General features: G+C 57.4%; 7 protein-coding genes and 5 long non-coding RNA genes across 20 annotated transcripts; 4 read left to right on the top strand and 8 right to left on the bottom strand.

The window, feature by feature from the left end:
• Positions 1-21363: 21363 nt before the first annotated feature.
• Positions 21364-29919, bottom strand: LGALS3BP (galectin 3 binding protein). The gene is made up of 6 exons (XM_090291077.1): positions 29769-29919; positions 27999-28217; positions 27399-27590; positions 26652-26783; positions 24750-25002; positions 21364-22781 (listed from the first exon to the last, which is right to left on the bottom strand). Exons 2-6 carry the CDS (start codon positions 28048-28050, stop codon positions 21692-21694), a joined length of 1719 nt encoding a protein of 572 aa, XP_090147203.1. The 5' UTR covers positions 28051-28217; positions 29769-29919; the 3' UTR covers positions 21364-21691.
• A 195-nt stretch (positions 29920-30114) lies between these two features.
• On the top strand, positions 30115-32343 carry LOC149998905 (uncharacterized). Of its 2 annotated transcripts, XR_016513961.1 has the most exons (3): positions 30115-30329; positions 30628-30840; positions 32171-32343. It is a non-coding gene; the product is annotated as an uncharacterized LOC149998905 (long non-coding RNA). The 2 variants fall into 2 exon arrangements; XR_016513960.1 differs by lacking the exon at positions 30115-30329 and having other exon boundaries at positions 30386-30840.
• A 4992-nt stretch (positions 32344-37335) lies between these two features.
• CANT1 (calcium activated nucleotidase 1) lies at positions 37336-47972 on the bottom strand. 2 transcript variants are annotated; one of them, XM_090291370.1, is made up of 4 exons: positions 47864-47972; positions 40071-40730; positions 38834-39037; positions 37336-38126 (listed from the first exon to the last, which is right to left on the bottom strand). In XM_090291370.1, exons 2-4 carry the CDS (start codon positions 40657-40659, stop codon positions 37756-37758), a joined length of 1164 nt encoding a protein of 387 aa, XP_090147496.1. In that variant the 5' UTR covers positions 40660-40730; positions 47864-47972; the 3' UTR covers positions 37336-37755. The 2 variants fall into 2 exon arrangements, with proteins under 2 accessions (XP_090147496.1, XP_090147495.1); XM_090291369.1 differs by lacking the exon at positions 47864-47972 and adding an exon at positions 45751-45921.
• A 7894-nt stretch (positions 47973-55866) lies between these two features.
• On the top strand, positions 55867-73260 carry C1QTNF1 (C1q and TNF related 1). Of its 3 annotated transcripts, none has more exons than XM_090291720.1 (4): positions 55867-56250; positions 69481-69643; positions 71964-72103; positions 72668-73260. In XM_090291720.1, the coding sequence occupies exons 1-4, from the start codon at positions 55884-55886 to the stop codon at positions 73216-73218; spliced, it is 1221 nt and encodes a 406-aa protein (XP_090147846.1). In that variant the 5' UTR covers positions 55867-55883; the 3' UTR covers positions 73219-73260. The 3 variants fall into 3 exon arrangements, with proteins under 3 accessions (XP_090147846.1, XP_090147845.1, XP_090147847.1); XM_090291719.1 differs by having other exon boundaries at positions 69478-69643; XM_090291721.1 differs by lacking the exon at positions 55867-56250 and adding an exon at positions 67161-67188.
• Positions 73261-85025: 11765 nt separating this feature from the next.
• LOC149998902 (uncharacterized) lies at positions 85026-87175 on the bottom strand. The gene is made up of 3 exons (XR_016514022.1): positions 87111-87175; positions 85653-85696; positions 85026-85557 (listed from the first exon to the last, which is right to left on the bottom strand). It is a non-coding gene; the product is annotated as an uncharacterized LOC149998902 (long non-coding RNA).
• A 503-nt stretch (positions 87176-87678) lies between these two features.
• Positions 87679-96759, top strand: ENGASE (endo-beta-N-acetylglucosaminidase). Of its 2 annotated transcripts, none has more exons than XM_090291325.1 (14): positions 87679-87910; positions 89440-89507; positions 89651-89852; positions 90769-90917; positions 91394-91551; positions 92082-92230; positions 92339-92504; positions 93265-93368; positions 93690-93798; positions 93995-94185; positions 94727-94875; positions 95337-95442; positions 95782-95896; positions 96062-96759. In XM_090291325.1, the coding sequence occupies exons 1-14, from the start codon at positions 87825-87827 to the stop codon at positions 96479-96481; spliced, it is 2172 nt and encodes a 723-aa protein (XP_090147451.1). In that variant the 5' UTR covers positions 87679-87824; the 3' UTR covers positions 96482-96759. The 2 variants fall into 2 exon arrangements, with proteins under 2 accessions (XP_090147451.1, XP_090147450.1); XM_090291324.1 differs by having other exon boundaries at positions 95334-95442.
• Positions 96760-99166: 2407 nt separating this feature from the next.
• Positions 99167-404442, bottom strand: RBFOX3 (RNA binding fox-1 homolog 3). 3 transcript variants are annotated; one of them, XM_090257313.1, is made up of 15 exons: positions 404318-404442; positions 323434-323590; positions 243447-243554; positions 199348-199387; positions 119172-119426; positions 113473-113610; positions 111508-111561; positions 110673-110765; positions 109176-109236; positions 107055-107108; positions 106577-106709; positions 105943-106123; positions 104984-105045; positions 103681-103759; positions 99167-100328 (listed from the first exon to the last, which is right to left on the bottom strand). In XM_090257313.1, exons 5-15 carry the CDS (start codon positions 119391-119393, stop codon positions 100326-100328), a joined length of 1080 nt encoding a protein of 359 aa, XP_090113439.1. In that variant the 5' UTR covers positions 119394-119426; positions 199348-199387; positions 243447-243554; positions 323434-323590; positions 404318-404442; the 3' UTR covers positions 99167-100325. The 3 variants fall into 3 exon arrangements, with proteins under 3 accessions (XP_090113439.1, XP_090113438.1, XP_090113440.1); XM_090257312.1 differs by lacking the exon at positions 99167-100328 and adding an exon at positions 101323-101956; XM_090257314.1 differs by lacking the exon at positions 99167-100328 and adding an exon at positions 101323-101956 and having other exon boundaries at positions 105943-105982.
• A 35156-nt stretch (positions 404443-439598) lies between these two features.
• On the bottom strand, positions 439599-442151 carry LOC149998899 (uncharacterized). The gene is made up of 3 exons (XR_016513951.1): positions 442057-442151; positions 439962-440072; positions 439599-439715 (listed from the first exon to the last, which is right to left on the bottom strand). It is a non-coding gene; the product is annotated as an uncharacterized LOC149998899 (long non-coding RNA).
• Positions 442152-450702: 8551 nt separating this feature from the next.
• ENPP7 (ectonucleotide pyrophosphatase/phosphodiesterase 7) lies at positions 450703-457842 on the top strand. 2 transcript variants are annotated; one of them, XM_090292530.1, is made up of 7 exons: positions 450703-450742; positions 450826-451122; positions 452318-452463; positions 453640-454266; positions 455321-455588; positions 456149-456247; positions 457345-457842. In XM_090292530.1, the coding sequence occupies exons 2-6, from the start codon at positions 450864-450866 to the stop codon at positions 456229-456231; spliced, it is 1383 nt and encodes a 460-aa protein (XP_090148656.1). In that variant the 5' UTR covers positions 450703-450742; positions 450826-450863; the 3' UTR covers positions 456232-456247; positions 457345-457842. The 2 variants fall into 2 exon arrangements, with proteins under 2 accessions (XP_090148656.1, XP_090148655.1); XM_090292529.1 differs by having other exon boundaries at positions 450823-451122.
• A 6149-nt stretch (positions 457843-463991) lies between these two features.
• LOC149998897 (large ribosomal subunit protein eL38) lies at positions 463992-469739 on the bottom strand. The gene is made up of 4 exons (XM_090290926.1): positions 469561-469739; positions 469332-469392; positions 464821-464943; positions 463992-464207 (listed from the first exon to the last, which is right to left on the bottom strand). Exons 1-4 carry the CDS (start codon positions 469561-469563, stop codon positions 464182-464184), a joined length of 213 nt encoding a protein of 70 aa, XP_090147052.1. The 5' UTR covers positions 469564-469739; the 3' UTR covers positions 463992-464181.
• A 40397-nt stretch (positions 469740-510136) lies between these two features.
• Positions 510137-511296, bottom strand: LOC149998896 (uncharacterized). Its single transcript, XR_016513959.1, has 3 exons — positions 511221-511296; positions 510471-510585; positions 510137-510270 (listed from the first exon to the last, which is right to left on the bottom strand). It is a non-coding gene; the product is annotated as an uncharacterized LOC149998896 (long non-coding RNA).
• A 27846-nt stretch (positions 511297-539142) lies between these two features.
• LOC149998895 (uncharacterized) lies at positions 539143-546658 on the bottom strand. Its single transcript, XR_016514304.1, has 4 exons — positions 546477-546658; positions 543412-543513; positions 542877-542999; positions 539143-539241 (listed from the first exon to the last, which is right to left on the bottom strand). It is a non-coding gene; the product is annotated as an uncharacterized LOC149998895 (long non-coding RNA).
• Between the last annotated feature and the right edge of the window lie 3333 nt (positions 546659-549991).

Here is a 549991-nt window from a genome sequence, read left to right as displayed (position 1 = left end):
TCCCTTATCCCACAAGTGTGGGAGCTGGAGCACTTTTCCCCAAACAGTTCTGTGTTCCAGCGGGGGCAGAGGATCTTAGGGGTGTGGACGCCTGTGAAGGGTGATGAAGTATGACCCCCGAGACCCTGTCTGCCTGTCACTGAGCCTGCCCTGAGCCCCTCGGCGGTGCGCAGGTACACACAGCACCTCCCTCTGTCCGGCAGGACACTTCCAATCCAGCTGGGGAGGCGTCAAGGGAAGAAAATGACACAATTAGAGAACCATTGCCTGCTAAACTGTGTGGTGCCGACTGGAGATAGGAAACTGGAAAATACTGAGAGTGGAAAGCTGTTCCCTTCTGTCGCTGTGTGTGCTCTGAAACAGCCTGGAGAAAAGGGAACGGGGCAAAGCAGTGTTTTAGCATCCTGACAATCCCAGAGTCACTCTTTCGCCTTTTGTTCATATAAAGTAGTGTCACATGCTCTCTGCTCTGGCTCCAAGAGGGTGCAACAAGGCAGCGGGAATTCAGGGAAGGGGCTATAGCTCTGACCTCAGCTCCAAGGAGGCAGGACTGGGTCAGGTGGCCTCACACCCAGGCAGGAGAGGGAAGGAGGCAGGGGGACCCAGGGCTGGGAGCTCCGGGGGTCACAGGAGGCCCCCCGCCCGTGTACTTTCTGAACGCAGCCTGCTGGACCTGGTTCCCAGCAGGACAGACAGGAAGGGCAGTGCCTGCCAGGCCAGCTGGAGAGGGGACTTCTGGGACCCTCAGGCCTCATTCCTGGGGTCACCACTTCCCACCAGGAACACTCACCTTGCCCCTCAGCCCCAAAGAGACTTTCCCAGGACAGAGCCCAGCGGAGCTGTCAGCGTCCCACCCCTTCAAGGAGCACACCCAGCAAACTCCTCCCGGGTTTGGTTGCTGGAGTCAGTGCTGTCCAGGGCCAGGAGGAAGTGCTAAGGCCACCTCCTGCCCCTCTCAGGTAGACAGAGTCAGGATGACCTCACAGGCCTGGGCAGGAGGCCCTGCCAGCCGGGCTGCGCGCCCACGGAGCGCAGAGAGAAGCACTGGAAATGGCTCTTCCCGGTGGGCTCACTTCCCCAGTTTGGAGAAGCTCCACTTCCTCCTGAGCCTGGAGGGGAGCTGAAGCCCCACGCTCCTTCCAGCAGGTTCCCGAGTGCCAGATGCTCTACGGTGCATGGGCGTGAAAATCAGCCCCACGCATGGAGGAAGCCGGACCTGAAAGAATGGGCATGTCTTGGACAGGTCTGAGCGCAGGCAGCAGGGAGAGGGGAGCTGTGTGTTTGTGCATGTGTGTGGGGGGGGGGTGGGGGTTCATGTGCCTGGCTGTCCTGATGTTTCTGTGGTGTGTGATGCGTGGTCCTGGCTTTAAGGTCATGATAGTCCCCCCCCACCCCCAATCAGCTTTGGGCATCAGACTCATGGCCACAGTAGGCAGGTGGTACTACCAGCCCAGATATCTGTCCCCAACATCCCCTGGTGGAGCTGTTTACCATAGGACGTCCTGAAGGTGACAGGCAGGAGTCAGGAATGACTGAGCCATCTCTAGCATGAAGATGGGCCGCCATTCACTGCACAGTCCACCTAGCATCTTTGTGATCAGTGGTGGACACTCTAAAGCATGTTTCAATTTTTGTTTCATTCCATTAATTTTATTATTATTATTTTTATCTTCACCTGAGGACATGCTTATTGATTTTAGAGAGAGAAGGGAAGGGAGGTAGAGAGAAAGGGAGAGAATCATTGCTTCTCGCACACTCCCTGACCAAGGACTAAACAAAACCCACAACGCAGGCATGTGCCCTGACCCAGCACTCAATCTCGAGACCTTTTGGCTTACGGAATGACACTCCGACTAACTGAGCCAGGGCCCATTAATTTTATTATTAATTCTCTCCGGCCAGGCCTAGCTTCTTAACCTCAGCACTACTAACCTCTGGGCCAGAGCATTCTCCGGCGAGGGACGTCATGTGCTCTGTAGGGTGTTGAGCAACGTCTCTGGCCTCCACCCTCTGGATGCCTATAACACCACATCCCAAGTTGTGACAACCCACATAGGTCCAGACATTGCTCAATATCTCCTGGCTGGGGAAGGGGCAGTGGAGGGGGCAGCAGAACCACCGTGGCTGACAAGCCTGACGTGTTAAAGATCTTTGGTTGTGAGAAAAGCAAACTGCAGAGACATAAATAAGTTTCCGTGCATATCAGTATGTGTCTCGGGCACACCCATCTGTCTACATTAGTTCTCAGGGGAGAGAGGGAAGGCAAGGAATGTTAAAAAGATTGTAGACTGTTGTTTCTTTTAAGGGAGTCCATGAGTAGTAAACAGCATGCATAATATTTCATGTATGGCAGATTAAACAGATGCATGGCCCTGGCCAGTGTGGCTTAGTGGGTTGGAGTGTCATGCCATAAACCGAAAGGCCACGAGTCCTATTCCCAGGTCAGGCACGTGCCTCGGTGGTGGGTTTGGTCCCTGGTTGGGGCGCCTACAAGAGGCAACTGATCGGTGTTTCTCTCTCACATAGATGTCTCTCCCCCCCTTCCCCTCTCTCTAAAATCAGTAAGTATATCATTGAGTGAGGATTAAAAAAAAATTAAATATACACATGGCTCTAGACAGGTGTATAAAAAGGTGTTCACAAAAAGTTAGTGGAGTAACTCCAGGTCATGGGCATTTAGGTGGCAGGGAAAGCAATGTTCAAATGAAGGTTCAACCCTAGAATAGACAGCTCCTGGGGCACAAATAAGGAGTTTTCTCCGTACTTTCTGGTGAGTACTATTAAATCCTGGTCTGGTGACAGCTCCTTAAGGCATTTACCTTCAAATGACCCCCCTCCATCATCTACCTGCTTGTGGCTCGTGCCCCCTGTTGGGGTTTCTTTTGCTGTGCTGGTGCCTGTATTTTATTCCATCCATAGGGCCTCTTTTAGAAGGTGGGGCTTGGCCTCGCTCCTTCACTGTCTGCCTACGCACCTGTCACCTCCCCCTCCCTCTCCTACCTGACAGGCACCCCTCTGGGCAAAGGCAGCCTTGAGCCAGTGTCCTCACCTTGCAAACCTGACTGGATAACAACCCCTGCTCCCTGATATGCAAGGTTCAGGCAGCAATCCCCACACCAGCCGTGATGTCCTGACCCAGACTACCGTGACTCCAGCAGGAAGGGAGGGAGGCAGGCTGTCCTGGGGGTCAACAAGAAGCCCATGGAGTCATTGGCTTGAAGAGACAGCCACGTCTGAGCCCAGACAGCCCGGACTGAAAGTACCTAAACACCTCCTCCAGGGAGGTGGCTCTGGGGCAGGGAAGCCTTTGTTGACCTCGGTCCATGTGGACTATGGGAGGACACTGCCTCTCCTCCCTGTGACGCACGAGGGTCCTGTCCTGCATGCCCTCCTACCAGGAGTGAGGGCAGGCCCACGGGTCCTATGGGGGCACACGCCTGAGCTCTGCCTTCCCCTTCCACCCCCCACTCCCCACCTGTGGGCCTCCCACATCCCCCACACGGGACCCTCCCTGGATCCTCCTTTACACATCACTCCCGTGGAAAACAAAGGAACCTAGAGATGGGAACAGGGGCTCCTCGCAGGACGCCGCTGAGCGTTTTCTCATGCCCAGGCTATTTCCTCTTGGCCCTGGGCACGTGGTCATGTGCTTCCTCCATGGGCGGGTGGGGGAGCAGAGCCAGCAAGCGGAGATGTGAACCCAGGGCTCCTCCGTCCCAGGCTTCCAGGAAGCAGCCTCAGCTGGCTTCCAGGGACCAGCGCCTGGCCAGGGGCAAGAGGCTGGCGAGGCACGTGGGGGAACTGGCTGCCCAGCTCAGCGGGGGCTTGTGGAGGCTGAGTTTTCCTGGTTTCAGGTTGCCCTCCCTGGGAGCGGGAGAGGCAGGAGGCTCAGGTTTCCCACCGGCCAGCCCAGCCGTTCTCCCTGTCCTCTGGCGTTGGGAGTGAAGGCCCTTGGCCATGATGTCATCGCCTAATCCAAACAGAAGGGGCTGGCTTGGCGGTGCTGGCTGGCGGCCCATGCTGAGCGCAGCAGTAAATTTCATTTCAAGGCTGTGATTAGGACTGTGCCCAAGAATATCCTCTCTCTCCTTCCCACTCCCCAATTTGATTTTCCTTTCTCCGTTTCTGCCCGGTCTTCTTCCCCGCTTCCTCTCTTTCGCGGCTCTCTCTTCTCTGTGACGCTTCAGGTATCGTGAGGTCGGCCCGGTGGTCAGCAGCCCCAAGCTCCTCCAATCCCCGGTCCAGGTTCTTGTCCCCTTCAGATGCCAATGTGCCTCCATCCCGGCCCAGCTCTGTGACCAGCTGTGCAGCCTGTGGAATATGTCCCAGTCCCTAGACGTCACACCGTGGAGTCCGGGGAGAGGGCGAGGGGCCAGAGTTCCTGAAGGCCCTCATTCACCCTGGAGCTGAAATGCCAGACGACAGAAAACAGCATGGTTGGGGGCTGGCTCTGGTCACCAACAAAGAGATCAGAAAGCAGCAGAGCCGTGCGAAAGGCAAGGACAAGTTCCTCAGAAAGTGACTCGCAAGGCCCTGGCCACTATTTCCAGCTGGTTTCTGGAGTCTGGGGTCTGGCACACATACTCCCTGTTTTTGGCACTGCACCCCCTTCTCAGCAGCCCAGTTCTAACGCAGGAGGGTCTGGGAGGCAGTGCCTGCCCTGGGACTCATGCCTCCTGGTTAGCCCGGCCCCAAGGGTCAGGGGGACCCTGTGCGCAGTCAGTCCTACCCCAATTTCCTGCTTGTCTCCTCTTCCTTGAAGTCCCTGGCTCTGTCCTGTTGCTCCTTGGCCCCAGGAACAAGGTTGACCACTGTCCCTGTGTCCCCTGCTCCACTTCCCCTCACAGAGGTCGCCTGGATGCCCACAGGGAAGGCACTGCTGAGGTCTGGGGCACATCTCCCAGCACCCGAGCTGCACTGGGCTTCCTACAGCCATGAAGGGGCTCTGGGTGCCCCACGGGGCTCCCCGTGGAATCCGACTATGGCCTGGCTCCTTGGGGAAGGCAAAGGGTGCCCTCTGTGTCCTTGAGTCTGGCAGACACCCCCTGCCCTCCCACCCTGTGGGACACAGACCCCTCTCCAGCCCTCCTTCCCCACGGAGCCCGGGTGTGGCTGAAAGCCCCCCTCACCTTGCCCCAGGCAGCCAGCTGACGGTGGGTCACAGCCGACTTCTGTCCTGGGAGGGGCCCAGCTGTGGTGTGTGGAGAGCAGCTCACCCTAAGGCGGGGGAGATGGAAAGCGCCTCTCAGCAGCCCCGGGCTGGAGTCCTTCCTGTCACAAGCGTGTGTTACGCCACATAGTCCTTCTTACAAGCCAACCCTCCGTCTGTGCTCAGGCCCTCTGACCCAGGCTTCAGGAACCAAAAGCCCAGGACCACCTGGACGGCCACCAGCACTACAGGTGACGCTGACACCGAGGGGTAACAGAGAGCCAACATGAATGACTGTGCTAGTCACTCGGCTTTTATGAGGGGGGAGCGCCCCCCAAAATGAAATTATTGTCTGGAGGGCAGGCCCCTTTTAGTACAGGCTTCCCCGCTAGGCGAGTGTTCTGGGAACCCACCTGCTCAGGGCACCAGCTGGCATTGTTGTGAGAGGCTGTGTTCAGCTTCAGTGAATTATTTTTTCAAGACTCAACACATGACGGGTGATTTACGAGCACACCTGCCCACACTGTGCTGAGTGTTCAGCAGTTTTTGACCAAAAATGGCATGGCCCCCATTCCCCACCCTCCCTATTCACCCGATCTTATCTGAGTGACTTTTGTTTTTTGTTTTCCCAGATGAAAAACTTCCTTAAAGGGAAACGTTTTGCCGATGTGGAAGAGGTGAAACAAAAAACAGCAGAAGCGCTAAAAGGCATGAACATCAACAAGTCCAAAAACTGTTTCGAGCCGTGGGAAAAAAAATGTCGGTAGGCGTATTGCAGTATTTAGTTCTTTGACAGTGACTGAAGTTTAAACATATAAGGAGAAATTCACGATTTTTAATAAGTAAATAATGCTTTCTAGGGGGTTCCCCCCTCATATTAATGCAGATTCAATCCAAATCCATACTAACCTAATAACAATAGTAATCACAGAGAAACAATCAGTAATAACATCACACAAGAGAAGTGGGGGATAACGAACCTGAGTCCCAAGAGTCCAGGTCAGGACCTGTCCAGGAGGCAACCGGGCTGGGCAGCCGGTGTCCTGGGAGCCAGTGAGAGGGGCAGGTCGCTGTGAAGCTCCCTCTCTCCCGAGGTGGACCATCTGCGACATCTCAAAGTGACTTGCTCTCTGGCTGTGTCGTGCGTGCCCTGAAGTCCTCTGCTTTTATGCTTTTGGTTGCAAAGTTATTTGATTTTGCATAAGTTCTCGTAAGCACGTTTTTCTTAATTTGGGTAAGCACATGTTGTTTTCACCCGTCCCGACAGGCACGTGGTGTTCACCTCACTCTCTGAGAAGGTGGCGCTGCCCGTCGGAGAAGCACAAGTTGCCTGCCACGCTGTACTGCACACGCTGGGGGGCTGAAATAGCCCCCTGCGTCATTGCTCTGCTGCGCATGCTCTAAACGTGGCTCAGGCCCTGGTCTCCACACTCCTCTCATGGTTACTGTTTTCACGTCTGTCTTCCCCGTGACTCTCTGCTTCCAGGGTTAGAGCTCGTTTGTTCATTCATTCACTCAACAAGAACGTCTTGGGTACCAGCAGTGTGCCTGGCGGGTGCCAGTGCTGGGGGTGCGGGGGGAGCGCAGTGGCCCCTTCCCTCCTACAGCACGAGCCCCTTTACAAGAAACACAGTCGGAGCCGGCTGCAATGAGGGTGCCTGGTGCTGGGCACCTGTGAGGCCAGGTTCTGGGGAGGCGGCCTGGGATAGGTGAGACCTGGAGGTTGGTGAGGTTACCCAGATAAGGAGGGGGCGCCGTCCTAGACTTCGGCACTGGCTGCCTGAGGCCTAGACATGGGAGGGTCAGCCGGCGGGGGTGGGGGCAGAGCCCCACCGTCGCCATGGCAAGTCTGAAGGTGAGTGGTGGGGATGAGACAGGGAGCAGCTGTTGCGGTGACTCACTCCCGGCTGGGTAGAGTGATTGGAAACACATGTCCACAGGGGCGCGGGTGTTACCCGGAGCCCAGGGTGCTTGGGCCACATGGGAGTCACTGGGGAGACGGGCGGGCCCGCGGGGACCCTGTGGGGCTCCCTGTCTGCACCTGGGCGTCCTTTGCCGGATTGCTCCTCGGCTCTGGTCATGTTCCTACTTGCTACTTTAAAAACAACTTTTTATTACAAAGACCTGCCAACATGTCCATAAGGAGAGAGACTGGGCCCGTGCTAACCCTGTACCCATGCGCAGCTTCGAGTGTGACCGACTCACCCATGTCCGTTTCATCCACGCCAGCCCCGAATGAGTGATTTTGAGGCCAATCTGGCACCTTGCTGTTCCGATGTAAATAGCAAGAGAACGTTCTCTTAAAAGTTTACCTTGTCTTCTTTCTGGTAGGACCCCTGGTCTGAAGGTTTATTGAAGCACAAGACTTGTTCGCCTCTTTGGCACAAACAGCTCCCAGAGGGAGGCTCTCGTTCCCATCCCCAGCCGCGTGACTTGAGCGGAACTGCCCCACCTCCCCATCTCTGCATCCTTGTTTGGGAAGTGGGGTCCCTCCAGCAGTGCCGTCCAGAGGAGCTGGTAGGAAGTGCATCATACACGGCAGGTCCTGGGTGATACTGGTGATGAAGCAGCCAAGACACAAAGCAGGTCACACTGCTGGAAGCTTCTGCAGCCAGGATTCAAACCCAAATCTGCCAGGCTGTTAGCTTTTGCACCTGCCATATGTCCAGTCAGCACGGTCTCCGGGAGCACTGCACTATGGCTGCTGCCCAGTGACGTTTGGTCATGACCTTGAAGATCCTCCCACTCCTTAGACACCAGGGTTAGGGGAGATATCCAGTCCCAGGGAAGCACTTTCTCAAATAACTCAAGGCCCTTGAGACCGAGTAGCAAAGGGGGCCTCCCAGCAGCCCACAGGGAGGGGGAGGGTGAAGCCTGACATTCCCACCTGGGGACAGGTACCCTTGGTGTAACCCAGCCTGGGCCTTTGGGTTGTAGGGAATAAACACCCAGATGAGATAATTTAATTAAAATGGGTGTTATTCAAAGGATTCAGGGAATGTATGTCACGCACAGAAACTCTGTCTGGACACAGGGAATGTGGAAAGCCCTCGGGCGAGTCCCTCCCTCGCCCCCCCGCCCCCCCCCCCCCAGTGACTCATCTCAGCACCTGCCACCTCTGTCTTTTCTCCCTGCTCTCTCTGCATTCCCACAGCACAACCTGGCTGCTCCACCCTGCCGGCCCTTCCGGTTCAAACACCCTCGGCCAGGTCCTTCTTCTCCAGGGTCACACCTTGAGAGCTCAGATCTGATGGCTCAAAGGCTGTGACCTCGGTACAAACTGGGTAGTCAGGGCCTGGGGTCAGGAGGACGGGCCTGCTCAGAGGGGCGTGGGAATAAATACCCCTCTGGAGAGAGTGTCCCCCACAAGGAGACATGAGAAGTGGGGGTGCAGTTGGGCCCTCGACTGCCTGCCAGGAAGACCCTTCAGCAAGGGGAGGAGGCAATCAGGGTCTGAGCCTCCCCGGAGGGTCTACCACACCCCTTGGCATGATGGCCACGTGCCATTGGCTTCAGAGAGGTTTGGTCCACCAGGAAGTTCCTATAGGGCCCCATCTCCCAGGACTGTGATCTTTCAAACCTTGATGGGAGAAGGAACCCTATTCAGGATGAGGTGGTACTAACGCTGACCCTGTCCATGACCACGTCTCTTGGCAGCTGTGGGTGGCAGTGGCCACTCCAGGCTTGGACGTCACCTGGAAGGCATGTCTGGAGCTGCTGGTCTCTAATCCGCTGCCAAAGAAAATATTTTTTTGCAGGTTTCTTGCAAGCGGAGAATGAAAACATGATACCCAGCAGGAGGAGTTGGGGAGGGAGCCTACCTTTCTCCGAAAGTCTGGAAGACACTCGAGGGTGACACCACTGAGGCGCAGCGGGGCCCGCAGGCCCTGGTGGCTGAGAGGGGGCCAGGGGAGCAGTGGTCTGGGGTGGACCAGACCCAGGACTGGGACAGACGGTGGGGTTGTGGAACGTGTATGCTCTAAAAGGCAAACAAGGTGACTCAGGCCAAGTCTGTGCACTCCCTGAGAGGAATGTGCTAGAAATGACTTCTTGAGGGGGACGGCATGAGCTCTAGCTTAAAATAAACAAACAGAAAAACAGCAAAAACTTCTAAAAAGTATTGAGTCAAGGTTGAGTTTTGAAAGTTCAGAGAAACAAAAAGAAAAAATGTAACTAACACTCATATAGGCAGAACCATGTTAATATATGGACATCTATCATCCTTTTTTTAAAATTTGTACAACCAACACACCACACACACACACACACACACACATACACATGCACACACTAAGCAAGTAACATTGTATGCACTGTTTTGTAGCTTGCTTTTTTTTTTCTTTAAGCCAAGAAGGTACTTGAACACCTTTTTGTGTCATTAAATCTCTTCCTACAACACCGGTTTTAACATCTGCATGGCATTCTGATATAGGCTGTCCCCGGGAGGCAGGATGAAGTTGCCAAAGGCAGCTCCAGGCTTGATGGTCCTCATAGCTCCCAGTCCCGCAGAGCAAGCAGGTGTCCTTACCTGTTACTATGGCAAAATACTCGAGGAGGACTCTGATTGGCCAGGCGTGGATCCTAAGTCCATCTTTGAGCCAATCACTGCAGCCAGAAGGATTGAGGGCTTTGATTGGCCAGGCCTGAGCCACATGCCCATCCTGGAGCCCAGAGGAGGCAGAGGGAAGGGATGCTGAGCAGACCAAAAGCACAGAATCCCCAGACTGCAGACTAACAGGAGCTCTATAAATGTGTGTGGAAGGAACGTCCAACCAGATTAGTGGGGCTGAGTCTAAAAGACCAGGAGATGTGGCCCTCACCCTGAAGAGTCTTAAAATTTGGGGGAGACCCCACAATACACAAAATCCAGTTAAAGAAGGGTCACATGCCCCCAAATGTGATAAACACAACAGGAAGACTTTGCTGCAGGGAAGACCTGGGTTCAAGTTCCATTTCCACCATGATGTTGGTCGATCTGTTTACTTCTGTGGACTTAAGCTCCGTCATCCACGAAGCAGAATCGTGATACCAACCACATGCGTCAGAGTATGGTGAGAATTCCACCTGTTGACATAAGAAGGGCCCCGTTTGGAGCACCTAGCAGGTGTTTGGTTGGCACATAGTAGGTGCTTGGTAGATGGTAGTTATTACTATTGGTACTAGTATCTGGCAGGGAAGAGAGAGATGATGAGGCATACAACTGCTGCTTGGGAAAGGCTTAAGTGTGAATGGTGGACTCACCATAGCAAAAGGTGTGAACAACCCAGACGCCCAACCAAGGATGACCGGATAAATATAATGTGCTAGATCTATGCAAGGGACCACTGTTTGGCCAACAGAATGACGTACTGGGTGACTTTGCCAAATCAAGATATCTACTGATGAAATGGGGGCAAGTCCCAGGCAGGGTATGACAACCTCTCATAGACCAACCCAAGCTCCAGAAGGGGGCACCCAGAGAGCCGCTCCCAGACCTGCGACCACACAATCGGCACCCCCAGCATTGCCCAGGGGCAGCGCCAACCCCGCCTGCCACCTCATGCAGCTCACCCACACATCAGAGCGGTGGCCTCCAGACTTTCACTTGGGGCTCAGATCTAAAAGCTCTGCTGATGCCCTGGACAGATGCGACTGATTCCCCCCTCTGACGAGTAACCCCACAGGCCCCAGCTGCTTGGGGGCTGAGTGCCTGTTGCTGACCTGCTCCTTAGGAGGACACCGAGGGTATCCTGCTAGAGAGATAGTCTAAGATTTTTCTTTTCAAGCACACCATATAAACAGAGAAGGGCACAGGCCTTAAGGGTCAAGTTTGCTACACTGGTGCAAAGTGGACACACCCGCCTGACCACCGTCCAGAAATGAACATCACCAGCACCCAGACAGTAGCCCCCTAGCGTCTCCTCCCAGTCACCGCCCCCGGTTAGACCTCAGTCCTGACCGCCAGCACTGGAGGGTTACTTTGACAGGCTTCCGTGTTGGGTCAGACCACCCCAAGCACATCCCAGTTTTTCAGAAACCTGTCCAGTCACTTCTGCAAAGACAGTTTTATTTATATAAAAATCACAGCCATTGCTTAGTTGGGTGAAGCTACTAATTTCTTGCCAGCGCTTTGTCTGCATTTATCTGTATGGGGGGGCGTGACTATCTTAGAAGGAAGGTGACTAGGCGGCAGGACTCTTATTTGTCAAAATTGTTCAGCATGCCACAACTGGGTCCAACAGTCCCCTTTGCTTCCTGGGGAAGCAGAACTGACGAACAGGCAACTAGAAAGGGAGATTCTACTGCCGTTAGGATGGTGCGAACATGCCAGACACGTGGATGTCAGTGAGGGCGGAAACCGCAGCCCACTGCTGACTGCCATGCCCGGCCCGCCGAGCCCCTGAGCCCCCCTGAGCGAACGCTCTCTGGGACCCTGGTTTTGGGGTCCCTGGGGTGAGATGTTTTAAACCATTCTCTGTGGTTACACCTGTCTGGCTGGTGTTTCATTTGCAGTGCGAAGCAAACCACACAGAGACCCAATGCCAGGACAAGAGCCAGTTTTCTGGAAAGATGGCTACCTTTTCTTCCTTTTGCCCATTTCTCAGAGATGGGTGAAGATGGGCGATCCCCGTTCTGGGACTGGCCTTAGAACTGTGCACCAGCCAGCTGGTTGTGAAGGCAGCGCTGGCGGCGCCGGGGACAGACCCGGGGCGCCCACACACTGCGTGGAGGGACGGCTGTAGGATGGGCCGGCTGGGCGCACTGCTCCCGGAAACGCTCTCAGACACACGTCTATTATTTCTCTGAGGCTTTCGTTCGTCATGCTCAGCAAAGCTGAGTGTGCCAAACCTCCGTGATGAGGCTGGGTGAGTAGGAGGATATTTCACTTGTGAGAAGTTAACCTTGAACAAATAAAACAAGAAAGACGGCGAGTCTTGGGCTGAAGGCTTTTACAGGAAGGAGGCCGAGTTTATTGCCCTGAAATATGCTGATGGCACACAGACACCGAGGCTCGCCTCCTTCCAGCTGCACCCCTGCTTCCCACAGCGGCTGTTCCGGGAAATACGGACTTTCTTGCCTTTCTTCTTGTCTTTTTTCACCGAAGTTGCATCTTGCGGGGAGCTGCTGCATTGTGGGTTGTGTGTTTGGGGTTTGAAAGCGAGAGGCAGTGAGTGAACAACAGCAGGTGTGGGAGCAGAGAAGAGAGGGCAGATGTGATATAAAAACCTAAAAATTCCGGAAGAATAGCTACACCTGTTCTCATTTATTTTCTCTCCAGGTTGGGTTCAAAAAATGGAGTGTTGCTAACTGTGCTGGGCACTGGGGGGTAGAGAAACGCTTGAGGCCTGGTCCCTGCTACTAAGCCACTTGTTGTCTAATCAAGTGGACAGACAGACGGACGAGCTCTATCATAAAACAGGGAAAATATGACAAGAACCTCCTGTACTGGTTAGGATATTATAAGGGCTTTGCATAAAACACACACAGGCTTAAACAATAAACTTAACTGAAGAGTCCCAGGGGAGGACAGATACTGTCCTCAAGGCTCTCCCCTCCTTTATGCATCTGCTTGTTTCTCAAATTGGATGACCTCATGGTCACAAAGTGGCTGCCACTGCAACCAGGCTCCATCTTTCCACATTCTAGCTTCTTTCGCCAGCCCCAGGCCAAGTACTGAACTTTGCTATGGAGCGGCCAGTAATGTAGTCATCTTGCAATGGGTCCTCTAAGCCCCAGTTGAGCTGCCCCAGCTGATGATGCCGTGTGGAACAAGGATAAACTGTTCTTGGTGAGTCCTGCTCAAGTTGCGGATAGATGAGCAAAAGACAAGATTTAGTTGTTAAGTTTGGGGGTGATTCGATGTACAGAAATTGATAACTACAACAGGAGTTCTGAAAAAGAGGCTCACTCTGCCTTTTAAATGTCCTGGTTTATAGACGGAGCCACTGCAGGCTTTCTGGCACCATGAGGGAAGCCAGCGTGAGAATAAAGTTGGTGCTACAGGAGGTGGAAGGGTCAGGCAACCCTGACCCTGGTCCTCTGGACACGGCTGAGCTGCTGGCTGCCCCCTCCATGAAGCCCACCCAGCTTCTGTACCTCCCAGTTGACAGGAATACAACCATCCCCTCCACAGCTTAAGCCTTTCTGAACTGGATTTGCTCCTCGTCACCCAAAGCATCCTAACTAAAATGTCTACGCTCCGGAACAGGGAATCCTTGTGTGGGTTGGAGCAGCGGGAAATGTCTCCATCAGGTTCTTTAGAAGAGTAACAATGGTGGCTCTACAGGACTGACCTGGAGAGAGCTGGGGGACAGACAGGCCCCCCAGGAGGCTGTCGCAAAACTGCCGGGCAAGAGAAGGAGAGGGTCAAGGTGACGGGTCTGGAAAAGGGCATTGCTGAGTGGCCGTGGCCAGGCGCTATGCTTGGTACTACACGCGACAGAAAGAGATCCCGGACACCACCCCGTCGGACAAAGAACCGCGTGAGCACTTCAGCTATCCGGAGTGACTTCCCCTCCCCTCCCCTCTGCTCCCTGGGGACTGGAACCTCCCCTCCTGTTGTCCTCACTGTCTGGCTGTGAGGAGCGGGGGCTTCTAGGCCCGGGCGGCTCAGCAGCTGCAGGGCCAGTCCACTGTCCACTGTCCTGGAACCAATGCCTCTCGCTGTGTCTGCCTGTTGTTCTCCGTTGGTCCCCACCCAGACTGACCTCAGCCCATCCCACCCTCCAGCGAGCGAGGCCGGCCCTCCCGGTCACCCCTCTCACAGCTGGTAGTTGTTACAAGCCTTCAGATGTTTACCAAAGGGCTCGCTCTGCATCTTCTCTGCTCTGGCACACAGATTCTTAAAGGGACCCTGCTAGTTTTCCTCCTCCTGGGCCTCAGCGACCCCTCGCCCTCTGGATTCTTCCCTGGGGGGTCCTTGTGTGGAGAGCAGGTGTCAGGATCGGGACAGCTAGGGCCAGCAGGCTGCAGGTTCCCTGGGTGGTTAGCCCCTGGGGTCATGGTGGCTGGACCACCCTGTTGGGAAGGGCAACTGGCCTCCTTTTTCCTCCTTGGACAGAGGGTGTTTACCCCACCCTGAGCAAGCTCAGGACAAGACCCATTTCTGGGGGACACCATGCCCAGGTCCTCCTGGCTGGACCCCCTCCTTGACGAGTGAGTAAACACAGGCACCCTGAGATCTGGGCCACCTACGGTCCAGAAACACCCACTGTGCAAAAACAAAGAACACCCTCCTCCAAAGAGTGAAGCCTTTAAGTGTTTTCAGAAATCCTCCAGCCTTGCGCGAGACCAGGTGAGCCCCCTGCGCACGTGTCCAACAGACTCCACCAAGGTCACGGGGAGCTGGCCAGCCCATGGTGTGGTCAGCGACCGACAGGTCCTCTTCGCCCTTCCCCAGGCCGGGGCCCCTGAGGAGAGCGGGCCAGCCCCACCCAGGCAGCTGGGGCCTGTCTGGCTGCAGCGTGGGCTCAGAGCCCGCACGGGCCGACTCTCTCCTCCTCCTCCCGGAACGCCAGTCAACGCAAAGCCTTAGCATTATCGCAAAGCCTGAATCCCAAACGCACAGCGCTGCCTGCAATCCAGGGGGGCTGGCGGAAAGCTTGGGGCGGGGGAGTGGTAGTGATGATAGAAGAGGCATAAACACATCACCAAAGACCAAAACTTATGTCCCCCACCCCAAATTCACAGGTAGAAAACCAACCCCTGTGTGATGGCGTTAGGAGGTGGGACCTTGGGGAGGTGAGTAGGTCATGAGGGTGGAGTCCTCACGAATGGGATTAGTGCCCTTATAGAAGAGACCCCAGAGAGCTCTTCTGCCCCTTCCACCCAGTGACGACATAGCGAAAAAAGACAGCTGTCTGTGAGCTAGGACCCCACCAGACACCAAATCTTCCAGCACCTTGATCTCCAGTCTGCAGAACTGTGAGGACTACGTTCCTGTCGTTTATCAGCACCCCAGTCTGTAGTGTTGTTACAGCGGCCCGAGCAGAATAAAACACACCCTGACAGCCAGGACAAGAGGGACTGTGGCCCATGGAAGCCTCCAGATCCCCTGTCATGCAGTACAGATGACAGCCCCTGGAGAGAGGGAGTGTTACCAATACCCACTTCACAGAGACCACGCTGAGACTCAGAGAGGTGAAACCTTCCACCTACGGCCACACAGCGAAGAGGCAGGAGTCAAGCCCGGAGGCTGCCTGCCACCATCTTTTGCAGCAGGTTACCTTGCTGGTCTGTTTGTAGCTGCAGAGCGCGCCAGCTGCAGGTGTGGCCCAGGGGACGCTCCAGGGTAAGCGGGGACTCAGCTTTGGTATAAGATGACAGTGTGGAAGGGAGAGGTCACCAAAGGCCTCCTCTGAGAACTGCGTCTCATTGCAGGCTTGGGAATGGCCCCAAAGGCAAAGCAGGGAGATGAGAAAGCCACCAGCCTCAGGAGATGGCGAAGGTCAAAAGCAGCCCTGGTTACCGTCACCACCCTCTCTGTCTTTGTGTTGCCAAGGCAACGCTCCTCCAGCGCTGCCCATCCCTGCTCGGGGTCTGCTGCGATTGAAGCAGACAGAGCCTCTTGCATGGGGCTTCTTAGGACGGGCTTGAGGCTGGTCTAATGGGGAACAGCTGTTCTGCGCACCACACACACGGAATGATAAGGAGCCATCAACGCTCGCCACCCCTGCCCAGCCTCCCTGCCCCTGTGCCAGGCTCTGGGGGAAGGAGGCCAGTCCATGCTCACCTGCACTTGCGACAGCCTCCCCTGTTTTTGGAGCACTCCTTGCCCGGACACCTGCCTTCGCCCATCCAGCCCCTACCCTCACTTGGGGTGGCGTCTGGGGAGCCAGTACAGAGCTGACCCACCCAGAATGGGGTGGCAGGGTCGTGATATTGTGATACAATAGGAGACACATATTAGGTTTTCTTCCTGGTTCCTGGTGCGAGAGCTTCTAAAGCCTCTGGAATTTCCTGAGCGATTGGGGTGAGAGGAGCATCTTTAGACTGAGCCGCCTGCAACCACACCTGAGTTTATGCTAATGAGGGGCTCTGGGAGGATGGGGGCCAGCTGCCAGAGGACTGGACCAGGTGGTTAGAAGCTTGGAACTTTCAGCCCCACCCCTGACCTCCGGGGTGGCCAGCGAGTGAAGCAATTCTGCCTCTGGACTGAAACCTCCATAAACCCCTGAATGACAGGGTTCTGGGAGCTTTCCCACGGAGGCGCTGGGAGGGTGACGTGCCTGGGGAGGGCATGGCACCACACCCTTCCCCTGTGCAACTCTTCCCTCTGGCTGCCCCCGCACTGAATCCTTCCTATAACAGACCACTGGTAGCAAGCAAAGTGTTTCCCTGAGTTCTGGGGCCGCTCTAGCAATGATGAGACCTGGGGAGGGAGCCATGGGAACCCCCCTGATTTGCCATTGGTGTCTTAAGTGGGACGAAGCCCTTAGCCATGGGGTTAGGGTCGGGGAGCTGGGGAGTGGCGCGGGAAACGACACCACGGATGGGGTGTCAGGAGGGAGGAAACCTCTCATCTGGTGTGAGAAGTGGTGCAAGAGCACACGGGGGCCAAGGACCCGGGGGCTTTGCGAGCTCCTGGGGACTCCAGCACGACCACGGTAGCCGACACGGGTGCAGACCCGGGGCTCTGTGCTCGCCTGCCCCCGAGTCCTGCAGGGCCCTGAGGACTCCAGCTTCTGATGCAGCAGGACTGGGGCCCCTGAGAACATGCATCCCCAGCATGTCCCCTTGCGTGCTGATGCTGCTGGTCAGGGACCCCCCCCTTTGAGAGGCACAGGCTGACACCATCTGAGCTAAAGCTGCCCGACGCTGGGCCCTCACCTCACAGCCCCCCAACTCCGTCCAGTTTCAGCTCTAAACAGGACCCATGCGGGCGAGGCTGGCACAAGCCTGCACTGACCTTTGGTTTGAAGCACCCCTTCAAGACGTAAGGGCTGACTCTGTCCCCGCTCTGCCATGCGCATCCCGGATCCGACAGTGGAGGAGACAGATTACATTCAGTGGAGGCAGGGACGTGAGTGGGGCAGGCCACGCCCTGTGCAAGGATTATTACGGGGACACATAGAGTGAGTCTCGGGCCCGGGGACAGGCACCTGACTCAACACCAAAGACAGAGGCATTTCCAGAGGTCTGAACTCCTGATCCCCAAAGTATGGTCCAAGGACCAGAGCACTGGCCTTGCTGGAGCTGGTTAGACTACAGATGCCCAGGCCCCATTTGAGCAACAACCCCAAGATCTGAGGCTCTTCTGAAGTGGAGAGACGTGAAGGATGCATAGGAATTCATCTTGGGAAGGGGAGGAGAAAGAATGTTCCAGAAAAAGAAATTGTATGGATTCTAGCTAGGAAAATGGTTCCACCATTAAGGACTCCACCCCTAAACTGGGGTGATCAACCCTCCAGTTTGCCAGGTTGGGGGCCCTTCGGAGGGTCCCGGGCAGTGGCGGAGGCTTCTCTCATTGGTAATACTGGGCGGTTGTTTTTGCTAAAATTCCAAGAACGAATCTGCTTTTTATAAAGTCAGCTCCGGCTTCCCTGTGGAGCCTGGACGAGGCGGTGCCCAGGTGGGTGCCCTTTAAACAGGTAGGGGCCAAGCAGTGTCACCTGGACCCCTGACTTTTGGCCCCCAGCACTGTGAGAGAGTGAATCTGGGTTGTTTTAAGCCCCCCAGTTTGTGGTGATTTGTGACCGAAGCCCCAGGACATCAACACAGGCCCTGAACGCCTGCTCCTCTCCGGGAGGCAGGCCCGGCATCCGTACGGCGCTGGATCTGAGGCGGCAGGACAGGACAGGGACCTGGACCCCCTGCTCCAGCAGGTGTGAGGGTGCCTCTCGGGTTCTGTGGGGGTCTGAGGCGCTGGCAAGCTCAGGTGAGGCAGGGATGTGCAGACTTGCTCCTGGCAGTCCTGCTCGAGCGCGTTCTGATCTGATGCCAGGCAGGGCCGCTGTGACCCGGCTGCACTGTCCCTGCCTGACCCTGGGCAGTGTGGAGGGGACCAAGTCCTGGGGCCCCTCAACCCCTCTGGACTGGCCAACCTGCCTCCCCGAGACCCCTCAGTCCCACTCTTCCACGTGTTTGCCTTTACCCAGACCGTCTCCCAGACACCTCCCTCCTTTCCTCTCGGGATCACAGCCGGCGGGGGTCCCCACGGCCAACACCAAGGCTACGACCTTCCAGCCCAGTTCCAGCCCTTCTCCTCCCCTTGACGTCTCTGCCAGTCGTGCGTTCATCTCTCGCAGGCAGAGACCCCAGTCCTCCCGCTCCTATCGGCTCACCCCAGGGGCCTCCGTAGGAGCCTCTGCCCCCCTGGCCAGAGTGCGCACACCTGGGGCGGCTCGCGTGCAGACAGAATCGCAGGGCACGAGGAGTCGGGTGTAGGGACGGGGAACCTGGAGGCAGCTCCTCATCCTTTTTCCTGTGTTTTGCAACTACCACAGGCGTGGCTCCCATCTCCTGGGACTCACCCTCCCCCAACCCCAGTGACATTCTTTCAGAAGGTCAGCGGCTGCCACATCTAACCTTTGCCATCCAGCTATCACTGAGGCCCAGGGCTGGCCACTCTCTCCCAGGGCCACATGGGCGGAGCAAAATGAAGTCACCTCGAATTCCAGGCATTTCACGGAACCACAAGCATGTTAGTGGCCCAAACCTGCGTATGGGGATCTGAGCAGCAAGGAGAGGCATTTAAAGGCCTCTCATGGCCTGAGGGATGCAGGGCTTTCAATGTGAGAGTCCCTGAGGATCTCCTTCCCCAACAGAAGCACGAACACTGGTCACATGCTCCTCACCTCAGCCATGTGCTCCCCAAACCAGCAACTGTGGCAGAGAACGGGGCTCCCGTGGCCCCTCCCTGGGATCACCCAAGGGTGCTCACGATGCACCCAGGCACACGGGAGGCCTGCAAAGGGAAGGGGCCAGATGGAGAGTGAAAGACAGTGAGCTCTGGGGAGAGGACAAAGACAGATGTCTTGGAATGGTCACAGAGGATGAGGACAGTCCTGTGCCTGGTCCCCAGAAGGCCCCCCCTGCAGCATAGGCTCTCGCTCTGTCGGGTGTCAGGAGGCTGCTCTGGAGGTATCATTCTGCCCCCTCTCCAGCCACAGAGCCTGTTCTGCTGGCTCTCCAGGTGGCCTTGGTGGCAGGCAGGGCAGCTTTGTGAAACCTCACCTGGGCCTGTTGCCGAGGCTGCTGCGGTCTGACCTCTGCTCATCAGCCCTCACCTGGCCCCTTGTGAAGCCAAGGTGGGGCAGCCATGGCAACCCTTCCAGCTAAGAAATCGACATTTACTGCCGCTTTGGACGAGCCCTCCCCATCCCCCACACTGCCCCTGGCTCATAACTCATGACACATAGTGGCTGGTGAGCAGGAAGGCTGGGACAAACTCTAGGATGACAGCAACCTGGGTCTGATGACATGTCAACCGCATATCAGCGCATCCTGGAACCATCCTGTTTCCAGATTCCTTAATAAATCCTGTACCAGTTACTGCCAAGCCCCCCACCTCCCAAACGAACAGAAGCCCAGCCCAGCCCTGCCCTTCTGTCTGAGGCACTGGCTGAGCTCCTGGCCCGTCCGTCATTCTGGAACACCAGGGCGGTGCCCGGGTGGTGCCACCAGGCTCTCAGAGACCCAGGTTTGCTTTGCTTCTGGTCCCTGTAACTCTGGGCTCTGCCGGTTTAGGAGGTTTTACATCCAACAGAGGAATGTTTCCACCAAGAGGCACCTCTGCGTTCCACCGAAGGGGAAGGTAGGCCCCGCACAGGTGTGGGGCTGTTCAAGCCCTTGGGCAAATCCCCTGCGCTGGGCCGGCCCTGACTGTCAGGGATGGCGGCTACCACTCAGAAGTGCAAGGTGCGGGGAAGGAGCTCAAGGCTCCTCAGGGAGTCTCCTCAAAACGGAGCCGCAGGCTCCCCATGGGGCTGCAGCCTTGCTGGCGAGCAGGAGCCGCAGGCCCTGCGCAATCCCGAGGAAGACGCTGGTTCCCTGAGCGGGCCCATCTCCTTGCTGCCGAGGGGCTGGCTGCAGGCTGAGGACCACAAACCCGGCAGGGGAGGGGATGCTCTCGGCTGTGCGGAGTCTGTATTCCACCCGTGGCGTCGCCCTCGGTGGGTCTGCTGCATGTTTATATGAACATTTCCTTTCTCTTTTCTCCCTTCAGCAGCAGTGTTGGTAGTGGGCCGCGGAGTGATTTAAATAAAACTTAAAAAATGCCACGGATTTGCCATCGAAGTGGCTGAGATGGTGGGCGTGGAGCTGCGCATGGGGTCTGAGCCTGGGGCCTGGGCTCCCTCCAGGAAAGGGTGACGCTGCACTGGGGGGTGGGGTGGGGGGGATGTGTCTCTGCTTTGTTTCGGAACGCCCACGACGAAGGAGCGTATGTGGCAGGGGCTGCTGCCGTCTTGGCTGCCCAGCATCTGAACCTCCCTCCCATTGGGTGAGCTTCATGCCGCCTCCCCTTCCCCCCTGAGGCCAGAACAGTCCAGATGCTTGTTTTCGGAGCCCCTGGCCAAGAGCGGCAGGCACGTGGCCTGAGCTGGGCCAACCAGATGCTTCGGCCTGGGACCCTGTGCTGCAGTGTGTGTCACAAAGGAGCAGGGCCGGTTCAGAATGCCTCCCCTGCTCTTGGTGGGGCGGCCTTCAGCACCCAGAACCCAGTGGTGCTATTCTAACTGGATGTCCCCCCGGGACCCCCAGGTGGGTCCGCCTGCCTTTGTTTGCCTCGATGCTGAGGGTTGCCCCAGGACCTCCTCTCACCCCCTTCGCCCCCGGCTGACCCCATCGCAGGTTTCTTATTCGCGGTCAAGGACCTCGTTGATGGGATCGAAGTCTCTTCCAGGTTTTCACTCTCACAAAGAACGCTCATGTGACAATCCTTGTCCCTCAGCTCGGTGCCCACGCGCAAGGGTTGACGGAGGGAAGATTGTGCATCCCTGCCATTCCTTCTACCTGGAGAATGCCCTCCTCCCGTCCCCCAGACCTCGGCTGCTCCTCGGTCTCCACCTCCGCACGGAGTCCCACGGGGAGCAGTTCTGGCCTGTGGCCCCAGCACACGCCCCCGCCGCTCTCAGTACGTCGCCCCGACTGTAAACACCCAGCACCCGCCTTGTCCTCTTTGTGAGGACAGGGACCGTGTCTGCTCACTCCCGGGACCCTGGGGCACGGCGCACCCAACATCTGAATGCAGAACGGACTCAATAACCCTTTCTGCATGAACGGAAGAACCTGCAGACCGCAATGCGATTTTAATGATCAGTTTTTAAAAGGGACCATAGAGGACTGAGCAAGCAAAAAGCGGTGTGGAAAGCCTAGGAGCCATTATGCCCGCGTCTTACAGCTTCCCAGCGAGCCAACGGGGCTGGGGCAGAGCTGGGGATTCCCGGCAGGCCCTCTAGTCATTTCTTTAAGCTCAGAGAGGTCAGTGGAAGCAGGGGGACCCCTGGAGGCTGGTTGTGGGAGGTGGCTGCAGAGAGGAAAGGAGCTCAGCTGGGCTCACCGGGCACTGCCTCGCTTCTCCGCGTTCCTGCCGCCTGTGGGAGTGGGGGGGCAGACTCCCATCTAGTCCACGCCCGAGGAGTTGGTCAGGTAGAAGGGGCGGATGACCACTCGGAAGCTGCTGAAGGGCCCTTCTGGGCAGGGGAAGAAGGAAGCTCTCCTGGAGCTGTTGGTGTCCAGGGGGCTGGGGACCATGGCCTTCCTGTCCTTGAAATCAGTGACGTCGGCCACGAAGCGCCCCCCACAGAGTATCAGAGCTTTATTTTCGTAGCCGATGGTGGGATCCGAGTAGCCGGAATTGGTGAGGCCCAGGGCGGGGACCTCGTCAGAGGAGCATGAGAATCCATAGTTCCTGCAGCTCTGGATGGTGGGCAGGTAGTAGGAGGACCAGGAGATGTGACGGGCTTGGAAGAGGAAGCTGGGGTGTGCCGGGGTCTTGAAGGACCCGTAGGAGTTGTAGTGGTACGAGTCGTAACCATAGCGGTAGGAGTTATAATTATAGCGGTAGGAATTCCGGGAGTTCTTCGTCAAGAATGAGCTCCAGGTGGACGAGGTGTAAAGCCGGGGCTTGTATGTGTCCTCGGTGAGGTTCAGACCTCGGTACTGGGCCAGCAGCCAGAAGGGCACGGTGTGGAACTCCAGGGCCTGCAGGATCTTAGTCTGGAGGAACGCCTGGTGATCCCAGTACAGGGTCAGGTTGAACTGCAGCTGGAAGAGGTCCTCAGGCAGGATCATGGGGAACCGGACCTTCTCCAGCAGGCCTTCCACGTCCCCATGGGTGGCTTCCGTCTCCCGGCTCCAGGCGTCCATGGCCATCAGCAGGGCCACCTCACTGGGCACGGCCAGCTCGCTCCTGGACAGCAGGACTCGGAGGAGGGCCACGGGGACACGCAGCCAGGCCTCGGCCCCCACCAGGGCCTCGAAGTTCCAGGCCAGGAACTGCACGCAAAGCTCTTCCAGCACGGGGTCTCGGGTGGCCAGCGCATAGGTATAGAGGTCCAGGGTTGTCTGAAAAGAGAGGTCCTGGGGGAGGAGGACGGCGAAGAGGCTTGCGCAGTAGTTCTGTAGCTTCTCGGCCCCGAGGGTGGAGGCCAGCTTGTGGAAACACTTCATGGTCGACAGGGAGATGTCTACCCTTCGGGAATAGAAGTACCTGCAGGGCGGGGAAGGGGCAGAGCTGAGCGCCCCGTTCCACCCCTTCCCCTGCAGGACAGAAGGTGTGCCCAGGGGCAGCTGGCCCACCACCCAAACAGGATGTGTTTGACTATGACCCGCTGACAGCTGACACCAGCAGTGCTGGCAATTTCAAGAGGCGTTGGGCCCTCATCCTCCCCCAATTTATCTTCTGGGTCAACACACATTTCAGTCTTGAGTTTGCTTAGAGCCTTGGGCCCTGACAAGGGGGCGGATCCCAGTGTCCTGAGGACAACGCTTCATCTCTCAGGTGGGAGAGGGGCCCGACCACCTCCTGGTCTCCACGCCCTCAGTCACCGCCATCACCGCTGCCATCACGCTCGCTGGTAGTCTGAGCCTGACCTCTGCAGGGCCTTAGATGCCAGGACCTGCTGGCCATCCTGGGCTCTGGGTTTATCCTGCCCATCCTTCCTGCCATCACATCCTTGGACAGGCTCCCTCCACCCTGCGCTGGGTACCCATGGGCACCCTACCTATCCTGTGCCCCATGACACAGGCACCACCCCTGGTTGCTTCCTGCGTTCCCTGCCAGTTGTGAGCCCATGCAGGCAACCCCCAGTCTGACCATTCACCAGGGAAGGCAGTGTGCCACCAGGGACCGTGTCAGTGCATGAATGGGGGAGCCTGCGTGGACGGGACAGGCCAGGCTGGCCACCATCTCCTGGGACGTGGTGAGTGGAGGCCTGCTGTCAGGAAGAGCCAAAGTCACCCCATGGTCAAAGGGGCTCAGAGCCATCGGCCTCTCTCGGATGCCAAGCCTTCCAGGGGTCCCCCCACGGTGCCCACCTAAGAACAAAACCAAGGAGCCGGTCACCCCGCAGGGTCCAGGGCAGATGCCGGAGGCATGCCCCCACTCCTCCTGGCCCTCGCTGTTCACTCAGCACGTGGGACTCCTGCTGTGCCTGCCCTCCGGCCCGTCCCCCACAGCAAGGTAGCCCCTGACCTTGGCCTACAGTGCCGAGGCTCCTCCCAGGACAGGTCCAGGACAGTGGACTGGGGCGCAGGCCTCCTGGGCTCTGATTGCCACTTTCAGTAGCAACAGGCCCCACCGCGGGCCCCATAAATGGTGGTTAACGATGGGAGAGGGGACACTGCAGAATGTTTTTGTCACTGTCTCTTAATTCTCATTTTGGACCTGAGAGACGGTTCCCAAGCCGCTGGAAGCTGCACAGCCACCACCCCCACTGGTCCCACATCCCTGGGGCTCCCGCCTGCTCCTCAGCCTCTGGCAGGCACCCAGGTGGTGGGAGCAGGGCTTCCAATTGTCCCTTGGCCCTGAAAACACCCTGAAAGGTGGAAGAAAAGGACCAAAGGCTGGGATGGCGTGTTAGTGACCCTGAGAAACCATAGAAACGGGAAAGGAGCCGGGTAACTGGCTGAGGCCTCAATGGTGGTGCTGCCGGTGGCCGCCGGGCAGAGGGAAGGCAGCGTCTGTGGGCTGGCCTTGATGGGGAGGGGTCTCCCGAGGCCTTCTGGGGCCTGGACAGGGCCAAGAGGCCAGGACACCCAGCTCACCACAGCCTCGCTGCCTAGGGGTGGGGAGGGAGGGCAGGAGGGAGGGAGAGAGCGCACCCTCTCCTTGAGCTTTGCCCGAGGGCACGGATGCCCTGGGGCCCCGAAGGCTGGCCGCCCTGGCCTCTTTCTTAGACTCGTCCTAGAAATAAGTCCCACCCTACGGCACAGCCTGGCGACCAGGTTCTTATCCTTGGCTGGAAAGAAACCATTCAATCTGTTTTCTCCTAGGTGTCCCTGTCAGCCATATACAGCGGAGGGTAAATCATAAGAAGGAGAGAGAACAGTTTTTAATAAATACAATTTTTTTAAGTTCATGATTTCAAAGCACATCCCCTAGGAGACCCCAGGGTGATCTGATGGGGAGCCCTGGGGACACTGCCCAGTGCTGGGTCCCCGCTCCAAGGGTGCTCACCTGATTAAGGGTCTGACGAGAGGCACGCACTCGGCGTCCACCTCCACGGTGAACACGCTGCTCGCCTGCTTCCACAGGGCCCGGGCCTCGGGGTTGCTGGCCAGGATCAGCCTGTGGGCGCACATGCGCAGGCGCTCCGCGTCCTCGGCCTTCACTATGATGGACAGGTCACAGCCCCTCTGGCTGTCAAAGATCTGCTCCAGAGCTGCGGGGAGCTCGCTGGACAGGTCAAGGGTGCGGACGCCTCTGGTTTCTAAGAAAGGGCAGAGGAAACACCGCGCTCAGGGCAAGGCTCGGGGGCCGGCGTCAGGCCTGTCCCATGCTTGCTCTGTGACCTGGAAGTACATTTCCCCCCTGGAGTCAGTTTCTTCCCTTAAATTGTGGCCTGACCCTGCCTTATCTACTCAGAAAGACTCCTGGGGAGACGAGGGAGGACTGGCCTGGAAGACAGGGTGCCCTTGCCCACCGTGGCCCAGAGTCCCCCCAACCCACGCCCATCAAACACCCCAGGTTAATTCATCTGTTCCCAAATTCAAGCAGCCCTTCCAGGTGGGTGATCTGAAGGTGCTGACTTCCAGAGGCTAAGGTCTTACCCTTTTAAAATTCCAGCTGATCAATCAATCACCCTGATGTTACCTTCTAAAAGCAGAGCCTTCCCTCTGGTTTGATGGTCCGAAGATTGGCGGTCTTACAACAACCCAATGCTAGAACTTTGGGGTCCTTCGCAGCCTCCTTCAGGGAACCAAGTGTGGTTTGCAGGGATGAGCTCCCTTCTCTAAGCCCCTCCCCAAGCCTCACTGAGAACTACATCCATCTGTTCTTTCTCTGCCACAAACAGGTTTAGATCAGTTCCGACATTTAAACCAGGTGGGTTCAGAACCCCCTTGCTCCCCACCGCACCTGACTCTAAGGAGCCCACTTGGCCCCCACTCACCTCTGAGTCCTGCCATAGGTGCTTCCAGTCCTGCACCCCGCCCCCAGCCCAAGTGCTCCTCTGTACCCCTCCCCAGAGCAAGCCCTCCACTCTGCTGCTGTCCTGTGGGAAGCCTTGGCTTTCCTTGGCACCCCCTCAACCCTCCACCTTAGGGGTACACATGCCCCCAGGTCCCTTGTGCAAGTCCAGGAAGAAGCTACAAGTGGGCGTGAGAGAGCAAAGAACAACCCTAAAACTAGGACTCAAGGCTGAAAACCTGGGCTCCTGTAGGTCTGGTGGAGCTGGAGAAGGGGGGGGGGGGGGCTGGGCTGTCTTTCACCAGACCTATCCCTCATCAAGAAATGCCCCCAGCCCTGCCTGGTGTGGTTCCATGGATTGAGCGCCAGCCTGAGGACTGAAAGGTCGCTGGTTCGATTCCTAGTCAGGGCACGTGCCTGGGATGAGGGCCAGGTCCCCAGTTGCGGGTGTGAGAGGCAACCAATCCATGTTTCTTTCACACATTGATGTTTCTCTCCCTTTCTTTCTCTCTCCTTTCCCCTCTCTCTAAAAATAAAATGTTTAAAAAGAAAAGAAATGCCCCCAGCACACTCCGCCTGCTACGCGAGATGCTGCGTAACAGGCTTCAGATGGTGGTTTAAGGGAGAAGCCTGAACTCTGTGGGCATCGTGGGTATTTGGTACAGGAGCACTGCCTGACAATCAGGGCCCAGGAAGCATCTCTGAGCAGGTCCTGGGAGGGCGGGGAGGGCCTTGGGGTTGGCTGCTGCGAGGCTAGGTTCTGCAGGCTTCCCTCCCTCTCCTGCGGAGTGGGCGTCACCCGTGAACCTGTGCACAGGTGTGTGATGGGCTTGGGGGGCTTGGGTGCCGGGAGGGGCGGGGAGCGGCGTGACACCATCCTGGGGCCTGAGGCTTGGGGGCAGCTCCAGGGGTCCAGCACTTTGGGGGCTTGGGACGGGTGACCCCACACACCGTTGCTGCAGACGACGCCAGCGTCCTGGTTGTGCTCGCACTTGCTCACCAGCCAACCCAGGGACGAGCAGTTGGCCAGCGAGGGCTCCGTCCCCGTGCACTGCACTTCGTCCAACATGACAGGACCCGTTCCTGGTGGGGCAGCAAGGACAGACACTGGAGGGCGGGCCCGAGACCAGGGCCGCTCCCCCGAGAAGCCTGGTAAACAGTCACATCAGCCTCGGGGTCACGGGCCCTTCAAGTGCTCTGTTCTGTCCCAGCTGTGCATGTCTTTGACTAAGAAAAATCGGTGACAAGTTGAGGGTGGGATCAGATTTATCGTTGTGACGTGGTGCCATCCATTAGCCTTCCTTCCCATGAAGTCTGTCTGCTTCATGGACAGGAAGTTACTGAAACTCTCGATGATCCCCTCTTTTTAAGAACCGCAGCCACTGTGCCAGGGGAAACCTTCCTGCATGCAGATTTTCCTTTGGGGAGTAAATGATTTCCAGAAGGTAAATGCCCACCAGTGGAGCTTCGGGGCCGGAGGGAAGGGCTGCAGCTGCCCTCTGCACTGGTGTGCTCAGGAGCCTGGTCACAGCGACAGGCGGCGTGCGCAGGAGCCAAGCAGCAGCGCCTTCTCAGCACAGGACTGTGTTGTTCGGGATGTGGGACAATGCGGAGGGAGCGGGGACCATTTTCATGGCCAAGGGGACGGCCCCCTCCCGGGACAGGCTGCTTGGGAGGAATGGGGACCCAGAGGCCTACCTGGACCAAAGGCGGCTCTGCCCAGGGCCTCAGTGGCATTCTCAAACCCCAGGGCTCGGCAGACGACGCTGGCGTCCTCCAGGTCCCACAGGTTGTCACACACGGTCCCCCACTGGCCTTGGTAGAAGATCTCCACACGGCCCTGGTTGGCAGCGTCCCCATCGGCCAGCCGCATGTCACCATCTTTCATGCCTGCAGGGCTCCCAAGGAACACGAAGGTCAGGCTAGGGGGCATCCATGCACAAGACAAGGACTGCTGGAGGATGTGGGGGTGCCTGGGGCAGAATAAGCCAGATGCAGAGAGAAAGGGCTCCCAGCCTCACCCTGTGCTTCCAGGACTCAGCCTGCTGACTCCCCAACTCCGCCCCTGCTGGAGCCAACAGAGTCAAAGGGCAGTTCTCAGGTGGGGTGCAGCAGGCTTCTGTGGGGGCGCCAGGACGAGGAAGGCCTCTGGGCCTTGGGGGTAAAGAGCAGGGGGACAGGTGTCCAGGACTCTGGAAGTCTGTGCACAGGGCACCAACCTCAAGTGACCAGCACCAGGCAGAACGCTGCCTTGACCTTCTGCAAGGAGGCCGGTGAGCCCGCGCGGGCTCCGCTCACCTCGGGTCCCCGCGACCAACAGCCACATCCAGAAGAGCCGAAGGAGGGCCATGGCCTGGCCTGGGAGCCCGGCACGCTGCGGCAGGAGGCGGCGGCAGAGGGAGACAGCGGAGCGGGACGGCCCTGGGGACAGGCCCAGTCAGTTCTTGCGTTCTGCTGTGGAGGGCGGAGGGCGGAGGGCGGAGGGCGGGGGGCGGGCCGTTGCTCCTGCTCCTGCTCCTGCAGAGCAGTGAGGGTGATAAGCGCCCAGATGAAGGGGGAGGGCTGCGGGTGTCTCCAGGCAGCAAGGACAGAGGACACAGGAGCCCATCTCGGAAGACCAGGCCCTGGGCGCGGCTGTCCGTTGGGGTAGGTGGGCGGGCTGCGCCGGCCCAGGCAGGCCTTGCTCAGGACAGGCTCTGCCTTCAGGGGACAGCCCAGCAGGAGCGCCCAGAGGTCTGTGCTGATGAGTTCTGGGCCCTGGGAGCCCTGGGAGGGAGGGCAGTGAGAGCAGGGAGGAGGCCGTGGAAACCCCCTGGCCATGGCTCACAGAGGGCCGGCGGCGGGGACAGCTGTGGGGCTGACGGGCCTGGGTGAAGGAGAGGGGTCTGACTGTGTGGCTGGGGGGTGGGCGTGTGACTGGGGCAGGAAGCAGATGGGAGGACACGCTAAGCGGCTAAGTGTGGACCTGGCACGGACACCCCCGAGGTCAGTGTCCCCAAGAAACAGAGGCTTGAAGAGGCAGTGGGCCACTAAGGCCACTGGGCCAGCAGGGCAGGCTGGGGGCAGGTCTCCCAATTTTCACCCGGAGCGCTCCCTCTCTGCCATTCCTGCCACACGCTTGTCCCCTCCGCCCCCTCCTGCTCCTGCCCTGCCTCCCCTCTCCCCACGCCCCACACACGGAGGAGCCAGTCATTGCTCCTCTGGTCTAGTGAGAACCCTGTGACCCGGGACCACTCTCCGAGGTGCAGCAAGCAGGGCACTGGGCCGCTCCTGTGGGCAACCCGGAGGCAGCCCCCCGGCCTCCTGGCACACTGACTCGGGTTCACTGGTGTTGAGGGGCTGTCCCTGTGCTCACAGTCATGGCTCATGGACTCTTTCCCATGACCTTTGAGAGAGGCCTGTGAACCCCCTCACAGGTGCGCGAGCTGAAGCCCAGAGGTCATGGGCTCCCGTCACATAGCTGGTGAGGGCCAGGCCTAGGGTGACCAACTGTCTGGCGTGCTGGGGCCTGTCCTGGTGTTAGCATTGCGAGTGCATGTCCTGCCTGGGATGTGCTCAGTCCCAGGCAGGCCGGGATGGTTGGCTGCCCTCTGCACTCCCTGGGGAGCTGCAGCTCCCAGGTTTATTCACCTGGGACAGGCACTCAGGGCCCTGGAGAAATAGCCCATCAAACACCTGGTGCCCAGTGTGCATATGTCGCTGCCTTGGGATGGCCAGTATTTCCACCGGACTCCCTCCGAGCGGAGCTGTGACAGGCTGCCTGCCCCTGGCCCGTAGGGGGCCTTTGGGCGAGTCAGGGGAAGGGGCTGGTCTTTTGGGCAGGTATGGCCTGGGCTCACCTGCACAGACCAGAGACACGAGCGTGGGCTGGATCCCACGCATGCTGGTGCCCCGGAGCCATGGACGACTAGCCTAACGCACCCACGGACCTGGAAGCGGTGGTGATGCGCCCCGGTCTCGGCAGGGGCACTTGATCCCCAGCCGGGTGCAAACAGGAGGGCTTGGCCCCCGCAGGTCACACTGCACAGGGAGAGAAGCACCGTCCGGAGAGCAAGAGGCGCAGTTTACCTGCCTGCAGCGAGGCCAGCAGTGGTCCTGGCGCCCCACCTTCCTGCTGCGGGGTCTCTCTGCAGACGGTTCTTCAGCCCAGAAACCGCGCTGAGGAGCGTGGGCAGCCTGGTCCCGAAGAAGGCTTCAGAAAACAGGAGTCTAGTTTCGATTACCAGGAACCACGTGACATAGGTTTCTCCTGGGGTTGGCCGCCCACCAGGCCCCAGGGGGGCCCCCTCCTTCCTCCCAGCTCTGACTGCGGATGTTGGTGATGGCAGCCGCCCAAGGAGGCAGCCTGTTGATTGGATAGCCAGAGCAAGGCGGCCGACGGCCACTGTGGAATTTGTACGATCGGCCTCCCCGGGGCCAGCCCGCAGCGAGGGAGGCGGGAATGGCGGGAAGTGGAGCAGAGGTGCTGCATCTGGTGCCGAGGCCGTGGGCTCCTACTGAGCCAGCTGAGTCTTGTTCTGGGTTCTGCGCATGGCCAGCAGGCTGGACACCGCTGGGGTGGCCGCTCATGACAAGTCTATCCTGCTCCAAGCTCCTGACATGCCTGGTTTCACGGAGCGGCCGCAGCCGGTGAGGCTGCACCGTGCCATCCAGGGTGGGGGGGCCCTGAGACGTGAGACCACAGGATCAGCAGTGGAGCAGGGGAGAAGCTGGACCCCCCACACAGCGATGGCCCCAGACCCTGTCTGTGCTCGCCACCTGCCCTAACAGTGGTCATTCTCCCTGCATCTCACCCCCGGTGGGGCAGGGGACAGACCTCCAGAGCGGACACAAGCCGCGCTGCCCACCTCCCACCCTTCCCTTCCCTCCAGCTGAAAGCCAGCTCCCTGGTTTCCCCTTTGGAAAGCATCCTTCTCTCCCTCCCCAGCCATGTGGCCCCAAGGGCCCTGGGGTCACCGCAGCCTGGCCCGGGCCTGGGAGATCGGAGCTCCACAGGCTCCTTGGCTGCACGGATGGAGTCAGGGAGGGGCTGTGATCCCAGCCAGCCAGGGACGGTCAGCTGCAGACTCACGCAGGGAGCAGGCGGCCTGAGCTGCTGACGCCCCACGGTACCACAGGCTGCGCCCCTCAGAAGGCCCAGGTGAGGATGCAGGTGAAGGCGGGGCTGAGGAAGGAGGGAACTAGGTCCTGAGGCTGTGGCGCGAGCCCCTGGGTGCAGCTGGCCTGTGGTCATGGTCAAGCCCTGGAGTCAAGGTTAGATGAGCAGTCAATGCCCTCTTTTGCTTCTGTCACTTGCATCCCAAGGTTCAGGATGTCCCCAGGTCACTAACCCAGTGGCTCTCAACCTGGTCTATACATGAGAGTCACCTGGGTGTTTTATACATGCCCAGTGCCCAGACCATGAAGTCACAGTCTCTAGGGTGGGGATAGGCATGGCATTTTAACACCTTCCAGGCCATTCCAGTGTGTAGCCAGGGTTGAGACGCAGCCTAGGTGAGACACAGAGGTCCCCTGGCTGTCTATAGTCTAAGGGAACCAGCCCCGCGGGCAGACATTCGATGACTCTTTGCCTGAGACTTGTGGTTTCAGAGGGCCACACACAAGTCACGTGGTTCCCTCCAAAGAAACAGCAGATCGAGGGGAGAAGCAGCTGGACACAGAACTGGAAAGAGAGACCGTGGTGAGGTTTATGAGGCCACCAGATCAGGGACACAAACTCCGGCACTGTTATGTCTCAGTGTCTCCACTGATTCTTGCCCAAGTCCGGGGCCGGTCAACAACAGAGACGCAGAGGAAGCCCTTTGGGAGGTATTGGTAGCAATGCTTAAAAACTTAAGTTGCTGAGTCTTCAGTCCCAGCATCCTGGAAAAATCCTTCCTGTCATCAAAGCCAATGGGTGTCTGCTCCCTGGGGAGCCCAGGGCCTTTCCAGCCTTTGATGCCCATAGAGGGAACGTGGAACAGAGCTTCGTGGGCCGCCCCACAGTGTGGCTCAGCTGTGATATGGGTGCTGTGACAGCCCTAGACACCATCATCGGGCCCAGCTGTGACAATGTGGACACCGCTGCTGGACCCAGGAAGCCACTGATGAGACCCGTCTGTGGGACACTGCGGCTTTCAGAGACGGGGACTCTCCGCTGGCTTAGACGATGTCCTTATGTGCCTCCGCTCCAGACCCCTCGGCACGTAGGAATGCCTTGCCTAACCCAAGGCCACAAAGGGCTCTGTGTTCTTCTGGTTTTGTAGTTTAAGCTCTTACCTGTAGATCTGAGATGTACTCTGAGTCACCTTCGTGTACGGTAGGGGACGCAAGTTTCGCTCATTTACTTTCATACAGAATCAAGTTGTCCCAAGCCTTATGGAAAGACAGTTTTTCCTGTTCCCTTGATGTATTTGTCTGCTCTTATGCCTTATACTAAGTCTAGAGGTCGGATATAAGCCCCTCAACTTTGTTTCTCTTTCTCAAAACAGTTTTCCTGCCCACGAAGCCATTCATCGTGTTCCATTTATTTGGATCTCTTTTCATTTCTTTCGTGGGTGTTTCGAACTTTCAGCATAGAGACCTCATACAAACGTTGTTAGCTTCCTATCAATTTCATGTTTTTTGGTGCTCCTGTAAATAAATGACGTTGTTTTAAAAAGTTTCCATTTCCAGTCGCTCACTGCAGCTATCGTCGTCGGCAGCCGTCCGTCTTGAGAGACGATGGTGTAGCTTCTTAAGAGTCTATCTGCACCGCCGAGAATGGCTGTGCAGTCCGACTCGGGAGTGACACGGTATCTGTCTCCTCCCGTGTTGAATCGACATCTTGCGATGACGCTGGAGTGTCCTCTCCAGCGAAGCTGAAGCTACAGAGCCTGGGCAGGGTGATATGGAGGGTCTGCTGTTGCCCATGCAGCAGACCCCCCCTCTCTTCGCAGCTGAAGGGTCCAAGGGAAAGACGGAGTCAATACAGCTTGGCTTCAGGTGCGCCGCAGGAGTTGCCGGTGTTGACTACAACGTCAAACCGCCTTAGGGACTCCGGCTCCGGATTTTCTGTCGGGGTTTACTCCCTTAGCCTTTCCCCTGGAGAGGTATGCCGCAAGGCAGCGGAGGTTTTTTGGAGTCAGAGTTTTCCTTCTCTGATGTGCCCTGACTGGAAGATCGAACCAGCGACACTTAGCTCGCAGGCCGACGCTCAATCCACTGAGCCAAACCAGCCAGGGGTAACTGCAGCTATACAGAAATAGAATTAACTTGTGTGTGGACGGTGTATCCTGCAGCTAGGCCACACATCACTGTTAGTTCGTGTGGTTATTCTCTGAAGGTTTCTTAGGCTGTCCTGCCTCGTCAATCCTGTCACTGGCCAATGAAGACAGTCGGACTCTTTCTCTGTAACCTGAGTGACTCCTTTTCCTTGCCCAGTCGCCCTGTCCGGGGCCTCCAGCGGGAGGGCCGGAGAATGCGAGGGGTGAGAGCAACCCTGTACTCGTTTTATGGCTTCCGTGTGCTTTAAACTGATTTCAGAGTGAAAACCTAAGTGGCGGGGAGAAAAGTGCTGAGAGCAGACATCGGTGCCGCGGTCCCTGCGTCAGAAGCTGCCGGCAATTAATTCCTAGTTTGGTGAGGTGGTTGTTGATGTTTGTTTCTCAAAAATGAATGTGTGTTGGGTTTTGTCAAATGCTTTTTTCTGTATCTTTTGAGATTATCACATGATTTTTTCTTTTTAACCTGTAACTATGGTGATTACATTGGTTTTAGGACATGAAGCCAACTTTGTACGAGATCTGTCCAGAAGGTATCCAGCCACGGACTATGGAAAATAGAGATATTGATTGAAGAAGATACAAAATACAAGAAACATTGTATATAGGACAATGACGCCCCAGTCCCCTTCAAAGTAGGCACCTTGGGACCTCAACCAGTTCTCCCAGTTGCCATCAGCTGCCCTGTCGTATTTTCCTGAAGCTCATTGACGCTCTGAAATCTCTTCCCTTTCAAAGGCGATTTTAGTTTTGGGAAAAGCCAGAAGTCGCAGGGCACCAAATCTGGGCTGTAGCAGGGCTGAGCCACCTGGGTGATCTGATGTTTTGCCAAAAAGCCTGTGATGCATGAGCTGGCGCATTGTCACGATGAAGCTGCCAATCACCAGCTGCCCATAGCGGTGGCCTCTGGATCATCCGAGTAGTTTCCACAGAGGGATGTTCAAGCCCAATGCAAATTTGATGCAGATTCGTTGCTCTACTCGCTCAGTCATTTTGAATGTGACGGCCACACAGCACATGTGCTCACTCAACAGCGTCTACTGCCCCCACCGACTAGTACAGTGAAGGTGTCATTGTTCACGCATGCATGTCCCGGTCCACTGCCCTTGGCTGCCAGGCTACATCAACGTTGCACAAACCGTTCTTGCTATATTAACAATGGCTGGACTTTTTCCAGACAGATCTCATATTCTGGAATAAACCACACTTTGTTGTGAGGTTTATGACCACTTCCAGGCAGAAAGGACCAGGGCCGGGAGTGAGTGCCGTTCACTCACTGGGAGTTGGGTTCCTAGCTCGCCTGCTCCCTCCTGCCTCCCATTTTCAAGTTTATCTACTGGCTAAACATCTGCTAAGGATTTCTGCATCTGTGTTCATGAGGGTTACTGGTCTGTATCTTCCTTTTCTGGCCATGTCTTTGCCTAGTTTTGGTATCAGGGTGGTAGTGCCCTCAGGAACTGAGTTGGGCAGTGTTCCCAGTTCCCTAAATCACAGCAGGCTTTGTGTCATCTTGGTATTACTTCTTCCTTACATGTTTGGTACACCTTACCGGTAAAGCCACTGGCCTTGGAATTTTCTTTTTGTGAAAGTACTTTATTTTTGCTTTACTTAAATCTTTTAACAATTTTATCAAGGTATAATTTACCTTCAAATTGACCAATTTAGAAGGTGCAAGGAGAGAAGATGAGCATTTGGAAGGCAGTGAATCTCTTGGTTTCCTTTCTGCACGCTGGCCATGGCACAGTGCCAGGCAGTGCCTGTGTGAGCCCCTGGGCCAGGGCTCAACTAGTTCCCTCTCCCGGAACCGCCTAGAACACATGTCCTCCTGCTCAGCCCAGGGACACTGTCCAGGCCTTCGTGCTTGACCTTCCTGCAGCACTGGGCTCTCCTGTCCCCTCCCCAGCTGTCCTGGTCAGACTCCCAGCAGTAAACAGCTGGCTCTAAACTCAGGTCACCTCACGAGGCTTCAATAAAGGGGCTGTGGCAGCTTTCCCTCTGGGGACCGTGCTGTGCCCCTCCCCCTCAGGCGCTGCACGTGGCCTCCCCCCACCCCCCAGGCGCGGTACATGGCCTTCCCCTCTCCAAAGTTCCCAGGGCCCTGCTTTCGCTTGTGTTAACTTGTTTCCTGAGCCTACACAGCCCAGCTGCCTCACTTCCTCCACTACCTCTGTAACAACTTTCTAAATAACCTTTCTCTAATAATTTGAAAAAAAAAAGGGGGGTGGGGAGTGGTAGCTGTAGCTATGAGCACCCCCAGGCAGAAGGGACCAGGGCCAGAGTGAAGGCAGAGGGTGCTGCCTCGGGGGACAGGGAGTCGGGCTCCCAGCTCACCTGCTCCCTCCTGCCTCCCAGAGGCCGTCATGACGTTCACTCAGGCCAGCCTCTGGGGACACAGCGGGGCAGGGACAGGGGAGCGGGTCTGCCTCTGTGACACCGCTCTCTCCTGGTCTCCTCATCCTGATGGCCATTTCCCCTCTGGCTCAGGTCCCCGCCGAAGTGGTCCTTCTCTGCGGGGTCCCCACGGCTCCATGTTGGGACTTCCGAGGACTCTGCATGTCCTCTGAGCTCAGTGGTCCCTGCAGGCTCAGCAGGCCATGCCCAGGAGCTGCAGCTCACACCAGCTCTCCCAGGGTCACGGGGCGACTTCCCAGCACCTGCAGGTGTGTGAACGCGTGCAGTGTTCTCCACGGCAGTCGGTCGCTCTGCTGTTACCTCCCTTCCACAGGGGAGAAAATCAAGGTAGAGAAGTCAGATACTGTGGCCAAGGTCACACAACTAGAAAGGGCCCGAGCCAGGACGGACCCTGGGAGTGACATCAGAGCCCATGCTCTTAACAGAATGACCCGAGGAGCGTCTCTAGGAAAAGCTGGACTCAGTGACTCAGTCTCTCGGAAGGCTCCGCTGGTCTGCAAAGGTGACTGTCCCATGAACTCCATGGCATGTAGGACCGACCCTCCACCCATCAGAAGGACGAGCCACCTTTCAGGGAGGGGCCTCTCCTGTACCCCCTCAGAGCCCTGGGTGGGGAGCCAACAGAGACCAGGAGGCGGACAGAGCTCACAGCCCCGGCACTTTATTGGTCACAAAACAACGGCTCCAGCAAGGAGCTCAGTCACTACAATCACAACGGCAGGTGGCAGGGCGGGGAGGGGGGTGCCCTGGCCCTGGCTGAGGTGTCCCCCTTAGTGCCTCAGAGAGGTCTCAGCCTGAGTCCCGAGTCCTCTGACCCTCCTAATTTCACCTCTGCGTTTGTAAATGCACGCGGCGCTAACATCACTTCCATTCATCAAGGAGCGGGGTCAGGAGCCTGCCAGCCACCGTCAGGAAGGACGTGTCCAGCGGGGCCACGGTCGTTCGAGAGAAACGTGTCACTGTCAACAGCTTGTTTTACGTTCTCTTACTTTGTGTTTTTCAGGAGAAACAGGCGGCCAGCAGTGCAAGGAAGAGGGACCCTTACTGGGCTCCCTCCTGGCGGCCGTGTTCAAGTCCCCAAGTTGAGGATCTGCGAGCCAGGCATCCCCACAGCACAGCCAGCGCCGAAAAGGGGGGCCTTCGCAGCCGTGGCGGGTGAGGTAGCTTCCGGGCGCGGGGCCCTCCTCGGCTTGGGGCCTGGCTGACCTCTGTCCCAAACCTCCGCCTTTTCCTTGGAGCATCGCGGACAGAGCACAGGAACCAAGACAAGCCAGAGTTTGAGGGAAGAGGTTCCTGGGAGCAGAGGCTGCCGAACCCCCAGCAGGAGGAGGAGAAAAAAAGGGCGGGACCCAGGGTCTCACTTGGGGCAGGAACAGAATTCAAGTCACTGGTGGAAGTCTTTAGAGGTGGGAGGAGTTTCTGTGGCTGGCAGAGGACAATGTTTTCTTTATCTTTGTCTCCCAAGTGCTGAGGGCTCCCAAGTGCTGAAAAACTTGCCTGACCGACCGCACCTGCTTAACTACACTTCCCTCCACTGCGAGGAAGGGATTTGCTAACCGCAGGACCTTGCTCTGTGTGATAAGGTTTGGCGGTTCACTTATAGAAGAAAGGAAATTGCTTTAATTAAAATAAGTTAATAATTAAAACTTCAAAGAGCTGTGGAGTCAGGGTTTTCCTGAAGGGAGAAAATGGAACCCGCACATTAAATCAAGACTGTTTGATGTGAGGCTTGGGGACAAAGGGTGGGCTAGTGACGCTTCCTGTGACATCCTGGGGGGACGCGTTCCCAGAGGCCTGCCCTCACTCACAGCCCTGTAACATCCTGCAGTGTCAACAGGTCCCTTCCAAGCTGGAGCGGTGGCTTCAGTGCCCGAGGTTCAGACGGAAGGAGGAAAAGAGGGTGGCCTGGAGTTCCTGACGGGCAGGTGCACCTCATAGTCATTGCTGTGTTCCCAGAGGGGGCACAGTGCTTGACACGTGGCGGGAGCTCAAAAAAATTTATTGGACAAGAGGATCATGGAAAGAAAAGAAAGGGAGGACAGACGGAGGGGAGGGAGGGCACAGCAGAATTCGAGACCGCAGCCCCCCACTACGGTGCCCGCAATGACTGGCCTCTGCCGCCAGGTGGCAGCGCAGAGGCCATGCAGCCACAGAGACTGGGGGGGTGGGGGGAGTGGGGGGCACGGCCCCTCCCAGCTCTGAGAGGTCCCACCTCAGGCTACTGCGCATCCCTGCTCTGGAGGCTCTAACCTGATACACACCTCAGAGTCCCCGAGAGAAAAGCATCAAAACAAAACAGCAGAAAAGGGCAGTCCTCCGCTTTTTATAAAATCTGAGTCCTGATGTACAACCGCGTAAACCGTTCACCCCCTGGCCTTGCCTGAGGTCTTCATTTTTTAAACTTAAATAAATTCTATTCCTTCGTACTTCACGCTGCCGACCTTGGTCTCTGGCAGGAGGAAGCGGCCGTCGAGCGTGAAGGCCATGATGTAGGTGGCGACCGTGCCGCCGTCCTCCTCGGACTTGAGGGCTACGATGACCTGGTCGTCGGTGTCAGGGATGAACTTGAAGGAGGAGAAGCCGTGCGTGGGGACGACCTCCCCGATGCGGCCGACGGAGATGCCCCTGAAGTCCGGGGTGGCGCTCAGGAGCAGGTTGGTGCCCTTGTGCTCGTCATCCTTCTCGCTGTAGCGCTCGTGGCTGGCCCGGCGCGGCAGGAAGAACCAGCGCTGCAGCGTGTCACTCCAGCAGGCCGACTCGTGGATGAGGTAGCCTGGGGACACATGGCAGACTGTCAGTGTGGGGCCCCGGACGGCACAGCGGTGGCGGGTGGGGACCGGGGCGGCCTGGGACGGTGGCCCTGTGCCCAGCATGTGCTTCGATGCTGCAGCCCCTGAGAGTGCTGGTGGCCGCAGGGCCACCACCCAGCATTCCTGTCGATCTGTGTGTCCTAGAGGCTTCTCCGTGGTCTGTTGTCTTTGTCCCGAGCATCAAAGACGGACAGAGCCTGTGGAGGCCGTCCTGTCCCTGGTCCCTGGCTCCCCTGGGCGAGCTGCCCAGGAGCTGCTGAGAAGCCCTGCTGCTGACCAGAGTGTGCAGAGCACCAGGGGCGGGAGCAAGAGGGACCAGCAAGGCTGACCTGTGACAGAGCTGGGGTGGGTGGGGAGAGCCTGCCTCTGAGCTGAAGAGGCAGCACTTCTGCTTTCCCACTGGAGGGGGGGATGGGGACTAAGGTGGGGGTCCTCAGTCATGTCTCCCCAAGCCCAGAGGTGGCCAGGCCACTCTAAGCATTGTGACTCCCCACTGCAAACCACAACAGCTCTCAAAGGCAATGGGAAAACCCAGAGCTCTGTCCCCCGTGTCCCCACCCTGGAGGGCAGCCATGATGGCTCTGACTGAGATGGCAGGCCCATGAGTGGGGTCAGATTCAGCAGAAAGGAAGCTGCTGATGCCCCTGGGCCCTAGGGCTGCAGCTCTTACCTGGCGGGTGGATCCCAGCGGCGGCCCGCAGGGCATTGTAGCTGGACACCCAGTTCTCGTGGTCCACGCTGCCCCGGAAGCCCACCACCTTCACCCACTCGGGGTTCTCATTCACCACCTCCCCTGTGGTGGTGGTCCACTCCTTGCCCAGGCCGCCCACGTAGAGACGCTCGTCCTTCACGGCCAGCCACTCAGCTTTGAAGCCTGGGGACATGAGGTAAGAGGAGCAGGCTAAGATCACGGCTGGCCCTCTGCTTGCCTGGCTCCTGTGGGATCGGGCACCCTGGGTGGCAGAGGCTACTGTGTTGGACCTCACTCGAGGTGAACGGAGAGCAGACAGGACAGCCTGGTTCGAGCTCCATTCCCGGAGTGTTAGCAGGCACGCACCCCACTTTAGAGCAGACCCCACGACAGTTCCCACAGGGCAGCTGGCACCTGCCTCCCACCAGTGTGGCCCCTCTTCCTCCCCCCTGCCCTCCAGGGACAACGACGTTTGCCTTTGGTGACTATCCAGGGCTCTGCTGGGACATGCTGGTAAGCCAGTTTCAGCTGCTCCTGCCACCGGTATCCCATTGCCCTCAGCTTGGCAAGGCCCAGCCCACTGCTCGTCAGTGCCCTCTGACCCACAAAGTCCCCATTTCTCAAGGTGCCTCCTCCTTCCACCTCAGGCAGCTGCAGTGGAGACTAGCTTTCTAGAAGGTTCAAGCCCACCGCAGAGCGCAGGCACACATGGGAGCTCTGGCCCACTCCTGCAGCCTGGACGCCCCCCTGCTGCCTGCAGCCGAAGGCCCTGGGCCCGGAACTCCCTCTCATCAGCTCAGTCCAAAGTGACAACAATCTGCCTCCCTGGGGCTTCGCAGGGAAGGTGCTTGGAGGGTGTAATCCCAGCATGCTCTTAAGACACCTTTAAGACACAAAAAGGGACACGTCCCAGAGGAGCTCAGAGTAGCAGGGGACGACACTAAGAGCCACCCTGGAGAGAACGCCCTGCCCCACAGTTCTCTAGTGACAAGCTCACACTTCTAGAAACTGCTCTGGTCTGAGGTCCGTAAGGCTGTGCTTCCAGGATGGGGGGCTGGGGGAACTGGGGTCAGGATCAGGAGCAGGGCACATTCTCCTGGATGTTCCCTCGTTCTGGAAGCGCGAGTGCTTTTCTCTGGGCATGTGCAAACCCAGCCAGTCATCCCAGGCCTGACCCCTCCCTGCCAAGCCCGGGAGACAGAGCTGGCCCACTCACCTTTGCCTACGGTTCCGTCGCCGTCGGACAGGATCACCCAGGGCACGGCCTTGGTGCCTTCGATCTGGTAGACAACCCCCGTCCGGTCGTCCACGGAGTAGAGCTTCCCATTGAAGACAATCAGGTCGGACAGCTCCATGCCCCGCCCCTTTTCCGCCAGGTGGGACTCCAGGACCCTGTGGTTTTTGTCCCACTCCACGGCCACCGTGTCCCCGCTGTCAGACAGGGTCAGATAGCCCTTCTTTAGGTAACTGAACCAGGTGTTTTCCTCTTGGGCCTTTGAGTCTGTGTCCAGGTCGGCAATGAGTGCAATTCGGTACCGGGTCCCACCCGGCGTCCTCTGCGGGGCTGACAGGGGGTAGGTGTCATTGTACCGACCAGCGGGCGTCTGGCTGAGCCTCCAGTGGTGGGTGCTGGGTGCGGGCGGCCTGCCTGGGGCCGGGCGGTGGGAGTACAGCAGCCAGAGGACAGCGACGCCCACGAAAGACGGCAGGATCACCTTCCAGCGGGGGCGGAAGCGGGGGTCCGCGGCCTTGGTCATGGACGCCAGCACGGGAAGGCCCCCCACACTTAGCCAGAGGGAGTGCATAGACTCATTCCATTCTGGGGGTTGGAGGGCCGGCGGGCGTGCGAATGGAGAGCCTGCGGGACCTGCACACCCTGGGTGGGAAGAGAGGGGTCAGGCCTAGGAAACACAGCGGCCTCCCAGTCACCGGAAGCGGCCGCATCGGAAGGCCACCCACCCGGAATAAATGGCGCTGCCACGACGAGGTGGCCACTGGTACGTCCCGCCTTAATTAAACCCTGACTCCAGTGCTATCTCTGTTTCCTCTTATGAAGCAAGATGAGAAGTTTCCAAAGCAGAATGATCTGTCTCCTCGTCCCGGCTGGAGAGAAAGCTCACACAGAGACACTCCGCTCAGCAGGCTGGAGCTGCGCAGTCTCGGGGGAGGGGAGAGGGCGGGGCGGGTGGGGGAGGGGGAAGACAGGAGGGGTCCGCACGCCAGGGTGATGCGGGGCACAGGTCTGCATTTCTATCAAATGCCACCTCATCTGCCAAGTCCTCCCTGCAGCTCTGCTTGGGACAGCACCCCCCATCCCTCCCCCCGCTTCTGTCCCTGCCTGCCCCCCAACATCAGCTTGCTCATTTGCATCCCTGGCTCCTACAGCAGCGCACATAGCAGACGCCTATTTCTTCCGTGGGTGAGTCCCTACTGCCTCCTGGGTTAGGTTTCTGTCATATTCAAGTGTAAATGTAAAACAAATTCAAACCAAGCAAGGATGGCTCTGTTTTTGGCAACATCTGTCCCCTGGCCCTTTCTGTGAATGACAATGACTGCGGCCCAGAGTCTGAACAGTCCTCGCCACCTGGAGCCAAGCAAGTCAGTGCACAGGCTCCAAAGGACACCTGGCTCGTTGGGTGGCAGCCACCAGGAATGACAGTTCCTGCCCACCTGTCCCTGCTCACGTTCCCCAGCACAGACCACAGCGTGAGCAAAGCAGCGCCAGGCCAGCGCCTCACTCTGGGGCAGCTGCCATGCTGGGAGTGAACTCCGTAGAACAGTGGCCCACTGTGGCTCTCAGTCTCTGTCCTTCAGCCTAAGAAACTGCCCAGGTAGGGCTGCAGGGCACATGTGCCTCCTCTCCCAAGACAACACAGGGTGGGATGTCAGGGGCAGATGCTCCGCACTGCCAGGCGGCAGCTCCGCAGGGCATAGGGACTTAGAGGCTCCGTGCCACCCCGAGGCCCCCCCTGTGGACCTCACGTGCTGGATCTGAGGATGGGAATTACAGCAAGTTCTGCCGAGAAGACAGCCCCCCCACCCCCTGCCTGGCTTCTGGGCAGACTCAGGTTTTGGCCACAAGGTCAGGTGCAGAAATACAGCCTCTAAGGAGCCAGCAATCTGTGTGGGACCCACTGCCCACAGGGCGCCCTCCTCCCCCAGGAAGGGCTCCCTCGTGGCTGCGGCCTTCACACCGGGACACGGGAGTCGCGGCCCCGCCACGGCTGCCCAGCACCTACCCCGTTCACAACCCTGCCGGGCTTTCTAACACGCGTTCCAGAGATATGGCTCCAAACCTAAGTCTACCTGCCCGCCCTCCTCTAACCTACCTGCCCCCAAGGCTTCCCTCAGGAACAGCGCTGGTGGCGGGACGTCATGTTCGCAGCTGCCCACGGCATCACTTTCACGGAAACCCTAGGAGACGCTCTTTCTTGCAGAAACACTGCCCTTGAGCGCATGTTATGAAGCATCACCGCCTCCGAAAACCCAGGAAGCGCGGCCTTGCCCTCCTTCCCCCGCCCGACTCCCCCTGTGGCTTGTCCCGCAGCCCCTTCTCACTTAGCCCTGTGCTGCCACCCCCAGCCCTGCACCCCACTGGCCCTGCAGTCGCCACCCTGCTAGTCAGGCCCACAGGTGCTGCCTGCTCTCACGCTCAGGCCTCACCCTCCCCAGCAAGGCGGCCCCTGTCCTCTGGGCAGGGCTCCCTGTCCCCGCCTACATGGCTGCCTCCCTCAGGGGGTTTTCCTAAAGTGTCAGCGCCCCAGAAACCCCCCTGCAGAGCCTCCGGGTGTGTCCCTGCCCCCAGGGGTGACCTCCCATCCCCTCACCATGCTCCATCAGGATTCTCACTCTGTGTAGCTCTCGGGAAGGGCGAGCCCCTGCTGGCTCAGACACCTGCCAGTCGCTGGGCAGGGATTGGGAACTCAGGGCCCACGTGCTGCGGGCAGGAAGCACACACCCCTTCCTCTTCAGCCCCTTAATGCCCTGTCCCTGTGTCCCACCTTCATCTCACACAAGCCCACACCCCGGATCAGCCTGAGGCCCCGAGGCCCAGCTGTCACCACTGTGACGTGCCATCCTCACTGCCTGGTGACTCCCTCTCCACTTCTGACCACCATCCCCACCGTCACCTGCGGTCTTGTCCCCTCTCCGGCCTGTTTGCTCCTGGCAGGTCGGTAACTACTATGGATGAACAGTGACTCGTGACTGTAGTCCAGCACCTGTCCCCCCACCCCCACCATCCTGGAGGAGCATCCCCTCCGTCCCTCCTGGACCACCAACAGGCCTGCCCCTGAGGCCCCGAGAGCGGTCCCTCGGGTCCCACTGAATCTCCTGCCAGCAGCGAGGACAGGCCCAGGGTGGTGACGCTCTGCGGTCCTCCTCCCATCTGCCTCTTCTCAGCCCCCGAGGCCGCTCCTTCCCTGAGCCCACCTCGCCTTCTGAAGTGACCTCAGTCTGCAGGGCGGGAACCCCTACAGTGAGGGCTCCCCTCACCAGGCACTGGGCCAGGTTCCGCCTCCAGGAGCACCCGGGCAGCAGTCTTATCCCTTTCTCGCCTCCTCCCACCACCGGTCCACACTCCAGTTCTGCAGTTGGGCCCACCCCCTCGGCCTCGGTCCTGGCCCCGTTTCGTCTTGGCCTGCTAATGACCCAGACCATCGGGTCCCACCTGAGCTCTGCCCCTTACCAGCTGCGTGACCCCAGACCAGAGACCTCGCTTCTCTGGGCCTCAGTTCCCTCACGTGTGAAGTGTGGATATAACAGCGTCAACTCCCCGGAGCCAGGCTGCCGGCCGGGCCCAATGCTGCAGACCGAAGACTCGGTGCTGACCGCCACCGCCGCCCGTGGGACTGCCGCCCTCCTCACCTACCCAGCACCTTTGCCCACCTGCCCGGGGGCCGCCTGGCAAGTAGCAGGGACGGCAAGCGGCTGGCCCACCCCTGCAAGTGCCAGCGTGGGTGCCATCGAGGACTGCTCAGCCTGCAGGTCTTCCTGGCCCTCCACGCTGCAGGCAGGGTGTGCAGACCCCTGGTCTAGACCCCCTCAGTCATCCCCCACACAATGGCCAGCTCCAGTCTTCTGGAAAGTGAGGCTGGGTTCAAGTCCTTACTGGGCCCAGCATCTTCCTGCTACAGAAGAGCCCCCTCTGGCTGCAGACAGAGCCCCACGTCCTCCGTGGGCTCAGCTGGGCCACTGACAATTCCGTATGCCATGTGCCAAATGCCTGCGCACGGTGCTCTCCGCTCGGAGGCTGATCTCCTCTGACCGCTGGAACTATCCAGAAGTCCCTGGCTATGCCACGGTAAGTTGGGCTTCCTCGTCCCTACCCTGCCCCATCCTGCTTGCCTGTAGTGACATGCCCTTTCCCTGCCAGGAAGCGCCCTCCTGTGGGAGGCGGACCCTGGCCCCAAAGGCGTCAGGCCTAATCCCTGCCCTGTGCTGTTCCCTTACAGGGAAACAGAGACTTTGCAGAGGCGACAAGCTAAGGCTCTCCAGACAGCGAGATTATCCTGTGGCCCTAACCTCAATCACAGGTGTCCTTACAAACGGGAGGCTGAGGGGTACTTGACGACAGAGCAGGAAAAGGCAGGTGACCATGGAGGCAGAGATCGGAGGGATGTGGCCACCACCGAGGAACGCCGGGGCCCCAGAAGCTGGAAGCGGCAGGGATGGGCCGTCCCCTAGAGCCTTCAGAGGTCGCACAGCCCTGCTGACACCTTCACTCTAGCCCAGGGACCGATGCTGGACCTGGGGTCTCCGGAGGGATGAGACAATAAAGGCGCTGTTTTCAGCCACCAAGTTTGTGGTGACTCATTACAGTGGCCCTAGAAACAAGTGCACCTCCCAACACACCGTCCTGGGGCCACCTCTGTCGGGGACGTGGCTCTGTGACAGCACAGACCATGCAGGACGGCAGGAGCCACTCCCCATGGCACCTGAGCTCCTGGGGCGCAGGGCTGTGTGGGGGTCAGGGTGGCTCCCCCGGACTGCAGCGGGGCGGAACACCTGGGCGTGGTCCCCTTTGGTCAAACAAAAAGAGGACTGCTTCCGGGACAGCAGAGCTCTGTCTGCCTTCAGAAAACCCGCTCACTTCGCCTCCAGAACCATCTCCCTCTGGGCGGGACCGGCCTGGGTCTTCATCCCTCTGGCAGTATCTTGAAAAGCTACTTTTATTTTATGGGAAAGGAAATTTCCGATCAGACGCCTTTTCCTTTGTTCCCCGCAGCCCCATGCCGGCTCCACACCTCCAACACATGGGAAGCTGCCTGCTGGAGGCCTGGGGCAGAGCGAGAGCTTGCATTTTTATTTAAAAAACAAACAGACAAAAACAAAACCAAAACTGCCAGCCATACACCCCAACAGAGAGGGTGAGAGGTGAAATGGACAAAGCCGCCCAGCGCAGGCCTGACCGAGGCTCGGTCCTCACCCACGCTCCTCAGAGCAGTGGCAGCGCTGGGCTGATTTTACATTGGCAGGGAAATCGGGGCCAAGGTGCCCCAGTAGAACGTGACGGGCTCGTGGGCAGCCAGGCCCACCCGTCCTCTCCCCACCAGAAACGCCGGGGCCAGCACCCCTGCCGGCTCCCTCTCTCCGGCAGCCACACTGCATGGCCACTGCCCTGGGAGGGGTAAGCACGTGGGGACCTGAGTCCCAACGCCCCTCCCACTTTTTAGGGTGGTCTGTCTCAAGAATGGTAGTGAATGCTCATGCATTTCTGGTTCCTGCGAAACCAGTATTTCCTTGGGAACCCAGCCAGGTGTACAGGTTGTCTGTCGGCTCCCAGGAGGTTCCAGACCCCGGGCGGCAGCGCCCAGGGAGGTGTCCCTCGCCCTGCCCTGGGAGTGGTAGCCCCTCCACCTTTGGTTGAGAGTGAGGACGATCGCAGCCACCCCTACCTTCCTGGGCCATCCTCGGGCCTGCCACCGGACTCTACACAAGTTTCAGACACAAGGGGACAGCGTTCCCGACAGCCTCCAGCGGGAGGGCTGCTTTCTCAGGCTTCCTTCGGGAGTGGCCTGGACAGGTTGCAGAACAAACAGGCTTACGGGGCTCCTCCCTGCCAGGACCTGGAGGGGCAGGAAGGGAGGACAGATGGGAGATACGGAGCGTACCCCCCGCCCCCCCTGCTCCCTGCCTCCTAGATCGGCAGCTCTCTCCTCCCAGGCCCCCTCCTCCAGAACAGTGCCTTCCCGCCCCTCAGCGAGTCTCAGAGGGTCCTACAGACAGCAGGCAGCCCCAGCTGTGCTCATTCCCGAGGTGCACGTCCTGATCGCAAAGGAAAGGGCTGAACCCCTGGACCTCCAAGACGCTCCAGAGCGAAGACAGAGCCAAGGCCTCCAGCCGCAGCCCTGGCGCAGCTGAAGGAGTGCTCCCCGGGTCCCGCTCAGTTCTGCTTCTCCCCACTCCCGGACTCGGCCTACAGCAGGCACCGTCCACTCACTGAACCAAGGCACATGCAGTCCAGGGACACTTCTTCAGCCCTGTTTTGAAGTCAGCCACCCCAGAGGCGAGTATTAGTTCCCTATTGCTGCGACGGCACCACTGCGCGTTTGGCAGCTTACGCAGCCCAGTAACCAGGCAGCCCTGCAGAACGAAAGTCTGTGCGGGTCTCAATGGGCTAAAACCAAGGGCTGGGCCTTTCCACGGCTCAAGGGGAAGACCCGTCACCTTGCTGTTTCCAGCTTCTAGCAGCTGCCTGCATTCCTGGGCTTGCGGCCCCTACCCCCACCTCAAAGCCAGCAACGCAGCATCGCTCTGTGCCTTCCAGCCCTTGCGCCCTCTGATACTCCTCTGCCGCCCCCTTCCCCGGTAAGGACCCTGTGGTCACACTGGGTGTTCCCAGGCAATGCAGAATAATCTTATTTTAAGGTCAGCTGATTAGCACCCTGAATTCCAGTGGCTCCCATAAGCCCCCCTTTGCTATCTAATGTATTTGCAGGTTCTGGGGGTTAGGACGTGGACCTCTCGAGGACAGGGAGAGAACCTTTTCCCAGGGGCCAGGAGTGCTCATGACGCACAGCCGCGCGCGGGGTGGGCCGTGTGGCCCCAGAGTCTCAGCCCTTACCGCGTCACAGCAGGGCCGTGCAAGCCCAGTTTGTAGCATCAGCCCTACACTTGGGGGACTTTTAGCGAAAACACTGCGCTGTCGGTCGAAAGTGCTGTCCCAAGCACCACCACGCGTCACCGGCGTGTTTTCTGGAGCCAGAACACAAAGGGCGCAATAACCCCACAGTCAGCCCGAGCCACGGCTGCTCCCCGACAGTGGGCGTGCCTGCCTGCGCCCCTTCTCTCCTGCTGCCCTCCATGCGGGGCCCCCGGGACACGGTGACCTCGCAGGGCCCTTCCTCGTGAGCTCCAACCTCACACTCACGCCCACACTGTCACTCTGTGCCCCGTCCACCCCACGTGTGCACGCGGCCCCGTCTTGAGCTCCGCTCCTGCCTCCTTTCCCTCGGCCCATTTCTCTGCCTGGGGCCCCGAGCTGGGAGTTTCATTTACTGCTGGCACTTACTGTAGATAAGTAAGTGGGGTTCAGAAGGCAGACGACAGAGAAACCGAACCTCTCCCCAAACAGATCTCTCTGCTTTCAAGATTTTTTCCTGAGCAACTGTCTTGGTCTTAACCAACACAGAAGTCTTAAATAACGACTACAGAAGTTCTCAATCCCCTTAAGACTGGCATTTACTGAGAGCTTTCCAGAGCTCTCCACAGTTCCGAGTGTTAATGAAGGGAAGAGAAGAATCACCATCTTTTCCCCACAGTACCCCAGATGCCACCCCGCGAAGTCTGCACAACTGGGAAATGACTTCCCTGTCACGATACTGATCCCTTTTAGGACTCTGCACCACATTCCAGACCTGAGGTAGTCTGGTTTTGAAAGAGAAAACACTACAGCATTCATACCCTCGCCCGTCCGGTTGCCGTGACGATCGCCACGCCGCTGACCGGGAAGTCCTGAGGCTCAGAGGAAAGGGGGCCAAGTGCATTTGTGGGAACATGAGCGCTCACCCAAAAGGCCACCTTCCGCGAGTGGGGGCGACACACCACCAGAGCAAGACCTGCTCCCACGGCACCCAGGGCTCTTCTCACTCCTCTGGGGCTCGGGAGACCTGGCAGAGGAGGTGCACGGCTGGGCTGGCAGTCAGAACTGTCCTCCAGTCCCAAAGCTTGAACCAACATTGACTGTGCTGCTATAAAAATAGGGCGTGAACTACATTTGGGGCGCAGCTTTAGAGGGAAGCGCACGGAAAGTATCAAACGATCAGATCTACACCTTGAGGGAGGGTCACGGGGTGACATAAAGCGGTACCTGTACCGTGGGCACGGGCGATTTCCTCCACCACCCCGTGACGGACAGGACATGGCCTCTGTGGTCAGGTTTATTTGGACAAGGACAAGAGCAAGACAGAGAATCCTGCCCGCTGACCACTGGGGAGCCTGATGGGGCCTGAACGCTCCCCCAGGGGACACGCTGCGCTGCACAGGACGGGGCACCGCTGTGAAGTCCGAAGGGGAGCAGGCTGGCCTGCTGACGTGCCTTTCAGCAGTGCAGGCAGGGCCTGAATAGAAGGCCCATTGAGCCAGCAGGGAGGGGCTGCTCTGGAAGGAGCCCCACCTTGTCCGCAAGGCTGTGGGGTGGGCTGGGGCTGGAGGAGGGTCCCGCCCAGGAAGACCTCCAGAGGGAGCGCAGTGAGGCTGCAGAGACCCCTCCGCTCCCGAAGGCAGCACCCCGCTGCCCCTCCACACACCCTTCTGCGTGCCTGTGCTTCAGGCCCGGGCGGCCTTCACCCCAAGGGCCGGCAAGCTTCAGTCCGCAGCAGCACAGCCGTGCGCCCAAACGCGGGCTTTGCTGGGAAGGTGGTGGGAAAGCTGGGCTGCTGTACTAAGGGCCACCTCTCTCCGGGGGGACACTAGGGTGCCTTGGAGAAAGGACAGCGATCGCAGGTGCGAGGGGACCTGCTAAGCCCAGGGACACAGAGGACAGGGAGCGGCACCGAGGAGCACGGGGAGCGAGGAGGTGCTGGTCCCCAGGAATGCCGGGATCCAGACCAGACGGAGGCGGAGGGGGGCAGGGGCTGGTCTGGGTGCTGAGGGACAGGAGAGCAAGGCCGGGCTGCCGCAGCTGTGACAGAGTGTCAAGCAGATAGCCCCCTCCCCCGCTCCCGCGCAGGTCGGGGGAGGGGTGCTGCAATCGGAGGGGGCAGGACAGCGCTGTCGTCGGGGACAGGTGTCCCGCACGAGTCAGGAAGGCGGTGCGTCCGTCAGGATCAGAGGGCGCGGGAGTCCCCAAGTCAGAGTGGGGGGGTGTCCGCCACCAGTCGGAAGAAGGCGACAGTTCCTCAGTCAGAGGAGGATGGCCCACCCCAAAGGGGAGAGCTGACTTGCGGGTCTGGGGCCCCATCGGTCACGTAGGGAGGGAGCGTGCGGGGGCCGGGGGCAGGACGCGGTAGGGTCGCAGGGCGGCGTCAGGCGCGTGCGGCCGTCACTCACCCGGTGCTGGCTGCCTCCGGGGCCCGCGGATGGCGGAGGCCTTGCTGCGGGGACGGCCAGGTCCGAGCGGCCGCCGACTTCCGCCCGGCGCGCTTGCCCCGCCCCCGGGGAACACGCTCCCGGCAACCTCTGCTCTGCGGTTGCGCGCCGGCCACGGGAGGGGCTGCTGGGAGTTGTAGTTTTTGTTGCTCAGCGAGCGGGTCTGGGACAGGCAAGAGGGACTTATGCGCTGCGTACCTTCAGGCCTCTTCCCTGGCCTTAATCAGGAACGTCAGCGGGGCAGAAATGGGAGCGGGGTGGAGATGAAGGCTACTGGGGAGGGAGGTTATCATTTCTCCAACTGAAATTATAGGACCCCCTTGCCTGGGCCCCTTTCTGCCACCCTCATCCTCAGAGACCCCCTCCCCTTTGGCTCTTCCAAGCGCCCTGTCGGACTATCAATTAGTTTCCAAAGCCAAGATCAGTGCACAGGTCTACCCGCTGGAGCGGCCTGGGTGGGGTTCCCCTGACTTGCAATCAACAAACCCCTTCCCAAATAAGGGTCTCTGATTCATCCCGTTTCTCCAGCCCCTGAGCTATTTTAATGGAATATGGTAAAAGGCATTCCTACCTCTCACCCCCAAGCCCTACAATGATGCTCATGTTAGAAATCCTGGGAAAAAATCCTGGTAGTAGTGGGGGTCACACAGGAGCCTTCAGCTTGTGCGTGCAAACATCTCTGGGTCTCTCAGGAGCCTTTCATTAAAGTAGCAGATGCACACAAAAAGAATTCAAATTATATAAATAGTGCAGTGAGAAATAACGCTCCCTCCCTCCCCATTCTGCATTCCCTTCCCAGAAGCAAGCACTAGCACTATTACTAGTTTCTTGCGGTTATTCTCACAGATACTCTAACACACAAGCAAATCAAACACATATATTAAATTACCTTTTTCAAAACCAAATGGAAACGTGCTAAACACAGTTCTGCATTTGGGGATGGGGATTAGAGGAGGACATCATGCTGAACCGAGTCTCAACCATATACCGTGTATTACTATCATTATTTTAAATTATTCAAACTTTCATTTACTAAGATACCTATATCTTTATATGCTTTCCAGCTTAGAAAAATAAAGCATTAATCCTTTGATCTTGAAAGCTCTCCAGGTACTTCTCTTGGCTCCTGGGTCCCTTTCGTCCCAAGAGGTAACCACAATCTTGAATGTCATGTTAATCATTCTTGTCCTTTATTTTATAATTTTAGCAAATGGGTATGCATCCCAAAACAATGTATATGCCTATAATAACTTTTACAAAAATGAAATAAAACTGTAGGCACTGGATGAGAGATCCTGTTGCCCCACAGATATTATCAGGTGTATTAATTTTACCAATCTAATGGCGTAACTGACTTCTCGTTGCCTGATTACTGAGCAGTGCATATCTTTCTTAAAATTTTTTTCTTTATATTTTTTTCTTCTGTACATGCCAAACATCTCAGTGCTGTTTTTAGAAAATAACCCTTCTCCACTGATATGTGTGCTATGCCAGTTTTAAAATAGATTAAGTTTCCAGATACATGCCTCCATTTGGGGACTTTCGATTATGTTGTATTGGTATAATATTTCATATCTACTCCAATACCACTGTCCCCATTGGTACCCCTTTATAATAAACATTCACAGGTTGTAGGAAAACTCCCCTCTCTCCTGCATGACATCCCACCCACACCAGCCTTTAGGGATTTTGAATGGAATTGCCTGGTTGGTGGGGAGAGAACTGAGATTTTTATGTTATTGACTCTTCTACCCAAGAACATAATTTACCTTTCCATTTTACTTTGGTTTATTTTAGAAAATGTTTTTCAATAGTGCTTGTAATTTTTCACATCACAATATAGCTTGTTCCATCTCATTTTATAGACAGCTTCTCCATTCTCTGAAGAGTGGTGTGGTGTCCTCTTACGGAACAGCAATTAGGATCCTGTTGCCCGCTGCTACCGTCTAGGCAAAATTCCAGAGGCAAAGGTTTGGTGATAAAGGAGTCTTTATTCAGAAGCAGTCATTTAAGCCCATCAGGTCACAGCTTTAATCACTTAAACCTATCAGTTAAGGCTAAATTCTGACACCTGGGTTCTCCTATTTTTTTTTTTCCCTCTTAGTTTCTAGTTATCTTATTTCAATACGGTTAGTTTACAAACTAAAACAACATAATATACAAAAGTTATACAATTTTGGAAGAATGGCAGGCTTCTGCCTCAGAGACTGTCCCCTCTAGAACAGCCAAAGAATAAACCTGCCACCCTCTACCAGGCCAGCTTGATCCTAGGCTGTGCCCAGACTTCCATCCCATTCAAAATATCGTCCTTTGGGAAATGCAGGCAGCTGCAGCGCCATCATCTGGGCGTCCTCGAGGAAGAGAGCCAGAGAGAGCCATCGCCAGCCTGTCCAGCCTGGGAGCCAGAGAGCCCCCCTCTTTTTATTTCCATGCTTCCTGGAGGTATTCAGCTTCTCAGCTAACCCCTTCCCAGACTGTTCACCGTTGCCTCAGCAAACTCCTCCTATGGCCCCTCCTGCTTCTCCCCAGTGATCTGGTAAGATCTCTGTATCAGTCCTACTACATGTAAGGAGGGACAGTCGTTTGTTTTTCCAGACCCTGAGATGTCCTTGCAGGGTATCTGTGACCCTTGCACATTACCGTAACGCCTCAGGATACATCCTTGAACTTGTTATTTGAACACAATTGGAAGTCTGTCTGTAGGATAAAGTCCTGGAAGAAAGAGGACTGTGTCAAAGGGTGTTGCATCCTCTAGTGAACAAACTTCCGGTCACGCAGTGCCACGAAATTGTGCTCCTTACTGTCAACAATGACTCAGCGGTCATGGATGTGCAGGTTTTCCTTTGGGTTTCATTCTCCGAGTCTTCTTTGCAGCATGGGAGACCTCAGCATGACCTTCTCCCAGAAATTCTCTCCTCTTGTTTGTAGCTCTGCATGAAACACTAAGAATTCTTTTCTTTAATTATTCATTCATGTGTTTACTCATTTCCTCATTCATTTCACAGTCAAGCGCTTAGAATTGCACAGTCCACCAGGGGGCCGTCCCACTTTACGTATTAAGTAAGACATTGCCTAACAGGTCTGTCCCTGCCTCTCTCTGCCTCCAACTGCAAGTCCTAAAAAGGAATTCTCCAACTGGGGACATAAACGTTGAGAGATGGAGAAGCTGAGGCATGGGGCACCATATGGCTTGATTAGAGTCAGGAAGCACATCAGTGGTAAGAGGAAGACTGCTAATGTAGTTTCTCACCCGTGGCTTTGCATCAAGCGTGCAGAGGGGACGTCCCTGGAAAGGGTTGTGCTCCTTAGTTAGGGGCCTTCTGCAGGTGTGAGGAGCGGCAAGCAGATCAGCCGGTTCCATCTCTGAGCTGCCAGTCCCGGTCCCCACCTGCCCCAAACCTTCTAGGCCAGGGCACCGCTATCTAGGAGCGACAAGCGTGGGCCAGCGGCCAGGAAGGCTGGGTCTGGCTGCCAAGTTTCCATCTCAGCTCCTTCTCCAAAGCTCCGCGGAGACAGTCCCACCCCTTGGCAGCGGGACCCTGCCATCTGAGCCTGCCTGTGGCTACCCTCTGGAATGGAATTCAAAAGTTTGCCATACCAGGCTGCCCTTGTGGGACGACTGGGCAGCCCGGCCCAAAATAGCTGGGAGAGGCAGACCGTTACGGTCACGGTGGGAAAAATCACAGGGCCGCTAATGACGGGCTGTACTTATCTGGAACCAAGTGTCTTATAGGCTTGAACCAGGGTCACATAGTTTTCTGCAATGATGAGAAAACAGACGTGGCCCGGGAGAGAGAAGGAACTGGCAAACCCCCGAGGACACAGGGTGTGCTCCCCCTGAGATCCCCGGGAATGTTCCTCCCCTGTGCGTCTCGGGGCTTTTCTTGGGAATACTCACGAAGACTTTGGGGTTTGGCCCAGACCTCTTGTGCAGGAGATGTGAGCTCTTAGAGAATCCCAGGGTGGGTGTGGCCTGCAGCTCTTTGGAAGTCCAAGAGAGAGACCTTGGGGGGATGGGGACTTCATCATTCTGGTCAGCCCTGGCCTCTGACCCATCCAAGGCTGATGAAATCTCCGCAGGCACTGTGCTGGCTTTGGGTTCTGATGTGTTAATACTGTGGGTTTCTTTCCTTCTTTCTTTTTTTTTTTTTTTTTTTGCCATGACTCCTGCCCTACTTACTGCTGATCAGGACTCTGTCCAACGGGAACATATTTGCTGAACTGAGAACATTCACCCTGGGCGCTTGGCGGTGCTATGGCCGGCCATGGAAGAGAACCCAGCCATCGGCAAGATTGCCTCTGGCTTGGGAGACTTCCCATCTCTCCTACTCACAATTTTAAAGCAGTGCATGACGTTGATGACAAAGGGCCTTAGGGACCTGGCCAGCTCTGTGTTTGGGTGACATATTTTATTGAAGGCTGACTTGCATTCTTTGGGAGCCTGGCCCGGAGACTCTTTGCCCGTTTGCCTGTTGGCCTAAGACACGGGCCAAGATGGCGCTCCGACCCCTTGCCCTGTTCTTTTGAGTTTCCCACGCCTCTGAGCCTCTGTTTCATGTGAGCACCCTGGGAAGCCCAGCTCTCATTGCCACATTTAGCACCGACACCCAGTTTCTGCCTCAAGGAAAGTGAGTAATCCTTTTTCTAATCTCTTGGGAGTTGTGGGGGCTCAACTCCAGCAGAGGGAGGGAAGAAGACCGTACTCACAATAACGATAATTATGACGAACACGCTGCGCTCCGTATGTGCTCCATCAATCCCTCATCAACAGCGTGAGAGCTTCCAGTTCCGGAACCCTCTACTCTAAATTGCCCCATTATAAAAAGCTCTGGCAACCTAGTTTCTCCAAAAATTTGGCACAAAGCAATTCAACGCAACGATGTGACGGACTGTGAGACAGTGGCCTTTCCTGATCCCAGCGCAGGAAGCGAAAGTGTCTGATGGAGGATCTTCAAACATCCTGGACAAAGGTCCTGCTTCTCTTGTGGTGTCTGTGCTCTGGTCTCCCCGCTGCAAAGGCTATTTGAGGTCAGAATACTAGGGGAAGGTCAGCCCTTGTGCTGGACCCGGGTCTTGTTGACGGGAAAGTTCCTCATGTCATGCGCAGGCCAAAGACGAGCTTATCTCTGGGTTTTCCTGTAGCCACAATCAACCAGGGACATAAGTTTGGCCAAACCTCAGACACAAACCAGAGATTGTGAGCAAGTCTTCTAACGCCAGCTGAAACAGTGTCTCTGATGGGCTCATGGGTCCTTAATCTTGCCAGAGAGTCCGTGAACTTCGTCTAGCTATTCAGGACCGGGAGCATTTCTTCCTTTGCTCCCACGATCGGGGGGTCAGCTGCTGGGTCTCTGTGGAGTGGCCACTGGGCTCCCACTGGCTCCACTGCCCAGAACACCCCCTCTTCTCCCATTTACACGTTCTCAGCCTGCCCTGGCAAGAAGGTGTGCCTCGTGGGTGCCAGCCATGCACACCCCCCTTTTGATTTCCTGCCGGGAGCAGAGCTGCGAAGGATATTCCATGGCAGGGGGAGTGACTTGAGGGCTCTTTCCTCTGCCCCAGGCAACCCAAACCAGCACGCTGGGTGCTACCTCCCCTGTCCAGGTGTAACCAGGGAAAGAGGCCCTGAGTGGAGGGATGAGGAAACAGAAAGGGCAGGTATGACAACAGAGTAGGTTGGAGAGGATGTGCGAGCAAGGGTTCAGAGAGCAGCAGAGAAGAAAGAAAGCCTTTATCACAGCAGGGCTATGCATCTCTGGCCAGATCCTATCTCTTCTCATGACATGATAAGATTCCAGAACAAGCCAGTCTGGCTCAGAGCTTGGGGATGGAGACCAGTCCATTGTGGGGAGCAGTTCCTGGGACCCCGGGGCAGCTATAGGGCTATGAGGTGGGGCCAAGGGACTCGCTTAGAAAGCATTTGTGTATGAAATGGACAAAATGCCCGATTCTCCTATCAAGGATCGAGACTGAGAAATGCTACAGTCCTTCCTGGCCCCACCCCCACTTACACTGAGCTCTGGAAAGTCTGCTCCCCCAGCTAGGGGTTGCCAGCCTTTGGGTCTGACCAAAGCAACAGACCATCACTATCCAAAAAGGTGCATGTGCACACATGCAATTTTGCCTTCGGCTTCAGGAGTTCACAGATTTCCCCAAAACTGTCTGTGGTCCCTGGTCTCCAGGTGGGGGCCCTGATCCAAGGCGTGTCTCGGGTTTGCCCCCGTCTGGGGACTTGATCCAGCCCAGTTGGCTACAGATGCCCCTTGAGTTCCTTGACTCCCACCGCCCTTCCCCCATGCCCCGCCACCAGGCAACTTGGGGTTCCCAGCCCTCCTTGTCTTGGGCTCCCAGCTGCCCCACCACCTGGAAAGACTTCCAGACGCTCGGAGTGGCCACCCCAGTCCCAGCCTGGGCCGGGTCCCCAGGAGGAGGGCTACGTGGCTTTCCCTTCCCCCGGGCACACACACAGTTAATCCTCGGCGGCTGCTGTTTGGATAAAATGCACTGGGAGTATTGGAGGCTCCGCGGCCGCTCACATCTGGCTGGGCTTTGCTCTTTACGCGTCCGTCCCGCTTTCTTCGGCTCTTCCTTTACTTTCGAGAAACCCCGTTTCCGCTTCTGGCCAGAGAGCGAAGAGACCTCGGAGCAGAGGAGATCAAGGTGCCGGGACGGGACTGGCTGCTGCCTGTGCCGGTCTCCCCCTTTCCGAGCCTTCTCCCCCGAGGACTTTTTCCTTCTTCCTGGCTCTCTCCTTGGACAAGTCTGTTCTTCCCCAACCTGGCCCGGGGCAGGCTCCGCCGCTGGGAGATGCTCTAGGAGGCGGTGCCGGGAGAGCCCAGAGGCTGAGGGGAGGACGCCGACTGGAGGTAGGTGGCCGGGCGGGGACACAGCCGGGTGGCACCTGGTGCTGCCTTGTTCCTTTTTGTGGCTTCAGCCTGGGTGCCCGAGCAGCGCAGACACCTTAGCTGCTGGGCAGGCAAGCAGCCCAGTGGGAGGGGCCCTGGTGGCACTTGTGGCAAAGAGGTAAAAAGACCAGGAGTGGCAGGAAGGTCTCCGTGCCCATCCTCGATACTCCCTTCCCTAGTGGGGGGGGGGGGGGCTGACCTCCGGCTCCCTCTGTGACCTTGAATCAGGGGCTCTGTGGCAGATGGATGCAGTCAGGGAGGAGGGAACCTCTCCCTGTGTTTTGTGGGGTGTTTATCTTGCTTCACTCTCGTCTGGTGCTTTTCTGAGGGTGTGAAAGGAAAAGGAATGGTACCCAAGTCTCCTCTGCACCTGTGGGGAGCCCCAACCCCAATACCGCCTGGGCCACCTGATGGCCAGGTTTGTTCAGCCTTGCCTGTGGCCCGCTTGGACCCCACACAGGACAGGAAACATTGACTTGAGCCTTGCTCTTTCTGGAGGGGTTCCAGCCTGGAGAGGAAGCAATAATGTCCCTTTCCCGGGTACCCTCCAGGGAGGCTGTCCACACTGTTGAGAGTGGCCCCTGGTCTGGGGCTGAGGCCTTGAGCTGCCCTCCAGCCTCTGGACAGCACACACCTCTGTGTGTTGACCTCCCACGGACCACCCAGCTCTTCCAGGGTAGCCCACGTGTGCAGGTGTGGTCCCCACCTGTCCTGGGCACCCACACCGTGTTTGCCTGGGTCCCACTGTGTCAATCCCTGGGCAGGCCCTGAGTCTTCCGTGGACCTCACCTGCTGTGGGCACCCACAGCCTCCTGACCCACTGGAAGGGTGGGGGGAGATGGGACTTCTTTCTGTCTCTCCTGTCACTTAGTTTCTGAGAATGCAGGCAGTTGGGCACACTTGGAGCTTTGACGATGAGGAGTGTCCTGAGAAGCTGAATTTTCTCAACTGCTATCGAAGTCCTGGGTCCCTGGGGGAGGCTGTGAGGTCCTCAGAGGCTGCCAGGCCTTTGCTTTTTATAGTGTAGGGAAGCTCGCAGCCAGTCCATGTGCAAGGCCGCAAACAGATGCACTTGACTATGGTGTGTGCTACAGCGAAAGGCCTGCTGTGTCCAGGAAGTTCCTTCCTTCCAAGGCCTGCTCAGTGTCCCTGCCCACGGGAGAGGAGGGAGAAAGCGCAGGTGGAGGGGGGATGGGGGCAGACCTGTCCCCTCTTCTCCCTCCTCTGTACCCTGAGAGCTGAGTGGATGAGAGGGGCTTAGGGATGACCCCGCCTAACAGTGGCAACAAAAACTAACAGCAGCCACGGGTGTGAGTGTGTGTGTGTTACCGGCACAAGCAGGCCCAGAGCAAATGGCAATCTCAACCATTCTATCAATGGCACTTTCAGCCCTGAGAAGCTCAGAGAGGCTCCGGTCTTGCCCAGAGGAAGTGGACGAGGACCAGAGACTCAAACTTACGTCTCCGTGCCCAGAGAAGGGATGGGATTTGCTCCAGGATGCACAGCTCGCCCCGCTGAGGTGGGAGCCGTGAGCTTCTCACTTCCCAACTCTGCCTCCCAGCTGCCCGCACAGAGAGTGCCCGGGACAGGAAGGGCAGCCAGGTTCTGCCCCCCAGGGACTCTCGCCCTGTCCCCTTACTCTCTCTCCTCCTTCTCCCACCTCGAGCCTCTTGTGACGCCGGGGAAAGTGCTCCCTGTAAACAGCAGGTCAGGGAGAGAAACTGGGCGCAGGTGTCCTTGAGTGGGCTCCGCCAGCCAGAGGACGCGGCTGCCTGTTGGGGGCAGGTGCAGCCAGGCAGCGCGGGGCACCTCACAAGTGGGAGCTGAGAAAGCTGACGTGGCCCCAGGGAGGGCGCAAGAACCTCCTTCCTGGGACGGAAACTCCCTATCCAGGGAACCAGCACAGCATAATTTTTTTGGAATATGCTTCTTTCTGTTGTTCTTCCTGGTGCCTTTCGCCCTCCCTCAACCACCCCAGCTGTAATTAGCATGACTCACAAACCAAATATTCTGGCATTGAACTTCACCCATCAAAACAAAGATGAAAAGCATTGCCTAGATGCGGCGGTGCGGCTGGGCGTCCTCCCTGGGTGCAAACTTGTCCTTACGTTCTTGTCTTGAGGGGCTGGCAGCTCACGGGGGGTCCCTGTTCCTAGGGCTGGGGTAGCTGAGGCTTCAGGCCTTTGGGGACAGGTGGGGGTGACCACTTACAAAGGAAAGGAAGGCTGGAAAGGTTCCGGGTCCCCAGCTCTGCTGACGGCCACCGGCAGCTCTGCCTGCCAATCCACTGGGGAGAGAAGCAGCTGTTTTGGAAGCGGCCTCATCTCCATGCCCAGAGAACCCAGAGATATTTAATTGGGGGTGATGGCCTCCTGCAGCGATTCATCTTGGTGGCATAGCTACCGTGTTGGCCCGGCTTATTTTGCTTTCCTGTTTCCACCTGCCTCTCTAAAAGTCACATGAGATGAGGCACCTCCCTGAGCCCTCAAGCAGTGCAAGGAATTCTCTGCCCATTTGGAGGACAACGAGGTCTTGGAAGCCTGATCAGGGAGCTTCCTTGCATGCCCTCAGGGCGGCCCCAAGAGCTGGTACCATGAGGCCCAGGATTTGGGACTCTCAGCAGCCTGCTGGGTCTGTCCTGGGGTCCTGGGCCTGCCAGGGCCAGTTCTGCACTTTGGAGCCACAAACACGCACAAGCCAGGCACATGGGCCTCTCCCTCCTGCCTGAGCCCGCAGTAGGGCTGCTGTGACGCAGCCTGCATCCTCGGACCCTTACCCCCCGGCCCCTCGGGGACGGGCTCAGTGGTGTAAGTAGCCGTCGGGGCTCGTGAGCCCTTTCGGGACATCTTTAGCTCTGGGTCCTCGTCACAGTTGCAACCGAGAGAGGCCTGTGCAATGGCAGTGGCTCTTGGCGTTGCGTGTAGGCCCTCGTTCTTGCCCACGCTTGCTTTCCAGAGCGGGGCTCCAAGCCGGGTAAATGTGGGCAGGGGCACTGGAGGCCCCCCGATGCCCCTGGGGGTGTTCCTGACCTGTCCTGGAGGCCCCTGGAGTCAAGCCCTTCCCAACTGTGGCAGTCCCACTGGGGCATCCTGCCCTGTCCAGGACGGTCGTGCAGCGGCTACGTGCCAGGCGGGGCCCCAGTGCCTGCCCATCTCCTTGGCTCCTGGAGGAATTTTCCGTGAAGCGAGGCAGAGCAGAGCAGGAGGCTGCAGCGCTGGGAGCACGGGAGTGCGGCGGACGGGCAGGGCAGGCCGTGGAGGAGGGCGGAGCATCGGGAGATGAGGCCTCAGTGCCCTGGGCTGGGTCCAGCGCTGCTGCCACCATGGCCACGCGGTGAAGCCACACTTGTGGAATGCCCCGGGCTCTCTCCTCAGGCTGCACCCCCGCCCCAGTGAGGCCACCTGGTTCCTGGCCGCCCTCTGCACTAGGGACCTGGGAGAGAAAGGACCTTACCTGGACAAGCTGCCCGCCCTGGTGGATTTGCAGGCGGGTGCTGTGGGTTTCGGGGGCTGCTCTTTGGAGCAGGACTTGGACACACGTGGGCCGTTCCTCCCTGTGAACACTCCAGTGGGTGCTGGTGACAGACGGCTGGATGGGGTGGGCTGGAGGTGGCCGCGGCGGGGGTGGGGGGCGGCTCTGGGGTCGTCAGGGTCAGGACGCCCCTCCCCCACGGAAGTATAGTTACGGTGAGGAGACTCTGAGAAGGGCACCCGAGGGAGGGCGGGGCCCGGCCAGGCAGCGGTGGAGATGGGCTGGGGTCCAAGGCCTGTCCCCCATTTCCGTCCCGTCCCCCAGTCTCCTGCTTCCCATCCCCTCTGCAGGTGCCCCTGCTAGGGGGTCCACCCAGGCAGACTCCCAGACAGCACTGCAGTCAGCTTCTGCCCATCGGAGGGCGCTGGCGGTGGGACCGAACCATCGAGGCCCTTGTACCGCGTGGTCCTTCCCCTCCTTCCTTCGCCGCGTGGGTTCTGCCCACCTGCAGAAGCAGTGAGTACCCTGAAAAGGCCCATTCAACCGCCACACTGCCCACGCCCCTTACGTCTTCGGAGAGGGTGTTCTTGGTGCTGCGCTGCCTGAACCCAAAGGAATTAAAATCCAGCGGCGGGTTTTAAGAGGCCAGCAGGCTGGTGTCCCTAGAGAAATTGGAGCGCCTGGCAGACAGTAGGCACTCAGTGATCTGCTGAATGAATGAATGAATGAATGAACGAATGAATGAACACAAGGGCCCAGCTGGTGGTAAGCTCCTCAGAGCCAAGGGCGCAGCCACTGTTCCAGGCGGGATCAAGCGGGCTAAGCAACCGCACGCCTGGCAGCAGGGAGCCGCCAGCCCGCAGGTTGGCTGGTGAGCCTGTCCTACCTGCCATCTTTCTGGAACCCCTCGAGGTGAAGTGTCAGACATTCCTGGGCCTCACCTGAGCCCCAGCCCCTCCCCATTGTGGGGCCTGCGTGAGGGGCTCCTTCATTCTGGACCCGTTTGCTCACCTGAGAAATGGAAGGTCGTCACAGTGTTTGTGAAGAAGCAGCTTGCCCAAGCCTGCCGGTGCTTAGTCACGGCTGTAGGGCCTGTTAGAAGGAACCTCTTATAGAGGATGGGGTGGCCCCCGGGCCCTTCACGAGCGTGGCCATTCTGTAGAGTTCCTGAGGTTGGGCTGGAGGACTTGGCCCGTCTCAGGGCTGCAGGCAGCTTCCTGCAGCGGCAGGTGGAACAGAACGAACGCCCTGCTTCTAGAGGCTGTGTTCCCTCCAGCTGGCCTGGTTCTAGTGCCATCGGGGGCCGGCCCCGGCCTAGCCTGTGTGCACAGCAATCCAGGGCTCTGTCCCCAGGCGCGGCTGCTCTTCTCCCACCGTGTCCCTGAGCCCGCCCCCTCCCTGGTATGTGGTACACATGCAGTAAACCCTCCTGATAGAAGGTGGGCATCAGCCCTGGGCCAATTTGTATTGCACCCGGTCCCGCTTGACCCACAAATTTGTCCTGGCACCCGAAGCCCCTCCTCCGTTCTGTAGTTCATTGCATGCAATCAAATTCCCTGGAATAAACAAGATGCTCCCTTAGTCCCAGGGTGGGGCTTATTTGTCATTTTTCTAAGTGGAAAATAATGTGGATTTAATGGGAAGAAATATGTGGCTGATACAGAGCCAAAGCCCAGAGAGGCCCCCATGAGCATACGGCAAACACAGGGTTTTCATCACCCAGAGACCACCGCTGTTCGCAGCCAGGTGGGTGGCCTCCAGGTCTCTGCGGTTGAGTTGTGCGTGTGTATGGACATGTAGTTACACATGCGTGTTTGCAACCTGCCTTTCACTCATCACCGCTTATGGACGCCTCTGCACGTCGGTAAATAGTCATCTGTTTACAGGGGCCACGGACGGGTGCTGCTGGCAGACTCCTCACCTGCCTCCTGCTCTGGCACCACCTACTTATTTACTGAAGTGCACGACCTGGTCTGCAGCAATCCCCGCCCCTTAGGCTGCACCAGCCACAGACCACGGCGGAAGACCTTTGCGTTTGCCACCCAGATCCACCCGGTGTTCAGCTTCCCTTTGTCTTCAGGATGGACCCTAGTTTGTTGAATTAGACGGTTTGTACAGGATGTTGAGGTGGTTTGCAACCTTGGCTAATGGAGGTAGTGGGTCGAACCTCTTTCTGAAACATTAGATTTTCTGAGTGCAGAGGAGAGGAGGGAGCATATGAAGAAAAGACGGCTAGATGGCCGAACCAGGATTCCATGTTCCTGTGACAGTTCACAGTGTGCCCTGCATCACTCTGCCCCCTCCCCCTCCCCCTCCCCCACAGCACCCACCCTGAATTAGGGAGCAATTGGCACATGAGGGCTGGAGGCCGCAGCAAAATGTGTGGGATCCCGGAGTCCTCTTTGATGATGGTCCTGCTGCCTTGGGAACGTCTGAGGGGTGGGTGTGGAGGCCAACCAGTACTGAGAGCCAGATGCCGGGCACTGGAGGCGGTGTAATGAGACCCAGCTCGCGCTTACGGGGAGCTCCTGGTCTGCGAGGGGGCTAGCTAGATGAGAAAACCAGCCACCACAGACCAGCCTGGACTGGACGCTGGGGCGGGGACTTTCCAGAGGACATGGCATCAGGCTGGAGTCTGAAGAACATATCACTGAAGGAGGCGGTGGGAGGCAGAGACAGAGGACCAGACCATATGACTTGTCTTGGGGACTTTCAGTGGCCCCAGATAACTGGAGGGAAGGACACGTGTGGGGGCTGAGGGGACTATAGGGCCAGAGGCGAGACAGGAGCCAGAAGGAGACGCTCAGGGTTCAGATGTCTCCTTATTTCCACAGAATTCCTTTTAAGCCAAGGGCAGAGTTCGGATCAGCAGTTTTGAAAGCCGCCTCTGGTGAGCACTTTGGAAGTCAGAGGAGAGGCGGGGAGACCAGTGAGGAGCTGAGAAAGAAATAATGATGAGGCCGTGGGGGTGGGTCAGAGAGGAGACCTTCAGGCGGGCTGGGGACAAGTCCGAGGTGACAGGTTCACGAGAGGCTGGGGCCTGTGGAAGTGGCGCTGGCTTCCTCGAGCGGAGAGCTGCAGACAGAGCAGGTTTGGGGGTGCTGGGGACGAAGACAATGTGCTAACCAGGGTCCAGGTATCTATGACAGGGATGTTCAAAAGGTGGTTGGGGACCTAGGTCCAGCCCAGAGCCGCCCAACAGGGCTTTCTGCAGAGAGGGAATGTTTTCCCCGCTGGGCTGTCTGGGAGGGTCTGAGAACATCTTCATTTTGTTTAGCTTAAGTCATTTAACAAGCCCCAGAGGCTCATGGCTACTGCTTTGGAGAGCACAGACCTGGAGCTCATGAGCAGCCAGGGTGTGGACAGATGCTGGGGAGCTGTCCGTTGAAGCCATTGTGTAGGCAATGACAAGGGGAGTGGAGCTGAGAGCCGAGGACACAGCCTGGAAGGGCCCCATCTCTAAGGGGGTGACGGCAGAGCTGGGGACGCAAAGGCTGTGGCCGGCGTTGGCAGTCAGTCCATGGCGCCCGTGGACGATGAAGGCAGCACAGGCGGGGCGTCGAGGGCCATCGGCGAGCTCAGCCAGAGCAGTCTGGGTTGGATTGGGCTGTGGAGCTGATGGGAGGCTGAGCCAAGTGATGTTCTTGACCGAGAAGCCAGTGGGCGTGGGGCAAAGGCCTGCCTTTTGTTGAACTTCCTCTGGAGATGTCTGCAAAGTGTTAGGGTGATGTCCAGGCCCCAGAAGACCAACGACGTTGGCTTGGGAAAGGATGGGGTGGTGGGAGACAGGCCCGGAACCCCAGGTTCTTGCCTCCCTGTCTTGGGAGTGGTCGGCAACCGGAGGGTGTCTGAGCTGTGGGGTGGCGGGCTGGGGGCCAGGCCACCAGCAGAGTGGGCTCACAGGGCAGCCCGGGCTGTCACTGCCCTTCTCTCTCTCACGGTTCTCAAAGTGGCGGCCAGCCCGCTGCCAGAGGCCCACAGCTGGGAGGTAATCTGAGGACAGTGCCCAGTGAAGGAAATCTTTGTTTGCATGGGGCTGGGATTGGAGCTGTGGAGGCTGGACTGGCTGGCCAGGTGCCCCCGGAGGCCTGACGCCTGCCCCCACATGGCCCCCCTGTTTGCAGGGCCTGGGCGGAAACCTCTGCTGCGCCCGCTCCCTGCTCCAGGTGAGCCATTCCCGGCCGTTAGTTGCTCCAGGAGAGGATGGAGATGTTTTAGGATGAGGGGGAGTCTTGGCCCCTTGTTCCTTCACTGTGCTGTCTCAAGCCAGAGCTTACTCCTACGCGGGGAAAGGAAACCCCTCCTCTTCACTGGAAAGCTGCATCTCCATGCCTGGCCATGGGCCTTGAGGGTAAACAAATAAACCCCTAAACCTTAAAAAGTAAACCCTCCTCTGTAAGCCAGAGAGCAGCTTCCCGGAAAAAGACAGAGAGAGCTTCAGTGTGGGAGATGGCGCCAGGACAACCCTGTCCCTTGGCACTGCTCACCTCCAGTTGACCTGAGTCCCTTTAATGAGGGATCCCATCCCTCTCTGTCCCTTCATCTACAAGCCTGGTGGGGGGCAGGGCGCGGGGGAGGGTCTGAGACCCGCTGGGGCTGCCCAGTCCCAGTCGGGGAAATTCCATATTGAAGGCGCTTCTGGAATCGGGGAGCCAAGGTCCTTCACGCTGCCAGAGCTTGGTCAGCGGGCAACAAGTGGGATGAGTGGCTTCTGCGGAAGAAAATCCTGATGATCATTGGGGCCCAGAGGGACACCCTCACATGACACCTTCTCCTTCCTGGGCACCCCAGGGTCTGAACCCAGGAGACCTCCTACAGCAACTGGAGAGCTCTGAGCGTCTGTCTCAGCAGGTGCCAGAGCAAAGTGGGGCACCCCAGGCTTCCACTCTGGTTGCGAGGACACTGGGGAGGCGCAGGGGGCAGTAGCAGGGGTGATGGCTGAGGGATGGCTGATGCCGTGTTGAAACAAGGAGCAATTGGTCACTGAACTATTATAAGTTGCATCCTTGACCTAGAAGACGTTAGAGAGAAAGTGTGGATGCTGAGCTTCCTCGGGAGATGCAGGTAAAACTTGGGGGTGACGTCCAGGCCCTAGAAAACTAGACATATTTGTCTTGGGTGGATTGAGGTTTGTAACACAGTCTGAACTCCTGCAAAGCACCAAACACAGGCCCGTGGTGGAAAGAAGAGACTTCCCAGCGATGGTGGCTGGGTTAGCGTCCTGGGTGCAGGAGAGAAAGGAGTTGAAATGACTCCCGGATTTCTGGCTGCTCTTTTTTTGCTGCTTCCTGCTTCTTCCCCCACTGGCCTCCCTTGGCGGGAACAGCCGTCCGGGACGGCTCCCTCCGGTGGTGAAGCAGCCATCAGCTGCGTGCAGCTATCGAGAGCCTGGGGTGTGCCCAGTGTGACCGAGGAACTGCATTGTGAATTTCATTTAACTTTCATTCGTTTCCAATGACATAGCCACACGTGGCTCACGGCCATTGTACTGGGCAACACCGGTGGCTTTGAATTGACAACGGGGACACATCTGTCTCCTTCGCTGGACGGCGATCCTCGTGGGTTCACAGTTTAGTTGCTGTCTCCGAAGCCCGTACACAATGCTGTGTGAGAAGCACAGGCCTCCAGCAAGCCGAGCCCGCAAGGGATTTCCTGCCGAGGGGGAGTTCTCGAGCCGCCTGGGCAGCTGACTTGTCTTCTAAACGGTTGCTAATCCAGGCATAGGCTAGGCTTTCTCCCTCTCGGAACCGCTGGCCACCTGACGAAGACTAAGGAAGGGGGAAGACCATGTTTATAAAATGCTTTTGTCAAATGGCACTGGGCTGGGTGTGGCACCAAGACAGAGCGCAAACATATGGTGCTTGAGCTCTGGGAGGGGACTGTCAGAACCCGGCAGGACAACATGGGGGTGGGCGTGGCCAAAGCCAATAGGACTGATTGCCAACAGCAAGAAACTTGGATGAGGCTGTGAGCATTGTCTCCTTCAAGGATGAGCCCCAGGCCCATACAGACCTAAAAAGGGGTTGAAATTGTTAACAAGAAAGGGTTCTCAGGCTTCCCGCCCTTCTCCAGGTCCCGTAGTTGGCCCGATTCCCCCTTTCGGCCACTCTCCTCCTGTAAGGGGGAGCCCTTCCTTGTTGGGGGTGGTGAAGCTGGAGGCTGATGGGGAGGGTTGAGGAAAGGAAGGTTGAAGAGCTGCCGGTCCAGGAGGCAAGGTGGGAGGAAAAAGACAACCACGGGATTGCTGTGGAATTTGGCAAATGAACGTCTTCACAGGGTTTTGGAGAGGCAAGTCCAGAACTTGAGTCATGCTGGAACTGACAGATGCCGTGACCGCGAGGCAGCCCGGAGACTGGACCACGTGGGGCCAGATTCCCGGGGGGCACTTCCCGGACCTGCCTCTGCTGAGCACGGCACATTCTTTGAGGCACCTTCCTGGGGGCAAATCTCTCCCTGGGTAGGGGATGTCTTCCATAAGAATGGCTCAAAGCGGTCTGGAGCCGAGTCTGGTTGGATATTGGGCAATTCTGTGACGCAAGGAATGTAATGTCACGGTGCTGACTTGGCTCCCAGACTTGGTAAAAGGGTTCTGAAAATATATTTGAAGAAGGAAAGGTTTCATTCTGGGTTTGCTTTGGCTTCCAAAGAGGGGGTTCTTCAGGAGGACCTCCAGCCTCTGCTGCCCTCACTCTATCCACCCAATGCCTGACTCTTTGCTGGGCCATCACATGCTTCCACCCCACTGACACCGTCACCCCCAAGCCATCGGCAACCCAGTCCCCACCTCCTCTGATCAAAGTACAGAAGGCCTCTTCTCCATACTAGAAAGAGACATGTCATCCTGCAAAATGGTGCTTCGATTGTGGGGTGGAGCACTAATTCTCAACCGGGGTGGGGGGTGGATTTCTGCCCCCCAGGAAACACGTGGCAAACTCTGGAGACATTCTGGATGGCCCAACTAGGGGTGGGGTATGCTAATGGAATCTAGTGGGTGGAGTCCAGGGGTGCTGCTAAACATCCCACAATGCACAGGACAGCCCCCACAGCAGACTGGCCCACATGTCAGTGGTACGAGGCTGAGACATCCTGGGGACAGAGACACCCAGGGGAGCTTTTCACTTCCTCTTGTTGTTTTCCTGCTTTTCCAACATGAATTATTTTGGATTCTTAGCCCCCGCCCCACCCCCCCCAAAAAAAGTTTGAAGAAACGAAAACCTCTTTTCCTTTTAAGTATTGCAAGCTTGGCATTTAAAGAAAAAAGAGTAATTATTAAGGCGCCAGGGAAAAATAGGAAGTCGGGAAACAGGGAAATTAACCAATTCAGAGAATTGTTTGACAAATACTTGCTGAGCAGCAGTCAAGTTCAGGGTGCTGGGCTGGTCCGAGATGTGCCGTGCAGAACCTCACAGGCTGAGCAAAACTCCGCAGGTGAGACAACCGGAAAAGCAGACGTGAGGAGGAGGAGGGAGTGTGAATGCCGACGGGAGGGGCCGAGTCTGAGCTGTGTGCTGCCTGCCTGCCCAGCAGCGCCCAGTGCCCACGGTTGTCGGTCCCCCTAGCCCGGTTGCTAGTAGGAGGGAGGAGAAAGGGTGCTCCTGGTGGGCTGGGGAGGGGTGGGAGACAGGGCAGCCAGCAGCTGGACCCATGCCAGGCGTTGGGGGTGTGGCTGGAACCTGGCACGTGTGTGGTCCTGGACCAGCTGCATGGGCAGCACCTGGGGCCTTTTGGAAAATGCCGATGCTCACAGCCCTGCCCCAGACCCCCCAAGGCAGAATCTGCATTTTGACAAGGTTTCCCAGGAGAGATGCGTGTGTGTTAGAATTCGAGAGGCAGGGAGCTGGAACACCAGGGAGGGGACTGTGTGCAGCTGCGGGGGTCGGGCGTGCCCAGCCACAGAGCTGAGAAACGATGGGTAGGTAGGTAGGTATACAGATAGATTAAATTTTAATATGTACTTTATACATGAACATACATACATTCGCACTATCTTTGGCAAGTGGAGGGAGGTAGCAAAGATTTTGAGTGGGGGCTGGTCCAAGCAGTCTCGGTCATTAGGAAGGTCTCTGGGTCCGGGTGCTTGGTTGGTAGAGAACTTGGAGGTGGGGGGCCCAGCTAATCCCCTGCAGTGGAGGGGCTGGGGGTTATGCAGAGGTGGGGGTACCATGAAGAAGGGGATTCCCGGGGGTGGGGGCAGCCTTCCTGGCTCTGAGCCTTGTCACACCTGCCTTCTCTGTCCCAGACGGCGGTTTCCGCTCAGCCTCCCTCATGTCCTCTGGACTCAGCACAGGGTCCCCCCAGAGCTGTAGCAGCGAGCCCCCTAATACGCAGCGTAAAGTGCAAAGCCCATGGTCAGCCCATGGAGAGGGCCATGCCCTTCCCCTCCCAGGCCTCTGAGCAGAGGGGTGTTGGAAGGACGCCCACAGCGGGCGTGTGAAAGGAGCATTCATCGGGGCAGAGAATTCTGAGCAAAAACAGAGATCTGCCCCAGTGTTTTAGTTCCCCGAAACATAGAGGCGGAATTAAGGAAAAGATCAGACGTGGGACTTTGGAGATGGCTGGCCTGCTTGTCCTGCTGGCCTCTTGGTTACTGCCTGACGCCACCCCTCGTGGGCCGGTGGTTTGTATTCCCACGGGGCTGCGGTCTCTCACTGGGCAGCTGAGACGGCCGGCTTAGGTCCCCACCAGTCCTTTGAAGTGTTAGATCGTGAACACAGGTGGGTGAGGACTGACCACAGGTAGCTAACTAAAAACCAGTGGGGTGTTTTGTCTATTTTAAGCCTAAGCACTGCCCCTTAATGGACTCACTGGGGACCCCCAGTGGACATCTCTTTCTGGAAGGACTATCTCAACCCTGGATGAGGAGGGTCCTGTCCACTGCTTCGCTGAAGGCACCGGGAGTGAGAGACGTGGGGTTGCCACCCTAGGCCATGACCGCCCCCCGGGGCTGGGCCTGACGCCCTCTTTAAACTCGAGGCTGCAGGACGCTCACTGGCGCGACCCCTGGTGGCCACAGAGCAACGTGAGGCCGGTTGCCTACTTCGTTTTCACAGTGCGGGCTGGGGCAGAGCCACTGGCCAGTGACTGCCCAAACTCAGCCGGGATTCGCTCCTTATCTAATAGGGACAATAAATGACCGTCGGCGGAGCCCAGTGGCGGAAGGGCCCCTTCCTGGGAGGCTTGGTGGGCTCGGGCAGCTGGGTGCTCCCAGGCCGCCCAGTGAGGCTAAGGCTTCGGGGGCGGTCTGTGTGCACATGGATTATGTGCGTGTGCATGGAGTACATGTGAGTGTACTGAGAGCGGGCGTGTGCCTGAGGGTGCATGGTGTGGATGTGAATGTGTTCGTACAGGTGTCCTGAGGGCGGGCACATGTGTTGAATGCCTATGGCGATATATTGGAACACGCGTGAGTATGAGTGCTCAAGCGTGTGCATGTGAGTCTGTGAGTGCTTGTGTGTGGGTGTGCACTGAGGCTTGTGTGAGTGTGAGAGTGTGTTGTGTGTGATTGTGAGAATGTGTGCTGCGTGGGAGTGCAAGTGTGTGTTGCAGATATGCGTGTGCTGTATGTGTGAGTGTGAGAGCATGTGTGTGGTTGCCCTCCCAGCAGGAGCTGTGGCTGGGACACTTCCTGGTTTTGTGTGTCCAGTGAACCCCTTGCTTCTTAGCTGCTTGTCTGCAGAGTCCCTGCCAACCTGCGTGCTTCCCTGGTGCCTCTCCCAGCAGGGCGCAGCGGGACGATGGGCTCCTGTGGACCTGGACTCACGCTGGCCTGCTGCCTGCTGCTGGCCTTCGCCTGTGGTCCGGTGCTGGGCCAGCCACCGCCTGACCAGCAGGAACACAGGGAGCCGGAAGGGACCCGGGAGCCGCTGCTGGACCACACTGAGAGGTGAGGCTCCACATGAGTGTGCAGGTGTGCGTGGAGGTGAGGCTGCAGGTGTGGCTCCAGGAGCTCTGGCGTGGCCGGGCTGAGCCGGGGGTCCAGGGACCCAGGGTGGCCATTCCCCTCTAGATGCAAAGGAGCCACAATGAGGCTGCGGAGCCACCCTCGTGGAAGTTGGGCTCAGAGGACAGACGAGTGGAGCCATTTCCCCTTTCCTTGACCCAGGCGCCTTATCTGAAGCTGACCACAGTGACCCAGCCTCATTCCAGCCCCAAAGGAATGTGGATCTGGGTGGGGTTTTGCAGCCTCATCTTTGACTAAGGAGCACAGCGAACCCCCACCCAGCCCTCAGTGTCTCCGTTCTGGCTTTGTCCTTTGAGGAAATCTGCTGGGGCTCCAGGAAATAGGAGCAGGGAGATGCGGGATCCAGAGCTGGGCCCTGTGACCCTGGTCATTGGATCAAGTTGCAAGATGGGGGTGGGGTGGGGGTTGGTTGCTGACGCCTGCCAGTGGGAATGGTGGCATTCCTGGAAAAGTTATGAGTTTCTTCCGGATGGCACAGTCTTCAGATATGTGACCTTCAATGCTGTAGACGGCAGGCTACTTGGGATATTTGTGGGATACACAAGATGCTTAGGATTACTCATAAACTGTCCTTCATCAAATGTGAGGCCCCGGACACCCAGGAGACGGCCCATGCCGGCTCAGCTTCTTCGTTATTTCTGAGCACTGGGCTGACGTGATCCCTGAGGCTTCAAGCTGTCTTTAGAGAGTACAGTACAATTGCAGAGGATTCAGGGCAAAGTAACCTCCCTCCCCTCTTCTGCCACCTCCTCCTCCTCCCGGCCTCCTCCTCTTTCTTTTCATTCAGCAAACACTGATTGATGCCCACTGTTATTCTGGCCTTCTGCCAGGCACAATCCCTGGCCTCTAGGAACTCCAAGGCTGGGGTAGAGGGCTGGGGGAGACATGACCCAATGCCAGGACTGGGGACCCACGATGCTGGGGAGGATGCAGCAGAGGAGAGACTGTGTCTTGAAGGACACACAGGAGCCTCCCAGGTGCAGAAGGAGGGGAAGGCTGCCCCTGTAGCTAGGATGGGGTACATGAAGGCACGGCCGTGTGGTATCATGTGGTACCCTACAGCATAAAAGATCTGAGTTGGGGTAGAAGGATTGGGGCCTGGAGGGTGGAAGTTGGGAGAAGAGATGAGTCTGGTGGAGGAGGGTCTGCCCTGAAGTTCACTTATAGGGGGGTCATGGAGAGGTTTACATCTGACGGAGTTCTAGAAAGAACGCTGAGGGCGGCAGAGGAGAGGATGAATTGGCATGGGAGCGATGCATCAGGGGAGAAGTCACAAAGGCAATGGTCCATGAGAGATGGGGAGGGCCCAGGGCCCTAGTGTGGCTGGGGCTGACTCCTCAGACCTCCGCGATCCTAGGAAGGCAATGGTGAGGCCAGAGAAGCATCTAGAATGAGGCTGAGAGTTCCATTCGGGGTGCCTGATGGTGCCAGGAAGGTTTGGAAAGAAACGACTCTAGGGACAAAGTGACAGTGACAGGCCAGCACATTGTGGGGCTTGTGGAATTCTGGATGGAGACTTGTTCTGGCAAGAGCTGGGGGCAGGGTCCATCTGGGAGTCCAGGGCTTGTGGGTGGCCGAACTCAGGGCATTTAGATCCATTTCCTGGATTGTCTGGGTTTGAAATCAGGAGTGGAGTTAGCTAGGGAGCTGGCCCGGTGAGAGGGACTGTGTGCCGCCTCCGAGATGGTCCCATCACAGCCCCAGCCGGTGCCTGGGCTCAGAGCTGGAAGCGAGCGTACCGTGCAGTGTAGGGCGTCGCCACAAGGGGGCAGCATGGGGCTGTCGCCGTCCACCCCGCCCCGGAGCCCGTCTTCAAACGTCAGGCTGTTAACATTAGTTTCCAGCAGCTGCGGCTTGAAGGGACCCCAAAGATGTAGTCACAGTGAGTTGGCTTCATACGGTATCTTCTGGAATCGTAGATGCATGAAGGGGATGGCCAGCCACAGCACTGTCAGATGGCGTCCGAAGACCTCCTCCTACAGCGGCTGATCTCTCCCCAGCAGCCCGTCTTGCAAAGCCCTCAGATCATAGCTGTTTGTGTTATTGTTGCTTCCGTTACTACGAATTGCTATTAAGAGAGGGCAGGGGGCTCCTTCCCAAATCCCATTGAGGGTCCCAGAATTCACCAAGAGCCAACGCGTCTCTGTTGAGGGAAGGCTCACACAGCCTCACATGCCCTGGGGAGCAGGGTTCCTGGCTCTGCCATCTTGGGGCTCTCACTGCGATGTCTTTATTCTCTTAGGGCTGAAGAGAAGCATGAAAAGTACAGCCCCAGGCAGGGCGAGGAGCCCCCTGCTTCCCGGTGCTATCGCTGCTGTGACCCCGGAGCCCCTGCGTACCCCGCCGTCCCGGTGCCGCAGATCAATATCACCATCCTGAAAGGTCAGGGTGCTGCAAAGCCGAGCAAGGGACCTTCCCTGGGGGGCGGGCCTGCTGTGTCCAGGTAGGGTGGACGGGGACCAGGATGGCTCTCTTGGGGCACGGTGCAGAGACAGACTGTTGTCAGCGGGGGAGGAAGAGGAAATTCCATTTCTGAGGCTCTCGGCCCCTTTCCAGCAGGGGAGCTTGGACCTCCCCTACCTGCGTTCACACTCCAGGCCTCTGGGATCTCTGTTGGGGCTTGGTGCTGCCCCCCCCCCCCCCAGCATCCGCATGCCCGGGCCCGGCCCACAGCACATAACCCCGCACGGCCCTGCGATGTCGTCCTGGGGAGAGAGGCGGCCAGGTCCCGGGTCCCCGCGCCACGCCAACATGTGCAGTCCATTTGTGCTGAGCGAGCCGCCGCCTGGACACAGTGCCTGTTGCTTTTGGACAAACCCTCATGTTCCCTTCTCTTTGCCAGAACTTTCCAGAAGGAAAAAAAAATTATTGCTTCTGGATGAAAATAGTACAATCTTGAGGTTGAGTCAGCTTGCTTGGTGCCCCATGTTTTTCTGTTCCTTTTAGGTGAGAAGGGTGACCGGGGACTTCGGGGCCTACAAGGGAAATACGGCAAAACGGGTGCGGCAGGTGTCCGGGGCCATGTGGGACCCAAAGGGCAGAAAGGCTCCATGGGGGCCCCCGGGGACCGGTGCAAGAACCACTACGCCGCCTTCTCGGTGGGCCGGAAGAAGCCCCTGCACAGCAACGACTACTACCAGACGGTCATCTTCGACACGGAGTTTGTGAACCTCTACGGCCACTTCAACATGTTCACCGGCAAGTTCTACTGCTACGTGCCCGGCGTCTACTTCTTCAGCCTCAACGTGCACACCTGGAACCAGAAGGAGACGTACCTGCACATCATGAAGAACGGCGAGGAGGTGGTGATCCTGTACGCCCAGGTGAGCGACCGCAGCATCATGCAGAGCCAGAGCCTGATGCTGGAGCTGCGGGAGCAGGACGAGGTGTGGGTGCGCCTCTTCAAGGGCGAGCGCGAGAACGCCATCTTCAGTGACGAGTTTGACACGTACATCACCTTCAGCGGCTACCTGGTCAAGCACGCGGCCGAGCCCTAACGCCCGCCGGCCCCCCGCTGCACCGCCAGAGGCTACCTCCTGTTCCCCCCTCCCCCTGTTCCTGCCCTGTGCTGGAGCCCCTTGGCCCAGCACCCGGCCGACTCTGTCAGCTCTCACCCCCAGTCTGGGCTACCCTGGTCCCCACGTCCCCAGCTTTGGCGTTCGACACGAGGCCCTTCACAGGAGCGGGAGGGGAAGACGGCTGTGCGGTCCCAGGCCTTGCTATCTCCGGAGACGAAATCGAGGGGGTTGGAGTGGGGGGCAGGCACCTGTGAGGATGGCGGGGACCGCCAGCTCCTCTCTGTGGGCATAGCCTTAAGGGACCCCCCGCACAGCACCCTGCGAAGTGGCAGGGTGTCCCAGGTTAAGTCATCCTTGCTCCTGACACTCGAAATAATTATGCAAATGCCCAAAGCTGAGCCTGGCACAGGAACCGCAGGGAAAGGGAGGCTTGTGGCTGCTCTTCTGCAGGCGTCCTCACCCCAGGGCCGGGGGCGGGGGTGGGGGAGGGGTTGGGGGGCGTTTTCTCCAGAGGTTGTAGCAGACCCCTGAAAGTGAACCACATCTGGCTTAATTCTTTTAGGCCATGTATGCACTTTCTTATGGGACAGCTAGACTGATGTCCACATCCTGTGGGCGTCTCTGTGGCCTTGTCCGAGGGTTGCGGGGTCTTTCTGAGCCACAATAGTGAGGGACATCAGTCCGGGGAAGCAAATATCAGCTCCCCAGAGGGACAGCCAAGCCCTTGGCCTTGGTCTCTGTGCTGGGGAAGCAGCTCATTGGCTGGAACCCACAGGCCCCTGAGGGCTGCTGTGGATATCAGGGTCCCCAGACCTGCAGATGTTTCTATGAGGAGCAAAGCTCAGTAGCACCGAGGCAGAGCTGTACACCCTGGCCCAGCTCTGCTCCATTCCCTGACCATCCTCAAGCCTGGGTACGGCCTCCATGCCTGACACCCCAGCATCAGCTTCTGTCCCTCCTCTCGGACACATCACCCACAGAAGGCAGCAGGCCTTTGATCCTGTAGCAACTGTCATGGTTCTATAATGAGTCCTATAACCGCCCGGCACCGGGTCTCAGATTCCCATCTCCCAGGGGGTCCAGCATCCAGCCCCCAGCGCCCTCCCCCCAGCCTGTGACCAGCCACCTGGCACCACACAGGCGCAGGGGAGAGCTGCGGGGCTGGGCGGTTTCCCCTCTGCCTGTCTCAGGGCTTCTGCGGGGCTCGGTCCCTGATACCAGGGGAGAAGGCATGTCCCAACCAGTGGGGTCACAGCCCCCTCTCCAGGGTGGGCGGGCTGCTGCTGGGATTGGTGCTCTGGCCTGCGGGCAACTTTGGCCCGGCAGCCCTTCCCGTCTCTCATGAATGCCCTGGGCGGTCACACTCCAACCTGCCTGGGCCCCTAGCCCCTCCAGGAGGCTTCCTTCCCACAAACGGGTAACCCTTGGTCTTGACCAACGCCTCCACCCTCCCTGGGCCTGGCCATGGGGTCCGAGCTCCACATATCCCTCCCTCTGAAGGACATCTGCCGGTCAGACGTTCAAATCTGTGTTCCATGGGCGTGCCTGCTGCTGCTTCCTGCTGCCCTGATGCTCTTTCAAACATTAAACTTGGAATTGTGTGTTTCAGCATCGAAGCCTCCTTCATTTGGTGTTTGAGCCCTCTGTCCCACCCTCTGCCCGTGGGAGGCCTGGGGACGTCGGAACCCAGTAGGCACAGGCCGGGTCCGAACTGCCTCTTTCTTCCTGGGATGCGCTTCATAGGCTCAGCCAGCCGGTCTGAACATGAGGCTCCTTCCTTGCTTCTTGAAGGTTCTGGGGCCCCCAAGTGCTCTGGGGTTTGTGGCTGCACCGCTCCAGTCTCTGCTGAGGTCTGAGGTCTGTCTTCATACGGTCTTCTCTGTGTTTCTTAAATCTCCCTCTCTTCTCTTTGAAGGACACCAGGCATTGGGTGTCGGGTCCACCCTATCCTGGGATAATCTTCTCTCAAGATCCTTAAGTTAATTATATCTGCAAAGGCCTTATTTCCAAATAAGATCATATTCACAGGTACAGGGGCTAGGACTTGGACGTATTTTTTTTTTTTTGAAGGGGGACAAATTCAACCCATTCCACTCGCATGATCTGCAGGCTCGGATACAACCCCCACCCCACCCCAGCCCCCGTTAGGCCTGAGTGGCAAAGAGCAGATGCTTCTTCTCTCCTTTGCGTGCCAGCTGGGTTTGCAGCCAGAGCCCTCCTCCGGCGTTCAGCAGGCGGTTCAGGAGCTGCCTGCTCCTTCGGGGGCCAGCAGGCTGGTCAACAGCTGGTGTCCTTCCGGTGCCTGGTCCTGACGTGAGCCTGTGCGGGGGGCTGCAGCCTTGGCCCGGCGCCAGGCCGGATCAAGCCGACACTGCCATCCCGCTGTCTGCAGGACGAAGAGCGTTCCCGGCTTCCACAGAACTGCGACTCCGGGACAGGGGGCATGCCTTCCACGCAGCAGGGCGGAGGGTACTCCCCACAAGTGTGTGGAGAGAATGAATCAGCTTCATTCAGGTGCCCACCGCCAGCCCCTTCTCCAGGGACAGTCACAGGGAGCGTGTGACCTCGGCCCCACTGCTGGCCGCACCAGTGTGGGAGCGGAGGTCATGCCTGCTCTGGGCCCACCCACGGCCCCTTTGGATGTCCGTCACTCTTTGAGTGCCCCCCACAGCCTGTGCTCCCAGCCCCGTCTTCCACACCTGTCCTTTCTGTACTCCCTTTCTGTTCACTCCTTCTCGCCCTCTGACCCCCCCCATGAGCCCTTGGCTTTCACAGGCTCCTTTCCCGTGTCCTGACCCCACTGGTGAAGAATTGGCTGATCATCCCTGGAAAGAAAGGCCCAGGAAGCTCAGTTGCAATACAAATATTAGTGTTTCAGCAGAAGGACTTGGAAATGGCCAATGACTCAGCCACAGAAACAGCTGCTTATGTCAGGACTCTCAGGAGCCTCTGTTGCCAAGGGTGGGAGTGGCAGGGAGGGCACTCCCTGTCCCATGGGGTCACGGTGTCTGTGTGTCTGTGGGGCTCACCATGGGGGCACAATGATGATGAGCTCGTTGTATTGGGTCATAGTAACTGGGATAAAATGGGACCTTCTTGCCCAGATCATGAAAAAAAACCCCAGAAGGTTACAGAAAATAAGAACTAAAACAAGATGCCTCCATGCGGAAGAGTGGGGCTGGACCCCTACCTCACACCATATACAAAAATTAACTCACAGTGGATTGCAGGCCCAAATATAAGAGCTGACACTATAAAATTCTTGGAGAAAAGCCTAGGTATCAATGACCATGACCGTGGACTAGGCAAGAGTCTCCTGGATATGACACGATAAGCACAGGCAACAGAGAAACAGACACGTTGGACAGCATCAAAATGTCAAATTCTGTGCTTTAAAGGACACCCTTAAGAAACTGAAAAGGTGACACCGAACAGGAAACAATATTTGCCAATCATAGATCTGATAAGGGATTGTATCTAGAATGCATAAAGAACCCTTGCAACTCAAAAACAAAGGGCCAGCCAAATTCAAAATGGACGATGGATCTCAATAAACTTTTCTGTGAAGAGGAGACACAGAGGACCAGTAAGTGCAGGAAAGGGAGCCCAGCATCATTAGTCACCAGGAAAATGCCAGGCAAAACCACGGTGAGATACCACTTCACAAGCGATAGGACGGCTGTATCCAAGGGACGGGGCTGGCGAGGGGGCGGGGAAACCAGAGCTCGGGACATGGTGGGCAGGGCGCGAAGGTGAGGCAGCTGCGGCGGGGGACAGGTTGGTGCTGCCTCAGAATGGGCAACAGCTTCACGTGCTCCAGCACGTCCGCTCCTAGGTGCAGACCCCCAAGAAACAAAACCGCGCCCCCATAAAAACTTGCGGACGAATGCTCAGAGCAGCATTGCTCCCAGTAAACAGAAAAGTGGAAACAGCCCCAACGTCCGTCAGCTGATGGGTGTACTCCGTACACGGAATGGTTTCAGCGATTGAGCAGAAGGAAGCGCTGGCACCTGCTACAGCCCGGGTAAACCTCTGAAACACCATGTGCAGTGAGAGGAGCCAGCCGCGGATGATCGCATACTGCTCGGTTCCATCGATGTGAAATGTCCAGACGGGCGAACCCACAGACACAGAAAGTGGATTAGGGGCTTCTGGGGGCCAGAGTGGGGAAACGGGGGGAGTACGGCGTGATGAAGATATTCTAAAACTGATTGTCGTGGTGGTTATGTAACTGTGAATACGCTAGAAACCACTGAATGACGCACTTTAAGTGGGGGACCGTGTGGCATGTAAATTACATTTCAGCAAAGTAGTTATAAAAAGAACGGACAGCGGGCAGTGCTCCGACCAGTGCCCCTGACCCCTGACCCGCCTCCTGCTTCGGCACGGTTTGGGCGGCACGGGCCCGTGGACGCTTCCCCTTCGAGCCTCGGACCACCCTCCCACGTCCTTTCCAGCCGCCACCGCAGCCATCCTCGGCCTCTGAGACCAGCCAACGCCGGTTTTTGACTTTAACTCCCTCCTGCCGAGCCACCGTGAGCTCCAGATTTCATCACAATTATTGCACCCAGGGAGGCCCATCACCTGCCTGGCCAGCTGGCACCTCCGGGCTGCCCACACCCACCTCTGCCTGGGCTTCCGGTTCCACCTGGACGCTGTGGCTCTGGAGGGTGGGGGCCACTTCTTCCCCGAGTTGACCGAGGAGAAGCCAAGGGCGCCCAATGGCTCTTGGAGATGCAAAACCAGCGAGGCGGCCGTGCCCTTTTCCAGGCCGTGCAGAGGCTGTCCCACGAGTGGGGTGACTCTCAGGACGCCAGGGAAGCTGCCATGGGCCTGGAGAAGAACCTGAACCAGGCCCTTTTGGCTCTGTGTGCCCCGGTTCTGCCCGCACAGCCCTCCATCTCTGGGACTTCCTGGAGGGCCGCTTCCTGGGTGAGCAGGTGAGACCCATCAAGAAGATGGGCGACACCTGCTCTCCTCCGCAAGCTGCCCGGCCCCCAGGCTGGGCTGGGCCAGTGTCCCTTTGAAAGGTTCCTCCTCAAGCACCACTAGGAGCCTGTGGAGCCCAGAGGCCCCTCTGTGTGCCCCTGGTATTTGGCTTCTGCTTCAACTTCTCCCTGAAACTGCGAGGCAGCCTTTGAACCAGCCTGGAGCCCTCTCCCATGCTGTGGGTCAAATGGAAACAATAACGCTTTTTGCAGAAAAAAAAAAGAAAAGAAAAGGGCACGCCAATGCCTTGCCTTTCCCTGTTGAGGTCTGGGAAGTCCAGGAGCTCCTCGAGGAGAATTGCTAGAACCAGTCTCCCTATTCTGGGCTTGGCTTAGGGCGGGTCCGGGCGGCATGGTAAGAGAGGAGTGTCAAAGTGCCTTCTTCCAAGAGCAGGACTAAATAAGCATTTGGGGATCAGCTGGTGGATGAGATCACTCAGACACAGATGCCAAGGGAAGCGCTCCCGGGGAACCACGAGGGAGGACTGTGCCTTGCTCTCTGAGGTCCCTGCACAGCTGGAGGAGGGAGTGGAGAGACGTAGTGACCTTAAGTGCCCCTAACTCAGCCCTGCCCTGGTGACCAGCTCCTCCGAGGGCGGAATGGAGCACGTCCCTTTCTCATTGTGCGATGGCCCGGTGAGGACAAGGAGTTTCCACTGCAGATGTTTTCCCAAATAGGGTTAGAAGTCCATATACTCTAGATAATTTAGAAACCTCCCTGTGTAAAGATGGAGAACATGTTCTGACTATTCAATTCAGAAAGCCTTTGGGTGAGTTGTCTGTTCAGTTTGAGGTCCTGCTTACTAAAAGTAGCCAATAAGCATGTACTGAATGCTTAGCACGTGGGGAAAGAACTCACAGCAGTTATCACAATCAGAAAGTAAAATAGCCACGCCTGGTACACTGGGAGAGATAAAAAAGAAGATTGAGCATTCTGGCAGAGAATCCTGAAACTGGTAACAACAACAAAGGACCAAATGGAAGCTCTGGAAGTGAAAAACGGGTGAAGGGAAGAACTCAGTGGGTGAGACCCCCTGCGTCCTATACAGAGCTGAAGAGAAAATCGGTGAATTAGAAGATAAATCGGAAGAAAATGTCCACAAAGAAGCATGAAGAGACAAAAGGAGGGAAAGACAGGAGGGAGGATTTTCCGTGCATAGGCTACAGTGAGAAAGCCCAACACATGTACTATCAGAGTCCCCGGAGGAGAAATGAAAGACTGCAACAGAAATAATGAAACGGAAGAGAATGTCACCAAATGGATGAAAATCACTAAGGCACAGATTCAAGACAGCCAGGGAACACCAAGCAGGATAAATACAATCACGTCCACACCCAGCACGGCACATGGTAGTGAAACCACTGGAAACCGAGAACAGAGAGAAAATCTTAACAACAGAAAGTGGGGAAGTTTTTTTCTTTCCAAGGAGCAATGGTAACTCTGACACTCAACCTCTCTCTCAATGGAAGGAGCAGAAGTCAAAAGGTAGCGGAATGGTATATTTAAAGGGCTGAAAAATAATAAATGTCAATCTCAAGTTCTATTCTCCAGGAAAATATAAAAAAATACAAACATTCTCAGGCAAACAAAAATTGGGAGAGTTTGTCCCTGGAAAACCTGCTCCAAATGAAAGACAGGAGATGTGGGAACAAAAGAAAGGCCACCAAAATGGCACATCTGGTGGTGAGCCTACATGAGTATGGCCTGTGTAAAAAGAATAACGTCTTGGGAAACAGTCTGGGAGTCCCTCAGACTCCTACGTGCAGCGTCACCGCATGACTCAGCAAGCCCGCCCCTGAGGATGCAGCCAAGAGAGGTCAGGACGGAGGCCGACCCAAAAGCCTGTGCACGAGGACCCACAGCGGCATCATCCCTGGCAGCGAAACAGTGGCGCCATCACGGTGTCCATCCGAGGATGGATGAATACATAACAAGGCACACCCCTGCAATGAAATATTATTTGGAAGTAAAAGGAATGAAGTACGATACTGACACACCCTACAACATGGATAGGCACTCCCCAAAGATTACTCTAAGTGAGAGAAACCAGTCACTGAAGACCCACATATGGTATGATTTCATTTATGTGAAATGTGCAGAACGGGAAATCCATAGAGACGGGGTACATGCGTGGTCATCTAGTGCTGGGTGTGAGTGTGTGTGTGTGTGTGTGTGTGTGGAGGGTGGAGTGTGCTGGGAATGACCGCTGATGGGTGTCTGTTTGGAGTGACTAAATGTTCTAACATAGTGATGATGTTTGCGCTGCTCTGTGAACATATTAAATATCACCGAGTTGAGCCCTTCAAATGGGCAGGTTGTGTTATATCCGAATTATATTGCAGTGAAGCCATTAAAAAGGAAAGGAGAGAAACAAGAATACAGACTAAGGAGCCAAAATATACTGTTTAGTAAAACAATACTTTTAAAACCCAATCTCATAATGATTACGTTAAATATAAATGGTGGACTAATTGCTCCAGTTAAAAGGCAAAGATTATTACACAAGGTTAAAAAAAACCCAACTATTTACAAGACAGTATCTAAAACATAGGAATATAAAAAGATTGAGAGTAAGGCAGGAGAAAGAGGTACTTACCCGACAATATTTGCTAAAACGATCAGACAGAGTGGGCGTTGAAGCAGAAAGCACTGGAGAGCCTAGGAGTCATTTCAGGGCAATGACTGAGTCAGGGCCCCAGGGAGACACGGAGTCTACATGTGCCTCATAACAGGCTCAAGATACGTGGAGGGAAACAAGGAGCAATCAGCAAACTGAAAATCATAACACACCTCTCTCAGTAACTGGTAGACTAGTATTCTAATCCATCAATATCTACATAGAGGATTTGAACACAATGACTTTGGAAAACCTAACTTAATGGTCATACATGGAACACTGACGGAAGAACTCACAGTCTTTGGGTGAGTGTGGACTAGTTTTAAAAAACTGATGATGTTTTAGCCATAAAGCGAGTTTTGCTTTTAAAGGATGGGATGATACAGCGTGCATTCTCTGAGTGCAATTCAATTATGCTAAAAATCAGTGACAAAAATTGAGTTAAGAAATATACTCCTCAATAACTCATTGATTAAAAAATTAATCCTAAGAAAATTAGAACCTATTTTGAAGTTACTGAAAATGAAAAAAACTACATTTCAAAACTTACAGGATACACCAAAATCATGTTTCTTTTTTTAAAAACTTTTATTATTTTATTATTATATTTGTTTTCAGAGAGAGGGGAAAGGAGAAAGAGAGGAAGAGAAACATCAATGCGTGGTTGCCTCTCACGCGCCCCCCAATTGGGGACCTGGCGTGCAACTCAGGCCTGTGCTCTGACTGGGAATTGAACCAGCGACCAAAGTCATGTTTCATACATGGCTTTTACTGTAGTCTTTGAGAAGAAGACACACTGACAATCAAGACAAGCATTTCTCTCAAGAAGTTAGGAAAACACAAGAACTGAAACCCAAAGAAAGTAAGGGAAAAGAGACAAAGGTAAAAGGAAAATCAATGAAATGGGAAATCAACATGAAAATAAATGTCACCACTGATGTCACTGATGTGGAAATGAGTACATGAATATTGGGAATAACTTTCTGTTAATCAATTTGAAAAATTAGATGAAATAAACACTTTTTGTTTTTCAAAAAGACAATTTACAGTATTAATTTAGGAGGAAAAGGGAGGATCCAAATAGCCTCAAAAGTATAAAATAGAATATGGTATTAAAAAGCTTTCCATGAAATCGCCCGGGCTGGTGTGGCTCAGTGGACTGAGCGCTGGCCTGTGGACCAAAACATCGCCCGTTCCGTTCTCGGTCAGGGCACATGCCTGGGTTGCAGGCCAGGTCCCCAGTTGGGGGCATGCGAGAGGCAACCACACATTGTTGTTTCTTTCCCCCTCTTTTTTCCTCCCTTCCCCTTTCTCTAAAACTAAATAAACAAAATCTTAAAAAAGCAAGCAAACAAAAAGCTTTCTGCAAAATAAACTTCCAGGCTCAGATTGTTTGATGAGTAAACTTTACCAAATATTTGTGGAAAAAATAATCCTATCTTGCACAGACTCTTCTAGAAAAGAAAAAAAGGCAACATTTTTCAACTTGTTTTTTGCCATATCTCATCCAAAACCCGATGAGAAAATTGCAAGAAAGGAAACTTGGAGGCCGCCTCACTTGTGAACATGGAAAGAAAAGTCCTAAACGCCACATTAGCAATAACAGGAAAATCTTTCCAAAAACCACAGAACAGCCAGGTGTCCATGTGATAAAAATAAAGCATGATCCCGATACTATAAACAAAAGTAACTCCAAGTGAGCTGTAGATCTGAAGGTGAAAGGCAAAAAAAAAAAAAAAAAAATCTAAAAAATAACAGAGGATGGTATATTCCATATTTTTGTGATTTTGGGGTAAGAAAAGACATTTTGAAAAAGATAGAAAAATCCTTGTTCTAAGAGAGAGGCTGATGAATTCTGCTGCAGCCAGATTACAGGCTGTTTTGCATGGGTTTGAGAGGAGCTAACGTTATGACTTAATGAAAATGAAAGAGTGGCTTATCAGAACCTGGGGGTCACAGTGAGTCATTCCCAGAGGGAAGTGTCACCCCACAGCTGCCTTCAGAACCCAACAAGATAGGTTTAAAAATAAGTAAACCAAACTGTCCACTTTTGAAACCAGAAACAGAACAGCAAAATATCGTGCTTCCAAAGAAAATAAGGGGAGAGAAAATGAAAGCAGAATGAATGGCACAGGAAACACGCACACACGCACACACAGAGAACAAAATCCACACTGGTATTTTGGAAAGACAAATAAAACAGACAGTCCTTCATCAAAAAAGCATCGAGAAAACAAAGGGACCAGACACAAATAAACAAATCAGAATTACAGGGCAGCATACCCAAGAGATTAGAAAATATGATCAGCGGCAACAGAATACCTCGATCAAATGGACATTCTTCTAGGAAAACATTTATTAGCAAAATTGGCCCAGGAAGAAAGAAAAACATCTGAAGAGGTCAAGAACCAAAGAGGAAGATGAAATATTAAAGATCTACCCTCAACAGGCATCTGGAAGTTTTACAGGTAAAAACAACAACCAAACCAAACCAAACAAACAAACAAACAAACAAAAAAAAAAGAAAGAAAGAAAGAAAGAAAAACAAAGACAACTAAACAATTCTTTGCTAAAAATACAGGCGAACATCTTCATGACCTTAAAGTCAGGACAGCTCTCCTAAGTCAGAGAAAACAACAAAACCAGAAAGAACACTGTTAATAAACTTGACCTTATCAAAACCTGCAACACCTGGACCCCATGAGACCTTGCAAGAGCTCCAAGATGAGCAGCACACGTGTTTGCTCCACCTACGGAGGTAAGAGGTGAAACCCAGAACATATGACACACATGTCAGTAAGAAAAGACAACACAGTAGGACAAAGGTCCCAAAGGACGGTCGCGGAAGAAATAAGCCATTTCTAAGCGGCTGAACAACCCAGTCAGACAGCAGCGAGACATCTCTGCACCCATCAGGTAGGGACAAAGTCTTCAAGTTCAGAAACGTCAGTGTTGGGGAGGTTTCGGGGTAACCATACTTAACTCCGAGCTGGGGAACACATCTGGGGGAGCCCCATTGGATGACAGTAACTGTTAAAACGGAAAATGTGGGTGTGATTTCTGTTAGCAACTCTACTCCTGTTTTTATCTGAAAAAAGAAAAAAAATGTATGTACCCAAGAAGGTTCATACAAAGGTGTCCATTTTAATGTTTAAAAAATAGTGGCAAACAAGTGTTTGCTATTTAAGTGTTCCTGATCGGCAGATGGGTAAGAAGACTGTGATGTGTTAAAATGATAGTGTATTAAATAATAGTAAAAACAAATTAGAGCCATATAAATCAATGTGGTTTGATTTAAAACAATTGCTGGAGTAAAAAGCAAGACACAGAATAATTTGAACAACATGACACTATTTTCATAAACACAAACAATGTTATATACTTTCAGGTACATACATGTGTGTAAATGTATTTTAAAACATCTGGAAGGGCACAGGCCAAACTACTGGAGTTGGAGGGACATTAAGGGGTCTCTGAGGACAGGGGAGGAGGCAAGGAAACCAAGAGAGAGGTGGATAAAACCCTAATTGTATCTGCAGTGCTTTAAATAATTAAAGGAGCCCCGGCTGGTGTGGCTCAGTGGATTGAGCACCAGCCTGAGAGCTGAAAGGTCATTGGTTTAGTTCCCAGTCAGGGCACATGCCTGGGTTGTGGGCCAGGTCCCAGTTGGGGGCACACGAAAGGCAACCTTTCGATGTTTCTCTTGCACATTGGTGTTTCTCTCCCTTTCTCCCTCCCTTCCCCTCTCTCAAAAAAATTACATAAATAAAATATTAAAAAATAATAATTAAAAGGAGAAAATGAATGTAATGTCTGTGCAGTTAAAGTAGTAATACAGGGACCCAGCAAGGGCAGGCATGCTAGGTTTCCCATTTCTCACGGAGGTCTGCTGCTTCTCAGAGGTTGATTGTGGTGGAGGAGTTTGTGTTCACAGGTGGAGGTGCACAGGCAGGTCATGGGAGGTAGTCACTGTGCAGGATGTTTGGGCAGGTGCCTGGTCACAGCCTCAAGCAGGTTAAAGGGGAGTCTGCTGGAGCCCGAGGCCCGCCCAGCATTCTTTCATTCATTAAGCCTTTGCTGAGCACTTAAGAGAATTCCGTAAAAGGAAGCAAACCTTCAAAAGTCTTTGAAGTCACTTCTGCTCACACCCCGGCTAGGCGGAGGCATCTGTGTGAAGGAAGGAAAAGGGAGTGTTGTATCCCAGAAGGAATGCACCAAGAAAGAATACGCTAAGATTTGCCAAGAACGAGAGCAGGCTATTGTTTTGAGAAGATTTTCTAAATTCCTGTATTCATCATAGCAGATTCAGCTACTATAATAAACGCCCAAATAGTATTGGCTCAAGTCAGACAGGTTATCTTCCTTACATTGGCGTCTGGACACACACAGTCCAGGGCTACGGTACGGTGGGACCCAGGCCTCTTCTTTCTTGTTGCTCTGTGAGTCCTCCACATGTGGCTTCCACCGAACAGCCTCAGACGGCTGCTGTGGTTCCGGCGCTCACACCCTCACACCCACCTGACAGCCAGCAGGAAGCAGGGGAGAAAAAGTGGAGGGCATGTCCTGTTTTGCAGGCCACAACCAGAATCACGCACCTCACTTCCATTCTTGCCTAGTGGAGCAGAACTTGCGCCCGTGGCACCGATCAGCTGCTGGGGATGTGGCCTTCATCCGGGCAGCCAGCAGGCAGCTACATCGTAGGGCTTCTCTTCCTAAAGGACAGGCGCAGAAGTGATCTTGGGAACAACTGGTTCCTGCCACACCTTTCCACATACCAACAACCATGCCTTTGGTGATGTCCACTCACCTGGTTCTAGCTCCTGGTCCCAGGTCACTGTGGGAGGCCATAGGCTGGAGGAAGGCAGGGCAGGCAGGTGTGAGCCCAGACCTCCCACGCTGGGCCTCCCTCAGCGGCAGGTGCGGTAGCCGATGACGGCAACCTGAGGCCGCTCTGCCACACCAAGCTGGTGGCACAGTATGGTTGGGCAGGGAGGTCTCCGGGCTCAGCTCTTCTGAGCCAACCTGGCTTCCTGTGCTGGTGGGACACAGCCCAGGACAGCTGAGAGCCCGCCAGATGGTGTCACAGAGGCCCTCATAGCAGGGCAGAAGGTCTGCAGCAAGGTCAGTGTACATTTATAGGGGCATCTGCCAGGTTTAGCAAATACAGGATCCCAGTTCATTTTGCATCTCAGATAAATGAGAAATCATTATCTGGTATAAGCATGTCCCAGATTCCATTTGCTGTTTATCTGGAATTCAGATTTAATTGGGCATCCTCTATTTTACCCGGAAGCCCTACAAGACTAGGGTTTTAGGGGACCTAACCACGTCTCAAAGGGGCCTGGAGCTCCAGTGGGGACTTCCAGGCTCTGATCCCTAGAGAGACCAGCAGCCACAGGGACCTGCTGGTAGACAGCAAACAGGCCAGTGCAGAGGCCAAAGATGTAACTCCTTCCTGCACCGGGGCAGGTGTGCAGGGTGACCTGTGTCCCCTTGCTCTCCCAGACCAGAGGCCAATCTTTGGAGAGGAGCAAAGAAAGGAGGCCCTGGGCTCCGTTTCCCCCACAGAGACTGGGCATTACCCGAGGGCCATTTAAGTATCTCTAAGAACTATGTTTATGATGAAACGTTTATTTATTTATTTTTCCCTCTAAGCTGCAGGTGAACCTTCCATAACACCTGGTCAGATGCAGACCAGATAATGACTCCACATCTTCTGTGCTCACCTGAGCACAGCTGGTGTGAGCTCCGCCACTCTGCTCCCCTTCTCACTGAAAACTTCCTGGGGTTTGCAATCTCTCTCCTCCCTGGGATCCCTGTCTCCTGCTCCTGAGTGACCAGTCCTCCCGGCGGCACGGCCAGGGCCCCTATTCCACAGCCTTAGTCATCTTCCCCGCTCTCAGGGTTTATGGAAGCCTGGGGACCTTGTAAAGTTCGAAGTCCACAGCAATAATAAAGAGGCCCACTCAACTTGGCTTGGGCGGCAGCTGCCGGCCAGTTGGGACACTCCCAGCTGCAGAGAGAGGCGTTGGGGCTGGGTGAGGCTAGAGCCGGCTGACCCGAGATTGGCTCCGTGCCCCGTCCTCCTGGTTGCTCAGGCCCCCTTCTATCACCTTCACTGCGAACTCCTCTGTGCCCAAGACCCTGGGAGAGGCCATCTCTGAGATACCTCCAGGCCTGGGGTGCTTGGGACCCCTGCAGAGCACAGACTGAGGGGTGTAGAAGAATGTGTGCTCCATCAGAAAGCGGTGCATCACACACTCACCGTACATCCTACATCCTTGCTGTTCTGTGAGTCTAGCCTCTCAGTGTCTTTCTCACACGGTGCCAACTGACTTGTCCAGAGGTTCGGGCATCTCCACGACCCCACCCTGTGGAAGAACAAGTTCTGCCTCTAGTTACATAATTGCTTCAATACTCTTGATCTGTAAATGGGTCGATGGTCTTTTGAACAGGTTATAACATGCCTGGTTCTTTTGCTAATGAATAGAATAAAGTCTTTAACACTTGTCCATATTTGTACCTAAAAGAGAATTATGATCTCACCTTTTCTGAAATTGATCTGCGAATAAGGGATGGACGAACTGAGTTCAGATCTAACTTCTACGGCTTGCTAACCTCGTGACTTGCGGGGGAACGCTCATCTCAAAGCGAAAGCTGATGAGGACAGGAGACTTCGCCCGAAAGTCTAGGTACCCCAGGGTCAGACTCCGCGTCCCCGCCCCACGCCCTCAACTCCTCCCCGCCCCCTCGCCGGCCCCGCCCCCTCTCTGGCCCCGCCCCCAGGCTCTCCTCTGGGTACAAAGTCCCGGCCAGGAGGGCACCAGCCCAGAGAGCGCCAGCCGGCAGTCGGCTAGGGCCCAGTCGGAACCGGGCGCTCGCGCCGAGCAGTCCTCATTGGCCCGCGAGCGGCTGCGAGGCGGGCCCGGGGCTGTGATTGGCCGCCGGCAGCGGGCAGCGGTGCGGGCCGGGCTGCGTCATGGAGGCGCCTGGGGCACTGCGCGAGCCTCTGTTGCGGGCGCCCGCGATCCCCGAAGAGCTTCGCGAGCCGCGGCCGCGGAGGAGGTGTGCGGGAGGCGGGGCGGGCAAGCCTGGCGGCCCTGTTCCGTGGCCGGGCCCCGGAGGGCGGGCACGGGGGCGCAGGCGCAGGATCGCGGGCTCCGGACCCACGCCGCGTGTCCTCGGCAGCCCGTCCTCCCCGGGACAGACCGCCCCGCGCAGCAGCTGGCGCCCACAGGGGCTCGGAACCCGGGCGCGACGCCCGCGACCCCAGAGGTAGAGGAGCCCTCGGCGTTCTCCTCTGTGAAACGAGTTGCAATGCCAGCCTCCCCGGCCGTGGACCTGGGCAGAGAGTCCTAGCGTGGCACTTGCAATCGGGGGCGGCCGGCGCCACCACGGCCACTGATGTATCGGTGGCCATGCCGGACAGGAAGGGGTGGCGCCGGGAGCGGGGACTGTGACCTGGATCTCCAGGGAGGAGGACGGTTCAGCAGGTGGAGAATGGGGAGAATGGTGTTCCAGTTTGAGGGACCAGAACGGCCAAAGGCACGAAGGCGTGCAAAGGGATGCCCGTGCCCTTCTGGGCGGGGGCTTCATTCCCTGTTGGGCCATTCGCTTACCTGGCGTGTCAGTTAGGTGCGCAAATGTGGCCGCCTTCTGGGCACAGCACCTGTAGCTTTGTTTTTAAACCCCAAGGAAATGAGCCTGGTAGCTGTTTCAGACTCGTCGCTGGCTGCTGGGCAAGAGAGGGCAGGGGGGTGCTCGGAAATTCAAACGCGTACATTGCGGGCGGGGGCATTTCCACCCACCTCTGTAGTGCTTGGGGCCCTGACCCGACTCCGAAGGTCCCGCTCAGTGTTCGGGCATGGTAGATCCTAAAGAGCGAGCTTTGCCCACAGAAATGGAAAATGGAAGTGGGGTGTTGGGGGATGATACCCTTCCCGTAATGAAGAAGTGGTCTTGGGTGTTGGTAGACTTTGAGAATTTCAACTTTGAAGCCCAGGGCCACTGAGTGGCAGCTTCTCACTGCTGTTCTAAAAAGAATAATAATAATAACTTTTAAAACTGAAAGCTGTTTACTTATCCGGCATTTTCCAACTTAATGTATCAAAGGTGTTCTTTTTGCTATAGCAATCCTCCATGACAACCTTAGGTTGCAGCCCATAACCTCCCCCTGGGGAGTTAGGGTCCCACAAAACATACTTAGGGAAACGTGGACTGTGGGGGAAACTTGTCCCTGCGCTCTTACGCCCTTAAACTTTCTAGTCCTTTGAGTTGTCCTGCTCCTTGGCTATAGCAAAACCTGTGAGGTGTATATCTGTGGTCTCTACACGGTGATGTTTGGGTGGCTGTTTTAGAGGGTAAGGGGTGCATTCCCGGCAAGAGGGGTGGTGGTTACATGTCTGTCCAAGCGGAGGTCGAGCCTGTCGCTGTACTTGGTTAGATGCACATTTCCGTGGTTTGCATTAAAAAAATGTAAGCCTGGGAGTATCTCCCTCTACGTGTCTAGACAGGGCCTGGTCCATTTGCTTTTAAGTGTTCTTTTTCTTTACCCTTTTATTTAGAAAAAAATTAAAAACTCCCTTTTTGCTTAGAATTGAAGAGGATCAAGAGCAAGCTGTCTTCCGTGAAATGGTCAGTTTCACCCCGGATCCTTTGCCCGGTAAGAAGCCGAGGTGCTGAACACCATCTCCGAGCTCCCTCTGGGGGCTTCCGGGCCAGGCTGCCCACTTCCTGTCTCAAGTTCTCTCTCAGTTATTGTTAGAGTGTCATTAATAGCTTTTCACTGCTTCCTCTTCTGACCAGTTAGATACTATGACAAGGACACCACCAGCCCCATCAGCTTTTACTTTTCGTCACTGGAGGAACTCTTGGCGTGGACACCCAACGTGGAGGACGGCTTTAATGTGGCCTTGGTGCCCTCCCAGTGTCGGCAGCCCCCTCTGAGCAGCCAGAGGCCCCGGACCTTGGTCTGCCACGACATGATGGGCGGGTACCTGGATGACAAGTGAGGACACTGGGAGCATATCACCTGCTTTTATTTTTCTGCTTGTTTTCCCTTGGCAGATGGGCTGCAGGGGAGGAACGGAGCTGTGTGTCAGATAAGGCCCTGGGTGGGGAGTCAGGAGACACAAGCAGAGAGCAGCTCAGGCCTCGGTGCTTCAACTGCAAGATAAGGGGGATGGTCAGGGGCAGCCACACCTCAGTCAGCTCTGAGACCATCTGATTCTGCCTGCACCTGAATCTGGTCGGTTGGCAGCAGGACACCCTCTTCAGAGCCTGGCCAGAAACTCGGCTCTTCTCTGGTTTCTTGCTTCTCCTTCCTGACCTGAGCTCTGATTTCATCTTGGCCCCCCAGCTTTTGCCTCGGATGCCGCGAGTTCTCACATGCCCCTCCCACTCCCCCCGCCAGGGGCATTGTCCCCAGGGTTGCTGCCACATCAGCTCACAGATCTCTCATGTCCTGTAAGCAACCTTGGACATAGCCGTTGAGGGGGGAAGGCTTGTATTGGAGCTGGCCACCCCGGTGGAGGCAGAGGTGGCCGATGAGATCGCGGGTGCCTTACGTGCAGGGACGCTGTCCTGGGGGAGCTGCTCACTCTGAACAGAGCAGATTGCCTGGAACTTTTGCACGAGTCCTTCTGCTTCTCTTCCTTCTGCTGTGTTCCTTTGGGCAGCGGGGGTCTGCACGGCCTGGTGGAGACATTTCCCTGAGGACTAACCCTCTTGCTTGATGGCAGGATGGTGGTGCAGCCTGCTTCTGCCCCAGTATCTGCACAGTACCTGGCGCACACAGGCTTCTGGTCGGTGTCGATGGACAGGGCCGAGAAGAGACCTCACTCAGGGTTGTTCTCTCCACCTGGAGGTCGCCATGGCTGTATTCTGCTTCCTGGGTCCTGAAGTGGTCCTGTTTCTCTACCCAGGTTTATTCAGGGCTCCGCGACCCAGAATGCCTACACCTTCTACCACTGGCAGTATATCGACATCTTTGTGTACTTCAGCCACCACATGGTCACCATCCCCCCGGTGGGCTGGACCAACGCTGCCCACAGGCACGGGGTCTGTGTGCTGGGTAAGAGCCAAGGATGCGCCTCCCACTCAGCCCTTAGCACCCTGCCAGGTGACCCAGCCATGACAGGGCTGGGCTTTGCTTCCAGTGAGTAGAGTGCTTTACCTGGGGCCTGCCTTGATAGGTTAGGACAGGTGATGGCAGGCATGTTCTGGGAAGGATAGTACATATCTTTAGCTTTGTGGGCCGTGGGTCGCTGTTGAGCTGCTGATGAGCCAGGCAAGCAGATGACGGCTGCGTTCCAGTGAAGTTGTGCTCATAAAAGCGGGTGGGGGCTGACCCCTGGGCGCAGCAGTGTGTCAAGCCTTCGCCTGCATCCGGTCCTCCACTGGCTTGTTTACCACCCACGCTGGGCCCTGCCCCAGGGTGTCTGACTCACAGAAGCCGCAGGGATGCTGCTGCTGCCGGAGCCACGCTGCCAACGGTGTTGGTCAGAGGGCGAAGCCCACGCCTGACCTCGCGTTTTTCCTGTCCCGCAGGCACTTTCATCACTGAGTGGAAAGAAGGTGGACAGCTCTGCGAAGCCTTCCTGGCCGGGGACGATCGCTCGTACCAGGCGGTGGCGGATCAGCTAGTCCTGATGGCCCAGTTTTTGCGCTTTGATGGCTGGCTGGTCAACATCGAGAACTCTCTGAGTGTGAGCGCAGCCTTTCTCGTGGTGCTGGTCCCGCCCAGCCCCTGCTGCCATGGGGTGTCCCTCCGCCACGTCCTCATCCTCCTCACCCACACCCAGGCCAGCTTCCTGTGACAGCAGCTGGGGCTGCTTCTCGCTTCCCAGTGAGAGCCAGCTCCCTGTCTGCGTTGCTTGGAGACGGGACCTTCCCCAGCGCTGCGTCCAGAAACCTGGCGTGGCTGAGCTCTGCCTCTCTGGCTCCTTCGGGACGACGCCTGTCCCCCTCCTCCCCTGTCCTGCTTGTCTCGGGCTGCACGTGTGGCTTCCTCTTGCTACACTCTCCTTTCTCGTGGCGTTTAATCTTTCCCTGCCCACTGTGTCTCCGTCCTTTCTGCTTCAGAAAGGAAAGTTGGACATCTGGCTGGACCTTGCCTTGGTGGCTTCCACAGCAATGGCATTTTGTGGGATTGGGTGTCCTGTCTGTCCTGCGCCAGGCACTGGTGACAAACACCCCCGGGCCTCACCGAGGGTCTTGTCTTTGTCCCCCTCTGCAGCCGGCCGCCATAGGGAACATGCCCCATTTTCTTCAGTACCTGACTGCTAAGCTGCATGAGCAGGTCCCGGGGGGCTTGGTGCTCTGGTACGACAGTGTGGTGAGCAGCGGGCAGCTCAGGTGGCAGGATGAGCTGAATGAGCACAACCGGTGAGCCCGCAGGACGAGCGGCATCGCCTGCAGGGGGGCCTGGGGTGGAGGCGGGGGCGGCCGAGCCCCTCGTCTCCCAGCCCTCACCCGGCCCGTGCTGCCTCGCAGGGTCTTCTTCGATGCCTGTGACGGCATCTTCACCAACTACAACTGGGGCGAGGAGCACCTGGAGCGCATGCGGGGCCAGGCCGGGCAGCGCCTGGTCGATGTCTATGTGGGAGTAGACGTGTTTGCCCGGGGGAACGTCGTAGGGGGCCGGTTTGACACCAACAAGGTGGGTGGTGGCCCTGAGGCTGGGGCAGGGGCAGGGGCAGCGGCCTGGGCGCCCCCGGAAGGCCTTGTTCACTGCTCACCTTGCACCCGCCTCACCTCAAGGGAAAGGCGGGAAAGGCGGGTGGCAGATAATTCTTCCCAGGGTGGGGAAACTGAGGCCCAGGAAGCATCAGGGACCTGGAGCCAAGCTGTTTCCTAAAGTCCTAACCTCCCGCCATTTCTACGGTCAGATGGTACTTTCCGTAGGGGGGCTAATGCTCGCTTTCACGGGCAGCTCCGGGCAGAGGACTGAGTTGAGACGCCCCCAGTTTTGGAGCTGCTGGAGTAATAACTAGTGAGTTTTTCCAGCAACTTGAGTCATGTCGGCAGCGAGAAGAGACGGGGGTAGGGGGCACCTGCTGTGGGGTAAATAGGGAGTCAGCCTGTCTCCTGGGCTGTCCTGCCCCTTCCTGGATACCACGGGGACAGTCTCACTAATTAATGGAGCTTAAATGATTTAAGTTAATCTAATAACTGAAGGTTCTGTCCAGCCCTCGTGAGTCTGATACCATAATGGGAGGGGTAGTGAGAGAGGCTGGTTACCCTGTGAGCCCCTAACCCTTGCCCACTGGGCCACTCCCCAGTGTAGTGCCCACTTCTGGTCGTCCGTGGCGCTACAGGGGATGAACCTGCAAAGCTGCGTGGGGCGGGGAGGGAGAGGGCACGCCAGCCGCCCCTTGGTGTCCTGGCGTGCCCAGCATCCCCGCCTGCTGTCTCCCTAGTCGCTGGAGCTGATCCGGAAGCACGGGTTCTCGGCGGCCCTGTTTGCGCCTGGCTGGGTGTACGAGTGTTTGGAAAAGACGGATTTCTTCCAGAACCAGGACAGGTGAGTCCTGCCCCACCCGGGAGCTAAGTGTGGGCTGATGGCGGCAAGGGGTCTCAGGCGACTCCTCTGGCTTTTCGAAGTAGCTCAGGCCTTGCTCTGCAGGGGCTGGTTCAGGCAGGATGAGGGGCTCACCCACCTTGGCTGCTTCTGGGAGGGAGATCCCAGAGACCAGACCCTGCCACATGCCCACGGTCCCGGGGCTGTAGTCGCTTTGGGAGGGGTGCGGGAGAGCCCCGCGTCTGTGAGTGAGCTCGGGGGGGAAGAGCGCACCCACCCCGCCCCCCCAGACTCCAGCTGCAGCCTCCACGCGTTTCTCTGCAGGTTCTGGAGTTTGCTGGCTCGTTACCTGCCCACACATAGCATCTGCTCCTTGCCCTTTGTCACTTCCTTCTGCCTGGGCATGGGGACTCGCAGAGCCTGCTATGGCCAGGTGTGTGGGTCACCACGCTGGACGACTGGAGCTGTGGGGCTCCTGACTGTGCCCCGTGGTGGCAAAGCCTTTTCTCCGTGTCTTGGGGCCTCGCCTGGGAGAGGTGGCAGGGGCCTGGGCATCTGTGAGGGGACGGTGGTGGCTCTGCTCTTCCTGTCACGCTGTGCACACCTCCAATCCTGCTTTTTGTTTCCAGGAGGAGGCAGTGGGGCCCTGGTACCACCCTGGCGCCCAGGAAATCCAGCCCTTGTTTGGAGAGCACAGGCTGGAGGGGGACGGGCAGGGCTGGGTGAAGACAAGCGTCTCCCTGGCAGATGCCTGGAATGGGGGCAGCTCCCTGCTCGTCCAGGGTGTGATTCCGCCGGAGGTCGGACACGTGGCTGTGAGGTAGGTACGTGAGCGAGGAGGAGATGGGGGGCAGTCTTCAGCTTCTCCCATTGTCCATGCTGACCCGCTTACCTGGGCCAGTGAGCGCAGGGGCCAGAGGAGGACTGAGGACAGAGCCGAGGCTTGTTTTATTGCACTAAAAAGCACGTAGCACAGTTTACTCTGTGAACCAGTTTTGAGTGTGCAGTATAGTGTGAACTCTGCACACTGGTGTGCAACCAATTTCCAGCACTTCATCTTGCAACCCTGCAACTGTCCCCACTGGAAACACACCCCCCCCTTGGGCCCCGGCCCTGGTATCCACATCCACTTTCTGTTCCTGTGATTTTGACGACTTCAGCTTCCTTGTGTATGTGGGATTCCAGAACTGAGATTTCTCGGCCATGAGGGGATCGGCCATGGGGGAAGGTTGTCCCCAGCATGGGTGGGACCCGAGAGTGTAAACTGCCATGCCCACACGCCATTTCCTAGAGGAAGAATATGGCCGTGCGGCCTGGAGCCCCCTTCTCTGTGACCTTATCACAGGACCTTCCTCCTCCAGGTTATTCTCCCTGCAGGTCCCAGTGCCACCCAAAATCTTCCTGTCCATGGTGTATAAGCTGGAAGGGCCGGCCAATGTCAGCGTAGCTTTGGAGCTCACCACCGCAGATGTGGACAGCTGTCACATCGGTGGCATCTCAGCGTTGAACGGTGAGGGGATGGGCTTGGCTCCTGCCTGTCTCCTAGGCCTCAGCCCCTTCTCGGGACACCTCGGGGAGGCAGGGTCCAGGCAGGCGCCCCGGTGTGCGGGGAGCTGCTGTTGCCAGTGCTGGGCAGTCCCTGTGGTCCAGCTCTGCACAGGGAGGATGACCAGCCTAAACCTCTGGCCCGCGGCCCCTCGGGGACACGGCCTCCTGCTGGCTGTGGCATTGACAGGGAGGACATCCCAGGGGTCAGGGAGAGGCCAGGAGACTGAGGCAGTGGCCCGTCTCCAGCATCCATTTGCATACTTGCCTGTCGTCCACCCTGGTCTCTCCCTGAGGCCTCAGTCTGTCCTGGGAGGCTGTGAGTGCCTGGGGCCACAGGGAGTCTTGCCGGTCCCTGGGCCCTGGGTCCCCTGCTTTCCTGTGGGTTGTTCTCTTTCTCAAGTCCTGTGTCTCCTACCCCAGCAGAAACAACCTCCAGGCACAGCCCCCGACCCCTCCGGGTGCCCCCCACCAAGCTGGTCAGATGGGCCGCCCGCTGTGGCCCCCAGCTCCGCGGGGGCTGGGTCCAGCGGTGAGTCCCTTTCCTTCCTATCAAGTCTCCCACAGGGGAGAGCCACACCGTGGTGGGGACTTGAGGAGGGCAGGGTCCTCTATGGAGAAAACCCAGAACTGGAGGGATGGCGGGGCCCTGGACTGACCGCCGGAACTGTAGGCAGCTCCCAGAAACAAGCCCGGGACACTCCCTGGGAGCGGCCGTGGCCCTGCGGTAGGTCCAGGGTCCCCCACTGACCACAGGGCCCACTTTGGGATGGGCCTGCCTTCCCGCCGTGGCTCCGGACCTCTGAACACCCAGCCCGGGTGGCTCCAAGCTGTGGCAGCCCCATGACCTGCCCGCCCTCCCGCCCCCCAGGTGCTACGAGCTGAGCCTGCGCGGCTGCCTGCTGCAGGACCTCTTCGTCAGCTTCTCTCGGCTTCCGGGCAGCCAGGACGAGGAGAGCTTCGTCTGTCGCCTTGGAGAGATCCAGGTCAGGCGTCCCGAGGACACCTCGTTGGGGTTCGGCTGAGGTGTCTGTCCTGTCTCCCCTGGCTCAGGGAGCGGGGGTGGGCGCGCCGGGGGGTGGGGGCGTGCAGGGCAGCACCTCGGACTTCCGCGGGCTCCCAGCCACGCTGAGCCTTCTCTCTCCTGCCAGGTGGTGGATGCTTACAGCCTGCTGAGCCCTCTGCCCCAGGTGCAGGACATCTCTGTGGCTCGGGTCCACTGGAAGCAGGCGGCCGTGGAGGGGGTGGGCCCCCCGGCTGGGCTGCGGCTCAGCTGTACTCTGCACTGGTCCTACCTCCTGACCCACGTCCGATGCTTCCGGATACACTGTTGCCAAGGGACAGGTGGTGGCCCTCCCGGCAGGGAGCCACTAGGGCCGGAGAAGCCCATGTTCCTGGGCCTGGCTTTTGTCAACCAGTACCGGGTTGTGGACCTGGCCGTGGCAGAGACTGGGCCTGGGCAGGATGGCCGTGTGGAGTTCCTGGTGGAGCCTGTCCCCAGGGAGGGGTTCCTGGTGCCCCAGGCCGAGTGGGGCAGGGCGGCCATGCTCTATTCCACGCCCAGCACGTGAGCAAGCATCAAAGCCGCTCCCGCCGCACGGCAGAGGCTTCTGCGCCGGGGCCGAGATCGTGCAGATGGCCGCAGGAGGCCCCACGTCCCATGGCTTACGGGGCAGGGCCATGGGGGACAGGAAAGCCGAGGAGTCCGTTTGCTGGGTGATGATCCCCCGAGATGCGTGAGCGCCTATTCTTTGTCCACTCCCTCTCTGTCATACGCAGTTCCCGGGGAAAAGTGAAAGGATTTGGGATAATCGAGTCCAGAACATTCCATAAAGAACATGTCCTAATAGGCTTGTGCTGAGAATGGTGACCTTTCATTCCGCAGATGGAACGATTAGAGAGGAGCTGAAACGAGCAGGAGGGCTTCGGAGCAGGTCCCAGGGCCACTTCTGAGGGCGCAGGCTGCTCCCAGAGGCTGGCGGCGGCGGAGGGGGCGGGGCATGTGGTGAGGGTGTGCCTGGAGAGGGCGCCTGGGGGCCGGCCGGCTTCACCTGAGCAGTGGGACCCCAGGGCCGGGCTGGCACAGGGGTGGGTCACCATGGTGCAGACCACCTCCTGTGGTGCTTTCCCAGCTTCCTGTCCCTGGGCTGGGTCTGTTTCTGGAGCGCCCCCATTGGCCCGTGTCCTGCTATGTCTCTGGGGTCGAAGGTATGGGTGGAGCTGGCATGGGGTGGTGTGTGGTCCTGGGCTCCGCCTCTGCGCCATGAATGAGGGTCCTGGCTTGGGGAGCAGGAGGCCCAGGAAGGCAGCCCAGCCCACAGCCTCCCTCTCCCCCTCCCGGGTCAGGGCACCTTAAGCAGGTGTTTGCAGGGTGCAGCCTCCGCACTGTGGCCCGTGCCCCTCTGCTTTCTCCCAGCGCCTGCCGCCTTCCCTCTGAGTGCTGAGGACAGCCCGTGGCTGTGCTTGGGGAGGGAGGCGGTGAGCGGGAGACGACTCCCTCAGCCACAAGGCTCCCCTGCTGACAGCTGGGCCACTGTGGTGGCTCCCAGGGTGGGGCTCGCCCCTCCCACTAATCCTGCTCTTCTCCAGTGCCTGAGAGGGGACAAAGGCCTTGAGTTCCTCGTTCTTGGGGTCTCACCCTAGGCCTCCCAGGGAGTGATGGGGTGGCATCTCCATCCTTATTGTCCTTGACCTCTGCTACAAGATGCAGAGTGGGTGTAGGGGCCAGGATGCTGGGGTCACCTCCCCGCTGCATGGGTCCCAGCTCCCAGTCAGTGGACTTGACTTTGCGCTGTAGTGAGGGGAGAGGCCACCAGGTGGCAGTGCAGTCGCCGCTCGGCCCATTGGCGTTGGAACACGTGCCCGGGAGGCCAGCAAAATCCGCCTTCAGGACAGCGGAGGGGCTTTCGGGGCAATGCTGGCCTCCGCCTCCACCTTCCCTGCCTTCCCAGGTGCCCACGTTCCTCTGCCACAGTATGACACGGGAATCTCAGGTTCCTTGTCTTTCCTAATTGGGAACGTTTACTTTTCATGCCCCACACGTGTGGCCGACCCGCTCAGGAGCTGGGAGGAGGGCCCCGGCGGGACAGGGAGACGCCTGTGGCAGCTCACTTTCCTCGGTCTTGACAGCTTGCTGCAGTGTTTCGAGCCTGTCATTCTGAACCGGGGGCTCCTGGCCTTTGCCCCAAGACGTGGCAGCCGGCAGGCGGGCGCCCAAAGTGGGCAACACAGCTGGAACTTATTTCACGAAGCCTCCCCCCCTCCCCTTTTTTAAAGTGCTGGTTCCCCTGGAAATTTTACGCAGAGGAGGGAACGTTTACAGTGGCAATTATTTTCTCATAGTCTGGTAAGCAAGCAATTAGAAGGGGGCTCGGCAGAGCGTGGCAAGCGGAGGCGCGCAGCCCTGCTCCCCAGGAACGTGGTCCCCAGTACCACCGCCAGTCAAGGCTCGTATGCAGCAAGATTAATATGTCGGCATTTAAGCCCATGCCACGCCGTCCCCCCCGGTGGGTGTATTCGCTCTGAAGTAAATTACCTGACCTTGTGAGAATGGACTCAAGTCTGAGACGGGGCTGGGGCTCACTTGGTGGGTGTCATGGCCTGGCCCTGTCCCAGGCCCAAGGCTTTTTTCAGCTTAGTTTGGAGTCTGCTGCTTCCCCTCCTGGTTCTCCCTCCTCTTCCGGGGCGGTGGGTTGGCGGCCACGCTCTTGCACGCCCGCCTTCCAGGAGTGGGGACTCACAGGGGCTTACCTCGAAGCAGCTCCTCGGGACCGCGGCCTGGCCGTCACACCAGCAGAGCCGGAGCTGAGGGCCAGATCGCCCTCCCCCAGCGCACTGACAGCGGGCCCCGCAGCAGCCCCTCTCCCAGGACGCCCAGCGCCGAGGCCGGGCAGGGCTGCGGGAGCACGGGAGCCCTGCTTCGGCCTGGCCGCGGGCGGCTGCGAGACGGCAGCCTGGAGGAGAGGGATGGAGCGCTAGACTCGCGCTCAGACTCCCCTCAGGCCGCGGGTGCCCTGCACCCTCTGCGCCCCCCGGGGGGCTGCCAAATCAGACAATTGTCCTGGTTTGAAGAAAGAAATCTTTATTAATAATCTTAATAATAATAATACTGTTGATTTGAATGGTCACACCTGGGAAGCATACAGAATGGTAAGAAAGGAAGCCAGGGCCTGGCTGCAGTCCTGGGGCCGGGGTGGGGCGGACGCAGCTGCTGCAAGAAAGGGTCCGGCGGCAGGGGCTCTGGCCAGGGACGGCGGGGGCGGGGGGGGGGGGCGCTGTACACCGGGAGTAGAAAAGGAGACTCGCTTCAGGAGCTGATGCAGAGTATAAAGTGAGGTGTCGTCCTTCACGTCTGAAGTTCCATGAGACGGCAGTGGAGCCATGTTGGGAGCCTGGGTTTTTTCAAATTATTTTTTGCTGCTGTCCCGACTCCAGCTATCTGCCTGGCCAGGGGCTTTTCCCTGTTACCTGCCGTCCGCTGACCGTACCCCCAGGCCTCCCCGCCTGCCCTGCTCTCACTGCTCTGTGACTCCCGACCCCGCAGTGCAGCCAGGTGCTGGCTTGTCCCCGGCTCTCTGCAGGGCAGTGGCAGGGACGGCTTGTCCCAGCAAGTACCATGAGGTCAGCCATCCCTCCCCAGAAAGGGAACCAAAAACAGCCAGTCAGAGAGCAAGTCCTTGGCCTCAAGTCCTTCACCGTCTCATGTTCTCAGGTACAGGAGTCAGTCCTGGTTGGGGAGCCCGGGAGCCCCCCTCCTGGGGAGGGAGGAGTGCCGGGGTGCCCCATAGTTCTGGAGCCACGTCAGCCCTTGGTGTTGGGGTCGAACCCCGGGGCTGCTGGGTGAGCAGTCAGTGGCCTGCAGACGCCTTCCCCGGGTGTGCAGGACATGGGCATCGGTGGCGTGGCATGAGGGGGAGCTGGGGCCCAGAGCGCGACACAGGGTAACTGGGCATGGGGCCGAAGCCAGAGCCCCGGGAATGAAAAGCTGCCCCCCTCCCCGTGCCCGCCCCGGCCCGGCTCTCCCCTCCACTGGCACAGTTGGCAACAAAGGTCAAGTCCTGCTGGCCCGCTCTTCCCTGCGAGGCCTGCGGCCCCTCCTCCGCGGGCCCCACACTGCCTTGGGAGTGGGGGCCAGGAAAGGAAGACTGAATAGAAAACGGAGGCCCCTTCCCCTCTGGATCGCCCCCGCCCGCGGCGGGAGGGGCGCGGCGGCTCTCCGGGGCCGGGCGTGCGTGCTCCTCACTGCGGTTCCCCCAGCACGTGAGACCTGGACGTGGCGGATGCATCTTGGTTTGGTTGGTTTTTGTGTTGCTTGGATCTTAACATCTTTTTTTGTTTTGTTTTTTGTTTTGTGATTTTTTTGTTTGTTTTTTTGTTTTTGCCCTTCGTGGTCCGAGAAGGAGGCGGTGGAAGCTCTCACTACAACAGAAACAGAAAGGGACGTGCAGTTTCACGGAAGCAACTGCAGTCGTGTGGTGGGGACAGGGCCCGCGACCCCGCGGGGCTGCGGGCGGGCGCTAGCGGTGCGCCCTTGGGTCGCAGCGCCGCCCCCCCTCCCGAACCCCCGCAGCTTTTAGGACCCCACATCTCGCGAGAGGATGTATGTCTTCCAGGGCAGAGGGTGGTGGGAATGGAGGAGCCGCAGGGCACCTGGTGGCAGACAGGCTCTGCTGGGAGGGGGGGGTAGGGGCCTGGCTGGCTCTGGCAGGAGGAGGGCAGAGGTCCGGACAGGGTGGAATGAGGCAGCTGAGAAGGTGGCGCTCTGGGCAGTGGGAGGTGTGGGGCTGGCACCCTGAGCAGATCCGCCCACCCCACCAGCAAGGAATCAATGCCCTAGCTGGCAGGAACCCACACCTAGCTGGTTTCGGCCCCCCCGGAAGCCCAGCTCTGGCAGCGGGGCTCCTTGGCCCATGCCACTGTTTCCTGTAATGAAGGTGCTGTGTGCCAGGGCCTGGCCTGCCTGGGTGGGCCCCTCCAGAAGCTCCCTTGGCTGCAGCCCCAGCCAGCATCTCCTCCCAGAGCCCGTCTGCCCCGGGAGCGTGTGAGCTCACGGGGGCAGAGCTAAGCATGGTGCCCCTCTAGATGGACGGACAACACGGAGCGCTGTCCTGCCAGCAAGGCTGGAGGTGGGCATCACCCTACTCCTGACCTGCTCTCCGGCCAGGCCTCTCCTCTGAAACAGACCCTGCTCAAAAGGCATTTCCGAGCTCAGGAAGGGAAGGAGGTGTCATGGCTCCTGTACAAACACCAGGGCCAGGTTGGCTGGGACCCCATCTCAGGGGGGCGGGCAGTGGGCAGTGGGGCACTGCAGGGGGGCACAGTTGTCAGGCCACCAGGCCTCCCAGCAGGGAAATTTCTTCCTTCACTTTGATTTCTTACAACAGAGGCTGGTGTGGCTCCTGCAGACCAGCAGGAAAAGTCAATACAATTTAATCAGCAACATTAGTTTCAGCTGGATGGGAAAGCGGGGCGGAGACACTGCCCCCGTGACTAGCTGGGTAACAGGAGCACTGTCGAGGCTGTGACCCCGCCAACTGCGGTAGGTGGGAGACCCTCACTCCCAGCACCCCAGGGGAGGCTGGCTGGGATGGCTTTCTGGGCCAGGCATCTTCTGTGGCTCTGCAGACCCCAGGGACAGGGAGTGGGTCACCCTCGTGGGTTGTGGCTCTATTGCTAGCTCTCGAGGAGGGGTCCTCTGCCCAGCCTAGCCCCTCCCCCTATGTGCATACCATACCTGAAATGGCTTAGGGGGGATGGGGTGGGCACAACGTCAACAAAGCCAAAATAGGAACCAAGGTTTCAGACATACAGGGGTAAACAGGGTCAAAGACACACGGGCCATCGTGGGGGGGAGCCCAGCTGGCTGGAGGTAAAACCTATGGACTTTAGCGTCGCCGAGGTCAGCGGCGCATTGTCCTCCTGGTGGCTGTGCCTGGCTTTGGGCTGCTGGGTTTGGTGTGTACTAGACAGTCTGTGAATGCTGTTAGGGGCTGGGCCTCTTGCTAGTAGGGGGTGAAGCGGCTGTACCCTCCTCGGCAGAGGCTAGCCTGCAACATCAAAGATGAAAAACAGCCAATCAGTACCGCCTCTGGGTGTGGGGGGGGAAAAGAAAAAAAGAAAAAAAAAATAAGGAAAAACAAAAAGAAATAGCTAGCTCCCGTTTTCTGCCCCCCCTCAGGGTTTGCCTCAAGGAGAATGGGTGTGGTGGGCATGCCAGCAGGAGGGGCCCTGGGCCTATTTCTGAGGTCCTGGTGGACTTGGGGCTAGGGAACTGGGGTGCTGGGATCTGCGGCCACTGTGCTTCTGGGTGACAAGGTGTGAAAGGTCTCCTGGGGGCTAACTTAGCTCAGGCCTGGCCCTTCACGGCCCCTTTCTCCTTCCTCTGGGGAGGGGTGAGCGAGAGACTGACCTCCTCAGCACCCCTGGGGCTGCCATGGGGCAGGACTGTGCCCCTCCAGACATGGGAGGGTCCCCCCGGGCTCGGCTCCACCAGGAGGGGCTGTGCCTGCCTGCCCAGCTCCAGGAGCTTTCTGGGGTCACCAGGTCCACTCCTCTGCCCCGCGTTGGGCACAGCTCTTGGGCATTCTTGCTCCCTCCAGCCCTGGGACAAGGAGGCCCCCACAGGAGCCCAGTTTTGCCAGAAAAGGCCAGAGAAGAAACGTTGGGGAAAAAAAATAGAAAATCTTAAAAACAAAAAAGAAAACATAAGAGGGAACCCTCTGTGACTGAATGCAAGCCTTTAGCTAGCAACTGCATGGAGGGCCGCGCTGACCCTGGAGCCAGGGCGCCTGTAGGCTGCAGTTTCAGGGCCTCCATCCGGGACGGGCTGTGGGCCCCCGAGAGACCTGCTCCCTGCGGCTGCCAGCAGTTACTGCAGGCTGCTTGGGATGTCTGAGGCTTGTTACAAATCAAAAAAGATAAAACCAAAATTGGGAGGGAGTAAGCAAAATCAAAGGAGATGAAAGAAAACCCATATTGGCTCTGAACCTCCTCCCTGCTTACCCCCCCCCCCCCAAGAAAACCGTTTTCATCTTTGATGCTGGATGCGAAGCTAGCTAAAAACCGACGTTGACAGGCCCCGGGGGTGGGCAGCAGGGTGCACCCGGGAAGCAGGTGTCCACTGGAAGATTTCAGGGTGCCGAGTGAGCTGGGCTGTGTGTGTTGACAGCTGGCCATACACACACACACACACACACACACACAGAAACACGCTGGCCCATCAAGAGCACCCCCACCCATCCCTGAAGCCTGCCGAAGAGGCCAGGGGAGCAGGCCCCATTTCCGGGAGCAGGACCATGTGTGACAAACAGCGTGTTCCCCACCTCAGTGCGAGAAGAGGTACAGCAAGGGGTGACAGGACACAGAGGGACCATGGCACAGACACACCCACACAAGGGAAGTGGGCCCTGCCTGCCTCTGGGGCCTCTGCTGGGATGGTTTTGTGGGTTTTCCCGGTGGGAAGGGGGGCCTGGGCAGGCTTCAGTTACCGGGCTCAGAAAACTGAGCCCTACCGGGGTGCTTCCCAGAGCACCAGACATAGTCACTGGGCAGCCGACTGTCCGTTGGGCAGACCTGCCCCCTAACCCCACGAAGGCACAAAGGGGTGAGTCCCCTGCCCCAGCTCGAATCCAGGCCTTGGTCCTTCCAGCCCCCCAGGCCTCAGTCTGAGGTCTTGGTTGTTCTCCTAAGGGCCTGCCTGCCCACCCCGGCCACAGGGCTGCGCCCTCCTGGTCCCAGCGGAGCCAAAGGCCAGACCCCCCAGGCTCCTTACCATGGTTCCGATGCTGTAGGTCGCTGCGGGGCCGAGGGTGTGGTGGTAGGGGTCAGCAGCCGCGTACACTCGGCCGTAACTGGGGAGACAGCACAGGGAGGGGAGGTGCCCGGCAAAGGGGCAGGTGAGGGGCAGGGCTCCCACCCGCTCCCAGACGTTTCCTGAGCATCCCCCTACCCCCCAGGGTCGTTCCCCTGCACACCGGCCTTACCGCCCGTCCTGCCTATTGGAAGGAAGTATCTGGAACACAGCTGGCCACCCTCTTAAAATGTCCAGTGTGCTCCCCTGATGGGAGTGGGGGCTGTTCCCCCAGGTGCCGCATAGGAGAGAGAGGGTCCTCCAAGGGCTCATCTGGAGGGAAAAACCCCGGATTCCCAGGAAGAATGGGGCAAAGTTCTGGGAGGGGTTTGGAGAAGGGAGGGAAGATCCAGGGGATGTCAGGGGCAGCAGGGACTTTGATGCCAAGGAGGCAGCTGGTACGGTGTCCCTGTGATGATCTTCCTCTCACTCCGTTTATGTTGCATGTGAAATACCAGCTTCTTAGAGGACAGGGCTGGCCTTTGGGCCTACTTTGCATCTGACAAAACCCTCACACCTGAGCCCCCACTGAGGCTGTGAAGAGGGGTGGGTCAGGAGGGGGTGTGCCACCTGCCACTGGGAGGGAGGGCCCAGCAGTCCCCAGGCCAGAGCCAGCACTGTGGACAAGAGCAACAGCTGCCCTCCATGAAGTGCCCACTGTGTGCCCAGCACAGGGACTGGTATCCTTCCCCAAGCAGGAGCTGTGTGGCCAATAGGCTGAGTGCCGACAGGGAAAGGTGCAGGCTGGGCCACTGCTGGGGACACCCAGGACCTGTCCACAAAATACACACTGCTCTCCAGTGTCACAGGAGCTGCCTTCCTCCTCCCTCATCTTGTTACGCCCCTGAGAGGAGGTGGGTGCCCTTCCTCTTTGGTGCCAGAGGGTCTCAGACGTGGGAGCACCAAGAATGTCAGAAATTCTGGGTTACTTCTCACTTGGGGCCTCCAGAGCTGGAGGGAGGGGCTGTCTGCTACCTGAGAACTGGGGGGTCCATAGCCTCCCCATAGCATACAAGCAGGAAGTGATTACAGAAGTTGGGGGGGCTTGCTGTTTCAGGGTCTCCAAGCACATTCGGACCTGCTCTCCTCTGTCCAGACCCTGCACCCACTAGGAGGAGGCAGCCCCAGGCCCCTGAGCCATGGTTAAGGCTTCCCGTCTGTTCGAGTCCAACCCTCTGGGACCAGTTCAGCCTCTCCCTGCCAGTTCGCTGTCCCCAGGTGGTACCTGTCGCTGTAGGCTGCCGCTGCTGCCGCTGGTTGAGCGTATCTGTAGGCTGCATAGCCTCCCTGCAGAGTGGGGGGCGGGAGAGATGCACAGATGCTTAGTGGGGCACACACAGCCTTTCAACCTTCACCTTGCTCGGTCAGCTAGTGCAAGCCTCGGGGCACCTAGCCTGCGGTCTAACAGGGGTCTAAGGGCTGCACACTGCCCAGCAGCATGATTCGAGGTGAAGGAGGGTGTCTGTTCACTTCACTTATTCATTCATACACTCAACGCATACAGGTGGGCACCAATTACAGGTCTGGATGTGTGCGAGGCTTTAGCACACAGTAGGTGCCCACAGACCTGCCACCAGGCCACTGAGCCCCTGACTTTGCTGCTGATGTGCATGGGGACCCCATGGCTGACTCCAGGTGCCGTCCTGGATACTGGGAAGAGTGGAGGGCAAAGGGCATTAGCTCAGACGACACCTCGGCCCTGGCCCAAATGGATCTTGTGTTGGGCCAGGTACGTGTATGGGGTGGGGGTCGTCAGCAAGGGCTCTGAGTTAGAGGAAGCAGTGAGTGCAGCCCCATGAAGGGAGAGAGGAGACGGAACCCTACCAATAGCCTGCCCTGGAGCCCCTGCCTCCTGGTCTCTCTCCGGGCCTTGCCCATGGGGTTCCCTCAGGGCCCCCAATGTGGTCTGGAACATGGGGGAGCCACGCACTGCCCCATTATACAATGCCTTGCAAAGTTGGGGAGACATGCCTTTGGCTCACCGGGCTGCTAGCAGATCCCTTACTAGTCCCAGCGTGAGCACAGATGACCCAGATCTGGCTGTGTGAGGTCCCCAGGGATGCAACCCACCCTACCCCCTGGGTTTTGATGACAGGACTGGGGTGGGGTTGGGGAGACACTGACTGTTCCCGGAAACAGCCAATGCCCGGGTGCCACCCCTTCCTCCCCCAGGGCTGCACTTACGTAAATCTCAGCACCATAAAAGCCATCCTGATACACGACCCTGGAAGCAAACGGACAAGAAAGTGGTGGGAACGCTGGAGAGGCGGGGTAGGCCGGCTCCGGTGTCTGCTGAGGAGGGAGGGGGCAGGGTGCCAGCCCTGCCCATGGGACTGGCATTTTAACAAGCGTTTGCTCCAGTGCCCTGTTTTGGTATAACAATAGAGTAACACCCTTGCTATTCAGCTCCTTACTCCCACAAACCCAGGGGCCCATCGGCCCTTCTTGCTTACCCTCCCCCAACTCCACCCCAGGCAGCTGTCCCCCCATCAATGGGGAGGACAGAGCCCCAGGGAAACGGTCCAGCGTGGGCTTAGAGAAGGCCCCCACTGAACTCCAGGGCCAACCAGGATCCCATTAAAGCGTCAGGCTGGGGCTCTAAATGTCCCCTAAATGCCAGTGACTTTTGGTTCCCTGTAGCAGAGTGCAGATACTGCATATCAAGACGAGAATGCAGTGCCAAAGTCTGGGGGTTCCCACAGACCCTCCGCAGTTCTGGAAAGGCTGTCTAAGCCCTCCCGCTGCCCCAGGTCTCCCTCCCCACGCTCCTCTGGGGCTTTCTCCATGCTTTCCTCCCCGTGCGCCCCCAGGTACTCACGCTCCGTAAGTTGGGATGGGGGGCGGGGGCGGCGCAGCCCGAAACGTATTGTACACTGCCCGGCCCCGGCCCCGTAGGTGTGCGCCCCTGTAGGCAACGGCTGTGCCAGTGGTGGGGTAGGGGAACCCCGTCACTGCAGGAAAGGAGGTGGGAGAGGGGACAGTGTGAGTGGAAAGACAGATCCAGAGCCAGGGCTGGCAGGACAGTCCGGCCTGCGCGCAGCCACACTCAGCCACGCAGCGCCAGACCCCACCCACCAGCCCCGCCCACATAGGGCCACACCCACCGGCCCCGCCCACACTGGCCGTACCCACCAGCCCCGCCCCAGGGTGACCCCCCCCCAACCACACCCTCCTGACCACGCCCCAGGCCTGGCCGCACCCCCAGGTCTCGCGGCGGGGCGGGGGGGGGGGCACCCCCACGACCTCTGGCCACGCCTCCCACCAGCCTTGTTCCACAGCTCCGGCCTTTATTTTACCTGCATAGAATTCTGGCCCGTAGACTGCGCCTACCACAGGGTTCAGCTTCCAACCTAGAACAGAGGCAAAGAATCCAATCACCATCTTCCCCCTCCTCTCCCCACCGCACAGGACACCTGGGAGCGCCCCTCTCCCTGTGACATTCCCAGGACGTGGTCTCTGCCGATTGCTGGCGGGACCCCTTCCCTCCACAGTCTGAGTGGGTGCAGGAGGCGAGACACAGACCCAGGGCCCCCTCTTTGAAAGCTGCAGCCTCATGGGGCCGAATCACAGGGACCGAGCCACTCCCCAGCCACCCGCCTGGGTGCCTTCTTGATTCTTTCCAGATTGTGCTCCTCCCCAGCCTGCCCCTGGCCTCCCCTGCCCAGGGGCACCAGCCCAGCACGCTGGGGTCCGTGATCTCTGCAGGAGAGTATTAGGAAGGGCAAGTGGAACATGTTATGTAAATGTGGGCACGCCCCCTGCTGGGATGAGGGGTTCTGGCGACCTGACAGAGCCCAGCCGTGGGAGTTCTGTCTCCTGCGGGCCCCTGGCTGCCTTCCCGGAGGGTCAGACGCTGCCAAAAAGGAGCTCCGCCTCTGCCTGAAACCTCCTCCCACTTCCTGCCCCAGAGTCTGTGTCCCGGGACCAGCGCCTGAGGGCCCCTCTTCCAGTGCTGAGTCCTCTTTCACTGCCCTGCTGCGTTGGTCCTCAAACCAGCCAGTCGAAGGTGCCCGGGGAGGAAGGGCCTCTGTATTCTGATAACAAGGACAGCTGGCATTTCCTGAGCATGTTACTATGTGCCATTTGTTTCGAAACCACCCACTGCGGTAGGTGTCCCCCCTCCCATTTTACAGAGGAGGAAGTGGAGGCTCAGAGGGCAGCAGCCTTGCATCACAGAGCTGGCAGGTGGCCGAGCCAGACCCCAGTTCCCAGCCACTCCCTCTCTCCAGGTGAGCTGCTCATGGCTGGCTGCCCCGGGACCAGCCTTCCTCTCCCACCAGGGGCCCAGGTGCACAGTCTGAGGCCTCTGGGGTGGAAACCAGCTGGCTTTGAGTGGGCTCTGGCCGCAGGCCTTCAGACAGGGCAGGTGACCTTGTTCCTCCTGGGGCCCACTCCCCACACTCCATGAGCCTCTCGACTGCCTTCCATCACTGTTCCACATCACGTCACAGCTCAGATGCTTGTGTCTGAATGCTACTGCTGGGATCAGAAACCTATAAATCTCAGGTAAGGAGGGAAAAAACATTCCATCTCCTGGAAAGACCTCCAGTCCCAAAACTGAGTCATCTTGGTAAGAATCCACGATGGAGCAGAGTCCTGGAGGTAATGACCTGAGCTGGCCTCCCCCGGCTCCTGCCCCGGCAGCTCTCCGGGTCTACTCTCGGAGGTTAGACTGCTGCTTCAGGTGGCCTGGTACCTCCGAAATCCTGGGGGCCTCTGCCTGTCACTCTGGCTTCCTGGGGCCTCCACCTGTCGGTTTGGGCCCCTTGAACTGTCCGTGTCCCCAGATCAGAGGCAGCCTGAGGCCCACCAGGTGGTCCCTTGTTTCTTCTGTAAATAGTAACTCCTGGTCAGAATTGGTGAGTTTATTTTCTGCAGTGAATTTCCCTCAACTTCTCTCAGCAGCCAGTGCTCAGCATAAGCTGTGTCATCTTCACACAGGACCGGCCACTTCTGCTCACAGGCAGGCAGGTGGCATGACTGCTTGTTTGACACACGTACTGGGCCAGCAGGACTTCCTCTGCTGGCCTCAACCTCTCAGTATTTCCAAGAGTCAGGGGACAGTCCCTCTCTTTGTCATCACACTCACTAAATATTAAGCACCTCTAGCCTAGGTCATCCCTTAGTGCTTAGAAATAAGAAACAACCCAGGAAGTGGCCACCATCTCACTGTGCCAGAGGCCTGTCCACACGGCGTCTGGGTGCCATGCACGCTTGGCAAAGCCCAAGAGTCTCGCCGGCTGTTTGTGTGGGCGTGGGCCGCCCCAGCTCTCCTGCTGGCCCACCTGCCACTTCTGATGGGGAGAGCTGGGACATGAGAGGCACTCTGCACCCAGGAAGGTCAGCCTCCTGCAGCCTGGGCTCCTTCAAGGCCTCTGTCAGCCCCTGCAGCCTCCCTGGGGTCCCGGGCCCCTTACCGTTGGTGTAGGGGTTCGAAGTCTTCTTGTTGGTCATGACTCGGGCCGTGGCGTTATTGACCTGCCCAGAGAGAGGGAGGGAGAGGGTGAGAGGGGCATCAGCCTCCTTGGGGGCCACGGGCTGCCCCAGTCCTGCTCTGTGCTTCTCCACACCCCCTTGGAGGAGGGAGCTGGGGGCTGGGAGGGAGGGCCTCGGACACCCAGGCAGGGCCACAGGACAGCCTCTGCCTCTGGCCTGCACCCTGGCCTGCTCTCCAACCTGGCCTCCTCTCCCAGCTGTGCTGCCCTGCCTCCAGGAAGCCTCCGCCATCGCTGCTGCCAGCACTGGCTAGTGCCTGGCCCGGCATTGTGTCCAGACTCAATGGCTGTTGACCTTCACATGAGAGTTCCGCAGCCCCAGCCCCAGCCTCTCTCTCTCTGGCAACCTAAGGTCATCGGAGAAGCCGGCTGGTGGCCTGTCCTCAAAGTACTCTCAGGCCAGCTAAGAGAACTGCCCCCAAGACAGTCTCCACCCCAGGTGGCAGCCGGCAGAGGATCCCAGCTACAAGTACCAAACTGTCGGCCCCTCTGCCCCATTCCCCTGAGGCCAGATCTTTCTGATGGGGCCCCTGTGCCCATGGGAGACAGGCCAATGAGGGAGGGGTAGGCAGGTGCCACAGGGGTGGGTCCGACTGCCCAGACCTCCAGGCCCAGGGGGCTGGATGGGGCAGTCAGAAGGAGGAGGAAGGCCTCTGCAGAAGGGAGCAGAGAACAGGGGGTAGAAGCCGAGGGAGGGGCCCGTGTCAGCTCCTGCGGCCTTGGGTGCCGGGCCAGAGCCTGCCAAGGCCGGTGCCTCCAGTCCTTCATCCTTTGGGAACCCTCCCCCTAGACTTCTCCTGTGGGCTGCCCACTGGCTGCTGACCCGCCCTCTTCACCACCTCTGGCTGTCCTGCCGTGGGGGAGCCCTGCTCCCAGACATGCCAATCTAGACACGGGAGAGGGAGGAGGCAGGGGTGTTGGGGGGCTTTGCCTCCTCTTCCCGCGGCTCCTCTGGGCTGGATCCCATTCTAGGCCCTGGCCCCTTGCTGCTGACCCTGTCGGGGTAAGTAAGGGTAGAGGGAAAACTGCAGGCTGGCAGCATGCGGGGAGGGGCAGGGAGGATTAATGGCCTCTCCCAACTGCAGGCCAAGCTGGGCTGGTCTAGGTGGTTGCAGCTGCCAAGCCTCAAACACATGATTTCTAGGGTCCTCCAAGTTTCTGGCTAATCCCCAAGTTGGGGGTTCTCTTTCAGGAAAAGGAGAGGAGGCAGGGGCAGAGGTCCTTGGGTAGGCCTGACATGCAGACCCACAAGGGTGGCATGTGAGTGTCTGGGGACTCTGGCCCCATTGTGGCCCTGCCCTGCCCCTGCCCAGCTCCTGTTCCAGGGACCCTGGCCTGGTGCTCACAGGGCAGCAGGGGAACTGGGGTGGGGGACCTGGGGTGACGGGCGTCCCTGCCGCAGCACACTTATCTGAGCACCTCAATTTTCCGTCCCTCTACGATCGTCCCATTCAGCTTCTCCCGGGCTCGGTCAGCATCTGAGCTAGTTTCAAAAGTTACAAACCCAAAACCCTGTGAGCAGAGAAGGACAGACATGGAGAGAAAGACACAGGATGAGAAAAAGAGAAAAAACAAGGAGGCGTGGGGGTGGGGGCAGGGCAGGGGAGGGGGGAAAGGGGGGAGAGAGAGAAAGGGGGGGTTGAGTCAGCTGAGTTGAAGGAGAGACTCAGGCAGCCCCAAGGTCTGTCCTGGTGCCACCAGCAGGGTACCCAGGAGGGGTGCAGCCCCAGGCAGGGGAGGCCTTTGGCTTGGCCAGAGCCCCACCTGGGCTTACCACCTGGCCTCTCCAAGGGGACAGGCCAGAGCTACAAGAGACACTGACCCTGCCAGGGTCCAGGACTGGTGCCTTCACCCCAAGGCTGGGTTACAGGACCTGAGGGGGGCAGCCTGGTGGTGGGGGCAGTTTCTTCCAGAGCCGAGAGCAGGGCTCATCTTTGCTGGTCACCCTCCCACCTGCCCATCCTGCAGCCCCTCCCCCGACCGGGCAGGCCACTGGCCCCCTGGAGGAGCGTCCCAGTGCAGACAGAGAGGTCCTGGCAGCTTAGAGAGAAGGAAGCGTCAGCAGCGGCAGCAGCAACAGCACAGACAGTGGGGGGGGGAGGGAAGGGGGCGGAGGAGGGGAATACAAGCACCCGTGTCGCTCAGGGGTCCTCGGGCGCGAAGCTCTCCAGGAAGGAAACGCACATTTCACACGTTAGCCTGGCGGGACCTACAGCCGGCGCTGTAATGGTGGCGGCCTCTGGGCGGCACCCACCTTGGAGCCCCGCTCGTTAAAAATGATCTCCACGTCTAAAATTTTTCCGAATTGCTGCAGAGACAGAGAGGGGTGGGGGAGACAGGAGACAGTGGTGGGTTAGGACGGCTGGCCCGGGCACCTGCCTCCCAGGAGAACCCCTCACCAATGTGGAGACCGGCCCTCTGCCCTGAGCCCTGTCCGGGAACAGGAGAGGACAGGCCCTCTGTGCAGCAGGAGGGGACAGGGACACCCTCCCCACCTCCTTGCGGAGACAGCTTTCCCTGCCAGGAGGCTGGTGACAAGACTGAGTGTAGCGTCACGGGTACTGGTGTCTCTCCCCTTTCTCTGCTGGGACTCCGCCACACTGATGGGAAGAGTCCTTCCCAAAAGGTGGGTGCTGGGAGGAAGCAGGAGCCCCTGGAAGAGAAAGTACCCCGAGGGCCTCCTTGTGTTTGTGGCCTGTGCTGCCTGGGGTGGGACCCCAGACCCCTCTGCCTGACTCTGTCCCGGAACCAATGGGGAAGCCCTGTCTTTCTCACTGGCATGTGAGACCATCAGCCTGTGCCCAGGTCCCCCAAAATGCCAGTGCGGTCCTGAGGCCTCCAGTGCATACAATGATGGGGTTCCCCTTCACCCCGAAACATCCCGGTGGTGGTGTCATGGGGCAGGAAGGCAGCATGCAGCCAGCCAGCAGTGCCACCCCTACTCTGGCGAAGAGAGGGAGGATGGGGCCCGCCATGGTGTGGGGGCCAGGTGAGCTGGCAGGCACCGTGTAGGTTCCGGGTGAGGTGACGGGTCCTCTAGGGCCGGTGAGCTAATGGGAGTCTAGGGCCCAGGCCAGTGAGACTCCAGCGCACAGTGGCTGTGAGCGGGGCCCCAGGTCTGAGGGGCTTGGCGGGGGCTCAGGGCCAACTGGGGAGGAGTCCTCATCTTCTGAAGATTCTCAATCCTGCCAGCTCCCTGCTGGGCCTAACCCCAAATCCAAAGGGGCCTGGTCCCCAAGGAGGGGAGTGGATATCTGGGGTGAGGTCCACATGGGTGCTGAGTCCGTCCCAAAGCCACTTTCCAGGCACTGCCCCGACAAATCCCGCCTGAGGTGGGGCTGGCGTGGGAGGTTTGGGGGCCTGGGCCTGCCTTGCTTGTGGCAGAGATAGCGGTGGCACGGAGTAGGCAGGAGAGAGCGCTGGGAGTGACGGGGGGCCGAGAGGGATCCGCACGGGCCGGGTGCGAGTGTCCTCCGTGGCTGGGGCAGCCGGGGGCCCGGGGGCTGTTCTGCTCCGGGCCACACGCTTGGCTGCCACCCACCTGTCTACCCACTTTGCAGCCCAGCACCCAGTGGGCGCCAGCACCTGCTGCGTGTTCAGTCAGGGACAGAATAAAGTAACTGCAGGACTAAAGGGCTCCCTGCAGGCTCTCACAGCGGCCCCATGACTGGCTGAAACTCTACAGCACGAAATCTAGGCACAGACCCGAGAAACCCGGGAGGAACTGTCAGGCCCTTGTTTCCCATCCACTGTGCCTTCTCCTAGAGCCCCAGCCCTGGGGCCCGCGGACTCAGGCCCAGAGAGGCCGAGTGCCCAGTCCCCAGGCACACAGCAGAGGCGGAGGCTGTATGGCTGTGAGGTGAGGCAGGGGGCTGGGCTGGCCCTCCGGGGGCACAGGGGGCCTGGAGTGTTCGCCAGAAGACCTCAGACTAATAACCTAATGGGCACTGGCCTTAGCCCCAGGGGACCCTATGAAGCCCGAGGACAGGTGGTGGAAGTGGTGGGCTGACCTCTGGCTGGGGGTCAGTGGCAACAGCAGATCCTGTGACCCTAAACTGTGCTGATCCTTGCCCCTTCCTCTCACCCCCCAGGCTCAGGTCAGAGCTGGGTGGACGAGGAGATAGGAGGCAGTGGGGGCAGGAAATCCAGGGGGTCCACTGTGGCCCCTCGGCCCCATGCTGGGGGCTGGGGCTAAGGGAGGGGTTCTGAATACACTCACCCCGAACATTTGCCGCAGGTCAGGGTCCCTGAACCGGAAGGGGATGTTGGAGACATGAAGCCGCTTGGGTTGCTGCTTCTCTGTGGGGTCGGAGGGGTGGAGTGGCTGGCTGTCCGTCTGTGCCGCCTCGTCTGTCTGCTGTGGGGAGAGGACCTGGAGGTGAGGCGGCCCTCTCAGCTCCCATCCCATGGAGGGGGTTGTCTAAAGACCGGGCCTTTCCAGCCCCTCGGTCTCCCCCTCCCGGGGCAAGATCTGCCAGGGCATCTGGGTGGATGACGCTTACAGGACATGGCACTGACTGAGCTGTGCCTGGGAACCAGCGCAGGGCCAGACCTCGCTGGCCTGCTGTGTCCCCGCTCCTCTGCGTGGCCCAGGCCTGACCACGATCCCTCAGCTCCATGGCCTGTCTGATTCTCGGGGTCCTGGGTTTGCCCTTCTCCCCGACAGGGGCCCTTCTGCCTCTTAAGGCCTGATGAGAAAGTGGACATTTCTGAACCCGCTGCCGGACACACACATCTGTAAGGGGGCTGCCCTCACCCTATGGTCACCTGGTGTGGTCTCTTATTCTAGCCCTACTCTGCTGCTCAGCCCTTTGGGGGCCACGCTCTTCAAAGTCACAGGGTGACTGAGTTCCGTTCTTCAGAGCTGCTCCTCATTTTGTACCCAAACACGGTTTCAACAAAGGGTCTGAAAGGCTTGGGTCTCAGGAAGCAAAGCTGCTGCTAAGCAGGGACCCCACCCCCAGCAGCTCCCTGGGAGGATGGGGCTGGGATGAGGTCCTGAGGTGGCGAGGTGTTGGGGTGGTGAGCAGGTGGCTGGCAGCCTGGGGGGGGCGGGGCTCCTCCCCGTTGGACTTCTCTAGGGACGGCCGCCAGCTCACAGCCAGGGTCTGCCCCTCCTGAACCCCAGTGCCAAAGGCCGTCAGCAGGTGCTCCATCATTGCTGGCTGGGTGACGAGTGGCTACTGACTGAGGTGTCCCATCAGTGCGCCATGACCGGGACGCCAGGGCCGGAGGCCCTCCGCATGCCACTCACGGGCCAGAACTGCTGACTGCCAGCCGACGACTCACTCCCTGGCTCAGCCTGCTGGCGAGGCGAGTTGGAGCGTTAGTGTCCGGGAGCTGTCCTCAGAGGCGACAGGGTAGTGGCCAGACGCCTGGCTCACTGCCATCGGCTCCTTGGTCCCCAGGTCCCCCCGGTGGGCAGTGAGCTCAGCACCGTGAAGATGACAAGAGGACGCAACGTTTGTTTCCTCCTTCCCCGTCCTGTCTGGGCTCCTGACTCCTCTCCCGGGGTTCTCCCGGGATCGCCTCCCCAGTGCACTGCTTGGACTTGCCTTCTTGTCTCAGGTCGGCTTCCAGGACAGGACCCCGCAGGAGGTGGGGGGGCCCTGGCTGCAGTAAGGCCGCCCTGAGCCTTTCTGCTGTGTCTGGAGAGAGCAAAGGTCCTTGAGCCTGTGCTGGAATTTGTCCAAATGGGTGGCTGTGGTCTCCCTTGTGTCCTGAGGAGCAGAGGCAGCTGGCTGGCAGTGAGAGGCGGGAAGCCACTTCCTGGTGGGAGTCTGTCAGTGGCAACCAGAGGAGCAGTGACCAGTACAAGCCCCCCACCCCAAGTTAGGACAGGGTGAGGCCACTGTGCTTGAGGCTGAGAAACTGGGGCCTGAGGGGCGAAGGCTTGCCTGGGGCCACCCTATGGCTAGTGGCCAGGGTCCATCTCTGAACTCCGGAGTGGCTGACCTCAGAGGCCACCCTGGTCATCCTTTCCTGTGCTCAGCCAAGAGGCTTCTGCCCAAGCTCCAGGGCAGCAGGGGCCATAGGAGAGGGCAGGCGAGGGGGACTGAGGACACACGTCCAGGAGACATGCTGGGAAAGGCCGGGCGGGCTGCAGGAGCTTCCTGTCCACCTGTCTTAGACTCTGCGTTCCTGTGTTGAGAATTGAGTGCTCAGCGTAGGGTCCCAATCACGGGCTTGAAGCCACCGTCCCTTCGTCACCTCACGCAGAAGCCCCAGTTCCAACACGTGTGTGTCCTCTGAGCCCTTTGTCGGGCTGCAGCCCAAGGGTGGGGTGCAGGTGATCGCTGTTCCTTGGGGTTCAGCAAGTGCCACTGCAGGGGGCCATCAACAGGCGGCATCTCCTGACTGACGGGCACTCTGGGCAGCTTCCTGGGGGTTCCACCCACCCAGCCCAGCCCCCTACCCCAGGCCTCCTGCTGTCCTCCTGCCTTGGTGCCTCTCTTCCTTGCAGAAAGCAAGTCTGTGCTAAGCCCCCAGAGGGCTCATCCGGGCATCAGCGGTTCTTGCTGAGGTCTGGGGCCCACCTTCTGGTTACCGCAAGGTGTGGCTTTCCACGCAGCGCTCAGGGTGGACCTGGTGCCCTCTGTCACACCCCCACTGCCCCCGTGCATTCCAAAAGCCTGTGCCCTCGGCTGTTTCTGGGCACAGGTGACTAATGCAGTCACAGGATTGGGAATCCAGCTGAGAGAGGGACATGCAATGCTAACTGCAGGCCAGCAGAGGGCAGTGGCTAACCTGGCCTGGAGACCTGGCTGGCACCCGAAGAAGATGGGGAGCCCTACGTGGGAAGTCGGGGGAGGACCATAGGAGACTGAGCCCACTGGTGTCAACAAGACTGAGATTCCCCCCAAAGCCCTAAGGGGAGCCGCTAAGAGCCAGGCGGGAGACATGAGGGTGCGGGGCGGGGGTCGGGGACCGTGGAGACTGAGCCACGGGTGGGGCCAGGACCCCCGTTAAGGAAGGAGCCCCTGGCCTCAAGTGCAGCTGCATAGAGGCAGATAAATGGGCTCAGTGACTGTATAATTGTGAGACGTGCTGAGAAGCCCCAGAGTGTGATGGCACGCAGGCCGCCCGAGGGGGACAGAGGCCTTCGCGCCATTTATCACGGTGGCCCAGGCAGCCGGCGCCGCCTTTCCAGGGGCTCCCTTGTTCCCCGCCGTCTCTAAAGCGCTCTGCCTTCAGTGTGTAAACGCAAGGAAAGATGAAGCAGCACCAGTGACACCCCTGCCGTCCCAGGGCTGGTCTCGGTGGCTTTGCTTCTGCGTCCTCTTAGCCATCATCACCCCCGCCCCCACCCTTCCAAGGCCAGGAACAGCCATGGTGGGCTAGGATGGAGCCCATATGCCACCCAGCACATCTGCAGCCCCCTTCGCCCAGCAAAGGGAGAGGCCAGAAGGGCCATGGGCAGGGGCCGGAGGGTCCCGGAGGGTGTCGGGCAGCAGACGAGGACCCATGCCCTGTTGTTGGGACGGCACCAAGGCTTGCTGTTGGGAGACACGCTGAAGTGGGTCTTGCAAACCTCCCTTCTCTGCAGCCCCACCCCCCTCACCCCTGCTCCGTTGCAACCTCCTGGGTTCGTGTGTGATGACCATCAGCAGCTCGCCTGACACGCTCACCCCAGGGGGCGGCGCAGCAGCCTCGGAGGAGGCGTTTTCCACCTGCGGCCTCCAGCCCCTCTGCTCATGAGGTCTTATTCCAACCTGGGGGCACTGGGCGGCCGCCTCCTGGGGCGGACCGTATCCACGGCGGGCTCCGTTTGAACGCCGCCACCTTCTGGGTCTCAGCTGCCCCCACACTTGTTGTGATGGCATGGCTGGGGTCTTCTGCTTGCATCCTGCCAGCGCGGAGGCAACAGGGCCGGGTCTCATCCTGGCCCGGTCCAGGGGCAGACACATCTCCTCCTCTTCCTTTCCACGCTGCGTGCCAACACAGAGCACAGCTATGCAGCTCTGTAGGCAGGAGGTGGGACCCCTCTGCTGGAGTGAGTACGCCGGGGCCGGAGCACTCATGCCCACGGCGGCGGCCGACAGCTCACAGGGCGGCTACGGCTCTTCTGCTGTCTAGTGACTTCCGCCACCATTGCTCATTCGGCCCAGGGCCTGGAGAAGAACAGCCTGTCCTCCTGATCCCTGGGGGGGACCTGCAGACCCTGACCCTTCGCAGGACCTGAAGAGACCCTGGCCAAAGTGAGGCTGGTCAAGCTGCCGTCCACCAGACTGGGCACTTCCCTGGGGTGGCGCTTGGGCCAGAGCAGCGATCCTCTTACCTCCCTCAGTGGGGATGTCTCTTTGGGACTCTGGGCCCCCTTAGGACCCATGGACCCTCGCAGCCACAGAGGCCATGAGAGGCCCCTTCGATTTTTATGTCCTTGACTGGTGGGACCTGGTGGCCATCACGGGCCAGGGCTGGTCACTGCTTCTGTGCTTGGCCCACAGCAGGTAACCCACAGATGTCTGGTGACCGAAGGCGGGAGTGCTGGTGTCGGGGAGGCCTCGGGCTCTCTGCACTGCACAGGTCTCAGCTGTGTTCCCTGCTCTGGCAACGTGAGCCCGATCGTCTCGTCTCCTAACAGTGTTCCTCCCTGGGCAAAGCCCAGGCTCACGGCCAGTCTGGGAGGAGGTCATGAGGTCTGACCAGATGCCCCCTGACCCCTGCATTCCATCGGAAAGAGACCATTCAGCTGGGCGATGCTCACCTCTTTCTCGAGCGTGCACGGGCCGTGGTTGGAGGTATGGGGAGCACATGCAGAGCGGTGGGAGGTGCGGCTGGTTCCCAGGTCTGCGGCCCACGCGACTGCTTCTCCCATCTGTAGGAACCCTGGGGGCGTCTGCAGGAGACGCCGCAGCGGGGACTGCAGTGCCAGGGAGTCTGACGGCTTAGTGCAGACTCGGGCTGGGAGAAGGGCACTGGCCGTGCCCCAGACGAGGGTCCGGTCCTGCCCGGGGGTGGGTGGGCTCTCTACCCAGAAAGCTGGATGATGCTACCTGCACACGTTTCGATCCACACAGCGCCCTGGGAGCCGGCCTGAGCTGAGGGAGGGCTGAGGGAGCGCGGTGGAGGGGCACCCATCAGAGTCGCTGGGGCGCTGCCTCTCCTGGGCAGCTCAGAGCCGCTGGCCCCCTGCCCAGCTTGGCCAGCCAGCGCTGGGACTGAGCCAGCAGGGACGGCTGGATGACCCCCCAGCCACAGCGCAGCAGTGGGGGCGGGCACCTCGGAACGCATCGGGGAGCACAGGAAGGGACGGGGCAGGCCGGAGTTCTGGGCCCGGTCTCTGGGAGGGTCGGCAGGACTGACCACTCCGCCACACTCCTTTACATCAGGAAAGTGCAGGGCTCAGCCCTTTTCCCTCAGAGCTGCATTACAACCACATAATTGAAGCTATCTGATTGGAGGGCAGCCAAGCAGGTAGATTACAAGTGATTAGAAATGATAGGAACGCCTGAAACGGAGACAGCTCAGAGGCCCTGGGCCTCCTCTCCCGCCACCAGCCCCCCTGCTCACCCTCATGACAGCGGGCAAGCCCAGCCGGGGGCTTGGCCATTTCCATGTCCCTCGCTTCCCATTAACAGGCCACTGGCAGCCGGGGACATGCTCCATCTCCCAAATGAGGTGAGAGTTGGGATGAAGTCTGGCTCAGGAAGCTGTGGGGAGGGGGTGGCTGGAGGTGGTGGGCCTGCTTCGGGCAGGGTCACTCCCCACCCTGCTGTGCCTGGCTGAGCAGGTGCCACCAGAAAGATGCTTGGCCTCAGATGATGAGCAGCTGCAGGTGGGGGGGGGATGATGAGTGGGACCCCCACTATGGACCCTGGCTCTCTACCCATGGGCTCGCCTCACTGCCTTCCTGAACGGGGACCCCCTCTGCATGGGCCCCACTTCCTGAAGCTCTGGGTCGCGGAGGTCCCTTACCGGCACTGTCTGGGCCCCAGCAATTGGCTGTGTGCTGGCTTCGGTGCCCGGCTGCTCAGGGTGGGTCTGTGCTGGTGTGTACAGGGTCATGGCGTGCTCCGGGGGGACGGGGGTCTGGCCCGAGTAGTCCTGCGTGGGGTGCGGCGGGGGCGGGGCGTACTCGGCGGGGATGCCGTTCTGCGGTGGAGGGGGGTACTGGGCAGGGGGGTAGGGCTGGGCCATCGCTTCGGGCGGAGCCGTGGCGTCCTGATTACCCTGTGGAGGGAGAGAGAAGGCTGGTCAGACTCCGGGAGAGACCCAGACCCTGCCCCACCCCAGACCTCCCCCTGAAATCTGGGTGCTGTGGGAATCAACAGCGTAACGCATCAAAAACAGCCCTGGAGGAAGTCCCTCAACCTCAGAGGTGGGACCAGGGTCCCTGTGGTGTCAGAGGGACGGTGGCTGGGGCGGGGTCTGGCTTTCCCCACTTGCTGCCCTTCACTGTAGACATGTGTTGAGGGCTGAGGCACTCTCTGGCCTTCTGGGGACGTCCCCAGGGGGAAGACAGGTGCCAACTCTCACATGAGCAGCCCAGCTGCATGGAAGGAGCCTTGCACAGGGCTGGGCCGTCTGACACTCATGACTGCTTCCTCCCCCCGCCCCTCAACCTCGTGCTTGGGGAGGAGCCCCGTGTGTGTTCTTGCGCATCCCCGTCACGCTGACTGGGCACACTGGATGTCTGTCTCCTTGTCCATCTTCCCCCCACCCCGAGACGCGCGCTCCTCCCAGAGAGCATGCTGGGACTTGCTCTCTGTGCAGCCTTCATTCACTTACTACTTACTCACCTAACAATTGTTCACTGGGAGTCTTGGGACTGGGACGGGCAGGCCCTATCCCTGTGGGGTCTGCAGTCCAGTGGGAGTGGGGAGAGCAGTTCAGACAGTGACCCAGAGTCGAGTCAATTGTTAAGAATGCGAGGTGCCCAGAGCGGCCTGACTGCACGGGGGCGATGGTGAGTCAAAGACCCTGCCAGGTGTTCTGCCTCCTGGCCATGGCCCTGCCCTCACATCTGTCTGCCTGACCCCTTCCCATGTAGATGGAGGCCTGAGGTCAACTCTGTGCCCAGGGCCCAGCCCACCCTTCTCCCTAAACACCCATCGCCAGCCTCCACTGTCTCAGTGCCTGACACCCCTAACCCCAGGGTGACCTCTGATACCCCAGAAGCTGAAGTCCTGTCCTTGTCCTTGTGCTTGGCGAGACCACTAGGTCCCCTCCCTCTCTCTGCAGAAACTGGGGCAGAGTCCGCACTCCTGACAATGGGAGGGAAACACGCGTGTGTGTGCACACACGGACGCACGTCCCATGTACATGTCCCCCTGCCTCATTGCTCCAGTCACCCGCAGAGCCTATGACCCACTGTTAGCAAGTGTCCCAGGTGAGGGAGAAAGGCGGGCTCAGGGTGAAGGAGGATAGGGCCTCGGCAGGCGGGCGGGCTGCACAGGGTGGAGGAGCCTGGGGATGGTGAGGAGGGAGGGGCAGGAGAGCCAGAAGGAAATCGCGGGACGGCCACGGCCACGGCGAGGGAGAGGCAGCTCATGGGATCAATTAACTGATAAATATTTGATTAGAACCTTCACTAAGTTACATCTTTCCAGCGTCCTCTCCTCCTTCCTGCTCCAAGGCTCTGAGAAAGAGAGGCTCCTTTCCCATCAGCTTCCTTCTCACCCCACCCCAACGTCCCCAGCCCCCTCTCCCCTGGGTCCCATTTGGGCTGAGTGACAGCTGCCAATCACTCCCACTCCAGTGGGTCCTGGGCTGGAGCCCAGAGGCCACACTGGCAGGGAACCTGCAACACAAAGGTGGGGTCACCTGGTGCTGTGGGGGGTATTGAGTGTGAGTGTCTGAAGGGGTCTGGGGTGCGCAGGAGGCAGCAGTGAGATGCGACAGCTAGGGACATTTGTGACATGATGATAAAGTCAGCACATCTGAGCACACAGTGTTCTCTGCTTTGCAGACATGAACTCATTCAATCCCCACCAAACCCACAAGGTGGACACTGCTCATTCCTCACTTCACAGCTAAGAAGACTGAGGTGACTTGTCAGGCTAGGACTGGAGGAACTGGGATAGGGGCTCAGGCTGCCTGGCTCCCGAACCTACCCCCTCTGCTCCCCTGAGCACAACTGAGGCCCTTCACACGAGGGTCCTGAGAGGGGTGTGGGATGTGCAGGGAGGGGTTCCAATCCCCCTGTTAGCCAGCAGGTGCTCCTAGGTGCCCATTTACCCTCTCTGAATAGGGTTCCCCAACAGCAAGTAGCCATACTCTGGGCAGTGGAATGGGTGGAAAGATGGATGGATGGAAAGAAGGATGGATGAATAGATGGAAGGACAGATGGACCAATGAACAGATGGGTGGATGGATGGGTGGACAGATGGATGAATGGACAGGTGGATGGATAAATGGATGGATGGATGAGTTGGTGGATGGACAGATGGATAGATGGGTGGATGGATGGGTGGATGGATGGATGAATGGACAGGTGGATGGATAAATGATGGATGGATTGGTGGATGGACAGATGGATGGATGAATGAATGGACAGATGGACAAACGGATGGATAAGTAGATGGCTAGATGGGGTAAAGCTCAAAGGCCATGCTCAGGTCATTTACCCACCCTCCCTCTGCACACTTATCCCTCTCTCGGCAACACTGGTGAGATCCAGCCCTGCCCACTTACTTCACTCCACGGCCCACACTGCTGGAGAAAAACGCAATATCACCCTAGATGATTCACCAGGCATCACTGAGCACTGCCCCTCAGCTCCCACACTCGGTCCTCCTCCTCGGGAGCCCTCCAGACTTGCTCGATTACCCTCACTCTCGCCGACTGCCTGGCTTCCTGTTTGTAGAAACTATAAGAGAGTACCCGGCTCACCAGCTGGCCTACCTGCCTCGTCTCCTGTCCTCTGCCTTCCCTCTTGGCCCTGGGGGTGAACATCCATGCTCCTGTCTGTGACCAATCACTTTCACCGCGGAACGGGGTCCATTCCTTCTCGCTGGCACGTGCTCATAGCTCACACATCCGCTGCCATCTCTCCCGTGATAGGAAAAGAAAGCCCTCTGGGACCCCAGAGCTCTGTAGCCTATAAACCCAGTGCACCCCCTCCCTGCAAAGCCAAGTTTCTCGAATGAACTGCCCGAACCCGCAGCCCTCAATTCCTCAACTCCCATTTTCTTAATCCCACTCCAAGCCGCTTTCCTGGGCGCCCTTCCCTGGACCGCCCTCTGTCAAGGCCTCCACTTGACCACCCTGGAGGAGTTTCTGGCCTAGCAGGGCAGTAATGGTGGCTGGAAGGTGACAAGTTCCAAAGGGAAACCGAGGGCGGGAGACACAGAGAGGGGGAACTGACTTGGGTGTGGGGATGAGAGAAGATGTCCCCAGGAAGGTGTGTGTGGCCAACCGCGGGGGTGGGGCCGGGGTTCTGCGAGTGACTCTGCCTGGTGTCTGCCATTGGCCCAGCCAGCCCCACTGTGCCCGCTCCTGAGAGTGACCCGTGTACACTGGGTCCTGTGCTGTCCCTGGTGGTCCCACTCTGCCCCACCCTCAAGACAGCACTGTATATAGTCTCCATGCAAATAAACCTGAGTCATTGTATCTCAGAGCGAGGGAGGCCCCGGTTTCCTGTGGGATTCTGATGGCATGGTGATGTGGGGGGACGGAAGGGCTTGTCCTGCCCAAGGGCTCGAGACCGCCTCTCGGGTGGCCAGTGGCTCACAGCCTCACCTCGGCTCCTGCACTTGGGCGCGCCTGTGCTGGGCACCACGACCCTGAGGGCTGGCTCAGCACCTCCCTGGGCTTGGCCTTACCGCTGGATCTATGCAAGGGCAACAGTGAAGTCATCTGCTTGGAGGCCGGGGCTGGGCAGGAGGACCCTCACCGTCAAGACCTAGAGCTAAGACTCCACCCCACAAGTCTCTGCCCACATCACTGGCCCAGCCTGCATTCCTGTGTCCCCGCCAGTGTGTTCCTATCCTGCAGGGAGAGGGACCCTTGTGTGTATGTCTGCGTGTGTGTGGGGCGAACAGTCAGGCAGGATGGGGGGCGGTGAAGGAGAAAGCAGAAGCAGAACGTGGCAGCCCACAGAGCCTGTCCCCGACTCACCCGGGGGTGGGGGTGCACACCCTCGTCTGCCATAGGCGGGAGGCTGGCAGCCACGGCTGGGCACTGAGCCATTGCTTCACCACCTCTGGGCACACGCAGCTTCCAGGCCAGCCGCAGGAGGGGAGCGAGGCAGAGCCACGGCCCCATGGGCCACGCTGGCAGGTGTGCGGCCGGCCCGTCCCACTCTGGGCAGCCCTCACCTGCCTTGAGAGGGGAGTGGACCCTCCCCCACACTGCCATGCCCAGCGGCCGGCCAAGCATGGTGCCAGGCAGCAGGGACACGCAGGAGGAGAGCGGGCCGGGTTCATGCAGCACCCGTGTGCCCTTCGAACTAAGCCACTCGACCCGCCCGTGCCCTGCAGGGGCAGGCGGCACAGCTGTGTTTCCCAGAGGGAACACCGAGGACGCCGGCTGCTTGGTGAGTGAGCAGGGGAGCCGCCCTCCAGGCCGAGGCCTCTCGTCTTCCTGCCCACACGCCTCTGCGTTCCTGGGGCGGGTGGGGCCATGACTGAGGACTCCTGAACGGAGAGCCCCTTCTGAGCACCCGTGCGGACCCAAGGCCAGCATGGGAGTCACCTCCGGCAGGCGGGAGGGGTGGGTTCAGGTCCCTGAGGCCCCCAGGGATGACTGAGCCAGGGGACCTCAAGGCTCTAAGCTTCCAGCCTGGAAGGAGGGATGGTCCCCTCCCTCGCCACCAGCCGCAACCCCAGGGCGGCCCTGAGCTGTGGCCCAAATCTCTGAATGCTAGGGTGTCTGCATCCTTAGCAAACCCAACGCCTTCAACTCCTAAATCTTAGACTAGGAGGTGGCCGCAGGTGACACCCCCCCCAAGCCTGCCAGGCCAGCCAGGACTGTCATCTGTATGCCCTCCTGACAGGCACCCTCACTGCCAACGTGGAGGACCTTCGGTCTCAGAACAGCTGTGCCAGGAAGCTCTTCCACACGCGGAGCTGAAATCTGCCTTCTGGAAACTTCCACCCAGCTCCCAGGTCGCCCTCAGGGCGTGCATGGCTGCAGTCCACAGGCTTGTCCTCCACTCACTGACCCTCTGGGGACGGAAGAATTCATGACAGCTGGAGCCCTCACGGGTCTTCCTCAGTGTGGCTCTGGAGCATGTGGCCGTGGCCGTGGCCATCACTGTTCCCATCTTACAGGTGAAGAAGGGACACAGGTCGGTGCTGACTGATTCAGATCCAGGCTGAGTCCCGAATTGAACTGTCCCCTGACCATCACCCAGTCCCCACACCTCCATCCTCAGGGGCCGTGGGCCCAGGAACTACCACCTGCTGAAAGGGGGGTTTTCCGGCCGTGTCTGGTGGGGTAACTTCCCACCAAGGAAGCAGGAGGGGGCACTTCACGGAGCAGGAGGACTCCCTGGATAACATGGGGGGGAGCGGTCTGGATGCTCAGAGAGGTGATGGCAGGGAGTGAAGACTACGGGGAGCGGGAGAGAACCGTGGGACAAATACATGGGGCCACATTTCCTTGGAGGTGAGGTCCTCATAGTCTTTTTAAATGTGGTGATCTTAACAAAGTGAATTTCTGGGGAAGATATTTTTTGAAAAGGGAAGAAAAAGGAGCTGGGACAGATGATGATGTCGGGAGAGGTGGCCGGGTGCACAGTGCCTCTCGCGTCCTAGCAGCCCACATGCTGGGCTACCAGTCCTGCCGCCATGTTTGGCTGAGTTTGGATGGCTTTGGGGGGATGTGTCTGGCTGTGATTCCAGGCACACTGGGCAGAAAGAGCCCAAGTTTTCCGAACATCTCCAAGGAGGGTGAGCCTGACCCTGGTCACGGGATACGTGTGACACCTGGGAGTCCAGAACAGGGCCTCGGAGAACGTCCTGTCCACTGGATGGAGGAGGAAACTGGTACCCGCGAGGCCTGCTTGGCCCAGTCACCCTGCTGGTGAGTGCAGGCACAGCTGGTGTTCTTGTGTGTGTGCCTGCAGGAGCGGGAGCCAAGGCATGTCTGAACGCCGGCGCCAAACACGCACCGAGCGGCACTGCGGTGCCAGCTTCCAGGTTTCTGGGGAACGCCCGCGAGCAGATACCACTGTGTTTGGCTCAGGCTAACGCTGCAATGTCCTGGGTGGCCAACGGAGAGCGGGGCCAGCCCAGAGGCGTGCTCCCCGGCCAGGCAGGTCCTGTGTCTGGCGCATCTGCCACACCACTCCCAAAGGGGCTCCCCGCCCGCATGTGCAGGATGTGCTTTCCACAGAAGCACCGGTAGGAAAGAAAGAGTCACCACAGTTTTCAAGGACCTACCAAGATCTAGGACTCGGCTGGGGCCACCCAGGTTGGGGGTCCTGGATGGGGGGCAGGAGGGCGCAGCCGCAGCGCAGGGTCCTGCCACAGCTCCTGCTCACCAGCTTCTCGCCTTCTGACTCAGTGGCTTCCTCAGCCCAGAGACAAGCCACCTCCGTCGCTCACAGGCTCCTGATCCCACGTTATGTGGGAGACTTCCCCCACCCAGCTCAGCACCCTGAGAAAGCCAGGTCCGTGTCAGCGGAGGGTGAGTCCAGAAGGTCTGGGAGGCAGGTCTGTCCCCTCCACTGGAGACCCCTCCCCGCCTGCTTTCAGCCTGTCACCCCCGAAAGATGGACAGAAAGACCTCCTCCTGGACAATCTCATGCCTCTGCTATGAGTGCTTCAAGATGTCATCCAAAGGTGTGCAGGGTTGTGGGGGCCAGGGGGTGTCTCTGCAGGGGAGCACTTCAAGGAGGAGACTGGGCCGTGGCCTCCGGAAGCAGGGCCGCTGGCCCAGATGCCTCAGGGCAGAGCCAGACTGCTGTTACGGAGCAGGGAGCTGGGCTGGGAAGGCAGTGCCTCAGCACCCGAGCCCGTCGGAGCATTCCGGAACCTCAGCAGTGGAGGGTGGCGCTGGGACTGTGAGGTCCCCGAGGGCAAGGGCTCACCACCAAGCGACACAGCTCAGACACACAGCAGGTGCTCAGGAAATGCTGACTATAGCTGTGACCGCCATAGGCTGAAGGCTTACGAGAGCCCGGCACTGCGTTCAGCAATAAAAATGTGTTATTTCATGTTACTGTCAACCTTGTGCGCTGGCACTCTTCCCCCACGCCCTCCCCGCAGAAGGCCGCTCGGTGGGAAGTCACCGGCCCACATGCACACGGCCAGCATGCGGCCGACCTGGGCTGGGGACCGGAGCTTCCCGACAGGATGCTGCCTGGAGAGGGGCTGCCCCAGTCGGGCTCCAGCGCATCCCCCTGTTGCAGCAAGGGGAGGTCAGGGAGGGGGCTCTGCCGGAGGCCAGGAGGGGGCCCCAGGGTGGTGGGAGAGACCAGACCCGCCGCTGCTCAGCAGGAGGGAGGCTCGAGTCTCCAAGGCCCCAAAGCCGGGGTGAGAATGCACAGAGCACTTGCCCCTCCCGTCCCATCCAATCCATTCTGTCCCTGGCAGCCAGTTTAATATCTTTTATTAATTAGGGCTGTCAGATGGCTTGTCAACCCCACATTACTTCATTCAGGGACTGTCAGGTCAAGTGTTCTGCAGCCGTCGGCTCTCAGGCCCCTCCCCTTCTTCTCCGGGAGGGCCTGGCCCAGGTTGTCCAGACGCCCGAGAGGGCGCAGGGTGACTGCCTGTCTGCTGCCACCCTTGAGACCTAGAGGGACTCCAGGGGACATGCCGGCAGAGCCCCACAGGTGAGCAGGACCCCGAGTCACGTTTATAATCCCCAGGCTCTGCCATTCCTTAGGTGATGAGGGGCAGGTATGGATTAGGGCCTGACCATTCAGCACCTTCCCTCCACCAGAATCTTGAGTGTCCCCCACTTCTTTTCCTCTGGGCCACAGCCTCTCATTTTCCCAGTAGGACCTCTCCTATCTTGGCGCGGGGTACACAGGTTATGGGCAAGCCCTGAGCACGGAGCCCTGCCCCCCAAACGCAGAACCCACGGAGCACCTGGGGGCCAAATCAGGGTTTCCACGGAGCCCCCGACATGGGACCAGTCTCTCAACAGCTTCCTACCCGAGACTCCAGGGCGGGAGCACCACCCACGACCCTGTTACCCACAGAGACCTCACAGACACAGCCCTGGGCCTGGTTACTTCACACATTAGTAAAGAAGTTACAGATATTTCTCACGTTTTTTTCCCTTGATAAGTGTATTTCGATAAAAAATGGCTCTCTTTGTAATCCTAGGCCGTCTATTTTGTGCATTTAATGCCGTTTGCTGAGGAGGGGTCCATATGTCTCACCAGATGCTGAAGGGGGTTCAAGGCACAAGAAACAGTAAGGACCTCTGGTCCTCTAGAACCTTCCGGCTCAAACAGCCAACCTACAGATAAATGCCTCCCTACCCCCAGAACAGAGGCCCGCCAGAGCTCATCCCCACCCAGACGTAGCCCAGACTAGCCCCTTCCTGCATCAGGGGGGCACAGACCTCGGCTGAAAAGCCCCAGGAGAGGGAACCGCTTCACCTCCTGACTCACCCAGTCAGGAGCTGTTTGCTGAGCACCTACTATGTTGGGCCACCACAGTGCAAAGCACGGCCCAGTGCTGTGCTCATGGGCAGGCTCTGTGCAGAGATTCTCTGCTGCAACGGGGCCTCTCCCCTCCTAGAACCGTACCCCCGTCCTGGGAGTGCTCAGACACCTCCTCTGGGAAGCCTTCCAGGATGTTGCAAACTCCCCCCACCCCAACCGGGTGTCCATTTTGCTGTGCTCCTCCTCTGTCCCTCCCCGAGGCTCGCTGAGATGTGGCTGTGTTCATAAGCAGGTAAGCATGCGCAGAATCTCTGTGGACTGAAGGACACCAGGTTCCCCTCAGCGGGACGGAGGGAACATCGCCAGAGCCACAGCTGCCTCCCGGGCCTCACGAGGGCAAAGCAAGGGGACAGTTGTCAAGGTGACCTCCAGGAGCATGAATGCCAAGAACCCCGCCCCCTCACCTCAGTCCTGACAGTGAATGCTGGAGAGTGGTCCCCAGGGCACCCTCCCACAAGGGTCCAGGGTAGCCCTCAAGCCCCAGACTACCCTCTGCCACCCGGAATCCGTTCCCACATATTCATTAAGGAACATCAGCATTATTCATGGTCCATGGCCTCCATTTAGCAAATGGAACAGGATATTAAGCACAGTGCCCAGGACATGAGGTGGGCAGGTGAGGGTGGGGACAGGGCGGGTAGAGGAGGCAGTGGGCACCAGGACCCACCCTTGGGTGCAGCCCAGAGTCTGCCCAGTGGCCTCAGGCCCCAGATGTCCCATCTCTCTCCCACGGTGCCCTGTGGTCGCTGTGAGCTCTGGGAAGCAGACTCACATGACAATCCGTGAAATGTAATTAGGGAGGTAAATTTCCCGGCAACCAAGATTACATAATGGTCCTACAGTCAAGGCCGGGGGTCTGGCTGGAGAACCGTGGACTTAACCTCAGGTGGGACTATCCCCGGTGGGCCCTTTTTCATGGGGCAGTTTGGAAGTTGGTGTCTGGGGCAGGGTACCTGGCGAGGGCACTTGGTGAGGACAGAGCCCCTCAGTGGGGACAGTCACGTGTGGCCGCCCTGCAGCTGAGCACAGTACGGTCTGGAAGGGGGTCGTGGCCAGCAGGGCCCCTACCCCGAGAGCTGTTAGGAATGCAGGCAAGGGGCTGAGCGGAGCTTCAGGCAGACGCCAGCAGGACTCTGAGTGCCCGCCTGAGAATTATGTGGGGTGACCCTGCCCAACTCTGTAGACACAAGGTGGGGACACCTGGCACGTCCAGAGGGGAAACGAGACCCCGAGAGCCCTGACTCTGTCCACGGGAAGACCCTGCTGCTGACAGCCCCGGCTGCTGCCTTTCCTGCAGCAGGGACGCACCTGCCCTGGGCCACCCCATGTCCGTCCCTGGACACACGGATGCTACGTGGAAGGCCTGAATTCCCAGACTCACAGAAGGCCCCCTCCCAACAGCAGGAGTGCTTTCAACATAGGCATCTAGGCAAAGCACTGTGCCCCCCATTACCTTCATGCAGTGGGGGCTTGGGGGATCCCCAGTGGCCTGTCTCCATCCCCCCCAGGTCTGCATCAGGCCCTACCCTGTCACTGTCGCTGAGGCAGAAGTGACTCAGATGGGGAGGCCTTGGGCTGGAGGGCATGTCAGACCTCCGAGCCAGCCCCTGTCCCCAGACTGGATGGCACCGACACCTGCTAAGCGCTGGGGGCTGGCGGGCCCACACGCTCGGTCACATCCTGGAGTCTAGCTCAGGTCCCACGCGCACAGGCCTGCCCAGCGCCTCTGCTTTGCCTGCTCCTGGAGACGGTGGCTTTGGTTTCTTGCCGCTGTCAGGACGCTTCTTGAGCCAGGAGTAGCCTGCACCCAGGGCTCCGCCGGCTGCCTGTCTCTGCGCCCCCTTTTCCCTGCTTGTGTGGCTCCAGGGGGGTGGCTCTGCCTTTGCCTTGCCCCACTGCATCTGCTCTGCCCGGCGCCCTCGTGACAGTCCCTGCGGTCGGGACATGGCCAGAGGCCTGCTGTCGTCCACCTGCTCTCTCCCAGCTCCTCCTGGCCTCTCGCCGTTGGAGAGCCATCCACAGCACAGTGAGGGTGTCCCCGGGGCCCGTCTGCGGCACCCCTGCGCCAGGAGGCAGCTGAGGAGGTCAGTTCAGGAACCGGATGATGTGACGACCACTGTCTGCAGCAGCTGGGGGCTGGAGCCGGGGAGGAACGAGGACAGGGACCGTGTGAGAGCGGGGAGGGCCCTGTGCTGGGAAGAAGTCTCCAGGCAGCCAGACCTTGGTCACAGGGGAGAACGCGTACTGAAGAGGCGGGTCCATCCGTCCCACTGGTATGGAACGTCCCGGGCAATCGGGCCTCTGCCTGTCCCACCCAGCTCTGCTCACCGGGCAGCCGGGCCTGGTGCTGCCTGAGCAGGGGGACGGGACACTGGGAGGGTGGGGGGCAGCACGATGGGACGCTCAGTGCCATTGCTGGGGGGTGGTGCTTTCAGGCAGGGCCTCTGCACCTGCAGTCAGAGCCCGGATGTGAGCAGGTAGCCTGCCCACATGTGTGTCTGGGTGGCAATGCTACGGAGGTCCTAGAAGCTGGGGCCAGGCCTCGCCAGCTGCCACCTGGGCCTGCATTGTGGCTCAGGGGCAAACACTCTGGGCTGATGCTGACGAGGACTTCCTGGGAGACAGCTGCCCCAGGGCAGGGCTGTCCTTGTAGCCTTTAACCCCAAGTGGACAATTCTCTAACCACACGTAAAAGCAGAGGCCCAGGGATGGCCTTGAGTGGCCCCAAGGACCTTGCACCCTCAGCAACAGGCCACTGAGCTCCAACCCCAGGGGCCTCCTTCAGGTCTAATGGGGACCCACTTCCCTCTTTTTAGCAGAGGCACCATGAGCTCCGTTCTGAATGCCAGCGGTCTGGCCACCAGGATGCGCTGAGATGTCACACATGCTCACACATGCACTGCCTGTGCACACACACACTCCCATATGCACACACCCATTCCCTGTGCACACACCATTCTGTGTGCACACACACACGTGCATTCCCTGTGCACACATCCATTCCCTGTACACACTCTCACATACATTCCCTGTTCACACATGTTCACACACATGCTGTCCTGTACATGTTTGCACATGCCCACAGCCACGTGTGCTCACACCTGCCACATGCTCCCCCCCTGTCCAAGGTACATCTGCACACACAGCCTGGAGCGGGGTGCAGCCTCGGCACTGTGGGGACTGGGGCAAGTCACTCTCTGTGTGGGGACACCCTGCAGGACGGTCAGCAACATGCACCCCTACACAGGCCTCACGTCCCCCCAGTCCACCCGCCGCCCCGGCCTCGGCACCTCCTCCTCTCGCCCCCGGCTGCTGGCGCCCGGCCTGGTGGGCACCCGGGAGGGCTCGGCCGGAGGAGGAGGCCCCGGCTCCGCTTCCCATTTGGCGCCCGCCTGGCTCATGGAAGAGGCGAGCGTGGATCTAATCTTCAGCTGATTAAATGTCCCTCATTAATGAGTTTCTTTAATTAATGAAGTTTTTGGGTCTGCTCTACTTGCTTTATGCCCGCCCCGCTCTGCCTCCTCAGCACAAAGTGGGCCGTTTCCTCCCGGGTAATTGAGGGAGCCGTGGCCCTTCCTGCCGACGCTGCACTTTGCTGATTGCGCCTGTCAGCTCGGGGCTGACAACTCCATTTTTAAACATTTCTTCTCCGGGAGCCATGTGCACATGCGTGCTTGCACGCACAGACAGGGTCGTGGCCACGGTTGGCCCACGCACGCGCATGCACACACGGCCCCGTGTCCTCTCTGGGGGACCCAGGCGCATGTGACCGTGTGCACACGCTCAGGCACACTCACGCGTGGGGCCCCTGTGGGCATGCAGCGCGCCTCCACGCTCACACACAGGTGGTGTCTGCGCACCGCACAGGCCCTCACGCGGTGCACGCTTGCCCCTGAGGTCACTCACACCCGCACACCACGCCACCCGGTGCCCAGCTGCCGTGCGCGCCCCCCCACCTCGCCCACACGTGCACTGGGAGCCTGCGCTTTCGCAGGCCCGCCCTGCTGCAAGCTCTCACCCAGGTCCACGTTCACGCCTCCCACATGCAGTGCTCACACTCCCAACATGGAGACAGCCGGCCCGGGGCCGGGAGAGCGCAGCTACAAACCAGTGTCGGGGGGCCCCTCCTGCTGCGCCACGGAAGAACACCGCGAGACCATGTCCCCAGGTCCACCTGTTGCCCAGGTGACCCCGCCTGGCTGCCGCCTGGCTGCCCACCCTGCTCTGCCCAGGTGCCAGCTCTGGGCTCCAGGGCCTGGAGGGTGATTTACTCCCTTTCATAGGCTCACAAAAAGCTCCCCAAATTAAAAACATTTATCTTCTCCTGCTGACGAGGATGAATCTGTACCCATGAGGCTGGGCAGTCAGGGGTCACAGCTCCACAGCCAGGGAGGGGGACGAGCTGCCCTCCTGACTTCCCTGTGGGTGGGGACAGGACGGGACAATTCCTTAGGGCCCGGAACTTGGTCCTGACAACCAGGCAAAAACTGCAGACCCTCCCCTAAGGCAGAAATGGGACCTTCTGGGACCAGGCACCAGCCCAGAGAGGCTGCAGCCAGGGTGGGACCAGCGTTCTACAGTGATGATGCCTGCGTTCCTTGAGGTCACCTTACCAATTCTTTATCCCAGTCGATGAGGTGGGTGTCATTGTCCCCATGGTACTGACGGGGAAACAGAACCCTAGAGGAGCAGAAGAGTGGTTTCACAGCCCCCTATTGGCAGGTGAGGGTGGGCTCTGAGCCCAGCTCTGCCCAAATCCTCTGCCCACACTCTCTAGCTGCACACATCCCAGACAGCCCCACTTGCCACCTCCCCAAGGGTGCTGGTATCCCCAAGGGCAGCTCTGCCCACCCATCTCTGATGGCCACATGTGTCCATGAACCAGAACTTCCCTGCGCCTTGTCCCCACAGGCTCCTCGCCACACCTGAGGCTCTGCTGGGCACCAGATGCACATCTGTGTCTCTGGTGCCGAGTGGACGGTAAAGCTCATGATGACCATCCTGGTTTGTTGCAGTTGGGGAAACTGAGGCTCAGAGACCAGGCTCAGCTCCCCAAGCTCACAGAGGCATGGCCCACCCACAGCCCAGGCTGTGCTGCCTGGATCAACACTTCCCAAGGCATGTACTATGGACCTCTAGTCTTCTGGAATGTTCTAAGAAAGGCCCTGAGAAGTTCTGCAGCAAAAGACGTGTTTAACTGTGTTGAGCTGGCCATTCCCTGCACTTAAAAAAAAAATTCTAGTTTAGAAATTTTTAAAAAAATTTGTTGATTTTAAAGAGAGAGAGGAAAGAAGGGGAAAGAGGGAAAGGGAGAGAGAAAGAAAGAGAAACATGGATTTGTTGTTCCACTTACTGATGCATCATTGTTTGATTCTTGTATGTGCTCGGACTGGGGATCGAACCTGCAACTTTGGTATATCAGGACGATGCTCTAACCAACAGAGCAACCCAGCCAGAGCTTCCCACACTTCTCAGACCTGGCATTCTTTTTTTACCCGAGGCTTACCAGGAGTAGAGGTCTTAGGGAAATGGAGCCAGACACCATGCTGGGGTGGGGGAAGGGGCAAAGGGACAGCCGGCCATCACTGGCAGAGGGTTCCCTCCTAGGCAATGGTGAGGCCCCTTGCTGAATGACAGAAAGATCCCAGGCTCCGGGTGGTGGGCAAGTGGGCAGAGCAGGAAGCTTTTGAGTGGGTGACTGGCTTCTTGGTGGTGGGTCCGTGACATTGTATTGTAGGGACCCACTGGGGACAAAGGTCTGTACTTGGGATTGTGGTGGACCCCAGGGCCCAGCAGGTGGCTGAAAGCTGCTGGGATTGCAGGCAAAAACAGAGCACCAAGGCCAGAGAGGACTTGACTGATGGCCCGGAGTGGCATCCACTGGGGGTTGGGTGTGGGTTCGGGAGGGGTCAAAGACACCCTCTTCTGTAATAAATGAGGAGCATGAGTGAATTGACCATTAGTGTAATGAAATCAGTTTAAAAAACCCCCAACAAACAAGAAAGCTGGAGTTGGGGGCAGTGAAGGCTTACGCTCAGGAGACTGTGGCTGGCGGGGACTATCTGTAGCTGGGAGTTACCTGGACAGCAGAGGTGGGGGGCCTAAGGGCTTGTGGCAGAAGGCGGAGCACCTGCCTAGGGGGCCCGGAGGGTCTCCCCCTGCCACCCGATCCTGAAATTGCAGTGATAAAACAAGTAGCCGTGGTCAGTTTTCTCTTTTTACGAAGACTCAGAGAGGTGTGAGGTCACACAGCCAACCAGCGGGGTAAGGGCACAGGCAGGGCGGGGCCGTGCATTCTGAGGTCCGAGAATAGCAGGGCCACGGCCTCGTGCCCAGGCCAGGCTGGCCTGGGCTCCCACCCTGCATAGCTGAGGGTCTCTCGGATGGCCCCTCACCGTCTGTAAGGCAGGCATTGGAAGAGCCCGCCTGGGCAAGCGGGGAGACCACAGGTGTCCATGCGGGTAAGCACACGGCCCAGCGCCACGTCACGCGAATGCCCTAAACGGGGAGCGGCGCGGCCGCCAATCAGCGTATTTATAATAATCGCTCTGCTCAGACAAGCCAGGGAACTCTGGAGAGCCCGTCGGGACGCCCCTACCTGCCCTCGGAGGAAGGGCGAGGAGCACACAGAGGACTCACCTGGGAGTGGGGCTCCGGCCCGACGGCTCTGAGGTTGTGGGGAGGGAGGGCGAGGGAGAAAAGCTTAGTGCTGTTTTAATTTTATGATGCTTTTGAAATACTGCCTGGATCAAGGGAAATTAAATATTGCAGCTTTTAACTGGAGCCACACTGAAAACACCCTGGCAGGAAACAGAGATTTGGTTTACCACTGAGACTCTCATCTAACAACACCCTCATGCCCCTCGTTCGTAGTTATTCCCACACATGGAGGGGGACGGGCCCCTCCCCGCCCCTGGCCTCTCACTCTATTACTTCCCCCAAGACTGGGCTGGTGGGTGACGGTGGCCCTGTCCGGGGAGGCGGGAGGGTCTGAATGTGGCTCATTATGATTGAGATTAAACTGAAAAATCAATTTTTAATTGAATGTATTCTTTGAACAGGCCCCGTTGCCCATGGCTGAGCACTAATGGAATTTCCATTCTCAGCTGCCCCTTGTCGGTGGACACCCCTCCATGCCCTCTCACCCCAGCAGGACTGACAGGTGGCCAATTGTCCCGCACTGGGGCTGCATCCCGATGCAGCCTATGGGGGAGGTGGCTGAGACCACCTCTTGAAGGGGCGTACAAGTGGGCTGGCCGGCAGCTGGTGTCCCCCATACAGACTGGCTAATGGGGGTGCCTGGGGTCTTTTGAGCAGTCCAAGAGGGGCCACTTGTTGACTCAGCCTGGCGCCCTCACACGGGCAGGGCTGCGCTTGCTGGGGAGAGGGGCAGGGTCCCCATGGGCCCGGTTCTGCCTCTGGACCCTCACGGAGAGGCAAGTACCAGGACAGGGGACAAGAGGGTCCCAGGGAGTGCTGCCTGCTCCCCGACCCTTCTGTTTTTCTCTTTTAGGGCAGCTGGCTGAGTCTGAGATGGGCCTGAGCCCCCAAGACAAGGTCCCTGCTCCTGCATCTTAAAGAGTCCCACCTCCGAGCCGTTACGGGGCTGCAAGTCATATGGGTGAGCCCACCTGCATTCTCCCACCCTCGTCTCCTGCATGAGACCAGGTGAATCCACAGTCAGTTCTCCGGTCTCAGCGGAAGGTCACGGAACCAAAGTCTAGGTGCCACCTGTCGCCGGAAAGCCAGGGAAACACACAAACTCCCAAGGAAAACAGCTCATAGGCCCCAAGCAGGAGCTGGGGACACAGATCGGTCACAGATCGGGTCACTGAGCTCTGGCGGGGCCCCAGCAAGGGGCTGTATGTCTTGCCCCTGAAGGGGCACCCACTTTTCCTCGGGTCCGGCTGAGATTCTGACTCGGCAGAGGGGGGCAGACCTGAGCCTCCCCACTTCAAGCAAGCTTCCAGGGACGTGGCCGCCATCCGCCAGTGGACGGTGGTTCGCAAACGTGGCCGCACACTGAAATAACCAGGGAAGTTCTAAAGAATGCCCATGCCTGCGTCCCATCCCCGAGGGCCTCATGTCATTGGGGTGAGGCCCAGGAACCGTCCAGAGGATTACAACGTAGGACCAAGTCTGAGGCTTAGACAAGGGCCCCTGGTGGCCTCATGGGCCTGGCTCCCTGGTGCTCTAAGCTCCTGAATTGCGCAAGGTGGGTGCGGCTGCTCCCACTGGGGACAGCCTTGCCTCCTTGGGGCCTGCTCAGCACTGGCCCTTTGTGGGGTGGTGGCTGGGGACGCCCCGCTGGCACCCTCCCACTTCTGCCAGGCCAGTTCTGGTTTGGGAAGCCTGTCTCTGCCCCTGTGTCTGAGGCCTGCCCACCTCCTGTTGTCACTCAGCTCAGTCACTACTGATGTGGGGCGCTGGGCCATTCTGTAACAGGCTGAGCAACACCCCTGACCCCCACCCACTAGATGCCAGTAGCCCCTCCAAGCTGTGGCATTCGAAACTATCTCCAGGCATCGCCCCGTGTCCGCTGGGGCACAATTGGGTGAACTACTGTTTTCACTCTGCACCTGGGCCCCGGCCCCAGGCCCCATGCTAAAAATGCAGCCTGGCTCCTACCATGACCTCTCTGGACAAGGGGAAAGCTAGTCCCCTCGGTTACAGCTGCATTAAGCTTTGTCTGGGGACACTCAGTGACTCTGTCCTCCACGGCACTGGCTGGACTTGAACTGAGGACCCAGGGTGTCCCGCAGCTCCATGGCGGCCCTCTCTGGCTTTGGCAAAGCACTGTCTGAGCAAGCCCCTGCCTGAGGTCTCACCCTTTGCTTCTGATCTTGGAGAAAATAAGACAAAATAAGAAACTGGTGTGAGTGGGAGGCGCAGCCCCTACTAGGGTCCCCCCTCCCATGTGACCGTGGACAATGGTGTCCTGTCTGAGCCTAACAAAGGCCCAGGACCAGTGTGGTCATGGAGGGGGTGGCCGTGACTTTGGTGGAAATGATGGAGGATACAGGGGGGCAGCATGTGGCCCCCGCGGGAGGAGGAGCCAGCTCAGTGCCCACCACTGCAGATGCCCGAGGGGGCTTTGAGGTGCTGCGTGGACTCACACCAGCCACGTGTACGCTTTTCTGGAAGTTGAAACTGTGACGTGGGGATGTCACAGCTGGGATGGAGCCCAAAGTGCCGGGAGCGGCTGTGGAGATGGTAAGGCCGGTCCCCAGCCCCTACAGAACCTTCTCTGTGCCGTGCACTAGGACAGGCTTGAGATCAGGGAGAGCTCGCCTGGGGAGGGTGGGGCCCCACCTTCGGCTGAGAGTGTTCTGGGGGCCCCCTCTGTGCCCTGCCCAGAGGGAGGCAGGCTGGTGAGACCCAGGAGGGCAGGGCGCTCAGGGCCACCAGCCAGCCCTTGACACTCCTGGCTCTACGTCTTCGAAGGGATGTGCTTGCCGCCCACGTGGGTGTCCGGGCTGGGCTCCGTGCCCCTGGCCTGTGACAAGGCAGTAGCTTGTCCTGAGCTCTGACAAGCCCTTCGATCCAGCCTCCCTCTCATGCTAATGATAGTCAACATGAAACACGGCTGTGAAGGGGAAGAAAATTACTCCCTGAAAAGGAATTGACTGATCCCCATCATTTCTCAAGGAATCACTGACCTGTGAATATTTCATTACCCACAATGCTGTGCCATCCATACAAAGCAGGCGCCACTGCGGCACAGCCCGGGAGCTCGGCCGGGGCCTGGGCTGGACGTGGACGCGGGGCCCAGCCCGGGTCTGAGCCGCGGCTAGCTCACACCTCCAGCTGTGACCCCTGGGCATGTCCTAAGCACCAAAAGGGATGGGGGCTGAGGCCTGGCCGCAGCCAGGGTGGCCGTGCCCCATCGGGAGCAGTGGCCATGGATGCTCCTTGCCCTGTGTACCCGGTGCTTCCATCTCCCTAGCTCCCCAGCCTAGATCTGGAGGCCGGTTCCAGCCAGGGTCCTCAGATTCTTAGTCCCCCAAAAAGGCCAAAGCCTGGAGCTACCTGACGGGTGGCTGAGGGTGAACTAAGACATGAAATCTAATCACAGAGCCCGTGTGGACAAGGAGTCGGCCATCTGGAAGTGATTTTAATGGAAGACACTCTCCCAGGGATCCAGACACAGGTCTGAGGATGGAGGGAGGGAGGACTGTCCCCATGGGACCCCAGCACCTCCAAGGGCCTTAGAGGGCCTCTGCAGGGTGGGCTGAGGCTGGACTCCCAGGAGGACTGGAAAGACTGGGACCACCAGCTCCCGAATTTGTAAGACCGTGGTGGACAGAGAGGACAGTCTGGGGCTTTCTCTAGGAATTTCAAGGGGCTGAAAAAAATTCATTCAAGAAGCACTAACAAGAAATCTCCCCTGCTGCTCTGGGTTTTGGGAGGGTGGGGCCCAAACAGCAGGCCTGCAGACACCCATAGGTGAAAGGGCACCTTTAAGTTTAAGACACCGAGAGAGACCCTTCAGGGGCTTGAGGCTGCCCCAGCCTCCGGTCAGGCTGCCAGGGAATGAGAGAGGGCTTTGCGGGCATTGCTGGGGCTACACTGGGAATGGTGTTTCCAAACCAGCCAGAGCTGGGAAGGAGGTGGAGGCCTCCATCCAGGATTCACGGGGCAGGAAGGCAGGGCACGGTCCTTCCCCAGGGGCCCAGCGCAGGGACGGATGCTGCGTGGGGACTGAGCTCGGGCCGGGCCTGGCCTGGCCCCAACACCCTCCTGGTGGCTACACGGAGGGCTCTGCCTCCGGCGCTCAGCTGCTGTCCCGGGGGGAAGGGAGCTGGGCAGGAGGACAGGCCAGGCCCGCAGTACCAGGGACTTAGGCTGTCTGCATGAGGAGCGGGAGGCAGCGAGGCGTGTGAGACACTGGGGAGGCAGGACTTGGGGGCGTCTGTGGAAAATTCCTGCTGCAGAACCTTGCACAAGCCTCTGTCCCTGCCAGCTGGGACAGCCCCCACGCACACCGGGGGGCTGGGGTGCCTGTGTGCTTGCCGGAGCCTCCTCCCACCCTGCCGGACTCCCAGTCACAGCCCCCATCCTGGGACACTGAGTGGGTAGGTGAGCTGGGCAGGATGGCGGCCGTCTGTCCCTGTGCCCCGAGCTCCCACTGTGCATCTCTGCAGGTGTGGTCACTGCAGGACAGGGGCACCGTGGTGGCCAGGAGACCGCTTTCTCAGGGCAGGGCACTTCCAGCTGCTGAGACCGCCCCCCACCTCTGATTTGGGGTGAGGGTGCTCCTTCTGTGTTTTAAATCCCAAGAGGGCCTGCGCACCTTTGTGGGCTGCACACAGGGGCACGAGCCGGAGACAGAGACCCCAGGAGACTGGAGGAAGGGGACCCTGAAGGACATGGTGGGGAAGGACGGGGAAGGAAGCATGTTCCAGCCCCGACAGAGCGCAAGGCAGAGGGGAGGCAGGCAGGGCTGCGGCAGCAGCTACGGAACAGGTGGAGACGGTGTGGCGTAACGGAGGGAGGGAGCCAGGTGGACCGCAGGGCCCATCCGGGGGCCCAGTCCGCTCTGCAGGAGAGTGCAGGTCCCACGTTCGCCCCGGTATTGTTTAGTGTGCGTGCTGCACCTCACTGCAGCTTGGGAACCTCCTGGCCCTGCTCTGGTGAGGAGGGGTGCGAGGGAGCCCGTGGGAGACTCGGGCTGCGGGGGCCTGCCACCCCACACGGTGCCCCTGCTTACTCTGCCCATCAGGTGGCTCTGCCCTCCCTGTCCCCAGTCTCACCCCCTTGCTCTGGAGCCCTTCCCATTACACAGGATGGTGCTCACGCTGACCTTGGAGCAGGCTGAGGTGGGGTGGCGGTTGGGCACAGCAAGTAATGAAGGGCCAGCAGCAGCAGACACCCCGTCGCTCTGTTTCCCCGCACTCAGCACGGCCAAGGGTAAGGCGAGGGGTGCGCGGCCTTCTGGAGTGCGCAGAAGGCACCTCGTGCCTAGTTAAAAGAATGTCCGAATTCCCTCAGCTGGGGAACAGTCTTTTCTACAAGAAACCTGTTTTGGAGCTGGTGGGGTGGGGGCTGCGACATGTGGCTGCGGCTGAGGGCCCTTGGGAACCCCTGTGGGCCAGTGCTTCTCGGGGAAGGGAGCCCAGAGTGGCACAGGGGCCTGCCCGGAGACACACAGCAGTTACAAGCACCACAGCCAGGCTCCCGCGCTTCCTGGGCAGTTCTTTTCCTTTCTGCTCCCTCCTGATGGCCATTTGTCGCACAAACGTTGTAAACACGGAGAAGAAAACAGGAAAGAGAAGAATCCCCTGCATACCTCGGCCTCGGCCTCAGCACCTGGCTCTCCCAGCTCCTCCTGGCCTGCCCGTTTTTGGAACTGTGGATGTTGACGGTTTGTAGCTAGGGCTGCTGCCCTGCCCTCTCCCACCGACCCCTGCCCCTCGAGGCAGACGCCTCAGGCTGGGCTGCGTCCTGGGCTGCCCGAGTCTGCTCAGCATGGGCGTCTCCCTCAGAGGACCAAGGCGGACTCTGGCCGTCCTGGAGCCGGGGAGGGATGGGCTTAGCTCCCCAGTGGCCAGGAAGATGGAATCAAAATGAAGTGTCCATTGGCCTGCGTCTCTCCGACTGCCTCCTGGTTTCACTTCCCTCTTTGAAGAAAACGCACACTCTTGCCCCAGGCCTGCAAGGTCCTGCTGGTTGCGCCCCTGCCTCCCCTGTCAAGCCTGCTTTGTGCACCTGGTTCCAGGCTCTGGGGCCTCATTTTGGTTCCCTGAACACACCAAGCTCGCAGGGCCTCCATACACGCCATTCCTTGTGTCAGTAATGCTGTTCCCCCGACTCTATGTCCAGCTCCTGCCAGTCCGTCAGCTGAAAAGTCACCCCCTCGGAGATGTCCTCCGCCACCACCCTGTCTAAATTTGGCCCCCCACCATGAGCCCTCATCTCAGCACAGAGGCCAGCTTGTAAATCTGTTCTTAGTTTCTTTGTCCATTGTCTCTGGGCACCCCAGGAGCCTGTAAATCATGAGGGTGGGGATCACCTGCATCTTGTTCTCTGCTGCATCCTCAGAGCCATCCTGATGCCTGGCCCCCAGCAGGAGCTCGACAAACAAGGGAATCAGTAACTGGATGGGCAGAAAGGCACTGAGTGAAGGATTCAGGACCTGAGTGGGAGGCCACAGTGTCCAGAGCACGTGGGGACAATGAGGAGGCATCTCCCTAGGGTCGCCAGGTGTCCGGGAGATGGGGGTGGAGTCAGGTGGAGTTACCGGCAGCTGTCCCATCACCTGTCTTTGCTTTGATGAGGAAGGGGAGGCTGTGGGCAGGGAGCACCAAGGAGTAGGGGCTTCATACTCCTAAGCCGGCAAGAGGCAGGGCCTCTCCTGCACCTTTCTTGGAACACCTGCATGCTTCCTATCACCTGTGTGCCGGTGTGCGCGCACACACCCGCCCTCACACACAGGTGGGCGGCATGTCCGGCCTCCCCTTTCCCAGGCCCGGAGTGTCCTGCCCTCAGCCCTTGTGGCCCCTGGAAGAGCAGCCTGGCCTTGGAATCTGTGGGAGAGGAGGCCGCTGTGGAGGGGCAGCGTGCGGATGTGAACGGTGGCCTCCCTGCCACGGCGCCCGCCCCAGGGCTCCCTGCCGCACTAAGATTTTACTCTGAATACTCAGACCACAAAGTGGGGGTGTGGCTGCCCCAGAGTAGCTCAGGAACACCGCACGTCCCCTAGCCCCTAGGATTCACCCCCCAACCACCACCAGACCCCACAGCATTGGTCTGGTGCCCTTTCCTCGGGCAACCCCAGCTCAGCAGAGGGGCGGGCTTTGCCCACCCTGGGGCAGGAGGTCCCCGGCCGCGGGCTCCCAGCTCCATCAGATGGACACCTCGGAGAGAAGCCCGCATGAAATATTCATGCAGTAAATGGTGCAGTTTTGTCTGCATTCAGCCAACTTCATGTATATTTCAGAGTATTATGAAATGATAATGTGTAACAGAGGCACCGAGACCAGGGCCAGGGTGTGGGGGGGTTGGCGAGACTGGGGGCGGGGTGTGTGTGGGGGTGAGACAAGGGCAGGGGCAGGGGTGGGGTGGACAGAACGGGGCCGGGGCACGTGGGGAGCGGGAGTCAGTGAGACAGGGGCAGGGACGTGGGGGCACGAAAATTCTGGGGTGAAGAAGGAGAGTGTTGGGGAGGACACACCCAGACTCCTGTCCCTTGGGACCATGAGAAGATGACCAACTCTGAACAGGGTGAGGGAGAGAATGGGGGATACACCCCAGCTCTGTGGTGGGGGATGAAGAGGAATGGGGGGGGCTGTGGGAACCCCTGAGGGCTGCAAAACACGGGAGGAGCCTGCCCACCCCTCACCCCTGGGCAGAGGCTCCCAGGCCCCCTCCTGTCCTGCCGACTCCCTGCTCCCTGCCCCGCACCTCTCCCCTCTGGGGGATTTTGGCCGCCCCTGCAAAGAGGCCCCACGCAGCCCCTGTGGGCTCACAGCACCCAGGGCCTTCCGAATGTGGGCAGGCAGCGGAGCCAGCCCCAGCCTGCCTCTGGCCGTGGATCTGACATGGCAGCTGCTCTGGGGACTGGCCCACTGGGTGCAGGGGGCTGCGGGCATGATGTCTCAGGAGGGCACACCTGGCCCCCTTTCTGGCTCTGAGACACCTCCTGGGGTCTCAGCCAAACGAGCTCTAGGTTGCAGAGGTCACCGGGGGAGAGAACAGTGCTCTCTGGCCTCTGACGCCCAGGTGTCTGCCCCCCGGTCTCCATTCTTCATCCACCCAGGGCCAGTGTCCCTGGGTTGCTCACCAGTGGAGGAGTCCCTGGCTGTAGGCTCCCCATTCCAAGGGGCCAGGCGCCCCAGAGGTCCGGTGCCCATGTCCTGCTGAGGGCAGGGCAAACCCTACCCTGAACCAACTGGGCTGGTGACTGGGTTTCCATCCCTCCCCCACTCTCCGCTCCTCCTTTTCCACGTCCACAGCCGGGCAGTCCTCGGGCACCACGGTCAGCTGGGCCTGGGATTGACAAACTGGCATCCTCAGGGCAAAGCTGGCCCACTGCTTGTTTGCGTAAATAAAGTTTTATCAGCACCCGGCCGCCTCTGTTCACTCACACGCCGCGTGGCTATTTCCCTGCTGCAGAGCGGAGATGTAGCCTGGGTACGGCCTGGGCTTCTCCCAGGTTAACATACAGAAGCCTGACCCCACCTGGGCCGGTGAATCAAATGGGGTTGCTGGCCCCCCCCAAGGTAGACCGCAGGACCGGGGTGCGTCGGCTTGCTGGGTCCGCCGGCTTCTGTGGACGGGAGCGGGCCCTTCTACGGGAGTCTGAGAGAACACAGGGGACTTGGAGCGAGCGGGGACTCCGTGCCCTTGGCTGGCGGTGTCTGCCGCCGCTGTGGTCACTGGGTGAGAATGAATTTCACTCCCGGCCAACCACAGAGCCACACTGTCTGGCCTGCAGCCTCCCCAGCAAGGGCAGCCCCCTCCCCCTTGGTGTGGGCCAGGGAGGTGGGGGAGGGGGCTGAAGGGCACAGGCCCCTGCAGGGCCTCCAGGATGGGGGAGACCCCATCCTGCCCATGGACAGTCCCCTTCTTTCTCTCTGTCTCATGTCCAGCCTCTGCCTGTTCTCTGCCCCACACCCTGTCTGCCTGTCCTCACGCTCTTTCTCCGCTTCTGTCCTGGGCTGGCCAGGCTGGTGCCCATCAGCAGCTGGGCACTGTCCAGTCTGCAGTTGGCCCTTGCGGCTGGAGAGCTGACTGACTCCGGGCCAAGCGCCTTTCTGCCGGCCCTCGGCCGACAGCGTCCCTGCCCTCTGCCACCAGTCTGCCCCTTCTCTTCTCCAGGGTCTGAGAGGCCACCAAGCCCGGGCTCACATGTTCCACACACAGGGACAGCATTGTTTCCCCCTGAGAGCAGAGGTCTCTGCATCAAGAACCCTGAGGGGGCCTGATTAAAGTCCAGATGCCTGACCCCACCCAGGACGACGGATCAAACTCAGACTGAGAACTGGCTGGTTGCCATTTAACGATGTCCCCAAGGGACTTTTGAGGACCCTGTGACTGAGGCTGTGCTGGAGCCAGATCTCCACATGTCCCTAAGAGCCACACATGAGCTATCTCCCAGAGGAGGCCACCCAGTGGCAGGGTAGGAGCGGCCCCACCCAGGTGGTTGTCACGGGTCCAGACTGTCTGCCTCCACCACCCCTGGAGGCCAAGGACAGCCATGTTGTGTCCGGCTTGGCATACTATGGCCACAATGACCAGGGGCACCGTCACCCAGCCCCGGACGGCTTTCACATGACTAGAGAGACGGTGCACGGGGTGGCTCTGAGCTCAGATGGCACTGAAGCTCCTCTGCCACTGCTCTGGGCTGAACTGCACAACCCCCCCCGCCCCCGAGTCCAGGTATCAGAGCTCGGGCCCCCAGCACCTCAGCAGGTGGCTGTGTTTGGACGCAGACCTCTGAGGAGGGGTTTCAAGTTCAATGGGGTCATCAGGATGGGCTGTAATCCAATTTGACTGCTGTCCTTATAAGAAGAGATCAGGACCCAGGGACAGGATGACCATCTACACACCAAGGACAGAGACAAGTGTCTGTGGTTCCAGCTGCCTGGTCTGCGGCTGCCTCCCTGACAACCCAGGGCAGGTCACTTAGGCCCCGCCCCTCCGTTTCCCTGACTGACCGCAAAGCAGATGGCTGACGAGGTGACTGCATCCGGGGCTGATGAGTGGGAGTTAAAAGGTGCAAAGAGCCGCGCGCAGGCTGGCACGTGGACACCGTATACACGCTTGCTCTCGCTGCTGCCGCATTTGCCATGTTCCCAGGCAGGAGACGCCGGTGCTGGCCTGTGGCTTGCGCGCCCCCACCAGAGGCCCTCACAGCTCCTCTTTCCTGGTGCCCCCAGTGCTGAGGCTGGGACCCACTGGCCCCTAGCAGGAGGGAGTGAACCATAAATGAGTAAAGGACCCTGCGGCTGGGCAGGGGGTGGGGCCTCAGGCTGGGACCTGGGCCTGGACACTGACTTCGCATTTACTTGGCTTAGGTGGGAAGGGGTCTAGACAGGGGCCCTCTCCTCTAGCACCCCTGATGATGGCCCCGTGGGTCCCCTTCGGGCTCCCAGGGATGGGCACCAACACACCTGGGGCAGACTGTGAGCATGGGCAGCAGGGATGGTGGAAAGCTTCTCTACCCTGCAGACAGTGCGTGGTGGCCTGGGGGTCTGCATGTCCTCAGGGTGGTGGGGTCCTGGGACAGACAAGCACAGGAGGCAGGCATGGAGAGGGGGCAGTGGAAGTCCTTGTCCAGTGACAGCGGGGGCTGCTGACAGCAAGCCTGGGCCGGGGTCCCGATGAAGGGCTGCAGGAGCCTCTCCAAACACTGGCCCAGGATGCTGGGAAGGACCAACCTTCCCCAGGACCGGCTGCGGGGGGTCTGCTCCAGGTAAAACGAACACAGGGCACCCCTCAGCCCCCAGGGCCGGCACAGGGATGGCTTGCACGCCTGTGTGGCACCGGCACTGCCCCGTGGTGGGCACAAATCTGGGGTCTTCTGTGGAACAAAAGCCCGACTGGACTAATAAGCCAATGGGACAGGACAGTCCCCGCCCCCTGCACCCGGAGCTCAGCTGGAGCTCACGCTGCCCCGCTCCACGGCCTGGGCCTGCAGGACATGAGACATTCTCTCACTCACGTGTGAGTCACTGATATCCGCACACTCACATGCTCCTCACGCCCAGACATACACCCGCCCTCACCGCCACGGCCAGCCCAAGCACACACATGTGTGTGCACCCTCACATGCATACGCGCATGCTCACACACCCTGACAGCCGCATTGGTGCGTGTGGGCCACCATGCCTGCCCCCCTTAAAGGAGAACTGACAGGCACTCATTCAGCTGAGGGGTGCATGTGCTCACACGCATGTGCGTGCTCCTGTGCGTCCACCCCACAGCGCGGCCCCCACACCCTCTCTGAAGTCTGAGGAAATACACAAATCATCTGCTGGTGGCCCCCGGGTCCGGCCCTCGGGCCACATCTCGGGATGATGGGAGTGATAACTGAGTGTCCAGCTCCGGCCCCAGCCCCAGGGGACTCTCCGTGATCCGTGGTGAGCGCAGATAAGGCTGGGGATTAGGGAGCACGACACAGCACCAGGCTGTGAAAAAACTCCATGCGCCACTCTCCGCCAGGGTAGCCTCAGCACATGTGAGGGACAGACCCCGCATGTCAGCACCTGAATCCCACAGCCAGCCAGCACGTGAGCACATGGCAGGCACATGGTCCTCGGGCTGCAGGGGTCAGAGCAGGACGAACCCTCCTCGGTTTCCTGGGTGGACCAAGCCTAGGTGCTGTCTGGGCAGTCCCCAGGGGCATTTACCCTGTAGCCAGGCTGCCTACCCCGCCTCTCACATCCTACATGCCACTCCTCTTGGCAGAGAGATCTGTCTGAGAAGGATGATGAGGGACCCATGGAGCAGTTAGCAGGACAGCGGGTAAGATTCACTCATTCATCCTTTTTATAAACACGTCTTGGGCTGGGCACTGAAGAACACGTCTATTAGGCCCTTGTCCTATAGAGATTCACAGCTTAGGTAGACAAACAGGTGCTTCTGCAGGTAACCTGATGCTGCAGGAAGGCAGAGAATGCATCCTGGCTGGCATGGGGTCACCTGGCCTGGGGCACTCAGGGTGGCTGCCTGGAAGAGGTGGCCCAGTCAGAGCTGTGAAGGATGCATAGGACTGAGCAGAGGAAGTCAAACAGGAGCCAGTGAGAGTCACGACACGGAGGTAAGACATACAAATGTGCTCCTGGACCCACAGTGCAGGGTCAGGTTGGGGGAGCACCCTGAGGAGCCCCAAGAAGCCTTTCCCTTGCTGCTAATGAATGCAGAAGACCCCAAGAGAGGCCTGAACATGCCCCATGGCCTGGCATGTACCCCACTCCTGGTTCATGGGTCTTTGCAGACCCACCCAAACCAGAGCCTGGTGTGATCTCATCCCTTTTGGACAAGAGTCTTTCTGCACCCCAACACCCCTGTGGGGCTGTGAGAGGGACAGATGGTTTCTCCCCGAAGCTTGAGCTTTGCTCCTGCCACTGCAGGTACAGCTCCCCCCGCACACATACACATTCTGGGGGGGACCTGGGCCTCCTGCAGGGCAGGCAGCAGTCACAACATCAAAACCCACAACTGCCCAAGGACACCAAGCCGCCACACAGTAGACCCTTTTGGGGTGGAGACGAGAGGAAATTCCTGGGACCATGCAGATCAGAAATAACTCTCGGTCTCCTCCCTCCCCCGCGGCCCCGGCCGAGAACTGGGCGCTGGCAGAACCAGGGCAAACCTTGCTGCTGCTCCCGCTGCCTGTAACCTCCGGGCCCATTAAACCAGCTGCGCAAACCCGGCTTCACCTCGCAGAGCCCGGCATAATGAGGCATTAGAACCGAATTGAATTTCCCTTTAATTACAATGGCACACAGACATTGTTTAATTTGTAATCGGGAGTTAATGTGGTTTTCCCCTCCTGCAATCAGAGGGCTGTCTGCACACACATGTTCTTACCCGCGGGGACGGGATGGGGACAGGGACGGAGGACCCTGCCTGGGGCCCGCCCTGCGTGGCACCGACACTGGACACACAAGCCTCCCGCCCCGCCTCCAGCCCGCCTCTGGCCAAGCCCACCACACACAGGATGTCCGTGTGGCCGTCACATGTCACTTGGCTCACACATGCATGAACCATCCTAATAGGCAGACAGGAGCATAATTTTTCCTCTAGTTACATATTCAGCACTTCTGAGAAAATGAGATTTTAGTAATTCAATTGGACTGAGAAGAAGGGCTATAATAAAATGAAATTTGTAACAATCGTGCAGTTAAATTAGTTAAATGGAGAGGAAGGCGCTGTGGAAAATTGACCCCACGATCTCCTAAGGACTAATCAGACATTTGAACCGAGTTGTGCTAACAAAGCCCTGGGGTGTTGCGGGCGGTGAGGCATGGCGGTCAGGGGTCCGCAGGTGTGGTGGGGCTGGGGGGGGACGGACAGGCCAGCAGGCAGGCAGGCAGAGGGCAGGCTGGGAGAACCGCGCAGGGCAGCGCGCGAGGGAGGGGGAGCAGCGCCGGGAAATGCAGGTGGCTGGGATGGAAAAACCCAGCCGCACACTCTGGGTCTGGCGGTTCCCAAACTGCAGTGTTTCAGAGCGTCCCCTGGTGCCACCTGCAGCGGGAGTTGCCAAGGGGACCTAGGTTTGTGCAGGAGAGCTGGTGCAGGCATGGCAGGGGCTGGCTGCGGGCCGGTGACAGATGGAGACTAAAACTGCAGGGTCCCCATGCTCCTCCAACCCCTGAACTGAGCGGTTCCAGCTGGGTGAGCGAGAGAGAGAGAAGCAACTTCCCCTCCTGCCCAGCCCACCTCCCACCGCCTCTCCCCCAGCCCCCGGCCCTCCTCAGAGCCCCTGCACCACACGCTCGGAGCGTCGGAGGTATCTTGGATGGAGGCGGTCATGAGCCGCTTTTGTTAAATAGAGAGTTGCATTCTGTCACTAACCTGGGGACACCGGGTTTCAAGAGGGTAGCAGCAGACCCAGGGCCTTTCTCGGGAAAGGAGGCGACCTGGCTTGGCCCTCTGGGTCGGAGCTGGGCACAGACCCTTACTGCTTTGGGTGTCAAGCCCAGGTGTTGACCCCCAGCTCCCTGAAACAAGGCTGCAAGTCTGCTCTGTAGGTTGGGACGCTGCTGTGGGAGGGGGTGTAGAGAGGCTAGGACATCCTGCAGACCCTCTTTCTGGCTGTGACCAGACCTCTCTGGTGTCAGAAATGCCACCATCCAGGAGAACATCCTACTTGGAGGACCCCAGGCAGAACAAGAAGTCACTGGAACCCGAGAGCAATGGCAGAGGCTTTGACTAGGAAAAGGGGGGCCCACCTGAGGATCCAGCCCCTCCCTGCTGGTGCCCACACAGTGCTGGGCTCCACGGGCTCAGAGGTGGGGGCCTGCTTCCCATCCAACGGATGCCAAAGCCTTACAGACAGGGTGTCCCACTTCCCTAGGCCCGCCAGGGACCACCAGATGCAGAACTCATCTCCCTGCGTTCAGCTTCTCCTGGCCCAGGTGCTGGGAGCGGCTCCTGGCCAGATGGTGTCCAGACACGCTGGCCACAGCCCACCTTGCCCAGGCCTCCTTTGGGCCTTTGTGGGAGCCGGACCCTTATGCTGAGCCGTGCAAAGGGGTGGGGGCGCATCGACTCCGACCTGCCCACTGCCCCTGGGCCTGAGCACATTCTGTTCCAGAATGTCAGCAGAAGCAGCTTCCGGCTCCCCTCTGCCTGCAGGGCCCACTGCCAGGCCATCACCCCTGCAGCTGGGATGGAGGCCGAGGGGAGATCAATAAGGACGCTGGAGGGGTTGGCATCAGGAATTCTCCCGTCTGGGATATGAGGACAGGAAAGGAACGGGCGCTGGAGGGTGGGCTTGGCTGCAACCCTCAGGTCACCCACCGGCCCTGCAGGTCCCAGGTGCAAGGGATGCAGGTGGAGAGCAGGTGGGGGGTGGGGGATGTCCAAGCGAGGTCTTGGGGTGGGGGGCAGACAGCTTGGTACCAAGGAACATGGTACCACCGCTGGCCTACAGGGTAGGGGGTCAAAACACAGAGAGCACCTTGGCCAAGCAGTGGGAGCCCTTGGTCGTGGGGTGGGGGAGGGGAACCTGTGGGGGAAGGGTTACACAAGGGTGGGACAGGCAGGGGCTGAGTGGACGGGGTGGGCCGGCACCCTGGTGCTCTTGTCTCTTCTCCCTGCGTCATCTCCCTCCAGGGACCCAGCGCCCTACTCATCTTCCACGCTTGGCGCCAGGAACAGAACGAGCGTCATCTGCTGAAGGGAAGGCCAGCCGCACCCTCATCTGCCTGGAGCCAGAATGAAGGGTGTCTCCAGCAGGGGCCCCTGGCCCCCCCGACAGCAGCTGCAGCCAGACCCAGGGGGCAGGGGTGGGGGTGGGTGGCACCCGGGCGGGCCCACTGGGCTGGCTCCCCACTCCCAGGCTGCAGCGAACCACTCCAATATTTATCCTTGTTTCATTTTCCAAAAGAGGGACGAAGAGGAAGCAATAGGAAGCAAGGGAGGGGGAGAAAAATCCAAGTTTCTCATTTGAAAGTTAATTAGTCTAATTAGGTCCTAATTGAGAGCCCCCAACACAATGCAGCTCACAAATGAACTGCGGTCTCCCGTCTCCTGTGGTTCTCACTGCAGATGGAGTGTGGGGAAGCCTGCGGGGGCTCCGAAGACAGTGGCGGGCATGGGTGGGGTTCCCTCTCTTGGGGGGCAGGTGCCTGGGGCCCACTGAGGCTGAGCCGGGCAGGCATGACTCCCGCATATGGGCCTTCCCAGGGTGCAGTGGGTGTATCTTCACATCCCATTCCCATCCTGGTCTGTTTGCGGGCCCCGGGTTCTGCAAGAGTTCTGGCTTTGCTCAGCGGGTCACGACCCCTCCTTCAGCATCAGCTGGGAGATTATAGGGGCCCTGCCCTCCAGCATGACTTGGGGGTTTGCACTCAGCATATCCCCCTTCCCCTTCCAGGTTCTGTGGGCTTCTGGAAGATAGGTGAGGTGAGAGGTCATTAGGGGCCGGGTCCTGGTTTGGGTAGGAATCATGATGCACAGGCCCTGTGGTACATACAGGGAAACTGGGGCCGGGGGAGGTGGGTGGGAACGTTGCAGATCGCTGTACCCAGCTCGCACAGAGCTGCAATGGGTCTCCGGATCCCACGGGTTACAGACCTGGGCTTTGTCCAGGTCCCTGTCCTGTTCCTCACAGACCAGGGCCGCGCAAAGACTAACCCCCAACGGGTGCAGGAGACCGAGCTCCAAGAAGACCCTTGGGTGGGGCCTGCCTTTCTGTGTTCTTGGGGTCTCTCGCGCCAGCCAGTCCCCGGAGAGGGTGCCTGGCAGGCCCGCAGAGGGGGCTGTGCTTAGGAAAGAGGGTCACGGCAGGTGCCAGGGGGCCTGCTGAGAGGTGCTGGCCTCCCAGGGCTCCGGTGCTGTGGCAGCCCCAGCAAAGCAGCAGCAGGAATGGCTGGAGGGGATGATTTCTGAACCAAGATCAAAAGCATTAAGTAGGCTTAGCTCCCAGCCACAAATGTATGTGTGTGTGTGTGGGGGGGGGGGCGTTCCTGAAGTCACCCACAGAGAGCCAGGCTGCAGAAAGGAGCTAGGGGACTCCAAGGGGACAACTTCTGAAGTCACTGCACGGTGCACCTTCCAGTGGGAGGATTTCACGGCATGCAAATTGCACCTCAATAAAGCTGTTAACATTAGCAAGGAGAAGAGACTGCGGTCTCTGTCCTGGGGGAGCCTAGAAACACCCTCAAAAAGTGACCACGCAGAAACCTAGGGAGCTGAGCTTCAGGCAAAAGTGGGTGCGAGGGGGGTCCCCAGGCTCCGCTGCCTGTCAGGGCAGGTCTGGCTATGGCCACCTGGGAGAGATGGGCACGTCACCCCCGCTCCCACCTTAGCCTCTCTGTGCCTCAGTTTTCTCTCCTGTAACGTGGGCTGGTGGCCTACATCTGGGGATGCCGGGAAACTCACACAAGAGAGGAGTGACAGTCACAAGGCGGAGGCCGAGGAAGTGCTGGGGTCTCCTCCCGCCCTCTCTCTGGGGTCTCCAGCAAGCTCCCTCTCAGGCGGTGCTGCCCTGCAGGGCTGTGTGTGTCCCAGCGCCATAGCGCCCATGTGGGGCGGGTCTGGTGGCGATGCACATCCCTCTGCACCCTTCTGTGGGCCACCAAGCACTTTCTCTGCCATTGCAGGCATGACAGGGGCCCTGAGCCCCAACTTACAGGCAAGTGCACAGGCTCTTAAGCCCGAGTCTCCTGCCCTCTCCCATCTCCTGTGTGGTACCCTCAATCCTCACCCCAAATCTGCTCACAGCCCGGGCCCGGGCCTGCCTGCTCCCCCAGAGGGAGGGCCTCTTGGGGGGTGCCTCTCTCCTTGTACGGTCTCATGCCTGGTTTCTGGCTCTAGATTCTCCCACTCAGCCCCGGGGCCCCAGCCAGGGTCTGGGCCCAGCTGGAGCCGTAGCCTGGCTGGTGAACCCCACAGGCCTTGTGAAGCTGCCTCCTGGCTGCCGGATCCCCACAAGGTCCCTTGCAGCCCCACGCCCAGGGATAGCACAGGGCCCCCGAAGGCCCGAGCAGTTTCCAAGGAGGGGAAAGGAGAGAGGTGCACAGGTAACTGCTGTGGCTGAGGGAGGGTGGGGGTCCCTGGCTGGATGTGAGCCACAGGGCCGCTGGGGGCAGATGCGGGGATGGAGGTCAGAGCTGGACGTCCTGGCCCGCTGTGATATCCAGCCCCGAGGGGCACTGACCGCTCTGCTGCCCAGCTCCCAGACGGGGCCCTGAGGAACGCACGGGGCAGGGACCATTCGTCCTGCGCACGCATTCGGTTCTGAATTAAGATACTTGTGAAGAGTACAACCGTACACATTTACATGAGTGTGGGTTTAAATTGCTAATTTGCTACGTGGAATATTTAAGATAAACTGCCCATTTTGTGACCTGGTTTTGGCAATTCCTTTCTGCATGTAACACATCTGATGATTTAAACAACAGAAGAGGCAGCATCCGCCAGGCTGACCCTGTCCCAGGCCTGGGCCATTTATGCCCCTGCTAATGCAACAGAAGGAGGTGTTGTCCCCGGGGACCCGCGGGGACACAGAGGCCCAGGACAGACAAGTGCCAGGTCCTTGAGTAAGGGAGAGGTGGGCCCGGCCTGCCTACTCCCTGATGCCCTGCCTACCGTGACCAGAGCACTGATGTGGGAGAGGGCAGAGGACAGGTGTGCCCACCTCTAGTTCTGGGGACTGGCACCGTGAAGGTGGCCCAGCAGGGACAGACAGCCGTGGCTTCCTCTGCCGCCTGCCTGGTGGGAACATAGGCTCCTTGCTCATTCACGCTCCCAGCTTCCTCGTCCTAGTCCCAGGTCACGCAGGAGGGGTGCTGTGGGCACACACAGCCAGGGCAGACATTCCAGCCTGGAGAGCCACCCACTCTGTACCCACAGCCCCAAGTTCTTAGCCACACTGTGCAGGGTCAGACACACAGCCAAAGACACACACGCCACCCTTAGAGACCACGGCCCCAAACATGCCCTCACCAGGCTGCCTGCTGGGCCCCGAGACCTGGCTGTGGCTGAGCGCCCACTGCACGGAGCCGGGACCACCCAGCGTCGTTTTCTGCTTGGGGATGTGAGTGTGGATGAGCAGGGCTCTGCAGGGGGCACGGAGGCAGCAGTCGCCCGCTGGCCTCAGATGTCAGGGAGGGTGCGGTCCTTCTGCTCGGGACCTGGTGCTTGCTCAGTGGGCGACCACCATCCACCCGTGGCCTGGGTTTTGTCAGAAGAAACCACAGGGTCTGGGAGTTTCCTGCCACACCCTAGGCAGGGGCAAGGCTCATAGGGAGATGCCAGGGTAGCCATAAGGAGACAAAACTGGGAAAGGTTAGGGGCTGCCCAGGGCTGTCAGGGGTTCCTTCTCCTCCTGCCCACCCCACCCACCTGTCACTGTGTGCAGGGCAGGCAAACCTCTCCCATGAAACCCTCTGCCCATCGCACCAGCCCAGGACCAAATCTGCCCCTCAGCCTGCAGGCCCATACCTTCCGCTAAAGGAGCCCCACATGGCGGTGCCCCCGAAACACTGGTGGCCCCGTGCTATATGATGCCACTTCCGTGAAATGCCCAGAACAGATGAGTCCACGGAGACAGAGAGCAGACTGGAGGCGGTCAGGGGCTGTGGGGGGTGGGGGTGGGGGTGGGGGAAGCGTCGGCTTAGTGCGTGTGGAGCTGTTTGGGGGGCCGGCGGGGGGATGAAACCGTCCCGGAATTAGACAGTGGCGATGGTCGCACAGCTTTGTGAATAGACTAAAAACCATGGAGCGATACGCTTCACAAGGGTGTATTTTATGATATGTGAATTATATTTCAATGAAAAAACCCCACAGAGATAAAGTATGTAGTTAGAAGGGAAGAAGGAAGGGGGAAGGCCGGAAACCGGGTAACCCCTGATTGACGCATCATCCCCCAGACCCCCCAAGCCCCTTTCTTCCTGATCTGTTTCCCCACTGGGCTCCGTGCCTAGAATCGCCCCGGCCCCTCCTTTGGGAAGCCTTCCCAGGTGGCGCCGGGGGGAGCAGATGCTTTCTCTACCTGTGACTTTCCCACCCCTCCCACGGATGCTCCTGGTCCCCTCGCCCACCACCCAGGAGGCACTCCCGGGGGGCCACCTGCCTCTGCCCCGGCTCCTGCCATGCACCTCTCTGGCCAGGTATTTTGAGAATGGCTTGGGGACGCTGGGACTGGGGACGCTGCCTCCTCTGGAGCAGGGGAGTTCTTATCCCATCTACTTTGCAAATGAGCTTTGGAGCAGTTTTATTTTGGGGACAGTGGGACCCAGGAGGGGTCGCCTCAAGCCGTAACTGAGCTTAGACCAAATGTTAAAGGAGAACAAGAGGTGAAGGGGTTAAGCCTCCAGAAGGGTGTAGCCAGATGTGCACATCTGTCGGGTACTTGACCTGGTCTAGCCAAACAGGCTGGAAAGGAGGCCAGAGGAGGGAGCAGGCCCCAGGGTCCTCTGCGGGGCGCGCAGCCTGCCTGCGGGAGGCTCCTGGGCCAGCAGGGAAGGGGAGGCCTTTCTCTGCCAAGGAGCAAGGGCCTGCGGCTTCCAAGGGCTGAGCGCACAAGGCCAGGGTCGGCCACAGCCACCAGAGCAGCTCACCTGTTGCAAGCCAGCACAAACTGCAAGCCAGAGATCACCGATTCCGCAGGGACCCCCTCCACGTCTGGGGGACACCTCTTCTGCAAAATCTTCTCCAGTCACCCCATCTTATTCCCTCCGCCCTCCCTCTGTCCTGGCCATTTCCTGGTCTGTAGCCCCCTTTTCTGTCCAGATTAATCTTCCTTACCCTCAGATCTGATCCCATCACTGTCCTGCTCCAAGACCCTCCACGGTCCCCACTGCCTACTGAAAAAAGACCACATGTCTCAGCTTCGACCCCGAAACACCCCAGTCGTCACCTCCCCTTGTGCCCCAGATAGACCAGGTAGTTCAGGAATTTTCCCTGAACCCGCTCAACTCTGTCTCTCCATATAAACTGCTGCCTCCCCTTGGATGGTGCCACCCAGACTCCCCTGCTGCAGGGCTCAGCCCCACCCACACCCAGGGCAGCGCCCAGCTCCTGCAGCTGCCCTCCAGACCCCCCCAGTGGGAACTAGCTTCTTTCCTTCCAGACTGAGCTGTCCACTGCGGCAGCCACCGGCCACGTGGGGCTCCTGAGCATCTGAAACGTGGCCAGTCCGATGTGCGATCGGCCGTGAGCGAAACACACAGAGTGGATTTCGGAGATTTAGCGTGTAAAAAGAATGCCAAAGAGCCGCTTCATGTTCAGAGTGATTAACTGTTACAATGAAAACATTTTGGATTGGGTGAAATAATAAATCATTAAAATGCATTTCGTCTGTTGCTTTTCACTGTGGGAAGTGTGGCTGCTAGGAAACCTGGTGTTAATGTGGGGTCCCCAGTGCACCTCTACGAACAGGGCTTCTCAGGGCCGGGGGTGGGCGAATGTTTCCCATACAGTGGGCAAACTTTTCCAGCAAATATTTGGGCTCCGCGGGCCATATGGTCTCTGTCACCATGGCTGAGCTCAGCCGCTGTGGCGTGGAAGCCGCCACAGACGGCACGTGAGCAAGTGAGTGTGGCCGTGTGCCAAGAAAACTTTTCATAAAAACAGACGGTTTGGCCTAATGATCTCAGCACCAGATCCCTGGGTTCCAGACTTTCGTAAAATGTATTTTTAAAAAAGGGGAGGGTGGACGTGGATTCAAATTGCCAACCTTTTATTTTACCGAATACGGACATTAAAAGAGGAACGGCGGGTATCACTGTCACCTAAGTAAAACGGGCGTTTTATACACAAAACATGAACGGTTTACATTCCTGAAGCCAAGGCCTGCACGTCACATCCTGAGTTTTCCCACTGTGCCGTGGGGCCAGCCCCTGCGGTCTGGAGACCCTGCCGGGGCTCTGAGACCCTCGGCCACAGGCGGGGTCCCAAGGCCACCCTATCCACACCCCTCTGAAACACAGCACATTCTACAGCAGCGTAACGCCCTGTTTCATGCTGATTCCAACGGGGCAGGTTTGGGGAGCCCGAGGGGCTGCGTTTTCGCTGGCTCCAGTCTGCAGACGCTGCGTTGTCCAACAGAGTTTTTTGCAATGGTGGAAATGTTCTAGATCTGTCCAGCTTGTTCCTCATGATGCCACGTGAGCCACAGGCCCCGGAACCGTGGCTCAGTGGGAAAGCTCAGGCGTGGGGCACGTGGAGAATCTACACCAGACTTCAAAGACTTAGTATAAAACTAAGACTGTGAACTAACTCAGTAATAATTTCATACCGATCACACGCAGGGACGGTAACATTTGGGACAGACTGGGTTAAAGAAAATGTGCCCTTAAAATTCATCTCATCTGCTTCTTTCCACCTGTTTTTAAGTGGCTATGAGGCAGTGTAAACTTTCCGCCTGGCTGGCACTGATTTTGTCCGACAGACGACATCAGCCCACAGGTGGGCTGGCCCATGAGCACCAGGGCCCCCCGGGGCTCCCCAGTACCCACTGGCAGCCCAGCCTGGCAGCCCGGGGGCTCCTGCCCAAGTCCAAGTCCCAGCCCCACCCAGCCTCCTGCCAGAACTGGACTGGCTCCCGCAGGGGTCGTGGATGCCAAGAACCACGCTCGGCTGGCTGCACTGGTGACACCGGAGTCGGTCCTGCTGGTCCTGAGCAAGTGCCATTTGTAACGTAAGCGCAGCCCCTGCCAGAAGCAAGAGCAATCTGCGCGATGGGCTGCAGGCCATGGAGGGGCCGGAGGCAGCTGCCCAGGCTGGCCGGAGCGCAGGGGATGAGGAGGGGCCGGAATCCCCACGAGGAAGTCAGGGGTGACCAGAAAAGCAGAGAGGAAATGAACACGGGGGAGAAAGTAGGCCAGGAGGGTAGGCGGGAGAGGCTTAGCCGCACGGAACATTCTAGGGGCAATGACAGACTCGAAGGCAGAGGTGGGAGGCTGAGGGCTCCTTGGGAGGCGCAAGGACAGGTGCGAGAGGAGACAGGGACAGCTTTGCTGGGGTCCCCAGAGGCCTGAGGGGCCGGCCCCGCCCTGCCCCTGAGGAGCCAGGGAGCCCCTTCTGCAGGTCCACAGCACGGCCACTGCCTCCTGGGGTCTGAGTCAGAATGGACCCCTGATCACAAAGGCCCCCGAGGCACCACCTTGGGTCCCACACGGTCAGGAACAGCCGACCCCCTCCAGATGCCTGCCCTGCCCACAGGACCCCTGCCTCTGGCCCAGGGGTGGCGGCCGCCCCAGCGTCGGCCGGAGGCCCCACCAGCCTTCTGTCCTCCCTGAGGAACCTGATATCCTGCTCTGAGCGGCCTGCCAGTGGATGTCCCCAGGACGGAGGACGGAGGCAGAGGGCACCCGGGGTGGGGATCTTGGTCTCGTCTCCTCCAAGGACGATAACGTTTTGTGATTCCTAAGTTGTGTGGCTCAGCGCCTACCCTGCCGGTGTGGTGGGCAGTGGGCACCTGGCTGTGTCTGGGGGAGAGGGTGGCTGCAGGCATAGTCTCCGCTGGCTGCAGGGTTCTTCCCTGCTCCCTGCTGCCCCCCCAGCCCACCATGCCTGCTCCTCTGCCCCTGACAAACCAGACGACAGGGGAGGGAAATACCAGCACTGCCCCCTTGACAACCAAGCCCAGTTCTTGAGTGGGACAGGCAGGATGAGCTTTCTCTGTGTCCTGCAAGATCCCAGAGGCTCCCTGCAGGTGGGCCCACTTCCCAGACCCACTGGGGATCCCTGGGGTAGGGGAGGATGATGGCTGAGCCAACACTTCCCTCCTGTGTGATTCTGGGAAACAGGGTATATGACTCGAACCTTAGTCATCAGCCACAACTCTGAGAAGCAGATACATGCCTCCTTAACGGACTCAGAAAATCCTGTCCTGAGAGGAATCAGCAGCTCCCCACCTGCCAGGAGGACCCCAGGCTGCCCCGACCCTCGCGACCCTGAGCACACATGCATGTCACACTCATAGGTGCCCCATTGGGGCGGGCCCTGTCCCCAGCCACGAACCCCCCCACCTCTGGGCAGAGACACCCACAGGACAGTTGGGGGTATGAGGCTGCTCCCCGATGAGCAGCCTTCAAGCTCTGCTGGGCCTGAACATGGAGCATCCTGCTGCTCCTGCACTAAGTGACCCTCCATCCGGGCCCAGGGCCAGAGCTCCCCCTCGGCCACCACTCAGTGCCATTGTCATTGCTTGAGTTTATCACGTGCCCAGGCAGATGCTGCTCCCTGCTCCGGGCTCTTCAGAGAAACCCACTCACTCCCGGAACACGGCACGCGACAGGACGTGAGGGTTTCGGAGGCGGGCCGCTTCCACTCCCCCAGCCCAAACCGACCTCGGGGGGGCGGCGAGGCGGCCGGGATGCCGGGCCAGCACCTGCAGCAGAGGGGAGCCGCGCGAAGGCTGCAGCTGCCTCACTTTTCTTTTGCCCACGTCCTAGCAAGTGGCCCGGGGATACGAGTCCCGAGTCCTCCTCACCAGGACGAGAGGCGGCCTGGAGCCCAGCTGCCTGGGCTCCTTCCGGCCTCTGCTCAGTGGCGGCTCCATGAGTTAGCATGTTACTGAGCCTCTCCGTGCCTCAGTTTCCCCAGCTATAAAGTGTGGGTGAACCCTCAGCAGGTTCCAGAAGAAACACGAGCTGCCAAGGAGTGGATGGCGGGGAAGAAGCCACAGAAACAACCGAGTTACTTTGACGAGCCGAACAACGCCAGGGCGACGTGGCTCCCGGTGAGGCCGGGTGTCTTGAGGCATGGGCAGCTAACACAGGGCTGGGCCCCGGATTCCCACGGGGTGGGGGCTCCTGGACCCGGCGGGTCCATTTAGGATGAGGATCACGGGGCCTCAACTACTTGTCGGGTTAAATTCTCTATTTCACAGGATAATTTTAAGGACGTGGCTCAGGCCAATGGACCAGACCCCAATAGCATGTACTTCCGGAGGCGAGGGTGGACAAGCTGTGTCCTGTCCCTGTCCCTCAGCCAGCCAGGGTGTACTCACAGGCACGTTATGTCACCGAGAGCAAGGGTGTCTCAGCCGGGATTCCTGCAATCGCACCACGGTGGCACGCCCAGGCATGCATTCTTACGAAGGTGTTACCTCTGCTACGGTAATTAATTCTTATTAAAAGTTCCTGTGATTAGCAGCTTTGTTGCCCCAGAGAGAGCGATTGTTAATAAGAGCAGAGCTTCCTAATGAATCTCAAAACAGACTCTGGAATTCTCCGGCTCCCCGGCAGCCTCTGGGTCCCACACTTCCCGGGAGGGAACTCTTTCTGCCCCTGCTGACTCCAAGAGATAATTTGCCCCACACCCTGAAAGTGGAGGGACACACCACAGCCTCTCGGAAACCTCGGTGATGGGCAGCGCTCCCTTTGATGGCCACCTGGGCTATCTGTGACTTCATCTTGGCTGAGAACACGAAGATGACAAGGTGCACAGCCCTGCAGACACAGCCCCTCCGGGGCCAGCGGCCCCCCTCCGTTGCCAGCACTCCTTTGTACAAAACGAAGGCACTCCGCTCTCTCCCCTGCAGTGATTTCCCAGCTTTGCCGTGTAGTGATAAGATTCTCTTTTATAGGGCAATGCAGCTTAATAATAAGTCATTACCGTGACAAAACTCCATTTCGTGGGCTTGGGCCTTTTCTCCCATTCTCTACAACTTTCCTCTACCAGGGCCAGACGGGGGCCCACTGGGAGTCCATGCGGACGGCCTGGATTTCCAGATGAGGTCCTTCTTGCCCTGAAAGGTGACCATGATCAGCCCCAGCCCTTGCTTCCTGTTTCCACACCAGGATCCCCCCCAGGGCCAGATGTGGGGGGACCAAGACACTGGACTGCCCTGAAGGCCCAGGTACTCACAGGGAGCTGGGCTGGTGGGGAAACTAAGGCCAGGCCCTTGCGGGGTGTAACCTGAGCGAGGCGCCAGACCCCAAACCGCAGCTGGATGTCTCCCGGTGTTGGGTGACCTGCAGTCATCCTGCCTATGGTTCAAACTCTGAAAAACACCAGCACCGCTGCGTGGCTGAGAGGGCGGCTTGACAAGAAGCACCCCTAATTAATTACAGAGCTGCCGTGTCTCAGAGGGACCCGGCCCTGATCTCAGCACCCCCGGGGTCCAGCCCTCGCAGCAGGAAATGGTGGATGCTTTCACAGAGAGAATGGAAATCCACTGGTTGGGGGTTTTATTTTCTAATTCCCAAAGACTGTTTCAAAAGCTGGCCTGTCTAAACACTGCATCTCCGTGTGCCGCAAACCACGTCTCTTGTCTTGCTTGATTTCCTGTCTCCGGCTCCTGCTAGCAAACGTGTTGTTGAGACCTGAGACCAAAAGCACGGCCTGCCTATGGCATGGGGGCCGCTCGTGCAGAGCCCTGCAGCCCTCCGAGGGAGCCTGCTAGGGGGTGAGCCCGGTTCAGGAGGCCTGGCTGGGTGCCACCCCGGACCCCTCCTCATGTGGCCTCCACTTCCAGGGGACACAAGAGCCTCTGTCTCTTTCCAAAGGTGGCCTGGGACAAACCAAGCCCCACATCGAACGTCATTATTAATTTTGCATCAGGCTTGGACCACCAGAGCTGCCTGTGCTCCTATAGAATCAGGTGCCACGAAGGGCCAGGAAATGGCTGCATTCTAGATCTTTCCCGCCCTGCTGGGACACACAGCACCCGGCAGACAGCTGCAAAGGAAACTGGGTGCTTCCAAGCCTGGCCCGATGGGCACGCTCTGGCTTTTCCAGGAAGGGCTGCTCACAGTTGATCCCCATTCGGGAATGGGGTAGCCCCAAATGCTACCCCTTGGGGATGCATTCACCCAGCCCTGGAGGCATCGGGGCGCCTTCCCCAAGGGCCATGTGGGTACCTTCACCCCTACCACGAGCTCCGATCTGACTCCATCAGGAAAGCACCACTGTCTGTCCGGCATTCAATGGAGGCTGTGGCCACTTCTCCTGAACTCAGCCCGCCCACCCGGCCTGGGAGGACGGCAGGCCTTGCCCCTTCCTTGGAGGAAGGGAACTGACTTGCCTAAGACAGCACAGCCAATGCGCTGTGGAGTCGTCTCTAACCCTACACTCTACCTGGGGAACCTGAGCATCTTCCTGCGGCCCAGGCATTCCCACTGGGGATGGGTGGGCTTGGGTGGGGCCCATCTTGCTATGGGGAGCAGTCTGGGCCATGTCTCCTGGGACCTTGTTAGAAATGCAGATTCTCAGGTCATACCCCTGAGATTCCCAGGTGATTCCTGCGGTCACGGACATTTGCGAGGTGCCAGAAAGCCAACCTGCAACCTGGACCCTGACTGTCTGCAACCCACCTGACGACACGGAATTCTGGGAGCCAGCCCTGGCCCGGGCCTGCACACCTCCCTGCTGGTGGGTCTGGGGCCCCTCAGCCGCTCTTGCTGCCACTGAACTGTATCTAGGACTGCCCAAATGTCACAGGTGGTCCTAGGGACAGTGAGGCCAAGGGCCAAAAGCTCGGGATGGCAGGCCACTCCTGGCCACCTTGTGCTCCTCACTGTCACGCAGTCCTCTGAACCTTTCTCTGCAGTTGCTGACATGCTGGGCAATTCTGCTGCATGGATTCTTACAAGGCGCCGGCCCGAGCGCCCAGCAGCCCCAGGGCTGGGGCCCTCAGAGCTGAGCCAGGGCTCTCTGGAGAGTCCAAGGGGCACAAAAAAGACAAGAACCCACCAGCCAAGGGCCCAGCCTCACCTGGAACCTCTCACTGCCTCCGAGCAACACACACTTCTGCATTCCTTCCTTACGACACTCACAAGGGGGAGGCCGAGGAGGAACATGTCCCCTTGGACCATCAGGCGCGGCCCGGCCCAACCATCGGCCTTGGGGTGGCACCCCCTACCTCCCATCTCCACACCCAGCCCAGGGTGCAGAGCAGATCCTATGGGAGCCTTCCTGCTGGGTCAGGCAGGCCCCGGGACGGTCACTCAGAAGCTCCCTGGCCTTACTGTCTTCCTTCTTCAAACACCAGGCCTCTCCTAGTAGCCCCTGGGCCCCTGCAGGCCCACACAGAGGTTGAGGTTGCTTAAGATGAAGGAGGCAGCCCCCCAGCCCAGGAGGAAGGGAGGGAAGGACAGGCCAGCACAGGTGGGCAACCAGGGCATTGCAGCCCCCATAGGCTCTGGCTGATGTGGCACCGGAAACGCAGACCCAAGAGGCTACGGGGCCCGGGGGGAGGCGAAGGAATCCCTGCCCAGTCCCCAACGCAGGCCTGGGACTGCACTGGTTCCGCATTGGGTGGGATGAGAGGACCCCCGCCCCCCACACCCAGGCCAGTGGGCAGGCAGCAGCTGATGCTCTGTGCTCCCCTCCCCGTGGAGCATCCTGGGGTGTGGGGGCTCAGAGTCGCTGGGTTTCCTGCCCTCCTCACCAGCCCGAGCTTCCTGCGCAGCCTCGCAGATTGCAAAAGTCGGGCCCCAGCCCCCTTCCCGCCGGAGCTCTCCGGGGCCTCCCTCGCCAGCCCAACCAGGCGGGTGGCCCGCCTTCCCGGAGGCCCAACGCGCAGTTCCCGCTGCAGCAGAGCTCGGTGTCCCCACCTCCGCTGTCGCCTCCGTCCATCCCCAGGCTTTCCCGACTCAGCTGGAGAGGGGCCCTGCTCCTGCACCCCCCGCGAAGTTCCCCAAAGTGACCAGGGCACCGAAAACCCCCTACCCCTCCACTCCAGCTTCCCCTGAGACTCCGGCCGGCGCCGCCCCCTCCTGCGCCTTCGGAAAAGTTGCGAGCGACGCCCCAAACTCTGGCCCCCAGCCCTGCGCTGCTCGAGCCCCTGGCGACCCCGTGCTGGGCCGCTGCTGCGCAGGGGCGCACCTTTCCCCAGAGGGCCCCAGGCGCCATGACTCGGGGAGCGCAGCCGGGGCCCCAGTTCGACAATGAGGCAGCCAAGTGCGGGTGTGGGCAGCGGCGCGGGGCGCACGTGCGCGGGGCGGGGGGCCGGACAAGCCGGGCCGGGGGCGCTTACCTGTTGGAGGTAGAGGAAGGTGGGTGGGCAAGGCATGGAGTGCGGAAGCATGCTGCCGGAATTGGACAGCAGGAGGCAGCCCGAGTTCGCCATGGAGCACAGCATGGGGCGGCAGGGGGGCGCCCGGCGGCCGAGGCAGCTCTGCGCTCGCTGCGCCGCTGGCACCCTCGGCGCGTCCCTCGGTATGTGCGCGCGCCCTGCCTCCCTGGCGCCCTCTCGCTCTCCTCCTCCTCCTCTTCCTCCTCCGGCCCTCCCCTCCCCCTCGTGGCGCTCCTTAAGATTGAGGCATGGAAGGAAAGCCGAGCGCCTCTGCCCGGTGCTCCCCTGCCCCGGCGGGGATGCTGAAGAGAGCGCGAGAATATGGCAAGAAAGGATATATGCGCGAGAAAATGGATGAGGGGGAGCGGGGGAGGGAGTCAGTCACTTTGGAGCCACCGGAGCCCTGTCTGCAAAGTGGTGCGTGTGTGCGCGTGTGCGCGCGTGTGTAGCGGTGGGAGGGGGAGTCCCTGGCGTACTCCAACATCAAACAGAGCCCCGCGCGAGGGAAAAGAACCCAGAACGACGGCACAACAGCTGATCCTACACTTAACCCCTTGCCCGCTGGCGGCCAGCCCCCACACCCTCCCACGCCCCTGCGCTGCCCGCTCCTTCCCAATCCAGCACCGCCCCCCCCCCCCCGGTTTTGGGGGTCTGGAATCTGCCTTTGCCCCTGCTCTGTCCGCCTGCTGCTGGGGAGAGGAGTGGCTCTGCCGGCTCTTTGGCCCGACCGGAAGGCTCTGGATCCTGCTTGGCGTTAGGAGAAGCGCTTCTCCTAAGGGAGGCCGGCCTGGTGGCGGGGATGTCGGTGATGTAATGAGGACATCTACGCAGAGGCTTCGGCGCTGGGGAGCACTTCTCTCACTCTCCAGGGCTCCGAAATCCAGCCTGAGCCCCTGGGAATCAATCCTGCCCTCTGTTGGCCCCAGACCCCATTTACACGCCCTGCCTACCCCAGGCACATGGTCTTGTGGATACTTAATATGGGGGGGTGGGGGGAGGGAAGGAGCACAGGCTGCAAAACATCTTCCCCTCCCTACACCCAGACACACTGGACCTTGCGTGCACACAGCAGCGGAGCAGGAACACACAGGTACCCACCCCTGACCACAGTCTGAGCTTGGTGCAGGCCTTGGCTGTGTCCCTCCAGCATCACTGGGACAGGTGTGTATGTGTGTGTGTGTGTGTGTGTGTGTGTGTGTGTGTGCAGCTTCACCAGCCACACACACACCCATGGGCCCTGCCACACACTCACACTCAGATGCGCACTGGCCAAGCCCAGGTTACCACGAGCAGCTGTAGGTGAGCCTGGCTGTGGGAGGGACAAACTGCTACTCCTGTCGTTAGGGGCACAGACAGCAGGAGGCCACGCCCCACTTACACACAGTTCTTCCGGGAAAGGGGCGCATCGCAGATACCCAGTAGCAATTCTGGACTCACCTGTCCTACCTGAAGGAACCTGTGATTCCCCTCCTCTCACTTTGGAGAGCAAGCCCACTCTGGAGGGAGGCAGGGCTGGGACCAACTGGTGATGGGAAGACTACCGGCCTGGGAGTTAGGTGGCAGTCCCTCATTGCAGTGTGATCTTAGGAAAGTCACCTGCGCTCCCCGGACTTCGGTTTCTGCACCCAACCTGGGAGACCGTGTCCGAGACGCCCCGCTGCCCTCACTGCCATGTTGGCCACTCAGGAAGGAGCAGCAAGGGGGCAGAGGGAGGGGCCCCCTGCGGGCTCCCTGCAGCCAGTCTGGGACCGAGCGCAATCTGAACAAGGCAGGCAGGTGTGTGCCCCTTGAGCACCCCTCTCTCAGGCACCCCACGTCACTCAAACAAGCCAGCTTCTAGCTCATTTTCCTCTTGAAGGAAAGGGGTGCTGTCTGGCAGGGAGGCAGACAGGAGAAGGGGTGAGGGTCAAGGCAGAGACTGTAGGCAGAGAGCTGACCCACCTTGCCAGGGAGTCACACCTGCCTGACCTTCTTCTGGGTTCCCAGTCAGTGATGCCCCCAGGGGTGGCACAGGCACACCGTGGGGGTGGGAACGCTGGGCTGTGGGCTTGATAGAGGCCTTTCCCTGCCTTCAGGCGCACAGGTTATTAACTTGGTCTCCCAAAAGAGGTGCCCCTACCAGTGGGGTGGCCTGGCGCCAAGACCCAGGCGTCTGGGCAGCAGCACCCGGCTGGGCACAGACCTGGCAGAGGGTTCTCCTGTGGAGTGTGGCACCCCAGGATGGCCCTGGCCCCCTGGCCCTTCCCGTTGTACAGCTCTGCCCTCCTGTTTCAGAAGCACCCCGACCCCGCTCTTCCCCTCCCAGCCCGCATCAGTCAGCGCTGCTCCTTCCCTGGAGGACATGGAACTTGGGGCGGTCACAAAGCACTCACCCTCGGCCTGGGCTCCCAGTCCACCCTGCCTGTGAATTGTTCGCTCACTGACTGCTGGTTTTTACCGCCCATCTACTGAGACTAGGGCTCTCTTGATCCCTCCTGTCAGGGGACTGTGCAGCGCACCTTGAACAGTGCTCCTTATTGCAAACCCACTGGGTGCAGACACTACCCCAGGTGTTGGGGCTGGAGAAATGAACTTCTCTGTCCTGGAGTGAGCACACCGTCTAGTGGGGCAACCAACCCAGCAAACCAAGACTGCAGCCTGCTGTGCTGAGAGCGGTGGCAGCCCAGGACAGTGGGAGCTCAGATCTGGGGTGCAGTCAGGGAAGGTTTCCTAGAGGGACCCCCAAGCTCAGGCACTAGCCCCGAAGAAGCTGGGGTGGTGGGTAATGCCAGATTGGTTTCCACACCTGGTCATCCGTGGGCCTGTCAGCAGAGCCACCTGCCTTCAAGCCTCACCTGCAGAGAGTGTCAGGCCTGGGAGCATGTCTACACACCTGCCTCCATCAGACAGCTAATCACACCCAGGCTCCAGGGACTGAGAGCAGCAAGATAGAAAGGAAAGAACCTCCGGAAAAAGGACCCGAATAGCATGTGTCTGGCTTAGTTCTCAGGACGGGGCTGCATGTCCACGGCCTCCATGGTGTGCCGTGGACTCAGGGCTTCCACTGTGAGCCAGCTGCAAAACCGCAGACCAAGGGAAGCGTTGGTCCACCGGGCATGTCTTTGGCGGGTCCGGCTGCAGAAAAATTAAACACTGCAGCCCATCTGGCCTCCCCGTGGCCTCCCCTGTGCGAGTCCACGTGTTTCGAGGCCACGGGGCCTGCTGGCTGGTTCACAGCACCACCCCGGCGTTGGAATGGCTCCGGGAGGGTGAGTGTGGTTGGCCCTGCCCCCCTCCAGGACTGTCCCAATGGTGAGCCGGTCTCAGCTGCTGGAGGGTCCAGGAAGCATGGCTGGGAAGGGCTGCGGCGGGATGAGAGGGTCCCCAGGGTAGATGTCCACTGCCTGGGCTTCAGGACCATCCCTCCGCCACGGACTGGGGCAGAAAGGAGGCGGGGGCTCCTCGGACAGCACAGTCCGTCCACGCTCAGCGTCGGGAACCCTGCCTCCTCGCCTGGACCTCCGGTGCCTGGCATGGGAGTGGCACCTTCGGCTGGGAGGAACAGTAGTCTCCAGGGCCCCCCGCCCTCCGGAGCCCCGGTGCGTCCTGGGCCAGGGTGGGCGGCCCTGAGCGGCAGGCAGGTGGGGGAAGCCTGGGGCCCGGGGCTCTGCTGCCCCCGCTTCTGGGGTGAAGGCAGGCTGCGCGCTGGGAAGAGCTGTCAATCAGTGCTAATATTCACTACTTAAAAAAAGAGCCGAGGGAAAAAAAAAAATATCCCATTCGCCCTGAATCTGAGAAGGGCCTTGTTAGGGAGGCAGGAACTGAGCTGTAATTATTTCTGCGCTCCTGGGCACCACTATAAATATCAGGCAAGGAGGCACCTCAAACCGTCCAGATGGTTCTAAGACTTTGGAGGTCTCCTGGATCCTTCCTGCCCCCGCCCTGTGTCACCTTCCCGGGAGGAGGCCCTGCTGGGTGCAGGCGCTGCCCCCCTGCCTGGCCCCTGAAGGGCAAGTCCTGACTTTCCCACCCTCCCTGGGCGAGCCTGCCTGGGAGACGCAGTCCCGTGCAGCCTTGCAAACACCCTCAGTCTCTTCGGTGTGTATGTCTGGGACAGGGTGACACAGGAGACCCCTTGCAAGAACATGTGCCAGAAAGTGTTTAAAATGATCTGCATTTTTACTATAAGGTAGGCAGCACCTTATAGTGACCACACCTGTACCTCACGCTTTGGAAATCCCCAAGGATGCACGCTGACACACTGCAGGGAGCACACGGAGCTGCGGGGTCCCTCTAGGGGAGGCTGGTGGGGGGCTGAGTTGCTCGGGGACCTGCTCCTCTTTCCACTTCTCAGTGTGCAGGCTGGCACCCTCAGGCTTTGCCACGCAGAGAGGACAGCGTGGAGCCTGGACGTGCCAGGACAAGGGCTGAGCTCACTGTCTCCGGGGGCAGCTGGGCTCTTGTCTGTAGACACTGTGCTCCGCGTTTCCGCAGAGCCAGGCCACCCTGCCCTGAATCCGGGGTATTTGGCTCAGGCTGGGGATGAGCGCTGGAGGACCAGGGAGGGGTCAGTGGCAGAATTGTAAGTGGGATCTCCATGGGGGGTGGGTTAGGGTGGACGTAGATCCGTTTGTGTGTGTGTGTGTGTGTGTGCGCGTGCAAGGTGTGGGATGACCCAAGGAGCCTCTTTTGTGTGAACTGTGACACCCACATCTGCAACAGAACACTCTCCCGTGAGCTTAGGCTCCCCATTCCCCAGCCGAGGGGCCCGGAGTGGAGCTGGGAGAGAGCCCCAAGTGCGGGCTGTTCAGGATGCCTCCAAGAGACACTACCAGGGAGACGTCCAACTGAGGATGTGAAGTGCTTGGGACTTTTGAAAAATATAGGAACCCCTCAGATCCCCGAAGGTGGGGGCTCCCCTATCTTGGGGGCGGGGGGCTGTTTCTCGGTCGTCCTGGTGTGTCTTATTCTCCCAGGAGAGCAGCGAAGTTGGCAGAGGAGTCCCTGCAGGAGGCTCAGAAGACAGGATGGAGGGAGCTTCCCTGGCTGACCTGGCCATGCTGGGGGCATCCAGCCAAGGGCCCACCCACACCAGCCGGGGCCTCCCCTGGGTAGCCAGACCTGTGAGGAGGGGGTGCTGGGGGTGCTCCCACCCCTGGGCCCCTCTGCATCCCTGAGCTACCCAGTGATTGTCAATGCAGAGGGAAAGCCAGGCCCAGCCCCGGCCGCCAGCACTCACGTCTGGCTGGGTGGGGGCCTCCCAACCACTGACGCTGTCCCCCAGCCCCAGCCAACACCACAGCAAAAGTAAAAATTGGCGAGCAAAGGAAGTTTATTTATCTGTTTAATTAAGAGGCGTTTGCAGCCACATTCGGGTCCATTCGTCTCACTTACAACCATGTCCCGGCAAAATTAAACATAATAAATACAGGGAGGCTGAAAGAAAAGGGCACACTCGAGATATATGGGCAGGACCAGAAGTGCACAGGCTTGCCGTTTCAGGCGCCTCTGCCCTCTGGCTCCTCTCCCCGCGGGGCCTGGGGGCCGGAGAAAGGCCCTCGGAGTAGGGCTGTGGGTGCTGGTGCACCCTGCTCGCGCACCCCGTGCTGGTGCCACGCTGGACTGGTTCTCAGCGAGCCCCCAGGACTTCTCCCTTCTCCTCTGGAGCTGGCAGGGAGCTCGGCACAGAGCGAAATGCCACCTCTGAGGCTGGCCCGCACTGTGGAGTCCCATCGCGGGCCGCAGCCTGGGACAGCGCTCTGCGGGCGCTCCCTGCGCCTGGGCCACGAGCTCCCGGCCAGGAGGCAGCACGGGCCACGCGCCCTGCAGAGATGGAGCTGAGCTCTGTGCTGCATGCTGTGGCCAAGCCACCATTCAGGATCCTGGCCCCGGAACCCACAGAAGCCAGGGGAGGAAGGGAGGGGGTGCCTTTTTTCTCCCCGAAGCCTCAAGAGCCAGGCTGTTGGCTTCAACTCCCCAGGGATGTGTGTACGAGGGGAAAACGGGGCACTCTGGGATCATTACCGATCGCTGACTGGAGCAGGACTGTGCATTTGCTTAGTGCGCTCCTCAGCTTTTCAGCGTGGACCCTCACGAGGCGGAGGGGGAAGGCACAGTGATGTCCATTTGCGGTACGAGGACACTTCGAGGGTCCCAGAGGTGGCCCCAAGTCACACATGAGCAAAGAGCAGAGTTTAGGATGCAGAACAAGCCTGGCTCACACACTCAGACGGGATGGTTTGCTTTTCTCCCTTCCACCACGGGGCCTGGCGAGCCGGTGCGCTCCTGGGAGCATCCCCATCACTAGCCTGCAGCTCCCTCTTCTAACAGGATGAACCCGGAACCAGATCTGTTCATGTAATCATCATTTGAAATAGTTTGGGCATTTACTAATCATGCCACTGCTCGGTCTGCGCGGCAATTATCTTGAATTTCCTCCTTCTTGTCAGGCAGGAGGGTGAGAGAACTCAGTAGGGCTGCTGAGCCTGACCACGGAGCCAGGAAGGGAAGCTGCCGTCGGACCGAGGAAGCCCTTCTGTGGGGCTCCTTGCTGATCTGCTGTGAGGTCCTCAATTTCCTGGCTTCTCATCCCATACCCCGGGCCTGGCCCACCTACACCTGTGCATGTCTACCCGGCACCCTGTGCCAAGACCACAAGTGACCACAGAAAAGAAAGAGTCCCAAGAGGCCCAGGAAGTCAGTACATCTGCTTGGAAATGGAGATTCAAGCAGTGACTGGCTCACAGATAAAATGCCCTTGGATGGCCAGGTCCCCAGGGCAGCCGTGACAGATGGCAGCCTCTGCTCACGCCAGGGCAGGGCTCATGTTACAGCTTTATCACTGGCAGAGGTTGTGGGGCCAAGGCAAGCCTACGTAGCTCACCGCTCCATGCGGCCCCCAGGGCGGGGCGGCTCCCCCGGAGCCCTGAGATTGACCTTGATGCTCCCTGCTGGCTGTGAGTCAGCACCAGGGACAGTTTCAGCCGCTCCCTTCTTCCAGGTCACCCCTCAGCCCGCAGGGGACAGGAGCCCTCCTGGTGCACTGGGAAGGGAATCTGGGATCACACTGTCCAGCCCTGTGCCTTCTAGCTGGCAGCATGCGCCTTCAGGGACAGACGCTTTTTTTTTTTTTTTTTTTTTCTTTTCTGGAAGCACTCACTGAGAGAGACCCTGACATCTCTCTGGGGAGCCCATTCCAGGTTTTATCACCCTGACTGTCAAGAAATTCTGCCTTGTGTCTCACACAAGCCTTTTCCACCTTCATTTTATTCAAAGGGGAAAAGCCTTGAAGGAGCGCCAAGGACCAGGAGCTGAAGGCACTGCTGCTCTCAGGAGGGGCGGGGGTCACCCCCAGAACCCGCAGAACAAAGCTGGTGCTCCAGGGCAGGGGCCCAGCAACAGCCCTGCGCGCTTCGGGGCGTTGGAAAGAAAGGACCGCGCACGGGACGTGGTGGCAGCTCGGGGCTCTCCTGGGGCTGTGACCAGCATGGGTTTGTGCCAGGTTCAGTTAGGACTGAACTGAAGGAACAAGGACCCCAGGGCCCCTGTGCAGGGGCCCATGGGAAAGTATGCTCTCCCATCCCCAGGGGATGGAGCTGAGGCGCCAAAGCCCCACGGCCGCATGTCCCAACTCTTTAGAAAGACAGCCATGGAAATAGCAGGCCTCTTTACTTTGCCATCACTTAACATAAATCTTATTTAACAGAGAAACTTATGTGCTTTCCTTCAGCTTTGGGTGAGCAGCGGCCACCAAGGGAGAGACCCAGGAAGCCCTGTGGAGAGGCAGTGATGGCCTGGGGGGAGTGCGGGTCCAGACATGTGAAAGTCAGGGCCTCCAAACTTCTCTGGGTCAAGCGCCTGCTCACTGCTGCAGCCCCGGCACTCAGCGAATTGAAAGGCAACCTGCAGGTCTCAGGCAGACCAGTGTCAGGGGGCTGGCATGCAGCACTTCCCCTGCCCCTTCTCGGCCCCTAAAACCAAAGCATCAGCGCATTAAAAGCTCATTAGGAGCATGAGGCAACTGCCCAGGGAGACAGTGCTGTCCTGGCAAAGCACGTGGACCCGGGGTGGGGGTGGGGCCTGGGGGGTGCACTCTGTCAGGAGCTGAGCAGCGGAGCAGGGAGGTGGCAGGCAGTGGGAGGTGGGGGTCCGAGGTGCGTCCAATGAAGCCTCATGGGAACTGAGCTTGTCCCAGGACCCATGGGAGCAAGAAGCCAAGGAACAGATATTTACCTGCCAAATCACCTTCCCACAGCCCCAGGCTGCGGAAGCCAAATATGAGCTCCTTTCTGGGGCTTTGAGGGGAGTGAGCCTGGGCAAGGAGGAGAGAGGGGGAGGCAGGACCCCAGCCGGTATCAGCCCTGCCTGGCAGCAGCGGCAGTGACACTCCAGGGGAGCCGCATGAGTGGCTGCCCACTGTGCGCACAAGGCAGCAGGAAGGGGCAGCGGTGCCGCCGTGTTTCTCAGACGCCTAAAGACGGCCAAGGGTCGGGGACGTGGACACATCAGACCATGCCTGACACAGGCACGAGGCTGTTTCTGAGCCTCCACCCCTAGTGCCTCCCAGCTCCTGCGCCCTCCTGCTCCCGGGGAGGGTGAGAGCCGTTCTCTTTCCTGACCGACTCTCGCACTGGGGCCTCGCGCTCTTTTGGCACCAACACAACTCTCCAGTTCCAAGGCATGAGGTTTCTGAGAACTGCCTGGCCGGGAGGTCTGGGGAGAGCTGGCCGCCCGCGGAGGGCCCTGCACTGCTGTCTGCAGCCACCAGCCTTTCCCCCTGCTGAGAGTTGCTGCAGTGGGATGGGGGAGCCGTCTGTTCCTTTTCTTACTTCCCTAGGATGCTGTGACTTTTGATTCCTGCTTGATTGATATACAGCCAACGGAGACTGTATTTAAGGCAGCTTTAATTCTCTCAGGTCACCAAACCCAGGAGCAGCAAAGCTGCAAGGAGCCAGCCCTGCAATAGATCAAACACAGGGACCTTCAAATCGCTCTGTGGCCCAATTTCTCATCGCTGCTGCCGCCTGATAACCCTCCCAGCCTGGAGCCAACAGCTCCCCTTTCCAGGGGTGGGGACAAGGACTGGACGTAGAGGTCCATGGCTGAAACCCTCCTGGCAGCCAGGAACCGGAGCAGGAAGGACTCACTCAGCACTTCAACGCTGCGTGATCAAGTCCTTCAGCACCGCGGACAGCTCCTGCCAGACTCTGGGGCGTCCATCCAGCGTGTGCACACCCCGGCCTTCCTGAGCCAAAAACAGATGGGGGGAGTGACCTCACCGCCTTGCTGGATGTGGCCAGTGGCTAGCCCTGCTGATGGCCAGCTTTGACCAAAACGTCCTCCCCAGCGGAAGGAGGCCTGCACACTCTCCCCTGCAGTCTCTGCTCAGGCTGCCTTCACATCCAGCTTTCTCGTTCTCTGACCCCCTGAGACCTCCCCAGAGAGAAGCGGCTGCTCTCAGAACTACGTGGCTGATTCCTCTACGGGTCCCTGGTGCCCACAGCTTCTGTGGGTCCAACAATTTCCCTTCTGGCTCAAGCTCACCCCCTCCCGACTTGCCTCATTAGCATCTCCTGAAAGGCAAGCTAATTTCTCTGCTTAGCACCTGGGCGTTCACTGGCTTGGTGCAGGGTGGGGGGAGCGTTGCCTGTGTGGCTGCCATTTCCTCCAGAAGCATCTTTTATAGACCTGGTCCATGGTGCAGTTCGGAGAGGCACCGCGGAGCAGTACAATGCGGGGAGATTACACCCGGAAGCTGCACTTGTAAATTACCTCCCAGTGGGGGCAGGGAATGCGCCTGTTAGGAGGGAACCCAGCTCACAAAGCCATTCCCATTGAAGAGGAGGATCTTCCCGGATCAGATTCTGATCCATCCTTGGTGCCACCAACACGCCATATATCAGGACGAAATGTCTGCATCGTGGGTGAAGGAAGCCCCAGACGTGCCTCCCCACGCTTGCCCTAGTGCTTTTGTATTAGGATGTCCTCCAGACCCAGCCCTCCCCCCCGGACTCATTCCCCCTGCTCTGCCTCTATCCACTTAAATAAATCGTCTATAGATGTTCACATTATTGCTACACTTTCTAAGAGAAGGATGCAGTGGTTAGAAATTAACAGCAAATTTATAGGAATTCTATATGGCAATTACAGAATTATAATGAAGTGGCTGCCACTTGGCCGAATGTGGGTAATTGGAAATCCACGCTGGTAGACTAGAATCTTTATGGTATTGAGATTGTATGTTTGAGAGTAAATGCCATCGAGAGGGTTAACAGAGCCTCGATCTGGCCGGGTCCTTCTCAGGGGGACAGAGTGGCTCACTGTCTGTTTGGATGCAGTTAGGTGGGTGGCTGGTCACTCGCAGGGTAGGGAGATGTTCTGGGCGAGGGGCAGGAGACAGTGAGGAGGAGGAACATCATGACCAGCAGAGCAGAAAGTCTTACAGAGGTGGATGGAAGGCATCCTGGACAGACCTGGCATTCTCCCTGTTCAGGGGGAATATTCTCCTCACACACACACACGCAAATGGTTAAAAAAAACCCGGGCTTTGTCCATGATTCACACAGTGCAGCCTTCATTCCTACAGCTGCTGTGGCAGAAACAGACGTGGGCAGGATTCTCCTCCATCTCCTCTTCGCGACCCCAGTCATCCAGGTGGTCCGAGGGGGTTTGTAATAAGAAAACTCCGATTACGCGAGGGAGCTCTGCCAGGCATCCAGGCACAAACTGCCTCCTGGTCTTTCCAGTTTTCTCTAGACCTGGCGCTGTCCAGCCCAGGAGCCATGAGCCCCCGTGTGTGTGAAATGCAAGCTGAATTTCGAAGACTTGGTGCAATAGAGTGAAAAAGAATTTGTGTGTCTTGGAGGTATTGGGTTAAACAAAGTGTGTTGTTAAAATTCATCCCATCAGTTCCCTTTTACCCTTTCAACACGGCTGTGGAAGGGCCTGCGTGGGCACGTGGTGGGCACTGCCCTTGTACTGCGTGGCCGGGTCTCCAGCCTGGGGACAGTCTTCACACTTGGCACCATCCACTCACTGTCGTCACCAGTGCCTATGACCGTGCCTGGCTTGTGGTGGCCTCTCAAGAAGGGACACAGAAGAAACAGCCAGCTGAGTCTCTTCTCACGGTGGGGCCCAGAGAACACAAGTCTGTGCTGGCAGGAAGCTCACACTCACCCCCCTCAACACAGACGGGCAGCCACAGGTCTGCTGCATTCCCGTCTGTCCGTGCGGCTTGCTGTCTGTTTGCTCTGTCCCGAGTCTGGACTGGGGCTCATCGCTCCATCCCGCTCCATCCCCTTGCACAGGCCTGGCGGGGTGGGCGGTGGACTGGCTTTTCTTCTTACTCTCCCCTCCTGCCTGGAAGGACACAGCCACCGTGGCTCAGAGCACCACTCAGCTCGTGGCTGACACCTCTGCCTCCTGACCTGCCCCGAGAGAATGCGTCCCAGCGGCCAACTCCCAGATGCTCAACTTGTTTGCATTTGGCTCCTGGGTGAGTAATTGATTTTCTTCCCCAGGGTAGGGTGAGAGGCCTCGGAGATTCTGTCCCAGTGACCCAGGGCACAGCAATACTCATCATCACCCTCACAGTGCTGGGGACAGACCGGGTCTTGGGTACCCATTCTGCACCCAGCGCTCCCGAAGGCGGGGAGAAAGAAGGAGGCTGCAGGTCATTCTTCCCATCTCATCAGAGGGAGAAGCCAAGGAGGGTCCAGGGTGGAAACTGAACCCAAGGCCTGCTGTCTGAGTCCTCGCCCCGCTCTGCTTGAGGCAGAGGAGCAGGGCCGAGCTCATCAGCAGACAGTACCCCATGCCTTCTGCCTTCTGCCTTCTGCCACATGCATGTTGTCATTTCCAGAACCCTCCGGAGCAGGAAGTGGTGTTTAGTCAGGCTTTGGGCCACCCCAACCGGGCGACAAGCCTGCTTCTGCCCTGACCATCCATGTGAGTCTGAGTAAAACACTGTCTCCTTTTTTCTCTGCATCTGTCAGGATGGGACAGCAATTCCCCCCTCAAGGGTTTGGGGATTCAGATGTCCTGGATATAGAGAAGCTGGTGTATAGGAGATGCTCAATAAATCACGTTAATTAATTCAACAAACGTCTACTAAGTGCCTCCAAATGCCAGGCTTCGTTCTAGGTCCCTTCCCTCCGCAGCGGCCAAACGAGGCAGCCAGTGTGGCTTCCTTTCTCTCTGCCTGGGATGGACCAATTTGCCCTGTTCTTCCAGGCCTCGGTACAGAAAGTACAGTTAACTCTCAATTATCGATGCAAATGGTGTGGAACATCCCACCCATCATTTTGGAAGAGTGGAGAGTCCACAGATAATTCTTGCTGGAATTTGAAATGCATGCTGCTTATTTGTGCACTGGAGTTACCTGGCTAATTACTGTTTGTCCCATCTTGCGCCCCAACTGGTTTGCATTCTCAGACCTCCCACGAGTTACTGGTGAGGGGTGTGCCCTATAAAGATGCTGGGACCACCAGCCATAGGTCACTCCTGGGGGTGGATGGACACCCTCTGAAAATGAAGCAGTGGGCGCTGGGGTTCCTTCTTGACAATGGCACCCAGGAGGAATGACAGAGGGCGCCTGCATTTCTGCTTCGAGGCTCTGCCTGTGTGGGTGGCTGGGCATGGGTGGGCTAAGTGGAGGCCTGGGGGCCGTGTTGGCTCCACTGAGCTGTGCTTTCTATCCGGGGAGGCAAAGCAGAGGTGTGTGCCCACCGGCAGCCTCCCTTGGGGTGTCCACATCGTGTTCTCTGCCTCCCTCTGGGCTCCTCCCTGTGGCTCCCCCTCCATGTCTGTCTGTCTGTCTGTGTGTGAGTCTCTCCATCACTTTCTATTCCTTCCTCCGCTGGTTCTATTTCTATTTCAAGCGCTCTCATCCCCAGGGCAAACCAGGAAACAGATATTTCTTTCAACAGACATATCTTCCATGCAGCTGGGGATGGGGCGGGGGGAACTCATCTTTCCTCTAGAATTGTGAGCTTTGGCAGCCAAGGGGTTGTATCAAATTAGACGCCCCTCTTTATGGCCACCCTGTTTCCCGTTGTAGGGCAGGGAGGAAGGAGAACACAGCAAACCCATCTTCCTGTGCCTTGCCTCTTCTGCACACTCCCACCCCACATAGAAATCTCTGGGTAGGGGGCGGGGGGAGGGGTCCTGCCCCTACACTAGGCAACCAAGATGACATGTGTACATGACTGTCACGTGTCTGATTTCCTTAGTGTGCCACACGATCTCACTGTCTCAGGGCCTCTTTCTGCGTCAGGAGGGTGTGGGGTCGGCCATTATCCTGCAAGTGCTGTGGGCAGGATGTCCGGTCATTTGTACCCTGGACGTGACCAGAAGGCAACCTGTCCAGGTGACCATGCTTCCTGAGAGTCCTGTGTCCTGGGCCACAGCCTGCCTCCTCTCCATCACACGGGGTGGCGCTGTAGCACAGGTGCCCAGGGAGGGGTGGGGATGACTTGGGGTGTCCTTCCATCTCTCAAGGGCCTCAAAGCGAAGGCCACGGTGAAACACTGGCACCCATGTACCGCATGCCGGCTCACGATGCACATTTGCACGTGACATCCCAGTGTCCCTCACGTGACTCAGTGAGACAGACAGGGACAGTCAGGGAGGCAGAGAAGTTAAGGGACCCCAGGAGCCCACTGTCCAGGCCCCTGGCCACTCTGCTATGGGTTTTAGGGGTGCCAGAGCCCCTCCACGCCACTGAGCCTCCCAAAGCCCAGTGTCCTGCCATCTCCGGTGGTGAGACACAAACCCCGTCCCACAGAGATGCCGAGCCCACGAAGCTGAAAACCCCACAGCTGCGCCGTGAGACTGTTAGCTGAGCTCGTTTCGGGGAGACGACAGGTCAGTGGGACTGTCCCCAGGAACAAGCACCGCACGGGGTGCCACTGTGCTGACAGGGTAACTGTGGCCCGCCCTGGCTTCTCCAAAGGCAGAGGCAGGACGACAAGGGGCTGAGAAAAGAGGAACTAGTGGCCACTGTGGCAGCCAAGCCCTGGCCGCTCTGGGGGTGGGGAACAAGCTGGTGGGGGCCGGCCATGCCCCTCAGGTGGGCCCCGTACCTGCTCCGCTGTTCGCTCCATCTTACTTATTCTCCATCACAGCCACCCCCCCCCCCAATCAAGTGCCGGGTTCAGAATCAGGGCAGGGAGTGTACCAGGCCCCCCGCCTTGACCCATGGCTACCATGCTGAGCTGCGATCTTGGGGCTCTCTGCGATCTTGGGGCTCTCTCCCCAGGACGAGGGAAGTCAGCCCCATGAGAGTCAAGGAGGAGGAGAGAGGTGGCCGTGGGGAATGGCTGAACCCAAGAGTGGACTGAGAGACGCCAGTCACCTCTCTGGCGGGTATGTGGGATCTAGAGCAGCCTGGTTTGGTCTCAGTTCTGAAAGTACTTAGATGCTCCTTAGTAAGTCTCTAAAGCTCGGACTAACATTAAATAAGAGGAGAACTCCAGTTCCTCTGTGCCACGCTCCCAGGGCTCAGCGGTGGCCATGGGACTGACGGTGGAGAGAAACATGCCCACAGGTACAGACAGTTCTATCGGGCGGATCTCTCCAAGGATTCACACATCCCGGTTTCCTATCTGTAAAACGAACAGAAAAGGACCTTCCCAAACCAGTGCTGAGACCAGGAGACGGCAGGCAGCTGGAGCACAGGTGCCAACTGAATGAGGTGGCTTCATGGCTTGTGTCCAAGCTGCCAGTCTGTTGGGGGCACAGAGGGGCACTGGAGCCCTTGGAGGGGGACAAGCCAACGAGACATTTGCACTTTGCCAGGGCCAATCCCAGAGGGTCAGAGAGTGGGTTTCAGGGGCAACCAACGCCCCCTCATCAATTGGCAGATATCATGGGAATCAACCATGTCCCTAACCTAAGAGCACACGTAAGAAAAAGAGGAGGCAACCCCCAGAGACAGGACCACAAGGTAGGGGTTGCTTTCGCACAGGTGGAGAGGGGCAGCGGTGTATGGGGGGTGGTGGTCGGGGGGGCAGAGCCCTGCGGCTCCACAGCCTTGGGCTCCTGGCTGCACCCAGAGAGGGGCCAGCGGGAGGGCTGCCTCGGCTCTCCGGCCGGCTGCAAGGTCTCGCGGAGCTCATCTGCGGGGAGTCGTCGGAGCCAAGAAAGCTTTGCTGGGCTGGCGGAAACCCACACATCAAGTCAATAGTAAAAACCAAAAGGGAACGCTGCCCAGAGAGCTAGCCTTTGCTGGGGAGGGAACGAAACCCCAGACTGGCCTGGGGGATGGCTCTGAGCCCCTAGTGGACACAGAGGCAGGTCCTGAGGTCCCTCCTCAGGCCGCCGGGGAGGCCAAGGCCAAAGAAATCCGTGGTCCCTGGGCATCTCTGGAAGGGGGCCGCCGGGCCAGCCCCGCCCCCGCTGCCTCACTGTCCTCGGCTCTTCCTGTATCCGTCCCCACACTCTGCTCTCCCTCAGAGGCCTCTCCTCTGCGTGTTGTTAAATGGCCCCCTCTCTTCCCACGAGGCAAAAACCAGAAGTGGTGTGGAAAGCCATCCTGACCCAGTTCAGCGGGCTCCCCAGGTGCCCTCCCCTCCCACCAGGGGCTCTCTCCGGCTGCCCCCCCTTCTTGGCTCCAACGTTAACGAGCGAGCGGAGGGAGGGATTCTGGAGACTTTGGAAGGGGCGGCGGGAGAGCTAAGTGAAGCTGGAGAGGTGGGAAGCCGGCACGAGGGACGCTGGTTTCCCGAAGCACCAGCGACGCCACACTCGCTGCGACACAGAAAACCAGCCTCCTACTGTGAGCGCAGCCGCTTAAGGGTGCCCAGGGTCGCTGTCCCTGGTGCTGAAGCCACCGGGGACCATTAGGGCCCCTCTCTCCACTGGGGGCCCTGGGGTCTCTGTCCCTCCTCTACCGAGATTTCCATCATTTTTTTCCTCTCTCTCTCCCCTAGAACATGTAAAATGTTTTGCAAGCCTATCACACTTTTTACATTATAAACCCCTCCTACCCTGGGAGATGTTGGAGGTGGATCCCCCCGCCCCCCACCTCCCCAAGGGCTGTGCCCATCGCTCCGCCCCAGCGCTCCTTCCTGTAGGCATTCTGGACTCTCCCAGTGGCTGGGGGAGACTCCAGAAGAGCCCGGGGCAGACGAGGGCGAACTCCCGTAAAAGTCGAGCACCTTGGAGGCCCTCTCCACCCCGATGCCACCTCCCTCCTGACAGCGGCTGTCTCACCCTCCTCCCGCCTGCTTCACTCAGAGCTGTCACCTCCAGGGCAATGACACACGTCTCTGTAACATCAGCCATCATTGTGGGGGGAGTGCCCTGGGTTCCCTGGGTGTTTGTGGAGACGCTGCCAAGGTGTCCCTGGCATGCGGGCGGGGCGGGGCAGGGCCCAGAGCAGGGAGACTCCGGGGTCCAGGGGAAGAGCACAGACCCTGGGGTGCCTCTGAGACACCCATGCCCCTTCCTGCTGGGCAGCCTACACGGACCACTTGCCCCAGCGAACAGGAGAAGCTGGGGACCAAGCCCTGTTGGAAGGAGAGGCAGCCCCAGGAGAATTCCGGGGCTGCATCCAGGATACCCCCCTCATGAGCAAGAAATGCAAATCCCTTAGCCCGGGGTGGAACGTACAGCTTTCAAGCACACCCCCCCATCTCAGGGGGTTCGCACACGCTCCTGTGCCGTGGGTATCAGCGCTCCAGTGCCCTGAATGGGACGGAGTCCCAGGCAGGGGTCTGCTGCAGATGCCCCAGTGGAAGCGCCGGCCTCAGTCACCCCGCTGCTCCATCACCCCCACCCCAGCCCCCACCGCGTGGCTGTGCGTGGCTGCAGCTGGCAGCACCTCCCCGGCACACCGCACATCACTCCCTGCCCGCCTGGCGCTTCGCTGCCGCTGCCGCTGTGGGGACCCCTTCGGAGCCCACTTAGCCCCCCTGACGTGGGACGCGCAGACAAAGCTCGAAGGCCATGGCGCTGTGGAGGACGAGACGGACGAGCAGCCAGTGAGGGCACCGCCCGACCGGTAGAACCAGGAGGAAGGCAAGAGCCCATGAGCGGCAGCCTGTGCTCAGCCACCACGGGGGAACCCCAGCAGCTCACGGCCATACTGTCTCGGGTCTAGGTCTGACGCTGCGCGCAGGCCAGAGACCGCTGACTGCGCGGAGACCCCAGAGGGCTCTGCGGTGCCGCGCCCGCGAATACAGTGGGAGTCCCCCGCTCTGGCCCCGCAGGGACCCGTGGAAGTCTGCCAGAGAACCCTATACCTGGGGACGGGGGTGCACACACCGTGAAGGCTGCAGGGCACGTGCACAGGGCTGACGCGGACGCCACTGAAGCTGACACAGCATCACAGAGGACTCTACGGAAAGCCAGAGACATACGACATCCTGATGCAGGTCCACCTTACGGCGGGTCCAGCAGGTTCCCAGACAGCCAGCCCGTGGATGGCCCAAGCACATAACGTGGATGCGTGTCCTTAGCATCAGTCAGGGCCCTCACATCGGCCCCTCGACCTGGAGGGGCCAGGTGGGAGCCCATGCAACTACCCCGGCTCAGCCGAGAGAGCAGATCAGGAAAACCAATACCCAGGAAAACTGCAGAGATGAGCCCCAATGCCAAGACGTGAAGGAAGCGGGGGTGGAGGTTCCCATCGAATCCCTGTTCGATTACTCTGTCAGGACCAGAGGAAGCCCGGTGGACGAGGGCGGCCCACCGTGAACCTAACATTGACTGCAGGGCCCGTGTCCCGGAACCGATCCACATCGCCTCTTACTTGGTCCCCGGTGGTTGGTATGGAAGATGTACTCTTTCCAATCCCTATCCATAAAGAGGTTAAAAGCTCTTTGCTTTCACACGGGAAGGAGAGCGACACACATTTATCATCAATTGTTCACTTGCTCTTTATCACAACAGTCTGCAGGGTCTGCGGTCATTCTGACCTTGCAGAGAACTCCACGCTCACGCACGACGCCGAGTGACTCATGGTCCATGGAACCGGTGGGCGGGGAGAGGGGAGCACAGCCTCGCCCCCCCACCACCAGGCGTGTGTGTGTCCGGCTGAGCCAGGAGCCCCGGGAGATCCACGGCGGGTCCCATCAACAAAGTATTCAGAGTCTGGGGCATGTGGACCAGCCCCTTGAAGTTTCTGTAAAGGCCAGTTGCTGCGCCCTGCTCCCCTTCCACCAAGAGGCGGGCACAGCACCTCATGGCCTCTTTGGAGAGTGGATGCAGCATATTTTAACCTTGGGGAGACTGCTCTGTCCAGATGCCTCCCAAGACCACCAAGTGTGAGTAGGTCTTGGAGTAAGAGAGGGCTCAGCAGGCAGCGTTGCCATTCTAATGGTGCCTGAGGAGGGCGGTGGTGGAGAGGAGGTGGGGTGGGGTCTTGGGCACGGCTCAGTGTGAGACGCAGCACTGACTCCCAAGGGCCGTGGAGACTGGCCGCCACCTTGAAGGCTCTGTGAGGGACCGGATACAGTATGGCTATGCAAGAGGTGGGCCTCGCCCCTGCTCAGCTCTCCTTCCTCCTCAGCCTTCGCAGCCAGGGACCCACGGGTGGGACCTGACCACCCCGTGCCTCAGCAGCCCTCCCCGTGGGCCAGGGGGGTGGGTGGGTAAGACTCCCCTCTTCCATCCCTCCGTGGACAGTGTGCACTCTGCAGGCTCCTTGGAGAGGTACTCACGGAAGGAGCCCCAGTCTCCCTGCACTCGTCCACTTGGAAATACGCCCTGGACCAGCTTTCCTCCTTCCCCGCGTCCCCTTCCCTTCAGACCGCTTCCCAGAATAACCCTCCTGCACAGAAGCCCTGTCTCAAGCTCTGCTTTTTGGGGGGAAAAAAAAAGCCAGACTAAGACAGCCAAGATTTGAAATCCAGAGTTTCTTATCCCAAGTGAAAAGAGCCACCTGGCTTTTTCCTTCTCCAGTCTAATAGTTTAATTATTTTAAAGTATTTGTTGGGTTGAAAGTATTTCTCAATATTATAATTAGTAGCATTTTTTTTAAATTTAGAGAATAGAGCCAGGTATGAAGAAACGGTCACCTGTGACTGAATGACTTTGGTGCACTTAAGAAAGGGTTGTCATGATCAGAAACAGAGTGGTCCTTTCCTGTGTCATTGGAGACCCCTGGGCCCCTAGCTCATCCTCGCTCATGGCCCGAGGCTAGACTTGGGGAGCCCTGGTCCGACGTGCCCTGGGGGCTGCCTCTTCCCAACACTCACCTCTAGGGAGGCCTGACTGCTCCCCACAAGCAGCTGGGGTCTCTTGCAAGCTCACCCAGGAAGCTTCCTGGGTCACTGCCTGTGACCAGCCTAGAGCTGGGACCCTGGGTCAATGGGCTGTTAGGTCAGCCCATGGGGCAAAGGGCCTTAGGCTTTTGGGGGACACCCGTCCAGGAGCAGGACAGTCAGAAAGAAGTTCTCTTCTCATGGGTGTGCCTGGGCCTCTCTCCCCCATACTGTCCCTGGCCTGAGCCAGGCACCCCCTTTTAGGGGGGACAGCTGTCCAATCTCAGCTCTGCAAAGCATTTGCCTTCATGGACTTCCTCCGGGGCCACTTGGAGGTGCAGGTGGACACTGGGACTCCAGAGGGCCCGTATGCGTGTCCCTGTTCCCTCTCTTCTATCCGTCTCCAGTGCCTTCAAAGCTAGGCAGTCTGGCCTTACACTGAGGAAACAATTGTTCATGTAGTTACACAATTAATCAATGTCTTGCTTCTTTCTTTTAAAACAATGTAGGCTCCGAGCTGGAGGCTGTGGGAGCCCCGACGGCCTTGCTGGGTGCTGCGGGAGGCGGCGGTCCTGCTCTGGCTGGTTCTCACGTCCCTCTGTGTTCTCACCCCTTCTCCTCCTGCAGCTCCAGGGAAAGTCCATTTCGTCACCGCGGAATCGCTCCCTCTAATGTCCGTTGGACAACCACGACCAAGCGGACACAGTGGAGCCGACACACTGCCTGCCAGGTGCGGCTCTCCAGCTCCCTGCCCCACTCTGCGGCCCTCCAGCAGGACTCAGGCCGGGGACCAAGGCTCTGGGTCCTTTCTGCTGGCCTGGCCATCTCCCTCACAGCCATCTCAGCCGAATCCACGCCTGCCAATAGCCTGAGGTCCTGACACCTGCAAACAAAAGCGGCTCCCCATGCTCACTGGCACCAGGAATGAGAGACCCCAAGGGCGGTCCCCAACCAATGGCTGGCTCCCCATCTTTGGATGATTTCCAGTTGCCAGCTGGTTCCTCCATGTGGCATCTTTGAGAAAACAGTCAGCTGCCGGCCTTCTCAGAGAATGTTGGTCCCAAGCGAGCAGAGTTGAGGAGCCTCGAGGCGTGATGCCCGGATGGGCGCCCCTTCCTGGTGCCTGAGTGAGAACTGCTCCAGGCCATGTCTGTCTCCACGCTCGGGGCTGCCCGCGCTCCCTTTGATCTTGCTCCTACCCTGCCCACTAGGCACCTCAGCCGGGGCTGCCCTTTCCTGCACATGTCCTTTCCCCCGCCGAGCCCCTCATCCCTGTCAAGGTTCCTGCTGTGCTTGGACGTCCCTGCTGCAGGGCCGCTCTGGGCCACTCCTCTCACCTGGGGTGCATCAGCGTCCGCCCTCTGGGTGTGCACCTAGCACCTGTCTGCATAGGTGTGGGTCTCATTCGTATTCCCAGTGTCCAGCACAAGTGTCTGCACGTAGTATATGCTCAATAAAATAAACAAAAGGAAATAGCCTGTGGACACACAGCAAGACTCACAGTGTGCAGGGCTCCCGTTTGCCAGAAAAGGATGGCATTTCCATGGGTGCTTGAGGGTGCACTGTAACCCTGCCACGGACAGAATGGACTGACGTGGCTGTCCTGGCTGTGGTGACCCCCAAAGCACCTAGGGCCGGGGCCTTGGAAGGAGACCATTCTTTTTGCTGTGGCCTCCTCTGATCTTCATGCAGTTGTAGTTTTCACCTTGTTGTAATCAGGTGTCCTACGTTTCCTCTTAAAGACATTTCAAAGACACCTTCCCTATATCTCATCCTCCTCCCCATCAGGTTTAAAGGCTGTGTAATGTCCCATCGAGCAGCTTCGCATAATTCACTTAGCCATTACCTGCCTGCTGGACAGGTAGGATCTAGCCGGTAGGGCTGTTTCTGCTGCTATAAATATCTTCGTACTTCAAGCTTTTTTCTTCTTTTGAACTATTTCCTGAGGATATGGTCCCAGGCGTGGAATTATGGAGGCAAAGGGCAGGATGGCTCTTCTTACATTCTGCCAGGCTGCCTTCGGGAAGATGGGGCGAGGTAGGTGGTGCGTGAGCCCGGCCACGGGGGTGCGGGGATGGGGGAAGGACGGAGCATGCAGCTTGGGTTCCTGGACACTGTCAGGACACTCAGTTTTGGAGGTTACCCTGCCCTTCTCCAGGAGGGACTGGAAGGAGGTGACTCCGGAAACACTGCTTTCCCAGCAGGTGAGTGAAATGAGAGACGCGGGCCCGCTGTCTCGTTGCAGGGGGCTGTGGCTTCAGCCAGGGCAGGCGTGCGGGCACAGCACCAAACCAAGATGCTCTTCTCAGCACCGTGCGGCCCCTGCTGCGGCCCCTGCCTGACCGGCCGCTGACGCATCGCCCCCTCAGCCTCCAGAGCGGCGAGCAGAATGCTCCAGATCCCAGTTGCCGACAAGCCAAGGCCAGAGGAAGATAAATGGAAGGGTCCTTAATCCCAACTTCTTTCCATAATTAAGTTTTAAAATCACAATTAGCTGAACCCTGGTTTTGCTGAGCAGATGGGATCCGCTCCAGGTGAACACTGGCCGTGGGGGCAGGGGTTCAGGGGACTTGCTGGCCCAGCCCACCGCCCAGACACGGGGTCCTACAGTCAGGCCCCTGAGGGGCTGGGTGGACCCCACGGGCAGCTGCAGATGGTCTGAGGTGAGTCCCCAGCCTCTGACAGGTCCGTGCCCTGATTGGTCTCCAGTTCCAACTCTGTGTTCCCTATACTCCTTCTCACCCGTGGGCAGGATGTCTCAAATGCCTCGCCGAAACTGGGGGCATTCAGTAGCCAAGCTCTCCTTGCACTGCTCCACGGCCTTGCCTGTTAAACTCTGACATCCACTCCTTCCCACGGTAGGTACCTGGGTGGGGCACCCAGGCTGTACCAGGCTCACAGCGGGTCACAGGGAGAGCTCCCTGGCCAGACCCCTCAAGTTCTGCTCCCCAGGGCCTTTGGAGACCACAGGCTAGCATCCCTTGCTTCTGGAGTGCTACTGCACTTGGGGAATCAATAAACACCAAAGGACAGGGCCCCGCCTCAGGACCCTCGACCACTACGCCAGGGACAGGAGGGGACAGCAGGAAAATGGCCCCAGGGGGAAGGGCCAGCTCTGTTCTCTGCTCTGCAGGGAGACTTCCAAGGCTCCGGACCCCCTAGGCCACCGCAGTCCCTCAGGACCAGAGCGGGAGTTCTCTCTCACGTGACTTGGGATGCTTGTCACCCTCTCCTAAGCATCTGGCCCGAGGGTGACCCAGCTGCTCCCCGCTGCCTCTGGCTCAGGTTGGGCTCCTGTCTCCCAGGACCCCTCCCACACATGTCCGCTCACCCCTCCTTCTTCATCAGCTCCCAAGACCAGATCTCTCAGCCACCTGCTTCTTTCACAGGGAAATCTTGAGCCCCTCTTCCTTCCCAGGCCCCCAAGAGCCTCGGTCACATTACTCACTCTGCTCTTATGGCATCACAAAGGTCCCCAATTGTCCCTGAGTGTGGGGGGTGCTGTGACGGATGAGACTATGACAAGCTTGGAACAGGGGGGGTCTCCTCCCCCTGTCTCTCTGCCACTTCCCTGGGACCTGGACGCAGATGTCATCTCAGCTACAGTCTCTACAGAAATGCGTTGATGCTAATAGAAGTGGGATGACATTCCGTGTTTCTCCTGTGACCAGATCAGGGCCATGGGAGCGGGTGGGTGCGTCTTCCCTGCCAGGAGGTCTCATGGGAAGTGTGAGACATGTGGGGTGGAGCGTGTCGCTCAGCTCCCACCAGACTCGACCACACCCACGTCCTGTCTCCTTCCAGCAGCTGTCTTCCCGAGCAGGGTCAAATCCCTGTTTTATTACCTGCTACCATGGCCCTGTGTCTAGTGACCGCCAAGCCAGGCAGGATAAAAAGGATGGTGGAAGCCGAAGGCTGGACCCTTGCTAGGACCCTGTGGCCCCAGGTGTCCCCGTGGCTGCGGTCAGCCGCTCAGAGGTGTTCCTGCTGATTTGTGAGACCTGAGTCCTTCCACTGGGGATGCTCTGAGCCTCCCGAGGGACTGCTGACCACTGACACCAGGAGATTGGACAGACCTGGAGACCCAAAACGGCAAACAGGAGTTGACGGGCTGAGTGAGATCCCTCCTCCTGCCTTTGCCCCTGCCAGACACAACTTCAGCGACACTTGGGCCCCAAGGACGAAAGGGCTGCAGGAGTCATAGCCTGAATCTATAACTGGCCACACCCTGTGCACAAGTGGGTGTACCCCCCCACTCCTCCCACCCCGCTCATCCGCTCATTGTACTGCCTGGGGCTGGGACTGTGGACTCCCAGGAAGCTATGACAGTGCCCAGCCCCTGAACGCTTCTCTTTCTGAGACTGGCACCAGCAGCCGCTGGAGGGACCCGGGGCACCCCTCTCAGCCTGGCACATGGTAGGCGATCCAACACATGCAATCTAGGGGAGTCGAAATTCTTCTCCGAGGGCCTGAGTCACTCCCCTTCCGAACTCCTCATGGGGACTTTCAAACTTGGGGTCTTAGGGCCCTGCCACCGCTGCCTCTCGGGCCACGCGTGAGGCCATCTCCTACAGCGTTGCCACTCGCCATGCGAACATGGCTGCCCAGTCCTTGCTGGCATGGATGAGCACTTTGCTTAATGACTTTTAATAAAAGCAGGCATTGTCTTGGAGGCCCGGGTGTCGGGGGAGGAGGCCCCGCATCTGCCTGAGCAGAGAGAGTGGGTGGGAGGTGCCAGTGCAGGGGAGGCTGGCTTCCAGACTCCTGGGGGTGCCCATCCTGAGAGCCCAGGAGACAGGAGGCTGGGGCCCCAGGGGCCCCCAGACCCCAGGCCTTAGGAAAGGGGAAGATGCTAACTCCTCATTATAAGGCTTTTTCATGCACAGACAGGATATTAGCTTCAGTTTAAACAGCTTCAATTACCCCAGGGCAAACTTTTAAAAACATAATATTTATAGAAAACCTCGTTCAGCCCTGTTTGCTCCTCATTTCTCCAGCAATTGCTGCTCATTTGGAGATGGCTTGCTTTGGCGTCTCTGCCTGTTGCCAGTTGATTATGAAGCCACCCACTGGCCTAGGCTGAGGGCACGTTGACAAGAGGCCTGCTCCCGGCCCCTGTTCTTCCTTGTGCACTGGAGCAGAGGCCCAGCCACCCCCCCTCGGAGGGCGTACACACCTGGACCACGGCTCTTTGTCCCTATGCCATCAGTCTGGCCTCTCAGTCTGCGGTCTGTTGGGAAGCCCGTTTCCCCATTTCCCTGAGGTCTGGTTCCCCGGAAAACAGGAGGGAGGTGCTCGCCCCTGGGCTGCTCACGGCCCGCTGAAGCTCCAGGACTCTGGCCTTGTCCGTGAATGCCCAGTGCAGCCCTGAGTGGAGCCCAGCAGGGCTGGGCCCAGGGTGAGAGGCCAGGTGGGCCCTCTGTCTGCTCTGCGCTGCAGCCCCCACAACCTGGAGACACACTGCACGTCTGGCCCTGTGCCGCGGCCTCTGTAGGAGGGGGCTCCGGAAAGTACCCTGCTCAGACTCAGACAGACACACGGCCGGCCCAGGGATGGGTGTGTCACCACCAATGAACAATGGCCAAGAGCCTGCCTTCCATCCTTCCATCCTTCCTTCCTTCCTCCGTCCCATAAGCATTTTCCAAGCTCCTCCCTTTCTGGGGCAGAACTAGGACAGCTCAGACACATCTCTCGTCCACGTGGAGTCCCCCATCTGGGAGGATGGAGGATCAGGGCTTCGTCTGGCAAGACCATGCGGGCCCCACCAGAGGAGGCCCAGGGTTGGACCTCAGACGTGGACTGGGCAGAGGTATGGGGACGACGCAGCAGGAGCACACGCCTGAGGCTGTGTTGTGGCTGGGCCTCTGGGCCTCAGCTCGCCCCTGTCCCCTTCACAATGAGGATGGTGGGAACTGAGAGCCACAGCTTCCTCAGCTTTGAAATGGAAGCAACGGTACCTCCAACGCCCCCTTGCAAAGTTGTGTCCAGCGCGTGGGAAGACGCATGATCAACTGGGGGTGCGTGGGAAGAACGACGGGTTGGAGTGGGGAGCCCTACAGAGCTCCTGCTTCAGGGGACACCCTCCGACCAGGCCCTGCCCTGCCTCTTGGAATGAACTCATTCATTCATTCCAGTGCACAAAGTTCTTGGAGCTGCGGTGTGGCAGTCACATTGTGGATGTCAGAAACAAGAGCTGAACAAGACTCAGTCAGGGGCCTGGAGGGAGCCACCAGCTGAGGGGAGATGGCAGAGTAAATGAATAATGACAGCACCCTTAGACAATGCAAGGAGATGCAGAGAAGGGAACTTCTCATTATGGGGTGGTCAGGGAGGGCTTCCTGAAGGTGGTGACATCTAAGCTGCCTCTTCCTGACATGCTGCAGCCCCTCATCTCTTCCTACCCACAGGCTCACCATAGAAGGAAGGTTGGAGCCAGCTGAGGAAGGTGGGGTGGGTGGGGTGTGTTTTAGGAGGAACAAGCCTGGGGGAGGGGAACAGGGCAGATGTTAGGGTTAACTCAGGAGCAACTCAACCTGGTTGGACCACAGGGCACATGGGATGTGAAGAGCCTGCAGGGGTGAGGCTGGGGCTAAGCAGGCCCAATCTGGAAAAACTTTGTGCTCCAGGCTCAGAACGTTAGACTTGACCAGGTTGGAGGTGATGGGGGCTGGGCCTAAGGGAGTCAGGAAGGGGCCCGATTGTGCTGGGAGTGGGGTCAGCAAGAGTGAGGCGGTGACACCAAGAATTTGGGTGGGTGGCTGTGATTTCCAAGGACAAAGAAGGAAAAGCTGGTCAGGAGAGAAACAGTTTTCAATGTGCTGAGTGTGAGGCACGTGTGGATAGCAGGTGACAGTAGGTAACAGCAGGGGTTTGGGGGAACGAGTGGCCGCCAGGCGGGGGTCCATGCTAGGGTGCTGACTCTGGAGCTGGCATTTTGTCGGGTACCATCCCCCAGCTTGGGGTGGGTGCTATTATTACACAGGGAGGGAAACCTGGGAGAGGAGACCCAGAGATGGGTCGGCCTGCCTTGGCCACACCGTTTCTCCAGCTGTGAAGCCCTGCCTGGGTGTGGAGCCGGCTGGGAAGGTGAGTGCAGAGAGTCCCCATCAGGGTCCCCCTGCCCTAAAACAGTAGGAACACTCCTGGCACACTCCCCAGGGCCTGGTGGGGGGACAGTGTCTGGGAGGCAAGACCCCTAGAGGGGTCAGCAGCCCTGTGAGGAGCAAGCAGAGTGCCAGGCAGGACAAGCCTCTACCCTGCCCCTCAGCCCAGCGCCCTGGAAGCATCTCCTAGTTACCAGCCCCAGATCAAAAAGAAGCCCCGTCAGGGTCTGAGGGGATGCCCAGGCCACAGGAGGCAGCCGGGGCCAGCTCACGACTGCCAGGCTGGTGCCGACAGTTAAGATGCAGAGAGGCATCCCTTCTGTTCTGCCTGTGGGCTCAGGGACAGCATCCCTGGGGCAATGTCCCTGCAGCTGGCCCTGAAGAAAACAGGAAGGACGTTGCACAGCAAAGCTGTGGGCACCAGTGGGTCGGCAGGGCTCCCTGGAGCAGGCCTGCGACCACAGCTCTCCCGACGCCTGGTGGCCACCTGTCCCTTCTGCGTGGCCGCTGAGGCCTCTCCTGCTGACCTGCCTGGCCCACTGCCCAGGATGAGCCCCTCAGGCACCAACTCCAGGCTCAGCCCCGCCCAGTGGGACCCTCCCCCCAGAGGTGGGGATGGGTTGTGGTCCTGGAGGGAGAGGCACCTTCAGGGCAGGCTATGTGTGGGTCTGGGAGGAGTGCCTGCCCCTCTGGAAGCCCAGGGCCTTCAGGAACCTGCTGGAACCACTGGGCTGGGCCCCTGGGAAAGTTCTCCCCCAGGAGGAAAGCGCAGAATTCACACGTATTTCCAAACCACCTTTGAGGGAGGCAGAGGCTGATGGTCATGGCGTCAACCTGCACATGCCCCACTTTTCGCGAGCCCAGTGCTACCCATCTTTCCGGGAAAGGCAGTTCCTTTGCATCGCCAGTGGGGGTCCTTCCTGCCCCGCCTCCCGAGCCCACTCTGATCTCCCTTGGCATTTACCTCCTCGAGGTGCAGGGGCTGGAGAGGAAGGAGGGAGAGGGTCTGCTGGGCTGGGGGCTCTTCCTCTCGCCAGGGTCCCCCAGCTTCTGTGTTTCCGGGGCTCAGAACTCTGGGGGTATTGGCTCGGGGGCTCAAGTTTTGTTCTTCCCCATTATTCTTTCTGGGATCCAGGAGGGGAGGGAGGAAGGGAGCCGATAAGACGGGGGGGCGAGGGGGGAGGCAAGGCAGACTGTGGTGGCCGGATGCCGCCCAGAGGTAGCCACCTGAAGTTTGTAGCACCGCCTGCAGCCGGCTGCCCAGGGAATCTGCGGAAGGTTCTTCCCAAGGCTGGGCAGGGGAGTGGTGGGAGGGGGACCATGGTGCACCCCACGCTGGGCATTCCTGAGCCTCTGCCCAGCCCCTGTTGCCCATCACATGGAGGCCCCTAAGGGGAGCGTGGTTTGCAGGCAGGCAGGCGGGCGGCACTTCCTGTCTGACGACAGACCTGCCCCCCCACAACCCCCGCTGGTGCTGGTGCCGACTTGGAACAGAAGTCCGCCCAGGGACATTTTCTCAGGTGCCCGCCTGGTGGGCTCGCTGCGCTCCGTCCACATTCCCACCCAGATCTGCCCGGAGCCCTCAAAGCAGCTCGGCCCTCTGCGCATGGTACCTACCCAAAAATACACCATCATTTCGGAACTGCGGCCCACGGTGGGCTCCTGGCTCGGAGGTGGGGAGGCAGGCACGGAGGAGACCCGAGGGGGCAGTGGCGCGGGGCAGGTTGGCGGGGCGGGGGCTGTGGTGTCTGGTGCCACGCCGGCGCTCAGTTTACTGGCACTTGCAGCAGCCTGATGAAGTATCCCTCTCTGCCTCCTGCCTCCTGCCTCCTGCCGGGGTCCTCTCCCTCCCGGGGCTCTCCTCTCTGGTTCATTTCCCAGGTTCCGCTTAGCGCTTGCTCCCGGGCTGGCCCATCTGCTGGGGGCCTGTCCTGCACTGCTCGTCCCTGCACTCCTGCCCGGCTCTGCTCAGAGCTGAGCTTCTCATCCTGATGCCCAGTGCCCCCCAGTGCTGGGCGCGGAGGCTCCCACTGTGTGGGGGGCCCAGGTGGGGTGGGGGAGGCACCAGCTTCCAGCCTAACAGACCTCATGGGTGTGGAGGGGAGACAGACTCAGGGCTAGAAAGTCAGAGAGAGTGGGAGAGAAGAAAAGGGCTTCAGAGCATGGAAGGTGGGAGAGGGGAGACGGGCCTGAGACCCCAGCCCCACGTGTGGGAGGAGCTGCAGAGAGGGGAGTGTTGGCCCCTGGAGTGGAAGGCTGGGGTACAGTGGGGGTGCTGGGGTGGCATGTTGTGTCCCTCCTCTCTCCTGCGTCAGCATTTCCCAGGCTAACCCCCACCCCCATTAACCCCTGTGGCGCGGGGGTGAGGCCCTGGGACAGCCAGCCTTCCTGGATTCCCGCGCAGCCCAGTCGGAAGCTGGCTGTCTCAGCCGCTGGCCTCACGCCAGTGCTGCCCATGGGCCATAAGGCAGCCAGGGACCCAGGCCCCACGCCAGGCAGCAGGCCACTCCACCTGTCAGCCTGAATGCCAGACCCACCCAGCTCGTCACTCCCTCTTTGAAGGGATAAGGAAACCATTCCTTCTAGGGCTCTTAAGATTTATTCCAATGAGCGAAACTGAGGCCCAGAGGCTGGATATGTGGATGAGGGTCATACACACTGAAGAGGGACATCAAGTGGTGAGCATCCTGTCACCCTCGGGCATGGGCTGGTAGCCAAGAGGGACATGTGTGCTGGCGTCTTTGGGCTGGAAGAGGAGGATGGAAACCATACCTGATGAGCCCAGCCCCTCCCTGTCTGCAGGGTGGCCGTTGGCGTGGGCAGCCCTTCCCACCCTGCCAAGGCCCACCACGGGCAGGGAGGCCCATGGGCATAAGTGGGGACTGCACCATCTGTGCCCCGTGTTCCTACCCCAAGGGGCTGTGGCTGAGCAGGGAAGAGGGCTGGACAGGGAAGGAGGGCGTGGGCTTCAGTGGCTGGGGATCTCTGGCTGTGCACTCAGGCTCCCCTCCAAGGCCCCGTCTGTGGCTCCCTGGCTGGGTGAGCCCAAAGAAGGTGCCAGGACAGAGGGAGTGAAGTCAGACTGAGCTTCTGGGGTTGGCAAGGATGCTGGTGGGCACAGGGAAGGATGGGGTGCAGGGGGGGGCAGGGGGAAGGGGCATGTGCTCATGCTACACGCTCTGTGACTGCTTCCCACCAGCCCTCACAAGCCCTCCTTCAAAGGAGATGCTCAACAGGCCCAATGCCCCAGGTACCTGCCACCTGAGTTCTAGCAGACATGATGACCTCCGTGGCCCCCCGGGGTGTCAAGGAGGCAGCCTGGCCAGAGGGTCCAGAGGCCTGAGAGCCAGCAAGCCCGGCCCTGCCTTTTACAGCCCTGCTCTGAGCCTCAGTTTCCACCTTACTAAACTGGGGTGGGAACAACAGCCCTGCTCCTAGGCTGTTTCCATGATTAAGGAAGATTGATCAGATGATCAGCGGTCACATGAGATGCAAAACAGGCCCCATACCCTCGTACCACTGGAGGAGCAACCCCGAAACAAGACATCAGAGCTGAGATGGGTCTCCCAGCCTCCCTGCAATTTTACAAAAGCCAGATCTGCGAGCACATGAGCAAGCAGTGTCCCCATGCCCACTCCAGGTTCTGGGGTCTCCTTCTCCAGGTCCTAGCCATGACAAACGAGCAGCTACACCCCATAGACACAGTGCTCAGGTCTGGAACTTGGTCACATGTCCTGAGGAGCTGGGCTTCGGACTCAGACAACTGACAGGGACCTCAGTAGCCATCACAGATGGTTCTGGGGGCCCACACTCCCTTTCCTCCCCACCTGGTTGGCTAACACGGCCTTGCCATTTCAATCAGATGTGCTGCTCCACCCTGGGCAGACAGATGGGCAACTCCTGGAGGTCAGGGGCTTGGCCACGCCTCTTGCAGCCCCGGCCGCCAGTGTGGCACTGGGCACACGGCCAATGCCTGTAAATGTCAGCGGGGGGCTGAAGAGAGTGTGAAGGATGCAGGGCACGGCTGCGCTGCCTTTCGGAAAGCACAGGGCGGCACCTTCTCACGGAGACAAAGAAGCAGTCACCGCCGTGGGCTGGGGCTGCGCTGACCAGCCAAGCGCCCGTGGGCTCCGGTCTGGAGGGTGTCGGTGGGGAGGTCTGTCCCTCTAGATGTTTCCACTGCTCACTCCCCGCTCTGTGCCTCCGGAACCTGGCGATGCTGCCAGTGGCTTCCATGAATTAGCTGCGTGTCTCCTGACGCCGTCTGAACTCAGGGGTGGCCGCACCATCACCCTCTCTGGAAAGACTGGCTCAGGTGGCCATGTCTCACGGGCAGGGCTGTGTCGAGTTAAGCGCCGAGGTGTCCGCTGTAGAAATGCAGGCCCGGGTGCACGCATGTGGCAATGCAGGAGCCCACAGATGCGCAGCTGCACGCATATCTGATGCACGCACAGGCGCTCGGCCCCTCCCTGCAGCACACATACACACGCACACACATCCCCGGTTACAGCCAACCCGCCCCCATGTAGAACCAATGTGGCACACATGTCAGAGTGACCCCAGTGGGCAGGCCATTTCCACACATGCCCTGGAGGTCTTCAGTTACTTAGTTGCATGCATGGGGATGTGGCCCTCCACCTGGGCCAGGTGGTGACATCTGCCACAAATTCAATCCATGGCCCTGCAGGCTGGTGGCGTGAGATGTGGAGAACAGCATCCTTCGGTTGGAACGCCAGCAGTTATGAATAAATAATAACAAAGGGAAAGGAAGGAGGACGAGGCTGGGTGCAGCTCCCCCACCGAGGGGGCTGGGGAGGGGACCCTAAGGGCTGCCAGGACTCTCCTGGACTGTGAACACATTCCCAGCTCCGCGGCTCTGCACCGCCCTGCAGCACAGCAATAAAGCAAACCGCACTTTCCATAATTCAGCGGCGGGAGAGGGGCCGAGGGAGGGAAAACCCACCTCAGCACTGAGAGAGGGCAGGAGGGGAGGGGAGGGGAGGGAGGCGGCAGGCGCAGAGGGAAGGCAGGGTTAAACTTGGCCTCCCTCACACCTGGCCGGCTCTCTCTGTGCCCTGATTTAAAGAGCTGCTTGCAGATTCTTCTTCCCTGACAGTGACTTAGTGCGGCCACTGAGCACAGCCTCCATCCAGAGCCTGAGGAGTCCCCTTGGCCCTCCCTCCCCAAAGAAACCCCTCTGCAGGCTCCAAGGGCGGGGAGGGAATTCAGGCAGCCCATCCATCATCAGCCAGCTGCCATCGCTAGAAAGTTCTTCCTTTGGGCAGCCCTGAAACCCGCCTCTGGGACGCCTCTCACTGACTTAGCTGATCTGAGGCCACACCGAGCAAGCTACCTATGACTTCTCAGGCCCAGCCCTCGAATCCTCTGGGACATGCCATCTGCTGCCCAAACTTTCCTCTTCTGGGCAAACAGCACACATCTCATCATGGATGTCGCATGAAACATCCCCCTGGTGCATAGCCGGTGCCTCCAAATGAACCCAGCATGCCAGGGTGGCCCGGACCAGCTTCTGCCTTCCATAATCTGGGAACTTATCTTTACTCATGCAATCCAAATAAAACTGGCTTCCAAGGGCAGCCATTCATTTTTAGGGTGACTGCACCTCCAGCTTGCCTGGGACACTCCTGGTTTACACTGTCAGTAACAACACTTCCACTTTGGATGACGCAGTACTTGGTCACTGTTATGGACTGAGTACGTCCTGACAAATTCACATGTTGAAATACCCCCAATGTGATGGTATTTGGAGGTGGGACCTTCAGGAGGTAATTAGGGAGAGATGAGGTCATGAGGGTGGGGCCCATGATAGGATTAGTGCCCTTATAGGAGTCATAAGAAACCTTACTTCTGCCACGTGAGGACACAAGAAGTCTGAGACTTGGAAGAGGACCCTCACCAGTACTCGGCCATGTCAGCACCTAGATCAAGGACTTCCAGCCTCCAGCGCAGTGAGAAACAAACTTCCGTTGTTGATAGGTCATAAGCCACTCAGTCTGTGCAGTTCTGTCCTTGCAGCCCAAATGAATGAAGACAGCCATGCTAATTATACTGAATTTACCATCAATTAAACCCCTATTTGAGCAGATAGAAAATACCACCCCCTTTGAGCCACCAATAGGGACAAAACCCGCCCTCTTGGCAGAACTCCCCTGTGAAGTGCACACACCACCTGGCCTTCTGTCAGCCTTAGGATTGAAAGGAATCAGGTATGGGCAGCCAGGATGGCCAGGGCGCATGTCTGCCTGCCCTTCTCTCCATTGGAGGCAGAAGCGGGAGGAGACTGGTCAGTTTCTCCTTTCGGGCCACTGGCCCCGGCCTTTTCCATCCCGGGTTCTGTCTCATGCAGAAGTGTCAGGCCTCATCCTTTCCCTCCCCTCCCGTCCCGCCTGAGCTCCCCGTGCTGCCTGGGGCGCATGTTGTGGGCAAAGCTGTCCCCCGGAGCAGGAGGGGCAGCTATGAAGTCTGCGAGAGAGATGTGTGTCTTGCTCTCTGCACCATGGCCCGTCTCCGCGCCCCGAAACCGGATGATAAATTACTCTGGCCAAGCGGAACACGCCTGGACAAGCCTCCTCTCCAACTGTAATTAATACCCCGGGGAAAACACAGACTCGGGGTTTTAGGCTTTCGCAAAAACACACGCACACACGGACTCTGCTGTCCTCTAAACCCAGCTCAAATGCTTCTTGTCCTGCTTCTTTAATGGTCAGCACAAACCACCCAGCTGGACAGATCCCGAAAGCCGAGGGAGGTGCTGGGGAGCCTTCCCAGTCCCTGTGATGCAGAACTAACAGCGGCGGAGCTGATTTTCCAGCAAGCACTGCCCAGGGCATTGGTGCAATGTAGCTTTGGCCTCAGAGGAAACAGCCGTGGCTTTGGGTGAACCCTTTGTGGTCGCTATTTTGGGGTACCTCCCCCAACCTTTCTTCTCCCCACCAGGACAGGCTAAGTGATGCACTGGTTCAAACACACCTGGGCATAGGTATCAGAGCGCTCCTGACATCTGACATTCCTAACAAAGCTGCGAGTCACGCAGTCCATGAAGCCAGACAGCCAGCCACCCTGACAATGGACACGCTTTCTCAGAGGACGGAAGAGCCATGCTGGGCCAGGAAGGGTCCCGTCCCTGGGTCGTATGCTGCTCAGTCAGCTCTTGGTGTGGCAGGTGGACGCATGGATGGGAAGGGCTCAGAAACCCATGCTCCAGCCAGACAGGGATGCTTCCCAGGTCCTGGAGCGATGGGTAGAGCGCTCAGAGGGTCTTGCCTTCATAGTGGGATCATTAGATCCACCAGACAAAACACGGCCCAGGTCCCAGCTAACAAATCCTAGACGTAAGATCTGAGAGGACCAAGTAACGTAACTACATCCCAGAACAAAGCACACGAATATTTATAGGAATAAAAGTATCCAGCCCCCAATAAGGTACAATGTACAATGCCCAGCATCCAATCAAAGACATGCAAGAAGCAGGAAAACATGCCCCAAAGCGAGGAGGAAAACGAAGCGTCCGAAACTGACCCAGAATTGACACACAGTTAAGAGTCAGCAGACAAGGACGGGGAAACAATTATCACTCCATTTCACTTGTTCCGGAAGTGAAGCGGAGACGTGTAAGGTATAAAAAAGCGCGCCGACTGGACGTGCAGACATAAAACGTCAACGTCTGGGGGGAAAGAGTGCGCTGGGGGGTCAGTGGCCGAGTAAACATTGCAGAAGGGAATGCTAACAGACTGAAAGATGGATTATTTTCTCTATTTTGAAGACCCAAATAGAGAATTACAAGGAGGCGCAATTTAAGAAGCAGGAAGGGACAGCTATGATCTATGCGCTGTGGGACAACTTTGAGCCGCCAACCGCATGTGTAGCTGGGAGTCCCTGAAAGTGGTGGGGAACACAGGAGTGTTTGAAGAAATAATGGACACAGCATCCCCAAATCTGATGACAGCTACAAACCCAGCGATCCCAAATGCTCAGCAAACCCATGAGACGTGAGGAAAGTGACCCCTGCACCAATTGTACTCAGATTGCTCAGAATCAGTAATGATAACACGATTTTGCTCAAGCCTGTATCTGATAAGCGACTTGTATCCAGTAAATATATAAAGAACCCCCCAACTCAAGAACTCCACAATAAGAAAACAAGTGACCCAATCAACATATATGGAAAGACCTGAACAGACACGTCACCGAAGACGATGTGTGGGTATCAGATGACACTTGAAATAACGCCCAGCATCATTCGTCCTTAGGAAAAGGCACATTAAAACCACAAGATGCCGACAGAATGGCTAAAGCAGCAGAGACAGCAACCCCGAGTGTTGGCGAGGACGGAGACCGGCGATTCTCACCTGTGCCCAGTGGGAATGGGAATCGGTACAACCGCTTTGGAAAACAGTTTGGCATTTGCTTAAAAAGCTAAACATTCTTACCACAGGACCCAGCCATTTCACAACGGGGTGTTTTACCCAAGAGGAACGGAAGCAGGCCACCCGGATTATACTGAATTTACCGTCAATTAAACCCCCATTTGAGCACGCGTAGCTTCCTCCGTGACGGTCACAGACTGGAAACAACCTAAACCCGCTTCAAGGAGCGAACGGTAAACTGACCACAGAGCGTTCATAGCACGGAAACTACTGAGCAGTAAAGGGAAGGACCTGGGGACGCACCTCAGCCTGCGTGACTCCCGAAACAACCGTGCTGGGCGCAATCGGCCAGACAGACAAAAAAGAATGCGTATGGCTGATTCTATCTGTACGAAACTCCTGGGAGCACAAACTGTTCCGCAGTGACAGGATGCAGATCGGGGCTCGCCTGGGAGGCGGGGGTTGGGAAGTGGCAGGAGGAAGAGAGTTCAGGGCACGGGAAACTTTGAGGGGTGACAGACACGTCAGTGTCTTAACTGTGGCGACGATGTCATGGGTGCACACGTATGTCAACATTTATTAAACTGTGCACTCCAAACTGTGTGTAGTTGGCTGTGTGTGCACTACAGACTGAAAAGCTGTCTGAAAAAATGAACGCACCAAATCCAAGTCAGCCCATCCCCGTGTCACTCCTTAGAGCACAGGGGACCCTGGGTGTCCTCTCCAAGCAGCCCTTCGTGGTCCTGTTGTGACCAGCTGCCAGGATGGAAGTCCCCTTGCCAAGTCCAGCTCCATCCGGGCCATGCCTGCTTCTGAGCCCATGGTGAGCTTGCACCAAAAGTAGTAAGAAAGATGTCACCAAATGAAATTTCCAATGTCTGGCTTGGGAAGAGGCCAGACTCCCCACCCTGACAGGCTGACTTGCCATTTCTGGTCTGCGGAAACAGCTTTGTCATCTGTGCACACATGGCCGGAGACCCAGGAGCCCACTGGGGACCCGAATTACAAACACATGGCAAGCCTGCATTTTCTAATTTTGTCCACAACAAATACACGTTACTTTTATAATACCCCCCCACCCCCAGCATACAACAGCAAGGGACTCTATAAAGATCAGCTGCAGCAGGTAATACAAGGATGGCTGCGAGGAACACAGGCACCGAGGGCTCAGGTCAGAAACGTCCTGTCCCTCGTGAGGGTCGGCACTGACAACAGAGCGACTGTCGACAGCCCCTCCCCGCGGAGAATAGGCCACGGACGCGAGTCTGAGCAGCTGGACCACGGGCCGGACTGCCCTGGAGTTCTGATGCCTCGCAGTACTGGGATGCACACCTGTGCACTGAGTGCCTGGGGTGGGGGTGGGGCCGTAGGGCAAAGGTGGCCCTGGGGGAGGAGGAGGGACAGGCCCAGCAAGGGACCCATACTGCTTCTCTACCTGTAGACACACTCCTGTCCCCTCATGTCCCTCCAGGCCCCTCCGGACTCCAGGTCTGCCTTCCCAGCACAGGCCGGGCCGGCCCGCTGCGGGCTCACTGACGAGATGTCTGTCTGTGCTCTGCCAGCCAAACCTCTGCTCTGTGCCCGCCAATCCCCCTGGCAAACGAGACCCTCAGAAACCCCACATTTATTGCCAACAGCTCCCAAGACGTCCCGTGCACTCACATCTGTCAAAAACTATTCAGGAGGAAAAAAAGAGAGTCTTTTACCTTTTATTCTGCCAATGTTCCCCGAGGCACGGTGGGCTCTCTAGAAGAGAAAGAGAGAGGAGAAAGGGTTACAGTCACTGTGGCCACCACACACCTGGCTGCTGGCTGCTACCTGCTCGCTGGCTGGTCAGGGCTAGGGGGCTGCTCTCCCTGGGAGGCCGGCCCAGGTGAAACCCTCGCGCTGTCTGTCTGCACCGAGTGCAGCTGAGAGTCCCATTTGCCTGAACAGGCAAAGGCAAAGGGGAAGGGAACACCCTGGGCTTGTCATCCAGATTTTCCAACTCATTTCCTCCGTAACGCGGGCTATTCCCCGGAGCTTCCTCTCCCTCCCTTTGCCCCAAACTCTGAGTGACCCCTTTGCTCTTCCTCCCCACCGGTTTTGAAGTGACCCTTTCACGGGGACTTTGCAGGTTGCTGATGGTGGTGTTTAATCCCCAAAGGGGCCATTCTTCAGGACTTGTCCTCCCTCCGCCCCGTGTCACTCCCCCTAGAGTCTTCACGTCAATCTCACATCAGTCAAAGGGTGAGCAACCCATGTTGCTCACGGAGAAGAGACTCCAAAACCCCAAATGCAGTTTCAGGGTTCTGCACAGATTCCAGGAGCAGCTCGGGCCGACGCCAGCCTGGCAGGGCCCAGGCATCTATGCGTTTTACCACCCAGGGCCCCAGGGCCAGAGAGACCAAGGCACCTGCCGGACACCACAGCGCTGACTTCAGGGACCTGGATGGGGACCACACGTACGTCTGGACTCCTATCCCACCCTTTCCTTATAGGGCCTTCGGAGATTAGAAGTGTGTGTGTGTGTGTGTGTGGTGCACCTTTCCTGGACTTAAATTTCCCTTATTTAGTTTACTAATGTTTCATAACTTTAAGTATATAATTCTGGCCATCGTTTTCATTGTGGTAAAATACACATAACATAAAACTTGCCATTTAAACCATTTTAAAGTATATAATTCAGTGGCATTAAGTATAGACACACTTGTGCAACCGTCACCACCACTCTGGTTTTGAAACTTTCTTATCACCCCAAAGGGAAACTGCGTGCTCATGCAGCAGTCGCCCCCATTCCCTTCTCCCCACCGTGCATGTGCCTATTTTTTGAACTCAGCATAAACAGGATACAGAAAGGCGGTCAGCCTGAGCCTCTTTCTCGAGTCACAGAGAAGTCACTGTCATTATCGCCACCAACATCACTCTCAAGAGTAGGCTGCTGCTGTCGTAGGTTTTGCACTTTCCATGTGCCAGGCACTTGAGGACAATGGCCTCGTTCACCCCCACACCCCTGAGAGGCGGGCACAGTTCCGACCATCCCCACTTTCCAGGAGGGAAAAACGAGGCCAGAGCTGGTAAAGCCAGGGCACCTCTGGTCACTGGGGCAGCCAGATTTCCGGGGGGCGGTGCCCACGGCATGGCACCCCCTTACACACGGTTGGGGAGAGTGAGAATTAAGACCGCAGGTGACATTTAGTGCCGAGAGTCTGCTTGGCATGCCACTGGAGTCTGTGCAAACCATGATGGGGATGTTTTGTGCAATCCCTCCCCCACCCCCACTGCCCACCCATTCGCTTGCAGTTACCACCACCTTCAGTTGATTTGGGGTTTTTTCTTATTCTTGACGTTTTTCTTGGTTTATTTTCTTACAGTGAGTTTTCCTTCCAATGCAATTCAACTTAGTTCCATGGAATTCGATCCACCCAGCCCCAGTGTGCAGACACACAGCCAGGACCTCGGAATTCGGTCTGGGCTGGGCACAGGGCGGGGCGCTGCACAGACACCCCCTGTCTCCCGCTCGTCCCACAACCACGCCAGAGGCAGGGGGAGGAAGAGCCCTGAGGCCCCAGGATTTGGGTGGCATGGCCCTCCTTCCTTGTCCTTGTCTCTCCTCTCCCAAACAACTCCCACAGCCCCTCTCCTTTGCCCCTTGTTCCCCACACTCCAATTTCCTCTAAGCACAGGGAAGCTTCTGGCCCCCAAAGTCCCCATCTCAGGCAACATCAGCACACCCAGAGTTGGCAAACATCCCCATCCACCCCGGCCAGCATCCAGCAGTCCTGATTCCGAGTCACTACTAATGGCCCTGATTCCCCTAAAAGGTCCCAAGTGTCCTTATTTGGTCAAAGCTAAATATTTGGTGTGAACACAGGGGTCACTGTGCTCAATCAATAGTGGGGGCTTGGAGGCCAGGACCACGTCCATCTCCAAAGAGCCTCTGGTTTGGAAGAGGTCCAGAATCAGAGGGCCAGTCAGAGGGGCCGAGGAAGCCTCATGCCTCCACCGTTGCTGGCACTCGCAGTCCAGCCTGTTCTAGTGCTTCAGGCCAGGAGTCCCTCCCACCTTCCTGGTCCATGGCAGCCGGAGGCCAGGCCGGCCTGGGCTGGAGCTTGCCTTGCAGTTCCGAGAGGAACATCGGCTCTGTCTCCCTCCTCCCTGTCCCCCGCATTTCCCTTCATCCTCCTGTCCTCTCTCAGCTGGCGCACCCAGCCCGCTGCCCAGTGTGGGGGACGGGGAGGGGGGCGCCTGGGGCTCATGCTCCCCAGGCATTGCTGAGTATGTCTGTCTGTCCCTCCATCCGTGGGCAGGCTTGTAGGCAAGGAGGAAATAGGGAGCCGATTCTCAGCCTGGCTGTGAGCATAGGCTGCTCTCAGCTGTGCCGTGGGACAAACAGTCCTGGTGATTTTTGCCTCCGTGACCAGGTCCGTGGAGCCCAGCTCAGGAGGACAGGGGTGCTGACTTCTCTGAGTGTCCCTGGGGAAAGACCCTTCAGCAAAGGCCAAACACAGAGAGACGCATTTACCCAGCTTGGGGGAGGCGCCCACCCAGGCCCCCCTCCACGGCAACAGCCATGCACGGAGTCTGCTGAGCTCCCAGACTGCGGACGGCCCTGGAAGCCTTGCTGTGGCAGGAGTTGCCTGGAGCAGAGCGACGCTGCACTGGCTAGGGTGGGAACTCCCCCGTTGTCTGACACTCCCCACCTCCCCCACTAGACTGCAACCCCCCGCCCCCACAGCTACAGGTGTGTTTTAGAGGTCCCACACTCCAGAGCTGGCTGGGGCCAACGCAGATGGGAGACTAGATGTTTGCAAAAGGAATGAACCAGCCTCCTAGAATGATGTTTACTCCTGGGGACCCCGGCACCCACACTGACCCTTTCCCACGGCCTCCCTGATGCTCAGTTCTCCACACCCTGAACTCCGCCGGCGCACACCCTCATTCCAGCCCCCTCCAAGGCCCAGTGCCCTGGACACTCCTCTACAACGCTCACTTTGACCCTGTTTTCTTCTGTCCATAAAGCATTTTGTCCTTCAGGAATTAAACTGCCCCCTGTTGTACTACCCTGGGATGAAAAGAACACATGCTCATTAGTAAAACCCATTTTTAGTGTGGATCACGCAGAATGATTTGCCAGGAAAACCCTCCTAACGCTGTAACCCAGAGCACTCCCTCACCAGTGGCTCTTCATTTCCACCACACACGGCACCTGGACTTTCTCCCAGGTAGGGGCTGAGTTACATAACTATGCAGCGGGAGTAGAAAGTCATGGCAAAGGTAGACTGTGTAGTCAGGACTGCTTGTGACTCCTATTTGTAAAGTCAACTTACAAGTAGTACCCATCTTGGCTCTTATTTATTGAGCATCTATTATGTGCCAGGCACTAAACATACCTTATAAACCACAAATTGGCCCCACCCGGTAGGCAGATGGGAAAAGGGATCCTCAGCTGTTCATCCTGGTCCATTTTGCTTTAAGTCCAAACTCCTGCACTTCCGAGGAAGAGGTATTTGGGAAATGTGCGCCTCCTTAGCTCGCCTCCCAAGAAGAACTGAGTCGGTCACAGGTGACTTTGATCCAGGATGAAGAGGAAGTAGCCTGCCCCCGCCAGCCCAGTTATGGGGTTTAGGAGAGGAAATGCTTGCAGATGACAGAGGCTGCCGGGAACACGCAGACCCATCTTTGCAGGAGGAAGCTTGGACATTGGAAGTGGAGGGAGGGAGAGTTTCTGAGAAAACACAGTGTCTTCGTCTGCTGGGGCAGATGTGACAAAATACCACTGCCCGGGTAGCTCACACGGTTTGGAGGCTGGGAGGTCCAAGATCAAGGTGCCAGCAGACCGGTGCCTGGTGATGACACCCTCTCCCTGGCTTCTCACTGTGTCCTCACGAGATGGACAGTGAGCTTTCCTGTCTCTTTTTATAAGGACTCCAATCCCATCGCAGGGACCCCCCCACCCCGCCCCCATCGAACTCCAGTTCCCTCCCAAAGGCCGCACCTGCAGATACCATCACAGTGGGGTTAGGGCATGAACAGATGAATTTGCGGACAGCGTCCCACGGCACGGTGTCCCAGTTTTCACTTTTCCCTCTTGCCTTTGTACTTCACTTTTCCAAGTGTGCAGCGACGATGCTGGGCCCTCCTTTACGACCTGAGCAGATTTATTTGGTGGCTTACAAGTTGCCACAGTGCAGTCCACATGGCCGGGAAGGCTCTTGGGGCTCCTTGGCCATGCGGGTCATGCTGCTGCTCTAGGGAGTCTGCTCAGCGCGCCTGGCTCCACCCCGTGGAGGCCCCGCCCCCGTGGAGATTCCTTGTCCCCGCCCCCCCGGAGGCCCCGCCCCGTGGAGGCCACGTGGAGGGCATTAGGCATCTTTGAAAGCCTGCCTGTCCGTCACTGCTCCTGAGTTACCTGGGGTTTTATTGTCGTGCTCTCTAAGGGGAAATGGAGGTGAGGGGTCCAATTTTATAAATAAAAAATTAACTGTGGGTGGCTTAGACACGATTTTTGATGGTGATCATGACAGCAGAACCACTTCGATTTAAAGGTTTTTTTCCCCTTCTTCTGAAAAGAAATTCACCTTTGGAGAGCGGAGCAGAGAATGGGGAGGGGCCACTTGATTTCAGGCTCTTGCCTCCAAAAGGTGAGAGAACACGTGTCAATTGTTTTAAGCCTCCAGTGTGTGGCAATTTGTGGCGGCAGCCACAGGACTTAACCCATTGCGTGGCTTTTGTCCCCACCCTTGCCTGCACCCCTCTGGCCCTGGCCTTGTGTAGCCCAGTTCCCAGACCTCGGAGGCCCCTTCCTTCCACCTGCTTATAGACCCTCCGTGCAGTTGTGCCAACCTTGACAACCGTGTGATGTCACCCCCACCCCCAGAGCTGATCTGCGTAATGCAAACTAGAGGGACATGGTGGCCGCAGCCACTGTCCACCAGCAGAATGCTGCATGTCACGTGCTGTCACACAAACGGACCCTGAGAAATAGCCCAGGAAAAATGCTGTTCCCTGTCTGGGGTTCTTGTTTGAGTTTTTATTGTGGTAAAAAAATGTATATAAAAATTCTCCAATTTTAATCATTTATATGTGCAGCTCAGTTCATTAAACACGGTCACAGTGTTGCGCAGCCGTTACCACCACCCAGCTTCAGAAGACACCAACTCCCCATCCCCCTCCCCAGCCCTGGCACGGACCCTTCAACTTTCTGTCCCTATTAATGTGATGACTCTAGGGACCTCACATGAGTGGAGTCGTACAGAATCTTGTTCTTATGTGACTGGCTTATTTCGCTGAGCACCGTCCTCAAGGTTCCTAGCAGGTGTCAGAATTTCACACCCTTTTAAGGCTGAGTAATACTCCATTGTATGGATGGACCACATTGTGTTTATCTTTCGTCTGTTGAGCATTTGGGTTTTAAGACAACGAGAATCATCTAATTGGCCACGGTTCCCGTTTTGCTTTAGAGCCAGCAAGTTCAGGAAAACAAATCATGGCTCAACCCGCTGTTGCATTTCCAAGCCCCACAGCCGTATTTTCCAGCTGTCTTTTCTGTTCCCTGATCTTGACTTCTATCTATTGATGCATCTCCCTTTTATTTTACGTGGTGATGGCAATGAACGCAAAACCTCCTCTAGAACATACTGGGGATACACCGTCCAGTCTCATCTCACGCGGTTCTCCCAACAGCTCACCAGGCTGTGCCCGCCCCCGCCCACCCCCACCTCCCGCACTCGATGTGGCAACTCCCCTTTGTCACAGTTCGTTTGTTCATTCGTTCGTTCATTCATTCATTCATTCATTCATTCAACAAATATTCATCATGTCCAGGCTGGAGGGGCACGGTGCTGCCATCCTGCCTGCATGGATCATACAGACAGGAACCCCTTCGACCACCTGGCCTCCTGGTCACTTCCCCCGCTGGTGTCTGATTGCGCTGAGGAGGCTGTTCTTTCTAATGCAAACTAAAGGGCCCCCGAGGCCCCACACCCCACCGAGGTCCCTGCGGAGCCGCGCTGCACGCCATGTTCTCTTCAACACTCAGCTGAAATGGAGCTCAGCAGTGGCTTTGTCTGGGCGGCCGTCCAGTCTCCATTTGGCTGCGGTGTCTTGGCGGCCGTCCCCCCTGTTTCTTTAAAAGCTGGCTGCTCTTGAGTATGGAGATTCAGCCTGGAGGGTGCTGAGAGCCACAGTTGGGATATGTCTCCTCTGCTGGGAGATCGCAAGACCCCTCCCATGTCTCTCGTAGGGTATCTCTTAAAATGTGAAGGCGGACCACCTCTCAAGGAGAGGGGCAGGTCTGGACTGAGGATGAGGCCCCTGAGCAGAAGCAGTGGGTGGGTTGCTGCTGGTTGACACTGCCCAGGTGACCCGGGGCAGCATCCGTGGGGGAGGGAAAGGTGGGGTGAGGACAGGCACTGAGCTGATACATAGGACAGACAACGCCACGCAGCACGCAGACGATCCGTGTGCTGGCTTCTTAGATGAGCATGTTTTGCCATCAATAATTTAGACGTGCCCTTTCTCCTCTGGGAAATGGGCAAAATCTCATTTCCTGAGTAAATCCCCTAAGAAACCAACCTGTTCATTCCTCTAAGACTTTCATAAATCTGTCTCCATCAACCTCCTCACAAAATAAAAGCAGATAATAGGCCAAGAGGGCCGGGAGATGGGCGCTAGGAGAGCTGCCTGCGAAGTCCCGGAACCGGCGGGGGGTCCGAGACGTACCCCGGGACTGCGGGGAAGCCCAGCCTGCCCCACCGGCCTCCGCTGCCGGCCTCCGTGAAGGGGAGGACTCACACAGAGCAGCAGGGCTGTACTGTCTGCATTCAACACAACAACTGGAAAATCACCAGGAGAAACAGAGAAGCGCAATGCAGAGATTTCCATTTTGGGAAAAAACCGTGGGTTGGGGTATCTGTGGCTTTTTCTGGCTCCTTCCCAGGAAGCGTAGACCCTGGTTGTGGAGGAAGCTTGGAGGAGGGGGTTAACCTAAAACCCAGGCCAGCCTGGCACGGTTCTTACACCTTCTGTGAGCTACTCCCCCTCTGAGTGCCTTGGTTTACTCATCTGTAAAGTGGGGCAATAGCCATACCTTCCTCTTGGTGCCCCTGTGAGGACTAAAGGGGATGAGGCCTCGACATGATGCCTGGTCTGTTACTGGGGAGGCTTTCACCCATTCGGGGCGTAAAGGGTGGGTGATGAATTTTAAAGCCAAACCATGAGTGACTCCTGTTTATTGAGTCTGTGCTGTGTTCTTGGTGGGTCAGGAGCCCTTTCCATAAATAATCGCAAGTCCACCCCACAACCTCATGGATGTATGTTTGTGTCCCAGGGTGCAGTCCCACATGGCTGGTAGCCTCAAGTGGCAGAGGGGTCCCTGTCACTTCCCTTGGAGAAAGAGGCTGGAAAGGAGTGATGGGTATTGATATGTCAAGCAATTCAGCATCGGCCTCATTAGTCAGCCAGATCCAGCTTTGCAGAACTTCGTGTCCAGTCCCAGAGCTCTGCAGGCAGGCGGGCAGCCCGGGGACCGTGCCCACTGCCCTGTCTTCTGCAGGGGGATGACCCCTGCCTGCTGGTCCCAATTCTGAGCTGGGACCTGCCACGGCAGTCTGGAAGAGGTCTTCCTGCCAGCACGGCCCCGGTCCCCTAAATCAGCAATGTTGCATGCCTCCTGCTTCCTGCCGCTGACAAAGGACTCCTGAGACCTCAGAACTACCCAAGCCCTGTAAACCCACGTCTGGAACTGCTGTGAAGCCGGGCCCTCGGCCCAGGCACTGCCACCTGCTCGAGTGTTGCCGCCGAAGCGTGCCTCGGTCTCCAAAGCCACCGTTTGTGCTTGGGCTGCAGATCTGGGCGGGAGGCACTGAGCTGCACAAACCAAGTCAGAGCTCACGCGTGACCACAGCCCTTTGCTCAGTGCGCCCCGGGCAGCTCTGTTCTGCCTCAGCCCCAGAGCCACAACTCGCATCTTCTGTACTCGGATGCTTGCACGTCTCGGGCCTCCTGACCCTGGGGGATCCCCGGCCTCTGAGGGCTGGCTAATTCCTAGAGGTAGTGGCAACTCTCCAGGGAGCCTGGCTCACATCCGAGCCACCCCCCACCTCCTCTGTGAGGCTCCCACACTCCAGGTCCCCATTCCCCTTCTCTGATCACCCAGGGCCAGGTGTCAGCCCGCCAGGGAAGCTCCTCTGCTTCAGAGCCCACAGCAGGTATCCAGACTAGCTGATTGGAAGCCCGCTGACCCTGCTTCACTGGTCTCTTCCCACGGGTGCCATAGGAAAGGCTCAGGTCCGCATTTGCTATTCCCTCTTCTTCCTCACTGGTCCTCGTGCTGCCCCGTGTGGCCCTGTATGGCATGCCTCCTGTGCCTAGGAACTGGGATGTCTCCCATCACCAAGTCACTTCCGTGTCTCACCACACCTGACTAAAATGAACCCTGGGTCCCCGAAGCACCTGTCGGCCTCACTGCCTCGCTGCACCTGCTGGTGTCCTCTCACAGTCTCGGCTCTTGCCGGAGGCGCCGGTTTTAAGGGGTGACACCGAGTGCTTCTCCAGGGGAAGGAACGCGTTAGTGCCCGTTACAGCTTGGAGGCTGGCGGCTCAGCCCAGAGCCACCTTACAGACTCCTACCGCTCGGCAATGACCTTTCGAGACTAACACGTCACTGCTCGCTTGATCCATTCCAGGGCCTTCTCCTAGAAACGGCCTGAGAAGTAAAGGGTGAACGTGGACTTCTGTCACCCCGGAGTCCCAGCGAGGGTCTGCCTGGGACTGACCCGCCTGGACACGCGGCTCATTTGCAGGTTGTGCCCGTATCGACAGGTCGGCTTAATCATAGACGGTGCCGTCTTCTGTTCATGCCAAAAGCAGTCTTTGCGGAGATGGGAAACATGATAAATTGTGAATGTGTTTGCGCTTACATTCCCGAGGCCCTGAGGCTGATGATCGGGACTCTAAATAATAATAACAAAAATGGCTTTTGTCATAGGAGGGGTCCCCATGAGCACAGTTAAGCTAGCGCATCGCTAGGCGTGGACCAACGTGTCGATGTGGGCGCACCAGCTTCTGTGCTGGACGAATGTTTGCTTCGGCAGATCAGCACCTCTGGGAGGGGCTCGTGCTCACAGCCTCACGTAAAAACCACAGAGCGGAGTGATGGTGGTGCAGGAAGGCAGCCCCTGTGAGGCCTCTTGGACAGATGCCCCTGTGCCAGGTCCCCAGGCTTCCTCCCTGCTGACGCAGGCTCCTCGGCAGCCCCCCCTGGGCATCCCTCCCGTGTGTCCCCTTGTCCTCCTAGTAACACTACACAGACGACCTTCTCCGTGCTTTGGCTCCATCCACCATCCATCCTCCAAGAATTCCTGTGTGGAGGCTGCCAGCCCTGTATCTCCAGGTCCCTCTAGTCATTGTCATCTGGTTACCTGTGCCAGGGTCGCTGCAAACTCAATGTGCAGGACAGAGAAGCGATGGTTACCCCTCCTGGACAGCCCCCAGCTTCTGCATTTCCTCATTTAGCCAATGGCGCAGATGCTGACCCAGCACCCCAGACTCGGAACCGGGGGGCATACTCACTTGTCCCCTCCCTCATCCCCGGCATCCTACCCAAATTGTCCCCCTGGGTTCTATCCATTCTCCCTCCTCAACACCTTTGCCCCTGTTTGATCCTCACCACCCCCAAGTCCACCTGGCTGAGGCCCCCTTCTCTCCCCAGAGCTCCGTGCAGCCTTTGACTTGACCTTGGCCCAGAGACCCTCTCTGAGTCTAGTCTCAATGCATGGCAGATGGGCCCGCTGCCCCGCAAACCTGACCCCATCACACACCTGGGGAGCAGCCCGTGGGCTCGGGGAAGGGGCAGGACTGCGGCCACTCACACCTGGTGCCGGCTTGCCTCCCCGCCCTGGCCTCGCTGCAGTCCCCATCACAGAGCCTGGCCAAGGAGAGAATCTTATGGTTTCCCAATACACCTGTCCATGCTTTTGGCTCTTTCTCTCCTGCCTGAAAAGACCTACTCCTGTCTGTCTCTCCACTGCCAGACTCTCACTCTGCTGAATTATCAGGTGGCCTGAGTCGGCATGGCCTGCCTGATCTCTCAGCAGGTCAGCCCCGCCCCTGGGCTGGCCGCACAGGCTCCTGGTCTTCCTTCTGCTGCCCGCCACCCCCCCCAGCCTCCTCTCCAGCTCCCGAGGGCTCAGTCCCAGGCCCCCTCCCCTCCTGGTCCTCCTGCCTCGGCACCCCCCCCTCTGCAGTCTCTGCACCACCTGCGGGCCTGGGGTGCCTGACGGGGCACCTCCAGCAAGGTCTCCAGCGTCAGGCCAACGCAACCAGCCAGCTCAAACCGCACCTTCACCTTGGTGTCTCCCAGACGCCTCCAACCCAACACGACCAAGGTCCCCATTTCAGTAAACGGAGTCATCACCACCATCAAGCGAGCAAGTCACCGGGGGCCCCGCTCACCCTCCCTTCCTTGGTGCCCCACCATCCAGAATGCCTCTGGAGTCTGTCCACTTCTCCCTCCTTCCACGCCCCATGCCACGTTCCTGGCCCAAGAGCCACCACTTTGCACCTGGACCGACTCCCAAAGGGTCTCCTGCACCCACTCTGGATCCCGCAGCCTGCTCTCTACTCCACAGCCAGGGGGATATTTTCATGATGCAAATCTGATCATGCCCCTCCTTCCCATAACACACTCCCATGATCCTCGGAGAGGCCCCATGCTGCAGAGAAGTCCCCACGTGACCCTCCTGACCCTGGGGAGTGCTGCAAACACTGGGGCATTTCTTCAGGGAGGGCACTTCACCCAGCCCCTTATCACCTGCCCCTCTTCTTCCAGATTCCTTATCCTTTCACTGAAAAGCTCCCACCCACCCTGGGCTCGGACCCCCATGGACCATGCAGAATTTTGCTGCTTCAGAACCTCCGTTAACTCCGGCTGGACCTCGGCACCTCCCCCAGTCAGAAGATCTTTGTGCTGCTCCTGAATCCCTGGGTGTCACCACATCTCGGGCAGCGTCAGATTAGAACATGCAGATGTCTGCACAAAGGTATAAGTCAGCTTCTTCAGCCCCAGTGGACTGAAGAGATGCCCCAAGTTGACACGCATTTGGGGGAGGCTGTGATCGCAAAAGCTTCTCCCAAGGAGTAAGAAGGGGGCGCTTGAGTGGTCGGTGGAATTGCCGTGTCCTTGTCCCAGCCTCTGGGACCTGTGTGTTAGGTAATGTGGCAAAGCGGGGGTTAATGTTGCAAATGGAACTGAGGATGCTAATGGGCTGACCTTGAAACAGGGAACAGTCCTGGGCTAGCCAGGTGGGCCCAGTGTTGTCACAGGGCCCTTAAATGTGGGAAAGGGAGGCAGGAGAGGAGGTCAGAGACTTGACCAGCCGCTGCTGGCTTTGAAGGAGGAGGAAGGGACTGGATGCCTCTGAAGCTGAAACCAAGGAGACAGATGTTCCCGTCGAGCCTCCGGAGGAACGCAGCCCTGTCGATGCCAGGCACTGGTCAGACACCTACCCACAGACTGTGAGATGAGACATCGGTACTGTTTACGTCGCTAGTTTGTTACAGCAGCTGCAGGAAGCTGATACACTCCTCCTAGGGATGAGGCCCCAACCATACGACCCCGCCTCTGTGTTCCACTTTCAGCCTCTCCCCGCCTCTCTCTCCCTGCTTCTGCCTTTCAAAGCATATGTGTTCACAGAGCAAGAGGCAGCATGTATCCGGTCTCTCCAACACGGCACAGGTGAGAGGCGTTCCTCCGTGGAGGGGAACCGAAGATCTCAAAACCTCACAGACCCTGCTTCCTCCCTCCCAAGCCCCTCCCTTCCAGAGGGGAAGAGCGTGGGCCCTGGGGCACTGGCCCTCAGAGGGAGCCCCCCCAGAGCCTTCTTCCCCGGCTGCCCTGCTTTCCTGGAGCTGGGAGCTCAGCAAAGATGCTCTCTGGGCGGCTCCACCTGCGGGATGGGGCTCAGGCTGCTGACCAGCCATGGGGTGCTGTTTGGGAAGGGAACCAGGAACCGTGGAAACCGAAGCATGGACAGGCCCAAGTAGGACCTGGAGGTTGACAGACACCCAGGAGGGTGACACCATATCTCCTCCTGACCCAACGCCAAGAGTTTCCCAAAGTCAGTTAAAGCCACAGGCGGCCAGCTTCTTTCTTCCCTGAGTGCCCCCACCACCCGCCCCACCCTTGTTGGAGCCAGGGGGACAACGAGGAGTAATTTAACTTTTAATTATAGTCACTTAACAAGATTGTCCAGCTGAGGTTAAAGAAGTCTGTCTCCTAGATGAAAAAAAGCCCTCTCTTTATCTATTTATATCCAGTATATACATAACCAGAAACGAATATTTCTTTATGGACCATTAAAGATTTAATGTTTAATTTATAGCCACTTTCTCTGGCGGGGTGTCCAGGCACAATGTCAACATTTTTAATTAAATGAAATTTCTTTTTATCACAAAGAAAGATATATATTTTAAAAGCCACATCTGAACCAGTTAGCAGCAGCAGCCCTGGGAAGCATCACCGGTGGGAGAGGGAGCAGGGAGACGGGGGCAACTCTGGAATGTCAGGTCACAGGCCGGGCATTTGTGTCCAGCTGGGGAGGCGGCTGCTGCCAGGGAGGGCCCAGCGGTGTGGCCAATCGTGGGAGGCTCCCAGCAGTTTGTTGAGCACTTACTATGCGCCAGCCACTGTCCTGGACAGTTTGTGCACAGATGCACCTTTAATTATCCCCACTATGTCAGGCAGGGCGGGGCCGTCATGGACCAAGCTCAGAGAGGCTGAGCCCCTGCAGGAGGCTGCACAGCAGAAGTGGATGAGGAGCTCACGTGTGAGTCCTGCTGGATTCCCAGATCCAGGTTCTGTCCTTTCCCCACATGGTCCCTAGATGGACCTGGGAAGGCGCCTTCTTCCCCCCACATGTCGGCCCTTTTTTCTAGGTCATCTGTGGCTAAAGGAAGTGGCCTGGATGCCAGGACCTGGCCAGGGGGACCCGGGCTGCAGGCTGTCTGTTGAGTCCCCAATGCCCAGGCTCAGGTGGCTCCCAGGAATCACTTGATAAGTTGAAGTTCATGAGAGAGGCTACAACGTTCCAGGAGGGGCTCAGGTGTCCTGCATGGGTGCCTTCTATGTACAGGGGACACGGTTTGGCTGGGCCAGAATGCTTGGATGTATTGGCTGGCCCAGGTGATGGCCACTGTGGGTCTCATCACAATCGAGACATTCTGGGGAAACAGTTGGACTTGTAGGTGACATGGTGAATGGAGTAACACCTGCCCCCAGGCCCCTCCCATCCCTGCTGTAGCTCTAGGTAGGGCCTAGGCGAGCCCTGTGTCCCCAGGGCTGTCTGCCCTCAGCAGAGACTGTCAGCCAGCCCAGAGGGCAGGCGGCCTGTTCTGTGAGCCCACTCTGGACTCTGCCAACCTCCCTGCCCCACGTGCTTGTCTGCCTAACCCTCCCCTGCTTAGCTGACCCCTCCAGAACTTTACCTCTTGCCAGGACTTTCCTGTGGGTCCTGCCTAAGCCCTCACCCCTCCCAGCAGTCTGATCCTAGTCTCGGTCCTGACCCAGGAGAGGAGCCGGCAGCCAGGTGGTTGTGCGGGCACACGTGCATTATGCTGAAGGTGGGGCAAGAGGAAGACACCGCGGTCCAAGAGGGGAGCCTGGGATGATGGAGCCGCAGACCCGACTGCGAGGCCCCGCCCAGCCAGGGGTCAGACACTCGTGACACATGAGTGACATGTGGGCACTCCACCATCTGTCCTGCTACAGCCATTCAAAGAAGGAACCTCACAGGGCATGGCCCAAACTCCCCGACTCTCCACTCTAGAGCACTGTCCCTGCCAGCTGGACTCAGGAGCAAGGCCATGTTCATTTGAACCAAGGATGGAAATCAGACATGACCAGAAGCTGGGGCTGGCCGGAGTCAGTGGCCTTTAATGGGGTACTTCATCTTTCCCCGCGACCCAGCTCCTGGGGAGGACCGGGAGGAGGCTGAGTCAGCACCTGCAGGGCAGGGGCCTGGAGTTCCGTGGCCAGCACTTGGCGTGGTCCTGGGCCCACCAGTTTCCATCCCCAGGGCCACCGAAGGCTCAGGGGCAGCATCCCTGGGGTTCTCCCTCTCCTGTCTCGCCATCTCTTCCCCAGGGAACCCTGGGATGGCAAGCCCCTGCTGGGCCCCCAGGGGCAGGGGTGCAGCCAGGGTTGACAATGAGTCCAAACCAAGCCCCAGGCTTTCACCTCTGCTTCCAGCGAGGACTCCTGCACCCTCTGCCCACCACCACCAAGGACAGACTCAGATGCCATTCCAGCTGTCCCTCTTTGGCTCTTCCAACCTGGGACCTGAGATCCTGACACCCCACAAACTCCTGGTCACTGTCCCCTAGGAATTTAGGGAGTTATCCAATGCCATGAGCTTCCATGGTCCAGAGGAAAGGGGCTGGTCCCTTCTACCCTGCCCCCGCCCCCAAGGGGGGCTCCCCTCTCCACCTCCCTCCACCTTCATTAGTCACTGAGGTCAGAGACTTGTGAGCCCCGCTCTTCCCTGCAGGGAGGCGAGCCCGCTGTCTCTGGAGCTTCTATTCCCATAAAGCGACCCTTCATTTCTCATGTGAATCCACTTTAATTACAAAGCTAAATAACAAGAAGGAAATATTAAAATTAAAAAAAAAAAAAAAAAAAACCCTACACAGAGCAAGTTTGCTTGTGCCGGCCACCGGCTTCCAGAGCCAAGGCACACAGCGAGGATGGCACCATGCCACTCACTAAAAGCATGAGTGTCACTAAATCAATAATTCATTTACTTTAATGAGATAAGTACTTTGAAAACTAATTGCAAACCTGCTCCATTTACTCCGACCCGTCAGAGCCCTAATGTAAATCGCAGAACCGTGGCTGTGGAAGGAGAAAGTCCTCGGGTGGAAGGTACCATCTCATCTGCCTCCCTTTCTCCTGAGAAAGGGGATGTTCTCACAGGGGTGGGAGGAGCGTGGGGACCCACGTACTCCACTCCATTGTCTAGCCAGCGGTCAGGAACGGGTGTCCCAGCACCACCCTGGAGCCCAGGGGTTGACTTCCTCCTTCCACGGCAAGGAGGGAATCACTGGGAAACAAAAAGGCAGCCACACATGCTGTCACTGAAGTGACTATCTTAGGGCCTCCAGACACCTTGACAGTCTAAGCCTGAGTGCTGAATTCAAGCAGGCTGACACCCGGATTACCTTGAACTTGACCAAGCTGACCAGGCTAGCACAGCCCAGCTGCTGGGGAAGGAGAGAGCTGGGACTCCATGCCAAGTCCAAAGACACTGTCCCAGCAAGCGTAGCCCCCAAGACCCCGCGTTCCCAGCACTGTGCTAGAGCGAAGCCCACTCTTGCTAAGAGGCTGCAGCTGCCCTGGCAATGCTATATCCCCCTCACTGCTCAGAACCAGGAACATCAGAGTTCTCTCTTCCTCGTCAATTCCGCCCGGCAGGCAGAGCTGTGGGCAGAGCAGAGAGCAGGGCGCGGTGTGGCAAAGGTCGCTTCCCGTGGCCGCGCTCTTCTCCCAGAACACGACCAATCCCCAGAGCGAGCCGGGTGTCTCTGCCCCACCCTGTGAACTGCACCCCGGGGCTGTCCTCTCCTTGGGTGAGGGGCTGCAGGGGAGGGGGTGGGCGCAGCGCCCATCCTGAGTGGGGTCTGCCCCGCAGGACCTGCCAGCTGCATGGTGAGATGTTCTGGGTGCCCAGTCCCTCCAGACCCAGGGCAGCTGCTGCAGCAGAGGCCAAGGGGGAAGGTCACAGAAGGGATGGAGGGGTCATCGCCTAGAAAGAGCTCCTCCTCTTTTTCTGAGAAGCAGACAAGTTGCAAAGCAGTCTCCTCTGTCCTCTGCGGTCTGTCAGGCAAGTTATGGGGGGTGGGGGAGGAGAAGGACTTTGTGGGGGGCTGAGGAGAGAGGGCTTTGCAGCCCGGAAGGGAAGCGCGCTCAGCGGACATAGGAGGACCTCGGAGGGGGCAGAGCAGAGACATGTTAATGTGCAGACACGGTTCCCTGTGCTGAACGGGCACCGTGTACTCCCCGAGAGCCGAGGAAAAGTGGGGACCCAGGCTCTGCAGGGAGCCCGGCTACTCTGACCACACGGGCCCAGGGTGCCCCTGGGAGAGGAGCGGTCCCAGCTTGCCGATGACCTGTGCACACTGGCAACAGGACATGCCTTAGGAACCCAGCACAGAGGCTCCGCACACGTCAGTCTGAGCCTGCCAGCCCTTCTTGTCCCCTGCCGGCTCTCTGTTGGGGTCAAGGCTCAACAGGGCAGGTGGCCTCGGTGCCACAGGCTTTGGGAGGGAAACAAACCTTCCAAGCTGGGCAGCGTTGGGGCCAGTCCACAAGAGCTTTGGCCAATGGCTGCCAGCCCCAAAGAGTTCATTAGCAGGAGGAAGGCTGCCAGCTGAGCCGGTGGCTGCTAGAGGTGGTGACGGGCCAGACGGATTATCCCCGACCTCAGCCCTTTGGCTAAAGCATGAGTGTCAAGAGGCTGCAGACTTGAGCAAGCAGGTGAACCCTTGCCCTTCCTGTCCCCACCCGCAGGAGGTCATTCTGAGTTGTCCTAGGATTGAGTGCAAAGCTACCCTTGGGCAAGGTCTCTGGACAGAGCCCCAGAGCAAGACCTTGACCACAAACTGGGCATTCTAGCCACATTCTCGACCTTTCATCTCAGGGGGCCTGGCTGCTAAAGTTGTGTGAGCACAGTAGTGGGACAGATGAACCCTGCAGGTAGCGCTGGGACAGGTGAGGCATCAGCTGCCCTTGGCCACTGCGGACGGCTGCCACTTGGCTGAGTGGGCTCCGGCCCTGAGCTCAGGTGGGGCGACATACCCAGGGCTATGAGGCACGCCAGAGTCTCGAGGGCCAAGGCCCGCCAGCTTGCGAAGGCTTACGACTCTGGGAACATTCGAGCTGGAGTGAGGACTGCAGCGAAGGCGGACCTTTGCGTGGTTTCTTTCCCACTCCCGCTCCCAGCCCAGCATTTTGGAAGGGGGCCAGCACTTCTAAGGAGCAATTCAAGCGAATGTGGGGATTTTATAGGCACTTGGTAAATTCTGTGACTCTTTAAATTTATGTTATTTGCTCGGAACTCTGGAACGGCGCACGGACTTGCTGCCGACTCGGGTGGGGTTTCCCTGTTCGTAGCAGGGCTCTGTGGTGCGGCCGGAGGGTCCCGCACGCTCTGCGGCAGCCTGCCTGTTGCTGCCCGAGGGGAGGCAGGAGGCAGAGCTGTTCTGAGTCTTGGTGAGCTCCCCCTGCCTTCTTTCCAGGCTGCTCAGGTGGGGGTCCCCCTGGGGGACAGACCAAGGACAGCAAATGCTACCACACTCCCCGCGCCTGGAACCAAAGCTCCGGGAGATCCAAGACGCTCCCGACTGTTGCCCGAACCTCCAGGGCCTAGAGGGGTGCCTGACACCCAGGGGAACCAATGTTGTAAGAGGGACGTACGCTCACACACCGTGTGGGGGTGTGTGGGGATGGTTTCCCCACAAACTGTGTCTGAGGCTTAACCCCCCAACCCTGCAAATGGGAACTTATTTGGAGAAAGGGTCTTTGCAGATGTGAATAAGTTAGGGATCTCGAAATGAGATCATCCTGGATTTAGGGTGGGCCCAAATCCGATGGCATGCTCCACAGAAGAGAAGGAAGGGAGAACCAGACGCAGGCGCGCAGCGGGGAGGCACATGAAGACAGACCTTGGCAGAGACCGGAGTGATACAGCCACAAACCACAGAGTCCTGGGGGCCGCTGGAAGCTGGAAGAAGCAAGGAAGGAGCCTCCCGTACACACCTGAGAGGATGGGGGCGTGGCCCTGCCCACACCTTGCTTCCAGACTTCTGGTCTCCAGAACTGGGAGAGAGTAGATCCCTGTGGTAAGCCACCTAGTTTGTGACAACCTGTCCCAGCAGCCATAGGAGACTCAGGCACTCTCTGGTCTGAAGCTGGATCCTGCAAGGGCCTCTTCTCCGTGTGCCTTTCCCAGTGCGTTCCACCGACCTCAGGGCCCTCCTCCCCGGCCCTCAGCAAATCTGGGCCCCGTACATGGCTCTCCAGTTGCTACATTATATGCATGTCTCTGGAGTGGGCAAGCTCTCAGGTCAGGCGGGGCCTGGTTACCCCCGCTGCCTGAGGGGACCCTCGTCCAGGAGATTGCAGATCTGTGGCAATAAATAAAAACAGCAGTGAACCCACAAGGAAAGGACCAAAAGCAGGGAGCCACCAGCTCCCATGAACCAAGCAACGGTCCTTTGCCTGTAGCAATGCTCCCAGCGAAACTGGACTCCCTGGTTAGCTGTTAAGCTTTTGGATTGAAGGGTAGTTTCCTCCCCAAAGCTGGCCCTGGGGGTCGCAATTATTAGCTGTCTCCAGGCGTTTTGGGGAGCAGCTGGCCCCAGGTCTCAGAGCCTCTTACTTAATGAGGGTTTAACCTGTAGCAGGACTATCCTCTTGACCTGGTCCCCTTCACGGGAGGGGGTTCATCAAAAGCATTTTGAAAACTCAGGTAAATTATGTCCACCAGGTTGCCAGGACACCTGCCATTTTATTAACTTTTCAGAGCGCTCGGGCGAGTTTGAGAGCCTGGCTTCCTTTCAGACATGAGGTCTGACCTCATTACCTCCTGGCACATGGGTGTGTAATTTCCAGGGTCCCCCAGGCTGATGTTAGTGACTTTCCAATTTCCAGAAAGGGCTTATGTTCCGAATCCCTTTCAAGATCCCCGCTATTTTCTACTTTCTAATTCCATTAGGCGAATCCGCTCCCATTCTGGAGATTTCCCGGGCTGGGATTTCACAGGTTAGCCTATAAACTGCTTCCCCACAGCCCGCGGCTGTGACCGCCTGCCCGCCCTGTGCAGGTCACGGGCACCCAAGGCTCCAGATGACTTTGGACAGGTGACTCAGACCTGGCTTGAGGTGGGGGCGCCCACGTAGCTCAGCGTCCAGATTGCTGAGCCGGCAGGAACTCCAAGTTGGCTGTCATGCATGTACCGCACACATCAGTGGGTACCGGAGCCGAGTTGCCCCAGAGAGGCTTCTGCAACAGGGCTGCTCGCCCGTGACTGGCAGGGGAGGCTCTCTGCGTGGACTTCTGTCGGGACGTTGCCCCACCACCACCCCCACTTCCTGCAGCACTGACCCTCCTGTCACTATGGGACGCATCCTGCACAGGCCTGGGGCAGAAACAACCAGGTGAGGGGGGAGCCTGGGCACGCGGGCTGCCCTCCTCTCTCGAGGACATCTCGGCCCTTTAAGTGAAGCGTCCTGACCACCTTGGTGTGGCCAGCACCTTGTCTTGCTGTCCTCGGTTTCTGGTGGCCTGCGAAGTTGGTCTCAGCCAGGTGACATCTGTGTCTTGGTGGGACTTTTTCTAGTGGTTTCCTTAAGGGACAACACTCGCCATCCTCACGACTGAAATTGTTTGGCTGAGTTCATGTTACCTCCAAGCGGGTACCACAGGACTGGGTTCTTGGCACAGAGCTCTGAAAATCCTTGGAATTTCCCCACTGCTTGGACAGTCTTTGTGATGCTAATGAGACAACTCCGGGTGGCCTAAGATGGCTTCCGGTGAAGGCAGGTCACCAACATGGTGATTGGAAGGCTGGATGGTTGGACCCACCTAGCCTCTGGCGGGGGCGGGAGAGCACATTCCATGGAGCAGCCCATGATGTCATCTGTCCTGCCTGCACAATGAACCCCCAGAAAAGCTCTGGCACGGAGACTTGGGGTGTGCCCTGGGTGGTGAGCCTGCGGATGGGCTGGGACAAGGACAGCCCCAATTCCACAGGGGGGTGGCGCGGAAGCTGCCAGCTTCCTCCTGGACCTTCCCCCGTGTGAATCCTTTAGAATAAAACTGTCATTGTAAGTATTTTGAGTCTGGGAGGCGTTCTTTCAAATTACAGAACTGAAGTCATGGGCACCCCTGAATTTGTAGCCCGTTGGTCAGGAGGGCGGGCGGCCTCCGAGGCTGCTGTCTGCAGTCCAGCTGTCTTGTGGGGGATGGGCTCTCAGCCTGCGCAGTCGGCCACTGACTCCAGGTGGCCGGTGTCAGAACTGGACCGCGGCTTACCCACCTGCCGGGGTGCAAAAGGCCATTGTGTCACAGCTGGATGGCTCTGTCCCAGCTCTGTGTCCAGGGCATCACATTCACTGGCAAGTCACTTAACGCTTCAGGCCTTATTGTTGCATTTTTTTTTAAGCTAATGGGGTTGGAATGGTGACCTCCGCGGTCTCTTGGTCCTGAAATGTGTGGCCCTGAGTCACCTGCCCTCCTTCCTCTTTTTGGAGGAAGGTGGCTTGCTGTTTGGGACCTTAGGCTACAGAGAAGCCTGGGAAAGGCCACATGTGGAAGCCCAGAGGGACCTGGCAGGTGAGGGGGAGCAGAAGCAGAGGTGCCTGAGAGCAACCTCAGGTCCTGATGCGCCTGGGATCCGCCCACGTGGGGCCCTACACACTTTCCATGTCTTATCCCCCAGTTAGAGGTCTGACCTAGAAACGCCACAGCCCCTTTTTCTCCGGGTGGTCTCTGCTCTGTCTCCACCAACCATTTCTCTCTCCCTGTTCTTGAAAAGCCAGTAAACGTATTTCCTGGCTGTGTGCGAGTTACAAGTGGATGAGCACTCAGAATCTCCGCTTCTGGGTCAGGGGTTAGACCAAGCCATCCAGCCCAGCCCCTGACTGATCCCAATGTCCCCAGCACGTCACCTGCCATCCAGTCCCAGAAACCTCCCTCCGTAGGAAGTTCTTCCCCGAAACAACTGAAATGTGCCTCCTAATGATGCCCCTGTTGGCCTGAGCTCTGCCCTCTAGACCACAAAGGTCAAGTTCAACCCTTCCTCCAAGACAGACCTCTGGCCTTTTATCCAGCTAGGAGCTGGCCCCTTGGCGTCCCCCGGCCCTGTTCCTGCAGGGTCAGGAGTGTCAGTCACCCTCGGAGCTCGCCCCCACAGCTTCCAAGCCAGCTCTCTGCCATAGTCACGAGAAAGTGGAACCAGCCTGCTCCTTTGCAACCCTGACCATTGGCTGCGCCCGGTCCATGTCTCCTCCTCAGGTGGCCTCTCATGAGCACCAGGCCACACTCCTGGCCTGGCCGACTCCAGCCACTGTGATGACCCCTCCCCTCTCCACCTTGTTCCTTGCCCCCACCCCCAACGGGCCTGTGGATCTGTCCCCACCTCCTGCCTCCCTGTTGCCTGCCGCACTCCCTCTTCCTAGCGTTTCACTCCATTCCTCCCACAAAAGTTGTGATCTCCAACCAACCAAGACAATATGTCCCTCGTCCCCTGAATTTCTCTCTCTCCCCATCTGTCTACACGCCCTTGTCCAGCTTAGACACTGTTCTGGGTTCAACAGGCCCCCCCGCCCCCCCAGAGCCTCAGCATGTGACCTTGTTTGGAAATAGGGTCTTTGCAGATGTGATTAGTTAAGATAAGGTTATCTGTACTAGATTAGGGCCCAAACCCAATGACTGGGTCCGTATAAGAGGCGATTTGTGTGGAGACACAGGCGTGCAGATGCTCCCTGGGGAGACGGCTACGTGGACACGGAGGCAGAGAGTGGAGGGACGTGGCTACAAGCCAAGGACCACTGAGGACGCCGGCAGCACCAGGAGCTGGAAGAGGCAGGAAGGACCCTCCACCAGACCAGAGAGCACGGCCCGGCCCACACCTGAGTCCAGATCTCCGGGCTCCAAAGCTGTGAGAGATTATTATTCTGTTGTTGTAAGCCCCCCAGTTTGGGGCAGCTTGTTACAGTGGCTCATACAGACACCGGAGTTGGTCTTCTAAGGGGACACAGTGCTCGCGACCCCTTGGCACACGCAGGTGCTCAGTGCAGGTTTGCCCTCCCCTCTACCTGCCTCCAACTGCTGAGAGCTTCAGCAGAAAGCCACGCCCACCCAGGCCTGCACCCTGTCTCTATGGGGACCGTGTGGCACCAGCTCTGTTCTCCCCACCTCTGACCCCTGACCTGCCACAGATGCCCTCACTCCTGCTCCAGGGCCCTGGCATCGCTGACTCGAAACCATGCGATACTGGGCCTAGTCATCAGTTTTCCTCCCAGCAGGCCACGCTCTGCCCGGGGCGCCGGAGCCTCGGCCCTGCGAAACCCCCACTCCGACACACGCACTGCCTTTCTGTCACCAGGAATCGATTCCGTTGGGTGTTCTGCACAGCCATGGCCAATCCTGCCACCTGACTTGCTTCTGCGTGGAGTCCTTGCCGGGCTGGGGGCTGGGGGGGTGGGTCCCGGCCTCTAAGAACAGAGCTCACACCGTCCTAGCGCTAATCTCCCCTCCGTCCCTCTCCTGACATCTGATGACCTTCATCTCCTCCTCTGCCTGCCCCTGTGTCCCGTTCCCCAAGTCCACCCTTGAACCAGGAGCCCCCAGGGCAGGGGCAAGGAGAGATATCCCAGGTTTCCAGGGACTGTGCCTCCAGGAGGTAGGACTGACTCCCCGGGGGGCTTGGGGCCAAACAACAGATTGGTGACTGATGGCCGCTGTCCCTGGTAAGGCACCTCTGGTTCTCTGGGGCTGGGAGCTAACTGCTGGCTGGCTGGATGGGCAGGGGCTTCCCTGCATGTGACGGCAGGTCCAGAATGTTCTCTGAGCCTCCTCTGCTCCGGTTTGGGTCAAGCCTCCCACAGCTAGCCTGCAAGGCCACCAGCAGGGACCAGAGGTTGAGGGCCACCACACTTTTGTCCTTCGTCATTGGTTGTGGTTGGGCAAGGCCAGGAGATGTCAGTGTTCGGAGCATCTGCCTGGCACCTGGCACCGCGAGAACGCTCCCGCGCGCTGGGGCTCACAGGCCCTGAGAGGGGTGTGATATGTGGCACTGCGGGAGGACGCGTGAAGCCGGCACTGGGGACGCTGCCTCGTGCCCCAGCTCCCTAAGACCCTCAGTGCAACTGCCAAGCCAGGCTCAGCTCGGGGGTTAAACGGTGCACCGGGCAGGGCAGGGTCCTGGGGAGCAGCGTGAGGTCTGGCCCTGGTGGCCCTGGTCCTGTGGCGGTCCGGGCACGGGCAGTGGCACCATGTGGCTCAGCCACATTGGGCCTGAGGTTGGCTGCAAAGTCCCGGCACTTGGAACCAGCTTCAGAGCAAAAACAGTTCAGATGACAGAGAAGTCCAGGGACAGAAAGAGGGGGGCTGCGGGGGCCCATGCCTCCAAGGGCGGAGAGAGACCCCTCCTGCCATGGAGCAGCCTGGCCCTGCCCGGCCAGTCGGGCGCTGACTCCGGCCTCTGGCCACGCCGCGTTCCTGCGGACGCATCTTTTCCAGGGTTGGTGACTCAGCACAGGTGTGCCCCAGATTAGTGGCCAGCACCACGGTGGCGTCAAGAAGAGACAGTCAGGTGTCAGCAGGACCGCTGAGCCGGGAGCTTCTGTCCCCACCGGTCCCAGCTTCCCTCTCCAGCCTTTGCAAGTGGAGCAGCCCTAGGGCCTCCACATCCTTCCCTCCAAGTCCCTGACAGCTGTCCCTGGTCCTTGGTCCCTAGTCCCAGGCTGCCTGCAAAACAGCACCGGAGGAAAGAGGGTCTTTGTCCCCCCCCCTCAGAAAAGCCAAGGGCTCAGCTCCTGGTACCCAAGTAAGGGGACAAGGCTCCCAGTGCTGAGCCATCAGTGTCACCCCAGCCTAAAGGGTGGCTCCAGTGCCCGCCATTAACACCTGTTCCCACAGATACAACCTGAAGTCACACCTTCCTGACCCGATCTCAGCCCATGGCTGCTTGGCTGGAATGGGGGTGGGGGGCTAGCAGTCCCCTGGCCCAGCCCCTTTGGGACAGATGAGGAAACGGAAGCCTGGGGAGGACAGGGCTAACCCACATCACAGGGCCAGCATCTGGACCCTCTCTAGACACTGTCACTTCCCGGAGAGGTGACACCTCGAACCACTGGTTCTGGAGGAGCGTTTTCACGGGGGTGCTAGCTGCCTTCAGCCTGTCGTCCTGTTTATCTCTCATAGGCAACTCGCACAACTCTGAGCTATTTATACGGTCATTTGATAGATGAGGAAACTGAGACTCCAGGGGCAGAGCTGGCCCCACACTGTGTAAGGGGGGAGATGAAGGGGGGGCAGAGGAGGGGCTGCTGATGGGAGGTGGCCCTGGTTCTCAGGAATGAGCAGGAAAAAAGACTCAGGATCAGATTAGCAGGACATGGGTCTCCGATCCTCTAGGGTGGGCACTGTGGGGACCTGAGACGGGGCACATAGTAGGAGCTCAATATTCACGGATAGAGCCGCATGGCACTTGGTTTGTACGTTTCCTCCTCTAACTCCTGTGTTTCGGGACCCCCTGACGATGCTGCTACAGTCTCGGGGGTGGAGCCGGAGTCCCTCCCACAGCGGGGACACCAGAGCTCAGCGTGCAGGGGTGCTCGGAGAATGCTGGGCGATGGAGCAAATGAGTGGTCACGTCATACTCCACATACCTGATGGGCGTAACCTCTGGCCAGCTGTGTCTTGCCACTTTTCTGCCAGGCTAGTATTTGCCGACCCGGGTTCCAGGCCCAAGTGCAGACCACCTGTGTGGCCTTGGGGACCGAGTCCCTGTCATCCAACCTGGGCTTCTCTGTGAGTGAATGAGAACAGCCTGGCGGGGTTGTGGGGGGTGACAAGGAGCTGTGACGGGAATTCTCCAGCAGCCAGTGCACCGAGGGGCCCTCATGGCTGTGCGGCCGTGCTGGGACAGCCCCCCTGCCCTTTGGACGCGGCATTCACGGCCCTGTGAGGCCAGCCCTCCTGTCTCAGCTGCCATCCTGTCTAGTGGCCACACTGGGGATGGTGCTGGGCGCGGCTCACAGCTGGTGGTTATGGGTTAACTGCCCTCAAGGGCTTTTAACACACCAAAGGGCATTAGAATCCCTAAGTGGTCTCGAGTGTTGGTTCTTCAAGTAAACGCGCGCACAAGCTTTCACCTGGTCAAGCGCAACCACCCCCCCCCCCCCGGCCCCTGCCAACCGGGCTGGCAGCGGGGTCTCAGAGGCCCTAACGAGGGGAGCAGTCACCAGGGAAATAAACAGCCATCGGGCTGAAACAGACGCGTCAACACAGGCACAACCCATTAATTTGATCGCTGTTGAGCTGGTCCGTGGACTTTGCTGAGACAAATATATCCGGAAAGAAAACACAGGGGCGGGGGGAGGGGACGTCAGGAGAATGACATCGACGCTGAGGTCCGGCGGCTGTTTCATTTGTTTCTGGAGACGGTGCTGACCAAACGCCCTGCAGCTTTTGACTGACCCCGGCAGTCACGGAGGGGGACGCCCGGGACACGGGAGTGGGGGCCGGGCTTTCCCACAAGTACAAACCGAGGCGAAGGTGGCTGGAGACAGAGAGGGGGTGTGGGGTGGGGAGCTGTGCTGTGTCGGCTGAATGAAGTCAGGAAAACTTCTGTGTCAAAATGTTTTCTCCTTAAGGGATTCGTGGATGCATTTCCTCGCACAGAACGTTTTTTTTTTTTTTTTTTTCTTCTCTCTCTCTCTCTCTCTCTCTCAGGAGCTTAATTTCACTCGGAATGAAAAATGACTGAGTGGCTTGGACCAGCGGCTTGGACCCGGTCTGATCTGCTGGAAAGCGGGGCTTGCCTGTGCCAGAGCAGAGCAAAGGGGGGTGTGGGGGCCGGGGGGTCACTGCCGGGGTGTATGGGCACCGGGGGAGGGGGCTGAGCGGGGGAGGCCGTCTCTGCTGGGGGCTCCAGTTGCACGTTCCAGGCTGCTTGGACCCCTCGGGAGGTAACTGCCTGTGCCCACTGTCCCTCTCTGAGCACCCCCGGGACCTTGGTCCAGTGGCACAGACAGGACCTAAGAGCCGGGGCCAGCCTGCGGGCGCGGTGCAGGCTGGAGGAAGAGGAAACGGCCCTGCTGGACTCCTGAGAGCCAGATGGACCCAGGCTGCACCTGGCACTGACTAGCACTGACATCTCTGAGGAGGTTCAAGTTTAAGTGTCCCAGCCAGCAGCTCATACCTTAACTGTATGAGAAAGCAGAACCAAACTACATGAGAAGAGACAGTCAGCATCATGTGCCCCTACTGCATGCAGGGGAAGTTTAAATGCTCAGGAAGGATGTCAAGGCACGGGTGGTGGTGGGGCTATCAGTCCCCCAGGTATGTGAGAGGGTTATGGAGGGGATTCACAAGGCACCCGCCGGGAGGCAGGTCAAGAGCAGCCAACCCTCCTCTGGGGCTTCCACACTCTCCCAGGCCCCGCATCCAAAAGCTGGTGTCCCCTTTTCTGTCTCAGCCCAAGGATGACCAAGACCCAAAAATAGGGCCACAGAATTCCCGGTGCCCTCTTCTGGCCCGCGTGGACAGAAACGGTGCTCACGCACGGCTGCGCTTTCCCTCTCTTCCACGTGATGATCCCAGACACGCTTTTTCCTGGCTGTCTCCAGCTAGGTGGGGGCTCCACAGACTCCAGCCTAACACTGTTTCTCCCCAAAGCCACGCCAAGTAGACAATGATCCTAAACAAATATTGAAGTGCCCTGGGGCCGGTCGATCCTAAGGGAACCCGCTGTGATCCTTGCGGTTTTGTGCGCTGGGTTCTGTTCAAGTGGGCCTGTCTGTCCTGCACAGAAAGTCAACGGGCAAGGAGGCCCCTGGCACGAGAAGGCTGCAAAGCCAACGTCAGCAGGATTGCCCGGTGCAAGGCCCCCTGGAAGCCGGGCTGCTGGTGTGGAAGTCAGTGGCCGTTGCTGATAAACGACCCTGTCTTACCTCTCTGAGCAGCTGCAGGGACACACTGACATCACGCGTGGCTGCATCGATTGGCATTATGGAGACTGTTTGGCTCCTGTGCCCTAGTGGTGATCTGGAACTTTCTAGAACTTCCTGCCTCTTAGGACAGCCTGGCAGCCCCTGCTTCTCAGCTGCAGGGCTTAGAGCCAGTGGAGTGGGCCCTGAGCCCCACCTGCAGCGCAGCCTGGAGGGAAAAACCTGCCCCCCGCTGCCCCAGCGTCTGCTCCCCACGTTAGTAGCCCCGCCTTCCCCTCCTTCTCAAGCTTGTTCCCAGAGGCCCCCAAAGCCTGCTGAGCAGAATGAGCTGCAAGGGGGGCCCTGCCCCGATACTTATTAGCTGTGCAGTGTGGGCACGTCCCTGGGCCAGTTCCCCGGGTAGGTGACAGAGCTTAATAAGCTGCTGCTTCCTGCCTCCCCATGCTCCCCAGAGCCACATCCTCACAGTCCTTTATAATCCAACCTCCTGCTGGGTGACGGGGTGGCTTTCTGGTCCCTCTCCCTGAGTGCAGAGAACAGGAAAGGGTGGGAATGTACAGACTGAATCCAGGCTTCGTGAGATAATGGAGGCTGGAGAGGGAGCCACACCCTGCTGAGCAGCCCGTGGTGGGGGCCTCGGTGCCCAGCAAAGGGGCTCAGCTCCCTGAGGACATCCCTTGGTCCTCATCCCTCCACTGTCACGGGGGACACAGTGCTAACCATGCCCGTGGTAAGGTGTAAGGCGGACGGGTCCCTGCTTTTCCCTCCTAGGAATGAGGACACTTGTACCTGGAAGCATCAAGCCTCCCCCGAAACAGCATACGTTCCCCCCTGGAGACCCTGGAGTGTGCAGTGTCTGTGCAGAGGAAAGGAAATTGGCTTTGAATTGATTCGGTTTTCCTCTAGATTAGGTTTGCATTGAGTGGGGGAGGGGAGATGGACCAGAAGGGGTGCAGGTCTCCCCCTCTGCTCTCCGGGGGCTCTGTGACATGCTTGGCTGAACCTACAAGGTGGAATCCCCACAACTTGGACCCTGGGCAGGACCAGCCCTGCTAATAGGAGACCTGGTCAACAGCAGGTATCTGGGCCAGGCCAGGCTCCCCAGGGCTCCTTCCCACTGCAAGAAACTGCCTCTCGGGTGTGCTCTGTGCTCTGTGCCAGTACAGCCAGGTGGGAGGGGAACACCAAAGAGGAAGACAGGCCTTCGCTGGGGGGCGGGGGCCCACTGAGGTCCTGGGAGGAACAAACTCCGCTCTGAGAAGTTTCCCGGGGCACAGGGCGTGTGGACCACTAGCTACCACTCTGTTCCTTGGAGCTACAAGCTTCTGGGATGGCATTGCTTGAAGACAAGAGAAGCCTCCGTTCTTCATGACCCACAGGTGCATCCATGTCCAGGGCGTCTTAGGGGGGAGATCCCTGCATGTGTGCCCATGCAGTACATGCACAACAGCCCAAAGGGAGCAAGAGCCCATATGCTCACCCACGGTGGGGCAGATAAACAAAACGTGGCCCCGACTGCCGTGGAGTGTTACTTGGCCGTGAACATGAATGAAGCACCAACACCTGCTACCGCCTAGAGGGACCTCGGCCACGAGGTGCTGGTGAAAGAAGCCAGACCACAGCTTTATAAAGTGTCTGGGATAGTTCAATCCACAGGGACAAAACACCATTTGGGGCTTGACAGCGGGGATGGGGGCTGCCTAATGGGCATGGTGTTTCCTGTTGGGGCGATTAACATATCTTAGAACTAGACTAGGAAATACCACTTTAAAATGGCTAACTTTATATCATGTGAATTTCACTTCAATGATTAAAAAAAATTAAATTTTTAAAAAGAGGAAATACTCTGTAGAAATTAGACAGAGATAGAGGTGGGAAGGATGGGGTGGGGTCTGGGTGAGTTGTCTTGGATTTTTCCAGCCTTTTCACTTTCTCATTTTTCCATCTGGCCAGGAACGGTGGGGACACTGGCATTTTCTTCTGCCTTTGGTGGCTCCTTTCCCCTCCCCCTGCGTGCAGATTTCAGCATTTCGGGTGTGCCCCAGTGTGCTGACATCACTCAGCAATGTCCTTGGTTCCAAGAGGCGGGGAGACGGGATCTATCTGCTGACACTTATGTTTTCCCAGACAGGTGTTCACCACAACATGCCAGGAGGCTGCCTAGGGAGGTCCCACCCAGGGGAGTCCCCAGCTCGGTGCCTGGTCCCTGCCCATGTCTTCGGCACCTTGCTCAGCCCTGCCTGGCAAGCAATGGGTAAGAGCTTGATAAGCATCTGTTCCTGGACCCCAGGCAGGTGCTTCCACATGTTGACTCGGCCTTTCTGCCTGCAGGTATCTCCTACTTAACTCACTTAAACCAAATCCCGGACAGCCAGCCGCCCCAACCTGCTGCTTCTGCTACATCCCCCGAGTTACTTCCGCTTCCTCAGACCACAGATGTGGGGACACCTCAGACCCGTGTCTTTCTCTGGCACCACAAGTCTGATCCACCGGCAAATACTTGAGGGCCAACCTTTGAAACGAGTCATGAATTCCACACTTCCTCACCGCCATGGGCCAAGCGAGACCTTCCTACCTGGCCCGGCTGCTCCTGCTCTGGCCCGTGACTCGCCATCCACTTGAAACATGGAAGCCAACATGATCGCTTTCCATGTATGATCACATCATGGCCTTGCAGTGACCCGCCCCCAGTGGCCCCCATTTTACTCACTTCAGAGCAAAGCTGAAGTCCTCAGAAGGCCCACCTGCTCGGCCCCTGTCTTCCTCCCTCGCCCGCTCTGTTCCAGCGTGCCGGGCCCTCACTGATCTCCCTGCCACCGTCCCTGCCCCGCTCCCACCTGCACACGACTGCACGCGGGTAGCTCTTGGCCTGGGCCCCCTCGCAGCGCCGTGGGGGCTCCTGGCGCCGCGCTCGGTGTCTCGTTCGCCTCCGAACCCTCAGCGCCCGGAATGGTGCCTGACACGGGTCAGCAATCAGCGAACAAGCTGAATTGATCGAAAGGGAAATGAAAATGTCTCCAGGCGCCTGCGGGCCTCTTGGGAGGACAGGCCAGCAAACAAACACCCTCAGAGCAGACAGGTGCAGAGCTGGGCCCCACGTGTCAGCGGAGGCGAGTCCTTCACGGCTCGAGTGGTCCCGACCTGCGTCCCAGCTCCAGACCCAGCTTCCCGAAAGCATGGCCGCACAACCGTGACCTTCACGCCCCCCATTCTCTCCCGTTCGCCTGCAGCCTGACTTCTGGGCCCTCCATTCTGCTCAAACTCTTGTCCCGAGACACTGCCAACCTTATTCACAGCACCTCCCGGTTTACGGGCCCAGAATCCCCACCCACCGCACCCTGTCTGAGTCCTGGGCCCCCGGTCTCTGGCTACACTCTACCGGGTGACCTTATTCACCTCTGCGTTTCAGCTCCCCTTACATAGAGTGACCCCAAGTCAGTATATGTGACCCCACCCCTTCCCCTCCCTGATGTCGGAGTTCATCAGAGGGTGGGAGGAGCACAGGATCCTAGACAGAAGCAGCACCTTACGAAAAGCACAAATAAAACAAGGGCCTGGTGCTGGGGACTCAGCTGTTCCCTGAGGATGGAAGACGGCAGTGGGCAGCAAGGAGCGGCAGGGACTGGGACAGGGGAGGGGTGCTGGGAGGGTGTCCCCACCTGGGAAACAGTGGGAGGAATCAGTCACGAGCACCTTCCTGTTTCCTGCACCCCTGGAAAACGATGCCCCCAGAATGCCCACTCTCCGCGTCTGCCGCCCACCATACCCCAAAGAAAGCCTTTCTAGAGGCCAAGAAAGGGCACTGGGCTTCTCTGAAGGTCCGGCACAGGCCCTCTGCCCACTCTGTAGTCTCAAGCCCACGTTGGCACTCTCAGTGTGTGGGGCGAGCCCCCCGGAGCCCCAGGTGGATGGGAGGCTTTGACCCTGCGGGGCTGCGGAGCTGGAGCAAAGGGATGGGCAGGAATATAGCAGAGAGCGTTCCTTCCTGAAAGCTCGATCTTGTCTTTCCCTGGGAGGTTCGTGGAGATGTAAGGACCAGGCTTGCTGACCCCTGCGTGCTGAGACGCAGCAGCCCTGCCAACCTTCAGAAGCCACTGCAGAAGCCAGACCGCCAGGCCCCTAGCACCAGGCCCTCGTCCTGGCCCTGCCACCCGGAGCTGAGGACCCCAAAAACCCCTGTCTTTTCTGTTGAACCCACAGTTTCCTGCTTCCTTCCTCTCAGTGTTGGTAACAGCCGAGGGGTCGTTCTTTCCCAGGTACAATTTTGACCCCCTGACCCAGCTCCCAGCTCAGAGGACAGGCCCCCAGGACCTTCCCCTTTGAAGTCATATGGAAAGCTGCTCCCAGCTCTTAGCCTCTGGTTCAGAGCTTTCTCTAGAAACTGGTGTATTTTATCTTTATGTGTCAGGATTTATATAAAAAGGGGATAGTTCAGCTCTAAGTGTAATGAGTTGGAAGAACAGCTCTCTGGTGGCTTTCTCTTGTGAACACGGCATCAATAACATTGATTGCTAAAAATAACTAATAACGCTGGGCTGGGGGCGGCCAGGGACGGCTGCAACCCTGCCTCTAAAAGGAGGCGAGGAAAGCAGGCTCTAACCACAGGCCCCTCCAACAGGTGAGGCCCTGCAGGAGTTTAGGCAGAGTGAGGGGGAGAAGCAAACGCCCAGTGGGTGCTAGGACCCTCTAAGGCACCGGAGGTCAGGCAGGGGTGAGCCTCGGTTTCCTCATCTGGAAAACTGAGATTTGTGATTCTCACTCTGCGCCAGTTTCATAGGATTCTCGTGGGGACACAAGTTCACGGCCCACGGGGAGGTCTCAGCCTCCGACAGGGCACATAGGAAGCGGTCAATACACACCGGTCATTGCAGAAGCTCATTCTTGATACAGTCACGGGAGGGATGCTGGGCACAAGCAGTTAGCAAGCGGAATCTGCGGTTGACGCAAACAGCCCTGAATAAGGGCCTTCTGGGGCCAGGCCCCGGGGAAATCAGTGATGTTCAGGGTTGGGGTTTACCCACATCAGAGAAGCTATGGTTTTCGACAAGGCAGATGGACAAGCATAGATGTTGTGCATCTTATTTACTCCCAGAGAGTTCTTCTCTGTGCCTGGTTACTGGTGGCGGGGGTGGGGGTGGGGGGCGGCTGCCCCATACATGCAAAATCAATTCTCCTGTGCCCTCAGGTCTGGTCATTCTGCCCCTGACGCTGCTGGCTGCCTTCCCCGAGAAAAAGCCAGTGTGCTTGGAGAGGAATCACCCCAGCCCAAGACAGGCTCCTCAGCCAGAGGGTCAGCTCAGCCTGTGTGGCTTTCTAGAAGGATTCACTTGCCTAAGCCCTCCTCACACTTCCCAGCCCTCTCCTGGGACTTCCGGGGAGGAAAAGCAAGTTAAAGGTGAGGGGTTGAGGGCTGGGGGAGGGAAGGACAATGATAAAAGGCCAGCCTGTCATGGAGGAGAGAGCCATTTAGCTGGCCCACACCGCGTCTGAGTTAACAGAGAAGACATATGTGTTTTAAAATGAGTAGCATAAATGTCAGCTCTGATGGCCGGGCATTCAAGCGTCTGGTCACTGAGCTTCCTTCGTGAGGGTATTTTCTGTCTCGCGGGTGCCCTGCGTGCGTGGGAAGAGCAACGGCTCTCCCTGCAGTGCCGCAGTCTGGGTTCTGGGGTGACTTCATCGGCTGGGTCGGAGTGTGGGAGATAAGAAAGTCGCTGTGGGGCTGCATTAAGTGGGCTGGCCCACAGGGGCTTGTGATGAACTGGAGGAGGGACCTGCAGCTTCTGCTTCAAGGGGCGGGGGTTGTACTGACAGGCTGAGCCAACGCTCTCGGGCGGGGATGCTCCCCGCTCTGGGCAGGAGGAATGGGGCTCAGGGCACACTCAGTGCCCTGTGTCATTAGCCCACCCCCTTGAGCCTAAGAGTTCCTACTGCATCAGTGACAGGCCCGCAGCGCCAAGACGGCCCACTGCCCTGGGAGGCAGCACCAGACACAAGGCATTCTCTGAAGTCTCCCTTGATCTCTGTTCTCGGGGACTGGCTGCTGGGCAGGAGAGTCCCTGTGCTCACGGAACGCAGAGGGAACGCAGCCCTTTCCCCTCATATTTACATTAGTTCCCAGCACCTTTCTGGATGGCCCCATGTGGCTCCTCCATGGTCAGTGGGAAGAAAGGGGACTGTCATTGCTGGCTGGCTCCAGAAACTGGGGCAGCATGTGACTTTGCCCGTCCGATGTGAAAACGACCACGGAGTGAAACCTTGACTTCCGCGATGCTCGGGTCTCACTGTGGGGCTGGAGACGCGCGTGGACTGTACGTAACTAGCTCCACCACCTGCTGAGATGCCGCCACGTAACGCCACCAGCGCCCATCCTCCCCATCCTTAGTCTGAGGCTTTCATCGGCCACCAATGTTTGGGGGCTGCTCCAAGTTGTTATAAATCTCCCAACAATCATAGCCGGGCGCTTGTCTAACAGCCAGAGGAAGCTGTGGCCTCCAAAAACACCAGGACAGATCTGAGGACCGACTCACGAGCATCAGAGGGCAGCGAGCAGCTCAGAAGCAGAGACGGGGAGATCACAGAGCCAGACATGTGGAGGACTGTCCACGCCCCAGGGGAGCACTTACTAGGCTGGATCTCGACTGTCTGTGCCCCACGGTCCCAACAGCAACCAGAGGACATGGAGACTGTCACCGGTCCCCAGCATGGCCTGGACGGTGCCAATACCATTGGCACATCGAAGGTGTTAATAAATATTGGTTGAAGAAAGGAAGTAAGGGTTTAGTCTGTAGTGATAGCATTTACATTCACACACTCAGCACTGTGTACACACACACACACACACACAGCCACGCGCTGCCCCCAGAAGCCGTCTATGCTGCGGAGGGTAACGCTGGGAGCTCTTGCTGAATAATGAGGGAACAGCAGTGTGCCAAATGCTTAGAACAGATCCTTTTGCTTTCTGTCCTCCGCTCAATAATGCCACCAGAGACCTCTGAGTATTGTATTCTGATTCCACCAATGTGAGGCTGCATTTGAGGGGGGGGGACCCCCCGCTCCCTTTATATTAGGAAGGTAAGAAGCAAACAGACTTCATTTTGGAATGCAGCCTTTCTTTTGGGAGTTCATATAAAAGATGACTCCTCCCTGAAGGCCCTGCTTTGGCTTTATGGGGTTTTAGATCTGCCCCCGGCCTCCATCCTCCGGTAAAGAGGCCCCTGAAGCGCTTGCTTGGCTGAGACACAAGAGATGGAGGTCTCAGAAGCCTCATCTTTTTTACAATGCAGCTATTATTAATGCCTTACATTTATATTATATTCTGCAGTTTTTCAAAGCCACTTAAAGGTATTGTCTCATTTAATCCTTCTGACAGCCCCATAAGGTTGACAGGGCAGGTCTCATTATTTCCATTTAACAGGTAAGGAAACCGAGAGCCTGGGGAGGTAGTGACGTGCCCAAGGTTACATGGGGGTCAGCAGGATCTAGCCCAGGTTCTTATCTGCTGCTCACCCCAAGTCACTCTTTCATTCATCTGCTGCTTTGGGGGACGACAGACACGGGAGGACTACCTGTAGCCACGGTGTGAGTCAGAGGCAGGAGACGCACAGGGAGGGATGTGGGAGGTCATGCTGGTTAGGATTTCAGCCCCAGGGCTGTTCCGGGGTGAAGAAATGGAACAGGGCTGACGGATGGAGCACCCTTGGCTGGCATGGGGCTGGCTAGAGCTCAGGAAGCAATGTCCTCGTCTCACACAAAGTCGCCCATTCGGCCACCAGAACGGGTCCACATTTACCGTGCAGGCCACGAGGCTGTCCCCTGTGGCCCATGACTGCTTCATTTAGTTAGAAACGCAAGGCAAACGGAACCAGTTTTTGACTCTTCTACAAGTCACGGCTTTTACTTAACAGTCCCTCCACACCGGAAACCGCTCCAAAGAATCATGAGCCGGAGGGAAGTTTAGCAGATTACATCAGGCACACTTGTCACCAAATCCTGGCATCAAATGGCCGTGCCCCACTCCAGTAGATGCCTTCACTTTCCAGAGAAACAGGGGGAGACGCAGGTTGGTTGTGAGCCAGAATTCAGCACCACGGACAGTGGTCCTGGGTGCCTTGAGCGGCCAGGCACCTCCCCAGCTCCTGGTTTGGGGGTTGGGGGGTTGGGGAGCTGGTGACTGGGGCCTCCGCTTATTTCTGTCCCACGCCCAGCACCTGGCACTCACTTATCACCTGGGGCCAGCAGCCAGGGCTTAGGAAGGCTCATGTCACTGCTGATCTGCCTTCATCACATCTGAAACACGATCGCTTGTCACTGGTTTTAATTTATTTCTGCACCACCCCTCTGTTTGAATAGCTCCTTCCAGTTTTGTTCATCAGGAGGAAGAGAGTCGCCCCCGGAGGTGGGTGAGACTAAAGTTCGTTACAGAAGAGACCAGTGGCCAACTCGGCCTGATCTTTTATCAAGATGACAAATGTGTGTAAGCTTTGCTCAGAGCCCAGCCCACCTTTTCAACAGCGTGTGGCCCTTGTCAGAGGCTCCGGGCGAGAGAGGATGGCGGCCGCATATGTGCTCAGCGTGGGGGATCTTCTCGAGGCTGTGGTTTTATCTGGCACCGGCGGCCGGGGCCTGTGAGATGAGCGGTATGCAGATAAATTCTGCCGCGTGTGCGCACTAAATCCACCACGCCGGGAATGCATTTGGAGGCAGTCCTGCCTGCCCACAGCAGATTTTCCAGATCCTGGCAATTGGAGCATGTTAAGGACGAGATAGAGCTGCCAGGTCTGATTTCTTAAATCAGGATTCGTTTTGTGGGGAGGGCAGGAGGGAAAAACTAATGCACAACCTGGCAAGGTGGGAAAGATAGGGAGTGGGAAGGGTGCCTGCTGCCCTGGCTTCTCTGTGCATTTGGGTGGGAGCCAATTCCTTTCCAGCAAGTGACTTCCAGCTCAGGGGAGGGGATGCGCTTCCCATGGGCAGTCTGGAATAAGTTTTGCCTGACTCTGAACTCAAAAGTGGGGAGTCTGAGCGTGAATGAGGGGTGCTGCTGAATGAAGGATCAGGAGTTCTTGGTTTATGTTTTGTGTTAATTGTTTTTCTCCAAGTTTTCAACCATCCTTGCTACTTTGCACTCGGTTTCCTGCCCTGCCCCCAACTCCCGGCCTCCCCACCGCACATGATCCCACAGGGAAACCGTGGGCCAAGGGGCCGCTCAGGGCTGGGCTCCAGGAGTAACCTGGCCTCCCTGCACCCTGGCTGGGAGCAGTGAAGTGTGTGTGAGGACAGCCAGCAGGTCCCTGCAAGTTGGGTGACAGTCTTTGTCAGATTCTTGGGGAGTGCAGGGCCCGTCTGGCTGTCTATCTGCCTGTGGCAGGGCAGTGGGGAAGTGCAGCTTTTTTGTAAATAATCCTTAATTAATGAGGCGTGACATAATAAATGAGCCAGCCTCCTTCCCAGTCAGGGTAGCCATCTCTGTTTTCCTGCTTTCCAGTTACAGTTCGTGGCGGGGAGGTGGGTGGCCAGGGAGCAAGAGGGGGCAGCTGGGAAGGGGATGAAGGAGGGCGGAGGCAGAAACAAGGTGAATTAAAGGCTTTTGTTGCATTTAATATCAATTCATTTTACAGACTGCTGACACAGCCAGACTCCACAGCTCAGAATTTATGGGGCTCCCAGTGAGCAGACTCAGAAAGAAAATACAAAAGAACTTCTCAAAAAATGATCTGCCATCAGCAAGATATTTTAAAAAACCTTAACACCCCCCCTCAAGTCATCACTGTCAACAACAACACACACACACACACACACACACACACTAATTTGGATTTTCTTCCTTGGTTTAGGGCACTTAGGCTCATTATGCAATGACCACATCATGGGCCAGAGTTATGCTGTGTTTCATTACCTATAAGGCAGACTTTACATGAGTTATACATGCAGAAGCGATTAGGATAATGACAATGTCAGGGAGAGGAATTCCCTGGAGAAAGGGCATAGCCCTCGGACCTGAAGGAGACAGTGGTCCTCAGCGCGTCCCCTGCCCAAGGAGCCGGGCTCCCAGGAAAGGGCCCAAGGATCACTCTGGGCCCAGGCCAGGCGCTGGGCCTCCTCCACAGCCAAGTTGTCCTCAGCCCTCCTCCTCCTGAAAACTGAGCAGGAGGGTACCCAGGCATGATGCTGACCCTTCTCAGGCTCTGTTTTGCTCCCCCCCCCCCAATTCAAGAGGTGGGAGCCACCCAAGTGCCCACCGAGACACGTGGTCTGTGATGGGGTCTGCAATGGAATCTTACCCGGGGAGTTACAAAAGGGCAAATCCTGCGTGATTCCACCTAATTGTATGAGGTCCCTAGAGGAGTCAAGTCCACAGAGACAGGAAGGAGATGCTGGGTACCAGCGGCTGGGGGAGGGGTGGGTGGAGTGTTTCGTGGGGACCGAGTTTCTGTTTTGCAAGATGAGTGTTCTTGAGACAGGTGTGGTGACGGCTGCACAGTACTGTGGGGTGCCTGATGCCGCCGAATCATTCACAGGGAAATGGCTAAAATGGTACATTTTCTTTGGTGTTTTTTCCCCCACAATTAAAAATCCATTTTAAAGCGTTCTGTACACCCACTGAGCTCGCACCATGGGCCAGGCACTGCCTGGTTCCTTCACAGACAATCAGCTCTCTTCCACCCTGGAAGCAGCCCTTCTGGAAGGACGCTGTCTCCCCTTCATCCGGACACGGCCTGGAGAGTAAGTCCACAGCTTAAGGTGGCCCTGCTAATAAGAGGCAGAGTCAGGGTTCAAACTGGGTGCTCCTGGCACCTGGAGGAGACCCCCTACAGAGCTGCTGAAAGGCTGAATGAGTGATGCTGAACCCCAGACTTTATACACTGTGGAACCTGCCCTCGTTTCTCAAGGTTTTGTTTACAGGAAAGAGTAAGGAAAGGGCTGGTGGGAGTTGGGGCATCTTTTAAAACAAAGTGACTAAATAGTAATCAAAATACACCTGAGTGAGGAGTTTTACTGGAGGCATGGAAATGTTTTGAAACTAGATAGAGGTGGTGCTTGTCCAGCTTTGTGACTGCACTAAATTCCGCTGAATTGTTCAATTTTGTGTCATGTGAATTTCAAATAAATTATTTAAGAATAGATATCCCTGAAATTGAATACAAATGTACCAGAAATGTGTTTACTGATGATTTATTTGGTACCTAGTTGTGTAAACACACACAAAGTCTTCACCTGTGGCCAGACCTCTGCCCTCCCTCCGGGTGGTCTGGAGGCAGCGGCGGGGGCCTGGGGGGTGAGCGGATGGACTTGTCAGGGCAAAGATGCTCTTAGGGGACATTGTACTGGCACTTCACCAGGGGCCCAGTAGGCACCGGGCCGCTGAACCTGTGGACACGAACCTGCAGGCTGGGGCTTGGAGGTTTCAGACCTAGTTTTATTTAAAGTTTCCTAAATATTTTCTCTTTGAAGGTTTACGTGTCCCATTAAATAATAAGTCGCATGTCTGGGGGCACTGAGCTTCCTTACCTCATCAACATCTATTTCCTTTTATCTGTTTGGGAGAACAGAGAGCTTATTCCCCGGTAATGGTTGCTGGGAGCAGACCACTCAATAAAAAGATGTGATTAATAATGAATTAAATTAACATCCTCTTCCAGTCGATACTGGAGAGAAACTTCCAAATACTGTCTGTATATAGACAAGGGGGGACTCCAAAACCTGGAATTATCTTCTGGAGGGCAGGCTCCTTGCTGTACAGGCTTCCCCCTCTAGGTGCGTGTTCTAGAAACCCATCTGGATCCGTGCACCAGCTGGCGTTGTTGTGAGAGGCTGCATCCTGCTGCAGTGGATTTTTTTTTTTTTTTTAAGATTCAATGTATTTATTTGCCCATTTCATGATGGGTGATTTACAAGCACACCTGCCCACATTGCACTGAGTATTCAGCAGTTTTGACCAAAAATGGCATGGCCCCATGCCCCACCCTCCCTATTCACCTGCTTTCATCTTGAGCAACTGTTTTTTTGCTTCCTCAGATGAAAAAAGTCCTCAAAGGGAAATGTTTTGCCGATGTGGAAGAGGTGGCACAAAAAATGGCTGAAGCACTAAAAGGTAACAGATTCAACATGTGCAAAATCTATTTTGAGCAGCGGAAAAAATGTCTTGCTAGGTGTACTGCATCAAATGGAGAGTACTTTGAAGGCGCCTGAAGTTTAAATGTGTAAGAATACACATTTTTTTCATTTTAAATTATATTTTATTGATTATGCTATTACAGTTGTCCTGATTGTTCCCTCTTTGTCCCCCTCCACCCAGCATCCCCCACTCCCTCAGGCAATTCCCACACCATTGTTCATGTCCAGGGGTCATGCGTACAAGGTTCTTTGGCTTCTCCATTTCCTACATGGTACTTGACATCCCCATGGCTGTTCTGTAACTGCCTATTTGTACTTCCTAATCCCGTCACCTCTTCACCCATCCCCTCCCCACCCCCCATCTGGAAACCATCAGACACACTCCGTATCCATGATTCTGTCTCTGTGCTTCTTGTTTGCTTAGTTTGTTTTATAGATTCAGTTGTTGATAGATTTATATTTATTGCCATCTTATTGTTCATAGTTTTGATGTTCTTCTTTTTCTTATATAAGTCTCTTTGACATTTTATATAATAAAGGTTTGGTAATGATGAACTTCTTTAGAATTTTCCTGTCTGGGAAGCTCTTCATCTGCCCTTCGATTCTAAATGAGAGCTTTGCTGGGTAGAGCAGTCTTGGCTGTAGGTCCCTGCTTTTCATGACTCTGAATATTTCTTGCCAATCCCTTCTAGCCTGCAGTTTCTTTTGAGAAATCAGCTGACAGTCTTATGGGACTTCCCCTGTAGGTAACTAACTTCTTTTCTCTTGCTGCTTTTAAGATTCTGTCTTTATCTTTAACCTTTAGCATTTTAATTACGATGTGTCTCGGAGTGGGCCTCTTGCATCCATCTTGTTTGGGACTCTCTGAATACACAGTTCTCTATATAAAATAAATTAAGGGTTTTTTGGGTCCCCCTCCCCATATGTATGCGTGTGTATGTGTGTATGTGCATTGTGTTGTATACACATGTGTGCATACACTAACATGTGCACATGCCCCCACACACATTCTGTTGAGGTGGGAAAGAGCTCCAGGAAGGAGGGGACAGGGAGGGCAGCCAGATGCGGGACACCCCCAGCCCCTGGCCTGGCATTGAAGTTGACACATTGTAGCACATTGTAGTGCGCTCTAGTGCCTGGGGGAGCCCATTTCTCAGCGAAGCTCATTGGAGGGTGCATCTGCAGACACCTTTATAATGTGAATAATCATCTCCTAATTCCTGTTTGAGAAATGAATCTTCTGGTTTCCTAAAGTATGGCACAGAGTTTTGGAAAGAAGGTCAGTGGCTAATGCCTGTTTTAGTACTTGGAAGCATACCCGAGGGGGTTCATTAAGTAAATTATGGTACTTCTCTGCAATGAAATAATATTCAATCATTGAATACAAGATTAGCATCAACGCAGAAATACGTCCCTGCAAATACTATTAAGCTACGACAAATCTCAGGTTACGCACCAATAAATGCAACATGATCCCACGTTGGCGAAACATTGTGTCCTCTTACGTGGAGAAACCTGTCTGCAAGGGGACAGACGCTGAGCTCAGAGTGGGTTGTGGGTGTGTTTTCTTCCTTCATTTTTCCTGTCTGTGTTTCTACCTCAAGCACCCGCTGCTTAAGGCATAACGGAAAAGCGCTAGGGCTCTGACTCTGTGTTCCCTGCAGGTGGCCCTTGGCCTGCAGCAAGGAGGTCGCTCTGACACCTGGGATTGCATTCTCGGGACAATGTAGTCACACATGCTCCTGTCTATGAGAGAGAGACCCAAGTTTCTCCCCTCTTCCATGCGGCTCCTGTCCTGATGGGTCATACACTCATCCCTTGGACACTGAACGAGCCCCCTGTGCGTGGGGGCAGGTGTTGGCCCCGCGTGACCTCGCTGTCAGCTGGTGCTGACTCGGCAGGGTTGGTGGAGGATGAGGCCCAGCCAGGGTGGCGGGCACAGGTCTGACTGTTCTTAATCGATCATCAACCTCGCCCCAGGCAGACAAGGTTCTTGACCTCTGACCTCACCCACATGTCTCCAGGGGCACATGGGTCCCTGTGAAACCAATTCACACCTCAACCTATTCGGTCCCAGGTAGACCAGGTAGTCAGGACTGCTAATCATTATGAGAACCACCTTAATCTGGTGGCAACGGAAACATTGAGGCCATCCCTCAAAGGTCCAAGTCGGTGGGTCCTGGGCAAGTCGTGGGCCTTTCTGAGACAAACCTCCCTCTTGGCGAAAAGGAGGAAGTTAGACAAGGTGACCCCCAGGTCTGTGACAGTCTATGGTGTGACCTAGTATGACTTTCTACTCTGACAGAGGCTGGGCCACAATGACACCTTCTCCCTGCTCCCCTCATATTTCAGGATTAGGAAGGGATTGGGGGTATAGAAAGTCCTTGCCAGCTTGGATTCCTGTCCCCGCTCTGTCCCCACAAAGCCACAGCTCAACTCCATGAAAAGGCCTCAAGTGTTGACTGCAAAGCAAGGACACTGGCAGCTCCAATGACAGCGCCCTCACTCGGCTCCCGCACTCTGGGGCTCCCACCTTGAGGCCCCCCTCTGTCCTGCACAAGCCCCGGTCTGAGGAGGCCAGTCTGGGGCCGACACTCCCACAGTCAGACAAACCGTTTCTGTGCAGGTGGCATTGAGCAACGCATCAGAGGACCCAGAGACACGAGTTCCAGTCCCAGCCCCTCGTTCCCTCATCCCCAGGGTCCTCATCTGTTGGGTGAGGGTTAACGTCGCAGTGAGTGTGAACACCCACACACTGACCCGGTCCCTCAGTGTGAGGTGCTGAGCTCGCCTGGCAGGAGGCCTGTAGCGTCCCTCTCCCCACTTCTCATGCAGAAAGTGGGGGGCCAGTGGGACAGCCACTGTTGCCTGTTGCCCAGCACAGCTGGTCCCAGAGTGCAGGGACAGTGACAGGATGGCATCGCTGAGGCCTGCTGTGATTCCCATCACTGGGGTGAAGGGACACTGGGTGACCAGTTTGGTCCTGTCTCTCACCCATTATTGTTTTCACTTCCGCTCACCCCCCGCTCCCCAAAACAGAAACAGATAAGAAACCCTAAAAATGTCCACAAAACAACCGGAGAAGCTGGAGACGCAGCACTGTCACGACGGGGCTTGCTCTCTAGCAGCAGAAAGAAGTGTTTCCGTGGGTCTCTGTGTCCTAACAAAGGCACAGGCCCATCCCCTTATCTGCCTGCCCACGACAGACATCATTACACCAGGCTCAGTGGCCACCCCTCCGGGGCGCCCTGAACTGAGCAGACGGAGGAAGCGTCTGGAAAAGCCACCTGCCAGCAGCTCCTGCCTTCTCCTGGCCTGTCTTCCTCCCACTCAGCCTCCGTGGGCTGGGGACGCAGCCGGCAACAGCGCAGCTCCGAGCTAAACAAACTAGCAGGAGGCCGCGTCCTACAGCTCAGCCAGGGGCCGTCTCATGCAGAGACACAGCAACACCATAGCCCCCCGGCAAAGCCCAGAAGGAGCGGCATGGCCCCGCGCTCCAGGAGGGAGAACTTTCTGAGCTAGGCCTGCAGGCAGCGCGCTGCTGTGGCCACGCGTCCAGGTGTGAGCTTCCACTCTGCCATGTGAGGGCCGATGGCACCTGCTCCCCGCGGAAGGAGGGCAGATCTAGGAGTGGCCCCGCTCAGCATCACGGCGACAATAAACAAGGCAGGGACTGAACCATTCCCGGTGCAAGACGCTCAGCCATGTTAGTTGGTAACCTGCCAGCCCAGGGCCGGCTTACACATCTATACAGAATGTCGGCCATACCTCACACAGTTGACACCCTTATAGTTCAGCTGGGAGCAGACCCCTGTCCTCAGAGAGCCCTCCTGGCCCCCTGCTCCTGTCCCTGGGCTCCACTCTCTGTGCACCTGTTCCCGCCACAGACCCCAGGGTGGGGGACAAGGATGGGGAGGGGTCTGGCTCAGTGACCAACCCCAAGGCCACTTTCCCTGTTCCCTTCCATGCTGAGGAGCAGGTGCAGAAGGTCAGGAACAAAGCCAAGAGAGAAAGGGTCCAATGGGACAGGAAAGACAAGGGTCCCCCGTGGCCCACGTGCCCGAAGGCCACACCTGAGCCCTGACCACTGCCTGCCCCACACCAGCACCTCCTCTGTCCTCTGGGGAAACCTGGAGCCACTGTTGGTCCTCAGACCTGCCAGCTGGGTGCTGGCCTTGGGGAGGAGCAGGAAAGGTGGGGGTGGAGGGAGCCCACGCCCCGTCCCGTCCGTCAGCCACTGTCTTGGAGAGTCTGGGACACAGTTTGGCCCCAGGCCCTCTTGAGGGACTTTTCTTTGATATTTATTAACCCACTTTCTCTCTTGGCATTCGTTCGGAGCAAGGAGGAAACCTCAGCCAAGGCTATGAATAGGCCAGGCCATCCCTGGGGAGGACGGTGAGCTCATACCTACAGCTCGGGTGCCAAGCATAATGAAGTTTTCTCAGTCCGCCTAAATATAGGCTGCGCCTCGCCGGGGCAGGGGCCAGGCCTCGGGGAGCTGAGCGTGCCCTGACCCGCGGCCGCCAGCCCTGACGCTGGGCCCCGCTGGGGAAGGACCTGGCTGTCCCGCAGTGGCATTCCCAGCCCAGCCCAGGTCAGACCTGGTGGGAGACACCAAGGAAGCGGGGGAGGGATCCGCAAAAATGACACACAGTATAAATGACTCCTATAAACAGAGAGTTTAATAAAAAGGCAGTGAGGGAATTTATGGGCAACCCAAGGATAATTAAAATTATTTATCTACTCACCTCCCTTGCTGGCTGATCAGTCTATTAATTATCTATCATACACTCGCTGATTTGCATTTTAGTGAAGGGACTGGGGAAGGGCAAGAGAAATGCACGAGGGGTCCAGGAACTGAGGAGGGGGACAAGTGTGGACTCCCTCTTTCCCAGCAGGGACCTCCACACGCCTCCAGGCCACATTCCTGCCCCAGCCGGGCCTCTGGGAAGCCCCGATCTTGAAGGGTACTCACCTGTTGGCGGAGCGGCTCCCAGGATGGGGTCCCAGCGCGGGGCCTGCTGACCAGCCGGAAGCGAGTGCAGGCAGCTCCTTCCCCTGGCGGTTCTGACTTAACGCCGCGCTGTGAAGAGAAAACACAGGAACAAAACCGTTTGAGTCCCCGACTGTCTGAAGGGCCTCAGACGCCCGCTCTCCCGCGCTCGCGATTAAAAATATCACAGGACGGAGTGTCATGGGAACGGTGTCTTTGAACGCTGCACATGAGAAGACATCAGGCGCCCTGCTCACCACTTGCAGGAACAGACGCCCAGCTCTGCCACCCACTGCAGGGGACTCACACTATCAGGACGGATGCGGAGACACCAGGAGAGGCTGCCGATAGGCCCTGGGGTGAGACTGGCAATGACCAGACCAACGATGGGATGACCATGTCACTGCTTCTCAGCACAGCCCCAATCTTCTCTCAGTCAATGGAGCCTTGCTGGGGTTAAAGCTCAGGCTCACCCCATTATCAACCTGGGGTCCCCAGCACCCTGATGGATGCCAGGGGTGAGGGGCTAACCATGGCTCACCGACCTGCGGCTGGTGCACCTGGCAGTTTATCCAGATGCTTAACCTCTCTCATCAAAACCTGTCGGCCTCACCACACCAGCCGAGTGAGCCGATTCCTTAAAACAAACTTCTCTCTGTCTGTCTATCTGTCTGTCCATCCACCCATCCGTCCATCCATCTGCCTATCCATCTATTTATCTACCTACCTCTCTTCCTACCCACCTCCCTATGCACCACAGGATACAGTTGCGTGTGGGCAGGTAAATGGACAGATTCTGCGGGTTTAGTGGCTCTGAGAACGAACCCCCGCTGACTCAGGGTCTCTCTGGCTTGCACTCCATGAGCAGAACTATAAATGCCATTGTCATCGTCCTCCCCCTCCCCCGCCCCAATACTCTGCCCAGCACAAAGTTCCCGCTCTGGGGGAGGAACTCTGTCCCCGCAGTGACAGCAAAGAGATGGGGGAAGGAGGTAGTGAGGGGCCTGCCGTCTGCTTGGGAACAGGGACCGCAGTCACAAACCAGGAGCGCACCGCCCCACGAGGCCCTGAGAAGTGTCCCCTGGCCCCGGCCTGGCTCCCGAAGCCCCGGCCTCAGAATGCATTTCCCTCTGTGAGGGCCACGCTCCCTGACATGGGCAGGACAGTCGTCCCCCTTCTTCCTTCCTGACCATCGCTTCTCAATTCTGATGATGTATCAATAACTGCAAAGCAGAACGCCTCCGTGAGCAGAGCTGCTGTGCTGTAGCTAATCGCTTTCGGAATCGATTCCAGGGTGTGTGTGTGCAGCGAGGCGGGCCGTGTCCCCGAAGCCACTGCAGCCCGGGAATTAGGCACACCAGGGAAAGTCCTAGGAGACAGCGAAGGGGGTGGGAAGGAACGGAGGAGAGCCCCGGAGAGGAGCAGATTTTCCGAAGGCGGGGGATGGAGATTCTTGGTGAGACAGAGAACGAGGGATGGCAAACACATCCTGAGTCCATGCTGGGTGAAGACACAAAGGGACTGGAGGGACCTCAGACTCAGAGCCTTGGATGGGGTGCAGAGGTCAGGTGCAGATGTCATGGGGCTCTCAGGTGACAGGACTCTTCCTGGGATGGTGACCCCTGCTCCCCCTCCCCCCAGCCCAGGCAGCACACAAGGCTTGGGCCACAAAACCCGGGGCTCCTCTGAACCCAGACTGAGGCTGCCCCTGGGCCCTCCGTGGACCGCAGCCCACGCAAGGATGGGGGTGAGAGGGGAAGGGCAGGAGCTCAGGATAATAAAGTCTCTCAGAACCTCCTTCCATGCTGTGACTCATGAACCCTTCCAGTGACGCTAGAGGGACACCGAGCACAGAACACGTGGAGATCCTGTTCTGTGGGCAGAGCTTGGACCTGAACTCAGGTTCCCTGACTCCAGGGCCCAGCTCCTGACGACTATGCTGTCCTCACGCTTGCTGAGGTCAGCCAGTGGTGGTGACTCAGTTTCCCCATCTACAACGTGAATGCTTGCACAGCCCTGGGAGGCCCTCTGCAGCCCTACTTGGGCAGGATCATCAACGGGGGACCAGCAGGCGGGGCCAGGGAGGCTGAAGTGTCAGAGAGGGGACAGAGCCCCTGTGCACTCCTAAGCAGGAGCCCCAGGACAGCATTAGTGGACCCAGGACCCTTCCCATACATCACTCATGTGCTCCCTCCTTCCTCACGGCTTCCCCAGAGCCCCACCAGCATCTGGGTTTGGGAGGCATGCCAGTGCCTGTACAGAAGGGGGCCTGACAGTTGCAAGGTCATACCCCCAAGGCAGGGAGGAGGGAGGGTGTAGTCCTGTCTTTTCCTGGAGACAGGAGAGAACAGCAGCCCTGGTGGGAGCCTGGGGCCTGCTATTCCTATTACTTTCCCAGAGCTTTCACTTCCCTGAGAGGTCCTTGGGGGTCCCTGTGGCAGCAGCATCTCCCTAGGAAAGGGGGTGCTTGAGCCCATCAGCCCCTGCCCCCAGCCCAGGCAGCTCCCCTGCCCACTCTCCCACCCCCAGGAGCTGCCCTCTGGCCACATGCAAATATCTCACGGAGAGAGGCAGCCGTCCCTCTCACTTCCATCTGCGCCCTCTCCTGGGCTGCAGGCATGAGAGGGTCCCAGTCCTGCTGCGCCTGGCCTGAGCCCTCAGAGAGCCTCGGGGGGAGCCGCACGGGCAAGCGGGCACCCGGCCCTGGTGTGGGTCCCACACAGTTACACTTTCGGTGTTACAACCTAATAGAAGCTGCGTGATCAAATTCCAGGTCATTACACATGGAAAGGGACCCCTCCGTGGTCGACAACGACTGTTTCAAACCAATTAAAAGAAGCCCGGCATTTCTGCGGGCTGCCACCGTGCCCGCCACCCCCGAGGTCTCAGGGGGCCCGTGTGTGCCACGAGCAAGATGCACGAAATGTTAATGGAGACGCTTAAATGCCACGCCAAGGGGATTCTGGTAAATAAGGCCATGCAGAACGGGCTGGAGGAGAAGTCTCCTGAGCTAACCCTGGAGGAAACTTCAATAAAAACAAGATTGGATTGAAAGCAATTCACTCTGCAAGGGGTGGGTCTGTTGGCAGGGTCGGGAGGGGTCTGCAGGGGGGGAAGCTTCTTACTCCTATTAGTTTCTTGGCTAGTATGTGCCGGCTGCTGGCACTGGAACCCGCCAGGGCCACCGCACCCACTGAGCAGCCTGGGGAACTGGGGTGGAATTTTCCAAGTCAAAATTCAAGAGGGCTGGGGGTGCGGAACAGACGAGGGGGATGGTGGTTAGCGATGGTGGCGGTTGGGCGGCTAGGACAGAGTTGTGGGGGTGCTGGGGCTGAGAAGGAGGCAGTGGCTGTGTGGTGGGTCCCCAGCTGTCTGGTAGCTGCTCTGAGCTCTGCTGTGTCCTGTTTTGGGGAGATCAGCTGTCACCCGGGAAATGGATGAGGTTCAGAGAACGCCACCAGCACCCCGTCAAGAGAAGAGGTGGAGCCGGCACAGCCCGTGTAGACTCGGGGCAACGCCAGGGTGCCGAAGCTGGGGCTGCGCCTTTGTTCCCAGCCAGGATGGCCTGCGTGGGGCTCGAAGTTCTGCCCACGCAACTAGAGGGCCTCCAAGAGCAAGAAAAGGAAAAGGAGTCACTGGGCCCAGCGAAGACTTAGGACCCCGGGCTTGGGGAGATGGGCGGAGCGCACGGGGGCCCTTCCTCCCACAGCCCCACCCCCAAGGCCATCCTGGCCCTGGGCCCTGCACACCTGCTTCCTTCGGCCTCACCTGACAACTGAAATAACACACCTTGTTCCAGCTGGGGTTGTCAGATTGAGTAAGTAAAGTGAGCAGATGCCCAGGTAAATTTCAAATTTCAAACAGTAAATGATAGTTTACATTTTTTTAGTGTGTGTACCATGCAATATTTGGGGTATACTTATTCTAACAGTTATTCATTGTTTATCTGAAATTAGAATTTACCCAGGCACTCTGTATTTTTACTTGGCAATGCTAGCTTCTAGCAGACTTATTACCTGGTGTGAACCCACACACATGCATATGCACACACACACATGCACATAAGGTACGCAAGGCATAGACACACATGCATGTGCACACACATCCTTCAAGGAAAAGGAGCTAACACTTCACAAGGACCAGCTGGGTGCCTGGCGCTTCCCTCTGCTTTCTCCTTGAACCCTCTCCCACCACCCCCACCGCCGCCCCATCATTGAGACAAAGAGAGGGGGGGCCCAGGACCGCCCCGTGCCGGAGGCTGCCTGGTCAGCAGCAGCCTGGCTGAAACTGCAGACCCAGGCCATTCGCACTCCAATGTCTGCACTCTTTCCACCAAACCAGACCCAATGCATCACATTTAGATGTTTATTTCCAAACAAAATGGCCATAAGGAAGTTGCTATTGATTCTGCAGTCAAGTCAATGGACAAGCTTTGAGGACTTGGCTCAGGCCCATGGCAGCCTCAGAACAAGCGGCAGTGACCTCGGAGCGAAGGCTCTGGCAGTCGGGCGTGCCCGGCTGGGCGTGTAGGTGAGCACACCCGGCTCCCGCCCAGAGGAGTAGTGCTGGGTCCACCCCTGAGCGTTCTCCTGGCAGTCAAGTCCTGAGCCAGTGTGCAAAAAACACTGGGGTGTGGCAGGGCGTTCTAGAAAAGAGGAATTTTCTCCCTGGACACCTAGCAGGGGACCATATCTGTGCCTTCTTCGGTTGAGAAGATAAATTTGAGACTGTCTGCAAACTGTCAAGATGCCCCTGAACCCCTGACTTTTCCTTATCAACTAGTTGCTTCCCAGGTAACTGGTAGGTGGTTTAGACGCTTGCTATGTGGTTAGAATCACAATCTTTAAAAAGAAAGAGTTGCAATCTTTGATGAGGCCAAGGCGAGTCACAGGGCCGTGTGCCTCATTATCTACCTGGGCCAGCCTCTTGGCAGGGAAGGAGATTAGATCTGGCTGACAATTCTGGCCCTTTATGTCAACAAGAGAGTTGTCACGCCAGACACTGCCTTCCATGTCTAATCCGGCGGGATTCGTGATGACTTCATAGGAATGGAAAGCTAAGCTTACCATTTTGTCATTTCTAGAAAAGTCTCCCCGCCCCCTTTTCCAAACACGAGTCTCCTGGACTGGAAAAGCCTCCAGCGCGCAGTGAGTCATCATCTCACGCGCAGGCCGCCTGCTGTTGGCAAAGTTTCCGAGCAGACAGAAGCTCTATCTGAGCTGCCAGCAGTGGGGCCCTTGCGAGGACAGCAGCTGACTCCTGCCGTGGGTGCCATGAAAGCGTCCTGGGCCTGATGGTGTGGCCTGGGTGTCCACGGCTTACCTAGCAGCCAAGGGATCGGGAAAGCCTGAAGGCAGGGGAGGGGGCCAGCATGGACTACCCAAAACTCCAACACAGAGGCCGTCACTGATCAAACGATAAAGCCCGAAAAAACGCAACTACGGAGAGCCACTGAGCCAGGGAGGTCAGCCGTGCGGGGACCACAGCAGGTGTCTCCCCGGCCCCCCGCCACTTTCACCCTGTCATCCCCATCCCGTGGGCTTCTGCTCAGTAACACAGCAACAAGCAGCCCGATACTGACATGGTGTGTGGTGCCGCTGCTGCTGGCCTGATGGGGCGTTACTGCAGAATTCTGTGCTGGGAGTTGCATTTTGGAATTTCCTGTGGAAGAAGGGAAGGCGTGGGGGTCTCGGGGTGGATGCTGCCGGCCGCCGGCCGCAGAGGAGACAGCTCACGCAAGGCGTGGGCTTCCTTACAGGCACGTTGTTGTTTCTCAGGCGACTTACTTCCCAGAGGGTTTTCCCTGCATTTCTTTTCTGCCACAAAGTTTTGACGTACTGCGGGCCAGGAAGGAAGAGAAGTCAAGGTTTGTCACCAGAACGAGGAGGGAAGCCAGGGCACAGCGGTCCCAGGAGAAGGGAAGAGGGGTGCAGGTAAGAGCCTCGAATGAGCAGGTGAGAGAGAGAACAGCAGGAGAGTGAGACAGCCCAGGGGACCTCTGCCCCGCCTCTGGGCACAAACCTCAAATTCAGCCCACAGGCCCCAAGGGAACCCCCTCTGAGAACAGCCTGGCTGGCTGGTGGCCTCCGTGGTGCTGGGCCATCTGTGTGGCCTGTGGCCCCTGGGACATGGGCCACTTCCCAGGATGCTTTGCTTCCTGAACATGGCAAATCTGACCTCTGGAGTTGGGTGACCCTTGCTGCCGCCTCTGATCCCAAGCCACGGGATCACCCAGGGCCAGAATCCAGGGCCAGAAGCAGGGTCTCATCACCTCAGCCGTTCAGCAGGACCCCAGATCTTCCTGCCCAGAGAACAGACCTGACAATGCCCCTGGTTCCAGGGGAACCCCTCTTTGCCCCTGGTCACTAGAATCGGTACTATTTTTCAGTGCTTCCGAGAGAGGAGCTCCCCATGCCAGTCGCCCTTGGCAAACCTTTCCCGTATTTAAGCCACTTCACTGCTAGTAAAAGTCCTTCCTCGGGTCTATCCCACTTCCTTCCAAGGCCCTATGACTTCTTCCCCACGCCTGTCCTTGCTGCGCTGGAGAGCACCTGCTGGCCACCCTCTGCGACCTGTCCTAGAGCCTCAAAAATACGCATCCTGCCCACCTGTGCCATGCTGTGGACCCTGCCCACCTGAGCTGTGAGCCCCACTCGCCTGAGCTGTGGACCCTGCCCGCCTGAGCTGTGGACCCTGCCCGCCTGAGCTGTAAGCCCCGCCCACCTGAGCTGTGAGCCCCGCCCACCTGTGCTGTGGACCCTGCCCACCTGAGCTGTGCTGTGTTTCCCCTTCAGACCTTGGAGCAGAATTGCCACTAACTGCAGCAAGAACGGCTCTGAGGAGCTGCCCTCTCTGTATCACAGTCTGGCTGTCGCCATCACTAATAGGGAAGCGGAAAATGGATTCCTCAAGCTCATGAGCAGCCACCTTCTCGGCACATTCAGAGGATTTGGCACGTTCTGCCCAGAGCGCCCATAAGGGCAGCACTGGCCCAGCAGGGGTCCCAGGACAGGCAGCGCCATGGGCCACAGTGCTCGCTGCCAGGATCCTCGTGCCACGAGACCCCCTCCCCACGGGACTGATGGCCTTCGGTTTTCAGATTCAAATGGCAGAGAACATCGGTGGCTTAAAACCTTCTGACACTCAAACGAGGCACCGGGCCCAGGGCACAGATGATGCTGTGGCCTTCTGAAGGTACACTGCCACCTACAAGGCCTTGGGGGCCCCACCTCGTGTTCTCCTGTGTGAAAGGCCAGGGGACGAAAACAAACACTAAGCCAGGATATTCCCTTGTTCCTGCAGCAGGTCTTAGGGGGCAGCCAGGGCAGGTCCTGAGCCAAACCCCAAGCCTGCCTCCCCCAGACCCGCCACAACACACCTATGCAGCCAGGCCGGGACACCACGCACTTCAGGGCACAAAGTAGAAACATCTCCATATAACTTTCCCAGCAAGGGCAGGTGAGGACACTGTCATCAGAGTGTGAGCCGCGTGTGAGCTGTGTCCTCGCATCAGAGGCAGAGGTGGGAGAGAGGGAGGCAGAAGGGAGAACAGTCGCTACAAGCTGACCCCGTGCAGAGGACCCGTGAGGGGAGGACAGGCTGAGGACGAGAAGCAGAACTGTGCCCCTGGCCTGCAGGAATCTACGTGCTAATCCAGACGCCGCAGCACACACTTTGTCTGACGTATCCTCAACTTCACGTGCATGTCTGCGGTGATAAAAAGGGCAAAACGCGACACAGAAACCTGCTGGGTGAGGAGAGAGGAGGTCGCAGACGGAGAGGTACCAGGGGCCTCGCTGGCATGGTGGACCCTGACCTGCCTTTGGGGGGAGCAGCACCTACGGGGGCAGGAGAGGGGAGGCGGACCAAGAGGCGGAGGGCCAGCCACGCAGAGCTGCCCTGCGCCGTGAGGGCGGTGGGTCATGGTCTCACCGAGGCTGCAGTGCCGAAGGACCGGGAAGAATGGGCCGAGAGCCGATAAAGGCGGTGGCGCAGGCAACGTTCCCAGCACAGAGCACGGCGATCAGCAGCCCCCAATCAAAGCCAGTTCGCACCCCCTCCCTTCCCTACAAGGAGCGTGGCCGATGAGGGGCAGTGGGTAGAGGAGCGAAGGCCCTGGCTTCTGAGAGAAGCTTGTTTTCTCAGGACGGTGTGATGCGCTGGGGCTTGAGGTGAGGGCAGTGCCCAGGCCCCAGGCCCCCGGTCCATGAAGCCCCACTGCCCCTGTGCACACACACGCAGCTTCTGGGGGACAACGCCCGGAGTTGTCTTTGGGTCCTCAAGGCAGGTCTGTGACGTTGGGTGGCTTTGGGGGCAGCACTTAAGTTTCCTGAGTCTCTTGCCTGGAAGCCCCCGTCCCAGCTCTAGTGCTGACTGTGTAACAGCCCCACCGCAGAGCACCTGGAGAAGCTTATGGGACTGGCCGGCACTGGGTGCGGACCGCTGACCCCACTGTCACTTGCCCCAGGCACTGGTAACAAAGTAGCTGGAGGAAGGGACGAGCGCGGGGACCAGGCTGGCCTCACTTCCGTTTCCTGCTCTGCCTTCCCTGGCTGTGGGACTCCCTCATGCTCAGTGCCAGCCAGGTCCCATTGTCACTGGGACTGGAAATAATGTGTGTGACCATCACCGAGCACAGGTAGGGGCTTCTCTTGTGTCCTCAAACATCAAGATCTCAACGAGGTTCCAGGGTGTGCGGCTTTGATTTCCAGGGGCCACGTGCCTCTTAGTGTCTGTGCTGTCATTGCTACAGCCCAGACGTGGGCTCGGCCACGTCCACGGCAGACCTTCAATCTCACGGAGACCAGGAGAGCCATCACGTGCGTCTCCTGGCCCCACGTGGGGTCATGGTGAGGCAGCACATTCTGCAGCCAAGAAGAGGCCTGAAATGGCAGCTGCAAGGCTGCCAACAGACACTGGACACCTCAGGCCACACCTGCTCACCCACCTGGACTCCTCCCCAACCTCCTGGTTGTGGGGAGTTGGCTCCTTGCCATCCTCCTGTGCCCGATGCTGCCAGGATGGCGGAAGAGGCGGGGCCCCTGCTTGGTGCTCCTGTGCCCGCCAGCGATGACTGCTTGCTGAGGGCTGGCGAGAGAGGCGTGCTCTGCCCGTGGCCGGCGGTGTGTGGCATGATGCACCTACGTGAGCCCAGAGCAAGTTCATTGCTGCACAGACGCAGGCGGCGAAGGGAGACCAATTGCTTGGGCAGACGGTGTGCGGGCGAAGTGAGAGGAGAACTCGGGGTTTTGTACTTCCAGGCTATTTGCCAGCCTTCAGGTGTCCATTTCTAGGAGCTTCCTAGGACTGACGGGTGGCGGGCCATTCCTGCCACCCTCTCTGGTCCTCCCTGCAGGGGGAAAGGGCTGGGAGGAGAGGGGACTCGGAAGGAGCTGGCTGTGGGGCTTGGTGGCTGTCACGTCCAGGTGGGGCGGCTCAGAAGCATGTCCTCTGCTTCCAGAGCAATCCGCCATGGGCCAGTGGCAGCCCTGGAGCTGGCTGACATCTGGCAAATGAGCGGAGGGACGCTGCTTTAACTTCCAGGACACGCACGCTCTGCTCTGGAAGGCCCCGGGGGCCCTGGGGAGCCTCCGAGGTGAACTTCATCTTCAAGGGTTAGTGACGAGGTGCAGCTGCACCAGGCCCTTCCAGACAGCTCCCCCTCCTTGGGGGAAGGGCATGTGGCTCGCCTCCCGCCTCTGTGGGAGCAGCGGACAAACTGGCTGGTGTCTGGCCTGTGACGTCCCCTCACCCCCCAGCTCTGCTGCTCAGAAAGCCTCCCCCCTCTGGAGTCAGAGGAGCCATTCCTGGGGAGGGGGAGGGAGGCCATGGTGGGGGAGGCAGGCAGCTTTCCCGCCGCAGCAGCTACAAGGCACCACCTGGCCGAGCCAGCCCGCACCTGTAGGAGGCAGACGCTCGTTCATCAACTTTGCGGCCCGGCCTTCGCTTCCTCTCCTCAGGGCAGAGAGAGCAGACGGGTGAGGGCTGGGCAGCCATTCTGTGCTGCCCGAAGACCCAGGCAGGGGGCCTGGCCCCCAGGACTGTCTTCTGTCTGTCTGGAGTTTTATTTAGGCCTGTGAGCAGGGAGAGGAGAAAGACAGGCCTGGCAGTGAGGGAGCCGGCGGGTCGTGGAGGTGGAGGGCAGCAGTCAGCACCCCAGGCAGGTACGCGGCTCTCGGCAGGGCTGCGGAGGCCTGAGCCAGTCCCTGACCCCAGGGGCGGCACCCCCGCCATCCCCGATGTGCGTGACTTCAACAGAAGTGGCCACAGGTGAGCCGTCCTCACCTGAGCCTCTCCTGGGATGGCAGCGAAGGGAATGCTGCAGGTGGATCTGGGCAGCCTATGGGGTTAGGCCTTCCTGGGCCCAAGCGTGGTAGGAGTTTGGGGGACACCGCGGGCCATCTCATCGAAGTATACAGCTTTAACCTCAGAGCAACCCACCCAAGCAGCCAAGTAAGACTGGGGACTCTCTTTCTCCCTAGATGTTCACTGCCCTGCCACTGACGGCCCCGCCCAGATGGCCTCTTGACCTGGATCCGCCACTTGTCCTTGGGATAGAGATAGCTCCTTAGAAAGGTCACACCAGGCCACCCCTTCCCAGAATGTTACCACCTGCTGTCCCTCCAAAATAAAAATGAAAACAACAACAAAAATGTAATCACAGCTGCTGCGCACCCCCCCACCCCACCCCGACCCCCGCTTCTTTGCCTCCCTGCTTTGAGCTCCAGCCTCTTGGATATTTACTGTCCGCCCCTCCTAAACCACCCGGGCGGCCGGACTGCGCACGCTCCGTCGCGGGAGCGGCTGCCGGCGCAGTTCCCTGTAGCTTGCAGAAAAAGGAGCCTCGGAGGGAAAGTCCGCCCGGGAGCTGTCCGGGCCGAGCTCCGCGTGATGGACGATTATGGACCATCTGCACTTTCAGAGTGGGACAGATTTATGAGCGGGAGAGACAGCTAGGAGAGTGTCCATTACTATAACTCACTGCCCTCTTCGGAGATACTCTAATCAGGCAGCCTTCCCTCCTGCCCAAAAGCCGAAGTCAAGAACGGACAAGAGGGGAAACCAATGACATTTGGGGGGGGGGGGTCTTCTCCCTGCAGCAGGGCTGTCAGAGGCGTTCGGGCCAAGGGCGCGGGGCCCTCTGCCTGGCTGAGAAGGTCCCCCATCGCCGTTCCCTGGCGCACCTGTCCCACCTCGGCGCACCTTCTTGCAGTTGGCGCTGGGAAGGGAGAACGTGCCCGTACCTCCCTCCCTTCCCAGCAGCTGCCCGGAGCCAGCCAGGACTGCGGACGGCCAGATTCCCGCAGAGGATGTAGCAAACACACCCGGTGCTCCAGGGGCCGTGCAGTTTGATAGCTGCGTACCCAGCCGAGGGGAGGCAGTGAACCTCGAGGGCGCACGGGCCCCGGGTCACGCGTGCGCTGAAGCCACCTGCACGGACTCACAGGAATCTTATTCCTGTCTTACAGGTGAGAGAACCAAGGCGCACAGAGGTGTGTGGCGGGGCCAGGTTTCCAGCCCAGGTCCTTCTGACCCTCTCTGGCTGCTGCCCAAAGGAGCAGATGGCAGTGCAGAGGGAACCTGGCCTCCTGCCAGAGGCGGCCGGCCCTCTCCCCCCAGTGCCTCTCCAGCAGGGCGGCTCAGGACACTTCCCCGGTGAGCTCCCGCCCTCTTACAGGGAGGGCCCTGGAGTGACGAAGCCAAGAGGAACCCCCGCAGCTCCGACTCTAGGCCCCAGCTCCCTAGGAAAGACCCCGCAAGCAGACACACAGGCCCCTCCCACTTCTACAGCAGTGCAGGGCTCACAGGCATTTTTACGCTTATCTAATCTGGCGACAGCCCTCTGCAGCAGATGGGACAGGTATTTTTGCCACCCCTTTAAAGATGAGAAAACGAAGGCCTACTGAAGTCAAGGTGCTTTCCTGAGGCCACACAGCCACCTGGCTGCGGAGCTGGGGTCTTCCCGTGCCCCTGGCTCTGCGCGCAGGGCTTGCCTGGCCTCACTGCTTGCCTTCCTGGGGCTGCTGGGAGCACGCCACCCTTGGCTTTTTCACCCGGCAAAACGTCCTTTTCTTGCGGTGCCCACTCGTCCCAGTCCCTCCCTCAGGGGCACCAGTGTAGAGGACGGGACCCTACCTCACCCTGGGCGGTTGGTTACACCTGAGCTGAGCTGGATCTTCAGGGCAAGGAAGGGTGTCAGGTGAGGAAGGAGGGTGGGCGGGCTCTGCCTGGGGGACGCACATTCGGGCAGGAAGCAGGCTCACCCTCCCGCCCTCCTGGGTGTTTGCAGTGGGGAAGGGGTTGGGGGTTTGGCAGGAAATGAGGCTGGACTGGTGAGCAGGGGCGAGCACCCCTCTCTTGTATCTGCCTCTCGCCCTGCAGAATTGGCTCCTCTCAGCTGGGCACGCGGGCACAGGGTTGCACCATGCAGGCCACACTGCCCATCGCAGCTGGTGTGACGGGAGGGGCCGCCTCTCCCTCTGGACCAGTGTGTCCAGTGGGTGGTCGATCGAGGAGGCAGTCAGGCCGGGCCATCTGGTTGCACAGCCACCAGCCACGTGGTTTCTGAGCGCCTGAAAGGTGTCCACTGCGAGGAACTGAATATTTCATGTTACTCCACGGAAGCTTTAACGGCTACTGTTCTGAAGAGACTGGCTCTGGACGATGAGCTGCCGGGACAGCCTCGGGGTCGCAGACTGACAGACCCCACTAGCCACCGCCTAAGTGCAGGTGTTCTACAGCGTGGAAACCTGAGCGGACTTCTGTCCCTGCGCCGTGGAAGGGGGTGGCTTTGCCCATGAAAACACCATGGACTCGTGAAGTTAAATTCTCGGCTTGGGTGCAGCAGCATGGGGAGAGCTGTGACGGGACAGGGACCGGGCACGGGGACAGGGCACGCGGCAGGAGCCTGCACGGCGAAGGGCCTGGGCTCTGGCCCTGGCGGCTGCCACACAGGGAACCGGGGAGGACAGGTGGGGTGGAGAGCTGAGCCAGCAGGTGCCCCGGGCTCGGCATGGGCTGGAGAGGAGCGGGGAGAAGTCAGAGCCGCAGGGTACCCTGCAGGCAGGGCATCCCGTCCTGTCCCCTTCGCACCAGCTCGGAACTTCCCACGGAGTAAGTCCTGCCTCACACACAGGAGAATTTATGGACTCCTATTATTTCCAGCCCAGCTCCACTCGCTGTGGAAACCAATTCTCCTCCCACTTTATTATTATTATTATTATCATTATCTTCATTAGCGCTTGATAAAATGTAGCCTCCCATCTCCACCCCCGGCCGGGGCTCCTGTAAAGGACCGTTTCCCCAAACCCAGCTGAGCCCCTGCTGGGGATGGGCATCCTCGGGGGAGGACGGGCGCAATGCCTGGTCCTTTGCGACTTCTCCCACCGTAAAGATTACTGCCGACAGCATTATGTGGCCTCCCCATAAACCGGCCTTGCTGCAAGGACCCCTTCATCACGACCCCCTCCTCACCCAGCAGTTACTCCAAACCCGCGCCCTCTCTCCTGGCGAGGATGCTTGTGGGCCCCGTGGGTGCCCTGGAGGACAACATCCTGTGGTCCCTTCCTCTAGCTCGCAAAGCCCGATGCCCACCCCTGGGTGCACCTGCAGGAAATGCAGGGAATCCAAGGGCCTGTCTGGGCGCCCTTACCACTTTGACCTAGACCTGCCCCCTCGCTCCCCCCAGGGGTCCGTGGATTGGCCCCCACCCTGTTCCTCTTCAGATGGTTGCCCTGGAAAGCAGCAGCAGGCGTGGTGACGACCGGGGTTCTGCCCCAGAGTCCGCTCAGCCCCTCAGCCCTGACCTCTCGTGCTGACCCACAGAGGAGGAAGCTGTGGGCTTCCGCAGGGTCTCTGCTCACACCCCTGAGTCAGAGCCAGAAGACAATGCCCCCCAACCTGCACTGCATCCTCTCCATCTGCAGAGAAGGAGTTACGTTGCCCTGAAAAATGGACCATCGGATGAACCCCAGGAACTGTGTAGTGTGTGTGTGTGTGTGCATGTGTGTGTGGGTGCTCGCTGCTCCCCCACCCGAGGTCAGTGCGCCTTTGGGAGTGACTGAGCCTTCCTGTTCCCCTGGGCCCCCAATGGAGGAGCCAGGCGGTTGACCCCTCACCCCAGGACAGTTCCGGAATTGTCCTAGGGCCACCTGGAAGTCCCCCTCATGGGCAGGATTCTCAGGGTGAAAGGAAGGAGTTTCCATCTTCCCAGCCCTGTGACACTCATCAGTGCCTGGTTCTCAGACGGGGAAAGCGCGGCCCTTGGGGAGAGGGGTCATGGAGCCTCCGGGCAGCTTTACGCCTGTGCAGTCTTTTCCTGGCCTGAAGGTGCTACGGGCCTCCAGCCTCCGTGGCCCCTCTCAGGGCTCACCACCTCGGGGCCCGCTGCTGGGACAGTCACTGGTCACTCTGTCCTGTTCTGACTCGTGCTCCCTCCTGGGTTCCTGCATTATCTCAATCTAGTGTTTTGGGTTCTCTTTTTTTCCTTTAAGTTAAAGATCTTTATTTGTTTGAGAGAGAGAGGGGAAGGGAGGGAGAAGGAGAGGGAGAGAAACACCAACGTGACAGAGAAACATCAATCGGTTGCCTCTTTTATGCACTCCGACCGGGGACCGAACCTGCAACCCAGGCCTGTGTCCCGACTGGGAATCAAACTGGTGACCTTCCGCTTTGTGGGCTGATGCCCCACCCACTGAGCCACACTGGTCTGGGCTTCGGTTCTTTTTTCACGAGTGTATGTCCTGTCTCATTAACTAACCTGTATAATTACATGTACATTTTTCTAACTAAAAAAACGTTCAGCTTTCATCTGCAGCCTCCGGCCCCAAGACTCTATTTCCAGCTCTGCAGTGGGCCTCCTGCCCGCCCCCCAACCCGGATGACTCAACCGGACACACTCGCAAGGCAAGAGCGGCATCCCCGTTTCTGTGCAGGACCCCCCCGCCCCGAGCATCGCACCGGCCTCCTCCCGTGCTCAGCCTCAGTCTCCCCCTCGCATTTTACCTCCCTCTTCAATTCCACTGTCCTCCTCACAGCTGGCCGCTGGCCCCCACAGTGTCCCCCCGCCTCTGCTGGTGACCTTCGTCATCACCCAGCATTAACAGCGTGTCCACGAGGGCCTCTCTGGTGGGCTTCCCCGCTGAGCTGGATCCAGAACTCTCAGGGGGTGGGAGGGAATCACAGCCCACCCCAGGCTGGCCCCATGGGCCCCACGTGAACGTCTTCCCCTCCCCTCCCTGGGCCCCCGAGAAGCTGCTGCCTGCAGCTGAGGGGTCGCTCAGCACTAGCTCGGCACCCAGGGGGGTTTCCACAGGTTGAAGATCCCTGGTCTCCAAAGAGACCGGCGGCTCCTGGAAGCCAGGCGCAGAGTCACATTCTTTCTGAATCGAGTTCGAGCCCGTCCCCTGCCCCACCGTTCACAGGGGCCCCCAGTCTACCTGCTGGGGACCACCCACGTCTCAGCCAAGGCCTCACATGGCACTGCAGGAAGCTCACAGAACCCAGGGTCACTTTCACAGTTGTTCCTAACGGCAGCTCCCCCGGCGGTGACGTCCACACCATGGCTGACAGTCACCTCCACTGTCCTGGACTGCTGTGTTTTCAGTTCTGGCCCAGGTGCAGGTGGACGGGACGGCCCTCCTCCCGTGTGGCTCGGGGAGCAGGCTCAGGGCTTCTGGGCACGCCTCATCTGGCCCTGCCCTCATCGGCGAGGGGCGACCGGCCCCCTGAGGCCCAGAGCAGGAGAGGACTGGGCGTCCCAGCAGCCTGTCCCCGCCCCCCTTCACCACCGCTGCCCCTGCCACCCCCTCATCCTCGCCTGCAGCCTCTGGGCTTGGATTCTGTTTCCAAATTAGAAATCAGTCCCGCCACTCAGGGCTGGATTCTGAGTCTGAGCAGGGAAAGGGCCATGTGTAGCCCTTTTTTCATGCTGCTGAGCAAAGCAGGGATCAGACTGAGCACAGCTGTCAGCGAGGCACTGTGATAAATCAATACACCGCCTGGGGTGGGAGAGGGATGGGAACAAGGAGGGAGCCCAGGGTGCTGGGGAGGAAGGCCAGGGCAGCCCCCCAGCATCTAAGTCAACAAGCCAAATCAGGAGGGGGTGGGGAGGGTGGGGGAAGGGGAGAGAGACCGAGGCAGCACAGAGAGGGAGACAGGGAGACACACACAGAAGCAGAGGCTGCAAAGCCCCGTGAAGACACAGCTGGTCACCTCACAGCCTCAGGAAGGGGGGCATCCGCCTCCAAGGAGTTGGGAGGATGGTTCTCCTCTCTACGGTACTTTCATTTTTAAAAGGCGCCCCCCCTCCCTGGCCCTTCTCCTCACGAAGCCCTAGGGGGACCCCAGGTACTGCGAGCTGCCGTGGTTCCAGTTTCTTCTGTTCCTGACACGCACCGGCTTCAGGCCTATCCCTTGAATCAATACCTGGTGTCATGCCTTCCAAAGCCACTACTTTTACACCAGAAAACAGCGGAGACAGAGGTCATGTCCAAGAAGAGAGACAGGAGACAAAATCACGGCCCAGGGGGCTGCGGGCAAAAGTCTGGCTTGGAACCGTCCAAACTTAGCGTCACCCCTTGACTCCGCCCGTGTCCCGGCTCAGGGACAGAAGTGCCCGGAGTGGGGGACACAATGACAGGAGAAAAGGACCTTAGGAAAAGAGCATGTCTGGTGGTGGATGGTGCGGACATCAGCGCACATGGAGGGTCTTTGCCTTGGGACGTGGGCCCCCCGGCCCTCCGCGGGCCCTCATGCTCTCCCGGGGCCCTGGCTCCGTCTCCAAAACCGACAAACACCCTTGGCTTCCAGGTCCTTAGGAGGTGACTGACCTACTTGGGACTGTCCTTCCTTCACTGCCACACAGGTGCCTCCGGTCTCTCCCCTAAACTCTACTTCGGGCCTCCATGCCACCCCTTCCCGTGAACTGCAGTCCCACTCACTGGTCCCCCTCCACTTTCAGTCTCCCCACCCTCTCTTCTGTTGCCTTTACCTGTCGCTCAGACGGACCTTGAGATTTGTCTCTTTCCACCCTCTCTCTCCATTTCCACCCAGCACCCCTTTCCTGGGGGCTCCTGTCCTTCCTAGATCGTAACCTTGACCCTGACCTCTTTCCTCCCCAGAGATCGTGTTGACAGTGCCCAGGAGACTTCCTACCAGGAGACGTGCCCAAGGCGACCTCACCTGCACCTGCATCTCACCCAGCAATGGCATCACCGCCCCGTGGCATCCAGGCCGCAAGCTGGACTCACTTGAAGGACCCCTCTCCCGTCTTCCCTGTGCCCAGCAGTGACAGTCATTCCTGGGACCATGGTTGCTTTGCTCTCTTCTCCTCCTGACCCCAGCCCTGGGGTATCCTTGCTGCTCCTGGAACTGTACCTGGCATCTTGGAAGAGACATGTCCTGTACCCACTGCTCAGATGTCTCCAGTGCCTCCCCACTGCCTACAGATGGGCCTTGTAACCTTTGGGGGTGCCTTTAAGAGACTTCTCCCCAGGAAAAGGCTCTCATGTACACAGATACTAAATTTTGAAGCCATTTTGGGAGGCTCATGGGAAGCTGTCTGTGAGCTGCACAGTGTAAGAGGCAGGTCTGCAGGACGTAGCTGAACTCTCCAGAGACACCCCAGGGACTGTCACAGCCCGACCCCAACCCACCTCTCCAGCCTCAACCACCTCACCTGTAGGATGAGAGCAATAACAGACCCACCTCCAAGGGTGCTTGTGTGCTTAAAGCCACACACATGTAAGCCACATGGAGCCGTGCCCCACACATAGTGACAGCCTTGTCTCTGCCTGGCCACTCCTGCCCACCCCACCCAGACATGTCAGCGTCCCTCCAACAAGCCGGGCTCTTGGCACCCACCAGCCTTGGATGTCTCATTCCATTTGCCTAGAATATTCTCTGTGGCAGAATGCTCACTTGTCCTTCAGAGCCTGGCTGAGATGTCACCTCTTCTGTGAAGCCTTCCTGGCCTTCAGGCTGTCAGCAAGTCCCTCCGCAAGGCTCCTGGAGTTACTGGTGCCATTCTGCGTCTGCTGCTGGGGAGTGGGGTGGGGAGGAAGCAGCCTCTGCTTGAGGAGCCGGGCTCCCAGAGGCTGAGCAGGTGGGTTCTCATTTCCCCAGGCACCAGGCCCAGCATGTAGTCGGTGTCCAGCACCTGTGTGCTTCATGTATGAACACAGCAGACGGAGACCCCTCTTTGTGACCATGCGGAAGTGCCCAGGACAGGGTCCGGGGACCACTGCATGTGACATCTCACTTCACCCTGGTGGGGGTCTGATCCCACCCACCATGGGTGCGCACGTGTCTGTGTTCAGATGCGCGGCTCACTGTTGTATTCACCGTAACGCAGGCCGGGCCCTGGGCCACGCACTGCACACATTTCCTTGTTTGAGTCTCATTCCAATCCCATAAGTGACACTATTATCACCCCCCTCGTCCTGCAGTGGAGGAGTCTCAGGCTCCGAGAGGTCAGGTAGCTGGTCGGACACGAGTCAGGACACCACCCAGTCTCTCGTCCCCGGTCACCAGACGCCCCTGCCTCTTGGCCCGGCGGGACTTGCGGCGATGCCGAGGCTGCACCTGCTGCTCTCCTGACCCCAACGGAACCTCGGGCCTCACCTGGAACGCCCTCTCGGCTGCACCTGCAGGTCTCAGGTCCCTGCATTCCACGTCACCTGAAGCACACACCTGGACCTGGATTTTCCCGCCCGGTATTGGGGTTTCCCAGCGATCCCAGCCTGGTTCTCGCTGCCATGCTACCCAACGGGCTCTCACGGAGTGAGGAGACCCAGGACCTGCTCCCTCCCCCCTGTGCCCACCTGCGCTGTCTCACGGCGTCACCTTCCTGCCCGTCTCTCTTATCACTGCGTCCAGACAACGTCACGCGTGGTCCTTCATTTCACCGCATAACACCTCCCTCCGTTCTCTTAAATCCCAGTTTCCAGGATGGGACAGCTGGGTCCCCAAAGCAGAAGCCCAGCTTACGGGGACAGAGCGGGGGGCCTCAGGCTCGGGGTCCCCGCTCCCAGGGTGGAATCTCTTCTCCGAAGGTGAGCCCCCCAGCCCCGCCTCTGCTCCAAGCCGGCTCTCCCATCTCCCCTCACACACAGAGCTGTCCGGTCCCCACAGCCCCTGTGCCAGTCCCTCCCAGCCCGGCCCGCTGGAGCTTGGCTCCCCCAGGGGCCGGCCACCCCTTCATGAGGACCTGCACGGCACCGTGGCTCTGGAGGAGGAGAAAACACACATAGACTGAATGACAGAGTAGATTCTCCGGGGTTTGGGGGCTTTTATTGGTGGCTGGTGGCCTTCAGGAGGCAATTAAAATGGTGCAATAAAAAGTGAAGGGCTCGTATTTCAGCCGTCGTGATGCTCCCGCCCCGGCAAGAGCTGCACCGTCCAGCGCCCCCCCACCATTGGGCTTAAGGCTAGAGCTCCTCAAAGGAAAAATGGTACTGACTGGGCAGAACTATCAGTAACAGCTGGGACGGAGCCGCAGGTCCCAACAACCTCCCCGCGGCACCCTGGCACTGCCAGCGCCTTTGGGGCCCCTGCTTGGCCCACGGGGCGGGATGCCCGGGTGAACCAGGAGCCTGCACCCTGTCCACGTGCACACGCCTGTGCGCAAATGCCCGTGAGTCACCCGCCCCCCCCACGCCTTCCCCACAGCCGCCTCTAAGAGAAACTAGCAAACGCACGCCTCCCTGCTACACTCGCGCACCTCGTGTGTGTGGCCGGCACGCCCCTCCAGACATTGGGTGGCTGCGCTGTGGGAGGGAGGGGGCTTCCTTGCTGGTGGCCCCGTCCCCTGTGAGCGCCCACAGCGACGGCACCAAGGCTCGGGAGGGCGGGTCTGCAGCTGTCCCCGGCGCGGCAGCCAGCAGAGCTCTCTTTCAGGACGCGTATCGAAACGCTTCTGCCACTGGAGTTTCTGAAGTTTCCCTCCTTCCGTGGAATTTTGGGAAGGTTGGGCTGAGACAGAGACGCGTCCCGTGAAACAGCTTTCCCAGAAGTGCCTTTGGCTCTGTGGCAGCTCCGCTCCCTGGAGCACTGCCTGTGTTAGGATCACCCTAAGAAAGTCACTTAATTTATTAAAAAGGTGCTTTTGGTCTTCAGCAAACTACTATACTCACTGAGAGGTCCTAGCACGGCACCTGGGGGTGGGATTCATGCGTCGACCACTTGCCATCCTTTCTGGAATTAAAACAGCTACACGTGTTACCGTCAGGGAAAAGGCGTTCGGATTTGTATTTTGGAGGACCTGTGCCTGCATGCTACTGCCCTTCCCAGGAGCTCTGGACACGACGAGGAGCTGGCCGAAGCTGGCTTCACCCCGGGTCTACATTTCCCCTCCGTCCCCCGCAGGCCATCACATGTTTTTGCCTGTATGGTCTCTGGAACATTTGGAAAGCCAGCGGCCAAGGGCAGCGGTTCTCAAAGTGAGGTCCCTCGACCGGCGGCATCAGTGCCACCTGGGAACCTATTGGAATGGCAGGTCCTCATGGCTGCTGCTCGGACCACATTGCTGGGCCCCTGACCCCGCAGGCCTGGGGTGGGCCTGAGAATCTGCATTTTAGACAAGTTTCCAGATGACACTGATGCTGCCCGCGTGGGGACCCCCCTGTCAGCGGCACTGTCCTGGGGTGGGGAGCGCGGCCTACGGCAGCAAAGCAGGTGTGGCCTGAGCGCTGGGGTCTGGGTCCTGGCTGCGGCCCCCACACCTCAGACAAGTCGCTCAAGTGTCTTTCCCTCCTGAGTCACAATGTTTTCATGTGTGAAGTGAGGGGGCTGGGTTGTATGAGCATGAGGGTCCTTTCCAGCCCCTTCGTTCTAGGATTCTGGGCACTGCTGACACCAGGCAGAAATGAGTGTCCGGGGCAAACAGCTGCAGAGGAAGCAGCACCCCGATTTACTGCCCCCCATTTTCCCACTGGCTCCATGCCTCCTTCCCCCCGCTGATGGGAAACCTGAACACATCACAGGCCTAGAGTCCCAGAGACGGAATCCTGTGTGTATCTCTCTGCAGGGGGCAGGCGTCACTGGCTGGAGCCCGAGCTGCCCCCACCCCCGAATATTAGAGTCAGTGCACAGACGGCGTGCGCGCCCTTACACGTCCCCCAGTTGGACGGGGCAGTGTGACTTCACGGAAGGCCCCATTGCATCTGAAAAGTGGCACCATTCGGGGTGATGAAAGGGAATCCAGTGTGATGAGCATGCAGTTACTGGAGCGTTGTGACATGGGCCTGGCGTTCAGACGCCTGGGGACCTGAGCCCTTGCAGTATTTCGTGACGCCTGACTCTATTGGAGGGATAAAGGAACATAAGGGAAAGAAAGAGATGAAAACATCTGTAATGAACATCTGGGTTTCGTTGCTAACCGTGAAAGCAAACTCCTGGAGTCAGCACGCTGCTGAGGGCTGGGAAGCAGTATTTATAAACAAACGTGTATTGAGATGAGAGAAAATGCCCCAAACACCACCACTTCCTGTTTGAAAACTCCCCCGAACGGCGAAGCATTGAGTTCTGTGTCTGAGCAACGCGAAAGTCACACCTGCACCTCACACTCGGGATTCAAACCGGCAGAATGACAGCCTCCGGGTTTCGGTAGTCAGTTCCCCCCAAAAAGTCATTTGAAAAGAGGATTCCATTTATCCCTGAGTGTCTGCGGTGTGCATCCGTGCACACGGAAATGCTAGCATGCTTGCACACACACACACACACACACATTGCATAGTTCTGCACACAGAAATGCAGGCATGCATATATGCACGTGTGTGCAATCATGCACACAGGACTGCAGGCGTCTATACATATGCATATGTGGGTAGTCCACAGTTAAGCGCACAGGGATTCAGGCATGTGCGTGTGGAAGCGTGTGCATGTGTGCATGTGTGTGCACACATGCTCAGACACATCCACATCAAAGTTCATGTATTCCAGCCTTTTTGTGCAGTTTCCTCATCTCACTGCCTCATATTGTTCAGCATTGAGTGTTCCCCCCACCCTGCCACTATGAATAAATCTCTCTCCACACTCTGCCCTCCTCGTGTGTCACTGATGTGACTCAGTTGTTCCTGCGTGTTAGGGCAAGGAGGCAGGGAGGGAGCTGGCAGCTGGGTGCGGACAGTGTGCCTGCACACGGACAGCCCTCGCCGTCTGCCTTGCAGGCCACCGGAGCTGTGAAGAGGATGCTCTGCGGATTTTCTCTGCCTCCCAGGGCCTGGGGACCGAGCCCAGGAGGCAGCCTTTCTGCCTCAATCTGTCTCCAGGTTCCTGGCTCTTTGCATAACCGTCTTAACAGGCAGAGGAGCAGAGGGCCTGTCTGCTTGCATAAGTGATGCTGCCTGAAAACCCGCAGCCAGGGCTCCGGGAAAAACGATTTGCCGCCGCGGCTCTGAACGTATGGATGTCGGCGGATGCAGGTAACACCGTAATAGGAAAGGAGGTGAAAGCCATGAACCTCATTTGGAAAACGGCTCCTGTGGTCCCGGAGCTGGGGCAAGGGGCTGTCCCCGGTGCAGCCCCACCCCATGCCCCCGCGCGCGGGCAGCTCTGCCCCACCTGTCACCCGCCATCAGCGACCACGCCACCCACACGCTTCCCTAACCCTGCGCGCGGCTCGTGTTTAGGGCTCCTGCTTTATCAGTTTTCATTTCGTGTAATATTCATCACACTGGTTTATTTATGGGGCCCTCGTTGGGAAGTGATTTTTCAGGCCTGGTGAATAAAACATTAGCCTTGGCGGCGTGTCAGGGTGATGTAGCTCCTGTGATGCCGACCTGAAGAAGTGCCTTTTCTTTTTCCCAACGACTGCACTTTCAGAGAAATTTATCTGTATTTTGTTGGGCGTTTGCTGGTGTTGTTTTTGTGCTCCTCCTGGTCGGGGGGGTGTGGGTCAGAGTTTGTTCTTTTCTCTTGCGATTCCGTGCTGACACCTTCCCTTGCTAGATGAGGTGAGCTGGGCAGCAGGAGGAGTGAGGTGAGTATGGGGAGCCCTGAGAATGTCCGTGCTGGGCTGCAGGGGAACCCTGTCTGCTCCTCAGCCCTGAGGGATGCTGTCCCCAAGCCTGGGATTTCACTCATGGACAAAAAGGGGCCAAGAGGACCTAGAGGGACCACTAGGACCACTGGGGGTGCGGACCCGGCTTCCCGTGGAAAGGCGGCGGGTGCAGCAGGGGTGTGGAGTCCAAAATCCCAACGACAGACACAGACTTTGCCTTAAGCAAAGTCTAAGAAAATCAGATGGTGCTGGACTAACAGGGGGATCACTCTGTAAGTTATGCGAATATCTAATCACGATCTTGAACACTGAAAAATTATGTAATACTGTACGTCAACTGTAACTAAAAAAAAATCAAATTTAATACATAAATAAGAAAGGAAGGGTGAAGTGACTCACTTTACCACAGGAACACCCTAAGATTTCCCCAGCGATTCTTCTAAGTGCATTTAAGTGTGGATGACTTTCCATGACTTTCCAAGTTCTCTTAAAAGAAGGAAGGAAGGGAGGGACAGGGGGGAGAAAGGAAAAGAGAAGAAAAGAGAACAGAAGAAAAAAGAAAGGAAGATTCGGGCAGGCCAACGCTCTCTTTCACACTGAAGGATGCTGAGTTTTTCTTTTCCTTTCTTTCCAGAAACCACAAAAGGGGCTCAGAAGACCTCCATCGACGTCGAGAAAAACCGCAGCCAGCCGGTTCCTGGCCCGGCCATCGCTGAGGAAGTGAGACCAAACTGTAACCGTCCTCCCCAGCAGCATTGAAGGCCGGTGGCTCTTTCAAAGCTGGAGGAAGAAAATGGGACTCACCTCGGGCAAGATCCCCACTAGACCCAGGACAGCTGCTTCCTTCCTGGGCTCTCCCGGGGACCTCGTGTCAGGGTTCGCTGCATATTACCCCTAGCTAATTTGGGGTGTGTCCTATGCAAAAGGACGGTCTCACTCATCCTGCCCGGCGGTGCTCCCCGCTGCTGTTCTGATTGGTGTCATCCAGCTCCCTGATGAGTCTGAGCATCTTGCCTGGTGTTTACTGGTCACCTAGTTCCTTTCGGATGAAATTCCTGCCTGTCTTCTGCCTTTTTCCCCGTTGGGGGTATTTTGTACTGTTCCTCTTGCTTTGTAGAAGCTCTTCCCATGTGCCTCACACAAACCTTTTGTCAGTTGTGTGTTGCTAGTATTTTCTCCTGGTTTCCACTTTTTAAAAGCTCTTAATTCTTCCTTACTTTTAACACACTCAAATCTGTCAACACTGTTTATGCTTGCTTTTATCGTCTTGCGAAGACCTTTCTCCCCAGACTCAGAGCCACTTACATTTTCATCAGAGAGGTTTTTGACACTTACCTCCTCCATACCTACAACTCAGTTGGTTAGAATATGGTGTGAGGTAGGGATTTGGGGCCATACTTTTCAGGTGGGTCGTGACATGATTTTCCCAGTTCTCTTTATTAAATAGCCCCTCCACTCACTAGTGACCTGAAAAGCTTCCTTTATCATAAACTGTAGCCCCATAAGTCCACGGACCTGGGAATCCTGGAGCTGGCTGACTGGTTGCTTCTTGTGACAACACCACGTGGCTTTGAAATGAGCCCTGACCAGTGTGGCTCAGTGGGTTGGGTGTCATCTCAAAATGTAAAAGGTCACTGGCTCACCCCCAGTCAGGACACGTGCTCGGGTTGTGAGGTTTGGTCCCCAGTCGGGGCTCGTGTGAGAAGAAACCAATCAATGTTTCTCTCCCTCCCTTCCCCTCTAAAAATATAATACTTTTCTTTTTTAAATGAGCCCTGACAGGCAGCAGGGAAGTACCCCCTCTGTGCTCTTCCCTTTGGAAGGGTCCTGGCTATTCTAGGTCCCTTACTGTCCTGTAAAGTCACCTTGCCAAGTTCCACGAACAGCTCTGTTTAGATATTGAACAGAATCCCATTGGCTATAGTCAATATAGGTCAATAAGGGGAAAATGACATTTTAATGATCTAACTAACATCTTCCTGTTCATTTGTGGAGCTCCTTTATCACACTCGGTATTTGTTTATCATTTTGCCTGTATGCATATTAAACATTTTTAAAACCTTATCTCCATGTATTTGACATTTTCTGAGGTGACTATGTACGGTATCTTCCCATTAATTATGTTTGCTAGTTTTTTTGCTGCTGACATTTAGATAGAGCTGATTTTTGTAGATTAATCTTATATCAATCAACTCTCCTGTTCCTGAAAGATTTCCTGTAGTTTTGGGGGGACTTTCTCTGTAGATGACCAATTCCTCTGAAAATGATCATTTTCCCTTCCCTTCCCACCCTTACAGCTCCGGTTTCCGCTTCTCTCTCTACTGCATTGTGGAGTACGGTGGATGATGGGAACCATACTATGGCTTCACGTTTGAACCGCAACTTGGCTGCATATAAAATTCTGCACTTGGAGCGCGCTTCCTTCCGTACTTAGAAAGACTGCCCCATTTTCCTCTTGCATCTGGGTTGCTGTTCATGACATTCCCATGATTCTCATTTTCTGTATGTGATCTTTTCTTCCTCTCAGGAAATTCTTCTCTGTTTTTTTTTTTTCTTTCAATTTCATCATAAGTGTGTGGCTTTAATTTTCCCCCTTATTTCTCCTCTTTGATGCTCTAAGACCCTTTAATCTGGGGCCATTCATCCTTTCATTTTTAATGGCAGAGATTTTATTTTCTCATTTTCTTCAAATATATCCTCTCCTACACTTTAATTTTTCTCTCTCTGTCAGGCTGCTATTACTCAGGCAACAGTACTTGAACTTCTTATAGCTTTTCTTTCCTGTTTTCTTATGTGTTCCTTCTTTTTTTTCTGGGCGGATTTCTCAAGCAGCTCCTCCAACCCACGAAGTCTTCCTCGGCTGCACGTATTCAAGCCTTTATCCCCGGCAACGTTTCTTTATTTCAGTGAAGACATTGTCATACCTAAGATTTCTGCTCATTTCCTTAGTGTACGTGCTTGATTTTCTTGTCCTTGTTCTGCATGGCTTATATGTCCCTTATCTCGTTTCGTATGTTGATTAGGCTGGTTTTTAAAACTGACCTCTGCTTCTGCTGGAATCTGGGATAATCCATAACCCAGTTTGTTGCCTTTGTTTTTTCCCCTCGCGGGTGCCTCCTTTGCCCGTGGAGTGTGCTGCCCTGGGCAGAAGAGGCTGTTCTCCCTGCAGTCTGGGGGAAGGCCAGCGGGGCTTCTCAGAGGACAGGCCCCGGGGCCCCAGGGCTCCAGGAGATTATATTCCATCCACCGGCCCCAGGTCGGAGGGAGGCAGGAGCAGGAGGGGCCTCCCCGCCTTGCACCGCTGAGGTCAGGGGGTCTGACCTGCTTTGTTTGGTGTCCCAGAGCCCAGGGCTCCGCTGTTCCGGTGCCAGCCCACTGCAGCTGAGCTCTGCATGGCCCTGCTTGTCCCAAGGCCATGGCGGCAGGGGCTGGGACAAGCTGGTCCCTCCACAGTCCCCTTCACCTGTTCTCCTCCAGCTGTGCTCAGCCACCACTTGCCAGAGCCTCGGCCCCACACGAAACTGACCTGAAACCCCTCTGACCCTCCCTCCCGCATCTCATCAGCTTACTGATGTTGCTCCCGGGGAGGACATTGGCACAAGGAGTCACGCGCTGGTCTTGCTAGTCAAGCGTCAGGGACAACCCAGCACTTCAAAGGTGACGTGTGCAAAGTTGACCCTTGACCTGCCCACTGTCCCAGAGCCTCGGCTCCCCCTCGGCTCCCTCATCCCGGCCAACAGCCTCTCTGGGCACCTGGGTGGCCGCATACGTCCACATGGAAGGGCAGGCTTCCCCTCCCTCTCATTCCTGTCCACGTACCACACGGGCCTTTGGGGGTCGGTGCCTCAGCCTGCTGGGCTCCCTGCTGCCTTGGGGCCACAGCAGTGGCTCCTTCCTGCCCCCATCGCCCCCCTCACACCCGCCTTCCGGGTCTCTGCAGAAACTACCTTTTCGGGCACACCCACGACCCCCGCGTGCCCCAGACACTTTCTTGACTTCCACCCGTCCCTGGTGCTTCTATTACTTGTGTTTGTCTGCTGACCGTCCATCCCACCAGACCAGGCGCTGCCTGAAGGTGGCCTCTGCTTGCTGCCCTTCCTGCTCTGTTCGCAGGGCCCAGCACAGCCCTGAAACCCAGCATGTGCTCGGCCAAGCGCGCGGCGGGACTCAGAAATGGGTGAAAGCGTGGTTGTCCACCGCACTGGGGCCTTGGGGACTGGGGGAGCTGAGGCCACCAGGATGGATGGGCCCAGGCCGTGGGGCCCGTGTGCTTCCGGGCACCCTCTGCTCTGTGCCTTGCAGTCATTTCCTGTCTCTGGTGGGTGCAGTTCCTGCGCTTTCCCCTCTCCCGTTGGAATACAGGGAACCATACTGGGCAGGTGTGAGGGAGGGGAGACAGGTATTCTCTGTCTGTGCTTTGCCCCTGCAGCTGCATCCTCTTCTGGGCAGCCCCCTGGATAGGCAGCTCTTGGGGTGCCAGTGGTCCTGGATTGTCCTGTTTAGCTCTGCGATACTTCCCTACCTGGGTAACAGGAATGTTCTCTCTCAAATGCCTGGACTGCTCTCCCTTTGTCTGGTTAGACCCTGACTGACCTGTCCTGTGATAGAGGTCAGTGGTACTTAAATCAAAAGGTTCCTTGTTCAACAGGTATTTACTGATAAGGAGACCAACTTGCCCTGGTTTTCCCAGGACTACCCTGATTTTACCACCACAAGTCCACATCCCAGAAACCCCAGTCCCACCGTGCTGGGCCCTGGGGACACACAGGGACAGGCACAGATGTGAGCCCTGCCCTCACCACGCTTCCCTTCCCCAGGAGAGCAGGTGTGCCCACTGCCTGGGTGCTCTGTTGGGAGGCAGCCTCGCCTCTGACAAAGGCCAGGGCCAGACTGGGTCAGGGTGGGCTTCCTGGAGGAGGTGGCATGAGTGGGAACAGCAGAGGGTTGGGTGTGGAGAAAGAAGGCCCTTCTGTTCATGTGCATCCCATGGACAACCCCCCTCCAGCATCACACAGGGTTGTTTCATTCCCAAGAAATCCCCCATGCTCCGCCGGCTCATCCCAGCCCCTGGCAGCCCCTTTACTGTCCCCATGGTTTTGCCTCGTTACTCAGGGTGTTTGAAAGTTTTCCTTGGAGGACTCTTTCTGAGTTCTCAGTAGATTCACATGACAGGGATGACAGGGATGCAGGGTGGGGTGTGGGTGGAGGGAAGAGGGGCCCGTGTGACGGGGCCGTCGGAAGGTCACAGACATGAAGGCAGCAATGCGGACAGCAGTCAGTGCAGGGGACAGCCTTGTGGCCTCGGCTTGGGTCCTGGCAGGGAGAGGAGCCCACCCAGCCGCCCCTCTCCCAGGTGCACAGGAGCCCCGCCTGCTCCTCGCACGGGGGCTAACGTCCACATGGCGTTATGAGTGGCCGTTCTAATTATTTTTACTTCCGTAAGACTGAAAGTCACTTGATGTGTGCTCTGCATTTTTGCAAGGGTGTCCCTTGGCTTCGAAAGTCAAGGCAAGGGTTATAATTAGCGATTTAATAGGGTTGGACTTGGTTCGCTGTCACCTGATGGCTCATTCCCCTCCCCCCAGGTTTAGGAATGGCTGTTTTTGCTGACAGCCCCCCCCTTTCGACGAGGGGGCTTTCTGGTGGACCTCCCCTCTTTATGTCCCCAAATGGGGTCAGTCTGCTTCACGGTGTCACTTTTTCACATACTCCCACGTGTTTAAAATGGGACTAATGAATGTAGTGTATTTCTCAGGTGGAAATGTACCGAGTAGTGATTCAGGGAACAGACGGCAGGAAAGCGGTGCTGGCAGGGCAGGCGGGGGGGGGGGGGGCGGGGGAGGGCGGGGGGGGGGGGGCGGGGGAGGGCGGGGGGGGGGGATGAGCCCCGTCTGGACCGGATCCATCCTGATAAGAATGCGGCACCAACAGGGAGGGTCCTCAGAAGTCTAGCTGCAGGAGAGCGTGCCCCTCTTCCAAATGCACTGAGCCGTTCGGGGCCACGTGTTGTTTGCAAGGCAGGTTGAGTGCTGTTTTCAGGCCCCTCCTCTCTGCTTGGGGCGCCTACCCCCTTTTTCTCTGCTTGAATCCAAGCCAAGGGGCCCTGCGGGCCGCAGAGGAGGCTGGGTCCTCCCCGCAGCTCTCCGGATACTGCTGGCTGAGCAGCGAGGCTCCCGGACCACTGATTTCAATGCACAATGTAAACGAAAAAGCTGAATATGCCCAAGTCCGCTGTTTATTTTTAAATCATGGTTCTGGTGAGTGCAGGAAAATTCCAGCGCTGCTCAGTGTGCGCAGGGCCAGGACGTGGTTATGTAACACGTGAGCTGGACGGCTGCCCGCTGTCTGACTCCTGGTGCGCTCCCAACTCCAAGGATCACGGAGTTTTTGTAAACTCCTCCCTCCCACCCCAAACTGGAGCATGAACTGGGGGATACAGCTTTGGGGTGTTCACTCCAGCTGAGCTTCAAAGTCAAGCGTTCTGCGTTCTTGACTTTTTGTAAGAACCGGAGCAAGATGCCCGTCTGGTCTGCGGCCCAAATGTCCCTGTTGTCAAACAGGGAGATTTGTTCTCCGGGAATGGGAAGCGCCAGCCGACCCATGACAGGGTGGGCAGGAGATGAGGGCCACTGGGTGCCACCAGAGCCCTGCCAGGGGCCCCTGCCCAGCAGGACATGAGCTCATTCACTACAAAACAAGGACATTTTCATGACACCTGTGCCACCATAAAAAGATATGGTATAGTGGTAGGTTTGAATAGCGATTTAAAAAATATCCATTGATTTCCTGAATTGCTATGGAAGAGATGAAGTTTAGAAAACAGAGCAAAGGTGAGAACTGGCTGGGAATGAAATGCTGGTTCTCACAGGCGCTAAAAGGGCAGCAAGTCCATGATGACCAGGCCCCCAGGCCTGGCCACCGCTCTCCTTGTGGGTCGCCCTCCCTCCTTAGCCTGCTCTGGCCCAGCTGAGGGACCCTCAGCTCCTTGCCTCTGGTTTGAGAAGCTACTTTCTAAAGTATTCACCTGAGTGCTCAAAATGGAGGCGTGGCCGTGACACCTGGAGAGCAGGTGTCTCTCTCCCCTTGACACTCCTGCTCTGGGCCAGCCCCACCTCAGCTCCAGACACGTCCACACACATCGGCCACAAGCCCTGCCTCGCCGGGTGCTGCAGCTGCTGTTCTCGAAAATGTGTGCTTGTTCCCTAAAGCACAGACACAGACACAGCAGGACAGAAATGCATACGACGTGGCGTGCGCAGGCGTGTATGGGTGAGCATGTGTGCGTGTGTGTGTGCCTCTAAAGCCAAAGAGGACCGCTTGCTTGTAAATGGACCACAACGAAACACGCACTAGGTACAAAGGGAAAACTTGACTCAGATATTTTTAAAACTATGAAAGATTCTTAATGCCATATGTTGAATTTGAAAGAATTAAGAAGGGGGAGAAAATAGATTTTTTTTTTTTAACTTGCTGTTTTCCAATTTGATAAAAGTATTTAGTGACTTCTGGTCAAGATGGTGGCGTAGGCAGACATGGCCCGCCTCCTCCCACAACCACATCAAAATTACAGCTAAAATACAGAACAACCATCACTTAGAACCATCAGAAATGGAGTTGAATGGAAGTCTGACAAAGAAACCACATCCACTGAGGCTGGGAGGAGGGGCACAATGTGGAACAGGCTGGTCCCACACCTACGTGTGGCGGATGAAATTCGGGAGCGTTATCTCAGGACCAAGGAGTCCCAGCTGCACACCAGGTCCCCCAGCCCAGGTTCCAGGGCCAGGAGGATAAGTCCCCACAACTTCTGGCTGCAAAAACCATAGGGGATCAAGGTGGTGGAAGAAACTGCTGGAGTTCCTAGCAGTTCCTCTTAAAGAACCCACACACGGACTCACCTACTCAGACCAACTCCCTCTGAGCTCCAGCTCTGGGGCAGCAGCTTGAAAGGCACCAGTGGCACACAGGGAGGAACAGAGGTGTCTGGCATCAAGGAGAGAGCTAGGGTACAGCTGTCTCCCAGAGACAAAGGCAGGCAGAGGCCATTGTCCCTTTTCTGAACCTTCCCCCAACAGAGTCACAGAGCCAGTAGGCAGGTGCTATATCTGAGACTCCATCAGCCTGGCCAACACTGTTTGCCCCGCCGTGGAGATCCCCTAAGACTCCATTGCACCCAACTTACAGTCCCACACAAGCCATTAACAGACTTTTCCATATGAATGGCTGGTCTTGGCTCAGGCTTCACAACTTCCTAAATCCTCTCAAACAAGCAACAGCTGGCCTCAGTGAGCCCCAGGCCCTGCACCAGCAGCAGCCAGCTTAGGTTCCCAGCTTGGCTTCACCTGGAATCCCCAAGCCCAGCACAGGTAGCAGCCATCTCAGACTGCTTTCTAGCTCAGGCAGGGCGGCCCCGGGCAAAAGACAGGTGGGGGCTGACCTTTCCCTGCACCACCCGGGAAACCCCAGAGTCTGCACACCCAGGGGACAGCTACAGACCATGGTGGAGCACTACCACCCTGCCTCTGCACAGCTGATCCTCCACAGAGGGCGGAGGCTGGTGGTCAGTGGTCACAGCCAATCGTTGCAGCTGACTGGCCTGGGTAAATCCCTCCCACTGACCTGCCAACAGCAACCAGAGCTCAGCTACAAGAGGGTATACTCAGCCCACACAAAGGGTGCACCTCAAATACCCAGCTTGGGTGATAGGGGAGGCTGTGCCCCTGGACCCTATAGGACACCTACTACATTAGGCCATGCTACCAAGATGCAGAGTCAAAGCAGTTCTACCTAATACATAGAAACAAACACAGAGACAAAGAAACATGGCCCAAATGAAAGAACAGATCAAAACTCCAGAAAAAGAGACAAACATGCTGTGTCTCCCTCCACAACTAAGAAGGAATACAACTACCTCAAAACTAGAGACAACCAGAAGTTCCAGAATATAAAGCTGCATGGAAGTCCCACAAACAAAGATATAAAGAAGAAATACTCACCCAGACAGGTAGGAGGGGCGGAGCTGGGGTGGAGAGGACTCAGTGTATTGGCAGAGCAGCAGTGGAAGCAGCAGGCCAGCAGAAAACAGTCACATATTTTAAAAAGTCGGGAGGGACACCTGGGGAGCGTTCCCAGCCCCAGACCAGGCTGCCCAGCTCACAGTCCCAGCACCGGGGAAAATAAGAGCCTCATTGCTTCTGACTGTGCAGACCAGTGGGGGTGGGGGCGGAGAAAAAAACTGCCGGTCTCTCAGCAGAGTCCGCTTGTGTAAAGGGCCCCCACGGTCCTAGAATGACTGCAGATCCACCCACTCTGGGAACAACGGCCAGGGCAGCAGCTAGAGGGGCACCAGTCCCATACGGAGGTGGGAGAGGTGCCTGGAAGAGGGGCGAGTGATGAGCGGGTGGTACTGTTCCCTCTCGGACCCCTCCCCCACACACAGCACCACAACGTGGTGAAACGGGTCGCCCTGTACTGACGAATACCTAAGGCTCTGCCCCTTACAACATAACAGGAGCGACAGCTCCACCTAAGACATGGAGGCAAACAAACACAGGAGCCTGTCAAGGTGAGGAGACAGCAAAGTGTGGCCCAAAATGGGGAACGGATCAAGGTTCCGGTGGGAGAACTAAGTGAGGAGGAGATAGCCAACCTAACAGATGAAGAATTCAAAACACTGGTGATAAAGATGCTCACAGGCTTGACAGATATGCTTGAGTATGGCAAACCCTTAAGGGAAGAAGTGAAGGCTATGCTAAATGAAATAAAGGAAAATCCACACAAAACAAACGGTGAAGGGAAGGAAACTGGGGTTCAAATCAATGATTTGGAACATAAGGAAGAGAAAAACAGCCAACCAGTACAGAATGAGGAAACAAGAATTGAAAAAAATGAGGAGAGACTTAGAAACCTCTGGGACAACTTTAAACGTGCCAACATCCGAATCATGGGGGTGCCAGAAGGAGAAGAGGAAGAGCAAGAAATGGAAAGCTTATGTGAAGAAATAATGAAGGAAAACTTCCCAAATTTGTCAAAGGAACTAGACATACAAGTCCAGGAAGCACAGAGAGTCCCAAACAAGCTAGAACCAAAGAGGACCACACCAAGATGCATCATAATTAAAACGCCAAAGATGAAAGATAAAGAGAGAATCTTAAAAGCAGCAAGAGAAAAGCAGAGAGTTACTTACAAAGGGGTGCCTATAAGACTGTCAGCTAATTTCTCAAAAGACACTTTGTAGGCAAGAAGGGACTGGCAAGAAGTATTCAAAGTGGTGGAAAGCAAGGACCAAGAACCAAGACTACTCTATCCAGCAACGCTATCATTTAGAATGGAAGGGCAGATGAAGTGCTTCCCAGACAAGGTAAAGCTAAAAGAGTTCATCATCACCAAGCCATTATTATATGAAATGTTAAAGGAACTTATTTAAGAAAAAGATCAAAACTATGAACACTAAAATGACATCAAACTCACAACTATCAACAACTGAATCTAAAAAAGAGAAACAAAATCCAACTAAGCAAACCAGAATAGGAACAGAGTCATAGGTATGGGGATCACTTGGAGGGTTATCAGCTGGGAGGGGAAAGAGGGAGAAATGGGGAAACGGTGCAGGGATTAAGAAGCATAATTGGTTGGTACAAAATAGATAGGGGGAAGTTAAGAATAATATAGGAAAGGGTGAAGCCAAGAAATTTATATGCACGGCCCATGGACATGAACTAAGGGGGGGTGGGATTGCTGGAGGGAAGGGGGGTACTGGGCAGAGTGGAGCAAAGGGAAAAAAAATGGGACTACAGTAACAACATAATCAATAAAATATACTTAAAAAGAAAAAGAAGAAGAAAAAAACCTCCAGAAAAAGAGCAATACAAAATGGAAATAAGCAATCTATCAGATGCAGAGTTCAAAACACTGGTTATAAGGATGCTCAAGGAACTTAGTGAGGACCTCAACAGCATAAAAAAGACCCAGTCAGAAATGAAGGACACACTAATTGAAATAAAAACATTTATTTATAGGGAAACAACAGTAGAGTGGATGAAGCTGAGAATCAAATCGATAATCTGGAATGTAAGGAAATAAACAAACAAAAAGCAATCAGAACAACAAGAAAAAAGAATTTAAAAAAAAGAGGATAATGTAAGCAACCTCTGGGACAACTTCAAATGGTTCAACATCCACATCATAGCGATGTCAGAAGGAGAAGAGAAAGAGTAAGAAATTGGAAATCTGTTTGAAAAAATAATGAAAGAAAACTTCACTAACTTGGTGAAGAAAATAGACATGCAAGTCCAGGAAGCACAGAGTCCTAAACAAGATGGATGCAAAGAGGCCCGCTCCAAGACACATCATAATTAAAATGTCAAAGATTAAAGATAAAGACAGAATCTTAAAAGCAGCAAGAGAAAAGAAGTTAGTTACCTACAGGGGAAGTCCCATAAGACTATCAGCTGATTTCTCAAAAGAAACCTTGCAGGCTAAAAGGGATTGGCAAGAAATATTCAGAGTCATGAAAAGCAGGGACCTACAGCCAAGATTGCTCTACACAGCAAAGCTCTCATTTAGAATCGAAGGGCAGATGAAGAGCTTCCCAGACAAGAAAATCCTAAAGAAGTTCATCATTACCAAACCTTTATTATATAAAATGTCAAAGGGACTTATATAAGAAAAAGAAGAACATCAGAACTATGAACAATAAAATGGCAATAAATATAAATCTATCAACAACTGAATCTATAAAACAAACTAAGCAAACAAGAAGCATAGAGACCATTGGATACGGAGAGCATTTTGATGGTTGCCAGATGGGAAGGGGGTGGGGGATGGGTGAAGGGGGAGGGGATTAGGAAGTACAAATAGGCAGTCACAGTACAGCCATGGGGATGTGAAGTGCCATATAGGAAACGGAGCAGCCCAAGAAGTTATACGCATGACCCATGAACTTGAACAATGGCGGGGGGACTGCCTGAGGGAGTGGGGGGTGCTGGGTGGAGGGGAGCAAAGGGGAAAAATTGGGACAACTGTAATAGAATAATCAGTAAAATGTAATTAAAAAAACCAACTTAGCCCTGGCTGGGGTGGCTCAGTGGATTGAGTGCCAGCCTGTGAATCACAGGGTCGCTGGTTCCATTCCCAGTCAGGGCACAGGCCTGTGTTGCGGGTTGGGTCCCCAGTTGGAGGTGTGTGAGAGGCAACCACACAGTGATGTTTCTCTCCTTCTCTTTCTCACTCCCTTCCCCTCTCTCTGAAAATAAATAAATAAAATCTTTAAAAACAAAAACAAAAAAAACCAACTTAAACTGATACCAAAGCAAGTTATTCAGCGATTCATTTCAACAATTGCTAAATTGAGTTGTATTGTAGCAACTTCCACTTGCCTGATTCCAAACAAGCTATATTGCTTCACCTGGGATTTAAGGCCAGACCAGGAGGGGAAGGTCTGAGCTAGAAATGTCTTTGCTCCCACGGAATGGCTTGCTCTGTTTGGATAACCGGCCCCCGACACTCTCCACTAAGTCCTTTGCTTCCTCCTCTTCCGTGAAATTGTCTTTGATCCCTCAAGTCTTCACGGGCTCCCTTTCGGATTTCCAATCACACAATGTTTCCACCACGCAGTTCGGCCACAGAGTCATAACTCAGCCCTACCTCCTCAGCAAGGCTCAGGAGCAGCCTGGAGACCAGGAAAGTGGCCTCCCTCCTGCCCTCCTCCCCCACCCCGGCCCAGAGCCCTGCAGACCTCGCCAAGGGCACCGGATGCCCCCAGAAATGGGTCTGTCTCTTGAGGTCGGCACCAGACTGATGTACTATCAACACATCACCAATTCTCTCAGCAACTTTGTTTTCTGAGTCAGAAAACCAAGGTTCAGATGAGTTGGGTAGCCTTCAAATTACCCCAGTTCACCTCTTACCATGCGACAGGGGCAAGAGGGAGGGTGACTTGGTTGACTGCCGGGACCTCCCCCCAGGGCCACCCGATTTAGCAAATAAAAATGCAGACACCAGTTAGATTGGAATTTCAAATAAACGACAAATACTTTTCCATACAAGCATATCCCAAATACTGAAATTTATTTGTCATGTACCTATATGTCAAGTTCAACCGTATTCCATCCAGAAACCTGCTGTCCTGTCTCCCCCGAATTCCAAAGAGAGGTTTTTGCTGTGGTTGCCGAAGATGAGGGGTCATCCCTGCAGGACAGGGGGGCACCCTGCGCCCAGGCAGCTGGCCCTCTGTGACTGACATCCTGGCTGACCCTTCCTGACAGACGGAAAACCATGCTCCCCCACGGACCATGGGCGGCCCGACGAGACTGAGTTCCACCAGGTTCTGCCAGGCAAACCATTTACTGCGCTGGGCTCTTTGGGGGGGGGGGGGGTAATTTTTATTTTGTTATTTTTTCATGTTGGGAGCCAGTGTGCTGGTGATTGAGTGTCTTATCTTTTCTCAGTCTTTCTGATCTCAGTGTGCATTAAGCACGCTGAGCCGAAGCAGCCCAATGTTTAAGGATGCCGAAAATTTCGAAGGGGCATGCTTATAGGCACCCTGTCAGAGGCCTTAGGCACTGAGTAGAGAGTGAAACCACCCCACAGACGCAGCAAGCTTGGAGGCTGAGAGACACCCCTGTCGGTCAGCCTTGGCTGGCAGGGAACACTGGGCCCGCTGGGGTACCCCTGAAGACTGCACCCCGGCCACCAATCGGGCACTGCTGGCTCGTCCTCACCAGCCCGGACAGTGCCTAGCCTGGGGCTCCCCTTGCTCACGTTCCACAAAGGTGCCCATGCCGGACCAGGAGCTGGGATGTCCTCTTGAGGCCGCGTCCCCAGGGAACGGAAATCCATGCGGCCGGCTTCAGAGAATAAAGGGGATGAGCTGGCAGCTGAGGGATTCCTGGCTAGGTCTCAAAACCCCTATTACAAAATCAAATCATTACAGAATCGCAAGGAAGAAGCCAGGAGGTTTCCGTCCACCACCTGTGTTAATTTATAGGGTTACTGGTGTCTGCAATTTAGAAGTGAAATCCCATCACAGCCCCCACTTGGAACGCTGGTGTGGAAACTCAGAAATGCAATCACCAATTTTAATTGAGAAAAATGGCTCTGGATCAAATTCCTTGATTTTTTTAGAAGAAACAAATTATATGGGGAGAGGGGAATGGCAACATGAGTTTTAAATGAGCTGTGATAAAATCGAGGCGCGATGGTACACCGATTTGTGTGCTCTAATTACTGGGAGCGGGCAGCCTGTCTGGGTTGCTCCCGCCGTCCGAACGCCAGCTTTTGGCCACAGAGGTTCATTTCTTGGGGGAGGGAAAGGAAATGGGCAAAGGGACAAACACCTCCCCTGTTGGAAAACAGCCACATTTGGCCCCAAAGATTTGGAAGAAGGTGATGCACCCACCATCCCCTCTCATCAGACACCACCCCGCAGGCAACGGGTCATGCCCCCAGCCTCCCCGCTCCCCACTTCCTGCTGCCGGTGCACGGACCCACCTGCCGACAGGTTCACCCATGACGTCACCCGTGGGCTCAGCCGAGAAATGGTCCGTTCAACTGACTTGCCCTCTGCCTTCCGGGTGGTAGAGGTTTCTACGTCCTGCCCAGCAGACAGCTCCACGGTGATCAGAAGACCACCTCAGGACGCCCCCTCGCTCAGTGGAGTCAGGAGGATTCCCACAACGCCTCCAAGCCCGTGGGCCACCATCTCCTGTCACTGGAGCCCACGCTTCCTCCCTCCTTCCCTCTGCCCCTCACTCCTCTGTCCCGGGGCTCAGCCGCGCGCGCCTGCCCACCTGCATGCGATGGCCTCGCATATTTATTTATTCTGAGAAGCAGGGCAAGCGGAGGTGTGGCCACTTCCTGCCATTACATCTTGATTTAGTCATCTTTATATGGCTCACAAGGCATATGCAGATTTGTTTCTTTATTTGTTCATTAAAACTTCAATAAAAACGTTATAAAAATGTCTTATTTGGGTGGTTAATTGCCACTTCCACGTTAATATGCAAGCGGTGTCGGCTCTCCTGCGAGGCTCCCGGAGTCTGTAAATAACACAGCTGCCTTGGACGGGGTTCCCTGCCGACGGCATGCTCAGTCACCGGGGCACGAACGGCTGAGTATGCGTCATCCCCGCAAGGGGTCCTGCTCTGTCACCTGCCCGCTCTCTCGCCAAACACGGCCTACGGAGTTCGAATCCTGCCACACGGTGGGGTCGCTCAGTGCAAAGTGGGGCAGCCCCGCACTGCCTGTGGTTCTCAGCTATTCTCTCACCTTCGGGAAGACACGCCTCTCGCTCAGCATCTCCCTGGAGCCAGAATTGCCAGCTCGTAGCCCGTTGCAACGAGGCGCTCCAGGACTTGGCTGAGACCCACAGCCTCGAGTCTGACAGTGGCAGGCATCTCCCTGGGAGCCAAACAGGCCCAAGCTTGGAGGTGCAGGGAGCGGATGGCCACAGGGGGACAGGAGAGGCGGGCGTGGGCAGCCACCCACCTGTGCTGGGCCTGGAGCTGGGCTGCCGGATCAGGGTCGGGGTGCTGGGCTTCAGGGCGCATACCCATCCATGCCAGCTGGATCCCCCAGGGTGCTGTGGGGACGGGGACCCCTGTGTCCTGTGTACAGAGGCGCCCAGAGGCCCCTCTTTGCAGCTCAAAGTAACTGACAGCCCTGGACAGTGGGAGCCGCCTGCAGGGCGTTGGCTCGGTGGCTCGGGGGCCACATCCCCTACGTCACTTCTGACGTGAAGACAAGCAGATCCTGAGAGGCTGCATGGCTGCCCCCCCAAGGTGGGAAAGAGGCCTTGAGCCCCGGCATGACTGACTGGCTCAGAGGAGACACTCTGATCCCCCCAGCAGCAGGGGGTGGTCCCCCCAGGAGAGCAGACACTTCCACGCACGGAACACTGAGAGCTTTGTGTAACTGAACTTCTCCAGAGGAGCGGAACGCACACAAGCCGTGGGGTGAGCGGGCAGGGGGTACAAAGCTGGAGAAAGGCATCTCTGACTGGTCCTGCTGCCCCAGCCCCTCCCCCATCCCAGGCCTCAGTTCAGACGCCACATACACTAGGACACAGCCCACTCCCCAGGAAGTGGCCAGCAGCCCCCATGGACTCTCTCGGACGGTCTGTGACCCCTGGGCGCACTCATGCACCTGTTTGTTTAAATAACGCTGCGCCCAGAGCGAGCGCTCCCTGGGTACAGGGTGGGGCCTTCTCCGCCCACCCCTGGCTAGAGCAAGCCTGGTGCGAAAGGGGCAGTGGGACCTGCTGGCCGGTGGGATGAATAAATCCAGACGCCCCGGAGCCTGTCGGGGCTGCTGTTGGCCCCCCGCGCACGAGTCCCCAGCGTGAGGACAGGGCACTCCCTGCACTGGGGCGGCTGGGCCTTGTGGAGCCGGGGTGAGGGCTGGGCAGGTGTGGAGGGATAGGGACTGTACGTATAAAACAAGACAAAATGGGGCTCACCAGTCCCCGCCACAGCGAGTGGACTTGGAGGCGGGGGGCCGCATCTCCTGGTTTTCGTTGAGCCCAGAGGAAGCCCTTCTGCCCCGAATGCTTTACTTCCTGCTCGCGAAGCACGCACGGAGTATTTTGGGGAACACATCTTAGCTCCTTGTTCTTTTGAACCTCTCTTGGAAAATCACTTTGGCTTCTTTCAGTTTCTCTCCAGCAGAACCGGGAGGAACAACTGTAACTTCAGGGAAATGGAGCCCCTCTGGCGCGAGGTCCCACAAATTCCTAAATGCGCAGGGAGAGGACAGACCAGGAAGCTACCTGGGCATCGAAATCACCAAAGGAAACTGTGGAAGGATGAAACCCATTAAATGCCGTGATAAAACCCGATTCTAATGGTGCGCTCACTGCATGCTAAATTTCGGGGTGCTCTGCAGTGCCCCGTGCCCATGCAAACCACGCCCTACAAAGGGATCACAAATGGGAGCCTGACGCAACCCTCCTGCAGGCGGAAATCCCTGGCACAGGACATATTCCCTCCGCAGGAGTCACCGGCTCCCTCAGTAACACCGGAGGAACTAAAACGGAAGGCGTCCGCCTTGTCCACACGGCCAGTGTGGGTTGAACAGTTTTGCCCAGGCCCCACAGGGGTGGCTGTGACCTCATGTAGGGCTTGCAGGACCTGCAGAGGAAGAGGACCAGGTCGAGGGGCTGCAGCAGCTGCCGTGAGGGAGTGTGGGGGTGGGTGTCTCAGGGAGCATGGCTGCCACCCTCCGGTACCCTGTAACCACGAAGACAGGGCGTCCTGGGTACCACCGCTCCCAGAATCCACTGCAAAAGTTCTGCCACAGCACAGCTCCGACTGGGTCTGATGTGACAGGAAGGGCAGCACCTGAGACACCGCACCCACTGTGACACTGTAGAGGGACTGGCAGGGCCGTCTGCATGCCTGCCCCTTGGGACCCTGAAAACACTGCAGGGAGAGTGCGCGGGAGGCTGGAGGCCAGCAGCCACGGGACAAAAATGAAGCGACCGGTCACTAGAACTAGGTAGGTGACAGAAACAACCCGATACCCAGCCTGCAGTCCGCGCAATGACCAGGCCTGCACTGGCGTCCCCAGCATGCGGGTGGCCACCACTTGGGCTCAGAGGTCGGGAACGCACACTTCCTCCATGAATGACCGCAGGACCGGGCCTCGGCCTCCTGAACTACGGACATCCGTGGATTTCGGGCCTGCCTTCCCCAAGCTTGACTTGTTCCTTCAAGTGTTGATTTAATTTTAAAGGGGTGGGATGGCCCCCGTGGCTCCCGCCGGCTCTGGGAGCAAGCTGTGACTTCACGGTGCGTGGCGCCGGCACCACATAGCAATCTATCAAAGTCAGTGTCCCCAGAGCCCGAGAAATCAAAACATCACGAGTAAAGCGCCACTTCCCAGCTCCCGCCGCCTGCCAGCGTGAGAGCAGGCCCCGCACACGCGACGCTTTAGTGATGCCCGTCCCACACAGTTGCTGCTGCTGGTGTCGCTCAATTAGAAGAGGACAAATGTGGGGATGCGCCAGCACAGCGGACAACGTGTGCGCAGGGCTGGGAGGTGTCTGTCCACAGGCACCAGCCAGGGCAGGGCTGGGGCCGGGACGTCCACCCTGGGCCTTCCTGAAGGGGCCTCCTCTTCCCCTGCCCTCCCCTCCCCCTCCTCTTCAGGTGCCCTGACCTTCACCCCTTGCTTGATTCTGTCCAAAACCCTGATCACACTGACCGGGTTCATGCACTTTTCCACCAGCATGTACTGGTCACCAAGGGCAGGCCCTGGGATGCAGGTGCTGGGAGGAATGAGACACCCAGTACCTAGAAGCGACCCATGTCCCTGGTCAGCACTCAGGCTGCACAGGTAAGAATTACTCAAGGGAACAGCACAAAAATACCCCTGCAGCGACCTGCCCCAGGACCCGGGGGAGGAGAGCGTGGAGCCACCGCACACCCTGCGGGCCTGGCCCCGGACCCCCAGGATGGGCAGGGCGGGCAGCTCCTCCAAGGCGGCCCTGCAGCGCGACCCCGGGGCATCAGGTGCTGAGACCGTCCACAGGCAAAAAGGTTCACGGCTGACGTGCTCCCGCCTCGCGCCGCCTGAAGAGGGTGCTAGTGTGGGCTCTCATCAGGCAGGTCAGAGGCCTGGGCTCCGGAGCGCAGGCTCCGCGTGGTGGCTGGGTTCCACGCATTATTGGTGACTGGCTCATCCCGCTGTGTTCCGAGGTCTCGTGTCAGTGGACAGCCCTCCACGACCTCCCCTCCTTCCTTCCCGCCCCCATGGCCCCCCATCTCCATCTGGAGGAAACAAGACCCAGAGAGCATGGGGCTGGCCAAGGCCCCGGCCTCCGACCGGGCTGACCGCGGACACACGGGGCTGCCCTGGGAAGGAGGGCACCGCCCAGAGCCCTTGCAGGATGAACGGCAGCACCGGCCACAGCCGTGGCCTTCATGCTGAGCCCTCAGAGGCAGTTCCCTCCGCTCCCCTGAAAGGGTGGGAGGGGCAGAAGGGCCCCCGTCAGCACGTGTCGGCACACAAACCACAGCGCGCTCCCTCGAGGACTAGAACAGGTGGCGGCGGCTGCGCGGTCCAGGCCGGTGACTGAATAGGAAGCTCTGCAGGCCCCGGTGACAACTGACACGTGTGAGTTCAATGGGGCTGGTGTGTCCCCAAATGAAACCCACGGGCCACCTGGAAGGACACACCTGGGAGGGGGCACGGGCCCCCTTCCTCCCCCAGGTGAACCAGGACTCCCTGGGGTTCTGTGATGGGTTCCAAGCCCGTGCTGGGGACCCTTCTTGCGAGCAGGTCCCAGGGGGAGGAGGGACTCGGGCGAGACCGAACGAGGGGCTTCGGGCAGGTGACAGAGGCGGAGTGGGAGGCCGGGCCCGCAAACCCAGGCACCAGTTTCTCCCTGGGGTGGGCGGAGGGGGTGGGGGTGGGACGGGGATGGGATGTGCAGGGGTGGCTGGGGGGTTGCCTCTGCATCCAGGTAGGAAAGGCCAAGCCCTCTCCTCAGAAAGGACCGGCTTCCACGCAGGAACACGGTTCTCTAATAGATGAGAACGAAGAAGACTCATTAAGCTAATCAGTTGCTGTGGAAGACTTGGGCCGGCAAATAGAAACTGGAGGGGGTCGGGCTTTTAACCATTTACTTTCATTAAATTGAACTGAGCGGAGAGCAAATACGAGCTGGCTGCCCCCTGGGCACCTACAAGCAAGGGGGGGTGGCTCACGCGCAAGCGCAGGCCCCCTTTCCCGTGTTTGCAGGCTTCCTGTGTTTTTCCTGTCTAGGAGCGACGGCTTTAAGAACACTCCATGTGAAAACACAGGCATTAAAGAACGAGGCTTCACATCAGGCAACAGGGTGCTTTCCTGGGAAGGACCGGCAACGTTTCCGTACAGACGGAGCCCGTCCTGGTGCCATAAACTGAGACTGGATCCAAAGAAACTACGTCTGTGCAACATTCTACGGCCCTGACGCCTCCTTCCCGGAGGGCCACCCAGCCCCCAGCCCCGGCTCCCGCCGAGCGGTCACCCCAGCCCCATGCCTTGAGAGACACCGTGGGTGCCCTCAGTAACGGCACCTCCCAGGGGGTCTGGGACTCAGCCCTCCAGACCCTGGCCATTTGGTCAAGACAGCTCCCCCAGACGGCGGAGACAGTGGAGGAAAATCTTTCCCAGGTAGCTGGTCGCCAGCGTTGATTATGGAGGGACCCACGCTGTAAAGACGGGTGCAGGGGCAGAGGCAGGAGGGCGTGGAAGAGGGGACATTCTGCCCCGCCTCTCAGAAACTGCGGGCCCAGGTGCGGGGTGTGGGGTGCTGGCAGCAAACACCCACAAGCTCGTTCTCACAAACACTCTCACACACGTTTCTGACTCTGCCCACCTGGGGCAGGCGGGTGTGTGGGAAGTCTCCCCCTGCCTCGGCAAGTGGGTAAAGTGATCCCCCCAGGACGGTGGGCGGGGGCTACACCCCTGGAAGCCATAGCTCCCCGGGTCACACTCCTGCCCCAGGAAAGGTCACCGGATCCCTGAAGCTGCTTCTGGAGAAGCACCTGGTCCCCTGACAAACACCCCTCTGGGTCACCACAGTGGTTCCAGCCCAAACCACAGCCACATGCCTGGGTCCCAGCCCTGCCCCTGCCCTGTGTGACCTCTCTGGGCCTGTGTTTCCTGATCTATAAAACGGGGTAGTGCTGTGCTCCCCCCACTGTGCGTGCAGTGTGAGGGTGTTACTCCGTGGGAGCATTAGAACTCCCCCAGCACATAGTGAGGGTTCAGGATGTGGTCACAACAAGCATCACCCCGATTATCCCAGGATGAGGAGCGCAGACGCCACCGAGCCCAGCTGTCCCCCACCCCTGAGGCAGGGTGGCTCTTCACTCAGCCTACACACACACCTTCTCTCCGTCCTCCGACAGCCCCGCCAGCAGCCTGCCAGTCCTGGGGACTGACCTGAACCCCATGCCCTGTCCTCACGTTTTATTTCGGGAGGAGAGAAAGATCCAGTTTCCATGCCTGAAGCTGCCTTTCCAGTCCCTGCAGCGAGCCAGCCAGTAAGGCGACGGTTTGGAGGGACACGGCGGCAGAGGTAGGTGTCGCTGGGGCGGCAGGGGCTGACCCGCACCTGTGTCGGGGCCACAGGACCTCCTCTTGGCTCAGACCGGGAAGACCGGAGCAGCCAACAGGGAAAAATGCTGGGCCACTGGGGCAGGAACCCCCTGCCCCCAACGCACACGCAAAGCCAAGTGTTCAGCTGAATTCCTTTTCCAAATATTGTCAGAGAAGTAATATTCCACTGCGAGCAAATTGGCTCAATTAAGTTACCAGTGGCCTCAGTGGCCTCACCGGCTGTGTGTGTTCCCCGGGCTCAGGGCAGCCAGGGAGCCAGGCTGGCATGGGGAGTGGGGGGACACGGTAAGGACAGACTGCCGCAGGTGGGGACGGGCGGCTCAGAGCAGGGCCCTGGGTGTCTGTCCTTTGCTGTCCCTCCACCATGGGACCGCCTCACACAGAGAAAACAGGGCTTGCCTGAGCCTCGGCACAGGGTCCACGGGCCCATTCCCACGTCTCGGGACCCAGAGGTGGGAGAGCTTTCTTGTGACCACAGTGGCCTCACCCCTCATCCCCCTCGCCCAGCCCTGTCCCTAAACCTCAAGCGCAAGGACCTGCTCCCACCAGGGTTCCAAGGAGATGAAAGTCACCTGCCCTCCAGCCAGGTGGTTGTTCAAGTTTGGGGGTGTTTTGTGTTGTTTTCCTGATAGTTTTAAAAAGCCTGTGTGAGGTGGCGGTGGTGGTGGGTGGTCCCTGACCAAGCACAAAATATTTCCCGTCTTGTAAAACTCATTTCCCTAATTAGGCTGCTTCTGTGGCATTGCTCCAGACTCCAGCACCTGTCTGGGACTGTCAGTGTGTGGACACAGAGACAGGTGCATGTGCACCCCCCCCCCCATCAAGGCTTCTGTCTCGATATTAAGTTGGAATAAAAGACCCTGTCATTGCCATGTCACCCACCAGAAAGAAGGCCAAAAAAAACCCAAACTGGAAAATCACTCCCCTTCCTCAAGGGGGTCTGGAGGAGAGTCTGCTCACCCTCGGGGTGCTGGCCTCTGCTCCCTGCCCCCAGGACAGAGGGCCCCGTCCCAGCCTCCCAACCGCAGAGACAGCGCTGGATCCGACTGTCCCAGGCCCTTGGCCTGACCCCTGGGGCACTGAACTCTAGGGGTGGGACAGCTCCTCACCTGCCTGGACTCTAGGCCAACCTCTGCCCACCACCTCTGCCAGTCCCATCACCATCCTGCGTGACAGCCGCCCCCCACGGTGTGCTGCTCAGGGACACGTCTTCTCTGATCTGTGTTCGTTCAGCCCTCGGGGACAGGGATTATCTGCGGCTCATGGATGGATCCCTGGCGCTCGGCGTGGGCTGGTGGGCCACAGCCAGGACCGCGGTCTCCGTGCCTGGCTTCGGGGACAAACGCTGCGGATGGTGCAAGCTTCCTGCCTCCCAGAGATGACAATCAGTCAATCGGAGAGGCGCGTGTTCTGATCCCACCTCTTCCTGTTTATTCTGTTTCCTCTTATGAATCTCGAAAAAAATCTCTCAGTCTTCACACTTTCCCCAATTCTCCAGATTCTAAGCAGACCATCCCCCCTGAGGGAAGGCTGCAGATGTGGGTGTGTGAGCAGGGACCCTGGGTGGGGTGGGGGACAGGCGCGGCAGCAGGCTCCATCACAGCCCCGGGTGGGGGGTCTGGATGGCCCTGTTTGCTCCCCTCTGAGACAGATGCCCAGGGCTCGCACCGGGACATTTCCTTACTTCAGGCTTCCAGCAGCCATCGGGGTCCCCACATGTGACCAAACTCCCGCTCCTTCACCCCCCTAAGAACCACAGCCTTGATCTTCAGGCCGACAGGACCCAGGGCACGCGCCTTGGGCTGCCTCCAGCAGTGGCCCCCTCTCCTCCCTCCCTGTCCCCAGACCCTCCTGCTCTGTCACTCAGCTCCTCTGGTCAAAGCCGTGCCTTTGCCTCGATTTGTGTCCCTGTGCCAGCCCGCCCCCGCCAGCCCCTTCGTGGGCGTCTGCCCCTCCCCCCAACAATGCCGAGCAGCCTGTCCGCGGCCGCAACGCCGCCCCAGCCACCAAACCCGTCCCCAGCACGGGGGACCGGTCTCACAGCAGAAGGATTTAATTGCATGTCAAAATTAAATCTCTTTTGATGAAGAACAATTCAGCTACCGCTCTGACTAATCAAATTAACAAAGTCTTTTTTGATTTTCAATTATCTCCTTCCCGGGCACACTCTATCCGAGGCCCCGAGACGGCACGGGCAGGCCGCGCATTCACAATGAGGAACCTCACCTGGAGGGGCCGGCCCCGTCCGCGGCGGGCCCCCACCTGGGGCAGAGCGGAGGCCCCGGGGCTGCCAGGACCCACAGCCAGGCTGCTCCGAGCAGCGTGGGCGGGGAAGACAATGCCCAGAGTGGGAGACGCCCTCTTGAGGTGGGCGAGAACCAGGTGAGGCCGGCACCCACGGGACACCAGCACCCAGGGGACGCCGGCAATGGACCTCGATGCTGAGCAAGCTCTCAGCAGACCCAGGCTGTGGCATTGCCCGCGTGCCCTCCAGGCACCCCCACACTCACCGTGCACCTCAATGAGCACCCGCGTCCCCCAGGATCGTTCGCCAGGACCCGCTGTGATCAACAGTCACGTTCGCGTCCTGCTCCGGACCCACGCTGCCCAACAGAAACACACTGGTACCCACACTGTGGTGGCCGGACTGGACAGTGGTCTCTTCCGTGACCCCTGAGTGGGGGTGTGTCAGGAAGGGTGTCATGGGCCCTGTATTCTCATCAGCCGGCACCGGCTTGGTGTCCAGTGGCACTTAATAAATGCTCGTTGCACGGACAGTCACAGCTGTGGCTTGCTATTGCAGGAGGGGTGGGGTTGGGGCAGGACTCTCTGTCCTGTTTTTCAAACTCTGGGGCCCCAGCAAGCCTCCCACGCAGGGCCCACGGCTTCCTTTTCTGTCCCCAGGCCCGGGTCTCCTTCCCTGGGCTCCGCGGCACCCGGAGGGGCCACTGGAAATGCAAACGGCAGAGCAAGGCACAGACTTGGCCTCGAAGCCCAGCCGCCAGCCCCCACTGACCATCCTCTCCTTGCTGGGACACTGTTTTCACTCTTGCAGCCATGGCATCGGTGACAATCCCCCACACGTCTCCCTTGGCATCCCAGGACGGACCCAGAAAGACCACCATGCGTGGGGCCTGACGAAATGCGAGACTGCTGGGGGCAATGTGTCCCCAGGCTGCTCAGAACACACCCGGCCGGCAGATTCGCCTCCTCTGAGGCTGCTGTGAGGTCGGTGACAGGGCCGCAGGTCACATCGAGAGGCGAGCTCTGCCGCAGACAGAGACATGTGCGGCCGATGGGGAGCAGCGCCCAGGCCTCCCCGTGGTTCAGGGTACAGGAGGCTGGGGGCGCGGCCTTCCCCGTCTGTGTCCCACCACTCGCGTTCCAGAGCAGCCTGAATCCTGCCGGCATCACGGGGCGGGGGTGCTTTCCTAGGGGCACACAGCTTGCTTGCTGGGGAACCAGACCACCTGCACGTGTGCACGTAGCAGCCTCGGAAGCCGGGTCCGTGCAGGCAGCTCTCAGAGGCCATGTGCCCAGAGCAGTCCCCGCAGGCCCGATGTGCGTCTGCCCCCTCCAGGCTCCCTGCCCCCCGGTGCCAAGGGAACACAGGCGCTGCCGCCTGGGGCCCCCGGCCGTTTGCTGGTGCAGGGCAGGTCAGGGGGGCAGGGGGCCGGGGCGCCGCGTTTTCAGCCGCTCTGAGCTTGTTCAGGTGCACAGGCCGAGGACAGCTCCTCCGAGTGGCCGCTTGGAATGGACTTAGCATGGGCTTTTAACTGTCGGGATCGTGTGGAGCCATGTGGGCACATTTCTAAATCAGTCCACTTCATACACACACACGCACTTCCTGCCCCAGAGTCCCCCACCTCCCCACCCCGGGCTGCAGGGCCTGATTACTGACACGGTGGCTCCGACGTGCATCCCCTCCCTGGAGCCCAGCATTGTCAGCCTCCTCCCCAGACAGCAGCGGCTCAGAGGGCCTAACGTCTCTGGTCATGTGGCCACCACCCTCCCCGCACGGCCAGGAAGGATCGAGGGCGCCGTCCACCTCCCCCTCAGCCGACAGCCGTGCACCAGTAAAAAAAATAAAAAGTTAAATGAATTCAGCCTTTAGCACACAGACTTGTTTGATCAAAGAGTCAGCCACTTTTCCCCCCTTCCAGCGCAAAATCGTGGGCTTTCTTGACAGAATTAATTGCTGCTGATGAAGCCCCATCGCGAAGGAACATACTTCCCCGGGGAACCCACCCAGATGGCTGGTTGCTACCCCAGCTTGCAGAAGGTACAATCAGCGTGCAGCCCGGACCGGGGTGTGGACTTCCTGGGGTCCCACCAGGCCCATGGCTGAGACTCAGTCCTTGGAGCAGAGAAGCTGCTGGAGGGGCTTCGCTCGCCAACCTTGGGTCTCAGTGTCCTCAACCTCTCGTTTCAGGGGTGCAGTGCCCTCATCCTGGGGCCCCCATGTGAGGCCTGTAGGGTTGGGAGTTGGGGGTCAGGGCTGCCTGGGTGGAGGCAGGACAAGACACCGCTGCCATCGACGGGGGGCAAGATTCAGGCCTTCGACCAGAAGTGTCCCCTGAGGCTGGAAGCCAGTCTTTCGAAGGCTGGACATGTGGCACGGCCGGACTCAGAGGCAGAAGCCCTCATGCAATGCTGCCCTGGCCAGAGGGCAGTGGTCAAATCAAGCCGGTTCAGGGGTTAGGGGCAGCTTGCCGGGACGCTGGGGGGCAGTGAGTGTTTCTGAGCCTCCAGGGCACCCTTGCTCATGGGGTCCCAGGTAAGGCGAGGGAGGAAGGGGGTAAACCCTCCTGGAGACAGGTTTCCAGGTGCTCGCTGTGGGTGTCTTTAGCAGGATGTTTTTTGGGACAGGGATGAGCCCACTCGCTGGACATGTGGCCACAACACCTAGTCCCCTCCAAACAGCCTCGTTCCTTAAAAGGCGGTGCCCTGCCCCACCGGGGGTCCATTTCCTGACCCAGAAAGTGTTTCTGCAGGGAGACTTCCCAGGGGACATACATGTTGGATAGCATGACCAGGAGGTGGCATGCCCTCAGAAAGTCCCCTCTTGGTGGCATCTGTGGGGCCAGCTTCCAAACCTGCACAGGGAGCTGAAGGAGGAATGAGAGACCATGTCTCCTCCGGTTGGGGCGGCCACCACAGCCATCTGTCCCTCCATAGTCCCCGTCACGCCACTTGTCTGTCCCTCTGCAACCCATCACCCATGTGTCTGAAGCCATAGCAACCCCCCCCGCCCCCCGCAGACAACCCCCTTCTCTCCCTGGGCAGGAAGTGCGCTTTCTCAGCTCTCTCCAGACACCCAGTCCGCTAACCCTTCGGCGCCAGAGCCTTGCCGCCCTGACCTTCCCGTGCCTCCTGCAGTGAGCATTTCGGAGGGAGCCCTGCCCCACAGGCGTGCTGCACACATGTGTGTCACATGTGCCCCTCACCCGCAGGGTCAAGAGGTGGCGGGGACTGAGCATGCTCAGCCAGCTGCTCTATGTATTCCAACCAGGGACGAGGTCAGGATGCCCCAGGTGGGTGTTCACACAGTGGCCTGGGGATGGGAGGGGACTTGAGGGGACAGTCCCACCCTGTCTGGGAAGTGCTGACCTTGACCATCCTCCTGTCCGGGCCAGTGAACCAGGACGGAGGCTCGTCCCTGCCCTCCCGTGGGCTCCAGGCTGGTCCCCACCTGCTCCGATCTGAACTGTAAGCTGGACGCCCAGGAGGGGTCAGCCCCACATGTGAACTGGGCCATTGCTCCCCAGTCTCCTGCCCACTTTCCCGGAGGAAGACAGCTTGGTCTGCGGAAATGGCTCCCCTCTCTCTACGTCTCATCTCTGAGAAATCGGTGCTGCCTACTGGGGAGGAGAGACCCGGAGCTCCCGGGGATGGTGGAATAAACAGACATAACCCAGAGCCAGAGGGACCCCCTCAGATTTGTCCCTGGTGCCTGGGGTGGCTGCCCCCTCTGGCTCTGACACCCTTCAGCTGGAGGACTTTCTACCTTCTGACCAGACCCCCTTCCTCTGTCTGGTGTGGCAGAGGGCACAGCCTTAGCTGAAGCTGGGGGCTGGTCACCCTTATTCCTGAGCAACGTGGGGGGAACCTCCAAACTCCTGGGACCCCTGCCATCTCTGCTCCCTCCTCTCCCTTCCTCCCTTCCTGTCTCCACCACCGAAGTCTCTCCTGCTTTCTCCTCACATTCCCCTGCTCCCGCCAGAGCCTCACACCCCGCAGCCGGTGGTTCGTAACCTCTTCCAGGCAGCCCCCTGGTCTGGCTCCCTTTTCTCTGACATGCCTGGATCCATTGTCCCAAAACGTCACTGTCATCACATGATCCCTTCCCAGAACCTGCCAGAGGCTTTGTCATTGCTACAGGAGGAAACCCAAGTTCCTCAGCGCCCAGCACCTGGCACTGACACCCGACCACAAGCAATACCTGGGGGACAGAGGAGGGCTGCGGCCCACTTTCCCTGGGGGGGACTTGGGCAGGTTACCTCGCTCCTTCGAACCTCAGCTTCCTCATCTTGACAATGGGTGTTCTAATCCCCCGTCACTGTTGCTTACATCTTGTGGGCTGGACCAGAACATCACCATCTTTTTGAACCAGGCTCCATGCTAGCCACACAGGGCTGGGGTGGGTTTGGAAGTGAGGCCCAGACTGCGAGGTGTTCGTGTGTGTGTGTGTGTGTGTATTGGAATGGGGGGCATGTAGGGACACAGGGGCCACAGGACTTTGTGTGACCATGAGTGCATGTGTTTGGGGTGGCAAGCCTCCTTTCTGGACCTCAGTTTCTTTATCTGTAAAAGAAAGGGTCCAATGGAAGCCCCCTGCCCCCCTCTCCCTCCTGGATCCCAAGCTCACGTGGCAGGTGGTTTGCAAGAGTATGTGTGCTGCCACCTGGTGGAAGAAACATACATGGCCATGCCCCCCCCCCCACCCGGGGGGCCAATTGATCCCAGGCTTCCTGCTGCCATGGCAACGTCGCTGACCATCCGCAACTGCGCTGGCCTCAGTAGGTTTACTTGTCCACTGGCCTCCTCCTCTTCCTCCTTCTACACCCATCATCTCAATCCCGGTGAGTGCAAGGGAGGACCCACGTGGCAGGGGAATGGAAGTAACTGAGGCAGCCTGGCCATCGCCTCGTCCTTCTCCTCTGTCACCGAGTCCCAAATTCAAACTCAGGCAGCAGAGAGGGGGGCTCCATGCAGAGACTTTGTAGCCTCATGGCCGGAAACTCCACCTCTGCCACTCACTAGCTCTGCGACCCTGAGCAGGTTACTCAACACTGTGTGTCACAGAGTCGTGACATTCCCTGGCTAGTTATCGTGAAGCCACAAGAGCAGGGCTAGGCTACTCCTGGGTACGTGCAGAAGGCGGTTGCTGTGGTGTCCCTGGTGGCCACTGAGGACCCTCTCCTGCAGCCCCCCAGCCCTGACTGTCCCTGCCTCACATCAAGTGACTCAGTCTGGGCAATGACATTGGGGTTGGGGGCTGTGTCACTCCTGGTGGGAGCTTTTGGAACCCATGTGCACGGCGCCTCACCCTCTTTGCTGAAAGCCCAAGTCCTGGAGTTTGGTGACAGTGATGCAGACCCACGCAAGCAATGCATGATGATGCAGTCTGAGCCGGAAACACACCTGGGTTTGTTACAGGACTTTGGTTTGGGTCGTCCCTGAGCATAAGCCAGCCTGTGAGACTGGTTTGCGTGACTAGTTCCTGGGACTGGTATGTAATGATGCCTCTGAGCTTCTGAGAAGAAATGGTGCCTCTCATTCACCCTAACAGATGCTCGCTAAATAATAAATAGGAATTAATGAACACACACATTTCTTTTTCCAAAGCTTAGACTACCAAGCAATAGGACCAGCAACATTTGCAATTCAAAGTGTCATAAAGTATGATGGGACTAAGAGGTGAAACAAAACAGTCCCACTGTATTTTTTTTTTTCCTCAAAAGCTTAAAAACCTCTGCGAAGACTTATCTCGGCTTTCACGATTCAGCCCTATACCACCTATGCGATCACCTGCCAATAGCAAGGAGGAAAAGGCCTGGCTGGGCGTGCCTCTTCCACCAATGACATCCCCATCAACCCACCTGCCGGGCTCATTAGGAGACAAAATGGTCGGCGGTCACCACCTGTCAGGAAGGAGAGGCGAGGGACTAGACCAGGTGAGCATCCCTGCATCCTTGGAAGGACCGCTTTCCTTTTGCTGCAGTTTGTGGCGCCCCCTTGTGGTGACGTTCGGTATCGCAGAGCCCGCTCCTGGGCTGGGGTAAGGGCTGGCACGCCTCCCTGCACCCCGTCACACCTCCCTGCACCCTGTCACAGAAACCTGAGTCCTCCACCTGCGGAACCTGGGGCCCTGGGCACCTGAGCAGAAAGGATAAAGATGCAGGATGTAAAATCACGAGTGTCCCGAGGACGGTGCCTCACCTGGGGATCACAAGCTGTTCTCTGCCAGTGATGAGTCATGGGGACACCCCTGCAATGCAGAGGGGATCCTGACCACCTGGAACTCACGGGGCCACGAGTTCCAGGCCCTCCAGGTGCCGGTGGGGTTCCCCTGGCCACCTGGACAGAGAGTCCAATGCGATGTCTGCCCCCCCCCCCCACCAGGCTGTCACCTCAGTGCTCAGCCGTCCTCAGCTGTCCACTCTGCAAACACAGACCCAGAGACAAATAAATAAAGGAGACGAGCTGGACGCAGGTCCTCAGGGTCAGTAGACAGTATGGCTCCAAATAGCCGTGCCGGAAAGCCTCCTCCAAGGCACTGCGCACACAGCCCTGCCCAAAGGCGGCGCCGGCCCACCGTGTGGTCTCCTGGGCTGTTGCTTAGAAATGATCACAACATTTGGGCAGTGACAACAGAGCACTAAGCCAAGGGCAGGTCCCCGTGTGTCTGCCCTGGTCATTAGGGTGGCCGTCATCCAACATGACTGGTGGCCTTATAAGAGGAGGAAAATGCCGTGTGAAGACCAAGACACAGGGTAAGAAGGGCACGTGATGACAGAGGCAGAGACTGGAGTGACGTGTCTACAAGCCCAGGAGCACCAGGGATTACCAGCGGCCCCCAGAAGCTGGGGGATGGGCGGGCGGTGGCGAGGAAGGATTCTACTGAGAGCCTCAGAGGCAGCCGGATCCGTGACTCCTGGATGGTAGACTTCCGGCCTCCAGGACTGCGAGAGAGCCAGCCTTTGTTGTTTCAAGGGCCCATGTTTGGACACTCACACCGGGGTGCATCACTCCCACGTTGCGAATGGGGACGCAGAGGCACGGGGAAATTCAGGGTATTAGCCCACACTCACTCGGCAAACCTGTCACATTGCTGATTGGGGCAAGTGTGCACTTAGCTCCCCTGAGGGTTTTGTGTCAGGATGGTGATGGGCTCACAGGGGGCTGGGGCTGGTCTCTGTCCTCACTGCAGTGGTGCAGAGAGAGCCCTGACCACCAGGGGTCATTAAACTGGGACAGTCCCACACGGCAGCCTTGCACGTGCTCAGCCAGCCAAGCCTTCCCCGTGGACAAGTGGAAAATGGGCCATTAAAGGATTAAGCAGCATCCACGAGGAGAGATAGCCTTATCTCTGCGCTCCCATCAAACGTCCTCTCGGCTTCCTTGGGGACACAGGCTCTGGCTCGTCCCTGGACAATGAGCCCAGCTGGTAAAAAGAATCCTTACTATTTATTGAAATGTTTTCCTTCTCTCTAGCGCCAGCTTCTGGGACACAGAAATCGGCCGCTACTGCTCAGAAGTCCCAAGACCTTCGGGTCCACCCAGCCCTCGCCTTGACCCACGGACGCCTGGCGGAGCCCTGTGAGTGACCAGGGACACCTGCCTCGGTCAGTGTGACCCATGCCATGAGGCCTGCAGCAAAGTTTTTTCTGGGAACAGGATGTGGGGTAGGGGAAAGACTGACAGTGAAGAGATGAACCAAGGGCCCCAAGCTCCAGCTTGCCGACCTCAGGGGTCCCTGTGGCATGGAGGGAGGTGAGGGGGTGGGCACCAGGGAGGAGTAGAGGACAAGGAATGCCAGGAGCCTGGGACAGACAGACAGATGTAGAGGTTGCCTGGGGGACTAGGCAGATAGCATACACTGCTCTCAGCCCTGTGCTGAGGGATGATGCCTGGCCACGCCACAGGTAGGCGAGTCCAGCATGTAGCAGCTACTGCACAAAAACACCTGTTGTGGAAGTTGGGGGGGTGTCCCAGGGTCCCTACCAGCCCCATCGCAGCCTCAGCCCCGCCCACCACTGTGGCCAAAATCAAAGTCCCTGCACACTCCGAGCAGGGCCAGACGCCCCACCAGCTGCCCCAGATGCCACCACGGGAAGCGGGCACATTCTCCTCCATGCCAAGAAAACCCCCTCCAGACAAAAAGCAACAACAAACAAACCCGTAACAGCAAACATTTGAAAAACCCATATTTTCAGAGCACAGTGATCAGGGCGTGGTCCGTTCCACACCTGCAGCCTCTTTAAGAGCTGCTTTCACAGCAGCCCCCCCAAGACTGGGCTCACCCTGGGCTGGTTCTAGGATGACGATTCACATGAGTTCACACTTCATACGTGGATGTTCTAACAGGATAGAACCTGGGGGACTAGCCTCCTAGCAATGGCTTGCCTACGCCCCCAGGTGGCCAAATATGGGTACTACCACACAAAACTGGTAAGCTAACTTTTTACCAAAATAGGGAGAAGTTTGGAAAGGAAAGTAAGAAAAACCAGTGAGCCCCAGAGAAAAGACTCCTTCGTGGACCATGGGCACATGCTGTCAACCAGTCAATCAAAGACATCACCTTGAGGGAGTCAAAACGCAAACTTTTTTCTCACGTTGGTTAACAATTTTGTGTGATTTGGGGTCTTTGTGCCTGCAATGGCTGCGTTCACAGACCCTCCCTTCCCTGCAGGAGGGCCCCAGGAGGCAGGCTGGAGACTCAGGGCCACCACGCATGGCCCGTTGCCTGTGGAATCCCTGCCCATAGCTGCCCACAAGTTCCCCCAGAACACCATGTGTCCCCAGCTGAGGTCCTGTGTTTGAACAGGGGGAGCAAATGGCAAAGGGGAGGGGGGGGCTAGATTCCTTCTCTGTCCCTTAAAGAAGAGGACACCCCATATATGATCCCCAGCTCCCTGGCTTAACCCCTCCTTCCAATCCCTGGGCCATGACAGGTCTGGGAGCTTCTGGATGGGCGCGCCCTGTCGGAGAGGTTCCTCCCCAGGCACCGGGCCCAGTAGGATATGGGCAGGGGGCACCCAGACCTCACTGTGGGACTGAAAACCAGCCCTGAGATGAGGTGGTCTAGCGGAAGGGGCCAGGGAACTGGGCGTGTACACCTGGAGACTGTCTTGGGCCCCTGCAGGCGTTCAGGTGTGGCAGCACCTGGTGGAATGCAACAGCCACAAGGTAAAGGTTTTAGCTCCCCATAGTGGGTTGAATTGTGTCCTCTGCCCTCCCCTAAAGGGTATGTCCACGTGCTGACCCTGAGGTCTGTGAGCGGGATCCTGTTTGAAAACAGAGTCTCTGAAGAAGTAACTAACGTAAGGATCTCTGGATGAGATCGTCCTGGATTACAGTGGGGCGCAGATCCAATGACAGGGACAGAGAAAGGATGGGGGGTATTTGACACACAGAGGCGAGGCCCTGTGACGGAGAGGCAGAGGTCCAGGGACGTGTCTACAAGCCAAGGACCGTGGGCAACCCCCAGACGCTGGAGGAGGCAGGAAGGATCCTCCCTGCGACCCTCAGGGGGAACGAGGCGCTGCTCATACCTTGATTTCAGAATCCCGGCCTCCAGAACTGTCAGATGACAAATTTCTGTTGTTTCAAGCTGCCCAGCCTGAGGTCATGTGTTTAGTCAGCCACAGGGAGCTCCTCCAGGCGTCCCTCAGGGGACAGCTTCTGATACCTGGGAGGGAGGTGCCTGAGAGGGAGCTGAAGCAGGTGCTGCCCTCGGCCCTAACCTGGAGTCTGCCGGGGGCCGAGGAGAGCCGCGCAGCCCGGGGGCCGCGGCGCGCAGGGAGCACGCTGTCCATACGTATCGTGTGCACCGTGTGTGCGTGCATGCGTGTGTGTGTGCGTGCGCGTGCATGTGTGCGTGCAGGTAGCCCTGCTCAGCAGAAAGCGGGTCTCCGGAGACAGGTCGGGGAAGGGGGCGGGGCAGGCGGGACCCACTTGGCAGCTGCTCCGGCTGCGTTTGCACCTCCTTTGGCAGAGCAGAGAAAACAAACGACCTGAGAACCGAATGAGAAATGGTGATTCATTACCCCTGATGTGTGATGATGGCTTAATTATTTTCCTAACTGGGGAGAGCGGCTTTCTGACAGCAGGTGCAATGAATTCTCCACTGCTTTAAGGAGTGATTGGCCCAGGACAGGCAGCAAACTGGGAAACCTAATCACAGTGGGATTCTTGCGGAATAAATGGAGCGGGAAGTTTGTTGGCGTGCTTGGGCCGGGACAGGCTGGGGGGGCTCCTGCGCTGGGGGGTGGGACGTGGAGGAGAGCCCATGGGTGAGGCAGGTGCAGACCAGCTGCACGGGAGAAGGTGGTCTGGGGCCTGGACCTCCTTCGGCTGTCATTTCCTTGTATGTGACACGGGAGGCCAGATCACAGACCTAGTAGAGGGTGGCTAAGGGCCGGGGGTTGGGACAGAGTCAGGAAGCACCTTGCATGTGAGTGCCGTGCAGGTTAGGGGTCACAGCCCCGTGTCAGATGTGGCACACCTGTGACTCTGACCTGGATCCAGCTTACCCAGCCTCTCTGAACCTCAGTATCCTCATCTCTAACAGGGGCATGAGCAGTCCCTGCCCTCCAGGATGTCACAGGGCTGCCACGAGGTAGCACCTGCAAAGCTCCCAGCTGATGGACTCCGCAGGATGGGCAATTCCACAGGTGTAAAGGCCCCCCTTCATTCTGTTGTTTAAAGGGCTGACATACAGCCAGGAGCCCCACCCCAGCCCAAGGCAGCAGCCTGGCTGGGAGGGAGAGCAGCGGGGTCCTTCCTCCCCTGAAGCCCCACTCACAAATCCCATCCTTGTCTCCGTCTAGTGGAAATCAGGACCCTTGCCCCTGCGTCCTCCAGGCTCACCTGTCTGAGGCCCTGGTAGCCGTCCCTTGGGTGCCAGACCATTCTGGAGGCCCTCAGCTGGCAAGGCCAGGGGAAGCCAGGTCCTCCAGCAAAGCCACCCCCAGCCCAATCAGTCCCTGTGTAATGTGGATTAGTGTCCCTACAGAAAGACGCACCAGCGTCTCTGTGCCATGTGAGGACACACCAAGGCTGTGGTCGTGTACAAGTCAGGAAAGGGGTCCTCACCAGAAGCTAAATCAGCGGCTCTTGGGCTTCCAGCCTCCAGGACTGGGATGGTCTGTGATAGCGGCCTGAGCAGGGCAAGGCACCCAAACCATTCTGAACGTTTACTGGGTGCCCACCACACGTGGGGCACATTCTGGGGGTGGCAGAGAGCTACAAGATGCAGGCTGGGTTTTCCAGAAGCCAACAGAAGCCGCCAAGGAAGACCTGCAGGAAGGTCCACGGAAGGATATGTGTGAGTGCCCTTCGGGTGACAACCAGTCCGTGCGGGTTTGCAGGTATTTAGTAAAAAGCAAAACACAAACCTCTTCCCTGAACAAATAAACGCCTCAACGAGATGATAAAGGTTTTGGAGCGTCCACCCTGCTGTGAGAAGGGGTCGCCCTGGCGGGGAGGACAGGGAGGAGGGGCTTTCATTTTTATCTGGTGTGCCTGCGATGTTTGGGGAGCACGTCCTGCCTTCTCCCTGGGAAGTCTGTAATTTCGCTGGAGAGCCGAGACGGAAACATGCAATCACTCACCACGCGAGACATCAGTCAGGCCTCCCGTTTGGCTGAGATTCCAGCCAGAAGGCTGGAGTTGTTTGGGAGATAGGAGGTCCCCTGGGGCCTGGGCGACGTGGAGAAGGGAGGCCTCCTCAAGAATGGCAAAGGAGGAAGCAGGTAAGGTGAGGTTCAGCCCGGGTGGCCGGGGGAGGGAGGAGAGGAGGGATCTCGGCAGGAAGGAGCGCCATGCGCAGGCTTTGGTTTGGTAACAGAAGCAACGGGAACTGTTCCTTTACCATATACAGTAGATGAGCACCTACTACGTGCCGCTCCCAGGAAACAGGAAATTGGGCACTTTCCCAAAGGCTCTGCTGCTTTAACAAAATGGGGGATGGCGGGAAAATGGCCTGAAAATACCACTTGCAGATGGAATTTTTAAAAGGTGAGAGAGAGCAAAGCCAAAGCCAAAGCCAGCCCGACCATCGCCGCCGGGGAAGGCTGCCATGTGCTCCCGCTCAGTCTGGGTTCTCAGGGGTGTCTGCTTATCCCCGGTGATGAGCGTCTGCGGCTGGGACGGCTTCGCACTCTCCACACAGAGACCGAGTTATCCAAAGGGGGGCTCGGTCTCAGAGACGAGAGCCGGACACAGACCTGGCTCTCCTTCAAGGACAGGCTGCTTTGGAAAGTGTCCGGAACCCCGGTGTGGCTCCCAAGTGGGTGGGAGAGGCATGGCAGGGGCCACAACATAAAATGATGCCCTGCCCACTGGGGTCCACAGACAGGACTGGATTGCGCATGAATCTGTGGGAAGTCACAGATCATCCTGCCAGCCACCCGGAAATGAGGACCACAGGCCTCAGGCCTCTGCCCGGCCTGATCACACCTGGAGTGTGGCAAGTCCAAGGCCGTCGGGAAAAACCACAACCAGAGACCGAACACCAGCGTCCTTCCTCCTCGGCAGGGCCACACCTGGGCGGTGGGTGTCACGTGGGAGGAAGATGCTGGGCCCCCAGCCCGGGAAGCACTCACACCTGCACGCCCAGCCTGCGCCCTCCTCCAGGGGCCTGGCTAGTGGCGCCTGCACTGGTTTCCATGGCGAACACAGCTGCTGTGCCATCTGCAGCACTGCCAGCCGCCCTGGGCCCTGCGCCCTCAGCCAGGGGCCCCGCCAGCCTCGTGCGTGCTGCCCTGAGCAAGCAGAGAACTTCGGGGAGCAGGTATGGTGGGCTCGGAGGGGCCCTTGGAAGCGGTGCAACAGGAGTGGGTGAGATGGTGCCATTCTGCAGGGATGGGGCGGGACAGGGCACAGGGGCCCCCGCTGAGTTTGGGCCTCTGAACCCCACACATGCTTCCAGCCCTCCCGGGCCCCCAGGGTCTCACTCCTGTCCACATCAGGGACTTGCTGGCAGCGTTTTCTAATAAAACGCAAATCAGCAATTGCCTTGCTGAAAAGAGAGGGGGGAAATCACTGTAAACAAAATTTCTGTCGCCATGGAGACAATTAAAAATAGCTTGCCCACCCCACCCCCTTCTTCGCGGGTAACGAGCAGCTGAGTTCCTGCACGCCACGTTATTATTACTTTTTAATTAAGAATAATTTCTTGCTTTCCATAGGAAGATGGATTAAGGCACAGAACTTTCCAAACGAAGCCCCCCTTTTCAGGATGCATTTCGATGTGCAAATGAAGGTGGCCCTGTCCGATGCCTGTTTGTGTCACAGTTAACCCCTGTCCCGCCAGTCTCTGCACCTGTCTGTCTGTCTGCCTGTCTGCTCTGCAGGGTCATGCCGCGGATTCGGAGGGACGCAAACACCCAGCTTGGAGAATGGCACCCGAGTCCTCTGAGCGCTGGAAGTTAGCAGGAGTGTCCCCAACGCAGCTTAGCGTGGCTCCCTTCCCCTGCGAGCCCCTCCCTGAGTCCAAGAGCTGCTCCTCCACGTGTGTGCACGTGTGTGTGCGTGGGCTATCCTGTGCTTAGGCATGGCTCTTCTAAGATTGTTTTCCCCGTTGGGAGGCCGCTCCCTGTGTCGGGAGGTGGTCCTGTCTACACACTGAGCCATGAGCACCCCAGGAGCGCGAAATACGGCCACCAACCGCCCCCACTGCCTCGTCCAACCTTCCTCTTGCTCCTGGCGTCCCAGGGCAGAGGTGGGAGACACAGGAATGGGGACCCAGGGGAGACGGCCTGAAGCCGCACAGGCTGGACGTGAGCACGCCGAGCTCCCTGCTTCTCTGTCACCCCAAAGCCCACCTTCTGGGACCACCACCCTGTCCTTGGCAGCCCCTGCACACGCCTCCTCTCACAGTCCCAGCTCCCTGGGACAGGGTCACAGGAGCCTCTTCCCCTCCCCACAGACAGGGCCAGAGCAACGAACAGGGGAAGGAAGCTGAGGAGAAATGATGCTTCAACGTGGGACCCTGTCACCTCGCTCCCCTGCGAGTCCGCTCCCCCTCACCCCCTCTCCCCACCCCCAAAGGGCTCTTGGGGGAGCGCAGACCCGGCTGTTGAGATGCCATTTCTGCCCTGGGTTCCTCCTGTCACTGTCACGCTCCCATCAAAGGCCAGGCTGTGCCCGGAGGGCTTTAGGAAACTCCCGCCCAGGCCCAGACAGATTAGGAGGGGTGCTGCCTCTAGCTTCCCTGGCCAACGACCACCACCAACTACCAGCTCCGCGGGCCGCTCCGGATGGAACCCGCGGGGAGGGAGCTGGGAGCGGAAGCCGGCAGGGGCCTTGCTCACACTTCAGCACACGCTTTGTTCTGGGGGGGGGGGCCTCAGGGAGAAGGGGGGCAAGGTGGAAGGGCAAGGAGAGGTCATGAGCAACCCTCTGGAGATCACCCCTGGGCTGGTCCAGCCAGGCAGCAGACACGTACTTTCCTTATCAAATCTGTGGTTGACGCCCGTCCTGCCACACCGTCCGTCGGTCTGCTCCACCATCCCCGCATCCCTGAGCCCCTCCCCACCGCCGCCAAGTGCACAGGGGTGGCCCCTACTCAGGGGCTGCCTCCAGAAGGCTGGGGAGCGGCTGGCCCAGCCTGGCCCCCCATGCAGATGCCCCCATGAATGATCCAATCTCCACAGTCACACCAGGGAGCCATGGTTTACACTGGAGCCCTGCGAAGCTGGGGGGACACTGGGGGACACTCGTCCCTGTCTGAGGCCTGGGCAGCCCTCCCGCAGAGCTCAGCCCTTCACCATCCGCCGGCCTGGGCTCCCCGCAGCCCAGCTCCCATATCCAGCTCCTTGGTTGGTGTCTGGGACCCTCCCAGGTTGGTCTCAACTGTCCCCTCGTCCTTCCCACTGGGCTCCAGCTCCCACACATCACCCACACGCTTGCTCCTGCTGAGAGGCCTGTCTGCTTTTTCCTGTTAATCTAAACCTCCACTTCTTTTAAAAAAGGCCACTCACAGAGGCTGTGGCCAGGGACTCCCTTCTCCTCTGAATTCAGTGAAACCATCACCCACACGACCCCTGACAAGATCCACAGCCGAGGAGGATTGTGGGTAAATGATGCTCCCCACCCAGCCCAGCAGCTTTCCCAGACTAGAAAACCCTCAAGGTGCAAGTTCCCACCCCATCCTCTGCCGCCAAACTCCCGGCAACTGTCCTCTACGCCGACGGTCCCCTCCTGCTGGGGATGCCAACGCCATCTCTGAAAAGCAGCCACTGGGCACACCTGCCCATGCACGCACGCTCCCACACACGTGTGCACACATGTACACAACACTCACAAACATGTCCCCACACATGCACACAGGTGTCCACAACACACACATGCCCACATGCATATACACATGCTTGTGCGTGCACACACACACATGCCGGCACAGGCTCACCATGTATTCTCACACCTGCTGACATGCATGCACGCACGCACACGTGCACACACGCACACACTCACAGCCATAGAGGGAGAACCCCCAGCAGCATCTGACTCTTGCAGACACCCCTAAGGGCCAGATGACCGGGCACCAGTGGAAGGTCACCCTTGACCCCAGTCACTCCGATGATGTCAGCAGTGACTGCTCTGTGTCCACATGAGGCTCTGCTCCACACTGAGGGGCTTTAGGACAGTCGCAAGTCCCATCTTAGTCCCTGGTCCTTCCCTGTGGGGAGAGGAACAGAGAGGGAAATGGGGACGGGGCTTGGCAAGGCAGCGGGAAAGAGAGGGAGGCCCAGAGAGGACCACAGCCAGGGTTGCGGAGGAGCCTGGCCTGGAGTGGGCTGGGCTCTGCGCTCATCATTCATCATCTGGTCATGGCAGCAGCTGCACAGAGCAGCGCGGTGTGGTGCCGGCTGCTGTGGCTGTGAGGCTGGGTCCCCACGAGCGGGACCGGGCAGCAGAGACAACCTTGCCTGTGCCCACCCCGCACATCATCACCGTGCGCGCCCAGCACGGCAGGCAGCCTCCTCCCTGGGCCCCTGACCTGAGCCAGGTAAGACGCTGACGCCCGTCCCAGGAGTCCTGCCGCCCAGGGGCCAGAGCTTCACAACACGGATGACACACGGACGCCAGGACAGTTGGTGTCACGTTGGGGGCACGTGCGGCAGGAGTGGGAGCCAGGGCCTGTCAGCCTCCAGGGACTGTGATCCCTGCCTCGTTTTTCCTTCAGCTTCTGTTCGACCCGTGCCCTGTGTGAGACTACCTGACCTTGACTTTGATCTGGGAGCTGGGCTCTGTGAATCCAGAAGGGAAGGCGAGAGACACAGGGCGCGGGGCCCGGTGCCCCACACGCCGCCAGCTGGTCCCAACAGGAGGCAGCCCCGGGACGGGATCCCGGTGTTTCACCCCGGCTGCTGGAGCCCCCGCACCTCCCGGCTTCCCCAGCCCTGCGCCGGACGGCAGGCAGCCTCCGGCTCAGCAGCTGGTGTTCGGTTTCAGCCGCCGCCCAGTCCCTGGGAGAGCCTCCGTCTTCACAACAGCAGCAAAGAGCCTAGGAGACTAAACCATCTGAAATATCTTTCAGGAAAAAGAAAATACGGGTAAAGAAAAAGTGGAAAATAACGACTCCAACATATGTCTAAATTCCTTCAACACACCAGTAAACAGAAAACACCGCCGACCCTGAAGGAGTCTTCCCAGCCCATAATTTCCTTAACTGTCCTTCTCAGGGCTTTTAATCGGAAAGGTGATTTTGAAATCAAATATGCTTTTGAAGGTACTTCTGTTCCTAAAGTATCAATATGGTTTTGTCTATGCTCAACCATGATTATTTCTCATCGGCCAACAGGCTCCCTCGTAAGAGCAGCGGCCCGCGGTCAGAGCCGGTGCCGACGCGCGCCCAGAGCGCTGGGTTCCCGTCGCCCCTGTGGACGTCCGCCTGCGGACTCACTTTGGCCAGAAACGAGGCTGGAGGTGTTGGAGAAAGAGATGAGCTGATGTCTGCCGCCGGGGGACAGCTTGGAATTCCTCGGATCAAAGGGAGAATCGCTCTTTCCAGTAAGGTGTCAGACGGGACGGCAGGTCCGCGACCACGGCACAGGCGTTCGTTAGCACGTGGTAGCGGCGTGGCGGCATCCAGGGCCAAGAGTGTGGGATGGGACCGGTGTAAACGCACGCGCTGCCCACGGCACGGAGTGGGCGCACACAGAACGCCGTTCACAGCGGACGTCCGGCCACGACGCTTTGATCAACTCGCCGACAGGGGGCCACCCTGAGCGCTTTTCAGAGGATGGCTCCGTGGCAGCAAGCAGGCTCACCTTCTGGCACGGAGGTCACCTCTGTCAGCTCCAGAGCACTTTCCACCCTGTAAGGTTGGAGCTCCACCCCATTAAACACTCCCTCCCTCCCTGTCCGCCTCCCCAGCCTCCCTTCCACTCGTGTCTCTATGAACCTGACTCCTCTAGGTCCCTCCTCTAGGTGGGCTTGTCAGTATGCGTCCTTTTGTGTCTGGCTGGTGACCCTGGGCACAATGTCGTGTGGGTGCATCCAGGCCGTGGCCGGTGTCAAGATTTCCCTCGTTTTTGAGGCTGAACAACCTCCCAGCATAAGGAGCAACCACACTTCATTTACCCGTCACCTGTCCACGGACCCGTGGGCTGCCTCGGCCTTTCGGCCACGGGGACTGCAGCGGCTGAGGGTGTGGGCGCACGCATCTCCTTGAGGCCCTGCTTTTGCGTCTCCTGCAGACGCAGATTGCTGGAGGAGCGCTATTTTCATAGAAAGAAACACACCTGCATGTGTGTCATTTCTTGGGCCCCCGAGCTGACCTGGCTCATAGAGCAGCTGTCCCCACACGGCCCAGACGTCCGGGACACGGGAGCGTCTGTGTGCATTTACAGAAGCTTGCATTCATTTTCCGAGGGCCACTAATAGTCCCTGATTTTTGCCTGGCCTGCCAGCTAAAAAAATCACCTTATTTGTTTGAAGTGGAAATAAAGGACGATTAATTAATTTGTTAATTATGCTTCCCTCCTCTCCATGCACGCCGGTATCAAAGGCTCCACGTCCCAGACGGGAAGGGAACAGATTCGTTCACTGATGAGGAACCAGGGAGATACCCTAAGGCAGGGAAGGAAAAAAATTAAAAAGCAAGTGTCGTACGAGCTCTCAAAAGGAGGCCTAACCAGCGAGATCCCAGAGTTCCACCAGCACTGCCTCCCAGAAAGGCAAGCCGTCTGCAGGACAGGCCCACGGCTGGCGGGGCCGGCTCCCCACGGGTCTGCCCTTGATGCTTCACTTGATGAGTGCCGAGGGTGGAACCGTGTTCGATTTTGGACATGGAGAATCAGAAGGGCGAGAAGCAGCCCGTGCATCCAGAAATAACAAACCTGGTCAGAGCCGGGAGCTCAAGGGCAGTGGGGCTGCAGCTTTGCAGACGAACCCCCAGAAGATGACGAGCTCACCCCCACCTTCGTGAGCTCTGCTCCAGCCGGATGCTCCGGAGAACACCCAGGTTGGGTGGGACCGGGAATAGGGCGAACACTCTCAGCTGCCTTCGCCACCTCAGGCTCTGCCTGGCTGGCTTTGCCCAGTGGATTAGCTGAGAGGGCAAAGGGGCCCAGACACCTTCTGTGTCTTACTTAGGAAAGAGCGGATTAAATTCACGTTGCTTCAGATCCGTATGAATCTGAACTTTAGGAAGACCCGTATCCTGCTTCGGAGCATGGATGGGGAGAGAACTGTTTCTTGTGAGATGGCGCTTTGGGGCCGGGGGTCAGCAGCCGACTGGGCCCGCTGGGACCCCAGGGAAGCAGTGAGCCTCACTGTGACTGTCCCCCTCCAAGCAGATCCAGTCCAACCAAGCGAGAAATGCACCTTCTAATGCAAAAGGCACCTGCACCCATGCGAGGATACCGAGGAAGGTGTGAATGCAAGTCTCTCTTCTGCAAAAGGAAAGGAGCGTCCCCCGGGGTGTATCTGGTCTAGGACGCCACAGCTGCCCCCCTGGTGCTTCATTGTACCAGCCTCCTCCTCTTGGCGAGGTGTGTGGTGGCATCTTGAAAAGAACCGCTTTCTGCAAGGGGTGACACCCTCCTCCCTCTTCCCCAGGGCTAGGAGGACAGGGAGGAGACACCTTCCCTGGGAGCCTCGTTTGGATAAGATGGGCCCACGCCTTTGACCTTCTCCTCTGGTCGCCTGCGGAAATGGACTCTTGGCTCAGAACCCCTGTCTCCCTGGAGATGGCTTATCCCAGAGGATTCCAGCCACACATCAAGTTTGTGACCTTGGGCCGGTGGCGTCCCCTCTCCTGGTCTCACTGTGCCTCTCTGCAGAAGGAAGATGACAACGCACCCACTTCATCAGGGTGGCTGTGAGTTAAACCAGTCAATTCAAGGAAAGTGCTTAGCGCAGTGCCCGGCACACAGTGGGCACAAAGGAGAGCTGCCCCTCCCAGTGGGCTCCCGGGGCCCCTCGGCTCCGCTGGGTGTCAGCACCCACGTGGCTTGTGACTGTTTACAGTTCTCTCTGCACAGGCAGCTCTGCATCACCAGCACGTGGCTCATCCCTGAAGCCCTCAAATCCCGAGTGTCTTCTCTCTGCCACCTTGCACGTCCCCTGCCACCTCCTCCCACGCCCTGGCTCTGTGTACTCAGGGAATGCAAAACAATTTTAACATTGTTCTTAGCCAAACATAATTAGGAAGGTAAATCTGTAACAACGGCCAACTTGCAGGATGCATTCCAAACCCAGGGAACTGTCACTGGGGGACATCTCGGGGTCTGGATGCTCCACAGCACGGATGTGATAATCACGCTGTCCCCCGGCTGTCCCACCTCCCTGCGCTGCCCAGCAGCCTGCACAGGAGCAGTACTGGCCCCTGGCGTCCCCGGTGGGTACACACGGCAGATGGGTTCTCCCAGGAAGGTGGGCGGCAGCTCCATCAGCAGGCAGCCGCGGGGAATCTGCCACATGTGGGCACCACAGCACACAAGGGCCGTGGCGGCGCTACCAAGGACAGACAGCCCTGGGCGCGGGCACATTCGGCATTGGAAGCCCTCTGCGCAGGGCAGACGGGAGGGAGGCGTTATTCTGAAGTGTGCGGGTGGCCTTGGGCATGCCTAGAGGAAGAGTGGGGTCAGAGGGGGCAGGCAGAGGTGCAGAGGCCTGGGGGCAAAGGGCACCCTCTGAGTCCAGCCTCTGTCCTGACTCGAAGCTGCCAGTCCATTTGTGAAGGTCAAGTTCTCCAGCACCCGTTCCTCCTCCCCTTCCACTCCCATTCAGGGTTCTGGGATGCTTTTGCCTCCCAGGAGACAGGGACCAAGGGAGCGACCAGTGTCTGCCCTTGGGGAGAATCCCTGTTAGACATGGAGCCTGCAGGAGCCAAGTCTACACAGCTGGTTTGCCATTTTTTGTGACTTCTACCCCCAGCCTGGCCTGGCTTCCCTCCTTAACAGGGACCTTCTGCAGCTCTGGGCATTTGAGCCTCCTGCGCTTCTCCCCCCACCCACCCCCTGCAGACCTGCCTGGAGTCCTGCGTCCCTGTCCCTGGAGGTCTGACATGACCTCAGCCAGTCCCTGAGGCCTGGGAGGTGCCTGGCCTTGACTGACAGCTGCCCATGTGGATATTGTTCATTCAGAGCTCCTTCCCAGGCGCAGTCACTCTGCCCACCGCCTGCACTTCCCTCTCCTCCCGTGACGCCTCCAGAATCATAAAGAGATGATTAAATAAATAATGAGCCCAGGGAGGCAGCGCCAGGCAAGAAAGCCCACGGCACCTCTGAGCAGAAGCTGCCAATCACTGTCACCCTCAGTCCCACGGCCTGGCACCAGACTCAGGGGTCTCAGAGGGCTGGTTCTTGGGGGCCTCCCAAGCAGTCCAGCATCATGGGACCCCATTCCCAAATACCAGGATCCCCAAACACCCACATCCCAGGCAGACATAGGGCTGTACCCCCCTGAAACCTGGGTCTCCTGGCATAGGGGGTTCTTCAGAAGGTACTTGGCCTGACTTTACTCTCTGAGGATCTGGAAAGACATTTGTCCCAACACCTGCCCCACCCACCCCTCTGTACACACACGTGCACACACATCCCATCATCAGATTCCAGGTCAGATACAGTCATTCATCCCCCAAGGTGCCCGCCTCTGGTCTCTCCTTTGAGCTGAGAGTGTTATCTCTATTTCCTCCAGAAGGGCTGCCATGGGGGCAGGAGCAGAGAGAGGAGCGGGGGTAGGGGGCACAAAGTGGTGGGGTGCAGTCTGGAGGGCCTGGCCTGGCACCTGCCTGAGGCAGTAAGAGGAAATGAATCGGGGGTGAGCAGCTCTGTGCTCAGTATTTTGGTGTGTCTGGGATTGGGGCCGGAGCTGGCGAAATCTCTTTCTTCCCCGGCTTCTTTGCCAATTCCCGAGTCCCCATGATTTTAATTTTACAGTTCACATTTTCTCCCAGCAGAGTCCGGGGATGACAAGGAAGAAAGTCTGCCTTGATTAACTGCCCCTCTGGCGCTGAGGCAGGGCCCGCGTGACGGATCGCAGGAGTAAAGCCGAGAGAGGCGTGCAGCGGCCGGCGCAGGCCGGGCGGTAAACCCTGGCTCTGATGGGCCCGCGGTGAGCGGGCTATTCTATGGAGGGGCAGCGTGGCTGGAAGCCAAGGGGCTCACAGGGCTGGTGGGGCCCAGGGTCCCCCCTTCTGGCCCAGGCGCCCCCACCTTGCTCTCCTGCAGTGGATATCGTTTAAGTAAGACAGAGTGGAATCGCTCTATTGTGTCATTGATTTTTAATAAAAGCAGGTAACACGTGGCAAATCTGGCCGTTTCATTTCTCTCCGTCGCCCAGATGCCCGGTGACGTCCCAAGGGCTGCATCAGTGGCAATGATGGGCGTCGGCAGGGGATGGGCCCGGGGTTCTGAGAGGTTCCCAGGAGGTCGGGGCTCTCTCTCGCCTTTACACACACGTGTACAAACACATAGCACACACGAGCATACATACAAGCTTACGAGCATGCGTGTGCACACGAACACACAACATATATCCACACACTCAGCACGCTGCATGCACATGTGCACACATGCATGCTCACACTGCACACACAGGCACACCTACTCACACTCAGCACCCTGCACGCACGCACACACACACTCATATCACACACATGTGCGTGCGCACACCCACCCACCTGGTGCACTGCACACACATGCGCATGCACGCACGCACATGGCACGCCCATGCACACATGCCTGAGTAGCTGATGACAAGGGACAAGTGAGCCTGAGCTCTCCTCCTGACCTGACTCTTTAGCCTCTGGTGGCCTTGAGTCTGACATGAATGAGCCAGGATGCTCCGGGAGGGCTCAGGCGTGTGTGTGAGGACAGGAAAGCAGGCGCCTTGTGGAGAAAGGACGACAAAGGGGAAGGCTCGGAGGCCTGGGAGTGCACTCCTGTGAGATCCCGGACTGTGTTTCCTTCGGCGTCCGTGAAGAAAATTACCACTAAATTACAGTCAGAGCTGCACAGAGAAGGCTGTGGGGACTAGTCACTCACCTCCTAGCCCCCCTCCTCTCTCCCTGCTGTGCACCCACAGTCCCTCCCCCTGAGAGCCCAGCCCCCATGCCTACTCCCTGGCCGACCCCTCCATCTCTTTAGTCGCTGGCGACACTCAACCCACATCCAGGTGAGTCGTGAGAGCTTCCTGAGCCCCCCCCCCCCACCCGCCCCAGTCACTCCACCCCAATTCAATGAACAAAAGCCACGCGGAGGCCTCTGACATCTTCCACCCAAAAATATTTCAACATTTTGCATAATTGCCAATCCAGATGAGTTCTCATCATTCAATTACGGATGACTGTTCCTATGTGCTCATAGCAAACACGCACAAACACACACACCCCTTTCGGACCTGGCCACGGAGAGACCCTACGGAGCATCCCCCTTGGTGGGCACCGCCTACCATGTGCTGGGCGTGTGCGTGTGCGCACACGCAGCCTCGCACGCTCACGCCGACGGCCGAGCTTGGCTGGGCAGGAGCGGGCTCGAGGGTTCAAGTCAGGATGGGCCGCGCTGCCCCTGCACACGTCAGGAATCCAGCCAGCCCGCTTGTTAATTAATCACTCGTTAGGCCGGTCACAGCTATCCCCATTCCCACTGCGGGGGGCGCCTTGGGCAGAATGCAGCTCACGGGCCTGCAGGAACGCAGGAAGAGAGACCACCAAAGGACGGGAAGGCGCGAGAACCTCCCTGGACCACCGTGAACAGGAAGGCACGTGTGTGCAGAAACACCGAACAGAAGCGCTCAGAGGCGCAGGGCTGAGAGCCGCCTCTCGTGGGCAGGTGCCCTCGCGTCCTGCAGCGGGCGTGGAGGGACAGCCGTTTCCCATCTCAGCTCTCACAAGCCCCTTTGGTGGCTGTGAATGGAAGCCCAGGCTTGGAATAAGAGAGACTTTGGGTACAGGGGGATGAGCGGGGAGCCATCTCACAAGGTGTTAGCACAGCTGTGCCCACCAGAGCACATCTGGGATGTGGGTCCAGGGACGGTGACTCAGGACAAGGAATAGCCCCAGATTCCACAAGGAATCCCTGAGGAAGAAGAGGCGGCCCCAGGCGCTAGTGAGGGAAAGACAGGACCCTTCATCCCACACGGAGGCGGCAGAGCTCAGCAAACCTGCAGGGAAATACCCGTTTTTCTGTGTAACCAATTTAGTCCCACATGCCTGTGTCCAAAAAGGAAGATCCTAAAAGGAGGGGAAAAGGCAAACCTTGGATAAGGAAATAAATTCGAGAATAGAACCTCCTTTCAGAAAAGCACAACCCCGACCCGAGCACCTGAGGGCTCACCCCCAGCCACGTCTTCTCCCCAAAAGTTTCCACCCGTAGACGCTCAGACCCTGCCTGCTTCCTTCAGCGGGACTCTGTGCTGTTGGAATCGCAGTTATTAGGGGACATGTTGATATGGACACACATCATTTGCAAGAAATTAAATTTGCACACCTGCGCAGTAAATGAGAGAAAAAGGCAGGAAATTTGGTCTTAGGTGTTTCAGGCTCATTTATTCGGCCCGGCCTGACGTCTGGGGGCTGTCAGTGTGGGTAACAACCGCAGGCAGACGGGCTGGGAAGAAGTCGTCACCTGCGCTTGCTCTGAGCCCCACAGGCGTGCCATCCTGGGGACAGGCGGGAAGTTGGTGGAGTTCATGTTCAAATCCTCCCAGGAGACACCTCACCACTGAATCCATCAACCTGACTCAAAACGTGGAGCGCCCTTGGGGCTGGTACCACAAGAGGGAGGCCGCCGCTATCCAGCGGGAAGCTGGGTGCGATCCCAGGGAGATATGCTCGATTCAAGGAGCACGCACGGCCCCTCGTCCACAGAGGCTTGCTGCACCTGCCAGGGGATGCCAGGCAAGTCCTCTGATTTCCCCAAGCCTTCCAAGCCCCCGGAGACTGAGTCAGGTCCTCACACCCGTTCTCCACCGTGTGAGGTCCCCTGGCAGCTACCATGAAGGTGCTGTTTGCACAGAGGTGCCAAGGGGGCAGGCAAATGCTTGTTCTGCCCCTGATGTCAACAGTGCTGAGGCTGAGAAACCCGGACACCAAACTAAAAAGGGTTCTGGAGTGAAAGATGCAGGCCAGCAACGCAGGGTGAAAGCACAGAGCGTCACTCATGGGGAAGCTGCGTTTGTGAGGCGAGGACATGACCTGACCCCCTGGCCTGCAAACCCCCAAAGAATTCCGCCAGCAGGGTGGTCTGCCCTCGGCCCCTCTGCAGCATTCAGCCCACACCTGCGCTGGGGGAGGAAGGACAGCGGGGCGAGGCCTTAGCCAGGATTCTGCGGCCGCGCCTGCCACCACCGCCACCACAAGCACCCAGGACTTTTCCCAGGGCCGCTCTGCAAAACCAGCCCCCTCCTGGTTTAATCCTGAGGTCCTGGCAGCCTCCAATTACGGGAACTTGACTTCTGCTTTGTGAGTCCCAGACCAGAGAATCCAGGTGGGGTTGCAACCGAGTCCGGGACCCCTCAGCGAGGTCGCCGCATTGCAAACCGCACTCCCTGCCCCGCCGCAGACCGCGTTTATTTCCTCTCCTCCAAAGCAGTGGGGCGGTGGCCGGGGAAATGTTAGCGACGGCCTGGCGAAGGACGGGGCACCAGTCATGGACCAGCCGCTGTTCCACTGGGCCATCAGGTTTGGGGCAGGCGCCACCAAGTATGGAACACAGGTGAGCCTGGCAGAGTGGGGGTCTCAGCCCACAGAGGAGGCTGCCGGGCTGCCCGGGCCCCTGTGAAATCCTGGTACATCTGTCGGCGGTCGGAGGACTGGCAACAGATTCCCCCGCAGGCATCTGCTGGCAGGAGGCGTGTGAGATGCAGACACTGGTGCGGGGGAGGGGACGTGGTGGGGAGAGGCCACCGCCACTTGGGTACCATGTGCCCAAAGAGCGGGGGGAGGGTGGGAGGGAGGCCGCTCTTTTTATAGCAAGCAAACAAACCGCTTTCCTCTAAGAAGACTAAAAGGAAGAAAGACCGAGGAAGAGAGATAGAAGCTATGTTTCTGCCCAGTACTGGCAGGGTAGTCATTAGCAGCTGTCGGTCATGGTCGGCCCAGAGGAGAAAGGCCAGGAGCAGGCGCACTGAGGCCGGGGCCCCCTTCCATGGCGCTCAGGCAGCTGAGGATGCGGCCGGCCAGGGCCACTTGGTCCCCAGCAGCGCATTGGGCACAGCCCCAGCTCTGTGCCTGACACCCCTTACTCTGTGCAGAAGCCCGGGGAAGCTGGACAGTTGCCACCCCAATTTCACAGCCTTGGGGCTCAGCCTGTTCGTGAGGCCACGGGGTAATGAGTGAGGAAGCGGGGCTGGCCCAGCTCCAAGCCCCTGCCCCCATGCTGTTGAGAGGAACCAGAGGGGTCATGTGTGAGGAGCAAGGCTTGAGCAGAACCCTCCCTGAGTCTCTCTCAGCTGCTCTCCAGTCTCCCGAACCCCAACCTGGCCCTGCCCCCCCACCCCAGGTCCCTCACCCTGACACAGGAGCTGGGACAGCCTTCCCTTCCTCCTCCCTTTGTTCATGCCGTGGAGAAACCTGCACTGCTACTCAGAGAGAGCTCCATCCCATAATACACAGCATGAACTATTTATAACCCTGAAAACATCTTTATTATTATTTCTCTTCCCTCCAGAAACAGTTGCGCGCGATGCCGTTCGGTCCACACCGCCGAGGCCTGGAGGGCGGCGGGCTGGGCGCTCCCTCCGGCCCTGCCCAGCGAGCAGATGGCATGTGGGCGTTAGGTACCAGCCTCCTGGCAATCGGAACATCTGTTCCCGTTAGAAAATGCTAATTGCCATCAATCAGGACAGCACCTACCCACATTTACATGCAAGCACACATGCAGAAAAAAATCTAAATTTCTCTGAGCACAACGCTCCCTGCATGTTAACTGGTAGGGGCGACCGAGGGCCAGCACCTCATCCAAACGGTTCCCACCTGGGCCATGCCAGCCTCTGGGACTTGCCCCTGGCCCCACAGCATAGGAAGGGTGGCTCTCAGGGGGTGTCCTCCCGTGGCCTCTCGTCCGCTCGCCCAGGGAGTGGGCCTGGGGTTAGGTCGTCTGAACAGAATGCCTCCCCAGGCCGAGACTGGACCTGCCTTGGGGCCTTCCTCCCCGATTTGTCTCTGAGTAGAAGCTCTGGGTGTCCCCGCATCTCCCAGGAATGACCCGCCAGCACTTTCAGCCCAGTTTCCAGAGCTGAAGGGTGCTCCCGGAGTTTCCCATCCCAGTGCTCATGCGGAGGCTCTGGGTGCTGGTTCCCGGGCATGGGTGGCCTCCTCTCTGCGTGCCGGCTGCCCCGTGGCTTCTCCAGCATGTCGGGTGGCTGGTGGGACCACACCCTGGTCCCGCCTGCAGCCTCTGGGGCGCTGGGCTTCACTGGAACCCTGGACCACTTGGGGTAACACAACCCACACCTCCCCAGACCCTGGGGATCTGGAACAATCCTGCCTAGGGAGGCGGAGGGAGTCGTCCTTAAGAAGTTCCTTTGCCATTTTGAAATTATTTAAGAATCACAAGGAATTACAATAACAGCACAGAGAATTCCCATGCACCCTTCTGTTATGGGCTGAACGGTGTCCCCTTGATGTTCATGTATGTGCCGAGGCCCTGAGCCCCAGGACCTCAGAAGGTGACCGCGTTTGGAGAGAGGGTCTTTAAAGAGGTGATTAAGGTTAAACGAGGTCACAGGGTGGCCCTAATCCGACGAGACTGGTGTCCTCATGAGAAGAGGAGATCGGGACACAGGGCGTAGAGGGCCCTCCCCACGCCAAGGAGCGAGGCCTCAGCAGGGAGCGGTGCTGCCGACAGCTGGATCCTGGCTCCCCGCCTCCCGGACGGTGAGAACAGATTTCTCTTGGCCACCCCATCGCTGCCTCGTGGGGGCAGCCCCGGCCAAAGAATGCAGCCTCCAGCTTCCTGACTTTCCACGGCTTCGTCATGGACCGGGACCCTGCTCGGGGGGTCCCACCAGTGACAGAGAGCCTGCTGGAGCTTCACCAGCCGTGGGGCGCGACCTTGCCCCGCCTCCAGCAACGCTTCCCACCCCGTCTGTCTGTGGTCAAGAACTCATTGTATTCCTAACTCGCTGCGGACTTGTATTTTGGGGTGTTTTAAAGAAATTATTGGAAAAATAGCATGAAAAAGACTTACAAAATACAAACCCCAATTTCTTACTATTAGAGTCAATAAATATCAAATTACTCTTTCGATTTGCTGTAAAAGACCCAAAGTGCCTACTCTCGGTTTCTTGCACAACTTGCAGGGACAGGGGACAGAGCTCACAGGAGGGCCTGGTCCACAGACCTCCCTTTGCGTAGCTCTGATGTGCATCACAGGAGACACGCATCTGGAGCCCCTGTTGTCCCCAGAGAGCCCCCGTGGGTTCAAATCCTGGATGGCCGTGTGCTGCTCCCTTGTCTGCGGCTGCTCCCTCCCGGAACCCAGCCCGTAGCGCTGTTGTGCAGGGGAGCCGAAATGGCAGGCGTGGGTCAACCTTGAGAGAACCTTGGATCAGAAGACGCCCCCTCCACACATACACACACGTGTCACCGTGCCAGGACGTAAGCTTGGCCAGTCCCCAAGCCTCCAATACTGCTTCAGAGACTCTGGGCTCACAGATGTGTCCCCCCTCCCCGTGTCTTTTGAGTGTGTGATGTGATCTTTGTTGAACTTGGGGGTATCTTCTGAGTGCTTCCAGGTTCTTCTACAATGCTGACATCCGGATTCAGCCCCTCGGTGGCTGCAGGTGGCCACACCCTGCGAGCTTCCTGCACTCCAGCCGTTACTCAGCATCACTGGAGACACAAGGTCACTCAAAACGCCATCTGTCCCAGCTCCACCTCCTGTCCCATCCCAAGGAAAATCAGAAAAATGATTCCATTCCGCCTCCCTGTGTTCTCTGCCACACACACACACACACACACACAAAACCCTGACCTCTGCTGCTAAATTAATTTTTAGTCCTGAGGCGTTTGCTGACACTCCTTTTCTCTGCTTTGCCCACAGAACACAGATGTCTTTGAAAGCATCAGGCCTGGGAATTCTTAATGCACCCTTGCAAAGAGGATAAAAAATAATTTTCTGCCCATCGATAAAACTCCTTGCTCGTCCATTTGCCCTTTACGCGGAGCGCACCTCCAGCCCGTGAGCCTACGTCGGAGAACAAAATGAGGATCCTACGGAGGCAGAGGGGCCCGGCTGGGTGGCTGTCTGGCTAAGACCAGCGAGAACAGCATCCGCCTCTGAATGGACTCAGCCACCCTCTGGTCCTTTTGAGAGTAGCCCCTGACTCCGCAGCCAGTGGACATGCAGACGCCCGCTCGCGTTTCCAGCCCAGGACACCTCCTTTAAGTCACAGTTCCGTACGGTGGCTGCCTGCAACTGGGGCCCTGTTTGGTGCGCACCGGTCAACACAATATCCCAAAGCTGGTCCCTCCCCAACTCCAGGCACCTGCATGCTGCTACTGATGGCGACAGTCAATGACTCGCTCAGGCAGGAAGACAAGGCTCCGCATCTCCTGGGAAGGGGAATTGTCCCCAGTGCACGCCATTTGCTCCTTTTCCCAGCGTCCCCGTAGGCCTCCCTTGGTTCTGGGTGCTCACGCCCGCATCGTCGGTGTGACTGAGGCCTCCTGCCCACAGCCGGCCCCCTCTGCACACAGACCCGCCGCCACGCTAACTTCCATGTGCCTGGCCGTGCATCCACCCTGCTTCCTTCCCTGGGGGTCCCTGCCTCCCCCCCTCAGGCCCGGCTCCAACTTTTTCTTCCAACCCATTTCTCCCGGCCTTTTTGGAGCTCCCCAGAGACCCCCGCAGCCCCGCCCCTCCCACGGCGGCTCAGAAACGCTCCTCCTCCACAGCGCGACAGAAGAGTGTGCTTAACCTGAATCACGAACTGCTTATCTTTAGGTTAAGATTTGGGGGTCTCATGTTTAATTCTTAGCTGGCTCTCAAGACCAATCTCCATGTCGGGACGGTGGGACAGGGGTGGAGGAGGGCAAACTGGGGAGTCAGAAGCGGACCTCAGTCGGTTAATACCTGTCTGCTCAGTCGGCCCCAGGCTCTGGCCTTGGTTCCTGACACCCCGCCCCCACCCCGCCCTGACGGCTACACCCTTAGCATTGTCTTCCAACGACCAATGACAGGTGGACAGTTCTTGTGAGCGTCCCAGTGTCTGGTGAGTTGGGTACCGCGGGGAAGGGTGACGCTCAAGGTGAGTGAGCAATGCGGGACATGCAGAGGCCACTGTCCCTCCCTCTCCCCGTCTTTCTCTCACACAGTCTTGAAGGTGAGAGTGGGCAGAATTGTGTCCCTCCCATAGCAGATGTTGAAATGCGAACCCCCAGGACCTGTGAGTGTGACTGGATTAGGAGGTAGGGCCCTTGCAGACGGAATAAGTTAAGATGGGGTCCTACAGCTGCAGGGGGGCACGAACATGATGGCGGGTGTCCTTGCCAGGGGAGGGACAGGTGCACCCGTGCAGAGGAGATGCCCAGGCAGAGGCGAGGAGGCAGACTGGGACACTGCCTCCACCCTCCACCAGCCAGGAGACGCCAAGGGTTGCAGGTGACGGCCAGAACCCAGGGGGCGCGGGACACCTGGGCTGCGGAATCAGGACTGAACACATCTCTTCGCTTTAGGCCCCAGTCCGTGGTCCCTGGCGGCAACTCAGACATCCCTGCCCAGCACCTGATTTGGGAGCCCCGCCTACCGGCTGCCCTATCCTGGCACCAGGCTCTGGGCCATGGAGGTGGCAGGGGGCAGATAGGTGTCTGAGGAGACCCTGTGGATTCCTGCCTCTCTCCGCACACTGCTTCCTTCTGGGGAGCAGCCAGCAGAGCTCCCAGCTACATCTGGAAACTCTTCTCACCCTTAATTGTTCTTAATGCTTTAACACACTGACTGACTAATGGGTTCTAATTGCGCAGCTCCAGCTCCCCGGGGAATGTGTCGATGGCCCCTCCTGACCCCCGGGCCTCGGGGCTGCTCACTCCGGAAGCTCAGAAGTCACCAAGAAAAAACACCGGCCTCTTCTCCTATTTTTTTTTTTAAATGCCACACCAGGGCCAGTAAGCAGTTTTATCCTTCAATAAACGCGGGGCAAAGAAATGGATAGGGAAGAAGCCAAAAGCAGACGGCACAAAATTCCACCAATGCCACCGAGGCTTGTGACATCTGTCTGGGACAGGCAGAAGGGATTTTGGAGGCAAACCCAGCACCAGTCATGGGGGTGGATGCTAAAGGAGCCTGGGAGGTCTCAGCAACCGCAAAGCCGGTCCAGGCCTTCCGCAAATTCTCAAAGGAGAGACAGAGAGAGTGTGAAGCTGACCTCAGTCCCCTTCCTGAGTCTTTTTCAAATACATTTAAAAATAGAAGAGGAACCACGGATGTTTCTAGAAGGATTCCCTTCTCCAAAAACTGGCTCAAGCTACAGTTGAAATCCCAGTATCAGGCGAGGGAAGCAATAAGGCGCCCCACAGGAGGAAGGAGCCCAGGGCACTTCTTGAGTGGGTGTCTCTCACCTGTTCCACCAGCAGCAGCCAGGGCTCCCACGCGTGGCAGGAAGGCACTCACTGTAACTGTTGGAGATCCGTCCCACCAGCTCTGGCGTAACTAGATAAAGCCCCGCTCTCCCTCCCCCACTCCCAGGAGACGGTTGCCGTGAGGCTCTAGAAGGCTCCCGGAGCATCAGCCTGGGCAGCCTGGGCGTCAGCTCGGCCCGAGGGTGCCCGAGATGGATCCCAGTTTAACAGCTTTTAAAAACAAGCAGACAAGAGCTGGGCGTGATGGATGATGCGGGAAGCGTGCTTGTACCGGGATGATTTATGGCAAGTTGCCCGGTGCCACTTGTGGGTCCGTCCCTGAGGGTGGGGCCGGGGTTGACGGACTGTTCCTAATGTTGGGGGTGGGGACGACCACCGACATGTGCCCTCTGCCCAGATACAACACGCTCACCCTGGCCCTGATACAAGGGCGGCCACCCCAGCTTTGATCACACGCTGTCCCCTATACTTGGCCAATTTTAAAGTAGTTGATAAAGACGCATCATTTACTGCACAGTAAAATCCAAACTGAATTCATATTTAAAGGATGAGCTTTAGAATGGGATCTACTTAATGGGACCCTTTCCAAGGCAGAGAAGTCGGCGGGCCTGGGACCCTGACCTGGGGGGAGCCTGCTCCTCCCAGGCCCTCCTCTGACCCCTTCCTGACCCCACCTGACCCTCTCCCCAGCAAGGCCACCTCTGCAGTGAGGGGAGCTACCCCAAAAAGTCCTGCATGCCACACACAGGGTGGGGTACAGATGGAAGCTCCCCCCACCCCAGTGTTTCCCTGCAGGTTCTCCGTCACTGGTCCCAAGCTCTCCCTGGATGCACCTCCTCCAGGGGTCCCTGCATTGCCCTCCAGAGACCCCCACCATCCCTAAGCCAAAACCCCAAATCCCTCCCCCGACCTAAGGATTCTGATTTTAACCCAAAACTCTCTCCATCTCCCTCTCTTTCCTGCTCAGCCGCCCAGAGGCGGACCGGCCTTCTTGCAGCTTCAGCTTCTTCAACAGGCCTGTGCTCAGCTTTCTCTGCCCACCCCGTACCCCCACCCCCCCAGCCTGCGTTCACGGCCACAGCAGCAGCGCTGGCCCTCACCGCCCTGGGGGGACAGCAAACTCCAGTCTCCATCACAGGGCCCGCTGCATATTCTCCCCAGCTCTCACCCCCTGACGGGAACAGAAACACTCCGGGGGCTGGGCTAGGCTTTGCTTTCACGCCTCTCCCTGCAGTGGGGTGCACATTGGAGGGGCTCAGGTGTGTTGACCTGTGAGCCCATGGCAAGAAGAGAAGCCCCAGATGCCTGAGGCAGGGATGAGAACCCAATTCCACCACCCGAAGAGATACACCAGGGTCATGCACGGAACCTGATTCCCTGGACACTGTTCCCAGAATTCTCTCTGGCATCGCTTGCTCCGCCGGCACAGGGGCCAGCACGCAGGCCTGGGGTGACAGGGACCACCAGCACTGGACAGTCTCTCCAGGGGGAAGGGCTGCACAGGACCTCACAGCGGGGCAATAGAGCACGTGTCTGGTGTTTGCCCCCGGGTCCTGGGAGGTGACCTCTAACGCCTTTGGAACTCCTGGAGGATTAGTGTCTTGTCATTATAATGAGTCCCTTTGATGACACCCGACTTTATGCTGACCAGGTAGCTCAGGGTGGACCCGCAGGTGGTTCCGAGGGAGGGGTAATATGGTGACTGGAACTGTCACCCAGAAGCAGGGAGGGGGAAGGGAGGGGGGCTGGAGCCAGGTTCAGTCATGGGACCCATGATGAAATAAGACCCCAATAAAACCCCAGATGCCTGAAGCTGGGGACCGTAGTCGCTGGTGGACGCATGGATGTGCTGGGTCAGCGGCCTGTCCCGACTCTACAGGGAGGGGGCTCCACATCCGGGACCCTCCCAGGCCCCGTCCTATGTGCGGCCTTTATAACAAAACCATGATCATAGGTGTAGAGCTTTCCTGAGTCCCACAAGTCTTTTTAGCAAATTATCAAAAATGAGGAGGTCACGGGAACCCTCAAGTTTACAGCCAGTCGGTCACAAGTGCAAGGGGCCTGGAAACTTATCTGGGCCAGTCTCTAGGGGACAGGGCTCTAAGCCTGGTGGCCCGCCACTGACTCCAGTTGGTTAGTGGCTGAGTGGAAGTGCGGTCCCCCACTCAAGGTGGGGACACGTGGGAACTGGGTCCTGCCTGAGTGAGATGAAAGCATCCCGGAGCCCCAGGGAAATCTGGGCAGTGGGCATGGGACCCGCTGTGCAGAGTATCAAGCCCCCACCTTGGCTCCTGCAGCATTTTGCACGGAACCAGTCAGTGGACACTACACCGTGTCCGCCCACCTTCCCGGGCTTCACGCCTCCGCAGCCAGGCTGACAGATCTCAGGGTACAGAGAACAGCTGTCCTCCCAAAATTCTACCCAGCGCATTCCTGGGGGCCTGCCGGTTCTCCCCTGAAGCCACAAAGCACTGTGACCTACAGACTACCACCAACAGAATGCCCCCGCAAGTCCCACGTACAAAATAAAATTCCCGTCGTAAAATGTCTCCCCATCACAAACGCAGACTCTGGGGACAGGTGTGGTCGGCACGCAGCCTTACCTGGTCCTGGCAGGTGCGGTCTGTTTTTCCTGCAGCCGGGAGGTCCCGCTGGGGCTCTTTCTGGACCTGCTTTGGGGTGGACAATGGATGGGGACAGGTGTCAGCAAGAAAAGCTTCAGGGTCTCAGTCTCAGGGATGGAAGGAAGATTCCTCCAACCTGAAGGAAAAGAAAAGAAAAACATTAAATGCCTTTGAAGCGGATGTCTCTTTTTTTTTTTTTTTTGACATAAAACAAACACTTAGCAAGGGCAGCTTCAAAGCCACTCGGATGCTACCAGGGATCACGCCCCTGGGGAACAAGACAAACCTTGTGGAAAACAAATCATTAAGACCCTCTTGCCAGAGGCCCCCGCAGTCCCGGCTGGTTCTGCCGCCCTCCTGCGGCTCCCGCCCGGTGCCTGGAGCCTGGACCCCAGCGACTCTCCGCCTCCCCGTGCCGTCCGGTCTCACGACGCCTCCTGCGCTCACTGCCCGCGGCCTAGCTCCCACCCGGGACCCACGGCTGCCGTGGCTCCCACACGCCCTCCCCTCTCTCTTTCTAGAGGACAGAGGCCTGCAAGCCAGGTGAAGCCAGGTTCGGGGACTCTGAAGCTGACATGATGTGGGAGGCCCTCTAAGAAAATACAGGGTGATAAGTGCAAACATTGGGTGCAGGGTCCTGTGTGGGGCCATGGGGGCACCGGACCCTAAGCCGTCTGGCCTACTATGGCGGCACTCTGCCCCTGTCCTCCCCTGCCCCGACCCCTGCAGCCCCCGTCCTCACCTGTCCCTCCACAGATGTCCCTCCCTCCTAGGGACTCTGTTGTATGGCACCTTTCTGGTGAGGCCATTGGGAGCAGGACACCTCTGCTTGGCATTCCTGCCTCCTTCCCCCATGAGCGTCCCGAGGACTTATCACAGCTGCTCCCTAGATGCACACATGTGCTTCCTGTTGTCTTGGTCCCCCCCCCCCCCCCCGTGCAGAGCCTCAAGGGCCAGCAACAGTGTCCCCATCAGCCAAGACTATCCCCAGTGCCTCCGTCACACCTGGCACGTAGGCCACGCTCACTCAGTACTTGTCAAGCGAATGAATGAGTGAATGAATGAATGATGCCCCGCTTCCATTCTCCTGCATAAACACCTCTGGTTTATTTAGAATAGTGTCCCTTTATCACCAGTGGGAATTTGCGGGAAAGAGGGAGCAGCGGCGTCTGTTGGGGGGTTGGTAACTGGTGGGGTTTTGTCGGGGGTAGGAGGCACCTGGGCCTGGGAAGTCTTGGCTTAATTTACTCCAACCTGGTGTGTGCGACCACCGGGCAGATGGGACACAGAGGCCCTCAGAGGCCCGCTCTGACCAGCCCAGGCAGAGTCGTGACGGGGGCCCCGGGAGCAGCTCAGCGGTGCTCCCTCCCCTTCGGGGGCAAGGCTCCTGTCGGCCGGTCCCTGGAACTCTCACAACAGACCCGGAGCGAAAAAGCCACGACTTTGTTTCTTTTCCTAAAACCCAGTTCCTGAGGAGAACCCCACCCACATCGCACCACTGCCTTGCCGCGATCATCCGCGCCACGCACAGCGCCAGGAGCTGGGCAGCCGAGGGGACAGGGATGGCCTGAGAGGCCTGAGGCCACTTTTCGATGAGAAAAGCAAGCCTGTGACCTGACTCTCCCAGAGCAGCGGGCTGCGCGCCAGGAGAGCAGCGGTGGGGGGAGGGGCCGGAGCAGGGGCCCAGGCAGCCTGCAGGGAAGGCCAGGGCTGGGGTGCACTTTGCACCAGATGCTCTGGAACAGGGAAGGACGTGGACATGTGGCTGCCGCCTAGCCAGACACCCGGTCCAGCACCCTGGCACCTAAACCCGAGAAGGAAAGGGCACCAGGACGGAGGGGAGAGGGCAGTACAGGAATCCAAGGGCTGCCCCCAAATGCCTCCCATCTCCAGGACACTAAGCGTTATGTACGATTCCGGAAACTGGGCAACCTTCTCCGGGGCATGTGCCTTTGCATCCCCCCCACAGGCCCAGAGGCGCATCCCGGGCACCCCAACTCTGCAACTGCAGTGCGGAAGCGCGTTCTCCCAGAGAGGTCACTGCACTTCGCTGAGCAAGCACAGCTGGCCCACGGCGTGTGCTTACAGGTGGGGACATGGGGCCGTCCCCAGGGGCCCTGAGACCCGTGGTGCGGATGGGGGTGACTAGCCCCCATTGGCCCTGTTAGCAAGATTCCTTTCGCTTTCCTGAACCAACAGAGCTGAAGGGGAGCTGGTTTAACAGCGTGCCCCTGACTGCAAGGCACGTTTTTCCTCACCGGACGGTAGGAAGCACTGTCCGTCACCCTCAGGAGGCCTACTGCTGGGGTTTCCGGGCCCGTGGAGCTCGCTGGGTTTCTCGGCTGCCACGGGGAGGGACTGGGGAAGGAGGCAGATGGCCCAGTGATGAAGTCACGAAACCCCTCTCACGGCCCCCGAGGTTGGCTCCACATAAGGGAAGAGGAGACAGGAGAATGGAGAGCCTGGGGTCAGCCCACCAGGCACCTGCTCCCTAGGAGTAGGGACAGGGTCTCTATGAGCAGGGACAGGGTCCTCACGGGCAGGGACAGGGGTGGGAGGGGAGTAAGACCCGCTATGGAGGAGAGGAGTCATGTACTGAGATGTCAGGCCCCAGCCCGCCCAGGGCCAGGAGGCCCAGGGTCAAAGCCACAGCCTGTGGTCCGGACTCTGTGCGCAAAGGGGTCAGATCCTGGGGATGGGGTCCTGGGGGGGGGGGCTGCATCTTCCTCATTCTCTGAGCCCTGTTTATTGCTCCCCACCGTGCACCAAGCACAGTACCCACAGCCGCGGTGCCAGCCTTGGCAAGCACAGAGTCCCTCCCAGGAGGCAGACAGGGAGCCTCTAACTATTCACCTTCGAGCTCTGAGACCTCCTCACTCACGTTAGCGGTGAGGGCCCTCAAAATAATTTGGGTCCCGGGAGTTTCCCAGGAAGCCTGCACCTGGGTGTTGGTACTGGAAGGAGGTGACGCTGGAGGGGGGCTAGAGCAGGAAGTGGTCCCGGCCAAGGGCAAGGACAGGGACCAGGTGGGAGGGCACCTCAGAGACGGACAGGGACGAGCTCATTCCTGCCCTCCTGACATCTCAGCTCTCAGTCCAGGTCTCCCTGGCCCATGGCCCCGTCGGCCACCCCCTCCCCCCACTCAGGGCAGCTGCTGAGCCAGCCCGGCTCCCAGCTCTGCTCCCCATGGGGCAGGAGGCCCGGGCTGCCTGGGTGTTCCAGCCCCCAACAGGCATTCTGTCGGACTGTTGCCATGGGAGAGAAATTTGAAAACACTTATTCGTAAAGATGCATGTACCCCCGTGTTCACCGCGGCATTATTCACAATAGCAAAGGCACGGAAACAGCCAGGTGTCCTTCGAGGGAGGCCTGGAAGCTGGAGCACAAATACCCAGCGGAGCCCCACTCAGCCATAGAAAGGATGAAATACCACCATTTGCAACAGCGCAGAGGCATCTCGAGAATATCACGCTAAGCAAAATAAGTCAGTGGCAAAGGACAAGAACCACGTGACTTCACTCATATGTGGGCTATAAAACTGGAAGCGGCAAACGAACAAGAAACCACACTAACAAAATCATGGTCACAGACCACAGTAGGACGTCACCAGAGGGGAAAGGGGATGAAGAGGGCTGAAGGGGGTCAGGTACAAGGTGAGGAAAAAGCAGCTGGACTTGGGTGGCGGGTACACAGTGTAGCATTCAGAGTGACGTTTCACAGAATTGTACCCTCGAAACCTGTGCAATGTTATTAACCATGGCCGCCCCAATACATTTGAGTTTTAGAAAGCAGATCTTAAAAGTTCTCATCACAAGGAAAAATCTTGCAACTGTGAGAGGTGACGGATATTAGCTAGATCCACTCTGGCGATCGTTTTGCAATATGTATGAACATCACGTCCTTATGGCGTAGACCTGAAACTAATACAAAGTGATACTTTGATTTTATCTCCACAAAATGGGAAAATTCATAGTACAGTAATTGCAAGAACTTGATATTCACTTTTAAAAATCATCCAGATATCCACCCCAAACGCTCCATCTCCTAATGCCACCAGTCCACGAGGACAGAGGCCTCAAGACCTCGCCGGCTTTGCAGTTCAGTGAGGCCCCCTTTTCTTTCCATTTCCCCCTGAAAGCAGCCCTCTGGGGTGCCCGCCCTCCCCGATCTCCACTTCCCAAGCCTCCCCGGCGCCTTCCAGTGGGGAGCTGGCAGCCCCCGTCACTCCGATTCTGCCTCTGTCTTTGCTCCCCCCAAACATAAGCTAATAACTAAAATTGGAGTCTAAAACAGGACTCGAGAGCAACACTTCCTATTCCTTCCACTGACACGTAGCGTTTCGTTTCAGTGGTCAAGATGATAGGAAATACGTATGTAATGTTCTGAATAAATGAACCTCCTCCCCCTGCTTTTAAACTGCTCTGGAAAAACCAGCCTCATTCCTGATTCCCCGCCTGCCTCATGAATCCTGACTCCGGCAAAAATAATTTGGGTTTCATTATTCTGGCGTCTGGTAGGAGTCTGTGACAATTTCACTGGAGCGGGGCTTGTCCTTTTTTTTTTAATACCAGTGTGTTTTAATAATACAGCATACCGTTAGGTATTGTTGAAATGGTTCATTATTCAACATATCGAACAGGACGGGAAGGGCCTCATGTAATCGTCGTGTTCCCGGCGCTGTGTTGAAAGCTCGCGAACGGAGGGGTGCAATTTGGGAAGCAATTTTCCCCAAGGTTGGGATGAGCAGCTTCTGCAGGAAAGGCTGGAGGCTGCACGACCCGAGTGAGAGCCCCGCGCAAGCTGGGGGTCAGGCTGAAACCAGTGGCCAGAGGACTCCAGGCCCCACGCCGGAAATGTGTCCCAGTCACAGGAGAACTCCAGCCCCGACATGGGGTCCCTGGCTGCGTGGGTTTCAAGCAGCTCTCGAGGAGATGATGGTGACAAGGGCATCGTCCCCAGCGTTCCCAGGCCCCCCTGCCCACTTCCCTGCCCTGGCCCCATCCCTCAGCGCTGGGTTCCAGTGTTTGGTCTAGACAGGTGAGGACCAGAATGGGTTACCAGACCTGCTTCAGCCGCTCAGGGAACTGCAGGGCACCTGGCTCCACTTCCTGGCCTTTCCAGAAAGCACTGTTCCTACAGAAGATCCATTGCGTCCCTCCTACACTGGTTGCTGGGGACACAGAGAAAACAGCACGTGGGCCTGTCCTCAGGGGGCTTCCACTGATGACAAGTAAACCGGAAATACCCCTAGGTGGGGGCCCGGGCTTGTACAAGGTGCTAAGCTCCACAGGGCAGACCTTGGCATAACTCGGGGCGTGTTCTCGGCATCTAGAACAGTGGGGCACCTAAGGGTGCTAAACAAATATGTCTGAGAGACTGCAGGAAGGGATAGGGGGTCCCCAAGCTGGGCGGGGGATGTATGGAAACTAAGCAGAGGCGCCTCGTTCATCCTGAGACGGTATCCTTGCTTCCCAGAGGCAGCCACTGACCCTGAAGTGAGGCTGAAGGGCCCCGGGAGGGTGGAGGGGGACAGAGCGGGCCCAGAGCTGTGCCAGGAGGGAACGCAGCAGCAGAGCAAGGGACCCACGAACGTCAGGGCTCAGGCCAGGAGGCCCCGTGAGTGCCATGCCACGGACCTGAAAAGGCGCCCTGAAGAGTTTTAAGCAGGAAACCGTGCAGATCTGTGTCCTAGGATGCTGCTCTGGTGCCCCTGTGGACGGGGTGGAGGGGTGAAGTCTAAGGCTGGGACCTGGCTCCGGAGGTGGCCGCCGGTGATCCGATGAGAAACGGGGACTCATACCAGGCAGGTGGAGGCTGGTGCAGCTGATGGGCAGGACTTGTGGGGGCACAGTGACAGGCTCATGACAGGGTTCATGATATCATTGTTCAGGTCGCTCTTTACACCTCTGCGTATGTTGACAGCTGTAGGATACAATGTGCCAAGGCTTATGGGGTTGAGGTCAAGTTTGGACCTGTTGCGTACAAAGAGCTCCTGGGATGTCCGGGGGTGTTTGGTAGGTGATTGGGTGCTAGTATCTAAAGCTTAGGAGACAGGCTTGTCTGCTTTAGGGTTGGTACCAGCCTGCCTCCAGATGGCCTATATGACCTGTGTCCCCTGTCCCATTGTACAGTCCCCTCCCCATGACACTAGAGCTGGTACGTGGAACCCCCAGACCATAGCATCAGATCTGAGGTCATGTCCTAAGAGACATGGGAGCACCGGCTTGCTTCTCCCCCTGGGGCGGGGGGTTGACCACCATGCCACACGTCCATAAGGAGGGCTCCGCTTGCAAGGATCTGAGGCTCCCGCCCACCGACTGCCATGTGAGCGTGCCATCGGGGGCGCGCGTCCTCCTGCCCGAGCTGGAGGTTGCAGCCAAGACCACGTGCTGACTGCAGCCTCGCGGAGCTCAAAGTCCCCAGCTAAGCCCCTCCCTGAACCCCAGAAACTATGAGCTAAGAAAATGACTGTCGTTTGAAGCTACTAAGTTTTGGTATAACCTATTCCAGGGCAGGGGAGGACTAATACAGGAATTGCGAAAACTATAAATCTGCACGGTGGCTGAAGCCAGGGGCACAGATAAGAATGGAGGGAGGAGATGGGATGAAAGAAGGGAATGAACAGGTGCTGAGGGGTCACATCTGGGATGTAGCAGGAGTCAGGGGGTAGGAGAGACACCTGGAAGGAGGAACAGCGGGAGCCCCACAGAGAAGGAAGACAAGACTGCAAAACACCAGGGAGGCCCACGGAAGAACATTTCCAGAAGGAAGGTCCAGCTGGACGAGGCTCTAAGGGACCCAGGCAGCCCCTCCCTGACAAGCACCACCCAGGTGAGACTTTCTCACTTGTGGCTTCCGAGGAGAGGCCTCCGCCCCTCACCCAAGCTCACGGCGTTCTGCGTCACTGTCACGGCGGCCTGCGCTCCTCCTTCCTGGCGTCGCTTGCAAATTGCAATGATATTTCCATTTGTTTCTTCACTCAGTCACGGTCTGGGAGGGCTGGGATCGGTCTTAGTCCCCACTGTAAGGCGTAAGGCCAGTGTCTGATGGACGCCTGCTCCGCAGACACGTGTGGGACGAGTGGGTGGCTGAGGGAGTGACGGGAAGGACCAAAACCCTGAGTCACAGCTAGCAGCCCACACACCTGGGGGACAAGGTCCTTCACCCCGGGTAGCAAGGCCTCTTGGCTGTGAAGGAGAACACAGCAGGCCTGGGGGAGGAGGTGACCCAGGGGGCTCCTCCCACCCTCCCCCAAATGGGGGACAGCCTGGAGGAAGCCCAAGTGGCCACCACATTTCCTCCAGGCATTTGACAAACTGCGACCGTCTGTGCCACACCATGCTGGGGGGTGAGAACCAAGGCCACATCCTACCTGGCCCCTCAGCAGCTCAGAGTCTAGTGGGGGAGGCTGGCAGCCACCCAGGGGCGTAAGGGGTGAGATCAAGTACGCCCCCACCCTGTCCCCACTCCCGGGGAGGCCCTGGGCAGCTTGCAGACCTCTGCTTCCCTCAGGGCCCACCCAGGGCTCACCTGGGCGGGGCACACAGGTGCACTGCCATGATTTAAACAGGAAGTCACAATACACGCAGATGGGTGCTAAGGGGACGCACAGAGCCAGGTGGCAGTGGGCTGGGGGCAACCAGCCTCCTGAAGAAGTAACAGCAGAGCGGACGGATGCCTGAAGGAGCCGAGCAAAGACGCAGGAGGGAGCAGGCAGGGGGGCCCCACGGGCCACGGGAGGGGGCTGCCAACACCCGTGGGGAGGCAGGTGCAGAGAACTGGGGGAAGGACACAGGGTACCTGCGTCAGTCATGGGGATGAGAGGGGAGGTGTCCGCAGACAAGGAACGGGGTACAGGATGGAGATCGGGGAGGGGGAGGGGTCGGGAACAGAGAGACATCACTAGGGGTGCAGGAAGGTAGAGGAGGGGTGCCAGTGGCAGGTGGGAGGGGGCAAAGGAGACGCCTTGCAGGGAGGTGGGGCACAGTCACCGACAGAGGCTTAGAACAACAGGGGGCAGGGAGGGGACGGAAGGGGCAGCGGGGGCAGCCAGGAAGGCAGGTGAGAGTGTGGGGGAGGGGGAGGGGGCGTGCAGGCGGCAGGCACTCGGGGCTCCTACAGCCTGGGCCGGGCAGACAGCGCAGCACGAAGCCATTTCCCACTTACGTCCACGCGGCCGCCCCGCCGGCGTGGCGGAAACATGGCATTTGGTAATAGGGTTCTGATGTTGAACAGCCAGTGTTTTCTCGGAGACGGGTTTTATGTCACAAATGGAGGGGAGAACGGAGCGAAATGAACACGGGGGGAATAGAGGTGCCAGCGTCCCCGGTCCCCATGCCACTTGGTGCCCGCGTGGGCCCAAGGGATTGGCTTTTTGGGGAGGGCCCTGGCTGCTGAGAGGAGGGGCTCCGGGGAGTTCAGAGGTGATGTTGTTACCTCTGAGTCACAAAAGCCAGTGGGCCTGGGTGGAGACCGACCCGTGGCCTGGCGTGGCAGGAGCAGAAATGACTGCCTCCCCAGGGCCCTCCTTTGGGCCGGGGGTCCGGGAACTGGCTGAGACTGTCTGCTGCACACTCACAGGTGTGCATCTGCCCACAGCCCGGCTGTGCGCTGGAGGGTGTTTAAGTGCTGCCCTGCTGGGGCCAGAGCCCCCCCTACCCTGGGGCATAGAGCGCGCCCACCCACAGGGCCGGCCAGAGCATTGGGGAGACAATTCGAAAACACTTACATGCTTTGCAAACATACATATTGCCAGCTACCATAATAACGTTTGCTCTGCACAAATATGCAGGGAGAATTCCCAGAGGGCCCTGCTCTGCGAGGATTCCAGCCTCCAGCAAAAGCTGCCCTGGTCCGGTGTCGGCACCAGTCCTCGATGTCCCCAACTCCCCTGTCACAGGAGGCAGAAGGACTTCCTGGCAGGACAAACAGCAAACCCTGCCCAGGGCAGGGTATCACAATCCCTTTTCTTGACAACCTGGACACAGTGATGCCAACCTCGGAGCTCCCTTGTCTGGTCGCAGGTGCTCACAGACTGTCAGCCTGGATGCCTATCTGTCCCCCCCGCCCTGGGTCTGTCTGGGAGTTCTCAAGGACAGCACATGCCACGTGGAAGGGCATGGACATCTTTCTGGTGACCCCAGTTGGCCTGTGTGGAGGAAGGGGGACGAGCCGATGGCCTTGCCCAGCCCTCTCCCGCCTCGGCCTCCAAGCCCTGGGTTCACCTGCCTGCATCCTGCATCACATCACCCCAGCCAGGTGCTTCAGCAGACCTGCCGAGTTATGGTACTTTCTGCAGGAATGGGAGCGCATTTCTCAGTCAGGTGACAGTTACACAGGTGTGCGCCTTTGTCAGAACTCCTAAGACCTGTGCATCTCACAGTACATAAATGACTCTCAATTTGTAACTTAAAAAGAAAACCACCTCCCAGACTGACAAGTAGATATTGAGTCAAAGCCCCTGTCACGTCCCTGAGGCTACCAAGCAGCTACGGAGTCCTTCAGTTGGCCAGGGTCACAGACTGCAGCCCAAGCAATAATCAGCGTAATGAAACTGTAGGCATCCTACACCTGGGCTAGGAGACCTGCCCCAGGAGTCGTCTACCTGAAGTGGCAGGAAGACCACAGCCATCCGTCCATCCACCCATCCACAGTCCATTCATCTACCCATCTGCCCATCCACCCATCCATCCACCCATCCACCCATCCACCTATCCATCCACCATCCATCCACCCACTCACCCACTCACCCACCCATCCACCCATCCATCCACCACCCATCCACCACCCATCCACCCATCCACCCATCCATCCATCCACCATCCATCCAATTAGTCCATCCATCCACCCTCCAGAGGAGAAGGCCCAGAACAGGGGCAAGGGCTAGAGGGCAGGGCTACAAAGACTGAAAAGTGGGGCATCTAGGGGAGGTGGCCTTGGGAGTCAGCAAACCTCATTGACAGGAAATCCTGGTCCCCCCATCACTATCGCTGGGTGACTTAGGTAACCTTTCTCAACCTCAGTTTGCTCTCCTACAAGCTGGGGTTGCTATAAGGGACAGATAAGATCAGGCACACGGAATGCTTAGCTTAGTGACTGGCCCACATTAAGCACGAAATATCTGATGGCTACTGTCATCTCCATCATCATCATCATCATCAGAATCAACCCCCCTTGCCCACAGTGGTGGCAAATGGAAATGGGACTCAGCTCCTCCCCAGCGTCACGCTCTTTGCCATGTGACTTTGCAGCTGTTTCTATTGGGTTGTCCAAAAAGTCTGTACGTTTTTTTTCCCATAAAATGAAAGATGTTTTTTGTTTTTACTAATAACTTTATTGATTTGGATATTTTGAGTATGTTGGTTATCTCCTGCTTGGTGTAATACTGATTGATCTCAATTAATGCCTCTATTTGATCGCTATCAACTTCAACTGCTTTACCCAACTGTGGAGCATCACCCAGAGAGAAATCCCCAGCACGAAACTTCGCAGACCCCTTCAGACACGTTCGATCAGTCACTGCGCCTTCTCCATACACGGCACAAATCTCCTTTTTCTTTTTTTGCATTTCAGTTGCATTTTTACTTTTTTCAATATTAAAACGGCTACACAAAAATTTACCAATTTTGATACTTTTTTTTGAAATGCACGCTGATAGGACAGCTGTCACAACACAATCTAACAAAATGGTTTCAAATGAAGTTAAAGACAACTAAGTGCTACTAGAGCCATCCTATGGAAAAACCACATGAACTTTTTGGCCAGCCCATGTGAACCTGGGCTCAGACATGCGACTTGAGTGGCCCAGAGTAGGAGGCAGAAGAGATGGCAAGCCGTTTCCAAGCTCAGGCCAGATGAAGCCTTAAATGTTCCCACTACTTTGCTTGCGCCTCTGCTATTGTCATGACTAGGCCCTGGTTCCAGGACGGGGGTGGAAGACACATGGGGCAGAGCTGCCCCAGCTCACACAGCCCCAGGCAGAGCCACTGAGGGAGCCCCAGCCAGACGTGGGAGCAATAAAGAGAAAGGCCCGTGGCTGTGAGCCGCTGACTTTGGGAGCAGTTTGCTACACAGCGATAGCTGACCGATACACCTCTCCCCTTCTCCTTTCTCTATATCAGGAGACATTATGTGACATCCAGGGATGTCTCCCCTACAGAGCCAGGACAGGAAGGACCTCACGAGCAACCACGTGAAGCCTCAGTTCCCCACCTACAGCCCCAGCTCCCTCACTGGAAAACGGAAGTGACATCACCTCACAGCTCACGTCCAGGCAGGGCAGTGACCGCTGAGCGAAGTTCAGCAAGGCCGTCCACGGGCCCCCGTGCCGGGATCTATCTGTCTCTCTGCCTACGGGTAAATCAAGGTCACACACTTTTCAGAATCTCTGAGAGCAGGCTCTCGGACAGTGGGAAAGCGTGAAAATCTGTCGGCATTCCACACGGCGCACTGACCATAAGTCAGTTCCTATTCCGGCCCCGGGCAGAGGGGCTCAGAGGTCTACGCGCCATGGTTCTGACAACCCAGACTAAAACTGGGTCAACCCTAGAAGGCGTTCTCTTCGTCTCAGCAGCCAGCTGCACACAGCAGTGAGGCTGGTTGGCACCATGGCTGGGCCCACGCCAGCTGCTCCAAAGACAGAGTAGCCAGGGAAGGGGCAGGCTCAGGCCGCCTGCCACACCTCCACCTGGTGCTGTCCTGGGCCCTTCCTCCTGCCAACCCCAGACGACTCTGCCCCAGAGACGGGGCATCCGCAGCCCTCAGGCCGTTTGTCCTGAACCCTCACAGCTACCAGGGCACAGAGATCTCCAATGGCTCCAGGGAGCTAGACCCACCGCAGACAGGCTGCTCTTGATCCTGAGTCCCCTCTCTGCCAACGCCCCCTCGTCATCAACAGACACGAGTCTCAACCTGTAAGAGGCGCGGGGCTGAGGACTGACTCCAGCCCAGCCCCCTCTCTCTATAGAGTCCCCGCATGTCACTGTCGCAGACGCGATGACAATATCTGGAATGCGTGTAACGTGCCCTTCTCCTGACAAGCTATTGATTTGCATTCCGTGAGCGCGCGCACCCCGCCAGGAACCCATCCCTCAAAGCCTCACTGTCAGCAGGCTTCAGATTGGGCGCATCCTCTCTGGTCACAGAGTATTTATCAACTGACCGTCCCATCACTGGGCGTTATTCTTAGCAGCCGCCCTGTCTCGTCTCAAGGGAGGGGACAGGAAAACAGCAGAGACACTAAAGCAACAAGATTTTCTTCCAGAACCGATTTTATTTTCTGTTTACATGACAGTCCTTATTAAATCGGTGGACGGGGTGTGTTGGAGAAACTGTGTCCCTGGGCCAGCATGAAGTGGCCCCATGGCCCGTCTCAAGACTCTCAGCTTAATCACACGGGCACTGTCTGCTTTGCAGGTAAAGTAACACTCACAGGTTCTGGGGACTGGGGCCTGGGTCTCCGGCGGGCAGTTATTCAACCAACCACAGACTTAGGCCTAAAACATGTCAACAGGCATATACACGGGGGGATTAGATTAGATTGGATCGGATTAGATTAGATTCCTTCCCTGGTGACGAAGCTGGCCACTTGCCACAAGGAAATATCAACACTTGGGGAGGTGCCAACTTCGCCTGGTGAAGGTCAGCGCTCAGTGAGGTGACCACTCCCAGCATTCCCGAAGCTCAGGCAGCTGAGACCAGAGCGGGCAGAGGCTCCGGTCCGGGGCAGTCACCCCAAAGCTGTCGAGCAGGGCGGCTGGGAGGGTTTGACGTGGTCCCGCTCAAGTGCTGCGTGTTGTAGGCATCAGCACCGTCACTGTCTCCACCTTGGATGAGAGTGCGCTCTGGAAGGCACTGTCCGGCCCCAGCATGTCCCTCACCCTGACATTTCAGGGACCCCAGCCCATAGCAGCCCAACCCCAAACCATCCTTTCCCTGGGGGCTCTCCCAGAACCAGTTCTTCATCCGTCAGAGTCCCATCAGGGGGCAAAACCCACACATCCATCAAAATCACAGGGGATGCTTAATATAAAGAATTATTAACTGTGACAGGAAACTGAGGGACAGGGGCATTGGCTAGTAAGAGGCGCAGAGAACTCTAAAAAATACAAGAACAGCAGATGTGAGGGCCAGCCATTGCTCCTGGGTCTGAGCTGGGAAGACAGTCCCCCACCCCCACCCCCAGGCTAAGGTCCAGATTTTTTTTTTTTTTGAGAAGGCACAGCTGTGTCCCCACCTGGGGGCTCTTCTGTCTGCTGGGGCCTGAAGGCCAGGGTGCGTGGGCATTATACCCCACCTCTCCCAGGGCAGCATCACCCACCCGTGGCAGAGGAGGTCGTATGCATAGCCCAGCCCCCTCCCCTTATTGGGGGGTCCTGAGGGGGTGTTTCCCAGGCTCCCAGAGTCCCCATGGGGTAGGCAGCCATGGCTGCCCCTGCCCCTGCCCTGCTCCCCTTCTCCCCAACACTGCTTGCCCTTGGCTGTTCTCCGAGGCTGTGCTCCTGGGAGGGCCATACTGCGTTGCAGGCACTGTTAGAAGGCCTGAGGGTACCAGCTGCTGGCTCGGAACCCAGGAACCTGGAGGCGTCTGGGACTAGGTGGACTGAGGAGGTGACCGATGGGCAGTGCTGGATCGCTCAGACAATCTCAGGGGTGGACGATGCGTGTCGTTGCTGCCTGTTAAGGGTTTCCTGGACGTCAGGAGAGGGGCCGAATGCTTGCCCTGCACGTTTCTGTGACTCCACAGAACAAGGGAGGTCTGCCACAGCCCCCGTTTTAAGGCCGAGGAAGCCAAGGCTGAGAGCACCCGGGCCAAGACCGCACCACTGGTGACATGCAGATGGTGGGTTCAGTCCCAGGAGCTCCCCCCAACCCCACTGTCCTCCAAACCAAACACATGAATGCTCGTGGCGGACTCTTAAAGTCCCCAGGCTACAGATAGAGGTAACCAAGAGAGCAGGTATCTGAGGAAGAACAGAGAAGCCCAGATGAGGAATGAGGGGATAGAGACCCTGGCTTCCTCCACAGCCTGCCCACATCTGCACCTTGAGGCTGCCCTGCAGAGCCGCATGGGACAGGAAGAAGGAAGGTTGGGAGGGGGGGGGGGACCCGAGGGTGCCAGGTTCCTGCCTGGTGGGACTGACTGTAGGACCCTTCTGAAGACAGGGAAAAGGCACAGGACTCTCAGATGCCCCTTGGCTCCCGGGATCACTAAATCATAAATCACAGGGCCGGGCGAGGAGCCGCTGCGCGGCCATCTGTCAGGGGAGCTGGGAGGCAGGTGCCCGCTGGGCAGGAAGCTGGCCCAGGTGACCTCCACGTCCTGGCCCATCCCTGGCTTCCAAGTGTCGTCTAACTTCTCAAGGAGGACGCCAGCCAGCCCGTGTTCCCGCAGCGCTGCCCTGACCCGCAGAGCGTCCCAGCCGGCAACCTGAGCCTGGACGGGGGCGAGAGGCTGAGTCGAGGGCACTGAGGACAGAGGCGCGGAGCTGGACCCTGTCCCTCCCCACGTCCTGTTTGTCATAGGTTGGAAAGCTGGGGGCAGGCCAGAGATCACGTCTGCCAGCTCAGCAAGTCTTGGTAGGACAAAGCAGCAGGTCGTAGCGGAGAAATGGAGCAGAAAGGGAGTGGGGAGAAGGGCGGCATCCATTCCCTCCGCTGTCCGTTCCCGCTGCGGCCCACCTGCGGGCTGAGACCCTGCCCAGGGCCCTGGGACAGAGAGGATCGAAAGTCTGTAGACTTTCCGCATCAGATTCATCATCATGGGAGGTCTGCAGTGAGGGGCGGAGCCTCCGACAACTTCAGGGCCACCGCTGGCTGCCATGCTGCTGCCTGAGAGGGTAAAGGAGCCCCACCCCACCCCCAGGAAGTGGCCAGCAGCCTCCAGTGGGATCGAAGGACATGCTTTAGGTATTGAGTGTGTTTCTGTTCACTGTGCGCTGGCTCCCAGGGCCAACACCCTCTGGCTTCCTTTACAGAGTGGCATCTGGGACCTCCAGGGCCTGACGGGGCCCCCCGCCCCCCCACTATCAGCAGGAGCCTGGGACAGCCCCTTCCCTTCCCGAGCACCAGTGTCCTGATCAGAAGCAGGAGCCCAGGTCCCAGCCGACGTTTCCACTGAGCCGGCCTCCCCAGCCCTCTCTGAGCCTCAGTTTCCTCAGCTGTAAGAATGGCACTGCACTCGTTAATCAGCAAAATCCCTCCCCACCCTCTCGGGCTCAAAAGCCTAGAAAAGACGGCATTGCTAGATAATTTCTAATAAGCATATGTTACTTTTACAGCCAGAGAAAAACAAACTTCACAACAACAACGAAATGAAAGAGGCGTCCATAAAATTACCTTCACCCTCAGTGGTGGCACAAATGGCCTCACACAGCTGGGGGAGCAGCCAGAAGGTGGCCTGCCCATCAGCCAGCTGAGTTCCCATCAGTGGACAGAGCAGCAGAATTGCCTGGTGTAGGCAGAAGTTCCATGGAAGAGCTGCCAGGCCTGTCCTACGGGCAGGATGGTCACGCCGCAGGCAGGTCGAGTGGTCCCCCCGGCCTGCCGGGGTCTCAGCTCTGGACCTGGGGACCCTGGCGAGCACATAGGACACGTGGGAGACAGCAAGGCGCATGGCCACTGCTGGCAGCCAGCCACCCCACTCTCGGACGACACGCTCATTTCTATGCACCATCAGTCTCGCCAAATCCCGTGACCTTGGCGTTTGGGGGCCATGGGATAAGGACGAGTGCGTGCACAGCCCCTCCGCCAGACGCATCAATTAACATTCCCAGTGCAGAGCCGGGGCTGTAATTACAGCGAGTGATTAACAGGCCTTGGTCGCCTGTCTCAGAGGGAGCAGATTAACAGCAGAGGCTGGGAGAGCCTCGCTCACCTCGGAACTGCCGGTGCCTCTTAAACACGGGCCTGGCGCCCCAGGAGCTGGTGATTAATGGAGGGAATGAGAGTGGGGACGTCTCCCTGGCACCTGTCACCGAGATGGCCAGGCGTGGGGGAAGGGGAGGGCGATGGGACTAAGCAGAGCACCTGGGAGCCCCAGGCAGGGGCAGGCCTCGCTCCACCTCCCACAGGCCAAATTGCACCCCGGGCAGCAGCTCCCCAACAAGAGGGGGGCTGCTGGTGAAGGTCAAATCCCCGTGGGCCATGTGCATCAGGAGCCAAGAGATTTGGTCCCTCCCCTCCCTGCCCAGGTGACACTCAGGGCCCCCCCTCCTGTAGGACCATCGCTATCCAGCAAGGGCGCCAGGTCAAGTGGAACACCTGCTTGGCCAGCAGAGGGAGCCGAGGAGCCTGGGGATGGGGCAGGGCACCCTCCTTAGAATGAAGGAGGCAGGACCCCTGGGGGGGTGGTGTTTGCAGGAACATGGGTGTTCTGACGTTCATGCAGATGAAATAGAACACATGTGTGTGTCTGCTGTAGGCTGACACACGTTATCCATTCATTCAGGTGTTAAACCACCCATGTTTTGTGCTGGGATGCAGACAATCTGGGGACAAAGTCCTGCCCAGGAGGCTCTCGGTCTTGTGGGGAAGGTGGACACAGAAGCTCAGTTAGCACCCAAGGGCTCTGAGAGCGGGACCTGCACAAGTCGGCCCACAGGAGACACGGGTCTGCCCTCATGGGACGGAGCCAGGCGGAAGGGCGACGTAGACGAGGTGACCCCACGATGACCCGTGACCTTGGTTGGGAATTTACCTGTCAGGTAACACATGCCGGATGCACATCACATCCCACATGGCCAAGGGCCAGGCCCCAATCTTCTTGTGGCCACCCATCCCCACAGCAAAACGGCACCACAGGGCAGCCAGGGGGCGGGCCGGGCAGCCACGGCGCAGCCACCTACTAGCTGTGTGGCCTCTGGCAGGCCAGGGGGTCCCCATGGACATCACGTCCTCTCTCCCTGACTGAGCCACAAAGGTGAGCAGGGGGCTGTGCCGGATCTAACTCCGGACGGAGCCTGTGTGACTTGGCCTGGTCCAGGAGCCCCGGAGGAAGCCCGAGCCCTTCCGGGCGCTGGGGGACAGCAGGCCAGCCCGCACAGCACACTCAGCGTGGCCAGGACGCCCACTCGTGCTGCCAGGCACGGCTCTCACCAGCGTGCGCCGGGACCTCACTGTGCCCTCACGTCCACCCAGGAGGAAGGTTCTAGAACCGCCCCAGTTCCCAGACCAGGAGGCCACCCCCACACAGCACACACCTACTCCAGGTGCTCTAAATCAACGAGGTCCACACTTCACTCTCCTCCTTCCAGAGACTGGGCTCTGGCTGAGACACGTCAATACCTGGGCCAAGGTTTCCTCCCTGGACCAGCCTTGAGCCCGAGGTACCAGTGCCCGCAGCCCAGAACCTTTCCCGGGACAACGGAGCGAGTCTGGCCCGCCAGGAGGGCCAGAGGCTGCCGCGTCAGCCAGCATTCCCGGGGCGTGACAAACACAGCAAATGAAGAAAAATGAACGATTTCCTTTGCTTAAAATGCTCCCATCCCTGCTCGGTTTAAGGTAAGAGGCAGGAAGAAGCAGGCGCTGAATTGAGACGCAGGCTTCAGCCCTGCCACCGGCCCTGGGGTCCCCCGAAGCTCCCCGCTGGGCACACCCAGGCCGGCTGCTCCCCCTTTGCCTCTGTGTCTGTCTGTCCTGCCTCCCCACGGGCAAGGCCGCGAGGCTGCTGCTGAGGTCTCCCTGGCAGTGCGCAGTGGGATTCGGTGGGCGAGCGGGCGGTCCACACCTGAGGTGTGAGGAAGTGACCCGTGTGGACACTCGGCCTGCATTTAATGGAGCCCGTTCCTGGGGGGCACAGCCGTCTCCTTCTGAATGGCAGGGAGGCACCACGGCGCACCCCAAACCCGCCCGTCCGTCTCGGCCCTGCCTCCCGCGTGGAGCCTGGGTAGACAGACCCAAACACCGCGCCCTGGCCATCTTCTTCCTGTTCCAGGGTGACACCACTGAGTCGCATGAGCAGGACTCCCACTTTCCTCCTGTGTCCTGTCAATGGCATTTATTACGCGTCTCCTGCTGCCAGGCCCGGGGGTCCGAATGACAGGTTTCTGCCCCCCACAAGGATGACAGACATCGAGACCCAGAAGGCGGGGACCTGCCATCTGAGTGACCAGTCCTTTTCCAGGTCACTCAGGAGCACTGTGACCCCCTGCCCAGGGCTGGACACACCACAGCGTCCCCCGAGGCTTACGCCCCAGCCATATCCTCAAGGACTTGGGGGGCGCAGCCTGGCAGAGACTGTTCGTGGCTCTAGACAGAAGTCCCCAGACACAGTGGCTTCCCCCTGGTGAGGTGAAGGGGGATGCTGAGGCCAGGCAGGGTCGGGCAACAGAACATGACAGGCCTGGTGCTGACCCTCCCAGAGGGACGGTAAGCAGATCTCTGACCACCCTTGACCTCAGTTTCCCCACCTGAAGATGGAGGCCCCATCCTTGCTTCCCAGGTCGCTGATGAGGGGGAAATGGCACTGGATCCGGGTCAGCTGCTCCTGCACCATCACGCCCAGCCAGACCGACTGCGGCTCTAGGCGTGGGACAGTCAGCACCCCACTTCAGCCGCTAAGTCACGGGCCGCCCACAGAGGGGGCCGCGAGGGTCCTGACCCTTGGCACCTTCCTGACATGACCTGGGTGGGTGCGCGGGAGGCTCAGGGGACTTGGGTGAGAAGCTTAGACCAGCTACCCGAGGCTGTGGACTCCAGACCTTTCCAAACACATTCTCAAAAACCACGCCGGCACCATCCGTGCCCATCACCCACACAAGGATAGACACGGTGGGGCCCATCCACACAACGACTATATCAGCCTTAGCAGAGACAGGAGATCCTGACCCACGCCACGGCACGGATGGGCCGGAGGGCGTGGTGCTCCGCGAAGCCAGCCAGACACAGAAGGACGAATCCTGAGCGGTCCCACTCCGTGAGGTCGATAGAGGGGTCAAAGCCAAAGAGGCAGAAAGGAGACAGTGGGTGCCGGGGGGGGGGGGGGGGATACGGGGAGCTATTGTTCCTGGGGACAGACAGACAGAGTGTCGGTTTGGGAAGATGAAGTTCTGGAGCTGACGGCGGGGATGGCGGCACAGCAGTGTGAACGAGCTCAGTGCCACTGGGCTGTGCACTTCGACGTGGCTAAGCCGGTACATTTTACACCATGTGCATTTTACCACAATAAACGTAAAAAGAAAGCAAGCGTGCTGGATCCTGGAGGGGCAGAGCGGGGTGCAGGAGCCCCCTTCCCGCCGGCCGGGCGCTGTAGCTACTGCGCACAGAGGGACGGTTGTCAGCGACCCCCTTGGAAGAGGGGCAGTGAAAACCCCTCCTGCCCAACGGCCTCGCCCCTCGGCACCTCTGCAGAGGCAGCGCTGGGGAAGCCCTCTGTGCCGATGTGCGGGGAGCTTATCACTTTGTCAACATCAACAGCCACATGAGGAAGCGTCCGCATCTGAAGACACTTCGCCCTCCGTCCTTCCTAATTTCCCGCCAGCGGCAGCTCCAGCAGCCCCTCCGCTGCTCCTGGCTCAGGGCCACGCTCCCTGCCGCCCCAGCCCTGAGCAGCAGCCCCCAGCCCACCAGGACGCCATCCCAGGTGCAGCCCCCAGCGATCACAGGCAGATAAGACTACCAGGTGTAATTAAACAGTGCCCAAGGCAGACCCTCCCCCTGCTCCCCAAGCCTGCAAAATAAATTATCCTGGAGTCAGCACAGGTTGAGCTATGGAAACAATTAAACAGAAATTAAATCTAATTCATTTATACTCCCAGCACAAAGTGGATCGTGGAGGTTTTTTTCTCTGTCTCCTCTCTTCGCCTTGGCGTTAGGACTATTATGGGAAATTAATCATGGGGCAAGGCAATGAAAGTGATCTATCACCCGCGAAAGTGCGCGGGCTGGGTGTACAAGATCTCTCATGGCAGCTGGGAAATTGAGAGGTGATGCTGTTCAGGAGAAAGGAGAGGCCAGGGAAAGGGGGTGGCAGGCTGAAGTCCGCGTGGCGACCGAGCGAGGACCGCGTCCCCCAGATGGGAGCCAGCCCGTGTCATTGGGCTGGCCACGAATCTGCAAGAGAGGCTCACAGCCCCTCGGGGAAAAGCATGGGGAGGGTCCCTGGGGGCCCATGGAGCTCGGCCAGGGCAGGGTGGGGGGAGGAGGCATTGGGAGAGAATCTGCTGATATTCGTGGTTTTCCCCAACAGCAGCAGGCAGGGTTGGAGGGCGGGGAAGGGCCTGGAAGGAGGCCCTGTCAGAATCAGCCAGACGCCCACCTCCCCACCTACAAATCGGGGGCGCCACCGCCTGCCCTGCCTCCCCTCTTGCCACTCCCCATCCAGGGATGAAGTGAGCAGGACCTCAGGCCGGCTCTGGCCCGGGGAGCCATGTTCCTGGTTTCCTGCTTTCAAGAGCAACAATTTGGAGACCATGCCGCTCCTCCCCTGAAGGGCAGACAGCCCTGCCCGGTCGGCAGATGGGACTGTCCCAGGGCGCTGGCGCACGGCACTGCTGCCCTGGGGCGCGCTCTCCGCACGGAGGCCTCACGCAGGTGCCAGGGGACAAGCAGGGGACTGGCGAGCAGAGGCACGTTCCCCGTTTCCCAAGCCCACTCATTCCAGAGTGACCCTGACGGCACAGCGCACCCCGCCAGAGTTGGGCCCCAATCGCCCAGGACGTGCCTGGGGAAGAGGGCCCCTCACAGGCAGGAAGGGAGAGAGGGGGGCCGTTCTCCTGGGGCTCAGCCGCTTCTCCTGCACCTCGCTGCCATCCCTGGACACCAGGTCCCCTCGCTGAGGACAGGGGCGTGGCCACCCTCCTCGGGGCGGTCTTCCCTTTGACCCCTGTAGCCTGCATTGCCAGGATCATTGGGGCCTGTGTGGCAAAGGGTTAACCTTACCCCCCAAAAGATTTGGCCCTTGTGCTGGCTCCTGGGAGGTCCCCTCTGAGCCTTTGGAAAGGCCTGCCTGATAAGAGTGTCTTTGTTTCCCTGGGGGTCTTGGGCCGCCCAGATAGACTGTCTAACAGTGTGATTTAGGGTGGGGTCGGGGGACCACGGAGCCACATGGATCAGCTTGACCTCTGGAGGCTGAGGTCAGCCACGTGGTGGTCAGGGATGTGTCCGCGACCGAGGTCAGTAGAACCTCTGGCCACCAAGGCTCAGGCCAGCACCGGGGTTGGCCGTGTGCTGAGCTGCCGGCTGGATGGAGCAGTGTGCCCGCGACCCCACGGGGAGGACCCCGGACGCTCGCGCCCGCTCTCCCCTGGACCCTGCCCCATGCGCCCCTTCCACTGGCTGATTTAATCTGTGTCCCTTTGCTCATGAGAGTAACTTTTGCTGAGTTCTGAGTCCCTATAGCAAATCATTGGGCCTGAGAGTGGTTTGGGGGAACCTGAACGTCAGAGAACCCCAAGTCTCTCCTGTGCAATTGGGGAAACTGAGGCCAGAGTTCAGGGAGCTGCCCAAGTTCCTACAGGGCCATGAGAAGTGGGCTGAGACCAGTGCCACCTCCTTGGGGCAGGGTCCACCCCCCACCCTGTCCCAGCTTTTGTCCTTGTCTCCTCCAAGCAAAGGGCTCAGCATGTCAGCTGCCGTGACCACCAGGCTCCGTCCTGGGCAGAGTGAGTGAGCAGGGCGGGTGTGGACACCGAGGCTGGTCCCCATCAGCCAGTGATGTGGGACAAGCAGGCTGTCTCTGGGGACAGCAGTGAGGACAAGGAGGACGTGTCAGGCTGACACAGGAAACTGAGCCTCCCTGCCTGGGGGCACAAGCCTGGGCCTGGGGGCGGCAGCCAGGGACGCCAATTAAAACCCCTGCACACGCTCCGGATCACCCTCCCCGCCCCCGAGATGCCACCCGGCAGCCGGCTTCCCTCTGCCCCGACTCAAGCACAGGGATACAGGCCCGAGAGTGATTAATGTCCTCCGCCACTCGAGCCTGGCACCTGGGACTGGGGGCAGCCAGCACCACGCCACCACCTGCCACTTGGCCACGGCTGACCAGGCGTGAGGGCGGGATTAACATCAGGCTCCCCTCCAAGGCCTCATGGCAGGGCCGCTTCCAGACGGAGCTTCACCTTGAAGCCTCACTGTGTTGGAGGTTGTCCCCACAGGACTGGCCCCAGGAACTGCAGGCCTCAGAAGAGGATGATAATGCGAGGCCCTTGTTCAAATTTCAAGACACAACATCCCTGTGTGGCTTTACAGATGGACATGAGCAAAGCTGGCCCTGTCCCCACGGCCAGAGCCTCTTAGTTGCCAGGAAAATGCCTCCAGACACGCAGAGACGGGTCACACTCAGAAAAGACGAGGCTTGTCCCCCCTCGTGCAGCCAGGGGACAGCCGGAATCTGCTGCTCGCCCAGACCAGTGTCTGCACCTGGGGGTGAGGCACACACATGTACACACACCTGCTCACACATGCCTACACACACACACATGGAGAGATGCACACATAACATACACACATTCAGGGCTTCCCCCGGTTGACACTCCGGATAGCACTGTGCCCAGATCAGCGCTGGCTGCAGACGTCGGGCTGCAGGTGTCCCAGGGAGAGCCACGGGGCAATTCCCCAAAAGTCGGTGGGCAGGCGGGTTTGCTCAGCTCTCCTGCCCAGAATCTCAGATCCCCGCTGCCGGAAGTTTCCAGGAGACCAGCTAGCCTGCCTCCCTCTGTTAGCAGATGAGGAAGGACCGGGAGGCCAAGGAGGCCAGGATGATGGACGCTCCTCCCCAGGGAGGGCCTTGGGGATGGCTGGGACCCCGAGCGCCAGCTCCAGGACCACCTCCCTCCACCCACCTCTCACGCACCTGGTGCTGAGACACTAAGGACAAGTTCAGTCCCTTGACCTCTAGTAGCGTTTTGCACCCAGCCCCTCAGCCTCACGCATGGCTCCATTTTCTTTATTGGAGGACGCTGAATTTCCTTTTCCTAGCCGTAAAGAACTCAGATTCTTCTAAAAACACTTTAATGCCAAATCGGATTTCAGTGCCAATGAAAAAATCAACAACATACAAACACACTGTGCTGACCACACTTGTATGATGCCAGGGACATGAGCTGTCCAGAAGGGGCTGATGGTAGAGAGAGGAAGTGCATTCGTGCATGTTGGGGCCGGGGGACATTGGCAGGTGACAGCTGAGGGGGACGTGCTTCTTCGAGGGTGACCTGGAAGTGTTCTAGAATTGACTGAGGCGACAGTAGCACAACCCAGAACATACAGAGGACCGTCGAATGGTGCACTTTAAATGAGTGCATTTTATGGTGTGTAATTCTAGCTCATTAAACTTATTATCCAAAAAAAATATTTAAAGCTAGTCAACCCAACTAATGCCAAAGTAGCCGGTGCCCACTCGGCTGGGTACCAGCTCCCACCCCAGCACTCCCGGCCTGCCTCCTGCTCTGTCTGCCACACCCCCCCAGGCAGGGTCCCCGTCACGTCAGCCACTTGCCGGCCTCTGGCCCTTGGCCGTCTCCCTCCAGGACAGAGCCCCAAGACTGGGTTGGAGGTTTTGCTGGCAGTGCCCATGGGCCCTGGTCCGCCCTGCTGAGCACGGGTCACCAGCCCTGGGATGCTACTTGCTGACGTAGCGGACTGCCTCCCATCATGAGGCTCCTCCCTCATCACCGCCCAAGGCCCCGCCTCCCAACACCATCTCCCTGGGGGTTAGGATTTCAAACATTCAGTCTACGGCATTTTGGTGGAAAGATCCGGGTTCTCATGACTGAGTTTCTCTTTCAAGTTCAGGTGCCCCATGAGCCAATGGAAGAGACGCAATCAAGGAGCGCGTTCACGGACACGACAGGACGAACTGAGCCCCGAGCGAGCGTCGGGCAGATGCCCAAGTGCTGGGAGCATCCCCAGGGAGAAGGCGGCTGCTGCCAGGGCAGGGAGACAGCCTGGCAGGCACTCCCACTGAATGCAATTTGATGAAAGTCATCCAAGTCAAACCTTTCAGACTAGCTGATGCCTGTCCAGTGGTCCTTCACGTGCGAGTGGCGACAAAGAAGTCGAGCTTTCTAACAACCGGTCTCCCACGGTCTCCACTGCCTGAGTCTCACGCTCGCTTCTGGCCCCACGGCCACCAAGTAAATGGCCGGGGTTCACCTCCTCAGGTGCAGAGGCGGCGTTGTCCTGGAAGACGAAAGGCTGGGTCCTTCTCTCCTGATGACTTCCTTGCTTTTCCCTCGTGAGCCTCAGCATCGCCCTCATTAAAACTAGAGACTTGGGCTAAATGGTCCCCAGGCCCCTGTTTTATGATGGGGACCTTCCTCTATTCCTCCAGGGAGAGATGCTCAGGATTCCAGAGAGCTCTGCGCTAATCCAATGATTCCGTCCCCACTCTGGGTAAGACATGAGTTTGACGTAAGGGCACTGTAGGCAGCGATGTAGGGGCAGACGGACGGCAGGTTCGGGACCATGGCCCTGGACCCAATATTGACAAATGCTCTCTGCATGACTGTGGGCGGGCAGCTCCCTGCATGTCTTTGGGGACTGTCCCCTATGGCAGGACAGAGGCAGCGCAATCTGTCCAGTAGCTTTGGTGCCTTCAAATGAGACGCAACCACAGTGCACCGCCTTTGGTCTCGCGGTCGGTCGGCATGGAGGCCTGCCCTGGGGTTTCGTTGCAAAGTGCCGTCCTCAGAAGAAGCAGCAAGGCCCACCTCCCGGGTGTCAGCTTCCTGTGGTGATGGCTGTGCCCGTACCCCACTGACGGTGCAGAACACGGCGTCCGTGACTGCCACCCCCAGCAGAGCACCAAGTCAATAGCCAGCACAGATGTAGCATCCGGCAGCAGGCCGCTGTGGGAGGGACGCGTCCTCAGACTGTCCCCTGCAGGAGGGACGCATCCTCAGACTGTCCCCTGCGGGAGGGACGCGTCCTCAGACTGTCCCCTGCGGGAGGGATGTGTCCTCAGACTGTCCCCTGCGGGAGGGATGTGTCCTCAGACTGTCCCCTGCGGGAGGGACGCGTCCTCAGACTCCCCGGGTCCCGTGCTTGGATCCCGACGGCCACGGCATTACACGATGGGCTTCCTGAATACGAGTCACCCTCAGATGGCACCTGCCATGGGGCTCAAAGGATGTACCCCTCATGGCTGTAGACTGGAGAGGGCCTGACTGAGCTGCCAAACCTTGCCCGGAGCCCCTCGGCCTCAGGGCTCCTCGCCTCGGCCTGACTGGGGACTGTCCCCAGGATCCACCCTCCAGATGCCAGACTCCACCCCTCTCCCCGTGTGACAATCAAGATGTCTCCAGAATCAGCCGAATGTCCTCGGGCTGACATCAGGGGTCCTCCCCATCCCTCGCAGGCCCCTCTTACCGCGTTTACAGGATTTGCCAACATCCAGACGCGAGAACCAACGAGCAAGAAAGATCGTCATTCTCGTTTCTGAGAAAGTGACGCACTCTGTACGGAGGGGCCTCGGCAGTGCCGTCTCCTGCCCGCGCCACCAAGCCCTTTCTGGCGCCACACTGAGTGGTCTGAGGCTCTCGGTCAGTCACATGGACGTTCTCACACTCTCTGGGAGCCCGGCGTCCAAAGGCGCAGGGCTGGGATTCTGTGGGAACTCAGTTGTCACCAGCGGATCTTCTAAGCTTGGGTCTTTGTGACGGGAATCTCTTTTTTCATTTGGGTACTTCCTCTGTGTGTGTACTTCTTGCGTCAGAAGGGATGAAAACTCATTTTCGCTTAGAACCATGACACGCTCTCTTGAGATAACCGGCAGAACACCGGGGATGTCCCCACCGGGGATGGGATTCGCTGACCTATGGCCTGGTTGGGAAGACCGGGGGAAGTGACTGGAGTCACTAGGACAGGCCAGCACTGAAACCCATGTCCCATCTCACGCCCATCACCGCTGGCCACAGCCGGATGGGTAGCCCCACTCAGAGACCCAGGGCTCCAGCTGCTGCCAAGTCGGGGCTCCGCAATCTGTGGCCCCACAGTTGCCCCAGACTCCATGAGCCATAGGGAGGGGACAAGAGCGAGGAGAAGAGGTTCCACCCCCAACACACAGCCCCCTTGCCTGGGCCTGACAGGCACTATTTCCAGTGGGGGAGCACAGCTCTGCAGAGCTAGCCCAGCGTCCGGGCCGTGGTCTGTGGGCAGCGCCCACGTGGCTCGTCCACAAAACCGGACCGTGGCATCGGGCCAGGCGACTTCCTTCCCAAACGAGACGTGACCCCGGGACCGTCACGCATCCAGTGTCACCTTTCCCACAGTGCCAAGTCCCAGGGAGTTGTCACAGGCGCCGTCTCCCTCCTCAACAGGCACCAACAGTGAAGCAGGACAGTGGCCTGAATGCCCAGCCAAGGAGAGGCCCCCAGCCCCCCCACTATCAAACCAGGTCCCCAGTAGGAAGCATCGGATTGTCAGAGAGCGGAGCAGAGGGCACCGGGACTGGCACAGGGGAAAACAGTGAAGGCGGCGGGGGATGGAGGCGGGGAGGCGGCTCTGTCCTGGCTCAGCCAGGGGTCACGGCCTAGATGACCCACGCACACGTCTGTTCTCTGCCAAGGGCTTCGTGTAGACAGCACCCTCCCCCCACCCCCTACACCTGCGGTGGTGAGAGAACCAGGCACAGGAGAGGGTTTGGGACAAAACCAGCCCTGTGGATTGGGCGCAGAGGATCCGCAGCTGGCAGACCCACAGGGCACCAGCCCATCCCACCCCCAGCGGCCGGTCCCAGGGCCCAGGATCACCCCCGCACCTCCTGAGTCCTCCCTCTCCCCTCCCTGCGGGATCTCCCCTTCCCTCCACCCCTCACTCCTGCTGCTTCTGTGACAGGACCACCCATCTGACCCTGGGGACAGAGACCACTCACTCCACCTCCTTCCTGCCCGGATCATCAAGCCAACTTGCCAGCAACCACACTCTCCTTTCTCTTTTTTCCTGCCTTTTTTTCCCCCCATGGCCCTTCTGGGAGAGAGAAGAAAAGCCATGTCTTTGGAAACACCCACCCCGCTGTTGCGGGAATAACACCCGTCAGCCCTGAAGGCCGCAGCACCACACGAGAGGGAGGCAGGGTCCCCCAGCCGCGGCGCCTGGCGGTCCGTGCTTTTTCTCCTCTCCCCGCTCCCTGCCCCACCAGCTTGGGCTCCCGCATATCTGTTGCCCTCGTTGATTGCTGAGCCTGCTTCCCCACGTGGTGAATTTCTACCCATCGTCCCTCCGTGGAGGCTTCCAGGCCGTGCAAATGGCGCCTTATGCAAATCCAGGACGCCTCCATCTGCTCCGACACTCCCCACTTCCCTTTAATAACCTGTTTCCGGGGGTGCTGTACACGCAGCAGATGATCAGACTTTATTTTTGTAAACCCAGTTGGTCCCGGAGCGCTGGCAGCCACAATAATAGAATGCGTGCCTGGGACTGAGTCTCAGGCGTTTGCCGGCAGGCGGCCCCTTGCTGGAACCAGCTGGGAGGGTCCCCAGGGGAGGGACGGGCGCGGCCAGTCCTGGCAGAGCAGCATGCGGACTCCTGCCCTTGCCTCTTGCTTGGTATTTGCAGGGGGTTGCACTGTGTCCCCATCGAAGACAAATGAGCCCTAACCCCTGGTTCCATATTTGGAAACAGGGTCTTTGAAGATGTGATTACAATTCAAGTTAAAACAAGGTCATGCTGGAGTGCAGTGGGCCCTGATCCAATATTGCGGGTGCCCTAACAAAGAGAGGAGAGGACACAGAGACGCGGGGGAGAAGGCAGGTGACGATGGAGGCAGAGACTGGGGTGACACAGCTACGAGCCAAGGCCACCAGGGGCGGGAGGCTGCAGAGGGAGCCGAGCCCCGCCAGCACCTCCCGCCATAGGCTCTGTCCCCACTGCAGGCGGATGACGGATGATGGATGACGTCCAATGGCCCGCCCCTTCCGAGGCTCCCTGAAAGCCTCCCGCCCTCCTCCCTACCTGGGACCTCACAGGTGTCTGTAACTGGGGCGCTATTTTTAACGCCCACTGCGCCCTCCCTCCCTGCTTCGGGGCCTTGGGGAAGGTGCTCAAAGCACACCTGTCAGGGGAAGGCAGGCGTGCTAAGTGCCTGCCACGGTGACCGACCGAGGAGCAGGTGCAGGTGAGGCAGTAAAACACCGCTCAGTGTCACCTCTGGATGATTTCTTCTGCGACCCCATTTCATGCCCCAAGGACAGTCTTGCCATCAAATGCTCACCACCTGCTTTTATACACACTGTTCCTAGAACCCAGCTGTGTTCACTCCTCACGGGTCCTCTGTGGTGGCTTTCCTGTGACCGCAGAAGAGCCGAGTCGCAGCCTCAGAGGCCGTCAGGCCCACATGCCTGAAATACCGACTTCCTGGCCGTGACCGAACAAGTTTGCAGAGCCCTGCTCCAAACATCACCACTGAACAACAGCTAGTCTGCCCTGAGGCAAAGCCTGGATGGGCTGATTTTTAAGGGGATGCACAGCCATTGAGCCCACCCCCTGGAGAGAAGGACCCAGCCACGGGTTCTCCTACCGACCCCCTGAGAGAAACTTCAGTTTTGCTGACGAAGCGAAGGCACCCGGGGAACTCCGTCCAGGGAGGCCAGGTCAGGTCCGGCGGGCGTCTGCACTGTGACCTCGATCTGACACTGTGTTTGGAGAAGGGGCCGTGCTATGGAGTGGGAGAATGTCCCTGGTGTGATCCAGGACAGGAAGCCCAAACGGAGACAATTCCAGAGAGAAGAGAAAAATCCAGTGGCCAGAACAGTTTTAACGGCCAAATCACTCAGGGAAAGCTGGCATCTCCAATGGCTTGTGTAGTTGACAGGGGTGACCGACCCGCACGCAGCGCTGCTCCGAGGCCTTCTGGCCCTGGGGCCCGCAGCCTCACCCACTGCCCCTGCCCAGACCCACTCCCCAGCCCACAGCCTCTTCCCTCTGTCCCCTGCATCACGATGGCCAGCAGCCCCTATTCACAGTTCAGAAGGCGGTCTCCTAACTCTGCGGCCCCCGCCCCTCCCAGCTCTCTGGCCCTCGGCCCTCTGGGAATAAACACCCCACGCTCACCCACGTATCACAGTGGGTGCGTCCAGCTCTGCACCCACAGTGGGTGTGTCCAGCTCTGCACCAGGGTACAAGCTGCACAAGGGCCGGAATCCCACCCCAGCCTGGTGCCTGGCCACTGCTCACATGGGACCAGGTTGACAAGTAGCCATTGAAACCATCCATGAAATTCAGTGCCAACCGGCCGGCCAGCCCTGCGAGCCGACCAGGGAGGGCGGAATGGAGGGTGGTCTCTCCCAGTGCCTCATCCTTCCACTTCACCCCTCGGACCAGCCTGTACAGCTCGGGGTCCTCGGGGACAAGTGAAACTGTGTCCCGGCCCTCGGGGTGCCCAGAGCAGAGCTGGGGGACGGGGATGGAGCCCGGGTGCAATAGTTATTACAGGACAGCGTGACATTCGGTAAGGTGTGGGCACAGTGCTGGGGGGCACAGAGGGCGGACCCCTAGCAGCCTGAAGCAGCCCTCCAAGGGCGTGGCCCCTATGGTCCAGGGTCCCCCGTTCCACCAGGCCCAGCATGTAGAAGGCGTTTGCAATAAACCGGCCCCCTTTCTCCTTGGAAAAAGAACCAGCAGGCTCCTTCCTGGAAGGTGCAGCACAGAGAACAGCGTTGTCATTTCCAAGTCTCCAGACCCCACTTCTCAGTCCCCTCACTGACTGTGCTTGCACACGGGAGAGGGGGTCTACCGCACAGGTGCTCACCCTTCCCTGCCAGCTCCGGGAGGCCCCAGGTTGGGAGTGGGGGTGGGAGGAGGCACACCCAGCAGGTGGGCCGGGGAGCGGGCGGCCGCCCCCCTGACTCTCCCTCCAGCTTCAGCCTTCTTGGCATCTAAGGAGCCTCACTTTGAAGCAACTGTGAAGGACAAGTCCCGCACCCATTTAGGATGCGCGAGGGCTGGTTGTTTTTGGTATTCATCTGCGCGCACGGGGTGGGGGCAGGAGACGGAATGACCATTGCAGGCTACTTGCCGAAGCCACCGTCTTCCCAAGAGTAAAAGGTCCCACCCAGCCCTGAAGGCCACCCCTTCACCACAGCTTCCACGGCGCATCCCCTCCAGGGGGACCACGGCCCCTATCCTCCGGCAACCCCCCTTCCCTTTCTCACATTTGGCTAAAAATATAGCCCCTTTTGGCAGCAAATACACCCACTTTCCCCAGAACAGAAGCTTCCTGGGAATCCAGACAAGGCAATAGCTCTACCTCACACAGAGCCCAGATGGATTCCTGAAAATTTGTGTCAAACCAATTTTTGTCAATCTAATCACGTTCCCAGCGACTCACCTCGCCTCTGAGATGCTTCCTCCTGGCCTGCTCCTGCCAGACCAGCCCCCTCCCGCACACGACACTGGGCCAGCAGTGGGCTGAGCCAATGCCAGTTTAAGGGGGGGTGGGGGTGGTCTCAGATGGGAGAGAGAAGAAAGGCCAGGGAGCGGGGGATGGGAGGACTCAGTTTCTCTGCTGTCACTTCTATCACATGCTGGCCCTAATGGCAAGCTGGGGTGGCCTGTAGCAAAGCCACATTGGAGGGTGGACCGTGCAGAGCCCCCGCCAGCACAGAGGGGATGAGGCCTCTCCAAGCAGGACACACCCTGGACACCCCCGTTGCCTGGTGTGGGTGGAAGAGAGGATGGAGCCCTGGAAGTGAGAGAGGTGATAAACCTCAAGGAGGGTCTCCAGGTCATTTCATAGCTAGGGAAAACCAGCGTCAGCTCTGCCCAGCCCAGGGTGCCCAGCAGTGGGAGGAAGGCAGCTCTCAGGGTGGCCCTCGGGAACCAGAGGCTGAGCCCAGGAGCTGTACCATGTAGGAGGAGTGACCGGGGCCACCTGCAGTCAGGGAGACTGAGCAGTCTTGGGCAAGATCCGTGGTTATAATTTTTGTCCTTGTTACAAAATAGAAACATATTCACTATAGAAAATTTAGAAACTACACATATGCAAAAAAGAAAGAAAATTTAAAATAACCCATAATCCCACTAACCCAGAATAACTCGTGTTAACATGTTGAACGCACATACCCTCCCAGACTTTCCTGGGCTTAGCGTGCATACGTGTGGCGCCCTGTGGTTTATACTGTACATTCCCTTCTGTAACTTTTTCCACTTAACCACCTCTTCTACTGGGTCATTAGGGATCCTCTCCTGTCTTATTTTTTAACGGATGAATTAGCCGAAGCATACAGAAAGCATGGCTTGAGGACAGGCGAGGAAAGTTTTACAACACAGAATGCGGCAATTACGCATGAAACAGGAAAATGCCCTTTGTAAACAAACCAGCTTTATGGTTACAGAAAACGATGGTTTAAAAAAATTTTTCTCTTTAGTCCAAATTCTGCAATATCAAAAAAAAAAAAAAACAAAAACCAAGAATGTTGCCTGACTTGAGGAGGTGATGCTCAAAAGAGAGCGCCCCTTGGCTGGGGACATCTTCCTCAGTTCTAAAGGGCTGACCTCTTGTTGCAGTGGGCTGACTGTGTCCCCTCAAAATGTGTATGTTGATGTCCTACCCCTTGACGTGATGTCCTACCCCTTGACGTGATGATATTGGGAGACGAGTCCGTTGGGAGGTGATGAGGTCATACGGTTAGATGAGGTCATAAGGGTGGGGCCCCAGTGATGGGATTTGTGCCCTTGTAAGAAGTGACAGGCACACACTTTCCCTTTCTCTCTGACATTGGAGGGTGTGGTGAGAAGGCAGCGTCTGCAAGCCAGAAAGAGGGCCCTCTCCAAAACCCAGCTCTGTTGGCACCATGAACTCAGCCTTCCAGCCTCCAAAACTGTGAGAAACAAATTTCTGTTGTGTAAGCCACCCAGTCTGTGGTCATTTGCCCTGTGCTGCGACGGGGTTTCCAGACTGAGCAAACAAAGACACAGGGTGCTCAGTTCAGTTTGAATTTCATGCAAAAACAAATTTTTAAATCCAAGTTCTCCCATGTGATGTCTGGCACAGATGTATGCAGACAGGTCTTTGTTGCTCATCTGAAATTCAGATTTAACTGGGCATCCTGGGTTTCACCTGGCAACCCGACTTACAGGGCAGGGGAAGGGAAAAAGTTCACTAGTCTCCGGCAACTCTAATCTGTTTCCTCTCGTTTGCACAAAAACCCACCACAGCCACAATGACAACTTTTCCTCCCGGTGGCCGCACACAGGCTCGTGACACATGCTCATGTGTTCTGACCATCACTCCTCACCCTCTAAGAGGACATTCTTGGGCTCGGCTGCCCTGCTGGGGGCTCCTCAGGCAGGGCAAGTGGTCTGATGCCCTGGTCAGCGAACGCAGGGAGCCCAGTTATTGGAGGAGAGGGGCTCTGCGGAGAGAGGATGGCCCCTCTTTAAGGCATGTGGCTTTCAGCTTCCAGCCCATTTGCTGTGCAGGGTCACCTCGCTTCTTAGCTGGGACTGGCATCTCGTACTGTCCTCGAGACTGCCCTCCTGTCACCTGTGCGGCACACACCCTGTGCCAAGCACCCCACGGAGTAGCCTAAGCCACAGGCAGGCTGTGCTCGGATCTCACCCCACACTGTTCACTTGCTGTCACAGTGAGGAGACCCGGGGCCAAGGACAGGGGGGCAGGGCCTGGGGCGGGGCGACCTTGGACAGGCTGTACTGACTCAGAGTCCTGGAGCTCCGGCGCATCACCTGAGCTAGAAAAGGCCAGCGGGTGCTCCTAAAGGGACTCCTAAGTCTTTCTGATTCAGGGTCAGTCAATCCACAGCCCTGCTAGTCCTGCCCACTCGGCCTGCACTGGGTACCCTTGCCCGCAGCCAGAGGGTGCGACCCCTGGCCCTGGGACTGTCTCGGCTCCCCCCTGGAGGCCAAGGCTCTGCAGGCGCAGGTACCCTCCGCTGGAATTGCTCCTTAACCCGCGTGGTGTCAAGTTCCCCATGTCGGAAGCCACAGACAGGACGTTAGCATTACAGCCCACACTGATCTTTTGTCAATTACGCTCCAGTATTTGAGCTCTAACCAGCTTCAAATTGAATCAGGACCGAATCATCAGAACTGAAAGAGCCCAAGCCCCAGCCTTTCAATTCCAGCACCGGAAAAAAAAAATTTATACATTTCATAATGGCCTTCTACCCCATAATGAACAGGAGAAATAAATTAGATTCCAAGCTCAGGGTATATTTATGCAGTTTCATTATGTGGCCATGAGCGAGCCTGGTTTTCACCAAGATAAAAATGAGCTCTCAGAAACACTCGCACTAAATAAATTGAGTGATTTAACAGCTTAACGGGGAGCACAGGAGAGGAACTGAAGGACAATGTCACAAATGGGGACATAAAAGGGAGAGGGACTTGCAACGCACCACCCCGCACCCTGCGCAAATGGCTGCGTCCCGAGCCTCCTGCCCACGGCGCGGTGGTCTGCCCAGCCTTCAAGGGGCAGCAGCTCTGTTCTCTGGGGTCCAGGCGGCTGAAGCCCAGGAACGGTGGAGGGGACATCGATTGTCCCTCTTGACACAAGGGCTGATGCCATGGCAAATCCACAGCGGCTCTGCACGCGGGTCTGCAGAAAACCGAACCCCAGAGCCCTGGCCACAGTGGTCAGTTCTCTGGAGCTACGCTGGGTCCTGGCAAAGAGACGCCCCCTCCCACCCACTGCAGGAGCTCGTGCAGATGGGCCCAGGTTGTCCTGGCCCTTCACATCCCGTCACTGACGTTTCCCTGCTTTCCGGAAGGTCCTCTCGGTTCTCTCTGTGCTTCTGTGTCAGGGTTACCTGAGGCTCAAAGGGTGCCAGCTCCCAGGGCAGAAGGGGCACCTCCTGCCCACTGTGGCCAGGTGGCAGTGCCCACGGGGCTCAGCCTCGCTGGGCTGCGGACCTCTTGGTGCGCGGTTACTGTCCTTCGCTCCGAGGCCTCCGTGGGAGAGGCGGTGTACGGCCTGGGCTGTCGGGAAGGTTGGCGAAATAATGGATTCATTTTCAGTTTTTAATGGCTATTTCCAAAGCTAGAGGATGCTCCCTGAAAACTGGTGGTGGCTAACTGGGACGGACTTGGAGACGGCTCAGGGACCTCTCAAATGCAGCCGTTCTCCCTGTGCCGCAAGGGGACACATTAAACAAAGAAGTCGATAAATAAGTCTAAGAGAAAGGTCATTAGCTGCTGGATTGTCGGTCCTGGGGGCACCTCAGGAGGGACCCCTCTTCACGGAGGACACCAGACTCCAGGAGATCCGGAGGGACCGTGGCACACTGGTGGGCACCTGAGCTTACGCCAGTCTGCCCGCTAGCACTATCGTGGCAGCCACGTGGGGACTTTCAATTTTCTAGTAGTCACCCTTTAAGGTTTTTTTAAAAAACAGGTGCAATTAATGTTAGTACTGTATTTTTTATAACACAACAGGTCCAAAATACTACCCCTGTCAACATGTAACCGTGTCTAGGTAAGACTGTGCGCTCAGTCCTGGACACCTGGTGTACATTCCGGACCAGCCACACCCAAGTGCCCGGTCCCCGCGCATGACAGGCCTGCCCTCTTGGCTGAGGCAGGCCCAGGACTCCAAGTCACAACTGCCTCGTTCACAAGCAGCCCTCAGCCCAGAGACAGCCACGTGGCCGCACCAAGCCCAGTGCGAGGCAGACGGCGGTGCAGGCATACCCAGCGCTCAGAAACGGATCCTTGCGACCTTCACCAGGAGGGATTTTCCAGAACCACCACGAGACCATAATGAAAATCACCTCCTCCAGGACTTCTAGAGTGCCATCTGTGTCAGGAACTAAGACCGTCACGGGGGGGCGTGTTCTTGCTCCAAAACTCTGTGAGGCAAGTACATCCCCACTGTGACCCCCAGCACTTCATGGTCTCGGGTGGGGCTGCCCGAATCATGCGGTGAGTCCATGATGAAGGAGGAGCTGAAACGTCAGCATTTGTCCACCTGAAACTAGACCTTCCCCTGCCACCAAAGAGAACCCAGGTGGAACCAAACAGGTACTGATGCCCCTACTTCTTACTTCGGGGGGGGCAGGTGGGACTTGGGCTACTCAACACAGAGAGACGCCAAGCCCCTCCTGCCAACATCCCCTCCTTTCCCAGCGCCCCAAGGGGACCCATTAAACAAACAAGCTGATAAATAAATACAAACGGATGGAGACAAAGCGAGCGGGGAAGATTAAGCAAGTTGACCACGCACCCCCACTGTGGTTTCAGGTAAAAAGCCCATTAATTAGCTCATTAGTGCCGGCAGAGCTGGGGTTCCACATCACATGAGCTCAACTGCTGCCCAGTGAAAATTCAGAGCGACTGGTCCTCCAGGAAACACACACACGCGCACACACGCAGACACACACACACACAGCGCCAGCGTCTGCAGACTCAGACGGCAAGAGCGGTTGGACGGCCCAGAGAAGGAAACTGGCAGAGAACACCACGGGACGGAGGGGCTCCAACACCGGCCCTGACCCCACCCACTGAGTCCGGGGGCTCCTCCCTGTGTGCGAGGGTTGAGGTCCGGTCCACGGGTCTCTGGCTGTCATCCTCACAGCGGCCCTATGAATAGGAGAGGAGGCTGTTCCCGCAACTGGTCAGTGCGGTACCTGGGCCCAACCAAGGCCAGTCGGTATTCGGTGTCACCTGCTCAGGGAACCCGGCCCGTCTGTAAGGGAGCCGCGCCAGCTGGGCTCAGGACGGGGTCGCCCTCGCGTGGCTGCCGTTGTCTCGTGGTGACTACTCGTGTTGGGGGAGGAAATATGGGAGGCGGGGTGGGGGTGTCTGTCTCCAGCACCAGGGACCGATTTGGAGAAAGGAGCGGGAATGAGGAGGAGAGAGGGGCAGGAAGGAGCAGAGAGAGAGCGGATCCTCCCGCAGAGCCCAGAGGTTTGCTCCTCCCGTTGGAGCGACTCCGCTGCCCACGCCTCCCACTGGCCACGCTGACCATGACACCCTGAGGTCCACCTCTGGGTGGCACCTGCCACGACACAGCCACCAGGCTCCTGTCTGCTGTCCTTGAGGACTCTGAGGAGAACGTCAGCCTGCCTCCTCAGCTCCATCGGTGTCCCGAGCCACCCCCTCGGCGCTCTTACATAACTTGGGTCCTTCCTTACCCCCACGCAGCACTGTCCTCCAAGTCCCCCACCTTCTAGACACGGGGGTGTAACATCTGCTCGCACCTTCTCTCCAAGAGAACGCCTCCCCCCACACCCGCACCCTAAACTTAAACGCTGTCACCTCCCCCAAGTAGCAAGGAATAAAAAGTAACAAAAATAAAAACACGCTACCACCACCACCCCCACATCATGAAGGGCAAAAAGAAAGACTCCTACAATGAAAACTTCTTGTTCTAGAAAAGCGATAACCAACCCCGGGGGCCGGGAGAAAACGGGGAACGGACGAGGGCAGCTCTATCTTTTCCTCACCGTTGCTGAAATCATCTTCCACAGTTCTTACTTTTCAACAAGAAAGAGAGGCGTCCACACAGATGTGGCACCTGCTCTGATGCTCCCCCAGTGCTCCTGCGAGGACAGGGTGTTAGAATTCAGCGTCGGGACGCACTGGGTCCAGGGTCCCCCTGCCTCCTCACTCCCCGCCTTCCAAGCAGCACCTCAGATGGAAAAGAAGAAGCTATGTCTGGTTTGGGCTCAAGAGGCCAAATCGGCCTTGCTGGCCCCCTGATATGATGGAGAGTCTAGGGAAGCATGACCCACGGCGGCGCCAGAACAGCCGCCCGCCATCCTGAGACCCTGCGCCGGGCCCCTGCACACTTCTCCCCCTCCTGGCACCCCAGCATCACTCAGCCCCAAGGGCCCAGGGGAAGGAGACCATCTGGCGTCGTGCCAGTCTGCCGAGCCCTTGGTGCCTGCCTTCCCGTCCACACACTTCCGTGACAGCAGGAAGGAAATCCGGAATTCTCTCCCCGAATGATGACCTAATGCCACATTCTGCTATCCAGTCCAGCCTCACCGCTGAGACCCGGGCTCCCTCTTCCGTGTGTGCCTGGCGCTCCTGCATCCCCACAGCCCGCTGCAGCCAGGGGTCTGGCTCAGCCTCTGGGCAGGCCCGCTCACTCTTTCCTCTCACACCCTCAGCTTACTGCACGGTCTCTGAGGTTCTTAGTGGGTATGGAAGGGTCCCCTTTGATGATTCCACATAGCTGATTGGAAAGACATTGTGTGCACATGTGCATGTGTATGAGTGTGGGAGTGTGTGTACATGTATGTGCATGTGTGTATGAGTGTGTTGTGTGAGCCGCAGACACATGTGCCTGTGTATACACATACATGTATGCACACGTGTACGTGGGTGTGTGCATGTACATGAGTGTGTTGCATGTGTGTGCATATACACTGCATGCAAAAGCCATCATATAACCACTTAGATAAATCCCAAATGTATGGGACACATTTTACAGACATGCTTAGTGACAAATGTAATGCCAACAACTTCTGAGGGGCCACGGTGGTCTCGGAGGGTCGCAGCTGTGGTCTGTACTGCAGCAGGTCTCACCTTTCTGGATCTAGAGCCCCTGTCACCATCTGAGCCCTGCGAACCCTTCCCAGCAGCAGCGGAGAACTTGACCCCAGGCTGCTCTCCTGCCAAAACAGAGGCACCAAGCTCACCGGCCCCAGAAAGGAAGCGCCTGTCTGTGGAGGCCTGCTGGGTGTTTCCAGAGGGCCCCCTTTCTGCCGCTCGGATGGCCAGCCCCGTTCACACAAGTGGGCCAACAGGCTCCATCGGATGGAATGTTGTCACCGAGGTCCCACAGCTGCTGTGCACCAAGCTCCGCCTGCACCACGCCCTACATTCCTGACACCTGCAAGGGCGAGACCTCCTAAAGAGTGAAGACTAACCGCCTGTCCACAGCTCCGCTACGCCCTCCCTGTGCACCAAGAGCAAGGTGTCCCTGTCGCCTCCCACCGGGCGCTCTTGGCCATCCACTCTTCGTAGTCAAGGGTCACTCTGGCAAGCATCCTCTCGGGGCTGGTGAGCACTCCCCTCCCCAATGTGGGACAGGCAAGGGGCCTCCAGGGAGACCAGCAGGCAGACAGAGACGGCATGGGACCACGGCAGAACAGGGGAAGGAGTGCCCCAGCTGTGCCACTCATGCTCAAGTGTGCTGATTCCAAGCGTCCGCATGTCCCGAAGCTTTGGTGAGGACCCAGACCTGCGGCCACCCTCCCCGCCGCCAGGGAATTGCTTGGAGGAGGCCAGGCATGGGCAGGCTGGCTCCCCAGACCCTGGAGAAAACCAGCTTCCCTCCCACTCACTGTGGCCTGAACCGCCTGCCGCTACTCAGAACAGAATGTTCCCTGGCCTGTCCTGAAATCTTATGGAAAAGTCAAGTTCCCAGGCAGAGCCTCACTGAGGGCTGGCGGCCACCACTCGCTAACGAGGTAGAGCGCTCTGGCCGGGACCCAGGAATCAGCCCAGGGAGCCCCCCCCCGCCCCTGGCTCACAGCAGATGTCAGTCCAGAGGCCGTCACACAGGCAGCGGGAGCAGCAGGTCCTGGGACACACCCACGCGGCCCTTGCCCTTGGCACCCCCCCCTCCCACACTCTCTCAAGAAGAAGCAACTGCTTGTGTTTCTGACCCGGAACTCAGAAGTCTAAGCAGGCAACCTGCCTGGGGGGAGGGGGAAGACAGCATCTCCCCTCCCTCCCTGAAGGGCTTGTGCAGCCCTGTGACAGGGCCCTGTCACCACCCCCTAAGCCAGTCCACCCAACACGTGCGGGAGCTGTGACGTGCCCAAGACGCCCAGGACGGCGGTACAGACCGTGTGAAAGAAAGGCACTCAACTACCAGGCAGCCGCTGGGGGTGGGGCCTGCTCGCCTCTGCGGCCCAGGGTTATGTGGCCCCAGCAGCCCCTTCTGTTCCCTGGGCTTCCAGTTTCTTCCTCTGTAAAGTAGGGGACACCCAGCTTCTCCCAGCATTACACCCCGTTGTCCTCCACAGGATCCCTCGAGAACAGCCTGCTCACATCTGCACGGGGTTACCTACATCCTCTGGCATCTCTGGCCATGGATGTAGCCCCACTTGGGGCCTGGCACACAGTAGGTGCTTGATAAATGCTCTCTTGTGGCATTTCATTTTACCCTCTTAAAAACGCAGTGAGTTCGCAGGAGCCCTTGCTGGCCCGGGCGAGTATGGCTGCAGCAGGAAGGGATGGGCCCCGGCCGGGGAGCTGTTTCCATCACCTCGTCTCTTCCTTCCCTCCAGCCCAAGGTGTGAGATTATTACCACCACTTAGCGGCAGATGGAGAAACTGGGGTGGACAGATTCGCTAACCGAGGTCCCCAGGGGGCTGGGCCAGAACAGACCCAATTACAGCCAGGCCAGCCTCCGCCTGCTTCCAGGAGGCTTGGAAAGGTGGCTGGTCAGCAACAAGAAACAAAGCCTCGGGTCCACGAGGGCCTCTGTGTTCCGCTGGCACAAGCTGCCTTATTAGAAAGTCCGAAGGGAGGTCCTGGAGGACAGGAGGGTGGACGGGGCTCAGCCTACGTGGGGGAGCCGGTGACACGGGGGCTCACAGTGGAGCCAGCTGGCGCCACTCCCCTGGGGGCTGGGGGTCCTGCACATTCTCCTTTTCCACTGGAGAGGGGGCAGGGGGACGGCTCTGAGGTGGGTCCCCGCGAAGACTTGAATGTGCCGTGACACCAGTGCTAAATTAACTGGGAGTCTTTAAGGATGCCACGTGATGGTTTGTGTGTGTGTTGAGATGGGGGTGACATCTGCCTACAGCCCAAAGGGAGGTCTGGGGGCTCCCCAGGAAGATGAGGGGTCTCTCACAGCAGGGGAGCAGGAGCCCCTGAGAGTGACAAGACAGAAAGGAAAGAAGAAGCAGACTCCTGTCCCCGCTTCATGCCACTGCCCCTCAGGAGGGAGTGACAAGTAGCTGAGAGGGGACAGAGTAGCGCCTTCACTACATGACCGAATGTCACAGCTGACGGGGCCCGACAGTGGGGCCCTGAAGGGGCCTCTGGACCTGAACACCCCACGCAGCTGAGCAGTCAGGCAGGGGCTTGGGGATGAAGAGCATTGGAACCCGGGAAACAAGAGGGTCAGAGGGCGCCCCCAGGCCCCGAGCATCACCACGAAAGCTGGAACCGCAGGACCAACGCTCCTATGAGGGGGCAGGTCCACGGAGCCGCCCTCCCTCGTGGCGTCGGCTTCCTCACCAGCTCCACGGGAGGGAGGGTGGGGGCAAAGAAAGCCAAGCTAACGCAGTGGAACAGTCCCAGAGGGCAGGGTGGGAGGTCCCAAAGGCAAGCCCACACGCTCGCGGCTGGGAAGCGTGGCTCAGGCGCGCCCGGCACGCAGGCCACTCACGCCGTGACTTCCTCCGTAAGCACCCGAGAGACGCGACCCTGCCTCCCACGCCGTGCGCGGCTGAAGGAGGGAGTGGACGGACCAGAGGGTGACGGATGAGTGAATGAGTGGGTGGACAGACGGATGACGGACGGACAGATGGAGGAGCAGGGAGGTGGGTGATGTGCTGCGGACCTAGAAGGAAGCAAACAGAGCCCAGAAGCTGGAGGCAGAGGCAGCGCGAGTTGATTTTAGCAAAAACGTGTGGCGGGAGGAGCTGTAAACGCACCCGCGGGGGTGGTCAGAGACTCTAGGTCACAGAACAGGGTTGATAGGAAATTCACGGCTGCTGCCAGGGCCCGGGCTCATTTGATGTCAATATAAGCCCCAAAAAACATGAACTAGAAAGAAAAGTCTGGCAAAATATTTACTGACAAAAGGCAAAATAAGGGAATATGTGGAGTGCGTGGCACAGAAATAACTTCCTTGAGGTGGCAGTGCCCTGGGAAATGCGTTTCCTGCCGCAGGCGGGGTCCACCACAGCGAGAGAGCGCGCGGGGCGGGGAAGGCCGGGCCAAGGCCTCTTCCCCACGGGGGCCGCTGCGCCCAGACTTGGGTGGCGGGTTCTCCATGCCCGGCTCGATCACCCTCAGAGGACCCAAGGGGGAAGCGAACCTGGGGCAGCACAGCCGCTGTGTGGGCAGGCGGGGCCGCCTCCCAGGCCACGGCAGGTGACAGAGCCGTGACGTTCCCCGCCATACAGCCCCTGAGGGATGGGGGGAGCCCCAGCACCAGCACCGAGACCACAGGAACGAACCCGGCTGCTGGTCCCCGGCATCACCAAATCAGCGGCCGTTGCCGAAGCATTTTCAAGGCAGTGCGAAGAAACTCTCCTTGGGAAATGGGACTAGGTCGGTACCGACATCAGCAGAGGCTGAAGGGAGACTTGAAATCCATGAGCAAATGCTAATGGCAGGTGCCATCCTATCGGGCAGAGGGGTCTCGGGAGGCCACCCGGCCACCACAGACCCCAGTTTGGCTTACTATCCGAGCCAATGATCTAGAAGACAATAGTGAGTCACCTGCAAGATCTGCCCGGAGACAGGTAGGCGGGCGCTCGCTGCTGTTGTGCTAGGACAGGGAGGGGACAGAAACAACCTGCAGGGAAGACACGCAGCTCCCAAGTTAACTGAGGTTCGGCTTGAAGAGAAACTACAAAGGCTCAAGCCTGAGGGAGAAGGAAAAACCCAGCCTGGAACAGAAGCTGTCCGAGCGGAGGAGACCGGGGAGGGACGGGGCAGCCACATGAATAACCACGGAGTCCCGGCCGGCCGGACACACTGGGGCGCAACATGGGGAGGAGGTAGAGAGCGTCGTGACGTCCCAACCCCCTGCCCCCGGAGGCCACGCACCCTCGGAGGGGCCTCAGTCACAGGAGCATGTGGACCATTACAGAGGGCTCAGGAAAGGATGCCCGATTCGGAGAAGGGGGAGCCAGCCTGTGTGTGAGAACCCATTAAACACCCACTGCTCAGCTGCCCGGCTGAGTGAGGGCAGGGGTGGTCTGCAAGGGCAAGGAGGCGCTCAGCAGGAGGGGCCGACCCTCCCTAACAGGACCCTGTCAGGTCTGTGGCTGAGGTGAGGCGTCCCCATCGGAACGTGTCTAGAAGTCGACTCCAGCTGATGCGAGGTCCCTGCGATCAGCATTTTCCCTGCTCAGGAGGAAAACAAAGTCATCACCGGAACACATTTGGAAATTTACTGAAGCAGCCGTTTCTCGCTGCCTTGTAGGGATTGGCTAGTCAGCCATTGACCCAGACAGCCCCAGCGCCCCCAGGTGCGGAGGCGTGGGCCTGCCGGGAGCAGCGAGAGGAGAGTGCGGGCCTTGGGGGGGCAGATGGGGCCCCGCACAGGAGGGGCCTGGCAAAGGGCGGCTAGAGGAGGTGAGCGGGCAATGCAGGGCAGGCAGGCAGGGGGCAGATTCCTCGGGTGCAGGGCCACTGAGGCCAAGAGACTGAGTCAGCTTCAACATGGGCACCACCCCCACCTGCCACCAGCTCTGGAGCCTCCTACCATGGGAAGCAGGCAAGGCTGGCCTCGGGCCCACGGGCTGGTGGTGTGCCCCAAGCCTCAGATGGGCAGCAGTGCTCAGATGAGCTCTCCAGCATCCCTCACGTCCTTACTGCAGTTGACCTAGAGTTTTTTGTTTTGCTTTTCCACTATTGTATATCTGGTACCTAAAATACCACCCAGCGTATATTAGATGCTTAGAAATTATTTGCAGGATGTACAGAGGGATGGATGGATGGGTGGATGGATAGCTGAGGGATGGATGGAGTATTCTCCTTGCTGTAGCTTCGACGATTCCTTAAACAGCAGGTCCCAGGTGACTTCCCCTCACCATCGCTACCCACCCAGCCTCAGGGGACCCAGTGAAGAAGGACTGAAGGCTGAAAGTGTCACTGGCTGGCCTCTGAGCCTGAGCAGAGCCCAGGATATGCTGAAGGAGGCCCAGGAGGCGGGGAAAGCCTCGCCCAGCTTTTCAGGGATCAATGGAATGATATGCGCAGAGGTCCTTTGCAAACTGCAGAGCAGGGAGCCAGCGGAACCGCCAGCTTGCTGACTGCGGTGGGGTCTTTACCGCTTCCTCCCATTTTTCCCACCCATCGGCCCTGTGAGGTGGCTGGGATGACGATCCCATGGGGAAACGGAGGCTCATGGGGATTAACTCACCCAAGGCCACATACCCTGATCAGAGGGGAAGCTCCACGTTGTACTCCAGATGCGCCCACCCTGAGTGAGCAACAGGGACTGGCAGTGAGGCCACGCTGATCGCTCCACCCCAGAATGCACGCTGGCAGCCACCCAGCACCCACCGAAGACTGAGGAGCCAATGAGTAGGCCTCTGTGACCTGCATTTGCAAATTCATTAGTGAAATCAATTCCCTCCCAAACAGCTGAGAAACAATGATTTTTCTATGGCTTCTTGACTCCTTTTCTTTCATTGCCGCATGGGAGGAGTGGCAGGAAGACCAGGACCCGTGGGGACCAGGATGGGAAGCTGGGGCCCTCCCCTCTGTCCTCAGTTCCCCCATCAGCAGGAGGCCCAGCGGGCGGCTCTCCCCAACGCCTGCCTCTTCTCTTGGGTACTTGAGTGTCCTCGGTTGCCTCCCACCCCCTTGGAAAAATCAAGGGAGATTCATGTTGCGTTGAGCTGGATGCTGGAGATTACATTGCATCTGTCTGGATATAAATAATTTACTGCTGGATGGTCAGAGGGAATTTAATTAGTTCTTGTCCTCCTGATAGAATCAGCCCACCACTGCTAAAACATTTCACTCCGAATTAGTCTGAGAGAGGCCAACAAGGCAATGCTAATTTTACACGCACGTCCCCCGCAGCTTCTGAAAATATGAAGACAGCGCAGAACACCACCCCGGCTGCCGCTGCCTCCTCACTGTCGGGAGGGTGGACCCCGGGCACGGTGTTTGGGCCCTGCTGCCGTCCGTTCCCTGCCTTCCTCCTCCTGGCCACCAGATAAAAGGATCAAGGACCCCAGTGACATGATCCATGGGTGACCAGGCCCAGGTGAGGGAAGACTCGGCAGAGCTGCACTGATCTTACCTGTGCAGAGCATGGCTCTGCCGGGGGCCAGCCTCCCCGCTCGCCTGGGGAAACCAAGGCGGGGATTAGAGCCGACAGCTGAGGCCCTGGGCAGAGTGACGCCTGCCCACTGCCTCCTCAGGGGCCCTCACTCCGGAGCACAGGCGGGAAGGAGGGGAGCGAGGAGGCCTCACTTGTCCTGAACTTCCCTTCAGGAACGTCTGAAATGAAGCGGATCTCAGAAAACAAGCTGACGGATCAATAACCCACAAAAACCGCCACAACAAAAAGATGCTTTAACATGTGGGGAACGTAGTCAATGGGAAAAAAAATCGAAATCTCCAAGAAATGTTCAGTGGGAAGGAAGAGGATGAACAGGCCAGAGGCTGTCTCAGGTGTTGAGCGGAGACTGTCCCTGGCAGGAGCGGTGGCGGTCGGTGAGGAAGGAGACAAGCCCACGTTCTGTCTACGAGGGGAGGGCAGGGTCCCTTTGCCCCCATCCCCAAACACACACACCGTGGTCAGCGCCCTCGTCCATGAAGAGGGACAGTCCCCAGCAGGTCTGCCTCTCTGAGCCTCAGAGGACACCTGGGTTTACAGCATGATTTAAAGAGGTGCCTGCTTCCCCGCCACCTTGCCAGCACCGCAGGTGGGCAGTTTTGAACATCCTCGCTAGTATGACATGGGGAAAGGGGTGTCCCGTTGTTGGCACTGGGAAGGATCTGATCACGAGCACAGGGACATTTCGTTCCACACAGCAGACCAGTGGAGTGTGTCTGCTTTTGCAAAGTGCGCTCCTTTGTGGCTCTTTTTCCTCTTGGAGCAAAACCAGCACATCCTTCAACTGCCCCTCTGACTCCCACTGGCCGGGAATGCAGAGCAGAGACTGCGTCTGCTCTCTGCCTGCTTGTCCCACACACACTCACCGTCCCAGACTAGGCCCTTAATCAATATGCTCTGGGCAAGACAGAGGCTGGAATTGAGGAAGTGTGTCCTCTCATGGGCCCTGAAAGCGGTCTTCATAGAGATGCCGGAAGCTGAAATCATGATGCTTAGAAAAAGGGCATCTAAGGGCAAGTGACCACTAACCACGTCCCGACCCCTGCTCCATGCTCCATGTGATGGGTCCCCTTGCACCCCCGTGATGCTCAGTCCCACTGCAGATGGGGGACCCAGGGCTTTCTTGAGAAGGCTAGGACCTGGCCCAAGGTCTCCTGGGTAAGGCGGAACGGCCAGCATTTAAAGCAGGCGAGTGCTCTAGCTCTCCTCTTGACCTGCACCTGCCTGTCTGCTGTCCAGACCCTTCAGGCTCCCGGCTGGGTGGCCCCACCTGACTTTCTCTCATTCACCAAGCCATCCCCTTCTGCGCACTTTGGGCCAAACAAAGGTGACACAGCCCCCACTATCAGGAAACCCCAGGATGCGTTTGCCACATCAGAAGGAAGGTGCGCCGTGGTGCGGAGGGAGCTGTCAGTCTGTGGGCCATCAGCCATCCGGGAGGGGGGCTGACCAAAGGGTAAGTCAGCCTTTCACAACAATCAAGGAAACCAGTGGAAGCCAGGCGATAACATTTCCTCCTACTCTGCCAGGGAAGATGGCCTCTGAGGATAACAGCCGGCTGGCTGTGCTCGCTGGCAGGCTGATGGGCCCATGTTAATGAGGGAAGAAACTTCCCGGGGGGCGGGGGTGGGGGGCAGGGGGACACTGTAGCCAGCTGTCTGAGGAGCTGTGGGATTGTCTATATGCCTTGAACCCAGGACTCTGCTTCTAGGAATTGATCCAGAGAAATAATCAGAAGCACAGATCTAGGTTTATGTACAACGGAGTTAATCACAGGATTATTTATAATGTGGAAGAAACTGGAAGCAACCCAAACAGCTGACCGTCCGGGAAGGAGGGAACAAATTATGAATTTGAAGGACATTCGTCCGGCAGACACATCAGCAGCCACTCAAGACCGTGGTTTTGGTTAAAAAACATGGAGCAGTGCTCACTATAGAATATTAAATAGAAACAGGATACAGACTATATATAAACATCGGCCTCAATTTGTTTCAAAACGCCTATTTTTTAAAAGACAGTAGGAAACACACCCAAATGTTAAAGGGAGGGAAGATTTCAGTTATGGCTAATCTTTGTTTCTATCATTATATCTTTCTGTGCTTTCTCTATTTTTTGCAAAGAGAAAATATTTACTATAATCATAAAAATATTTTTAAGTAGCAAAAAATAAATTTAGCACATGACTTTTTTTTTTGTTTTTTGTTTTTCTTTGGCTGTAGAATTACTGTTGGAAGCTTAGCCAGGTCTTCAAAGTCCTTTTTAGAGTGGGGCACAGAAACCTGAGGATGGAACCCCAGCAGTGTTTTATCTGAGGAAGGGCAGAGCAGAGTATCCTCCTTTCTTCTAGGGAAAATACTTCTATGAATACAACCAAAGGGACTCTGGACTTTTGACGCAGCCCTGCCCCACTCCTGGCTCACACGGTGGCTTCCCAAGTCCTGCGTTGGCCACCACCCAGCCTTGTCTCCCCCAGCACAGCCTTGGAGAACTCAGCTATTTAGACCCAAATAAAGTACTTCCCACTTATTCCTAGCAGACTCGCCCTACCGCTCTGACTGCTGAGATATATTTAGATCCTGAGCCTATCTGTGAGATGCTCTCACCAGTGCTCCCAGCTTCGTGTCGTCCTCCAACTTAATAACTCTGCCACCTGTCCCCATCTGAGTCATCAGCTGCCATAATGAACCACTGTAATGAGCAGGAAGAGGGTGACGATTGAGCCCTCGGGCACATCTCTAGAAACTCCCCTCTGTGTTCCATCCACTTGTTAATCAGCCCCTATTTGTTGTTCAACCAATTATGAGCATTTTGAATGAAGATGTTTGAAAAGGCTGTCATAGGCCGCATTGAAGCCCTGCCACGCTGTCGGAAATCTCCACCCAAAACAGAAGCAGCCAGAGCCAGAGTCCTCCTCAGCAGTGTCCCCTGCACTGCCCTCGGGCTGTGCTGGTCCTCACCTGTGAGCCTGGAGGACTGGGCTGGCTGCCCTTGACCTCAGGGCAGAAGCCTTGGCACCGGCCTGCAGAAGCAGAGTCTATACCGCAGCTAAGAAATGCTCCGGGGACTTGGGACAGCTAGCAGAGGGGCTGGTGGCCTGTGCATGGCACCTGGAGCGACAGGTTCCAGCCCTCCTCCGCAGGGACAGAGCTGCCTGCTATTTGCTTGGCCTCCTCTTGGGCACAGTGCCTGGCTTGTCTGCACCTCAATTTCCTCCTTTATAAAACGAGGCCATTCCACGTCCACCTCAACGGGGCCGTTCGGAGGGCTGGCCACGTCCCTGTGCAGTGGCCATGGCTGTCACCAAGTGTCCTCACCGGGACTTCGTCTCTGGGGTCACTCCGCGGCAGGGCTGGCCCCGTTGAGTCAATAGAAATGCCCTCTTTTCTTCCAATTCGATGAACTCAGAATTTGAAAATCAATTTGAGATTCATATATAAGACCGCGCCTGACCTTTCCCTCTGAGCTCTCTATTAAGGGAGGTTTGCAGACTGAGTCAATAATGCATAAGCCCGGGTGGCTGCTCAGCGGCTGAGCCCAGCCTCCGGTGGCAGCCACAATGCACGCACTCCTGCTGCGGCCCATGGGGGCAGAACGGCCCGCGTCCCCAGCGATGTGCTCCCCGCAGAAGGCGGGGTCGACCTCTCACGCCCCACTCCCTGGGGCGCTCATACTGCAAATACCCTGCTCCTTGTACCAGTCTCTAAGGACTGCAAGTTTGCGGGCCTCCCCCGCTCCCCCAGCAGCATCTCCTGCTGAGGGTCGCTGCCTCGACCCTGTGTCCTGTTCCTAAGAGGTGATTCCTCCTCATCAACGCCGGGGCAGAGGTGAGGGGCTCGTCGACCCACTCAGGGAACAGCAGGCGAATTTCCCACCGTTGCCCCATCAAAAACCCTCCCTCTGAATACAAGGGGCCCACTCATAAACCACCGCCGAGGCCCCCCAAAATCTTCTTCCACAGTGGGGGGAGGGGGTCACTGAGCAAGAAAACACCTGCCAACCCCACCTTCCAGAGCCTCGGCTACAGGTGCGGACCTGCTGAGAGGCCACCGAGCCGTACACCAGCTTCCAAAGAGGGCAGGGAAAACCCTCACCAGCCTCTCAAATACGATTCTTTTTTTTTTTTTTTTGGACAGAAAATATATGTGATAAAATTTGCTGTTTTAACCGTGATTAGGTGTACAATTCAGGGACATAAGCACATGCACACTGCTGTGCAGCCGTCACCACCATCATCTCCGGGACACTCTCATCTTCCCATCCCCCGCCCCCAGCCCCTGGCAAACACTAATCCCTTTTTCTGTCTCTATGCATTTGCCTATTCTGCATATTTCATATAAACGTAATCATATGTTTGTCCTTTTTGGTCTGGCTTCTTCCACTGAGCATGATGTTTTCAAGGTTCATCCATGTTGTAACATGTGGTGAGATTTCATCCCTTTTCATGGCTGAGGACGATTCCACTGCATGGCTGTGCTACATTTGTTCACGCTCTCGTCCCTGAGGGACACCGGGGTTGTTTCTGTCTTTGCCTGTTCTGTGTGATGTTGCCGTGAACATGGGTGGGCAAGCATCTCTTTGAGACCCTGATTCCAGTTCTTTTAGGGGTATGCCAGTAGATTTCTTTCTTTAATCCACCAACTAGCATCTATGCCATTTGCTGTTGTCTAGGGGTGCCTGCTTGCAAACATTGCACCAGATGCAAGGTATTCTGGTGGCCAAGGTAAATTTCTGAGGGTGTCTGGATGGCTGGATGGACAGATGAGGGATGGATAGATGGATGGATTGATGGATAGATTGATGCATAGATGAGTCGATGAATGGATGGATGGATGGATGGACAAGTGGATGGATGGATGGATGATGGAGGGAAGGAGGGATGAATGGATGGGCAGTGAGTGGATGGATGGATTAATGGATGGATGGACAGACAGACAAGTGGACAGACACTACCACTATCCCACTCCACTACCCAGAATTTCTGAGTAGATAAGGCTTCCTGCATCTCAAAAGCTATCAGTGTGTGATGTTTCCCTACCAACATCGAAAACTATCACTGCTCCTAAGCCCTCCTACCCCTCTCTCCAGGCCCCACCTGAGACCCTGATCCCGCAGTCGGGAACGGTGACTACCAGGGCTGGCGGCCCCAAGCGAGCCTCCCAGCTCTCCAGGAGTAGCCCGTGGGCCTGCCTGCTCCGCACAGCTTGCCGCAGCCTGAGTAGCTGCTAAAAAATAAACAGCATGTCATGTCTTAGGAAGGATGGAGAAACCTGTAAATCACAGATAAGAGACTGACTGCAGGAAGAGGGGGGGCCCTGGGGGGGAGGAACTCTTCATAAAACAGAGAGGCAGGCAGAAGGAGCAGAGCCAGAGAGCTGTGAGGAAGCCGCCTGTAGGGGACTATTGTAATGCCATCCCACATCCAGGCTGGGCCCGCCGTCATTAGCTCTGTGAAAAGGCTGCTCCTCCCATGTTACCTTGGGACTAATGATCTGGAGGCACCAGGCATTGAGATTCTTAAGGAATCCTGGGATCTCCAGGCCTCTCTGAGTTCTCTAAAGCAGCAGGCATTGTGGGTTCTAAACACACACCCCAAAATCGGGGACAGGGGCCTGCCCTTGTCTGAGAGCAAAAGACAAATCGTGGTCCTCGCGGTTACACTGGCCAAGGCGAAGTCCAGGCCGGGTTCCGACAGGCCCAGCTGAGCACAGGCCGTGCCCCTCCCCTCCCCAGTCTGCCCGTCCCTGAGGGTGTCACCTCTTCATCAACACCCCTGGTCTTCCTCACGGCTGGGTGCCCTCGCACGTATCACACAGCAGGTGTTTTCAATCTCCTTTCGGACTCCCCTGCTCTCTCTTTCATCACAGAAACTCCAGTGGAAACTGAGGTGTATTAGAATAATTTTATCAGGTTGTATTAAGCCCAGAACCTTAAATTTGTGATGTATAGTTTTAATTAAGTTTTACGTCTCCAATGCAGTATCTCATTTTATCTCGCTTAGCCTTGCATCAAGTGAAGGCTGCTGGTTACCAGGGCTCAGGAAGCGCAGCCAGCAATGGAAGTCCATGAACTTGACGTGCAGGGCTTGGCTCCCTCCTCCCGTCACTTGGTGCTGTCTGATTGAAGGACCCTCGCTGCTCTGGCTGCCTGGCCCCATCCTGTCCCACAAGAACCAAAGCTCAGATACCAAGGGAGAGCAGAAAGCCCCCACCGCACCTCCCAATGTACAGGACAAGTCCAGATCCTGGATGCCCAGACAGTGTCCCCAGCCCAGGGGGGCGGTCATCCTTCCAAAGCACATTTCCTCAACACCTACTATGAGCTGGGGACAATGCACCCCATGTTGAGGACATACGTGCCCACCCCTTCATGCCTCCAGCCCATTCTCCCCTCTCTAAAGAAAGTACTTTTGTGAAAAAGCAGATTCTGTCATGTCAGCCCCTGGCTTAAAAAAATATATACCCTTGATTGATTTAATCAACTGATCGAGTCTACAGACACTTATTTCCTGGGGCACAGAGGCTGATTTCGCTGCCATGGTCCCCAGTAGCCATGGCAGCCCGTGGCGTGTGCCCTTCCCCTTCATGGCAGCCCCTGGGGTGTTCAGCCATGTTAGTGGGGTGAGGGTCAGGGAGAGGCAGAGACCGGCAGGGGCAGGGCCGAGTCCAGCTCAAAGACCCTGGGAGCCAGACCCTGTCCTCCGGAGGCGGTCCATCACGCATGCCCTCCTTCTCATGAGCTTATTTGTTAGGTCGTCAGAGGGGGGAGGGACGTCAGCTGTCCTGTTACCTGACTGCCTACAGCGCTTCTCAGACACACGTGTTTCTGCACCATCGCAGCCAGCGAAGAGCTAAGGCCTAGGCAACAGCCGCACGTGGGCCTCCGAGGCCCATGGAGACAGATGCGCAGGGGGGCCCCGAGCTCACCACAGCGCCCCATCCTCACCAGGGCGCCATTCTGGCATCCCTCCCCACCCCACCTTCACCCTGCGCAGCGCTGCCAAATGCCACAAATAAAAATACAGCCTGGCCCGTGAAATGGGCATTCCCGAGGGACGCCCAAAACCTCCAGGGCAGTTTTGTCCAGTCAGTATTGGGGATATACTAGTTCTAAACTATTACTGTTTCTCTGAAATTCAAGTTTAACAGGATGTCCTGGATTTTACCTGAAGACCCATTACCTGGTGGCATGTGACTTCTTTCTCCCTGGGCCTGAGGCTCCCGCCCACTTTCTGCCCCTCCCTCCACAGAAGGCAGCAGGAGGAGCAAGGCCACGCCAGGTCCCCAAGAACTCGCCTCTCTTCCCTGAGTGCCAGAAATACTTCCTCACGGCCTGAGACAATGGGAAGGAGAGAAAGGCAAGGCTAGGAATAAAGGAAGGCAGAGGTCAGGGCAGGTGACACCCTGCCTCTGAGTTGTGGCAATACTGAGGTGTGGCCTGAGCGGGGGGCTGCCCATGGGGAGGGGCTGGGAGAAGAGAGGCCCTCTGATGCTCTGCACCAACTCGATTCCACCCCTCCCCCAGCGAGGTAAGAGCAGGCACCTGTCCCTTTAACAGGTCGGGCCCTCACCACCCCTCGGCTGTGGTCACTCCATGTGACTGATGGCTGCTGACACACATCTGGGATGGCGTTAAGAGCAGTGTCTGTCACGGTGTTCCTCGTTGCGTACAGCTCGAGGTAGTTCTCGGTCCACCGCCGCATTTGCTGTTCCTGGTCAGTGATGACCTCACCTGTCTTGGACTTAAGGGGGGCGATCTTGGAGGGGATTGGGCCTGTTGCCTTCTTGATACCCTCATACATTCCTCGTGCGTTGCCTATATCGGCGGCTTCCTGAATGCTTCTGCACAGGTTTAGCCAATAGGTATTGGCACAGTGGCGGGCGGTCTTCTGGACTTTGTTCCTGGCAGCCCGTAGAGCTTGAAGTGTACTGGGAGTGGGCGTGACCTTGTAAGCCAGTAGGGCCTTCCTCTTAGCCTCGATCACGGGTTCCATTTCTTCCCAGTGAGCCTCATACCAGTCAGCGTTCTTCCGCTCTTTCTTCCCGTAAGCAATAATGGCGGAGTTGTATATGGCGTCGCGGAGACGTGGCCAATTGGATTCGATAATGTCGTCTGCCGCCATTCCCTCGCCGAGTGCATCTTCCATCCTGTTGATGAATTGCTGGGTCTTAACTGGGTTGCTGGCACAACTGGTGTTGATGCGTGGGCGACCCTTCATCTTGGAGTGGTGCAACCTCTTCGGCGTTATGCGCACCTTGCTTACCACGAGGGCATGGTCCGTGTCGCAGTCTGCACTGTGGTAGCTGCGGGTGAGGAGGGTGCTGCCAATATCCGTTCTTCTGGTGATGACGAGGTCAAGCTGGTGCCAGTGGCGGGAGCGGGGGTGCCTCCATGACACCTGGTGGATCTCTTTGCACTTGAAGAATGTGTTTGTCACACACAGGCCGTGGTGACACGAAAGCTCAAGCAGTCGCTGACCATTCTCATTGATCTTTCCTCTCCCAAAGTTTCCGAGGCAGGTGGGCCAGGCCATGTGGTCGGCTCCTACTCTTGCGTTGAAGTCTCCAAGGAGATAAAGAGCGTTACTTCTGGGGATCTTGGATAACGCTTCGTCCAGTGCATGGTAGAACTGTTCTTTCTCTTCAGTGGTGGTGCAGAGGGTTGGGGCATACGCGCTAAGAATGCTGACTGGGCCGAAAGTTGTTGACAATCGGAGGGTAAGTAATCTCTCTGTGCCTCCTGTGGGTGGCTCTATGGAGTTAACAAGCGTGTTCTTCACAGCGAACCCAACACCGTGCTGTCTTGGTTGGTCTGGAGACTTCCCTTGCCAGTAGAAGGTGTAGTTGGTTTCTCTGATAGTTCCGTTGTCGGCCAACTGGGTCTCCTGTAGAGCCGCAATGTCGATGTTTAGTCGTGCCAGTTCCCTGTCGATGACGGCGGTTTTCCTGGCACCCTTGATCCACGGAAGGTCTGCAGTAAGTCCGGGGCACATGGTCCTGATGTTCCAGCTAGCGAGGCGAAGAGCTGGAGGCTTCTTTCTTGTTGTTTGCTTGGAATTGCCTGATGCGAGTGTTTTGTGGCCCACTTTTCGAGAGAAGCCTCTCTGATCCCCACGTACCCAGTGGGGCAGGCGAGCCATGGCGAGACGGCACCTAATTGGCTGGGGGCTGCCCAGCTTGAGGCGGGCGGTAGCTGTCCAGTGAGGTGCGATGACCTCTCCCACCGTCAGAGGAGACCCCTGGCGCTCGTTTCCTTCGCCAATCGGATGAGCTTATAACCGGTATCTGTCTCCTCCCGTGTTGAGTCGACATCTTGCGATGACACTGGAGTGACCTCTCCAGTGAAGCTACAGAGCCTGGGCAGGGTGATATGGAGGGCCTGCTGTTGCCCATGCAGCAGACCCCCCTTCTCTTCGCAGCTGAAGGATCCAAGGGGAAAGACAGAGTCAATACAGCTTGGCTTCAGGTGCGCCGCAGGAGTTGCCGGTGTTGACTACACGTCAAACCGCCTTAGGGACTCCGGCTCCGGATTTTCTGTCGGGGTTTACTCCCTTAGCCTTTCCCCTGAGGAGGTATGCCGCAAGGCAGCGGAGGTACTTAATAAAGACCTGTAAGGGTACCTGGACAGGTAGGAGGGGCGGGGCCAGGGTGGAGAGGATGCAGTGTGGTGGCAGCAGCAGCAGTGGCAGCAGCGGGTCAGCTGAAAGCACAGTCACAGGTTTTAGGAAGCCAGGAGGAACACCTGGGGAGCGTGTAAAGGTACTACAGATTTTTTATCCACTCAACTACTGATGAGCACATGGGCTGTTTCTAGTTCTTGGCTATTGTAAATAACACTGCTATGAACATAGGAGATTCTTTGGGATTGCTGGGTCAAAGGCAGTTCCACTTTTTGATTTTTTGAGATATTTTCCATACTGCTTTACACAGTGGCGGCACCAGTCTGCATTCCCACCAACAGTATACAAGGGTTCCTTTTTCCCCACATCCTCACCAACACTTGTTGTTTGTTGATTTATTGATGATAGCCATTCTGACCAGTGTACGGTGATATCTCTTTGTGGTTTTAATTTGTGTCTTTCTGACGATTAGTGACATTGAGTGTTTTTTTCATGTACCTAGTGGCCACCTGGAGAAGTGTCAATGCAGGTCCTCTGCTCATTTTTTAATTGGGTTGTCTTTTTTTTATGTTGAGTTGTATAAATTCATAGTATATTTTGAACATTAATCCCTTATCAAATGGATCATTGGTAAATGCGTTCTTCTATTCAGTGGGTTTTCTTTTCATTTTGATGATGGTTTCTATTGCTGTGCAAAAGCTTTTTATTTTGATGTAGTCCCATTTGTTTATTTTTCCCTTTGTTTCCCTTGTCCAGGAGATATATCAGCAAAAACATTGCTATAAGAAATGTCTAAATTTTTTTTTGTTTTTTTTTTGAATTTTGTTTTATTTTTATTTTAATTAAAAACTTGTAATTGTTTTTCTATTACAGTTGTCCCACTTTTTCTCTCATTGCTTTCCCCTACCCTGCCCACTCCTTCTCCCACAGTCAATCCCCACAGTCAGTCCATGTCCCTGGGTCATTTATACATGTTCCTTGACTAGACCCTTCCCCTTATGACCCCTCTTCTCTCCTTGGTGCTGTTTCTCTGGAGAGCTCTGACGGGTGCAGACACCCACAGCTCTGGCCCAGGTGCCTCCTGTCACCTCTCACCTGGCCACAGTGTGATCCATCCAAGCGTCTGCTTCTGTATTATTAAAATGGGGTTCATGGCTTCTGTGTAATTAAAATGGGGTTCAACATGGGCCCTGCAGACCTGACTGGGGGGAGGGTTAACCCAAACCTGCAGAACCCAGCACGCTGGGAGCACGTGACGGGAAGGCAGCACCCCCCTCCGCTCTGATCGGAAAGGCCCCGCACCAGACGCCCATCACGGCTGCTCACTCAGAACCCAAGGGAAAAAGCAAGCAAACAAACCCAAGAGATGGCCTTGCCTTTGATGAGGACGGAGGGTGCAGGAAATGTTTGATTTCCAATTTCCAATATTTAAACACCCAGAAAATTAGTGCTCCCGACAGTTCTGGCCGGATCCGAAAAGCCGGGAATGAGAGGCTCGTTTCAGAACCTGGTGGCGCGTGTGTCGCCAGAGAAACCCAGGACTCACGTGGGGTGCGCCTGCCCTCGACAGGGGAGCTACGTGGCTCCAAAGGGGGAGGGAGGTGGCGGGTTCTTCACCGGCCCCGGGGGCTCAGGTGGCTGAGAAAACGCACTACAGGAGAAGGAACACCTTCCAAAAGTGTCCTAGAGCTTGAGGATCTAAACCTTGCCATCAGACTCGAAGACACAAACTTAATTTATAATCACTTCAATGATATTATGGGGTGAGGGGAACTCTTGTATTTCCAGTGCCAAGGTCCCTGGATGAGAGGCAGAAGTTTCCAAATGTACAGTGTCAAAGGGGACAGGCAATTTGCCAGTGAGGGTCCCATGCTGGCACATGTCATGTGGCTTATCCTTTCTGCCTGGGTCAGAACTGGCTGGGGCTCCTGGAGCATCTAGCTGCTCACCCCGCCTCCTCCCTGGAAAACCAGGGGAAGGGGAGGTGGGAACTGGGGGGGGGCGGGGCAGGGAGGGGCAGGGTATGATGCTCTCCAGACCAAAGTAGCACCGAGCTGAAGAACCCTCCGTGTCAAATCTCTGACCGATGGCAGGCCTAGGTCGCTGGCACAAGGGTGGCTCTGGACCACTGCCACTGGGATGGCTCTGCGGGGGCCACTGTGCAAGCCCAGCATGGGCGGCACTGCCCACAAGCTCTAAAAATAAGCATCCGCTCAGCTTGGGATCCTGCTGCCCCTGCACCTGGCCCCAGCGCGTCCTCACTTCCTGAGACTGGGACCTGGCTGGTTTGCCAGAGGGGCAGGAGGCGGAGGAGGGAGGGGAAGGAGGGCGGCTGAAAGGGCCATTTGGGGTGCCTCCCTCTCAGCCCCCTCACCCTCCAGGGCTTCGGCGATGCCAGGGCAACCTCCTCCAAGTCTAAAGAAATTAGAAGCTTTGTAACCATGGCAGCTCTGGGGAGTGGCAAGGCGCAGTTCTGTCCTCGAATAACTCATGGTTAATCAGGAATGCAGAGCAGACAGATGGCCAGGACCGGAGCAAGCGTACGGACGGAGGCGGACAAGGAGGGTGAGCAGCGTCCACAGCTTGAGGTCCCCCTGGGCATGGACACCCGCACTTCCTTCCAGTACGGCCACGGTCCGGGAGGTGGCTGTAGGGTGCACGCACACAGGACCATCCTGCCCCTGGAAGCACAAGGTGAAGGCTACAGCTCAGTAGCCACCTGGAAGCCTGACTGGGCCCCCAAACCTGCACATTGAGCGCCTTTTCCACATCCACAACAGAGACCGGGCGGCAAGATGTCATTTGAATTCGCAAGGTTTATGGGAAAGGGACTCCTTGGCTGGGCTTTAAAAACATAATAAAGTAACATAAAAATGCAAATCTCCCTGCAGTTCAGAGGCACAGGTAGCTGGTGTGGGATGTGCTCGGTGCGTGGGTTTGAGCGGACGGTGGAGATCATTCCAGAATCCTGCTGTTCTTCTGGCACAGGACCTATGCTCACGGCTGACGGCGGGGCTCACCACCACCACGTACCCGACCGCGGGGCTGCGGCTCCCCTGGCTGCCAGCTCCCTGGTTTATTGCAGCTGCTAGAAGCTGCGGTCACGGGAGGGGGATGGCTACGCTGGGGCCTCGGCCTCCAGCCGCCTCCAGCCACTCCGCACGCCCCGTGTTTCTGCAATGCCGAGGATCCTGCTCTAGGACACGTCCCACAAGCTTCCGTGGGTCTCCTCTTCCTTTCCGGATAGAAGTGACCTTGGCTGCCCTGTCTGCTTCCCCCTCAGCTCTGCGTCTCACTGCTGCATGTGCCTGCCTGACGTGAACTCCGGAGGCCTCGGCTGGTCCTGCCACATGGTGACAGCGCAGACGTGACCACTCCCTGTCCCTTCGTGAAGTGCTAGACACGCGCGCAGGCCCAACTGTCAGGTGGGTGCCCCATTGCGCCCCCCAGAAAAGCCAACATGAGAGGGGGTGTCAAAAGCTAGTTAGTTTCAAGCTCCCCAAAACCAAGGATGGCCCCCATTTTTTTGGTCTTGATATTCATGTCATTTTCCATACAGGGGGCCTTGGGATCAGGGTGGGGCAGGGCAGGGGTTGGGGGGGGTGAGACCCCAAAAGAAGGGGCAGGGGGAGGTGAGGGCCTAGCTGTTCCCTGAGAAACAGGAGGCAGGCTGGCTCTCAGCTACAACGGTCCAGCTCTGAGTCGGAGTGGGCCGTCAGGGACCTCGCCGTCAGGTGCACAGGCGGGGCCCTGGAGCGGTCCTGGCCGGCCATTCCCTGCCCTTCCTCCTCGGTGTTCGCTTCTCTAGAAGGAGGTCTGGGGGCCACAGGACCTTTGGTCTCAAGGGTACCCTCGCCCTGATACCCTTCTGGTCTTAGCTCTGAGAACCTGCCAACAGGGCCATGCACTGTGGCCCGGTCTCCGTGACGTTCTCCGGGTGGCCTGCTCAGTCCTCTGCCCACAGCTGTGCTCGCCTGGTTCATCCCACCTGGAAACGGCCTGGTGCCACCCCTGCCACCCGCTCCTCACCCCAGCGCTGCCACTCTCCTGCCCCGCTCGGATGGTCCCAACGCTGTCCCTCAGTCCAGCACTGAGCAGCCTCACGTGTCACATGCTGAAGAGCTCGTCCTGTTGCCAGTCAACGCTGTCCTCACAGCCGCGCCACCCTGGCCCCAGACCATGACTGGCTAGTAGATGCCGAGCGAGTTAAGGTTGAGGGGCCACCATCGCAGGGCTGAAAGGCATTGGAAGGGTTGGAGCAAAAGGCCACAGTGGCTTCTAACAGCCTAGATTCTCCACGCTCACACACAGCTCCATCCCACTGAGCCCCTCACACCCAGGCTGACAAAGGGGCCTCTATCTGGCACGTTGCCGGGGGTCACGGCAGAGAGGGCAGAGCGAACCATGCGCTCCATCTTAACTGTCTGCCTGGGAGTGACAAACGTGCCTTCCAGCCACAAATCAATGACTGCGGTTATGGACCCAAGAAGGCCACATGGTCACATGAAAACCTGACAGTTGTGGGGAGGGAGGTGCCCAATATTTGGGATCAAAAATGAGTCTGTCTCAACAATGCCATCCCAAGGCCAGTGTGGTCTGTAACGGTTAGTGCACCTAGACGCCGCTGGGCTTCCAGAACCAGAAAGGAAGATCTCTGCCCAGACTTGGACTTATCTGACCGTTCTCCAGGGGTCCCCTTGCCCTTCACCCTCATTACAGCTGACCCCAACGAGGGGAGGTGGGTCCATACTGCAACCTCGGGAGCTGGACACACAGAATAAACTGAGCCCGAGAGACCACTGGAGCCCCAAGATCACACACCTGTTTGATTTCCACACCCGTGAGCACCAAGGTCAGAAGAACGCCTCCTTGAATAGACTGGAGCCCACAGATGTCCTCTGGCTGCCTCCAGCCAGGCCGCAGACGTGTACACACTGTATGGAATATGGGGTAGGATTTCCATCTGGTTTCCCGTTAGCGAGGGGGGAGGGTTGTTCTTGTGCCCACAGCCTGGGGGACTGGGGGGTGGGATGCCACCTGCTCCTGCTCTGGACCTGACAGGGGAGCACCTCTTGCCATTCCAAACAGCTGAACCCAGAGGGACGTGGCTTGGTGTCCATAGATGCTGCTTCTGTAAAGCCGCGGGCCATTCAGTGGTAGCCTTCACGGTGTCTCCAGAATGCACCATGGTTCCTGCTCCCGGAATGCTCAACAGATGGTCGGTGTTGGTGAGAGAGCACGTGAGTGGCCCTGGCTTTACAGAAGGCAGCCGGACCACAGAGACGGCCCCGCCACTAAGTCAGCTACAGGGAGACCAGCGGTGGTAGGGCGGGGGAGAGGGGGGCGGCGGGCAGGGGAGGCAAGCAAGGAATGCTTTCTGAAAGAAGCGTCATTGAGCTGAGCTCTAAGGACTGGGTTGGGATCGATGACAAGGTAAAGGGGGAGAGGAAGTGTGAGCACTCCTAGGAGAGGGAGAGCCTGTGCAAAGGCCCTGTGGCACTGAGGAGTGCAGCCTTTCTGAGGACCTGAAAGGCCAGGAGGAAGGGTGGCTCCAGGGGTGGCTGCTGAGGTCAGCTAGAGGAAGCCTCTAAGGATTTTCATATTGATCAAGTACAGTGCGAAGCCATTAAAGCATTTTAGGCAGTGAATCAGGATGATTCCATCTGCATTTTTCAGAGATGCTCTGTCTACCCCGCCTCAGTCCATTTCTCACTCTGCAGCCAAAGCTTGACAAGGCAGGCGGGGGGTGAAGCAGCCAGGCAAGGCTGGACAGGGGGCACCTGCGGGAAAGCAGGGAACTGGACAGAACTGGAGACGGAGCTGCAGATGATGACCTGGGGAGTCCAGGGCTCTGGTCTGCAGCAGAGAGGACCGGACTTGGGGGAGGCCTACCCGTTTGGACCTGCCGAGTCTGAAGAGGACACAGGAAAGACCCAGGGGAGATGGAGTACGTGCCGGAGAAGCCTGCGTGAGTCGGGATGTGGGTGGTGACAGCAACCTTGATGCAGTTGAGCTCCTGGCCCAGGGACAGCAGAGAGAGAGGATTGAGGTGGGAGGAACCCTGATAGTAAAGAGTGAGGGGAGAGGACAGGGGGGAAAGGAGCCCCTGGAAGGAAGAACTGGTGTCGGGACAGCCTCAGTGAGGGCTGAGATGTGCTGGGACTGTGTACAGACGAGCCTGGACAGGACCCTCCACTGACTAAGTCTCCTTGAGTCTCAGCAGTACTGACTCCCCCATGGCCAAACCCTAGTCCCTGCAGACCGGCCTTCCCATCACCCAGGCCACGCCTTCAAGACTGGATTGAGACCCAGCAGCCCTGGCTGTTCACAGCTCCATGTAAACTCTCCCTTTGCAATGGGACTTTATAGTTCCTCCCACAAAGGTGTGGGGGGTGAGGGGATGTCTGTTTCCTCAGCCCTGGAACTGGGACTGACCTCCTAGCACATTGGTCTAAAGATGCCCTGGAACTATTGGTGCGCAAACTCAGACCTGGGTCTCAACACACATACGCACTTCTGTCTCCTGTCTTGGAAATCAGCCAGAGCTAGCCTTCTGAAGATGAAAGACCATGGGAGGCAGAAAGCAGCCACAAGTCCAGCCTGCCTCCAGCCCAGCGACCTGCTGACCACAGATGCATGATGGAACCCAGCTGAGTTCGGTCAGGCAAGGCCCAGGTCAGCAAAAGTACCCAACTGACCTGGGTAGACTCACGAGCAAGAAGAAACGCTCTTATTTCAAGCTACCAAATTTTGGGACTTGTTTGTTATGCAGTAGTAGCTAACTGATACACTCTTTTCCCTGGAGGCACAAAAATGCTACACAACTTTATCCTGCTTCTCAGTATTAGACATAACCCAACAGGGACAGGCAGCTAAAGTCATTCTGGTAGGGTTTATAATTGATTTCCTTGGTGAGATCTTTGGTTTAAAATTTTTTCTTTTAATATATTTTCAATCAGAAATGAAAGGAGCTGTTTGGCACATCCCTGCAGAGTTCTCAGAAGCATCCAGAGAGGTTTTTTTTTGTTTGCTGGAGAGTGTGTTCTCTTGAAGCTTTTCAGATGCTGCATTTCCTCCAGCGGCATCCGGGCCTTTGATCGTAGGAGAGATGGTGATGTGGCTGCAATTTGCTGTCAATATTCCTTTTACAGCTCTGAATTTGCATCTGTGCAAGGCCGGTAATTCTTATCTCAATGCCAAGCACAAATAAATGAAACTTATTTAAAATAACTGGGAAAATTCCACGCCGGAGGGTAAATTTTTTTTTTTTTTTTCCTTTTGCTGCTGCAGATGGAGAAATGGATCCTGGCAAGGCCATTTGAAATCCACTCAACAACTAGCCAGCTTCAGAAATTCTATAGCAGGTGCGTGCAAGCCACGAAGATGGACAGACAACCAGAACACCCAGCCTTTGGGGCACCAATTGTCCAAGACTCCCTGCAGCCCTGAGGATGAGGAGACAGTGTGCAGGGTGCAGGGCCAGAGCGGTGTGATCTACACAGCCCATCAGTGACAGCCTGCAGTTCTTTGCAAGAGGCACCTACAGGGACTCTGCTTTGTAACCCTCACCTGGAGCCATCAGACTTACTGACCGCAGGAATGGGTCAGTCCCTCCACTCGGGAGGAAGCAGGGGGCAGTCACCACAGCGTCATGGCCAGGAGAACACCAGCATCATCAACCACCATCTATCAACCTGCAGGGCCGCCCAGGACTGTAGGAATCACTTGGCCTTGCAGCGGGCCAGTCCTGAAGCCTCTTCCACAAGCACCGGCCAGGAACAACAACATGAAAGCCAACCCGGATGCCCTCCAGTCTCCATACACAGCGAGCTTCATGGCTGCCTGGGGAGCTGGTCAGTGCTGACCCTGTTGCCGGGAGTGGAGTCTGGGCTAGGAACCTAGGTTTTACAAGAACCACTGTGTTTCGGATGCAGGGGACGTGGGGACCATCCCTTGAGAAACATGGCTATAGAAAGAGCCTGAGCACCCTGAGGAAGAACAGGATATGTCGCCAGGAAATTACAGGAGCCCCAGTGCAGGTCCCACTTGGAGGCAGGGGAGAGGCTGTGGGAGAAGAGAGGAAGGAGCCCCTGCAGGAATGGAGGCAGGACTGCTCCACGGGAGAAGGGCCGTTGGAGCTGGGTCTTGAAGCGTGAACAGGAGTTACCCGGCGGAGGGCCTGGGGGGTGGGCCATGCACATCTGGCTCTTGTGCCCACAGTGACGTCCCTGAACAATGCTTTCGGGCCTTCCGGCGGGTGCTTTCTCAGGGTTCTTCTCTTCCATTGGTTGCTGAGCCTTCCCCCTGGGAACTCGCCCTACAAGACCTCTGGTGCTTCATCAGGGCAGGTCTGGTGTGGATCCTCCGTGGGCCACCGCTGGTGCCCGCACAGCATCCCCAGCCAGGGAAATAAATAAGAGCGGGTGGGCTGCTTGACAGCCCCTTCCCCATGGGAAGCAGTCTGCAGGCCGGTTACCAGCTGGTCTAGTAAGCCATGCCCCGCCCCGCCCCCAACATCGCTCTTGGCTTCCCAAGAAGTGAACTCCCCATTCAAAAGCCCAGCCCTGGCTTTGGAAATGCCTCCGAAGGGCTGTGTGGGTGTCCAGGGCAGCCCTGACTGGGTACCACACCGGAGGTGGCTGCAAACACTGGCAATTGACTGCGACAGCGTGTGGGCAGGGCTGGTTCCTTCTGGGCACCTTGAGGGAGGCTCCCTCCCAGGTCTCTGCGGGCCCCCGGGGCGCTGGCACTCTCTGGTGTCCCTGCCTCGTGGTTGCCTCCCTGCAGTCACAAGGCCTTGTTCTGGCTGTGTCCCTGCCCATTGTCCCCCCTCTCTCTGCAGGTCTCTGCCCTCCTCTCCCTGTTTCATGAGGACACTAGTCATGTTGAAGGAGGCTGACGCCCGCTCAGGCTGTCTGTCCTGCGGGGTCCTGCACGGGGCGTGTCTTTCAGGCCCAAGGCCCTGGGGCCAGTGGGGATGGCTGCCACTTCTCCGGTGGGTGCCAGTGTCTGACATGGGGACACTGAGAATGAACGTGCCTCAGTGAGAGGTTTATGGATGTGACAGCTCCTGAGAAAGGAGCCCTCGGATTAAAAAAGGAAAGAGGTGGGGTGCGACAGGGAAGGCACCTGACTCCCTTCTCTCTCCTCCGCCCTCCCCTCCCCTTCCCTGGCTTCCCTGGGACTTTCCCGGAGGGTGGGGCGTGGCTGCCCCCAGGAACCCCCAGAGAGAAACCCACCCATGCATTCGGGGCTGCTCCCCTTCCCCTCCATGTCTCCCTTTGCCCCAACTGTCCCTTCCTAACTGCCCTCCCCCTGCCCTGCACGACCCCCCCCCCGCCCCCGACACACACACTCCTTTACCCTCCTGGTCTTTAATGTCCAGGACAGGCACCCCAGGGACCAGGCCCAGGTGGTGACAGACACACCAATGCACAGCAAAGGACAGTTATTTGGAAGCCTTCTGTCCTGTCTTCGTAAGAGGGTGGGTACGAGAGGGGAGGAGGGCCCCACTTCAGCAGCCCACAAAGCCAGGAGGACTGCACATAATTGCCCTTTAAGAGGCAAATGAATATTCCTGCTGAGCTGAAAACTCATTCCTCACACAGATAAGCTTCCAAAAATTGCCATCCATTTGTTGCCAAGTTTGGGACTGTTATTTCCTTCCCAATCCCCTCAGATTTTTTTAACGGCCCGAAATGCACACTGCCTTCCCCGGGGGCCCTTTGGAGCTAGAGCATCAGTCTGCAAAATCCCACCTCTCCTGGGCCACGAGAAAGGGGAGGGCTCCCCAGGAAAGAAACGTGAAGGTCAAGGATACTCAGGAAGGTCATTTTGGCTATGGCGCCTTGACAGTGAAGCGGGTAAGAGGACACTCCTGTCCCCACTCCCTGGTGTCCAGATGGGCCCTTTCTCACCAGAAAAGGGGGGAGGGGGACACAGGGACATCCATGCTGTCCTGGGAGAAACATTCTTCCTGTGACCCACATCATCAGAGGGCTAGAACGGTCCCGCCCCAAACCTCAGAGAAATCATCAGCAAACTCCTTCAGACCAGAGGGGCTCAGGATTGGGGTGGGCTTGCCAGAAATCCCAGGGGCCCCTTCCCAGGAGCGGCTTCTGAAGACAACCTGTTCCAGAAAGAGGGAGCTGTCTCTTAGTCCTTCACCCACGTGTTTCCCCAGGCCTGGCAAGATGCCACCCTCCTGTCTCAGGACCTGGATCCAGGATTGGAGATGAAGAGTCTCCCCATGAAAGGAGCACCCAGGGTCCTGAGCAGCTGGCATGCACCGTGACATGGCCACCGTGGGGGCAGGGCAGCCAGGGCCAAGGCTCTGTGCGTCACTGGAGTGAGCCCAAGAGCCCCAGGGTCTTCACTTGTCTTACTACTGAGAGTGGGGGTCACAGCCACTTTGTGCTTTTAGAATTTTGGGGGGCAGGGGCACACCAGCCCATGACCAATCTTGGAACCAGAAGGAAGAGCCCCGAGCCAGGCTCCACCCATCGGAGAGGCAAGGACTGACTCTTCAGTGCACAAAGGTTAATTGAGCACCTATTGTGTGCCTGTCTCAGCCCAAAGTGAGGAAGCAGCACATTGGCCGCAAAGGTCCCAGGCCCCTCCCCTTCCTCCTGAACTCAGGCCTGACCAGGGGCCTGTTTTGGCACCCTCTGGGGAAATACATAGATTGTCCCTGTTCCTGGGAGGGCAGGGAGGATGGTGGGGGCGGTTTCCACCAACCCAGCCTCCCTTGTGGGAGCTGCGTTAACTCCCACACCTCCGTCCGCTCTGTCCGCAGGCTGAGCCCCCGTCCCTCCAGAAAGAGCTGGGGGCACAGAGGCGGGTGCTGGGACAGGAGCTGTCAACATGCACAAGGGCTGCGCCCCAGCCACCGCCACCACCACCGCCAATGAGAGCTGAGCCCAGAGGTCTCCAAGGGCCAAGTTCCCCTGAATTGGTCCCCGCAGGCCCAAATCAAGGTGGTTGTCTATTTCCAGGGGAGCATGTGCCTTCCAGCCACCCCCGCCCAGCTGGCAGTCGGTCCCTTGAGAGCCAGCTTTTCAAGCATCCCCCATCATGCAACTGGTTGCAGCAAGAAGTGTGAGTTTGTGCCCCGCCCCCCAATTTGTATGGGGAGAGCTAACCCCCGTTGTTTTGGTACTAGGAGGTGGGCCTCAGGGCCTGAGTAGGTAGTGAGGGTGGAGTCCTCATTAGTGTCCTCATAAAAGGGACCCCAGAGAGCTCCCTTGTCCCTCCTGCCCTGTGAGGCTACGAGCCAGGAGGCAGACCCTCACCAGACGTGGAATCTGCCAGCACCTGGGTCTGCAGGCACACAGTCTATGATCGTTTGTTACAGCATCTGCACTAAGACGAGAGGTCAAGGTACCGACGGCCTTGGAGTACCCAGAATCACCTGCTCCACTGACAGCTGCACCCAAGCCTTTGCCCCAAGTCCACGTGTCCTGCCCCTCACCTCCTCACTGCCCAGAGGAGCCAGGCACATCCCAGCACCCCACACCCTGCCCTGGCGGACCACAGCCTGCTCAGTGCGACCAGATGAGAAGGGGGACAGCTTGGAGACTGGCAGAGGAGGGACCCCAGCCCCTCAGTCTGGAGTGGTGGGGTGGCTGTGCGCCCCCAGTTGGTGTCATGGCCCTCGGGTGACAGTGGTGGCCGTGCCGGGACAGGTACAGGTACAGAGAAAAACTGCATGGGAGGGCGTGTGCGCGGACAGCCCACTCCTGGCAGGCAAGTGCTACCCAGGAGGTCCCCACATCAGACCTGGACGGTCATCAATGCCCTTCTCTGCCACCCCATCCCCATCCCCCACTTTGCTCTTTTTCTTCTTTTTCAAAAAAATATTTATTTATTTAAATTTTTTTAAAAAAGAGAGGAGGAGAGACAGAGAAAGAGAAGGGAGAGAAACATCAATGTGCAAGAGAAATATCACACTCCAATTGGGGACCAGGGACCACGTCCCAGGCATGTGCTCTGACCGGGAATCGAACCGGCAACCCCTTACTTTGTGGGATGACACCCAACCCCCCGAGCCACACTGGTCAGGGCTGTTCTTTTTTTTGCTTTAAGCTCCTTTTGTTTTTTGAGGATCCCTCCATGTGCGCCTGCCGCACATGCGTGTCGAGTTTTTATTCCAACCCTTAAATGAGGTCTTTGCCGAGAATTTACAATTCCCCCGTGGCCTCAATCTTGCAAAGATTGCTTTTTTAACGCTGTTAGGCCTTAATTCTAATAAGCCTCCTCTTTATTACAGAACCAGGTCACATTGCCTTGACACCACCAGAAAATCTTTCTCCGGCAGGGAGGGGTAGGCGAGAAGCGGAGGGCGGGGGCAGGGAGCCGGGAACCGGAGAGAGGAACCGTCCCTTAATTCGATGGAATTCTACAATAATCTAATTTCTGGGGACCAGAGTGGCTGGATCGCTTTAGATAACGCTATGATATGATTGTGTCTCCTCGTTTTCTATCTTGATTTTTTAAAATGCCTCGTGCAAGACGGGAGGCAACAGATCCTGACGGCCATGCCGGGCATACATCCAGGTCCCGGGCTGGACAGGTCATCTGCTCTGGCCCCGCACGTGAGCCCCTGCCGACCTGCTCCAGTCCGAGGCCAACAGAGGAAGTGGAGAAATAAAAGGACCAGCGAGCTCCAGGACAGAAACCAAAACCAACTCGGAGGAGAGGCGCTCGGCAGGATTCAGACACCCCGAGAACCCGTCAATCAAACCCTCTCCCTTTTCCCTCACGCCTCCTCCTGCTTCCACCTGGAATTGGTTGCTTTAAGGTTCAGGGGGATGTGGAAGGGGAGATGTAACAGGAAAATGAAGCTGTCTCTGTCTGCATGCTCTGGCCAAAAGGACAGCCCCCCTCTCGCTTCCTTGCAATGTTTATTAAGCACCTACTATGTGCCAGAGAGGTGTGAGGCTGCACCCCTTGCCTCCATGGCTGGTCATTGGAAGCAGGACCATGAGCCGAGGGCAGAGATGGTGCCAGAATGCTCCCTGGTCCCTTGGGCGCTTTCAGAGACTATGGGCATGTGTGTCCAGGAACAAGGCCTGCATTCTAGAAGGTTCTGCATATAGAGCTATGGGATGCGGCCCTCAGAAGCACCCAGGCTACGGGTAGGACAGAGAAGGAAACAGACCATTGTCTTCAGACCCCAGGACATTCTCTAGAAGCTTCTTTTCCTTGCCATCCACCAGTCCTTCTCCGAGCCCCATCCTGCTGTCCACCATTTGTTTGGGTGCTTAAATCTAGGAGTCACAGGACCTTGGACAGGCACAGAGAAGGCACAGATCCCCCAGGCCACCGCCGGGCCCCCGAGAACTGAGCATAGCCAGCAAGCCTTGCAGTCCCTGCTCCTGTCCCTGAGTTCATGTGACCCCACAGTGCCCTTCTGGGAGGGCAGTGTGAGCACAGCCAATTGTTTAAATATAAAAATTCAAATCAATACACTGTCTAATAGAAGGCACCTTAGATATCAAGGTCATTTTTTAAACTTCAGTACCAAAGAGCACAGGCTGAGGGGCTGACATGGGGGTGGGGGGCCCTACGCAGCCTTCCAGGCCCCCCCACTAGCCAAGGTGTGGCGATCATTATATTCCAGGCACAGACACACACAGGGACCCGTTCCCCTGACTGAGCCTCTGACCCGAGCCCCCAGCCACTCATCCAGCAAGCATGCGCTGACACCCACTGTGTGCTGGGCACTGTCTTAGCCGTGACAATACAGGATGAGGACAAGACAGGACTTGTGTATTTGTACACTTCCACATTAAAACTCCCAGACCTTCCTGCTGCACCCCTTCCACAACCACCCGAAATAGCAGCACAAAAGCCACCATCTGAATAGGCCATTCTTTCTTGACTGGTTTTAATCCATCCCCTGGAGAGGTGGGGAGCTGGGAGCGGGGGAGCTCAAAGAGGTGGTGTGCCAGCTGCTGGTGGGGACAGGGCAGGTGCTAGGAAGGATGGCCCTGGCACTTCGTTCTAAGCTGGCCGCCAAGTCACGAGGGGCTCTCGTGTGTTCCAGCCACCCTCCTGGAGGGAGAGCAAGGTGGCAGCCCTGGCCTGCGGACAGCAGATTCTTGGATCCTGTGAAGGATAATTGCGGAGGCCAATCTGCCAGGGGAGAAGTATGCAGCCCGTGCTAAATATAAATAATATCGGTTTATCCGTCATCACCTGTTATCCATTTTGCTTCCATTTGCCATTAGCGTCAATAATCACAGCTGACACCCCTGGAGACAAGCTATACTGCACCCAAAGGGTGCAGTCAGCCCCAGCGCCACATGTCTAGAGGAGTCCCAGGCTGTGTTCCAGAACAGTCCAGCACCTTCCAGAACAGTTCAGGGCAGCACCCTCTAGAACAGCCCAGCACTTTCCCAAACGATCTGGCATGTTCCAGAAGAGTCCAGCCCCTTCCTAGGCATTTTCCCTCCTTTCTGTCTACACCTCACTCCGAGCCCAGCATGGAGGGGTGGCTCAAAGACACACCTTTCTGCTCTCTTGGCAGCCGCCGCTGGCTCTGGGGAAACGGCGGCACGAGATCTGCGGGTCACAGCCGGGCGGCGGGGAAGGAGCAGGCCTGGCCGGACGCAGAGCCCAACGGAACCCACAGGCACCGCCTCGCTGTTGCCAAGCCCAGGGCAGAGCCAGGGGCCACTATTTCCCCTCTGGGCCAGAAGCCACAGTGGCTTTCCTGCAGAGCAGCGGGTTCCTTGTCCCTCTGGTGGCTCCACTGCCTCCCGACCCGGGCCCTGGGCATACCCACCCACGCCGCCAGGACTCAGCGGGCTGCTAGTGACGTGATGGGGCTCAGAAGCCCCCCCAGGCCCCGCCCCAGTCAGCCAGCAGGTCAGAGGGCTAACGAGGAGTGAGGCCGGCTCCCCACCCAGCCAGCCAGCTGTCAGAATCCCGCAAATACGGACTGAGGACCCGCTGTGAGTGGGAGCCGAGCTACGGGTTCTGGCGGGGAGGGGGCAGGGGCCCTGCTTCGGAGCATTTACAGCCGCGTGCCTGTCGGGACCTGTGGTTTCTCATTATTCCTGCCGGGCTGATTGCGGCTCCCATTAAAGTGCTGGGAAGGCAGGGAGGCGATGGTCAAGCCAAGGGAGTCAGGAGGAGGGGCCTCCGGCGATGGCTTCTCACGTCCATTGTGTGATGGTGCGCACCTATGTCCCAAGTGCCCCCAGCCTTAGGGACAGCCACATATGCTGCTCTGCTCATGCCTGTGGAAGAATCCGGCCTGTCCCCATGGCCTTCGCCACCTACCTAACCGGCCAAGCAGTAGAAACGCAGGTCACCCCACCACTACCTCAGCACCCCGCTATCCAGAAGGGCTTCACTGGCCTCACTCACCTCAAATGTTTCCTGAAAAAAATGCCTGCCCTTAAATCATGGGCCTGTGAACTACTGGCCAAGAAGGTGATGCTGCCAGATCCTGAGGTCACCTCCCGTCTGTGAGCAGGGAGACCGGTTCCAAGGTGAGGAGTCGAGTGCAGTGACACCAGCTGGGCCATGCCAGAGGGACGTGGGGTTCCACTGGGGACCAGCCAGGACCGGCCGGGAAAGCAGGGGATGAGGCGAGACCCTCACACGGGATGGTTTTCTGCTCTTGGCCAGGAGCACGGGAAGAAACCCAGAGCCCTCTGGGCTCCCCACTGCTAATCCCTGGTGCATGGTCCAATGCCAGGGCCCTCATCAGTCACAACAGTCCCCAACACCCAGAATTTTCTGCCCAGTGTCAGTCCCTGTGTCCACTGTCACTTGCTCAGTGCCCCCACGGGGCCTCTGCTGGCTCCTACCTTCCAAGGGGAACAGAAGAAGGGCCTCACCCTGTGGCCAGCAGGGAGAGGACACCCCCCAACTCACTGGGCCTTGGGGCCCTGAAACGAACAGAGCCAGCCATCAGGGCCACCCGTGGGAGAAAAGCAGCCAGACCTCAAGGCAGGCGGCGACAGGCCACACAGGTGGCCTGCAGCCTGGCCTCTCCTTAGTCGGCGCTTTGGCCACATAGCTCCCAACCCAAGCCTGGACTGTGGGCTCCCTGGGGGTCCCCACACAACCCAGCAGAAGAGCAGGATGACACCTCAACCCATTCTGGGGGCCCCTCTCTCTGAGGACAGAGGAGTCTGGACAGAAGGAATCTTGATCTGGCTTCTTTCTCCTGACTTGACCCACCCTTTTCCCACCACCCCTATGGATTCTCCGTGAACCCCCTGCAGAGATTGCCCAGCCAATAGTGGGGTCCGGGCACGTGCTCTCTGGTCAGTGGGCGTGGAGGTGCTTTTGGTTGTGGCTGCCCTTACACACGCGGCCAGGTACCAGCAGGTGTTCCTGGAGGAAGCCAGCACAGGCGCAGGGACTGAACACGCACACGCGCACACACACACGCACACATACACGTCCTCCTGTTAAGGACTTGGAGTGGTGTGTTCTCCGTTCTCCCGCTATAATTATTTTCGCGTGGGAGACAAATTCTGTCTTTAGTATCTCAGAAAGGCTATAATGGAACATCCCATTCAGTGGTCCCAGGAAACCTCGCGGTGCCCCAGCCCTTCCGTCCACAGCGAGCCCACTGCAGAGGCCACACACACAGAGGCCACACTTGGAGTGCGTGCTCCAAGCCACCCCACTTGGAGCAAGAGCCAGTGAACAAGGAATGTGGGTAACCATAGCAACTTCACGAAGTTTAGAAAACATAAGTTTGTGAGTTGCTGGTTGTTATTTGGTGCTTGAGTGGATTTGAGGTCTTTCCTTCCTTTTTTAGATAAGAAGGTCCTTGAATAACCCTTTTAGAAGTTTGGGGTACAGGGTCCCAGGCACTGGCCCTATACACCTAAATGACCTTCCGAGGAGGCGGGCAGTGTCTCATTTGAGCACCATTACCCAGGTCCTGGTCTGTCCTCTGGGAGGGCTGTTGTCTGTGGGGAAACCATGCACCTCCCACATGTGCCCCTCTCGTCACCACCCCGACCCAGGAGTCCTGGTGTTGGCAATCCAGCAGCCTCGGAATCCCAGCCTGGTCCCAAGATACCACCCACACGTGTCCCAGTACAGGGAGAGGTCGGGCAGCCCCTGCAGATCCCAGTCCCCCCATGCAGACTCACACTCACACATACACACACATGCGTAAACTACATTCCCCCACAATGACATCCTGCCCATGCTCGGAAATGCCCGATGGCCGTCAAAGGGCCCAGATGGCCTTGGTGGGCACCCATGGGAGCTGCTGCCCTGGGCACTGACCCCTCTCCATGGAGCTGGCAGGAACAGACCCTGGACGCCAGGGGACATGCTCCCGTGTGGATGGGGCCACACGTGCATGCACAGCGCGGTCACTCAGTGTGACATCACGGGGCAGGTGGCTCCCTCCACAGTGAGCGCTGCCCTGCTTGTCTGCTGTGCAACCCGCAGCCCAACAAGGGTGGGGCCCTGCCCACCTGCCCACAGGTGCTGTCTGCAGTACGGACTTTGTTACACCCGAGACAGGAGCGCTGAGGAGCCCTTGAGGCTGCTACCACGCTCCATGCCACAGCTGTGGTGGCCAAGGGCAGGGCACACGGCTTGGAAAAAAGGAATATTTTTTTGAAGGCAGAAAAATCCTAAATGGCCCTTTCAGCCTTTTGGCGCACATAATTGTAGTATCCGCGTTACTGAAAGGCCTGGCGTGCTGGCTGGCTCAATACCCACTAATGCCACGGCCCCGCGCTCACAGGGAGCGGCCCCACCGCGGCGGAAGTCAGAGCCCGGTGGGGAGGTGGGAGGGCGGGGAAGGAGGTGGGGAAGCGCATGGAATAAAGAGCTTTTCCAGGAATGACAAGGCTCCCACGCGGGATCATATCATCAATTAGCCAGAAGGAGGGCCCAGGAGCACTTGGCATCACATTCCCACAAAGGCAAAGTTTCCTTGAGGAAACTGCCAGACTCTTCACGGCACTGAAATAAGACGCAGAACAAATGAAGGAGGAGGACCGCAGGGCTTGGCTGGTGCTCAGACACCGGCTCCCAGCAGCCTGGCAGAGCGGTGTGTGGGTTTAAACACACAGTGGAGCCTGGGAGGGTCCAAGAGCTGAGCACACACAGTACACACACACCATACATCCACGCACATGCAAACGTGTGTGTGCATATACGCCATGTGGCCGTGCATGTGTGCACACATAAATGCACACCTGTGCATGAACATGTGCACACATACGCACGTGCATGCATTTGCGCACACTCATCTCAGGTTGGGGTCATTATTCTGACCCATAAACATGTCACACTGTGGTTCTCGTGGGTGGCAGGTGCTCAGGAGACAGAACTCCCCCCACAGGCCCTGCAGCTCGCCTCCCACCTGTGAGGAGACCCCTGGGTCTTCAGGCCCCGACTCCAACGGCCCTCAGAGTACATGAGACCTTCAACAGTCCATTCCGGAGCCCTCTAACCCACACCCAAGGGGGCCCCTGCTCTAAGGGCGCCAGGAAGCAGGCCTGCCCAGCCGCCTTGGTGAAGGTGACTGATTTACTCCGACCACCCTGACTCCTGATGGCACAGCTCTCCTCCAGCCGTGCGCTGCCTCCATTGTCCATCAAGCAGGGCAGGAGGAGCCATAAATCTTTCCTTCTGGCTGCTAGGGGCTCAGAGCTGCCTGACCTGCCCACCTGCATCCTGCGGGAGGGGAGCCGTCTGCTGACTCTGAAGGTGACAGGTGACAGAGGAGGGGAAAGGGGAAGGCGGGCAGGAGGAGGAGAAAGTCAGGGAGCTGTGGCTCGTGCTCGGGCTGCACGTGGCAGCTTCAAGGGTGGGTGGCCGCAGGTGCGGTGTGCACAGGGGGCCCCGGGCCACGCCACGCCCTCCTCGGCCCTGGGCTATTGGCCAGCCTCCTGGGCCCCGGCTCCCACGCAGCCCCCCGCCAGTAGCGTGGGCCAGACCCTGGGGCAGCCTCAGCATGCCCTCGCCTTGCTGGGAAACCACGGCCGTGAGAGCAAACCCGCTGGGACTGGAATAATATTGCTCCAGCCAGTCCCCGCCGGGTGTGTGACTGGACCCTGGCTGGGGGCACAGCGACTTCTCTGGGGAGACGGGCACAGAGCCCCGAAGTTGGCGCCGGCCCAGGAGGCTGGGCCTCGGCTCCGGAGGACGTCTCCTTCCCCTCTGGCGGACTTAATACTTTCCGTGATTTTAGTACATAGGAACGCATTTCAAAGTGGAGAACATTACAGTTATGATTATTACCGAAAGACTTCCTTTATAACCCTCATTTCCTAGCACTCATTACTTTCTGAAAAATTATCCTTGGGTTTCGAAATTCCCAAGTCTGGTCTTAGTTTTCTTCTTAGGATTTGAGCAAAACACAATGGCGTCAATGGAGGGAAGGGAGGCAATTAGTCCCCCTCAGCCAGTCTCCACAGTGACTGGTGACAAGGAGAGGATGCCCTGGGGCAGGAGGGGCGGGAGGGGCGGAGGCTGTGACCAGGTAGACACAGACACCCTCCCCAGCAGGCCCATTCCCATCTGTTCGGTACAGGTTCTACTTTTTAAAAAATATCATTCTAAATACTTTACTTATTTTCAGGAGAGGGGACATCAATGTGTGGGTGCCTCCCACGCACCCCCAACTGGGGACCTGGCCCACAACCCGGGTGTGTGCCCTGACTGGGAATCGAACCCGGGACTCATTGGCTCACAGGCCGGCACTCAATCCACTGAGCCACACCAGCCAGGGCTACTGTTGCCTTCAAAATGAGGTTTCAACCTCTGTGGGGCGAAAGCCCCCATGAAACGTTCACTCCACCGGCATAAGCGCAGACCAGTCAGGAAAGCGGATGCTAATCTTTGCCATGTTGTCAACGCGTGTACGGAATTGGACATGTGTTTCCCAGGACCAGGGTGGCCGGGCAGAGTGAGCCCGGTCCTGGCCTGAGGACGCTGGAGGAGCACGCTGGGGCCTTCTCTGTCCTTGTCCCGGGGCAGCTCTGCCCACAGGAAAGGAAAACGCGCTCACTGTCAAGTTGTCCCAGAAACTGACAAAAGGGCTTTCGGCGCAGGTAGGACAAGAGGAAGGGCTTCCCCAACAAACAAGACCACCCTGCAGCCGCTCTCACCCTCCCAAGGGCCTGCGGGTAAACGTTCGCAGCTGCCAACCTATCAGACAGAATTCTGGGACGCGAAGGCTGCATACGGTGTTGGCTGTCTGGGATGCTGATTATAATACTACACCACAGAAAGCAGTAATTGTCACCTTAAATTTCTCCGGCATTTCTCTTTCCTGCTAAAATCCCAAAATAGTTGATGAATGCACCGCTGAGAGGTAGGCCAAGGGCATCCCTGTCTACCAGGTGCCTTAGGGGAAGTCCCTTAGGCTCTGGTTCCACCTCTCCTGCCCCTGCAGCGGGGACCCCAAGCAGGCCTAACAGCATCACGGTGGTCCTTTGAATGAGGGGGAGTCAATATTCCAGAAAGACACATTCACTTTATGTTTATTCCTAATGGGTTTTGCAAAACTGTTTCAGTTTGTCACGCATTGCGTTCTGAGAGCCAAGAATGTTCCTGTGTTGAAGGCAGGGGCCGAACAAAGTCGCTGGCCCCCTAGAGGTTCAGAGGAGTCCAGGGGGCGCTGGGAGGGATCATGATGCTTCCTCTTCCTCCCTCCCCATCACGGAAAATACGGCGGCACTGGATTTTCCCTTAGAATCCCAGGCCAATGCTGCAAAAGCATTGCACCCCACAGCAGCACCCCAACCCGAGGGGTTCTCCTGACATCCCTCCAGGAGTGCGGTCGGGGGAGGGGGTGGCAGCCCATCAGAAGACACACCACAGTCACGCCCTGGTCAGGGTGACCCCTGGGTCCACAGCGCCACAGACAGGCCCTCACTCACACCCTTCCACCCGGCCGGAGGGGGCTCCTTAGAACAGGCGCCACGGGTCTCAACCAGGAACGCTTCCAGGCCCCCTGAGGGAGGCTCCCCGCCCCTGCGGAGGGGTGCTGAGGCTAGCTTCCCTCTGGACCCTGGCACTTTATCTGGAACCATCTTAGAGCAGCACCGTCTCCTCGCGGCCCCAGGAGACAGTGCAGAGCCCGCGTCCTCAGCCTGGCGAGAGGCCCGTCTCTCGGACAGATGGACGGCGCTGGGAGGGGCCGCGCCCGCCACCACTGCTGTGTGCCGGCTGTGCGCCAGCTCTTGGCATGTGCTGTCTCCCCACTTCTCAGCTGAGTAAACTGAGGGCTGAGAGCCTGCCCGGGGCACAGTGCTGGGAAGCCTCCGTTCCCTCCCCGACAGCACACAGCAGTCAGCGCCCTTGCCCACAGGCCCCCACGGCGCCACAGACGCAGCTGGATCTGCACCCTGCACCCTGCGCCGAGGTCTGGAGCAAGGTAATGGACGCACAGCTTGGTTCAGCTGCCCTCCATCGCAGTGGGCATCTATCGGTGGGTCCTGCAGGGGCAGCCAGGATGAGCGGTCTTGGGGAAGCTCCATTCATGAGGAGACTCATTAGGTGTTGGCGGTCCCCCCAGGAGCCTGTGCAGATGCGGCTTGAAGCATGATTCTGGTCTCCTTTTACTGCCTGGCCCTCAGGGTGATGGGAAGCCACGGTGTGTGTGGTATGACTATAAGTATGAAAAAGTCATCTCAATACATCTGGCTGAAAACCGAAGGCTGCAAAGCCCTTCCTGCCATTGCCAAGCGGGGGGAGGGGGCGGGCAGGGGAACACTCCCTGGCAGGAGTTTTGATTTCAAGGCACCCAGAAACTCTTATGTCCAGACCCTGGAGCACTGCCCTGCGCCCAATCCTTAAAAGTTCCAAAAAAGTAGGAGTTATTTTCCATGTAATCCAGTAGAGAAACCTCTCATTTACACTCAGTAAGGATTTTGAACTATGAAAGTTTAGCGAGAAATAATTTCTAAGTGTACGCGGGTGTTTGCACCTCTTTCAGTCTTTCTCAAAATGGAGCCCACCTCTTTTAACACAAGTCAGCTTCATGTTCTTCGGCTTTAACAGAGGTTCCCATTTTTACGTAAAAAGGCCTCGCTGTTGAGAACAGTGTGCTCCCGGGTGTTCTCATTGTCCTTGCCGTAAAGCAAAGCGCCCTGAGACCCGACGCCCAGCCCAGGAATCAGCATCTGCCTGGTGCCCAAAGACACGAACTGCAGGGGGGGACAGGGACGGACCCAGACTCCAGAGGGCCACCCTTCCCGCCATTGTCACCCCCTGGTCTCACTGGGTGTCGCAAGCAAGGAGAGGCTGGTGAGCAGGGCTGCTGTGTTCCATCTATCCATGGGGGGTGGGGGGCTCTGAGTGGGCTGCGGGCTTGTGCATCAGTGGCCCTGTGGCGGCGGGGGGGTGGGGGGCGGGCGGGGTTCTGATCTGGGGGTCTGGGTTCCTTTTTGCTTGTCTGCTCTGGTGGAGGGAGAATTCTGACCTGAGACAAGATGCCTCGGAGAGATAAAGGTGCAGGGAGATTCGCCTCTCTTCCAGACAAAATACACATGTTACGATAGCGTCCAGCCCTGCCCCCTGCCAAAGGAACTTTGTGAAACTGCAGGATCGGACTGGTAGCAGGTGTCTGTCCCCAGACAGTTTGCTCATCTGCAGCTGGTTTTCTAAAGGGGCTAAAATAGACACACCTGAGCACCTGGCTCTCCTCCTGGTTTCTCGTCGCAGCTGAGGTCCACGCTGGACGGGAGGGTGGGCCAGCTTCTCTGTGTCCAGCAGACACCTGGCAGAGACTGTGCCCATGGGGCTGGTGACCAGGAGTGCGTCTGGGGGGGGGGGGGGGCGCGGCAGTGCTTCACCCAGGCCTCTGCTATTCTAGAATCTTGGGAGAAAGCGCTTTGTAAAACCGCTAACCAAAACAATGTGGTGAAATTCAGCTAATGATGTGTATCTTTTCTCCTCCCTTTTGATGCTAGGAGCGTGCTCTGACTTTAAACAATTAACCCTTCAGAAAAAAAGAAACCTTCCAACCAGAACTGCTTTGCCCTTGCTTCCCAGAGGACACCACAGACTCTGAAGACCCCTCCCAACCTGAGCCAGTGCCTAGGTGGGATCAGAAAGAGTGGAGTCTAGATCCAAAGCAAGAGGTCCCTGTCACCCAGTGGAGCCCATCTTTAGGCCCCTAAGTTTAAAATGAAGTCGGCAGTCCCTTCCCACGCCCTGAGGACCCTGGGGCCTGGCTGTCTCTCCTGGGGGCTACCTTGCTCCTGACAGAGCAGTCAGTTCTCCCCCAGCTAGACCATGCGATGCTTTCCAGGATGCAATTTACATACTGTGAGCTGGCCCCGGAGAGGAAACTTGTTCAAATAAAGGAACAGGCTTCAGGCCCTTTAGCGTCTCAGTTCGCCTTCTCGGCATGTTTTGGTGTCTGCTCATGTGTTGGAGAAACTGTGAGAGCAAACTAATTTACTAAGTGCGCTGCACTTCGAAAGGTGTATATTTTATAAGCTCAGTCAGTCCACGCCCCAAGGATACTTGTCTTTCTGCCTGTGGATCCCCAACACAGAACAAGCCCCACGGTGGACTCCAGGACCAGGGTCATGCCACGATCAGCTGGGAGCACCCTCAGCTCTCACAGGTGTCTAAGTGCCCATGCCACGGAGAGGGCACGGAGCGGGGGCCGGGCGAGGACAGGATTGGGAAGGGGAGAGACAGAGCGAGAGACAGAGGGAGGCGGAACCAGAACTCTGAATGAAAGAGGGACAGCGATGGCGTAGAGAGGAAGCCACCTCAGAGAGGCAGCAGAAGAGGAGGCGCGGGGCTGCCAGCATGTCGCGTGAACCCGGGAAAGGGCCCGCTGCTCTGTGAGAGCCAGTGTGGAGGTGCGGCAGCCACTCGGAAAGCTGGAGGTGCCGGCGGGTGGGTCTGGAACGCGGGGACCTTGAGCTGCAGGAAAGGCAGGTGCCCAAGGGGGAGGAGCATCCCTGTTCCAGGGTTGGGAGAGGGGAGTTTCAAGATGGTTTTTCCCCTTCACTTGTTTAAAAATAAAAAATTCCTCACCCAATGTCAGCTGCACGTCAGGTTCCATTTGTCTTTATAACAGAGTATCAGGCAGGCGTGTGGAAATAAATAAACACGGGAGACAACCCACCGGAGTTTGCAGGCGCCTGAACAAACGGGCTGGAGGAGGGAAGCCCCGCACTGCGACCATTAAAAACATTTCAATTTCAAGTTCGGCACTGTGGTGACCTCCTGCACCCTCCTCCAGACCCCTTTCCAACTGCCCCTGCCACCACCAGCACCCTGACACCTCTCGGGGGGCCAGACACTTCTTCCGTGTGTACATGCCTTCCCTCCTGATTGCACAAGCGAGCGCCAGATAACGCTGTGTGCCCAGGAGAGGGTGGGCAGGCAGGATTAGCCCGCCAGCATCCCTGCCCCAGGAGCAAGCCTCCAACTTCGATACATCACAGAAGAATGGGGTGCCGGTGATGGTTGAGTGGGGGTGGGGGGACTCTCAAAGCAGGTCCAAGGATAGAGGCAGGGCCTGAGATCAACCAGGGCTGGCGAGGACCCAGAACCGAGGGTCTGCCACCACCACGCCAGGTCATCCCCAGAGATCAGAGGTTCGTAACATCTCTCCTGGTCTCCGCGGAGCCAGGGGCAATGCTCCAACTTGAGTAGGTGGCAGGAACAGACAGAAGGTCCACTCTGAAATGGTACCCAGGAGCCTTCGCCCCTGCCTCCTTCCTAATCTGCCTCCTCAGGAGCCCTCCCCATCCCCAACAGGGTGAGGGTGAGTGCTTGCAGCGCCCCCACCCGCTCCAGGACAAGTCAGAGGCAGTGGGAGGGTGAGGGCAGGCGGTCTCTGTCCCTGGTGCTGGTGCCCACCGCGCCCCCCCCACCCCCCCGTGGCAGGGACACCCAGGCCCACCTTTGCTCCAGCCGAGCCTCTGGTCCTTGCTGAAGGGCAGTAACTATGCCCCAGCTCTGCTGTGGCTCCTGTCCAAGGGCCCTGGGTGAGAGGAGTTGGCAAGGAAGGCCCGGTGGAGTCAGAGGCCCGGCCTGCCAGGGCTTTCCTGGACTCCCGACTTCTCCCAGTGACCTGAGGGGACTCAAGGCTCCAGGGTGGATGTGACGCAGACCTCGAGAGGGTGGGCCCGAGCGATCATTTAAGTCCTTTTTTATGAGGGAGGGGATCGCCGTTGGAACTCATACCAGAAAACCCCAGCTTCTCACGCGCAAACAGCCCACAAGCCACTGGCCAGCCCTCCCCTCACACACAGCTGCGTCACCAGGCCCAGGCTGTCTCGGCCTGTGTGTGTCCCTCAAGTTCGCCTCAGCTGCCAACCCCCTCGCTGGGGGGCGGCCCTGCCCCTCCCAGAAGCTCCCAGCCAGGAATAACGGATTAAGCCTTGTGTGTGGTGCCCAGGGCAGAGAGGCCTCCAGTCCCCAGGGAGGGGACAAGGGTGGCAGCCTTGGTCCACAGCACAGAAGCCAGCTCAGGCCCATGAGTGGAGGCAGGGAAGGAGGGGACTGGCCTCTGCCCCTGACATGGCCCCACGAAGTGCCCCCCGCGGCCCCCTCAGTGCTCTGCAGCCAGGGGAGGCCCCCACCAACCCAAACCCCGCTTCCTTCAGGCAACACCTGCACTACAACTTTTCTCCCTCCCTCCCTCCACGAATTTAGCTCACCTGGAGGGTCTGGTTTTAATGAGTGTAATATCTCCGATCACAACGCAGCCCAATTAAGACATCGGCCCAAATCCGCCACGTACACTTAATGAGCAGGTTCTGTCGCAATGTTTATATTTTTTAAAATTATTTTTTGCAGAGCAGTAAAACCAAAGCTGGCTTCCGGATGAAAGAACTCATTAAGGCCGACCCCACTCCATTAGCCTGTACCCGGTCAGCCACTAAGTGCCCCCGGCTCCGGGGTGAGCACCCAGGGCATCCCTGAGCTGAGCTGCATTTCAGCAGGAAATTAGCCGCCTGGCAAGCCAAAAAGAGCGACTTAACCTGGGGTAGGGGGTGGGGGGGGAGGGGCTCGCCCAAAGGATGGAGACCCACATCCCTGGCACTTGCCTCCACCATGGGGTGTGTCATGTCAGGATGAGCGGCACTGTGGGGGCCCTTTATTTTTTAAGTGACCAGTAAAAAATAACTCTAGTCCCTCCCAAAAGCTGGAAAGCTCTGGCACCTTGGACTTCCTCCCCACCCCACTGGCCCCTCGCCCAATGGGAGGGGCGAAGTACTGGACTCCCAGGAACACCTCCCACCCCACCTGAGACCTGGCTCCCAGGCCGCTGGGGACAGGGTCCCAACGTCCCTCCACACCGGGCGCTCGGAGCTCGCGTCCCTGCGCGAAATGAGAGAGGGACTGCGGATATGCAGCCACAGAGCCTCCGTGCCAGGGGACAGCACCGACCTCCGGCCCCGCACTGGTCTAGACGCACCGCGGGAGGCAGCCCTCCCCAGGGGGCAAGTCCAGGACACCCCCGGAGATCCCGCCGCCTCCTGGGGCCGCTGGGGGAGAAAGTTAGGGCCAGGGGTGCGCCTGGGACCCTGGCGCCAGCTGCCCCAGCAGGGCTGCACTAGCAGCTGGGGGCGGCCAGCGCTCCGGAGTAGACTGGGCTCCCGATGGAGCCTCCCTAACGCGCCACTCCGGAGACTCTGCCCCCAGCCCGCTCGCCCAGGACTCCGCAGCCGCTCGCCCCCTGCCGCTCCATCCTTGGCACTGCGGGAGGCTGCGGCCAGGTCCTCTCTAGGGAGCCGCGGGAGCTCCTTCCTCCCCACAACTCCTTTGGGTCAACTCCTCAGTGAACCCTCCTCCAGGGGGACCCGGACAGCGCTCCCCTCAGGGGCCTGGGTGCCGGAAGGAAAGTGCGCTGCATCCCCCAGGGTCCCTGCTCCCACCCACGCGGTCTCCGCCCGTCCCCTGGATGCCCCCGCAGGGCCAGGATCTCCTCTCGCCTCAGCCTCCCCCCGCCAGGGAGTTCCCTGCGCCGCCAGGCATTGTGCCGCCTTCATCGCCGCCACCGCCACCATCACCATCACCATCACCACGCCACGCAGCGCAAGGGACTCCTGGCGCATGCATGGAGCCCAAAACCGCCTTCGCGTTCACAAAATCACCCCTCCAGCCCCCGGCTGGGCCACGTGCCCTGACCCTAGGCGGGGAGGGACCGGGGAGCCCCGACTCTAGCAGAGACCCCTGAACCTGGGAGTGCCACGCTTTCCCACACACCTTCAGATGGTCCTGGCTGCCCTCTGCAGCCCTCGCCTCCCCCTGTGGGGTCCTGTGGGCCCCTCCCAGGACCGTGTCACCCCCCTAGCCCCTAGCTGGCTGTCGCACGATGGTAATGACCGCTGCGAGGCGAAGCAAGGCGAAGCAAGCGGGCGGCGAGGGCCAGGCTACTCACAAGCTCAGCGCTCCCCGAGGCAGGTGATGGGGGCCTGGCGGCCATGCCCCAGCTGCATCCCGGCTGGGCGGACAGCCGGGTCCCGGGGCCACGCGGGCACAGGCCAGCCGGCAGCGAGGGGCTCGTGGGGCTCGTGGGGCCAGGCTCCAGCGGCAGTGGGGGTGGCTGCGTCTCCTCTGAGCACGAGAGCGGCCAGGGCTGGGGCCGGGCCGCTGTCCTAGGAGGCTCTGCCGGCTCCGGAGCTCTATGCTCCGCACTGGCTCTCCTCTCCTCTCGCTCTCCTCTCCTCTCTCTCTCTCTCTTCTCTCTGTCTGTCTCTCTCCCTCTCCCTCCCCACCCCTCCCCTTTTCTCTCTCTCCCTCTCCCTGGTTCCTCTGGCTCGCTTGGCTGGAGCGAGGAGACAGCAGGAGCACGCGGCGGCGGCAGGCAGCTGGGTCTGTGCTGTGCGCGCAGAGCGCTGCAAGGGAGGGGGCTCCTGCAGCCACGAGGCTGGGGCAGGCGGCTGGGAGGGCCCCTGCCTGCGCCCTGCGCACACCACCCCGGGGGGCCGCAGTCAGCCCCGCGGAGCCCCAGCACCAAGGCAGTGGGCAAGGAGCGGGGGTCTGGAAGCGCCGCCCTCCGGTCTAGAGCCCCGCCTCCGCTCCCTTCCTCCGGGCAACTGTGGGAACAAGCAGCCCCTATCAGGACCCTTGCGCTCCTACCTCCCTGGCCCTGGCCCAGGAAGGACAACACCAGGGATCCCCATAAATGGGACTCTGGATGGGGGCGTGAACACCCCCCCCACCTCCCCTGCAGGCCCGTCTGCAGGCCTTCGCCTCCACTTTGCCTACACTCCTGCACCTGCCACATTGCTGGGGCATTTGTCCAGATTGCCAACCCAACCGATTTAAACATTTCTACCCTGATGGCAGAAGAGGGACTGTCTGAGGTCAGTTTAGGATTTGTCTAAAATAAGAAGAGCGGGTAGTCTCTGTCTCCACTGCCAGGCTTCCCTGCCTAGGGAAAGGGACCCTGAAGCAGGGTCTGGGAGGGGGAGCAGAAAGAAAGCCCAGGCCAAGGGCCCACAGAGGGCAGTGAAGTCCAGTGACTGGCATTCAACACCAAAGGAAGGCCACAGGGCCTGGACTGTCCCAAACACAACAGCAGGATGGGCAGGTCTTCGATCCTGTTTCTAAGCAAAAGAGAGACGGAGGGATGGAGGGACAGAGGGACGCAGTGCCCAGAGCCTACCACTGACAGGCAGGGAGGGAGGTAAGGGCAGGGGCTGCACTCTGGAAAACATTCTCAATCTAAAAACAAATGAAAAACTGACCCCAGGTTGATTTTACTTCTCACATTGCTTCTGTAACAATGATATTCCTCCTTGTACTTGACTGTCCTGCTTTTCCATGTGAGGCAAAAAAGCTTGACGTGGAATCTGGCGTTTGGCAGGAGCCTGAACGATTCACGGGCAGTAAAGGGAGGAACGCAAACCCAGCTCCTCTGAGAGCGCGGGGCTCTCACTGCTGGCTGCCTCCCCTGAGAGCCAGCGAGGGAGGACAGTGCTTGAGACAAGTGGCTACTGGTCACTTGGAGGCTTCAGGCTTTTCATTTCTGGCCCTCTGGCCTGTCTGGGTCATTGATCTGTCTTGGCCAGTGGGGATCGTGCTATATAATTTCCAGTTAGCTGCTTGGCCCTGCAGTTAAACACCAGATAAATGCCTTGTCTCTGAGCAAGGCAGTTGCTTGGTTGATTGAACTCTCTGCAGCTCTCGTATCTGAAGCAGCACACCCCTGCTCAGAAGACCTAATTGGTCCTCTCTGGCCTCTGCTGCCAGATCCTGGACATGCAGCTGAGCCCTCCCACCCCCCATCACCCACCTGTCTCCCTCTGGGCAGGCCTCTTGCTTCCCAGGTATAGGCAGCGGTCCTTATGACCCACTTCCCTGGATCATCCCAGCACGGCTCTCTGAAGACAGCACTGAATCGTGTTCCCAAACCCCACCAGACCTAGCCAGCGCGTGGCACACAGTCTACTCAGATTTCTTGCAGGGGGGGGGGGGGGGGGGGGGCTTGAACTTAGCATCAGTGGCCTCAGGACCTGCAGATCAGGCCCCTCAGGGGACAGGCCCTGGCGGGGTGGTCTCATTACAAGCCCCAGAGAATTTGCCCTTCTAACCAGAAAGGCGGGTCAGGACCAGTCTGTATGTCTTCATCTTAGGACCAACCAGGAAGTTTATAAAACTGTCCTCAATGAAGAGAATTTTACAAACCTCTGCTATAGAACCATTTTTTTAATATTTTTTTTTTTTTAGTAAGAACATGGAGGAGGATCTGGGAACAGTCCTTTACAATAGCAATTGGGAAAGAAACAAAAGATCTAGTTCCTAAAATGACAACTGAACACACATAGCTAATTTTGCTCTCCCTGAAAAGCTCACTAAAACTACCACAAGAGATTTTTTTTTTTTTTAAAGCTATAAACCCCCAAGGACTTGGAGAACAGGGAAAGGACATCGCACAGTATGGGTCCAGGAAAGCAAAAGGACAGCAGTGCCTGACCTTGAGGAGCTGAGTCCCAATTCTGCCATGGCGGGGCCAGAGAAACAGAACCTCCAAAGGCCCCTAGAACCCGAGGGGCCAGATACCAGTGGGAAGGCAGCTCAGAGCACCAGAGCCCCAGGTCCTAGATGGCAGCACATCCCAGGTCACTGCATGGGGCCACCCTGGAGAAGTATTCCCTAGAGGTGACGCAGGGGCTCTGGGCCTCAGGGACTTCATACACTCTGAAGGCTGAGACACCTAAAGATGTGACTTGGCTGTTTCCCAACAGACAGCAAAGACTCTCGCCCTTCAGGGAAGCCCAAGGGACAAGCCCACCCAGGCCTCAGAGCCTCTGGTCAGCTGTGAGTCAATAGCCCGAATTACCAGACACCTGAGTAGAGCTGTTAAGAGAAAGAGCTGCCACACGACCCCGGGTGGGGGTGCATAGGAAGGAGAAAGCATCAGAAAGAGCCAATTTTAATATCCTCAGAAACAGTGGAGAAGATACTGCATCCATGAACCATGAGTGAGATGCTATTTTAAGGAGAACATTTAGAGAACACAAAGGGGCTGGAAGATTAAAAGCGTGAGAACAGAAGGAAAATCCTCAATAGAGAGGGTGGAAGACAGAAGCAAGGGAACATCCCAGAATTCAAAGCAAAAAGACAAACGGAGAAAAAAGAAGAAAGACCGGATGAAAGATTAGACAACCAGTTCGTCTGTGTGTGTGTGTGTGTGTGTGTGTGTGTGTGTGAGAGAGAGAGAGAGGATCATCAATTATTTAATTCAAGAAATTTTCCCAGAAATAAGTTTACAAGTTCTCCACACAATGGGTGGACATTGACCCACATTAAGGCATATTATTATGAAAAACAAAATCCTGAGGACAAGTCTCCAGGTCCATTAAAAAAAAAGAAAGAGCAGGAATGAGAATGGGCTTCAGAACCCTCAGCAGCACCAGGGAAGGCTAACAGATAATAGACCCCTCAAAGTGCTGATGGGAGATATTTTCTGGCCTAGGACCCCTTACATAGCCAAATTAACAGTCAAATGAGTGAGTAAAATAAAGACATCTGCACAGGCAAGATCTCAAAAAAAAAAAAAAATTTACTTCCCATGCACCATTTCTCAGGAAGCTACTAGGGGATGTGCTCCAGCACAACAAGGGAGTAAAGCATGGAAGAGGCCAACAGGGGAGAAAGGACACACCGGATCCAGTAAAAGAGGGAGAGAGGAGGAGAATCCACAGGGTGGGAGAAGGGAGACCACAGAGGGCAACGGTCTGGATTAGAGCACACAGACATGTCCAGGGCTGTCCCCGCCACAGTGCCTTCGGGCATTGTACTGCCCTTCTAACACCAGATGAACCTGGCCCAGGTTCTTATCTGTACTTGGCCTGCCTGGGCCAGGTCCAGATGGACAGCCTGCTTTCTCCTCCACATTCTGTCACCTGGATAAGCTGAAGATACTCGTTTAACCCCTCAGAAGTGTCCTACTTTGTCCTCTTGGAAAGAGGATGGCGGCCATGTGGAGCGAAGACACAAAAGACACAGATCAGCCCACTCCTCACCTCACCCCCACCAACCTGCTGGACATGTCAGCTGGGGTAGGACCTCAGTTCTCCAGGAAGCCCTCACAGCCTTGCCAGCAGCCTCCTGGAAGGGGCACCACAGTCCACTTAGACAGGGGGTTCACTGACTCTCCAAACTCTCAGGCAGCTGAGGCCAGACTGCAGCCCGAGACTATTCACCTTGCCTTCTCCCTGGTTCCTCCACTTAGGCCAACGAAGCCACAGACAGAAAGATTGCCACAGCTGGATCTTTATATTAATCACCCTGCATGTAAGGAGGTGGTGAAGTAATACATTGTGTGAGGAAAATTAGATATAAAGGGACTTCTCTTTCCTTGTCTGTCCTTCATGCTCGGGTCCTCAGATGGCCAGCTGGTGGGCTGCCAGAGTGTATCTGACACTCGTCATTGGGCTTCCTCGTTTGGTCTTGTAATCCAACAGAGCAAATTACAAGGTCATTTAATGCAATCAAAACCTTCTGTTAAGAACGAATCTCTCTTCGCTGCCACCCCCGCCACCATCACACACATCAATATTTATACTACGTGTAAACCTGTGGCATTCCCTCTTCCCCACCTCCACCCCGAGGCTTGCCGCCCACTGCTGGGCGTTTGGGGTCTCCCCTTCGGCCGCCGTCTGAGTGCGCCGTAGGACGCCGTGCAGAGCACCTCCCTATACTGATGACTCCCACGTGGGGATGGCCCTGCAGGGCCCGAGGGAACGGATGACTGAAACAAACACCCACGTTCTTGCACACCAGGCACAGATAGGGCAGAAGTGCACACTCTGCAGGGATATGGGGGGGGGGGGCTGTGTCTCTCCAGACCCCATGAAACACAGATCACAGTGAAACCTTGGAGGTCAGGAGTGCCAACCCACTAACCTACGCAGCGAGGTCCTGGAGACCCAGGCTAGCCCAAGCCCTCACCTCTGGTCATGGCTGGTGGTGGGGTACCCCCACGCCCCAGCCTTAGCAGCATTCGGCTTGAAAAGCACGTCGGGTCTTACCCTCTAAGAACCGTCCCTTGACGCTGTGCCTTCCCCAAGTCCCTGCCACCATCTCCCCTTTATCACCAATAGTCCCCACATCCTCCTCGACGTCCCATAGAAATGGGGTCACCAAGACAGGAGTCTCCAGACAAACTAGCCTGTGATCTCTCCTCAGCGCACTTGATCATGTAAGGCAGGCGGCCTTGTAGTCCACTCCCTTTCTAGAAAGTTCTCCCTTCTCCTCCGCCACAGCACTGCCCCCCAAGGCCACTCCTGTACCTCTTTGTTTTCCCGAGACTCGATCCTTGGCCCTTTCACATTATTCTCAAGGGTCTCACCCACTCCTCTGGTCTCGCTGTCACAGACACCGTCATGGCATCTCAGAGCTGGAGGAAGGTCCAGAGGGCCTTTTGTACAGCCCCATATTACAGATGAGAAAACTGAGGCTCGATTGTCTGGTTCTCCCACGCATGGGCGACCCCTCCAGACCTTGAACCTGCCCCTGACGGCAAGCAGCGGCCCCGCCCCTGGCACACGACCTCATCTCCTACGCCCGGAGCGGGAGGGTGCATCTGTGATGTCTCATACACACTTCCAGACTTGATATTTTATTGAAGAGCATGCAGCCCTGTATCAGCACCCAGTGGCTTGCAGTTCTGACATTTATCTTCTCGAGAAGGGGGGTGAACCACTTGCAAAGCATCCCATCTCCGCACCCACGTACACGGGAAATGTCAGAGGGAGACCTAGGCAGCTCAGGGTCCCACATCCACGTCACGCGTACTTTGCTCTCTTTGGGCTGCCTGATTATGCAGCGGCTTTCAGAGAGCCAAGGTGGCCTGGGAGTGTGTGAGGGGAGCAAGCAGAGGGTCCCCAGGCACCGTCCAGCTTCTATAACCAGGAGCAGTGGCTGGAGCCCAGAGCCTCCTACAACAGGTGTCATGGTCCATTCGGGGGCCGGGGGATTCTTCCCCGTCTTCTTAGACCTACTCGCCTTGAGTGGGACTCACGCCATATCTTTGAGCTCAGCCTGTGATTGTACAATAATACCCACCCAGAAAACAAATTAAAAATAGGAAAAATCTATCCAAGTCGTGTGTCTGCCGAGGCAGAGTGCTGTCAGATTGCTAGGCAACCCCAGGCAATCCTGTGGGAAGGAGGTCTGTGCTCGGCTTGTTCACAGAAGGAGCGCTCGCGGCCTTTTGTGTGGACGTGCTGGGCCGGCTCCGAGCGGAGCTGAGGACGGAGGGGAGGCGCCTCCGCTGCAGGGGCCCACCCCACCTGGACAGGTGGGCTTCCCAGAGGACAGATACGATGCCCGGGTGCCCAGAGGATGAGACATCTGGACACACACAGGAAAATGCACCCGATTTCTCTGTGTTTTCCAACATCCAGGTGTTCAGAATTGTGTGGGCAAAACGCCTGGATTGTCACTGATTTTCCCCTAGTTTTCTTCATCCTCTTCAGCAAGCGGTGAATGTGAGAAAGGTTCAGAAAGAGGGAGACGGAGGAGGAATGAGGCGAGTGTGTGGCGAGACACGGATGGAGGAGCTGGGAAGGGAGGACCGGAGCCAGGCCAGGCCAGAGCTGACGGAGGCACCTGCTGAATTCCCACAGCTCAGTCCGCACCACAGTCGCACGGAAATGTTGCGGAGGGTAAAACATTCAGTACAGCCAGCCCTGGCAGGCGTGGCTCAGCTGGTGGAGCATGGTCCCATAAGCCAAAGGTTGCAGGTTGGACACCCAGTCGGGGCACATACCTAGGTTGCAGGTTCAGTCCCCGGAAGGCAGCCAATCGATGCCTCTCTCTAGCATCAGTGTTCCTCTCTCTCTTTTCCTCTCTCTCTAAAAAGCAATGAATAAAATATCTTTCTTTGGATGACGATTAAAAAACAAAAAAATCTTGACTATGCCCATAAAATACTTCTAAAAGGAAAAGGCAGGGGACATGACATCATAAAAAAATAACAATTTTCCATTTGGCTTTAGGGCCTTCGGAAGGTGAGGGGTGACCCCCAGAGAGCTCCTTCTGCCCTGTGACGCCCTGAGAGCACCTGGCCACGCCACCAGGATGCCTGCATGCCATGGGCTGCCATGACCCAGAACCAGCACTTCAAACAGCCGAAATTTGTTCTCTCAGAGTCCTGGAGGCTGGAAGTTCAAGACCAAGGGGTCTGCAAGGCCATGCTGCCTCCGAAAGCTCTAGGGGAAGGTCCCTTCCAGGCCTCTCTCCCACTTCCGGGAGCTGCAGCTGTCCCTGGCTCCTAGATGTGTCACTGCAGCCTCTGCTCTGTCTCCACATGGCCTTTCTGTGTGTGTGTGTGTGTGTGTGTGTGTGTGTGAGTGTGTGTGTGTGTGTGTGTGTGTCCAAATTTCTCTCTTCCTTTAAGGACACCAGCCACTGGACTTGAGGCCCACCCACATCCAGCACAACCTGATCTTAACTTGTTCACATCTGAAATGACCTTATTTCCAAATAAGGTCCAATTCTAAGGTTCTGGGTGGACCTGAATTTGGGGTGACACTATTTGCTAAGGAAATCAGATGAGTTTCAGAGCAGGCAGGAGCTGGCCATCCTCAGAGACCATCCTCAGATCAGCCTGTCCCTCTGGAGGGACCCTCTCTTACATCCCCTGACAGGGAGTTGCCCATGTCAACATGGCAGGGTGCCCCACCTCCCACCATCTCCTAGGGGACAGCCTGCCTTGCTGGAAAATGTCCTTCCCAATATCAGCAGCTTAATTTCATGGGATCCCCTCGCTGTGCCCGGGAGCGGCTGCGGTTCACAGCAGCCAAAGGGCAGAAGGCGCTAACTGCTCCCTCCAGACACGGCTTCCGCTCAGACATCACACGCGTACGGTGCCTGGTGCCTCCCTTCCAGCCGGTTTCTCCCACACCGATTCTGTGCACGTGTCCATACATGGCGGTTGCGGGGGGAGGGGGTGTCACTCACTCCCCTTCATCCAACTGGTCATCTTCTGTGTTGATTCTGTGCCCAGACACAGCAGCTTTTCACCCAGGACTGTCATCCTGACCATCCTTGTCCTCCTGACTTGGCCACTTCCCCCTGTCAGCATGCAGGGACCTCCCAAGAGTCACGGGAAGAGATGAACGCAGTCCTCAGCTGTCCTCTTGAACCACTCTGCCATTTGCCCAAAGAAAGCCGTTCCTGAGGCAAGGTCTTCATTCATCCTTTTATCCAACAAATAGTCTCTGAGCACCTTCTAAGCGCCCAGCCCTGGATCAGACGGTGGCCCACAGGCACGAAAAAGATGCAGTCCTGCTCCAGGCACTGGGCGCTGAGCTGGGGGAGCAGATGGGTCAACAGCTGAAGGACTAGGCCACGACGTGGTAAGTGCTTGGAGGAAAACATGAAGAAATGCCCCACCCGTGGAGAGGCCTGGCATCCCCCATCCATACCTCCATCCACACTCCACATGGCAGCATGGCCTCTGCTCCTCTAAACACCAAGGACAGGGACACATATGCCGATGTGGCCAAACAGGCAGGGGCTTGAAGAGGCGATTCACGAAAAGAGACTTAGAAAGGACCCCCAACTCAGGAAAATGTCTCATCTCACCAATCACCAAAGCAATGCAAATCGAAACAAAAACCCACTTCTGTGTTTGCTGCCTTTGGGGTCTGGAAACTTCTGACGGGTGGCCAGTGCTGGGGCTGCCAGGAACGGCCCTCCGTGCCCGCGCAGGGGGGACTGGAGCTGCGCCATCTTCCTGGAGGGCAGGCTGGCAGTCGGATCAGAAGCTTTCGAAATGTATTTAACCTTTACCTCAGCAATTCCACGGGTAGGAATTCACCCTAAGGAGACACTCGGGAACAAACAAGATTTATCCGGCAAGATTTATGTACTAGAGTGTTTGCTGCATTGCTCTGACATCAAAGGATGGAAAAGAAGCTAAATGTCCAACTCCGGGGCGCTGGGTAAATAACTTGCGCTCTCATTAAAAATCCCACCGTGGAAGAGGACCGAAGGCCCTCGCAAAGTGTTTATGAGCCAAGGAACGGTGAGATTTGTAAACAGAACATGCAGCACAGTGTGAACGACAGTCCCCGGCCACGAAGCAGGCTGCCGGGATGGACATGCTGCCCAGGGCCCACGCAGGTGGCCTCTGTGTGCGTGGACAATGGGTCATGTTTTATTTTTCTTTTGTGAATTTTATTGCATATTCTCAGTCACCTGCAGTGGGCCTGCACTGCATTTGGGATCAGAAAAAAAAAAAAACATAAGGAAGATTTTATAGCTTCAATTAGAAGCGGCACAGAGGCCGTCGACCCCGCACCAGCCTGCAGGGGAGGAAGAAGCCGGGACACTGGCTGCTCAGGAGGTGCCCACCTGGAGGGTTTGCAGGTTCTCCGGACTTTGACCAAGAAGCTGGTGGAGCCCTCAGGAGAGCGCAGTGGCCACGGAGCCGCGCCTCCCACGCGGGGCCGCACCTCCGCACGCTGCCTTGAGACAGCACTAATGATGCAGATACATCGGTGGCCGATCGGGGACGGGTGTCGCTGTCCTGCTGTTTTCATTAGCTGTTCAGGAGCCGGACTCAAAACACGCTACATGGGAATGACCAAGAGGGGGCCTTCTTTATTTGTTTTTAAATAGTTAGTTATTTATTTTTAGCGAGGGGGGAGGAAGAAAGAAAGAGAGGGAGAGAAACATCACTGCGTGAAAGATACATTGATCGGCTGCCTCTCGGACGCCCCCAGCTGGGGAACCCGGCCCGCCACCCAGGCACGTGCCCTGACTGGGAATCAAACCAGCAACATTTGGCTCACAGGCCAGCACTCAATCCACCGAGCCACGCCAGCCAGGGCGGCCTTCTTTATTCTAGCAGGCCATGTCCGGTAGCCGGTCACATGGTCCAACCTCCCCGCACTCCTTTCCAGACTAAGTTTCGCGTTGACGGGCTGGCAGCACGCTGCTGGGAGCTCTCCACAGGCCGTTGGAGCTCACGCGTTGTCGCGGGGACACATTCTAACCCTCCCTCGGGACTTCGCAGGACAAGGACCCTGCCCAGGATTATTATTTTAAACTCAAGTTCTGGAAATGTCATCATTACAAAATAAATATTCTTAAGAGTTATGATTCGTCAGAGGATAGAAGACAATGAACAGTATTTATGGGCCGGGTACCTAACATGCATTTTCTCATTTCACCTTCAGAACATGGCGCGGGGTCAGGGGGCGTGCCCGCTGCTACAGGAAGAAAAGTCAGACTCTGTGGGTCTCAACAAGGCGGGCCAGCCGGGCTGGCTCAGGATCAGAGCAGGCGATCTCCGAAGGCACCATCTTGGTAACCTCACAGCCAGTGACGGCCGGAGGGACCCAAAGTCCACTCGGACCCCGAAGGGAGTGCCGCAGAGGGCGGAACTCTGTGCCCCCTGGCCACCCCAAGGACCAGGGACCCGGGCAGCGGACGCCCTGGGGCGATGGCTCAGCCAAGCGTGCCTCCAGCACCCGAGCCTCCTTCCTTGTGCATACATCTCAGGAACCAGCAGTCAATTCTATTGGGAGAACCAGCACTAATTAAATTTACTGGGATCACTGAAGAGGAAATTATTTAATATTCTGAACAGATTTAATATTTGAAAGCATGGAGGCCTTGATTCGTCATGGATGGGCTCTCTGCCATCCGGGGTTACGTTTGGTGGGATCCACACACCAGCTGGGCTTTGGGCACTCATCAGAGGCAGGGAGCAGCCACCCCCTGTGACCCCAGAGTCCAGAACAACCATGGGCCTCTCAGGTGCCTTCCCGAATGCTGTCCTCACGCTCTGTTCTCCCTGAAGGACTGCACTTAACCATGGGTCAGGGTCTAACCCTGCCTCACCACTGGAGCCTCGGCAAACAGCTGTGAATGCCACTGTTCCCCTCACTGCAGGTCCTGAAGAGCCAGTCACAGAGTGAACCCAACCCCCACCCCGTACCCCTGTGCCCCATTCCAGGGGACCTGAAGACCTTCTGTCCCTGCTGTTCCCCAAGACAGGTTCAAACCCACATCCAAAGCAGACCTTCGGGTGCACGGTGCCCAGCCTACAATGCCAATGACACAGCCACGGGGGTTCATAAAGCACCCACTGTGTTTAGCTTAGTCTAATCAGTCAGGTAACAAGAAACAGCAAGTCCAGGCCGTCCTTGGGGTGCCTCCTGGGAAATTGACTCAGAGAGGACGTGAGCTGGGAGGGGTCAGCACTGGGGACAGAGATCTGGCACCCAGGCCGCCTGTCCTCCCCTTCACTGTCTACACATCCTTGACTTCCTCGAGTATAAAACTGAAGTGACAGGGATGACCTCCAGGGTTTCTCCCAGCTGTAAGGTTCTCTGCTTCTGTAATTCAGGTCTAAAGTGTGAAGCATGGATGAGACAGGCCCAGAACTTGGGGGGCCATGGTCAAGGGCTGGAGGCTCCGAGGAGAGCTTCCTGGCATCCCTGAGATCACCTTCCCACATAGGCCCTGGCACGAGGGGCCATTTCTTGAGGGCACCACATGGCAACCTGAATGTCCTGTCCTTTGGAGGCTGGAGAGCGTGGCTGTGGAGGAGTCCTGGAAGCCCAGGGCCTGGTATATAGGAGGCCAGGTGAGGCCATATCCCCTCCCTGTTCCCTCCCAAACTATTTCCCTAGGTGCAGAGCATGAAGCTGGGGAGACTGAAAATCACTTTCACTAGAAAATAAAATGATAAATTATCTTAAAATCCTGGAGTGGAGAAGGATTAAATATTACAAAAAACTTAGAAGCCAAAAAATAAAAAAGACATTTAACTAAAAATATAAACAACTTCTGTAGAGACAAAAATAAATACTATAAAGAAAGTTAAAAGAAAAATTATACAGTGAGAAAGAGGTGTGTATCATGTAGAACTAAAGCTTGGTCACCGTCATAAGTAAAAAGTCGTGGCAAATAAATAAGTAAAGGACAAATAACCAATGGAGAAACAAGTTCACAGGAAAATATAAACAGCCATTAACCTTAGGGAAAGGTGCTCCACCTCACTCATAATTAAAGAAATTCAACTAACAAGATACCACTGAACACTGATACCCAGTATTGAACAAGGAATGAGTAAAAGACACCATCTGATGTACAGGAGATGGGACCAAATTGGTAAAACCTTTTGGAGGGGCTGTTTATTAATTTTTGAACACATGTGCCTTTGATCAAGCAATTCCACTTCCAGGAACCTATCCCACTGATTCACCCTCACAAGGAAGCCAACAGGTACATACAACATATAAAGTATGAAAAAAAGAATACACATGAAAAAAGTAAAAAATAAAGAGAGAGATTCACAACTAGGGTTGGAAATTCTAACACCCACTCCTCAGCACTTGAGAGAATAAATCAACCAACCATGAGCAAGGAAAGAGAAGATCTGAAGATCACTAACCCTGACCTCAGTGACATTTATAGATTCCCTTAGTCCAACAATCGCAGGTTCTCATAGTTTCCAAGTGCACGTGGAATAGTCACTAAGATCGTGTGCAGGGCCCCTGGAAGGTGGCAGACTGGGAGGTCCCAATGCTCGTCCTCCCAGGAACACATCAGAAACAATAAGTACGCAACTACACACCGAGGGAACAGCTGTCACGGAGCTCTGGGGTACAACGAGGCAGCAACAGAAACCCCACGGAGCCCAGAAACCGAGGGTGGACGCACAGGGAAATGTACCCTGCGCTTTGCTTGAAAACCATGTGGGGCTCTCTCCCCAGCAAGACAACATGTGCTGAACTGGGGATCTGCCCCTCACCACCCTCCTGGACACTCGGCCTATACGTAGGTTAAGTCACGGCATAACCCAGCAAGGAACATGAGGGGAAGGGACGAGACCCACGAGGAGCCAGAAGACCGCAGGACTCGCAGGAGCACGCTTGGGACCAGATTCTGGGGAACCGTCATTAACGGGGCTGGGGCCCCACCAGCTCGTGCCCTGCAAACCGGTAGAGCCACCCAAGCCTCAGTGTCCACGGTCTCGATTAGAGGCCACTACAGAGGCACGCATGTGGTGCCCAGGTGGCTGATCTCGGCCTCCAGCCGCTCTTGAGATCAAGCTGATACCATGTGACCCTCAGCCCCCACCTGAGTGACATGTTGCTATGGCCCAAAGCCCCAGGCCAGCAAAGACCAGGACATTCCAAGGGCTTAGTTAAATTATTTGCTGCAGGGCCAATAGACCCTGGAGTCCAACTCTGCAAGCCAGACAGTCTCTGCTTGGCATTGTGAAAGGAGGTAAGGAATCAAATCTCGGAGCCATTTCTGCAGATCCTCTAGCCCGTCTGAATAGAATCCTCGAACCACACTAGCTGGGGCAGGGACTAAATCCCTACTTGCTACCCTAGGTGGGGAGGGAGGGACTCGATTCCGTGAGACATGGTGTCCCCAGGCCCATGACTTCTCTTGGAGGGGAACCCAGTATGAGGTCAGTAAAAAAGAAAATGGAAAACTGCCACATCACCATAGCAGTGGGGGAGGAGGGGGTGGAGAGATTGCAGACAAGAAGTTACTCCCAAGAAGCATCATTTTCTGGGACCTGTGCGTTAGATAAAAGAAACCCTCTCTCTGTTCTGCATTTTGCACAAATGTGTGTAGGAGAAACTAAAGCTAAAATGGCCAGAAATAGAGCAATGCCAGGAACAAGCATGCCCAAGGCCGAACTGTGTGTGCTGGCAGAGAAAGGAACTGGGAATTCTCTGATCTGGGGTCAAATCCACATTCAAGGGAGACCCCGCCCAGCTTCTCACCCAGCTTCTTGCCTTCGGGACCCAGAAGCCAGCTCCCCGCAGCACACAGCTGAGGGTCAGAACCCATCAAGCCCTGAACTCCTCCCTGACCACGGCCCGAACCCTCCCTCATTCAGCCTCGCCCACCCTGGCTGCCCCTCCATCACTCCATCACTACCCCAGTCCTCCTTCTGCCTCTGGGTCCACCGACAGCCCAGACAAGGGAGCTGGGGACGGTGGGCCTTCCTGAGAGAGAGGAGAACCCTGGGGGCCCTCCACCCAGTCTTCTCCCTGGCGCTGCCTCTTCAGTACCCCCGGGGTTCGCCGGCACCCATTCCCCTGACACCATCCAGTCCACGTGTCTCTCATGAAACACTTGCTACCCAGTCCGTACCCCTTTATTAAGGACACAGTGCCACCTGGGCAGGGGTGAGAGGAAGAGGGGCAGCAGAACCCACCCATAACAACACCATATCCAATGGGGGTGGGGTCTCCGCCTGGGGTCAATGAAGCCACCAGGACCCCATTAAGTGAGTACGCACATGACTGGTTTGTACACAGTGCCACCATTTGACACCCCTGATTTAGAGGGTGTTCCGGTGCCCCTGGAGGAAGCATCTCATCTCTTCACATCTGCCTCTGACCCTCCCGCTCTCTGGAACATTCTCTCTCTCATTCAGAGTCTCCCCTTCACCTCCTGACTCTCCTCCCTCCTCTCCTCCACGACTGGTGAGTTTCAGCAGCTTCCCTCCCTGCTGCCCCCAAGCTCTGCCCCATGAAGACTCGGTCTGCCTTTCATGCACCCAAAATGCACTGGTGACCGTTTTTTCTTAGGGAACTCGCCCTCCGTCTTCTGCCGAAGACCCCGAGCCCAGGATGTGCTTGGAACGGAGCCCGCATAGCCCAGCGTTGGTCAGAAATGGATGGCTCACTGGAAGGTGTTGTCAGGAACCGCAAGGATGAAAAGTCCCAATTATGCACCTTTGGGGAGCGTAAAATCTCGTTAAACTCCAAGCCACCTCACCTGCCCAGGGCCAAGTGAGGAAAAGCCTTGAGTTGCGTTGGAGGGAGACGGGCCAGCTGCAGAGTGAAGGGAGTCAGCCGGCACAGGCAGGCCGAGGCCCTGCCCCCACCAGGAGCCCTGGGACGCCATCTCAGCTGCTCCTCCAGGCCTCCTGGGGGGGTCCCAGCGCTGTGCCCTCCTGCAAGGACACAGAAGCGAGGAAGGACCCTCAGGAGCAGGCGGCCTCAGGACCGGGACCTGCCACTACTCCGAGCCCCTTCCTCTGCTCTGGGTGCCACGGAGAGAGTGCAGGTCCTTCACGCGTGGGTGCCTCTGTGTGTGCTCGCCATCCACACGCCTGCTCCAGCAGAAGACCCTGCTCCTTCCCGAAAAGCAACCACCTCCAGGCATGAACCACAGACTGACCGACATTTCTTCCTCAGAGTTCTGGAGGCTGATAGACCAAGATCAGGCACCAGTAGATTCGGTTTGGGGTGACAGCCTGCTCCCTGGTTCACAGACGGCGTCTGCTCGCTGTGTTCTCACGGGGGGGAAAGGGAGGGAGGGGTCCCTTTTATAAGGGCAGCAATCCATTTGTGAGGGCTCCACCCTCCGCACCCCTCCCCTCCTGAAGGCCCACCTCTGATGCCATCACATTGGAGATTAGAATTCTGCATATGATTTTTTGGCAGGGAGGGGACACACACATTCAGACCAAACAGGTGGGCGTTCACCATTTACCTTGCAGGGGAATAAGGGGCCACATGAGGAAACGTGGTGGCCCTGCAGGGCCCCAGGGCTGGGATTTGGAGGGAGAGGGGATTTGCTCACACTCTGGGAATAAAGAGAAGATTCCTCTCACCTTATAGAGGAGAGAAAATGCCTTCCCGGGCTGCTCATGAGCAGCTCAGTTTCAGAACTGAGAGACCTGAGGCCCACGTGGTGACCGCGTTTCAAGCTACTTCACACACCTGCAGCTCCCACCTGTCCCTCCATTCTATTCCCGCCCAGCAGCCGTGGTCACACCCAAATCAGACCCCAACACTCCATTGTGCAAAAGTCTCCAACAGCTCCGCCTCCCCAGATAAAAGCCATTCCCAGCGCTTCACTCATAATGCCCCCAAACTGGGAATAACCAAGTGACCACCAGGAGGAAGAGAGGTAGACCAACCGTGACCCACCCCTCATACCCGGGACCACCGCTCAGTATAAAAAAGGAACAAACTTCTGACCCTCACGACATCATGGATGAATCCAAAATGATTCCACTGAGCAGAAGCAGCCCAACAACAAAAACTGTCTGCCGCACGCGTCCATGTGTAAAGTTCTAGAACAGGCAAATGTAGCGTCTGATGCTAGAAATCAGAGCCAAGGTTTCCCCGGCTGCAGGGAGGTGGGGGTGGGGGCAGATACTCTGCAGGGGCAGGAGGGAACTTTCTAGGGATTTGAAAATGTCTTGTTTCTTGACTGAGGGGATGGTTGCGTATGTGTGAAAACTCGTTGGACTGTGTACGTAAGATGAGTGTGTTTTACTGTCTGTCCACTCTACCAAAGAGTAAGGAGAAGCTGAGAAGGAAAAGTTAGCTCTGCGCCCCAAAGTTAAACCCGACTGGGCCTTCTGCTCCCGCTCTGGCATCTCGTGTGTGACTGCGCCTGCCCCACCGGCTGGCTGTCTTGCTGTCCCTCCGGCCTGCCAAGTACCCTCCTGCCTCAGGGCCTTTGTACTTGCTGGTCCCTCTTCCTGGAACGTTCTTCCCCAGATACCTGCCCAGGTCGCTCACTGGGCTCATTCAGTGGCCTCAGCATAGGGGGCCACCTGAGGTGAAATGGCAACACCAATGACCTCATGTTCCCCCGTGGTTTTATTTTCACCTGCCGCATGTGCGTGTGCGTGCGTGTGTGTGTGTGTGTGTGTGTGTGTGTGAGTGGTGCCCACCTGCCTCCATCCACCAGGAGCGCGAGGACCCTGTTCCCAGCTGAGCCACAGCCCCGGCACCTGGAACCAGGCCCAGCCATCAGACACCCTTAGTAAACCGCTGTTAAACAAGTGGCCGCGGTCAGCACCCCTCCGAGGGGGTCCTCCTGCAGAGAGTCTGGCACAGCCAATGGTCGTGGCTCTCGGGAATCACACATGTCCCTGGAAGTGGCCAGGCTCCTCCTGCCCATGGCTCCCTGTGTCCCCGCCCCGCTCCCCGCCTCCACGCAGCCCGTGTCTGTAAGGAAAGCAGGATGAGCCCCACGGCAAAGTCGCTGCCGCCCGTCAGTGATGCCTCAAGCTAATTCGTGCAGCTGCCAGGGAGGATGCCTTAATACCTCTGCGCAAGACAGAGTCATTAGCTCTAAACATAGCCGCCGCTCCCAGCACTGTCACTGTCAGATGCCAGCAGGTCCCAGTCCAGAGTCAGCTCCCGCCTCCTCCTCCTCCAGCCTCAGAGCCCCGGGGCCTGCAGACATCCGCGGGGGTACCCGACGGACACATGCTGCGCAGCTCACCCCGGCCCACCGACCCCCCGCAACTGAACTGGGTGGGCCAGCAGGCGTCAGCACTGACCAGGGCCTGGTAGCCTCAGGGGCTCATCACCCCGATCTCATTTGCCTTCGCAGCCCCCCACCCTGCTCCCCAACGGCCGGGACCACCCTGCCCGGCCCCCTTCCTGCTGGCTCCCTCCTGCACAGACCGTCCAGGGTGCGGGCTCCCCGGGACAGGACCAGCAGAAGACAGCCCCCAATGTTCTTTCAGTAAATGGAGGTGCAGTATCTGGGTGCCCCTCCATTGATGTGACGTGACCAGAATAGGCAAATTAAGAGACAGAAAGTGGATTCGGGGCTGCAGGGGCTGGGGGAGGGGGCGTATGACAGGGGGGTGGAGGAATGGGGCTTCTCGGTGGAGGTGAGCGTTCAGAGCTCCACCGTGGGGGAGGCTGCTCAGCTCCGACTGTGCTGAAAACCACGGCGCGGTCCGTTCACTGTGGACAGGTGAACTGGACGGTGTGCGGATTATACCTCAACGCAGCTGTTGAAGAGGAGACAGGAAGCCGCGAGGGGTTTCCTCTGTTCCTTCTCATGTCTGGACCACCTACGCCAACCCCACCCCGAGCTCGTGAAAATCAGAAAAGGGGCCCAGAAGGGGATTTGCACGTCTGTCCACGGCTCCACTGTTGGAGAGGTAAAGACCCTCCCCAAACGCGCAGAGGGGCCAGGAGTCCGTGATCAGCTACGGGGACCACTCTTTTCTGGTAGACTCGGGAAGGGAGGAGCCTGAGATCACCCCAAAAGGAGAGGACAAGGGAGGGGGGCAGAGTGGACAGCCCACTCAGAGGCCGGGAAGGAAAGGGGAGAGCACCTGGCTCAAATGATCATTAACTCCCGTCAATCCCGCCTCCAAACAGCATTGGGTATGAGACGCTCTCCAGGGCCACAGGCAGAACGCACACAATCCCATGTCTTACTATCCACCATCTGCTCCCTCCTCTCCTCTAGCCCAAGCCAGGGGTCTCCCTGGGTCTCCCCACCAAGCCTCCCACAGTCACACCTACAGTCCCCACAGCTGAAAGATCTACACCCCACACTGCGCCCAGATGACCCACACTCACAGGGTCCTGCAGGGCTGGGAGCTGGGGCACCTGGGTCTGGGTCCGCAGCAGGGACAGGTGCCTCCTCTCTCCAGTCCCCATTTCACAGGCTGCCCCAGGCCAGCCAGCCGCCCCACACTGTGGGGACTGTCCCACCGCATCTTGGCGAGGCTCCTCCTTCCCACCCGGGTAGCACATGAGCCACCACCCGAGAGGCAGACTGAGCCTGCCTGAGGGAGCACATACCTTGTCTCCGGCGTCCTGGCACCATGGCGTAGGGACTGCTGACCTGGCAAGTCACTCTGTCATTAAACCTCACACAAGCATCACTCACGTACCACCTGGCCCCGCTTTGATGTGGTCTGTGCAGTAGCTCTGAGCTAACGGTCAGGGGTGCAGTGGTGGACGGCACAGCCGGTCTGGGGGTGCAGCGGTGGACGGCACAGCCGGTCCCACAGGAAGAACAGACCTTAGATCCAGCACTGAGAGGCATCTCGGGACAGCTGAGTGACGGCCCCATGAATGTCCTGAGGGACACCTGAGGGGAGCGCTCCTTGTGGCTGAGATGGGCTGGCACCGTACCCACTGGACAGGCTGCTGGAGACCTTGCCCGCGGTCCAGGCCGCACAGTGACGACCCGCCGAATGTTCCTGGTTCTCCTGCGGGCATGGAGGCACGCCCCGGGCCACCTGGGTTTGCATCCTGCTCTCCAGTTGGCCACCTCCCCGAGGCCCTGGGCAGCAAAACGGGGCAGCGCGCCCCACGGCGAGGCTGTGGGAGAGGCCGTGCGTGTGACGTGCCAGCGAGCCCTGGCAAATGGCGGACCCGTCCCCTCAGGCCCCAACCACCTCTGCAAGGTTGAGCAGGGAGGCCAGCTGTAGGCACTTCCTGCTTCCAGGCTCACGGTGACGTCACTTCCAAAGGGTCTGGGCAGGCTCTGGGGCAGGCACGTGCGTGCCCTTCCTGTCTCCGGGCCATCCTGGCGGGCGGTTGGAGCCACGTGGCCAAGCGGCTGTGGACATAAGTGATACCAGCCATTTCTAGGCCCCCTACCCACCCGTGTGCCCCGCCACGGAGTCACCTTCCAGGTGGCGAAGCTGCAGGTTGGAGCGGCTCAGCCCACAGCGGCCGGGGCCTGAGTGAGGAGTCATCTTGGTTGGGGTGTCTGGGTTTAGTTGTTAGCAGGGGAGAGCCTGGCCGCCTTCTGGGTTGACTGATCAACAGCTTTTGTGCTTCATGGAAACCACCTTTCTACGGGCAATGTGGCTGCAAGTCCCCAGGAGCCGATTTACAGCGCGGCTGTTGAGTGATCGCAGTTTGAAATGGCAGTTCTGATCCCTTCCCCTCTCAACAGCGCCCTGAATGAGTAGATGGGGAAGCAGAGACAGTGACTGAGACAGACATGTGGCATCCCCAGCCATGAGGAAGCGTAGAAACTGGGGGCCGGGGTACGCCGAAGGCCGAGGTGAGGAGCCGATGCTGCAGGGTCCACACGAGGGGTTTGGACTCTGCCCACTCTCTGTATGGTGAGGCACCCCTCCCCCACCCCCACGGACACCTGAGACTCACCGTGGCGGGGCGAACCGCAGAGACCCGCAACTGGGGGACATCAGCTCACAGAAGGGGGTGCCCAGCATGGCGCTGGGCAGCCTGCCCCCCATACCTGCTCCAGAACAAAGAAGCCAGGCCTACGCCCCATGCTCAGCCCCGCCTGAGCAGAGAGCAGAGGACCCTTCTCTGGAGAGACTCAGTGCTCCCCCCGAGGAAAAAGCCCACAGATGTACTAACATTCGGGAGTTAAGTTAAAAAGCAGGCTGTCCCCCCATCAGCTTACGGGGAAGCCCACGCTCAGGGTCAGTGCCCGCCCCAGCCCGGGCCCTGGGCCATTTCCAAGTGCTCCTGCGGGCTCCGCCTGTGGCACCTGCTCCTCGGGCCCAAAGGGTCCCCTAAAACCTCAGGAGACTGCTCTGCCCCCCCGTGGCAGGCGGACAGGTTGTGACATTTACCCTCCTCCCCCACCAAAGCCCTCAGCTCCACCATCAGCACCAGGTGGGAAAATTCGGAGGTTGGGTTTTGCACCATTGCTCAGAGTTCTCTGTGACATCTAGTTTCAAGCACGCACCCCAGTGTTGACTTAACGACACACCCTTTCTTGGTGGCCTTCCTGAGGCCTGGGAGGACCTACCGCCCCTGAGCTGTGTCTGAGGGCGAGAGGGAGGGTCTACCCCGTGCCCCTGGCAGGAGTTGTTCTGTGGGAGAAACAGCGCCCCACCCACCCCCCCAGGCTCCCCTCTGGTTCATGACTCCCTGGAGGCAGCCTGACAGGAAGAGGACAATTTTCCCTTCCGTCTCACTCTGCCTATGAGAATGCAGCACATAAAATGCATTCCAACCACAGCCGATGACCCACAATGCAGGGTCCTGGTGGCGTGACTCCGTGCAGCCTTGAAGAGCATCATTAGGAAGCAGGTAGACAGCCGTCCTCCCAAATGGGGAGAGGAAGGATCCCAACAAAGCTTTGCTCACAGAGCTGCTCCCAGGGGTCGTGGGCTCCCCGCGCCCCAGATCATGTTCAGGAGGAAGGTGAGGAGCCTCTTCAGTTTCATTAGCGAATCCTGGTGGGGGAGACGTGAGCACCATTCAGCTGCAGAGATGAGAGGTTCGTCTCGTGGACCTGCGGGCCTTCACGCAGAACGGGGTCTCCGTGAACACCCCCCACTTCCACCTTCTCACCTACGGGACCCCGTCCAGCCCAAGGCCTGTTTGTTGGCCCCCTTCCCCATCCCACAGCTCGGAACTCCGCCCACCCGTGCCCACATGGGCCTCAGCTCTGCTTCCAGGACAGCCCAGACTCTGGCAGCCTGACAGCCCTTCTTCTGGACTAGGTCAGAGTACGTGTGTGCGGCATGCAGGCCACACGGCCTCTGCTGTCGCTAGTCCACTTCGAGAAAGCAGCCGTTGGCTGCCTCTGAACATGTGGCTGTGGCCGTGTGCAAATAAAGCGACGGACAGAATCAGACAGTGGGCCGGACCTGGGGCCTGGCTGTAGTTCGCTGACATCCCTCTGCCTTCTTTCAAGTGTCTGAATGTGTCACTCCCCCAGCTCAGACACCTTTGATGGCTCCCATTGCCCCTGGATGGAATGCAAACCCCTGCCTTGGCTAACAGCCCTGTCCTCCCGATTCTCTGCTGTCTCAGTCTGCCCCAACCTGCTGGCCGCCCAGTGCCACAGCGGCTCTGGGTCCCTCAGGACATGCTTCCTGCCATCCACAGGCCTTCCTGCCTGGCGGTCTCTCCAGATGTTCCCTGTTTGTGGCCAACACCTACCCATCCTTCAGAGGTCAGCTGAACGTCCCTCTGCAGAGGCAGAGCCCCTGACCCCCCACCACGGTGTCAGCTCCTGTCATCTGCTTTCCTGGCTGCCTTGCACCTTTGCCATCTTCTCATGACAGAGCTCAGCATGTCTGCTGGGTGCTGGGTGCCCAGGGCTGCCTCCCCTGATACAGAATACCACGGGGTCTGCCTGGTCCCCACTGCAGCCGCATACCTGGCGCAAAACAGGGACTCGATGAACACATGCAGGCGATCAAATAAAAGAACAAAAGGGCAAGAAAACCTTAGGCTCCCGTATGACGAGATTTTGAAAATTGTACAATAGCCTGTTTTTGAGACGATACAAAGATAAGTTGAAAATGCCATATGATTAGGAATATGTCAAGGAATGTTGCTGAGAAAAGTTCCCCCTCAAACAGCTTTTGGGAGTCTGTGAGGATATGCTGAACCAGAGCATCAGATCGATGGAAAGTGTTGGCTGAACAAGTGAATTTCCACGCAGGCTGACCAGACCAGAACGCTGAGTTCAGAGATGAGGGAGGGAGGGGCAGGCTGGAAAATCACCGGGTTCCTTCTCCTGCACACGCCTCGCCAGCACAAAGCCCGTGCTGGACAGACACACATGGGGATGCAAGCAGGTCAGGAGTATTGGGGGGACGGGGTCCAATGAGGCTAGGGTCAAGTAGGGGATTCAAATGCCATGCTAAGGAGTCTACAGGTAATGGGGAGCCATTGAATGTTCTTGAGTAGTGGCATGCCAAGGAAATAGCTTTGCTTCTGGTGAACTGACAGCAGTAGGATACGCAGACCACGAACATCGGGGCAGTGGCCCAGGTGGGAGGTAAGGAACACCTTGGACAACAAGGGGGGAGGCGAGCAGGGCAGAGGGTATGGAGGAGAAAGGGCATTAGGGGGGTGTGGGAGGTGGCCTGGCAGGAAGGGCCCTGATGCTGATGGACCTGGGGGAGGCCCCGCCCCACATGTCATGGGCACCAAGATGAAGAACCGGCGTAGCCAGGGAGCCCCAGTCTTTTCACTCTTGGGGAGCTGAATTCAACTGGAAATGTATAGGCTTCAAGCTGCAGACTGAGCTGCTTCCTGGTCCCTACAGCTGGGTAGTGGACATAAAATAGAGGGAAGATATCAGGATGGGGCACATTGTCTTGGGAACCTGGAGGATGGGGAGGACCCCCACTCCCACCACATCCCCAAGCCCTCCGGGATACTTTCCTCCTGGTGGTGGGCCACTGGGAGGAACAATCCTATGACAACTTCATTCATCCAAGGGTTGGGGGCACTGGGCAAATGAGCTCCCCAAGAAAAGCTCGGCCCACAGGGCAGCATGGGGCTCACGACTCCAGGCATGGCAGCAGGACACCGCTGGGACCGAGGTTCAGTCCCGGCCCTTGCGGAGACTCAGCCCATCTGGATCTGGACCTGGATGGCCAAGGCCTTTTCCGTCCTGGAGGGCTCCCCTCTGTCCACGGACACACTTCAGCCACAACGTCTCGCTGTCCCTGCCACTACCACCACCGATCTGTGCTCATGGTGGCCCCGAGTGCACGAGAAGACCGGCTGGAAACGTGCTCCCGAGGTGCCTTGTTGGCGGCGAATGTTGAAGGGGGTGGGAGGCGGTTTGTGAGATCGGAGGGGATGGAGGAGGGGGAGGGAGGGCGTGGAGGGGGAGGGGGAGGAAGTGGGCACACAGCACGGAAACCCTGGGGAGACTGCAGGGGTCTTCAAACCTCCAAGAACCCTATCCCTGCCCCCCACCCCGTTAGCAGCACACACAGGTCTGGCTGGACTCTGGAAGCCCCCACGCTCAGGGCTGGCACTGAACTCCGATGTTATTCGGCCGTGGAGCACTTTGGGGCCTCTACAAAAATTCTAAGGAGAGAACACAGGGGTCATGACAAGCACCCCAAGTGTCTGCTGAGCTGCGAGCGCGCTGCCTCCCTGGGTTTTGCAAGAAGGCTGCAACTCCTGGGTCACTGCATCAGGCTACACCGGGGGGCTGTCTCAGTGCGGCCCATGTCCCACCTGGGGACACAGACCGCCTCTCTGGGCAGGGCCCCTCAAGACCACAAGAGGCCACAGTTCAGAGGAGTGAGACAAAGGATGAGAACAATCTGTTCTTTTGTAAAAATGACAAACGAGGCCCTTTGGTGTCAGGGACCCTAACACAGGCCACGCAGGGATGGACTTACTGTACTCATGGTTTGTCTGTTTTTTTAAGTTGAGAATTCACTCCTATAAAAGGGAAGGACTCACAGTACCCATAAAAGACAGAGACCAAGGGGGACTTAGAAGGCAGTCAGGAGGTGCTCTGATTTACACGTGGACAACAATACACCTCCTCCCACACCACCCCCTCTCTCCCTCCCTCATCCCGTGCTCCACACCAACACCCCCGGGGCCCGTTCCAACACCTGCCTGCTCACGGACCGTCAGCCGTCCCAGGTTCCAGGTGCCCCTGCAGGTGCGTGCAGGCAGCACAGGAGCTCAGACACCCACACACATGATGCCTGGAACCGTCACCAGCACTCAGTGACCCCTCCAAGATGGCGGCATGCGGTTGGCACCACCCGATCCTTGACACCTGGCCCTGTGCTCTGAGGTCTCCGCTCCCCTCCTGAAACTCCCGCCCCACTTATCTCTGGGCCAGCCACTCAGTGACTCCCAGCTCCCGTCCTTGTTCAATCGGTGTGTGCACTTGGCAACCGTATCCACTCAACCCCACACACGTGTTCCCCACGGGTAGGGCAAGTGTGGGCAGGCCTCCTTGCACGGGTCTCAGCCCAGCTCCTGGCCTTGGCATGAAAACTACAAGTAGACAACACTGGTCCGTGCAGGGGCAGGGCCCCACGTCCACAGTGGGGCAGGGAGGTCAGGAGGGGGCAACAAGCCCAGCCTGCTGCCGGCCGTCTCAGAGCGGACAGTGGGGTCAGCGGGGTTTTAACGGCAACAATTCAATGTGTTTAAGTCCCATCTCCTAGTAGCCAAGAGAAATGATGTTTCTTTTTTTAGGTGAAATTTGCAAACATAAAATGAATGATTTTAAAGTGTACGACTGAGTAGCATTTAGCATTGTGCAGCCAACACCTCTATCTAGTTCCAGAACGTTCCCATCACCCAGAAGGAAACCCCGCACCCATCAAGCAGTTTCTCCCCATTCCCCATGCCACACCCCACCACCACCCCGCCCAGCCTCCCTGGCAACCACCAATCTGCTCTCTGTCTCCATGGATTTGCCTGCTCTGGACACTGCATATAAGTGGAATGACACACCATTTGTCCCTTTGTGTCTGGCTCCGTCACTGAGTGTAAGTCTCTGAGGCTTGTCCATGCTGTAGGATGCTATCAGGGCTTCATTACCTTTTGTGGCGGAGTAATATGGGGCCATCTTTGTCACTTCAGCTCCACAGCTAAAGCTTTGCAGACAGCACTGAGGCGAACCAAGGAGAGCACGGGGCTCGCAACTTCTGTTTTCCTTGAAAGGAGCAGGATGAACATGGAGGCCAAGATGAGGGCCTGGGGTGGAGGAGGGGCCGGCGCCGCGGGAGCAGGGAGCCAGCTGTGAGCAGGGGTGCACCTCCAAGGTGGTGGCCGTGTACGGAAACCTCTGCAAGGCAGCCAGACAGTGGCTGTGGGAGGAACCTCCGCGGCCCCCTCTGCCACCATGGCAGCCCAGTGGCAGCGACCCCAGGCTGGGCCTCATGGCCGCAGACTGAGTCCCATGCCTGCAGCAGTCAGTCTGTTCCCAGGAAGCTCTGAGAACGAGGCTCCTCTGAGCCTGACATCTGCCCATGGCAACAGGGGCCACGCCCCCAGGCCCAGAGCAGGGAAACAGAGGATGGCCACTCAGATCAGCCCAGCCTGGTCTTGCTGGGCTGGAGAAGCAGGACAGCCTGGGAGCCACAATTGTGTGAACTCCTAGGGCCTCAGTTTTCCTTTCCATAAGAATGGGCACTTGGAGGAAGACCAGAGGTTCCAAACCGGGGAGAATTCAATGGGGCTGTGAACTTGAACAAGGAAACACTTCTTCCTGTCCCATACACACCTCTATTTGACAATTACAAATCAAGGGCCCTGCCACAGCAGCGCAGCAAGATGGGCCACAAAATCCCAGGCATTTCCATACCACGTGCACACATCTTGAAATATCACTTACCTTGGTCATTGTTTCTAAATGAAGGTGGTTCTTAGACCTGTCACTGGATCGTGATATTGAATACATTAAAAAAAGAAGTACATACAATAGCCAAAGGCAGAAACAACCCAAACTATCTATCGGTCAATGAATAGATGAGCAGATTGCGGTCTATACATACAATGGAATACTGTTCAGCTGTATAAAAGAAATGAAGTTCTGACACCTGCTACAATGTGGACGAAATTATGCTCAGTGAAAGAAACCACTCACAAAAGACCACTCTTATAAAATACTCAGAATAGAGACCTCCACGGAGAGGGAGCGTGGATGGGTGGCTGCCTGCCTGCCGGGGAAAGGCGGGAGGTGGGGGGCGGAGGCCGAAGGGGTAAGAGCAGCTGCCGGTTGGATGCGGTTTCCTTCAAGGCGATGAAAACGTTCTGCAAGCAGACAGAGGTGGAAGCTGCACCACGCTGGGCACGCACGAGATGCCACTGAACTAACTGCGCCCCTTAAAATGTCATTTTATGTTCTGTGCATGTCTCCTCAATAAAACACAGGCACATAGACCAAGACCTCGATTTGAAAATATCTTCATAACTATACTTCCATAGGATAACGCCTGGAAATTTCTTTTGCGCACCAAAGGCCACTGTTCTGAGAAGGGGCTGGTAGACTTCACCAGGTGCCAAAGCGCGGCTTGGTGCAGAAAGGCTGGGGCCCCCTGGCCTGGAAGCTTCGCGGTCCTGCTTTTCCCCGGACCGGCCGCAGTCTGCCCCACGGTCCCTCCTAGGCCCACCCTGGCGCTGTGCAGCGAAGCCCGAACGAGCGCACTCGTCACCGCCGCTGAGGTCGGTCCGTACGCAGAATATCACAGATCCCAAGAGCCCCGTCCCGGTCCCTCCTCCGACTCAGCCCCGAAGATAAGCACCGTCCAGATCTCGCTGTCCCCGAACTTCGAATGAATGGACTCACGCAGCTCACGCCCGACGTGGTGTCGGAACCCTTTCGTGCCACTGACTTGCGTGAGGTCCGTCGGGAGGAGGAGCGTGCTGTCGCCTGCTCGGCGTGAGCTCGCCACGATTCTGCTCGGCCGCACCGCTGCCCCCCACGCACGCGCCGGTCGCGTCCAGGTCGGAGCTGCAGAGCCGCACCTGTCTCGGGGCGCATGCGCAGGTGTGCCCCCGGGTGGGCGTCTCGGTCAGAGGGCCCGGCTTTGCAAGATTCTGCTGAACTTGTGGTTTTTTCAGTTTATATTTCAAGCAGCAACACGTGGATGTCCCCATTGTTCTACATTAGCTCCAGCCCTTGGGGGTCACCAATCTGTTCATTTTAGCCAAGTCGGGTGGGTTTATAGTTGTGTCTCAGGTTGCTTTTCTTCCTGATGGCACATAAAGCGCTCGCTAAAGAGCCTGTTCAAGCCTCTTCCCCATTTTCCCGTGAGCCCTTTTCTGGCCGCATGTACTGGAAAGGTCTTCTCCTGCTTTGCGCTTGCCTGTGCCTCTCCTGATGGCGCCTGTGATGGACGGCAACTTCTGAGTTCATCCGTCCCAGTCCGTCAGCCTTCTGTACGGTTCCTGCTCCTCCTCTCAGGAAAGTAGTCCAGACATTCTTCTACATTCTCTTCTAGAAGCGGGAGTTGATTTCCGCAGACCGTGTTTTCTCAGGTGGCTGTCCCGGTGACCCAGCACCACTTGTGGCAATGATCATCCATGTCCCCTCCGCAGTGCCACCTTTGTCCTCTGATCACACGCCCACAAGTGCTGAGTCTACCTCCGGGATCGCCCCGCCCCCCTTCATCCGTCTACTTGTCTACCCATCTACTGGATTAGAATCTTTTTTAGCCGCTCTTGGTGATTGGACTGTGGTAGGGAACCACTGATTCAGGACCTTGCAGGTCACGCTGACAGGTTGGGGGTTACTCTAAGTGTAAGGGTGGAGGTGCCCAACAAAGGCTTTTCAGAGGAGAAACAGATGAAGTCCGGGGGAAGCTCCCGCGAGGACAGTGGGAATTGGGCAACAGGCCGGAAGCCAGGAGGCTCAGAGAAACCCTCCTGTTCTCCACCCCTCTCCCCCCACCCCGTCCCAGCCAAAGCACAAAGAAGAAAAGACAGTGACCAGAAGGAGAGCTTCCTGCTTGGGTCACCAGCCAGCTTCAGGAAATCTGATCCCCAGCCTGCAACCCCATTTCATTCCCAAGTCGCCATGGCACCTCCTGTAATTAATGGCTAGGTTTTAATTAAACATTGATTGGCTGCTAATTAGTCTAATGATTAGTCTTGGGAAGGAGATGGGGCTGTCAGACCCCATAAAGGAGGCTGGGAGATAATGGAAGATTCCGGCTCCGGTGGAGATGCGGTCTCCCCCCTCTTCCAGGCCGCGTGTTTCTGTGATTTCGGTCTATTATAAATGATGCTTCCAATGTGAATTTTTCTAATCGGTTTGAGTGTGATGAAGTCCCAGGTGACTGATGCGAGGAAGATTGAATCCATTCGCCTTTTCATCAGATTTCAGCCTCTTAATGCAGCTAAGAGGCTTTTCCCACTTAAGGAGGAATGAGTTTCTGTCTCCACAGTGAAGGCGTCCTGGGTGAGGCTGTCCCCTCCACAGCCTTGTGGTGACTCAGGCCTCGCCGAGGACTTCTGAGCAGAGAGCGGAGCTCGGCTTTTGTTCCGGGTCAGCTTTTGCCAGTGTTTACCCCTGTTTCCCACTATGCCGGGCAGCTGTGGCTTGGTTCTGAACACAGAATACCATTCACATGTAACACGCTCCCAGTAAAGGGTGCCTGCAGCCTCCCCGAATGTTTGAGGGTCTGCACACGGACCCAGCTCAGGGTACACAGCATTGAAGTTACCTGGGCAGTGACCTGAGGGGTGGGAGGATGGATATGATGATACTGGTTCCTCGTCCCCAACATGTTCTGTAAGTTTGGGTTTTTGCAGAACAATGCAAAATTCCCTGAAAAGCCCTATGTCAGGCTCAGAGTTCGGGGGAGAACAGAGACACGAAGCCTGAAATCTTGGAAGGTCTGGGGTCAGGGGCAGGTGCTGTGTACGAGTGTTGGTGGCGATGGAGAGAAATTGAGCCTTCGTGCGCTGCTGGTAGGAATGGAAAACGGGGCAGCAGCGCTGGAAAACAAGTTGGCTGGTCCTCCAAAAGCTAAACACAGAATTGCTCTATGATCCAGCAGTTCCACCCCTAAGTACGTACTCAAGAGAATCGAACAGGTATTCAAACAAAAACCTGTACGCAAATGTTCATAACGGCATCATTTACAGCGGTCAAAATGTGGGTACAACCCAGGTGTCCCTCAACAGGTGATGGATGAGCAGAGCGGGTCCAGCCCCATGAGGGACTGTATTCGGCCACAGAAAGGAATGAGGGACTGATACCTGCTACAATGTGGACGAACCTTAAAAACATTATCGTAAGTGACAGAAGCCAGATACAAAAGGCCACAATTTGTATCACTCCATTTCTGTGCAATATCTAAGAACGGGCAAATCCACAGTGGTCCCACCAGGGGCTGGAGGAGGAGGAGGAACTGGAACTGATGGCTAATAGCACAAGGTTTCCTTTGAGGCAAGAAAAATGTTTTGGAAGTAGGGGTGCTGGTCGCACAACATTGTGAATATACGGAACTGCTCACCTTGAAATGGTAAATTTCATGTTATTGGATCTCCCCTCAATAAGAATATCCATCTGTGTCCCAGATTTAAATGTACCATTCTGAATAGTGCCTACTAAAATTATGCTGACTTCAACTTTGCATTGTTATGGAAGAAACCGCACTCAGGTAGAAAAATAAAGCAAACTTCTGCCACACTGGATGTTTGGCGAGGGGAAGAGCTGTCACAGACCAAGCAAGGGACATGGGCAGGGCCACCCATGGGGCTGAGGCTCGCAGGGCATGGTGTTGACCCTCACTTTGCACCTGTCTGAGTGCGTTCTGATTGCTGGTGGCTGCCGCACTACGACGAATCCCAGCGATAATCACTATTACCATCATCCTTTTCCTCAAGAAATTATTTGCCATGACCTGGGGGGCAAGGGCAAGGAGTGGGGAGGGGGTCGCTGACATCTGCACGGATTGGGAACTTTCACAGTGACAGACCTTATCAGATCGTGGTCTCAGAGGGACCTGCCGCCTCTTCCGCCGGGTGCCCTGGAAGGCGTGTCCAAAGTGGGAACTCGTGGTGGGTGAGACTCTGAGGGAGGGCTCGCTGGGGAACAGGTGAGAGACAGGAACCGTTCAGGGCTGGGTAAAGGCTGAGCCATGTCATGGAGTCAGCAGGAGGCCAGCCTCGACCTGCTCCCGGGGGCCACCGGAGCAGGTGCCCCCCCAGAGCCAGCCCTTCCTGCCTCCTGGTCACTGGGAGGCTACTCTCCTGGAGGGACTGCTGCAAGCCCACAGGACTGAGGGGTGGGTGCCTCACCTGGGTGGGGCTCTGGCAACACCCACTCCAGCAAAGGCCCTCCCTCCCCCTCTTCCTCCTCCCACCCAGTGGCCTTGAAAACCAAAGTACAGCAGGAGGGGTTGGGCGCAGTCCTCTCCTGGGCCTGGGAGCTGACAGCAAGCCGAGCCGGCCTGGGGCCTCTGGCCGCCACTTCTTGATGGAGCTATAAAACAGGGTTGATGATCAGTACCTTTCGGGCTGCCCAAAGCCTTTGGGGAGGCACCTGTGGTCATCACGGGTCTAGTGGTGCAGATAAGGGTAATAATGATGAAAAGGCAGCCGATGCAGGCTGCATGGATTTCTCGTCTTGTGTGGCTTCAGGTGGAGTTCACCTTACAGCTCACGCTTAAATGCGGAGGGCAGAAAGGAATTGCATTTTCCCCCCTCCAAATACAGTACAGGAGTCCCTCTCTATATCGTGGTTCACTTATTGCAGTCTCCCTGTATCACAGGATTTTTAAAATATTATATTTAATTATTTATCATGGATATTTCGCTATATCGCGGGATTTTGCAGTACTGTATACATATGTTATTAAGGTTACGTAGGTTTAAGGGTGTAGAATATGTTTAAGAACATAAGTAGTGTTTATAAAAGTGGGGAAAAGGTTAATAAGGGAGTGGGAAAGGTTACTAAAGGACTGGGAATGGTTTATAAGTGTGTGGGAAGGGTTTATAAAGCCTAAAATATATATAAACACTAAAATAAATGTAAGGTTCCTACTTCGCGGATTTTCACCTATTGCGGAGGCTCTAGGACGTGATACCTGTGATAAGGGAGGGGTCACTGTAGATGTGGCCCTCATCGGTGACCTCAGCCTGGCTCACGGGCCCTACTGGGACCCAGGAATGGCTGCCGGGAGCAGCCTGCAGTCCTTCCGACTCATCGTTGTCACCTGGGCAAACAGTCCGTACAGATCTGACGCAGCGGCTATGGCTTCCTATTGCCTTGGTCATGCACCCATCAGACCCAGTATGGACAGACGGACACCAAGCCATGAAGACAACCAGAGCCACAAAGGGCTGGCAGGATGTCTGTGCAGCCGGCGGCCGGGTCTGGCAGATGGGAGCGTGTCCGAGTCACCTGGGTCAGACAGAAGGTTCCAGAAACACCCTCCAGCGGTGGTAGCCGGGCTTGTTGGCAGTTAAGGAGCCCTAATTAACATGTTGATGGGGCCGTGCACTGTTTATATCTGGAACCTTTTCCCTACGAAGGTTGTCACGGTTGCTGGGTTAACGATGCTCAGGCGGGATCGGGAGCGTCAGGACACCGGCAGTAAAAGGGGCTGCTTCCCTTCCCCACCCCCAGCCTTTTGCTCTCGGAAGGACGCCGGGACTGCAGGGTGGGCCGGCTGCTCCCAGCCGCCTGCCCTCAGCCAGCTGCCGGACCCCCGCTACTTGCCTGAGCCGTGACTCAGATGCATCCTTCTCTCCCCTTCCTGCTGTCGTGGGCTCGCAGGCCGCGTGACCAAGTCCCAAGCCCATCCAGGTGACTCATCGGTCATGGCAACCTGCCTCGGGTCCGCCGCTCTTTCAGGAGGATCTGGGAAGGAGGGTCCTAAGGGACCAACCCCTTGGATGGGTCCCCCGTGGAGGAGCTGGGGGCAGAGGCACCAGGACCAGTGAAACCTCAGATTCTGGACCTGCTGAGAATATATCTCTGTGGGGTCAAGGTCTTCACAGGCATTTTGATGGGGAGAAGTGGGCACCTGTAGTCACCCCAGAGAGAAGATTTATTCCCCGAGTCCCATGGCAACTCAGGAGCAGGCTCAAGAAAAAGGCCGTTATAGGAGGGGAAGGACGATGTCCGGGGTCAGTACCTCCTCGGTGCCACACCGGTTCCCACAGCCGGTTCCAGTGCGCATTTCTCCCCACGCCCACCCCGCCCCCCCAGAACGGAGCCCGCCCACTGACCCCACGTACCCGGAGCTCCTGTGATGGGCTCCTCAGCTGCCGAGGACACGCGGCCCGTGGAGGGGCGGGCTTGCTCTGGGGCCGCAGAGAACTCAGAACTCGGGACTGCCTCCGAATCTGGGGCTCCTGCCCACAGGCGCTCTGAGGCATCAGTTGGCCGGAACCCCCCTCTGGTTCCAAAGCGACGTGGCCCTGACTGGTGTGGCTCAGTGGGTTGGGTGACGGTCTGCAAAGCAAAGGGTCTCCGGTGTGATTCCCCATCAGGGCACATGCCTGGGTTGTGGGTCTGGTCCCAGGTTCAGGGCGTGAAGAGGCCAACACATTGTTTCTCTTGCACACTGAGGTCTCGCTCCTTTTCTCCCTTCCTTCTGCTCTCTCTAGAAATAAAATAAATAATTAAATAAAATAAAATAAATAATTAAAATAAACAAAAAAACAAAAACAAAGTGGTGTGGCTGGTAATAGTCCCCTCCCCCCTTGAATGAATGAACCCTGATGGGCCATGGAAACTTTTCTGGTGCTTCCAGAGCTTGGATCTAAAGCTAAACGGATCGTCACTTTTGAGCAGGTTTTGGGAACATGTGAGTCAGGAAGGAGCGAGGCCGAGTGAGGCCTGAAATTGGAGGACAGAAAGGGGGTGTTGAAGGAGGGAAGGAGACAGGCGGAAAGATGAGTGGAGGAGGGGGCAGAGAAAACCCCACGCACGTGCCCACAAGAGAGCGCTTTCCTGTTCAGGAAACGGAGGCCCCGAGGGCTGGTGGGCCATCGCTGTCCCTGGGACCCCGGGCCACCAGGGGTCTACCACGGTCCCCTGGGCGGAGCACGGCGCCCTGCTCCTGTGTGCTCTCCTTGCCGAGCCCCTTCTGCCTGCCCAGCTCCTCCCCAGTCAGCCCACAGCCCCCCACAGCCCTGCAGCTGTTCCTCGCCGCTGGGTCCACGCTGACACCTCCCCACTCTGCCCTCTGGCCCCTGCCTTCGGGCCCATCCCCCTTGCCTGCCTCATGAAGCCGGTTCCCCACGGCCCCGGCCTCACACACGGGGTCCCGGAATCAAAGGTCATGGACGCTTCTTCCCTGCTTGTGGTCTCTACCTCTGAGCGATCCCATGACCGGTCCTCTCCACGAGGGAACACAACTGTCATCTGTTATTGAGACCCTGCCTGTGGACTCCCGGTGCACACCTCCCAGTCCCCTGTCAGCCCTCCGGGAGGAAGGTGCTGTTGTGACACCCATTTACAGGTGGGGGAACTGAGGCTTCGTGAGGGGCGAGGGCCATGGGGAGGGGCCGGTGGGCCTTGAACCCAGCCGGTCTGTCCCCCAGTTCCCCGTGGCCACAGTGTGTCTCTGCATGAGCAAGAGTCGAAGGGCGTCTTATTTTTTTCTCGGCAGAGCATCTTTTCATTGCTGTTGCTTTTTTAATTTCCTGCTTTCTCTGAGAAGCCTGTGGTGCCCACCATCTCAGAAACGTCCCCTCGGCCCAGGGGCACTGGCCTTGACAGTCGGGTCCCGCGCCCCACCCCCATCTGCGAGCTTCCCTGGGTCTGCAGCCAAAACCGGGAGGCTGGTGCCCAGGAGGGGGGAGCGGGGGCAGCCAGGGGAGCCCAGCTCCTTTCTCAGAACAGAACACCGCTTTCCCATTAAAAGGCAAATCTTTACTTCAAAAGGCTGAATAGAAGGGGACTTAAAAAAAGGTTTCCAGCTGGTTAAATTTAGGGCAGGGAAGAGGTCCAACCCAGAGCTCCCGGCCACGGCCACGGCGGGGCCTCGGACCAGACTTGGACGGATTTCACCTTCAACGCTCGTGTCCCCAGGCTTCTCTTCTTGCCATCCGAGCTGGGCAAGGCAGTGCTGACAGCCGCTGGCCGGAGTTGTGCTTCCTTAAAACAAGCAGTTGGGTCATGGCCAATCTGACACTCGTCCCAGACGACACCCGTCCCAGACGACGCCCTCTGCGCCGTGGGCAGGAAGTGCCCCGTGCTGACACCTTCTCCTTCAGGTGACTGCCAGCACCCTTCACGCACCTGCTGCCTGGAACCCTGACCCTGCGGGTGTTTCCTGCTTGTATTCCTATGTTCCTGTCCCTCTGTATCCCCCCCCACCCCCCGCCTGCCTGTCAGGGACCCAATGCCCCCCCCCACACCCCACCCTTGCTCAAGTGACTTTGGGCAAGTCCCTTGGTCACAGGGATCTTGGTGACCTAGTCTGACAGCAAGGGACCCGGACGGACCTATCTCTGAGGCGGTGTCCAGCTCTGACACACGGGGCGGGCCTCCAGCCCAGGGCCAGGGCGAACCCCAGTGGCCAAACCTCTGCGGTGGGGGACGGGCTGTGGGACCCAACTGGTGACAGTGTCCAGCCCTCCCTTCCAGGTGGCCTCCCTCTCTCCTCCCCGTTTTCCTTCCTTTTCCTTTGCCTCCTACTTGGCTTTCTCTCCCCGGCTTTATTCTTCCTCTCCGTTCTCCCACGTCTGTCCCCCCTCTCAGGAGTGGGGGACCTCCGAGGCTCCTGTGGCTTCTGCGCTCAGAGAGGGGAGAGGGTGGGATGATCAGGAGATGAGGGTGCCCGACCTCGTTCATCCAGCTGCAGGTGCAGTCAGGAGGGGGCAGGGGTCCCCAGGCGGGCAGCCACACTGATGGGGAGGGGTCTGCCCTCTGCTGGCTGATTCCTTGATTATGGACCACCCACCCTTGCAGTGTGCGCCTGTGAACGGCTTCTGCTCCCGGCAGAGGCAAAGGGACTGGAGGGACGCTTGCAAAAAGCTGCGTTAGGTAAATATTTCATGCGCGTGAACGCGATGGCTCTCGATGATGTGGGGGGTGGTCTGGGGGAGGGAGCACGCGCCACAAAGTGTGCAGAAGGTACTGAGGGATCCCTGCAAGTAGCAAGCAGACCTGCCCCAATTCTCAGCCTCCTACGAGGGCACAGCCCCGGGCCTCCCCAAGGACAGACCATACAGCCCTTCGGCCTGCCCCCACGGCCCGTAGGACAGGGCTTGGTTTCCGGGAAAGGCTGAAATAAGCAAAGCATGAAGCCTGAATCCACGACTAAGAAGGCAAACTTGCCGTGAGACGTGCCAAGAATGCAATCAACGCGGTCCTCAAAGTGGGGTCCCCAGGAGCACCAGACAGTTAGGGTTCAGAGCCTTAGGCCCCACCTGAGAATTGCCAGAATCAGATACTCTGGGGAAAGGCGGGGGGCGGGGGTGGGGGGGTACCCAGTGGCCATGGGGGGGCCACTGGTGGGTGGGCAGGAGGCCCTGCAGAGCCCTGACCCACACTCAGCCCAGAGCCCTGAGTGACCTTCCGGAAGGCAACCTTGACCGTCACACACTCCGTCCCTCACCCTGGCGCCCCCACACCCGCGTAGTCCTTGCCCCTGGGCCTTGAGCAAAGGCACTGACCTCCTTTAAAGGACATGGTCTCAGGCTGTGAAGAGTCTAAGCATCAGAGTGAAAGACCTCCCCGGAAACGGCTGCCGCCGGCACCAGTGACTGCAAAGGTTTTCTTTGTAACTGGTTAAAAAGAAGAAGGTATTTTTGGATTCTCATTATCAACATAAGAACACGCACACCGTGGTACATTCTCCCAGAATCCTCAGGCCTCAGGGCACTGCTGTGGACCCCGTGGGTGACCCACGGCCTCAGCAGGACACCCAGGGCCTCGCACCCAGCTGCCCCTCGTGCTTCCCCCTCAGCTGGGAGCCCTGCCACCTGCCCGCCTGCCCTCCTCCCCGTCCTCTGAGAAGCAGCGCTAACCCCCAGCCTGGGCGACTTGTCCCTCCGCATTGCCCCTCACCCTGTGACCCTGCGCTGCATAGGGCTGGCTGTCGATGACAGCTGAGCACAGGCTCCTCTCATCGTCTGTCTGTCCCAAGAGCCTCTCACTGTCACCTCATCTGCTGTAAGTGGCTTTGCTCCTGGGGTGTGCCACATACTCCGCCTGGGCACCCAGGACCTCAGGGATCCCTCCAGGTCTGTGAGCAGAGGCCATGTGCTGGCTGCCAAGAGGGGCTGTAAGACCCCAGACCAGCACTAGGTCCTGAGCCCCAGGGCAGAGAGGACCCAGCGGGACACAAGCGGGTCTGGGCCAAAGCCACCCCTGGGCTTCATCCCAATTTAGCCCCAGGTGGATGAGAAAAGTCCCACCAGGGGCTCGGAGCAGATGGGGCAGGCTCCGGACCCCTGCCCGGCCCACCATCTGTCCTGACAGTCGACCGGTCTGCCTAGGCAGCCCCTCCTGGCTCACCATCTGCTGGCCTGCTGGCCCTGCTTCTGGCTCCACCGGGGCCCTTGGGAGGGGATGGGGCAGGAGCCAGAGCCAGACCTCGCTGCCTCCAACCGGTCCCATCTGGCACCCCTGCAGGGAAGGGGACAGTAGGAGCCTGGCTAAGGCACCTCCAAGGGCAGGGGGCACCTCCTTTTGCCCAGGGGAAGGCTTAGGGAGGGAGAGGTTCAGCCTTTTAAGGGCATCCCTGGTGGAATGGCCTTGACTGTCAGCCCTCCTCTAGGCCTTCCATCTGGACTCAGCTTTCACCTCCCTGGCTGGCAGCCCCTCAGGATCCCTGGGTGCTGGTCTGCACCCTCACCCAACATGGGATCCCCACGGCCTGAAAAGAAAGTCCCTTCCATCCAGGCCACCAGGATAGGCCAGTGAGGGAGCAGACACCAGGACCCCAGCTCTGCCTAGGGTCCCCCTGGCTCATGGAACTGCCCCACCCTACCCTGGCCCCAGAGGCGGATTAAGGTCGGTTGAGGCCCCAGGAGCAGAAGAAAATATTGCGCCCCTTAAAAAAGAGAGACAGGGAAAATAAAAATACATACTAACTATATTTTAAGCAGCGTAGTAACGAAACCAGACTTGGTGTCCTTAGAAAAAAGTGTAAAGTTGGGGTTTTGCGGGGCCCTTCAGAAGTCGGGGCCCAGGGCGCGCACCCAGTGTGCCTGCTGTTAAATCCGCCTCTGCCCGACCCTTTCTTCTGTGCAACAGGATTGCTCTGCCGTAGAGGACAAGCCACGCGTGTGAGTTCTACCTGGTGAGAGGTGCTGGCGCCTCCCGAAGTGGGACAGGGAAGAGGGTGCCCCCCCCCCATCCTCATGAACCGGCTGGCGGGGTCTACCGAGCTCTCTGCTGCAGGGTCAGCCCTTGGGTGTGGCTGGGTCAGACGCGGAGGCGGCCCTGCAGGCTGTCAGCCCTGTCTGCTCCCACAGCCCCCACACACCAACCTGCTCTGAGCAGCTCCCAGGATGGCACCCGGCACAGAGCGTGCGGGGAGGCCAGAGCACGGGAGCCTCTAAAGGCTGCTGCGTCCCCGCCCCCTCCCAGCAAGCAGCCAATCAGAGCCTTGCCCCACCCCAGCACTACCCTCGTGCGGGACCCCCAGAAAGAGAGGGATGCCTTCCTGCGCACACGCCCTTCAACTCACAGCCAGGCACCAACCCCCACTTCCCAAACGGCCTGGAGGCGGGGCCCGGAGCCTCGAATACCCAGCGCACCCACCAACTCGGCCCTGACTCCAGTGACACCCAACTGTCCCCCAGCCTCAGTCCCACAACGACCTGGTCAGGGAAGGCGCAGACACCCAAGCAAACGTCTGTTTCCCTTGTCGGAGCAGGCAGGTGGGAAGAGCCCACGTCCTGACCCAAGTCAGCAAGGCGGGAGGAGCGGGGCCCCTGGCGCGCAGGCAGCTTCAGCCGGCGCCATCGCTGGCACGAGCTCGTGGGCGCTGGGGACAGCACCACGAAACCCACCTCCGCGCACCCTGGGGGCACAGAAGCCTCTGTCTTCCCTGGGGTCCCCGGGCCTGGCTGGAAAGTGTGGACCGCGGAACTAAGTGGGGACAAATCGTGGGAGACTCCAGGCGCCACAGACTAAAGCTGGTGGATTTGTGGCTGGACGGCGCCACCTGGTGGGCACGTCGGAGACTACAAAAGCCAGGCCCGGTTTTAATTCCCGTCCTGGGAATTTGCAAGCCGGGGCGTCTTTCCCTTTTCCCGGCAGGGCTCCGTGGTGATCAGAATCCCCTGCCCTCTAATCCGATTCTGCTTCAAACGGCTGATTATCAGAGCGCCAATCCAGGCATGAAAATAACCCCGAAAGAAAGAGCTTCTCTTCCACAAGCCCCCACCCCAAGGCTGGCACATCCATCACCCACTGTCCAAGGTGATGGGACGGGCACCCCTGGCCAGCCATCTCTGAGGGGAAAAAAAATCAGAAGTCCCTGTCCAAAAAGGGGCAAGTCAAGCATAAAAGAGGATAGAGAATGCACTTGACTGAAACATACTAAACACATAAAATAGGTAAACATGTAGAAAAAGAGGGAAAAAACAAAACCTCATTGGAAACCCATTGGATTGTAATTAGGGCCTCAAGTCTCTACTTTGAAAATTGTTGATTAAAATAAAATAATTAAGAATTTCCCTTATTGAACTGTATTTCAGGGTAACCCGTTAACTCTAGTTAATAAGGGCAGCTTTTCTTTAAGAGAATTCTACCTGCTCACCGTGAAAGGAAGCTGCCATTCGGAAATCACCTTTCCGCAAGCTCTTATGGAGTGATTGTTTCTCTCAATGGTCACGTGCACCGGGGCTGTGGCCACCTGGACCCACTGAGCATCACAGGTGTGTCTCCTCTGAAACAGCCCCGCCCACGAAGGCTTCTGGCAAAGAGATGAGCCCGGATCTAACTTCCACTTCCAGGCAATGGGGGGATAAAGTGACGCCCCACAAAAGCAGTCGGGTCCAGAATGTGAGGGACAGCTTTGCCACGTGATTTGACTCCTCGCCTGGGCAGCGCTGACTTCGTGGTGATATGGATTTGATGACCTAGCTTCCTCTTATCTTTCCAGAAACCAGTTTAGATGTGGTTGGTAAACACCGTTCTCAGTCGACAAAGCACTTTCTCCAACCACTGAAGAGCCCGTCCTTTTGGCACCGTCAATGACCCGAGAGCAAGGACTCCCACACTTTCCAGTCAGGCAGGCTTCTCAACTCAGGGCTGTCGAGTGGGCGCCCTCTGCGTCCCATCCCCCCGCCCTGCCCCCATAATCGGGAGCATACGGTGGCTACCGGTTTCTACCACCTCCGCAATCCTTCAGACAGCAGCGCCTAGAGTCCCGCTGCCATCACTTTCACACTGTAGGTGACAAATAATTGTCTGCTGAACAGAGCAGCCCCTAGAAACGAGGCAGGCTGAGATAGACGAGGTTCCCGGGGACCTGTCACCTAGTTGCGGGGCTGTGGCCAGGTTAAGGATGATAGCCATGTGGACACAAGATACTCATGAGGGTCTTGGTGGCTGGAGCACAGGGACTTCCATGCTCCCACCCCCACCCCCATCAGACCCGGTGGGTCCTGGACGGCACATTCTTTCATCCTTGTGCAGCCCCAGCTCAGCCCTATGCCCCCCAATGCCCCCCAAGTATACTGCTGGTGAACCACTCTGTGATGATGGGAGGGCCCGTGAGGATGGCCGTGGGACCACATAAAGATGATCATCTGCCCAGGGACCTTCACTGCACAGAAGGGACATTGTCCCTGGGCCCAGATGGGGTGATGAGTTGGGAGGGGCAGGCCTGGCTGTCCCTTATCCACCCAACATGGCCAAAGGTAGTCCCTTATCTGTCTGGACATGTCCCCTCTTCATTATCACAGCATAAACATATCCAAGTAGCTATAAAACAGACAGCTCTGGAGATTGCAGGTCCTCCTTCAGCCTCATGGGGAAGATCTTGGGATAACAGCCCCAATAAACAGGGACATTATCTGTCATCTTCCTGGCACCCCCTCCAACCACCTTCGTACCTCCTAGAGCCATTGCCCCTGCCCTTCCAAGAAGTCAGACACTTCCCAGGAGCCAGTGGAGGGACCAAAGACAGACCCCAATGCTGGCCTGCAGCCTGCCCCCTTGCTCCCCTGCCCGCCAGAGCTCAGCCTCCGGGACACAGGAGGAAAACGTTTACACCAAAGCACGCAGGAACTGCTCTTTCGGAAGATTCCAGGCCTGGGTCCTGAGGGCCCCTGGAGGCCACAGCTGGTGGCAAGGACCAAACCAGGTGGGATTCCTAGAGGATGCCAGCAAAAACAGTGTAACCCGCAACAGTGAAACAGTTAGGGACAATGATGACACTAGGGACAATGGCAACGCGAGGTTAAAGAGGCCTGATGGATTAGCTGCGTGGGGACGAAGGGCCCAGCAGTGATATGGCTTGCAAAAGGGGTGGCAGCTCCTCCCTGAGGGGGGTGGCAGCCAAATACAGGGCAGATCCCACCGGACCAGCGGCCAGCCAGAGAGGGAGGGTCCTGGGCGTCTCCCCGACCATGGGAGGAAAGCAGACCCGCACGCTCATAATGGCCGAGGAGCTGACAAGTGGTTCAGGAGACGCACAAGGCAAACCGGGACCGCTCCTCAGGTCGGGGAGGGACGGGGGCCGGCCCTTCACGCAGAGAGGAGGCCCTTCCTCTGGTCTGTGGAAGGGCAAGTGGCACGGAGGGACAGGAGCAGGCTCGCCTTCACACAGCTTTGGCAGAAACGGAGATATTTTTCCAGGTGAAAGATCCAGGTGTAGCACGGGCAAATTCAGAGGCTGCGTCACCCAGGGGCTGAGATGCTGGGCCAAGTGGGCAGCTGAAAAGCAGCCTCTTCCTGTCCTCTCTCTCTAACCTCTCCGCCCCCCAGTCCCCCCCCCCCCACAACTCTATCTTTCTCTCCCCACCAGCTCCAGCTCCACCTTCCTCCTTCCTCCCCGATGGTGGTCAAGCCCACTGCCCCCAGAAACCAGTCTGCAGTATCCGGAGGGGCTCACCCTGCAGGGCCGTCCCTACTCGAGGACACACCTGCTCTTTGAGACAAACTGTCCCCACCACCCAGAGCCTACATCCTCAGCCCTCCCACCCACCCCCGAACCCAGAGTTTGGATGAGGCGGCCCCAGCCCCAGGGACCCCCACAACTCTGCACCCAGAGGGAGGCTGAGGGAGGGAACAGGCTGTGAGGAAGGAGAGCGCCCCCGTCCCCAGAGAGCACTGTAACGCATAGCACATAATCCTGTTAAAATATTAATCCTCACTTAGCCAGCTGGAGGCCAGGCGGCTGCGGCGATAAAGCCCCTGAGAAGTAATAAAAGTCCAGGGCAATTGATAAAGCAGACCTTCCCGCTAATAAAACTTGCTGTAGTGAAGGTCAGGCCAGGCCCCAATAATCGGGTCAGCCATCAGCAGGCAGGTTCCAGCCTCGGCAGCCACAGGGGTGGGGGGTGGGGGTGGGGATGCTAGTGGGGGGCTCTCCTAATCTCTCCAGGAGAGAGGAAGGAGGCTGACTCTCTCAGCTGCCCCCCACCAGTGGCCCTTCGGGAGGAACTGCCATCCTTAGGACAGCCCATGGTTGGAGCCCCCGCCACTGCTGCAGCCCCCGCCACCCTCCTAAAGGTGGCCGACCCAGGGCTGCACGGTGGCTGGGGGCCAGAGAGAGAGATGTCACTGCTGCATACATGAAGGGGAGGCGGGATCAGTCCGGGGCACGGCCACGGCAAGGCCCTGCTAATTCCACCCCCTTGGGCTCCCGTCCCGGCTTTCAAGGATCAGTCAATGTGTCCTGTGTGCTGGGCACTGTGCCAGGAGATGGGGACGAGTGTCTCTCCCAGCCTCATGGGAGACTCAGAAACCAGGCTATGAATGAGAACAGGTAACATTGAAAGGGAGGCTGGCCTTATGGGGGGGACACTGCCCGGCATGTTCCAGTCCCCAGCAGAAACAGGCACGGAGCTGGGCAGGCTGGGTCTCCCTAACCCGGGCCCCACGCACGGCTCCGCTGCATGGGCACACGTGCACTTGCGTATGTGGCAAATCCACGGGTCTCCCGGCTGAGGAGACCTCTGGGTCAGGTTCTGCAAGGCCCCGAGGACCCCCTGAGCAAGAAAAGCAGACAAGCAGCTGAATGCTTCCTGCTTCGTCCTGCAGGAGTGGCCTCAGCACCTGACCCGCCATGGAGCGTGGTCTGCCCGTGACACTGCACTGGGGAGCGGACCAGCCCTGTCTCAGGCTGCACACCCCCTGACTCAGCTGGGGAGCTCACAGCTTCAGGAACAGCCAGGGTGATGACTTTTAAATGTGTTACCAACACATCTGCAAGGAACACACCCAGCACCCAGCCCCTGGTCCCTAAAGCCTTCTCCAGTGAAAGGACCCAGGGCTCCTTGAGAAAGGACTGACTGGGACAGGAAATGTACGAGGTGAGCCTGGAGTGTCCTCAAGTGCCAGGAAGCAAGGGAACAAAACAAGAAGGCCGCATCGGAGGGATGCAAGAGTACCCCAAAGCTCCCAGTGGCCGAGGCGGGACACTGAGCAATACCATAAATAAAGCAGTGCTGGGTTCCGCGCGCCGAGTCACACAGTAAATGTCCCTGAGTCTGTCCTGAGGCACATCATTGAACATATTGATAAACGGGGAGAAGATGCTCTGCTCCTGAAGAATTCCGAATGATTGCTGTGCATACTCTGCCCCCAGGACGTGGGGCTGGACCCTCCCGCCCGAAGTGCCGGGGGCACAGACGGACCTGCCTTCCGAAAAGCAGAGTATGAAAGGGGAAGGTAGGAAAGAGTGACGGGGCAGAAAGCTGGCAGGCACCACCTTGGCCAGGGGATCAAGGTCATGTCGCCAGTGATGAGCCATGTGGATGGCTTGTGCCCTGCTGGGCTGAGATGAGAGGGTACTTTATCTCTTACCAAGAGAAAAACATCAGATAATCCCCACTGAGGGACAGTCCGCAAAATGCCTGGCCAGCACTCCTCAAAACTGTCAATGTCATCAAAAGCAAGGCCAGTCCAGGAAACTGTCACACCCCAAGAAGAGCCTGAGATGAAGTGACTCGGTGTTAACGAGAATCCCAGAACCGAGCGAGGACACCTGAGTTAGCGCTCAGGTAACAGTGTCGGCTCGTTAACTGTGGGACCGCAGAGCAGAGGACGAGGTGTTAATAATGTGGCCTGGGTGGCGGTGGGGACGCTCTATTATTTTTGCACTTTATCCGTAAACCTGCCCTTGTTCTCAAGAAGCTTATTTTTTTTAATGTTTTGCCTAATCAGAAAGGACCAAGATGTTTGCATAGACTTTTCCCACTATGTATTTATTCATCCCACCAATACGCGTTGAGCACATGCCCTGGGCTGGCATTGTGCCACACTCTGGGGACAACGGTGAATGCGACAGGCTGTGTTGACTGGGGGGGCTGACGCTACCTCCCATCTGAAGAATAGCCAGCAGGCAAGAGAAGGAAGAAAGCCACGAGGGACAAATACAAATGATAAAAGCCTACTGAAAATAGATTCCAGAAGTACACCTTCAAAAATATACCCGGCAACATCCGCAAAGGGCCTGAGCACAGCGACCCCTCCGTCAGTCACTGGAGAAGATGAACACTTGCATGTGGGGGACAGAGATAAGAAATCGTGACAAGGGAAACCTCCTCGCCTCTCTGACTTCATACTTTAGGATATCGCCACACACTGATTAAACTGCTCAAGAGGAATACAAAATAAAACCTAATGAAGACAGTGGGGCAGAGGATATTCTTAACGACAATTATCTGCTTCACCCGTTCCCGAGAGCAATCTGATGGTAAGGACTAATAGCCCCTCTCTAGGTACTGAGCCCCAAGGATGTGAGTGTAAAAGTACAAAAATCAGTGATACCAAGATACCCACAGCGGCACTATTTAAAAAAATTAACAAATGAACGAACAAACAACCACCAAAAACAAACAAACAAAAAACCCCAAAAACCCAGCCCCAAAGGCAACAACAGGATCCTAAGTGGCAATAAACCCATGGTGTCTAGAAATGGTCCCAAGTGGAGGTTCAGAGCCTGGGTTCAAGTTCCAGCTCCTCCACTCACTGAGTGACCGTCAACCGCCCCCTGCCTCAGTTTCCCCACGTGTAAGAACTCCTGCTTGAATGAGATGGGGGGGAAAAGACCCCTGGACTACGCGACCAGGCCGATGGAGGCCAGCTAAGCGGCCTTGAGAAGGGCGGGAAGCAGACCTTCCCTGCGGCTCCAGGCCAGACCCAGGCGGGGAGAAGCGTGAGCAGGACGCAACCCCACACCCCGCTGGGCTGGAAGGGCAAGTGCAGCGTGGGGACAGAACCAGCTCCCTCGCCACACCCCACACGCAAATGCTCAAGCCCAGCTCTGGACCCCAGCGCAGCCCTGATCTGGGCCGCCGGAGGCCTCACCCCTGGACCGCGGGGCAGCCCCCCTTCGCCCCCTGTGCCCCTCATGCCCTTGCAGCAGCCAGCTCGTGCAGTCACTCCTGCCGAAACCCAGCAATGCCTCCCGGAGCCATCATCCTATCACTGCCTTGGCTTTTGGGCCCCGCGGAGCGCGACGCAAAACCCAACGCTGCTAATTCTGCCCGTGAGGCTGCGGCAGCGCCCGGAAAGCCTGGGCTCCTCCCAAGACCCTTCCCGGAAAGCCCCGGCTCCAGGGAGACCTCTGAGCTCAAGGCGGCAAAGCTGCGGAGTGGAAGAAGGTGTCACATGACATTGTCCTTTGGCCTCCCATTGGGCAGGATGTAGTCACATGGCCAAGCCTCGCTGCGGGGGATACTGGGAAATGTAGTCTTTTATTTTTGGCAGCCATCTTGTTTTGAAGAAACTAGATTTTATATTACATTAAATTTTATATTAGATATTACCTTTTATTAGCAAAAAATCCAGGCTCCTCCATGACCCTCCCCTGGCCTCAAGCTGGAGCACTTTCCTCCTCCATCCCGTTTCAAGTCCCCGCTCCTCCCGTGACCTCCCTTCTGACCATCCCATCATGGGTGACACCATCACCCTAGCGGCTCAGGCTGGAACTGGACGTCCCCCTGGATTGCTCCTTTTCTGTGTCCCCCACGAGCCATCTGGGCGAGGTCTCCAAATCCCCTTCCACATCTGCCACTCCCGCAGCCACCACCCTGGTCTGAGCCACCAACACTGCCTGCAGGGACAGCAGCAGTCATCGCCTCGCCCAGCACCCAGCACCCAGCACCCAACACCCATTCCTTCCGCAGGCGGACCACTCTCCACCTACAAATGGGGCAGCTCGTCTTTTAAATGCCAGATCAGTTGTTGCCACTGCCTTGCTGAAAAGCTCCTGCGCATCGGGCCTTACTGCCCCCAACTCACACCCCCTCCCCCCCAGGATGCTGGCCTCAACCCCAGAATCACTCTCTGGCCTGTCACCCTCTGGGGAAGCCTCACCCACCACCTATCAGGTGCTGCCCACTCCACCCCTAAGCTCCGGGACCCCCTCCCCCACCTAGTGTCCCTGCTTTATTTGCTTTGGGTGACTCTCACTGTCTTACCTGTTCAGTGATTTTATTGCATGTGTCAGCAGCCAGTTCTGTCTCCTTTACTGCGGTGTCCCCAGAACTTAGCACAGTGCCTGGTACATAGAACAGGCTTCACAAGGTAGGTAGGATTATTAACCAATGTCCCCCCAATAGATTTAATTCTTAAGAAAAAGTTGGTAAAGAAAAAGACAGAGATAGTAACAGAGATAGCTGTGCACTGAACTCAGGGTCCCTTTCACACCCTTTCCCCTGATCCCCATTAGCAAAGGTGACAAGAAGCCCCCTCTTCTGACCACCTTGTTGACCAAATCCATCAAACGAGGCTGCCTGCACCCTCGTGGCTCTCTGAGGATCCACAGGGCCCAAGAAGGAAGGTGCAGCAGTGCTGACCTAGCCCATCGGGGTGGTTCTGCCTGCCCGGACCAAGGAGGCTGCTTCCCCTGGGCAGGGAGGGGAATAGGTGCTCCCTGGGCTGGGCCTCCCTGTGGACGAACCCAACCCTGGGCTGAGCTGCTGGCCCTTGGCTCCCGGCCCCTGGGAAGCCCACCCCACAGCCCTGGCCCAGGCAGACCTGAGGCCCATGTACCCAAAGGCTGCCCTGAATTAGGGGCTCTGGGATCATGGTGAGCAGGGTACAGGGACAGAGAGTTGCCACAGGGCTGGGGTGGAGACCAGGCTATCCCAAAGGTGTGGACCCCCTTCTCCTCTCCAGGCCTGCAGGACTGGTCCCCACCCTCCCCGTGAGGACACACTCTGCACGAGGGGGAGGGGCATGGTCAATAAAGGCAGCTGCCAGGTGAGGGCTGGGCCAGAGGCAGCACAGACACGGGTGACAGGGGCCTCTTTCTGAGACACAGGTAAGTGCACAGTCTCATTTTCAAAGATGCACAGGATAAGACCTGTCTGGGTGACCCTGGGACTTTGCTCTGCTCCTCAGCAGGAACGAGCCCAGGTGCCCGTGCATCTGGAGAAACCATCATGAGACATTCGGCTGTCCTCTTGGCTGTGGCTCTGGCTCTGGCCGCCCTCCTGGCTCCCGGAGCTGGGCTGCCCATCCACCGGCAGGTCTTCCGGAACAAGGTGCTCCTGGTGTCCTTCGACGGCTTCCGCTGGAACTATGACCAGGATGTTGACACCCCCAACCTGGACCTCATGGCACGCGAAGGCGTGAAAGCCCGCTACATGACCCCTCCCTTCGTCACCATGACCAGCCCCTGCCATTTCACCCTGGTCACTGGTGAGTGTCAGCCTTGGGCAGGGTCTGGGAGCTGGTGGGGGTGCTGAGAAACCAGGGGGACCAGTGCATGCACACAGCCCTGTCCGTCTCATGGAGCACTGTATGGGGACAAAGATGAGAGAGGAAGGGACACTCTCGCCGGGGAGACAGAGCATGGCCAAGGGGATCGTCAGCAGCCCTCACCATTGGTGCAACTGATAGAGGGCAAATACATACAGGCAGTGGTCTCTTTTTAAATAGTGACCACAGGCCGGGTGACAACCCAGGAGGACTTCTGGAGGAGGTGAATGTGGTTAGGATTCAAAGACCGGAGGGATGAGTCTGAGGCGCCTGCTGTCTCAGCTGCTCGCCCCACCCCCACCTCCAGCTGCTCTTAAACAAAAATCCAGGTCGGCAGCCCATAACGGAGGCTCTTCCTGCCTCTCCCAGCTTTAGTCGTCCAGGTGTTCCTTGGCTCATGGCCGCATCTCCACAACCCCTGCACCCTTCATCACACGACCGTCTCCCGTGTATCTCAATTCTTTTTGTAAGAGCAACTGTCACTGAATTTAAGGCCCCCCAACCCGGAATGCCCTCATCTTAACCTGACTAATTCCCTCTGCAATGACCCTATTTCCAATCAAGATCACGTTCTGAGACGCTGGCTGATGTGACTCTGGAGGACTCTATTCCGTGTAGAGGCTCATCCTCACATGAGTGTTTCTGTGACCAGAACCCCTGATGGCCTGACACACACAGATGTCCGCACCCAGCTGTCCTTTCTGCACATCACCATTTTACTTAGTATGTTACAAAGGGGGGCGGGGGAGACAGGGGACACACTCATCATGGTCCCTCCTCTTGTACCTTCTGAACTCACATCTGTGTATTTCCCAAGCAAAAAACAAATTTAAAAAGATACCTCATGGGCCTGCACTTGGTTTATTTAAATACCTGCCTAGGATGCTATTTTATGGCCGGACTGTAATTTATTTCACGAGTTCCCTCCTGAGAGCCACTTAGGTTGCACCAATCTTTTGCTAAAACCAGCGAGGCTGCAAGTGATCCCCCGCACGCGTGCACGGTGAGCCGCAGGATGAAGCAGATCTGCTGAGTCACAGAGCACCTGCCCGTGACCGTGTGTGACGAAGCCCCGCGTCCCCTCTGGGGGCTGCTCCCCTCACTCCCGTAACCCCTCTGCCGCCCGCCCCCACAGGCAAGTACATCGAGAACCACGGCGTGGTCCACAACATGTACTACAACACCACCAGCAAGGTGAAGCTGCCCTACCACGCCACGCTGGGCATCCAGCGGTGGTGGGACAACGGCAGCGTGCCCATCTGGGTCACGGCCCAGAGGCAGGTAAAGCAGCCCCCGCACCCCTTTGGATGGGAGTGGGGAGGAGGGAGGGGGGAGGACGGTGACCATGGGGGCCCCGAGGCAGGCCCGTTCCCGGCCCTGGGAGTCCTGGCACAGAGCTGTGTGAAGTATGGTCCCGAGGTGGGTGGGTGCTGGGCAATCATCAGGACCTGCCAGCTGGCTACCCGGCCCTGCCTGGTCCTCCCCAGAGCCCTGAGACCAGAGGTGTGGCTCCAACCTCCCAGTTGAAGAGAACACTACACCTTTGGACCCTTTGGCACTTGGGGAGGGGGGTCATATAGGGAAAAGAACCCCACTCTACAGAAGGCAGGTAATGATAAAAATGGCTTTGTCCCTCCCCCTCCCACACCCGTCTCAGGGCTGGGCAGCTAAATTCTAGGGACAGAGATGAAGTAGGAGGTGCGGTTTAGTGTCAGCCCAGGAATTCCACCATCCTGCGGTGTTCTGGGAGCTTCCTGGCCCCAGACATGTGACTTCTAGTCAACCAAGTCAAGGAACCAAGTCAAGGGACCAAGTCAAGTGAAGGGCACCACTCAAGTCTGAGTCCCCTGGCTGCGGGAGGAGCTGCCGGGTGCCAGGCTCAGTCACAGAACGCTGAGAACTTGGCCTGGGGAAGGGGTCGGGCGGATGGGCTCATGTGGACACGTGGCTGGGAGGACAGGCAGATCCGCAGAAGCAGCAGCAGGAGGTTGATGGAAGGATGGACAGATGCATGACCAGGGTGAAGGCTGGAAGGGACAGAGGCTGGGACGCAGTAGGTGGCCTGAGGACACAGGCCTGGGCGTGAACATGGCAGTGAGAGATGGGCTGCAGGCCAGAAAAGGTGGGGGTGCGCTCTGGGCATCTCACCCTCGGGGCAGCCACCTGGGCCCCGTGGCGGTGAGGACACTGCCTACCTGGGGGCACTTGTCTATCCCTTATCTCGTGAGTGCTGAGTCCACAGCGCACACTTGCTCTCTCCTCTAGGACATCGTTATCAGCCCAAGATAAGAGCTATGGAAGGCTTTTCAGAAAGTAAAAAGGCTCGTGGCAGCGGTTAGGAGCAGGGATGAGTCAGTGGGCAGACAAAAGCCAGGCAGGAGGGGCCACGTGTCCGCAATCGTGGAACAAGTGGGAGCAAGCCAGCAGTGCATGTGTCAACGCTGCCTTCCCTGGCAGGGCTTAAGGACCGGCTCCTTCTTCTTCCCCGGCGGGAACGTCACCTACCAAGGCACGGCCGTGACGCTGAGCCGGAAGGAGGGTATTCTGCACAACTACAAAGACGAGAAGGAGTGGAGAGCCAACATTGACACTGTGATGAAGTGGTTCACGAAGGATGGCCTGGACCTGGTCACGCTCTACTTTGGGGAGCCGGACTCCACGGGCCACAAGTACGGCCCTGAGTCCCAGGAGAGAAAGAACATGGTGATGCAGGTGGACAGGACGGTGGGCTACCTCCGGGACAGCATCAGGCTCAGCGGCCTCGAGAGCAGCCTCAACCTGATCATCACGTCCGACCATGGCATGACCACCATCAACAAGAAAGCCAGTGACCTGGTGGAGTTCCACAAGTTCCCCAACTTCACCTTCAGGGACATCGAGTTCGAGCTCCTAGACTACGGACCAAACGGGATGCTGCTCCCCAAGGAAGGGAAGCTGGAGAAAGTCTATGAGGCCCTCAAGGATGCCCACCCCAAACTCCATGTCTACAAGAAAGAGTCCTTCCCCAAGTCCTTCCACTATGCCAACAACTCCAGGATCACGCCCCTGCTCATGTACAGTGACCCTGGCTACGTCATCCATGGGGTGAGTGGCCTACACAATGCATGGCTGGGGGATCCCTTCACTGGGCTGCTGGGTCTCTTTCCATCCCTCTAAAAAGCACCCCTGTTTCTAGCTAGTCCCCAATTTGAGGGGCATTGACCACCTAGGGACGCAGTCATCACTAAGTAATAGGAGTGTGTGTATATACACACGTACATACATGTGTTTGAAATATTTTGCGTGTGTACACCCGTGCACACGTGTGCATGTATGTGCTCCTGTGTGAACGTGTCTGCGCACATGTTTGTGTGTGCTTATGTGCACATGTATCCATACAGGGTGTGAGAAGTGTAGGAAGATCAGCCATAAACATGACAGGGAAACAAACAGACGAGCACAATAGAACCAGAGGCGGGGAAACAAGGGACAGGCTGACAGTGACCGGGGGGAGGGGGAGGGGGAGGAGGGGGAAAGACGGGGAAGGGTCTTGTCAAGGAACTAGTATAAATGACCCATGGGCTTGGGAAAAAAAAAGTGACAGGGACACTGGCTGGTGTGGCGCAGTGGATTGAACACTGGCCTGTGAACCGAAAGGGTGCCGGTTCGATTCCCAGTCAGGGCACAGGCCTGGGTTGTGGGCCAGGTCCCCAGTTGGGGCATGTGAGAGGCAACCGATCCATGTTTCTCTCCCTCTCTTTCTTCCTCCATTTCCCTCTTTCTAAAAAAATAAATAAAATTTTAAAATAAATAAATATTTTTTTAAAAAAGAGTGACCAGGACAAGGCAGAGTGAGGGGTCTGACCCCCCCCATCAGCAGGGGGCAAGGGGGTGCTGATGGGGAGGCAAGAGGCACAGAAGGGAGAGGGACCCCAGGAAGCAAGTCCTGACAAGGCAGGTGGTCACAGAGGAGCCCGGGCCTGCCTGGGATGACAATGCCACCCTGCCTCCTGGGTCCCCCATTTATGTCACACTGCAGAGGAACTGAGGCTCAGGACCCCTCCTGCCCTCGCCACAGGGGGCGCTGTAGGGGAGGGTGCTGGCAGAGAGGGCGGGTGGGCCGCGGCCCCGGTGAGAACTCGGGACGCTCTCCCGGCAGAGACTGAACGTGCAGACCAACAACGGGGAACACGGCTTTGACAACGGGGTCATGGACATGAAGACCATCTTCCGGGCCGTGGGCCCCAGCTTTAAGAGGGGCCTGGAGGTGGAGCCCTTCGAGAGCGTCCACGTGTACGAGCTCCTGTGCAGGCTGCTGGGCATCGTGCCCGAGGCCAACGACGGGCACCTCAGCACCCTGCTGCCCATGCTCACACCGGAGACCAGCACCGGGGGCCCCAGCACCCCGTCAACCACGACACACTCAGGTGAGGCGCCCCCTCCGCCCGCACCCACTCCGCCGCCAGGTGGCTGCAGGTGGGTGTGCCTGCACCTCGGTGAATGGGGGGCCCCTGCCAGCTACATGGGGCTGCCTTTTCCTTCCCTGTCCCTGGCTCCCGGGAACATCGCGAGCCCCTGACGTTCTCACGACACCTGACGCTGTACAGAGTGCTCTGCACCTCAGCAGCGCGGGGGGGCAGGTGGACACGAGCATGTTTAAGGTGGGGACACCGAGGGCCAGAAGATCAGCGGTCTGCCCGGGGACGGATCTTCTGGGTGAAGCCCCTTCCGGGCTCCCGGTCCCACGGAACCTGTGCTGCCACGCGGTCACTTGAGGGGCTCCTTCCCAGAATCATCCTCTGCCATCCTCCCACTCCCATCCCATCCCCACCCTGACCCATCTCAGGGGCAAAGGTCACCCAGAGCTGGACGGCAGCGGGGGCCTGTGGGGGCTGTCCTGGGCACCTCACCTGCCGTCAAGAAACTGGGGTGAGTGACATGCTCCCACTTCCCTCATTCACTGGATCCTCCGCGTTTCCTTCCGTAGGCTCTGCCCCCCTGCCTGGCGGCCACCCCTCCTTGATGACAGGGATGCTGCTGTCTACAATTCTTCTGGCCAAGGTCGCATAACGCCCCATGGCTCAAGGTCAGAGGCCCAGGAGGTGGAGGGGGGGGCCGTTTGATCCCCATAGACCTGGGCCCTGCCCCATCCCAGAGGGGGGGTCAGGCCTCGGACCCGGGGAGCCCCTCCAGCCTCTCTCCTTGGGCATGGAACAGGGGACAGCCAGGGAACAACTCAGAAGCTGTCGTGGGGCAGGGAGTGGTTGCAGGGTGGGGCTCCTGGAACACTAGGGGAGCCAGCTTGTAGGACGGGGCTTGCTGAGGACAGCCCCCGGCCCCGTTCCTGCCCTGCCTCCTGGGCAGAGAAGCAGCCAGTCATTCCTTCTAAAAGTGCGCAGCAGAGGCCCACTCCGTGCCAGGCTCTGGCCTGGGCTCCGTGGACACGCGGTGAAGCAGACGGCCGCCGGAGCCCCAGGGCTCACCATTTAGTGGCCAAGGAGGGCAGATAAGATGAAGGTGACAGAGGCAGAGAGGACGGGGCCGTGGGCAAAGGCAGGATGGGGGGCTGCCTCTCTGAGGATGCGGATTTGGGGTGAGCCCTGAATGATGAAGAGCCGGCCAGGCCGAGCCCTGGGGGCGAGAGTCCAGGCAGGGAAGAGCAGGTGAGGGCCCTGCGGTGGGCCTGGCTGCTGGTGTTTCCGGGAGAGAAAGAAGCATGGTGTGCTTGGGGGCTGCGGAGCAAGGGCGGGCACAGACAAGCTTGCCGCGGGACGGAGGCGGGGGGCTGCTCTCCGGGCAGTGGGGAGCCCCCAGCTGAGGTGACACAGGGTCTCACGTGGGTGATTAAGTGGACGCGGTTCACAGGGGCAGGAGCTTGGGGACCGAGCAGGTACAGCCAGTTAGGAGGCCCCTCCGAGGTCAGGGCAGAACAGTTTGGTAGCAGGATGAAGAAGGGCGAAGTGAACAGGTTCAAGGTGCCTTTAAGGGCTGGAGCGGGCCAAGGACAGAGCCCCTTAGTGAGAGGTGAGGAGGTTGGGGACGGCCCGGACTGAGAAGAGACAGGTCACCGCACTGCTCATTGCCCACCACCCGCTCCCTCGCCGAGTCCCTTATCTCCTTGCAGACCCACCCTCACCCCACCCCACCCCCTCTTCTCAACCCAATGCACACTGACTCTTCCAGGCCCACCTCTGATGGGGAAGCGGAAGTGTCAGAAGCTGCCAGCAAGGCCCTGAGCCCGCCCTCCCGTGGTGATGGACTGGGCATGATGAACCTTGTCTCCCTGGTGACCATGGGCAGCGCTTGGCATGCCTTGTGACCCCACAGCTCCAGCCCGTGCTTGGTCATTATGGTGCCGGCAGCATGGTCCCTGCCCAGGGGTGGGTTCTGCAAACCCACAGGCTGGCTAATGGGTACACCAAGCCCAGACCTCATGGCCCACCCCTGCCCCCATACTTCCAGCCCCTCCCTGCCCCGCCCCGTTCCGCAGGACGATTGTGCGCTGGTAACCTGCCCCCAAACCACGACCTCCAGTCTCAGAGTGCGGCCAGGGCAGTGGAGGACGGAAGGCTCTGCCCATCAAGCTCCTGGCCCCAGGGGCCCATCCCCGTCACCCAGAGGGCACTGCCCCGCAGAAAGCACGGAGGGGAATAAAGGACAAGCCTGGCCCTCATGAACTCACCGTGGCCAACATGGGTGTGACTCTTTTTCTCTAAAGCCTGCCGGTTTCTTACAGTCTCACCAGCTGGCCCTGGTGTAGAATAAGCTCCTAATTTCTTGGGATACTAACAAACGCAGGGAACCCATTCATTCTGGTTGGGAGGGGTGAGGCGGGGCGTGGGGGTGCGGGGAGAGAGGGGGAAGTAGGTCCTGATTGGACCACCAGGGACAGGTGGTGAAAGCGTGGGCTTTACGTTAAAAAGAGGAAGTGTTGGAGGGAAGAGAAGGCTCTTCAAGAAGCGATGGGAAACCAGAATCGCCAAGTCACATTGTTCATCAAAAAACAAACAAAAAAACCCCAGGTGAACACGTGGCATAGTAAACCCCCATTGGTGGGGAAGGGGAGGGAAGGGTGTGTGTCTGTGTGTCTGTCTTCAGTGTCTACAGATAAAACAAACCCTGGAGAGCTCTCAAGAAAAGGTGGCCATTGACTGGCTCCAGAGAGGAAACTGGGTGGCCAGCCCGGAAGCAGAAGGGACATTGTCCACCTCCGGTTGCCTGGACACTGCATACTGAGCTACTTCAAGGAGTCGCATGTAGGGAGGCGGTGTGGACACCCCTAAGGTTGGCCCACTGGCAAGACTTGGGGGGCACAGCACCTCTCTAGGGAGCGGCTCCCCTGTAGGTTCGTCGAGGGTCCCCAGGGGGCATGGTGATGGTTGCCTAGCAACCGGGTTACCCGGCTGGTGGGAAATTGTGGCAGGGTCCAGGGTCCCTCGTGTAACCGGGTACCCACCTGGGGAGGACACGGCATTGGTAGCCTCAGAGTCAACGGTCCCCAGCATGGAGGTGCAGCGCCCCAGAACTGTCCCCGGGCAAAACACAGGGGGATCCACATATAGTGAGAAGGTGTCGACCCAACGAGGGTTGGTCCCTGGGAAACTTCGTGGGGACCCCAGCTCCTCTATTGACAGTCTCCAGCTGGCTTGGTGACAGTTGCCTAGGAGCCAGGATTCCAGGTGTAAGCAGCTACCTAAGTGACTGGTCATCCCTCTTGGGACTCTTGGGGAAAATGGTCTCCTTCCCGGCAAGCCTCGGGGGGACCGCAGCCCTCCTGTAGGGACGGGGCGTGTCTCCATTGGGTGTGGGCTGGGTTTCCCGGGAACACCTGGCCAGGTCTTTGTTGCAGAGCTCAGGGTTCCAGGTTTGACCAGTTATGTGGCCAAGAGGATAACCTATTTGGTGCTCACGTGTAAAACAGTCCCTGGCAAAGGGGAGCGGTCACCCTGAGCATTGTTCTCCGGCAAGCCTCTTGGGGACCGCAGCCCCTTTGTAGATTGGGGGTGCGGATCCCTGGAGCTTTGGCTTCAAGCCTCAGGATACCGCAGCTGGGTTGCAGGCGTCGACCCCATTTCAGGAGATAGTGTCAGAACACAGAGGTGCTCGCTGCCTTTCTCTGGCGCTAAGCTCCAGTGGACCGCGCTGCCCCGCCCTGCGCTGCCCAGACGCGTCTCCTCGGCTTCGCATCCCAGGAGCGGGAGCTGGAGCCTGTTTCCTTCTCCCAAGTCCTGGGCTGACAGGCTCACTCGTCCGTCCGTCCATTTTATTAGCACTGCTTTTTGTTGTTCGAAAGACAGAAACCCATTGGCTGAGGGCATTCTTGACAGATGCTTCTGGGAAGTCCCAGCGCTGGAACCCTGCTCCCAGAGGGTCAGGCAGGGTGGTCGGGACGGTCTCCCCGCCTCTGTCCTCCCAGACCTCGGCCGGGCTCCTGCTCTGACAGTCCCCTCCACAGCAGGGACAAGTCGGCCCCAGCCCTGCAGGCTCGCACCCTGCTGTGCAGGCAGCGCCAGGGCGAAGCATCTTTTTCTCCTTTTTAGAAATTTGTGCAAACACAATAAAGATGATTTGTGAAAAGATGGTTTCAATGGCCTCTCAGAAAATCTCACCCCCTACATACAAAAGAAGTTCAGCAGAAACTAAGCGACTTAAGTAATCCCTGGACTCTACATGCCTCTTCATCCGCTCCCCACAAATTATATATAATTCATAGGAATAGCTTTTAATCTGCAAGGTAGAATTCCCAGCTTCCCTACCTCACACTGGGAAATACTTTAATATTAAATTATGATTGTATTTCTTCCTTTTATATATTTAAATGGGTGTTTCTAGGCTTTTGCCCTCATGTTTACAGACCCTAACCTTTTAAAAAATATACTTTATTTTTAAATTCATAGCAAAATGGAGTGGAGAATATAGAGCTCCCATTTCTCCTCCACGAGCCTCTGCCTGTATCTATATCCTGCACCAGAACTGTGCACTTGTTACCAAAGTATCATTTTTCCAACAAAATCAATACATTTGTCCCAAGCAAGTCTGTGATTGGCTGGCTTGAATCACATGATCATCTCTGACCCAATCACTCTGACCAGTGAATGCAGTATCATGACAGTTCAATCACATGATCCCACATGTTATGTCACATGATTACATCTGTAACCAGGAGGAAGGACCATTAGGCCATCATGTTTGCATGAGTTCCCCCAAAAAGCACCAAGACAGGTAACATGTTAGGCAGACAAAAATGATTTCCCAAATGTGCCAGGCACGGTGCTGAGGGCCTGCTTGGAGCATCTGTTCCAGGTGACTTTTGCATCCCAGGGCCGTTAGGGAGTGTGACAATTTTATTTATTGATGAGAGAGACACCAATTTGCGGTTCCACTTATGGAAGCATCCACTGGTTGATTCTTGTGTGCGCACTGACCCGGGACTGTACCTGGAACCTTGGTGTACCTGGACAACTCTCTAACCAACGGAGCTACCCGCCCAGGGCCAGCCCTCCCCTTTAGAGTGGTGTGTGTTTCCTGCCAGCGGCCTGATGCTGCAGCATCCGATCGGGCCGCAGGCAACTTGGACTCCAACTTCTCCACTGCCACCAACGAGCTGTGTGAACTTGGGCTGGCCACTGGACTTTAGGTTTCGTATCTGTGAAAGAGGGAGGTGGGCCTCCTCTAAGGAGCCCAGGACCCGCTGTCCTGGGGGCCAACGTGGGCGTGGGGCAATATTTCTCCCATGAAATACCCGAGTGTTTGGGGGGCAAACACTGGTGTAGGGCAATATTTCTCTTACAAAATACTGCCCCACCTCAATTTTGGGGAGGCAAACCGTGTTGGTGATTGCAGCCAGCAATCCTGGCATCAGAGAGGTGAGGCTGTCCACTTCTGGGGCTTTTAGAGGCTGGCAAACTGAGAAGTGGGGACAGAAAGGAGAAACGTTCCGTAGCTGCTGCCGGGGGAGCACTAGGACCTTGAGAGCTTGTCTGGAGGCTCTGGCAGGGGAGGTCGCCCTCCTCCACTGAGCGGCAGCAGCTTCAGGAGGGAAGCACACAGGTCAGCGAGGGAAGAAGGGGACACCCGCCTAGCCAGACAGATCACCCGAATCAACCCTGCGACCAATGCAGTGACAGATACTGCAGCCACATCGCCCTCCCATCCAGCACTAGGGACTGAGGGACGCAGCGGGACTCCCCTTGGCAGGCGGGACAGGGCGGGCCTCCTGGAGGAAGGGCCCGTGGAGCTGTCCTGAGCGGGGAGGAGCGCGGGGAAGGGGCGCAAGGCCCTCAGCAGCAGCACCCATGTCCTGAGCACCCACCCTGTGTGCCGGCACTGTTCTACCCGTGTACAAAAGCAGGCGGGCGGAAGCCCTTCCCTGCAGGGGCTGACGGCACCTCAGTGGGCAGATGGCAGCAGTCTGCACATAAGGACAGCCACCGGGAGCGATTCGTTTTGGAAGCAAGTGGAAGCAGAGCAGGGTCAGCTACCTGGAAGTGGCTGGGGGCAGCCAAACCTGAAGTCTTGCAGGTGCACTTCCTTTGAGGGCCTGGAGAGGCCCCAGGCAGGAGAGGGCCGAGGTTCTGCAGCTGAAGACTTCCTGGTATGACCGGGGAACACCGGGCAGGCAGGGACGGGGAGGCTGGGACAGGTCCAGGGCAGGGGAAAGGGGCCCCTGGGGCTGGGAGGATGGGAGTGGAGGAGTTAGGGGGTTGCGGTGGGATGGGGCTTGGGCCCTGACAGCCATCTAAGGAGTGGTAATGACAGGGGGCAGATGCCGGTGACACAGGAGACCCTTTAGACTCCCAGGTTCTTGGCTCCAGGAACCAGATGGATACAGGAGTCCACAAGTACCCACAAACACACAGGGACAGCCCACAGCAGCCCCGTGCCGTCAGAGACCCAGGGGCCAGGAAAGGGAGTCCTGTCCTGTGTCCCGGCCTGTCCACCTGGTTGTCAAGTCTGCATCTCAGTTCCCAGAGCGTGACTGGGCCATCTCATCTGCGCATGCCTGAAGCTGGTGCACGCAGGCGGCACAGAAGGCAGAGGCCCCCGTCCTCTTGTGGGGTGTTCCCTCCTTCAAGACTTTGACCAAGCCCCCTCTGTCCTAGGGGGATACAGAGACAAGTACAGCACACAGGCTCCTGCCTGCATGGGGTCTGGAGTCTAACAGGTGCGGACGCAGCCTTTGTTCCCACACGGGGTCCCTGTTGGTGTGTAACAGAGATGGGGTGCCCAGGGACGTTGCCTGGAGAACGGCCTGCGGTGAGAGCTGACAGGCGGCAGAGAGGCAGGCATTCAGGGAGGAGTCTGAGCAGAGGGGCAGTAACTATGAGACCAGGGGCCACCGGGGGCAGAGGGCTGAAAGGCAATCAAGCAAGTGCCAACCCCAAAGTCAGGAGTGACAAGGAGAGACTGGAAAACTGCAGGGGACAGATCAACGGCTCCAGGGGCTGGGGTGTGAGAGGATTTCTGGAGGTGACGTACGGCCCACCCAGGCCAACAAGCCAACCTCCGCAAGGCAGCGGCGGGCCCTGGTCACCGGAGGGCTTAGCGACATGCCTGTGCCGCACACCAGCGTCACCGCCACCTCTGGGATCTGTGTCGGCGAAGGAACGAGCCCGGGACTGAGCATCGGCGTGGAAGGACGCCCTCTCTCAGCACGGAGGGCGTCCCCCAGGGGCTGGGGCTGGTCTGGTACACCCTCCCTCCTGGGAACTGGATGTTGAAAGGGGGAGACTGAACTTAAAGAAGGTGCACCCCACCTGGGGGGTCAAATCACTGAGCACCCCGCAGACCTCTCCCAGAGGGAATAAACCTCACGTTTCTCAGGCCCCTGCTCAGGAAATACCTCGCGCCCTTCAGACTTTTACAGAAAGACCAGCGGTCTCGGGCACTGAGCACTTGGACGTGGACTTCAGCCTGTAAACCCCTTCCAGACCCGCCGGATCGGCTGGTGGCCTCCACCTGGTGGTCAACGCTGGAATGACCGCACCCCCATCACCCAGGTTTGCCAGAGCCACCTACACCTTTAAAATCGCCTCTTCTAACCCTCACAATAAACCACGGAAACAAGTGTCACGGTCATTTGCCACAACAGAGGCTATGCTGGGAAAGGCGGGCCGCTGGGCCACCCCCATGCAGTGCTCAGTGGGTCTGCCACACCCCCTGCCAAGGCCCAGTACCCGGGGGTGGGGACGGCCTTGTTTCAGGCTCCACAAACACACTAGCTTTGCACGGTGCTCAGTGGCAAGGTCACCTGTCACCACCATGCAGATTACCAGGTGGTAGAATCACGATTTAACCCCCTGGGAGTCAGGCCCGGCTGGACTTAAGCTGCCACTCACGCTGGGATCTGGGTCCTTGTGCCTGCATTGGTGTCGTGTTCCGTCCCGTGCACCTCCCCCTGCCCCCCACTCAACCTGTACCCACTGCCCTGAACCCCGGCCCCTCCCGTTCAGTGTCAGCTGGTCTGATGGGCTCCTCCCCCGGCTGCAAGGTCTCCTTCCTGGTTCAGGACGTGCCCCTCCCTGGATGCTCAACCCACTTTGCTGGCTAACATCTCACCTGTTCTCAGCTTTGAAGGTCCCTCTGAGCTGGCATCTACGCTGTCCTGTCCCCACGCCCATCCTGTCCCCAAACTCCTTCAGCATGAACAGCACTGAAGACCATGTGACAGGGTGAGACCCCTTGCGGCCCCTGCACAGCAGACAGGAAGGAGCCCCACATGCCCAGGGGGCTGAGCTCACCCCACCTGAGTGACCTGCACCCCGAGTGCACACTGGCTCACTTCCCAGGCGTCTGGCTCTCCTCCTATTTCCGTCCATTTATTCTCAAACTTAGGCTAAAACAAGGTGGCTTTATTCATCCACGGGGACCCAGCCCGAGATTGGGGATGCACAGAGGCTGCAGCCAGGACCTTTGCCCTGTCCCCAGCAGGAGCTGTCGCCACGGAACACTTCCCTTTGCATCTTCAAAGACAAGACACTACGAATTTTAAGCATTTTAATACAGATCAGCGTGTCTGGTTCACTTCAGCTCCTTCACGGCCAAACCTAGGGCAAAGGAGATAACAGCGCGTCACCCAGGAGACACACTGAGTTACTGCTGCGTGTCTCAGCTCTGTGCTTAGCTGGAGAGCGCCCGCAAAGCTCAGGAATGATGCCCACCAGGGAACTTTTACTTAAAAGTATTTAGTGTTTGATTAAAAAAACATCTGTCGGCCTTTACAAAGAGGTCCCCGTTAGCTGTCACAAAGCCCAGCAGGACTGGGTCACTCTTCACTGTGAGGAGGCAGCCGTCAGAGCCACTGTGTGCCCCCCGGTCCTGCCACCACCAGGCCGGGTTGTTTCACTGACGCAGGCGCCTGGCCCACGGTACGTCATCGGTTTTCCGACCTGTAACACGGTCATCAGAGCCGGCACCGGCCTGGCGGGGATGACACGACTCACTCGCGGCCACTGCTGTGCGTCAGACAAGCACAGCGACCCCAGGGGCTCCAGGCTGGGGCCGCAGCCTCTCGGGACCGCCCTCCCTGCCCCACTGACCGCGAGAGCTGACACTTGCGGCCACAAGCGGACGGTCCGCGGTCTGGGCACAGCCCAAGGGCCCGACAGCGACACGCGCGCCTCCCGCCGCCCCGGCCCGCCCAGCGCCCCCCTCGCTCACCTGGGGGCAGGGACTGCTTCAGCTTCTCCGCCTTCTCTTTGTCCGTGATGACCAGGGTGTACAGGTACCGGCTGCACCGCACCTTAAACTTCACGTTGTCCTTGTTCTTCTTGATCTTGACGGCTGCCAGACGGAGCAGAGCCAGTCACCCCGCGCACACAGAGGCGGCGCCACGGGGACCCCCTGCCCTCACACACGCCGACAGGCTGTGCCGTCCCCCGCCCGCCCCTCTGCTGAAGCAGAAAACAAGGGCTCCTGGGACCCCGCTGTCTGAAAAGTGGCGGGGACGGGCTTGGCTTCAATCGGCTCGCTCCTGCGTCCGGCACGCTGAGCACCGCCGGGAACAGCGCCTCCGCCTCATTTTCAGAAGGAGCAGAAGCAGTTTCCGAAGTGAGGAGACGGCACACCCGCTGGGAGGGAGGGCTTCCCACCCCCGCGTCTGGAGCCCGGTCTCCACGGAGAAGACCTCGCAGGGGCCACGGCCGCGCACAGCGAGCGTGTGCTGAAGCTTCTCCCAACACTGCCAGGGACCCACTTTCGGGGCTCTGCCGCAGCCACGCCCGATCTCGGACCGCAGCCCAGGCCGCAGAGAGCCCACGGGCGGTCCCGACCCCGCCGGGCAGGGCGCGAAGCTGCGCCCTCCGGTCACGGGTGCCGACCCCGCGCACCGGGCCGCTGAGGACATGCGCTCCCGCTTCCTCAGAACGGCGTGGGCTCCGGTGCCTGCGCCCCAGCACCTGCCGGACCCACGCACCGGGCGCCTCGCCGCTGCCGCCACAGCAGGACAAGAACAGCACTCACGGCCACGACCCCGCTCCCGCCAGCGCGAGGGCCCGGGCGCGGGACGGGGGCTGAAGTGCGTGGCCGAGCCTGCTCATGCGTGGGTCGCCTTGGCTCCTGTTTTAATCAATCCGGAAACCTGGATATTCATTCCAACCAACCTATGCCGCCACCTAACACCGCTCTTCACGGTGAGCTGCTGCCCTGCCCCCAGCAGCTGCCCTGCGCCTGTGAACCCGGGAAGTACATTCATTCTTCAACAACGGGTGCTCACCCTGATCAGGGATGCGCTGGCTCCCCGAGTGCGTACAGACCCCGCGGACGAAAACAGGGACGAGAGAGACCTGTACGCCGGTGTCCTCGGCAACATGCTCCCTGACAACCGAAGGGGGGCCTGAAGTGTCCACGGCAGGACGAGCGGAAATGATACGGAGTCCACCCCACTGCACTCACTCAGCCCTGATGACACACTGTGACGAAGCCAGTCAGAGGACCAGACGGGTCAGAGCTCGCATACAAAGCGCTCAGGGTGGTCAGGCTGACAGCGGCGTCGCCCGGGGCTGCAGGGCGGGAATGGAGTTACTGTTTAATGGTGGTTTGTTTTGCACCACCAAGCGTTCTGGAGGTGTGGTGAGAATGTACTCAATACCAGCGAGATGCCCGTTAAAACGATCAACTTTATATTATGTATGTTTTAGAATTAAAAATAGGATTAACATGTACTGAACACCCTATTATGTCCAGGGGACCATGACCTCTACCTTCATGGGACAAATAGTCTAAAATCAGGCTCCCAAGCAGAAATAAATGCAAACGAATCAAATGGACTTAGTCATTTCTTCGTCGTACCAAGGTCTCTAATGCACCAGCTGACGTGATCCTTGCACCAGCTGACGTGATCCTTGCACCAGCTGACGTGATCCTTGCACCAATCTCACAGCGCAGACACTATTATCACCCCCTCAACGCAAGGACACGGTGTCCTGTCCAACTGTGGACAGCTACCTGCTGATGGAGCTGGGATCTGAACCAGCAGTGACCCCAAATCCCGTGTCTGAACTAAAACTGGTATGAAGATCATCTCCTTACAGCATGACAGCAGCCCACCACGGGCACAGTGGCACGTGTGGTCCCCACAACCATCGGGCAGGGCAGACATTCCCAGCAGACGCCACCTGTTCCCATAGGTGGTCACCATTTCAGACACGATACCGGGGGATCAGGGGCAACAGCCTGTTCAGGTCCCAGGGACACAAACGGGGCTGTCCCCTGTGAAAGGCTCCCTCCACCACACCATCACGTCACCCCCCTGCTGACGAGGAGCATCAGAGGACCAGGCTCTCAGCCCGACACTGTCCGGCACTCACACACGATCTGCCTTTTCCGTGTCAGACCGCAGCGGAAAGGCGGCTTTGGTGCAGCAGGAAAAACGCTGGCTCTGGGCTAACACATGCACGAATTCAAGGTCGCACATTAAGCACGAGCCCCCAGGCCTCCTTCCACTACAAGGAATGACAGCAGGAGCCCCGCCTGTATTTGGGGCAGACACGAGAACACGCTGGCCCCAGGGGGCCAGCACATGCCATTTAAAGTCTGCTGTTTTGTTCCTGTATCTCACGTTTTGGGGTCCATGGACATGGCCCTGCCCCTCCCACAGCTGAGGGCTGGGCAGGTGGCCCCCGGCCAGAAGGAATGTGCATCGTTTTGGGGAACGGGCTCTAACTCCCTCCTCACCTCCTTCTGGAAGCGGCTTCCTGTCCTGACCTTTAACACGGAGCTAATGTAGTTTGGAGTCACGGGTAGGACACGAGCCTTTGTCTGGGACCCTTAGGACGAACCTCAGGCTGGAGGGTGGTCTCTCTCGCACGGACGCCCCCATGGCGCACGCCCCTGTAATGGCAGTAATAAACGGCGTGTCCCCATCGGCTAGCCCACCGGGTGACCCTTCCGGAAGGTCACAAACACTCAGGCAGCTCCCTGTTTGGGGCTCCTGTGCTACAATTGGCGTCATGAACAGGATACCCCAGAAAATAACCCGAGGTGGGTGGACTACATATGATGACATGCTGGGGGGGGGGGGGCACCAGTACTTGGGGGATGCCCCAGCGTTCCTGAGGGTCTCGCAGAGGACCCGCGTGCGGGGAAAGAAAGAAGTGGCGGGAGCAGAAGCGCGGAAGGTAGAGAGGAAGAGGAGACCTCTCCTTGAACTTGGCCTTTGCGCTAGAGATCTGGGCTTTGTTTCTGTCTGGGGAAGGAGCGGCCTCCGCTGCTTTGCAGACCAATTAGAACTGTTTTGCTGAAGGTCTAGCGAACGGGGTCGGACTTATGAAACGCATTCATGAATCTGTCAGCCTCAAGAATGCGCATCACTCAGGGTTAAGACGGAAAGGAACTGTCTGGTTTAATCACGGGAACACGGAGACGCAGTTCTGAAGGACAAGGGCTGAATTATTCTAAAGATGGTCATTCCTGAACGCCAGCTTTGCAGAGGTCTGCGACGGCTGCGCACGTTTTAGATTCGTCAGGAAGACAAAACCCGAGCCAGGCTCCACTGCCGCGGCCTGCACCCGATCTCCCTCTGCCGACGTCCTCGTACTCCGGCGGGACCCGCAGGGGGGGCCGTTCCTTTAGCTGCGACCCTCTCGGGAGCCTCCGCGGCCCGCCTCCAGGTCTCTGCCCGTCGGGGGCCCGCTTGCCCTGCACCGCCCACTCAGTCCTCGGGGTTTCCCCGATGGGCATCCAGGCCCTTCCATCCCCCTTCCCAGTCTTCTCGGAAGCTGTCAAAAGCCAACGAGAAAAGCCTTGTGCTTTCTCTACAAACACCAGTGACCCGAGTGGCCTTCGCGGGGCACGTGAGCGCGTTACCCGCGGGGTGCTCTCTGCCTCCGGCGGCATTAACTCGGGGGTGACGTTTTATGGACCTAAAGACAGGAAGCGCTTCCATAAGGGAAACAGGAGCCTGGGAGCTGGGCAGGTTAGCGGATGGGGAAACGGATGTTCGGTTTAATTCATGTCTTTTCAAGTGACCACCATAGAAACGTGTTGTTTTGTAAAAGGGTTACGTTAGCACCTTTTGGACTGAGAGCCTCCCCAAAGGTCAGAGCGGAGAGTTAAAGCCTTTTCCCCCAGGAAGGGACTCAGGGACTCCAATGGGCCCCTGGGATGCCCGGAGGGCTCGCTTTTCCTTTTTTATCAGAGACGTTTTTGCGCCACGTAGGGCTGCTTAAGACGCTTACGGGACCCAGGAAGCTTTGTCAGATAAAGACCCGGCGAGGGTGTGCCATTCGCATACACACGTCTTCAGAGGTCCGCGGGGCTGCGTCCCCGTTTGGGGCCCGCGTCCCCGACCCCTTTTCACAGCCCCGGACACACACACACACAGAAGCGAAACGGCTTCGTGAAGACGGTCCTTGCGGAGCAGGGTCTGTGCGCAGCCGGGAATCGAGTCCGCAGCGCTGGCCCCGGGCTCACGGGGCGCGCGTGCTCCGCATCCCGGCCGGGAAGGCCTCTGCTGCTCGCGCCGCCGAGCCCAACCCACGACGGAACGAACACGAGCTCGCTCGGGGCGGCTGTACAACGTTCGCACCGGCCCCCCGAGTCCTCCCGGGCGGCCGGGCGCGTGCGGAGTCGAACAGCCCCCCGACACTTTTGGGGGAAGCAGCTCCCGGGGCGGCCCCAGGTGCGGACCGCCCCGCCCACCGACTCGCCCCGCGCCCCGCGCGACCACTTACATTTGGCGTCCTTCCGCCTGGCGGTGAGCAGGAAGTCCTTGATCTCCTCAATTTTGCGAGGCTGCCATACAAAGAACACGGGGAAGGAGCTGCCGGTTAGGAATTTTCTCGGGATGGTCAAGCCCGCCGCCCTTTCTCGGGCCTCCGGGGACACTCGCAAAGGCGCTCCAGCCCTCGCCCCGGGGCCCCGCGCGTCCCGGGGAGGGTCCCATGCAAGGGCCGTACTCACCATGGCTACGAGGCGCGGCCGGCACCTGCAGGGAAGACAGACGTCAGCACCAACAGGGAGCGAGGAGCCACAGTGACCTGCGCTTTCCCGCCCCGACTCCCCGAAATGGTGGCCCCAGAGCACTCCACCCTCCTTCCCCGCACCCTCGACCCAGGCCGGGGGTCCGCAAGCTTCATCCTGCTGTGGATTACCTCGGATCCCCCCCTTAGTCCCCGTGTACCTCCCAAGAAGCACTTACAGCAACCGGTGTCAAATGAAAAAGACGGAAAATAACGAAACTTCCGTTTCCGGGCAGTGAAACCCTCCCCTGGAGGAACCCGCGTACGGTGTCTGCAAAGGGTCAAGAGTAATGTAGGCGTTGTCCCTTCCCGTTGCAGAAGCACTTCTGCCCCCTTCTGGCCGAGATCAATAGTGCAGCTCCACGAATGTGAAGAACGGGCCGCCTCCCTCCTTCACCCCCTTCCTTTTTCGAGCCCCACCCAAACCCCTGTCTTCGCTAGAATTTATTTTAGATACAGTGTGAAGACCTAACACGTGTGTCTACTACTGTCATCTGACCTGTGCACTGGGCATCTTATCTATACAGAGATTTTCTCTTTTAAGTCGAAGGACCTTCTTATGTATATTTTAGAACCCCTTCCTGTCCCCTTTTCCACGGACATCTACGCTGTCCCGAGCAGAGCCCTCTTTTCCACTCCGGGGAGCTTTTCCACGTGCCACTTCCAATTCCCATGAGAACGGGTGCACAAGAGAAGTAAGCGGATCCTTCCAAGAGCGAAGTTCATGTCCTTACGCGTGCGGAGAACGAAGGCTCGTCGCAGCTGCGAGCGGGGAAGCCAGGACTTGCACCCAGGCTGCCCCGAGCCCCGAGCCCAGGCTTCTGCGCACCCAAAGGTGGGGGGGGGGGGGAGGGGCGGGCGGCGTTTCCTCTGCCCTTTCGGCTCCTGCCCGCTCCAGCCCACGCGCAAGTCATTTTCTTGGCACATAATTACTCTGAAGTCACAGAACATCTCTTCGGGCAGGCTTCGGGAAACCTGTGGTTATTGATTTTATTTTTATTCCCCACTTTTATTTTATTTTTAACCTCTCTACAAATGTCTACGTTTTATTATATTTGTTTCCCACAAATTTAATAACCGCACAACAGAATGTAATTGCCTTGTGCGTATTATTACACTTGAAGAGAGAGTACTTTACCATGAACTTTACTTTGAACTCACCCATCTCCCTCCGGGGAGACGAGCCCAGGCTGAGCATCTTCCTGGGGGGCTGGGATACAGGGAAAAAGAAACGAACAGGGAGATTCCACAAATTCATCTAATGGTACTAGAGAGCCTTTTAAAAGGAACCAAACTATGTTTCTGTAACTACAGATGCATGTGGGTGTTAAAGTGGGAAAAGCTAACTGGCAGGGGCTTAATTTTACATCCTCTGAAGTTTGGGGTGCAGTCTGAGAATAATGGATACCTCAGTCCCAACCTGGGAAGGACATTCCCAAATCCTCCGCCTGGCTTTGCCAGCCGCCCTCCGTTGGGGCTGACACCTTTCTGGTCTTTTCTACCCCAGGCTCCCCCACGTGGGCGATCCCTCTTTGGGCCCAAACTCCTGTCCTCTTAATGCGCTGGGCTCTTCCTGCGCCCAGACCTGCGCTGGGGCTGTCCCGCCGATACTAAGTCCTGCTCGTCCTCCGGAGCTCAGCTCCCACCTCGCCTTTGGGGGGGACCCTTCACCTCCAACTCTGGACACCCATCACTCACACACACACCTTGACAGACTGCGCAGCACGGTGTTCAACATTTCATGCAGGCAAGACTGTTCTTCGAAGGCAAAAATAAGGTTCCACATTCTGCTGAAGACTCTGGAAATGCAGTCCTCATATCTATACACACAGTAGGTGCTCACTGCAGACACTGTGGGGTTCTCAAGCTGGACACAGCATCTGGCATCTCTCACTCCATCAAGGGGGGGCTGACTGATGAAGAGATGGGGGGATGGGGAGGGAGGAAAGGAGGGTTAAATTGGACAAAGCTGTGTCCGGTCCATAGTAGGCACACAAAAATATTCGATGACTGAGAGCCTGGTGCTTCTCCCCTCTGCAGGACCTCCAGGACAGGGACCGGGGACAGCGGGAGGGGCCGCACTTCCCTTTTGGCAGAGGTCCCAGAGAGACAGATGTTCACCCTCTTGCGTTGTGTCATAAGAGAACATAGATGTGTAATGACAAAGCACAGAGGCAAATTTGTTCAAGTACCAAAGGTTTTCTCGGGGGGCGGGGGGATGGTGGGGAGAATAGCAAAATAAATGGCAGCTGTTGAAAGGCGAAGCAAGGACCGTGGAGGGGACGCCTCCGACGTTGCAGAGGAAGGGGAGCCCCGGAGGCCATGGTGTGGCGGTGACGGCCATACAGTCTGCGTCTCTGTGAGCGGAGCCCGGGAGGCTGCATCTGACCGACGCGTCCCTGGTGACGCAGACGCACACACAACGTGGAAAACTCTGAAAGGGGCCTGGGGTGGACTCCGCGGGACACGAAGGGCCTGGATTTGAGAGCAGGGCACAGCCTGGTCCAGTTTGCCTGTTACGGGTCACTGGGCCGTGAGGCGTGGAGGGTGGGGTCAAATGTCAGGGACCGGTGGCCACGGGAATGGGGAGGGCGACTGTCATCGGCCAAGGGCCAGGGAGGAGGGTCTTAACCAGGGGGCAGCAGTGGGGGCAGAGAGCTGGAGATGGACGGAGGACATGTCTAGAGCTGTGGGAAGGGTCCGGTCCCCCCCCACCTTCCTGTTACCTGCTGGGCTCAGGGTCCCTGGCTGGGTCAAGGCAGGTAAGGCGCACGGCCTCCTTCTGTCCCAGCAGGTACCGCCCTGGCCACCCACGAAGGCTGAATTCACATCAGCATTCAGGGCACGAGGACAGCCACAGAATTAGCACCAGACCCCACAGGGGCAAAGGGGCGGTAGGGTGTGTGGCATGAGGCGAGGGGCTGGGAAGACCTCCCCCACCTCCATGTCCTCTCTCTTCTCATTCATTCTATTCATTCAGTTAATGTCTAATGAGAGCTGGAGGTGGGGGGCATCTTAAGTGGCCTCCCCCACTTTCTGCTGCTCTGACTGGGTCTGCCTGGGTACCCCAGGCTTCAGGGGTCACCGCACGATGGCCCGGGGCTGGCTCCAGCCTCGTCTCCTTCACTCTCTGGCTTCTAAAGCGAGGTGTGTGGGGTTACGCTACCTCCTCTCCCTCCTCACAGGGCTGCCGGGAAACCTCAGTGCGATCTTTAAAGACGCCAAAGTGAGTGTCATCCTGACTTCCTCCAGGGCTGGACGTAACCCCCCCGGCCTGGGTGTGGTGTCCCCAAGAGGTCACACGGAGGTGCTGAGACCGTGACTGGAAACAGAGAGCCACCATCTCCCTTCCGACTTGGATTCTAAAATCTCAGGCTGCGAGTCCTTGTATAAATTAGAAGTAGTATTTGTATAGCACTTCAGATGTGACGGGGCGCTTTCATACCTACCATCTCATTTAATCTCCACAAGGCCCCCAAGGGGCCCGTGCATCTGGCTGCCAGCGGGCTGGCCTTTAATCGTCTCAGAAGAAACTTGTTTATTAAATCTGGAAGGTTTTCAGCAAGGGGAGAGTCTGGAGTCCTTCTGGCTAAGCTCTGATACCTGGGAAAGGATGTGGAGAAAGAAAAAAGACAGAGCGTAGGCAAAAGGGCTGATACTTTTGGGGGGAACCCAAGACAAGGAGACCAAAGGAAGGCAGATTACCCCCTCCTCCAGCCCCCGCAGAGTGCGAGGGAACCTCAGGTGCCCATGAGAGGCACCCACAGCTGCTGAACAGAAAGCCACAAAGCATGCCAGGCCAGCCTGGGGCAGGATTTCTCAAACTGGGCGCTGTTGACCAACCCGGATCATTCTCTGTGGGGGTGGGGGTGGGGAGCTGTTCTGAACATCCGAGGGTGTTTAGCAGTTCCTGGCTTCTATCCACCAGATGCCAGACCCTCACAATTGTGACAAATACACCTCCAGACATTCCCAAATGCCCCCTGGGGGCAAAAATCACACACCACGGGTCTAGAAGGACGAAACCCCAGAGGTATTTAGTAGACTGGGTGTCTGCTCCGTGACTGTGGCATGGCTTCTCCTGGGCTTGGCCTGCCATCCTTGCGTCCCACGCCACCTGTCATCTTTGTGCCTAGCCCTTTCTCCAGGGTACTCAAAGAGTCGGCAGCCTCCTCTGCTGCTTCTGCTTGGGGTTCTGGCCGGCTGGCAAGGTGGGGTGTGGGTCAGTGATCCCCCGGAGAAGCCCTGAGCCTTAGGAACAATATTCTCCTCCTCTGTAGACTGGAGTTCCTTTTCCAGCAGGACACTCTGTGTAGGGGTGGAGGTGGAAGTGGGGGAGTGGTGGAGTGGGAGAAAAGGTGCAGTGCCCCCCACCCCCCGATAAGGAGCTTGTAAGACAGAAAACACACTCCTGTCCAGACAGTTCATTGACTGATTACATGGATTCACCCCCTTTTTAGAGAGCTCTTCTGCCGGCCGGCCACTGTGCTCAGTGCTTTTCCTGTCACAGCAACATCCTTTTGCACACCTTTATGTCATGCTGGCTTTGTGCCAGTCCCTGGGCAAGTGGTGAAGACACAGAATTAAGATCCTGTCCGCTTCTCTGTCTTCCTCCCAGGGAACTTCCAGACTAGCAGGGGAGGCAGTGATAAAGCAGGGCCATATGTACAGTAAGTGCTTCTCACTGCAAGGCCAGATGGGAGCTGTGGGGGACTGATCCAGGCTGGGGATGGCATGGGCCCAGGGAAATCTTCCAGGAACAAATAACAATGATGCTGTTTCACAAGGGAGAGAACCCACCCAACACACTCAGGGAAGCCTGCCTGAATGTGCAAACCCTCACAACATGTAAGAATCAGGGGAGCCAGAATAAAGAAGCAATCAGACTGGGTGGCATCAATCCAGGAGGTCTTCCTGGAGGAGGCATTGTGATAGGAAGGGAAGGAAACTGTTCCTAGAGACAACCAGTCATGGGATCAAACCCAGTGTCTGGCTGGGAGATCTTAAGAGAGTCTCCTGGCATCTCTGAGCCTCAGTCTCTGCTGAGGAGAGGTACTGATCCCTCGTTCCTTGCCTGCATCATGGTCTGCAGCTGTCCTGCTTTGGAAAAACTGGGGGACTTGAGGAGCAGAAAGTGCTTAGCCCAGCAGCTGGCTCTGTGACTGTTAATTGAATGTGAGTCCAAGGCAAGAGTTGCCAATGGATTTGGAGAACTTCCACCTGGAGAAGAGGAAGTGGCCAGTGTCCCCTTCCCCAGAGCTTGGTGACACAGGCAGAGGGGGCCCTCAGAAAGCCTGCTTGGTCTTCTCCAGGGTGGGGCACAATCAGTTTCAACAGTTGACACCTCCTGAAGTCCCCTGCTTCCCTCCAGGGCCCCCGTCACCCTGTAAACTGCTGCCCTGGAACCCAAGCTGCTGCCCGTTAGATGCTGCCTGCCGGCAGTGAGGAAAATGCCATTGGGCCGGCGGAGGAGAATCCCTCTTGTGTAAGGGACACGCACCCCTGTGCTATATCAATGTGTGCCAGGGTGAGGGGACAGGTGAGTGAGAAAGGAAAAGGGCACAGTCCCTCAGAGTAAGGGACAGGGGCCTGCCTATCACCTTGCATGTATCTCGCATTATGCAGCGGAAGAGAGGAAATCAATAGAGCTGTCAGCGGTTTAATGCATTCAGGACCGCAGACGTCCCCATCCTGGGATGCTCCAGACGGATGCTTCAAATTAAAAAACAGGGGAGGGGGACAGGGGCTGAGGGGGTGGGAGATAAACACCCTGACAGACCAGAGGCACGGAAGGGACAGGATTGAGGCTCTGGGAAAATTAAAGTCCATAAATCATGAGGCTTGGAGAGTGTCCTGGGTGTGAATGACAAGGAGACCCTTAGCAGCAGCAATGCTGTCGGGGGTCCTGGGCTCCCTCCCAGGCCAGGCAGGTACCAGGAGCCCTGAGGGGGGGGGGGAGAGTACGCGGGCTTCTGTGTTAACAAGATGGGGGGACAGGAGGGATGGCCTGGGGTGGGGTGAGAGAGCCTGCTCCCCACCGTCTGCTCTGCCAAGTGAAGGCTTCTCCTCGACCCCACCGCTCTCTGGAGCCCCTGGCCAGGTGACAGGGGCCGCTCCCTTTGCTCTGCCATTTGGCCCCTTAGATGTGGCCCGTGGCCTCTGGAGCCAGCCGCAGGGCATGAGGGACAGGAAGCGAAAGAAGGTGGGCAGAGGGGAGGGCCGGCTGCGCAGTGCCTGGGTCACCCCCGATCCTGTCCACTTCCTCCTGTTCACCATTTCCTGTTCATAATTTCCTGCCTGTTCACAATTTCCTGTTCATAATTTCCCGCCTGACAGGCTGATCTGCTATTAATGAAGCAAGACAGATGCAGTTGGCCTGTTAATTACAGCCGATGAAGTCTGCAGCTCAGATCTCCCGGGAGGGCGGGCGGAGAAGGGGCTGCCTCCTTGTCACCAGGCCCTACCTCTGGACTGAACCCTCTGACAGCAGCGGCCTGGGTGGGATGGGAGCAGCATCGCTGTGCGTGGCTGACCGGAGTCACGTCAGGCCTGGAGAGGAAGGTGCTGAGCAGGGAGGAGCCCTGTCCTGCGGCTTCAGGATAGAATGGGATAAAAGCCACCACTGAGTTGACTGTCCGCTATGTCACCAGCTGCCCCATGAAGATCGTCTCCTGTAATCCTCACAACAACCCTGAATTAGGCCAGATCACGACCCCCATTTTACTGATGAGGCTCTCAGAGCACAGAGAGGTTACCCTCCTCACCCAAGGTCACACAGCTAGTAATGGGAGGAAAGCAATACCCCATTATTTGGGCACAAAGTGTTTCCTCATTGAGTTCCTCAAAGCCTTTTGCCTCCCTCTTCAGGGACCTACTGGGTCACAGGTTGCTGAGAGAAGGACCCAAACTGTTAGGTGTTTCATTTAATCACCAAATATTTATTAAGCACCTCCTCTGTGCTAGGACTGGGGGTCGAGAGGTACACGATGGTGTTTTCTGTCCTCCTGCAGCTTGTCCTCCAGCCTGTGAGGCGGGCCAGCTCTGCCCACCACCCCTCCAGAGCCAGCCCCACGGTTCCTGCAGAGGGGGCGGTGGTTACATTACGTGACCCCTAGCCCTGCCCCCATCACAACATGTGACCCCACCCCATGGCCTCAGATGATTGGACTAACCTGGAACACCCCTGGGTTGGGAACTGGAGCTTAGAGACTCTGGTTTGTGGCTAATTGGTCTGGGGATTCATGCCAACAAGGGGCCAAGGGCACCTCTGTGAGGGAAGCCACAGTGGGCATGTGTGAGCAGAGGTCAGTGACGTGGTGGCTCCAGAGGAAGGGCAGCTGGTGGACACCTTCTTAGTGCCTGTGACGGCAGCTAAACTTCCCGTCCCTGGAGACTGCAAGGTCCCCCCGCTCCCATATTTCTGCTTTTCCTGTCGATGGCTTGAGTTGGTTTCCATGTTTGGAAGCTGAGTAATCCCTAAGGTGGAAGTCTGGTTGGGGCATATTTTCCCCCATTACAGGCCACAAAAGAGGGGTCCCGGCTCCTTTCTGGGACCTGACCAAAGGACCAGGACTCTGCCAGGAAGAGGACGGAGACAGAGGAGGCGTTGCATGAGCAGGGGCAGAGCCTGACAAAGGGAACAGCACATTCAAAGGAGGGAAACCACCCAAGTGTGTGACATTCTCAGGGACCTCCAGACAGGGGTGTGTGGCAAATGTTTAAAGTTTGACTCTGCCAAAAAAAAAAAAAATCTTACTTTGTAACATGTGCTGATTCCTGTGGTGTGCATATTCCCACCACGGCCAAGTTCAAGCTGCCCACGTGATGTCAGCTTTTGACCATGTATCAAGCAGCTCTCCTGAGCCGGCACCAGCAGTTCCAGCAGGTCACCTGCCACGGCCTCCATGCAGGGGACAGGTGCAGAGCACAGGAGAGGGAGCTGGAAAGGTGGACCGAGACGTGGCTGGCAGGCTTTTAAATGTCATATTCGAACTTTGAGCTTCAGTGTGAAGTGGCAGAAGCCTAGATCGTGACAGGGTGACTTTGGGCGGTGGGGGTGGGGGTGAGTCAGCAGCCACGTGCGGTTCGTCTACTTTCGCCTGGCTTCCCCGTGGGCTGGCCCCCCTGAAAAAGCCTCGGGGGTCTGTCCGAGCACTGTATTGGGCCTGGAGAGGGGTGCACAGAAAAGGAGGTGCATTCTTTTCTAATTAAGAGGGAGAAAGGAGTTTTAACTCACCCCCAGCCAGCTGTACCTTGGGGCCATCCCTCATCTTAATGAGCCCATCCAAACCTCGTTTGCTAATGAGGAATTTAATGGTCACAGACTGACAAGCAAGACTGAGAGGGGCGATGGAAGGTCGTTACGAAAATGAAGTGTGTAGCTAAATGCCACACCACTGTCATCCCACCTGCCACCCAGAGTGCTGGCCCGGAGGGGGAGAGGGGCGAACAAGGGCTGGCTGCACCCCACCCGCAAAAGGGACTCCCGCCTGGGCCCGCGGTCAGCACCACGGACAGGGACAGCCTGGCTCCACGTTCCCAAGGTGTGGTCTGGAACGTCCTTTCTGCGACTTACACTCCCTGCTAGATATTTCCCCCCAAGACTCGGTCAGATGGGATGTCACCTCCCCCTGACCCCCCAGGGGCCTTGCAGGCAGCCCCAGATAGGTTAGGACCCACAGGGTCTGCATGGCAACCTTTGCCCACGCTCAGGGCACCGGCGCCTGGGCGCTAAAATGCTACGTTTCCTCGGCTGTTTTCCCCACTAGTTTGTAAGCAACCCGAGTGCAGGGTTTGTGTTAGCTTCCCCATGTGCTGGGTGCTGACCACATGCAAGGCATAGGGACAGAACTTGCTAAGGGATGAATGAATGAATGAATGAACCAGCGACCACAAGAGTAGAAGAGAGAGGAAAAGAACGCATACATCATAACGTGTTTGATGAAACACTGATGGCTATAGAATCATGGCCAGGCTGTTGAAAGGGTGGGTAAGGATTTGCATACAAGAGAACTGTCCATCCCTTAAGCTGATACACAAGACTCACAGGGACGTTAGAACAGAGATTTCCAGAAATCCCCACATCCAGTCCCCCATTCTTCCGTGCTATGGGGCTATCCGGAATAAAAGCTACACATGCCAGCACACTTTACAGTTATCTGTGGCTGTGTGACTAACTTACAGGCAACAGGGTGTAAGGAGAAGAGGTGAAGAGAGAGGGGCACATCCTTCTCCTTTCCTTCCTCCTTCCTGCCGGCTGGGCTGTGGGCGTGATGGCTGGAGCCGCAGCAGCCACCTTAGGCTTGGAAACCAGCCTGTTCGGAGCAACACAGTAGAAGACGAGCGGGTCCTGTGAGGATAGACCAGCCTTGGGAGGCTCACGTCCAGACTGCAATGGGGGAGATAAGTTAACCTCTAGCTTTTTTCTTGTTATTTGAGGTCCCACTGCTCAGTGGAACCTAATCCTAAGTAGTACATGCACCATCATGAAAGGGGGACTCAGAGGCCAAGGGGAAGGACACATCAGTACAAAGCAAACCGTGGAAGCCAGTTAGCACTGAGCAGGGGTGCCTTAGGTTAACCCAGGGTGACCTCTAACTAGATCTTGAAGGAGGGAGGAGGCGCTGGAAGAGGAGCATGGAGGGGTGATTATTAGAAGGGAGACTTCCTACCGCATTCTGGGCTCCTCTTCTTATCCCGTCCGGAGAAGCGGTTTGCATCTTGCCCTGTGCTCAGCATCCTGGGAAGAAGGAAGGTACTTGGTCAAGGCTGCTGGGTCAGGACAGCCAGGAATCCTTGCTGGGGCTTGGGGCATGGAGAAGGCCGGGGACCAGGGAGCACACGCCTGAGCTGGAGGAAAGAGCACTGGGCAGGGGAGTCAGGTTGTGGCAGATCTTTGGTTCTTTTCTCCATTTCAGCTCCCGTGGGGGAAGGTTCTTGGTTAGTCGCTGGCTGCGGGGTTGTTTTGGGGCAGTTAATCTCTCAGGCTGTGCTTGGTGAGCCTGCGGGGAGGAGACTGGCTCAGGAAGGCACACCTGGCCACAGTCTGGTTCTGTGAATGTGGGTGGGAGAGTCTGGGGGGTGAGCTCTGGTGGAGGGTCCGGTGAACAGAATTCTAAAATGACCTCCGACGGCCCACGCCCTTGCGTAATTCCCTTTCCCTGTGTGTAGGTGGGACCTGTAACTTGCTTCTGAGCCATAGAATGTGGCCAGGGTGAGGGGATTTTGCAGATGTGATCAAGGTCTCTAAACAGTTACTTTGGAGTTAATCACAAGAGCAATGACCTCAGTGGGCCAGACCTAATCAGGGGCATGAGCTTTTAAAGACAGACTGGAAATCAGACACGCTCTTCCTCACTGGCACTGAAGGGGCAAGCTGCCAGGATTCTACCCCTGGGAGGACATGACTCCCACCAAGAGCCACATATGTTAGGAAGAGAACCCCGAGCCTCAGTCCCAGCCAACACCGTGAGTGCAGCCTGGTGTGACCCTGAGCAGACTCCTGACCCGTGGGAGCTGTAAGATAATCCATGTGCAGTAAAAACATCACACGGAGGGTCAGGTGTGCCTGGGCGAAGCCTGCTGTGGTCCAGCCTCGTGGCCGGTTTCTCCCCAGGCTGGGAGATGGGGCCTGGATCACCGTGCGTGGGGACAGGGCAACAAGAGAGAAAATTAAACTCTGAGATGGAGCAACTCAGAAACTGTAACCTCGGCCGACAGTGGCACTTAGCTTTCCCATTATTGATCCCCCAGCGGATAGGGTCCAATCTCGTAATTACAGGGGGGCTTGTTCAATTTGAGCTGAATTGCCTCCCTTCCCTCCCATGTCCCTCCTTGGTTTCTTTAAACTCACAACAGTGCACAGTAGGTTGTATGCCACTGGGGAGCCTAAATACACAGTGCTAATCATTTTAAAAGTTCTCTTTTTTTAAAAAATATTTTATTTATTTTTAGAGAGAGGGGAAGGGGGAGAGAGAGGGAGAGAAACATCAGTGTGTGGTTGCCTCTTGCATGCTCCCAGCTGGGGACCTGGTCCACAACCCAGGCATGTGCCCTGACTGGGAACCAAACCAGTGACTGAGTACAAGTTCGCCAGTCTGTCCTCAGTGCACTGAGCCACACCAGCCAGGGCATCCCAGCAGCGGAAAAGTGCCTCTCTCAGTGGCGGCTTCCTCTTATCTCCCGGGAGCAGAGAGCAAATTCTGCCCTTGCCTTGAGGCTGACGCCCAGTGAATCCTCAGGTCCCTGGGGTTGCTGGGAGATGCTGACCAGTGCTGGGACCTCCTGAGCTACCCTGGATCCCCTTGCCTCTGAGCACAATTTAAGCCAGTTCTCTGCCAGGATCCCCTTGGGAGCGCACCCCAAGTCCTTTATTCACTGGTCTTGTTGACTACCTGGCCATTCTCCTTATCAGCTCACTCCCTCATTCTCCATGAGAGCGTGGGCAGGTCTGTCCCCTCCTCAGGAACACTGGGCAATGACTGGAGGCATTTTTTGGGTGTGACATCTAGTGAGTAGAGGCCAGAGATGCTATTGAACACACTACACTGCACAGGATGGGCCCGACCCAAAGAACGATCTGGAACAAATGTCAGTAGTGTGGAGACAGAGAGGCCCTGAGGGTTCTCAGTCCTTCTTGAACTCGTTTCTTAAAAAAAAAAAAAAATTTATTTATTTATTTGTTCTTAGAGAGAGGGGGAAGGAGAAAGAGAGGGAGAGAAACATCAATGTGTGGTTGCCTCTCACTCGAGCACCCCAACTGGGGACCTGATGTGCAACCTAGTCATGTGCCCTGTCTGGGAATCGAACCAGCGACACTTGGTTTGCAGGCCAACGCTCAAACCACTGAACCACAGCAGCCAGGGTGAACTTGTTTCTTTTTGAAGCAAAGAAAGAAGATCAGTAGCCAGAGATGAGAGATTTGGAACCAATGTACCTGGATGATGACACACAACCCGTTCTCTACCTCCGCCTTCACTCCTGTTCATCCTGAGGAATTTGGATCAGATGCCACCTCCCCCTGGAGTCTTCTGCATGTCACGGGCTGTGTGTCGCATCCCTCCAGAGTCCTACTTGCATAGGGTTCCCTTCGTGTTTATCATCTGTGATAAAATCTAGTTGTTCAGGCAAAACATGATGGCAAAGTTCCGGACAATGATCGTCTTTGGGAAGGGTGGTGACGGGAAAGGATAAGTGGGGGCTCCTGGGCTCCTGGGAGCTATTTTATTTCTTGACCTGGGGACTGGTCCACAGTACTTTCTCCTTTGTGAAAACGTCCAGTGCTATTCTTCTAATCAGTGCATTTTGTGCATGTATTTTATAATTCAAGAGAAAGTATACTTAAAAATGATCTGACTTCCAGCCAAGATGGAGGCGTAGACAGACACGCTGTGTCTCCCTCCACAACTAAGAAGGAACACAACTACCTCAAAGCTAGAAACAACCAGAAGTTCCAGAAAATCAAACTGCATGGAAGCCCAGCAAACAAAGATATAAAGAAGAAATACTCACCCAGACAGGTAGGAGGGGCGGAGAGGACGCAGTTTGGTGGCGGCAGCAGTGGCAGTGGCAGCGGCAGGCCGGCAGAAAACGCAGTCACATGTTTTAAAAAGCCAGGAGGGACACCTGGGGAGCGTTCCCAGCTCCTTACCGGACCTCGCAGCTCACAGTCCCAGCACCAGGGGAAGTCAAGCCTCATTGCTTCTGACTGTGCAGACCAGTGGGGGTTGGGGCGGAGGCAGAAACTGCCGGTCTCTCAGCAGAGTCCGCTTGTTTAAAGGGCCCTCATGGTCCTAGAATGTCTGCAGACCCACCCACTCTGGGAACGATGGCCAGGGCGGCAGCTAGAGGGGTGCCAGTCCCATACGGAAGTGGGAGAGGTGCCTGGAAAAGGGGCGAGTGCTGGGCAGGTGGCATTGTTCCCTCTCAGACCCCTCCCGCACATACAGCACCACAACGTGGTGAAACAGGTCACCCTGTACTGAGGAATCCCTAAGGCTCTGCCCCTTACAACGTAACAGGAGTGACAGCTCTACCTGGGATAAGGAGGCAGACAAACACAGAAGCCTGTCAAGATGAGGAGACAGAGAAGTATGGCCCAAAAGGGGGACCGGATCAAGGTTCCAGTGGGAGAACTAAACGACGAGGAGATAGCCAACCTAACAGATGAGGAGACAGACAACCTAACAGACGCAGAATTCAAAATGCTGGTGATAAAGATGCTCACAGAGTTGACAGATAGGCTTGAGTATGGCAAACACATAAGAGAAGAAGTAAAGGCTATGCTAAGTGAAACGAAGGAAAATCTACACAAAACCAATGGTGAAGGGAAGGAAACCGGGGTTCAAATCAATGATTTGGAACATAAGGAAGAAAAAGAAAGTCAACCAGTGCAGAATGAGGAAGCAAGAATTGAAAAAAAAATGAGGAAAAATTCCCAAATTTTGCAAAGGAGATGGACATACAGGTCCGGGAAGCACAGAGGGTCCTGGGAGGGCTGGACCCAGAGGGGACCACACCAGGATGCATCATGACTGAGATGCCAAAGGTGAAAGATAAAGACAGAGTCCTGGGGGCAGCAAGAGAGAGGCGGAGAGTTGCCTGCAGGGGGTGCCTATAGGACTATCAGCTGATTTCTCAGAGGACACTTTGCAGGCAGGAAGGGACTGGCAAGCAGTATTCAATGTGATGAAAGGCAACCTACAACCAAGATTACTCTATCCAGCAAAGCTATCATTTGGAATGGAAGGGCAGATGAAGTGCTTCCCAGACAAGATGAAACTAAAGGAGTTCGTCATCACCAAGCATTATTATATGAAATGTCAAAGGGACTTACTTAAGAAAAAGAAGATCAAAACTAAGAACACTAAAATGACAACAAGCTCACACTTATCAACAACTGAATCTGAAAAATAAAAACAAAATCCAACTAAGGAAACAAGAATAGGAACAGAATCATAGGTAGGGGGATCATTTGGAGGGTTATTAGCCGGGAGGGGGAAGGGGGAAAAATGGGGAAATGGTGCAGGGACTAAGAAGCATAATTGGTTGGTACAAAATAGACAGGGGGGAGTTAAGAATAATATAGGAAAGGGTGAAGCCAAAGAAATTATATGCATGACCCATGGACATGAACTAAGGGGGGTGAGATTGCTGGAGGGAAGGGGGTTACTGGGCAGAGGGGAGCAAAGGGGAAAAAATTGGAACTACTGTAACAATATAATCAATAAAATATACTTAAAAAAATGATCTGTTCTGTGTTTGGTCGCCCGCCCCCCCAGATTGTAATCTCCTTCAGAAAGACACTGCGTTTTATTTATCCCCTGCGTCTTCCGTATCTTTAATCTGGAATTCCTTGACCCCTCTGAGCCACAGTCCCTTCTTCTGTGAGGGGATAATAACGAGATTGCCGCACACAGTTTTTAAATATTTTGTGTATTCAAGAAGGTCTGCAAGGTGTTTACCTAGCACAGTGCCTGGTACATGGGGCTTGGCCTGCTTGTTATTAACTGTCTCGTTACGGTTTGCTGGGTAACCCAATAATCTAACCTGAAGCATTCACACATGTAAGTGCACCCCAGCCCTGGCTGCCGGGTGCCCTAGTTCCCAGGACACTGTCACCGGAGCTTGGTCCCAGCGTGGGCTGACCTGCGTCTCCAGCCTCCTTCCTTCCCCCTGCTTCCTCAAAGCGTTGCCTTCTGCCACAGCCCCTCCCACCTGAAGTCATTACTACTGCAGTCCCCAGGGACTGCATCCTTCCCTCTGCATCTGCGTGCGTTCTTTTCTGTCTCTTAGAGGGACAAGCTCATTGGATTTAGGGCCCATCCGGATCCCATCTCAATCCCAACCTCAACTGCACTTGCAAAAAGCCCTCTTCCAAATAAGATTACGTCCTGAGATTCTGGGTGAACACCAAGTTTTGGGGGACACTGTTCAACTCACTGCACCTCCACATTAAACCCAGCTTTGAACCAGGAACCACGAATCGTGGCCCTGGGAGACACTGCCACCTCTTTACCTTCAGTGTTTAGCAGGGAAAGGGGACCCCTGGCTGATGGACTGACTCCCTCCAGCCTGGGCAAAGCTAGGAATCTTTGGCTTCTAGGAGATCTGATCAGCTGTTGCACTGGGGCTTACATTCCGGTCACCAGCGCTCCTGGGGTGCTCACCAGGTCCCGTTCTGGAGGTGCAAAGATGGTCTGAGACTGAGTCTGGGATCCACTCAAGTCCCCACGCTCTCAATGACTCTGGGTTAACATCCTCGCTGAAGACAACTGTGTAGATGAGACTTGAGGAGGGCCCGGTGGGACTGCTCAGGAGGGGTGGCACCTCCCACCCTGAGAGACGAGGCTCCGGGCACGATGAACTGACCTGGGCGCTGGGGCCTGAGTGGGAGGACCCACCGCTCTAGCCCTTTCTAGCGCCCCAGCCCCCGACTCCCCGTTTTCTATCTCTTCCTTCCCCTAGATCCTCCCTGGGACATGGTAGAGGCTGAGGGTGGGGGAGGGCATTCCAGAACTTTCCACCATCATTTAACTTTCATTTTGTAACTCCAAAGTCATCACTCACTCCAGCGCCGACCATAAACATTACAATTGACGTTTCAATTAGTTATAATTTACAGAGCGATTACATTTAATTTCTATTTTATTATATTTTAATGGCTTCAAATTTCTTGTGGATGAGATTCAGCCCCATACTCCGCACCCAGGGCCAGAGGGTGGGGAGGGGGCTAGGATTCATAAGGGGGCAGGTGGGCGAGTTAGCTCTCCCGGGCCCTTGGCAGCCTCGGGTCCCTCCCTGGCTGGCCCAGTAGCCTCACAAGAGCCTTTGCTCTCTGGGGTGGGGAGGGGGGAGGGAGGAGGAGTAAAAACTGCAGGGCACAGGGGTGGGGGCGGAGGCCTGGGGCCTTTGCTCTGCGGGCATCCGTTGAAATTACTCTGCGAATGGAGAAGGAGCGATTGCACATTTTTAACTAAGGATCTGGGGGAATGAGGCGAGGACGAGGAAAGGGGCGGGGTTTGGAGCCTGGCTGCGGGGAAATCAATGAGCTGCGCCCCTACCTGGGGCTGCAGGAACGAGAGACCCCCTGTGGGGTCGGGGGAGCGGGGGCTCCACAGCCTGTCCTTAAAGCCTAGAAGAGAGAAGCTGGGGAGAGCCCAGGTTGTCGGTGCCCAGCTCAGGCAGCATGTGGTCGCCACCATGCATAATGTCAGAGCGGGGCCACCGGCTTTTGGGACCCCAGGCTCCAGTGTGGCTGGGGAACTCCTCGGAGCAGCTCTCTTCATAGCTCGTTATTTGGAAGAAGTTCTCTGTGCACACAGACCCTCTGTCTTCCCGGTCCGGAGGTGTTATTGCTGGAGAGGTGGCCATGGGGGCTTGGCCACAGGGAAGCCTCATGGGTGCGCTTCCCTGAAACTGTGGTCCCTCAGCCATGGCTTTGTCCCTGAGCGACCAATCTAGCAATTGCCTCGGTTAGTGGGGCCTCGCTAGGCTGGGGCTGGCCGAGCCTGGCCGTATGTCCATGGGGCGTGGTGACTGAAGGAGGGCCGGGGGTGCAGGGCCTCACTGACACTTAGTGACCTACACAGTGTTGCCGGCTATGAATAGGCTTCACTGTGTTTCCGAGGGAGGAACCCACGTCTCCTGAAAAGCGGCCTGGACTCTGCCAAGCCCGTGAACAAGGGGAAGGGACAGATGTGCAGGGCTCCCCCCCGCCCCCCCAACCCCCAGCTTCCTCTGTGGGAGGCACGAAGCAGGAGCCAGCACACCTGTCCCAGGACGTGTGGACCAGAGCAAATCAGAGGTTCTGAACTGACCTGCAGTTGCTCCTGGCTTGTGGTTCCGAAGCTCTATTTAGGAGGGGCCTGGGTGGGGGTGGCTGTGATACTGCTGGCAGGGGTGAAGGCAGAGGCTGGGCCTGGGAAGCCACGTTCTTGTCTGCTGCTGGGTGGGGCTGGGGGCTGAGGGAGAAGATGGAGGAGGTGGGCTGCCCTGAGCACACCCCCGCCCCATGCCTGGGGGGCTGTCCTGCTCCCAGCCCAGGTCCCCCTGCCGGGACGCAGCCTGGCCAGCTGGTGGGAGGGAGACACAGCGAGGGTGTGCCTACATGGCTAACTATAGTGTGTGGGGGTTCTGGAACCTTAGCAAGGAAAGAAGGATGTTTCCAGGAATGAAAATTTCAGGCTGGAGAAGAAAAGACCACAGGGCAGCTGCACTTTCTAAGTCCTCAACAATTAAGTTAAATGAAGAGGGGAAGACCTAGCAGCGGTGTTACGTCCCCCTGACCCTGCCATAATTTTAGGCCCAAAACATGGCAGCTGCATCTCCAGGGCTTCACACGGTCACCAGACAATTCCTGACACTTCCAGTGTTTTCAGCAATGACTACCAAACACTTCCATCACTCAGAATGAATCAGATTTTTTAAAAAGAAATACAATCACCTATCAATTTTACTGAAGGATCCCTCCCTTTATTCAGAAATCCTTTAAACAGTCGGAATGTGGGCAGGCTGATGCGCCTCCCTGGGCCTCAGTTTACTCACCTGGGGTAGTGGTGATGGGGGCGTTACTCTAGAAAACCTTAGGGACCCTTCCATGTCTGCTGTGTCATACACGTGTGCACGTTCGGAACCTGTGGCTCCAGCAGCAGCAGAACCATAACCCATGGGTACAGCTTTGGGAAGGGACCTGGGCTCTTCAGCAGGTGCTTCCCAGCCCCAGCCCATCCACCACCTGGCAGATGGCACCGTGGGCCTCTCCTGGTCTTGCTTCCTGCGTTAGCAAACCAGCCTGGGGCTGCCCTAACAAACGGCCACAAACTGGGTGGTTTAAAACAACAGAAATTGATTCTCTCTCACTTCTGAGGTCAGAGGCCCCATTCCTCTCGCCCCATGCCCAGAAGCTGGAGGGAAGAAGAATCCTTCCAGGTCCCTTCCGGCTTCTGGAGGCTCCTGGCAGCCCTTGGCTTGTGGCTGCATCACTCCGGTCTCTGCCTGCGTCTTCACACGGTCTCCTTCTGCATCTGTGTGTGTTCCTTTCCGTCTCTTAGAGGGACAAGCTCATTGGATTTAGGGCCCACCCGGATCCCATCTCAATCCTAACCTCAACTGCATTTGCAAAAACCCTCTTTCCAAATAAGATTACATTCTGAGGTTCTGGGTGGACACCAGATTTTGGGGGACACAGTTCAACTCACTGCACCTCCACAGCATCTCTTCCTCTCTCTCTCTTTCTGGTAATGCACCCTCCGTCATTTGGGCAGCTCTGCTGTGCCCCCCACCCCCTGCTCCCCGTCCCATTGCACATGATTCTGGGGGGAAGTCAGGTGCAAAAGGATAAGACAAGGCCAGAAACCAGAAGCAGCATGTGGTGGTTGGGTTAAGAAAGACAGATGAGAGAGATGGCAAGGAAAGTTTCCATCACCCCGGAATCCAGGCCCGCACACACCCTACTGCACTGCTTCTTTCTCTACAATTATGGGGGCCACCAACCCCACTTCGTCTGTCACTTGTCACAGAGCCCTGACTAAGGAACAGCCCATGAATAGTGAGTAGCCATCAGTGGCAGCATCGAGGGAGGGAGGGGGAGAGACCCTCAGGGACATCATTACAAGGGACTCCCGCTCTGGGTAGGGGCTGAACTGGGTTCGGGGTTTCAACAGGCACATATTAGGCACCTCCTGGGTGGCAGGTTCTGGGGATGCAGAGATGAAAGGCACCGTGAGCTCCTCGCGTCTGTGTAAAGTAGGTCAATTAGAAGGTAGGAGTGAGGAGTGAGGAGTGACGGGCTCCAGGAGTTGTCAGGTGGCAGGGGAGCGGGGAGCCTCCCGCAGCCTGGGAGGCAGCCCCCTGTGCTTGGTGTGCAGCAGGTGTTGGGGAAGTACGTGTTGGATAAATGAGTTCAGATTATTTTATGGTTCATCTGCTTATGTCTGCCAGCGATTCATGCTGTGCACATCCTTTCCCTTGCACACCTGCCCCCAGCAGACATGTGTGCACATGTGCACGCGCCCGCCTGCCCGCCCACGCGCGCGCGCGCACACGGACTATCAGCTGCCTGTACGGTGCGGGGCACCTGGGAGTGCTGAGTAAGCACCTGTGGTCCACGTGCCGGAGCGGCTGGCCGATGAATGATCGGCAGGGAGCTGCCTCCATCTATCTTGCCGTCTGTGGCCCTCCGCACGGTGGCAGTGGGGCCAGGGCCCCTGCGTGGCTGCTAGAATCCGGGCTGGTACTGAGTTCCTATGGCTGTCTTCGTCGATGGTCCCCGGTGTGTTTTACCCAAGGTCTCTCTCCCCTCGCCACCCAGGGTGCTTCCGGGCCGTCTTCAGCAAGGGTAGGTGCCCACGGCCATTTCAACAGTGATTCCTGATTCCCAGGCTCTCTGGGGGCTTGCAGGGTACTTCAGGGGAGCAAGGAAGGAAATTTCAGAGGGAAGCATGGGACTGGGTTGGGGGCGGCTCCCTGTTTCTAGATACTTCTATAGTCCCTCTCCTTGCGGGGGGCGGAGGGGGTGGTGGTGGTGGTGAGTCAGTGCTGCAGGTCCCTCCCAGAACCACTAGGTGGCGGTGTTTCTTAATGGATGAAAAATGGGGTGTGAAGGGATGACCCACGAGGAATTTCTGGACCATCTTAAGGGGATAAACGTTTCCAGGTGGTGCCCATTTTAGAGATGGGAACAGTGAGACCAGGGAACGTAGATGAGGCGTGGGTAACAATCCCCCTGGAAAACACACAGCGAATCAGTGGAGGGAGCCTGGGCTTGCGACTCCCAGTTCCCGGGCTCAGCCTCTCCCTGCAGATTCTGCCTCTCCTATGGTGTCTGGGAGGGACCTGCAGACAGGTGAGTGGGAAGGAGCCGGAGGGTTCGGGGAGGTCCTGGTACATCCAGCTGGGGAGGGGTGAGACTGAGAGGGAGAACTTGGGGGCCCGCAGCTGGAAGGGTTCTGTTCATCCTCTGGCGCCCCCCCAACTACCCCACCCCCGTCTCCTGCCGCCGTCCTCCTCTCTGCCTTGGTCCGCTGTCCAGAGGGCAGCAGGAGAGAGGGCAGAAGAGGGCCAGCCAGGCAGGGAGGCCCCACTTTCCAAAGGGAGGCCGCCCGACACGGACTGATGGACGTGCAGTCTGCATGTCATTCCTCTTTGGTGGTCACCCTTCCGTGTCCCCTGCTCCTGTCCCTTCACCCCTGGCATAGTGCCAGTGTCCAGTAGGCCAGTTCCCTGGATGGAGGTCATGGAGACTGAGCTATCGAGGAGGGACAGAGGGCGGCCAAGAATAAGAAATGGAGCCCCAGGGCAGGGGGCAGACCTAGGGCTCCCAGGCCATGAGGCAAGACTGGCCCCAGAGCCCACTTAGGACTGTCATGGTGAACAGCCTCTGCTCACCTCTGGTGCAGGTGGGGGGAGGGGGACTGAGGCATCATGGGACAGATCGAGATGGGTGCTGATGCAATCTCACCAGAGACGAGAGCAGCTCCCTGCTGCTATGCATGTTCCCAGGAGCCTGACGCTCCATCACCAGAGACTGATTTATTTGCATGGAGCCAAGACTCCTGCTCGGAGTATTACATAGTTTCTTGCGTGTCATGGACCATTCAGTAAATATTTGTCAACTGCGTCGCTATGGAAATGAAGGAGGGATGAGCCATTTTGTGGGCTGACGCTTCACTTTGAGTAAGTTGGTCTCACTCACTGGTGTCCTAACGTGCATTCTGAGGGGACCGATGCAGCACAGATATGTCCTGAGGAGGTACCTGGCTACACCAGGTGGGGGGGGGTGGAATTTGGGAAAGTGCTTTGGGGAGACGTGACTGGATACAAACACAGGCCGGTGTGCTCCAGGTCAGTACGCGGGCACTGGGGTACCTGCTGCCGGCAAATAGGATTGTACCCCTCCTCCGCTGAAAACCCCATAGTCCTCAGGAAAATGTCTCAGCTCACAACGGCTGCAAAGGTCCTTTCTGACCTGGTCTCCTCTCACCCCTCCAGCCGCAGGTCTTGACACTCTGGATGCTCCAGACAGACTCGTCGTCCTTGAGGGTGAAGTGTGGAACGAAGTCTCATGGCCTCCTTCGCTCTGCACTTGCTAGTTATGCCCTGTGCCTGCTTAATCCCAATCGATTATTCAAATTCAGCTTAGACGTCACTTCCTCCGGGAAGTCTCCCATGACCCATGGAAGGAGGCTTTCCTTCTAGAAGATCCACAGCACTCCATACCAGTTATATCACAGAATTATGAGAGATTAATGAGAAGTGGTGCAGAGTCAAAACATTCCCATTGCCTAGGAGACTTGCAATAAAAAGTGACGGTCGTCTGCCCGTGTGACTCAAGGTCTGGTCAGGAAAGTAGAAGTCTCATCTGTTATTTTAACAGAGAGGATTACTACTGAGGATGGGCTAGACAGTTATCGGAAGATTGAAAAAGGCAAAAAGGGACCACGGAAGCAGCGTGGATATGATATAATAGCTGCAGAAAGACGCTGTCACTCCCAGGGCTGGCAGAGCGAAGGGACAGGTTGGGGTTATCTGACCCTAGAAGCCTGAAGGAGAGGCCGCGTGGAGCTGGGCTCTGTCCTCTGCTAAGGACCCTGGCTGACCAGTGCCAGCATGTTTGAGGGAGTGTGATGAGGTTTTGCCATAAAAACCTGGATGCTGGCAGGAGCTGCACCTCTGGGGTGGAGGTCTATGGCTGCAGTGACAGAGACAAGAAGAACACGTCCCCTCTTTCCCCCAGCTGGCAAAGAGGAATTAGGGTCTGCAGGGCCCCAGCCCTAGCATCACAGAACGGAGTTGGGGAGGACGGCCTTGGAGTTGGGAGGGAATCCCTTAGTAACTGACACAGTCTACCCCGGTGGCTGCTCAGCGTCCGTACACATCCTCCAACACACGTCTGGACTCCATCAACTGTAATAACAACAGTTTTATGCTTTTACCCTACAAGGTGCAACCATCTTTATACAAATAACCCCACCTTGTTCTCAGAAAGAAGACACAAAATCCCAACAGCCATTAAATCCACCTTTGAGGGACAGTCAAGGTATCCATTTCTGGGGGATGTTGATCACCTCTCAAATTTAGTCATAGTGCCATCTGAATACGCTATAACCGAAAGACCAGATTATAGTTAACCACTGCAAGGTCATGGACAGTGGGACCGGCAGAAGCTTTGTAGGCAGGGGAGGCCCATCGAGATCCACACTGCGTATTATTCCAGGAGAGGAAACCAATGCCCTTCAGCAGAATCCACCCGGCATCAGGTCTCTGGCTGTGGTTAGCTTGGGCCCTTGGCCGAGGGGCTGGCCCGGTTGATTTGTGAGAGGAGCTCCGAAATGTGAAGCCCGCGCGTGGACTCCATCTCTGCTGCCACGGTCCTTTTGTCCAGAGCTTTGTTGAGCAACCCCTGGGACGGCGGGGGTAAAAGGCAGAGGGACACCCATACAACACGCCACCTTGTCCACATGACTGTGCACACCCCCTCCAGAGCGACTGCCCTTCAGTGAGCACTGAACAGGCATGCAATATATGCACTCAGCGCCCACTCCAAGAGTTCCATCAACACGTGTCTTCCCCGGGTCTCCCTGTCACCACCTTCCAATCTAGTTCTTTCCAAGTCCCGGGCCATCTAGTTAAACCTTCAACCCCAGCCCCCAAGTTCAGGCAGATCCTTACCTCTGGCTCTCTCTCCATTCAGCCAAAACAGACCACCAGAGATGTGCTTGGACTTGTGCCCATGGGGAGGTGTTCCCTCAACCATTCAGTTAGAGACACTGCGTTGACCAGGGTCATCCCGTAGCGGTTCACATCTGGTTGGCACCGACGTATCGTGCAGAACCATCTGTAGACCAATCTGATTTCTTTCCTTTTCAGTCACCGGGTCAGAAAGAACTCCCTGTGAATCCATCCACATAGTCCCATCCTTCCAAGGCAGCCACTGTGGTTTTGTCTCCTGTGGTCTTTGGTGGTCTCTCATGTTGCTATATCTTTAGGTTTTGATGCATTTATGTTAGATCTCTACTGAATCTCTGCTGTGAAAGATGAAGATTTGGTTTACTCCTCCATCTATTTCATCCTATTTTTGGCAATTATATTATATTAATTTTTTTATACTAGTTACCCGAGCAATTTTAAATAGGTACTTAAAACACTCAGTCCTTAGGCCCTGAACATGAGACAACAACTCTTGGGGTGCTTCCTCTGGAAGATGAGGCCGTCCGTCACTGGACCTCCTGTCCTTCCCTTCACCTCTCCTCTCCCCGCCCCTTTTAGCTTCCCACCTTCTGCAGGTCCAATGTCAAAGTTGAGGACATTTCAGTCTGTTCTTTAACCACCTGTAGGCCACCCATGTTTTATCTGTAGATCGATCTTAGAAGTTGAAATCCAATCAGAAGCCTTGACCTTTGGATAATGATGTAAATGCTGTTTTCCTTTTCCCCAGGGGACCAGGCAGCATAGAGGGCTTATGGGAGTTTCTCTCAATCTTATATCACAACCCTTGTACAAACACTGAAAAAAGTCCAATAGATTATCTTTTGGTGTTCTCCACCAATTGTTCAAAATTTTGCTTATATTTAGATCACGATGGGTACATTTTTTCTTGAACTTTTTTAAAGTACTCATTTTTAATATTTTTGAGAGAGAATCTTCTTCATTATTTCAGAATACTTCACAGTTTTCGACCAAGTCTACCCATTACTTAGATGATACCAAGCTCTTCTCGAAGACCATGGCTGTGACTTCCTGCCCTACCCAGCTGTGACCCTGGGATTGCCTCTTCACTCGGGACTCTGCTTTCTTCTTTCATTCAACTTCCTCTTTCTCAGGGTCATGTTCATGTGTTGGAGTACCTCCTCTACTAATTTCTTCAGAAAAGATGCTCAGGAGGTACATTTTCTGAGTTGGCAGGTGTCTGAGACTTTTTTTTCCCACTGATAGTTGGGCTGGCCATAGCTTTCTAGCTTCAAAATAGTTTTCTCTCGGAATGCTGAAGGCACTCTTCTCTGTCTCAGGGACCTGGTGCTGCTGATGAGAAGTCACGGGCAGTTTCTCCTTCCTTTGCAGGTCACTTTCCCTCCTCGCTCTGGAACATTTCAAGGTCTTCCCTTTAGCCTCAGTGGACTAAGGTTTCCCCATAATGAGTTCTGGTTGTGGGTTTTTACAGTTAATTTTAGTTAGAAGTCCCTTTTAGCTTCTTTCCGCCTCGAATGCTGAAAAGAAAAATCTCTTTCAATAGTTTAATTCTTTTTGTTTTGCACTCCCTTCTCGTTCAGAGCGTCTATTAACCAGACGTTGGACCTTCTGGATTCGTCTGCTGTGTTTTTTGTCTCTTCCCTCAAATTTCCCCTTTCCTTTTTCTCGTTTGACTCCACATTTTGGCTATTTCCCAGGCTTTATCTTCTAACCCTTCGATTGCATTTACATTTCAGCAACCAGATGATTTAACTTCTGAAAACTTTTAAAAAAATTTTCTGAGGGTTCCTTTTCCACTGCGGTCTGTTTTCTTTTCACGGATGCCACAGCGTTCCACGTTTCTCAGATGATCTAGTCGGGCTGCTGTTCATTTTCTTTTTTAGTCTTAGAATTTCTCTTACTTGTTGCCTGTACAGGGAGCCTCAGTGTCTGTTTCTATTTAAGAATGAAGGAAGGTGGTAATTATTCTAGGAGGCTGCTGTGGGTTTCTCGTTTGTTATATGTTGTTGCATTTCCCCATTGGTTATCTCCTCTGTAGAGGAGCCCCGGTTTCATGCACAGGGTCTGCTTCCTGTCCGGCTTTGCTTTAGGGGGACTGGCCAGGAAGGTGGCTTTGTCGCTGGCTTGTGGGGTGGCACAAATGGCAGGATGAGGAGAGCTTTACGCCAGGACACCAGCATCCATACCTGCGCCCTCCATTCTCCACCAGCGTTTTCGTTTGTTTAGCCAGGAGCCCTCTCTGGTTTTTTTCTGTGTGTCTATTGCTCTGCAGGAGGGTGGTGAGTGACACATTTGTCCCACAGACTTTTAATTTATCTCTAATTTTTTTAGCACCACATGCCCATTTTCTTTCCTATCGAAGGTGGTATCTGACCACAGCAAGCCTGGTCCCTCGGTCCTTCGCGTAGTAGACTCAGCAGCTGACCTGACTCAGCCCCTCTGTGAGCATCCTGGTCGCGGCGTCCTCTTTCTGCCACACCCCCGCCCCCATCAGCACATTTCTTTCCCTTCACTTTCCCCACATTTGTTACGCTCTCATCTACTGCTGACTAGTTATTACTCCTTCTGACCCTTTATTACTTACATATTTATTAAATGCTAACTATGTAGCAAGACGTAGGAGACAGAAGAAGAAATATAAGAGACAACATCCTTCCTCTCATGAAGATTAAATTTTGGTGAGAGAGAGACTATAGTACCCATGGTGATGAGTTTTATGTGGATAAATATATAGATGATGGGTATGAAGCAACTGAGCAGCCACTTAAGATAGAGCAGTCCGGGAGGGCCTCCTAGAGGAGGTGGCTTTTCAGCCAAGAGCTGGAAAACAAGAGGAACTAGTCCTGTGAAGATAGGGTGGGAGTGTGTGTGGGGGGTGAGAGGGGAGCAGTTCAGGCGCAGGAAGCAGTTGGCGCAAAGGCAGGAATAAGCTTGGTGTATTAGAGAAACAGGAAGAAGGCCAGGAGCAGAGTGAGTGATGGGAGAGTGGTGGGAGGGAACATGGGAAATTGGCCAGTGGCCAGACCCCCTGGAGCCTTGCAGGTCAGGGTAAGAAGTTTGCACATGCCTCTGAGTGTTAAAGCCATTTAAGGAACCTTGAGAGGTCAAGGAGAACCGCCAAGGAGACAGAAATACAGGCCAGAAACTTGGGGGGTGGGGGGGAAACAAGGAGAAGGTAGGATCACCAAGACCAAGAAGCAAGGAGTTCAAAGACAAAGTGGGAGGTCTGTCGGGTGCTGTTGAGAACTGCAGGATAAGAGCAGGAGGATTACCGTTGCCCTTGGTGATGTGCAGAGGCAGGAGAACTGGGACAAGCTGTCTCCGAGGCCTGGTGTCCCTGCGGAGCGTCCGTGGAGATGTGGAGTGGAGGCAGCCACTGTGGACTGTTCCGAGAAGCTCTGCTGGGGGTGGGGGGCTGATCCACCCCATCATGGGTGTTGGGTTACGAAGCCCGTGCCCCTTACTGAATGCTGCCTCTCTGGGCCTCTCTCTGACCAGACCTGTGTCTGGGATTACGTGGACATGGTGGGCACCGAGGGGTTAACTGCCCAGCCCCCACCAGCGCGGGGGCTTTCACGTTTGAACCAGCTCATCACAAGCCCCCTCACTCCCCAGGACTGGAGTGTCTTGGTCCTGGCTAATCTGAGTCAGCTAAGTCACCCAGCCCTCCTTCTCCAGATGGAAATGCTTTATAGCCACAGCTGATTGGTCCACGAGAGCCACCTGACCGGCTCTGGGCCTGAAATCTCCTGGGAATTTGGATTCTGCAACCTGCGGGGAAGAAGATGCTGGTCTGGACAGACAGACAGCAAAAGAGAAATAATGAGCCCTACTTCTCCTCCTTCTGGAAGACTACTCCGATCTCCCTCCTTGTGCTCTAGGAGAGGCAATTCCCCGTAGTTTGAAACTAGTCTGCGTGTGTTTCTGTTACTTGTGACCAAGAATGCTAACAGATTTTGTATAACCGTCTTACTATTCCGAGCAAGGAAAGTGAGTGCCAGAGAGGTCAAGTGACTTGCCCAGGGTGCTTCAGCGAGGGTTGGTGGACCTTGGGGAGAAGCCAGGGGTGTTGGGTGCAAGCTCTCCCCACACTGGTCCTCTCCGAACCTCCGGGACACCCCAGGGAAGGTGATTTCTCCTTTGCCTGATCCCTGCATTTAGCTTCATGACCCAGTCATGTGAGACACCCATCTGAGGACTCTCCCAACAGCCCTGATTTCAAAGACCACCCCACTGTCTAGCCCTTCAGCTGAGTTTCTCAGACCTTTGTCCTGAGCAGGCTCAGGAATGTGGTCGCCAGCACTCCCCGGCCTTGGGTTACTGCTCTGTTCCTCATTGTCTCGTTATCTGAGGGCTCGGGCTCGGGGGTGCGCAGCAAGAGGGGTGACTGGTCGGGTGGGAGCCCAGAGAGAAAGGGACGGACAGGCACGGGAGGGAGGGAGACTGTGGACGTAGAGGAGAGATGGGTTAAGAAAGAAAAAGGGAGAAGGAAGACGGGAGGGAGGGATGGGGAATGCCCAGAGAGAAAGAGGTGAATGAAAAGAGCGCACCAGTCTTCCCTTTGGCCTTGTCCGTAAGACAAACCTGGTCATGTGAATTCGCTGGAAGCAGCCTTGGATGGCTTTCCCCTTCCTCAGGGGAAGTTCAAACTCTCTGGCCCTGGCCTCCTCCCTCCCTGCTACTTGGGCTACCCTCCTCCGCTCTCGTGAGGCTCCAGCCTCACTGACCTTCGCTTCCTTGGGGACCTTCAGTCCCATCCATCCCTCCGGTCCCTGTCCCCACTGCTCCCCACCGCCTCCCGCCTGGACCGCTCTTACTTCTTCTCCTCTCACCCTTGGTGACAGCAGGTCCTGAGACCAGGGCTTGTGAGCAGGCTGTCGTTTGGGGATGTGATCCTTGGGGGTGGGAGTGAGGAAGATGGGATGGAACCAGGAAGGAGGAGAAACCAGTAAGAGGTGGGGGCACAGTCACAGGACACTGGGGCTCTATTCCGTGGGACTGTATGATGTGTGTCTCAGACCTGTCTACCCAGGGGGTGGTAGAGGACAGCGCCTGTCCATCGGCTCCTGCCTCCATTGGTTTTCTGCTCTCTGGGGCTGTATGTGAGGGAGGGCTGCCCGCTGTCCCCTCCATAGTGACAGGGGAGACTGGGACAAGGAAGCTTGGGGTCACAGCATCAGTGGAGGCGAGTCAGTGTCATGTCATACCTACAAGAAGCCGGCCTGTGTGGAACCAGCTGCTACAGCAGGAGACGGAGTAGGACCAAAGCAGACGTGGCAGGTGCTGGAAATACCTTCCCTGGCCACCTGTCTCCAGGTGACCCACTGCCATCATCCACGATCTCAGCACCTCACTTGTTTCCCATGAAGCGCTTACCCCTTGTTTCGTGTGTGCCCACTGAGTTTTAGTTTGCCTGCCCACTCACACTGGCCTCTTCAGAGGCTGGCTTTGGCTGCGGTGTGCGGAGCCGACTTCAGGCAGAAGGGTAGCACGAGCTGGGGGCGGGGGCCACGGAGGGGCCTCGTGAGTCCAGGACAGAGAGGGCAGGTCTGAGGTCCTTGGCGGAGACTCAGGATGCCTTCGGAGTGGACTTGACGAGACTCGCTCCGGATCAGGTGTGGGAGTGAGGGAGCGAAGGATGGGGGAGCCGTGTGTGTGTGTGTGTTGGCTTGAGAAACTGGCAAGTGTGGGTGTCCTCTTATGGACCAAGAGCTCATGAGTCAGAGCTGGGTCTGCTACAGCCGCAGGCCTGGTGTATGGAAGGGTCTTTGCTTGTATTTTTTAAATGAATGAATGAATGAATGAATGAATAAAAAAAGAGACCCAGAGAGAGAGAGGGAGAGAGGGACAGAGAGAGAGACAGAGAGAGAGCAAAGAAGGGGCCCGATGAGAGGATGTGGGATCTGACACATCACCTCCTCAGGGGTGCCTTTGTCGACCACCCTGAAGTGTCCTGCCGGTGTTGCCCTCTGACTCATCACGCTGGAGGGTTCTCCATAGCTCTGTGACTCGCCGTAATTCTTTTATTCATGCATCCGCTTGTTTGTCATCTATGCCTCAGCCCAGAGTATAATCTCTATGAGGACAGGGCCTTGGCCGCCTTGTCCACTGCGGTACTGTCTGCTCCTCTCTCCGTCAATGGCATGGAGGTGGCACTCAATAAATATTGAGTAAACGGTTCCTGGACAGGGGAGACAGGCCGAGAGGGGTCAGGTGCCCAGGGACACCCAGCCTGACCTCTGGGGCAAGAAAAGAAGCTGAAATCTCCGTGGGCTGCCGAGGGCCCGTGGCCTGGTCCTCGGGAACAGGCGGCATCGAGCGCTCGCACACCCGGCCCTCCCTGCCCCCGCGCGCAGGCAGGTCGGAGGTACGCGGGAGGAAGGCGCTAAATAAAGCCACATCTCATTGTCCCCGGTTCCCTGATTACCAGGCACTTAGACCGCAGTTACACAGTCAGCGGTGATGAGCTGTAATTGCCGGCGTTTTCCGCGGTTATTTTTGCCCCTGGAAAAGAAACCGATACCTGTAATCTCCCCCAAGACGGGCTCCCGTCTACTGCCCCGAGGCAGAGGTTGAGCAGTCTTCGTTACCCCATAACCGCGGCTCCCTTTCCACTTCTTGGTGAGCAGGTGGATGGGGTGCAGCAGGGAGACTCTGCGTCCTGGTCTAGATCCTGCCACCAGCTTGCTGGGTGATTGTGGATCTCCGTTTGCTCATCTGAAAAATGAGCACTGTGCTGGGGCTTGAGGAGGTGAGGTGGGTGGGGATCGAATCCCAATGGAGCACAAGGACCTCGAAGGAGGAGCTTCCGGGAGCTGAGGGCTGAGCAGCAAGGTGGGCAAGCCAGGAGGCCAAGGAGTCAGCACTGGGCAGGGGCTACCCCGTCAACCTGAGCCCCAGCCAGAAAGAGACCACAGTGTCACCTCTAACCCTCCCCATACCCCTGCAGGTCCAGGAAATTACTCCCAACCTCAGAGGCCTCTGGCCCTTCACCACTGTCATCCTGGGTCCCTCCGCCTCCACCCCTGTTGTTAGAGCCCAATTCTGGCTCTAGGAATCGCCGTCCAAAGTTTGAAGCTTCGAAACTGCTTGGTTCCACTGCCCAGCAGTTGGGGGGCAGAGAAACCCTCCGACCTCACTGCCTAGGGTCCTGGCTCCCAGAGTCTGGTCCTGTGCTCTCCGCCTGGACCCTATGATGGGCTGACCCTGACCGTGGTGCTGCACGTGGGTGGCCCGTGCTCCCTGGGCTTCCTCAGGGCTGGGCTGGGGTCCGAGAGGCAACGCCTGTATTAGTTCAGCGGGAAGAGGTGCTCTGAGCTTTCCAGCCCCCAAACAGCAGATTTTCCAAAGCACTTTTGGAGCTCGGCCTATCCCCCGGCTGGGGACAGACCAGACAGCCTGTGCTGGCTTCTGGGCTCACAAAGACAGGTGGGCAGAGGCGAGTGGGCGTGTCTGCACTGCTCGTCCTGCCCCAGCCACCCCTGCTGTGGGTGCTCTGCCCCCGGCACCCCTGAGGTCACTAGGTCCTGATCACTGTCCTACCCTGTATCTGTGCATGCCCACCAGCCGCTGGTTTCTTTGGGTTTCTTCTCCTTCTTCTTCTTTTAAAGATGAAGACAGCATTTAATGCCACAGGAAGAACTACAATGTCTAAGAAAATAATTTATTTTTGGAATTTTTTTAAGGTTTTTATTTTTAGAGAGAGGGGAAGGGAGGGAGAAAAAGATGGAGAGAAACATCCATGTGTGGTTGCCTCTCTCACACCCCCAACTGGGGACCTGGCCCACAACCCAGGCCTGTGTCTTAACTGGGAATCAAACTGGCGACCCCTTATTTCTCAGGCCAGCACTCAATCCACTAAGCCACACCAGCAAGGGCTCTTTGGGCTTCTCACACGTGGAAAAACAGTATAAAAAGGCCCTCACATGTACTACCTCTTCTCTTTCTTTCTTTACCTAAACCTGGAGGGAGCCAATAAACTCCCCGCCTGGGTGGAAGGGCTGAGTCATTCCTCAAAGGTCTGCCAGAAGATTCCTTCACCCACTGAGCAGCAGTCTGGTGCCTGCCCCTGACCCACATTTGCTCGCCCCCTCTGATCACGGCCAGCAGGAGACAGTTCCCTGCAAGCTTCACAAGGCAGTGCCTCCAGCAAGGGCGGCACCTCATCTCTGCCCCAGGGCTGCCCTCTCCCCACCCTGCACCCGAGGGTGCCCGGGGGAGCTCTGTGCTTGTTTGCTCCGATCCCGGGTCCTGTGAGGCTGGGAAGTGCATGGGTAACACTGGGCAACAGGGCAGTGCTCCCACCCCCAGTCCCCCCAGATGCAGTCCCAGGAGGGACCCCACGGCACGTCAGGAGGCCCTGGAAGGAAGGAACCCCACTGCCCCCAGGGTAAGTCTCAGGGCCGTGCCTTGTGTGGCTTTCTTCTGTCCCTGTCCCATCCTCCGTTGACTTCATCCCTGCACTCTGGGGCCACCTCTCAAATAAAACACCCCCCCACATAGTCTTTATTTCAGCCTCTGGTTTCGGGCGGACCAGGCTAAGACACCTACATTTCAGATGGTCTCTGAGGGGAACATGGAAAGAAGGTCTTGAGGTTCCAGGTTCAGGCCTCAGTCCTGACTGGGAGACTCCCAGCAGGTGATGGGGCAAGCAGGTGGCCTTACCTGACAGGGGTGGCAGGGAGAGGCAGCGAGGACATGGCGGTGACCTGACCTGGGTGGCATCAGAGAGTGGCCCAGGCCGTGGCCACCTGAAGGTGGGCAGGGCAGGGCCACGGCGGAAGGCGGAACCCCGGCCTGGACAAGCGTGGGAGCGTGTGAAGTCCTCGTCCCCACGACTGGGTTGGAGAAGCCCAGTCTCATTTTCTCCGGCTCCTGCAGGAAGCCCACCGAAGCCCGAGCGCCCAGAGAGAAAGCAATCCCGCGGCCCGGGGAGGGCGGCGTGGGTGCCGGGTGAGGCGCTGCTAGAACCGTAGCTTCATTAGCCGGCCCTAATGAGAAGGAGATCTCCCAAGGCTAACGCTAACTGCAGCCCGCGCGTGCAAAGGCCTCTGGGAAACCTGCAGGGGGAGAAGCTGGGCACCAGCAGCGGGATGAGGGAGCCGGGCTCGGCAGGGTCACCCTATAGGACCCAGGCACCCTGCAAGGGCCTCTGAGTGTGTGGGTGCCCACAGTCCCCCTCTGGGGGGGGCAGAATTTTGAATCTGAGCAAAACACTCGGTTTGCCTCAGGTTTCCCATTCATTTTGGATTGGGGGGGTGAGGTTCAGGTGCGGGTGATTCTGGGCCTGGCAGGCAATTCCCAGGAACAGCGGGTGGGAGGGGAATAAATGAGGAAGGACAGCAGGTAGGGGCCAAGTTCCTGCATTCATTCAAGGGGCATTTAGTGAGCGTCTACTGCCAGAAATAGCTCACGATGTTTGGGAGGTAGCAGTGAACACAGCGGATACCCACCTCTGTCCTTGAGGGGCTTACGTTCTGCTGGGGAGCTGAGCGAAATGGTCACAGCGCCTTAGTAAATCGGCGGGGCATCAGGAGGCGATGAGGGCTAGTAAGTAATAAAGAGAAAGAGCAGAAACTAAGAGCAGCGGGCAGCTGGGTGGTGATGGCGGAACTGGTTGCAGGTTAGATAAGGTGGTCGGCCTGGAATGGCTTGCAGGGAAGGCGAAATACAGCAAAGACTTGGAGGAGGTGAGTCGTGACTTTCGGTGCCAGCTCTGGGGCTGGAGCGCCCCTGTTTTTGCTGAGGCAGGTGACACGTGGCGTCCCCCACCCCGGGTGCTCCACCTTCAGGGCCCTGGGAAAGGAATTCAGGTCCAGGTTCCTTCCTTGCAGGGAGATGACCGGTCTTTTGTCCCAAATGCTGCAGCAAACACCTTGGTTTGTCACCTCAGTGGAGACATGGCCATTTAAGGGGCCCCAGACTGGGTTCTTGGGGACTCTTGGAAGCCACCCCTGCCCCTCAGCACTCACGGCCTTGCCTTCATTCCCAGGCAGGGTGTCCTTTTCCTTCATCTTCCCCCATGAGGACATTCTCATAATGGGGTGATTTCAGGCAAACACATTAAAAAAGCCGAAGCGCACAGGGGAAGCGGCCATAATCCTTTTGTGCAATATCTCTGCTCACTGCATTAATGATCCTCTCCAGATTATCCATTTCCTAACAAACCATTAACACAGAGAGGGGAGGGGTGGGAGGAGGGAGGGGGGCCGAGGGCGGGACAGCCAGTTGTGAGCTGGCTAACGGCAGACTGGGTTCTGCAGCCTCTCCTGCTGCTCTGAGGTGGGGGTGGAAGCCAGGGCTGGGGGCTGGCGCCTCTCCTGGGAAGGAGGGTCCTCATGAGGCAAGGCTGGTGCCACTACCGCTGGGAAGGCCTCCAGGCTCTGCATCTGGCTGGCAGCAAGGAGGCCTTCCTCCTCCTGGCACGGCGACTCAGAGCCTGGGGCCCGTTTCCTGCGGGGAATGAATCCCTGAACCTGGATGGAGAACCCACACGGTGCTGGGAATGAATGAAGCAGGTTTTACGGTGTGTTCATCCTCACATAGGCTGGAGTACGGAACCGGGATTTGAACCCAAGTTTCTTTAAATGTTCAGAGTTTGCTGGTTAACCAGAGCCTCCTGCTGCTGCTAACCACCATAAGGGGGTTCAGCATTTGGGGGCATCCCCACTTTCTGAGTCCTCCCTCTTCATATTTCAGCTTCATGTCCATGCCTGGGAAGTGCTGGCTCAGTGACGGCAGAACCCTCCCTCACAGAGGGACAGCGTCCTGCTTCCTTCCCTCCCCTTCTCCTCAAAGCAGGAGTCCCCCTTCGACCCTTGACCTCGGGACTCTAGGCCCCGAGCATGTGGCCCCCGGGGGCTTTGCGCACGTGGGGCCCTCCATCCACTAGGCACTGACGCTGGGCCTTTGGGGAAACTGGCCTCTGCCCTCCACCCCCATTTCTGCGTCAGGTCTCACGTTGGTCCTTGTTTGAACCGGGAAAGCAGTTAGCCCTCTTCCCGCAGGAACGCATGGTAAGATCTATGGGATTTAATAAGATCACCCAAGACTTGGTGCTCCAGCAGTTTTCTGGTGACACCATGTTCTTTCAGGAGGTAAATTTCCTTCTCTTTCAGCCACTGTATCTTAAGCAGGTGACCCACTCCGTGTTATTACAAGCAGGTTATTATTACCATAAATCCTTCCGTATCTACTTCCTCCATTTACATTAAATATAGTCTCTGTGATGGTGCCTAAATTAGCTTTCATATGAGGAAATCTTTATATAATTTAAAGGGGGTGAGGAATGCAAGTGAGGCTGGAGGAGGGGAGGGCAAAAAAGGGGATACAATGAAGGTTTCTTACCCCAGATAGGGTAGGGACCCAGGCTTACTCCTGCCTGACGTACTCAAATCCCATAGAATGTGGGCAACTTGAAGTCCCTTCACCTGTGCATTTGGAAAACACTTGTGGGTCCTCCATAGTGCCCGGCCCCAGGGATCAAAGGCGATGGAGGTGCTGTATGGTTCCAACTATGTCACACCCTGATGGGGAAGCCAGTACAAAGCTTAGTGGTTGTCAGGGCTTTGGGAGAGCCAGAGGGAGGAATAAATAAAGCCCAGAGGATTCGGGGCAGTGGAACAACTTCATATGATACAGTAGCAATGGACATCTGTCATTGCGCCTTTGTCACAAAATGGGAACCCTAATGTAAACTATAGGTGTTAGTTAATAACAACGTATCAATATCGGCTCATGAATTGTAACCAGTGAGCCACACTGACACAAAATAGAAACAATAAGGGAGGCTGGGTGGATAGAAAGGGTGTGGTGCAAACTCTGTATTTTCTGATCAATTTTTTTGCAAACCTAAAACTGCTCTGTAAAAGTCTATTAGTTCAAAAAAAAGATGGCTGTCTGCAAGGGTCTCCCCACCGGAAGGGGGCGGCAGTGACCTACATCCCCACCCATTTGCTTTCTCCCAAGTGATCCTGGCAGCGGTCTGCCTCTGTTTTAACAGGAAGCTCTGTTCTAGGCTCTGGGGACACAGCAATCAGTCAGACACTGTCCCCGTGTCCCTGGAGCTTATACTCAGAGGAGGGGAGTTTGGCAACATGCGAGTAACCGAATAAGTAAGATGGCTTCAGAGAGTGAAATTGGGAGAGATTAGAAAGGGAGCGTGACGGAATGGCTGCGCAGGCGGGAAGTCACAGTGTCCGTGCTGGGTATTCTGGTGGCTCCCCCAGAATCTTGCTCCACCCTCGTGCAGGGGCTGGAGCGGCAGCAAAGGCCTCTTTGGTCCTCTGAGTTCTGGTTGCATTTGCCAACTGGGAGCACTGGCAGAGACTGGGGGGAGTGGGGACACCAAAATTGCATTTATGGCCTGGCTCCCACTCCGGCAGCTCCGCACATTCTGGGAACGGCTTTTTCGCCTAGTCCCCACTTCGGGCCCAGGTGGCACTGTCTCCAGATGTTGTATTATACTGGGTGGTCTTCTTGCACCCTGGTCATGGGTTTGTAAATGCTCCTGTCATTGAACTGGCCTCCGGTGACCCAGGTTGACTGTGCCATCTCCTTTTATGTCAGGATTGTGGTCAGTGGAGCCTCTCGTAGGAACACAGTCCTGCAGAAGGCAAAAGCCCTGGGGAAGAACTCTGGAAAAGGGGGACAGGCAAATGCAAAGGACCTCAGGGGGCACGAGCTTGGTGTGTCTGTGAAAAAAAAAAGAAAGTCGGTCTGGCCAAAGCAAGGCGAGTAAAGGAATAAACTATGCCAGACAGGGTCCGCACCTAGTTCTGGTCAGATCTTGTAGGGGATAACTCTACCAAGCGGAGTCCCATCCATTTCGGGGGTTAAATGACATGCATGTATTACCTCACAGCCTCTGTGGTCAGGAACCAGGTCTTGGCTGCCGTCAGGTGTTGGCCTGGGCTAAAGTCTCATCAGAAAGCTCACCTGGGGAAGGGTCCCCTTGCAACGTCGCCGGCGGATCCAGTTCCTCCCACGCTGTTGGAATGGGAATCCGTTTCTCGTGATTGTTGGCCAGAGGCTGCCCTCGGTCCCTGGCCTTATGACCTTCTCCACAGGACAGCTCACAAAGTAGCAGTTTGTTTCAGCAAAGCCAGGCAAGGAGAGATTCTGCGCACAGGACAGAAGTGACAATCTTCTGTAATATAATCATGGCAGGGACACCTGTCATCTTTGCTGCGTTCTGTTGGTTAGAGGCACAGGTCTTGTCTGTATTCAAGGGGAGGGTCTTACACAGGCTTGACTACCAGAAGGTGGGGATTACTGGGGGCCCTTTAAAAGTCTATCCACCGCAACTACTACATTACTATTTGTTCTTCAGTTTTCTCCCTGGGTTTTGTTCTCTGCTTCCTCTATTCCTGTTTTGTATAGGCTCATTAAAGAACAAAAAAGGATATTCAATTTTAAGATATCACCTTTAAAAAAAATATCTCTGTCTTTGTATTTCTTCGTGGCTGTCTGAGCACCCTTAACTTACAGAGTACTTAACGTTAATATTGTAACATTTTACGTGAAACGTGAGAGTCTTACAACATGGGAATTGTATTTACTTTCTCCTTTGTGCTACTGCTATGCATTTTACAACTACATATAAAATGCATACCAACACACAATGCTAATATTTTTACTTAAAACAATTGTCTTTCAGGATATTAGTTTGCCTTTTAAAACCTGTTTTGAGGGAGCAGGCGAAGCAAAGCCACCTTTTTGTGGTTGTCGGTAGGCAATGGTCTGTCAATATCGTTCCGTACACAGCATTTTAAAATCTAATGGTTCACAGCATTGCCCCGGGAGAGAGGGGGTCGCTGGCACTCTCGGTGACGTGCGAGAACAGGGTTCCCTGAGCTGGAAAAGACTCCCTCATGGCACAGGTGAGCTGGAGCGGGAGGCAGCACAGCTTGTAGTCAGCAGTTTGGGCTGTGGAGCCAGACGGTCCCAGGTTTATTCCATCCACGCTGCTTTCAGCGATGGGTTGTTGGCCATGGTCTTGACTGGCTGGAGCCTCGGTGTTCTTCTTTGCCTGGTGAGGATATAGGAACTACCTCTTAGGGTCATCGGGAATTAAATGACACAGTTCATGGAAAGCTGTTGGCACCGTGCCTGGCCTACCATAAGCTCTCAATTTGTGTTCGCTATTTTAATTCTTAGGGTTCACACTGGAAGTAGGAACTCTTGAGGGGCTCCCCATGGGGAAAGAGGAGTCAGCCTCACCTAAGCCGAGGCCGGGAGCTGAATGTTGGCTTTGGGCCTTGCCTGAGGCTGGGGCCGCTGGGGACGCTGGGGCCACTGGGTCACCGCCCATGCCAGGCCCACTGCACCAGCAGGGAGGAGCACAGAGCTTCCCGAAGGAGGGGACCAGGCAACACTGAGCTGAAGAGAAGGGCTGGGGTCTGGGCCTCTGGAGGCGGAGCCAGGCAAAGCCATTGGTGGCGTCTCATCTCAGTGACATCAGGTTGGGGGCTGGGACACCCACTCCTTCCTCAGTTCCATCTTAATCCCCACGGAGCAGGCTCTGTGTTAGTGGTTCACAAGGTGCGTAGTTAGTTGGTGTAGAGGTTGATCCCCCAGATGGCCACCCACGAGTCCCCTCTCCTGGCATTCCCATTCCACACCTGCGCAGTGCCTTCCACAGTGACTATGGCTGGCCGTGCGACCCACAGGACATTGTGGAACTGACGGCGTGGGACTTGTAAGGATATATCACGAAAGACTGAAGCTTCTGTCCCTCACTCTGTCTCCCCCAGAGGAAAGCCAGCTGCCATGTCACCAGGACACACAAGCGCCCCATTGAGGAGGGACTGAGGCCTCCAGCCACCACCCAGCTCACACAGAAGCAGCTGCTCCAGCCTTCAGGTGACCTCGGCCCCAGGTGACGTCGTGATTATCACGAACTCGAATCACCCAGCTACAACCACCCAGATTCCTGCTCTTCAGTGTTATTATGGGAGATAATACGTTTGTCATGTTTGCTGTTTTAAGCTGCTTCATCATGGGGTATGTTTTTGAACACAGCAATACATAACTGATATGGGTGGTCTAGAGAAAAGAAGAGATAATGCTTGAGAGGGTTTAGAATTAAACAAAGTTGAAAGGTTTATTTATTGTGATTCTTCTCAAGAGCCTTTAATGTACTACCATACATCGTGAATATCGGGGCGCGTGAAATATATTCAGGCTTTCCAAAATGTGCTTGATCCCAGATCGCCTGGGCTCTGCGTACCCCCTGCTACCCCTTCCTCACTTTTACTTTTTGCAGAGCATTGCTGGCAACGAGTTTGTAGGAAACCCAGTGGAGGAGGGGGAGGAGGAGGAGGAGGTGGGGTGTTACTTCATCTCTTCCAGCCTCGGTTCCCTCATCCACAAAAAGAAAGAGCTGGACTTAACACCATCAGGCCTCTATTTCTGCTCTAACATTTTAACTCTGAGACGGGGCGAGGTGCATGCCCTCCCCACCCCCACCCCCACCTGCAGCCGGGTCACTCCTCCGCCAATTAGGGAGACTGGGAGAAAACTCCAACCAGATTAATCAAGGTGTGTGGGAGTCGTAGATATGCTAATGTGTTCTGTTAATGACTGATGAGTGTGGGTAATTGGAGATGGCAGGAGGGTGCAGAGTTGTGAAAAATTTTCGGTTCTTAGGGAAAATATTGCATTCAAAGTGCTTAAGAATGATTAATGGCGGTTCTGGAATTACGAAGTGCATCCAGTAGAAACTGGAACCGAAATTGCCCAGGGGAGTAACCTGGAGGAGGGTGTGGGCCCAGGCTGGGGACCTTCCCTGGGCCCAGGAAGGGGTGGGGCCGCAGCGAGAGGGTCAGTGAGGAGGGACGGCCCCCAGAATGGGAGTGGGCGGTGGCCCAGCAGAGGGTGACTCCAGAGCGATGCGACCCGGTGCTTGGACAAGGCTGGAGCCCGAGCGTCTGGAAGTGGCCACAGCAGCTGGGCCTGTGTGCACACCTGCCCCCCTTGTTTGTTAGGGTTGCGCCCCATGCCTACTTCCCACTGCCCACGGCAAAGCCTCACTCGGTGGCTGGGGGACCGTGTTGTCCTGGAAAAGACCCAGGGGGAGGGACACCACCAGCCAGACAAGTCACGGAGTCTGGAAGGGCACCTTTCAGAACCTGGCTGGCTGGTCCCTTAGGTGTCGTTAAAGGGAAGTGACCCAGGTGGAAGAGGAGATGGTGGCAAGGCCCTCTGCTTCCTCAAAGGAGGAAAAGTCAGGATTTTCCTTCTATCTTCCTCTTAACAGGGGCAACTAGGGCAAGGAGAGGGGTCCGAGCACGTCTCTGGGGTGAGGCTGGTCTCCTGTGGGGAACTGACACCCAGGTCTCTGACCATGCCTCCTGCAGAGCCCAACCTGTCTGAGCTCCGGCCACCTCCACTGGGCATTTGTGACCCTGTCACCGGAGGGTGAAGGACGCGGAAGTGTGTCCACCCAGGGAGGTTCTGTCCTGAACCAGATGCTGTTGACTGAGGCAGCCTCCTGGCCTCCGGCTCCTGCAGTGCCAGCCCAGGCACCCACCGCCTCCCCTGCCCCCCTCGCCCTGGTCAATGGCCTTCACCCCGGTAGGTAGCCTGGCCAGTGAGCAGGGGCGGTGGCCCCTCCGGGCTTCCCAGCTCCCAGTGGGATGGCTGAGCAGGCCGCACACCTCCTGTCCCCACTCAGCCCTTGCTGATGCCAGGTGTGCAGGGACAAGGGAAGAGACGAAAACCTGGGGTGGGAGGCTGGGTTCTGGGGTGTGCCCAGCCCTATCTGGGGGCTCTTTCTGCCCTGCTCTGGACTCAGAGAGGTAGGTCCCTGAGCCTCTTTGCTGGTGGGCAGAGCTTTCCTTGAGAGAAACTCAAGCCCCGTTAGCCCGGCTCCTCCCAATCCAGAAGACCTTTCAGATCCTCCCATCCAGTTGTTTTTAGACTTCCAAAAATAATCCGCAGTCTTTTACTCAAAGGAAACCTAACCCAGAAGCCCCGGGGCTTAAATAGATCAAAACAGAGCTGCCTGCTGACTTACATTAAAAGAGAACCCAGCTTGCTCATCCTTCCCTTGACCTTCTCCCCTCCCAGGCAGCCGGTAGTAGGGGCCGTGTGCACTCCTGAGTCATCTCCAAAACCAGTTTGAAACCAGTGATGCGGGAAGCCGGGAACAGGGAGTTTGAGTTTTGCAAGAAGAAGGAGAGATCTGGAGATGGGCGTGAATGGACTTAATGCCATCGACCGGCGCACTCGGAAGTGGCTAAGGGGGAGCATTTGGTGTAATGTGTAATTTCCCAAAATAAAAACGAAAACAAAACACCCACTCATTGATACAGCCCGTTTGCAGACGGGAAACTTGGGCCGAAAGAGGACTGACCGAGCCAGGTTTACGAGCTGCTCAGAGGCCAGGTTGCCCGTCCTGGCTCTTTCCACTCAGCTCCTCTAGCGCACGCAGGCCCCGCGGGTGGTCCAAGGTCATCTGGCCACTCATTCACCAGAGGGAGGAGAGGAAGGTGACTGCCAGCAAGAGAGCCTTCCTGGGAGGAGACACCTGTCATTGACTGGCGTTCCTGTCAGGCGGGCCCGGGGAAACCATGCTCGTTTTAGGTGGGTTGCTACATTTCCACCAAATGAGTTTTTTAATTGTGTGATTTACTTATCTCGGCTCCGATCTGCTGATATACTTCGCTGCCTTTTAATTGCTTGAAAAGTTGAGCAGTTTTTCATGTTTTAAGGAGTGCTGAATTGTATAATTAAAACACTAACAGTGTAAATCAACAGTGCAGAAGAAAGCCAGCAGAAAATTAAGCGACTGTGTTGTTGGCATAATAATAAAATCAAACCTGCACGAAGAGGGCCCGTCGTGAAGATGCTGATGGCTGGTGGCGCCCAGGCCTGGGTGGTGGTGCTGGTGCTCCCGGGACCGGCCCAGAGCTGGCCCCTCTGCTTGTGAAAGTCCACGTGGTGAAGGCACAGGGCAGAAGTACTGCTGGGACAAGAGATGGCTTTTAGTTAGATGTGCTTCTAGGGTGGGCTGGGGCGGGGCATGGAGAGGGCAGGTGTCTGCAGAATTGCCTCTTCTTCCTGAGCTTTGCAGGTTTGCTTTAGCTGAAGAGGATGGGCACAGGGGAGCTGGAGACTTGTCTTCCCTCCCTCTGTTCCCCTTTTCCTCCCTCCCCTCCTCACCTGAGCGATTCTTCGTGACAGTGTAGAAATATTCAATGCAAACTGTGCAAGCCCTCCTTGGGCTCCTCCTGAAGCCCCTCCCTCCTCTTCCAGCCCCATAGACCAAGTTGGAAACCTGGGTGTGAAAGGTAACGGCCAAGACTCAGGGGTGCGTCCTGGCAGGGACCCAGCCAGAAAACTCTGCAGCTAAAAGCGGGCCAGCATTTACTGAAGAGTATAAGGTGGAACCTGAGTCCAGGGGGAGCTCTGTGAGAAAAAGACTTCTGTGGCCAATAAGTTTGGGAAAAGCTGAATTCAACAAAATCAAATAGTTAAAAAATAAATAGAAAGGCAGGACATCCCTGAGCCTTGCACATGCTGTGTGCCTGGTCTCCCTGCCCTCTGGCAGGTGAGCTTTGCCAAGTGTGAAGCCTGTTCTTTCAAGGCTTGTGAATTCATGGTCCATGGAATGTGGGTCCCAAGGATGACTCTTTGGGGAATGTTGGGTTCTGGGAAAAGGCACTTTGCTTGAGTCCTCAAGGCCCGGCCTGCTCGGCCAGGGTAGTGCTAACCCCCATGGACGTCCACTTTGTAGACATTGTCAGGTTTAATCCTCACCATGACCGCGCAGGTTGGTATCCACATTCCCATTTCCCAGGTGAGTAAACTGAGGCTCGGAGCAGTTACACGTGTGACATTTACAAAGCCAGTGAGCAGGGAGGCAGGACTTGACCCAGGCTGGCCTGGCTCCAAGACTGGATCCTTACTTACCCACTGAGCGCCGCTGCCTTGGGGAAGTGGCGGCGGAAATCTTCCTCCCTCTTAGATGGACACTTGCCAGGGCTGGCAGACTCCTGAGTCAGCTCTGACGACTGCTCCTCCTGCTCATGGAGAAGGAGAGAAGGGGGGCGGATTTTGCCCTAGAATCTGTCCATGAGTGCATCTCCTTCCCCTCTGGGGGACCCTCTGTCTCTTCCTCCCCCTCATAACCCCACACAGTGGGTGGGGTTTTCGGAAGCAGCTCTCCTGGTAAAATTGCCTCGGGGCTGGTCCCCACCTTGGTCCACCTATATTGATATGTCTTAGCCTGCAGACTTATTATTTGATATTTATAACACACTGTTCCTCCCCTTCATGATGGATGGTTCACATGTCAGAATCAATATAGCCCTTAACACATTTACATATTTATATTATTAATAAGCAATAAGTCACCCAGGCAGCCCTGCTCTACTGGGTTGTCAGGGTGTTCTGTATAGACAGCTACCTTTGTCCTCTGTCCCTTGCTTCAATCCTGATGGCTGGTATTGATCAGCTTGGTCAGAAGGACACGCAGCATGGAGCACCAAGCACGTGGGGGCAGAGAGACTGGAAATCACACTAGTTGGTGCCTTTTGCACTATAGCTCCTCCCTCTGTGTGACGGCCTGGACCACTTGTGCTGAGGTCCTCCACAGGCAGCGTCACCAGGCGGGTGGGTGGCTTTCTTCCTAGCACCTCCTTATCCACCCGGCCTCTCCATGCTTGCTGCCCCCACCATGCAGGTCCTCACCAGAGCATCCTTGGCAGTGACCAGCCTCCTAACTGGCCTCCCAGCCACTCCCGCCCCTGCGTCCACTCCCTCTGCTGGGAGACTTTGCTTCCTGTTGTCCTTCTGCCTGCCTGCCTGACATCAACACTGTGCTCAGAAGTCTGTGTGTTTCACATACCCACTCCTCTGTTTGGCTTCAAGACCCTCGGTAACCTACCTGCCCCCGTGTCCCACTTTGTCCCAACCTGCTCCTCGATGAGCCCGACTTTTGTCTTAACACACGCACACATGCATGTACAATGTGTTATACCTATTTCTTTGTTTATTCTGTTCCATACACCTAGAATGCCCTTCCAGGCAGCTCCATCAATACCAAATCTATTTATGCTACAGGGTCCGCTCAAGTCCTACCTATTCTACAAAACGCTGCCTGAATTTTCAAATGACCATGAACTGTTCTGCTTCTCAACACCGACTCCTCCACTTTGGTTGGCCATTCAACACATGTCCGTCAAGTGCTCACTCTGTTGCAGGCAGTGCACCAGCTTCTTGGGTTACAATGGCAACAAAACCCAGTCACAGCCTTGAAGAGCTGAAAGCCTAGTGTAGAAGGAAGATGTCCGTGGAAGAGTTGCAGAAAGGAAAGAAAAATGAAATGGAGATCAGTCCCAGGAAGGAGAGGTGCCACTTGGTACCAGTGGGGCTGGGCAGAGGAGGGGTTGGTCTGGTCAGGAAGAGCAGGGCAGGCCTCTTAAAAGTAGGTGTTGAAAGCGGGTGACTGGGAGAATGCAGGGGGAAGAGCATGTGCAAAGGCCCTGTGGCAGGAGGGGAAATGGAGAATTTGGGAAACGGAAAGAAGACAATGTGGCTGAAACGCAGAAGGCAGGGCAGGGGTGGGACTGGGCGGGTGGGACAGGGGCCAGACAATGTGGAGCCCATTACAGGTGGTGGCAGGGCACAGGTCTTTGTCCCGAAGCAATAGGAAACCGGCAGAAACTTTTAGGTAGAGGGGCACCATGATTTGACTCGTATTTTGAAAAGCTCCCTCTTGCTGTGTAGGGAATAGGTGGGAGGGATGAGGCAGGTGGCCGGAGGGCCATTAGGGGGCCATTGCAATGGTCCCCTCAGGAGAAGATGATAGGGGGACAGTAGTGGGGGTGGAGAGCAGTGGACCGGTTTGAATGGTATTTAGGAAGCAAAACCATCAGGACTCAGTGACATTTAGGATGCGGGGGGATGAAGGGAGAGGCAGGGTGGCTAGTGTATGACTCATGGCCCAGGAAAGAGCCACTCACTAGCTGGGAGAGAGCAAGAGAAGGTCAAGGTGATGGTGGTGGGTGGGTGCGTAGGTGGGGGTGTGCATAAGATTGGATTTAGATGCATTGGGATAACGGTCTTTGAAGTACCCAGGAGGCAACATCAAATGTACACACGGGGGACTCAGAAGAGACTGCCTGGGGGTATGGATAGTAATAAAGACCCGGGTGGCAGAGATGGAGGAGAAAGGGAGAAAAGAGGGTCAGACTGAGCCCTGGGGGTGTCCCCTCTTGATGTCTCTGCAATCCTGTACTTCCCTCCAAGCCTTCCTTAGGGACCCGGTAGCGGCTCCGGAAAGAAGCTCTGAATGAATGAGGGGACAGGCCACGGTCCAGGGGACCGTCACTTCACCCACCAGCTGTGCCGGAGCCAAGGCTGTGCTGTGGCTTTGCGCCTGCCCTCCTCGGCAGTAATACTAACGACACCTGTCAGGAGTGGAGCCCCTTGTCCATGTCAGGCTCTCGGATGGGCCCTTATTCAGATAAGGAAACCAAGCCATGGAGGGGTTAAGTGGCGTAACCCCGACTTCCAGTTAGCTCCTGCTGCGGAACAAACCCCTCCAAACCTCCGTGTCTAAAACAACAACCAGCACTTACTTTGCTCATAGAGCTGCACTCTGGGGAGGGCGGGGTGGGCACTGCCTGTCTCTGCTCCATGAGCGTCGGTCAGTCCTGGAGGCTCAGCTGGGGCTGGAAGATCCACTTTTGAGGTGGTTCGTTCACACGGCTGGCCCGTTGGGTCCGACCATCGGCCCACACCATCTATGCAAACAGCTTCCTGTGAACACAGAGGAGACAGAGCGTGCCCTTCCCTAGGGGGAGGCTTTGACCAGCCCAGCCTCTGTCTCTCATTTGTCCTCCCAGAAGGTCATCCTGGGTGACCCCCACCTGTCTCGCCCTGTGACTGGCTGGTGCCAGCTTGATTCTGTGTCCTCTGGGAACCCTCGTTACGGGCTGTCCCGTCCCCCTCTAGGCAAGTGTCTGCTTTCTCTGTGATGCTATCCCTATGGATACTTACCTGGACCTCAGCTACTTATTTTGCTGTTCCTGTCCTTCGTTCTTCTAGAAAAGATTTAAGGCAGACGAAGCGCAGAAAACATGAGAAGACCAATGCAAATGAAAAGTTCAAGTGAGAGGAGAGGGTGCAGAACGGAGCAGAGATAAGAGGAAAGAGGCAGCCACCCTGGCAGGGCATCTGTGGGAACAGGGTTGGCTCGGAGATGCCGACAATCAGAGAGAAAGGGGCCGGGCAGGCAAGCGTGTGTTCACGGCGGCTGGGAGATGAAAAGGACCCGGAGGTGTAACAGAGCCGGAGGAGATGACATCAAACGGATCCAGAACTGAGAAAATACTACACACAAGGCTGCTTTAGCATCACTCCAACGCCGTGGTTCTCAGCCCGAGAGTATTTGGCCCCACGGAAAAGGCCGCCAATGTCTGGAGACACTTTAGTTATCACTGCTGGGCAGGAGGTGGTCTTGTTCCTTGACGCTAGAGCGCAGAGGCCAGGGGTGCTGCTCAATGTCCTACAGTGCAGAGAATGATAGAATCTAAAATGTCAATAGTGCCCATTTTAGAAACTCTCTTCCACCCCTTTTTGGGGGGCTGGAGGCTTGGCATAGCCTTAAAAGCAAGTCCATCTGTAACTAAACCCTCTTGGAAAAGGCTCAGAACTCTCTGGCCTGAGACTAAATCTCCTCCCCTGGAAATCCTGCTTTAGATTCCTTGGCTCTTAGACTGCGAAGGTGGGACGATGGAGGCCAGCATCCCCACTGACCTCCGCGGTTACGCTGGCCCTGGCAGAGGTCCGGCACTTGACCAGAGCCTATGGAGACTGGTGAACAGCCAGGGCCACACGGGCTGCCTCTGATGGGCTCACAACCCAACAGGAGCAGTCTCCCCCCGTGGCGCCGTGGATTCCCCAAATATCTCTGAGGAACCAGGAATTCAAGGCAGAGAGGGGAGCAGAGTCTGATGGGCTGAGGAGGGCTTCGCAGAAGGGGTCCTCTTCCCCACACTTTCCTGGCCGCAAGGTTGTGCACAGACTTTCCCTCCTACCAGGAATGCCTCTCTCTTCCTTGAAACGGGGTGTGATTGAGAGGAAAGAACCTGGGCTTCATGGAGAACACTGGGATCCACGTTCTGGGACAGACACATACAACACGTATCTTTTTCTACAACGCAGCACTGGGGCAGACTCCTCCCGAGGAGGTGACGAGTGCACCCTTTCTACACCGAGACGGGCACAAGGTTGGCGCCCAGACCACGCTGCCTTTCCTTCCCTTCCTGTGGAGGCCTTCAGGCACAGCCCGAGAACTCCTTGCTGCTTCTCCCATCCGAAGGGGGGGCCCACGTCTCCTTCCCTCGCACGTGGACTCTCTGACTCCCTGACCGATAGAATGTGGAAGAAATAATGTTGCATCAGTTTCCGGGCCTGGACCTTAAGAAATGAGCGGCTTGGTTGGTGGAAGCATCACCCCGTATGCTGAAGGGTTGTGGGTTCAATTCCCTGGGGATAGAGAAGCCAGCCTCCCCCTGTCTCCAGGGCTGGGCTCCTTCCCAGCCCCTGCCCAGCAGCCGCTGCTCCCAGCAGAGACCCTCCCTCCCAACTGCAGCAGCAAGGCTCTGGCCTTGACGTGACAGATGAGGGCCGGACGTTTGGGAGGGGCTTGATGCTCTTGCCGGCCGCCTCTAATTTCATTCCGAAGGGAAGGCAAAGGGAAGGGGTCACCAGCAGACAGGAGACGTTTCCCCTGACGGAGCGAGGCTGAGAATCAAGATAAATGGAGGCTCCTTTTGGACCCTCGTTTGGACCACCAGACTCTGTCTTTCTGGCAGGCACATCCCTGCCTGGGGGGCTCTCGGGCAAGTTGCAGAAGCAGGACCCTCGGGACCTGCTAGTCACTCGGATACCCAACAGGTGCTGAGGGTTTGGAAGGAAGGTTTCCTGTGCCCGCTTGGTCTTTGGCCTTGGCCTTTCGGGCCAACATGGTTCGTCTGGAGCCCACTGACCTTAAAGGGGAGGGGCCCCATCTCTGCAATAGACTTGTCAAGTACATTTTCCCATTTACTTCTTGCAGGCCTACAGGGATGATACTAAGACAACCCAGAAGGGCCCTGGTTTCACGAGTGGGCCTGAGCCCCATCTCTACCACTTCCTCGTTGGGTGACCTTGAGCATGTTCCGCAACCACTCAGAGTGTCCCTGAACTCCTCGGGGACACAGGGGAAGTCGCACTGATTCTCAGCAGAGATGGAGCCTCACAGAACGTGCAGATACAGTGCCCGGCCCGAGATCCGGCACACAATCAAGACGCCAAATGCGCTGGCTGCTGTTGACGTTAGGTCAGGGACCGGGAGGTGGCTTGGGGAGCGGAGAGTGGGAGGGAATGGTCTCCCAAGTTGGGGCCCTGTCTGTAAATACCCAGGGACTGAGGGGGAGGCCGGGTGCCCTGCCAGGAGGAGACACAGTTCAGAGCAAAACACCCTGGAGCCTGGATCTCAGCCGCCTCTCCTTCCAGGTTCGCAGCTCCAGGGGGGACCCGGTTTTCCTTCCTCCCTCGTTATTTAAAGTCAGAGGGGTGTGTAAATCAACCAAAATAATTCAGGAGAATCATTAGCAACTCCAAGGCGGCATCTTTTACCGGCAGCATTAAATTAAAAACAGCACAAAACTGCAGCTTTTTAAAACGCACCAGCCCCACTTCCTCCCTCCTGCCTGCTGTCATCGAGGCTGCTGGGATCCAATGAAGTGAAATTAGCATCTCCAGTCCCCCTCTGGCTACTGGTTACTTGCAAACGTGGCTTTGTCATGGGTTGCTGGAGGGAGGTATCAGGACTTCGAGGAGATGCGGGGCGTGTGGTGACAGTGTTGCAGGAGACCTGGAGGAGGACTGCGTTCTGTTTGTCCATTTTCCCTTTCAGCACCGTGGGTCACCCCCAGGCCACACCTCGTGCAGCAGGGGAGGGAGCTGTGAAATCAGTGCCCTGCTCCCAGGCCCTTCAGCAGGACGCTTACAGGGCCCAGCCTGTCTGGTTCTGCAGGGACCTGGTGATAATGAGCCCAAGAACGCCCTCCATTGCCTCTGCCTCCCCAGCCCCAATCTCCCTGCCCCCTTTGCTCCTGTCTCCTGGGCTCCCTTCCCACATGAACTACCTGCACCCAGGTCTTCATCTCAGACTCTGCTCCCAGGGGCACCCAATGCCGGCAGCTTGTCTGGGAGGCGGAGTGAGAGGATCGACGCCCGCAGGTGGACGGGGGGAACTGAGCACTGTTCCTCCAGCGTCTGTTTCGTTCTCATTCCCCCTCCCTCCCCACGTGGGCAGAGCACCCAGTCCAGCTGGGCCACGTACCTGCCGAGATGGGCCTGCCAGTGAGAACAGAGCAGGAGACCGCAGCACCCGGCCCTTGACCTCCTGCAAAGAGCCGGCTTCCCTGCTAAGTGGGAGAACGGCGGGAGTGGAGGGAGGTGGGAGAGACAGTAGGGAAGGCCCAGCGCCCAGGGGAGCAGGCCCTCCCATGGGGCAGCATAGGGTTCACCAGGGCGGGACTGGGGTGGGGGGCATTGCATTGACTCTGAATGGGCCTGGAGGAGCTGAGCGCCAGCTTGGGGTTGCATTGACTCTGATTTGGAGCAGCTGGCAGCACAGGGCACCTCTTGTCAGCAGGGGTAACCCCTGGGGGACCAAGCAAGGTGTTGGTAGGGGGCCCCCTCCCTGAGGACATGACCAGACTCCAAATACTCTTAATATACCCACCTGTGCATTTCCTACTCAAGTGCTCTGCAGGTGACAGGTGCTCAAATCATGGGAGATGGACATGGGGCGAGACCCCCCCAAATCAAGACTAGAAAACATGCTCGATGGAGGACAGACCCAGTCCGCTCAGCAGCTGCCCTTCACCCCTGCTCTGGAGAAGTTCTGCAGAGCTTCCTGCTTTTTGGTAGCTGCCCGGTAGGGAGGGGGTGCAGAGGGAACAGCAGTGATCTTGGCGTAGGGGGCTTTGCTCTCTGTCCCGGATTATGTCCTGACTCTAAATGTCCTTATCCCTGGCCTGCCAGCTCTCTGCTCAGACCCCTCCCCAAAGAAGCAGCCGTTACCTGCATCCCCTGCCATACATCCCCCAGTCCATGCGCCCCTGGAGGCCTGGATGGCAACCGTATGGGGGGGATATTTGATCACAGCTGTTGTGAGCCAGAAGGGCTGCTTGGGAAAGAGCACTCAGTCAAAGCTGTGTTTATATGCACAGGGGCCCGCGTCTTTCTATTATGCATAATTACACGCTTCTTAATGGATAGGCATCTCAAGCCATCATCCTTTCTTCTGGGGAAGTCGCCGCTGGGGGCGGGGGGTGTTTGGGGGAGTGGGGCCGGGCCCTGGCCCGCTGCCCTCCTCCCCTGACTTGGTGAGCTCTGAGCCCAGAGCACCTCGGCTCCCTCCGACAGAGGAGGTGCACGCTTGCTCTGACGGAGAGAACTAACTCCTCCGAGGGGATCTTCATAGTAAGCCCAGTCTCTCCCCTCTTTGTCTTCGAGGTGCAGCCTCAGATTTATACTTCTATCCTCACCCAGAAAGGAGAACATTAGATCCTTCCCGCAAAGCATTTGCAGGTCTGTACACAGCGGTGCGTCTCTTCTCGCCACATGTCACAAACTTGATTCCAGAGCCTGATGTAGAAATTGTTCAGACTCCTATCATCTGAGTTTAGGGGAGCTAGTGAAGAGGATGATGAAGAGGAAAAAGATGATGATGATAAGAGCTTTTGGTTTGTATAGTGTAACAGTGATGAAGAGCAAGGCCTCCAGGGTTGGGTAGCCTGGGTTCAAATCCAGACTCCACCACGTATTAGCTGTGTGGCCTTGGGCTTGCCGCTTCGCCTCTCTGAGTCATGGTTTCCCGGTCGGTAAAATGGGACGAAGATTCGTTCGTCCCGCATGTAAAGCCCATCGCCTGGCACATAGGAAATGCTTTATGAATGAGAATTTTGGCTTCATCCCTGGTGTTCCACACTCTGGGCCAGCACAGTGAACACTCACCACAGAGTTGTTGAAAGAAGTGAATGAACCCTGGGTTTGGAAACATGGTGTCTTTTGTTGACCAGCCACGTGGCTCACAGATATTGGGCCGCTGAGCTTCCGCAGGTGAGTGAACACTAGACTGGCCCCCAGGCTTGTGATGGGTAGACGGACAGAGAGACTTTGAAGTAAAGCACACAGACAGTGAGTCGCGTGTGGTGCTTGATTCCCATTCATGCCCAAGTTTACTGGCTGCTGATATTTCAGTGTGTAGCTTACTATTGAAAAGTTTTCACTTCCCTATCCCATGTGATTCCCCAACCTGTGGCCTGGGCAGGCCTGTTGCCAGCCCCCATTTCACAAATAAGAAAATAGAGCCTCAGGAAGGTCAGGTGACTTGCCAGAGCTCACACAGCAGGCCGGCCACAGAGGACAAACCCTGTACCCTATGATCCTTTAATAACCCGTCTGTCGCTTTGATTCTTATGCTAGTTGTTTGATCCTTTGAGAACATCCCCAAACTTTTAAATGGAGGAGATGCTGGAGCTCTAGGGTGTTATGAAAATGCCCCTTCTTCCCCTTTTCTCAAAGCCTGCTTCTGCCAGGAAGCCTCCTGGGATGAAGTTATCAGTCCACTCTGGAGAGCCCTTTTTTTCTGGGCCTCCTACTGCAGTGAGGAGGGTTCTGGGGACACCGAGGAAACACACGGAAACTGCCAGGTGGCACTGAGATAGAATTCACCACAGAAGAAGCAGATAGACCCCTGTGTTGGGGGCAGAACACATTCCCACATACCTGCCTGGGTCTCAGGGATTGGGAGTGTGGTCAGATATCCTGCATGTACATGACATGTCCTGTGTTAATGACTTTGTCCTGTGACCCATACTGACCCTGTGAGAACACCCTGAATGTCCATATTCAGCTTCCCCCTTGCTCCTAAATCATTGCCAAAGTTAGGCAGTTAGAGCTACTTTTCAAACTTACCTGGGCTCCCTGTATTTTTATTTGCTAAATCTGTCAATACCAATCTAGACGGGTGACTTTCCTAGGTGTCATGGAGGAGGGGACTTCGGGGCCCCCTCCCTGCTCCTTTCCACAGTGTCAGGGACCAGCCTTCCTTCAGGTCTCCCCTCTCCCCCCACTAACAAGGGGAGACCTGGGAGGGCTCAGAAGCGAGGGAGGTGCAGGCGCCCTGGATGGAGCCTGGGTGAGCCTGCATGTTGGCAGGAAAGAAAGGGTCGTTGGTAATAGAGAGATTTACCACCCGAAGGGCACCCGCGTCCCCCTTGTAGGTGCGATCAGTTGCCTAAGCACTTTCCTCTGGATTTGTGTCAGGGACATCAGAGGCCCCCATTACTTCTGTCCCCTTCCCACCGCCAGCTGTCCCCCAGAGATTTAGAGTCGGGAGGCGATCTTCCCTCTGGCTTCCATGCCTTCAGCGCCTGAGTTACGGAGCCACTATTTCTTCAGGAGTTCTTCATTTGACCTCAGGCAGCAACGTCCAAGGAGCTGCAGAACCAGCGTCTCCCTCCTGCACCTGGGCCCTTCCCACCCTGGACCTGTGCGGGCAACTGGTCTCTCCATTCATTTAGTTCCTTCATGGGCAGCTCTGCGGCTTGTGGCTAAATGACCTTGAACAAGACCTTGACCTCCCTGAAATTCATTTTCCTTGAGTGTCAGGTCAGGTGGCTGAAATAGACACTCTCTAAAAGCACTCACATTCTGCAATTTCTTTCAGTCGCCTTGGGGACTCCCCCACCCACCCAACATAAAAGTGTTAAGAGGTCATGGCAGAGTCCAGGGGGGCTGTCTGCCTCCTCTGGCTCACCTCCCAAGCCTTGACCCCACCTCATCACGCAATGTCAGCCACTCCTAAGAAGGCCAGGAGGTGGGAAATCGACCAAGTTAAAATAAAGCAGGAAAGGACAGACTTGGGCCAAGATTCTCTCATTCAAGGAACAAAGTGCGTTAGGAATTGATTTCCCGCTCCTGTTCACTATGGTTTTCCTCCTCTGGTGCAGGGAGGAAAGGCCCTGCATCAAGATTAGTTGTTCCACAGTGAGGCAGCTGTTTGTCCAACGTGTTTCTTAGCAAGGGAGCCCAAGCTTTTCTCTCCCTGCTTCATTTCTCCTGCAGACTAGCGGGGCCTGGGAGGGAGATCCCTCCTTGGGTTGTGGGTTCAGTGCTCCACTAAGGTCTCGGGGGACAGGTTACCTTTGTGGGCAGGTCCACTCTCTTGAGCAAGCTGATGGTGCTTCTGTCTCTCCAGAGGGGCACTTTGGGGACCAGAGACATGGGCATCTCCTGGCCAGGAGTCAAGGTGGGCGAGGAGCATCAGCCGCCCCTTCCAAGCTGGAGGAGATCCGCTCACGCACAGGTCGCCGGGGTGGGAGAAGGCAGAGCAGGCGGCTCTGAGAAGAAAGAAATAAAACAAATGCGTTTCCAAAGTCTCCCCCAGGCCCCAGCAGGATTCTGCAAAACTGTAATCCTATTTTATAAATAGATGGAATTGCCTTTTTTGTTTTTTTAACCCGTTAGAGATGCGAAGTCTCTCTCAATACAACTGACAAAATGGGAAGGCTAGCTGTCTCTTCTCCCCACCTGAGGTTGCAGAAAGGTGTCTGTCCCGAGGCCCGTTCTGTCTGTCTCTGAGGCTTGGACCAGTCAACACCCAAACCAACTGTCTGTTCATTCAGTTCAGAAATGGACTCCGCAGACCAGTGGGACAGTGAGAAGCAGGCTGGAGACCAGGTGGCTCCCCTGAATTCTTCTTGAGTCTTTCCTTTCCTCACCACGCAGCTGGGCAAGTGTCCTTGGGACCCTGGGGGGTCTCATCAAAGCACCTGGGGGCAGAGCCTTACGGGACACAGGGAACTGGCATGATCCCCTGTCAGTGGGGCCACTGAAGGACGTTAAGCAGGGTGTGGCATGATCACGTGTTGTCTTAGATGCCATTGGTGGTCACATACGGGGTCGGGGTGGGTGGCCAAGACAGCGGGAAGGAGGACCAGGTGGAGACATTGCAGGGACCCAGCTCAGAGCAATGGCGGTGGCCTTAACAAGGGCAGCTGGGGAATGGGGATGGATTTTAGGCCTGTTAAGGGTGGCAAGCCATGGCTGGGTAGGTGATGGTGTTGTCCCCTGTGGTAGGGGATGCAGAGAAGGAGTCAGCTTGATGAGTGGAACTTGACACATCCTGAGTTTGAAGTCCCTGAAGCTCAGGTGAAAGGTCTGGGGCAAGCAAATCATCTGGTAGATTTTATGACATTTAAATTATACCTCAATGGAGTCTTTTTAAAAAGACTTTATTTATTTATTTTTAGAGAGAGGGGAAGGGAGGGAGAAAAAGAGGGAGAGAAACATTAATTGGTAGCCTCTTGCATGCCCCCAATTGGGGATCTGGCCTGCAACCCAGGCATGTGCCCTGACTGGGAACCGAACCAGCGACCTCTTGCTTGGCAGGCTGGTGCACAGTCCACCGAGCCACGCCAGCCAGGGTGAAGTGTTCTTTTTTTTTTTTTTAAATGGCAGCTAAGAAGGAGCAACAAGAGGGCTGGGAACAGGAGTACACGGCACAAGAAGCAGGAAAGGAGACTGCATTAGTCAGGGTCCTCCAGAGAAACAGACCAATAGAATATCTATCTGTCTATCATCTATTTACCTATCACCTATCTATCATCTATCAACATTTATGGGAATTGGCTCATGCAGTTACAGAGGACAGGAGTCCTGTGGTCTGCCACCTGCAAGCTGGAGAACCAGGAAAGCTGATGGTATAATTTGGTCCCGGTCCAAAGGCCCAAGAACCTGGAGCTCTCCTGCCCAAGGGCAGGAGAACATGGCCATCTCAGCTCCAAAAGACAGAAAGTGAACTCACCCTGCCTTCACATTTTTGTCCCATACAGGTCCTCAACAGATCAGATGAAGCCTGTCCACCCTGGTGAGGGGATCTCTTTGCTCAATCTGCTCAGTGAAATGCTAATCTCTTCCAGAAACATCCTCATGGACACACTCAGAAGTAGCGTTTCACCAGCTACTGGGGTGTCCCTTAGCTCAGTCAAGTTGACACATGAAATTAACCATCACAGAGAGACTATCAACAGAGCTGACAGCATCCACCTCTCTTAAGAGAAGCTGAACAAGGCCTGGAGGGCTGAGAGTCTCCGTCACACTCACGGAATGGGGTTTATGGCCAGATGAGGCGATAGGAAGGCAGGAACCCCACGGGGCTCAGGAGCAGCCAGATCGTCAGATGCCACAGGGAGAGAAATATAGCCCACATTGTGGAGACAGCTTTGGGGGTCACCTTGGATCATGGCAGCCCCAGGAGCCAGGCGTCCTCACCCCGAGTAGCTAGGCTGCTCCTGGTCCTGGCCCCCATTAGAAGTGAACAAGATGTGCCCAAGGACATGAACCCCTCTCATTCTTACTATGCCCCCAGGGCCAGGAGCAGGGCAGGTGCTGAAGGCTGCAGGGTAAGGGGTGGATGAACAGGGAGGTGGTTCGCTGCACACTTGTTGGCTGAAGCAGGACTGGAACCCGGGTCTCCAGCTGGAAGCTTAGTGCCCTATCCCAGCAGCTAACCTCCCACCCAGCAAGTTGGCACCTGCCCAGCCAGGACAGGCCCTGGAAGCAAGTTTTATCATGTATACTTCTGCACAGAGGAAGAGGAGGAAACAGGATGGCCAGCGGCGGTCTGAGACTCACCCCCAGTGACATGGCCTTTGGGGCTGTGCCCAGCTTTTCCGGGGGCCGTCTGCCCACGGCTGACTCTCTGGGCCCCGCCTGTTCCCTGTCCCTGCCGCTTCCCTCCTTCCTCTCCATCGCCTTCTCCCTCCACATGGACACAGAAGAGAAAGGAGAGGCTCCTCCTACAGGAAGCCTGAGACTCTAGAGCTGAGAAGGCATGACTGTGGGATGTCAGGGACGCTCCCGCAAATTCAGCTCAGCTTCGGTTAATAGGTGTCTTCTCGGTGCCAGGAGTGCCACTCGGTGTTTTTACAAGCCCTGTGTGGAAGGTACTGGTATTTCCCCATTTTATAGATGAGACAATGAGGCCCATGATGGTCATGCGACTTGTCCAAAGGCACACAGCTGACAAGTGAGGAAGTCGGATTTGGATCCATGTCTGTCTGACCAAAAGTTCTCACTCAGAATGCATTATTTTATTCTCTGGTTGGGAGACACGTGATTACTTCTAACCTTCAGCGTGGTGGGCCCAGAGAGGGGGGACCTCAATTAGTGGTGTTCTCACCAGACTCTGTTGGGAAATATACCCCCCCACCCTTTCTCCCCAAATGGATTCTCCCCCTGGTAGCAGCTGCAGTTTGGTTCCTTTGGGGATAGAAGCAGCCTCTCTTGACTCCTGGGCACTCCTCTTGTCTGGCCTTGTCTCTTCAGCCTTATTCTCTGTACAAAAAACTGGCCACCTCTCTTCTGGGTCCCTCCCCTGCTTTTCAAGGTCAGTTCAGGTTCAGATCTGCCACATGGGTTCCAGGACAACTTGCCCACATTCCTGTACAGAGCCTCCCTAGGTCCCAGGAAGGGGACAGGTGGGGGCAGCCACAGCCACTTACCCTGGAGGCCCCTTCCACTCCCTGCCACGCCCGGGCCCCTGGAGTTGACTGGTCACATCTGGGATGCCAGGCTTCTTGGGAAAAGTACCAAGACTGTAACCCACCGCAGCCCAGACTCCGCCACCCCTGGGATGTCTGTCTCTGACGGCATGGCTGGTTTTCAGGTCTTCTCTTGGGAAACGGAGGTGGTTGCCCTTAGGAAGCTGGCACCGTCTGTGCCCTGACGCCCTTCCCACGCGCCTCCAGATAATGGGAGGTCACTTCTGGTGGAAGGAAGCAGCGCGGGGCCTTCCGTGTGCTGGCTGGCGTTGCTGCCGAGCTGCTGCAACCAAAGGAACGTGGGGCAATAACCCTTCTGGATCAGCGCTCGGGCTACTGAGAACAGCAGCAGCCAGCAAATACCCGCTAATGGCCTTCTCCCAATCTCCTTCGAGATAATGATAAATAATGTGTATTTTTAGTTTGGAATTGAATTTCATCTCTCCATTTCTCTGGTATGTTTCAGGTATTTTTTTCCTTTTCCCTTGGGGTCTGAAAACTAGATATTTGTGCATTTACTGTGTGCATTTATTCCCTGCCAGAAATTGACATATGGACTCATTAATTCTCCCACACAGTTCTCACCCCCAAATACCCACCTGGTTAGACCGGGGGGCAGGGAGGCTGCATGCAGGAGGGCTCTCCTGAAGGAATCCTGCAGCCCCGGGAACAGGCGTGTCCTGAAGGCAGGACACGGCCTCTACCCATGATCGCTGATTCTTACGCTTAGGTGAGCCCTTCAGCCCCACGCCCGGAGTTTTTGATTCAGTAGGTCTGGGGTAGGATGCGAGGCGCTGCGTTTCTGACAGGTTCCCAGGTGATACTGATTCTGACCCCGGGACCCGACTTGGAGAACCGCCGGCCTAAATCATTATGCGTTAGAGTGTAGGCTTGGATTCAGCAGCGTCAGCATCACCCGAGATGAAGACTTTTGGGCCCCAACCCAGGTCTAATAAAAATTTGCCTTTTAAACAGATGATTTGAATGTACATAAAGTCAAAAGTTATATGCAATTTTTGGCTGTGTGGGGGTTTGGTGCCCTTAACCCACGCGTTGTTTAAGGGTCAACTGTAAATTCCCGTTGGAGAAACACCGGCCTGGATGATTTCTCCAGGCTCCTTTTAGCCCAGTGGCCTCGATCACAGAGTAATTTGGAGAGCTTTTAAACTATCCCTGAGCCCCAGCTGCGGCCCAGACCAATGAAGCCAGAGTCTCTGGGGGTGGGGCCCAGGCATTTGTGTTTTTTAAAAACCTCCCAAGTGATTCACGTGTGCAGCCCCATTTGCAAACCGCTGTTCCAGCTGGAAGATTCAAATCAGCAAAACATCTCACCCAGCTCTGACCTTGAAGTTGTTCTTTCTTCATGGTTACTCACCCATATGCACTTTTCTGGCCCAGAGAGAGCTCAGCTCAGCATGGCCCAGGGTTGTCCGTGTTCTCAGGGGGCCTTCCATGGGTGACAGTGGCACATCCTTCTCTCTCATTTCAGTTTAGCTGAGCAGGTGGAGAGCGGAGAAGCAGCAGAAGCCGCTGGCACCGTCCGAGCCGGGCTTTGCTTACCCCAGTAGGGCAAAGCCCACAAGGACCCACTCTCCACACTTCTGACTTTCCACTTAAGTTCTTTTGAATTAAATCCGGAGTGTCAAATACCGAGCAAACCTGATATCAGTTTCCTCCGCCGGGTCCGTGGCAGACGTCACTAATCGATCAGAGCACGCGCTCCCATTGAACCCAGAGGCGGCCCAGCAGGCTTTTCTCTGCAGTACCAGGCTGGCGCCCCGGATGGGCCGGACTTGGCATGGGCGTGGAAGCCGTCCACCTTCCCAGGGGGAAAGCACCAGCGCCGGGGTGCAAGTATCGATTATCGTTGATTAAGTCACACCAGTGTGAGTTACTTATCTGCTCCTTTCCAGGCTTAACCCAGAGCAGGTTTCCCTGTGGGATGGAGGGTAGTAGAAGGAGAGAGGTCTGAAAAATGGACATTGTGCTAGAGGCATTTCTGGGGGTGCTAAAGTCAGCGTGGGGCTTTTGGGGAGTGGAGGGGCTCCTCTTTCCTCCTCTTGCCTCCACCAGCGGAAATTTCCACCCTCAACACTGTGCCTGGGGCTAGGACTGGGGGTGACAACCTGGGGTGGGGATGGGGTCTTTTCTATCATGCCTTGCAAGCAGCCAGTTCTCAGACTCAGCCAGGATGATGGGGGCTCACAGAAATTACCCCAAGATCTTCAGTTGCAAGTTTCATGGGGGAAGACCCCTCAGTATTGGGCTCCCGCCCATGCCAGGGGGAAATTGCAGTAGGCGGAGGTTCCCTTCCGTGCAGCGCTGGGTGTACGGCGGTGGGAGCTCTGTGTGGGGCAGAGGGAGAACTGGCAGGTCCTTCCACCAGTCCTCATCTTGGTCACCTCCAGGCTGGATTTGAGGAAGAGGGAAGAACAAGAGAGGAAGAGGAAGAGCTACAGGAGCCGGCACATGCGCTCTGGAGCACCAGGGGTCTGCTCTGCGGGGGAACACCATGGATGGGTAGAATGTAGCACCTGAGCAGGGGGGCAACGGGCGGGAGAGCTGACTTCTAGGTGGGGAGAGCCAGAGGGAAATAAAGGAGATGAGCAAGAGAAGGGGTCTTCTTAGGGACGGGGCATTTGTTCATTCATTCGTGTAGTCACTCACTAATATGACACTCCTCGTCCAACACCTCCTCCCAAACCAGCTGAAGTCTGGCTGGTCCTTTCCTGTGTGGACAAGGCCACCCTGTGGGGAATGAGACATGGCTTCCAGGTCACCCTGGTGGCACAGAGCTTGGTGGCAGAGAAGGTCTCACCTGCTCGACACACTGGAGATGCTACGGTAGATGCCTCAGTGCATGTGGTTAGAATAGAGGACAGCGAGGAACCCTGGCCTTCCTGCCTTTGGGTGGCCTGAGGAAGCAGAGGGGACTTGGCTTGCAGCCTGTGACTGAGACAGGGACCCTCAGGCTACCGGCTCAACGAAGGAGCTGGTCTTCTAAAAAGAAACCCCAGCTGCCTCAGCCTAGACGAGAGGCACCCAATGGGGCAGGTAGCAGACACTCAGAGGACGGGAAGCCAGAGCAGCTTGGAGCATCTTTTAGAGTCCACCAATTAGTGGGGAGCTGTGGGGGGGGGGCAAGCAGCCCTAACTGCATTTCATGACCATGTGCTCCTGCCACAGAGGCTGCCCCCTGGCTGCCCAGCTAGCGGTTTGCCCCCTCTTCCCTCTCCTTTTCCCCGGCCCAACCTCCTCTTTCCTGCCAGACTGGCCCGGGGACTCCATACTGCCCTAGAAAGCTGGGGACATGGGAGGCAAAAGCTGCCCCTGACCTCTTCAGCGAAGGGCCTTTCTTCTGTATCCTGGTTTTGGGGGAAAAGTTGGCAGCTTCAGGATGCCTGGGACCTAGGCCCATGGGTGCCCTCTGCAAGGGCAAAGGGCGCCAGCATCAGAAGACTGGGCTTGTGGGTCCTTGAGAAATGACCCGAGGGCATTTTGGTGAATGACCTCATCTCATCCCCAGCACCTGAGAAGTATTTCCAGCCTTTTCTGGCAGCCAAGGGTGTAAATGAAGCGTGGGGTAGTTTGCTTCTTTATGTGAACGTTTTGAGTGTGTGCACGTGCGTGTGTTCTGGAACATCTGTGCAGAGGAGAACTCACCTCTGGTAGCAAAAGCAGGCTGATATCCTCACGGGAGGGGACAGATTTTGGAGCCAGAGTTATTTCTCTAGTCCTTAGGTATGGAGCCCAGTGTCATAGCCCGCCACGACCCCCACCCCACCAAGTTTTCTGAGAAGAGGCTGAAAACAAGGGAGAGGCTGCCATCGGCTGAGAGTGGGTTTAGCGAGGTGGTCCAGCTAAGAGGTGGGGGCCGGAGCTGGTGACCTGATGACCCATTGGTGCCGGGGGCCCTGGGTTCTTGCACGGGTTCCTTGCACTTCTCAGCACCACCCGACTGAAGCCAGTGCCGAAGGAGGCTTTGCTGACTTCTGGTGACCTTGAGTCCTCGCTCTTCCCACTTGGGTGGAGAAGCATGCGCTCTGCTCCGTTTGTCCGCCACTCCAGAGCCAGCCTTTAAATGACCTGCTTCATCCCTGGCTGCAAGCGGAGCCTGAGAGGCCGAGGAGCGATGTGTGATGTGGTGTGCTTCCACTTTTCACGGCAGCTCCGAAAGGAGGGGTGTACCCGTGCCCCCGCCCCATCCCTCAATGTCCCCTGGGCCATGGACACCCCTCCCCCCAGCTCCTGCCTGCACTTCCCGTGCTGCCTGGATGGATTGACTTGTTGGGGAGAGTATTTATTTTAAGAGGCATTTCACCTCGGGTTTTGATGTGCCTGGCTTATTACCCATAAATATCAACTAACAGAAAAGGGGTGGCATCTTGGGCGGGGGGAGTGGGTGTTTTGGAGGGAGGCCAAGAGCTGACATATTTGCAGGGGACACGAGAGAACCGCTCTTGTAAGTGGCCTCTACAGTGCAACCCAAACGCATCCTGAACACCTACTGTGTGCTGGCGCCACTCGGTCCTGGTCTGCTACAGGGCGTCGCACAGACCACGCCTGTGAGGATGTGGGTCTGGCTGAGCAGACAGGGTAAGAGGTGAGATGAGGGTGTGCAGCGGGGGGTGAGTGAGGACCGGGTTTGCAGGGCTTCCTGGGGAGGCGACTTCAGAGCAGGCCTTGCTGAGTGAGCAGATGAGGGGACGGGCACTGTGGAGACGGCCGAAGGGCCCACAGCTCCAAGGCAGCCGTGTGACCTGGGCAACTAAAGCTGCTCATTTTCCTCCTCAGATGCCGCCCCAGAGCGCTGGTGCTGGTGAGAGGAGGCCTCCTGCTTCTCTCTGTCCCCCCTTCCCTGAACACGGACATTTTCTCCGAAGGGCTTAGAAATAGGACAGAATCTTACGCACACGGGGACAGCAAGGTTAGCGTGCTCCTGTCTCCGGGGGCGGGGAGTGGGTGGTCCCGGAAGGAGAGGCCCTGGCTCTGGGCCTCACGTGGAGTCTGGGATGCTCTCAGAAAGGCCGGTGACCTGGGCCTTCAAAGGGACTGAGGGACTGGGGGTGTGAGTGTGTAAGTGTGGGTGAGCGTGTGTGTGCCTCTGTGTATGACAGCATGTGTGTGTGTGTGTGTGTGCGCGTGTCCATGTGCACAGGGGGTGGATCTTGAGCCCTTCTACTTCAGCATCAGGGTTCCACTGAGCTCTACCCTTGGAGGGCCAGGGCAAGCCACCACCCCGCCAGCTCCAGACAGACCCTTCCCCAGACCGAGGCAGCGTCCCTGCCCACTGTGCCAGCCAGGTCTTTCTGGAGAAAATGGCACCCTGGCTGGCAGCGCACGGCGGGCAGGGGGGGGACCTTCCCTCCGCTTTGCTCCAAGCTCCTCCCCTCCCACCCTCCCCACCTCCTAACCCTTAATGTCTTCCCCAGACCCCTAGAGTGCAACCCAGACCCTGATGCTGCTCTCCAAGAATGAACCTCATTCTTTCCAGCACCTGGGGACAGGCATGTGACCCAGGCCTGGCCAATCAAAGGACCCATCCCCTAGGCAAAACTGATTGGTTCAAGGCATGACCAATCAAAGGCCTTCTTTGGAATTGATCCATGGATCCTGAGCAGAGGCCGCTTGTCTCATTTAGGGTTCTGTGCTGGGAAGTTGAGAACATGAGGTGTCGGGTGGCCATCTTCACCACCGCGGAAGAGAGAGCCTGTCTGCAGCTGAGACAGACAGACCTGGACTTGGGTGGGGGTGAGGAGAGGACAAGACAGACCCAGGCGTAGACATAGATGCGGTGCAGAAAGAACATATCGGTTCCCAAGTCTGGGTTTCTGTGGTCATTCTGAGAGCCGTCCCAGAGTCCTCTGGGCCCTGAGAGCCAACAAATTCCCCTTTTGCTAAAGCTAGTCGAGCTCAGTGTGTGTTACTTACAAATTAAAGAGCTCTGAGTAATGTATCGGGTTCCCCAGGCCATGCCCCAGCCCATCTCTGCAGCCCCTTCTTTCAAAGCCTGGGGCTGTGTTACATACTCCCAGCCTCTGCGCTCTCTCCTCTGACCCCCGTGCCCTGAAATATTAAAGTGGAACATCCCTTTCCTTCTCCCCTCCCCCACTCTGCTCGGGCTTTGCTTTTTCCCTGCTACAGCAATAAAGTTGCATATTTAGAGAAGTTTCTGGAAGCCTGGGCATGAAAAAGGTTGAGCAGCCTTGGTAAAGACATAACTCAGGTTACCTTGGTCACTCCGACATTTAGGATCAAGGGGGCAGGACCGAGAGGCCAAAGGCCTGTGGCCTCTGGATCACTGGCCTCTCCTTTTCCTGATGGAAAAGCCCCTTCGTCTGCATTCCCTACCTCCTTTCCCTCCCCACGATTCTGTCTGGTAACGTGAATCTCGGTCGGCAGTATCAGCCAGTTCACTCTGTTATTTTTTCTGGGATTTTCTTCCTCTTCATAAAAGTAATTCACAGTCATGACAATATAGTAAAATGACACAAAGCACATAAAGGGAACAATTCTCTGACATTAGTGACCGCCCGGGTGGTAATTAGCTCAGCCACCAGGCAGCCCTGCTCGGTCTATGGCGAGTTTTGTTTCTCAACACCCGTTCTTCCTACAACTCCACTCCCCCTCCCCTCTGGCTACCCACCCTGTCCTGTATGCAAGGCCCCTTTGTCCCCAGACCATGTGCTAGAGTTACGTCATCTTGGCAAGGAAAGGGCAGGTCATCCAACCTTCTGTCCAGTGTGACCATCCCGGCCACAGCTGCTGGCCCCTGGTGGGCTGCTGGCGTGCGCACGCAGCTGAGCCAGTGGCTCGCTGCCTTCTGCGGCAGCCCTTCCGTGGTGGCGGTGCAGCTCTAATTGCTGGAAGTTCTTCTCTTGGTTTCGCTGAAGCCTGGCCCCGGGATGCCCTTGTTGGAAGGCCTGCCCTCTGGAGCACAGGCCAAGTCAATCTCTTCTTCCTCCATATGACAGCTTTTCACACTGTTGAACACAGTGAGCCTGTCCCTCATGGACCCTCTCTTTCTCTAGTTAAATACCCTGGTTTCTGAAAAACACGTCAGATGCAGAGCAGCTTGCGAGCCCTCGCTGACCTGGCTTTCTCCTCTTCGTGACCTCCAACGTCCCTTTTAAAGTCGAGTACCCGGCCCGAGTGAAATTCTCCAAAGAGGCTTGACCCGGTCACCAGCCAAGGGGACACGGTGAGCTCATGCTGCAAACATGGCCCTGCATGTGCATCGGTCACCAGCGGTATCATACAGAGGCACATGCCTCTCCCCGGAGCAGTGAGTATGAGTTCAGGCCCAGGAGCCTGAGCTTTAAGAAGAGCTCCCCAGCCAGTTCTGTGGATAAGCCCCTTTTCTGTAGGAAAATAGAGACGTGTCCGTAAGATGCAATGGGCATGGTGTTGTGAAGCCAATGTATTAGTCAGGACTCATTTGTTTACAAGGATAAAAACCCAGTGTAACCCCCTTCAGCCCCCAAGGGCTGTATCAGTCCAGGGGCTGTGAGGGATTCTGGGATAGCAGTGGGAACCCGGCCCGGCTGGAGGACTCCAGGCTCCCGTTCCTTCTGCCTCTCTTCCTTTGCTTGGCTTCATTCTGGAGAAGGAGCCCCGTCCTCTGCTGGGCGTCCTCACCCGGCTCTGTGGTCACCAGGCTACAAACCCCAGGGGACTGCAGCCACAGCTGCATGAGGGGTATGGCCCAGGCCATGATCAGGAGCCACACCAGTCATTTTAGCAGAAAGTTAACAGACAGACTCAGGTATAGGCCTCACAGAGGTAGCAATGGGAAGAATATTCCTCTATTGGCGGGGGCGGGGGGGGGGCAAGGCAAGAGGGTGGGGTTATTAGAACTTCAGGGTTTCCAGGTGAGGTTCTGGGGAGCTGGGACTCAGGGATCTGTGCGGAGGGGCCGCCGCTGGCTGTGATTGCTGGGACCAGAGCCTGGTGCTGGTGGTGTAGAGAAAGAAACTTCAAACTGCGACCGACAATGAATGACGAAGGAACCAGCGCTCCGTCAGGGTGGAGAACCGATTCCTCTAGTGCCCCCTGCTGGCAGCAGCTAACTGGGCACCTGGGCAAAGCAGAAACGTGGTTCAGGGCTTCCCGGCCGGAGCCCCACTGCCCAGCGTGACCAGGCAGGTTTGGACCTGAGTGACAACAGCTTACGAGCCAGCCCAGGCAGTTTTTAGTTTGCGCCTTTTGATGTGGTCATTTTGCTGTGGTGGGGGGACCTCTCTGGAGCCGGTCTTTGTGCACAGCCTCTCAGCCAGCCTTAGAGCTGGCACCTTGGTGCCACACCTGGACCTGGGTTTCCAGACCCCGAGAGACATGCGAAGATAGGCTCCAGACCAACGCACGTGGTTGACACTGCAGGCTCGGCAGGAGGAAATGTGCATTGTATGCCGTGGATGAAGTGGGGCCATCGGTGTGGGTCAGCCACCCAGAGGGGCTTCCCGGCCCCTCGCAGGAGGAAGCCACTGCCTTTTGGCACTTAGGTTCAGAATGAGGACGAAGGACGGCCACACTTGCCCTTATTGGCATGTGACCTTGAGCTTCTCCAAGTCTTGGTTCCTTCCTCTGTACAACTCCTGAGGGTTGTCATGTAGACTGGGGATAATGTGTATAAAACGCAATGCCTGCCACACAGCAGACTCTCAGTAAGAGGCAGGAGCTATGATTATTCGTAAGAATGGGGATGGCAGAAGCCTGCATTTGTCCTGGAGGCCTGTGGGGGACCTCACTTTATGAGGGTGGAGGGGCCCTAGGGAGCAGAAGCCTAGGCAGAGAGAGGGCGCATGGGCCCTCCCCAGTCATAAGTCCTGCCCAGGGAGGCCTCGGAGATCCCACCAAGGCCACAGGGATAAGGCTGTTCCACTCTGATGGGACACGCGGTGGCCCACGGCCGCAGGCAGCCTCCTGCCCATGGCAGCCTTCCAGCCTGAGGTGGCGCAGAGGGACGTGCATGCGCCTGGACCGTTGCTGGGCTCTGATGCAGTAGAAGTTCGGATCAGAGTGAGTGGGTGTGAAGAATGTCAAGCAAGATTCGATTACAATTTTTACTTTGGAAAAACCTTCATCAAAACATGTATATCTAATTAAGACAATTAGAGCACAGGAACAAAAAACTGATTAAAAATCAGACACTCCATAAATTACAAGTGTTTTCCTCCAGCTGGGGCACATCTCTGCTGTGGAGCTGCGAGGCCAATCAATGGAGCTGGGGCTCTGGGAGCAGGAGCAGGGAGGTGATGACTCCCAGGACAGGGCGGGAGGGGCTGGGTGCGGAGAGCAGGCTGTGGGGGTCCCAGCCTGTCCCCCTGGGGCATGCGGGCAGCTGGGTCTGCTCAGGAACAGGAAGAGCTGGCGGTGCCGTGAATGAGCGGGGCTCTGCTAAGCTGCAGATGTGCCTGTACAGGGGTGTGTGTGTGTCTGTGCCCTTTACTGGGCCTGAGCAGATCATGTATCTGCACACATGCATGCCAGCATAGGAACATCTGTGCAAACATCTGTCTCACGGCAAGAGGATGCAACCGTGTGAGCATTAAAACAATGCGTGGCAGCATCTGGAGTCGGTGCCAGAGGCGGGTGTTGTGCTGAGAGAGAGCAGGCAGGCTGCATGACATCCACGTCTGGGCACCGATGGTGTGTAGACAGTGCACGAGGTGAGGGGTGAGCCCAGCCTGTCACCAGGCAGGTAGAGCTGCCTTTTTAAGATGTCACAAGATGAGGCCATCCCCTAAGGATTCCCACCTCCTGGAATCTGTGAAGATGCCACCTTTCATGGCTTAAGGGAGTTTGCAGAAGTGATGAAGTGAAGGGCCTTGACACAGGGGTGGGGTTTACCCTAGGTTCTTGGCTGGGCCCGATGTAATCACGGTGATCCTTAAAAGTGCAAGAGGTGTGTCCTCAGAAGACTTGTCGGAGACATGCTACATCGCTGGCTTTGAAGATGGAGGAAAGGGGCCACGAGCCAAGGCATGGGTGCAGCCTCTAGAAGCTGGAAAAGCAAAGACAAGGGCTCTCCCCGAGAGCCTGCCAGAGGGGCACAGCCCTGCTGACATCTTGATTTTAGCCCCGTGAGACCCGCGTTGGACCTCTAACCTGTGAAACTGCGAGAGAATACATTTGTGTGGTTTTAAGGCACTACATTTGTGATAATTCGTTACAACAGTAATAGAAAGTAAATATGGTAGCTAATGCCGTCTTGCTATTTTATAGGTGAAGAAATCAGAGCTCAGATGTATAAGGTCATTTACCCAAGCTCACCCTGCCAGTAAGTGGCCGAGTCGCGATTTGAGGCCATCTGACCTTGGAAACTAAGCTGGACTCTTTCACCTGGCCAGCTCTGTGGGAGGTCGTCCTGAATAGCCAGTCTGAGAGCCACCCCCAGATACAACACCCCATTTTGTGAACCCTTCCCTGCCCCAGAAGGATACGCTCTCTCCCAGGCCTGCTCTTCTGGGTTTCTTCAGGCCCCAGGGATCTAAGGTACTGGGTAGTAGGAACGGTGCTTAATGGGAGCCACGCCTCCCGGGCAGCAGGGGAGGCCCTCAGAGAGCTTTGCTCACATCATCTGTGGGTACACTGGGAGGGGACTCTCCTTGGCTGGGAGTCTCCAGTCCTTCTTATTCTTCATCCCCATCGGGACTGTATTCCTTAAAACATACATATCCCAGCATCATAGAATATCGGAGCCAGTGGAGGTTCGGGGAGGGGGGCTTGTTAATGAAGAAATAAGAGTGCACATGACCCACCCAAAGTCTCAGACTAAATGAGCAACAGTCTGAAGTCAGATCCCCAGGCTCTTGACCTTCTAGCCTGAACATTCTTTGGGAAAAATTACAATCTGATTTTTCAGCATGGCATGTAAGACAACTACATCTCTCTCTTTTAGTTACTTGTTAGAATACTCAAAATGCTCAGGCTCTCCCTCTCATGGCCTCCCTCCACCTGGTTTGTCCAAGAATCCCAGGGACTTACTTTGTACCAAGGGCTACAACCCTGTTCCACACGGTGGCGGTGTCGTCCATTGCTGCCATTACTCCCCACTGCCACATGGTGTCGGTGTGGGAGACCGGTCCTGCGCAGCTCAGTGAAAGACACCTGCTCCCTGCAGGTCCCTCATGGGCTCTGTCCCAGCCCAGGCTGCAGCAGGGTCCCCCAAGGGCACCAAGGCTACAGCTCCCTTTAGTTCAGACCCCCGTTCTCAGCCAGCGCTTTCCAATATGCAAACAATGTGCTAGGATGACAATCTAGGGGAGCTTTCATCTGTGGCTCACAGGACCTTCTAGAAAAATCTCTCCTCGGCAGGAATCCTAGGCCATGGCCATGGCCTTGAGCTGAGCTGCAGGCCTGGACTCTCCTTCAGAGGCCAGGTCAGAACACAGAGGTGCTCGCTGCCTTTCTCCGGCGCTAAGCTCCGGTGGACCGCGCTGCCCCGCCCTGCGCTGCCCAGACGCGTCTCCTCGGCTTCGCATCCCAGGAGCGGGAGCTGGAGCCTGTTTCCTTCTCCCAAGTCCTGGGCTGACAGGCTCACTCGTCCGTCCATCCATTTTATTAGCACTGGTTTTTGTTGTTCGAAAGACAGAAACCCATTGGCTGAGGGCATCCTTGACAGATGCTCCTGGGAAGTCCCAGCGCTGGAACCCTGCTCCCAGAGGGTCAGGCAGGGTGGTCGGGACGGTCTCCCCGCCTCTGTCCTCCCAGACCTCGGCCGGGCTCCTGCTCTGACAGTCCCCTCCACAGCAGGGACAAGTCGGCCCCAGCCCTGCAGGCTCGCACCCTGCTGTGCAGGCAGCGCCAGGGCAAAGCATCTTTTTCTCCTTTTTAGAAATTTGTGCAAACACAATAAAGATGATTTGTGAAAAGATGGTTTCAATGGCCTCTCAGAAAATCTCACCCCCTACGTACAAAAGAAGTTCGACAGAAACTAAGCGATTTAAGTAATCCCTGGACTCTACATGCCTCTTCATCTGCTCCCCCCAAATTATATATAATTCATAGGAATAGCTTTTAATCTGCAAGGTAGAATTCCCAGCTTCCCTACCTCACACTGGGAAATACTTTAATATTAAATTATGATTGTATTTCTTCCTTTTATATATTTACATGGGTGTTTCTGGACTTCCCTTCTCATGTTTACAGACCCTAACCTTTTTTAAATTATTTTTTAATTTTTTAGAGCAGTTTTAGGCTCAGAGCAAAATGGAGTGGAAAATACAGAGCTCCTGTTTACCCCTGCCTCCCCTCCCACAGCCTCTACTTCTGTCTGTATCCTGCACCAGAACTGTGCATTTATTACAGTCAATGAACTTTTACCAAGGTATCATTTTTCAAAGAGAATCAATATATTTGTCCCAAGCAAGACTGTGATTGGCTGGCTTGAGTCATATGATCATTTCTGAACCAATTACTCTGACCAGTGGATGAAATATCATGACAGTTCAACCACATGATCACACATGTGATGTTACATGATCAGTCACCTGCATAACCAGAAGGCGGGACCACTGGGTTTGCAGCCCCCCAGAATCACACATATAGTGGTGAATGCATGAGTTCCTCCCAAAAGCACCAAGATGGGTAAGATCTTAGGCAGACAAAAATGATTTCCCGAATGTCCACCTATGCCAGGCACAGTGCTAAGGGGCTGCTTGGAGCATTTGTTCCAGGTGACTTGTGCATCCCAGGGCCCTCAGGGAGTGTCATAACTTATCCTCTTTACCTGCACAGGTGGAGGTGTCTGTGCTGCACACCTTGCTTTCCAGAGGCTCTGTCCTGAAGGAGGTCTGGTCTTGGTGCCTGAGGCCTCCTCCACTAGCCATGGAGAGACTGGGGCCACCTCAGTGGGTGCGTCACTCCCTCTGCTCCAGCAGGCACCCTGCTACACCTTGGCCTGAGAACCTTCCTGGCATCTTGATTCCAGGCCACCCCGGTGCATGAATGGTGTGTATTGTCGAGGTGATGGGTGTCAGGGGTTGGGGACCCTCAGTCCTTATAGACAAGGGAGAGGTAGGATGAGAAGGTGGCCTTCCGGATGGCTGCCATGGCTCCTGGGCCTCTTTCCTCTGGTGTCTGCGGCTCCCTGATTATCATTCTAGGCCCAGACAGAGGCAGCTGAGGTGCCGGTGCGGGGAGCGGACAGGCAATGACAGGTAACACCAGCTGCTGGCGCTGGAAGACAGATGACCAGATTCCAGCAGGGCAGGGAGGAAAGGGCCAGGAGGGCAGAGAGCCGCTGGGCAGGGCACAGTGCCACCATCCCTCCCCCAGCTCTCTTCCTCTGGTTAAGCCTGGCTCTGCTGTCTCTGTCACTTCCGGTGCCCCGAAAGTCCCACAATACCCTTCCTGGACCTTTCCCTCCAGCCCTTCCCTGCCCCCTGCCCTGACCCCTTAGGTCTAAGGGGTGAGAGCCCTTGGATGGGTCATTTGCTTATTTACTCTCAAACCCACTTTTCACATGTCCCCTGCTCTGCTCAACGTCACCGGAGCGGTCCTGGTCACTGGCTCCTGGTCACTGACTCCTGGCTAGTTCCAGCCAATGTCTGTGTCTCCCCCAAAATTCGTATGTTGAAACCTACCCCCTAGTGTGATGGTACTTGGGGAGATGATTAGGTCATGAGGGCGGAGCCCCCATGATGGGATCAGTGTCCTTACAAGAGGCCCCAGAGAGCTCCCTCACCTTTCCACCACGTGAGGACAGAGAAGATGCCGTCTATGGACCGGAAAAGGGACCCCAACCAGACACCCAACCTGCCAGCGCCTGGACCTTGCACTTTCAGCCCCCTGAACTGTCAGAAATAGATTGTTGTTTACAACAGCACCCCGCACCCCGAGTCTCCGGTATTTTTGTTCTCTCTGGAATTGCTGTGTTTCTTTGTTGCTTCTGCTTCCACGAGGGACTGGGCTCCCTCTCTTGCTCCTCCTGCCTGGGGTGGCATCAGATTTGTGCTGCTGCAAGTTCCTCGCCATCCCCTTCACTCAGTCCCTGTGTAAATGCTCCCCCTTTATTAATTTTTTTATGTTTACTTCTTTTAAAAGGTCTTTATTATTTAAAATCTTTTTATTGATTGATTTCAGAGAGAGAGAAACATCAGGGATCGAACCCCCAACCCTGGCATATCTAGCTGATGCTCTAACCAACAGAGCTACCTGCCCAGGGCCAGCCCTCCCCTTTAGAGTGGTGTGTGTTTCCTGCTGGCGGCCTGATGCTGCAGCATCCGATCGGGTCGCAGGCAACTTGGACTCTAACTTCTCCACTGCCACCAACAAGCTGTGTGAACTTGGGCTGGTCACTGAAATTTGTTTCTTCTCTATAAAAGGGAGAGGGGGGGCCCTCTGCTGAGCCCTGGGCCCTCTGCCCTGGGGGAACTCAGGGCTTTTCTAGGTGTTCTTCAGGGGCTCACCAGTGATGGTCTAATGCTGTGTCCCCCTCCGCTGGCCCACTTCCCCCTGCATGCAGGGCTCAAGCCAAGTCTGGGGCAATCAGAACCAGGGACAATTTCCAGAAGAATCTCTCCTCCATGAGGTCAGGGAAAGTGAGATCTTGGTGGAGACCCCGTGAGTCCCCTTCCCCAGGGGGCTGCCTCTGCCCTGCTGTCACTGTGGGGCAGGCAAAGCAGCGGGGGTGGGGAGCCAGGAGGGAGGGAGGGAGAGATCAGAGCTGAGCTGAGACCTTATTTTGGGTTTGAAATGCCCAAGCTGTTAATTTGAGAATAATCAATGCTAATTTGCACATATCTGGTTGCCATAGCAGGTTATCTATTTCCCGTCAAAATGTCCAAAAGCTCGCACAGATCTTCCCCGCCGCTGCCCACCCAGCCTACCGCCCCCCCCCCCACCTGCCCAAAGGTGCTGCTTGGGCATTCAGCTCGGGGAGACAGCAGCTCAGCCCCGCCCACCCTCCGGTCCAGCCCCAGCTGCCTGCTGGGCGGGAGGAAACCCCAGGACACAGGAGAGGAGGAGAGGAGGGCCACGGGGCTGGCCCATGGAGCCGGAGGAGGAGAATTAAGCAGAAGTGCAAATTACCCAAACCCGTGATTAACATTTCTTCCAAATCTGCATGAATATTAAAGCGCAACCTGCTGGTCCCCAAACAATAAATTCTGCATGAATCTTAAGATAAATCGTTTGGATAACTTAGAGGCAGCTGTGGTCCCTGCTGCCAGCAGCCTCCCCAAATCATTCAGGGCGGGTAAGGGGGAGAAGAGGGGAGTGTGGGGAGGGCCGGCAGGGCAGGAGGGGGCCGAAGAGGTGCCAGGCGTTAGGCCTCTCTGCTCAGGTACCAGCGCCAAGCAGGCTGAAGGTGAGGCATGGGGTTCCCCAAGCCTGGGCGCCGGCCAGTAGCGGAGTGCTGGAGGGACCCGTGGTGGGGCCACCGCGGAACCTTGCTGAGGACCCTTTTCTTGTGTTTCCTGTGACGCCCATTCTCTTCCCTGCCCCCCTTCCTAAGAGGGAAACAGGTCCACCGAGTCCTCAGCTCATTCCCTGTCCTCCTGGAGGGCACTGGTTCTCAAGCAGGGTGACTTGGCCCCCCCAGGGGGCAGTTGGCAATATGTGGAGATATTTTTGATGATCATGGTGGGGAAGAAAGTGCTACTGGTATCTAGTGGGTGGAAGCCACAGCCGCCGCTAAATACCCTACAATGCAGGACGTCCGGCCCTACCCCTTCCAGCCCCCAAGGACAAAGAATGATCTGGCCCAAAACGGCCACAGTGCTGAGGCTCAGCAGCCTGCTCCAGGGGTCTCTGCTTCCCTGAAGAACCATCGGCCTCTCTTCCCACCTACCCATGGGCTAGGAACGCGTTCCCCAGGGTCCTGGGCGGGGGTCAGGGCTCGGAGGTTCAGAGCCTGGCAACGTCATTATCACGACTATCATTGCACCAGGCAGGGTCCCAGCGGCCAACAGATGGCACCAGGCAAGGGTTCTAGCAAAGGCCGTGTAATCAAGGGGTTATTCAGAGATTTGTGGGCAGCGTTAAGAGAACCAACTTGGGCTGGCGTAGGACCCAGGGACCAGCAAGAGTGGAAGCCTTTCCTACCTGGAGGTCCAAAGGGGCGGGGCAGGGGGGGAATGCTCTTACTGGAGCCGTGGGAAGGGACACCACTCTGTGATAACAGCAGGTGGGGGGGTGATAAATTCTCAACCCCTTCGTCTTCCTGCCCACAGTCTTTGTCAGAGCTTCCCACTGGCCAAACCCAACTAGAAGGCAGAGGACAAGAGGGCCCAGCTGGTCAGCTTATAGAGGTCACCCTTGTGAGGTGCAGAGCAGAGGGGAGAGAGCAGAAGTGGGGGTGGGGGTGGGTGATATTGGGGAGAGTCATCATTACCACCACCAATGGGAGCCACCCAGGGACACCCCGAAAGTGCTCCCAGGAGCTCAACCCACAGAACAGTGGTAAAGAAACCCCACGGATCACGCATCAGAAGCATGAGTGGGGTCAGTACCAAATGCCTTTTGGAAAGTTCTAGACCCTTTCCCAGTGGCAGAGCTAGGGTTAACATATTGGGATTTCCTGGGGAGGGAACCTCAGAGAGCTCCAGAAAGCCAGTGGCCTGCTGGGATGTAGTTTACGAAAGCACAGTTCAAGCGCAAATTTGCAGGAGGCCATCTGCCGTAGAAAGGGGTTCCGCTGAAAACAGACTAACGAAGGAAGTGAAACCCAGCCTGGCGTGCCACCAGGTGGGATGGTTCTGGGGGGGATGGGTGGGGGCCACAGGTCTGCTGAAGGCTGGACATGGGGAGCAGGGAACGAGGACTCCGGGTGACCCCTCAGGCTTTGGGTCTGACAGCTGGGTGGACACTGGCCGTGCCTCCGCGTCTGGAATGATCGGGAGCAGGGCTGGGAATCAGGTTCTGTCCGACTCCAAAGCCCCTGCTCAGGGCAGACAGCCACCTCCTGGGCCTGCAGGCCAGTGTCCCCAGGCTGTGGCCACCTCAATTCCCTGTTCTAAAGGTGCGGGGAGGATGGTGCCTCTTGTAGGAGGATGGGGACCTGAGGAAGGGGTTTGGGTGAGAGAGTGTGACTGTGGCCTTGTCCCTGCCCCCCACTCCCAGAGGTAAGTGGATCAGAGGGGCGTCCTCTTGTTTCCTGTCTTAAGCAACAGCCTAACAAGGAATAGACAAACAGGAGCGCTTCTCAGCTCAGCGGGGTGACGGGTGGGAGGGGGGAGCGAATTAAAATCCCATTACGAGAACACTGCAAGGCTGCTGGCAGCTTGTGGATGATCATTTCCACCCATGGGCACCACCGGAACCTTCCTCGCTGTGGCTCGGGCCACCCAGGGCGGCCGCGGAAAGCAATCTGGAGTCACGCCAGCCTGGCCCTGCCTGCCACATGCCGCCTCCAAGCTGGTGACCTCGGGCGAGTTGCTGGACCTCTCTCAGCCTCCCCTTCTTAAGTTGCCTGTGCGGAAGCTCTCGTTCGCCCTCTGCCAGACCCCTCTGCACCCTCCGCAGCCGCTCTGTGCAGGGCGGCCGGCCTCCGAGGACCGCACCGGATGACCAGCGCTGGGAGCCTCCGGCTTGCTAGGGGTGGTGGCAACAGGGGCTGGGGGCTGGGCCAGAGCGGTTAGGGCTTTCGGTCCCCGGCTTCCGCCCTGCAGAGTCGCTTGGCAGTGGCTGTCAGTGGCCTTTTTCTACGGTCACCTCTGCCTCCAAGTTCACCCTGTGCCCCCTCAGCGCTCGGGGTGCAATGGCCCCTCTTCCTTGCCAGGCCTGGGGAGTCGTCCCCATTCCTGGGGTCCCCTCAGCCTTGCTTCACCATTGTCAGTGCTTCCCTCGTTCTACCTGTTTCCACGGCTGCTTTAGGCTGGGACAATGACTTCCTGCCGGGACCCTGACCGTCTGCCCACCGGGTAGGGCCGGGGCTGTTGAATCTGGCACCTTATGGGAAGGTGTTGAATGTAGGGCAGGCCCACAGGAAGCATTGAAAATGGGATCTTACCCCTAGAATCCAGCTGCCATGCTGTGAGGAAGCCCAGGTGACATGGAGAGGTCCCTTACAGGTGTCCTGGCAGACAGCTCCAGCAAGGTCTCAGACGTGAGAGGGACGCCAGCCGCCACCTGACTGACCACAGAAAAGAACCCGTGTGAGAACCGACTGGCTGACCCATCAAACATGAGAGGTAACAACAGTAAATGATGTTTGTGCTTATACCGTTCATTTTGGGGTGGTCTGACACACACCTGTGGGTAACCTGGACAAACTAGAGAAGCTATAATTGTGAAGATGATACACAGATGATAGAGGGAGATGGGTATAGAGGAAGATGGAGAGATGATAGACTAATAGATGGGCCAATGGGTCAATGAATGGATCAATGGATGGATGGACGTATTGACAGACAGACATCAAATGAGCATCTCTTATGTGCCAGACGGTAGCCCCGGTGGTTTATTGACATTGTTTTTTTTTAATTTTACAAAAATCTTATGAAGTTGCAGATATAGAAGCAGGCACAGAGGCTTTCGTGACTCACCTGAGCTTACACAGCTGGAACAGGACAGGTGCTCTGGGCTCCAAGGCCATGCTCGTACCACGCACGGGGTGGCACACAGGCGCGGCAGGGTGGGCGAGGGAACTGAGGAAGAAACTGGTAGAAGTTCTAGGCCTCATAGCTCAGGAAGATCTTCACCACTCACGGGATCAGCCTGCACTCTTGTCTGGATGCTCGCTTTAAGATTTTTATCTGATGCACAACTTGCCCTCTATTCTCCTTCTGGGGCCTGGAGGAGAACCTATTTCTGGACCTAAGAACAAAGAACCTAGGAAAGAAGGATGACAAGGACCCTGCTGTGTCATTTTCTATCCAGTAAAAATGGAAAAGCTGTTTGCTGTTGTTGTGATGGTGATGGTGGTGCCCGTGGTTAGGGTGTTGACAGTAGTGGTGGTAGTAATGGTAGTGACGGTGGTGGTTGATGGTGGTGGTGGTGATGGTAATGGGGGTGATGGTGGTGACAGTGGTGGTGATGATGGTGGTGCTTGGGATGGTGATGGTGTTGGTGGTAGTGGGGATGGGGATGGTGGTGGAGATACAGTGGGTTGAATGGTGGCTCTAAAAAGACACGTCTATGTTCTTACTCCCAGAACCTGTGGATGTGACCGTGTTAGAAAAAAGGAGTCTTGCACATATAATTACGGATCTAGAAATGAGATCCTCCTGGATCTCGGGTGGGTCTTAGATTCAAAGACATGTGTCCTTATAGCACATATGAAACTCACATGCACAAAGGAGAAGGTCACGTGAATATGGGGGCAGATTAGAAGGAGGCAGCCACGGCTCAAGGAGCTACCAGAAGCCGGAAGAGGCAAGGAAGGATCCTCTTCTAGAACCTCCATTTGGGGTGTGGCCTTGCCAACACCCGTATTTCAGACTGGCCTCCACACTCTCCTAAGCCACCAGGCATGCGCCGATTTGTGACAGCAGCCCCAGAAAACGAATTCAGGCGCTGGCGGCTCAGGGGTGCAGGTTAATGAAAATGCCCTAAAACTGACCGTGGTGATGGCTACACAGCTCTGTGGACACACTCAAAGCCATGAGTCATACATTTAAAATGGGTATGTGAATTCTATCTCCATAAAACTGTTAAAAAGAAAGCAGTTAGGGAATTTGCCGCTCTTCCAGCAAGGAAGGGGCAGAGGCAGGACCGGACAACGGAGTGTATTGCTTCTCAGGGCTGGGCTGCTCCACTGCCAGGCCACGCCCCCAGGACAGCGTTTATCTCCCTTGACCTTGGCCTCTGGGGTCCGTGCCCCCTGAGTCAGCCATTAGCAGGCAGCGTGTCCGGGCTTTGGAGCCATAGCCATGCCATGTTCCCTGCTTGGTCTTGCTCCTGCGGAGTCTCATCCCCTCCTGCTCACGTTTGACTTTCTCTGATGCCCACCCTGCACTCTGTCCCGCAGCACCCCTTGTTCCGTGTGCCGGCCCCATTCCCTTTCCCCCTTCCATCATCCCCTCCAAATTGTAAACCTCCAGGGGCAGAATCCATTTCTAATCCCTCCGATGTCAGGGGAATTGAAAGCATAGCAAATATTTCCGAGATCCAAATTACACAGACCCCGGAAGGCAGAGCTTCTAGTGTAATCCAGGTTATGAATTGTAAATCAGACGCCATGCAAAATACTTGCAAAAATTCAATAAAGCTTTTGCTCCCAGCACAGCAGAGCCGGGCCTAAGGAGGCAGGAGGAGGCAGCTGGGGAGAGAGAGAGAGGGAGGGCGGCGCTGATCCTGGCTTGGCCAAGGCTCTCACCGTTGTAGGAGTCAAGAGGACTTCATGGCCTTTGGGTGACATGCACACCAACACTTAATCCAACGTGCAAATAAGAATGCTGCTCCCCCGCCTGCCCCACCTAGGGAGGCCATGAAAGGGAAGGGGGCTTCTCGACCACCCATTAGTATAAACTGTCAGGCTGTCTGTATGTGCAAGCTGTCCCCCAGCCGGTCCGTAGGGGTGACAGTCCCCAACACATATGCAGTGTGTACCTGTGTGTGTTGGTCCTGGCTGGTTTGGCTCAGTGGATTGAGCGTCGGCCTGCGAGCTAAGTGTCGCTGGTTCGATCTTCCAGTCAGGGCACATCAGAGAAGGAAAACTCTGACTCCAAAAAACCTCTGCTGCCTTGCGGCATACCTCTTCAGGGGAAAGGCTAAGGGAGTAAACCCCGACAGAAAATCCGGAGCCGGAGTCCCTAAGGCGGTTTGACGTTGTAGTCAACACCGGCAACTCCTGCGGCGCACCTGAAGCCAAGCTGTATTGACTCCGTCTTTCCCTTGGACCCTTCAGCTGCGAAGAGAGGGGGGGTCTGCTGCATGGGCAACAGCAGACCCTCCATATCACCCTGCCCAGGCTCTATAGCTTCAGCCTCACTGGAGAGGACACTCCAGCGTCATTGCAAGATGTCGATTCAACACGGGAGGAGACAGATACCGTGTCACTCCCGAGTCGGACTGCACAACCATTCTCGGCGGTGCAAGATAGACTCTTAAGAAGCTACACCATCGTCTCTCGAGACGGACGGCTGCCGACGACGACCTGTGTGTGTGTGTGTGTGTGGGGGGGTGCCTGCCTCCTATGAAACTTGTTTCCCTCTCTGTGTTAGTGAGAAAGAAGTCAGAGAACCCCCTGGGGACCCGCTGATGCAGCCGCCCCTTAGAATGGGGAGGGGATGCGGCGTCCTTGGGGCTTGCCCCTGAGTTTCATTTGTGAAGGAGATTGAAGAGCAAATGGCCCCGCTCTGTGGCTTTCATGTTTCAAGGACTGGCAATTCCAACAGAAAGGACTGGGGGAGAAACAGAGGACTTGTGCCCCCTTCTGACCGGGCCACCAGGGCTGGGGGTACACAGAGGCAGGGCGTGGGTAATGGGAGGGCTGTATTTTATACACAAGGGGCACTAAGAAGGTGAATTAGTCCCACCCACTCAAGTATGGGGGGCAAACAAGAGGCTGGTGGAGACTGGGCTCCCCTGCTCACACCTGGCTCCACAGGTGTCCCACCACACCTGCCCAGAAGACCATGCGGGAAACCCTGATTCATTTCCCATGTACCTGTCAGGTACGGTGCCGGCGGCTGCCGGGAATACACGGATATGTGCTCCTTCCTTGAGCAGGTCTGATGGTGACAGGCTGAGTCCTTCCTCCCTGCCTCCCAGATGCTTACAAGATCCAAGTCCCGGGCACACATGGCGCCGGGCCCTGGGACAGAGCAGGTGCTGCCCTCGGCCACGGCAGGACCGTGGGGCTGGTGTAAAGAAGACTTGAACAGCCTCTGTTGGGAGGGGGGCTTCCAACCTGTGACTTGAGGGGCCCCAGATCTGCCCAGCTTATTAATAGTCATGATGAGGAGGGTGTGGAAAACCACCTCCTCAGGTGCTCAGGGCTCTACCAGGCAATTAAAATGCAGCGCTGCACACAGCTCTAAGGAGGACACATTAACATTGGGGCAGCTCTAGCTCCGGGCTGCATCCTGGCGGACCCGCCACAGCAGCGAGGCCTGGCCAGGAAGTGCTCAGGGTGGCCTATTTCTGTAGAAAGGCCTCTCTCTCTCCCTCTCTCCCTCTCTCTCTCTCTCTCTGCCCCCTCCTCCCTTCCTCCTACCCCCTGTCCACCCTTGAAGAACAAGAAGAAAGTACAGTGTCGTGATATGAACCTGAGTCCGTTCTAAAAATCCAGAGCATCAATAACTGAGCTCTTTATTGCCTGTGGGCCTCTGGCAAGCGTGGCCCCTCATGGTCCCCACCTGCTGGTATTCACACCCTTGTGTAAGCCCCTCCTCCACCCTTGAGTGTGGCCCAGCCTAGAGACTGGCTTCTAACAAAGAGCACAGCAAAAATGAGAGGGTGTCACTTCCACCACCAGGCCTCGTAGAATCGCGATCTGTTTTGCTAGCAGATTCTACTGCCTTCTTGGGTCATGTGCTTTAATGGAGCCAACAGGCACCCCGGAGAGGCACACAGAGCAAGGAACTGAGGGTGGCCTCCCAACAACAGCCAGCTAGGGGCTGCGACCTCCGTCCAACAGCCCTCAAGGAGCTCAGTCCTGCCAGCCACCACGTGACCTTGGACTTGGGTTCTTCCCCGATCACACCCTAAGGTCAGACCCCAGGCCCTGGAGACACCTTGCCTGCAGCCCTAAGACAGACCCAGCTGAGCTCTGCCCGGACGCCTGATAATAACTGCGCTGTCAGCCCCCAGGATTTGGAATGATTTGTTCCCCGGCAATAGATAAGTAACACAGCAGATTATTTAACTTCTCGGGTTTTCATTTCTCATCTGTAAAACTATTCTAATCCCACTGCATTTCAGGGTGGCGGAGAGAGGACTAACTGATTAGATGCGTGTGAAGTGTGTTATGCGGTGTCGGGCACCCAGGAAGCAGGAAATAGCAGCTTCATTATATTTACATCATCCTAAGTAGTTAAGGGCTGTTCGGAACCACCGCGTTTGGGGCCCGGCACCCGCTTGCCCTTAATGCACACGCATTTATGCGGTTGGCTCGCTCCCGTCTGGCCCTGCTGCCTCTGGGCGAATACCAATGAGCTCAGATATAGTGCCTCCGCCGCCACATCTGCTGACTTTTTTTAAAAATTATAAGAGAAAGTTTATTTAGAAAGTCATAGAGCTAGAAGAAGTGAGCTGTAGAAGAAATGGGCTCAGGAAACAAGTTATAGCAAAAGAAGGGCCCTTGGGGCTTGGGGGAGGGGGGGCAGAGAGAGAGAGAGAGAGAGAGAGAGAGAGACTCACCTGAGAGAGGAAAGAGGGAGGACAGGTTCTGCAGTGCTGGGGGAGGTGTGGCAGTGGGGGAGGGGGGAGTGCCCTGGGAAAAGAAGGGGGTGGGAATTTCCAGCAATCACTGAAGGTTAGAGTGAGCCAGAAGAAGGAACTTGTTTTAAACAGTAAAATTCTCAAAGGTAAAAGAAACCTTGTAAAAGGGAACAATTCAGTGGCATTTAGTACATTCACGATGCTGTAGTCATTACCTCTGTCTAGCTCCAGAATACTTTTCACCCACGGAAAGGAAACCCCATACCCATTAGCAGTCAGTCTCCATTCCTCCCCCGACTCCCACCCAGCCCCTAATCTGCCTCCTCTCTCTGTTCTGGACATTTCCTATCACGGGGCTCATGCAATACGTGGACCTTCTGTGTCTGGGTTCTTTCATGGAGCGCACTGCTTTTGAGGTTCACCCATGTTGTAGCATGTGTCAGTGCTTCGTTCTTGTTTATGGCTGCGTAATATTCCACCATGTGGATGTAACACATTTGGTTTATGGAAGGGGTCTTTGAAGAGAGGGAAACGGAGTCCTGGTGGAGGGGCTGGCCCAGTTTAGATGAACCATTCATGGCAGAGTCGGGGCCAGGATCAGGGGGTGACATGGTGCTAGCGGGCAACAACGCAGTCCACGTTGGGGCCTTCCCTGGCACACTGTTGGGTCACCCTTACCCTCTGTGATTTGGTAGGGCCAGTGGCCTGTGGGCACAAGTGAAGTCAGACACTTCCAGGGCTGGCCCCTAAATTCTCTCCAGCCATGCTTCACATTCAGTTCCTTAGCTCACTGTCCAGCTGGACATGGACGGTCCAGTGGAGGGACCCGGGGCCCGTGGGCCCCGAGATGGAAGGGGCCTGGACCAAGGTGGCACATGGAGTAGCCCCTTTGCCTCAGGAGGGATGGGCAATAAACCTTTGTTATGTTAAGTTGCCAATTTTGTTTTCAAAGTGAGCTCACTGGTTTTTTCAAGCCAGGGTGATCTGGCACCCCCTCGGGACACGTAGCAATGTCTGGGGATAGTTTTGATGTCTTGACTGGGAGGTGCTACTGTCGCCTCGTGGATGAAGGTCAGGGATGCTGCTAAACATTCTACAACACCCGGGGCAGCCCCGCCACACGGCAACCCCAAATGTCCAGAGTGAGGAGGAACCCTGCCTTGCCTAGCGTACCCACTTCCTGGTTCTGGATCCTTCTGTGCTGCTGTGCTGTCTGCTCACCTGAGCCAGGTTGAAAACCCACCTGCTGACCATCAGAGACCGGTCCCTGCCTGATCCCTGCCTGACCCCTGATCTGGCCTCTCCCCGTGTCTCTCCTCCCATCACCGACCTTGCCATCCAGGCCCATCTCACTTTGGCCCCTCTCCACCGCCCCGCAGCGGCTCTCTGCAGCCCCCATCCAGCACAGCCTTCCTGGACTTTGTAGAGAGTGGGATACGGGGGGCCAGGTTCTGGATCCTTCCAACCAACTTCCTGGGGTCTTTTCTAGACTCTTGAACCTGCCACCTTACTTACCAGACACCCCCAAGCTCTTGCTTCCTTCCATAGGGGCCTCTCCAGCTCACAGCTCCTCTGGCTTCTCCTGGGCCCCAAAGGGACAGCGTCTGCTTCCCCTAGTCCCATCTGCTCCCGGCAGGAAGCCGCCCGAGCAACGTGTCAGCGGAGCTCCAGCGTCCGTGCTGCGCGGACGACAGCTGATCCCATTTTTCTTAATTAGTATATTTAATTATTAATAACACTTTACTTAAGTAGAATTAATTACCCCATCACCAGCTCTGGCCAACTATGTCTTCTCATCGT

Source organism: Furipterus horrens, unplaced genomic scaffold (genome assembly GCF_987537825.1).
Source record: "Furipterus horrens unplaced genomic scaffold, mFurHor1.1.pri manual_scaffold_11, whole genome shotgun sequence".
Classification (NCBI taxonomy): Eukaryota; Metazoa; Chordata; class Mammalia; order Chiroptera; family Furipteridae; genus Furipterus; species Furipterus horrens.
Note: the sequence above shows the minus strand (reverse complement) of the source record. Positions and strands in the feature narration are given on the sequence as shown.

Bases quoted from the DNA above. Each gene is read 5' to 3' on its own strand.
- RBFOX3 (XM_090257312.1), bottom strand. From the start codon at position 119,393: ATGGCCCAGCCCTACCCCCCTGCCCAGTACCCCCCTCCACCGCAGAAC. The intron at 111,562-113,472 runs GTGAGTGTATTC...CTGTCTCTGCAG, and splicing joins ACCTGCGGCAAATGTTCGGG to CAATTCGGAAAAATTTTAGA. The intron at 101,957-103,680 runs GTAAGGAGCCTG...TTGATGTTGCAG, and splicing joins CCTACAGCATCGGAACCATG to GCTAGCCTCTGCCGAGGAGG.
- LGALS3BP (XM_090291077.1), bottom strand. From the start codon at position 28,050: ATGGCCCTCCTTCGGCTCTTCTGGATGTGGCTGTTGGTCGCGGGGACC. The intron at 27,591-27,998 runs GTGAGCGGAGCC...GGAGCCCTGCAG, and splicing joins GTTGGTCGCGGGGACCCGAG to GCATGAAAGATGGTGACATG. The intron at 25,003-26,651 runs GTGTGTGGGGTC...GCCCTTTCTTAG, and splicing joins TGGCGTCGTCTGCAGCAACG to AAACCAGAGGCGTCCGCACC.
- LOC149998897 (XM_090290926.1), bottom strand. The intron at 464,944-469,331 runs GTAAGTGGTCGC...TCCGTCTGGCAG, and splicing joins CAGGCGGAAGGACGCCAAAT to CCGTCAAGATCAAGAAGAAC. The intron at 464,208-464,820 runs GTGAGCGAGGGG...CCTTTGCCCTAG, and splicing joins GAAGCAGTCCCTGCCCCCAG to GTTTGGCCGTGAAGGAGCTG.
- ENPP7 (XM_090292530.1), top strand. From the start codon at position 450,864: ATGAGACATTCGGCTGTCCTCTTGGCTGTGGCTCTGGCTCTGGCCGCC. The intron at 451,123-452,317 runs GTGAGTGTCAGC...CCGCCCCCACAG, and splicing joins CCATTTCACCCTGGTCACTG to GCAAGTACATCGAGAACCAC. The intron at 452,464-453,639 runs GTAAAGCAGCCC...CTTCCCTGGCAG, and splicing joins GGGTCACGGCCCAGAGGCAG to GGCTTAAGGACCGGCTCCTT.
- C1QTNF1 (XM_090291719.1), top strand. From the start codon at position 55,884: ATGCACTGGGAGTATTGGAGGCTCCGCGGCCGCTCACATCTGGCTGGG. The intron at 56,251-69,477 runs GTAGGTGGCCGG...TGCCTCTCCCAG, and splicing joins GGGGAGGACGCCGACTGGAG to CAGGGCGCAGCGGGACGATG. The intron at 72,104-72,667 runs GTCAGGGTGCTG...TGTTCCTTTTAG, and splicing joins CAATATCACCATCCTGAAAG to GTGAGAAGGGTGACCGGGGA.
- CANT1 (XM_090291369.1), bottom strand. The intron at 39,038-40,070 runs GTGAGTGGGCCA...TCATGTCCCCAG, and splicing joins CGACGGAACCGTAGGCAAAG to GCTTCAAAGCTGAGTGGCTG. The intron at 38,127-38,833 runs GTAAGAGCTGCA...ATGTGTCCCCAG, and splicing joins CGCTGGGATCCACCCGCCAG to GCTACCTCATCCACGAGTCG.
- ENGASE (XM_090291324.1), top strand. From the start codon at position 87,825: ATGGAGGCGCCTGGGGCACTGCGCGAGCCTCTGTTGCGGGCGCCCGCG. The intron at 94,186-94,726 runs GTAGGTACGTGA...TTCCTCCTCCAG, and splicing joins GTCGGACACGTGGCTGTGAG to GTTATTCTCCCTGCAGGTCC. The intron at 95,897-96,061 runs GTCAGGCGTCCC...CTCTCCTGCCAG, and splicing joins GTCGCCTTGGAGAGATCCAG to GTGGTGGATGCTTACAGCCT.